Raw genomic sequence first — 552767 nt, 5'->3', positions numbered from 1 at the left:
ATGGTTTTCTCTAAGACTTTGACATGCTTGGATTAAGGAGGGGAAATACAAATTTCAGTGTTCCTACTTTCCCAGACTCCTCATGTAGGGACACATCAGGGCCTGTCTATAAAGTACTAGAATTCCTGCCACAGCAAGACAATTTCTAACCTAAAGCCTTCTCTTTTTGTAAATTAACTTGTATGCATATGTATTAAGGTGACATTGAGAGGTGAGAAACTTGTTTAAAACTTACATGTGATTCTATAAAATTCAGGTTGGCTACACAAAGTTGAGCTCACTACCTGTAAGAATGGAAAGGATCCTTTAGTTTTTTCTTAGGGTATGAGACTTTTTTACATAGGTAAGTGGCACATTTTGTGATACTGGACTAAAAACAAGAAAAAACAACACATGCTTTTTATTTAATGAATATTAGAACTATATGTAAAAAATCTCTTAAGACTGCAGTAAATAAGGCCCCCAAAATGATTTGGGGCCTTTGTCACTGTACTCTTGGCCATCGTATGTGTTCTTATAATAGGGAAATACATAAAATCACAAATGAAAACTGAGATAGCAAGCGCTAAATTCTAAACCAATCCCCCATTTCTTTTGATTGACCTGCTTTTATTTTGTTCATCCTCAGAATCCAATTCATTTATTTATATCTTTTTGTGGTAGTGATCATATGTAATAGACACATGACTTGGTTTTAATGTCCTATATGGAGAAAGTTTGAAAATGTAGGAGTAAGGGGACAAAAGCCACGCATGACTTTGGTATGGTGAGACTGTCTAGAGTCCTTAGTTAAAAAGTCTCCACCAGACATTGGGAAGCCTCTGGTGTCAGAAAGAGTAGAGCAGAAGTTCTGTTTCTGTAAACCGTAGTAGCTCCTTAGCTAGACTTACTTCCTAAGTGAAAATATAGGTCAAGTAATTTTTAGCACAGAGAAAAAGAGAAGAAATCCTAAGAAAATAGCTTTTTTTGTTACTCCTCTCATTAACAGTATTCTGTAAATGCATCTATGAAGAACCTTCCAGTGAGTGCCAGCTGGGCTTTTACTCTGTACTGGGATTGTTTTACATACTCCTGTGTTTAAAGCAGTAGATGTTCTGAGGAAAGCTAGTTTGGTGAGGAGTGGTTCGTGGCTTTCTGTGATCATATTTCTCTGACATTCTGCTTCACCAAGGTTCTAGATCTTATCTGCTCTCAGCGTGGTAAAGAACCAAGGGTGTTCTTGTGTCGTAACTTGAGTGGCGTTCATTCAGGCACACTGACTGAATACAGTATTTGGCACACAAGGTTCTTGACACTTAAAAATGTTCTTCCTTAACTCTTCAGACGCAAAGGTATTTCTCCACTGCACAGTGATTTAAACACACAGTAACTACGGAGAATCCCTCAGTTTTCTTCAGTATGCCACTTTACATGAACACTTTTTTTTTTTTAGAAGCGGCAGTTAATTTGGGTAAATTTGTTTCAGCTTTGTGTGAATTCTCACCCATTCTCAGCAAAACTTGTGAGTGCATCAAAGAAGTGAGGGTACAGACAGCTCTTCCACGGATCTCCCTTTTGGCTTCCCCCAGGTGGTGGTGTCCAGTCTCAGTTGAGTTGTGAAGGAGCACGGTACTGGGGTAGGAGTTGTGATGGCTGACATAATGCATCTTTTGGCTGGAGGTGTGGTTCCAACAGCAAGCACAAAGCCCTGAGTCCAAACCCCAGTACCAACAAAAAAATTAAAACTTTTAAGCTTGGGCTGGGAACACAGCAAAAGTTCCTGCTACAAGCTGAAGGAGGCTGGCCAAGTGAGTTAGAGCCCAGTTCTGCTCATGTGGGAGGTGGGGTGCCAGGTGATGCTGCCCGGTGGAGCTTGCCAAGGCTTTCCTGTAGCTAGGGAAATAGTGGAGAGTTTTTCAGGTTATAACAGTGTAGAAAGGCCATGTAGGTATTCCTACTTGACACTGCTTAAAAGACATTAGTTTATTTGCTTATCTTTCTAAAACTGCTACCTTCGGGGTGGGGGGGTGGTTTTTTATTTTATTTTTGTAAAGTTTGTTCTCCAAAACCTCATTAATCACTGTAATTGCCCCTGAATTATTTCCCTGAAACTGTTAGGAATGGAATCAGTACAGTGTCAAAGGTGAAATGGAGTGGCCGGCAGTGGGTATGTGCAGTTGTTTTCACTGAGGAAGGGGGTAGCAATGCCAGCGCATAGCAGGTGCTGTGTGAAAATGAGGGAGGCCTGAGTCTGAGTGAAGTCTGCCAGGGAGAGAGTGTTGACTTGGTTAAGAAAGGGACCTGCAGTGATGAATTGGTAACTGACTGTCTTGAGCTGCTGTTGCAGAGGACTGCGTAGAAATGTGAAGGAGGTGGGATGAGGATGGGTCTGTTAACTCCAGAAATGAAAGGAATCACTGATGGTGTGAAGTGGTTATTGTTAAAAGACGGTGAGACAGCTTAGGCTTTATGTCTGTCACCAACAACTTCAGTCAGCTGTGAAGAGGTGATGTGGAGTGAGTCCTCCTGAGCTGCCATTTCCTAGCAGACAGGGCAGGGGTGGTTTTGGTAAATGGGTGATCTCATCAAACTGCTAAATCAATACCAACTTAACAGGAGTTTTCAAGATCTTGGCTTTGATTCAGAGTTGGGCTGTCTGTGTTGTCAGAAGCTTTGCAGGTGATCCTGCAGCCAGGTGTGATTTCAGGGCAAGGAAAGAAATGGGAATAACATGACAATCTGAACTTACATTTATTATTATCAGTAATAAACCCTGAAAAGGAATTTATTATTGATGTTATACACACATAGAGTAGTGAATTATTAATACAGCTTGCATTGCATTGCATTGCAGAATGTTATAAACAAATATTGCTGAGAGCAGCAGATACTGCCTCATGTAAGTGTACAAAATATTGCAATTTGATATTTAGACCATCCTCCCTTTATGGAAGTGGTCCATGTGTCAGTAGCTCCCACGAGAAGGCATGTGTTACTTTCCCAACAGTGTGATCAGAAAGTGGTGGGGATAGCTCCCCAGTGTGTGTCCCACTTGTTTGCGTGCTTACAGTTTCCAGCTGAAGACACAGATTGGTTCAAATCCTGGCTGGTCCACTCCTTCACACTGTTATCTGGGGCAAGTCTTTTTTCCACACCTCGCTTTCTCTTTGTAAAATGGAGCTGTCTGTGGTGTCCAGTTGCAGTATTTTGTGTGGCTTCAGTGAGATAATTTACATACAAATCTTAGCACATACTTAGTATGTTTCTTAGGATGTGTCCAAGAAATACAGTGCATGACAAAATAAATGCAGAGCTTGGGTCTGCTTTTTCTGTGGGAACATAACAAACATGAGGTGGCGAGTTTAGGTCAGTGGTGTTACTATGACTCCAAACAGGATTATTAGGTAGTTTACTTTTATACTGGTCATTAACTTTCCTTGGCTAGTTGGGTTCGTTACTGCATGGTACCTATATCTGCTTTAGAGTTTTGAGGATTTTTTTTTTTGGTAGTTTACTTTGATATTTAAATGGTATAAAACATTTTGGATTTTTTTTTTTTTTTTTGTAGCAGAATTTTTCTCTGCTACATTCTGGAGGAGGAGGCCCATCTGGAGGAGTAACTGGTAAAAAAGCAGCAGTGCTTTTTTTAACAAGCATTGTCACTAGCCCTGGGGTCACATATGCAGCGACCCTGCCCTGCCATCACTCTCTTGCCAAGGCATAAGCTGTTAAGTTTGCATCCTTCAGAGAGGGATCTGACATGGAGCAGAGAGTGACAAATTTTTAAGTTTGTAAGTCAAATGGAATTATTGGAGAAGCTTTTGGAACTTAAAAGGTTAATATGTTAACCTTAATGTAGTAACCTGAAGAACTTAACAGATTTTAGGCTACATTTTAAAAGAAGTAAGGAGCTAGTCATTGCCTTTTGTTCCTTTTTTAAAAATGTACTTTTTAGAGCTGGTGGAGTGGCTCTGGTGGTGCAGTGCCCGTCCAGCACCCGGGAGACTCGAGTTCAAACCCCAAATGTACTTTGTAGATAACCTTAGGTGACTGCAGCCAGCAGTGCTTCCCACAGTGTTACTTGTTTTTCATTCCTAAAGTATTCTTCCTTCCTTACATAAAGCATATAGATCGATCGATCGATAGATAGATAGATGGCTGGCTTAGGCAGAAAGCCTGTTCATTTGCACTAAAATAGCACCATATAAATACATGATTTATATTGCAGTACAGATGAAGATGACACAGTGTATCTAATCCTGGGATTTAAGTGTTTACATAAGGTAGATGATGTGTTTCTGGGAGGTAGAGTTCCAGTGCTCAAAGTTCACATCACAGACAAGCTTCTGCTTGGGAAGCAGGCTCACCCCATGTCTCAGGGCTACCTGCAGACCAATAGGGTGAGAATGGGCGGAAGTTGAGTCTCCTAGGCTCCTGGATTGTGGCTACTACACTTAGAGGTGAGCAGTGCAGTTGCTCTTTCCACAGGATTCATGTAATTCTCGCCTTCTGACTGAAGGAAGTACCACTTTCACCTGGATCTTCCTCGTGCAGGAAGTGGGTGCTGGGGAGTCAGGCGTCTCCCATCTCTCTCAGGATTGCAGTGACATCTTCAGCAGTCCGGAGAAGTTCAAGGTAGGAGCTTGTCCAGGGGACCTCCTGTGTGGGTCTCACTAGTTGTGGTCTTGCTCCCCGGTTCATTTTTGTGTGCAGATTAAGAATTCTGCGTATATCACTCCAAGTGACCATAGTGACCAGGTCCAAGAAGCAAAACAGCAGCTCTCCTTTACTAGCAGGATTAAAACAAAGTGAACTTGAAATACCTTCCCTACTTCCTGCAGAAGACATTCAAATCAGAAAGGAGTCACAGCTAAGGCCTCCGATGGAATTATAAAATGAAAGAGACGTCCTCCCTTGTAAAACGGTGGCCACCAGCAGATTGCGTCAGGCTGCTGACACCAGTACTGTGCAGAAGTGTCCAGACACCCAACTAGTGATGAGAACCAAAAGCATGCCGCTTCAGGTTCTCACGAGTGGGAAAGACAAGCAAGTGAGTGAGTAAGTGTCTGAGAGTTGGGTGTGTACAGGGACCCTCCGCTGGTTCACAGGGGTTCCCTGAGGAACTGAGCTGTAAGCTGGCACCTCACAGATGCCAGCATCTGTTACCAGTTATAGGGGGACAGACTCGGCTGTTGAGGAAGGACGGTTGACAGACCTTGGGAAGTAATGGATGGGGATGAGGTCAGGGAATATTGGTGTGGAACAGGTGTGTGGTCATGAGTTGTTTTGGGACTTGAAGGACATCTAAGTGGAGATGCCAAGAAGGCAGTTGATAGAAAAGTGGTGGGGTTGGGTAGGCCTGGGGACAGTAGACGTTTGGCCCTTAAATAGAAAAATGATGGAGAGGGGGATTGATGGTGGGGATTAATGACAGCCTAGGAACCTGTAGCTCTGGAAGTGAGCACCCTCTCGCCTCTGATCTAGACCTGTTAAGGAGATACAGGAGTTTCCACCCTTCCTATCCCTACCATCGGGGGACAGCAGCCTCACGTTACCCCAGAGCCTGCTCACAATACAGAACCTTGGACCCCAGCCTGCACTTGCTCAGCCAGAATATGTGATGAAACAAGGTCCCCAGGTGACTTAAAACACTGATGAGCACCTCTCTACAGATCAGAGGAAAGCTGAGTCCCAACAAGTTGCTGACGGTGACTCAGATGACCAGTGACAGTCTTGGGCTTCTAAATCAGGCCTCTTTCCAGTTCTCCAAGGTGACCTTGGCTTTGGGACCACAGTTCCATACCCTGCAGCTGGATCATCCCTCGAGCTGCTGTGACCACCAGAAGGAGGCTCACCCTATGGCCTAGGGAAAGTTAGGAATGGCTATGTTGTCACTAAGCCTTTCGTGAAACTGGGAATGTTGAACAGGTTTCATGTAACTATGAAATGAAAATACCTTCTAGAAGGCTCTGAAGAATCAATACCAAGAGATTCTGCCGCCTCCTCTCCCTCTAAATACTGCTCTCTCTTCCCCTCTCCCTGGCTCCCTTCTTGCTTCCAGGAGCCTAAGTTCCATTCCTAATCCAGCAGTACCTTTGCCTAGTGGTGTTTCAGACGGGTTTGCACCAGCAGCTCCAGAGCTGTTGTGACACAGGCTAGGGACCCTTTCTCAGTGACTGCTTCTCCATGTGGTAGCCACAGTCCACTCCTTCCTGTCCCATCATTTGTCTTCACATCTTATTCTTTATCCAAATGGATCTTAATGTAGACCCTGTCATGAGAGAGAGGGCCTATGGCCATGCCTCTGGATTAAAGACATAGACTTGTCAGGACTCAGGAAAGTGAACATGCGGCTGTAACTGGAAGAAAAAGGGAGACTCGTTTACTTTTTGTTTGTGTTCCTGAAACATTTAAACTTACTTTCCTGCTCTTCCTGCTCATTTTCCCTTTGTGGTTGGCAGCAAAGCCCTCAGCCTGTCCTCCCAGGAGCGCGGGCCCTGTAAGACCAGGAGAGGCCTGGAGGAGCGGATGACTGGCGTCTGCCCTCGTCTTTGCAGTAGATGGAGTGCCTGCGTGTCACACACCCTCCTGAGTTTGTGTGGCCTGCCAAGCTAAGAATACTTCTTACATCTCTAAGTGGCTGAAAAACATCCAACAACTATTTCAAGACACAGGAAAACTATATGACATTTAAACTTCAGTCTCCAAAAATGAAGTTTGTCTAGGACCACGTGGGTGCTTCAATGTCAGGACTGAATGGTTGCCACAGAGACCGTGTGCCATTCTCATTGTTTCGTTCTGCTTGGTGCACTACAAACTCAGGTGACACAGAACTCAGTAGCATTTGTGCTTTTAAGATAAGATGGAGTATGGCTTGTTACTGAGTAAGGTGGCAAAGTCAAAGACATGGCAACTGTCATATGAAAGAACATGATGTGTGTGTGTGTGTGTCATCACTGTCACTCATCAAGATGTCTCCCATTCACAAGAAAGTTATGATCGGAAAAAATAGAAAATTTAAACTTGAGTATCTCATCTCAGAATTTATTCACAAAGGAAAAAATGAAAATGAGGCTGCAACCAGGGTAAGTTCTGATTGGCCAGGCAAGGAAAGCCACCTACCTACAGTGACCTAGGTCAGGTTTGATCGCTGCAAGTGAAGAAACATGCCAAGAGAGTAAACTTGTTTAAAACCATCAGCCTTTCAACCGTAATGTCAAAGAGTTGACCTCAGGAGCAACGTCAGTAGTCAATTAAAAAACAAGGCAAATATTTTGAGTGGCTTCCCTGACTCTTTATTTCAGGGGTCAATATGTTATTTACAGTACTCAGTTGTTGCTGTTTATTTGAGGGGCCAGAACCACGTTGGAAGTCACTGGAGAATTAACGTCTACAGTAGTCAGTGTAGACTATAAGCAAAAATATTTTCAGAGTGGAGAAAAATAACTCGGTACAACCTGAAATGGAGTCTGCTAAGATGTGTTACAATTGATGGTAATAGAGATACATGGGATGGAAGAGGCTTAGTTGGAGACTATGGTTACTTGTTGCGTTGTTTAAATCAACATCTGCTTTGTGGAAGGCACTTGATCCTGCCATGTGTTACCGAACTGTGTTGTCAATGTGGGCTTCATTTGCTTTTACAGAAAAAACCATGAGTTGGTTTTTTTCTTTTCTTTCAGAAATAGTAGCTGACTATACTGACATGAAATCTATAATAGTCCAATGGTTTGGTAGTGGTCAACTTTTACTTTAAATTTTGAGTTCAGGACTGACTAAAATTGAATTTTTTTTTTTTTTTTTTTGGATGAGAACTGTCCTCAACGACTGTTACCAAGTACTGAATAGCTTTGGAAGTTCACTTTTGTTGTATACTTGATAATGGTTTTTTTTTTTAATTGTTTTTATTGTGCTGGGTGGGGGTACATATTTCTTAACGTTGCCAGGCAAAACAATTTTTATGATTAATTCATAGTGTGCAAAAATCAGATAAGAACTAGCGTGAAACTGCTACCCTTCCCATGTTGAAAGTCAAGACACGAAGCGAGAGCTACACACATTTGCTTCTGATCTTATGCTACAGTTCCAGCAGTGTCTTACGGATCTCAGAGCAAACTCCAAAGCAATTCCTTTGTTTTCAGATTCATTCCACTGCAATTCAGGAGCTTCCACAAGACAACTGTCAAAAGAAAAACTGAATACAATCTTACAAATCTATACAGGTCTCTCAAGTAATAAATATGCCAAGATACAAATCTTGCCCATGGACTGACATTTTCAAAGATGAACTGTGCCATATCTTATTACAAATCCGCATTCACAGATACTCAACTGATTTGATGATTTGACTGCACGACTTTGAACCTTAGAGAAGGTTATCCCCCTCAAAGGAATTCCAGCTTTTCTCATTGGTACATCTATATTAAAAAATCTCTACCCAGAATCTTATCAAATGTTTTAGAAGCTTTTTTTCCCTCTTATGTAAAATTCTATACAATATCCTAGATTTGAGCTTGTTGGTCCAAGAAACCCTAAAATATTTGACATCTGTTCTCTTTACAAAACAAAAAGTCTCCAATAAATGGAGGAAAGGAAGAGTTAGTGGGTTTAGCCTCTCAGATTGGTGCCCCAAAAGGTAAGTTTGGGGTTGGCATCTAGGATCTTCTGCTTCAACTCCTAGAGACAATCTCTGTTTTTCAAATATTTTTGGCTTCTAGGAGGATAGCTAGCTGATAGCTGCATGCTGCAAAGTAGAAAGCACCGAGAGGGCAGCTGTGGGTCTAGGAGGAGAGGGCATGGGAGCCCAGAGGCCAGCATACAGGCCCAAGCTTGTCTGCTGGTGAGGTCTGCCTGCAGGTGCCCGGTCTCCGGTCATCAGCACACCTGCTCAAAGGCAGTCATTCTTCAGAATTAACAGCTCTGTGCAGGTTACACGTGTGTCTCACTGGCATGATAATGCTGATCCTCACTTCTCAGAGGGAGGACATGATTCCCTAGGGGACAGTAGCTGGCCAGAGTGTCCATCAGCAACAGTGGCAAGGCCACCTTTTGGCCCTAGGCAGGCAGACTCTTAAGCCCTCTACCAAACTCTTCCTTGTAAGAACTCCGCAGAGTTAATTCCCTGCAGTGAGGGGCACAAAATAAATGATTAGCCGATATGTTTTGGAGTCTGGCAGACCTTATTTTGAATCACAGATCTGTCCCATACTAGCTGTGTGTGGTTAGACAAGTTGCTTAGTTTGTCTGAGCTTTCAGTTTTCCTTGGCTCTCAAGGGGAGTAATAACTAAGAGCATCTGTGTTGGAAGAACACAGCAGTGATACTGGTATCCAAGGAGTCCTGTGTGGAGTCCCCTGTGCAAGAGACCCCCAAACAGGCCAGTTCACTGGCAGTGTTTTTTGGCAAGATCAGAGGAGGAGGGTGAGTGATCCTAGGACGATTACCTTCCTGGGTTCCAGGCAGCATTTTACTGCCAGCATTGCAGAGGTTCTAGAAACCTCGTTCCCAGGGCCAGGAAACCCACAGGGACAATTCCGTCAGCTGTGCCGCTTGTGCTCTTTCTCTCCTCATTCTCACTGCACTGGCTGGACCCGGACCCAGCCTCGTGGCTTGCTGGGGGTCTCTTCCTTGTACAGGTCCGACGAGTGCTTTCTATGTGTCAGTCTTTGTGCTGAAGAGGCCTAGCTCCCCGGCTTCAGCCCTTTCTGGGTCTCCCTTTGATCATCTCTGAAGTGGGGGTGGGGACATTAGCTAGCTGATAGACTGCTGTGGGATTGCATGCACTGGTACACCTGGGGCCACACGATAGTCTTTGTACCTAGGACTGTTACCTGGGGTCTGTAACAGGAGTCAGGGTTCAAGTCCAGATTTGCGGATGAGGACCTGTGAATTCACCCATCAGCCCAAAATGCCTCAAACCGTGCCCTGCCCCCACCCTGCTCTTCCGCCCCCACCGCTGTGCTCAGAGTCCATCCTTGACCCAGCGAGTGCTCTCACATGCAAACATTTCCCTCTTTTATTTAAAAGTCCGTCTCTCTCCCTGGCAGGATATAACTTAAGGCTTTAGAAAATTCCTTCAAGATTTGACACTCCCACCATCGTCTTTGCCTGCCCTCAGTCTTCTGCACTGCCACCTCAAGAGCCCTGGAACGGCCTCCTCTAGCTCTTGCTGCTGGTCTTCACCACGCCACCCTCCTTTGTGATCCAGGGGTCCGGTCTCTGTTGCCTGGCACCTGTGTGTGCCCCAGTGGCCACACCTACAAACCTGCATCAGGATTCACAACGTCTGCACCAATGGATGGATGGATGGATGGATGAGTGGACAGACGGGTGGATGGATGGATAGATGGGTGATTGGATGGATGAGTTGCTTACTGGAAAGGACACATTCTGGCCAGGCCACTTAGGTCTCCTTCCCAAAGCTTTTGGACTTTATTTTTTGGTGGCACTGGGGTTTGAACTCAGAGCCTCATGCTTGCGAGGCAAGTGCTCTACCACTTGAGCCACTCCGTCAGCCCTGTTTTGTTTTGTGTATTTTCAAGATAGAGTCTCAAAAACCATTTGCCCAGGCTGGCTTCGAACTGCAGTCCTCCTGATCTCTGCCTCCTGAGTAGCTGGGATTACGGCGGTGAGCCACTGGTGCCTGTCTGAACTTTATTTTTTAAACATGTTGCTAATGGAGCCGAAGAAAGTTGCTCAGGGAGTACGGGAGGAGGAAACACATTTCACTCTCGTACCTGAAAGAACTTTCTCCCCGAGTCCCCACTCCTCTGGTGTTAGAGAAACGTCCAACACGTTCAGCTCCTTCTTCATGGATGCCATTTGGGGGCAGTGTCTTTTTCTTTCATTTGCACAACAAGGAAGCTGAGGACTGGGACCACGTGTGCCGCTCTGGCATTCTAGTTGGTCACCCTTGGGGTCACACACAGCTCTGCCAGCTGCCAAGGGCCTGGAACTGGGGGCCTAGGTGGGTGGACACGAGTTGACCAGGCCAGGGTGGACATCTGACCACACCCTAAACCTGGGGGAGGGTGGAGGACCGCTGCCAGTAGAATTGCTCCAAGGAATTTCGTTTTGGGGAGTAAAGCCAATTTTTAAAAAATGGCCCAGCTTCTTTGGCTCTTTGAACATTTAATATGCAACCACATGTTATATAAGTCTAAACTGCCAAAAATCCATGATGATGAAATTTGGGGTTGAGTCAGTGCCCTGTTAGGGACCTGAGTGATGTCCCAACGTCAGAATGGCAGCATACGGGCTTTTAAAGGAGAAAATAAACCCTCTTTAGGGTTAAATGCAGAAACCTCGGCTTGCGAGGTAATAACAAGTGTCAATACATTGTAAAAGGAAACTTCTAGAAGGCAAAATCACCTCCTGGAGTAGGCCGTCTCCATCCTTCTAGAAAGGCCCAAAGCTGCGGGAGACCAGCTGGCTGCCACCCGTGATGCTTGAGGTCCCCTTTGCCAGGTAGAGGTGAGTCTGCATCTTTTCTCCTTGGACTGACTTTTGGCTAGGTAGGGTTTGTTCTTGCCTGGACCAAGTTCTTCAAGCTGGCAGTCAAGCAGGATTAGGTGACAAAACAGAATTTCTCTGGTCTCACGCTGTCTGGGCTGCTCTCCTGCCGGTTCTGCCATGGCTTGGATGGGGTCTGTGGTCTGTAAAACCCACATTGAAGTTTGTCTGCCCTTGTGGCTGGGTTGGGAGGTGGGACCTGAGAGAGGTGACAAGTGGGAGGTGATTAGGTAATCAAGTGGGATCGACCTCTTTTGTGGGACTTCTCAGGATATGGTTAGAGTGAGAGTGCCTTCCTTTTCTTTCTTTTTTGCACACTCTTGCCCTGCCCTTCCACCTTCAGCCATGCTTGAATTTCAGTCTTTAGAATTGTGAGCCAAATAAACCTCTTTCCTTTATAAGCTACCCAGTTTCAGCTAATATGGAATAGCCATGGACAGAACAGAGAACAGATGGTCCCGGAAAGCACTTTCTTCCTCTCTCTTCCCTGTTTGGCTCAGCCTTACATCTGCACAGGCAAGAAAGAGTAGGACAGTCTGTTGCCACCAACATCCATTTGTCTAGGGCTGCCACAGGTCCTCCAGCAATGCTTGGGGCACAACCCCTTCAGGACTCTGCCCAGATGTCCCATTTTTCTGACCCACCATCCCCAGCCCTGGCAGCTGGGCATTGCTCTTCCCCCTGAAAGCACTTTTTCCTTCTTCCCTTGTGAGTAGCATGTGGTAGCTGCCTGGCTGGCCCACCCTGGCAACCCTGGGGCCATGACCACCTTCGCTTAGGCAGTGGACAGCAAAAGAGCACGTGTGCATACCCGCTGGATGCAATCTGACTCGGTTGCCGTTTTGTGCATTTTCTAGAATGATGTCTTCTTTGACAAAGTTCAAATTATAATTTAGTTTTGTTGTTGGTGGCACCGGGGTTTGGACCCAGAGCATCACTCTTGCTAGGCAGGTGCTCCACCACTTTGAGCCACTCCGTCAGCTCAAACTATAATTTAAAAGTTGTGATAAAGAGGAAAGGGCAATGAGTTTTCCAGACTAGAAGTGTTCAGAGGCTTTTTGAGTTCTCCCAATAATACACCAAAATCCTTTAGATTTCACTTCTTTTGTTCTCTGGTGGGCCTGGGGTTGAACTCAGGGCTTTGTGCTTACAAAGGTGCTCTACACCTCCATTCCATTTTACTCTGGTTATTTTGGAGATGGGTCTCTCAAACTATTTGTCTGACTGGCCTCAAACCTCGATCCTCCTGATCGCAGCCTCCCAAGTAGCTAGAATTACAGGTGTAAACCACTGGCCCCTGGCTCCTTTTCTTCTTTTTTTTTTTTTCCCCGAAAACATACTTCAACCCAAATTACTTTGGTATACATCTCTTTAAAAATGACAGTTTCCTGCTTTCATACCAAATGAAACTAATTTAATTCCTTACTATCATCAAATATCTGGTCCGTATTCAAATTTCTCAAAAGGTGTCTTACTGCTGGTTTGATCCATTTGGACTTTATTCTATTGTGTGTTTTGAGGCACAACCCCAATTTTTATATTTTCCTAAGTGGCCATCTGGTTCTTTCAACCCCATGTGTTAAAAAATCCATTCCCCGCCCCATCCTGTAGCTAAAGGCCTCATGGTTAATTTATCACACGGTGCCTGTCGTGACGGCCTGGCTCTTATACTGGGCTTTCTAAGGGGTCATACTGGTTTGTAGACATGCTTATAGACCACCCCCACTGTTTCAATCATAGAGGCTTTGTGGGGTTGAACTGGAGATCCTCCTGCCTCAGCCTCCCAAGTGCTGGGATTACAGGAGAGTACAACCACATCCAACTCTGTGGGACCTTTTAATATCTGTCAGGTTAGTGCCTCCAATTTCACCATTCTTCAGAGTTTTCATGGTCCCTCACTTGGGTTTTTTCCTCATAAGTTTGAGGATGAATATCTAATTTCAGAAGGAAATTTCATAAATTATGAGTTGACTTGGGAAACTTGACTGCTTTTGATCTTGAATCATCTGATCCAAGAACAGGACATGACTTTTCATTAATTAAATCACTTCGGAGCCTTTTAGGAGTGTCTTGAAGGTTTCTTGTTTGCTTGTTTGTTTTGGTGACACTGGGGTTTGAACTCAGGGCCTCATGCTTTCTAGGCAGGCACTTTACCACTCGAGCCACTCCTCCAGTTCCTTTGAAGGTTTTTTTAAGAGTTTTGCAACAGTGCTTGTTATGTTTATGCTGAGGTTTCTGGTTTGTTTATTGGTGGTGGTATTTTTTGGCAGTACTGGATGTTGAACTCAGGGCCTCATGCTTGCCAGGCAGGCAACATTTGAGCTATGCTGTCAGCCCTTTTTGCTTCACATATTTTGTGACAAGGGTCTCACTTTATGCCTACACCGTAATCCCCCTATTTAGGGTCCCACAAAGCTGGGATGGCACATGCCTCCACACCCAGGTTATATTGGTTGAGATGGGGTCAGGCTAACTTTTTTGCTCAGGCAAAAAGTTTTTGAACCACTCCCCTCCTGACCTCTGTCTCCCAAGTGGCCAGGGTGATAGTTGTGAGCCACCATGCCCTGCCTATGCTAAGACATGTTTTCCTTTTTTCTTTCTATGTGAGTAGGGTTTTCTCTTCCATTACATCTTCTGGTTGGCTGTTATATGGCTATGCAAATGCTGTTGGCTTGTATGTTAATCTCACCAAATTCTCTCTGTGGTTTTCGTCACTCATCCATCGAGTCTTTTGTGGTTTCTAGCGAGCAGTGATACCATCTGTAAGTGAGGAGAGTTTACATTTTCTTTCCAACAGTTACTGCTTCATTGCTTCCGCTTGTCTGGCTGTCCTGACTCACAATTCCAGTGCAGTGTGATGTGCTAGAGGCCGTGTGGCTGTCCCAAACTTGTTCCTGGCTTTCGTGGGAATGCGTGATACAATAAGAAATATGTAATAAGAAATTTGCTCTTTGCTTTCAGCTGCTCGCACAGAGCTTCTAACACCTTTGGAGACTCCTGGTGACGGGGTGAGAGGCATCTCCTAACTTACACCGAGGTCTTCAGGCACACTTGAGTGTATGCTAATGAGGGGGCGTGGCCACCAGAGGAACCAATGTGTGATTAGAGGTTGGAGTTTTCAGCTCCCCCCACCACCTCTGGGGACGAAGTTTAATCACTGAAGCCAATGACTTAATTAATTATGCCTACGTAATGGAGCCTCCAAAAATGGTGGGGCTTGGTGGGCTTCTGGCTCAGTGAACTCATCCACGTGGCAGGAGGCCAATGCACCTCCAACTCCATGGGGACAGAAACTCTTGGGCTCAGAACCCTTCGAGGCCACTGTGTGTACCTTCATCTGGTTATTCATCCTTTATATAACCCAGTCAAGTGTTTTCTGGAGTTCTGTGAGCTGATCTACCAAAGTATGGAGCCTGAGGACAGGGTCTCGGGACCCCTGAGTTACAGATGGCCAGTGAGGCCAGGCGGTGTGACTAGTATCAAATGTGGGACAATCTTTCGGGACTGAGCCCTTAACCCGTGGAGTCTGGTGCTACGACCAGGTAGTGTGTGTCAGAAAGAAACTGAGTTGTAGAAGGCTCAGTTGGTGTCCGCTGAACTGGGGACTGTGCTAAGCAGCCTGTCCATCTGGTGTCATCAGTGGTGCCTACTGACCCAGGCCCGTTTGGTCTGCCATACTCTGTGCCTGCCGCCAAAGTGAGGAGTGTTGCAGAAGAAAGCTCGTGAGCTGCCAATCATGAAGATGGAGACAAGCCACAAATCTGTCTCCTGGATGATGAGGTTGGGAAGTGTTTGTGGGATAAAGAAACAGGGTGGTCCAAGGGTGGATAAAGTGACTGAAGAAGGGAAAAGTGAAGCATCGGATGGTCTGCCCCTGTGTGATCACCTGGTGGCTCCATAGATCACATGTGCAGACAAGGGGGGTGTTAGCATGACCTGAGGGTGGCGTTTTCATCCTGGTGACGACCCGTGCAGTCCCAAGTGGCTTCAGCTAGTTTGAGATAGGCAAATGTGCCAATTTCCTAAAAAAACAGCTTAGGTACCATTACCATCATGGCTTGAGGTCTGCCACTGAGCTGGTGGGGAGGACACGGCTTAGCCATGTGACCTCTAACACTAGTGACACCGGCAAGTGCACTAAGAGCTGGGAGGTTTATTCAGCCTTTACCATTTTGTCATTTCCTCCACCATGCCTCCAGTGTTTCAGTTGTCCCTCACATCTGGTCATTCTTTGGCCTTAACCTTCACATTGACTGTAGTCAGCGTGGGCAGGCCAGGACCTCTTGGCTAGTGTTTGCAGGGTGCGTTTTTTTCCCATCCCTGATTTCCAACCTTTGTGCATCCTTACGTCTTAGGGCTGTCTTCTGTCCACACATGGAGGTGGGTTTTATGCAGGGTAGGGTTTTTTAAAATGTTTTTTCCCCTTCGGTGCTGAGGATGGAACCTAGGGTCTTACATAGTCTAGCCAAGTGCTCTGCCATCGAGCCACACCCCTGGCTCTCATTTTTTTCTTTTTCCTTCTTTATTTCAAATGGACCTATGATGACATTGTGTGTTTTTATCACGTACAGCATGATGTTTTGAGGTGTGTGAGCATCGTGGATTGACTAAATCTAGAAGTTAAGGACGCATTAGTTCACGTAGGTGTTATTTCTGTGAGAATGCACACAATATCCACTCTCTGTGCGTTTTTAATATCATAATGGATTGCCATTAACTCTAGTTGCCTTGCCAGACAACAGATTTTTTTACCGTATTCCTCCTATCTAACTGTGCAGTAATTGTGTGTCCTTGAGCCAACATCAACGAACCGCTCAGCCTCTGGTAACCAGGTTATACACTCTACTTCTGGGAGATCAACCTATTTTAGATTCTACATATGATTGCGACCATGTGGTATTTTTCTCTCCGGACCTTGGTTTATTTCACTGAAAATAATTGTTCTCCGGGTTCTTTTATGTGACTGTAAATAACAGAACGTCATTCTTTTTTATGGGATAATAGTATTCCCTTGTGTATATGTCCATATTTTCTTTCAGCAGTAACCTGTTAATGGCCGTTAGGTTGATTCCATCGTGACTCTGTGACAATGTGGTGATGAATAAGTAGTGTTGATCTCTTCTTAACGTAGAGCTTTCATTTCCTTCAGATGTAGAAGTACACCAGTAGTGATTGCTGGAACCTATGGCAGTTCTAGTTTTAGTTTTTTCAGGCTCCTCCCTGCTGTTTTCCATAATGGCCACACCGATTTACATTCTCACAATAACTTGGGGTTCCTTTTCTCCGCGTCCTCCTCAACACCTCTCATCTTTACTCTTTGATAGTAGCCATTCTAACTGGGGTGGTGTGATGCCTCATGTTGATTTTGATTTACATTTCCTTGACGATTAGCAGTGGTGGGCATTTTTTTCCATACGACTGTTGGCCATTTGTCTTATTTTGAGAAATACTGTTCAAGTCTTTGCCCAATTTTTAGTTGGATTATTTGACTTTGTGCTACATAGTTGTTTCAGAGTCTTTTTGTGTTTAATCAAATCTTCTCTCTACTTAGATTTAATATAAATAGTGATATATATTTGTCATTAAATCTCTCCTTCCCCCTGGTGTTCCTATATTCCTTTTCTTTTTCAGATTGATTGTATATTTTTCAATTATTATTCTATTTCCCTATTAGTCTGGAATTGTGCACATTGTACTTTTCATTTAGTGGTTACTATGGTGATTACAAAGGGTGATATTCATTTTTCAAAGACCAGTGTTGTTTAAGCCTTGTACCCTGTGCCCAGACAATACAGGTGTCTTAGAGTATTTGAAGCTGTGAGCGCTGCTCACCTTACATGCTGTCACCATCGTCCGTATTCCATGTGTTCTTAGCCCACAGGAGGTTCTTACTGCTGCCTGGATGGTTAGGGATTTCCCTTCCTCCCCCACAACCCTGAACACTGAGCTCCTAACTAGGACGGCTTTCATTCTGTTTGAAGGTCACCTTTTAGTTCTTTCTTTTTTATGGTCTATTAGTGAATTATTTTATGATTTATACTTGAAAATGTGCTTTAACTCATCCTTGAATGATATATTTTTTAACTCATTCTTGAATGATACATTTTAAAATTTTAAATAATTTCCTAATTATAAAAAGGTAACCGAGTTTCCATATACTCTTAATTCAGTTTTCTCTAACATAAGCGTGTTAACCATTCTAGTATGATCATGAAAAATCCATGAAACTGACATTGAGGCTGTGCTGTTGACCAGGCTAAGACGTTATTAAATTCTCACACATATCCCACCGATGTTCTTCTGGACCAGTATTCAATCCAGGATCGCGTGTCACATATAGCTGTCCCGTCTCTTCAGTCTTCTTTAATGTGGACAGTTCCTCTGTCTTCTTTGGAAGGCTGCTGCCACTTATTTTAAGGAATTTCTCTGAGTTTGCTTTGTTCTGATGCTTTCTCGTAGTCAGATCAAGTTATACATTTGTGGCCAGAGTTCCAAGAAGTGATGTTGTTTTTTCAGTGCCTCCGGAGGCACCTGTGTTTGATACAGTTGTCACTGGTGATGTTAACTTTGCCCACTTGGGTAAAGTGGTATTTTTCACTTTTCTCCACTGTAAAGTTACGAGTCCCACCGCCTGCAGTGACTAAGCCCATGTGTGTTTGTGATCTAATCTGTGTAACAAGTTACCAGAAAGTTTTATAGCTTAAAAACTAACAATCATTTCATATGATTAATTGTTCTCTTGCCAGGAATTTGGGAGCAGCACGACTGGGTGGTGTTTGCGTGTGGTCACACAAGCTGAGGCTGCAGGCAGGATGTCTGTCAGGACTTCCATCGTCTGAAGGTTTGACTGGAGCTGGAGGATCAATTTCCAAGATAATTTCCACACAGCCTACTGGTCAGTGGCCTCAGTCATTCCTGCGTCTGGGCACAGCCTTTGTCCCTCTCTGCCGTGGTACCTGGCTCAAGTCAGATTGGGTTGTCACACCTCTAATGTCCATCCTTGATACTCTGTCATATCTGCAACATCCTATGGAGGCCTGGCCGGCCCTCTTCAGAATGGGAGAGGACTACGCACAGCATGAAGCCAGTTCCCAGGGATCACTAGTGACCCTTGGTTCCTCTAGGCTCTTGGTACTACCTTCTGAGTCATCATTCCTTTTCCATGAACTATAGCCAATGTTTGCTTTAGAATTGTTTTCTTAGCCTGGGCATCAGTCAGGGTCCAACCAGGAGACAGAAACCATACAGCAATTTGTACAGGGAAGTTTAATGTAAAGGATTGTTCACTGGAGTAATGGGGAATTGGCTAGCAAAGAATTGGCAAAAGAATCCAGGAGTAGCTGCCATAGGCAGCAGGCACCACACCCAGGGAAGAGCTGTCTCATCTCCACCCCAAGCTAAGACCTACACCTCATTGAAGAGTGCAGGTGTATTAGTCAGGATTTTTGCTGCTGTGACAATATATCTAGCATAAACCACTTAAGGGAGGAAGGGCTTATTAAAATAATAAGCAATTTTTCACAATTTCAGACGGCTTAGTCCATAGTCCTTGGCTTGGTTGATTCTGAGCCCATGGTGAGGCAGAACATCATGGTGGCAGGAACATGTGGCAGAGGCTCCCCACCTCATGGCAGGGACAGGGACCCGGCATAATCTCCCACGCATGCCCCCAGTGACCTACTTCCTCCAGATAGGCCCCACCTCCTAAGTTTTTCACTATCTCCCAACATAGTGCCACCAGCTGGGGACAAAGTCTTCAATACCAGAGCTGCAGGGGACATTTCACTTCAGACCTTAGTGAGTCAGGACTCACTGGGTTAAAGAGTTTGCCAAGATGCCCATCAGTAGGACTTGGTGAACCCACCCTCTGCCATGGGAAGGTGTCCACAGGGAGGTGCCACATCTCAGAACTCTCTGCAGGCCACCTTAGTAGGTGTTATAGAGTCCCAAAGCAGAGGAAGCTAGCTGTCCACACTTCTGCAAAGCTACTTGAAGGAGGTTGTTAATGGACTCCCACTGTCCACACTCCACTGTGGGGCCACCCAGGGGCTGCATCAAGGGAAATTCATTTGTAGACATCTCACTTGCTACTCTGTGTTGTGCAGGTGTGCCACAGTTGGGCAGGGCAGTGCCATAGAAGCCACTTTTGGGGCTGCACTGCAAGCTGCAGGGGTGTCAGGAAGACCTTCCAAGAAGTGCCAAGTCAGAAACACTCAATACCAAAAGAACTAAAGTGTTAAGGTGGGTAAAAGTTCACTTGGATTTTTTTAAAGAGAGAAAGTAAAGATTGCTGGCTTCGATCTAACTGCCCACTCCCGTGCCAGATTGGCAAGATGCTAGTCACGTGCTTAGTACAAACTCCAAAAGAGACAGCGGGCACTGATGGACATACCGAAAATGTGCTGTAGTGGTGTGTGTAGACACCTTGGTAACCACCACCACAATCAGTATGACCACTCCATCTCCCCAGGAGCCCCCTGTCCCATTGGTGATCATCCTTGTTCTGCCTCCTTCCCATGCAACCACTGATCTGCCCAGAGTGTTTTTTGAGGTACGGAGGAATTAAGCCACGACCTTGTGTATGCTGGGCAAGTGCTCTGCTGCTTGAACTATGCCCCTAGCCCTTTTTTTTTTTTTTTTTTTGCTTTGAGACAGGGTCTTGTTATTTCTTTGCCCTTACTGGCTTTGAACTCTCCATCCTTCTGCCCCACCTCCTGAGTAGCTGGGATTATAGACATGTATCATCATGTCTGGTTAAAACAATCCTAAAATTTACGTAGGAGAGCTGGGTACCAGTGGCTCACAGCTGTAATCCTAGCTACACAGGAGTCAGAGCAAGAGGACTGTGGTTGGAAATCAGTCTGGGCAAATAGTTTGCAAGACCCCATCTCAAAAAACCTTTCACGAAAAAAGGGCTGGTGGAGTGGCTCAAGGTGAAGGCCCTGAGTTCAAACCCCAGTACTGCAAAACAAACAACCATAAGAGAATTAGTGCCTGAGAACAGCCATCAAAGGCATAAGGAAGAAGGGCACCAGGTGCCAGAACATTCTGTAAGGCATGCTGAAGTAGAAGAGAAGAGGCCAGACACACAGCAGTTCAGCCCACTGTCTGTGAATGGAGACAGAAGACTTGGTAGGGCAGTGGTCCAGAGCTTCAGATGTGGCAGACAGACCACCAGAAGTCACTACAAATATGTCATCATTTCAACAAAGCATGGACATGATTCATGGTTTCACGGGTTCGGACGCAGAAGAGTAGGTGGCTTTAGAGAGCTGCAGTCGGGAAGGACTTGGCATGATGGATGAGCTTGTTTGAGGAGCAAGGCAGGGATCAGGAGTGGAACCCACAAATGCAAAGGTAGAGAGGCATGGTTCTTGTATGGAGGCAGAACCATACAAGACTGGCCCCCAGAACCAGTGGTTACGTTAGACTGTGTGGCACAGGGGAATTAGAGTTGCTCACCAGCTGACCTTGAGATGGGAACACGATCCTGGGTTATCTGGATGGATGGGACCAATGTCATCAGAGTCCTTGTCAGCGTGAGACTGAGGCAGAGGAGCGAGACTGCCATGTGTGCCATGTGAGCAAAACTGCCCAGAGTGGCTGACGTTGAAAGTGGAGGAAAGGACTATGTGCCAAGGGACTGGAGAAGCTTCCAGAAGCTGGAACATGACAAGAAAATAGGTTCTTCCCCAGAGTCTTCAGAAAGGGACTCACCTCGATTGGAACCTGGCAAGGTGCATTGTGGATTTCAGATCTCTAGATTATAATCCACTGAATTTGTGCAGCAGCCACAAGAATAATGGCATCTGGTAGATCACATGGGTGGGACATGAGACCCAGGGAAAAGTGGTAGGGTGAAGGCATAGAGGGGACCAGGAGCCAGATCATGGGGTCCTTGAATGTTACCCTAAGGGCTTGACTCCATGGCAATGGCCATCATTCCTGCTTTGAGTTCTCATTTGGGCAGCAGAGTTGGGAGGCCGGGGGACATTGGTGTGCTCTATTCTGCTCTATCATACAGTTTCCATCTTGGTGACCTTGTTCTTCAGAATAGTCTCATGAGAAAGTGGTAATGGGTGTCACTGCCATTGAATATCATGGCTACAAGCTCTTTATTCAACTTGTCCTTTTATCCTTTCTATTTTACGGACTTTCATGTTCTCTCTCCCTTTTAAGATTTAGCCTGATTTGGTGCCACAAGGAGAAGAGGCCTCAGGGTGGGAGACCTGGAGGAATAGAGGCCACACCAAGAAGGCTGGCTGCCTCCTGACACATCTGTGACAGTCACCTCCCATCTTGGTTCAGATTCAAGTTCTAATGGCTGTGCCTGCTCCGTCTCAGGGCTGATCCCAAGCTGTCACTTACACCATTGTCCCAGTGTTGAAAGTAACTCAGGGGGTCTCTTCCTAGTGATCGGAAGAACTGAAAACATTCTAGCTATCATTATTTATTATTACAGTAGTCAATATATGTGTGTCTCTTATCTAAAGCTCATCTGATCCGATGTAATTAATGTCAGCACATAAGCAGATCACCCTGCGGTCATTTTCATGTTCGCTCAGAGAGACTTTTGTTGCAGATAGGGAGCACCACAAATGTTTGCTATTTGACAAGCTGCGATCAATAAAAAGCCCCGTCTGTTCTAGGGCGGGATGATTTCACAAGCTCTGTTTCAGAGTCATCCTGAGCTTGGGTGATGGTGCTCTATGGGTCATATAGTAGGAGGATGTGAGTTTCTGTGGTTCTGGGATGGAACCAGGGCCTCACTCAGGCCTAGCTAGATAAGCAAGTGCTCTATAACTGAGCTGCACTCCAGCTCAGGCTGCTATTTTTAAGCTAAGTGGAATTCTCTCTCTGCTTGTGAGTTGTGGGGTCATGGCTGAACAGACATGAGGCCCCTCCCTAGGTGATCCCTGGGAACAGCTGCCCAGAGTCAGCTGGCACTGCTGGACGCACTTGAGCAGGTGACAGGGGAACCTGGGCAATGCTGCCTGATCTTCAGTTCCTTTCTGGGGGCAGAGAAGAGGAAAGCATTGACAGGGATGGGATGGGGGCTGTGTTTCCACCTGTGACCTGCCAGGTGCTCAGGGATCTGGGCTGGCCTAGCCCTTCTCCAGCCGACCTGAGACCTGAGCTTTTATCCTATCATCCTGAGTATCTGGAAAGGGTACTGAGAAACCAAGAGAGAAAGTACCTTCCACAGAGCTTTTCTAGGTTGAATATCCAGATTGTCCTGAAATTGTAGAACTCCAGGGACCCCTGGAATGAGGGCTGGGTTGTGGGAGTTTGGGCTCTACCATCTGAAAGACACAGAACATTCAGATGGACAAGTGGACATAGCAAGGAATGCCTCTTACTGCCTCGAGTAAAAGATATTCTGGAATCTTGTGAAACCACAGGTGGGAGGTGCTGAAATGTTCTCCTACAAGAAGGAAGGGTGGCAGAGACTCGTCATTACTAATATGGGGGTTCAGGCCGTCAGCCTTGCCTGTAGTGCGAGGGTCATGCCCCTCCGACTTGGATTTTCCTTTATTATAGCACCTGATCCTCCTCCCCTTACCTCTGGTGTTAGGAGAACCTAGAACATTCTTCTGGAAGACCATTCAACTCTTTTCCTTTGGCTCACATCACAGACCAGATTCACAGTGCTCAATTTGCCTTTGGAGAGGAAGTTCTCAAAGTGCTGTTCCAGTGATTGGGTCACAGGTGACAAAGCTGTCAGAGGAGGGGACAAGAGGAATAGAGTTCACTAGGACTGGCTTCTCACTCACAAATAATAGTTGTTTCCAGCTTCAGTGTAACAATCCTGTTTAGTAAACGGTCATTTAATGCTTACTACCTTATGTCCTGGAGTCTAGGATAATTACCAACGGAAGGATAGACCATTAATCTACAGCAGCTCTGCGGGAGGAAATTAATGGAACACCAAGGAATAAATGGACCTGTGACCTGTAAGATGTTCTAATAGTAGAATCGTTGTTATGTGTGTTAAGTGTGCTTTTTAGGATGGAAGGAGTAAGTTGTGTATAATGAAAGAAAGAAGCATTAAGAGTAACAACTTCCTTCCCCAAAAAACAAACACAAGAATTCTCAGTATGGAGAGCCTGATGACATTTGTCATTGAGATTCTGAGGTCACAGGAGAGTCGGCAGAGATCCTGGGAGGAGAGGTGAGCAGGTGCCTCTAGGGCTTGGTTAGGCCCATGGGAGCCACTGTGTCCAGGTGGCTCTTGGTGGTGAGGGCCAGCTTCCTACCCCACCTCTCCCAATCCTTCTTTCCTCCTCCATGCAGTCACGGCCCTGGCCTGGCCCCCATGGTGTCAGAGTTTGTGACTCCTGAATCCACCCCTCTTAGACTTGTTGGCCCCAACTCCTGTGCTGGCCAGTAGCTCAAAGACTGAGTCCCTGTGCTAGATACCTGGGTTAGCTCATGGATCAATCTTCTTGAGGCTTGGGGCCTGACCCTCTGAACACAGGTCCTTTTTTCCCATAGAAGGTTAAATCATGAGTGCTGGTGAGTGAAATACAAGATGGAAGATTTAAACTGGGTTTTTAAAATTATATAGACAATATACTCTTATTTAAATACTCCCCCAATAAGGTGAGTGAGAAAGTGAAATTCCTCAGTACCTTCTTCCACGCACTTTTGATTGATATTCTGGAGTTTATGTTTCTAGAATTTCATATACGTGTATAAGAGCGAGGTGCTAAAAGAGGTATTTTGAAAATGAGACAAAAGGATACTATACTATAAAAAATGGGTTGCCATACAAAGGTTTTCTGAAGGTGCCTCATTTTTCACTTGTCAGTGTTATGAACATTTGTTCCAGATGAATCCACATAGCCTTGACCTTGTCCTTCTGATGCTTGTGTGATATAACTTTGACTGTTTATCCAAGCCCCTGTTGATGGATGTCGGTGGCTTATGAGTTTCCTGATTTATTAAACTATTAAAACAAAAGTTTACAGATAGTCACGTACTTACCTAGTTATTTTTGCAGGATAAATTCCTACAGGTGGAATTGCTAAAAAGGTTATGCAGTAAACATTTTGCACTACAATGTGCACAGTACTTCAAACAGCCTCCAGGAGAGCCAAACTCTCCTGCCCCACAGTGTCTCAGCACACCCGTTTCCCTCCCTCCACGCATGGTTTTTCTTTCATGTGCGTGCGCTGGAAGTGATGTCAGCATCTGGTTACATTCCTACCATGTTTCTATTGGTTGTTCTTTTTCGTTGACTTTTGTTTTCATTATCTTAAAATATCTAAGACACATTAAAAGGCAGAAAATTCTACAGAAGATGTACTAATGCAGCTGTGGTCATTGCTTACTGATCTGCCCAAAGTTTTTACATATTAAGGTGACCACCCTGTGGCTGTAGGTTGCAAATGTGTTTCCAAGTCTGCCTTTTGTATTTTAATTTGTCTATGATGTCTTTGATATATGAGCATTTCGTATTTTGATTTAATTGGATGTCAGTTACCTCTCTCCTTCATAGTTTTGGACTTTTCTGTGTTGCTAAAACAGACCTCCACCCCCTCCCATCCCAGGGTAGTGAAACACTGTTCAATACTTGACTTTTATGCAATTGTTTGCCTTTAAATATTCTGTTTGTTTGGGAAAGACAGTGTGTTTGTAAAGATAACAATTCAACTTTATGTTACCAAGGAAAACTGAGCATTGCTGTTAGAATAAACTAATCAAATTGCTGAATTGAAAACATAGTGCCTTAATTTACATCGCTAGTGAGGTTGAACCTTTTCACGCATTTTAAAAAAGGGTTTCCTTGCTCTCTTTTAAAGCTTTTTATTATGTTTTTAAATTTATTTTTATTATGGCTTAGGTAGAACAGCAGAGTGAATTCCCCTGTACCCAGTGCCTCACCTCACCAACTGTCCACTTACTGACTTGTCTCCATCCCCACCAACTGTTACGCTGAAGCAAACCTCAACTTGTTATTTCCCCTTAAATCTAACTGTGTGTCTAGAACGTAAGTCCTTAAAGAAACATCGTCCTACCACCATTGGCACACCTTCAGATGTGATTGTTCAGGGTTATCACATTTCTGTCTCAAAATAAGTTTCACATGTTAGAACTGGCCAGTAATTGTAGCAAATCGAATCTCACAGGCTTCCTTCCATCTCCTTTCTCCTCTATGGCTTTTTCTCATTGTGTCTTTGTAGTGGCATTAACAGACTTCTCTATCTTTTGGTTTTCTAAAAGATTGGGAGTTGGATCCACAAAAGGAAGGATTACATTCAGGTTTGATTTGGGGGGATTAATTGTAATTCATAGGTATTTATTGGTCTATCCCCTTTCCCTCCAACATGTTATTATAGAAATTTCAAATATACAAAAAAGATGAAGTAACTGTGTGGTGAACACCGATATACCCACTCTCTTGACTATTGCAAACATTTTGCTGTGTATCGTTTACTATGTATCTTCCCATTTATCATCTATTTATCCATCAATCAACTCTTCTTATTCTTTTATGTATTCTCAGTAGCTTTCAGATGTCACTGGAACTCGCCTCTAAACACTTTGACACACATGTCATTAACTGGAATTCAACATTTATACTGGTGTTTAATTTTTAGGTAAAATTTGCATAGGGTGAAGTGCACCAATATCAAGTGTACATTTGATGAGTTTTGACTGTGTAACCAGCACCTGTCAAGTGTACAGAAGGAGCCTACTCAATCCCTGCCTACGATGTTCAGGTAGGCCCTATTCTAATATTTTCACTGCAGATTAATTTTGCTTATTATAAAATTTCAGATGACAGAGAATAGACTTAAACCCAGCATTTTAAAATCATCTTGTCACATTTTACAGAAATGGGTGCCAGTGGCATGCCTGTAATCCTAGCCATTCAGGAGGCAAAGATCAGAAGGATCACAACCTGGGTAAATAGTTCTAGAGACTCTATCTCAAAAAACCCATCACAAAAAGGGGCTGGTGGAGTGGCTCAAGTGGTAGAGTGCCTGCCTAACAAGCATGAGACCCTTAGTTCAAATCCCAAAACATTTCATTAACTACATTAAAGGTAACTGAAATAAAAACTCCATTTGAAAAGTAGAGATTGTCAAACTAGATAGAAAAGCAAGATTCAACATGTAGCTTAAAGGAGACATGCTGTTACAAAGATAGCATTAAGAGTTAAACAGAGGAAAAAGGTATGCCCTGAAAACACTAATTATAGGAAAACCATATTAATGTCAGATACCATAGAAAGGAGTGTTAGCAGAAACAAAGAGAGGGCATTTGATAATTATAAGAGGCAATACAACAAGAAGACAGCATCCTATCCGTGCATCCACCTAATGAGAGCGCCTGGAACAAAATCCTAGAACAATAGGAGAAATTTCCTTTTTCCAAATTGATATAACAAGTGTGCAAAACAATTGGTAAAGATAAGGGATTTGAATAATTTTACTGACCTGTTTGTTATTTATAAAACACTATACCTAAAGGGTATCAAATCCATTTAAAAAGCATTTCAAAATTTGTGACATGTAGCTAAAACAGTGTGCCGAGTAAAACTTACAGCTTTAAAGGCATATCTTAAATAAATAAATAAGAAAAGCTTAACCTCAATGGTCCGTAGTGCTAAAAGTAAAAAGCAAATAAACCCAAAATAAGTAGAGAGAAGACAATGATAACTTGAGCAGAAATTAATGTAATGCCAAGTGGGGAAACTGGATAAAATAAAACAAACTCTAGCTTCTTGCAAAAGATTAATGAAATTCATGAATACCTTGTTAGATTAAAGAAAGAAACACTGATTAATTTAAGGAATAAAAAGATGCATCAGTATAGATTTTAAAGACATGAAAAGGATGAGGAAATATTCTGCACAGCTCTCTGCTGATAAATTCAACAATTTAGCTGAAATGGCGAAACTCCTGAAAGATACCAATTTATAAAAAAGCCAAAAAAATAGAAAAATCTGAATTGTCCTGTATTTGTTGAGAAATTAATTTGTGATTAAAAACCCTCCCACGAATAAACTATTCAGCACCCCGCAATTGCTTAGTGATCAACTCTAAGAAATACACAATACTAATATTATGCAAATTAGTTTGGAAAATGGGTAAGAAGGAAAGGTTTTCTAATGAATTTCATGAGGCTGGCAAAATATTGCAAATTAAAGATAATTTGTGTTTTAAATTTCACAATTTAAATTTGTATTTAAAAACTTGGAATATGTTTAAATTTAGGAAGACACATATGTGCAAGACCTATACACTGAAAACTAAGATATTTTCATGAGAGAAATTCAGGAAGACCTGACTAGGTGGGGGATATGACATGTATATGGATTAAGTCACAGTTGTTAAGAAATTCTTTCTCTCTAAATTGATCTCTAGATTCAGCACAACCCCAATGAAAAGTCCAGGAAGATTTTCTGTAGAATATGACAGGATGATTTTAAAATTTTTAAAGAAATGCAATTTTACAGCAATGTTCTAAGAACATCCAAAACAATTTTGGAAAAGAACAAAGTTGGGAGGATTCCAGTACTTGCAGAGTTGCTCTAAATACCAGTAGAGCAATTGAGACCAGGTGTACTGGTAGAGAACTAGGCAATTAGATGGTTGATATGGAATCAAGACTCCACAAATAGATCATGCTGGTGGGGTCGGCTGATTTTCAACAAGGGTGAGGAGGCAATTCAGCGGGGGACAGCCGGTCTTTTCATCCAATGGTGCTGAAGTAACTGGATATTCACGGGAACCTCAACTGTCACCTCACACCACATACAAAGACGAACTTGAAATGCATCCTTGACCTAAATATAAGTTCTAACGCTTATATTTTCTAGAAAATAGTTCTAGAGAAATGAATCTTTGCAACTCAAAAAGAAGACAAACAACCCAGTTAACAAAGGGGCAGGATGCCTGAGCACAGGCTTCCCAAAGGAAGTAATATTAATGGCCAAAAAACTCATAAAAAAGTGCCCAATGCTATTGGTCAGTACCATGCAAATTAAAACCATAGTGCTATCTTTTTAACTCCATACTAGCAGGACCGTATACTCCAGGAGAATGGCGGAAATACAGATTGACAGCTCCAAATGTGGTCACCACGACTCTCACTTCTAGATACAAATTACTTATATTTTTTGTAGAATTATTTAGCACAACAAAACTGCATCGAAACATTTTTTTTTTAAACGACAAGCTACACCTCACACTTTTTTCTTTTTTGGTGGGGAGGATAGCAATAGGAATGCAAACACCTCACCATTCAACAGGGTGTCTTCTTTTTGGTATGAGTGCTCTTTTACGCGTCAGGGCTGCGAATCTGATCTTGTCCTAGGATTCTCCCCAAAGAGTGGTCCAGAGCTCGGCCAAAGACTGAATGGGCGTGTCAAGAGCACAGAGCCACTGCAGGGAAGTGAGGGTAGCTAAGCTCTGGAAGCTGAGGTCTCATACTCAGTCAACTCGACCGTGTTGGTCTCAGCCCAGATCAAGTCACCCGTATGCTCACGGAGTTGTAGGCTGAAGTACACTGCCTGCCTATTAGACCTTCCTCATGGTTCATCTTGATGAGATGGGTCAGGTGCAGGCAGCCCCTGTGTTGGTGCACCTCCTTGGGTGCTGAGGTCTGAACTAAGCTACAGAGCTCGGTTCATACTCATTGCACCCCTGGATTGAGCTCACTGCTGTTGTTGCACAACCCAGCCGAGCAAAGACCCCTGCACCGTGCACCTGAGGGAACCTGGGCTGCTGCTACATCTGGGAGGAAACGCAGCGCAGAGGCCAAACAGCGCCCTCTGGCGGGCGCTCCTGCAGGAGCCGCACGCAGGTTTCAAGGCCATGGGCGACACAGGTTTGGTTCTCAGCAAGTTCCGGACCCAGCAGATCTGCAGACGCTCTGATTGATGTTGGGGCTCCCTGGCTCAGCGACGCTTTGAATCACGCAGGTGAGAGGTCCTGGGAAGACACGAAGGAAGGGGCCTTCTTCCCTGGAGGCAGGCTAGAGTAGGAGGCTTGGGGGAAAAGGTTGTTTGCATTTTAAGGCACATTACTGCTATTACTCAGTATTTAAAATGTCGCCTTCTGGCTGGCGGTGGCTCAAGTGTTAGAGCGCCTGTCTAGTAAGCATGAGGCCCTGAGTTCAAACCTCAGTACTGGAAAAAAAAATCACTTTCTGGTCTCTATGCTTCATTTTACAAACCTTCAACACAATCCAGAGTGGGCACTAGAATTATTTCCTCCTACAGATGCAGCCCAGAGTGGTTAAGTGACTTGTTCTAGATTACCCAGCTGCAGAGAGCAAGGGCCACGGCTCACAGCAGGGACCTCGTAGGCCTGGCTGGGCAGGCGTCCTGGGCTGCTTGGCTGTGTCCCTTGAAGCACGGGACACAGAGAAGTCCATTCATCCTGCACAAGCTTTTCAACTACTCCAGGGTGACAGTCTTCCAGAAGGAGTCTCCACAAGGCAATGAGGCGGGAAATTTACGGCTTGGCCCGATTAATGGGCCCAGCAGTTAAGAGTTCTTTGCCAGGCTCTGAGCATAATTTAAGGTGGCCAGGCAGGAGGGAAGGCCTCATAGCTCATGTCCTTACAGGGCTCTCGGAGCGGGAAGCTCGTGCCAAAAGGGCCTGGCGTGTTCCTGGGGTTTTCAGTGGAATTATGAGAAATCTAGATAAATACACATGGCAGGGAAGAGTAAGGAAAACTCCAGCTGGTACCTCCTTTGTTGTTTGCTGACAGGCTCGCTATTTATTTAAGCACATTCTCAGTCCAGGGATCCCCTCTACCTTGTAAATGGCGTCCCCTTGGCCCACAAGGCTTTTGTCCTATGGAACCGAAGCTTAGCGGTGGCAGTAAACGTGCCTTAGAAGGCAGAGCGGTGAGGGTCCTGGAATGCTGGCAGGAGAAGCAATTTGAGTCCCGGTCCTTTTGTCACAGGTGTTAGGAACATGTCACACATGTTAGGAATGACCCTTGCTTCCTCTCTCTGGACCTCAGTAAAATGAAGAGTTTGGCTAAATTGTCCTCTCTGGTTTGAAAAGTTCTGTGTATTTCTTGCAATGGTGACAACCACCGTTTTATCCTTACTCAGCGTCCCGGAGTAATGCTCTCTTTGCTTTAAACCCCTAGAGCATTTTCTCTGTAGGTAAAAATGACATTTGTCACATTAATCTCAGTTCCAGCTGTTGCCGAGCTCTTTTCTTTCCCCTAACTGAACTGTGAGTGCCTGTAGCAAGGTGTCTTTTTTATCCCCACACTGCGCAGCCCCAGCCCAGGATCTGGGGCACGGAGCACGATTGTCACCCACTAAACTCTCTGGTGTGACTGGAAAGGGAGTGAGTAAGTGGAGTCGCCTGCATGCACTCAACATGCCATCACTGTAGAGAAGCTGGTTAAATGCCCCCGAGGGTGCCTCTTCCCAGTACCACACTTTAGATTAAAGTGACATGCTCTTTAAGTCTTCTGGAAGACGCTGCCCCACAAATTTTCTCTCTGCTGCTCTCTTCTCCCTCCCCACGCTAATTGTGTGGAGTATCATTCTGCAACAGTCCCGTCACCGTGGGCAGAAGATAGCCACGGTGAATCCAGCCTGACTGAGCTGGATGGCTTCAGCTAATGGATCCTTAGAAAATGTAATGCAAACAGAAGTCTTTGATGTGCTTCTGTGGTTTTCCTGCCTCTTGTACTCCTGATGTGTATCATGGAAAGAACATGGGGCAGAGATGGGAACCCAAACTGTAGCCTTGACCAGTGGGAGCACAGGGACCTGCAGCACCACAATAAAATTCCATGGTAAGCTTCTGAGCCTTGGGGCTGTTTGTTACACAGCATCATAGCAGCAGTGGTTGACCAATACAATCAATTTCAGATTTCATTCTTTCCCCAACAGTTTATCGGTGCAGTGCAGGACAGAGAAGGAAACACTGCTTCACTTGCACATCTTTTTCTTGGGAGAGAGGGGCAAAAAGTCCCTTCCAGTAAGTGACTTGTGTAGCCACCATGCCTGCAGTTTGAGAATTGAGTTTTATATCTGAATCCCTGTGGTTGTGTCTGATCTTTAAAATCATTTGGAATATAACTTCTGGAAACTTTACATGATCTGTCAACTTTTCTTTCAAAGTTAACCCATTCACCATGTATCATTTTAGAGTACCAGATTAACTTTTCCTTATTAAAACAATCCTGGCATGAATGTGTAAGTAGGATTAATAATTGAAGTAATTAAAGACTTTAAGGTTAGCCTTTTTTTTTTAATGAGGTAGAATTCACAAAACATAAAATGAACCATTTTGAAGAACAGCTTTTGCCTCAATTGCTCTAGCTCGTGGTTGGCTTCCTTCATTTTCAAGGTTCTCAGGCATGTGGAAGAGAGGGGCAAACAGGAGAGACAGCCAAGAGCAGAGGGAGGGAAACAGAGAAAGAAGGTAGGCCTGAGAGGAGGGAAGAAAGAGGCCCTCAAGGGTGGCCTCTGAAGGCTCACTTCTGCTCTCGCCCTGTGAGGTGCGATGAGGTCTCCAGGCTCTGTACTTTGGGGGTGGTTGCCAACACTCCCAAAACCTATTAGAGCAGGAATGGGACCATTGCTAAAACAGCTGATCTTGGGACCAGTGGAGGACAAGAGGAACTGGCTATGAGGATTTCTTGTCATTTCCATCTTTTGCTCTTTATACTTTTTCTTTTTTTTTTTTTTTTTTTTTTTTTTTTCTTTTGGCAGTACTGGGGTTTGAACTCAGGGCTTCAAGCTTGCAGGCAGGCATTCTACTACTTGAGCCACACTCCCAGCCCTCTTTATACTTTTTCAAGGTGGAGGTTGAAATATTGAAAAGCTTTGACTTTGGCCCTGGTCTAAAACTTTTTTCTCTTCACTTATGGCATTTTCTAGCTTTGAGACTGGGAGTCTTTCTCTTTGCCTAGAATGACCCTTGATTGTCATCTTCCCATAGCACCTGATGCCCTCTGGTGACAGGGCCACTCTCCTATACTCGCATCCCCAGCCTAAGGACACATGCATTGCCTCTGGCAGCAATCTGGGGACCCCTAGGTTTTCTGAGTTTCTTCCAGGGGTTCTACAAGATCAAAATAATATTTCATAATATCCGCAAGGCTTTGCTGGCTTCCGTCACTCTCATGAGTGCATTGGGGCATTTTTGAGCAGCTCTGTGACTTGTGTTAGGGAAGCAGTTTGAAGCCAAAAGCAGCTCCAGGACTTCTGGCTGGCTTCTGCTCAGCCAGACGCTCACAAGCTTGCAAACACTTAAAACAGTGCCACATTAGCAAGGGTCTTTCTTTGGGAAGATACAGTTATTTTTCATAGGAATATAATTTATATGAGCATGTGATGGGTTTTATATTGAAAAAAATTCTCACTTTGAATGTGGTAAATATTGATCACTACCCTCACATAAATGAAAGTTCTCTGGAATCTTTAAAGGGGTCCAAAGACAGAAAGGCCTGGGGACAGCTGTTCCCAGTCAGTGGTTCTGTGCCTTCCCACTGCACATCTGGGCTCGGCCTTGTAAATAAAATGAAGATTGCAGAAGGGATACAGCCACATTTGGAGCTGAGTGGGTCTGTACTCTGGGACTGTCCATAGTGGATGCTCTCGTGGGCCCAAGATCTTTTTCAGAGCTGGGCCTCAAAGACCACCTGCCCTGGACATTCTGGGCCCTTCCGGGCCCTTCCAGGCCACCAGCCTGAGCAGTACCCTGAGGCCTGCTGGAAGTGGCAATTGTACTGGACAAACAGGTGACCAGTGGTGAGACCATGTGACCCATACCTCTATAGCAAGCAGCCCAGTAAGCCAGCCACAGCCTTTGCACAGCTGGCCACACAGCCAGGGCCCTAATTTGTGCCCTGGCTTCAAACTCAGAACCCAGCAAAGAAAGCCCGATATGACCTGTAGTCCATCACAGACTCTGCCCAACTACAGCTGGCCATGACCAGCTCCCCACACCAGCAGCCTCCCAGCAGGGACCCCTGGCACCACTCCACACTGGGCATGGTGGCTCATACCTGTAATCCTAACTACTTCAAGGCCAGCCTGGGCAAAAGTTCAAGCCCCATCTAAAAACAAACTAAAGCAAAAAAAAAAAAAATAGGGCTGAGAGTGTGGCTCTTGCCGAGCCCCAGGGAAAGGAATCTAGGGAGTGGCAGTGGCTGATGGCTGGCAAGCCTGTTCTCTGTCTGTGTGTGTCCACAGCACCCACCTAACTCCTTTAGGCTGAGTTGGCAGGACCCAAGGCTGGGGCCTGACAAGTTGCTGGAAGCCTCTCTCTGGACTTTAGGTGTTGTTCCACATGGCTGACGGAACCTCCTGCAAGCTCTGGATGGGCTCCAGGATGCCTCGCCCTCATCTCTGTGGCCTGTAACCACCGAGCCCCCATGAGGCAGTGCGGTGGTCTGGGTCTGGGCTCTGGGAGTCTGGGAAAACATGGACAAGCCTCACCCCTGACCTCTGACCCCTGACCCAGGAAGTTCATAGGGAGACGTAGCCCTGGAAGTCTGTGCCTTTGTTCTTTTGCCCTTTGTGTAAAGTGATGGGGATTCGTTCTAAGGTGTTGGTTGGGCCTTCTCTGGGCCTTCACTTGCTGGTGAAGGAGGGTCTCCCTCCTAGGCAAGCCTAGTCAGCTACACACAAGTTATTTTGAGCCCAATTAAGGCTGTGCAGTAACAGTAATAGTATTTTTCTGTTGGGTTGAGGAAGAAGAATGGAGATGGATTTAAAAATAGAAGGCTGTAATTAGCCAAGCATGGGGCCTTTCTAGAAGGTATCAATTACTACGGCAACCACACGCCCCAGGTTTTCCAGGATGGCCTCCATTCTGTGGAATCAGATTCTTTTCAACAAAGGGGCTCTGTTGAGTGTCTAAAGGGAATTTCATGTTTTGCAGTTCTTCTTGGTTACACATAAGTGAATTCACAGATCCACTTTGTCATGTCATGACTGTTTTTTATAGTCATCCTGACTAGGCCATGAACTGTGGTCTTTTCCTGTGGTTTGGAGCTTCTTATATAGATAAGCATTCAGGAAGGTGTCTGTCATTAGTGGAACCTGGAAAGAGGGTCGAGGGGAGAGTTGGACCTAAGATTTTCGGTTTTACATTTTTTGTTGGACATAACTGCAAGGGGCTGGCTGTCAAGGTTTTGCCACGCTTGGAACAGTGTATCTCCCGGTCCGCCATGGGGCTGAGACGGCTCCTGGACGAATGCATCAGAGCCCCAAGGACAGAGCTCAGAGCCAGAGGGGCACAGCCCAGCTGAGGACCAGAAATCAGTGGCACCAGCCTAAACCCATGGGAAGTTTGCCTGGGATAAGAAACCTCTATTTTCCGTTTCTTTCCTTGGTTCTTACAGGGCACAGTGGTCCTGGTAGGCCAGTAGGCACAGGGGGTGGAGGGCCAACAGAAGTGTAGGAGTTGGGGACTCTGGTGTGGTGTGGAGGTGAGGGACACCCATCTTCACTGATGGATAGTCATCTTAGCAATAGAAACCTAGATTTTGGAAAGTTGGATATCTGGGTCTATTTGTGTCTAAAATCACGATTTCCCTTTCCCCCGCACCTTTCGTTTTATTGTATTGTTTTACAAACAGCAGCAAATTTTAGTTATGTTTAGAGGATAAGAGGGAAGGGACTTTTGACCTTGGATTGAAATTTGGATGGGTGTTAGTGGAAATATATTAAACCGAGCTGGGAGTCGGTGGCTCACGCCTGTAACCCCAGCTACTCAGGAGGCAGCGATCAGGAGGATCGAGATTCAAAGCCAGCCTGCACAAATTGTTCAGGAAGCCTTATCTTGAAGATACCCAACACAAAAAAGGACTGGCAGAGTGGCTCAAGGTAGAGCGCCTGCCTAGCAAGTGTGAGGCTCTGAGTTCAAATCCCAGTACTGCCAAAAAATAAAGAGTTAAAACAGCACCAAACAATTCTATTGGGAAGGCAGACCCTGGAGGTAAGAGCCAGGGAACCATGGAGATGACTGACGCCCCCCAACTCCCCAGCAGTCCTTTCTAGATTCTTCCCTATACCCTTTACAGGGGGGTTCCATTTTTGGCTTTTCAGCTTTTGTGTTCTTTCAGCTGACTGCATGCTTCCCTAAGAGGTGGCATCTCTAAAACCTTGCCCCAACATTTTTGGCTGTATGACTCTGATCCCTAGCACCCAAAGCTTCTGGGGCCTGTAAATTGCAGAATTCCAGCTTCCTCTGACCTTTGAGTCCAGATCTATGGGTGGAGGGCCTAAGGACCACATTTTCAACAACAGCTTCTTACGTGTTGAGCACAGGGGAGTTTAAAATCCACTACTGCGATCAAGTGGAACTGGACTCTGAGCCCTGTCTCCCCTCTGCAGTCCCTAAATGGGGACTGTTATTTTCAGAGCTCAGAGGCAACACGCCTGAATTCCTTCAGCCTGAGTGGCACGGCCACGTGTGCCTTTACAAGGTTAATGCCCTGCCAAAAGATAACCACAGGTGGACATGGCCCTCGGTGGGACTCGAAAGACACGCGTTATTTCCAAAGATAGTAACACCAAACCCGTGCCGATGACCGTGTTGATCTGGCTGTGTGCTTGGCTGCACAGCCTTATATAGAGAGGTGAGGTCCTGGAAAGGATCTGTGAGCACAGCGCGTTCAGCTTGCTCTTGAACTTGCCTACAATCAGACCTCTGAGGTGGCTTTCTTGGCAGCTGATATGTGAGGAGGTCACCATGTGTCTGTGACTATCTTTGGAGATTACCCAGCCGAGTTTGGTGCACAGCTGACAAATGCTGGTGGCAGGAAGAGCTGGGCAGCTGAACTGTAACTTTTGCAAGTGGGGACGAACATCTGGAATGGATCCTTGTGGTAGGGGAGTTGCTGTATGATTATAGAGGGTAAAGGATAAACCCAAAAGTCTCTGGACTCGGGGGGAGATTATTCAGTGAGGGCATGATAGGTAAGTTGAGGTAGGTCACATCCAGCTGCCACATTCTCTAGTTTGAGTGTCGTTTTCTTGAAGTCTGCTGACTCTCCTGCTAAGACAGCATGCCTTTTTTATTTCCTTTAAGGCACTGTCACCCTCTGGCAGAAATGCCTGTATATATTTGTTATGATTTGGATCTTAAATGTCTCCCAAAGGCCCATGTACTAAAGGCTTGATGACTACCTGGCCCACCTTTGGGAGATGGTGGGACCTTCAGGAGGTGGGGCCTGGTGGGAGGAAGTTGGATTAGTGACAGTGTGCCCTTGAAGGGGATATTGGGACCCTGCTCCACCCCCCAGTTTCCTGGCCACCATGAAGTCAGAAGCTTCCACCATGATGTTCTGCCTCACCAAAGACCCAAAAGCAATAAGGCCAAACCATGATAGACTGAGATCTCTGAAACTGTGACTTTCCTTCTTTTAAGATGGTTTTCTCAGGGATTTTTTTTTTACAGCAAATGAAATCTGACTAACACATTATTCATTTTCAGGCCCCAGTTGGAACATAAACCCTGAGGAAGGCTCTCAGCCTGTCTTGTTCATTGTAGGATTCCCAGTCCTGGACTGTGGGAGGAGTTGGCAGAGTGCACCTCGAATATATCAGCAACAGAGAAAGACATCTCACAGGAGAGTTGCTGTGACCTTGAAGTGGTCCCTGCCAGGGGCTCCTCTGGCCCCTCTGTGCAGGACCTGAGCACTAGAGCATGGGCTCTCCTACTGTGATCTCAGAATCAGTGAGAGCCATACCTGAAAGCCCAGCAAACTGCGCTGGGTACAAGTGAGATCGAATAATTCCACCCCCTGTCCTTGGATGATTTGATCCCTATGGCAGACCTCCGGCAGGGTCTGCGGTGTCTCCACACGGGGCTTCTCACTTCCCTCTCAGAGCTCTCTCTCCCAAAGTCCTCCAAATCTTCAAGGCTGGCTCAAGACCAGCCCTCCAGGAACAATTTCTTCTGATGACACAAGTCCTTCCTGCTCTTTGGCTGTCTTACTGTGTGGGAGGCATGCTTGCTCATGCGTGTGCAGTGGGACTGATGGGTCCCTGAAGTCTTGGGACTAGGGCATTTAAAAGCCCTCAATTGCCTGGTATCTGGTATATGGGGCATACAGCAGATGCTCACAAATCTCGTTAATTGCTGTACTGTTCAGGATCCATCATTTTTTTCTCTCTTTTTTTGGGTGGGACTTGGGTTTGAACTCAGGGCTTCTAGCTTGCAAAGTAGGTGCTCTACTACTTGAGCCATACCTCCAGTCCATTTTGCTCTGGTTATTTCGGAGATGGGGTCTTGTGAACTATTCACCCGGGCTGGCTTTAATCTCGATCCTCCTGATCTCAGCCTGGCAAGTGGCTAGGATTACAGGCGTGAGCCACTGGCACCCAGTCCTCCACATCCCCCTCTTTAAGGTAACAGTATATGCAGGTTTTCTTGTTGAACTTAAAAAAAATTTTAATCAACAGTATAGACGCATGTCATTAAATAGATGTATGTTGTATTTGTCAGCTTCCCATCATTGTGACAAAATACCCAAGACAATCAACTAATAAGGAGGAAAGGCTCACAGGGTCAGGTTTCAGTTGGTTAGATTGTTGTCTTGGGGCCTGTGGTGAGGCAGGATGTCATGATAGGAGTGACAGGGGATGTTGTTCACCTCATGGCAGCCAGAAAGCAAAAGAGAGACAGAAAGGTATTGGGGTCCCAACATCCCTTCCAAGGTAAGGTCCCCATTGACCTAACTTCCTCCTGCTAGGCCTCCAGAAGTCATAGATACACGTAGTTAAAGAGTTCTACAGTTTTATAGGCTCACACCTATAATCCTAATTACTCAGGAGGCAGAAATCATGAGGATTGCAGTTTGAGGCCAGCCTGGGCAAAATGTGAGACTCTATCTCAAAAATACACAGCACATACAAAAAAGGTCTGGTGGAAGGGCCCAAGTGGTAGAGTGCCTGCCTAGCTAGTGTGAGGCCTTGAATTCAAACCTCAGTACTGCCAAAACCAACCAACCAACCAACCAAACAGTCCTATAATGGTGAATAAATGCTCCTGTACCAACTCCTCTCCTCCTGCAGAACAGTTTCTATCCTTTCAGCTGTTCTTCTGGTCGTTACCTCCTGTTGCTTCTCAGAGGATTTCCACAAGCACAGAAGCATAAACAGTGTATTTCTGTTTTACAGTTCTGAAAGCCAGAAGTCTGGTGTGGAATCAAGCATGGGCTTGGCTGGTTCCTTCTGGAGGCTGCAGGGGGATGTGTTTCCCAGGTTCCAGAGGCTGCTATGCCCTGGCTCACCATCTGCCTTTATCTTCAAAGCCAGCAAATGCATCACCCACCCCTGCTGCCATGCCCCCTCTCCTGTCCTTTAAGGACCTGTGAGGATACTGGGCCACCTAGATGATCCAGAATTATCTCTCCATCTCAAGATCATCACCTTAATTACACCAACAAGGTCCTTTTTCTCATGTAAGAGCAACTTACAGGTTCCCAGCATGAGAATGAAGGCATCTCTGGGGACCACTGTTCTACCCACTAAGCTCCCTAGAGCTTAGTGTTATTTCCTTACCCACCTGTTGATTTTCTAGAAGTGAGGATTCCATGCGCCCATCTTTAGCCCGTCTCCTTACGCGCTCAGTGTTGGGAAGACAGTTGTCCCCTGCAGAGCCACCTCAAATGCTGTCCTTCCATTTCCTTTCTGGTAGGACGTTTTTGTCCCCTGCCCTTTCATTCTTCCTGGAATTTACTTTGATCACAAACCTGTGTTTCTTCTGGAACCTCAATCCCAGAGCATGGGACGGGGTTCAAGGGGAAGATTAAAGAGAAGGGGGGAAAGAAGGAGGAAGGGACAAGGGGAGAGGGAGGTTAAGAGGTGTAGAGGGAGGAAACAGAGAGACAGGAGTAGAGAGGGAGAGAGCAGAGATACCACGTGGAACCCCATTTCCTTCTCACCTGGCCTTGGAAGTCAGTCTTCTGCTGCATTCCACACATCCAATTCTACTCCCCTATCCTTAAGAACAGGAGGAAGCAGGGACCATTTCCTGAAAGGCAGATGACAATGTCTCTGGAGAACATATGAGACAGAAGTATTACAGTGGCCAATTCTGTTTTCTAAGAGACTGGTGCTAGTAGGATAAAAATGATTTTGGGTTTCCCACCACTTACTTCCTGTGTCTACAAATACAGCTCACCTGTTTCCCAATGGACAAAACACCTTTGTCATGAGCCTTCAAGAAACCTTTTCTGTCTTGTTACTGCCATGCCCTGCTGTTACCATTTTATATGATCTTGTCTTTTTTTCTCTAAATATTATTAGAAAAATAACTTTTAAAATCAAGAATATTCCTTGTTATGGTTTGGATAGGAAGAGTCCCCCAAAAAGTGTTGAAAGCTTGGTCCCTAAAGAGATGTTCAAAGGTGGGACTTTGGGGAAGTGATTAGATCACAAGAACTCTGACCTAATCAATGGATTAATCCATTGATAAGTTAATAATTGAATGAACTACTGGGAGGTGGTGGCTACTGTAGGAGGTGGGGCCACTTGGAGGAAGGGGATCGCTGGGGGTGTGCTTTTGAAGGGTGTATCTTGTCCCCAGCCTCTACATATCAATGTCCGTTTCTGGTCACCATGAGGTGGGCAGCTTTCTTCCACCATGCCTTTCTACTGTGATGTTTCTGCCTTGTCATAGGTCTAAAAGCAACAGAGCCAGGCGACCATGGACTGAAACCTTGGAACCCAGGAGACAAAATAACCCTTTCCTCTCATAAGCTGACTTTTAGGCATTTGGTCACTATGCCTGAAAAACTACCACAGTCCTTTTCTTCAAGGATATTTGCAGAAACAGTTTTACTTCCTAAAAGTCCTTCAGTTGACCAAAATCAATGTCAAATAAAAACTTCAGATTTAGGCAAAAAGGAAACCTAACACATTACATGTGTATTTCATTTCATGTAAAGTACAGTAGACCCTCCATAACCATGGCATCTATATTCTCTGGTTCAGCCATCCCTAGATCAAAAATATTTGAGGGATTGAGGGTATAGCTCAGTGGTAGAGTGTTTGCTTAGCATTTGTGAGGCCCTGGGTTTGATTTCCAGCACTGCAAAAAAAAAGTTTAGTCCATACTGAACATATACAGACTTTTTCCTTATCATTATTCCCTAAACAATACAGTTTAGGGAATTATTTACATAGCTTTTACACTGTATTAGACATAAGTAACCTAGAGATGATTTATTTTTATTTATGCATTTATTTTTTAATAGTGGTTTTTCTTTTTTTCTTTTTTTTTTGGTGGGGCTGGGGTTTGAACTCATGGCTTCATGTTTGCAAGCATGTACTTTACCTCATGAGCCACACCTCCAATCCTAGAGATGAGTTCAAGTCTATGGAAGGATGTGTACATGTTATAAATAAGTACAACACCATTTTATACAAGGGACTTGTGCATCTGCAGATTTTGGTGTGTGAGTGGTTCCTAATCACCTACCAGCAGACAGCTGTACTTATAATATTAAAACCACAAGATAGCAGGCGTTATCTCTAAGCCAGGGTGTGCATGGCCCTCTGTGATTATGCATGGTGGCCACCTCTGAAGATGTCAGAGGATGTTGGTGCCCAGGGTTGCAGGTCTGCTTGGACTTCTGCAGTCCCACTGGCTTTTTTTTTTTTTTGGCAGTACCAGGGTTTGAACTCAGGTCTTATGCTTGCTAGGCAGGTGCTCTACCACTTGAGCCATTCTGCCAGACTTTTTTGTTTTTGGGGTGTGTGTTGGGTATTTTTAAGATAGGGTCTCATGAACTATTTGCCCAGACTGGCTTCAAACTGCAATCCTCCTGATCTCTGCCTCTTAGGTAGCTAGGATTTATGGGTGTGAGCCCCCAGTGCCTGGCCCACAGGCTTGTTTTAGTCTATGTCTGCAGAGTAGACTTCTGGCTAGAACTTGAAGAGCCTCAGCTTACTCCCTGGCCTGTGCCGCCCTCTGCCATGGAGGGTATCTGTGTGCTTTCCACTGTAGGCCACCAGGCACAGTGGTGCATGTCACACTGAGAGACTCCAGGGCGTCACTCTCATGAGTCATCTATGCTCATTTGCTGGAGGAAGGAATAACTTTGTAGTTCATGCAGAGGTGCATCCTGCATGGGAAGGAGAACACTGTGCTAGCCATCAGTGAACTTGGTTATAATTCTGTATCTTCTGCTCTCAGGCTGCTTGACCTCTCTGTGTAGATTAGCTTGCTAGGCCTACCATACATATGCAAGTGGGCAGTGGTTTTTTTTTTTTATGCTTCTGGGTCTGGGACAAATGCCATTTATAGAAGTTGGGCAATTTTAATATGTTCTTAGGTGTCCCCTCAGAGAGATGTATCTGAGGGGTCTTGTTTTTCACTCCAGGTGAGGTTGGTGGATAGGAAGTGGACAAACCTGTAGTCCAACACGCAGGAAGTTGAGGCAGGAGGATCTCAAGTTCCAGGTCAGCTTGAGCTACATACGGAGACTGTTCCCCACCACCCCCCCTCAAAAAATAAAAAGACCCTTCATAGTCAGAGCATCCTCTGACAGCTGGTGTTCACCTTTTGCTTCCTTCTTCCAGGCCCAGCCTGTGCAAGACACGGGACTCCAAATGCTGGACTCAGAGAAAAGCTCCAAGGCCAGGGGCAAGAAGGACTCTGGCTGGCACCGGTGACCAGCTCAGCCTTGCCGTGCAGATGGAGCTGGGTTGGGCAGTGGGCACCTCCAGTCAGGGGATCAGGTCATTCCCTGACCAGGGCACAGGAGCCCCTGGCCGACCTTCCCCTCAGACCTGGGGCGGCACTCAGGGGAGCGTGGGTGCGGTGTGCAGCTGAGAGGTAAAAGCGGGGCTTTGCGTGGCCAGGGGCAAGCTTCTCAGGCCCGTTTGTGCTCGTTTCCTCGACTCTAAAGCTGGGAAAGGAAGCCTCCCTGTGGGATGCTGGCAGGACTGCGGCGATGGCACCAGGGGTGAAGCTGGAGCATTCCTGGGATGCGGCTCAGATATGGCCCGCCCCATAGTTCCTGCTGGAACCGTCTCTCTAGCTCGGCTCCCAGGGCACCAAGTGAGCAGCGGAGGAAAAGTCGCTGAAAGTGGGGAAATTGTAGGCTCCGAAGCGCCCTAGATGACGTGGGCGCAACCACCTCTCCCCACGCCGCAGCTGGACAACGCGTGCGCATGCGCTCTGGGGTCCAGCTAAGACCCGTGGCGCCAGAAGCAGGAAGAGCCGCTTTCGGTTCTGCGGCCACGTGACTGAGCCTCCGCAGCTTTGATTGGTCCTCGGTTCCGATTGGCAGCTGCGAAGGCGGGGCGGACTCGCAGCGCGCAGGAACCGCCCCACATCGCTTTCTGGGTTGGCAGAACGCAGTAGTTGCAGGGCTTCGTGCCCTGGGGGACCCTGCTCCGCGGTCCCCAGCAACATGCAGGGCGGCCCTCCGGACAGAAGCCGTCCAGCAAACGCGCCGAAGACCCAGAGGTGCTGTAGGAGAGCAGGTCCGCTGTCCCCGTGTCGGGGCGCCTTGGGGCCATCTTCCTCTCCCCGCGGAAGCCGGGTCCCAGCTGCCTTGTCTCTCTGTAGAATGCCAGTGGGACTTCAGGACAACCCCTTGGTGGCCCCCAGGGTGCATCCGCAGTGACACTCTGGAGGGACTCGCTGCGGCAGGCAGGCATTTCTCTCCTTCCTGAGGCTGATTCTGCCCTCATTCCTGTGTGTCTGGGAAGTCATAGATGTGAGTTCTCAGTGTCACAGTCCAGCCATGGAGTCCCCGACCCTTGCTGGGGTGATCATCTGATCTGCTTCCACATCCCCCTGCTGTGTGCAGCGCCAAGCACCATTGTTGTACGGGAACAAGCGTGAGGGGAAATAAAATGGCAGAAATGTCTCCAGGAACAAACAGAAATAACCCTGGGGATGTAAAGGGATAGAAGACAGAAGTAACTTCGTTTTAGCCGGGCACTGGGGGCTCACGCTTGTAATCCTAACTCAGGAGGCAGGTATCAGGAGGCTCGCAGTTCAAAGCCAGCCTGGGCAAGTAGCTCGTGAGACCCTATCTGGAAAAACTCTCCACAAAAAAAAGAAAAAAGAAAAAGAAAAAAAGAGAAAATAACTTTCAGGTAAAGGAGATAGGAAGGCATACTTAAAAGCAAAACATTTAGGGAGACTTAAAAAAAACAAACCCAGCTTCTCACACAGGTGCAGAGGACACAGTAGTTTCTCTTCCTAGATAAGGAAAACAAGATAAAATATTCCTAAAGGCAGACATCTAGAAGGATGAGATAGAGCCCCTAAAAGAAGAGTAACATAGCAAACTTTCCCAAGATAAACAAAGAAAGGGGTCTCGCCAAAATAATGGGCAGTAGTCATAAAATGGAGGTGGTAAGTTTCAAGGACAAGATAAAGTAAGGAGACCCTCTTGGAATCTCCTGTCCTAAGAGGGGCAGCTGGATGGTCGATTTCACCAAAAAGTTAATCAAATAGCCAATTATAGCTACAGCTTCAGAGAGAGAGAGAGAGAGAGAATGTGTGTGTGTGTTGGGGGATGCCTAAAGTCAGTTCCCTATTTAATCTCATGAACTTCAGCCATCCTTTGGCTTAACTCTTTCACTGAGTCCCCCCTGTCAGGGTGCTTTGTTAACCTTTCAATAAACTTTGTACTTGCTTTACTCTTAACTCCTGGTCTGTGATGTGAGGTTGCTTTAACACTTAACTGCTTGTCCAGCACCTTCAATCATTGACCGTGCCAGGACAGGAACTCGGGGAATAACAGTCCAATCTGGTGTCACTTCTGGGCGTTGCTCTGGTTAAGGGCCCTCCCTGCCCCAACATTCTTGCAGGGATTCAAGCTTCGAAGACTCGGTTGTCTCAGAAGCTCCCTCTCACGTTTTCTAACTTCTGTTGGCTCTCCCTTCCAGGTGTCTCATGTTATCGATTCTTTTCCATTTTCATTGCCATGTGGCCCTTGGACTATTACCGTAGCTAGCAAGCTGTTTTCCCTGCTCATTCCACTGGTGAGACACTTGGGGCCTGTCTGGTGTACCAGCCTCATCAAATCCACTCATTCCTTTTGCCGGTTGTTCTTCATTTCTGTGTTTCTGAATTTCAGCCCCCTTCTGCCCATAATGAATCAGGCACTTCATCTGGATTACCTTCATCCCTAAAAGTTAATTTTTGTTTCTGTTAATTCCAGACCCCAATAGTGGGCTTGGTTTGGAAGACCAAACCCTAGGTGGGAACCTGGGCTTCCTTCTTGCTCAGGAGGGGATTTAAGACTCCTTCCTCTAGTTTCTCACCTTTCCATCCAACCTCCACTCATCTAATTAACAAATATTCTTCCAATACACTTCAAAAATTGAAATACATATTTTAATTAGCTTTACTCAATTTTAATTTACATCTAATACAAATGCGCCATTTTAATGTATAGTTTGACAGGTTTAAGAAATGTTTATACATTTCAGGTAATGGTTATTACCTGAATTGACACATAAAATGTTTCCAGCACCACTCAAAAATTCCCTTTTACCCTTTGCCAGCCAATTCCCTCTACCACCTGGACCCATGTAATCAACCTGATTTCTGGCACAACTAATTTCTCCTGTGGTGTAATTTTCTATAAAATGGGATCATCCAGTATGCGCTCTTCCGTGCCTGGCTCTTTCACGTAAGTGAATTTCTTTTGTGTATCAGAACCAGCTGTAAACTGCTTTGCAGAATCCCATAGATACATTATTCCTTATTTATTCATTCACTTATTGGTTGGCATCTGAGTTGTTTCCAATCCTTGAGGAATAAAACATCTATAGGCATATGAAGATGAATCTTTCTGGAAGCTTATTTGGGTAAATGCCTAGAAGTGAGACTTCTGGGTTAGAAATGAAACTGGTAAACCTTTCTAGACTGGTCACACTATTCTCTTTACTCATCAGCAATGTGTGAAAGTTGTGAGAAACACAGTTCCCCCACAGTGACCTTAGGCCATGGACTTGACCTTGTTCTTTCCCAGAGCCCCTGAGTTTCATGGGGCCAGTTTGCTGGACAGTAGGTATTTTAAAACTGACCAGGTTAATGTCCTGGTGCTATGTAAAGCCCTGGGCCTTTACCTGCCTCTGAGCAAGAGGTCAGAGCCCTGATGATGTCTTGCCTGATGGGATGTGCACATAGGGTAGCATTCAGTTTGTTTTAAAGAGAGAAAGGAAAGATGTTTTTGTGTGTCCACGTTTCAGGAATAGAGCCCTCGTCACCTTCAGATTTAATTCCCCTCGCTGATTTAGTCAGGGCCTCACCAGGGCAGAAATCAAGCCAGCTTTTTAATAGAATTTAATAGAAACAATTATTAACTAGGTATAAAGTTATTAACTAGGTACCTGAAAGGTAAAAAAGAAAAAAGTACTACAGTCATGGAAGAATCATGACAAGAGGCAGCTACCTCTTGAGCTACAGGAGAAAGGGAAAAGCCAGGGGCCATTAACTCGGTAAAACTTAGATCAGAGGAGTTGGAACTCAGACCTCTGAGAAGGAGGCACTGGCAAACTGGTGCTGAGACCTCGTAAGAGGTGGGTAATGAGGCTGGTTTGGAATCCAAAGCAAAGCAAAAACCTCTCTTTGCCCAGCTTGGCTTGGGGTGGGGGTGGGGAAAGGACCAGGAAGCAGAGGGAAACAGCTTGTCCTTTCTTCCTCCTCCAGCCTTCCAGTCTCTCTCTGCCGCCCCCTTTCCTTGGTATGTGCAGGGAGCAGCTGGCACTGAGGCGTGAACTTGGCCCAGTCCCAGCCCCAGTATCACGAAGCCTAGGCTAGATGGACCTTTGGGAGCTAAGAGACTGGACCTTAGTATCTGTCAGCACACAGATGCTCGGAAATTCTCTGTGTGTTCATTCTGTGTTCCCCTCCAGGTGGGACACAAACTTTTGTTTTTTTCCTTTTGGTACACATGCTCTCTCCAATCCACCCTATCTCATGCTGGTCTCAAATCTTTGCCGTGCTGACACCTACTGCTGGACTATCTTTGCTGGCTTCTCAGCCTAGAAAACCAATTCCATCCCTCCACCAGCTCAAATTCCATTTCTTCATGACATTTCTCTGTTTACCCCAGCTGGGGCACCATCTGTGGAGCTACACTTCCTACCCCTTCTCTGCCCCTGCAGGTGTCATCACTTCCTGGTTTGCATTTGGATGCCTGAGCATGCGTTCTCCATAGCACCTGGCATGCTGCTCCTGCACAGCAGTGGATTGTTGGGACACTGACCACTGACCACTGACCACACAAACCAAGTTGTGAGAACCATCCTTCCAACTAAACCTAGCAGCCTTGGGGCTGGGTCCCCATTGAACTGTCTTGGCTCTGTTCCTGGGTCTCACTTACTTGCTTACGAGGAAAATCATTGATTAGACCTTGTGGAATCTACTACTGAGTTTTCCTCCCACCTAGACAACTTCTAAGGAGACTCCATCTCAATCAATAAGCCAGGCATAATGTTGTGCTCCTGTAATTCCAGCTATGAGGGAGGTATAGCTAGGAGGATCTCAGTCTGAGGCCAGCCCTGGACAAAAACTTGAGACTCTACTTGAAAAATAACTTAAGGAAAAAAGGGCCCAGAGTGTCGCTCAAGTGTAGAGCACCTGCCTAGCAAGTGTGAGGCCCTGAATTCAAACCCTAGCATCATGAAAAAAAGTCCTGCAGAAGTCCACATTATTGTATTTCTACATTCTGTATTGTCATCAAGACTTCTGGAGTTGATTCATTAATAAAATTTAATTTAGTTTTGCCTCTATTCTCAGACTTTACAGCACTATAGTTACATTCTGGCTACCTAACTTCATCACAATACAGCTGTTAAAATGCATTTAAATTGGTTCAACTTGAGTAGAGTTGATTGTCTTCCCAAAGTGAGGGCATCTAGTTGAGACACCCTGGCAGGGTGCCAAGCAGAGATTCTGTCCTTCTGTAGGTGTGGCCCAGCCCTTTGCTTCAGAAGGCCAATCCCTGGCCCTAGCAGGGCCTACTGAGTTAGACTCTGGGAGTCAACGTTTGGGAATCTGTACCTGGAATGATCTCCAAGCAGCTGCAGAAGCACGGTTAGAATTAGAGGCAGTTTCTGTGACTGACACTTTGATTGTGGGGGTCGGGAGATGACAGTGGAAGATGGACCATGTCTTCATTCAAGGTCAGAAGTTGCTGACTGACACTGAGCCACACAGATTCTCAATCTGCAAGGCCACTCCAGCCTTGCTCAACAGCCTCTGGTTTCCACATTAGCTTTTTCACAACAACCTGGAATCCAAGTCTGCCCTGAAAGAGGGGAAAGAACTAGTGAGTGTTTACTACAATTCACGTCCAAGTGACAAATCTGCTCTCTGGTGTGTTTCTTTAATCGCCCACACTCTCCCCCGTTCCTTTCTCACCAGCCTCTTTCCATCTCCTTTCATATTTTGACCTATTGCCTGGTCACCTAGAGCTCTCACTGGAAAATGAGTGACATTCATGCAGACTTGATTCACTGGGATCTGATGAGACCTGTCCAAGCGAGGAGAGCAGTTTGCTTCCTGGGGGGTCTGTGGTGCTCCCCAGGCTCTGTCTACCCTCTACCCTCTTCACTCAGCATCACAGCTCCTCACACAGTATCACAGTAGCTTGGGAGAGTGTAGAACCCAGGCCTTTCCAGATGTGCTGAGTCAGAATCCACAGTTAACAACTCAGAGTTGTGTGGCCTGCCTGAGTTTTGAAGGGAGAGTGAGAGCCAGGTGTAGGTGGCTCATGTCTGTAATCCTAGCTACTCAAGAGGCAGAGATCAGGAGGATTGCAGTTTGACTCCAGCCCAGGCAAATAGCTCATGAAACCCTATCTCGAAAAAAACCTTCACAGAGAATTCCAAGATGGCGGCTAGAGGTAGGAAGCAGAAAGCGAGCCTCCTATAGTGAAATCTTGGAGAGACGCTGGAGACACACTTTGCAGGCATAATCACCGAGAAAAGGCATAACTTTGACTCCTCCACATCTCCAGCCGGCGCAGAGAATCTCCACTTCACGTTAAACGGAGAACCGAGGAGGCCCCCGGGGCTGCCAGTGGCCGGCGCCCATACGGCGTGGGAAGACGCGGACCAGGTGAGCTTCGCGGTACCGCGGTTCCCCCACAGACAAGCCTGGGCCAGAGCAGCATAGCCCCCTGGACAGACTGACCTCCACCCGGGAAAAAAAGAGAAACTGAGTACTAAGCACTAAGAACAGTTAAGACACGCTGGAAAGAGGGTGGGGCGCCCTGAGCGCTGAAGATTGGGGGAAGGGAATCCTTCCCGGGACTGGAAATAAACGAGCCGGGCGGGCCGGAGAGGCTCTGGCGGGAGCGGGGCGCGCCCAGCAACCAGGAGCGGGGATGCTTGTGAGAGGAGGGAAGACCCACTTCCCACGTGAACTGTAAATAAACACGCAGGCCTGACAACGCGGGGCAGTGTCACCTTTCCCAGTGCTTGGAAAGGGGAAAGCCTGTAGCAGAGGCTCCCGCACAGGAGAACTCTGAGCAAACAAAGCCTGTGGGACCAGGTGAGCGCTAAGCTCACCCCAGAGATCTGCATAAATAATGCCGCCAGCTACAGGCTGAGAGCAGCAGGCAGGCAAGCCACAGTTGCAGATACCACTCTCAGAACTGCCTCCAGACGCTTTTTTTTCTTTTTCTCCCTACCTTTGATGAGAGAACAACCGAATTACACCTGCAAGCCGAAAAACTTACTGAAACTGTATTGCATTTGAACTGGGGACACTTGGTGGGGCTTTTTTTTTTTTTTTCTTTTCATCTGTGTGTGTGTGAGTGTAGTTTTGTTCTACTTTATGCATCCCCTTTGATGAGACAACTACAGAACAACATCTGAGGCACCAACTCCAGGACTGGAGATTGAGACGGACATCCAAATTATTAAGACTGAAATTGCATTGCATATAAACTTGGAAGTTTTTTGGTTTTTTTTTTTTTTTTAATTTTCTATTTTCCATTTTATTTTAATTCATTTTTATAAATAGATATTACTTTCATATACTTATTTTTTATTTTTTTATCTTTGATTTTCAATCCTCTCTCTGTCTCTCTATTGTCTGTTCAGCTTACTGTCGATTAGTACACTAACACTCCCTGTTTATACCTTTGAAACTCTCTTGTCTGATACCTTGTTCTGCTTTCTCCCTCTTGTCTGTATATTTGTTTTCCCCTTTTCTTTAACTTCTTGCTTTCCATCTCAGCTCACTCTTCCATTCTCAATATTACCATTGTTATTATTACAAGCTAGAAAATACTTAATTACACACAGTACAGGGACAGTAACAACACCAAGGACAATGACAGGAAGACAGAAAAAACAAGGAAACCAGTTTCCCCACAGCAAAAAATTAGTACAGGAACCAGAGGGGAATGAAGAGAACAGAAACTCAGATCCAGACTCCAACAAAATGAAGATAAACTATGCCAAAGGACCCAATGAAGCCCACAAGAATAATTTAAAAGAAGACATACTACAAGTACTCAATGAGAATTTTATAGAGATGATACTGGATAGGGTCAACCAAAATGTACAGGAGACACTCAAGAAATTCCAAGACAATAAAAATAGAGAATTTGAAAAAGCAAAAGAAGAAATAAAGGAAACCATAGAAGCACTGTATAAACACCAAAGTGAAAGAGAGAACACAATGAATAAATGGATAAATGAACTCAGGACAAAAATAGACAACAATAAAGAAGAAAACAGCCAGGATATGGAAAACCTCAGAAAAAAGAACGAAACAGAACTGCAAAACAAAACGGAAGGCCAATCCAGCAGAATAGAACAAACAGAAGACAGAATCTCAGAACTTGAAGATGAAATGGTAATTAAAGGAAAAACTGAAGAACTATTAATTAAACAACTCAAGACCTGTGAAAAGAAAATGCAAGAACTCACTGACTCCATCAAAAGACCAAACTTGAGAATCATGGTCATCGAAGAAGGAGAAGAGGTGCAAGCAAAGGGAATGAGTAATATATTCAACAAAATAATAATGGAAAATTTTCCAAATCTAGAGAAAGATATTCCCATACAAATGCAAGAGGCCTCCAGGACACCAAACAGACCAGATCAAAATAGAACTACTCCACGACATATCATCATTAAAACAACAAGTTCAGAAACTAAGGAAAGAATATTGAAGGCTGTAAGAGAGAAAAAACAAGTAACATACAAAGGTAAACCCATCAAAATCACAGCAGACTTCTCAACAGAAACATTAAAAGCAAGAAGAGCGTGGGGTGAGATCTTCAGGGCACTGAATGAAATGAAAATAACTTCAACCCCAGGATACTCTACCCAGCAAAGCTATCATTCAAAATAGATGGAGCAATAAAAGTCTTCCATGATAAGCAGAAACTAAAACAATATGTGACCACAAAGCCACCATTACAAAAGATTCTGCAAGGGATCCTGCACACAGAAAGTGACACCCAACTTAACCATGAAAAGGCAGGCAGCACCAAACCACAGGATAAGAAAAAGCAAGACAGTAGAGAGTAACATCAAGTTAGGTACACACAATCAAACCTTCAAACAACTAAGATAACTAAATGGCAGGAATCACCACATACCTATCAGTACTAACACTTAATGTTAATGGACTTAATTCACCCATCAAAAGACACCGTTTGACAAAATGGATTAAAAAAGAAGATCCAACAATTTGTTGCTTACAGGAGACTCATCTCACCGACAGAAATAAGCATATGCTTAGGATGAAAGGCTGGAAGAAGATTTACCAAGCCAATGGCCCCCAAAAACAAGCAGGAGTAGCAATACTTATCTCTGACAAAGTAGACTTCAAACCTACATTGATCAAACGAGATAAAGAAGGACATTCCATACTAATAAAAGGGGAAATAGACCAAAAGGAAATAATAATCATCAATCTGTATGCACCCAATATCAACGCACCCAATTTCATCAAACATACCCTGAAAGACCTAAAAGCATATATAAACGCCAACACAGTGGTTGTGGGAGACTTTAACACTCCATTATCATCAATAGATAGGTCATCCAAACAAAAACTCAATAAAGAAATCCAAGATCTAAAATATGCAACAGATCAAGTGGACCTAGTAGATGTCTACAGAACATTTCATTCAATTTCTACACAATATACATTCTTCTCAGCAGCCCATGGAACCTTCTCCAAAATAGATCATATCCTAGGGCACAAAGCAAGCCTCAGCAAATATAAGAAAATAGAAATAATACCATGCATACTATCTGACCACAATGCAGTAAAAGTAGAACTCAACAACAAAAGTAAAGACAAAAAACATGCAAACAGCTGGAAACTAAATAACTCATTACTTAATGAAGAATGGATCATCGATGCAATAAAAGAGGAAATTAAAAAGTTCCTAGAAGTCAATGAAAATGAAAACACAACCTACCGGAACCTATGGGACACAGCTAAGGCAGTCTTGAGAGGAAAGTTTATAGCCATGAGTGCATATATTAAAAAGATTGAAAGATCCCAAATCAATGACCTAATGATACATCTCAAACTCCTAGAAAAACAAGAACAAGCAAATCCCAAAACAAATAGAAGGAGAGAAATAATAAAAATAAGAGCTGAAATCAACGAAATAGAAACCAAAAAAACCATACAAAGAATTAATGAAACAAAAAGTTGGTTCTTTGAAAAAATAAACAAGATCGATAGACCCCTGGCAAACCTGACTAAAATGAGGAGAGAAAAAACCCAAATTAGTAGAATTAGGAATGCAAAAGGGGAGATAACAACAAACACCATGGAAGTCCAGGAAATCATCAGAGACTACTTTGAGAACCTATATTCAAATAAATTTGAAAATCTTAAAGAAATGGACAGATTTCTAGATACATATGATCATCCAAAACTGAACCAAGAGGAAATTAATCACCTGAATAGACCTATAACACAAAATGAAATTGAAGCAGCAATCAAGAGTCTCCCCAAAAAGAAAAGTCCAGGACCTGATGGATTCTCTGCTGAATTCTATCAGACCTTTAAAGAAGAACTGATACCAACCCTCCTTAAACTGTTCCATGAAATAGAAAGGGAAGGAAAACTGCCAAACACTTTTTATGAAGCCAGTATTACACTTATCCCAAAACCAGGCAAAGACACCTCCAAAAAGGAGAACTATAGGCCAATCTCCTTAATGAACATTGATGCAAAAATCCTCAACAAAATAATGGCAAATCGAATTCAGCAACACATCAAAAAGATTATTCACCATGACCAGGTAGGCTTCATCCCAGGGATGCAGGGGTGGTTCAACATACGAAAATCAATAAACGTAATAAAGCACATTAACAGAAGCAAAGACAAAAACCACTTGATCATCTCAATAGATGCAGAAAAAGCCTTTGATAAGATCCAACATCATTTCATGATAAAAGTTCTAAGAAAACTAGGAATAGAAGGAAAGTTCCTCAACATTATAAAAGCTATATATGACAAACCTACAGCCAGCATTATACTTAACAGAGAAAAATTAAAACCATTCCCTCTAAAATCAGGAACCAGACAAGGATGCCCACTATCTCCACTCCTATTCAACATAGTACTGGAATTCCTAGCCAGAGCAATTAGGCAAGAAGAAGGAATAAAAGGAATACAAATAGGTAAAGAAACTGTCAAAATATCCCTATTTGCAGACGACATGATCCTATACCTTAAAGACCCAAAAAACTCTACTCAGAAGCTTCTAGACATCATCAATAGCTATAGCAAGGTAGCAGGATATAAAATCAACATAGAAAAATCATTAGCATTTCTATACACTAACAATGAGCAAACGGAAAAAGAATGTATGAAAACAATTCCATTTACAATAGCCTCAAAAAAATCAAATACCTAGGTGTAAACCTAACAAAAGATGTGAAAGACCTCTACAAGGAAAACTATACACTTCTGAAGAAAGAGATTGAGGAAGACTATAGAAAGTGGAGAGATCTCCCATGCTCATGGATTGGTAGAATCAACATAGTAAAAATGTCGATACTCCCCAAAGTAATCTACATGTTTAATGCAACTCCCATCAAAATTCCAATGACATTCATCAAAGAGATTGAAAAATCTACTGATAAATTTATATGGGAACACAAGAGGCCACGAATAGCCAAGGCAATACTCAGTCAAAAGAACAATGCAGGAGGTATCACAATACCTGACTTCAAACTATATTACAAAGCAATAACAATAAAAACAGCATGGTACTGGCACAAAAACAGACATGAAGACCAGTGGAACAGAATAGAGGATCCAGATATGAAGCCACACAACTATGAGCAACTTATCTTTGACAAAGGAGCTAAAAATATACGATGGAGAAATAGCAGCCTCTTCAACAAAAACTGCTGGGAAAACTGGTTAGCAGTCTGCAAAAAACTGAAACTAGATCCATGTATATCACCCTATACCAAGATTAACTCAAAATGGATCAAGGATCTTAATATCAGACCCCAAACTCTTAAGTTGATACAAGAAAGAGTAGGAAATACTCTGGAGTTAGTAGGTATAGGTAAGAACTTTCTCAATGAAACCCCAGCAGCACAGCAACTAAGAGATAGCATAGATAAATGGGACCTCATAAAACTAAAAAGCTTCTGTTCATCAAAAGAAATGGTCTCTAAACTGAAGAGAACACCCACAGAGTGGGAGAAAATATTTGCCAATTATACATCAGACAAAGGACTGATAACCAGAATATACAGGGAACTTAAAAAACTAAATTCTCCCAAAACTAATGAACCAATAAAGAAATGGGCATGTGAACTAAACAGAACTTTCTCAAAAGAAGAAATTCAAATGGCCAGAAAACACATGAAAAAATGCTCACCATCTCTAGCAATAAAGGAAATGCAAATTAAAACCACACTAAGATTCCACCTCACCCCTGTTAGAATAGCCATCATCAGCAACACCACCAACAATAGGTGTTGGTGAGGATGCGGGGAAAAAGGAACCCTCTTACACTGTTGGTGGGAATGTAGACTAGTACAACCACTCTGGAAAAAAATTTGGAGGCTACTTAAAAAGCTAGACATCGATCTACCATTTGATCCAGCAATACCACTCTTGGGGATATACCCAAAAGACTGTTACTCCAGAGGCACCTGCACATCCATGTTTATTGCGGCACTATTCACAATAGCCAAGTTATGGAAACAGCCAAGATGCCCCACCACTGACGAATGGATTAAGAAAATGTGGTATCTATACACAATGGAATTTTATGCAGCCATGAAGAAGAACGAAATGTTATCATTCGCTGGTAAATGGATGGAATTGGAGAACATCATTCTGAGTGAGGTTAGCCTGGCCCAAAAGACCAAAAATCGTATGTTCTCCCTCATATGTGGACATTAGATCAAGGGCAAACACAACAAGGGGATTGGACTATGAGCATATGATAAAAGCGAGAGCACACAAGGGAGGGGTGAGGATAGGTAAGACACCTAAAAAACTAGCTAGCATTTGTTGCCCTTAATGCAGAGAAACTAAAGCAGATACCTTAAAAGCAACTGAGGCCAATAGGAAAAGGGGACCAGGTACTAGAGAAAAGGTGAGATCAAAAAGAATTAACCTAGAAGGTAACACCCACGCACAGGAAATCAATGTGAGTCAATGCCCTGTATAGCTATCCTTATCTCAACCAGCAAAACCCCTTGTTCCTTCCTATTATTGCTTATACTCTCTCTACAACAAAATTAGAGATAAGGGCAAAATAGTTTCTGCTGGGTATTGAGGGGGGGGAGCGGGAGGGGGCGGAGTGGGTGGTAAGGGAGGGGGTGGGGGCAGGGGGGAGAAATGAACCAAGCCTTGTATGCACATATGAATAATAAAAGAAAAATGAAAAAAAAAAAAAAAAGAAAAAAACCTTCACAAAAAAGGGTTGGTGGAGTTGCTCAAGGTGAAGGCCCTGAGTTCAAACTCTGGTACCACAAAAAAAAAAAAAAGAAGAAGAAAAGTGGCAGTGGGGAGAGTGAGAGACAGGGAGGAAGGCAAACAGGGGCTCAGTCGAGTCAGGGAAGTGAAAATTGTAGGAAGCAAGAGGGGGTTGTTCACAGGGAGCCAATGGGGTTGTTGACTGGCACAGAGCTAAGTTAGGCTGACTCTTTGTGGAGACCGGGAGCCAGGGGCCTGTTTTCAGGTGTTGGCTGTAGCCAACAGTAAATTCTTTTGTGCAGCCTTGAGAATTCTTGAGAATTCTTCCTCATGCAGGCACTCAAAAGGAGGACAAAGGGTGGGCAAGGTCATCCTAGGGATGTGACCTTGGTCTGTTAGAAACTCAGTTAGTGTTCAAGTCATTATAGACCAAGATCGAGGCCTGGTTGAGAAAGAGCTCCCAGGAGCCTGGTTAGACTTTGGCCAAGGGGGAGAATCTTTGCCAATCTATCTCCTCAGGTCCTCTGAAATTGCTCCTTACTCCCTAGCTCCTCTTCTACCTCTTTGCCTGCTAGTGTGGCTCTTTTCTTTTTTCTAAGTCACCATACTCACATCTACTGAACACCAGCATTTGTCACCCATCTTTCCTCTTCCACAGGCTCTCCCCACACCCATACCAATTTCTCCTGCATATTTATTTCTACTGCATGCTTATTAGGACAACTTCCTTTGGAGCTTATCAATAACACCCTGTTCTGAATCATTATTTGGTCGTTCCATATCTTTGATTATCCCTCCCAAGTGACATCACTGCTCCATAGCAGTAAACTCAATGATCAAACACCAGCTTTGTCAGGCTCTGTGTTTACCCCAAACGTTTGCCCATCCTTCACAATGTGACCATGGATTGGCTCAGTGCTGGGATTCCTCCTGGCTTGAGTCACCCTGTGCTCCATACTTACAGTATTGTAGTTAAAATGGACTTAAGGACTGATGAGTGTGGTTATTTTCATTGTCCCGTAGAAGGGTAGAGTTAAAATCCTTGGCTCAGTGACACCTGGTCACTCTGGAACTTAAGTGAGGGGCAAAGGCAGAGTATAAAGTGGTGTTGTATTGTGTTGAGCTGACACAAACATTAGTGAGAAATAAAGAAATATAAAGAGAATTTGGATTGAAGTTGAAAAGTCCAACATGGGAGAAAATTCATTAAGCCCTTTGCATCATAAAGATGTATTTCATGGTAAAATGTCACTTTGTTTTTGTTTTGAGTAAAGTTGATAACAAGATAAGACCAGAGTTGAAAAGTTAGGGATATCTAAAAAAGCTAAAACCTCAGAGAACAGCTCTCCTGCGAGTGAAGGCAGTATTCCCACTCCTTGGCCTCCTCTCCTTGGTCTAGTGGCAGAAGAAATGGGGAGAGCAGCTGGGTGAAATCACATTAATTATCGATAAAAAGAAAACCCAATGAATCATTTTTGTTCACCATGTGAGACTTTTGCTTTAGAAGCACTATGACCAGAGAGTGGCTCCCTGGTAGAGCTTGCACGTTTGGAACTTGTGGTGACCAACATTGAAGACTTAGTTCCTTGAAAAGCACTCATAGGAATTTTCTAGGGCAAGGAGATCAGAACTTTACGGCCCTCCATTCATTTGTGGGTGACACTGTTGGGGGAGAGAGCTGGGACAGCAGTTATTTCAAAGTGGTGTTCTTGGTACGGTGGGACCAGGGAGGCAGAACAGTAGGAAAAAGAACTGACTGGTTAATTAGATCACTTTGGTAAGGACTAAGGCATTGAGGACGTAACAGAATTTCACAGCCATGCCCACTGCTTGCTTGGGATATTTGGCTATTATTTTTCAATCTCCTGATTTCTCAGAAAGTTCAGAGAGCAACTTAGTTTTGGTTCGGTTATTTGAAACTTTAGCATGAGTGATTCCAGTTTGAACTTTAGTCTGAACTGTTGTGGCCTCTTGTAGGATCTTAGTCCAAAGTAAAGGCCTTTTCAAGTCTTTCTGGAAACCCAGCTGGTTTCCAGAATCCTTTATTGACTATCTTAATATTCCAAAAGCTCCCAAAACAGGAAATGTTCTGAAACTTTGCAGCACACTCATTTGGAACAAAACCTTACCTGAGCTGGGGCTATTTATAGCCTTGGTTTATCCCACTTGGTGTTATGTCTATGTTTGATGCTTCTGTCTAATGACAGAGTGCTGCTGTGGCCTCATTGGGACTGCTCTGGTAGAGCAGCTTGAGTTACAAAGCACCTCAGTGATTTCAGATAAGGAAGGTTTGGATCTGTACATCTGTTGTGTCTGTAGCACAGACTGAGCACAAAGGCCATGATTTGGGGGACTCCATGAGGGCCTGCACCCCAGGGCATGCCTCAGGACTAGCCCCGTGCCCATGTGTCCTAGGACCCATAAGGATTTATTAAGCAAATGTATCATGTAAATTTCCATGACTGAGTCTCAGATCTAATGTGTGTCCAAATGATTTGCAAAGATGGAGCCCCCTAGATGTCCCTTGATCACTTTAACCCAAGCCTCAATAGTGTTGTCATCATTCTGGTCATGTGTTCTCAAATATTTTTGCCTGAAGAGATTTCCTGTCTGAGGACTCGTCTCTCTAGAGGAATGACTTTTGATTCTTTCTGTTGAAATTACTCTCAAATCTTTTCTGACAGAGTTGCAAACACGCTGACAGGTTCCAAACGATCGGATCGGAATCCTTAATAGGTGTGGAGGTGTTCGAGACAGGGAGCCCGCCCTTGCTGATCTGCCTGGCTGCGTTGGGAGCCTGGGGGCGTCTGTTTGACAGGAGCTGCCAGGAGCTGCAGAATGACTCTCAGCTCATCCACCTGCAGGTACAGTATCTCAAAACAGCTTTTGTAAGATGGGAATCTTCCACTTACGACATTTGGGGGGATTCTCCAATATTTATTGAGAACTCAGGTGTGTTTATGCTCAATTTCAGGTGTGTCCTATGACTTTCTAGCTCCCCCACCCACCGACTTCTCTCTGGTCCTCAAACTCCACTCCCCTGTTGGGCCCCAGGGACTCAGGTGATTGGTGTCCCTCAGGACAAATGTCAGGACCCATTCTTTCTCCTGGGCCTTTGGCCAGCATCTCGCTGCTGCTAAACAGTCTGCCCTTTCCCTTCAACATTCTTTTCAAAACTCACTCTTTCCAGGAACTGTTCCTACAAACTCCATTCCGTTATGCTGATTTTTCATGATTAACCTCCCCAAAGCTGTAGATAAAACAAAGCTTGAGAAACGCAACTCTACGGCAACGAAGATCTGGGTGTGCATAACTTGTCTCGTCTCTTGAACTATTTGCTTAAATTCCCAGAAGTCAGTTTGCTGGGTCAAAGCGCTTAGATTTTTTTTTTTTATGGCTGATAGAATTCATTCATTCAAAAAGAATTTGCCATGCATTGGTAGGGTGCCAGAGCTTGGACGACTGAGAGTAATGGACACCCTAGAACAGCCTCTCTAGCCTCTTGGAATTTGCCTCCAACAGGGCAAGAAGACCAAAAGCAAGCTAACAAGCAGATGCATGAGTATAAGATACATGGCAGCTCTGGAGAAAGAGAGGAAGGCAGAGGGCTTGGAGGTGCTGTGGGGGTTGAGGGGGAGGGAGTTGCTTGCTCTTATATGGATAGATCACGGATGTCCTCACTGTGGAGGTGATGTGTGAGCAGAGACTTGGAAGAGGAAAGTGAGCAAGCCATGCTGACATATAAAGCAAGAATGACTCAGGTAAAAGAGCAGTAGGTACAAATGTCCTGTGGTAGAAAACACCTTTGGGAACTTACTTCCATTATAAGTATGTTGGTACATTTAATGGTGCTTTGAAAGTCTTTGAGACTCTGTTCATTATTTAAAAAAAATTCTTATTTTCTTTCTGCTATGAACTGAATGCTTGTGACCCTCAAATTCATATACTGAGGGCTGGGTGTGTGGCTTAAGCAGAAGAATGCTTGCCTAGCAAGTGTGAGGCCCTGGGTTTGAACCCCAGTACCAAAAAAATTCACATATTGAAGCCTTAATCCAATGTGACAGTTTTGGGGGGGGGGCTTTGCAAGGTAATTGACTTTGGGTGGAATAGTGAGAATGGAGCCACCATGATGGGACTGGTGCTCTTATAAGGAAATAAAGACTAGAGCCCTCTCCACCACTACATGGGGACACAGCAAGAGAGCAGATATGTGTGATGCCAGGAGGACAGCCCTCGTATCTCCCTCACCTCGGCCTTCCAGCCTCCAGTACTGTGAGAAATGAAAGTTTGTTGTTTAAGACGAGCACTCTGTGGCATTTTGTTATAGCAGCCCATACTGACTAAGACATAGCTCCTGCCTCAGTCTGAATAATCTCTACTGACCAATCTTCAAATCTGCTATTGAGCCCACAAGGGAGTTCCTTATTGTAGTTACAGTGCTTTTCAGCTCCAGAATTTATGTATCTATGTTTATATATATTGAGAATTCCTTTTTGTGGACATTCTCAATTTGACAAAGTGTAATTCTTGTTTTCTTCTTTAGTTCTTGAAACATGGCTTCCTTTAATTCTGTCTCTTTTTCTCCCCCATGGTACTGGGGATCGAACTCAAGGATTCCATCACTAGACAAGTTCTGTCCCCCAGTCCAGCTTCCTTTGATTCTGTGACTATATTTGTAATAGCTGATTTACGTCTTTATGTAGTAAGTCCAACATCTAGACCCCCTCAGGGACCATTTCTGTGCACGAGCCACACTTTCACGTATTTTTTTAAGTCTTGTAATTGTTTTTTGTTCAAAACTGGACATACTAAGTTATGTAATGTGATAACTCTGGAAGCTGTGTCTCCCCAGGCTTGTTGCTGCTGTTTTTCAATAACTTTCCTAGATGAAGGGTGTAACTATCTTCTTTGTCATGTTGGTCCCTGGAAATTTCTAGGAACTGCAGACAGGTCAGTTCATGACAATCTCTGAGCCTGTCAGGAGAGCTCCATGCCTCTGTTGCCGTCCAGTGGCTTCAAGTCTTCTGCTGTTCACAGCTACCTTGGATCTGGAAAGAGGGAGGTGACGACAAGGCAAGTTAAGATGCTACAAAGCACAGTTCTTACTGAGAGTCAGTCATTTTTCTTGAATAAACCTCTCTGAATTGTGGCAAAACTTTGGTTATCTTCCAGCGTTCTGAAAAGTTGATTTGGACAGTTTTCTGACATTTGCAACCAGAACTAATTTCAGTATTTGCATTTTTGTTGCTTGCATTGGGATCTGCTAGACTGTCTCAATCCAGCTCAGCGTCCTGATCTTCACTCTGTGGGAACTCTGGTCTTTCCAGAACTCTGGGATTTATTCCTGAGTCCTCTGTCACATCATGCATCTTATTTTCCATGTGCATGGGGCATGAGGACAGGAAAGGCCTGTCCTCTGAGCCCACAACCATCACACTATCTATGGCCAACTGATGGGATGGAGACTTTATACAGAACTGATGGGAGTGAACTTTATACCGAATTTGAAACTTTCTATTTTCTTGATAAGCCCTTTTAAAATTGAAGAAAGATACAATAAGCTAACACTTTATTGGTGTGTGTGTGTGTGTGTGTGTGTGTGTGCACGCGTGCGTGTATGTGTGTTTCCATTAGCCCTTCTAGGTGGCAGCTGAACAACCTTTACTTTCTGTCTGCCTGGAAGTTGTCCTGTAGAATCTTCAGGGCTGCTGTCACTTTCTTCTGTTCATGTGACCAAGAATATTTATCTTGAGTGACAAGAGTCAAGGCTGGTAAAAGCAGCTTGGAGTGAGGTAGAGCTGTGCAGAGCGTGAGATTTAACTGTATTTCCTTGGTGACTTAAGCATGATATACTTGTGTACATCCTGGTCAACTCTGTTTGGCTGGTCTCATAGACTTCGGCTTGTCCAGGAGACTCATTTGTCTTCTTTCTTTAGAACCGACACCTGCTTGTCTTCTATCCTAGTTTTGTGTTTCTAAAATAAATCACCTGAGGCAGGGTACTTTATTTGACTCATAATTCTGGTGACTGTAGGGTCCAAACTTCATAGTACTGGTATATAGCGAGAGTCCCCTGGCTGCATTACACCAAATTGTTAGGGGAAATGGCTGCGTGTAGAAGGGGCCAAGCATGTTATGAAGTTGCTTTATGACAACCCATTGTCTTGGGGGTGGATCCACTCCCAGGAGATCTGACTGGGCAAGGAGAGAGAGAATTAATCCACCCACGAGGCTGACATTTCATGACTTGATTGCTGTCTGCTAGGCCCCACTTCTTAGAGGTTGCATCACCTCCACACTGCCTTATGAGGACCATGCTTCTAGCTTGGGGAACATCATATCCATATTATGGCATGTACTAAGAAGTGTGTCCCCACGGTTCCTATTTCTCCCTTTCTCACCTGTTTCATTTACTGCTTCTCTGATTCTTTGCTCCATTCCCTTCTTCTTAGCTCAACTCTGGAAAAATCCTTAGGGACCACGTGGAACAGTGGTTCTCAAATGTCAGCAGACACCAGAGTCACCCGGAGCCGTGTTAAACACAGATTGCCACTGATCCAATAGTCTGGGACAGGACCTCAGTGTTCCCATTGCTAATAAGTTCCTGGGGCTGGGATGGCTGGTCCAGAGTCCCCTTTGAGGATCACAGATTTAGTCTACTCTCCTTGGTGGCCTAACATTGTCTTGCAGATGCATAAGGCATAGAAATCCCACAGTGGTTAAGAATGAAGACTGGATCCAAATGGCCTAGGCTCAAATCCCACCACAGCAAAGGTTACAGCAATTCTGTGCCTTGGTTTACCCATCTGAAGTAGGGCTAATGATAAATTGTGACGGTTCCGTAAGCAAATGTCTATAAGTCTCTCAGAGCGGTGCCTGCCTCATTGTTAGGACTGGATAAGTGTAATCTGTTGTAATTCTGCTTTTGGGTGAAGGAAAAGGGAAATTGAAAAGTGGAAGTCTGTCCATGCTGGCCAGACACACACACACACACACTTGGGTCTAGTGTTGCAGGAGAGCTCAGATAGAGACAGAGAGGGCATCAAAGCAAGTTCATTAAGCAAGCCGGCAGTGACTCAGTGGACTCAAGTCCAAAGGCTGAGCCCTGAGAACAAAGGGGGCTTTCCTTATATGCCATTTAGAGCAGGTTACAGAAATGGGGTGGGGGTACAGCTTGTCCCATACATAATCACATGTTATTTCATTGACTGCTTTAACCTCTGGGGTGAGGTGACCCTTCTCTGGTCTCCAGGTAACATTCCCCAACACTGTTTTTCTTGGTTTCACTGTAGCACTCATTATCTCTCATTATCATTTTATTATCTCCCTTTCCCCTCCCTGCCTTCCGGCCACATTCCCCCCCTTTGAAGCGGACCCATTTCTGGGTCAAAGAGCATCATCTTGATCTAGAGGTTTATATTTTTATAGCATCATTTACACGAGCAGCTGTCTTTTTTTTTTTATAGTGGCTTCCATAATGGTCCTGAAAGATCGCAGTATGGGGGCGGGAATTAGTCAGGGTAACATCAGGCATGCTCCTAAGACAAGGAATGTTGTTCCTATTAAGGTCTTGAACCCACCTAGGGTTGAGAACCATCCCCAAACAGGTCACTGGGACTCCATCCCTTCCAGGTCTGCTTAGGGACATGGGCAAGTTTTTTCATCTTGTCGATAATCTCTTTAATTACCTTCTCCCCCATCATCAATCTGTAAACAGCAACTACTAAGATTGAACTTTTCATATACTCCACCCTCTGAGGCTAGCAAATACTAGGGCTTTCACCTCGTCTGAAGGGAAGCAAGAAGAAAGAAGGCCAGATGGTGTCCTGCACACAGGATCTGAACCAGTCATTGGGAAGGATTGTGTAAGTTCGTTCCCCCCGGATTCAGTATAGCCCCTTAGGCACCTGCCACTGTATGCCCACAGTTATCCCAGGCTCTTGCAAACTTAGGGAAGTTAGCCAGCAGGTGAGGTTGGGGCTCCGTGTGATTGGGAGCCCCCCACCACTGTGTCTCTTGAGTAGCGTCATTATAAAACGTTTGTCCTTACCAGGGTGGAAAATTGGGCTTTGGACAGGAGATGCAGTAATTCCCAATAGTTTGGTTTTTAGGAGCCAAACGCTTTCTCAGAGGCTAGGGACAGTGGTTTTATTAAAGGGCTCTTGTGGGTTTAGCTTTTTTGCCTCCCATGGCCAATGGTCTCCCATATTCGTTCCCCCACAAACATAACACAAAGTTGCACTTAGAGTTTGTGCTATGGACTCAGCTAGTGAGAGGAAAAGGTTTTTGGTTGTACCTGAGATGGGAAACTCACTTTGTATCTGATCATAAAAGGAGTGAAAGACCTGGTATGAGGAGCTCTCAGGAGTGATCATGATAAGTTGAAAATGCAGCAAAGTACCGGGGTCCGTTCCCTCTCCATCGATTAAAATGCCAAACTTTTTCCCAACTTCCCAGCCTGTTTCACTGAGGTTGAAATAGTGAAATTTACAGAGTTATAGGTACCAAGAGTGTAGTCTGAGGTTGCTTCCCTTTTTTGTAAAAGAGCGGCAGCTCCATGTGAGGTATGGACCTCCCCTTTCAGCCAAGTTTCCCACCTTTCACAATCGCAATAAGGCAGTAGAGTTGTTCATAGGATGCACAACCGGATGTCCCACTGTCATCTTCTGGGCATATATACTTGTCATTTAACCTGTAGGTGCTTTCCCAGGTTAGCCCCAAAGCCCGGTGTTTTCAGCTATTGCAGCACACACATCAAAGTACACGGGCACAGGTTTGTTGGGGTCATTAACTTGGGTGCTGTTAATGAACTTTCCAGTGCTGGTGAAGCTTTGGACCTCTAGCCATTGCTCCCGAGGGTGCTCCATGGGGTTAAAACAGATACACTGACCATCATGAGGGCACGCTGAGTGGGTGGTATGGCTATGGGTACATGACCCAGCAATGGTGCCTGCACAGGAATAATAAGTATGGAAAACCAGAGTTTTGGTGACAGCACTCCCCACTCAAGTAGTGCACATATATGTCACAGTCCAAAGCCTGGGGGTCCCCAGGTAGAGAGCTGACCAAGATTAGCAAGGATAATGCATGCAATGGATTCATCTTCAAAGGTGAGATGGGTGACTCCTCAAGCTTCCGCCATGTATAGACTAGACAGCTTCTGGAGTGACTGGAGCAGGGCTGATGTCTCTTTGTCCATGGTCTCCTATTGTATCCTGGGAAGTAGGGTCCTGTTGGGGGAGGGTGCAGGCCCTTCTGAATCAAGGGATGATTTCCTTTAACAGGTGCCTGGACTCTTTTTGAGCTTTCTCAGTCTGAATGGGAGAGGCTTCTACCCATCCTGAGAAGGTGCAGACAACACCAGCAAATATTTACATCTTGGCCCTTGTCGGGGATTGTTTCTGGCACACAGACTGCACCTTTCACATACTGTGTTACTTAAGTTGGAGAGCTTGGGGACATAAAAATGCTGGACCAAGGTGGTCTTGAGGGCTCTCTGCCCTGATTGAGCTCCTTCATGGAACTATCTGACAAATGTGGAAGTTAGTGACTCAGGTATGGCAATGCAGACATCAGTAAACTTCCACCATCCATCCAGTAGAAAATTTTCTCTTTTAGTCTCAAATCAAGCTTGTTCTTGTGATGTATACCGTGGGTCCCATTTAGATAAGGAACAAGGCAGCTGCCAGTAGGCCAAGGTTTGTCCTCCTGTGAAGGCTGCTCACTTGGCTTTCCTATCAGCCTTTCAGTTTCCCAGAACAGCTGTTGTCTCCCCCTTCTGGTGCCCTTGGCAGTGCATGACCACTATTGCTTAGGAACCCATACAGCTTCTAGTAATTCCAGAATTTCTTGACCATATTTAACACTTTTTCCTCCAGAGTTAATGAGACCCCCTTTTTTATATAGGGCTCCATGGACATGAGTGGTAGTGGAGACATATTTAGAGTCTGTATAGATATATATATATACTTGCACTCCTGCAGTGAGCTGGAGCATCCACGAGAGCAATAAGCTCAGACTTTTGTGCAGAGGTCCCAACCGGCAGTGGTTGTGCTTCAGTGACAGTGTCCAAAGTCACTATGGTGTATCTGGCAAAACGTGTGTTGTCCCAGACAAAGCTGCTGTCATCTCTGTTATCAATGTCTGGATAACTAATGGGCTGGTCAGTCAAGACTGGCCAGCCGGAGAGCACCTCATCCATAATCTCTAAACAGTCATGCTCTGGTGGGGCTGAATCAACCGGTAATAGGGCGGCTGGGTTTAGAGTCTTAACAACCTCTAGCCAGACATGTGGTTTTTCACATAACATGGTCTGATATCTGGCCATTTGGGAGTTTGTTAACCAATAATTTCCTTTATATTCCATGAGAGTCAAAACAGAGTGGGGAACTCAGACTGTGAGTTCTTGTCCCGAAGTAAGCTTGTCTGATTCAGCCATCAAGATGGCAGTGGCTGCTAGGGTGCCCAGGCAAGGCAGCTCAGGAAACTGCTTTGATAAATAAGCCACTGGGTGGTGCCAGGAACCTAGCAGCTGGATCAAGACTCCTATAGCTGTCCTCAGTCTTTTACGTACATGTAGGAAGAAGGGCTTCATCACATCTGGCAGACACAGAGCAGGGATGTTTGTGAGTGCCCTCTTAATTTCTTTAAAGGCCTTATCTTGCTCTTCTCCCCACACCATGGGTTCCTGTTCTCCCCCTTTTGTGACTTCATAAAGGGGTTTTGTCAAGAAAGAGTAATTGGGGATCCAGATCTGGCAGAAACCTGCAGCTCCTAGAAATTCTCTAATCTGTACAGTGGCACATAAGGTGGGGGCGGGGACTCCTTGGGGTTCCCTGCTAACATGGGTTTCTCTGGCTTTTTACATTTTTCCCCACCCTGGCTACCATGACCCTGCATGCTTCCTCTAGGTGGGGCTTTAGCCATGTGGGCCAACTGAGGACTGCATCCTGGCTGCAGTCAGTATAAGGAAACATCTGGGTGTCTGTTTTCCCCTACAACCACTTTAAAAACTTTATTGATTATGACTTGATCTAATGACCCCTCTGAGGGCCATCCTACACCAAAAGCAGGCCAGTCTATTTCACAGAAGGTCCTAAGCTTGCCAGGAGTCAGCTTGACCCCATAATCTCCATTAAATCTCCTCTTAAAGTTCTTAACCATGCACTCTAGGGAGGTATTCTTACTGACTTCCTCCCATTCCTCCCATTTGCCAGATGTCTAGACAGAGATAAAGACAGAAAGGATGAGGGCTGTTGAGAGGAGGTAAGGGGTCTTCTTTGGCACACAGGGGAAAATGAATAATACCACTTGCTTTGTCTGTCTCTGGCCACTCCCCTCACAGGGATTCAGTTGTCTCTTAGCTGTAGTGAGTCTGTATAAGCCCTGGACCAGAGGCCCTGTTAGGGCTCACCCTAGACCATATGAGTTTGCCATGAACCTGAAGATTGGGATTCCACACTCGTTTCATAACCAGGCTACATCTCAGGCTCGCACTTTCACACACTCTCACAGAGCACAGTACTTCCACCCTGCTCCCTGAAACTGAAAGACATGGTTTCACCCCAAAAGGTGGTTACTAGGGTACCTTTGTTGGGAGTTGATCAGACTCCTGTTCTGCCTCCTGAGGTAGGCCTGAATGTGAACCCGGGTTCTTACCAGTCTGATGACTGGGGCTCCCAAGTTGGTTCCTGAGCCTTTCCAGGCTCCTTTGTGTAACTGGAACTCACCTTCCTTGCTCACCAGGAGAGGGGCTCCTTGCCCTCAGATCAACATGGTCTGGTGGCGCCTGGCAAGGATGGGCTGGGGACACTGACCCAGCGACTAGTTGGTGAAAACACCACCATCCAAATCCCAGGTGAGCCCTCAGAAATGTTGCAGAAGGGCTCAGACAGAGACTGAGAGGGCATCAAAGCTTTCAGGAAGCAAGTTTATTAAGCATGCTGGCAGTGACTCAGCAGGCTCGAGTCTAAAGGCTGAGCCCCGAGAACAAAGGAGACCTTCTTTACACACCATTTAGAGCAAGTTACAGAAATGGGATGGGGGTACAGCTTGTTCCATACATGGTCACATATTATTTCATTGACTGCTTTAACCTCTGGGGTGAGGTGACCCTTCTCTGGTCTCCAGGTAGCATTCCCCAACTCTGGTTTTTTTTTGTTTCACTGTAGCACTCATTAATTCTCATTATCGTTTATTGTCTCCCTTCCCCATCCCTGCCTTTCTTTCATACTAATATCTTGTCTCCTCAGTCCAGGGTGTTCCATTTCAGCTTCCCCTTCCACTTCCTTGGTCTCTTGGGTTTTTGCTTATGCAGTGGTCTGTGTCAGCCTGGGGAACAAATTTACTCAACCTGGAAGAACATGCAGGATGTGGGGAGAGGCCACCCCAGAATTGACCTGAAACTTTAGGTACAAAGGATGGAAGTGAGTGTTTGGTGGCAGGTATAACACAGGGTGGCAGGGATCCAGTCTTAGCCCTTGTATTTCCTGCGTGCATCTCTCTGGGCCTCTGTTTCCTTGTGTGGGCATAAAAAAACGTACCTACTGTGTTAATCAGACTTTTGTGTGACAAAATACTCAGCATAAACATGTTAAGGGAGGAAAGATTTATTTTGGCTGATGGTGTCAGAGATGTCAGTGCATGGTCTCTTGGCTCTGTTACTTCTGGGAGGCAGAGCATCATGGTGGGACCATATGGTGGAGAAAAGTAGCTCACTAGGAGGCAGAGAGTGGTGATCTTGAAGAAGGAATAGAGGACAAGAAACATCCTTCCAAAGCACATCCACAGTGACCTGCTTCTTCCAACTAGGCCTCACCTCTTAGAGTTTCTATCACCTTCTGATAACACCAAGTTACGGAGCCATCACTGGATTAACGCACTGATGAGGTCAGAGTCCAACAAGCTCCCAGTACATGAGCTTGAGGGAGACAATTCATATTCAAGCACTAAAAACTACCCTTGAGGTTTGCAGATGGATTAAATTTGGCATCAAATTCATAAATCTCCTAGCAGAATGTTGGGTCAGAGCCACCTGGCTGGAGATTTATTTGCCATGCTGATGCAGGTTTCTCTGTATTAAATGTCTCGTTGCATTAATCCAGGCTTCCTTAGCTCCTCAGGAGGTCTTGTGGTGTGTGGTCCAGCTGTCAAAGCAGATGGTTTTGCTGTTTTGGTCATTACAACTATTAAAAAGAACTGATACCAGGAGTGACCCCCATGGTGAGGTGGCAATTCTGGTTCTTTGAGGGGATGGGCACTCCAGTAGCCCTGCCATATGGCATCACCTCCCCTATGCTACCCTTTCATCTCTGTTTATATAGAACAACTCATATGTTCTCAATTATTTCATACATTCCTAGTAGTTTTAGTGTCATGGTCTCATATTTGTGCAGTTGTGAGATGCATAGTGAGTGCATACTGGTGGTCCCATAACATTATGTCACCTAGTGACATGGTTGCTGTCTTAGCTTGTGTTAGTACCTGGTGACATGGCCAGAACTTTGTATGTAAATACATGTAGGTTTTGTAGAGCATAACATTTTAGAAGCTATGTAATAACAAATAATATGAAATTATGAAAATGAGTTAAGTATGAAAGTGAATATTTATTTAGAAAGGTAAAAGGCAACATCAATTATAGCTTTAATAACACACATGTAAAATATCCAGAATTTTCTTAATTAACTGCCAGAATCACATCTTTTTTTTCCCCTCTGTCTTTTTTGGCTGCATATTCTTCACTCTCTTCTTCATATTTCAATAATTAATTTTATAAAAAGAGAATAGATTAGTAGCTTGTTCTTTCCTCTAACATCTGTGACCAACATTTATTTATTATTAAGAGTTTAGAAGTGATTCATTTATTTGTTTATCTCAGTTTCATAACTCTTTATTGTTAATGTTGGTGAAGTTTTAGGATTGTTAATAAAACTGGGACAATCTTCATGAAGTTTCTTGTGCACATAAGCTTTAGATTTCAAGGCAGTTCAAATTTTCTTTTTTTCCTTTTTTTGGTCGTACTGGGGCTTGAACTCAGGGACTCACACTTGCGAGGCAGATGCTCTACCACTTTAGCCACTCTGCCAGCCTGCAATTCAAATTTTCTTGTGTGTGACTGTCCTTAAATATTCTCCAAGCTGACATCCTTCATTAACCAATGAGTCATATTGTCCTCATTGATGTGACATGTTATAAGTTTTACGTTAAAACTCATTAGTGTCAGCTTGTAGTGTTACATAGGCAAGATATTAAAATTTTATTTCAGCTTGTTCCTATGACCTACTTCTCATTATTAATTGGATATCAAATCATTCATGAATTTATTTATTGTTTCTATTAGAAATTTATCTTCTTCATAAAGATTTACTATTTTTGGTATAAGCTCAACTTTTTTGCTGTTAAAATTCTTTTTTCAATCCTGTCACAATTTCCATTGTTTTATTATTCATCTTAATTGCTTTTAAATATAAAACTAATTTTATATATATTTTCTTGCAGTAGGTTAACAAGTTTTGGTGTCAGAAAAATATATTTTTCATACATGTCTGAATAAGGGGTCTGTATTTTCTCACTTTTACTGAAACAGCTCATAATATTTTTCAAATTGCAGTTAACTGGCTTATTCGAGCTTTATCAACTTTTTGAATAATTTTTTTTTCTGGCATTCCTATTATGTTTGGGTGTCTGCCTTGACTCTTTAAAAACATGCATTAGAATCCTCCTGATATTGTTATATCTGTGTTGTATGGATTGAGCATATTTATAATGACACCTTTCTATGCTTAGACTCACCAAAGAAAGACCCGGTGACTATATGTGCTGAGAACACACATTGATGAGCTTGGGAAAAACCTCCACATACGACAAATGCAAAATTTCATGGCAGTCAACAACCTGGGGCTTAGAGATTAATCTCCAAGATTTAATCTTCTAGGTGATTGAAGAAATAAGCTCCTGAAGGCACACACATTGTGACATTTATGTCACCAAGTCAGATGAGTTGGGAAGGTGGCCAGGCAGTATATTCCTGGAATTCATTTCAACACCAGGTGAGCTGGAGATAACTTCACACAGAAGTGTTTGTGAACCACATACATTTATCCTGGTAAACTCAAAGAAACCTAAACTCAACCCTACTTCCAGCCACTCCAATTCTACTGGTTACGAGGGAAGTGTGACAAAGGAAAATGAAGTGGACAGAAGCAGCATTCTCATTCTTGGATCCATGTATTGATGTCATTCATCAGATTTAGGAAAAATTTTCATCTACTATCTCTTCAAGTATTTATTCTGACCTATTCTCTCTCTCTTCTCTAGACTACAATGGTATGTGTGTTAGACTGATTGGTATTGTTTCATATTTCTCTCACTCTGTTTTTATTCTTTAATACATTTTTCTTTTTATATTTCAATTTGGAGAATTTCTACTGATGTATTTTGTTTCTTTTGTTTAGGCTGCTGTTTTATCAAATTCCTTACTTTGGTACTATACTTTTAGTTATTTTGTGCGTCTGTGTGTATGTGTGTTTGTGTGTCTGTGTGTGTGTGTGTGTGTTCCATTTCTCTTCTGAAATTCTCACCAATTTGGCTCACATTTCTTTCAAAAAATATCAATCATGGTACTGGCACAAAAACAGACATGAAGACCAGTGGAACAGAATAGAGGATCCAGATATGAAGCCACACAACTATGAGCAACTTATCTTTGACAAAGGAGCTAAAAATATACGATGGAGAAATAGCAGCCTCTTCAACAAAAACTGCTGGGAAAACTGGTTAGCAGTCTGCAAAAAACTGAAACTAGATCCATGTATATCACCCTATACCAAGATTAACTCAAAATGGATCAAGGATCTTAATATCAGACCCCAAACTCTTAAGTTGATACAAGAAAGAGTAGGAAATACTCTGGAGTTAGTAGGTATAGGTAAGAACTTTCTCAATGAAACCCCAGCAGCACAGCAACTAAGAGATAGCATAGATAAATGGGACCTCATAAAACTAAAAAGCTTCTGTTCATCAAAAGAAATGGTCTCTAAACTGAAGAGAACACTCACAGAGTGGGAGAAAATATTTGCCAATTATACATCAGACAAAGGACTGATAACCAGAATATACAGGGAACTTAAAAAACTAAATTCTCCCAAAACTAATGAACCAATAAAGAAATGGGCATGTGAACTAAACAGAACTTTCTCAAAAGAAGAAATTCAAATGGCCAGAAAACACATGAAAAAATGCTCACCATCTCTAGCAATAAAGGAAATGCAAATTAAAACCACACTAAGATTCCACCTCACCCCTGTTAGAATAGCCATCATCAGCAACACCACCAACAACAGGTGTTGGCGAGGATGCGGGGAAAAAGGAATCCTCTTACACTGTTGGTGGGAATGTAGACTAGTACAACCACTCTGGAAAAAAATTTGGAGGCTACTTAAAAAGCTGGACATCGATCTACCATTTGATCCAGCAATACCACTCTTGGGGATATACCCAAAAGACTGTGACACAGGTTACACCAGAGGCACCTGCACACCCATGTTTATTGCGGCACTATTCACAATAGCCAAGTTATGGAAACAGCCAAGATGCCCCAGCACTGACGAATGGATTAAGAAAATGTGGTATCTATACACAATGGAATTTTATGCAGCCATGAAGAAGAACGAAATGTTATCATTCGCTGGTAAATGGATGGAATTGGAGAACATCATTCTGAGTGAGGTTAGCCTGGCTCAAAAGACCAAAAATCGTATGTTCTCCCTCATATGTGGACATTAGATCAAGGGCAAACACAACAAGGGGATTGGACTATGAGCACATGATAAAAGCGAGAGCACACAAGGAAGGGGTGAGGATAGGTAAGACACCTAAAAAACTAGCTAGCATTTGTTGCCCTTAATGCAGAGAAACTAAAGCAGATACCTTAAAAGCAACTGAGGCCAATAGGAAAAGGGGACCAGGAACTAGAGAAAAGGTTAGATCAAAAAGAATTAACCTAGAAGGTAACACCCACGCACAGGAAATCAATGTGAGTCAATGCCCTGTATAGCTATCCTTATCTCAACCAGCAAAACCCCTTGTTCCTTCCTATTATTGCTTATACTCTCTCTACAACAAAATTAGAGATAAGGGCAAAATAGTTTCTGCTGGGTATTGAGGGGGGGAGCGGGAGGGGGTGGAGTGGGTGGTGAGGGAGGGGGTGGGGGCAGGGGGGAGAAATGAACCAAGCCTTGTATGCACATATGAATAATAAAAGAAAAATGAAAAAAAAAATTTGATTTAAAAAAAAAATAAATAAAAAAAAAAAGAAAAAAAATATCAATCTAGGTATTAATTGGGATAAAATCTTTATTTTTCTTATACCAGTTCTGTATCCTCTGTGGACCTGTTTCTTTGTATTAACTATTTTTTCTTTTGATTGTTGGTCATATTTTCTGCCTTACACACAAGCCTTGTAGCTTTTTCAGTTGCATGCTGTAGTTTCTGTGTCACACAGCTGTGGAGACTGCAAGAAATACAGGATGTGCTTCCCCTTTTTTGTGGCAGGGTCTTGGACTAGAATCTGATCTTCATTGTCAGCATGAATCCAGTTGAAAGAGAGCCACACCAGTGGTTTCAGATTTCTAGAGTGTGAGGTCACTCCCCTTTCAGTACTGCTGTAAGATGTAAGCACCATGACACACAGTGTTTCTCTCTGGTTTCCTGGGTCTTCTTGACCAGTCAGTGAATTTCTGTGGAGAGGTTTGGCAGGTAGGGATGGCCAGCTCTGTAGCTGGGATTCCTCCAGATTTGAACCTAACATTGCTGTTAGATTCTCCTTATTCTCAACAATGTCCTTTGCCTGGAGCAGCAAAGTTTTCTCCCTTTCTTCCCTTTCTACCATGTCCCCTAGGAAGGGAAGGGGTCATTGGTTTACTTACCTAACATGGGCTCAGCCCTCTCTGAAGTTTAGTTTTATTTGGATTTAGAGTTTTTAGAGGAGTTGATAGAATGTAAAAACTTATCTAGTACTTTTTCCTTGCTGTGTTGGGATGGTGGTCATCTGTGTTCTTTTACATCCTATCCAGAGGTGAAACCTCTTCATTTGTTTTTCAATTTTCAGAATTCTTTTACATTTCTTTTTTATTTTGAGGCACTGTACATTTTGTTAATTGTCTCTTATGTCCTTTCAAATTTAGTTTTATTTTGGAAAAATTTCCCCTGCATGTCTAACTCTGATCTGAGTTCTGTCATCTCTCCTCAAGTCTTTTTTATTTATTTATTTTGGGGTTTGAACTCAGGGCCTCTCACTTGCTAGGCAGGTACTCTTATCACTTGAGTCATTCTGCCAGCCCAAATCTTAGGTTTTTGATGTTTCTAATTATGATTTAAGTTACATTTTAACAATATCTATACTTTTCTTAATTCCTTTTTTACATCATTTCAAATAGTAGGTTGTTTTTCCATCAGTACTATGTCTAGCTTTCCGTGAAGCTTTCACTGTCTGAAAGCAATGTGAGTGTGTACCACATAGATGTGTCTGACTACACTGAAACAGCCCCCCTGCCCAGATCCTGAAAATCATTGCAGCCACTCCAGTCCTACCAGCTGTGAGGGGAAGTGTGACAGAGAGAGAGGCTGAAGTGGACAGAGAACAGAGTCACATTCTTATGCTTTTCTCTCTTATAGTAACTATATATTAAATTTACCTGTGATCCTCTTGCTACATTTTTAAAAAGTGAAATGAGTTTTTCTTTATTCAGAGGAGTGAGGAACAGGTCAAGATAGGGTTTCTAACTTCATGACTCTAGCACTTCTTTTACATCTTTTTTTTTATTTGCAGAGTGATAATAAAAAGTACCATCTCCTGGGCACTGGTGACTCACACCTGTAATCCTAGCTACTGAGGAGGCAGAGATCAGGAGGACCGAGGACCAAAGCCAGCCTGGGCAAATAAGTTCACAAGACCCTATCTCGAAAATACCTAACACAAAAAGGACTGGTAGAGTGGCTCAAGGTGTAGGCCCTGAGTTCAAGCCCTGGTACCACACACACACACACACACACACACAAGTATGGTCTGTGTTTTCTTATGTCCTCCCCCCATCATTTTTTTGGAGCCACCGCTTCTCTGCACTTTTGTTCCTGTTCTCCTCATTGTGAATTTGTCTTGAAATAGCTCTAGTGTGGAAGTTTGAGGGCTTAGTGCCTGCTCTGTTGTGGTCAGGTTATTGTGTCATGGTTCACTTTCACTCACCTGTGCCCTGCAGACCCGCTTCCTGGCTGCTCTTCTCAGACTGGGCCCTGCTGTCAATGCATACAGCTCAGCAGTGTTGGGGTTTCCTCTTTTCTGCACTGCTGGAATCCCAGTTGACATCCTTCTGTTCGCTCCTACACAAATTCTCATGCTACACAGGTCTTGTTATTGCTGGTAGTGTTTGCATACACTCATTCTGTGAAGTTTCCTGGAATACCTTGTCACTAATTTTGTTGTAGAAGGCCAAGGTCTTTGATTTGGTATATTCACTGCTCAACTATTTTTTAAAGGAATTTTGAGGCATTAAAATATTATGCCCTATGGGGGGAGGGAGGAGGAAGGAGAACGATGGAGGGGGTAAATCTAAGATACATTGTAAGTACACATGTAAACATCACAATGTGTTCTTCTGTACAAATATTATATGCTAATAAATTTAAAAAATATTATGTCCCATAACCTACCAAGGCTACTGTTTCCTAAGGGATTACAAAAGAAAAAAGGAGTTTGCTAAAAGTGCACCTCTGATACCAGTCAGCTAGAATATTCTGGAGAGGATGGTTTGGTGACCAGACAAGGCCATATCACCACCTCTGACCCATTTTACAAGGACCCCAAACCCTGATCTAGTCCCTTTATACCTTGTTGTTTTCTCCATTATGTGATGCATTCTTGTTTCCCCAAAAGTGATATGTGGAAGTCTTAACCCTTAGTACATTACAGTATTACTGTATTTCAAGATAGGGTCATTAAAGAGACAAGTAAGTTTAAAATACGTCCCTAATTCAATCTGATTTGTGTTTTTAAGAGAAAAGGAGATTGGGACACACACAGATATAGAGATGATTGTTGGAGGAATGGAGAGAAGAAAGCCTTCCCCAACCCAAGGAGAGAAGCCTCAGAATGAAACCAACCTGTGGACACCTTGACTTTGGACTTCCAGACTCCAAAACTTTGAGAAAATAAATATATTTTGTTATGATGGCTCTAACAAACTAATTCTCTCTCTGTCTCTGTCTCTCTCTCTCTCATTTCTGGAGAGGAAGCATGGTAGGAAGAAACCAAACTATATTGGCGGGTGGAGGTGGTTCCAGATTGTTTGTCCACAGCTCACTGTGGGTGCTGGGCAAGACACCCGACATCTTTGAGGCTCTGCCTCCTCATCTCTGACGGCTATGATGCCCTTCAAAGAGTGGTCATGACGGTTAAATGAGGTGAGCTGTAATTTATTTCTGTCATATTACACACTTACAAAAAATACTGTTTTCTATTTCTCCTCTTCCTTCTTCCAACCTATAGTTAGCCAGAAAAAAAGTTGAACTAAAGAAAAGACCCAGTTCATTGAATCTATCTTACATTGATTTAAATAAGAAGCGGTGACTCACTGCTTTCCAAGATCAATGTCATCATCATGAAGAATCCAAACAGTCCATGCATCACTGAGCTGCTCCCATGACGCCTCAAGGTGCAGGAGGTCCCCTCTACAGAAACAGGCTGTTGCCAGAGACTGTACGTACCATATACTCAGCAACTGATAAGCTGGTGTCCCACCTACTGGTCAGTGGGAGGCAGCCATTTCACAAAGAGATGAGGAAGCAGTTCACACTGTCTTTTGATGGGCACAGGCTGGCAGAGCTGTATCAGTTCACCCATTTTCCTCCATGTACAGCATTCCAGGTGACATCAGCACAGGTATGAGACGTGGTGGGCGTGGGGATGGGGGGGAGTATGCACATGGCCTGTCAGTGGCAAGAGCTGGTGAGAAGTCATGTGTGAGAGAGTTAGTAGATCAAGAGACACACCTGTGAATAGTTTTCTTAAACTAGAAAATGTTTCAAATATAATATTCCCCCTTCTCCATGGTTTCAGTTATGGCCAACTGTGATCCAAAAATATTAAATGGAAAATGGCAGAAACAGGCAATTCAGAAGTTTAAATTATACTCTGTTCTGTGTAGTTTGATGAAATCTTGTGCCATCCTGCTCTGTTCAGTGAAGACAAGCGTTGTCCTGTATTCATCACAGCCACACAGTGTATGCTTACGTCTCACTTCTTGCTTAGTAGCTGTCTCGGTTATCAGATTGACTGTCATAGTACCTCAGTGCTTGTGTTTAAGTACTTCTTATTTTACTGAATAATGGTTTCAAAGTGCAAGAGTAGAGATGTTGACATTTGGGTATACCAAAGGGGAATAAAATGTTTCCTTTGAGTGAAAAGTGAAAGCTCAGTGTGATATTTTGAGAAAGAACACATTCACATAACTTTTAGTGCATTGTATGGTTTAATTGTACTATTTTAGTGTAAGTTATTCTTGTTAATCTCTTAGTGTGCCTAAATCATAGCCAAATCTTATGTATATATAGGGAGCAACAGTGTGTATATTGTTTGGTATTTTCTGCAGGCAGACATCCAGTGAGGGTCTTGAAACATCTTTCCCTGAATGAAAGGGGGTCTGCTACATACAAAAAAAATCACAACAAACAATACACTTGCCACCAGCTACTGAGTTCTAACATTTATCATGCTTGCTTCCTTTCTCCTTAAGAAGCAAAACAATACATATGGTGTCAAAGCTCCCAGTATGACCTCCCTGTCTCCCACCCTGAGATAACTATCAGTTCGAATCTGGTGTCTACCTTTAATGGCATTTAAAAATTCTGTAACTTCCCTTGTAGGAGTCCATATAGTTCCATATTTTCAAATTTATTTTATTGGTGTCAGGATGGATTTTTTTCTATTATAAACAAATGATGCAATTAGGACTGGCAGATGGATTGAGTGGTAGAGCACCTGCCTAGCAAGTATGAGACCCTGAGTTCAAATCCCAGTACTACTAAATAATGTGATAAACTCTCTTGTATCACTTTTCTGATGGAACTTCTCCAAGAACTTACTTATTTCCTAGAAGAGGAACTACTGGATCACAGAGCAAGTATTTTCTCTTTAGAGAGACTGACCTAAATTACCCTTCAAATATCCATGTCTATCCAAATTGGTATGGATATGATTAGATTTCTAAATATTTTCAATGTGATCATTATGAAATGATATTTTAATTTGCAGTTTCCTAATTAGTAGTCATAATTAGAGCATCTTTTTATGTGTTTCTTGGCTTTATATTATATTTTCCTGTCTTGTGAATTCTGTTCATGTCTTTTGTTTTCTATTTTCATATTAGACTATTTTCTTTATTGAGTTTCAGGAGTTCTTTAAAATCCTGGACAAGAATTCTGCTTATTTCCATTTGTATACTTTACAAATTATCTTCTTCAGGTCTGTGGCTTTTCCACTCGGCCTGTGCAGACTCAGGACCTGACGTAGCCCAGGTTGCTATGATTCTAACCGGTGGTGATGAGGCCACAGGGTTCTCAGAGGGCAGGTCTGTTGTGCAGGCTCATTGCTTAGTCTTCCAACTGCAGAGCCATTTAGAGCAGGGGAAGACAGATATGGAATGGTGCCTGGTTTGGGCAAGTGCTGAGTCCCCCAGTGATATGGTGCAGGCAGCCCTGGACAGCAGGGAAAAGCTGGAAGTCCAGAGGAGAAACAGTATCTTTCATTTCCTAGTAAAAAAGGCAATGGGAAAAAAAGTTTATTAATCTGAGCATGGCAATGCATGTCTATAATCCTAACACTAGGGAGGCTAGGGCAGAAAGATTGTAAGTTTGAGGAAGCCTGGGCTATACAGGGTGACCCCATGTCAACATAGATGGGTGAATGGATGGATAGAGATGATAGATAGATAGATAGATCGATAGATAAATAGATAGATAGATGTGGAGTTATTAACTAACCACAACCCAAATGCGTGGCTACATTTTAGTTTTTTAGTGGTGCTTGTTAGGCAAGTGCCCTGCCACTTGAGCCACTCTGCCAGCCTTCATTTTTGAATGCTATAAGTTTTAGCATTGTTGAGATGATGTTAATTTCTTAGGAAGTGTCTGAATCCTGCAAAGTGCTTTCCCCTTAGCAAAGATTTTACAACTGATCTTAAATAATTTTGTGCGAGGTGTTTGTACTTGTTTCTGGGGTAGCATTGCTAGAAACATTAGCCTGGCGGTTGCACCTGGTGGGCTGCAGACCATGTTCAACATATAGATCACATATAGTGATTTTGTGTGCCTGTAGAGACAGAGGCGGTTTCTTGTGCCCCTTTCAATATTTCTTTTCATTGAATTACCAGCATCATTTGAAAATCAGGAGATTTCACATTTGAAATGTGGAGTTTGTGTTTCTTCTGAAAAGTGGGACTTGCTGGCCAACTATATTTGCTCTCATACAACATGACAGTAACTGGGAGCCATCAAGCCGAGCTGCCTCGTTCAGGGATGGGCTGGGGCCTGCCTGGCCGCTACAGGCATGAGGCTTTGCAGCCCTGATCCACCCGGTTCAATAATGCTCCCGTCACTCACAGGTGTCTGTCTTATCTCTGTTTCCCCCACCCCTTAACTTATTTCTCCAAGTCATTCTCTAGCGTCCCATGTGTAAATACATATGTACTTCTTGATAGATTTTGGTTCATACATCTTAATGTGGTATGTATCATGCTAGATGTCTCTTCAAATTAGCATGTTTGAAATATGACATAACATAAAAGCACAAGACTTTGTCATAAAAAGAATAACGAAAGCAATGGACCAGATTCTCCAGCAGAGCACAGCTCTTTTCTTACAAAGATCTCTCTGAATTCATGTAAATGCATTGAACTCCGAGCCACCCTGTCACTGCATTTTAAATCTCCAGAAGTTTAATGTGCCTTAAACACCTGTTCATAAACTCAGCATTTCAGGTAGGAAAACTGAGAGGTCAAGCCATAGCAGTCAGCTCTGGTCCTACTCAGTGTCTGACCTTGGAGGAGTGTTCCCAAGAGGCACAGCCACTCATCCCTTCCACTCTCCACCAACCTAAGACTCAGCTTCCAGTTGTCTGGCTGTAGGAGTAGCACCCTGCAGGGGAAGGAGGGGCGAAACCCCAGCTGGCGGGGTGCTGCTGTGCACCGTGGGAGGGCCACACAGACTTCTTAGGTATACTCTCTGCAGTCTTGTGGGCTGGAGTAGGAATGGTGCCAGCCACAGAGCAAGCCATGACACATTGTCATTTATTCCTCAAATGTTTATTGAACAGCTGCTTGTATCAGACACTATTGCTGGTGGTTGGGACATGGTAGTGAATAAAATATAAAAAGTTCCTGCTCACATGGGGCTTAGATTCCAATTGTGAGCAAAGAAAACTCCAGTAGTTACTAAGATTGCTAAGGGCTGTTGTAACAAAACACCTCAAACTGGAGGCCTTCACCAACAGAAATGATTATCTTGCAGTGCTGGAGGCCAGAAGTTCGAGACCAAGGGTTTCTTCAGGGTGTGAGGGAGAATTGGTGCCAGGCCTTTCCCTCTGCCCTGAGGAAGGCTTTCTTCTCCTTGTGTCTCTTCATATGGTCTTTCCCCTCTATTGGCGTCTATGTGTCCAAACCTCCTCTTCTTAGAAGGACACAGGTTATACTGGATTAAGGTTCAGCCTAATGACCTCATTGTGACTTGATTATCTCTGGGAAGATCCTATTTCTAAATAAGGTCACAGTCTGCTATATCTTGGGTTAGGGGTTCATATTTTATGGGGGGAGAGGATACACTTCAGCTCTTGACAGGCAGACACTGGAGAATAGTACATGGGTAGGTTCAAGATGACCGGCAGGATGAGTAAAGAGGAGGCTCTGTTTTACTCAGTCGTAGCTTCTGGTGGTGGCCAGCAATCCTAGGATTGCAGTGACATCACTCCAACCTTGGCCTATGTTGCCTCCTGGTCATCTTCCCTTCGTGTTTGGCATCTTCACATGGCCTTCTTTGTACATCTGTGTCTCTCTTCTCATACGGATGCTAGTTTTCTTGAATTGTGACTGACTTATTCCCAGTTTTCACCATCATCCATCTTCAGAGGCTGTTTCCGTAGAAGGCCAGCTTCCCAGATAGCAGGGAAGGACTTCAATATGTCTTTCTGGGGGCACAGAATAATCTGTAACGAGGACCTGGCCCTTGCTCTATGCGAAGTGGGAGCCGTGGGCAGCAGACATCACTGTAGCTCTAACTCTGCCCCGTGCTCTGTAGCACTCAGAGCTCCGGTACAGCACTGAACTTGCTCTTTGTAGACACGTAGCTCCCGCCTACCGCTTGCAAAGCTCGGAGGCAGTTTATAAGGGCAAATGCACAACGGGACAACTGCAAACGAAATGAGTACTTCCTGAACAGAAGGCTGAACTCCCTGTTTTTATAACTCTGAACTGCCTCGGAAGGAGGGCAAATGAGAGAAATTTGTTTAGCTCCATTAATTAATTATTCTTCAGCTACAGTTTGTTGTACAGATCTGCCAAGCCAGTTTACTGCACTGACCCTCTCAACCTCGCTCAGGGAATCAGTGCTGTGTGGACAGCCACGGGTGGCAGGACATGCAGTGGAGGTTCCCCAAGAGAGCTGAAGGCTTTGCATTAGCCTTCCTTCAAGCAGGGCTTTCCTTGTGGACACTCGAGACAGCATGCTTCTTACTCATTTAACTGAGTGCAGGATTTGCATTCAGAACTCCTGGGGATCGTAAATAGAATCAGTAGGTCAAGTTTCTCAAATGTTAATATCTCAGTGAGCCTTTGGCTCTCTCAGACTGACTACAGTTGCCACATTGCTCCCAGCTTTCCTTGTTTGATGTCATGTCTGGGACTCCCTGCTTTGAAATCGCCAATTCTTTCCTCCATATCCTAGAAGAGCTATGTCCTGGAGAGACCCTACTTCTGCAGGGTCCCTTCTGTCTGTCATTTCTTATCACGTCCCATCCACAACCTCTTTTGTACCCATTTCTTGAGGTTGACACCAGTCTTTACCAGCTTCCCCACTTCCTCAGCTCTCAGGAATCTTCTGTGAACACAACATGAGGACCTCAGTGCTCCGTGAAGACCGCACCGCCTAGACCTCTCAGCCTAGACTCAGAGGGTAAGTGGAGGCAGCTGAGGCCTGGCTGGGACCATTTCTCCTCTTAGGAGCAGCTCACATTCCACAGTGTCAAAATGTTGCCGAGACTTGGGGGTTTTGGGCAATGGGATTGAACTCCGATGAGGTGGTGAGCCCTCGAATTCTTACACACGTGCCGTCTGTGCTCCTTCTGTGCATGGCTGAGGTCCACTGTCTCAGGTGAGCACTCCTTCATGGGCCAGGTTTCTTCCTGTTTCAGTAAGCGCCTCTAACTTTTTTAACCTACCATGCCCAATCTTATTTTAAGGACCAAATTAGCTAACCTGAGAGAAGCTTTAGGGAAGAAATGGTAAGTTTCAGTGGTGCCAGAGGCTGGGATAAGCAGGCAAGGCTTGCTAATGAATAGGAGGTGGCTATTCAATGCTCCCTCAGTCTTCATAGATGTTGACATTTTGAATTCGGGGTGACAGATGAGATCGACAAGCATTTTGACAGCCAGATTTACTAGAAACGGTGCTTTCAATCTGAACGGTTTACACATAAATTGTTGTCAGTCAGGCACTCAAGGATTCTAGACATTTCTATTAGTTTATGGACATGGAACTCACGGAAAGCTTCGTTTTCGACATCTGATGGACGGGTCTGAGGGAACCTGGTGAGGACACCTGAGGTGGCTGTGGGCAAAGGCCAAATTGTCTTATAGAATACAATCTTGGCTCCCTGGCCTGTTAGGTTGTGAGCTCTGGGGCAGGTAGCTGGAATTTTCTGAGCTTCAGTTTTTCTCGTCTTTGGAGCGGGGGATAACAAACCCAGCTTGGCAGGTGTTGTGGGGAATCTTACAAACTGATGTATGCAGCAGCTGTGATTTTCCTGTATGCACGACCAGGTGCTTCTTCAAATTCCTTCCTGTGAAGGATGGATGAGAAAGGAACTGAAGATGCCAGACTTAGGGGTAGAATTTTGGAATTTTTGGAATTTTCTTGTTCCAAGTAGGACCTAGTAGATGAAGGTACTAAAGTCAGGTAAGACTAGCAGTTTGGGGTACAGGATTGGTGCTCTCTCTTTCACATTCCAGGAGCCCCTGGGTATGTGCTCCCCAACATTTCAAGGTTAGTAAAAACAAAACAAAACATCATAACCTCTCAAATAAAATTAAGCTGCCTCAGAGTACGGAGGTGGTAGGCAGCTCTGTGCCGTGTGGTGCAATGGTTGGAGCTCCTTATGCAGCAGCAGCACTGGGAGGCCTGGGTGGGTGTTGCCTGTGTGAGGATGGGATGAACTGGTCTCACGTGGGCCACAAGGATGGAAAGATGGGTCATAGAAGGCCGATCCTGGAGATGAGACAGGGCTGCTTTCCTGCTCCCTCTTGGGAGCTCTCTGGTTCACATCTCTTGGGTACCAATTCTGGGAGGCAACACAGGTTTTTCTAGTGCAAAGAGTTGAAATATAGTAGATGACACTATTCACTGATACAGCGGCTGAAGGTTGTAGTGGTCCTGGCACTTAGCAAAGCTTTTATTCACAATGTCTCATTCTTCCTCCCAGAGCCACTCAGAGATAGGTCCAGCTTGGAGGATGCTCTGTTGAGGGGGCAGACTCAAGACACACAGAAATTAGAGGCAGAACATAGCAGACATGAACTTACCTCCTTCTCAGCCTAGAGCGAGTACGTACAAACACTGATGCCTCCCTTCGTCAGGCTCTTTTCTTCTGACAACTCCCTCAGGGAGCCTCTGTGAATTCAGAGCAGACACCAACACACAGGGTGTCCTGCCTGCTGAGACCCAGTCCTTCCTGGTGGGCCCTATAGGTACGACTTTGGGAACTCTAGTCCTCTAGTGAGCCTGCTGCTGCCCCAGAGGAATCTTGGCACTGGGGAGTGTGTGGTGGCCTGTGTTGTCCCAGGGCCACTTCTGCAGAGAGAGCTGAGACAGCTATCAGTCTGCCCAGCTCTCCACATCTGGATAGCTTTTATCCTCCTTGTCTGCGGAGCCAATCCCCACCCTTCTTTCTTGCCAGGAAGGAAGGATTCCAGGGACCCTGTGATATCTGTGGCCAAGAGGAGAGCAATTGCCTTCCTCAAAGAGCCCCGCCTAAGCCTGTGGTCCGGCTTTAGGTGGATCAACCTAAAGCCGGACAGGCCTGGCCAGAAGTGAAGGCAAAACAAACCCAGTGCTGTGCGCCTTTACTTTTTCTAAAATGTGCAGGGAAAGTGAACTAAAGACAAAAGCAGGCAGGAAGAGCAAGTACCATCCATAGGCTACTTTCTACTTTTCTACTTTCTACTTTTTTGTAATTCACCACTGAGCCAGCTGCCCTTCCCAGACACCTCATTTTCTCCCTCTGAGGATGGCAGTATGCAAGGGTGTTCCTGCCTTCCATATGCTCACAGTGAAGACTGCCAAGTGCCAGGAGGTTTACTTTTGGGTCACGTTCCAAGTTATAGAAGACCTGCCACTTTTAATTTTATCTATATTTTTAATTATCATATTTTTGTTGTACTGGGGGTTACAGTGTGACAAATTTCAAAAGTTATTACAATATATCATGGTTGAATTTACCCCCTCCACCATTCTCCTTTATCCTCCTTCCTCCCATTCCTGGAATAGTTTCAACAGGTCTCATTTTTCCATTTTCATACATTAGTACATAGTATTTTCTCCATATTCACCCTCCTTCACCCTTTTCTTATATCTTCCAACGCCCAGGCAGGACCTGTTTTACCTTCCTGTTTTCTGTTTTTGAAAAAAGACATTTTTGATTATTTAAGATAGCTACACAGGGAGTTTCATTGTGACATTTCCATGTATATATGTTTTATAACCTTAATTGGCTCATCTTCTCTTTTTCTCCTTTCAACCATAGTCACCTTATGGTGATTTCAACAGGTTTAGAAATTCTATACTCATTTTTGTATAGAAAGTACATTACCCATATTCATCTTCTTAACTTCCTTCTTTACCCTTCATCTCCCATTAGTGACCTCCCCTTAGTGTGACCTGTTTTTCATAATATTGCTTGTATTTGTGTTGTGTCTGTCTCCCACGTATGAGAAAAAACATGCAGCCTTTGTCTTTCTGAGCCTGGCTTACTTCACTTAGCATGATGTGCTCCAGTTACACCCATTTATCTTCCATCCACATGGTATCATTCTTCCTTATGACTGAATAAAACTCAATTGTATAGAAATACCACATTTCCTTAATCCATTCGTCAGTAGTGGGGCATCTTGACTGTTTCCATAGCTTAGCTATTGTGAATAGCGCTGCAATAAACATGGGTGTGCAGGTGCCTTTCCTGTAACCTGACTTATTTCCTTCAGGTATATCCCTAAGTGATGCTGCTGGATCATATGGAAGTTTTGTTTTTAGTTTTTTGGGGATACTGCATACTGTTTTCCAAAGGTTGTACTAGTTTACATTTCCAACAGCAGTGTATGAGGGTTCCTTTTTCCCCACATCCTTGCCAACATTTGTTGTTGAAGACATCCCATTTGTGAATACTTGCTTGTTCCCTTCCTCCTGGAGTCATGGGATATCCCGGTGGTGGGTGCTTAGGATTCATGTTGGGTTTCTAGTCTTCTCTCTCTTTACCAGCTCTCCCTGATTTGCTGACAGTGGCCTGAGTGGTATGTAGGAAAGATTCCTCTGTCCTGGAGCTCGGCAACCTGGGTTTGACCCTAGTGTATCTTCTAACTGACTTGGTGACCTTGGGAAAGTCACTTCACCCTGAAGAGCTTTCCATACTTTATCAGACACAGGCTAATAATGACTCCTATTCCTTATGTATAGTGAGATGAAAAGAACAATGTTGTCCTTTTTCATGCACTCATCACTCATTTCACTCATTCAAATACTCATTCATTCACTCACTCATTCATACATTCATTCATGCACTCACTCATCCATTCACGCATTCATTCATTCACTCACTCATTAATTAATGTATTCATTCACTCATTCATGCCTTCACTCACTCATTATTCATCCACTTATCTCCTTACTCATTCATTGACTCACTTGTTCGTACACTTACTCATTATTTCATTCATTCACTTACTCACTCATTCTTTCATTCCTTGTGAGACAGGAAGAACTTGTTGTATGGAAGCTATGAATGAATTCAAGCAATGTATTGTGGAGGGAGCACCCATGCAGAGGAACTGCCTTGCTCAAAGTGGAGAAAAATGGGCTTGAGCATCTCTGCCCAGGCCAGCAGTGTGATTGACTCCATCTTGGCTGTCCTCTTCAGGGCCTGTGGTTTTGTTTCTGAATCTCCCTTTCATTTCCAATAGACAGTTGAGGACTGGGGCTTTGTACTGGGTTCCCAGGGCTGTTTAACAAATCACCAGACTCCAAGTGACAGGAATGATGGAAATTTGTGGTCTCACAGTTCTGGAGGACAGAAGTTCCCAATTAAGGTGTCCACAGGAAAGGTCTACTCCTCGCCTCTTGCAACCCTAGTGGCTCCAGGTGTCATTTGGCTTGTGGCCACAACACTCCGGTCTCTGCCTCTGCTGGCATATGTCCTTTGTCCCTGTGTTTTTTTGCATTCTCTCCTTTTTCATAAGGACACCACCCATTGGATTTAGGTCCTACACTATGCTCTCATCTCAGTTCTTGAATACATTTGTAAAGACCCAATTTCCAAGTAAAGTCACATCTGAGGTTCTGGGTTGAGGTGAATTTTGGCGGGAACACTGTTTGGATTAATTTGGGGTCAGATGGGGTGAAAAGTACCTGGTGGCCCGGGTGCTCCTTCCTCTGGGCCCTAAGACAGGCCCTGTGTAGGGACGGTCCCCTCATCTTTGGGGACATGTCCACTGATAAGAACTGGGCTGGAGGACATTGGTTTGCTCTCCTCCTCCAGTACCCAGGGATGCACTGGAGTCCTGCTTCTTCCCCTAGCCTTTCCCTGACTCTCTTTTCAGACTTATCTTGTGAAATCTTTTCTCCTATCCTCTCACAGAGCACACAGTTTACCAAAGCCATGGTCTGAGTGCTGTGGTTGTTGAGAGAGCAAAAAAGTTTTAGATGTGACAACAAGCATTTGCTTAAAAAATTTATCACTGGGTGCAGAGGTTCGTGCCTATAATCCTAGCTACTTGTGAGGCAGAGATGGGGAGGATCACAGTCTGAGGCTGGCCTTGGGGCAAAAACATAAGACCCTATCTGAAAAATAACTAAAGCAAGAAGGGCTGGCAGAGTGGCTCAAGTGGGAGAGCACCCCCCCTACCAAGTGTGAGGTCCTGAATTCAAACCCTGGTACCGCCAACGTCTTTTTCATCTGAAATGACCTAGAGAGAAACTAGTAAGTGCAAGAATTTGGTGGTGGGTTTCAAAAAAGACTCAAACCAAGGTCTTCCTTCTGGTTTCTTTCAGCTCTGGTCTCCATCTCTGCGTCCCTGGTCGGGACCCCTTCTGCCTGCCTCGTGCACTGAGCACATGTCTGGATTCATGGCAGTTCTTAGGCACACGACTCTGGCACGCCATTCCAGACAACTCCGCCTTCCTCTCCAGGACTGGAGGAGCTTTGTTGAGACGTCCTTCTCAGCTCCTGTCGCTCTTCAGTGCTTGGAGGCAGAATTTGTCACCTCATGGTCGTGGCTCTGTGCACAGAGATGCCAATGGCAGGTGACTGAGTGTCTAATTTGGCCTGGCCCATGGTAGGTGGAGACACAGCTCAAGGCATTAGTTCCCCTTCAGGTGCTGGCCGTGTAGGTGGGGGAAGGTGGCCAAGGGAGTTTTCACCTAATTTGTTTCCCCTGGACATTTAGCCCCGGCACTTCCTCCAGGATTTCAAGGCTTGGATTGGTCCCTCAGAGACTGTTTGCTTGAATTCCATTTGACATCATTTACCCTGTCACACAGAGTCTGAGGGCCATCTAAGTAGCTGTTGGGCTGCATTTTTCACTGCAGGCTTCTCACTCCAGGGCTTTTAAGACACTTTAGCTGATTGCTCCTGTCATTGGAGGAATGTTTATTGCTGGGCTCCTATGGTTTCATAGGGCAGCTGTTTATGGCTTTGGCACTGGAGGGCACTCAAGAAGGATGTGAACAAAGATTCTGACTTGTGTGTCCGGGGTGGGGGGTGCTGTCCTGCTCCAGTGGACTGTTAATATGGCAAGGTTCTGGTTCACTTGTTGCCACTTCTGGGAGAAGTGATATGTGAACTCTGGAGAAGGAATCCTAGCAGGCCATGGTGGGTGAGGCCAGGGAGGTGGCAATGGACCATCCAGGCTGAAGGAGCTGAACTTGCTCACCAGGCCCTTGGCAACACCCATATCCATCAGAGATGGACGGGCAATGCGAAGGGTTAACTTGGCAGGTGGTAGTTTTTACAGAATGTCAACAATGGTTCGTGACCTTCTGCATCACAAACTTGGCATTCCCTCATGATGGAGTTTCTCCCCCTGAGTGGGCCACAGAATGTGGTGAGAGATCTCCTGTACCTGGCAGTACCCACAAACCAAAAGTGGCTTCAGCTTGGGACAGGAGAAACTCGCCTCATGACAGTTATGACACCTTGATGGCCATAAGTTCTCCCTCCTCTAAGAACCCTCAGTGAGCCTCCAGGGACGTTCCCAGTGCCAGGACCAGCATAGTGGAGCTCTGGGAGGAGTAGCTGTGGTCTGGACTGTGGTCCCCCACTCTGAGTGACCCACAGAAACTTACCTGCCTCGCCCAGACAGCTTTGGCTTCATGTCCTGTGGAGCTGCTGTCCTGAAAGAAGGGGTCACCTGGGGACTTTTTCCTATGAAGAGACCTCTGGAATGTGGAGACTCAGCAAGCCAAGGAAAATGAGGCACCCAGACACATTGTCCTGGCATGCCCTTCCCAAATTTGTGACCCATGAAATCATGAGCAAAATGAATGAGTATTTGAAGCCCATCAGTTTGGATGGAATCCTATGGAAGAGCACATATTGGGAACATTTAGTCAAGATGAGGCTGGTCACCAAGCTGGGGTAGGGGATGAGGTTGTAAGGAAAGTTGCCTGATTAGCTGGTTGATAATGTTTTCCACAGTCTTCCCAGGCAAAGGCTGAGGGGGCGTCTGGCAGGGACCAGTGAGCACAGATGCTTCTTGGGCAGCCAGGGTGAGATCTTGGCTCTCACATCCATCCATGTGCCGGAGGTCTCAATAGTCTGTCATCACTTAGCAAATTCAACCCTCACACACATCTACCAGGCACGCTAAGACAGATGGGGCCAAACAGATGCTACATGGGCCCTCCAAGACTTACAATGTTGTGACTGGTCCCATGATTTCCTTGCATGTCCCTGGGAGGGTCAGGCAGGCTTCCATGGGTCACTCAGGGTGGGATCACAGCCCAATCCATGGCTGCTCCACTAAGAGCATTGCCATGCTGGTCCCTGGAGGCTCTGCTGGGCCTCCTTAGAAGAGAGAGAGCTTATGGCTGTCAAGGTGTCATAACTGTCATGAGTTGAGCTCCTGAATCCAGTCCTTGAGCCACCATTTGTATGAGACCTCTCTCTCTTGAGGTACAGGGAGATGTGTTGAGGAGTAAGTTCCAACCTCCTGATTCACCAAAACCAATTTTGTTTCTGGACAAGAAGGGATGGCTGAAGTTCCCTACCACTTGATCCCTCCTTTCTCTGGCATCATGTGACTCATAGTGAGAAAAGCCCCCAAACACTTGTCACTGGTGGCAGTCTTCTTGTCTTCCAGGTGACCAAAAGACTCCTCTACTGTAAAGACCTATTGGTGAACATTTACACAGAACACAAGCATCCACACACTCATTGTCTAGTCTAGAGTTTGCTTTGCCAATTTCCTCGTATCGATCATCCAGTTGTATTTCTGGGACCCTAGTCATTCATTCAATGACATCATGCCATCCATTCAAGGTGTCATTATGTGGTCTAGCTCTTTCTCCTTTTAGGAAATGCAAACAATGAGGCAACCCTTGAAATTAGGTCTACTAAAATTATTTACCTTCTCCACTGTCTTTCAGAATCATCTCTGGTTTGTTCTGGCACGTGCTTGACAACAGGCTCTGCAGAAAAACAGAAGCTGTAATTCGTAGAATGTGCCAATTTCTGCAATGTGAATCTTCCCACCACGAGACGTTTCAAGCTACTAACTTTCATGTTTGACTGTGGACTTGGGAGGGGAGGTGCTCTAGCAACCATAGTATAACATTCCACCATACAAATGCAACAGGTTTCAGTAACCTCAGGGACATAGATTATCACGAAATATAGCAAGACAATTAAGAAGGAATGAATTCTGGGTGCTTTTTAAACTTTGGTTGTTAGCATCATTTATTTAATTATAAATTTATATAAAAATTTTTGGAAGTATTGGGGTTTAAACTCAGGGCTTCATGCTTGCTAGACGGACACTCTACTGCCTGAACCACACTTTCAGCCCTTTTTTGCTCTAGTTATTTTTGAGACAGGGTGTCACTTTTTGCCTGGGACTGGCCTGGACTAGAATCCTTCTATTATGCTTCCTGCAGTAGCTGGTATGCCAAGCGTGTGCCACTGTAACCAGTATTTGGTTGAGATGGGGTCTTGAGAACTATTTGCCTGGGCTGGCCTCAAATTACAATCTTTCTGATCTCTGCCTCCTGAGTAACTAGGATTTTAGGTGTGAACCACCAGTGGCCAGCTTATAATTTTGTTTTTAATAATGTTTAGCAACAAGTCTGAAAATGTTCTGAAATTTAGAAGTCAATTATTTATTTAAATTTTTTTGGCAGTGCTGAGGCTTGAACTCTGGACCATAAGCTTGCTAAGCAGATGCTTTACCATTTAAGTCACACCTCCAGCCCTTTTTTTTTTTATTACTTACTTTTCAGATAAGGTCTTGTGCTTTTGCCCAGAGCTGGCCTTAGATCTCAATCCTCTTACCTATAGCCTTCCACATAGCTAGGATCACAGGTTCATACTACCCATACCCTGCTTATTGCTTGAGATGGGCTCTTGCTAACTTTTTGCCTGGGATGGCCTCCAATAGTGATCCTCTTGATCTCCATCTCCTAAGTAGCTGGGATTACAGGTGTGTACAACTGTGCCTGGCAGGAGTTGGCTCTTGAGAACAGGTCTGAGCTGGCTCCAGCTCTCCACTGGCTGTAGCATTACAGTGTCCCACTGCTGGAGTAACTGGTGTATAATGCAGTGCTGCCTGGATGTCAAACTTCAGTTGTTTTCTTTCCAGGCAATCTGCCGCAGAGAAGTTTCCATGGGTCTTATGAGCAGATGAAGGAAGGACAGCATTCTGGGAGTCAAGGGCCCCTGGTCATGAACTTACTGTTGGCTGCAGACCTGTTCAAGCCCCGACCTGCATGCACCATCTCTACCTGCTAATGTGGAGCACTATGTGATGGCCGGCTGGGAGAGAGACCCCAGGACCTTGTGTTAGTGAAGTGACCCTGCTGGGGTGGTCCCGGACACCCATCAGAAGCCAGGGTCAAGCCCCTGCAGCCTTGGCTTCTTGGCTGATGTGCTGGCCTTGCCTGAGTCTAATGACCCCATCACCATGTAGGTAATGATAATTGGTGCTGGTTTTGGTGTCCCTATTGGTGCAAGGGACCTACACTGGATTATCTCTGAATGTTTATATAACCAGCAGTGTAACTTTCAATTCAGAGTTATAATTGTGGCTTGCAGTGTAATTATGGACTAGGTGTTTTAACCTGAGTCTGTTTTGTCATATGGAAAATGAGAGTGACATTACTGACGTGCAGGATTGATAAAATGATACATAAGGGGTGCCCTGCACCTATGTCTAGTGGGCTAATGCATGGTGGGGTGGTTTTTGTGGAATTTGTGCTGTGATACAGTCACAACCTACAAAGAGAAGGCATCCCTGATCACCACAAATCTATAAAAGGGAAAAATAATGGTTTTTGGGACTGGACTGGTGGAGAGGAAGCTGGAAATGAGACGTAAGTTGTATTGACTGTGGGCTTTAGCAAGCCTGCTCTGTCCTCACTTTATCTTGCATGTTAGAGACAAGCGATGGTTCTTATCTTTTGAAATTCTTTGATTCTGGAATACAGGGAGTCCGGCCAACTCAAAGTCTCTTATGGGGACAGAAGTTAGGTCCCACGTCTTCCTTTTAGACATGAGTTCAGGATTTTGGGAGAAAAGAAACCTGAAGCCGTGATGACGAAAACTAACCCAAGCAACTGGTGTGAAAACACCGAACAAGATACTTACTTGGAAGTGAAAAAAGATCATACTATGTGTTATGGATTGAATATGAAATGATCCCAACAGGCGCCTGTGTTGAATGCTTGGTCCCCAGCTACTTTGGGAGGTGGTGCCTAGCTGGAGGCGGTAGGTCCCTGGTGTGTGCCTTTAAGGGTTATGCCTGGTTCCTGGTCCCTTCCTCTTCCCTCTGCTTCCTGTCTCTCATAAAGTGAGCAGCCTCCTCTACCACACGTTCCTGCACCATGATGTTCTGCCTCACTATGGGCCCAGGATTAGCAAAACCAAGCAAGGACTGTGGACCAAAACCTCTAAAACAGTGAGCTAAAGCAAATCTTTCCCCCCTTAAGTTATTTGTGTCAGGTATTTTGACACAGTGATGCAAAGTCTGACTAGAACGCTATGCAAGCAAATTTATAAAAGCTTGTGTCCATTTGTGTTGGCTAAAGACAACAGAAAGTGAAGACAGACAAGAAGAGTTAATGTACAGGGAGGATTAGTTTATAGATCTCTGAAACCCGCTGGGGGAGTCAGGGAAGCATGTCTGAGCTTCCTAAATGGCCCTGGATTCACATTCCAGGAAGAAAGAGCAAGGTTTTCAAAGTCCAGGTGGCCTGAGAGGGTGTGCTGTCCACAGATGTAGACATCTGGTGAGGAGGGGCTAATGAAAGGATGCTGGCCTGGAGGAGAGCTTACGTCCCAGTGCCTGCTGATCCCAGGAGAAGTTTGGATTTAATGCTGATGGGGTCATGTGTTTCAGTAGCTAAGCTGTGTGTGTAGGGGCAGGCTCTGAGCTTCCACCTGCCACCTAGCAGCCCTTAAGCTTAAACCATTCCCTCAGGGAATGGTTTCTACAGCTTAGTTTGAAAACCACTGGAGTAGATGAAGGGGGCACCAGTGTGGTTTTGACCAGAGTGTTGCATGTGTCAGTAGCTCTGGGATGAGGAGGACAGTTGTTCTACGGACCCAGTGAGAAGCAAAGGGGGCTTTTTGCTACGCTTGTGTTGGGCAAGGTGAGTGCTCAGAGGGGCAAATGCACAAGAACCAGGAGACACAGGCAACAGGTGAGCAACTCCATTAGGTCTAGCAGTGATGCTGGGTGGGGCTCATATTAGAAAATTGTGAGGGGATCTTGGGATTTGTTTCATTACCCATCAGCCTCTGGGAAAGAACTTTACCTTAGTATATGCTTACATGCCCAATTGTTCACGATACAGGAAGAGACAACTCGTGTCTTTTTTAAAATTTGTAATATTGGGGTTTGAACTCAGGGCCTCACACTTGCTATACAGGCACTCTACCACTTGAGCCACTCTGCCAGCCTGACTTGTGTCATTTGAAAGTGGGCTGCCATCACACCTCCCTAGAGAGGGATGGATGGCTAAGCTATCAGCTGTGAGGTTCTCCCAGCACCAGGAGTCAGAGCCAATGTGCTGGAGTCCACAATGGTAACCATGCAGAATTGAAAATGGAGTGCTGGAGAATGCAATGGAATGCTTCTTCAGTTCACATGGATTATTAGATTCCTCTTGTTACTCTCAGGGTTGTTGTGGTGGTGGTGGGGGGGTTGAACTGCTCTGCGAGTCCCTTCCAGGTTTTCAAGTGCTATGAGGTGCAAACTGCAAACAGGTATACCCAGTGGGTCCTGCCTGGGTGGGCAGGTGTGAGAAGGGGCAGAGCTGATCCATTGGTCCGGCTGTAGACAGAACATAGGAGAGAGGTGGGGGAATGAGGCTGGGGGGAGGGATGAGGGGAGAGAGAGAGAGCATTGCACACTCAGATACTATCCTCAGATTCTGATCACACATCCTGAGTGGCCCTGTGGCCATGTGTGGCACTTTGAAAGTAGTTCATGCTTCCACCTGTAGAAAAGGCCAACTTCTTTGGAGGCACACACATAAAAAAGAAACCAAGGCCATATCAAATTTCATTTTTATTGTTCCAGTCAAAAAAAGAGGAACACCTCAATATGTAAACAGTTTCCCTAACACAGCGAGTTCTTAAAGACATATATATTATTCTAAAAAAATTTGGCATCGTAGTGATTTTTCAATACATAATTTGTGCTTTTGCATTTAGCATGCTTTCGTCTCATTGTCCGTGCACAGATGTACTTGGAGTTGAATAAGAGGAGATAGAAAAGGACTAAAAGGAGGGTTAGGAGCCAAACCCGTACGTGAACTCTCCCTGGCTTCCTTTATTAAGAGCATGGTGGAAGGTTGGCTGCATTGGCCTCAGAAGCAAATCCTACTTACTTTATCATGGAGAAAAGTCAGAAGCCATGATAAGATTTTTTGAAAGATACATTTCCTTATTTTTTTTTCTGTTCATCTCTAAGGGATCATTGGTTTTGCCTAGAGAAATCTTTATTTCGTACGTTGCACTTTCATCTCTCTTGTGCTAAGTCTTGTTTTATGATTCTTGTGCTCATACACTTTGCTATTACATGTCATTGAAATTCCACTGATGATTTTTTTCTTTTCACAGATTCACTGATTCCCTTCAGAGTGCTTGAGCTGTGTTAAGGACATTTTGCTTTGTTTAGTAAAAATGATTCTTTTTGTTCGATCCTACAGACTTTGGAGACTTTTCAGCCTATGAGTGGTTTATTAATGAACACTCCCATGATTCTTCTTTCTCAGTCCAGGCTCCTTAGCCTGGAATTTCAAATCTTCTACAATTTAGCACCAGTTTCCAAATGCATGTTTTATCAAATCCTACAAAAAGTCACCCCCTGTATCTAGGCTGGCTCTGATATTCTTTGTGTGTCTGTCTTTGGATTCTGCCCCCTGCCCCAAGTCTGAAATATCTTCCCCCGTGGATCTTGTTCTTCCAGAGCCCACCTAGTCATTAAGTAGTATCAGGACCCATGTCCCTTTCTTTTTCATGCTATGATCTCTTATTGCTTACCCAGAGCTGGTCTCCTTTCTGTAAATTCCAGTGTAAATATTGTGCCTGTCCCTCTCTTTGTTAGGTTGTCTTATTCCTAAAACTAGACTCAGTTTCTTCATGTGTAAAGTGGGAATCAGTGTTGGCTCATAAGGTTTTGTGTGGTTTGATGCATTTTGCACAGTGTTGTCACATGGCAAGAACTGGCAGCCATGGGGTTGTGGGCTTGTTGAGGACAATGGAAGATGTAGGATTTACCAGTGTCTTCATAGCAACTTGACTAGGACATCACCCACTGTACTACAGGTGTTCACTAAGTGTTTTTGACTAACACTTAGGCATGTGAATGCATCCTTGGAGCAATAACATATGGGTCATGAGACACCATTCAGAATGTTTTGAATGAGGTTTGTCCTTGTCTAGTTTTAGTTAGCTGATGGGATCTCTGAGAAGAAAATAAGTGTGTGCCTGCTTGCTCCCAGCATTGGCCAACTCCATGCACCTGAAAGCAAAACACTTTATTTCTCTGTAGGATGTAAGAGTTTTGTCAAAGACTCAAATTCTTAAAAAATGGCTGGGGACAAAGTTGAAGATCAAATACTTTTGTACCTTGCTTCTTTTTAGAAGATTTGTGTTCTTTGGGAACAGACATCAGTGTCGGCATGCCAGTGATATGGTCCTCAGCTTGATGACTGAGTTCAAGCGCTGCTAGATTTTGCTTTGACAATTCTGTGCAGTGGTCAAGTAAGAACTCCTAGGTCAACAGAAACATCAACGTCTACAAACATGCAGCCTCCAAACTAGGTTCAATTTTATCTTCATTTACATAGATTTATGATGATAAAAGACTATTGAAACTTTGGCACTATGGTTGATTTTTGAGCAAGTGAACTTTCCAGAAAAAGTTTTCTTTCTATGCTAGGAAATAGCTTGCAGAACAACCTCATATTTTGCTAGGCAAGGACAAATATTTTAGGCCTTTTGGTGTGCTATTTTATTAGGAAACACAAATACAGTTAATTATTTTTCAATTAATAGTGGAAAATGGTTACTACTTTCTACTATTGGTAGATGACTATAATAAAGCATAAAAGTGACATAGCTAGAAAGAGGGATATGAGCAAAGCAAGGTAGTTGAATTAAAATTTTATGTTTTAAGCATTTTTGCCTCCTTAGTTATGTTCTGTTTGGTTTAGTATTAAAATATTTTTGCCTGTGATCCTAGATGCATGTTTCAGGGAGGGTAGAGCTAGATTTGTATTAAAAGCAACTTGACATTAATTCTTCATGGATGAGCCTCAAGATGCAGCTATGCACTTATTTCTTATCAATTGTGCTACCTTCCTTGATACGTTTTCCTACCATAGAGCTTCTGCCACAGTGCTTCAGTAATACTTCATTGATCTAGAAGGAACCTACCTCACAACTCACCTATTGTTTACCAAGGTTAATGGTGGTGCAGCAGAGGGGAGAAGGATGTGGTTGGTGAGGGGATGCTGGAGACAAGGGTATGCTGGTAGTTGGATTTCACTGCTGCCAGCAAAGGAATCAGGGGAGGATTAAACAGGCTAAAACTTAAAAGCTAACCTATCTGGGTAGCTTTTTGGTGTAGGAATGCTATAGACTTGAGCTGATGGTGGAGTGGATAGGCACTGATATTAGAATCACAGAAAGAGAGACTGGTTCAAATGCTTGCTAAAAAAAGATGAAGACACTAATAACAAATTACATGATCTTCTCAAGTTCACATGGAATAGTTGTCAAGACAGACTACATTCTGAGCCATAAAACACATCTTAACACATAAAAGTATAGGAATACTACACAATGTTTGCTCTTAGAACACAATGCTGTTAAGCTAGAAACCAAAACAGTTACCAGAAAATCTCTGAACATCTGAAGATCAAACAACACATTTCTAAATACTATGGGTCAAAAAGAAAACTCAAAGGAAATTTGCTAAACATACTTTCAACTAAATGAAGATGAAATCACACCTCATGAGATGCGGCAAAAGCAGAGCTTAGAGAAAAATATATAGCATTGAATGTACATAGTAGAGAAGATCTGAACTCAGTCATCTATGCTTGTGCCTTAGGGAAGTAGAAAAAGAAGAGCAAGTTAAACAAAAGGAAGTAGATGAAAAGAAACAATCAAAACAAGAGCAGAAATCAAGACCTGGTTCTTTGAAAAGAGTGAATACAATCATAAGCCTCTACCCAGGCTAAGAAGAGAGAGAGAAAGAGAGAAAGGGAGAGAGAGAGAGAGAGAGAGAGAGAGAGAGAGAGAGAGAGAGAGAGAGAGAGAGAGAGAGAGAGAAAGAGAACATAACTTGCTACTATTAGTAAAGCAAGATAGCACATCATGGTAGATCCTATGAATATTAAAAGGATAACAAGGGAATGTGATAAACAACTCCTTGTCAACAAATTTGATAGCCTAGATGAAGTGGATTGGTTCACTGAAATATATAATCTGCCAAAACTCACATGAGAAGAAAGAAGCAATCTGATAGGCCTGTATTTATTAAAGACTTTGAATGATTAATAATCTTCCCAAATAGAAAGCATTAGCCCCAGATGGGTTCACTTGTAAACTTATCAAATGTTTAAGGAAGAGATTATACCCATTCTCTACAATCTCCTTTGAAGATATAATTAGAAGGAATACTTCTTAACTCATTCTAGATATCCAACACCACTCTGAGACCAAACCCAGACAGGATATTATAAGAAAACTACAGATCAATATCTCTCATGTAGATAGATGGAAAAATCATTAACAAATGTTTAAAAAATTAAACCCAACAATGTCTAAAAAGAATTATATCCTATGGTCAAGTGGTATTTACTGCTTGGTGAACATCAGGTAAGCAAGGTAATTCAACACTAAAAGTCAGTTACTATTACCCACATTAACAGGATAAACAAGAAGAGTTACATGATAATGTACATAGATGCAGAAAAATCACTTGATAAAATCCAGCCATCATGATAAAAAGTTCTCAGTAAACTAGGATTAGGGGAGAAATTTCTCATCTTGATAAATGGTATCTAAAGAAACCTTTTTTAGATAACATCATCCTTAATGCTGAGAAACTTGAAGTTTCCTACTAAGCAGGAACAAGACAGATTTTCCCCTCTCACCACTGCTTTTCGACACGATCCTGGAAATGTTGGATAACACAATAAGAGAAGAAAAGGAAGTCAACGGCATACAGATTTGGAAGGAAGAAATGAAACTATCTTCATTTATGGATTATTTATAGATCGCATGAACATCTCTGTAGAAAATCTGGAAGAACTGACAAAAATGATGATGTATGTGATAAATAATTATGTCATGATTGCAGCACACAAGTTAAGTTTTGCAAAAGTCAATTGCTTTCCTATATGCCAGTAGTTAACAAGTGGAATTGGAAATTGAAAACACATAATAATTTAAATTAGAACCACCTGAAATGAAACACGTAGGTATAAATCTAACAAAATATGTACATGATCTAGATGAGGAAAACTATAGAAATATGATGATAGATATCGAAGCACTAACAAGGAGACATTCTGTGTTCATGGAAAGGAACAGTAAATATTGTCAAGGTGTCTTCTCTTCCTGACTCAATCTGTAGATTCAATGCAATACTAATAAAAATCTCAGCAAACTGTTTTGTGGATGCCAACAAACACGTTCTACAGTGCATATGGAGCAACAAAAGATCCAGAATAGACAACCTGACATTGAAGGAGCAGCACAACAATGGACAATCGACACTACTTGAATCCAACACTTAGTATAAAGCTCAATGGCCAGGAAAATGTGGTGTTGGTGAAAGAACATACAAACAGACCAGCAGAACAGAATCAAGAACTCATAAATAGGTCCACATAAAAACAGGTAGCTGATCTTTGACAAAGGAACAAAGATAGTTATTTTAGCAAATGGTGCTAGAGCAATTGGATATTTGCATGAAAAAAAAATCTAAGCACAGACCTTACTCCATTCACAAAAATTAACTCAAAAGCAGTCACAGATCTAATGTAAACTATAAAATTCCTAGAAGAGAACACAGGAGAAAATTTAGATGAGCTTGGGAATGATGATGACATCTCAACTACACAACAATGTCATAGACCATGAAAGAAATAACTGATAGACTAGACTGCATTAAAATTAAAGAAGTTTTGTTTTACAAAAGACACTGTTAGAGAATGACCAGCAGGGAGAAAATATTTTCAAAAGACACATTTAATAAAGAACTCTTACCCAAACTTTACAAAGAACTTTTCACACTCAATAATGAGAAAGCAATCCAATTAAAAAATGGACAAAAGACTTGAACAGATGGTTCACCATTGAAGGTATACAGATGGGCAGTGAACACATGAAGAGATGTTTTACATCATATGTGATGAGGAAATTGCAAATTCAAACAATGCAATACCATTGCGCACCTATTAGAATAGCCTAAATCTAAAACATTGACAAGAGCAAATGTTGATGAGTAAGTGGAGTAACAGGAACTCTCATTTACTGCTGGTGAAGTGAAAGGTGATATAACCATTGGGGAAGTTAGCTTAATAGTATCTTACAAAACTAAACATAATCTTACCATGCAATATAATAATCATGGTTTTTGGTATTTACCCAAATGAACAGCAAACTTATGTCCATAAAAAAATCCACACATAGATGTTTATAGCAGCTTTATTCACAAATGCCAAAACTTAAAAGAAACCAAGACACCTGTAAGTAAGTGAATGGACAGACAAACTGTGGGGGATCCAGAAAATGGAATATTCTTCAGTACTAAAAAAATAAAAGAGTATGAAGCTACGGGAAGATGTGGAGGACCCTTGAATATCTATTGCCAAGTGAAAGAATCCAACTTGAGCAGCCCATCCACTGTCTCATTCCTGCTGTATAACATTCTGGAACAGGCAGAACCTCGGAGATTGTGAAAGATCAGTGGTTGTTACCACTGGAGTTACGGAAGGGCGAGCAGGTGGAGCACAGAGGATTTTAGCTTAACTACCCTGTATGCTGTGATAACACTGGACACGCGTCTTACATTTGCCCAAACATGTAGAATGAACAATACCAGGAATGAGCCCTAATGTCAGTTATGGACTTGGGGGTGGTCATAATGTGTTAGTGTAAGTTTATCAACTGTGACAACTGAAGAAGTGTGGCATGGTACGCCAAGAGTCCAGGAAGTTGTGGGAACTCTGTCCTTTCTGCTCAATTTTTTCGTGAATCTAGAGCTTCTCTAAAAAAATAAAGTTTTTTTTTTTGGCAGTACTGGGGTTTGAACTCGGGGCCTTGATGCTTACTAGGCAGGTGCTCTACCACTTGAGCCATTCCACCAGCCCAAAATAAACTTTTTAAATTAAAAACAAAGAAGAGGAAGAAACCATTTAGAGAACTTCAATGATTTATCTAAGACCACCCAGCTTGTCTGAGAGAAGAACCTGAAGCAGAATCCTGATTTTCTAAATCTGAGTTCAGTCTTCCTATAAAACACTGAAAGAAAGGCTCTTTTATCGTCTGTTGCCTGTGGGTTCAGGGGAGTGTATGATACATTTTAAAAAGAATACCATAGCGATGGTCGTAGGGAAAATTATCATTCTTAAGATTTTGTTTTTCTAGAAATTCACTTATGTGGTCCAACTCCTACCAGATTGGGAAGGATAAGCGTGTCTCTATGTCAGGAGTGTCTAAGCATGTCTATATGTCCATGTGTGTGTATCAGTGTTATGTGTTCCTAAGCATGTATGTGTGTGTGGGGAGGGGGTGGTTATATTTGTGAGTTCAGGTGTTAGTTATGAAGGATTGGGGACACTGCATGGCATCATTGCATTGTATAACACTCAGAGAATTCTTCATCCTTCTGCAAAAACTAATATGAAGATGGAAATAGGAGGAATCATTCCATAACAGGCCATGTGTCTTCTTGAAGCTGTTGTAACAGAATCGAAAATCAGAGGGGACCAAAGTCCAGCAGTGTGGTTGTTCAGGTTGTGGAAACTTCTCTTTTATGCTTTAATGCCCCATGTAGACATAGCAAGCTGACCAGGTGAGCTGCAGATGCTGGGATCTAGTGAGGCCTGTCCCCGCTCAGTGTGGGCACGAGTCAGAGATCTGAACATGAATGTGTCCTCTCTGGAAGCAGATCCTCGCCCCACATCCCCTCGTCTTAAGCACTGCCACATTCATATTTTCTCCACAGTCACAGTTCATGTCCAGAGAGGTCACTGTGGGGTTATCCTGATCAACAGAGTTTCTTTGTGCCTGCTTCAGGGAACTGAACTCTGACAGCTTCAGTGCTCAACTCCACCTCACCTGCCAGTCTAAAGAGTCTATTCTCAGGTTCAAAGCCAGATGGAAAATGGCAAGAACAAAGAGAAATAGCATTCTGGAGCAAAATGAATATTTCTGATTTGAAACCAGGTTTTCTAAAAGAATCAGAAGGTAAAAAATGTTTATGGCTTTTCTTACTTGAGACTGTTACTAAAACACTGTTTTGGGGCCAATCTTAATCTTGGCAGAGTTTTATTTATTGGCTAAGAAAATGGTAGCTCTTTGGATATCTGTGAAGGTAGCTTTTGGAATTTTTAAAAGGTGGATGTGATTTGTGTGTGTGTGTGTGTGTGTGTGTGTGTGTGTGTGTGTGTGTGTGTATTCACACATAAGAAGGGTGGTTTAAAGAATAGCTTTTTAAAGAAGCAATGTGGCCACATAAGTACATGCCATCCTAGGAAGGAAAAGGAATATCCTACACCTAGTGTGCTGAGAATGTTTTTGTGCTGGGCCCTCCTTGGGTTCTCCCTAGACTGTCTGCAGAAGGAGCAGCCCCTGGAGCCTCAGCCCCTGGGCTCTGCCAAGGCCTCCTTGAATCTGCACAAGAGAGGTCCATGCTGACAGGCTGGGGGTTGCCATGGCAGCAGCCACGTGTACCTCTTGGGTAACCAGGCACCCATGAGTGTGAGGCGTTTTCCCCAGAGCACAGTCTGTACAGACAGCGGGGGAGGAAATACCATTTTGCCCGCAAACACAGGCATATTTTTGGGTCATTTCAGAATCCCATGCACATGAGAGTTCACTGTTGCTGGAGTGTAGAGGAACCTTAGTAACAGAGTAAAGACACTCAGAACCTTCTTTGGCAAGCCAGCTAGCTAATTTTAGGTTGCAAAGGATGGAAGAATAGAAGGACCTACAGGGCAAGTACAACCGTCCTTTTAGCACAAGACCTCACTTTACACCGCTCTGGCTAGTTATTGAGCCGAGGCCAGAGATGTCAATCATACTCATAAGCTCAAGGTGTGTATGGGAAGAAGCAAAATATTCTAAATGTTTGTTCTGAGTTTGGACTCTGAATATCCTATAGGTTCAATTAAAGCTGGTGGTGGACAATTAAGTGTGAAGGGATAGGACTAACCCCCCAAATAAGCTGCTGCTAATTGTGGCTACTGCTCAAGAATGAAATTAATGGGCAAAAGAAAGGTGCCAGGAAAGATTAAATTTTGATAGCAATATAAGAGGGTCAGTTAAGAAAGAGCTAAGCTGGGAAGAATGCTTGGATGAGAGTCTGCCATCTTGAAAAGCCTGTGGGCACAGTGACAGTGTAAACTGTATCCCTGCAGGTAGCAAACTGGGTGAGATCCTTGTGAATAAAGACTAGACTCTTGGCACCACTGTCTTCATTTGGTGGCCCTCTCTGAGGAAAGGGAAGAGAGGTAAAATTTCTTGACCAGGACAGGATTTTTATTGGCGATGGGGTGGGTTCAATAAGACCAATTCTCAGACTTACTCAGAGGGGAGAGGTCAGACTATCCAGAAAGGTGGCTACAATTGCCTGGTGACAGACTGAGTCTGCCCTCAGGGCATCATGAGATCCAAAAGTGATACTTTCTGGCAAGTGGGGAAAACAAACATTGAGCTAATGGCTATGGGGAAACCAAAACTTTTAGGAATTCCCTTACACTTACTCCATTTTTGCTTCAGTATTATTTTACTTGGATTTACACATGGATAGGCCCCCTGGTACTCAGTGAACTCTAAGATCTTAATTCGGTCCTTACTCCTAACCCTGGATAGGGTGCTGGATAGGGTAGCTTAAAGATACAGGGCCCCCAGAAAACACTACCATGGGGTCACTGTCTAGATGGGCAAGAACTGGACCTGTAGGGAGAGAGACTTTGACAGGTGGCAGAGACAAGGCTTTTGGACTGCCCAAGGCTGAACATGGAAGGGTATTGCTTCATACCCATTGCCATAGGCAGTAATGCTGAGACGATGCAGGATGGAGCCCGTCATAGCCAGATCTAAGACAGTGTCCTTCCCCTAAAACCTAGAGGTCCAGACCGTCACAGCTGGCCGGAATCCAGCGTTCTAACTCCAGCTGACACAGTTCTGCTACTTGTGTTTGTGTTGATAAACTGAACACAGTTAAACTCTGCAAGGCATTCAGTCTGGGCTGGAGTCTTAGTAGCCAAAAGTTTGATCATAAGCTCCAGGGATAGCTTGCTCCTTCGGATGAACATATTATGATTTGTATTAAAATTTTAGAAACGGATGAATTACATGTTTATTTCACTAGTGCTTGTTGGTAGTGGATATTTACATTGCCTGAGAAAAACAGCCCTTCTTATTCTGATAAAGATTGGCTAAGGTGATATCACAGTATTCATGCCCAGTGTTAATACAGTGGGTGGTAGGTCTTATCTTGAAATGGTCAATTACACTTTGACAGTTGGAACAGTTTGTTCTCTGAAACAGAGTCTGGTGACTATGTGGTCATAGTTCTCTGGCTAACCACCAATGCACATTAGGATTAAAATCTAGGGGTAGAGTGTCTAAGAATAACTTACACAGATATATTTCAACAGTGACAAAACCTCCACCACTTCGTCATGTTGACCACCCAACTGACTAGTCTTCTGTGTCTTAAAAGCATTTCTCTTTCTTTTTCCTAGGTCTCTCCTGTTTGAATTAGGTGGATGCACATAGCTTTCTTTACCCAGGCAATCAGGCCAAGTACAAGTTTGGCTCCTTTTACATTTATTTAAGTTTTATGGTGTTGAACTCTGAGATTTGTGACTTAGTTGTTTCTCTCCTCCATGCAGTTGAAGGGTTGTAAACGTTTTGCATGGTCCATATTGCAGACACCATAATCTATTAGTTGCAGACATAGGACCAAATCCATCATTTATCTATCAACAATTCAACACACCATGATTTGTTACAAAATAGTTTCTTTCCCATCTAATTTCCAGGAAAATACTCAGAACTCAGAATTTGCTATGTTTTTCAATAGAACTGATAAGATGAAGAACCAAACTTGGCTATGTCTGGCGTTAGAAATGCTTCCTTAGGACACAAGTGAGTTCAAGTGACTGACACTAAAGAATGTCATTTAATATTAACTTATCTAAAAACCCCACTGTCTGGATTTAGTCCATTCAATGTTTCTGTAATTACCAATCTTTATCTTGAGCTCCACATTCAGAAAGTGACACACAATCCATCAACACTTTAACGCCCTCTGCATCTCCCTGGGCTCTTTTTAAAGAACCTCTTGGGTTTCCAAGAGAAGCATTTGGTTCTTTGTTTGTGTGTTTAGCTTCTAACTGAGTGGCCAGAGAGAGCCAGAACTAATCTAATTAAATATGAGCTGTGAATAGTTCCATGGTCCTCTTCATCACAGTCATCAATTGTGGATGTAGGCTAGAGGAAACTAAGAAGGAGGCAAGAGATGCCTTGTTAGTTCTCCTCTAACATAGTGTAGGAATGGAGCCATGGAGGAAGGGGAGGCTGATTTGATGTGTGCCAACCACTGCAAATCCAGTTCTTTTCTGGAATAGACCTATGTGTGATTCCAGTAGATTCATCCTAAGAAAGAATGTTATTCTTCTATGTTCCCCAGGAGTCTCTTACCAGTCTAGTAGAATTCCTTATAATAGTACCATTAATACTATTAAGTGCTTAATGATTAATATGAAATAAATACTAAATAAATATTTCAGTCTTTTATGATCACTCAGCTCTGCTAGTGTAGGGTGAAAGCAGCTGTGGGCAATTCATGCACAAATGGGCATAGCTGTGTTCTAATAAAACTTTATTTAAGGACCAACTAAGGTTTCAATTTCATGTGTCCCCAGATATTCTTGGTCTGTTCTCACTACACACCCCATTTATTATGTGAAAATCAGTCTCAGCTCACAAGATGTAATAACAGTCTAGATTCTAATAGTAGATTTGTTTTGCCAAAACTGTTTTTTTTTTTGTAGCAAAACCAGCTCATGGCTTTAGTTTTGTGACCTGTATTTAAGACCAGAATCTATGACTTACTGACCTTGTAACCTTGGGGAAGTTACTTGATTTGTCAAAACCTTAGTTTTCCAACTATGAAAATGTAAATTATAAAACTCAGCCTCCCATGGTGGATCAGAATGAGATGAGGTAATTTGTGTGAATGCTCTGAATTGACCACACAATGTCTGGTAAGATGTTATCATTGTGTGTGCTGTGCCTGTCCACATCTTACTAGCCTTTGACTGAATTTTGACTTCTACATGATACTTTGTATCAAAAGCCCTCCAAGACACAGAGGTCAGAAATATTGGGGATAGGAATGTTCTATTCAATTGAAAATCAAAGGGTAGCATTTTCTACCCTTTGACCACACTGTGATGAAATATGAATGACCTATTATGTATATGTTGCCCATGTTTTTCAACTTTAGAGCCATCCATCAGTAGGAAATCATCATAGAAGGCAATGCTGGTCAGATGAATAGAACATTTAATTTCTAACTGCTTCCCAAGTCTTCTGAATCATACAGAGTGTCACCCAAGTCAAGGAAAGAGATAACAAAATGTCCAAAACAAGTTGTTTTGGAAGTGACTTACTCTGAGTATTTTAATTTGTTCCCTCAGCTATTCAAATGATCTCACATTTTTCCAGTGTGTTCATGGATTTTCCAAAGCCTTTCTTATGCTTTCTCCCACCTTTGTAAACACCGTCTGAAAATCCCAAAGATATGCACTTAAATCGTGATAAAAAAGCAAAAGGGGGAGGGGAAAGAAAGCGAGAAAACTGAAATCTAAGAAAATGTAAGAAAGGAGAAGCATAAGAATGCTGCTCTGAGACTTGAAAATTTAGGCTAATTTTAGATGAAGTCAGAACTAATATTTAAATTAGAGTGTAATAAAGTAGAGATGTCAAATTTCTAGGTTTGTTAAAACTGTAAGAGAAAATTGTGCTTAAGACATAGGTTGACATTTTGGAGACAGTAGCTGGATTTCTGCTAGGGAAACTAAGAGACTGAATTAAAGCAATAGATTTGGAGCCAGAGAACTAGAGAAAGAGGAAAAGGGAGGGACAGAGGAGGAATACAGGGTTCCACTTCATGGACATCTAGTAACTACATGTGACAACCAGGCTGAAGTGCCATGTTTGAAGGCATGAAAAAGCAATGAGCTGACAGTACAGTGGAGGCAAATGTGTTAAAGCAAGGGTGTCATTTGCATAGGGGACAGCCCAAAATATGAACAGTTTTATTGGTTACTTGAGTTGGCCTATAAATGAATAGATGCTATTCTCACTGGGGAGGTCATGCTTCCAGCTCAACCTGCCCTTTTCTCTAGGAGCACTTTGCTCTGTGAGATTGTGGTCACTTGTGGCAAACTCTCACCCTATAGTTCAAGTTCTTATTTGACTCATGGATCCCACCACACTTTATGAAAATGTGACTCAATGATACCAACCAAATAGCCTGAAATATCAAGTAGAGCGTGACCTTCATTAGTTATGAAATTTGTTGCATTAAAATAGGCTTATTTATGGTCATAGCAGTTGATTTGCTAGTGTGTGGACTGACTGTGTGACAAGACTGGGGATTTTAGAATAGAAAAGGGAGAAACTGGGTCAATTTTGTTGAATTGTCTTAATGAAAAACCCTATTCACTGCTTGCTGCTTAGAAAATTTAGTCTTAACGAACTTCTTTCAGTTCCAAATTTTAACAATTGACACAAAATACACTGTTAAACCATGTTCTCAATAACTGTAGAAAAATAGACATGTTTGATAAGGACGTTCTAATAAAAGGTCCTTCAGGAGCATCCTCCTAGAAAGATTCAGAGCGCACATTATAAAAAGAAAGATTCAGAGCGCACAGAGCAAGATTTGGTTCTAGTTAGGTCTCAACTACATTGACACAAAGACAGCGAGAAGCCCAGAGAGACCTCCCAGCCAGGTGCCCTGTTGCGGACACAGAACTGATACATATGTGTGACCCAGGTATTACAGCCAAGGCTCTTCATTTAGTTGTGCTAATGGGCAGGCAAGAAGTGAGCAGGCCCCAAACTGCTCTTCCAACCCAACAGTGGGGAGTGTTTGTCCTTCAAATCTCAGAATGGATTTGAAAAGGCCCAATGGGTCTTCAAGAGCTAAACGAGCAGGCGATCCACAGTCCTCCTCCACCTTGCTTGTGCTGCACGTGCCCTACCCTGCAACCCTGGAGATACTGCAGGTTGTTGCCCCAAGCCCAGGTGCCCTTCCTAAAGCTAGGGTGAGGTCTGCCATGGTGCCTTCCACAGCCTGATGGGAAGTGTATTGGGCTCCCTCCTCCTTCACCGCCTCCTGCTTGGAGTGTGTGGAATGAATAGATGACTCAACAGATAATTGGTGCCAAAAAGAAATGCTGGCAGGCAGGAAGGGGCTATGGCCAACAACTTTGTTTCTGTGTAATCAGTGCCAAACAGCAGTTGTCCTGATGCAAGTTCTCTGCAGTGGGAGAAGAAGACCCTGGTGTTCAATGGAGGAGACACTTTCCTTATCTGTGGGGTATCCTTCTTAGTAGAAAAGGTCCCCAAACTACAGCAAAGTCCTGTGCAGTCTAGTCAGGGATGGGCAGGGAAACACAGAGGAACAGCTAGTTTGAACTCTTTGACCTCCATGGTGCAAAGCCTCAAACTGCACACAGCTGTAGGAGCTGAAAATAAACTTGGATCCATTCAGTGAATATTGATGATGGGCAACTGTGTTAAAGAACAAACAGTTTACAAATGCAAAATTAATGTGAACGATCTGTTACAGTGCAAAATCTCTACCTGCCCCTGAGGTTTTGTCTAAGATGCTCTTCCTTTTCTTCTTCTTTTTTTAAAATTTAGATTTTTAGTGTAAAATACCCTTTCCTTCCTTCCTTCCTCCCTTCCTTTTTTTTTCAGCTTAAAATGATTTAAAGCTACTTTTTTTTTCTTTTGATGGAGAGACACTTTGGACTTGATTTTTAAATAGTGACACACTCTAGAGAGATTTCTTAGATTGTCACCTAGACTATTGATCTAATCTTTGAATACTGAACTCTGGTCATTTCATAATAATAATAATAGAGAAAGAAGAACAAAAAAATCCCAATGCAGGAAATGGTGATGGGTAAGCCCCCAGGCACAGGCAAGATATCTTTTTGGAGAACCAAAAAGGGTCAAAGAGTAAGAGGTCAGTGATTACAGTATATGGCACCCACTACACACCTCCCCGAATTTCATGGTTTTACACCCAAACCATCTTCTGTTAATTTATCATGTCTCATTTCAATAGTCTGTAGTTTCTCCCATTTTAACAGGTTGTAGTTTCTCCTGATTGTAGAGTAGAACAGCTGGAAAGTCAATGGTTTTGCAGAAACATTCCTAAACTGTTGTGTTCCAAAGGGCAAAAGCTCACATGACAAACATCAACGTGTCATTGGTGACATGCTGGACAATCTGATATTCTCTCCCAGACTAGTTACTGAGGCCCTTGTTATCGTGAAACAAATGACGCCTGTTTTGTAAACATGTCACAGTATATCAGCATTTTGGTAGTGGGTCTTGCCATCTACTAGACCTTCCAATGGTCCCACACCTATGGCTTATTAGATTTAACAAAAGGGTCAGAGAAGGAACAGAGAGGTACCCTAACAGCTGTCAGTCTGGGACCCAGAGCAAAGGCCATGCACAGAAAGGCCAGTAGTCAAAGGGATCAAAATAATCCAGACAACACAGATATCAAAACAGAAATGCCTACTGTACATTGGGAATCTTTTTTTCTTCTTATTTCTAAAGTTATATTTCTAAAACTACGTCAATGATACTTCTATGTACATTATTTAGAAGTTCTGTTCTACAGTACTTTTGTACATGCTGGGTTTTATTAATAATTGCCAAAAGAAAATAACTATATAAGGCATATATATGTACAACAGTTTGTCTTTAGCTCACCTGGGTCCTACACTTGCAGTGCCCAGTGGGCAAGCACCTGCCCTGTACTAGATGAGATGTATTGAGATATAAAATTGAGGGTTATTCTCTATGACTCGCTGTATGATACATAGGCACTGGAGATCCTCCTTGTCACATCCCAGGTAAAATCTTTGCTACCTCTTTTGAGTGATCTGTATTGTACAACACATGCAAGTTAGTAGCTTAAATCTCTAGGAGTTAAGTGTTGTTATTTTTGGCCACAAATGAGGGCAAACTTCATCATAACCAAATCCATGTCTACTTGTCAATCTAAACAACTGAGAGAGGGCAGGTAGATATTTTACACCTTGAAGATTTGTTTTCTGGTAATGTCAAAATTAAATATAAGTAAAGAACAAAGTAAGTGAGACAGAAAAGAAAGAAAATGAGAGACAAGGAGCGGTCATGTCTAGGGTGAAAGAGAAGGGGTCGTCCAGCAAGGGGTCTACACTTTGGATTCGTTCTCTAGGTTTGCCACATCACCATTTCTTTCAGTTTGCTCTTCGAGGTTCTTTTCTTCCTCTTCAGTCTCCAGTTCGGCATGTTGGTTGAGTTTGCTGGATACAGACCAACTCAGGGGCAGCTCTGCACGGCTGGCTAGCTCAGCCAGCTCTTTGGCACTAAGGGATGGGGTGCTGGTCTCGTAGGTCTCGTGGAAGCTATTGTAGTCAACTTCATAGAATCCGTCCTCCAGCGTCAGGACAGGTGTGAACCGGTAACCCCACAGGATCTCACTGGTGATGTAGGAGCTTCGAGCTTGGCATGTCATCCCTGTGGAGAGCAAAGTGGAGGTGTTAGCATATGTGAGGGTGGGCTTTCCAAAGCCACAGAGACTTAGGGAGCACAGCAGTTGTTTATACCGTGACCTGCATAAGGATCTGAAACTGTCATTTGTGTTGTAGACCCACACTCATGTGTCATGAGGCTCCAGGACTCCCTGTGGAACCCTGGGGAGCGATGAGATAAGTGCTGATTTGCATCCTACACAGCCATGCTGGAACCCAGGAGAGCACCCATGCACATGCATACAGGTGCACGTGTGTGTGGCTGTGTGTCCACTCTGCACCGAAGAGCCCCAAGATCACAGCTCTGGCCTCCACTGCTTTTCCAGGCTTTGACTGTGTCCTAACTGAATTCAAGTTCTTTGACCACAATCTTGAATGAACTTGGCTTATGGAACTACACTTAGGTTTCCTTTAAGCTGGAGGCCTAATGGAGTAGTGGATTAGTGCTCCTCTCCTACCTGCCATGTTGCACAGACCATGACTCTGATCCCCCACCTGACGTTGGAGGAGATGCCCACCTGAGTTTTCACTTTCCCTAAGCTCAGCAAGGATGGTTTCTCAGTCTTAAAGATGAGAAACCTTTTTCTAATTTGTGCAAGATCTTTGTGAATTACTGGCAGCTGAGGATCATGATAGCTTTCTTTCAAATGTGAGGTGGCAGAATGAAGGATGCTCTAACCAGCTTAGAAATGAGAACGAGGCTCCAGGTTTGCTGTAAAATATGGTGAGGGCCACTTGTGCATTTTTTCTGAGGTCAGTTATCTGTTTTATAAAAATTCTCTGGAAATGGAAGTCTTTATTCAGTTCATTCAGGACTGACTTCTCTGTTAGGCAAGTGGGCACATTGGGGCTCCTGATACTTTAAGGGGCTCCTGAAAAAGTTTAAATTTATTTTAAAATTTGAATTAGCACAATCTTTCAGGTAGAAGTTTGTACCAATATCATTATAAAATATAATTAAGAGGAAATTTTGGAGAGTCAAGGACCACAAAAGCAAGACTACCAAGAACTCATGGTAGTTGTAATGTGGCCCTGTATTCATTTACGGAAGCCAGGCAGGCAGTGTGTCATCCACTAGGATGGCCAACAAAATGTATTGAGCAACTGGCTGTACTGAATGCAGAGGGGACAAATGGGTGTTTACACAGAAGAGTTCAGAGCTAAAAACTGTGCCTGCACCATTGTGCTTGCTCCTTGTGTCAGGAAGAAGAAACTGGGAGTGCCAGGGATCTACATGATTGACTCAGCTGCAACTGTAGGAGCCCAGGCCAGCAGCAGCCACTCTGGCCCCGAGCTCTTCCTCTTAGTCTGAAAACCATAATGCCACCCTCTTCACCGTTCCCTAGTTGACCCACAAAAGCCCCATCTTAAGCCTCTAAAATAAGTATTGCAGGGCTTCTAGGTACCAAAAAGAACCGATCAATACTGCTTTGCTTTTATTCCTCAAATGATTCTCTTCTGAGTCCCTGTGTCTGTGCTTGTGAATGGTAGGAATATGTGGGTTCAGAATGAGGCACAAATGGGAAGTTAAGGACAAAGGATGCTAAAATAACTTAATTTTTATATATACAGTAACTAGAAAAGAGAGTGAGTATGGGCACAGCCCTAAACATGCGTGTGTTTAGGAATGTATCAGTGTATCAACATTTTCCCCCAGATTTTCCTTTTGTTTATTGGTTATCCTTTTGTTTTCTCCAGGTATTATCACAGCTCCGGGTAGCTTGAATATTAAATAATTGTTGCTGGTTGTAATTAAATAACTTAATATAAAGTCCACCTAGAATTTCATTTCTGGCTATGTAAAAACCAAATAGAACTAGAAATGAACATCACTGCTGCAGTTAAAATCTAAAGAGAGATTTTGCAGAAGATTGGCATTGGCTGAGAGAGAATTAGAATCTTAGGAATTAGGTGTGAAGAAATTGCCCAGGATGCAGCCAAAAGGAGGCTATCAGAATGATGGAACGAAGACTTCAGAAATCTCTCCCTTCTATGAAAGCACTGAGCACACTGGCAAAGACTGACAAAGCAAAGCCTTCCAGATCTCTGTAAGTTAACTCATGTTAACACATGTGTGTGGAGAGCTGTGCACATGTCCAAGAAAGACCTGAGAAAGCCTGTGCTCTCACCTTTGGTTGACCTTGAAGCTTGTGCAAGCAGGAAGTGAAGGCTAAGGCAGAGTTGTAAAGCAGCTGGCTGAGTGTTGAAGGCATCCCCACAATGGATGCAGAGTCTTTTGACAAAGACTGGGAAAGTTATTGGTTCCAGGCTTTTAAGGAAATCTGGCCAGTTACTAGCTGATTCCTCAATCAACATTGACATTAATGACCATATGGAAAAAGAGTGCAGAGGTCACAGAATTATCTCGGGAAAGTTACTGAAAACACAAACAAGAAAAAACAAATTCCTGGGATGGAAGGAGAATTTTATTTTCAGGGTTGGCAAATTATCTAAAATGGCAATTTTCATTTATGAGCCATGCAAAGAAAAAAGAGTATGGTCCATACACAGGCAGAAAAGAAATCAATAGAAATTGTCCCTGAGGAAGTCCAGGCACTGGACTCAGTAAACAAAGACTTTAAATCATCTGTTTTAAATGTGCTAAATGGTGGAGTGGCTCAAGTGGTAGAGTGCCTGTCTAACAAGCATGAGGCCTTGAGTTTAAACCCCAGTACCATCCAAAAAAAAAAAAACAAACAAAAAAACAAAAATGAAAAGAACAAAAGCAAGCTGTGTTTAAAGAACCAAAGGAAGTTAGAAGACAAGTGTTCACCAAATAGGGAATATCAATAAAGAAATGCAAATTATATACATATATAACAAATGTAAATTCTGAAAAGTACAATAAAGGAAAGAAAAATTCAGTAGAGAGACTTAGCATATTTGAGCTGGCAGAAGGAGGAATCAATGAGCTTAAAAATCAGCAAGCACAAGCAAGATTATTGAGGAATAGAAAGAAAAGGAAAGAAACATGAACAGAGCCTCACAGGCCATGGGACACCATTGAGCATACCATGTGCATAGTGGGAGTCTCAGAAGAAGAGCACAGAGAGAAAGGAGAGGAAGGAATATTTGAAGATGTAATGGCTGAAAATATACTTAATGAAAACCATTAACTGACACATCCAAGAAGCTTGGAAAACTCCAAGTAAGGTGAACTGAAAGGGATTCACCCTCTGACACATCACGAACGGCTGATGCACAATAATGAAGAGAATCCTGAAAGCAGCAAGGGATAATAAACTCATCTCAGATAAGTGATCCTCAATAATATTAACAGGCATTTTATCCTTGAAAACCATGGGAGCCAAAAGCAATGACAAGACATTTTCAAAGCACTGAAGGAAAAAGACTGTCAACCAAAACCTTTATATCCAACAAAATTACCTTCCATGAATGAAAGGGAAATCAATATATTCTATGAACAATGCTATAGAGACTTTGTTGCTGGCTGTCCTGCACTATGAGGATAATAAAAATTCTATATTCATCTTATATAGAGATCATCTGTATTCATCTTCTTAACTTCCTTCTGTTGAAACTATTCCAGGAATGGGGGAAAAGGGATAAAGGAGAATGATGGAGGGACTGAAACCAAGTATGATGTATTTGATACATTGTAAGAACTTTTGTAAGTGCCACAATGTACCCCACCCAACACAACAACAAGATAATAAAGGGAGACCTTTGATGATATGAAAGGACACGAGATAGTAACTCAAATCCACATGAAGAAATAAAGAGCATTAGTAAAGGTGACCACGTAGGTTCATAGAAACTTTTTTTTCTGCAGAATAGTTTTATGGTCACTTCATTTTTATGACAATTATATTATTCCATCAAATGCACATCCTGTAGTTTATTTACCCAATAAAGCAAAGTGCTTAAAAACTAGATGTTGAAGGAAATGTGAGTTATAAGTTTGTTTGTGGAAGTTGTACTGTGTCCCTTCAAAATTCTGACCCCTAATCTTTCAGAAGGATGTATTTTAAGATGGGGTCTTTAAAGAGGTAATGAAGTTAAAATGAGTTATGAGATTGGCCCTAACCCAACTTGACTTTTTTTTTTTTTTTTGGCCATAGTGGAGTTTGAACACAAGGCCTTGAGCTTGCTAGATAGGTGCTCTACCACTTGAGCCATGCTCCTTGCCTGACTGGAGTTCTTATAAGAAGAGGAAATTATGACACAGACATGTACAGAAAGAAGGCATGTAGAGACAATTATCAATAACCCACAGAGAGAGGCCTAGAAGGAATCCATCTTTCCAAACCTTGTTCTCAGACTTCCAGAAGTCAGATTGTGAAAAAATAAATTTCGGATCTTTAAGTTATCTAATCTGTGGTACTTTGTAATGGAAGTCCTAGCAAACTAATGTATTTGTTGAGTTCTATAGAAATAGTAATATAATAGTAGAATAATACACTACCATTTTGACAGGAGTGCTTATTTTATGTCTTAAAAATAAGCAGATCATTTTGGAAGAAAACAGTGGAATGCCAAAATCAAGTAGTTCTATCAGGATGGAGGAAGGAATACAGAAGTAGGTAAAATGTGCACTGATGTTCTACTTCTTAACTTGGGTGATCAGATTATAAGTGCTTCCTTGGGAATACGTGGTAACATAATCTGTGATGTATATTATTTTGTGCTTTTCATGTACTATATTTAAAAATATCACCAAATTCCATCTTTGTTGGTGTTGTAGCCTCTTATTATCATTTGTGCAAATGCACTGCTGTTCCCTGTGTTCAGAGCTGTTAACTGCTCATTTATTTGTGGGGAGTAGATGTTGGTGTAAGTCCTGGGGTTCAAAGTTTCAACCCAGAGTGCTGAAGACCACCTGGGCAGGAGAAGGTGGGTGCTCAGCTTAGAGGGGAGTGATTGCACCTTTTTACTTTTTCTCTGTCGTCATGCTCTCTCTGGGGCCTCAGTAGATTTAATGATGTCTGCCCACAGTGGTGAGGGCTGCTGTCCTTTACTAAGTCTACTGATTTAAATGCTGATGTCTTGGGAGCCACCCAGGAACAACAGCTTACTAGCTATCTGGGTAGCCCCTAGCGCAGTCAAACTGATACACAAAGTTAACCAACTCCAGGAAGTGATAGTCCAACTCATTTCCCCAAAGGTGTGCATGTCTGAGTACATGCATGTGTGTATATTTCCTAAAAATTATTTCATGATTTCTTTGTTGAGAACTTCTCTGTTCATTAATTGATAAGACCATGTGATGTAATCAGTGGCAGGGGAAGGGTTAGTGACTGCAAGGCCCATCCTACCCAGGATCCAGAAAAATACACAGAGGCACAGCTAAGGAATCTGGAGGAGGCTCTGAGCAAACACTGGGGCAGGCCCTGAAAGATGAGGATTTAAAAGGCAAAGTCCTAGTTTTACATTCAGTGACAAATTATGGTGGGAGAAGTCTGTGAGCAGAATACAAACAGAATGAAAGTCGTCCTAGAAGTGTTATCCATAGATAGGCAATACATCAAAATTGCTTGGAGAGCAAGATTGCAATAAAATAAAATGCATATGCACCACCTTTACCACTTGAGTAGTATAAAATAGATCTATATTGCCAACATTCAAACAAAGAGGGAATCAATTATAGATGCTTTGCCATCTTTTTCCAAATACCAGGCTATGTGATGTGATGTTTTCTGCCTCCTTTACCCTCCTGTCCACCTCACTAAGAACTGTGTTGAATTAGCGTAGTCATAAAGCATTGTGCACCCATGTTTATAAATCTTAACATTGGGTTTTCCAATGTGGGAGAATAATGTCGGTGATTTACCAAGCCCAGTGCCAGGAAGAAGCAGGTCAGTGAAATCTCTAGTATAAGAAATGATTTAAATTTAGATTTTGCCGACTGCTGATTTTTAAGTAACAACGAGCCTTGCCTTATGCTCCAGTTAAAATTCTCTCCATAAATAGTTGTGTTTCTTCCATTACCGCGAATTGGAGGGCCAGTGAAGTTCACTTTCAACTATGCAAAAACAAATTGAAATATGCATTTAAAAATGGCTTAAGAAAGACATTCTACAACTGTACTGTTAATTCTACTCTTACCAAAGTAATTGATCATTGGTAAGTTTTGAGATAAGTAATACATGTTTATTTGCTGACAGTTGATTGATTGCAGTCAGGCACTGGATGCTTTATGTATATCAAACATCCTATCCTTGCAACAGTCCTCTGGGGTAGATGCTGTTGAGGTCTCTAACCAAGGCAGAGAGAGGGTAAGGAACTTTCCTGGGTGGCATGGTGTTGTGGACTGAATGGTGTGCTCTCACCTTTCATGTCTCAAAACCCTGACCTCTAATATGACAGTATTTGGAGGTCATTAAGGTTAAAAGAGGTCATAAGGGTAGGGCCCTAATCCTGGAAGAATGGTATCATAAAAACAGGAAGAAACACCAGATAATGGGCCTCCCCAGACACACAGAGAAGAAGCCATCTGAGGACACAGCAAGAAGGCTGTTGTCCATAGCCAGGAAGAGAGACCTCAGCAGGAACTGATCCTGCTGGATGCGGAGTTCAGACTTCCAGTGTCCAGAACTGAGAGAACACATGTCAGTGCTTTGCCCTTGCAGCCTGAGCAGGACTGATGGGCACAATAGGAGTGGAACCAGAGTTCTTATTTAGGGAATGAGGCTCTAGAACCTACGGTCTTCCAAAGTTACTCTATTTTTGAAGATAGGGACCAGGTGTTCATTTTAATTTCTATGACTCTTATAGTGCCCTATACTTAAGGGCTGTCAACTGAAATAATGCATATTATATAAGATAAAGTGACATAGCCACAGAGATGCTGCCACTGGGCAGTAACTTTGCTACCAATCAACCTCTGCCTACCATTTGTTTGCTCTAATCTGCCTCTCCCTTCCACCTACCATTTCCCCCTGTCCTTGAAGCCTGTCCATGCTTCCTTTCTCTTCCATACAAATGTTCCTTACTCTCTACCAACATCTGAGATACAATCATCTTTGGGAAATTGTTTGGAGACACCAAGAAACTTTCATTTTTTAAAAAAGAAATCATAAGACACCCTCAAATCCATACTTAAAGTAAAGGAGTCTTCTTCAGTTTTCCCTAGTCTATATTTTTATCCCTCTTCTTCAACAGTGACAACCCGAGTTCCCAACTCTATATAATTATCATTGGTTCTATCTTACAAAAGCCACACAAAGTTTTGGAATTACCACCCAAATCATTATTTTTATACAATACTCAGACCTCAAAGCCAAGGAACTGACATTCTCCAGTTGAAACAGGAAAATCCATGTGATCTTGTTCAGCCTAGAAAGCTCTTGTAGGTGAATTTGTTATCTCATCTGAATAAACAGACTTTTGTGAATCCTACAGGTGTTCCTTGTGCTTTAGATGCTATTGACCAAAAAACTTGGATGGAAAAATTGAAGAAGTTCTTTTTAGCCTTTGGATATTTCCATTGAGGTTGTATAGTCAAAGTACCATTTTTCAAAAGTTACTTGAACTCTTTTTGAATGTGGTTATATTATCTATTGTACATCTAGTTGGGTTCCTTTGTTTCTATTTATATTTCCTTTAAGGATTTGCTCTTGTTATCTTTTTTTTTGTTTTCAAATTTGTAAACCACTGGAGTGGCTCAAAAATTTAGTCAATTGAAAATGCTTTATTCAGTCAAAAACGATTTTATTCAGCAAAGACTCATATTCATCTCTACCATGCCTTCTGCTCCACTTCCTCCCCCTTCTTATGTGTGGCCACTCTTGTCAGTTTCTGCATTATCCTTCCTGTGTTTCTATTAGTATGAATAAGCAAACACATGTATACACAGGTTCTTGGTCCTTATTCTTTCCCTATGATGGAGGGAATGAATAATGGTTTCCTTCTGTTAAAGTAATCTGAAATCACTTAATGTGGTCATTTTCCTCAGAGAAAGCAGGCTCCTGATGATGCAGGGGAACCACACTGTGGGAACTGGAGGCAGATAGGCCCAGGTTCAGTTCCAGTTGCAGAGTGGCTGTGTGACCTCCCTCACTATCTTGTCTGTCATAGTGGGGGAATAATGACTGGGTTGGAGGTACAAGGGCATCTCCCTGGAGTGCCATCCACAGAAATACTCGCTACAGGTGTGAACTGAAGCTCTCCAAAGAAGCTACGCTCACATTTCAGAGCTTCATGAGTGTTTGCATTTCTCTGACAAGGGGACATCGTGACCTTGTACAGAGAGGGGACATCTTTAGTCCTTTTTGACAGCCATTTGTTATGAGCCATGGCTGATCTGGCATTTTTGTGGTTAGTGGATAGATTTAAAAATATATGCAAGGCAGATGGACCTCTGAGCCCTACCAACCATGAGGTGAGAATGAGACAGCACCTGGATCGTACAGGAAGTTTCTCTGCTTTGTGGAAGACAGCATCTGAATCTTGTGGAAGATTTCTCTGTTTTATTGCAGTCTGCTTGCTTGACCCTGTCTACTCTGTCTTAGGACTATAAAAAGCTTGTGTACTCTCTTAAATGGGGGGACCATGTCTTATGGGGTAACTTGAGTTTGTTTCCTGGGACATGGTCATTTGTTTCGGATTGGAATAAACAGTTCTTTTATTTCAGAATTTTTATAGTATTACCTTATTTTTATTTATTTATTTTTGAGACAGGGTCTTGATGTGTAGCCCAGGCTGGCATTGAACTTGTGATCTTCCTGCCTCTGCCTTCTCAGTATTGCAATTAGAGGCATGCACCACTGTGCCCAGTTTTTGGAATTTTTATTGTTATTGTTATTTCTTTTTTTATGTGGACACAGAGTTCTGTCTGAGGACCTGCTAGCAATTCTTTTAATTCCCTTCCTTTCCTTGGTGGAATGTAAAAGCAACAGCCAACTTTTCTTGTAGAATTAGCAGCTCTGATCAGTGGTGGTTGTCTCTTAAATCAAACATTCTGTGGGTTGTTGTCTCTCTCATGGAATAAAAACCCTGCAGGGAAAAATTTGGTGACACTGTGTCTGGACTTGCTATTGATGTCTGGGCTGGGCTGACTTTATGCACAGCTGTCCTTTGCACACTGTAAAATTCTCTTTGAAGCTTGATATTTGAAGAGTCACTCTTCTCTTCAATGTCTCTCATTATCCTGCATTTTCAGGCAGTGACTTTTACCAGATTTTAGTCAGAGACACTTTGGGGAATCTGTTGAGACTCAGATCCTTTGCTCTTAAAACACACATGTAGACAGAAGTTTGCAAATGATCAGGTGTTCGTCACTTCCTGGGATCCCTCCTGGACTCAAAGCAAAAAGAAGCAAAAACAAAAGAAACAGCTCTGTTTTAGGGAAGTGTATAGATTCATGTAAAAGGGAGGAGAAGGAGGCTTAATGGAAATAGGGAGGATCAGGAAGAAAGAGCTTCCTTAAACTGTGGCTGGATTACAGTACCTATACAAACCTGCATGGTATTTGGTTTTCACCTCATCAGAGTTTTTCCCACCAAATTGGAACTGTCAAAATTGTTCATGTCTTTCTCAAGTCTGTGGATGGGTGTCCTGTAGGCAGAAACTCTGTCTTGGCGATCGCTTTATCTCTATTCCCTAGTACCCACACTTGACGATATGTCCAATAAATATATGTTAACAAGTAAGTGGACCAAAAGACCCAAGTGGTAAGAGTTCACTTGTTCATATGTTTATCAAGGATGTATTACATGCTAGGCACTTTGTTGAGTTCTAGGGGTGGAATGATAATGATCATCAGATTTGTAGTTCACTGAGGATGAAGTAGGCATTCAAATAAATGTAAAATTACAACTGTGATAAATGCTCTGAAGAAAAGGAGATTCTTCTATAAGACCATATAAAAGGAATCACACTTGATCATGTGTGGGAATTGGTGAAAACAACCCTGAGGATGTGACATTGACCTGATATTTTGAAGGATGAGTGAGGTGGGACAGGATAGGGGCTCTAGGAACAGAGGGTACACCTGCCACAGGAGGATCGAGAAACTGAGGGGTGTGGGTGAGGGGAGCTTGGTACGAAATGAAAGTACTGCTCTTCCTCTGCAAAGGGGAAAATGGCTTGGGGGAAGGTACAGTACACAGACGTTGGAGAATAGACAGGAAATTATTTCATTAGAATGAGGAAGAAATGACAATATCAGGCCTAGAACAGAAGTAGGAGTGAGGAGGAGACTAACAAGACATGTTTGGAGGCCAAATGGACAGTCCTCTGTAATGAATTATTCATGAGGCCAAGAGAAAGAGCCCAGAGCAACAGCCAGTTTTCTGGCTTGGACAATGTGTTGGGTGGTAGTGCATTTGGGAGCTCAGGAGGATTGGAGTTGTTTGGGGGCATGTTAAATTGATTGTGACTTTGAGACACGCCAGAATACTGAGTAGGGCATTGGGGTAATTTAGTGCTAAAGCCACAGAAGAGGTTTAGGTGAGACATATGCACTGAGATATTCCCAACACGTATGGCTACTGAGCCCTGGGGTTGGATGAGATGCCCAGGGAAGGGTACACACTGAGAAAGAGAGGCTGAGTACTTGAAGGGCAGGAGGAGAAAGAAAGAGAGTGGCCTGAGAGGTAGAAAGAAGGCTCAGAGAGCAAAGGGTGGCTGATGCCAAGGGAGGAGAACGTTTCAAGAAGGACATGCTGTTAACAGTTTTGAGAACTGATAAAGGACAAAATTTCTCAAACTGAAGTAAGAAGCTGGACTCAGACATGGTGGCCACAGTCAACTCAGTGAGAAAGAAGAAGGGAACCAGTGAAGTGGCTTGGGAAGTGAGTTTGAGGGGGAACTGAAGAGAGTGAGTGTAGAAGAGTTTTTAAAAAATATGACATGAAGATGGAGAGAGGAGGCAATTGTTGACAAGGGATATATGGAGTCCTTAAAACTGTGAACTGTCTGACAATGTTGAAACACTGGGGGAAGAGGGTTTGGTTGAGGGGGTGTAGCTCAGTGTACAGGTAGGAGAGGAGGAGTCTATTGTTTATGCTTCCGGTGAGATGGATGAGGCTGGGAGAGGAAGGTGGGGAATTTCTCCTCTGTCCTCACATAGAGAAGGATGGGTCCATGGCTGCTGGTATAGGAAGAATGTCGACAGGTGTATAATCATGGTTTTCAGTGAAAATTTGTAATATACCCCACACCCATCTCCTTTCCCTCTTCCTGACACAGTCTTGTGTTGTATTGAGAACATTTTGGGCCACAATGGACCAGACTACATGTACAATGGTGGCTCCATAAGATGATATTCCCTAGGGATATAGCCACCTTAGTTTCTGTGAGGACACCTATGAGGCTCACACAATGATAAGATTGCCTAACTGTGAGTTAGGCAAATAAAAAAAAAAAGCATGAGACCCTATCTGAAAAATAACTAAAAAAAAAAAAAAAAGTCCTCTGGGAACACCCTAGCAAACGTGAGGCCTTGTGTTCAAACTCCAGTACTGCCAAAACCAAAAACCATTCTGGAAGTGGCTATGTTATTTTTAATTGGCAAGTCCAAACAGGGAGTTTAAGAGCAATTAATTTCCATTGTAGAGAAATAAAGTGACTTCCATTTATTTATCTATAAATTCATGTGTCTACAAGTTGTAAAGTCTCCTAAACATATTTTGAAAAATTGACTTAAAATTCTTAAAACTCTTCCTTCGCAAATAAAACAAAAAGCATATTTATTACTGTGTTAGTTTTTTTGTTGCTATGAAAAATACCTGAGAGAAACAATTTAAAGGAGGAAAGATTAATTTTGGCTTATGGTTTCAGTCCATGACCACTTGGCTCCATTGCTGTGGGTCTGTGGTGAGGCAGAGCATCATGGTGGAGAGGGTGTAGCAATGGTCTTCTCTGTCTACCTGACCTTTCACCTGGCTGACTTTTAGCCCTGTTCAGGGGCTAGGGTGCCTCTTCCAGGAGTCTTTCCTGATCCTGGCACTGGGTCAGGTCTCCCTCCCTGACTTGGCCTGTCCTTTCATGGCTGTCACTGCTTTTGCAATCCTCTAGAGAATGCCTGTATTGTTCCCATAGAATACAGTGAGGACTGCATCTGTCTTGAGGCACAGTGTCTGGAGTAGGACATGGCAAACACTCAATAAAGATTTGGCCACTAAAGTCATATGTGAAAATTACAGAGTATAACCAGCATTTCTTACACTGATAGCCCCTAAAATGGCAAATTCCTTTGGAGGGACAATGCCTGCACCCACGAAAGTGTAATGAACAGTGAGAGGCTGTATATGAGTGAGGCTAAAGTGAGCACCTGGCGAGAGTTTGCAGCTTAAGGATCATGAGTTTGCTGTGTACCTGGCCTGCTGGAAAGGCAGGAGATCTTTACCTGTGCAGAGGATGGACAGGTGGAGGAAGCTGGCAGGGCACTGCAGGTTAGCAGAACAAGAGTGTGTCTTGGAGTCTCCATCTGCTATTTGCAAGTAGCTTTGGACTAAGGTGATATCATTTAAAAAGACTTTTAGGAAAAGCTAAATCTAGCAACTCATGGAAAATGTTGGCACCCTCCCCTTCCTTCCCTTGAGACCTCATCTTTAGCACACCCATTGCTGCAAGTTTGCTCTGATCAATTATCTGGGAAAGTGAGAATGAATAGAAGGGTCTCCTAAAGGCTGCAGGTCACCAGAGTAGCAACTTTCAATGATCTGCATTCAATTTGCCAAGGAACATAAAGCCACAACATCTACCAAAACAATGTTTTGTTTTCCCCGTTGAGATGTGTCTGTACCACATAAGATGCATGTGTCCAATGCTTGATTTAATAACTGGATAATTTCCTTATGGAAGAGAACAGAACATGTCAGCCTCGTCTCCGGACTTCCCTTTAGGGCTATAAATCTGTTTGATGTTTCAGAAGTAGAGAGAAATGGGAGAACATTCACTAACAAATAAACAGAGCTTAAGCCTAGCCTACCCATAATTCACTTTGCCAGCCTTTTCATAATTGCTTATATTTCGTTCATTTTGCATCTTGGGAGCCACTTTTGATCAATCTACAGAGTGATAAACTCTCTCTGTGCTCTGAGGACCAGTTTGGTTTCTGTCTTGTTAATAGGCTGTCAACATATTTTCAACATGTTTTAGGTTCTTAAAATTAATGGCACAGGGGCAAAACAATTGCCAGACTTCCCACCATCCCTCCTCACCTCAAAATCACTTTTAGGAAGACTCAAAGGTGCCTTTCCTTTGAAAGGAGGAGGGATGGGATGATGGGTAAGAGAAAAGGCAGCAAGTGAGAGACCACTGAGGAAAAAACAAGTGCTTTTCTTTGTAAAACAGACTTTAAAGGATATTTAATAAAAATAAGTGGACTTTTAAAAACAAGAACTTGAAAGACTGATTCACCAGTCCAGTGCCAGTGTCTTAGCCCATTTTCGGTTGCATGCCTGAGAGAAGGTAAATTATAATGAAAAGAGGTTTATTGGAGGCTGGGGGAGCCATGGGCTTTCTGCTCATTTTCTGGTAAGGTCCTTGTGGTGTGTCAGTCAGTTCATGGCAGACAGTAGAAGGGCAAGGAGGTGCAGGTGCAAGAGAGAAAAGGGACTGACCCCTCAAGAGAGCTAACTCACCTTCCCATGAAGGTGTTAATCCATGCAGGAGGACTCTGCTGTTATAAACCAACATGGCCCAGCAAGCCCCATGTCACACAAAGCTACAGATTTCACATGACCTTTGGGGAGATGCACCCAGACCAGGCAACCAGGAAGAGAGACAAATTCATTCAAGCAATGGCATGTTCTCACAGCTGTTTCATAAATGCAAATTTAAATAGAAATATCAGGTAAGTTTTGGAAAATCATAGTTTGGACCCCGTATGTTTGTAAAGGTCTCTGGACCTTGGTGATGGTGAACTGGTGGAGCTGTGATCAGGAAGTAAGCTTTTTTGGGGGATGGTCTAGGCTGCCCAGGGGCCACAGTGACGCAGAGCAGGTGGGCATCCATTTTTACGTTACGTGTACAGTCACATAGCAGTCTTGCACTGTCAGGAATGTCCCAAGATGTCTAGAGTCTGGCCAAGCATTCAGCCTTTCCTGTGACGGGGGGAAGGTATCTTGTTCTTCAGCTAACAGTGGATAGCTAAGGAAACGGGTAAAGTTGACTAATGATTCTGTTAAGGAGCCTTATCTTTCATACTCAGAATCTCTCCTGACTTGTCAAAAGTTGGTTTTGTTCATTAAGTCTGAGCCAAGCCCTTTGAACTAGTACATCTTTGTAAATGTATGTGTAAGGCTTTTAGAAATGAGCATCCTTTAGTCTAAACCCAGCTTCAAAGTATTGATTTAAAATCCATATTTTAACCAGTCTCTGCATTCCTCATTCCAATCATTTATGGTGACAAATGTAACTCAGGAGAGCCTGACACCCTGAGTATGTTTTTTAAACATTTAATGAGAATCAAGCATTTCCAGAGACAAATAAAAACTTGATGTGGCAACATGAACTCCGTCACACATCATCCATTAGCTCATGAATCACGATGAGGTGTCCACATTCTACCTGACTATCAGATTCTGGTTCTAACAGGAACATCCCACCAATTTATATATATTTCCAGCTTTTTATTATCCTGGGGAGATATGATATTCATATCACATAGCTTAACCATTTACTTGGCTCTACCTTTTAAAAACAAGGAAGAGCTGAATAGCAACACTGTGTTCCTCTTTGGGGTAATCTCTGTCCTCTCATCTTGCTATTCCTCCTGGGAGGGAGGTCCAGCATGTTCCAGCATCAGCAGCCAGTGTGCCTGCTGAGAGACGCTCTGCAGAGTTCTTGAGAGAGTAGGAACAACAGGTACCAGGATTCTGGGTTACGGTACTTTTAGATTTAGTTTAATTTTAATATCATTTTCATGGTAATGGAATAGATGGTGTGAATGGGTAGACAGAAGGGGAGGGATGGGATCCTGTTGTCTCTCCTAGACTGAGATGACAAGTTATACATTAGAGGATATATTACACGAGTATCTAGCACTGTGAAGAGCACTTAGCATGCTCTCGGTGACACCAGTTATTAACTACAGACTATTATCATTATCCTTATTATAGCTTGAAGCAGTAGGCTCGATTCTTACTTCTTAGCTCATTTCTTTGGATCCCATGAGTTTTCTGGGCCTTTCTACAGGTGTCCTACTAGATGTAAAGACCTGAATGAAGAGTTTATGTGTGAGTAGAATCTGGGTGGGACTGGGGAGCAGGACTTCATGTTTGCTTCAGAAACAATTTGGTTCTGGGTTAATGTATTAATTGTACCTTTTATTTCTGTGTTCTCATTCTTTGACATCTGGAGTCTTGCTGACCCAATTGCTAGCGAAAGTAAACAACTCACCATGAGGTAGTTTTTTAAATGCAAACCAACAAGCCCAAAGCCCACACTCCCAACCATCTCCTATATGGGTTCTCATGACCTAGGTTACTATCCACCTGCCCTGGTCACCCCAGGGCCAAGAACCAAATAATTAGGGATGGTCCTGATGCCCCAGAGTCTACTGAAATTGATTAAACCAACTAATCCTGTGATTATTCAGCCTCATTCATAACTTTCCATGAAAATTACAAAAAAGGTTCATGCCTGCAGTTTCTGTCTCAGTCTCTCTGCCTCCTGATCAACCCTGGTGTTTTCCCATGGCACTGTGTGCCCTTTTCTCGTGGGAACTGTGAGTAACAAATTCTCTTCTCAATGGCAGTTGTTTCCTGATCTGTTTTCCTGCTGTACCTCAGGTTTTATATTAATACACTATAGTAGTAGGTATAGTGTATTACGTTCTAGCCCTCAGATGTACCAAATCCTTACCAAGCTCTTATGATGTATGTTTGCTTTGGCAAAGGTTTTCTTCACTTCTTGTGGGACAGTTGTCATCTATGGAGACCTCAGGATTTGAAGCATTTTGTTGGTCATGGTTCTCCTTTCTGTCCTCACCTGCTTGGTTCCAGCTCTGCTTCTTAATGAAGAAAGTTAATTATGAGTAGACTTTTGGCTGTTTCGCTTTTCACTTGACCATGTTATAGACTCTTTCCTTGGCTAGATGGTTAGAGAAAAGCTCTCACTTTTTTTTTAAAGCTAAACATTTAACTGATTTTGAGCTTTGACATGCAGTCTTTCATCATGAAGGCTGAATTCTTGTTTCAGCAGGCAGTCTTTCAAATTTATTAACTATCTGACTTGGGAGCTCCCTGTACCTCACTGAAGTAGTGCTCTTGTAAAAAGCTTGGATTTTGCAAAGGTGATCCTGACAGGAAGAAATGCTTGGAGGGCAGGAAGAAAGCCCAGTGGTTTGGTTGACTTTCGTTGACCCTCCCTCCATGCCCCTAGAAACTTGTTTAGCTAGTGAGGGCTTGTAATGACTGAATATCCTCAAACCAATGGGTGTTGCAGAAAGATGTTGCCAAGATTTGTGGTATGGATTGAAATGGAGCTGTGCTTTTCCACTGGATTTCGTGTAAACATGGCAGATGAAAGGATGTGCTCACCTGCAGAAACAATCAAGGAGCTCTGTCCCAGCTTTCAGAGCAATCTGTCTGGTGTGTCTGCCATCTAGAAAAGCAGCACACAATGGTGTGGCTTTGGTCTGGCTTAGATAAGCCTGGTCATCCCTTAGGCCCATGAGGACTGTCTGGTGCCACCCCTTTCCTGCAGCAATGTGGGACTGGGCAAGGAGGAAGCAGGACAGTTATTGGTCAAGCTTGGGTTTATGTGGTAAGCCACTTGAGCTGAATTCTAGTTCTGCTTCTCATGGCTTGGAGCAAGTTAATTCATTTCCTTGAGCCCGGTTTCCTATAAATAATACTGTCTTTTAGGTTGTTCTGAGGTGTATTATATGAGAAAGCTCATGCATCTTACTAGACCTACGGGAGGCTTTCAGCAAAGATGGCAGCAGCCTCTACCCCTTTGTGCTTGCCATTCTTCTACCCTCTGTGGAAATCCTATCCAGTGTTTTTAAGAACTCCCTCTGAGCATTCTAGCCAGCTTTCTCTCAGGAATCCTAATTTGTCCCAAATTTATCTGTAGTCTGTACCACTTACTAGGCTCTGTCCATTTTCAATCAATTTTTTGGTCTTATTTATTACTGTTATCAAAAGAAGTTTTGTGCAAGGCTTACTTCCCCAACTAGGTTAAAAAGTCCCTGGCATTTGATAAATGTGTATGATTTGCATATTTTTATATATCTACTCTCATCCCGTAACCAGATCATCTCAATACAATTCTGCATCTTTTTCATTATTCAATAAATAATGATAATATCTTGAAGATAATACTTGTCAACAATTCAAAAGTGGAATACACAATGGATCCCTTTGGTACTATGTTAGTTATCTCTTTTGAAGTGTATCATAAATAAGGTACTATATATATATTCTCACATACACACATATCACTATTCAGTAATTCAGCAAGTATTAACACTTAATGTCTAAGTCAGGCATTCTGTTGTCTTGGGGACATAAGAATGAACAAACTAAAAATAGATCCTTTCCTCTTGAAACTTGTGGCTAGGGTAAGAATGATCAATACATATTGATCAATATGAGTTACATGAAAGAAAGGTATAGAGGACTATGGGAACATATGAGAGCAGGGGCTTGGTATCACTTGGCAATCAGGGAAGGCTTTGTTTCCCATTGATGTTCAGACTGTGTGTTATACAGGTGAAGGAACTGGGGATGGAAGAGCATTATTGTACCAAGGTAGCAAAGGACCTGTGGCAAAGGTGATGGTCACAGTCATGACTGTATAATGAAGCTAGAGGAGGACTTGTAGGCTGGCAGAAAATGTCAGTAACTCAGTTTTCCCCCTACAAGTAGTAAGAAGGCATTGAGAAGTTTTGGGAAGGATACAGACAGGATTCTATCTGTGTTTTGAAAAGAGCTCTTGAGCCGCAGTGTCTAGAATGGACTGGAGAGGATGAGAGAGATCTGTTAAAGGCTGCCCAAATGGTTGGGTGAGGGAAGATGGCAGGTGGATTGGAGTGGTTATGGAGAGGAAGGGAATGGATGGATACAAGACAGTTTGGAGGTGAGATGGACTGAGCTTGATGCTGGATTAGAAATGGGGTGGGGAATATACAGGTACCCTGGATGCCTCCCAGTTTCTGGATTGAAAATCTGGGTGGATAGTGGTGCTGAACACCAACATATGGTCTCCTGGGAGAGGATTGACTTTAAAGGAACATTTGTGAGCTTAGTTTGGACATGTTGATTTGCAGTGGCTTAATGTCCAAAACTTCAGAGAAGCAGTCAAATGGGCTGTTAAATGAAGCATTCTGGAACTACTAGGACAACCTTGGGTTTGAAGTAAATTTGGGAGTGATCAGTGTATGATAAAGTTGTGGAGGGAAATGAGAGTTGGAGATAGAAGAGAATGAGAAAGAAAGGTGCCTAGGTTGAATCTCAAAGATTTCTGACATTTCATGGCAGGTTATAGGAGTCTGAGCCTGAACAAGAGTCTGAGAAGTCTGAGAACAGAAGCAGAAGAAAAACCAGAAATGTTTGGTGTCATAGGAACCCAGAAGAGTGGTTCCAGAAGGAAGGGTGGAGGGACTCATCAAACACTGCTGGAGGGACACATAAAATGAAGCCTGAAACTAGTTTCTTGGTCATTGCTAGCTTGGTAAGATGTTTTAGTGGAGCATTTGAAGTGAGGCTGGAAACCAGTGGGAGTGCATTGGCAAGAAGAAAAGGGAGGAAGGAAGTATAGACAATTCTTTTGAAGAATTTGCTTGCAGAGAGAAAAAGCACTATAGTTGGTGAGGAACTGTGGAAGCCAAGAAAATTTTTTGTTTTCACTATTCTAATTTAATGTAAGAGACTTGGGGACAATTAGGTATCAATGTAAAGGATTCATTGACAAGAGAAAGGCTGAATGTTCAGGAGAAAGAGAGGATATTTATAGTGCTTTAGTTTGACTATCTCTTCTGGATCACCCAGAAGAGGACTAAGAGGCTTCCTGGATCACAGGACCTTTAACACTTAAACTGGGATATCCTTGGATGAATGGAGAGGATTAGTCACCCTAGTTTACAGATAAAAGAGGCTGGGATTTGACGAACAGAAGAAGTAGTTGACTTCTATAGCAGAAGGAACATCTTTCCTTTTGCAATTGGAGAGATGGAAAGGATGGACTCAAATAGAGGAAGGTTTCTGGGCAATCTGGAACATCATACTAGAGGGAGTCCAATTTGATATTTCCAATTTCCTTTGTGAAGTAAGAGAAAGGTTATTTTGCTGAGGCAATGTATGGAGAAGGTTTGAAATGATCGTGTGGAGCCTGGGTGAGCTCTAGAGAGCAAGTTGCCCAGAGAAATGCAGTAGTATTTCTGGAAAGCGTTGAGGATCCATGTGAGGTTGGCTTCCATGCATTTGTAATGATGCTTATCTGCCCATTGTGCACGTAGGATTATCCAGCAAAGAGCAACTGCCTGAGTGCAGAGCAGAGAAGGTCAATAGTTAGATCTTCTAGGGCTGATATTTTTGCATACAGGGGAAAACAGTGGCAACAAAACAAAAAAATGAAAAGGGAATCTACGAAGTCATAGGAATTTCATTGAATTGATGGACCATGGAACTTAGGTTAGATAAAGAAAGAAGTGAAGAAAGGACATTATGATTGATTTGTAATCAAATCAAAGAAAATCTGGGGGGGGGGGTTTCTAGTAAGGTTAGAGTTAAGGCTCCAAGTCCATGTGGTGAAGAGTGTGGTTGAAGTGAATATGGCAACTGGTCGCCATCAGTGCCATCAATGTTAGAGGCACAGTTGTGAGGGTGGCAAGGGGCTATCTGGGCTGCACCAGCAGACTGAAATCCATGTACATGTGTTCTCTTTATGTGACATTATGGACAAAAGAAGGGAGGGACTAAAATACCCCAGGAGGAAGTAGGGCAAATGATGATGGAAGCGAGCTTCCTAACTGTGCTTTAAAAAATAAGGCAAATGGAGTTCAATGCTTTAGAAAATTTCCATAGTCAACTGCTACTTGATTTCAGGATGGTGCTATAGAGCTTCAGCCAGTATTTGATGTGTTCCCCCATCCTAACTCCAACCCTGGTAGAATTCTAGTTTGTTATTCTGAGCAAAAGAATTCATTTAATTATCTTGCATTTCTTATTTTCTGACATAATATCTTTCATCCTTACCGGGCTGAACAGGGTAAGAATATATGACCTGCTTAAGCCACCAAAACACTTTCCACAGAAAGTTATAGACACACAGTCTTAGTTATAACAACTCCTAGAAAGACTGGATAAATGACACCATAATATAAGACAGTATTCAGAGTATAAATAATCTCTCTCCAGCAGAGGCACCAGGATTCTAAGTGGCTCAAGAAGTGGTATGGAGAATCCCAAAGCATCTGGAGCCAGGATGGAGAGATTCTGTCAAGAGTGCCCTAGGACAACCTTCACCATCATTCAGAACCTGAGTGAAAAATTCCACTGGACACAGTGCTATCCATCTATCCTCTCTCCCTGCTTCCCTCCCTCTTCCCTCCTCCCTCCCTCCCTCCCTTCCTCCCTCCTTCCCACCATCACTCAGAACCTGAGTGAAAAATTCCACTGGACACAGTGCTATCCATCTATCTTCCCTCCCTCCCTTCCTCCCTCACCCCTCCCTCCCTTCCTCCTTCCATTCCTTCCTTTTCCCCTCCCTCCTCCCTCCCTTCCTTCCTTCCTTCCTTCACTCAGAGAGAAAACACCTCTCCAGAACTGCTGCATTCTAGGCACTGTGAAGGTTCTGGAAATGTGGAAAATGAACCCATCAGGCACCTCTTTCTTATTGCTCTCTACAAACAGAAGCCACTGTTAGCTCTTCCATTGCTTTCTGACTGGCCTGCCTCCTTCCTTATTTAACGTGTCCCTAATGTACTGACAGACTGGAAACAACAGGTTTTTGTATACCCTAATAACTCCTCTCAGACTTGCTTTCCTTCAATGGTGAGTACAGATCCCACAGGCCTCAAATACAGCAGCCATGGGAGTAAAAGCACTGGCCAGAGGTCTGGGCAGGTCCTGGGGCTCTTTGATGAACACAACCTCCCCACCCATTTTGTCTCTTTTAATCTCAACCACTCCATGAAACCTGGCTATTCTTGCCACTTCATCTTACTGATAAGCAAACTTATTATGGGATTAAATGACTTGTCCAAGAGATGAGCAAATTCACACAAGAGCTGGGACATGGTGGGTGCTCAGTGTTTGCCTTCCAAACATCTACTTTCTCACAGTCTCTGGCCTTGGGCATATGTGAGGAGCAAGGCCTAAGCAAACAGTACAGACACTCCCAAGGCCACACAGGCACGCATGAACCCAGGTCAATGGCAGAGATTCTCAGAAATCACGGGACCTATGGAAAGGGATTTGGCCTCTCCCATTGAACTTGAGCCTGCAGAACTGTGAGGCTGATTGAGACAGGCAGCTCAGGGGAAGTGGAGCTGAGAGGCAGAAGGAGAGAGGGACCAGGTGATGTGAGCGGCTTGAGCTTTTGGATCAAGCTCTACATTGCTTTTGTGCTCCAGTGTGTGATTGTGTGTGTGTGTGTGTGTGTGTGTGTGTGTGTGTGTGTGTGAGAGAGAGAGAGAGAGAGAGAGAGAGAGAGAGAGAGAGTAATGATGTGAAACTCGGAGTTCTATGCCAACACCACTCACAGCAGAAGCCGGGTTACTGGCTGAAATAATGAGGTGACACAAAGCTGCTATTATTTTGCTGTTATTTATAAAGGCGCTGAATGAACTCACTGGCTGTTCATTACAAGAGTTTCAACAGAATTTTTTGTCCAAGGAAGAAGAAATATTTGGTTTTTTGTGGTTCTCTCTCTCTCTTTCTCTTAGAGACAGTGGGACATAAGAGGGCAAGAGGAATGATGGGAAAATTCCTTGCAAAGTGAAAAGTCTTACTGAAACACAACGTGATCTTGGACTGTGGTTCAGTTGACCCGTGGCCTCTGAGAATCGAGAGTTTAGCTCAGGGGCGTTCCCTGGTTCTCAGTGGTGACCAGGGACCAGGGAGTTCGCATCAGAATTGACTCCCACATAAGAGGTAGCACTTCCTCTGAGAGGTCCCGAGCTGGAGCCCTGCCTTCAGGCAGAAGGGAAGCAAGACTGAGCAAGTCGAAGGTTCTCAGCCTGTTTCTGTCCTTGGCTGGCAACACTGTGAGGGTCAGGTGTGGCTCTCTTCCTACCGCTCACACGGGGCCTCAGCCAGGAGGATGGCATGGAACAGCAGGGCATGCCACCACCTTCGCGATCTTAGTTCCTCTCTTTGCATTCCCATCCTTGGCCTCACCCCAGCCTGTCAGAGCTGGAGATCAGACCCTCGGTTTGGCTGTGGTCTGAGGCTGCTGCTCCTAGAACCTGGATGGAAGAGGAGCCCATGCACCATGTGGTCACAGGCCTCCGTCTGTCACTCTGGGGAGGAGAAGTAGTTTTCACTCATGCCCTTTCCTCACTGCTGGAAGAGACTGGAAAGGTGGGGCATATTTTTTCCTCCTTCAGCCCAAGAAGTTGGCTGCCCAACCCTGGGCACTGTCAATAGTATGACTTCTTTCTTGCCTCAGTGAGGTTCCCAGCATGTTGATGATGGTGGCACTGCCCTGCTCTGCTTTGAAGAATAGGGATGGACAGAGGGTGCTTCTTGGTGTTGAGCAGGGGGATGGGGGTGCCCTGGCCTTGGTACCCATGCTGGCCTTTCTCCATGGGTTGAGGAGTTGAGGGTTCCAGGTTTCAGCCCCTGTGTCCCAACTCTGACCAGTCCCCAAGTGTCTGGGACTGAGGAACATCTTCCCCAGTGGCCCCTGTGCAGGTTGGAGTCGTGTGGGCACCCTGGGTCTGAGGGGTGGCTCTGGGCACAGGGGCTATGGGTGTGCTCTGGCAAGCCTGTTGGGGTGAGCTCACACTGTCCCCAGGGTCCTTCACTGAACAAGCTGGGAAGCAAGGGTGGGAGAGAGAAGACCTGTTTGGGGCTCCATTTATGCTCTAGTTCTGTTCCCATACATCTTAGGGATGCGTTTACAATGTGGCCTAGCCAGGGCACCCAAGGGAAGCTTCTTCCATGCGGAGACAGATAGCTCTGTTCCACCATCCCCAGGATGAGCCCAACCCAATGCTAGTAGCAGGAGGCTGATTGATGGGGAACACAAGGACCCTCTTCCCTATTCTCCTTCTTTTGAAGAGAAGACTTGGCTGAGGGTCTCTGGGACTGACTGTAATGAACTGAGGGACCCTGAACTTTCTGGAGTTGCCAAAAAGTCACATTTGTCTAATTTTGCCATATTGTTCTTGGTGAAAAGTTAGTTAACTGGGATAGTAGCTAAAAGACAGTTAAATGAGGTGGCAGTTCCTCTGGTCCTGGTTTGGAGAAGTATCTGCCTCATGAACTGAGTTTTCTGGGGCACAAATAGTGTCTCTTAAACCTGTTTTTTTTGATGGTGTCTTTTCTGTGATTGTTTTGCCAGCTTGTGAACTGATGAGTGGGGATTTGAACTCAGATCTGCTGGCCACTCAACATCTTGCAGGGCTGGGCTTCAGTTTTGAGACTCGTTTTTATAATGAGGGTGTTTTCTCTTAAAACAAGGCCCCTGTTCCTGAAATATGTATAGATCACTTTATCACAGGTGGAACAAAGTAGCTGCTAACATGGTTGGGGTGTGGAAGACCGCTGTCTGCAGTCAGGGCCTGATTAATTGATTTCATAGTGGCCACAGCATGACTGAGACATTCATTTTGTAGATTAAGTAGAAAATAAAAGCAAAATCAGGGCATCTCAAACACATGGCAGGAAGGCATAGCAAATTAGACGGAGACAGAGGCATTTGGTGACAAGTGTGACATTGCAATTTAGTTGGGATGAGAAAACTGGAGTCTCTTGGAAGTGCCTACCCACGTCTGCGGGTTTTTCTATCGTGTTCCTGCTGCTAGGCGGCCATTTCAAATTGGTCCTCAAATATCTGCAGTGCAGAATGCTTAAGAAGGGGTTCTCATCTGCTGGAATGTTGCAGCAGGCAGGAGAGATGCTGTGTGCACTTTCTGGTGGATTTCAAAAGCCCTGCAGAAGTAGGTGGTGGTGATAGATTTCCTTTTCTTTTTTCTTTTTGGCTTGTTTGTGGAATGAATGAAATGAGAAAATATACCCAAATTCTGTGCTCAGTTCTCAGCATACACCAGGCAAGGCAAGGACCAGAGGCAGATCCCATGGGATGGGAAGGCTAAAGGAACCAGCAGCCCAGAATCCCCGTTCATAGGTAGGAAGGGGAGCTTCAGAGACCAGTCCACTCCTTCTGTTGCAGAAGGGGAAACAGAGGCAGAGCCCCCACACCCCAGGCTGCTCAGCTGGCTGGTAGCAGAGGCCGGGGTGTGTCCAGATTTTCCACTACCCAGCCTCTCCTCTTTCCACTCTGTTCCCCAAACATGAAGTCTCTGTCTGGAAATGTTGTCTCCCATACTTCAAAGTGGAAAACTCCTTGTTCCCTCACCCCAGTGATTAATTTGTTTCCAGTGTTTTCATTAGCTGGAAACCAAGGAGGGAATGCTCCTAACTCATTTTTCATGCGAGATATTTTCTAATGGAGTTCCCAGCATCGTATGCTCCTGCATCAGGGCTCAAAGCCCACTTCAGCTACATCAAGGCACTGCTCTCAGAGCCCCTGCCGGTCACACGCAGTCTCTGGCTTTCTGTTCTTTCCAGACGTCCTGGAAACTGCATCACAGATAGAATCACCTCATTTCAGAAGAACGATGTGTAACTGTGAGTCTGCATTCCTGATCATGAGCTTAGCGCCAAATAAGTCATCGATGTGGATGCAAAGCCCTGGTTCCCGATGGGGTGGAGGACAGTGGTTGTCCCCACACACATGGCAGATTCTTTGTGACCCCAATTCTGCAGATGGTGTAAGCCTTCCTTGGGTTGTAGAGGCAGGTCTTCCCACCCTCCTCGATGTGCAGTGGTCCAAAACATTTTGTAAAACTACTGAAGTACTTTTATATCTTGCAATGTAGCTGTCAGTGAAAAACTGTGCCCCTCTGACATACTAAAAATTCTAGTACCTATAACAATGCAGATGATAGATCTTGAGGAATGGGGAAAGAAAGGAAGCCACAGAGCTGAAAGATGAGGTGCTGAGTGGGGCTGCCCTGGGGCGGGCACTGGCCCCATGACTCCTGTTGGCTATCATGTGCCCATTCCCTGAGCTGGGGTGTGGCATGGTGACTTAGGTGGGACTCACATACTGCTCACTGTCCAGGTAGCCTTTCCCAGGTATGTTTGCCTGTGCACACACCTGTTGCCTCCTCTCCCCCTTTTCTCACAGTCAGTCTGCTTCTATTTAAACAAAGACAGGTACTGGCATGATCAAAGTCCCCATGTGCAAGAGCCTTCTGAACCCCAGAGAAAGGGGCAACAAATAGGGTAAACAGGGCCAATGGGCACCTTTTTAATGCCACAGACCGGCTTCAGGGCTTCCCTTGTCTTCCACACTCTACTCTGAGTGGGAAACATCGGGTGTGGACAGTCCTGGCCCAGTTGCACTGTTCCACATTCAACGTGCTGCAGTGGGCTGGCCAATGGGAGGCCACCGGCCCCTCCTATGGCCCTTCTGTGACCCCAGAATGCATTGTTCCCATGAGGATGACAGAAAGCCTCTTGCACACTTCCTGCACAGAGGTCCCTCAGGGCTCTCGCCTCATCTGTTTACCTGTGTTGGAAGTGTTTGGGATTGGGCCAAACACTTCCCATGCTGGGAAACATGGCTGGCTTTGGAGCATGTACTAACTCCTGCTTACCATCCCAGCACAGAAAGAATTCGTTGTTGAGTGATCTCACTGTGGGCCAGGGACAGGCATAAGAGGACACCCAGTGAAACCCACTGTTTTTGGTGAGTGGTGTCTCCACTGGGGTCCCAGGTAGTGCCTGGATTGGGTCATTTGCATGATTTTTAGGACAAGAAGGAGACATGTCACATCTAGCAAATCCAAATAACATCTGTGGGGAGGTAACACAGGTCAAGAGTAAGCTATTGTTACTGTTTTTCAATGTTTAGTTATATTTCTACAGGGAACACTTTTACAATCTTTTGCCAAAATTTTGTTGAATTCTAAAAATGCATATTCAACTTTTTCTTGGCAAAGTTCTGATGAAATTAATAATATTTCTATTTTTTCTGAAATGCTTGAGGAAGATCAGGCTAATGGGTGCCTCTAGAGTCAATAGATGTTAACTGTTGATCAAGTCTCCTCACCATGCCTTTTGGTTTAATTCCTTGTAACGGTGAACTGGGTATCCCAGGGTATCCCAGGGTCACTAGTAACAGAGCCTTCTGTAAGCTGGATGAGTTCTTATTATTTGCTTTCCACAAAACTGGAACAGAGCCTAACTCACTTCTCAGCAATGGATCACTTAAAACATTTTTTTATGATTAACCAATGTATGACTTTTTTAAAAGTAAGTAACTCCAAAGGAGCTCAAAGAACTGAGTGACACTTTATATTATTCTATGCCCCTTTCTGTGCATATAGGAATCACGTCTACCAGCACTTGTATCTAAAATAATAAAAGGTTGAAATAGCCAGGCACAGGTGGTTCACGCCTGTAATCCTAGCTACTTAAGAGGCAGAGATCAGGAGGATCCTGGTTAGAAGCCAGCCTGGGCAAATAGTTCCGTGAGACCCTATCTCAAAAAAACCCTTCACCATAAAGGGCTGGTGGAGTGGTTCAAGGTGTAGGTCCTGAGTTGAAACCCCAGTCCTGCAGGAAAAACAGAAGATTGAAATAGAAGTAATATTGAACTGTGCTTCAAGCTACCAATGAGCCATAAGAATCTTAGCTACATGTGAAAAATGAAAAGCTCCACACCCTTAAGGGTTAGATTTCTGATAAAACCGTACTACTTGGACTTAAAAATAATTTACCAAAATTTGATGTAGTTACGTTTCGATCATTTGTGTTCTGCTTGCATTGTAATAACAAGAAAGCAATTTGATTCTTGCAGTATTGTAATCAGAGGGAATTTAAACTTTTTAAGATTTATTAAGAAGTCTGATGAAAAAACTTGCACTTGTATCATTTGCATCTTCCTATCTGGGTTGCCAAAATGAGGAGCAAGGCTGCAGGAAGACCTCTGGGCATCCTCTGTCCCCCAGGGTGAGCTCTGGGCCCCCCAGAAACTGCATCACAGATAGATTCACTTCATTTCAGAGAATGTGAGCTCTGATCCCTCTCCCAGTGGAGCAGCCCTTGGATTGTCCATCTGAGGTCTGTGGTCTCTGGGGTGGGTCCTGGTCACTCTCTGGGGTCATCTGACCCCCAAAGATGTTGTGACATGATCCTCAAAACCTGGGGCTATTGCTGTGTGTGGCAAAAGAGGCTTTGCAGACATGATTAAGTCAAGAGACTTGAGCAGGGGGAGGGGATCCTGGATTACTCTGATGAGTCCTAAATGCGGTCACAAGGTCCTCATGAGGGAGGCAAGATGACCCAAAGAGGCAGAGGGTGACGTGGTGACAGGGAGAGACAGCATGTAGTGATGCTCTTCTGCTGCCTTTGAATGCAAAGGAAGGAAGTCATGAGCTGAAGGACATAGGTGGCCTCTGGAGGCCAGAAAGGGCAAGAAAACGATTGTCCCCTGAGTCTCCATGACGAACGCATCCTGTCAACTCATGTTAGACTTCTGGCCTCCCCTTCTGGTAAGAGAATACATTCCTGGTGTTTTAAGTTTGTGGTCATTTGTTACAGCAGCCACAGGACACTAGTACTGTGCACTTCCCCAGCATGGTGGCCCTGCCTCTGACTCTGGAGTCCTGGCTCTGGGCCAGCTCCCTTCTCTTCCTCCAGAGACAGCTGTCCTAAGCATTTCATTTTGTTCCTTGAGTTCATTTTCTAGAGCTGTGCTGTATTAATCTAAAAGATGTTATAGAGAGGCCTCTGGGAGCACTGGACAGTGGTGTTTGGACTTCAGGGATCCTGGGTACTGACCCTGCCCCAGCCAAGAGTCCCTCAGGTGCTTGCTGTGAGGTGGGTACTTAGTACGATTCTTTAGTCTAGAAACAATGCAAAAAGGCTGGTCCACTCAACAAAACACAGCAGAGGCTGGGCAGGTACAGGCTGGAGGGAAGCTGTCACCCTCCTTGCCAAGGGCAGCAGCCATCAGCCCTTCTCCCAGGTCCTTGGACTTGAACATCGGGGCCATGTTCTAGATGACTGGGAGGCCATAACGATCAGTATCTCCACTCAGGTCTCAGCTTCCCAGGGGAGAAAACCCAGTCACCCTGGATTGCACCTCACATCTCTCTGCAGTCCTCAGGGGCCTGGGCCAGACACAGGGCAGTCCCCACACAGGACTTCTGCATGGGGAGAGTGGTGGCTCAGTGCCACCCCAATCTGTGCCCACAGTCGAGATGCTGCAGATAGGGTGCCTGTCTCCAAAACACAAACTGTCCTGAGGCTACGCTCAGAAATTCCACCATCTGAGGCACCATTTTTGTCTTGCCAAGAGGCAGGGGTCTTTCCCACCCCTTTTGTTTCCCCTCTGACTGTACCTTTGCTAACCTTCCTCTGTTGAGAAGAACCTAAGAGTCCAGTGTCATCATGTTTTGTGGTCATCACGATGGCAAGCTGAGACTTCAGGAAATGCCAGTTCAACCATGACTGCTTCCTTTCCTGCAGACCCAAGGTGCTCAGTGACTCCCTGGGTTCCCATCTTTCTGATGAGGGGGGAACAGGATTTGGAGCGGGGAAGGACGAGTGGGAACAGGGTGAAGAGAGAAGGAGGGTGGGGCTCCTGGCCCGTGTTGCATCTTTCTCAGTTCTGCCCAGTCTGGAGTTTGAGCAGAACCTCCCCTCAGCCCGGACTCAACCTGGGGTGATGGGGAGACAGGGAGGGGCAGAGGGAAGGAAGCACCGTGAGGAAAGTGTGTCTCACCCTGCATTGGAAGCTGGGTGCTAACGAGAGTTGTTGATGCTTTTTCTTTTGTCCTAAAGCTTCTGAATTCTCAAATTTCAAATTTTCCTTAAATATTAGCGAGCAGATTTGTCCTCAGTATAACATTCTGGCCTTGCTGGTGTTATCAGGTATTACAAATGCAAAGGTAATGAAAACAAAAGGAGAAAGGTCTCCTCAGATCTCCTCCTGATGCCATGAAGGCCTTTCATCTTTGGGGGGACGGTAGTGGTTCTGGTGAGCACGAAATCCATGTGTGCATGTGTGTGCACGTATGTGTGTGTGTGGGTTGTGTGCGTGTGTGCCATTTGTGGTACAATGAAGAAGCAAAAGCTATGAAGCTTTGGGTGTTTTCATGTGATGGACCTACTTTCTGGAGGTCACGGTGAGGAAATGCACGGAGATCCTGGATATCTGCAGGTGATCAGAGCTGGAATAGCATGGTAAGATGGATACCAGCACCCTGAGGACAGAGGACAGGCCAGCCCAGGACTCACAGGTACTCAGCGCCTGGCTGTGGAAGGTGGCTTCTGTGTGAATCGGGTATTTGGAAGGGGGAAGGGGCTCAGGAGTGCCTGAGTTTCACCCCAAGGGAATAGGAGGGTTATTCATGATCCAGAGGGCTTTTGACCTGACTCAGGCTTAAGCTTTGTCTCTTCCTTTCTTTCTTTTCTTGCGGTACTGGGTTTACTTTTCAGTACTTGAACTTGCTAGGCAGGTGCTCTCCGACTTGAGCCATGCCTCCAGCCCCCAGGCTTCAGCTTGTGAAAAGCAGAGCCCTGTGAGGTGACTCCTGGTCCCTCTCTGCTCTCCTGCTACTTTCCCATTTCTTCTTTTTTAATGAAGTGAAATTCACACAGCATAAAATTAACCATTTTAAAGAGAACGTCAGTGGCCTTCAGTACAATCATCTAAGGGGTACAGACCCCCTCTTTCTAGCTCCAGACCATCTCATCACCCCAAAGGCAGCCACTGAGGCATTAAGGGCTCATTCTCCATTTCTCCTTCCTTGATCTTTGGCAGCCACCAGTCTTCTCTCTAGGAATCTACCTATTCTGTTTACTTCATATAAATGGGATAAAAATGTGTGACTTTTTGGGAGTGACTTTTTTCACTTAGCACACTGTTTTTGAGGTTCATCCACATTGCAGCATGTATCAGTTCATTCCTTTTCATAGCAGAATAATATTCCATTTATGGCTGTGCTACAGTTTGCTTATCTATACATTCCTGGACATGGGGTCGTTTCCCCCTTTTTGACTATTATTGAAGAATGCCTCCGTGAACATTTGTGAACAGATATTTGAGAACTTGTTTTCAATTCTTTAGGGTTATGTCTAGCAGAGGAATAGCTGGGTGATTTGGTACTTCTCACAGTATTTTCGTGGAGTCTTTGAGAGACTTTCTCTTACAGGCTCATATCATCTTCCTCTCAGACTGGGATGTCCTTTGTTTCTCTTTCTTGCCTAATTGCTCTCAAGGGACTTTTGTCTTGACTTCTCCTCTACCTGTAACTTAGGTGGGATTGACTCTCTTCTGCTTGTCAGTCAACAAACCCATCTGCTGTGCCCCGTGATTGGCCAGAACGGCATAAGACGTGCTTTAGAATAAGGAGATGCAAAGAGATATTACTTTGGCTTTTTGGAAGGAAGCTTCTGCTCTCTGTTGAAGTTTCTTCCTCCTGTGAGAACTTGAGATGTGGAATTGTGGTGACCCTGAGAGAAGCAGCCTGCGATGGTAGTGACAAGAGGAGGCAGAGCAGAGGGCTTGCAGGAACGGGGTCAGCCAGCGGCCTCCAGACGCCTGGGGAAACAGCTGCTTCTGAAGCCCTCTCCTTGGTGCTTTTGGTTACATTAGCCAAAGGCTCCTCATTTTTTCTTTGCTTCATTTTCACACTTTGGTTTACGTTCTCTGATATTTCTTTGTGATTAATTGTTTAAAGTTCTGGGTACTTGGTGTATCTTTAGCTTAGTTGAAATTTATCAGTGCTGGCTGCTTCCCTGACTTTTTACTTGATCAAAAAGATAATAAAGATGATTTGGGGCCCATGTGTAAGGAGGCCATAGGTTTTTCTTTTAAATTAGATGAAAGCTTTTTTTTTCCCTAAAAAAAGTTACCTTTTTGTAATATATTTATTCCTCAAAACATTTTTAATGACTTGTGCTCATTACCATGTGTGAAACGAGAAAAAGAAAATGAAGGAGAATTGGGGAAATGGGGGCAGGTGAGACAACCAGAGGGAAGGAAAGAGTGAGTGAAAGTGGCGAGGGTAGAAGGGGGTGAGCATAGACGTGTTCACAGTTAGAGGGGCGTGGAGAAGTGAAGGATTCGCTAGATAGGAGCCATACAGGAAAGTCTTCACCCCCAAAAGGCAGGGGCTTTGAAGGATGAATAGGAGTTTATCAGCTGGCCCAGTGGAGGACGGGGAAGAGGCTGTCATTGGGACTTGCTCCAGCCGCACACTGGAGACTCATGGAGGCCCCTTGGAAGGGAAGACAGGTGAAGACACAGTACACCTGTTCCCTTTCATGGTGTGAATTTCAGCCTGTGGTTTCTTTCAGTGGCTACAGCATGAGACCGTCTACTCTCCTCTGGCTGAGGACCCCAGAGGCAGTGGAAACAGGTGACTCTGGGGTACAGCACTGGGGTTACCTCCACCCTCTGCATTGTGTTCAGGTGAGGGCTTTGGTGCTCATAGGCCCTGCTCTCATCTTCAGCTCCCCACCACCACTCACCTGAGTAATTGTCCCCCGAGGGGCTGCTGGTCACACATAAGGTGACCACATTGTCCTGGTTTGTCAGGATCCCCCCCATTAGCACCAATGGCCTGTGTTCTGCAAACGTAGTTCCAGGCAAACCAGGAGCTTGGTCACCCCTGGCCCACAACCCGGCCGCATCTGTCCTTTCAGAATGTGTTTCTGCCACTCCCTGCTTAACACCCACACCCTCTTGTCAGAGCTAAATCCACATCCTTACGGGGGCCCAGAAGCCTCCAGGTCTGAGCTCAGGACCTCGCTCCCCTCGGCTCTGCCCCCTGCCCTCTGTGCTCTGCTCCTCCGAGTTTCTCAGAGCTGCCTTTCGCTGCAGGGTCTCGGAACTCCTGTCCACTGCTTGGAACACTCTCCCCCTGACGCCCACATGGCTCACAGCTTCTGTCATCCAGGTCTGCTCTAATGCTACCTCCTCAGAGCAACCTTCCCTTGCTCCCTGTCCCCCACTTCTCACCCCATCCAAGGCCCTGCTTCCTTTTCTTTCTGGCACTTCCTAAGTACCCGCTAATGCTCACTTGGATGTGAACTTGATTTACTCCCTTCTACCCCCACTACCTAGAACACTGCATGGCACATGGAGTGTGGACGACTAATGATGATAAAAGAAAGAAATCTGGACGAGTTGCTAAATTAGAGTGGCTAGGAGAGGTAAGGATTGCTCTTCCCAGAGAGCCTCCCACCTCATGTCCTGAACCCCACTTTCCAGGTGGTCTCAGGTAGCCCTTCCAGGTCACAGCTTAACTGATGTCTTTCGAATGCCTTTCTAGATGTCTCCATTGGCCTGAACCCTAGAGCCGACAACTGTATTTTGTTTATTGCTGTAATCCCAGAGTCTGGCAAGAGCAGGTGCTCAGTTTGAACTACTGGTCACTGAAAAAACTTGGAGATTTTGGCTTCATCTTAGATATAAACGCCACATGGATTAAGCCCCAGCAGGCAGGGAATAAAGCCTGGGGGTGTTTTCAATGGCTGCTTTTGGTGTTGAAATTCTCCCTTGCTCTGAGACACTTGGCTGTGTGGTCGCTGCACCACCAGGTGGCGCTCGCGCGCGCCTTTCGGGACTGGTCAGAAGCACCCAGGTGGGTTTCTGCTCAGGCTGGCAGCGCTGGGGAAGCAGGAAGCACTACTGTCGTCGTCATGGGGACCCCTCAGACTGTGCCTCTGCTCCTCGGGTACCAGCATCTCAGGGAGGCTTTGTGATGCCTTTAGCTCCAAGGGTGCGTTGACACCCCAGTATCTGTGTACTGTTGCTCTGCAGAATCCCCCAGTCCCAGGAGAGGGTGTGATGCCAAAGGGGCTGAAATCTCCATTCTGACCCTAGAGGTCCTTCGGGTCTCATGGAGGCAACATCAAAGCAACAAGCTCATTTTTCCTGGTTCCTGGAAGAACCTGGAGGTCCGTCCCGACTAGTCCACCACTGTGTCCAAATTTCTATTGCTAGAAATTTTGGGAGAACACATCCCTGCAATTGGTGACTATAGGAGGCAGTGTGTGTCAGAGTTTCTGGCTGAGGCTTGGCTCCCTACTCCCATGGAATGTCCCCTATCAGTGGTATCAGCATCCCCTGTCAGCTTGTTGGAAAAGCAGAAATGAGACCAGCTGAACCTGAGCCCTCATTCCAACACCACCCACAGGTGACTTGTGGGCCCTGCAAAGCTGGAGGAGTGAGGACGTGCTGGCAGGTCCCTTGCATGGGGCACTGAGGCTGGGTCAGGAGCCCTTCCTCTACAAGATGGTCCTGGCATTGGAGGGCATGTGTCCTCTGACCTCCAGGAGCAAATGGTTATGTAGGCAAGGCAGGAGCAAAGCTCACAAGGGAGGCACTGCATTATGCTCACCATTGAACGCCCCAACCAGCCATACTACACACCTGATCGATCTTTGTTGCATCAAATATGAGAGCAGATAGAGAACCCAATGCCCTGTGAAAGGGCCACAGGGAGAGCAAGTAGGGCTGTGGCCATGCATCCAAGGTGATGGACTGTGTGCACTAGCATCTTATTTTTGCTCTGTGCAAAAATAAACATCATCTACTTCTGAGCCGTGCTTACAGCCTGCCCATAAGGGGTTGGCAAGTGAGTGAAAACCAGGGGCGAAGGGTGTCGCTCAGGGACAAGGTGCTTGCTAAGTGTCCCCAGCACTGGGGAAGAAAGACCATGGGAAAGAAAAGAGACAATATTCCAATCATACTTGGGGTCCTCAGTAGGGGTGACTTTGCCCATCTGGGAAAACCAGGCATGTCTGGAAATACTTTTTCCACAGGATTGGGGCTTTTATGCAAGGCCTCATGCATGCTAGGCAAGTGCTCTACCCTTGAGTCACATCTCCAATCCTCTGGAGACACTTTTGACTGTTACAGCTGGGGGAGGGGTTCTATTGGCATTGACAGGGCAGAAGTCTGGGATGCAGCAAACACCCTTCAATGTAGAGGACGGCCCCCTGTGACAAGAGTGATCCAGGTCACTATATTGGTAGTGCTGAGTTGGGGACGGAAGAGAAAGCAGCAGGAATTGTAGATGTGTAGCCCAGTAACTCCATATTCCCTTTCACAACTTCCATTGGTCCCTAATACAGGGACCTGAAATCTTATTAGGAGTGACTGTAATTCTGGTCGCACTTGACTCTGGAAACTGGGCTTCTAGCCAGGCTGATGCTGTGCTCCACAGTCAAACTGACCAGGGGCAGAGACTGATAATTGGTCCAAGCTCCTCCCCCAACATGCCAGGATGTTGGCAGTGTCCACCTCCCAGCTGGTTGTAGACTGTTGACCCTGACCGCAGGACCAGTCCTGCCTGTGGCTTAAGACAAGTTCCAGGCAGCTTGCTGCAGGGTGACAGCTTGGGGCTGGGAAGGGAGAAGACTCTGGGAAAACAGCCCTGCACCCATGACTTTTCTATAGAAAAAGCTCAGCTCTAGGCATGTAGCCCTCACCCAAGTTCCTTAGGTAGGTGAAGCCCCCTGTGTCCCACCCAGCCAAGATGGCCAAAGAACTTGTTTTCAATTCTTCAGGGAAATGTTTGGTTTGAATACTTTCCCCTCAGACTCATGGATATGAACTCTTGGTTCTTAGCCGAGGGCACTATTTTGGGAGGTTGTGGGAACTTTAGGAGGTAAGGTCTAGGGGAAAGAAGTAAGTCACTGGGGATGGCCCTTTGAAGGTTATACCTGGCCCCTATTCCTGTCTCACTCTCTCTACTTCCTGTCCATCAAGAAGTGCGACACAGCCTCTGCTACATGCTCTGTTAACAAGCACAAGGAGTCAAGTAACTGTGGCCTGAAATCTCTGAAACTGTGAGCCAAAGTAAATCCTTCCTTAATTTGTTCATGTCAGGTCACAGCAACAAAAGCAACTGACACAGACACTAACAATGAAGACAACCTCAAATAGCCCCACCTAGCTCAAGAGAACCAAACCCTTGGGTTTGCAAAGTATTCTTTTTTTTGCCTTTTCTTGTCATCTTCTTTCCCCTTCTTTCTTTCTTCTCCCTTTTATGTTGTGATTTGTATTTAAAAATTTCACCTGCTCTTTCATGAGTTTATCTCAATGAAGTTATATTTGTATAATGTTTTTCTTTAGGCAGTTCCTCCAGAATATATAGTTGTTTTATCTGATTACTATAAATTTCATGAGATCAGAAGATGTCTTTCTCCACATAACCACCTACCTCCTCACTTGCCCATGAACTCACTCATCAAACATTTATCCATTTACCCGCCCACCCATCCATCCATCCATCCATCCATCCATCTATCCATCTGTCCATCCATCCATCCATCCACCCACCCACACTCAGTAACCCACTCATCCACTTACCCATGCATTCACTCACTTGCTCATCACGTTGGCCAACAATTTTTCTATCCATTAGCAAATGTTTGGAGTCCTGATTTTGGCTCAGTCCCACAGAAGACCTTACTTACACAGAGACATCTTTCTAGTGGAGGATAGAAATCCACAATAAGGAGTGTTAGTGCAGTTTTATTGGTATATCCAAAGTCCTGTGGATCCAGAGAGAAGGAACTGGCAACTTGCTAGAGAGTCATGGGGGGTGTGTATGAGGAGGAGGCTTGTCAGGAGAGCTGTGGAGGGCAAGTGCAGGCTAGAAGGTCAGAATTTATCTAGAGGCAATGGCTAGTGAGTGGCTCAGGCAAGAGTTGATGATAGGAGGTTGTGCTTGACAGGTAGGTTAGGACTGCATTGTGAAAGACTGATGATATTTGAGGAATTTGCATGTAAGTCTTTGACAATGAGGAGCTATTGATGAATGTATGGTCGGCGCTGTTTTAGATAGATGCCTCTGGGAGCAGAGACGGTATTCTGAACTGTGGCTTCAAAGCAAAATCAGAGCAAACGGTCTCAAAATTCTCTGGTAGATTGGTAGACCTCTGTTCTGGGGTTTTTTGCACAATTCCCATTAACTTCAGAGAGCCTCCATGATAGGTGGGAGGTAGGAGTAACTACATGAAGTGTAGAGTTTTGTGCATGTGGCTGAAAGACCCATGTTACCCAGTAAACACAGGGAGCACCTACCATAATGGCGAAGCCTGTGGTCTTTGGAGCCAGATTGCGTGGGTCAAGCACTGCCCCCACTTACATGCTGTAGTGGTGTAAAATATGTCCACAAGTTCTTTGGTGTTACTCCTTGGAGGTGGAGTCTAATCTGACTCTTCTTACATGTGAGCTGGACTTAGCAACTCATCTATAATAAAGTAGAAGTGATGGTGTGTAACTTCAGAGACTAGACCATAAAAAGCACTGAGGCTTTCTCTTGTTCTCCCTTGAATTTTGTGCTTGGGGGAAAATGAGCCACCATGTTGTGGGGACACTCAGCAGCCTATAGAGACCTCCAAACAACACTCATGTGAGGAGCCATCTCACAGTGGATCCTCCAGCCCCAATCAAGTCTTCAGATGAGTGCTGCCTCAGTTGGCAACTCCTGAATTCTTGATTTACAGAAGCTACAAAACAGTAAATGTTAGCTGTTTTTAGCCATCAAGTTTTGGGACAAGTTGTTAGGTAGCAAGAGATAACTAACACATATGCTGTGTGCCCTTGGACAGATTAAATAAGTCTCCAGAACCTCTGTGTGCTCGCCCATGCAACTAGGGCGATAATAATGGGATCCATATCACAGAGGAGTGGTGATGGTTTTGTGAACTAATACCTGTGAAGCACTTGGAATGTGGCATGCAGCAGGTACTCGATGGTGTGAGTTGTAACTACTGTTACTGGAAGTGCATGATCTCAGGCAAAGGCAGGAAGAATGGGGAAGAAATGGAGTTCACACCAAATGAATGGAAGGTAGAATTCAACATTTGTTCATTTGGCAAGTGCTGCCAATCCAAGCTCAGCATAAGGGGTAAGGAGAAGGATGGTCACTAGCTACAGGGCTCAAGAGAACTGAGTTTCATTTAGTGGGACCTTCTGTGTGATAGAGATTGTGCAAAGCCCAGCATCCTGCTTGTGTCAATAAGTTCTCATGGTCACCTTTGGCAGCCAGTCAGCACATCAAACACATTCCTAGATGTGGTTGAAAGGACCTCTGTGTTGGCCTGGTAGAGCATTACCAGACTTCCTCATAACTTAGTTTTGAAGCATCTGAGAGCATTGTGGTTATGGGCACTCAGGGAAACCCTGAATTGGCTCACAGACTGGTGACCATTGTGACTATTTTTATTAATATCTGGAGCCAGATATTTGTGCATAAATAAATAGCAGAGAGCAAATCATGCATTTTCTTTCTCTGATACAAAGTTAGATTTATGGATTTTGTTTGTTCTCTCAGCTGGTTTTCCCTACTGGCCAAGAAGGATATATAAATAGCTCATTTTCAACTGTTATCTACTCAGTTTTTCCTTTTAAGGTAGACAAGTTTGTGAAGTCTCACATCAGTGCAGAAATTCCTGAGAAAGCAAGCTTTCTCAAGACAATTCAGAGTGACAGGTGTGGCGAAACTGATGTGTGGGATGGTGACAGAGCTTTGCTGAACACCCTGCCCCTGGCGTGATTAGTCAGGGCCCCAGAGGGTGCTGGCTGCAGTCAGTTTCTAAGGCACTTGCAGGACAGGCACAACTAGCATGCATGGTGATGCTGTGTTGGCTTCCAGGCACTGAGCTGCTATCAAAGGCATGCCCATTGCCATTCTTGTTACAAGGCTGTCCTTTAGACTTGGGCTTCCTGTAGCCCTCTGTCATGTTTCACCCAACTCCTGGTCCTGAGACTGAGCCAGGAAAGGATGCTCAATGCTTGTCTTATAGCAGATGACTGGCTAAGTCTCCATTGCATGTGGCTGCCACCAAATCCCTGGGATACATGTGATGATTGATTTTCTCTGTTGACCTGATGTGCACAGGTATTGGTTAGTCATTCTTCTTTGTACTTCTGTGAGAGTGTTTCTGGGTGACATTAACATTTGTGTTGGTAGACTGAATAAAGCTGATTGCTCCACACAGTGTGAGTGGTCTGCATCTACTCCATTGAAGGCTTAAATAGAACAAAAATGTCAAGTAAAAGAGAATTTGTTTCTTTGCCTGATTTTATTTGAGCTTGGACAGTGGTCTTCTTATGCCTTTGGTCTTGGACTAAGACTACATTGTTGTCTTTGCTGGGTTTCTAGCTTGTCAACTGCAGATCTAGCCTCTATAAATATGCAAGCCATTTATTTATAAAAAGTTATCTATCTGTGTATCTAGTTATAGATATGTGTATCTGACTAGATATATGTAGATTTGTATGTCCCTATTTATACAGATATGTGTATATATATAATTTGCTCATATTTCTCTGGGGGACTCAGACTAATATATATACTGTGCAGAACACTGTAGACATCAGTGATTGCTATGTCTTCATAGCATCTTCATGGAGCTTTCTTGACCCTATCTCCTGGACCTCGCTGTTCATGGGGAGGGTTCATTCTTCAGGTGGGTGGTATACATTGTCTCCAGCAGAGGTTCCTATGAAGTACACTGGACCTGAAGATCAGTGGCCAACCAACCAGTGACCAGTTGGTTGTGGATGTAGCTGTGATGCCTCACATTGACTGCAAATGTTCCCATGGCCTTGGTCAGAAATAGCAATGCTAAGATGCAAGGTTCCTCTTGTCTCCCTAATTCTCCTCAGAGACTGAGAACTCTTAGGCTTTGCTTTTCCTAACATTTGCCAATTGACACTGACAACTGGAAATTCTCAGATTAGGGGAGGGAATTCCTGGGCTAGTCAGGGATAATGAAAGATGACCTAGATAGAGGTAGCCAGAAGTAATCTGATAATTTGCTAAGCTCCTATGCTGAGGTCCTTCTCTCCATCTTCTGTGGGCAGTTCTTATGTTGTCTTAGGTAAGTAGCAGGAGGTGTCTGTTGGGAATTTAGCACTGGGTTCCACCTTGCTCTGTAATTTGGTCAGAAGCTTCTGAACGTTGTGTGCACATGCCTACTAGTTCCACTCTGATCTCTCTTGAGAGGTTCACTTCCTTAGGAGTTACTGCATTGAGTTGTATTCTTTATAACATTATTTCACTCCAAATGGGAGGAAATGAGTGACTTTTAAAACTTTTTTGGTATCCATTAATTTCTTCTTAGGAGTGCATGTTTGGCTGGTGAATTCTTCTAGTGATTTGAAGTGGGGGACAGAAAGAGGGAGAGAAGGAGAGTGACCCCAAATGCATTTTTTGGAAGTCCAAGTCTTAGGGGTAGCAACCTTGATCAGCTGAGACCACCCCACACTGCTCTTGTGCAGTTTGAGGTCAGAATTTGTTATACTGGTCTTGGTTCTTAGGGGGGGTGCCTGATGCGTTGAGGTCCTGCTGCCTGTTTCATCAACAGGGGAAAGAAGTCTGGCTTGCCTGTACCTTGGGACTGACCTTGGCCTTCTGTTTGACTGTCCAGTTGGGTCTTTCATTTCACAAACATCATTTGTTCAGATGGTCATCAAGGAGACAGCAGAAGTGAGGGTCACAGGAAGGGTGCATTCATTTCCTGAAGCTGCAATGACCAAGTTCCACAGCCTAGATGGTTGAACACAACAGGAAGTTCCTGTCTCACAGTTCTGGAGGCCACAAGTCTGAAATCCAGGTGTTGGCGCAGTCATGTCCTTCCAAAGGCTCTCGGGAGCATCCTTCCTTGTTCCTTCCAGCATATGGTGGCTTCAGACATTCCTGCACCACTCCAGTCTCTGCTTCTATCTTTGTGGGGCTGCTCCTCTGTAGATCTCTTCAAAGGGAACTTGCTATTGGATTTCATAGCCATCTGGATGGTTCAGATGACCTCATCTCGCGATCTTTAACCTAATTGCATCTGCAAAGACATTTTTTCCTGTAGGTACTAGGGTGTCTTCCTATCTCTTTGGTTGTCACCAGTTAACCTGCTATGGATAGGTTTGTGTCTAACCAGTGATCAGTGTAGTTCTCTGCTCACCCAAGAACAACTGAAGCATGCTTCTAAGACTGGATCCTACACTGGTCCTACTGCTGGTTCTGGGCACCTGCCCCTGTGAGCAGGGGTTTCAGAGAAGGCAGGTGGGTCTGCTTCAGGGAGCAGGCTCAGCCCTACAAAATCACTGGTGAACATGCTCTGGCCAAATTTGAGCTCAGGCATTCAAGCTGGCCTTTGTTTTCTCAAGTAAACCCAGCTTGCTTCCACCTACAGTTTTGTAGACTCTGGCATCAAGTGAGGGAAGGAGAGAAGCATTCCTGGAAAAATGTGTCCTCTGAATCACATTACTGCTGGGTTTACATTAGAATTTCTTCAGCTATGTATTCCCAGAGGGAGGAAAAATTGGCTGTAGGACATCACCAAAAATTCACACAGAGAGCCTGAAAAAAAAAAAGCCACATTTGCGAGAAAAAAGGAGCCAATGTCACAAATGTGGCTTCCCCAGTTACAAAAATGACTGCAGATATCAGCGTGATATGGCAGGGAGAACTTTCCCTTCCTGGAGGGATTTTCAAGGTTCTTGCATTTTTAAAAACAGCATTTAAAGACAGAAACTTTGACTCAACCCTTCCTCAGGGTTCCCTGAAATTATCATTGCTTTCTTCCTCTCCTTCTCTTCCTCCTCCCCTCCTCTCTCTACTGCCTCTCCCTCCTCCTGCAGTTCAAGCCTGCTGGTTTCTTGGAAGCTTCTGTTTGCACAATGCAGATAACAGGTCTCATGGGAGGCACTGTCTCTTTAATGGTCAGGGCGGTGTTTTCTTTTCTCAGCATGTTTGTTTGTTTGCAGGACAAGGAAGGCAAGGATTAAAGCCTCAGGATAGTAGCAGGAAGACTGGACCACAGCCAGCTCTAAGGAAGTCAGAGGAACTGACAGGCTCTGTTGTAGGAGCCAGAGTGGTGGAGCCTGGCCCCATCCCACCCCACAGTGTGTGTGTTGGTGGTCTGGACCTTGGGCCAGGGCTCTTTACTCACATGTCACAGGACAAGGAACAAGAACTAGGGTGGCCAGAGGGACAGAGGGTGGCTTCTGCAGTGTACAGAGCTGGCCACTTGCAGTGCTTGCTGTGCTGGTTGGATGGGTGTGAGGCCAGGACTGAATTTCCCTGACGGCCTGAGATGCTCAGAGTTCAGGTTCTGGGGGAGGCTGACCTAGACAGAGGTAGGGCCAGCTCACGGTGCCTTCTTCTACAGCAGATGACTGGTCTGTAGTAATACATAAGAAGTACATATTTGCAGGGAATGCATCCCAAGACCTCCAGTGGATGTCAGAAACCACTGGTAGTACAAAACCCACTTATAGAATGTTTTTTTTTTAAATACATGCCTATGTCAATATTTGACTTTTAAATTAGGCACAACACAAGACTAACAACAGTATCTTACCATAGATCTTAGCAACTTTAGCATAAAACTTTTTTTTTTCCTATTAAATCAATAAGTTCCACTTTTCACACAAAGAAGACCCTATGACTTCTCTGGATTTGTCAGCATCACTGCTCTTGGGCTTTGGAACCACTATGAAGTAAGATCAGGGTTGCCTGAACACTAGCACTTTGACAGTCAATCTGATAACTGAGACAGTTACTAGGTGACTAATGGGCAGGTAGTGTATACAGCATGGGTACGCTGAACAAAGGGCATGATTCATGTCCCAGATGGGATGGAGTAAGATGGTGCAAGATTGCATCAGGCTGCTCAGAATAACATGTAATTTATGAATTGTTTATTTCTGCAATTTTCCATTTAATATTTTTAGACTGTGGTTGACCATGGGTAATTAAAACCCTTGAAAACAAGACTGTGCATAGTGGGAGGATTACTGTAACAAAGCTTCCTCAATAATTGCTGTATTAGTTTCCTGACATTATCATAAAAAAATTGTCACAGACTGGGTGGCTTAAACCACAGAAACTTATTGTCTCAGAGCTCAGAGGCCAGAGTCTCCGATCAAGTTGTTGGAAGGGTGGGTTCCTTTTGAAGCTGTCCCTTGACTTCGGATGGCTCCCTGGCAATTTTGGGCATTCCATGATTGTGTTTCATAACCATGACCTCTACTTTCACCTTCACATGGTGCTGACCCTATGCATTTGTCTGTGTCCAAATGGTCCCTTTTTATTTTTAAATAAGGGCACGAGTCATATTGGGTTAGGGAGTCACCTTACTCTAGTATGACTCCACATAATTGCAGATAATTATATCTGCAATGATTCTATTTCCAAACAAGGTCCTGTTCTTAGGTGCTGAGAGTTAGGGTGTCACCTTACAAATTTGTGAACTCTTGTGTTGTCATACGCAGCTTATGGGAGCTCAGACTGAGACTCAAAACAGTCACTGTAGCCCCCAAATTAGGAATATTATTTGACTTTTGTTTTCTTTTGCTGAATAAGGTCAGACTATTCAAGTCCCTGGAAGAAGGCTAGAGTATTTGATGAATAATGTGTAGGAAAATTGGCTGGTCATTTAGAGAAAATGCAAGCTGGCTGCCTACCTGAGTCAGCTGGATCAAAGATCTCAGTCTAAAAGCTAAACTGTTAAAAATATGGGAAGGAAACAAGGCAGACTTATTTTATGGTAATTATATAGGAATAAGAAAGACCTTTCCAAGTATAACATAAAACTGAGATCCCAAGAAGAAAAATAACAAGAAATTTCATGACATGATATACAAATATTCTGTAGTCAGAAGACATAAAAAATGCCATTAGTAAAGAAATCTGTGAGGCAAAGGACCGATAATGAAAGATGCTTGCAAAACATGTAACTGACAACAGGCTGGTGTCCTTTATATAAAGCAAGGCTTTACAAATCAATTGGAAAAAGATAAAAATCCCTAAGAAAAACAAGCAAGCAGTAAAAGAAATATTATTAAAAATATTAAAAATTTCTCAACTACACTCTAAGGAACATAAATGACTCCAAGCTTTCTCTTATCCTACTGGCAAAGATGAATGAATTGTTCATATTCAGGGTGGATGGGAACAGGTATACACTGCATGCTCGCCTTTCGAGGGAGATTACAAATTGTCACAACACCATGTGGGACAATTCAGAAATACCTTTAAAAGCAGAATATTCATCTCCTTTTTTATCCCATTAGTGTTACTTCTAAGAGTCTATCCCATACTACTTATCTAAATGATCATATATTCATAAGATAGAATATTATTTTGCAGTTTAGAAAGGACTTGTCAATGTGTTAGTAAAAAATTGACAGTGTATATTATATTTAAAAACAATAGCCATAGGCAAAAATGCATGCTCCCATTCGTGTCACCAAGAATGAAGATGCACTAATGTGTGTGTATGTTAACTTGAAGAGACATCTAAATGACTGTGAACATTGGTTCTGTCTGGGTAGAGGAACAAGAGGCTAGAGGAGGGTTGTGGTCTTCATTATATATTCTTTTATGCTACTTGCATCTCTTATCACGTGTAAGTAAGTACACGAGACAATGAACCAATTGTTTGTGGTACTGGGTTTCCTGCTTGCTAGGTAGGTGCTCTACTGCTTGAGTCACGCCTCAGCCCTTTCTAAACTACTTATTTATTTGTTTGTATATTTTTAAATTTTTTATTAGGATATATTCGTCGTGCAGGGGGGATTCATTGTGACAATTCCAAATAGGCTTCTATTGTACATTAGTTAGATCACCCCCACCCTCTCTCTCCCCTCAGTCCCCTCCTTGCCCCACTTAAAGCAATTGCAAGAGGCTTTGTTGCTCTATTTCATATAGGTACATAAAGTCCATCAACTATATTCCCTCACTTTAATCTCCTTCGTTCACCCTTCCCCCTTCCACAAGTACTCTCCTCCCACACTGTACTTATTCTACAGTCCTGTCTTTCAGTATTAATTTCCCCACACTGTACTTATTCTACAGTCCTGTCTTTCAGTATTAATTTCTAAGTTGACGTTCAAAGTGTGAGTACACGTTTTTGGTCCATTCAGCCCCTTCTATTGCTCTCCCTTACCCTTCTCTCTTATCCTCCATTTTTCAACAGCTTTCAGTACACATCCTTATATCCTCTACCTTCACCTCTTATGTTATGTTTTACAATATCGTAATGTTCTCTCGTTCTCTTTTCCTTTCTCTCCTTCTCCAAGTTCCATAGAGTCATTCCATTATCACAAACATGTTCTACGTCTGATGTTGTATATGATCATGTTTGTTTTTGTGTTTATCTTTTATGTTTTATGTTTATCTTTTGGATCTATCTTCCACATATGAGAGAAAACATGCGACCTTTGTCTTTCTGAGCCTGCTTACTTCACTTAACATGATGTTCTCCAATTGCATCCATTTACCTTCAAACCACAGGGTGTCATTCTTCCTTATGGCTGAATAAAACGCCACATTTTCTCGATCCATTCATGACTTGTAGGGCATCTGGGATGTTTCATAGCTTAGCTATTGTGAGCAGTGCTGTGATGAACAACAACAGTTGCCCTGGTTATTTTTGAGAGAGGGTCTTGTGATTTCCCCAGGGCAGCCTAGATCACGATCCTCCTATTTTTGCTTCCTGCTATTGCTGGCGCGAAGGGCACACGCCACTATACCCAAGTTTTTTCTGTTGAAATGGGGTCCCATAAACTTTTTTACTCTGGCTGGCTTGAACTGCAATCCTCCCTATCTCAGCCTCCCGAGTAGCTAGGATTATAGATGTGAGCCACCGTGCCTGGCCACAAACGCTACTTTTCATTTAAAAATATCAAAATTAAAATAAAAAAACAAGAAACAAGAAATTCATCATCTGTCAGCAAAGAGATTTGACATGTTCTTCCTTAATGCACAGTTGAGGACAGTGACAAGCAAAATTTAATTGCTTTAGACTAAGGCCAGTGAAGAGAGACTCATCACTCTTGTGCAGTTGGCTAAGAAGGCGGAAGAGTAAGGAAAGGAAGAAACATGAATGACTTTGAAAATGTGCTTTGAGCCTGGCGTTTCTGACTTGCCACCTGTGCACATCCACTGTCCTCTGAGAGATGTGGTGCAGAAGAGTACTATGCATTTGATCATGATCTCAGCTCATCCGTAACAGGTGCGTGGACACAGCCGTGGGAGGGAGGAAGAGGGAGGGGCTGTGAAAAGAATGCGGGGCAGGGGCAGGGGTGGGGTGGCTTTGGGGAGGCCCAGCAGCTTTTCCTAAAAGCATGCAAACTCAAACTACTGAGAAATACTCTGTCAGATGAAGCTTGTTTCTGAGGAAAGTGAGGACTTGGTGGAGAAGTGACTCATTAAGGAGCCCCAGCTGGGTAGCACCAGGGCTCCTGGCAGAAGCCCCTCCCTCAGGGCCCTGGCCTGAGGGTCTGGCTGCCAATAGGAGCCTGTACCTAAGGTTCCCAGAAAGGCTCTTTGGGTGAGGGCTGGTGACTCCCAGCATTTAGTACAATGGGCCCAGGGCACTCAGAGGAGCTTCCATGGTTGGCTTGGGTTAGGACAGCATGGTGGCCACCTGGCTGGGAAAATTGGCTAAAAGAGGAAGGGTGAGAGTTAGATGCAGCCAACATCTCAGTGGCAGGGTTTAAACACACCAGGATGAACATTCCAAGGGACCAGGTTTGTCACCTTTATAGGCAGACACTTTCCAGTTGAAGCCAGACACCTATCCAGAAGAGCACACATGGCCCTTTCTCCACCACATTGACCATTGGGCTGAAACCTCAACTACTGTTCTGTTCGTCTATGCAGACAGGGCCCCAGGTAACTGGAAGGTGGGTAGGAATATTGGCTTCTCTCACAAACGCTTCCAGACAGCCACATGTTTTCCTTTGATTTATAGCTCTGGTCTTTCTCTCGCCATTGGAATTGCTTCTGGCTGCTTCCAAGGTGCTAGTCGGAGGAAGCTCATCCCTTCTCTTGATTTTCTGTTTCTAGTCTACTCTGGTCTGGGGATCCAGTCAACTAAACTTTTTAGGATTCTTATTAGAAAAAAAAAAAGACACAGGTTCTGCTTATCTTCATATCAATCCTAGATACTCTGCCCAAACTCGTCATGTTTCCTGCATGGACATTGCATATTATGCATTTCTCTCCTCTTTTGGGGGTTCTAATTGCATTCCAGAATCTACATGGAGAAAGTTGCTAGATAAACAAGTGCCTGATGACTGGAACGTTTTGCTGTCCTGTTTTTTATATAGTTAACCAGCCTGGCTGATTTAAAAGGTTTTCACGTCCTGGGTCCCCTCATCCAAGACAGGAGACGTCTCTCTGGTTTGACCCATTTCAGGTATAAAACACATGAACAAAAATTAGAGACCTCAGCAGTCTTTGGTTTAGCTGATATTTTTAAGGGGCTGACACAGGTATTTCTCTTCCTTCTTTTTTTCTCTTATTATGATAATTTCAGAGCTAAAGTGTTATAACATATTTGAATTATACATGATGGAGTTCCCAGCTCATCTCACTGAGATTCTACCCAGGAAAGAATTGCCAGCTAATAAGGAGGATAAGCATTTTTCCCAACCTGACATTTTTAGACATTTGAGCCATCTGTCATTTCACAGGTAAGTAGAAACGCTCAGTGCTAGAGATATGCCAGGATTTTAAGTGCACCTTTTAAAAATTTCTGATTGTCTATTTCATTTCAGATTCCATGCTAGGCTCTTTGCTATCAGTTCATTTAATAATCCCTGAAACCAAGCTAGGCAGGGATCTCATCAAATACAGACCTGAGGTCCAGTGAAATCAGATGACAGAGTTAAGGACGCAGCTGATGAGCAGTATGGTCGAGACCCAAGTGTAAGAGTGACCCAAGTGTAAGTCCAGTGCTTATCCTAGGATGTGTGCCATCATTTCTCAGCCCAATGCAACATGTGACACAACCACTGCTGGCCAAGCAGAGACACTGAGCTCTGATGGTCCTGGGATCTGGGAAGGCAGATTATTTGCCAGTGAGACCTATCTGTGAAGATACTTAGCTGGAACCATGACTTAGTTGCTTAGTGACTTTTTTTCCTTAGCCCTTCTACTTTGGAAAAGTAATTTAATGGACAAAGTGACATGTTGGCTGAAGTATCAGATCCAAAGAGAGCATGACAGAGGTCAGATGGAGAAGGCTTTGAATACATACTGCATCAATTCAGTTGTAGCAAAGATGCATATGTATTACAGACATACACATGGGTGTGTATTTGTGCACATGTATGTATATGTAGAGTGTAATATATCTACATCTATCTGCTTATATACAGGAGGGAAGGGAAGGTCTCATTGCAGGAAAGCATTCAGGTCTACAACTTTTCAAAAGCCATCCCTTTCTAGTGGACAGAGCCTTAGCAATGAAGAAAACAGTGCCCCCTGACTTTCCACCGTCCTTAGTGTCATGAAAGTCTTAACTGATTGTCTACTCAGGGATCACTTCAAAAACCAAACATTAAAAGGTCTCCTGGGTTAAGGAGAAAGTTGACTTGAGGCAAATTGGGGGCTCAGTGTACCCTTCCTATTTCTTTGTCATTAAAGCCTCCCGACAAGGAGATATTTATAGCTCAGACTATCTATTCCTCTGTCCACCCACAGCTCTGGGTTCTTGGCACATAGTAGGCTGTCAATAGATTGCTGCCCTCCCTCCCTTTACCCCTTCTTCTCCTTTCTTTTCTCTTCCCTTCCTTCTATGAATTAATAATCTATCAGTGAGAAGGTTACCACTTAGTGTCAGACAAGTGACCTGTCATCCTGGGTCATGTAGAATCTTGCTGCAGTTCCTCAGGCATCGTGAGCTGCTGCAGGTGTTTGCTGGGCTAAGACTTCTTGCCCCACCCATTGCGTCCATTGGGGAAGTGGTAGCTGTTCTCTGCTACCAAGGCTGGCTTGGGGCTCAGACCCAGAGTTGCAGGCTGAGTCTCAGATGGCCAAGAGCCCAGTGTCACTGGTCCTTTACTGATGACCCAACTCTGCACCCTTTGGACATTTAGTTACCTTGAGATTAATAATTTTGAGACATGGAAGACATCCTATTGTGACTAACTAGATGCCACCCTAGTACAAGTCCTTTCTCTCCTGGTTTAGGATTACATAATTAAAGTTAAGTTTAATTAATATGTGATATAATTATTTAAAACTATGCACTTACATGATATATTATCCAATAAGATGATTCTTTATCTTGTCACTATGAACTATTCAATGTTCAAAGATTTATCATTTCTAATATGTTTATTTTTTATATTCAAATATTTCTTCTCTACAATATGAGCCTGACAATAACTAAAGTTGTGCTTTGAATCTGTGGGCAGTTGGTTGTAGTTCCTTTTAAGGATATTGAAATAAGTAGATGTTCAAGCCCTTTATATAAAATGATGTAGTATTTGTATAGAACCTCTGCATATTTTCCCAGAGACTTTATAAGTAATCTACTTATTATATGCTTTTAACAGATTACTTATAAGATAATTAAATCTTATGTAGCTATTATATTTATTGTTTAGGGACTAATGACAAGAAAAATGTACAAGTTCAGTACAGTTTTTTCAGAATATTTTCTATTTCTGGTTGGTTGAATTGGCAAACATGGCACCCATATGGATACAGAGGCTAACTGTACTTGCCTTGAACCCATGTTTAAATTAATAAAAGTTCAAGACCTACCTATTACAGATTTTCAGTGAAGTGTCTGTTTGCACTGAGATAACTGGCACTCTGTGGGGTTTGTTTTCATGTTTAGTGGCTGCCTGCAGCACAGCTGCCCATCTGAGCTGAGCAAGTCTTAAGAAACTTTTGAATTTGCCAAAGGCCTAAGAGAATCTTCCTGAAATTTGGAAACAGTACCATAGTTACTAAGAATGGCACCTGGCCCAGTTAGCCTTTGGCTATAGTTAGGACACAAACATGAATTACAAATTCCACAGAGCTGCATCTAACAAGAAAATGGACATAGGCATGAATTGATCAAAGCAACATGCTATTGGGGAAGATTTCAGGTTACTTTTCAGTTTTAAGCTAAGCAAGCTTAAGTCACGCCTTGACTTAAGGATGGAGGAAGGATGGAGATGGAGAACTGTTTGGGTGTGCAAACACGGGGCTGAGAGAACAAGTTTCCTTGCCCATAAAGCTACCAAAAGAGCTGCTGGCCAGGTGTGGGGCAGGCACACCACCAGGGGGACATATGTCAGGATGCTTCATTCTCTGAGCTTGAAGTGAGAGGTATCGCCTTCTGCATGGGAGACTGTGATGGTCTCAATCATACTCTGAACCTGAAGAGTCCAATGAATGCTTTACCTTCAAATGGGTACAGAGGTGGGCACCAAACAGCGTTCTAAGCACCTGCTTTGTACGGCCTGCATGGAGCCTGGGGCTCTTGTGGGAAGGTGGGAGGTGTGGACTCCTATTGGGTGAGCATCACCTAGATTGACTTTCTAAAGAGTCCCCTGGGGATCTTGTTCTGTTCTGATTTCACCGTTAGTGCCTGGCTGGAACTGCCCCAGGACTAGTTTTAGCGTCCTGCTCAGTGATTATGGTCTCTGCTTGAGCTTTGCTCAGATTTTTGGCATAAGTTGAAATCCAATAATGCCAGTGGGATGCAGTGAAGACACTGCTGGAGGCCCCTTGGCAGGAGTGGGACCTGTACTTGCAGGAAAACACAACCATTAGAATTGCATGGGCCCTGGAGGCCCTGTTAATTTAAGTAAGTGAAACAGTGGCAATCATGTGAAAGGAAGCATTCAGTATACCAGTGTGGATCCAATAGCTTCTTTGAGGTGTTTTGCAATATAATTTAAAAAGTATTTCTCTAACTCCAGCCAATTTATTCAAGAAGTTTGATGTTGGATTCCAGCACACTTTGATAGACACTTGGTGCTTGTCCCAGTGGAATTTGATAAGCGTGTCCCCTCCCCCATTCTCACTTTATGTGAGTTTCAACTTCCCCTCCTTTCACTTTCTGAGCGATATGTACCATGTATTTCTTCCTTTCAGAATAATTTCCAAAGAGCAATGTAAGGGAGGTGAACTGTGTTTAAAGCTGCTCTGTTTAAAGTAGACAGAAGACTCAGTCTCCAGTTCCATAGCCATCAGCTGTGCCCCTACCCCCGAGTGCCATATTATCAGAAAAATCTGGAAAATTATGGAAATGTGAGGTCCACCTGAGCTGTGTGTTGATTAGACACCTGTCTGCCTAGCAAACTATATTCTCTTGGTTTTAACAGGACTTTTCTTCTTCTTCTTCTTCTTCTTCTTCTTCTTCTTCTTCTTCTTCATCTTCTTCTTCTTCTTTCTTCTTTTGATACTGGGGCTTGGACTCAGGGCCTATACCTTGAGTCACTCCATCAGCCCTTTCTTGTGTTGTGTTTTTTCAAGATAGGGCCTCTCAAACTACTTCCCTGGGCTGGCTTCGAACTTTGATCTTCCTGATCTTTGCCTCCTGAGTAGCTAGGATTATAGGCATAATCCACTGATGCCCAGCTCTAACAGGACTTTCTGACCCAATGGCCAATATTCAAGACCTTCACTGTATCTGAAATGCAGAGTTTAGACTCTGGCCTTTGAGTGAGTCAGAAGGATGAGAGCTTTTACAATTCCCTTTGAAAGAGACCTACAGTAGGTCCCCTTATCTATAGGAAATACACTCTAACACCTCCACCCCATGCTTGAAACCATGCATTGTACCAAATCCTATATATGTTGTGTTCTTTTACTGCATATATTCCTATGATAAAGTTAAACAACAAAAAATAAAATGGAACAATAATATTACTATATTGTAATAAAATTGCCAATATCAAACCTCTAGTACTTTGGGGCAATTATTAGTAAACAGAGATTGCTTGAACATAAGTGCCACAATGCCACAATAGTCAATCTGATCACCAAGATTGCTACTAGGTGACTGACAGGTGGGTAGCACATACAGAATGGATACTCTGGACAAAAGGATGATTCACATCCCTGGCAGCACAGGAGCAGGACAGGGAGAGAGCTCACCACATGACTTAGAAGGGCATTTGGTTTAAAACATGAATGGTTTATTTCCGAAATTTTCTGTTGAATATTTTCAGACTGCAGTCAACCACGGATATGTGAAACCACAGAAAGTGCAACCATGGATAAGGGGGGATGACTGCAATGTCAAGTGGCATTTTGACATACTCCAAGAAACAAAGTGTTCCCTTTGAGATCTGTAACTCATCCAGTGAAATGCAAAGGGCCATCTATTCAGCCCAAATCTCTAATGTGCTTCCCTCAAGTAAATGGTAACTTAAGTTAGAACAAAAGATCTGGCTGAGATACACCCAGTTTCACTTCTCTTATAGATGTCGAGAAGGGACAGTGTTGTAGATAAGTCTTTGGGTTGTGACTAGCCGATTCTGAAAGCAGGCTTTTATAAACCATCTCAGTGACTCCCTGCTTATGCTCCATTCTGTTTCACAGCGATTAAAAAAGGGATTATTAACAGATGGGGAGAGAGATTCCTGTTGTACTTTCTGTTTTGACAACAAGAGTTAATAGTATGAATCCCATTTGAAAATCTATCAGATGACCTATTTAAATGTCATATTTTTCTTTACGAGCTAAATGGTACCAAGTGCTACATTATGGGTGTTTTTTTGCTGCTTGCGGACAATATTGGTGTTTTAGATGTGCTGTAGTTTGTAATGTTCTCCAAAGTCCCAGGCGTCGATGGTGTGGGCCCCAGAGTAGCACTATTGGGAGATGATGGGGATGTTTAGGAGGTAGGTCTTTGTGGGAGGTCATTAGGTCATTGAGAGGGTGTCCTTGAAGGGGATGTGGGACCTGGGCCCTTCCTCTCTTTGCTTCTCTTCTTGGTTTGTGAAGTAAGAACTTCTCTGAGACTTCCCACCCTGCTGCAAGATGACACAGTCAGTGCTAGACCACAGTGCCCCTTGATATGTCAGCAGCAGGCCCCATAACCTGTACACAGACCCTCAGCTGTCCCATCCTGGGTGACTGTTTCAGCATGATAAGTTCACATGTTCAAATACAGAGTGAGAGCTGTGGACAGCTTTGGGGAAGGGATGATGGGTTCTTAGTGTTTCCAATAACTGCTTGACCCTGGAGTGCAAACCCAAGTCTTACACACTTGGATTTTGTTTTTGATAGTTTAATGGTGACAGGCCTGGGCCTGCCTGCCTCTTGGCTTGCAGAGTGTCAAGTTCCCCATTCTGGATGAAGGTGGCATGTGGAAGAGATATGGAGGCTCTAGACACCACACCTAGTGACAGTGAAAACTCCATGCCCCTTTGTTGATGTCTATTGGGTCCAGAAAGGACACCAGCAGTTTACAAAGTGTCACGGATTGAATTGTACCCCTTACCCGCCCGTATGTTAGGACCGAATTTCCAGTGTGTCTGTGCTTAGAGATGGGGTCTTTCTGGAGGTAATTAAGGCTAAATGAGGAGACTGGTTCAATGGAACTGGTGTCCTTATAAGAGGAGGGAGACAGCAGAAAACTCTCCTTCTGCCCATACTGAGGCAGGGCCAGGTGAGGATACAATGAGGAGATGCCATCTACCAGCCAGCCAGAGCTCTCACCAGGAAGCAAATCTGGTCACCAGTACCTTGATCTGGGACTTTAAGTCTCCAGACTGAGGAAATAGATGTCTTCTGTGCAGGCCACCTCATCTGTGGTGTTTGTGACATAGCTCAAGTGACCATAGTCAGAACATATAAAACAGTGACATCATGATGCGGCTGATGCAAGAGAGAAATCCCCAGAACCAGGTCCTAAAAAGCACAACTTGATACATTATGAAAGCACACACCATACCACACAGCCCTAGGTTGGGTTGTGACCACAAGGGACACCTGGCCAGTGACAGAGCTACAGTGCCTGCCACACAAAAGGAAGTAATTGCAGTGTGGAGAACAGAGAATGAAAGCAAACCAGCAGAGGACCCTGGGGCTCCCAGTGTGTTTTCCAGCAAAGATCTGTGTGAGGGAGAAAGACTTTTATGCAGGCCAGTTCCACCACGTTACTGGGATTCAGGAGTTCACTGAGATTATTCTGATCAAGAACCTGCGGCAAGATGGACATAGAGCCAAGGCACATCCAAGGGTCTTTGTGAACTCCCTACCTGCCATGTGTGGTTTGGCTGGCGACTCTAAAGCTTGAAGAAGGTCACTTGGGTGTCGGTTGACAGTAGTTGTTCTATAGAATTGGAAGTGATTTTTTTTAAGGATGACTTTTTGTATAGACAATGTCCTATTGTTGCCTGACAGGGGCCAAGGTCTGTTGTGTGAAGGTGTGACTTATTGCAAAGGTGGCACGTCTTCCTTGATGGCTAATGACGGTAGGTACTTGGCCTCTTACGTAAATGGGGTATAAATGGAGAGGAGTTTGGACAAAGGAAGGCTTTTTTGGGGTGGAATGGAGTATAGGACCTCCAGCATCTAAATTAATTGATGCTAAGAATAAATGTTGCTTTGAGGAGAGCAGAGTGTTAAATTGTGGGAGTTCTTTTCACCCAAAGAAAAACAAAGCAAGCCCAAGGGAAATGGGAGGGTGCGCAAACACCCATTAGACAGAGATGCTCGGTGTTCTTTTCATCTTTTTTTTGAAAAAGCAATGTTAATAATAGCACTGTTTACTGATGGGTCTCTGCTCTTGAACAGAAGTTCAATCTTAGCTTTCTGAAAGGCCAGAGAACCTCTGCTCCATTATCCTTCCATGCAGGGAGAATGCAGATGCACATGACCTCGTCCTCCGAGGGCTGCTGGGCGATCGTGATCTTGGGCAGCCTCTGAAGTGTGATGCTGGCTGGAGGGCGGGAAAGTTCCTGGTCCTCCCATGGCCCCTCCACACCTCAAATGCTCCCTTCCATCTGCTACTCCTTTTTGCCTTGTATTGTGACTTCTTTTTATGCCCCACCCTCATTTAGAAGAGGGGGAGCTAAAAGTGGTTTTGACATTTTTAAAGGGTTGAAAAAAAAACCCCAAGAAGAATAATATTTTATGACATGCGAAAATGATAATGTGTCCATAAATACAATTTTATTAGGACACAGCCATACTCTTTTTTTTTTTTTAACTTATTGCCTATGGCTCCTTCCATGTAATAGGGCAGAGCTGAGTGGTTGTGACAGGGACTGTCTACTGAGCCTAAAATATTCCCTCTCTGGCCCTTTACAGCAAAGATTCTGCCAAATACCTGATCCAAAATGCTAGTGCTTTGAGGGCAGGACTGGCTTTCTTGTCTTTGCACAATGCTAGGCACATGGAAGGCTCTAGAAGTTTTTGCTGAAGACAGCACACTCAGCCTAAGACACCTGGCCTGCTGAGGTTCCAGGATTCCAGGATGGTCTCTTCTGGGCCTTTGGAGGCACCAGGGTGGGTCCTGACCCAGCACTTGTGGCCTCACTGCTTCTTAGACAGCCACTAGGCAGTGGGAAGACTATGACAGACTGGCCTTTGCTTACAGAGCTTAGTGTGGGGACCCCCTTTCTACATTTTGTCTTCTGAGAAGTTTGGGAGCAGAGCCAGATGGCACAGAGGGCACCCCTGTGCATGTGATTGGGTGGAATAAAATCCTGATGGATGGCTGCTCCCAGAGACCAGCCTCCCAACCCGGTCAGGCCCCCTTCAAGAGGGGCATGGCTGTATTGCTATGGCAGAACTCCACGTGTGAGTCTGAGACTGAATTCTGGGACAGGTTTGCCTTTTGGATTTTTTTATTTTTCTTTTTCCCTCCCTCCCTCCTTCCTTTCTTCCCTCCCTCTTTTGGTGGTTCTGGACTTTTAACTCAAGGCTTCACTTGAGCCAGGCCTCTATCCCTTTTTACTTTAGTTATTTTGCAGAAAGGTTGTCCCACTTTTTGTGCAGAGCTGGTCCTGGACCTCAATCCTCTGCCACCAACATAGCTGAGATTACAGGCACCACTATACCCATGCCCTTCTGGCCTCACACCACAATTCTCTCCATCACCTTCTGAGTAGCTGGGACTACAGGTGTGAGCCAGTGTGCTCAGCTCATGCTTTTTGGATTTCTGCTTCAAACAATCTGTGTTTATGTTAGATGGATTTCATAAAATGCACAGTGAACACTGGGTGGGGAAGGAGTCCTATAAGCTATTTTGGTAGAACACACTTCTAATTTCTAAATTAAATGACATGGAGCCTTCCCAGGGAAGCTGGATGTTACCCCTGGATGTTGGTGAGCCTGGATAGTACAGCACAGGTGAGAGGCAAACTCCACAGGTCTGAGACACACATAGAAAGGCCAGACCTTGTTCTCAAAAAATCATTTATTCTGTTATCTCTTTTATTGAGCACCAATCACAGGCCAGATTGGGCTACTTGTTGGAAATAGAGGAAAAAAAATGTGTCACCTTTATTAGCAAAAATTCAGTCTGATGGGATCACACACATGACCCACCCACAGACACCCTCTGAGGAACAGCAGCAGCATCAGCTGGGGTACCCCAAGTCTGCTTGGTGGTCAGGAAGGCCCCAGGAGTTTGGTGGATGAGCAGGAATGATGAGAACGGAAGATGGAGGAGGGCATGCTGGATGACGTAACGCCTCTGCATGTGTGATGGAGTGCATGGTGTGCATGGGACCTGCAGCAGCATTTGGATGTAGTAGAGCAAAGGACTGGGGACCCGAGCAGGTGTCACATCTGTGACATGCAGAAGCGATAGGCCTTTATTCTTTAGCCCTTCAGAAGTGACTGAGAATGTTGGAGGTGGGGGAAGAGAAGAATTTGTATGTTTTAGAGCTTATACTACAATAGTGAGAAGGGGGATTGCAAAATGAGATACTACAATCAGAGAGACCAGCATGGAAGCATTGTGACAGTCCTGGGGGAGGGTATGGTAGGGTGAACCAGGGTAGAGTCCCCAAGACGCTGGAGAGGAGATGGTGTCTAAATACGGTTGTGCGGGTTGTACACTGCAGCTCACTACATCTAGGGCGTGCAGATTTGTGTATTGGTTACAGGAACTTCCCAGCAGATGGCACTGGGGTGTCCAGAGGAGGACTGTCTTTTCCTCATTTGCACAAAGGAGCCCTAGGGCAGCAGTAGCCCAGAGTTTGGAGGGAAGTTGAACACAGAACACAAGAGAGGGAGGAGCAGGAAGTGACAGGTGGATTTCTGACCTGGCAGCTGAGAGACCAGTGGTCCCCTGTATCTAGGTGTACAATATTGAGAAGGAGTGATCCGTCTAGGACAAGGTATAATGAAGGCCTGAGAGCCACCCAGATGGAGCGATGGAGGAAGAGCTGCCGGGATCTGCGCTCAGGACAGAGGGAGACACCTGATCCTACCTGGTTCTAAGGAGTGATTCATATTCACTGAGGCCTCTGAAGGCAGAGGCTTCAGATTGGATACAGCTATATTGATTTTATTTTTTGGCAATTTTAAATGACTCTAGACTTTCATTCTGTGTACTTTAGGGACTAATATCATTTATTCAGTCCCCACATATCCACCCAGTGCCTACTATGCACAGGAAGTGTTTTGGCTAGTGGAGGTACTGGGTACTGAGCAAGATAGGGTACTGCTCTCAGAGAGCTGGTGTTCTAATAGCTAATAAATAAAAGAGCTGATGTCAGTGCCAATGAGAAATGCATGGTGTGGCACTGTGACTGGTGGCCAGGGCTTCGTGCTCGGAACTGAAAGCCTGTGTGTTTGCAGTGAGGGTCAGGTGGGGAAGGCACTCAGGTGGAAACAGACATGCAGGCGGGGCCAGGCCAGAAGGGCCATTGGGGTCCTGCAGGAGCCTGGGTTTTTCCAAGTCAGTGGGACCCACTGGAGTGTTTCAAGGACAGGCAGTGACTTGCTTTGATTTCCGTTTTAGAAAGAGCATCTTGGTTGTTTGTTCTGTACCAATGGACTTCCATAGGGTGGCCATGAGCAGGGGAACAGGGAATTGCTATTGCCCCTCATTATGACCATTTATTATGGGGCGTTGGCTGTGGAGGAAGATGTACTTTGAAAGTGGCACAGTGGAACTTCCATGGTAAGGAAAAGGGTGGAGCTGAGTGTTGCTGCAGGTTTTGGCTTGTGTCTCCGAGCAGCTATGATGACACTTATAAACATGGTGAGAATGGAGGGGAACAAACCTGGGAGTCAGGCAGTCACTCAACTCTTCTTGGGTCACGTTAGTTGCACTGGTTTGTTGGGCTTCTAAAGAGGGAGGCTAAGTGTGTACTTAGATCTCTGTGGGCGAAACTCAGAAATGGGTGTGGGCATGTGAACACATGGTGATGGAGGAGAAGACCTTGCTGAAATCACTGAACAGAGAGGGAGAGGAGAGCTGCTGAGGGAGCAGGCTGTGGGGGGATGGGAAGAAGGGAGATGGCCACAGAGGAGAATGGAGAGGTGCTCTGTGAGGGCAGGGACTGGGGAGTGGTGGGCATTAGGGGAGGGAGTGTTGGGGAGGAGGCAGCGGGTGACACGCTAATGATGCAGAGAGGCCAAGGTAGACACTGTCAGCTATTGCAGTGTGTGGGAATGGCAGCCCCTTTGGGACAGGAGGTATGAAAGCAGCAATGGAGAGGACAGAAGTTCTTTCTAGAAGTCATGCGGGAGGAGATCTGGGAAGTGAGGGAGGAGGGGAAAAGGGCACAGTACCATGAGAAGCGTGGTTTTGTTTTTGTTTGTTCTTAAAGATGGTAGCTATTTGTCGATATTTTCAGTTGGTGGAAGTAAACTGTTGGGGAAAAGTTGGAGATGGAGGAAAGAAGGGGAAAGTTGTAGTTTAGTTGGGACAGGAGCCAGAACCAGCCCTGGGCGGCACGGGGGAAGGGCAGAGAGTGTTGAAGACCCAAGTGGGAGGTGGATATGCTGTGTGAAGAGGCACCTGATCCAGTCAGCTTGCTTCTGTTTCCTCATCTAGGCATGAGACCAGGTGGTTATCTGTGGGCCAGGTGGTGGTGGAAGGGGCAGGTGGTGGAGGAAGGTCGACCAGAGAGAAGCAAGTGACATCAGCTATGTGGCGGGTGGGAGGATGAGCAGAAAAAAATTTACATGCTTCCTGCTTGGATCCACCTGTGGGTTCATTTTTTCATAGGAAGAGATCCTAGGGGGTACATGGCCTCTCAAAGTCAAGTGTGCACAAAGTCTGTCCCCTCTTCATCGGCCACCACCTTCCTGGCTTGTGGTGGTCATTGCTCATGAGATGTTCCTTTGTACCTGAACAAGCACATGCCAAACTGCTCAAGGACAGAACCGTCACTGTGCCACTCTGCCTTCCCATGTGGCTGCAGAGGACACCTGACTTTGCTAATGAGGGAACTTGAGGTGTCCCCAGTGAGGGATGGGCATGTCCGGCCACAACTGAGGCTTTTGCTAATGTACCCACTAAAGCCAGACCCACAGTAGTGGAGGCTGTATGCTGTCCATCTTGTCCTACCCTGCTGTGACTTGGCTTGTTAGTGGCCAGGCCAGATTCCTTCCTCCTTACCAGTGGTCCTGACCCAGCTGTAGTGGCTCGATCAACATGACCTCTTGCTACCCTAGTCTTAGGAGTCTGGATATATGGTCTGCAGGCCAGGGTGCACATGCTAAGGTCCCTGTGGCTGGACACAAGAGTCATTCTAGAAGGACCCAAGGAGGGGTTTGAAAGTCTTTCCTGCCCCACAGGGGACCTGTATGTTGCTCAGTGCTTCTAGAGGATGCTCAGACCAGAAAAACATATGTTCTCCTCAGCTCATGCATCTTTTCCAAATGTCTGGGGACACAGTTCATATAAGGAAGTATCTTATTGCTATGTTGGCTTTCAGAGTTGCATTAAACCTACTTTTTTTGAGGGTCAATGACAAGGTAGCATTACTCTACGTTAGACTCCATCTTTAAGCTACCTCTTCAGTGTTCTGCATTATAAGTTCTTCCCTGACGTCATTACCCACCAGCCCCTGGTTATCTGCCAGCTCTCACAGATTTCCATCAATATTTACCTTATGTAAAATATGCTTGATAAAATGTAAAAGGAAATGTTTTTACTTAGCAGATGCTTAATTAAAATATTCCAAGGATGACCTCATGAATCATTGACGTCATCACTACCACCACCACCACACCACCACCGTCTCTCACATGCTCTTGTGGGATGTTTTACAGCAAAGTACAGAACTGAACAGGGTTGAACTTAGGCTGGTCAAAGTCTGTGTCTTTTTATTATAGTGCTTTCTGAAAGGGAGCTCTGAGTCAAAATTGATTCTCCCTTGCAATACTAAACTTAATTTTTCCTCCCCTAAGAGTTTGTCAGCTGCTGCTTGGTTGCATTTTGGGTCACACTTGGCAAGGTACTGGGCCACTGTGGATGGGGTTGACCCACAGCTTCTGTTGACACAGTCACCTGATGAGATGGCATTGAACTGGACAGAAGTGGGAAGCAGGAGCCAATAGGCTTCTCTTTCAAAAGACTCAGTGCCAACACTTACGCAAGAGTGGGCTGCCCTGCCTGCCTCCCTCTGTCAGGCAAGGACAGCCTACTGGAAAGGTGGGCCCAGTGAGGAAGAGGTAACCATCACTGAGCCATGGTTGTTACTGCTCTGATGAGTTCAAATCAGCAATCAGAGCTCCTCCAGCAGTCCTTTGCAGGCAAGGCTCCCGTGTAGAGTGGATGGGGGAGGTGGGCAGCCCTGAGCCTGCCTCTTGGCTTCACTATTTCACCTTCACTTGACCTTCAGCAATCTTTCAGCTAAGACCCACTTCTTTGGTAAAAGGTGACGGTACCTACCTCTCAATTTTTTGATGGGGAATTCAAAGTAAGTCATGCAACACATCTAATAAAATGATTGGCACCCAGTAGACACCAGAGGAATGACAGCGATGAGAACAGGAGAATGTGTGAAATCAGAGTCATGCTGTAAGTTTATTGCTCATGTACTATGTGCCAGGCTCCATGATGGAGGATTTGCATGTATGATTGGCATGGGATCTTTCTGTAGGTTCAGATATCATTCCTATTTTTCAGTATGGAGGGAAAGCTATGGTTTAGGAGGGGGATATGCCTAATCACATGGAAGTCAAGAGTGGAGGTGGAGTTTGACTTCAGCCCTTCTGACCTCAAAGTCTTAACCAATGGAAGGAATTTGCAGGAGGGAGGAGACTGTTTGCAAAGTAACCAGCTACAAATTCACTTCCTGGCAAGTCTGGAGTGTTTGGCATATTCAATGACCAACTTGTCGAAGCGTCAATGTGTCATTTTGTATCAGGCAAGACAGGCTAGATTTTACCATGGCAACAACAACCCAAGTCTCCATGGCTTAATCCAATACAAGGTTGCTTCTTAGCCATGATGTCAAGGATCTATTCTTCTGAGCCAGTCAAGGAGCCAGGATGGCAGAGATGTCATTGTGACATGAGAACCAGAGGTGGGAAGGGACACTCATCACTTATGCTTCCATTGATTGGACCACTGAGTGACATGACCATGAGTTCAAAAGGAACAAATGTAATCCTCAATCCTAATTCATGTCTGGAAGGAGGAAAGCTAGGTGTGTCTGGCAAATGCACTAATGACTGCCTCACAGAAAGTGTTCAACTCTGGGTACTAGTTTTAAAACCAGTAGGAGATGGGTCTGTGATGGGTTGAATTATCGTTCTCAATTATTTTTTCCAAGTCCCTGTGGGAAAATCATGTTTTCTCATTCCATTGACATCAGGCACTGCCATATGACTTGCGACTAATAAACTGAGCAGAAGGGAGGAGTTTTGCCATTAATCTGTTTTCTTCCAACGTGAGAATGGCGTGTCCTACACAAGGGCTGCTCCTTCAGTCTGCGTCCTGGAGTTAACAAGATGTGATGAGAGCTACAGCAGATACATAATGCCAATGAGAAATAAACCTTTGCTCTTTAGAGACCTTGGGGCTCTTTGTTACTGTAGCATAACTTAGCCAAGGCAGGTTGACATAGTATCTTTATTTGTAAAAGGACACAGTATTCTTTCTGTGTAAATGGAGAACAATGAAATTGACTGTGCAGAAATTTGCAGTCCTCGTCTGGAAATCTGTTTATATTTTAAAGCAGAAGTATCTAGAAGTACTTTTATGCAAGTAAAAATTACTTAGTTAATAGCTGAAAAATGATTTTTGAAAATAGGGACACCAGTTGATTCCCTATTTTCTTCTATTTACTTCTTGTGAAGTAAGTACAACATAGAAACCTTGTTTTCAAATGCAAACTGCCATCCCTGGCCTCAGAAGGCCAGAGAACAGTGCACATTCACGTCCACCTTTGGCGGACATTGTCATGAGGAATGTTGCTATTTATAGGATGCAAAGTCCTTCTGACTGAGTCCAGTGATGCTCATTAATTCAGATCCATTGGTTTGTAATTCATGGCAGGTAACCAGGGCAGAGGCCAGCCTGGTTCGCACCCTGGCACTTTGCTTGTGCTCTGTGTGCATTGGCACTAACAGGTTAGCTTTTGCCATTTTGATGATTCTGAGCACCGCCAGAGGGATATTTGCCATTCTGTCCAAACATCAGCAGCAAGGTCCCTGGGAGCCTGGCTTTCCATCCCAGCAAAGCTTCTCTCCTTAGTGTTCTTCACCTGTGCAATTGATGGGGAAGACATGATCTGCTTTCATGGAATTTGGGAAGTTGAAGGGTAGGAACCTCCCACTTTAGGGTTGAAGAAACTCAGAGAGAGAGAGAGGTTAAGGAAGACAGCAAATGGAGTGACTGGTTTGGCCTGATGGCACAGATGAGCTGAGCTGAGAGAGATTACTTTTGAGAAAGATGCTGCATAAGTAATTAATGTAACAAACAAGATTATAAGTGGGTGGGTGTGTGACAGAGGAGCAAGAGGAGCACCTTGGCTGTTTAGCTGTTTAACAGGTGTCTGTGTATGTTAATAATTTACATGTTTTCCCCAGTGATCTTCCTCCAGTCATTAGAAGTTGCTCTGAAGAACTGCTTCACTGACAACATACCATCAGAGCTCATATTACTGAATGCCCTGGGAAATAATGAAACTCTGCTTATTTAAGGGCATGCTAATTAGAGGTTTTGCGCTCCTAATTGGTGCAGTTTCAAGAGCTGACAGAGAGATGCTAGTCCAATTTTGTCTTGGGTTTGAATCCTGCATTGCATTTTTGTGTGACCATTGCTGACTGATCCTGGGCCTCTATTCCATTAGTTCCCTATTTGAAGAAGGAAGAACAATGGATTTTCTGGTAAGGATATTTTAATAATAAAACATGTAATCCAGTATTTTGGTCTTTTCAAGCACAATAATGCATGGCAAACTTGATAGCTTACCTTCTAACTATGGAACCCCAAATGCTTTCTGAATGATGAGAAAGAGACTCACAATGTCAGGTAACTGGCAACATTTTTTTTCTTTTGGAATGGGTGGTGGGGGAGTTTAAGGCTATGTGTGTGGACTTTAACAGCATCCGGCCTTAGACTGTAAGGACATTCGGTGAATCACAACACAAGCTCTCTAGATGCTGGAGATCACAAGGAGTTTACCACAGTTGGGGAGCAGTTGACTTCAGTTTTTACTAAGCCAGTGCATTACTGGGATAGGTGATATGGAGGTGGGCATTTTGGAAGGTGATATGACGATCATTTGGAAATGAGAACCTAATGCTCAGAGAACATTTGGGATTTTTGATATCAATGGATGATGGGTTTTGACTGAGGAAATAGATATTCAAATGTTTTTAATTTTTTCCTAAACCATTCTTTATAGAGACTTACCACATGTACCCTTCTGTGAAGTTTTTTTTTTTTAAACCCGAGTTCTTGGCATTTCAGATCTTATCAATTCACTCTGTCCCCATAGTAGGTAGTTGGACTGATAGCTCTTAAAAGAAAAATGGTAACTCTGCAGATAAAGGCTTGCCAGGGGAGGGATTAGCAGTAAGTTATCAAGTAGAGAAAATAATATTTGCGCACTGTAATGAACGGTCGTTACTGGGAACAGTTTAAGAGTGTTGTAATGTTAGCTCACAGCCATGTTATCCTTCAAACTCTGCAGTCTCATGTCCTTCTCTTGGCAGCCCAGTGCCATTTTAATTACAGCAAAGAAAAATGGCACCTGGAAATAAGTCATGTCTTAGCTTCTTATTCTCCTGCGGGTATTCTTGCAGACAATGCTTAATTTTGACATCAGAACTATTTTGTGGCACATCTTGCTTTAATAAATGATTGTTAAAAATTCATGTGCGTGCCTAAAGACTGTTAAAGTGAATCGATCAAATTTGGAAGCCAATCAAGGAAGCTTAAAGCAAAGAGGAGCCATTGGTGGGAGGAAGGAGGAGCGAGCACTTTCGTGCCATTGATCTGCACATTAAATACTAGTTATCTGTCTTAGGTGTGTTCCTCTATGAAATGCAGAACCTCCATGAACCAACAGACCTCCTGATGCAGGGCACCGAGGCACCACCAGGGGGCCGTGACCTTTAGCTTTCTGATCTGCTAGCGGCTATGTGCCTTTAGCCAAGTCACTGGTCTTGGACTTGAAACCCCATTTCCTTATCCTTAAAACAAGCTCTGGTGAGACTCCACTTCCAGTCTTGTGCTCTGTGGTATGAGTGACGCCATGCAAGCAATGGAGCAAAGCTTTCCCTGGGAGAGGGGCAGCTGGTCTTCCCCATCTCCAGGATTTCCTAGTCTCCCCCATGGTAATCCATGGTAATCCATGGTCAGTGACTTCTTTAATTGTCTGTGCATTTGTCCCTGGGTACTCATGGGGGACTGGTTCTAGGATTCCTGCAGACACCCAAATCTGCAGGTGCTCAAGTTCCTTGTATAAAATGGTGTAATATTGGCATGTAACTTACGCAGTCCTCCCATACACATTAAATCATCTCTAGAGTACATATAATACCTAATGCAATAAAAATTCTATGTAAATGATGGCTACACTGTATTGTTTAGAGAATAATGACAAGAAAAAGTATATGTTCAGTGCAGATGGAATCTTTTTTCTCAAATATATTCAGTCCTTTTGAATCTACAGATATAGAGCCCACAGATATGGAGGGCTTTTCTAGGAAGTTATGGGGTTCTCTAGCATGCTTCCCAGCCCCCCTACCCCTACTTCCCCAGTTTTCTAATGAGATGTAAACCTTTCAGAAGTTCTCTGTTTTGAGAAAAACTTACAGAAAGAAAATCAGAGGTGGGAGTGGAACTAATGAGAAAGAGGCTCAAAAGAGACCTTATCCAACTACAGTGTATGAATCTTATTTAGATCCTGACTCAAATAGCAGGTTGTAAAAAATATCAAACAAAAACTATGACATTCATGAGACAATTGGAAGTTTGAATCCTTAATAGATATCGGATCTTAAGAAATTACTGGTAATTATTTTACATCTCAAAATGGAGCCATAACTGTATTTTAAAAAGAGTCTTTTGGAGAAATGTGCTAAAATATTTGCGAATAGAATGACATGATCGTGAGTGAGGATGTATGAACCATGTTTAGCCATGAACTGACAAGTTTCAGAACTGAGTGACTGGTAACCTGAGGGTTAATAGTACTCTTTGGTCCATTTTTTTTGTGTAAGTTTTATAGTTTTCATAATATAAAGTGTAAATACCCAAAAGGCTTAGCGGGAATTCATCTACCGAGGCCCACTCATTGGGAAGGGCTGCCTGTCATAGTCATATAATCACTGGGGTAAATATGGAAGTTCAATCAGAAAAGCTATAGTGGGGAGCTGGCTGGAAGCGGGCCCAGGCTGTGTGGCTGTCATCTAGCCTCAAGGCCCATTTGCCCTCTATAAATAACTGCCTCTGTGAATGCTCTACTATTTTAATGTGCATTTGTCACAGCTGTGAGTGTGTTTGTTTACGTAGCTATGAAACCTTCTGTAAACATCACTATCTCAAAATTGCCCATGTGCCAGGAGCATAAAGGACCCCCTTTAAAAATATATTCACAGATGAGACACGGCCAGCTCTGGAGTGTCTGGGTGGTGGTGTCAGAATTTTCCAGGGTTTGATTCACTTTCAAAAATAGAATCACATGACTAGAAGGTTCTTGGGAGGTCGCCTTGATTGTCCCCATGACTTAGGCAGGACCAGTCTGAGGCCATCCAGGGAGAATGTGGGTCTGTCCTTTATGGTGTGAGTCTGTCTGATCCCTTTAAGCCTTGCAGGATGGGCCAAGCTTTTGTGCTGTCTTCAAGGGGCTTGCTTTGATTATCTAACAGCAGCTAGGCATGCAACACGAGGTACCCATGGAGCACACGCTGCCTGTGCTGCACCCATCTACCTGCCTCCACCAGCAAGCTCCCTGCAGACAAGGACCTGAGTGGCCAGCCTCCTGCAGGGCAACACACGTCTCCAGAAAATACCATGTTGGCGTCACCGTGTCCCCATGACGTGCTGATATGTAGGCCATACTGGCATATTGAGTCTGGATGCATTGTGCGACTGACTCATCCTTGACAGAGCCCTGTTAATTTAGACCCCTGAAAACAGTCATTCAAGATCAGTTGAGACAGTTTTGAAACAAGTAGTAAGTATAGGGGAAGTCCTGTTTTTGGTGGTACTGGAGTTGGAACTTGGGGCCTAGTGCTTGCTAGGAAGGTGCTCCACCACTTGAGCTACACCCTCACCCTTTTTTGCTTTAGTTAGATTTTGGGGTAGGGTCTTGGGTTTTTGGTGAAGCTGGCCTGGGACTGTAATCCTCCTACTTATGGCCTTCTACATAGCTGAGACCACATGCTGGATTATTGATTAAAATTGGGTCTTGCAAACTTTTTGCTGGGACTGACCTCAAATTGTGATCCTCACAGTTGATCGCTACCTCCCAAGTTGCTTGAATGACAGGCACCAGCCCCTGTGTCTGGTTAGGAAGCTGTTTTGTTGTTGTTTCCATGGCTCCTGATTTCTAGTCCTGCACTACAATGAATAATTAGATCCTTGTGAATTTGTTTTCCTCGAGTGTGCATTTGGTTCACATTTTTTTTCCTGTGGATTTGATATATAGAAGCATTTTTTTCTCCCTAAGGGCCTGTTTAATGCCCATCAATCCCTGTTGTGGTTTTCATTCACAAAGAAAAAGTGTCCCACTTGAAGCCTAAGAGATCAGTTGTGCCGGAGGAAAGGACCAGGCACATCCAGCTTCCAGAAGTCTCTGGAACTTTCTAGAACACTGTTCCTCTACTTTCCAGAAATTGGAAAGCTATATGTTTTCAAATAAAATCCACAATGGTTGCCTTTTCTGGGGACAGAAAAGTGTTTTGATTCTTTTTGCTGGCAGCTGCCCAGGTTTCACTCAGAATGTGTGGAAAAGGCCACTGAGTGCTCAGAGACAAGTATCACTGCTAATTATCAAGAAAGCCATGTTTCTGCCTTTGTACAGTTTCAATCATTGCCAGCTGTCATCAGAAAGACAGGATCTGCCCCAGGGGAGCTATGACTCTGGGGTACCACAGGGATAATTTGCTTACTCCAGACTCACGTGTTTTTGGAGCCTGAGCTTCCCCTGAGGAAAGCTCCAAGCCCAGGTCCTGCCGTGTGAGGCTGAGGTTAATGTGGCTGGGAGCCTTGTCCTTGAGCTCAGAGACACAAGGATGGGAAACTCTGTCCACTGCTTTCCCTTGGGTCCGATCAGGGAGCCTTATAGTGAGAGTCTGATAGAAGAACTCATCAGGAGCGATCAGCTGATGCTGCGGAACTGAGCCTCAGTGGGACACCACTAGGGGGACCCAGAGTCCCTGTGCTCCCTGAGGCTGGGGAAGCTTCTGAGCAGGGGAAGGTGACAGTGCTTCCTGCTTGAAGGGATGTCTCTCTCCTCCCCTCCTCCCCTTCTGCTTTCCTGCCCTCCTCCCTCTTCTCTCCTGCTCTTCTCTTTCCCTCCTCCCCTCCCCTTCCCTGTCTCTCCCTCCTCCTCTCCTCCGTTCTCCTCTCATTTCTCCTCCTCCCTTTCTTCTCCTGTCTCTCCCTCCTCCTCTCCTACCTCCCCGTGGTCCTCTCCTCTTTTCCTCCTCCCCATTTCTCTTCTTTTCCTTCCTCTCCTTTCCCTCCTCTCCTCCTCCCTGCCCTCTTCCCCTCCTCCCTCCTCTTCTCCTCCCCTCTCCCCCACACAACTGTTGCCTCAGGAGAACATCCAAAAACCAGGCTGAAGGTACAGAGCCCTGTTAACATCTGAGTTCAAAATGCAGGAAGAAGTCTTAAAGCTGGGGGCTCATGAGTTATACGTAAGGAATAGTTTGTCACAGCCCAGGCTGGATCTATTGTCCGTGTCAATTTCTCCCACTCATTTTTATACCCTGGGCTCAGTGCCTGGCTTGCAGTAGGTGTGAAAAAAATACTCCCATCTCTCCCAGTATCCACCGGGCGGGGTTGGTTCCAGGACTCCCCAGGGATCCCCAGGCCTGCAGATGCTCAAGTCCCTATATGAACTGGCAGGGTGTTTGCATAGAATCTATGAACTTTAGATGGCTGATAAACACCTAATGCAATGGATGTGTTACATAAATAGTCATTGCATGGTATTGTTTTGGGAATAAGGGTAAAAAGAAAGTCACCAACTGTTCAATAGAAGATGCCTTTTTAAACAAATGTTTTGGATCCATGGTTGGTTGGTCTGCAGATGTGTTGTGATTCTTTAAAACTGTTTTCAGATTAAGTCCATGTTTCTTTTATTGTATGGAAAGGAAAGCATTCATTTCACTGAGACCCACGCAAAGCCTTTTGCTCATATTTTTAGTGTTTGCTGTATTTTAAAAAGTTATCATAAAAATTCATGCTACCACAAGAGAAAGTTGGTAGAGGGTGTGACTTTGCCTCCTGTTGGGACTGATAGAGACTTTCCTTTGAGAAGAACACTGGGGCCTGGCTACTTGTTACAGGTTGATGAGGGTTTGACCCAGCCAGCTGAGAAAACATTTCCAAATGCTATAGACCAACCAGGAACCTCAAACTGAAGGTTTAGAAACACAGAAGAACAGACTGCATGCAAAAGAGGACCCCAGAGTCAGCAGCGATGACTCAGAACAGTAAGCAATCGATGACTTATGATTCTACTTTACACTCTTCCTGGGAGGCTCTATTGTTAGTTTGACTTAGGTCTCATGGCTGTTTTGTGGGATATTACAGATAAGTATGGGCAGAGCCTGCTTTGCTGTTTGGGTTTGAACTGTGTACAAAGTTGTTGAGATGTCAGTGATGACTTCCATAAAAAATGACCGTTTGCTCCCCTCCAAGAACAGATCATGTTCCATCAAACACGCCCAGGATTAGTGCTAACCACAGAGGGGTCAATGGGATTCCGGTAAATGAAACTTCAATTCTTTTCCTTTTCTGCTGGAGTTTGTTATGGGGTCTGTAGTCCAAGGTCTGCTGGGGACTCAGCAGGTAGAGAGACTTGGAAACAAAAAAAACCCCAAATCTATGGATCTTATGAATGGTTCCAAAGAACAAGTGAAGCTGTATTTTTATTATAGCAGTTTTTCAGGAGTTTTTTTTGAGGAGTGCTTAGCTTCTTCCCCTTGGCTTGGTAATAAATAACTGTGAGTATTTAAATTAGCCAGATTTTAAAGTCATTTAAATAGTGCTTCAGAGACAGATCAAATTTTAGCTTAAGGAAATATTGGGAAATTTAAAATATACAAATGGTATTTTTCATTGTTCATTAATTGTTTTCTTAAGGGCTTAAAAAAACTGAATGTCTGGACTTCTTGGTGAATATACTTAAGGTTATAACACACAGAAGCATCCTATTTCTAGAAGCAAGGGATAGTGTCAACAGTGAGTAAGGCTCAGTATTGTACATCTTGCAATAAGTAAGAATGCCAGGCAGAGTTTAAACCGAGCATCAATCCCACAGACAACCAAGGATCGAACCCATCTTACCTGTGGCTTCCACCATTCCTTCTAGGATGACCACAATTTCCAGTTCCTCCTTAGGTAGCTGGGCTTTGGAGATCTCCCAGAAAGGACTCTGTTGGTTAATTTCATGGCTGATGATCAGAGGTGACACCAGAAACAGACGGTCATCGCCTGTGTAATAGCCTACGTTGATGTCTGTCTGGTTGAGGGGGATAAACTCCCCCTCTGAAGTCTGTTTGGACTTGATCAACTTGGCTCTGATGGATGCCTCCACAATGTGGGAATTCCTCAGGTCCCCAACCCGGAACATCAGGCACAGTTTCCCATCCCTCATGGAAATCACCGCGTGGGTGGAAAAGACCAGAGTCTCTGCCCTCTTCTTGGGTTGAGATATTTTTACAAACATGCATCCCACCATGAATGCGTTGACAATGGACCCCAACACAGACTGGATTAAGAGGAGAATGATCCCCTCCGGGCACTTATCTGTGATGACTCGGTAGCCATAGCCAATGGTGGTTTCTGTCTCTATTGAAAATAAAAAAGCAGAGACGAACCCATTGAGGTTGGTGACACAAGGAGTCCACGAGGGGTCCTCTGTGTGGTCCATATCTCCTCGGATGTATGCAATGAGCCACCAGATCATTCCAAAAAAGAGCCACGTCGCTGTGTAAACCATGACGAAGATCAGCAGGTTGAATCTCCACTTGAGGTCAACCAAAGTGGTGAAGATGTCGGTCAGGTAGCGGTAGGTCTCCCTCACATTACCATGGTGGACATTGCACTTCCCATCTTTCCTCACGTACCTCTGGATTTTCCTTTTGGTCCGGTCTCGGCTGATGTGTCTTGGCAGGTCGTCTCTTGCCTGCTTAGGCAACTTTGGCTGGTGAATGGCCACGGGGCTCTCCACATCCTGGTCCATGGAGTCACCCTCTAGGACGTTAGCTGGTGGTTTGGAGAGATAAAACCAAACCAAACAAACAAACAAACAAAAACAAAAAAGCACCAAATGAAAAACTGACTCTGCAGGTAGTAGAACTGCACACTTTATATATGGCACCGAAAGCAAATATCATCTGTGTAGCTGTAAACTAGGTAAATAAAGCCACTTTCACTTGGTGCCATATGGACAGGGCCCTGATTGCCTTAGGCTTCTGTGCCTAGCTTTGTAGGTCCTTCCCCAGCCACCCACCAGGATAGAGCTCCCTGCTGTGCCTTTATCTCCCTGCCAGTAGCTTCCACTGCTTCTGCTCTCAAAGTGTGACATCTCCTCACTCTGTTTGAGATACTGTGACAGCAGAGAGGTAATAAGATCCTTAGAGACATTTTGGGATTCAGAGGCTCTGCCACTTAGCAAGTATGGCCATCATGAACCAAACTGTGTTCCCCAAAAGCCATAGGTCAAAGCCGCAGCCCTTCAGTGTGACTCTTGTGAGGATGAAGTCTTTAAGGAGATGGTTACAGGTAAAAGAGTGGGGTTCTAATCTAACAGGACTTGTGTCCCTGTGAGAAGAGAAAGAGAACATAAAGGTGCACATGAACAGAAGAAAGACCACATGAGGACACCATGAGAAGGTGCAAGTCAAGAAAAAGATCTCTCCAGAAACCAGCCGTGCTGACACCTTGATCTAGGACTTCCAGCCTCCAGAAGAGAACTGAGAGACAATGAATGTCTGTTGTTTAGGTCACTCAGTATGTGGAAATCTCCTACGGCAACTTGAACTGACCAATGCAGCGTCCAAACCCTCATTTAAATCAGGATCATTTCACACAACTCAAGGGTTAAGAAAATCGCACGTGACATGTGCGTGCATGAGACGTGTAATAAATATTATTACCCTCTTCATATTTAAGGAAAGAATTTTATACAAGTTATTGAAGCTATGGGTCAAATTTCAGAGCTGGAAAATGTTGCAGCTTTTGTTGGTAAGTGTACATGCACTGGACTTTATGCTTGACTCAATGCCAAGGTTAAAAGAAGAAGTGTGGACAAATGTTATCTCTCTGTCCGTGTGTTCACACATTTCATTTGGTTTCGGCTTCAACACTGAGCGTCTGTAGCTTGGCGCGTGGTAGTTTTCTTTCTGATGGTCTTCATGAAGAATGCATTCGTGAATGCTGCATTAGCAAAGCGCTCTTAGAATCTGAGCGCAGGGAACTTTGGAACTCATTCTATTAAACGCGTGTGAACCTCTGTATGGAATTACTTGTTTAGTCAATAACTTTAGAGCTTCTAAAAGTTTCATAAGCGGTTTCTTCCTCCAGGCTTGCATTCTGGGCCCTTTGTGCTGTGCACTTTCTCTGCAGTAACTATGTTTTCCTCTTGGTTAAAGGAGAAATGCCGTCTGGTGAGCAAGCACCATTTATCTGTGTAAGAAAAATAGCTAGGGATGGGGCTTGAGTGGCACCAACATAACCGATGGACCCACCTTGTTCGTAGCTGGTTAGTTGCCCTAAAACTCAATTGTATAGGTCTGTTTTTATGTTTTTGCCTGAGGAAGAAAAAGCATTTGATCTGCAGAGCCTGCTGCGTGGTTTGATAGCTTTGACTTTTACATCATCGCCCTCAATAGCCCTTCATTTGTAAATGAGAAAATGTGCTTATTTACTTCTTAGAACAGATGCAAGGGCAAGAGAGAAAGAGAGGCCAGTACAGGGTGGAGGCAAAGTGGGGTATGTGGATGGAGAGCCCCTTTCCTGCTCACTGCCAGCATCCTTACATGGTGGGATTGTTCTAGTCCTGAATGATTGCATCTGGGCTCACTGCTAATTCTATCCTGAATGGTCTCTAAATGTGATTTCATATGGAATAACCACCAGGATCAAACACTGCCAGCTGGGAAGGCCTCATCTGCAGAGCCCTGCCGAGGGCCCAGCAGGTCTGGTGCACATTGTGGCCTTGACCCCTGGTAGGCTATGTGACTGTACACAGTCACCCTGAGCTCTTGTCTGTCTGAGTCTGAAGTGGAAGAAGCGGACTTGTCAGATTAGCTGTTTCTTAACAGTCTTTAGGCATATTTCATCCTTTGAAATGTTATGGAGGAAATCTGTCCATGCCTCCCTTCTACCCGACTTGAAGCTATATCCCCCATTTTCTGGCTTAACTGCAAAATTTGAGCTCTGAGACTGGAAGAGCTGGTTAGGAAGCCAAGGAGTGAGTGGTGATGGTGCCCTGAACAGCCTGGGAAACTGTCTGCTGGTTCCCTCAATCCTGGTCTTCTGGGGGGCAGGACCACACCAACTTTCTCCACCTAAGGTTGAGATAGTTGGAGCTACCATAGAGTGACAAAATGCAAATAAACCCTGGGCCCTTACCTGTTACCTGTTAAATGAACAATGTGTGTTTTCTTTTGCCATCCTTGTGTTCTCTGCCATGCCTTGCTTTGAAACACCAGATTAGGCCACAAGGCCAGAATGTTTGCAGACTTGGTGGCCCTTGTGACTAAACCAAGCTAGTAGTAGTGGAGTTTTAGATGACTACAAAAATGACAAAGACAAGGGGGAACTGTCACCTAAGAAAAACCTAAGTAAACCCTGTAGCTTCACTTGCCCCTACTGAACTTAAAAAAAAAATCACTAATTTTCAAAGTCACACAACTGAGCAATACATTGTCTTCCCACTAGCTTTGATAATATCTCTGACCTACGGGTTATGGTAACAGTTGCCTAGGTCACTTCTCAGACACTTGAAAGAGATTTTGCTAAAAACACTGGCTCTGTTTTTGGCAGCACTGGGGTTGGAACTCAGGACCTCATGCTTGCTAGGTATGTTCTCTTACCGCTTGAGCCACTCCACCAGCCCAAATACTGACTCTATTAGAGCAAGTAGATGGGTGACTAAAACGAGTTTAAAGCTTGGCCGCTGTGTCTTCATATCATGTCAGTACACTTTGCTGCCTCGCCTTTGAGTCAGACTCTGCTCTGCGTGTAGACTGTCAATCATCTGAGAAATGTTTTGTCTAAGACTCTAATACAGGGTTAACTTGGCCTATTGCCCTTTGGACTAATGTGTTTCTTCTACCCCATCCTTAAGCTTTTTCAGCAGCTCAACATCTACAAGTCCCTCAGCCTTGTCATAAGGCTCAGATGGCACCCCGGAGCCAGGACATTTATGTGAGATGATGACATCAACAACAGGCGCAACTCAGCAGTTCCTGGGTTAAATCACTGTCTGTTGCCCTCCAAAAGTACCAGGCCAAGACGTTTGTGCACGAGAGGAACATTGTTTGAAACTGTCCCCATGACGAATGGACAATTACCAAACTTCAGCGGCTCCCCTGACATCAAGAAAACCTGTTGCTCCCTTTGCTAAGTGAGCAGCTGGTCAGAGCTAGCTTCCTTCAGTTCAAGTTGGTCATCTCAAGTTGAGATGACCTTACCTGTCTTGCTCATAATATGTGGCTTGATCTCATTTCTACTGTTTCTTTGCCACAAGATCCTTTTGTCTGATATCAAAGTGGTCACGGTAACAGAGTCCTGGTCCATCTGAAGTGGAGTATGCCTTTCTGGGCCAAGGTCTTAAACAGTGGATGTGCTCCCCTCTTAAACTTTTGTCTTTTCTATGGGCAGGGAGGATATGGGAGTCAAAAGGTGAAGGAACCTGGGTCCTGAGCAGTGTTGGAAATCTGCCATCAATCTAGAAGCAACAAAAACCACAACTCTGCTTGGTCATTACATATTTTATCTGCTATTGAATGAAACCTTATTTTTATCTCTAAACAGATAGAAGAATTACTGGTCTTGGAGACGGTTATAGGAGAGAGTGAAGGGATACAAAAGAAAGATGGTAGACTACTTGAACTTGTGTTTGTAAGAATTATAATATGGTTAGTTGAATGCTTGTGTTTGGAGATGGGGGAAAATGTAAATGCAGGAACCACTTCAGCACCTTTGAAAACAAGCAAAGAAAGTCCCCTGAGAGTGTGGTCAAAAGGTAGTCTTGGTGTGGCCTCTACATTTGAGGTGATGGATGCAGGCTAGGTGCATCTTGAGAAGATGGGGAGTGGGCCTCTGGGTTGACAGTGGCTGATGGTAAGAACATTTGAGAGAAACCAAAAAAGCCAAGGGACTGTGATCACCCTGGGAGAGTAGAAGAGACTGAAGTTGGAGCTCCAGGGACCCAGGGTGGGCAAAGTTGGAGAGGAGAGAGGCTGGGGTGTGGTGTGGCCTGGGCTTGTGGTGGGAGCAAGGAGATGGGGCAGAGCCTCATGACTGTGTCCAGAATATTGCAGGGATCACTGTACACAGAGAAAGGGTCATTTTAGGTCTGAGTCGTGAGCTGTGACTCCATAGCCCACTCTCATGCATGCAGATGTGTGCCAGGGAAATGCAGAAGGAAATGTTAATGATGGATTTTAGCATTTCTTTCTTGGAACCCAGGTGTGAATTTGAGTGGGGATCTGAATGTCATTTCTGAGCACTCTTAGCTGCACAGTGGTGCAAGCTGCAGCTAGATTAGGAAAGCATAGCTGTGGACACAATGACTTCCTCCTGCACTTGCCTGGCAAGAGCTTGCCCTGGCCCTTGGCCACCATATGCACTGGTCACATGGCCAGTGCCAACAGGTTGCATGGAGCCTGCAGATGGGTTGATGAGAGAATGTAGAGGAGAGGACACCTAATGCTAACTATTAATGGCTGTGCAAACGTGCAAAAGGACAGAAGGAATGGTGATGAGGATTTGGATGAGTGGCTTGAGTTAAGAGTTGTTTATCTAGATTTTGGCTTATTATATATATATGGGGCCTGTGTGAAGAAGGCCAGCTCTTTGTTCTATCCCACCCCTATTTTCCATGTTTCTTTTTTTCTCTCTCTCTCTCTCTTTTGGGAAGCTGATCAATTTACACAGAAGTAGCTAAGGTACAAAATAGTTTAGTGTTGGAATCTAACCTGCAAGATAATGATAAATGGGAGAGCCAAAAGCTGGAAGAGGCCTGGTTCCTGAATCAGTGCAATGACCTTGGTGTATTTCAGATACAGTTAGTGATGGAGGGCTGCCTACGGGGGGACTTGCCTTGTGGTGGGTGCTTTCCTCATGGAAAATTCCTGGATCAAGTTATACCTGAAATTGATGGGTGAGACTTCTAGTACTCAAGAAAAGGTTCAAAAATACTTTGAGACCTTTTGATATTATAGGGAAAATCTAACTGAAAAAACAGAGTAGATCTCAAACGCATACCTGAATCAAGGCATGGGGAGGTTTATGAGTGCTTCCAACTTTCCTGTTAGACATTATTTTTTCCCCCCCAAATTGTCTAGAATGAATTTATATTGGCTTTATAATCAGAAAAAGCAAACAGGATTTTTCAAATGACACACTGAAATAGTGTCCTGACATCTGATTTAAGACATTTATCACAGAAATTGCTAAATAATTATAAAGCACTTGATCTGGAGCCATCTTGTCCCATGTTTCTGGAAATTTAGAATCTGAGACATTTACTTGACCTGAATCCAGTAAAATCATACATACATGACTTATCCAGGGTGCTGATATGGAGCAGTGATGCAAACACAGAATGCACTCAGGGGAGAGCACCTGAGGGACAGAGGCCCCACAGAACCCTTGAGGAGGACATCTGGGAGCCTAGAGACCTGGAGGGGCTCACAGTGAGCTGCAGAAAGAGGACAGGTGCACTCTACCTGCTGGGTTAGTACACAGAGCATAGCTTCTTCTTCATCAGAAATGACCTGCTGGATGTTAATTAAGCCCACAGAATGGGAGAAAATATTTTTCAGTCATATATCTGATAAGGGGTTAATTGCTAGAATATATAAAGAACTCCTATAACTTAACAACAAAGACCCATTCAGAAGTGGGCAAAGCTATAAGCAACTTATCTTTGACAAAGTAGCTAAAAATATACGATGGAGAAATAGCAGCCTCTTCAACAAAAACTGCTGGGAAAACTGGTTAGCAGTCTGCAAAAAACTGAAACTAGATCCATGTATATCACCCTACACCAAGATTAACTCAAAATGGATCAAGGATCTTAATATCAGACCCCAAACTCTTAAGTTGATACAAGAAAGAGTAGGAAATACTCTGGAGTTAGTAGGTATAGGTAAGAACTTTCTCAATGAAACCCCAGCAGCACAGCAACTAAGAGATAGCATAGATAAATGGGACCTCATAAAACTAAAAAGCTTCTGTTCATCAAAAGAAATGGTCTCTAAACTGAAGAGAACACCCACAGAGTGGGAGAAAATATTTGCCAACCATACATCAGACAAAGGACTGATAACCAGAATATACAGGGAACTTAAAAAACTAAATTCTCCCAAAACTAATGAACCAATAAAGAAATGGGCACATGAACTAAACAGAACTTTCTCAAAAGAAGAAATTCAAATGGCCAGAAAACACATGAAAAAATGCTCACCATCTTTAGCAATAAAGGAAATGCAAATTAAAACCACGCTAAGATTCCACCTCACCCCTGTTAGAATAGCCATCATCAGCAACACCACCAACAACAGGTGTTGGCGAGGATGCGGGGAAAAAGGAACCCTCTTACACTGTTGGTGGGAATGTAGACTAGTACAACCACTCTGGAAAAAAATTTGGAGGCTACTTAAAAAGCTAGACATCGATCTACCATTTGATCCAGCAATACCACTCTTGGGGATATACCCAAAAGACTGTTACTCCAGAGGCACCTGCACACCCATGTTTATTGCGGCACTATTCACAATAGCCAAGTTATGGAAACAGCCAAGATGCCCCAGCACTGACGAATGGATTAAGAAAATGTGGTATCTATACACAATGGAATTTTATGCAGCCATGAAGAAGAACGAAATGTTATCATTCGCTGGTAAATGGATGGAATTGGAGAACATCATTCTGAGTGAGGTTAGCCTGGCCCAAAAGACCAAAAATCGTATGTTCTCCCTCATATGTGGACATTAGATCAAGGGCAAACACAACAAAGGGATTGGACTATGAGCACATGATAAAAGTGAGAGCACACAAGGGAGGGGTGAGGATAGGTAAGACACCTAAAAAACTAGCTAGCATTTATTGCCCTTAACGCAGAGAAACTAAAGCAGATACCTTAAAGCAACTGAGGCCAATAGGAAAAGGGGAACAGGTACTAGAGAAAAGGTTAGATCAAAAAGAATTAACCTAGAAGGTAACACCCATGTACAGGAAATCAATGTGAGTCAATGCCCTGTGTAGCTATCCTTATCTCAACCAGCAAAAACCCTTGTTCCTTCCTATTATTGCTTATACTCTCTCTACAACAAAATTAGATATAAGGGCAAAATAGTTTCTGCTGGGTATTGAGGGGGTGAGGGGAGAGAGGGAGGGGGAGGAGTGGGTGGTAAGGGAGGGGGTGGGGGCAGGGGGGAGAAATGAACCAAGCCTTGTATGCACATATGAATAATAAAAGAAAAATGAAAAAAAAAAAAAGAAGTGGGCAAAGGACTTGAACAGACATTTCTCCAAAGAAGGTGCACCATTGGCCAATAAGGAGAGAGAAGATAAAGGAGAATGATGGAGGGGGTGAATTCGACTGTGATATATTGTAAGCACTTTTGTAAATGTCACCGTGTACCCCCACACAACAGTAACACGAAAAGATGTTCAACGTCACTAACCATTAGGAAAAAGCAAACCGAAGCTGTGAGATACCTCTCCATACCCATTAGGATGGTTACCAGGGAAAGAAAGAAAGAAAAAGAAACTAGCAGTGTTGGCAGGATGTGGAGGAATTAGAATGATGGTGCAACCACTGTGGAAGACAGCAAGTCTGGTCATGTGACCCGGCATTTCCACTTTCAACAGTAATCCTGCCTCTTGGTACAAACGAAGAATGGAAGCAGGACTCTCAAGGACTCTTGCGTACCAGTCTCCAGAGTGATGTTATTGGCAAGAGTGAAAAGGGAGAAATAATTATATTCCCCATCAGATGAATGGATGTACAAAACGTAGTACATACATACAACTGAATAGCATTCAGTCTTTAAAAAGGAAGGAAATTCTCACGCATGCTACGACGTGGTGATCGTTGAAGGCGTTATACTAAGTGAAACAGGGCAGATGCAAAAGGACAGAGAGATGATCCCACTTCTCTGAGGAGCCTAGAATAGACAAAAGAGACAGAAAGTAGAATAGAGTTTGCCAGGAGTTGGGGGAGGGAGTTACTTGTTTGGGATGATAAAAGTCCTCTGGAAGTGACAAATAGTGCTGATTCCACAATACTATGAATGTCCTCAATGTCACTGAATTGTACACTTAGAAATAGTTAAAATGGTAAATTTTATGTTCTGTGTAATTGACCACAATATGACTTACTCAAGTAGTTCTTGTGATATTGAGTGCACCAGATGTGACTCCCTTCTTTCTTCTTCTCTTCCACCCCCAGCCCCAAATTAAAATAAAGTAGCTTTGTTCTAGCTTTTTTCAGTAAAAAAGGAAAGTTAAAATGTTGAGTATCTTGCCACATGAAATCTGTTACTAAGCTCCGAAAGGATCTTTTTGGGAAGAAGTTTTCTCTGGCTGGAAGTGAGCCAGGGGTCAAAACACAATGTGAAAGCAGAGGTAAGGAAAGGGGCACTGGGCATCTCTAAGAAAGATCACGCCTAAGTCTGTCTTAGGTGGAGGGCAGGACAGGTTTGCTCAAGAAAGTGGTGAGTATGGACTTGCTTCCTGATGGACACAGACCAGGATACTGGGGACATTTGACAAGTGGGGACAGCCGTGGGTAAAAGTGTAGAAAGCATGAAATAGCTTTGGGTGGAAATGACAGATTCCATGCTGCTGGCCTTGGGTATGCATAGGGAAACAGGAAGAGATGAGGGTAGAGAGGTAGTCGGAGACCAGGCCGGACCTTGAGGCCTCTGCTGGGCTAAGGAGCTCTTAAACCATGGTGGGGAATGAAAGGATGGCATGTTCTATGTGTTTTAGAAAGATTCCTCTGAAGGATAGTGACATGGAGTAGAGAGCCAATGCAAGGGCTGGCTAACTTTTCCTGTGAAATATTTTCGGCTTTCCAGGTCTCTGCTGTGTAGTCTTCCTTCTTTTTCTTAAAACTCATAAAATATAAAACTCTGCAAACCTCACACAATGTAGAAGTATTCATAGCTGTTAGCCATGGATAGGAGTGGATTGCTGAGCGTGGGCTAGAGAGGTGCCAGTAAGAAAGAGAAATGGCATGACGCTGAGTGAAGGAGTAGCCACAAACATAAAAAAGTGGCTCTGGATTTGGGGCTGAAGAAGGAAAACTAACAGAACTTGCAGACTAGCGCAGGCAGAGGGAGTGGGCACAGTGACAGGATGGAGGTGGGCGGAGGGTGGTGCTGGTTTGGGCTGGTTCAGCTTAGCATGTGCGCACATCCAGGGAGCTCTCCTGTGTGGGGCTGGAGTGGGGGGTGGCCTGGACTGAGCTCTAGATTTGGAGTTAGTATCTGCTCACGAGTCAAGTGAAAGTTGTAATTCTGGATGTGGATGTAAGGAGGGGAGGACAGAGTGTGGGGCACATAGAACACAGAAAACAAATACGTTAAGAAGCCAGAGGCCAGGGAGAAGCTGGGGAGAGGCTGAGAAGGAGTTGGAGAGATGTGGGAGGCGGGAGAGAGCCTCGGCAGGGACCCACGTGGGCACAGTGGCGCCGAGGCAGCCTGACTCAGGGACATCATCGGCCCGTGCTGTGGACAGTGGTGGCCTACTTGGAAGAAACAATGAGTCCCTGCCTTATTCATGTGTCACAATGCATTCCAGATATATCAAGGACTTGCATGCAAAAAATAAAACTCCAAGAGGAGATGCTAAAGATGTATTTTTAACAATAATTCTAAGATTTGAGAAGGCTGTTTTTAAAGCCATCATAGACTCTGATTTTGGACTCTGACCTTGAGAATTGTGAGAGAATGAACCTCTGTGGCTTTAAGCCACCCAGTTCATAGTACTTTGTTATGACACCCCAGGAAACTAACATGGTGACTTTGGGAGGTGGTGTCATTTGAATGGTGGGTGGAAGGCTGGGCTGCAGTGGGGGATAAAGTGACTTATCTGTGAGACGATGTGTTTAAAGGCAGAGAGAGCCAGGCGAGAGCTGGGTGGAGCAGGGACTGCTGTGTGTGTGTGTGTGTGTGTGTGTGTGTGCTCTGCCATGAGCGTGTCTTGTGAACTGGGAGAGTTTTTAGTGCATTTGCACACTGAGAAGGAGCCAAAGGGGAGAAAGACAGTTGGTAGAGTCAGGTGTTTGATAGAATAAAGGTGAAAACAGGACAGTATATAGGCTTCGTGTCACAAAGGAGCCTCAAACTGACTTATTGTTGAGAGTGAATTGCAGGAAACCTTCAATTCAGCAGATGCATTGCAGCGATGTAGATGAGACGATCAAGTTTAGTGTAGTCACAGATTGGGGCAAAAGTTCCCACTCTCACTGGTCAAGAGAAGCCCAGAGAAATGGCTACCTGCACAGCCATGTCAGAGCAGCACTCTTCACAGTAGCCAAAAAGGTAGAAGCAATGAGAGTCCATCGATAGATGAACGGATCAGCAAAATGTGGAATTTACATAACATTGAACATTAGCCTCAGAAAAGAAGGAAATTCTGACACATGCTAAGGCATTGATGAGCCCTGAGGACATGCACAACATGAAATGAACCGATCGTAAAAGAACAAATAGCGTATGGTACCACTTACATGAAGTCCCTAGAACCATCTGATTCACAGAGACAGAAAGTAGAATGGTGGGTGCTGTGATTGGGGAATCAGAAGGTGGTGTTTAATGGGCACAGAATTTCTGTTTAGGAAAATGAAATAGTTCTGGAGATAGGTATGAGGGATGGTTGCATGTGCTTGGGGAAATGTTTACAATCAGCTTTGACCTATACCTGGAGGAAGGGTGGGATTTCCTCCATTATTTAAGTCTCTGCAGAGTTTGGTTTGTCACTAGTTATTTGCACCTGACGCCTCTGGGTCTGAACTGTATTGCAGAAGCAGAGCAGAGCATTACAGACAAATCTGCTCCCACTTTGTGACGGGGACTCACTGAGAGATGCAATTCAGAGCTGTGTTATAAACACTGCCTGAAGTCCACAACTGATAGCTTCCCTTTCAGCCCCCTTCCCTCATGTTAATTTTTTGACTAAGTTCTTATCTGGAGCTTCTCCTTGGCAGGGTCTGGCGATAACCCTTGTCATTTGTGTCTAATGTCATGTGACAGTGAGCTGGTTTTCATTTGTCCTGTACCCTGAGCTCTGCTGACCATAGGAGACAATTGTAATCAGAAGTCTAGACAGATGGAAAGTTTCAAGTCAGAGGTGTATGTGCTAACACAGTTCTTGCATTCCGCTGGGAGCTTGTGACAGCTACTAAAGGGCACAGGAGCTTATTAGAAATTTAGCTTGGGGACCCCACAGAGTGAATTTAAATTTAGAATGTCTAGTGCCCTCTGGCAGGTCACACAACACTGATGTTGGCTGTTCATGGGATAGCGTTGGAAAATGGGCAGTTTCAGTGCTTAAAGGAGAGAAATGACAGGCCACTCTGGGCTCGACAAAAAAAGATGATTGAATACTCTGATTTCTGTTTTAAAGAGATTTCAGGAATCATAAGGGTAGACAGAACCATTAGGAGCCTTAAAAGACTGCCATGACCCATTGTGTAGGTTGACCACTGCACAAGGGTTCCTGTATGAGGGGAACTACAGGTTGAAATCGGTGTGTTCTTTGCCTGTCAAGTCATATGCCCTCTCACAGCCTGGGTCTGCTCCAAGGGAAGGGCACCTTTTGTAATTTTCGCAAAGGCTCTGTGTGGGCCAGCAGTGTTCCTAGAACTGTGGATGTCATCTATGTCATCCTCCTCCTTTTTTTCCCACATGATGAAAGCAAGTCTCCGAGGCAGCCCACTGACATCCTGGAGGCAGAGCCAGAGTTGTCCTGGAGACTTGAGGTTTCCAGTCTGTATCCTCTACCTTCTGTGTTCTCTAAAGTGGTGGCTGCTGCAGGCTTTGTCTCCCTCAGGAACCTTGGACTTGGTGGTTTCCTTCTGAGAGCAAGAAGGACTCTACTACCCCCATTGCCACAGTGTGGGGCTTGGAGTTCCCCAGACCTGGGGAAGCCCAGATCAGCTGCCCACTGGCCATGGGACCTGGATCCGTAAGCTCTTCATTTGCAATAAGGGTGAAATGCCTACCTTGCTGAGTTGTTTGGAGAATTAAATAACACCACGGCTGGGTGATGGTGGTGCGCACATACAATTCCAACTATTTGGGAGGCTAAGATTGGGAGGATTGTGGTTTAAGGACAGCCCTGGTAAATATTTCACAAGACCCCATCTCCAAAATAATCAGAGCAAAATGGACTGGAGGTGTGGCTCATGCAGTACAGTGCCTGCTTTGCAAGCATGAAGCCCTGAGTTCAAACCCCAATTCCACCATAAATAAATAAAATGACACTATGCATGGGGGGCCATAGGGCCTGGTGACAGGGCTGGGGAGCCAGACTGACATGGGTCGGAATCCTCAGGCCACTTCTATCTCTCAATCTCAGTTTCTTTAATTGGAAGTGAGAACAGCAAGATCTCCCCTGAAGAGTGTCTGTGAGAAAGAAATGAATCTTCCAAGCATGGCACCTGGTATACGGCAACATTGAACACGTGGTAACAATTGTCACAGTGTCTGGGTCATAGGAGGTGCACCATTTGTAAGTATAATAGTTACTATTTTTATAAGCTCAGCACTGTCCTGGAAACTGTGAAATCCAGAAACAGTCAAAGACACAGATGGGGAGATCCATCTGGAAGCTAGGAGCTGCTCAGCAACACGGAGCCTGCACAAAGTCCCACTTCCCTGTGCCATTGCATTCTACACCAGGGACAAGAGACCAACAATGTTCTAGAACGTAGGAGACAGGAGTCAGCAGTGGCTGGAGTAGTTGGTGAAGGCTTCAGGAAGGAAGTGGGAGATGTCTGTGGTCCTGAGGTGGGCACAGAAGGACGCCAACCTTGACTGAACATCTAGGATGTGCTGAGTTCTGGGTAGGCACAGCACCCACAGGGAAGTGCAGACCAGCTAGCAGACTTGGAAGGGAGGTCTGCAGGATCCATCCCCTGGCCCAAGTGGACCTTTGGTATATAGTGTAGACAGGAAATGGACTCTCAGTCAGGTGGCCTGACTCTTCTGACACGGAAGATAGGTGAGAGAAGTGTGTGTGCGAGTGCACGTGTGTGCAGAACGAGAAGAGTCCAACCTCCCTCTTGCGTCATCAGTGGTGTGCAGACCTTCACAGAGCAGAAGTGGAAATAATGGAGTGATGGACCTGAGGTATCGTGACTCAGTTGGGGGTCCACATGAAGATAGGGATAGTGGCGAAGATGATGCAGATGGAGGAGAAGGGAATAGGTTTTTAAAAAGGACTTGATGTCAGAGTAAAGTCTGGTAAGTGGGGAAGTCCTGGTGTTTTATAGACTCATAACTTGGAGAGGTGGCACTTGAAGGACTATATGAACATTATCAGATACCCACTGGCACTGTGTGTTGGCACTGAGTTCTGTAGCTTCACGTGTTCTTTTGTTTTATACCCATCCTTACTACGTCTGTGTGGCAGACAGCACCATGGATACGAGAGAAGTTGAATACCTCGCCCGAGGTTACACAGCTAGAACCACATGTGGTCCAGTTGAGCTCCCATATCTAGGGTGCCCTACATTCACCGAACAGCAGAGAAACACGAAGCAGCCAGGTGCAGAGGGGTCAGATGAACTGTCCCAGGGATGGGGACTGGAGAGGGATGATGGAAGGACCAGGCCTGCCAGGGCACAGAGGAAGCATACACAGAGTGCCTAGAAGAAGAAGAGGGCACAGGAAGAGAAAGGGAGGGAGGAGGAATTGGCCCTGATGAGGAAGTTCTGCTGATATGAAAAATCCAGGACAGAGGGGCCCATGTGGCACATTCATCAGAGGAGAGGTCATTGGGTTTGGCACCATGAAACCACTGGAGACCTGAATAGGATGGTCAGGGGGAAGATGGTGACTTCTGGTGAAGCTTTAAGAGGTCTTTGTCTATAGGTGGTTGAAGGCATGGCAGAGTGGCCTTGGGGAGAGTAATCCTGGAACCTGGTCTTTCACATGAGGGAGGGGAAGAGACCGTGGCAATGGAGCATTCTGAAAAGGAAGCAACCTCCCAGGGGCTAAGAGGAATTGAATGAAAGTCAAAGCACTTCCCTCAGACAAAAGACCAACTCTTTCTTGTCTTTGAGGGGGGCACAGTGTAAGGCCCTCAGGGGGTCAGGGTTAGCTAGGTCAGTCCCTGGGCTCCCTAGCAGGACAGAGACAGCCATCTTTATCTTCTTGTCAGTGTACTGCAGTCATCCATCCTGCAGGGCCTGCCCACAGGTGCATGGGACTTTCCAGTCTTGAGGCTTAGGGTGAGCCCCTAGTAGAGCTGAGACCCAAGACCTTCTACCCCAAGTTCTAGAAGAGTGGAAAGCCGATGCTTCTAGACAGGGCATGGTGAGTTCTGGGGAGCAAAGTAGAGACTATTTCAGAACAACCTGTCTCTCCAGTCCCTCCATGACTGAGGGGCCTGGAGTCTCCTTGCTGATTTTCTGGGGACAAGACTAAATTGGAGTTGCTTTGACTCCACCACATCACAGGCTCTCACGCTGGAGGGAAGAATAGTTCGGTCTGAACCCTTACATTAGCCAGGGTTCCAATTTTAGTGTTCCAGCTCACTTCCCACAGACCCCTGTGTGTTAAGAACTCTAGTGAGTGGAAAATTGAATTTCGTTTCCTCTGCTGTCTCTCTCCTGGGGACAACAAGAACTAGGTTTCAGAGGGAGGAACCGGTCCTGGGTAACTCACTCAGAGCACTGACCATGTAATTAAGGGTTCTGGATAAACTTATCCCCACACGGAACACCTGTTGGGTGGCTCTACATGGTACCAGTGACAAGGAAGGGCCTGGCAAGTGTTCTGTGGTATTTTCTCCATTCTAACAAGATATGTTTAATTTTACAAGAAAACAGTTCCCTGTGTCATTTCCCTCCTGACTTCATCTTTAATTCCCCATCACCAGGCTTTGTGTTGTTTAACTCTGCACCAAAATTTAAATGTCCGTGTTTTAAACAGATTAATGTGACTTCCTCTTCTAGGAAGGCTGTGTCCTCAGAATGTATTTCAGTGCTTACACTAATTCCTACATCAATAAAACAGAATCACTTGTACTTAGGTGTGGCTTAAATTCCTGGCAATACTTGCTTAGAATGCAAAAGGCCTAGATTTTGCACTTCATTAAATTTGTGTGATTCGGGAGGAATCTGCCGTTCTTGGTACTTCAGGGAAGGGAAGCCTGCTCTCAGCCATCACTGGTGTTTTGTTCAACTCTCAGAACTGGCTATCTCCTTAGCCAGTGAGTGGGGTAGGAGGGAACTCAGAGAGTGGATTTGGAGGATGAAACTCATTGCTCAGACAATCACTTTGAAAGCCTTTCACTCAGGGTAGACTTTTTTTTAGGGTAAATTAAGTCATTTCTTTGAAAGGAAAGCTTGATGTGCTTCTGAATGATTTCTATCCAGTGACTGAATTCTATCTTATTTTCTCTAGACAGCAAACAGAGTGGCTTTAGTTGTGAGTTTTCACAAAGCTTCAGTGGTTTTGGGTGATGGGGGAGTAATTTCTTTCCTCTACTCATACGTCTGACAGCGTCCTGTGAGCCTTGTGTTCTGGAGAAGACTGCGGCTCTCTTCCTCTGTTGTCAGCTGTGTTGTCATGGTCCTTCTCTCATCCTCTGGCTTAATTCCCTGGGCATCTTGGTTTTCTGTAAACCATGTACAAATGTTCTGTGCTGTCTTCAAATGGCATAGGTTTGAAGCAGGGCCCAGCTTGCACTTGGCGCCTGCAGGGTGGGAAGGTGTCCAGTTCACTGGCTTCCTTTTCAGCAGTCTATTGCATGCCAAGTGTTTTTCCCATTTGGGGCATCCTGTTGCGTTCCTTAAGGCTCCCAGGGGTCAAGGGGCCAACAGACCAATTCTGAAGGCCAGGTGTGGTCTCCTGGCTTGCTGGCTTGCCAAGGTATGGGAAGACCTCTTTTCTTCTTAAGAAGGTTTCATCAACTGGAGACACCTTCTTAACAACAGGTGGCGGGTTTCCCTGAAGAGGGGAGCAATGGTTTCAAGGTGTTCTCACTGGGAGGGGGGAGTGGCACGTGGCTCCCTGCAGGTAGTTCTACCCTTCCAGTCTGTGCAAATGGAAAATGGCTGAGGCTCAAAGCGTTCTGCAAAGTGGAACCTACTCCAAGGGTTTCATAGAGGAGCCAGCAAGATGTGAGGAGTCCTTAGACCTCCCTGAGCCGCCCCCCCCAGTTTTAGAAAGACTGTAAATTGGGCGAAATTCAGTGTTGTGCTTGGTGAACTGACTCCCTGGAGGATAAAGGGCCTAATTTATAGCATTTGCCAATTTCTGTGGTGCAAAACATCTCACCATGGCTATCATCAGCTGACCAAAATTCCTGATATTTAACAATCAGATGCTGAAAGCAGATACAAGCTCATTTCAACACCTCACTGGATCAAATCCTACATCTTAGAAGTAGGGATGGAGGGACCTTTTTGTCTAGGAGTTGGTGGGAGTAAGGAATGAAGGATAAGAGATAAAAGAATAATAGGTTTAGGAAATAATACATACTCTGTCTCCTTGGAGAGTTTTAGAATAAGTTAGTTTGTTAAGAGCACTGAGAAATTCTGCAGTATATACATTTGCTTAAATTTGTTTACACCAGTATTTCTCTAGATTATTTATCTTAGAACGACTTGTGAACATCTGATCTGGAGAACATATACTGTGATGTAATGGATGATTGATGGGAACATTAGGGGTAGTGCTGTGCCTTCTTCACAGTTCACTCAGGGAACCGTGTCATTTCCCTCTGACACAGTCCAAAGCTGCCAGCCTGTACATCACTGTCAGAGTTCCTTCTTGTCCTCAGTGCACATTGACTCCCCCTTTTCCCTCCCTTGGCTTCACCTTAGTAAAGGTGACATGACTCAGTCAACCAGCAATGAACAAAAACAAGAGTGACATATTATCCAAATAGAGAAAGGTTCTTTGACACAAATGGGAAACCTCCCATTTTAGCTTAGACTGTTAGATTTAGAGAGTGGGCTGACAGTAAGATTCCAAAATAGAATCCTAGAACCAGAAACCGGGCTGCCAAGGGCTGGGAACTCCCACAGACTCCTGGTGCGTTCACGTCCATCCACTCCTGGCTTTTCTATGGGCTTGAACATGGAACCACTCTACACATGAGCCTCGAGCTGCCCCTCAGCATGGAGGAAGCCCCTAAACCTCAGCAATCTAGGTTTGCAGCATTTTGGGGGCACTTATCACCCTTTTGCCCTTCTGTCTGAAGCTCTTAGCTTGGGTCACCCATGATTCCTCGTGAAGGAGGGTGGGGCCAGAACCAGCTTAGAATAGGTGATGGGGACATTGAGGGTCAGCATTCCTTCTTTGCCTTCTTCACAACTCACTCAGGGCTGGCCCAGCATGCTCTCGTTTCCCTCTGACACAGCCCAAAGTTGCCAGCCTGCACATCGCTGTCAGCACCTCTTCCTCTTTCTTCCCCTAGCCACAAATGGTCAGTGCAAATCCCCGTTTCTCCCAGAGAGAGCAATGTGTATGGGCTGTGGGAAGGTGCTTAGAACCTGTGACTTTGCTGAAAACCCAGAGGCAGAGCACAGAGGGCCACCTGCTCTCTGTGAGGTCCACCTCGGCCACACTTAGGGTTGCTAAGCAAAGTTCTGAGCCCTGCAGCAACTGGGGCTGGGGCCGCTCATGTGGGAGCTGGACAGAATTATCAGGAGAAACTACACAAAGCCCTTCCCTGAAAGGAGCTTGGTATCCCCCACTCCAAGGTTGCCATCTCCTGTAGTCTGAATGGGTGTCCAAAAGTTCATGGGTTAGAAACTTAGCCCCAAGGCAACAGTGCTGGGGGACAGGACCCTCTGGGAGGTGTTTAGGCTCTGCTCTCATGAATGAATTAATGTCGTTAAATAAGAGGGTGGGGAGTTACTTTTCTCTCCCATCCCCTTTTCCACCCCTTTGTTCCTTCTGTCATGTGGATATACTCTCTGAGAGATGCAGCAACAAAGAGCCATCTTGGAAGTGAGGACTGGGCCCTTAACAGACGCTGAAACTGTCAGCGCCTTAATCTTGGACTCCCATCCCCAGAACTGTGAGAAGTAAATTTCTGTTCTTTATAAAGTATCCAGTCTCAGCTACTTTATTGCAGAAGCACAAATGGACTAAGATACATCCATTAAATTTCACACGGCCTCCCATATTTGGGTTTTCTATTGATTGATTGGATTAGGGTTCAAACTCACTGCTTCATGCTTGCAAGCAGGTGCTCGACCACTTGAGCTACACCTCCCATCCATCTTGCTCTGGTTATTTTGGAGATGGGTCTTGCAAACTTTTTGCCAGGGCTAGCTTTAAAGTATGATCTTCCTGATCTTAGCCTCCCAAGTAGCTAGGATTATAGGTGTGAGCTACTGGCATACAGCCCATATTTGGGTTTTCTAAGGGGAGTGGTAATGTGTTGAGGAGCTCCATGTATGGGGTGAGCCATCTGGGAGGCTCTTTGGGATAGGGATAGGACTCTCTTTCATTCTAGCTCTCTCTGGTTTCCTTGGTAGCTTAGATCTTGGGAGAACGTCACGTGAAGTCTGGAGGTATAGCACAAGGGCTCACCTCCAAACAGATGAGTTAGTCTATGCAGGCTTGATGCCCCATCTCTGCCATTTGATCCCATAACTTCTTCTGGGTAACCACCAAAATGTCTAGCACTGTGCTTGGTCATGCAAGGACTAGCAAGACACAAACAAATCCTGCCAGAGGAACTCAAGGTGTGAGATCAGGGTGTGGGGTGGTGTAAGGGTAGAAGATATTTTTTGGAATTAAATAAGGTGTTCTTTAAAGAGTTGTTTTGAAATAAGGAGTGACTGCTTCAAAGGCACCAAGTTTCCTTTTGGGATGATGAGAACTTGATAGAGGTGATAGCTACACATCTTTTTTTTTAAGTTTTATTTTATCATTTTTACAATTACTTACATGTGTATATGTTGTTTGGGCCCCTCCCCCCACCTAACATCTTTGATGTACTAATGCCATTAAAATGTACAATTCAAAGTGGTTAATTTTATGGTGTGTGAATTTCACCTAAACTGTTGCTTTGATTGGTAGAAATCTAGAAGTCCAATATCTCTGGAATGTCAACACCTGCCTACGCCTGAGGGTCAGCTGTGTGCAAGGACAGCTGGAAAGGACCACTGCCTCCATGGGGAGATGGGGGATGAGGCAAGTGTCTACCCCCACCAGCCCAGAGAGTTCTGAAATCTGGCCCTGTGCCGACCACCATGCTTGAAACCAAGCAAGCCATTAATAACCAGTGACTGAGATGAATGCCTATGAGCATTTCATGGTCACTTGACTAGAGGCACTGTCTTAATAATTGTCATATGCAAATTAGATGCAAGTTGCTACACTGGGTCATTGCAGATGACTGGGTGAACACTGCTCTTTTCTTCTGACATCAGTTTCCTAACGATGACTTTGAGGCACTCCATCTTTCCTTTTATTGCTCAGTGTTCTCTTTCTGTCATAGAGAGTTACATTGTTTTCTTATAAAGCACACCTCATTGTCTCCCTATGGGCCTTACCATGTGTCAGCATCCTATGCCAAGGGAAGACCTGTTTCATTTTGTCTCTCTGGGTCCATTTATCAGAGGAGGAAGTCTCACTTTGGGCTAGAATGGCCCAAAGTAAATTGAATTTGTGCCTGTCATTCATCTGCTCCTGGAGACAGACCCGACTCTGATCTGAAATACTTAAGAATTTTCATCAGGCACTGGAAATAGTTGCATTCTCCTCTTTCTCCCAGCTTTGGGTGCCCCTGTTTATTTTGTAGAATGGAGTGCATTTGTAAGGTGAAGTGGAAGGGAAGTCAAGAGGGAGTATTCTTTCCCTGTATTGCTTTGTTTTCCAAGATCATTTTGATAAAAGGAGGGAACACCTTACCATACCATAACCTTGTACTTGCAACATATTCAGACAGCTCTGATCACAATTGATTTCCAGTTAATTCTTCTGCCCTGGAAGAGGAAGATCTGGAGAGTAGGCTTCAGGCTTTTCTGTCCATTTGAAGTCTATTGAGGGTGAGACCTGAGTGGTGTCTGGGGCCATGGGTTCTGGGGCCTGGTTCTGAGCATCCCACAAGGCTCCTGTCTGGCTCTCTGTCTCCTGAGCTATGCACCCTGGCTGGGGACTGCCTCTCCAAAGAAAAGGAAAAATTCCTGCCTGATGATCCCAGAGTCCTGCAGTGGCCATGTCTGGGAACCCAAAGCCATTTTGGTCCTAGGTTTGCAAAAATCTACATTTTATATTGCCTGTGTGTGAACCTGGACTGAAAGGGAAGAATCCATCATTGAGATGTGCTTCTTATGGCAGATGCCTTAGGTAGACAGCAGGAGAATTTGGTGTTAGTGGGAGGAGTTTCCCCGGGTCAACCATATTCTGTACCTGGTCACTCTTCCCAGATGCCTGGGTGGAAAGATGGGCTCCAGGGCTCTGGCTTCCAGGGATTGTTTTTGGCAGGGAGACTGCAAGTCTTTCTTTCCTTCTTTCTTTCTTTTTTATATGTCATGGCTGACTTTATTTTAAAGAAAATTGTTTATAAATCTACTGATTTAAGTGCAGAAAATATATCAACCAATAGCTAAAAATATTCAATATTTTCATGTTGCAGGTATGTTGAAAAGACATGGGAAAGGAACAAAGGAAAGAAAGAGAGGAAACAAAAGGGAGAAGGGAGGGGAAACAAGAGGCAATTAAGTTTCCTAGTATTCCCTGAATTTCTTTTTTTTTTCTTCTTTATTCATAGGTGGATACATTGTTTGAGTCAATTGTCCCTCCTGCTCCCCTTGCTTCCAGGCAGAACCTGTTCTGCCCTTTTCTCCAATTTTGTTGAAGAGAAGACATGAGCAATAATTAGAAAGACATAGCGTTTTTGCTAGTTGAGATAAGGATAGCTACACAGAGAGATTCCTAGCATTGCTTCCATGCATAAGTGTGTTACAACCAGAATTGATCCATCTCCACCTGACCTCTTCACTACTTCCCAGTCACCTTCCCATATTGACCTCTGTCGCTTTAAGGTTACTGTATTAGCTCCTCTGCAGTGGGGACATCATACACTTTCAAGTTTTGGATTTCCTACCTATCCCCATTCTTGTATGTGCTCTCCCCTTAGTGTGTGACCCAAGTCCAACAACATTACTGCCTTTGCCCTAGATCTAAAGTCAGCATATGAGGGAGAACATACGATTTTTGGTCTTCAGAGCCTGGCTCACCTCTGCAAGTCTTTCTGAGTCTCTGCTCACACACATACCTGGTATGGGCCATGGAGACAGGCGGCCATCAGGTAACTCTGAGGCCCATTTGGCTCTCTTTGTCTCTGGGGCTGACTTATTAATAACCCCCAGATTACAAATGGCCTGTGCTTCCCTGGGCCCGTCTGCTGCTTTGTCATTGAGCTCCATGACTTGGACGTGGTCCTTTTACAGTCACATTTCTCCTTTTCTGCTTTCCTTCCCTGGGGGCCAGTGGCACAGACTATGTCTTATTCTTAGCATCCCACTGTTACCACTCTTGCCTTTTGGGTCTCCAGCAAAGGTTTGTCTGATTCGTTTTTGTGTTTGATTGATAGTCACTTGACTGAATTCTCTGCAATCACATACACTGAAGTCATTATACCTGCTCTTTCTGAAGGGAAAATAGGAATGTGTGCCCTTCTCTGGATTTTGCCTCCCTTGTGGAACTCAACATTTATAAATGATGTGTCCTTCAAGAGTCACCTCATATCTAGTTTTGCAAACTCTTGACTGTCAGAATTCAGAGACTCGGGTACCCCAACCTTAATTTGAATATTCCTATTTTACACATTTTCCTTTGAATTTCAGGAAATGTCCTTGAACGCGTTCTTGGCAGGACGAGTGAGAGGTTTGGTTCATGTGTTGGTTTTTATGGGACCTGCACTGGCTTGGATAATGGTTTGGAAACACAGTAAGGCATGAGGGATGATGTATTGGCTAGTTCTGCTTTGCTAGCCACCAACATTCTATAATCACTTATTGACACATACTAAACAAAGCAAATCCTCTTTAACCTGCAAGTTCTTCCTTGGATGGGCTAAAGGGTAAGGTTATCTGGAAAAAATGAATAACTTGTTGGAAAGAATTCCATAGTAGTCACCAGAGGAGGGAAGAGGAAGCTCCCTTGTGTCTTGCCATTTTGTAGACCTGCACTTTCCAACATGGCGGCCACCAGCTATGGGTGGCTATTGAGCATCAGAAATGAAAGTGGTCTGAATTGAGATGTGCAGTGACTGTAAACCACACATGGGATTTTAAAGATGGAATGTGAAAAGTAATAATGTAAGGCACACCATTAATGGTCTTCAAGCTGGTTACATGTTTGAATGATGATTCTTGGTATTCTGAGTTTAAATAATACATCATTATGTTAATATTACTTTTTTTTTACTTTTTGATGTGCACAGTAGAGAATTTAGGGTTGTACATGTGGCTCGCATTATAGCTTCATCAGCTATAGAACATTCAGTATTCAGTAATGCCCACTCCTACTGTGTTAGAAACAGAACCAATGCAAACGGTAGCCAACTTGGTGTAACTCAGATGCAAAGAGCCACCTGTTAGAAGGATTTACCTTTTGACATGAAAGGTGCTAACTGAGGGCTCTTAAGCTGGGAAAAAATTAACAAAAGTTTGAAACTGAGCACAAATTATTGAAAAAGGGTTGGGGGATTGCTGACATATGTGTGCAAATATTTTCCTTCTGAATTTGGAAGCTGTGACCATTTTAGCCAGCTGGCTCACGTTTTCATTCTTTCAAGTGCTAAGCAAGCACATGCCAGCTTTCTGCACACCACCAATAACCCAATTAGTGCTGGTGGAGAAGTTATACATTGATATCGTCTTATGCTGGTGCTCTCCACGAACAGCTTTTGGAAAAAGGTTACATTTGCAGAAGGAAAAGTGACCTGAGGAAAGGCTGTGTCTCACTGGCTTTGGCAAATGTAACTTTTACTCATTAATTTAGAAATTTTAGATGTTAAAAGTTTCTCAGGTTTAAAAACTAATAACTATCAAGTGCCAGGATCTAGGAATAAATCACAGTCTACCTTTGAAGTACCAGCAGTGACATTACCTGTCATCCTGCTCTTTCCCACCAAGTTAATTACCCCAGAGGGGCTTGACAAGGATGCTTTCTGGGACTACTTTAAAAAAAGTTTGCTCAATAAAGTGCAAATGCTATAATCAGCACTACTACAAATCCAGAGCTTTTCTCCAATTTCCCTACCCTTGGAGGCCCCAAGTCCATGGGTACGGTTTGAGTCCATACCTTGTAGTTTAGATCTTGGCCTGATCTACTAGTAGTCCTTACTGCTGAAAAGTTTGGCTGTGTTAGCTTCCCATACTATAACAAACACCAGAGATAAATCACCTTAAAAAGAAGAAAGACTTATTTTGGCTCACAGTTCTAGAGAATTTGGTTCATAATTGATTGGCTCTATTGCTTTGGGTCTGTGGCAGCACAGTACATGGCAGGAGCACATGTACAGGAAACTTCTCATCTGATGTCCTGTGTGGGAGAAAGAGGAAGAGACTAGGATCCCAGAATCCCCTTCAAGGGCACACCTCCAATGACCTAAGACTCTCATGAGGCCCCACCTCTTAAAGTTCCACTAGAAACCTGGGGATGAAACACAGAGACCTTTAGGGAACATTCCAGATCCAAACTAAAGCAAATGGAAAATCTGCCTAACATTCTGGTCGCTACCTCAAGGACGACTCTGGCCAATTCTTCTCAGTGACTTTCTTGACTTCCTGTCCTTGCCCCCTTGAATGTTGGGGTTCCCCAGGGGTTTTCCTCAGCCTAATTTCTGTTTATTATAAATTACCCTGTCTATGTCATTCTGCTATAACAGCAGAAAATGGACTAAAACAGTATTGAACAGAAAATGCAAACACTTGCTTTCTGTAGGGAAGCCACATAAAGCATTAAAAAAAAAATCTCAATTATAACTTTTCAATGTGACCAGACTTCTTTGGGGGCACTTGTCTTAAGGGATAACATTAGGAAGAGTGTATTCAGATTATTCTGAGTTGTAGACATCACAAATTAGTATCCAAACTTCTTCAAATGGCAGGTGTTAGGAGCAATAATGGCCCCAATGATGTCCACGTCCTGATTCTTGGAACAATGAATTTGTAAGTTTCATGGCTAAGAGAGACTTAGGTTGTGGATGGAATTAAGGCTGCAACTCAACTCGGAGTTTATCTTTAAAAGTAGAAGAGGGAGGCAGAGGAGAGAGAACCAGAGAGATGGTAACATAAGAAGTACTCAGTCCAATATTGCTAGTTTTGAAAATGTTGGAAGGAGCCATGAGCAGATAGCCCCTAGAAGCTGGAAACAAAAGCAAATTCTCCCCTAGAGCTTCCAGAACACAGAACACAGCCTTACTGGCACTTTGGCTTAGGCTAGTGAGCATGCTGGAATTCTGACTTTCAGCCTTGTAAGACAATACATTTGAGATATTAGTTTGATTAACTTGGTAGTTTGTTATGACAGCAATAGGCAACAAACTAAGGAAGTAAGAAGAGTCATTTTAACTCAACTGATTAACACTGAGTAAACACAATATGCCAGATCTGTGCTTGGTGCTGGGGTCCAATGGTGGATGGAGATCCCTCCCCTCAAGGGCTCCCAGCTTTGAAGAAAAGATAAGTATATATAGTCCAGTAGGGTAACAAAGGTGATTCTAGTACAAAGGTGTTTTGGTCTGTATGTGTGATTACAATCAAAACCCATAGATGGGGACTTAACCAACAGGCATCGATTTCTCAGGGTTCTGGAGGCTGAAAGTCCAAGGTCAAGGTGCTGATTGGCTCAGTCTCTGGTGAGAGCTTTTTTCCTGGCTTCCAAGGGGACAGTTTTGAACTGTCTCACATGGAAGGAGAGCAAGTCAGCACTTTGTGGTTTCTTCTATAAGGATACTAATCTCATCGTGAAAGCTCAGCCCTCATGACCTAATTTGAATACCATAGCATTGGGGGTTAGGGCTTCAAAATTTGAATTTTGGGGAACACAGTTCAGTCCGTAGAATATGGGAGCAGGAAGAAGGTAGACTGATTGTCTGGGTGAGGTGGGAGGGGTTAAGAAAACAGGACTGGGAATATTTGGGTAGAGAATCAGAAACATTCCAGACCCAGGGGTCAGTGCAACAAAGCATTGGGTTGCAAGAGAGCCACTCCCTTCTGCTTTCCAGCTGCCTGGGAATCTGGGATAGCTATGAGTGTGCTCCCAAAGTGGAGGAAGGAGAGGAAGATTGCTTCCTGTGTGGGCTCTGTGTACTTCAGTCTTCACCAAAAGGCTGTGAGACGACGTCATTTCTCATCATTGTTAAGAGATGGAGTAGATGAGGTTCCAGAAAGTTCTGTATCTGTCCAGGGTATCAGACCTCCAAAGTCCCTATCCTCCAGAATATTCACTTCATTCTGAAATTTCCCCTGATTAAACCAGGGAAAAGCAAGAGAGAACATGAGGTCTCCTTAGAACATGAACCCAGAGCTGAAGACAGTGCCTCAAGAACTATTTCTTGGATAAATGAATAAGTACTTATCTTTCTTTAAGATTAACCATTTGCAATGGTAGTCTACAAATTTTAGAAGCTCTCTAAGTTGTCTTTATCTTCTTCGGTTGCTTAATAACTTAAAAACAGTTCAAATAGATTCCAAATGTAAGTTTTCATAATTCTAGTTCTAGGATCTTGTTGCTTATTGGAATTGGTGACAAAGTCCTATATTCTTCCATTTTTGTGCTGACTTTTGGAGTCTGGCCCAAATAAAACTCAAATCTCTTCCATGGCATGTGTTTGTAAGGTGTGAAATCAGTGGAACATCTGACTGTGTGAGCATGGAGTACTGTGTAAACCCCAGTGGAAGCTTCCAGAAATGTAGGATGTGATCCCACACCCACACAGCACAATAAGAGGAAGAGGGATGGATGCAGAGGGAAAGACACACTGCTGGGACTTCAGCAGACACCAAGAAGGCATTGCAGGTAGGACAACTGAGAAATTGTCTTTTTCCCACCTGGAAAGGGGCAGATATTTTCTTTGCTTCCGCTGGAGAGGTCCAGAGGGATTTGTGACTTGCCTAAGGGGAGATTATCTAAAGCTCTTTTGTTTTCCACGGCCTTAACTGTGGAGGGCTCTAATGGGTTGAAATTTTGGGATTAAATTAGGAAAAGCTGGCAGAGGTCTTGCTAGGGGAAAGAAAAATGCCCCCGCAAGGCCTGGGTAGGGGAGCTAGGTTGGTAGTGGTGGGGGATGAGCTTACTCTCATTACATAGGCAAGGTTTCTGGCATGTTAGGCAGAATAATCCCAAAGATGCTAGTTTCATTTGGACATGAGGTGACACTCCAAAAAGGCTCCTGTGTTGAAGACTTGGTTCCCAATGCAGCAGTGTTCACAGCTAGGGCTTTTGGGAAGTGATTGGACCATGAGGTCAGTAGATTAATCCCTTGATGAACTCATAATATGACAGCATTCTTGGGAGGTGGTAGGAAGTAGGAGGTGGGGTCTAGTCACTGAGGATGTGTACACCTTGGTCCCAGCCCCTTCTTGGCATGTGGCTTCCTGATCACCACGAAGTGAGCAACTTTGCTCCTCCCTGTCCTTCTGCCATGATGTTCTTCTTCATGATCCAGAAACAACAGAGTTGGTGATCTATGTAGTGAAGCCTCTGAAACTATAAGCTAGAATAAGTCCTTCCTCCATCAACTTGTTTTCTCATGTATTTTGTCACAGTGGTGAAAAATCTGACTAAAACAGATGCTCACATCCTTACTCCTGGAACCTATGAATATGTTATGCTATGCAAAGAAGAATTGAGATTGCAGATGGAGTTAAGGTTGCCGCTCAGGGAGGTTATCCTGGGTATCTAGGTGCCCAGTGTCATCACAGGGGTACTTATTAGTAGAAGAGGGAGAGCCAGAGAGATGGCAGAGTGAGAAGGACTCTACACATTACTGGCCTTGAAGGTGGTAGAAGAGGCCATGAGACAAGGATGCAGACAGATAGAAGAGACAAGGAAATGGGTTCTGCCTTGGAGCCTGCAGAGGTGACACGGTCCTGTTGAATACTTGACTTTAGCCCATTGGTGCCTGTGTTAGACTTTGGGTCTACAGAATTGTCATATAATAAATTTGTATTGTTTAAGCCACCAAATTTATGGTAGCTTTTCCCAGCAGTGTTAGGAAAAACAACGCAGGTTGAGTTGGTGATTCCTGGAGACCACAGGGCTGAGGTCTTGGGAAACACAGTGCAGGTCTTGGGGATTTCCTGGGTGTAGATGGATGAACTTCATGTACCTATACTCTGGTGCCTTCCAGTGGGTCATGCAGTCTTAGGAAGCAAGACCAAGTCCAGAAACCCCTCCATAAATGTTAGGGACCATGTGAGCCTCTCAGGCCATTTATACAACCTCAGGAGAGGTGGTGTCCCTCAATCACAGCTGAGAGAAGACAGGGCCCCTCCCTGCACAGCAGGTGCTCACAGTCAGTTTAATTGGATCTAGGAAAATTAAGGGTTCTGATGTATTTTGCACCTGAGAATGGTGAGTGGCTTCCCAGCTGCTATGCTCATTGAGATTTTTCTAAAAGAAAATGTTAATTGCTGCAGAATTGCTTTTGTCAGAGCAAGTTCATAAAAGAGCTGAGTTGCTAGCTGTTTTGGACAGGGTAGGAGTGGGTGGATGGGGAGGTGGGAGCTGGGCACAGGGGCTTCAAGGATGGGTGAGAGATGACTTTCAGAAACAGACGTTAGGAATCCATTGCTGGAAATCTCAACAGTATTTTACGTTCACTCTAAGGTCGAGTTTATGTCAGTAGGGACATGACAAAATTAAGTGTACTGGTGATAAAAAATGGAAGTGCTCATAGTCAAAAGAGCCAGGTGACAGTAAAAGACTCCAAAGATTCAGGGTCTTCCAGAGTAGGCTGAAGGTCCTACTCCTGTAATCACTGGTCAGCTTGCAGTCTACTTTTTGTCCACTTGATACAAATTCACACTTGGCTTTTAGTACACAGGTCAGAATGGGGGGCCTGAGTGCTGACACTGAGCCAAGGTGTCAGAGGCTGCAATGATGAGGGGAAAGTGTGGAGATAAACTGTGGGGGAAACATGGAGGCTCCAAGGACATCTTTGTGGTGTGCTGCTTTACTAAGTAAAGGGCATTCCATTCTGAGTAGTCAATGGACATTTGACCTTCAGATTTAGCTCACACAAACAGATGTATTTACAGTTAGTCCTTTGCAAACACAGGCTCTGGGTCCACAGATACAGCTAACCATAGATAGAAAATACAGAATATCTATTTACATTTATAAGGTGCTATAAGTAATCTAAAGATTTGCAAATACCGTACCATTTTATATAAGGGACTAGAGCATCCTCAAATTTTGATATTTACAGCATCTGGAACCAATCTTCTGTGGCTACTGAGGGAAGACTGTATGCATATATATTTACATACACACATATCACACACTGTACACACATCTTTCAACAGAGAGACACACATTTTAGAAAAGAACAGGGTGATTTCTATAATTCCTAATGTGTGAATTGGGCACAGGGTGTTTCCAGGTGACAGGTAAGAAGCAGGGTTGGGCAACAGTAGCAGGTATGTTGACTTCCTCCTGGCTGGCTGCCAGGACATCTTTGCCCAGGAGAGATGGGAGGGAGTGGCACCTGTGTGTGTGTAGCAGAGCCAGGACCAACTTTATTTAGGAAATCGTTGAACAGAGACTAAGCATGCATGGAGAAGACAGAACAAGCATCAACACAGCCTGGCGAACACATCTTCCACTAGTGGGCAGGCTGTGGACCCCTGCCTGGGACCGTGCAGGGACTGCTTAATGAATACATGCTGGCTGGATGTGTCACTAGACTGTGTGACATGGAAACTATTGAACCTAGCCTAGAACTCAGCTGTAACTCTGCTGTGGTGACAAAGTGTATATGTCAGGTCTGTCCTGGCCATCTTCCAAGAAGAGTTAGACTCAGTGTGAAAGGGTTTTATGGTGAAGCAATTTGTCCATTTGTGGTTAAGAACTATAGCAAAGAATTAGGAAATGTGGCTTTGGAGGTCATGACGTACGTGACATCCACTCTCTTAGTTTAAGGTTTGGATCTCAAAGATGTTGCAAGTGGAAAGAGTCTCAAGTTTCAAAGTCAATGTACTCAAAATGGAGTTGCTTATGTCAAATCTAAAAAAGAAAATACAACCAGGAGGTTAGCAAGAGCAGATCTCACGTACATGTGCCTGATGACAGGAACAATCATAAGAGACTGCCAGGATCACAGCCTGGCACAAAAGCCCCCACAGCCTTACCGAGAAAATTCTTCTTCAAGGACATCTGCTCAGCAACTGCCTGTCCAACTTCGGACTAACACCGCCCTTATTATTGGTCCCACACCAAGGACTATTGTTTCAAAACAACTTACATAACCCTGTTCACTTCGCCTTTAAAACGTCCCCTTGCCTCAAGCTCTTTGGACACACATCTAATTTACTGTAGCATATGCATTGCGTTGCAGCTCAACTCCCAAACTTTCTCTTGGAAGACTCTCAGTTATTTTAGGTTGAGGTTAGCAAGTCCCTGGCTTGCTTCAAAGATATAATCTATAGTATCTATTGTAATGCAATGAAAGCAAGCTACTATCTTTGGAGACCTGAGACCAGAGTGCATGACAATTGTCAAAGAGCAATAACTGTACCTGCTCTGTGTACCTCACACTATTCCCAAGAGAGGTGTGAGCCTGTTCAAGCTGATAACCAGGGAAGTGGTATCTTAGGAGAGAAAAGAGCAGTCCAGAATCTGAACCTCTATCTTGGGGGAAGACATTTGAATTTATATATCAAAATGTGCTTGTTTTTCAGTAGCAGAGCATAAGCCACAATAACATAATATTTTTATTAAGAACCAAAGTTTGGCAAGAATGGAAGCCGACCTAAAGCTGCTATTTTTTTACACACTCCAAAAAGCCCTTGTTAGGATGAACCAAACTGGGGTAAGTCGTACACATATATGCAAATGTCACAAAGAACCCCCCTATACAACTATTACATACTAAGAAAATGTTTTTATAAAAAACTCTCTTTACATGTTTAGGACTCACAAAATTTACAAAGTTTACAAAATTTACAAAGCCTCTGAAATGAGAGACTCCTGCTTGGATTTGGGTTTTCTGATGTTCTATTGAAGAAACCAGTCAACGAGGAGGGAAAGAACATCTTTGAGGGCCTGAAGAGAAGTCTTTTTGGAGAGGACTGCGTAAGCAAAAGCAAGAGGCAGCCATACAGATGGATGCCTTCCAGCAAGAGGGTTTGCTAATTGTCCGATCTCTCACTGGAATTCTTGATGCTTGGAATAATTCACCACGGAGCTGTTGTGTGAGCTGTCCCTGTACTGCTGGACATTTTATTAGCAAACCTGGGAAGGCGTTCCCTCCTGAGTGGGCTTGTTCCCACCTCTCCCGGTGGTGATGTTGGGCCCAGGGAGTGGGAGGGAGGTGGGAGGCTTATCGTTATTTATTACTTGCCTGTTTTCACACTGACGTCTAAGGGCACCCTGGGAATAAAGTGCAAGATCGGACAGTCCTGTGTTTGCACTGAGTTTGCAACTTGCTGAGTGTAATGACAAGGGAGAGAAGTGTCTTTGCTTTCTTACCCTCCGTGGACTTGGGGTTGAAGGGACCCTTCAACTCTGAGGGTGGGCTCCCCTCTAAATATAGTGTTCAGTGGGGGTCACAGGATAGTCTTGATAAAAGCTCTTTGGGTGCTTTTAATCATCGTTGTGGCACCTTTGAAAATACTTGCTCCTAAATCCTCCCAGAAGGGAGAATGATGTATAAAAAAATGAAGAAGCATCAGAAACCAAGTTATTGTAAGCTCTTTCACTTCAACACAAGGTCTTTGAGGACAAGGATGGTGCTTTCTGGATCTGTGTGTCCTCAGGCCATAGCACAATGCATGACATATTTTAATTTCCCAGTGCCTTCTTGGTAAATGAATGAATGAAGGAAGGAGGTGGGTAGACATTTCCGCTGTGTGTACAGAATGGATTGAGTTCAAAGCCTGCATTAGGAACAGTTAAGCAGTGGCCAACAATGCAAAGTTACTAGAATGGAGAGTAATCTTGTTCCTTTGCAAATTCAAATCAGCCGTCCTTGATGACTGCTAAAAGCTTTGCTGTTTAAACAAGAGCCCCAGGGAGTCTTGAGGAGCTGCCATTCATCCAATGGGGTGTGGAGATAGGCCTGTTGTGGAAGACAGGCTGCTCCTGTCCTTTTGGGATGTGCCTGCCCATCATGTCCCAAGTGTCTTTTAGAGGGATTTTTCTAGAAAGAGGCATTATTTCCTCTAATGGCCCTACTACTCTGACCACATCTGGTTGATCCAGAGATGGACATCTGATCAAAAGGGAGTTTCAACAGGCTGACTAGCATCCTAGGAGGTGGCCAGATGTGGAGTTCTGTCCAAGAGGCTACTTTTGTGTGGATGGTGGCTGGATCACACAGTCAAACCCTTTCCTCCTGGATATCTGAAGGCAGCTGAACAGAGAAGTCATAGGAACAGCAAAGACCAAGAGGAACACAGGGAGAAGGAGGCAGGCAGAACCTTTGAGAGAAGGAAGCAAGGAGCAGTGTGGGCAGCCAAGGTATAGAGACAGAGATGCTGGTTCCCAAGATAGCAAACACACTGTTATTTGGTCTCCAGAGCCTTCACAGTGTAAGCATAAGTGAACATGCTTACGAATCCTGATGACAAGGGAGGCCTCAGTTCCTAGGAAACCCGAACAAGTGACCATGAGCAATTTAAATAGACCCAAGGCATCCCAGGGGGCTTCCTGCAGCCCCAAGGAGCCCCACTCCCTGATTTTGCTTCTCCGAGACTTAGACACAGGCTGGTCTTCTTCTTCTTCTTTTTTTAATCAATTCTTTCTTTTATTCATGGGCTGGTCTTGATGTTGCTCTGAGATCTGTGATTCAGATCCCTGTGTTATAGGCTACAGGAACCTGGCAGGCTCTGCCCCTGCCCTGGAAGGAATTTATACTCAAGTCACAATGACAGAAAAATCCATGTACAGGTGTTCAAGGTGGCTACACATTAAATTGCCAAAGCGAGAGGAAAGATAAGGACTGCCAGGAGCCAGAAGATGGAACGTGGGCAAGATTTTGAGGCGAAGACCCATGAGCCTGGGGCTGAGTGCTGATGTGGGTGAGATGTAGCATAGAGAAGTCCTTGCAGGTGTGTGTGTGTGAGTGACACACGTGTGTAGCCAGCCTGAGGACAGCAGCCCGTGTCCCTGTGAACTGGTGCCTTCCAAAAGTCCAGAGATGACCAGAAGAATCACACTGACCTTTCAAACTACCTTAGCGAGCAGCTTGGGCCCCAGCTGGTGCTCCTGGCTTGGGGGACGACAGCTGTGATCTTAGATGTTTCCTAGTGCCTTGTGATCAGATCATTTGAAAGCACATCTGTGGCTCTTCCTGGGAACCACAGACCTCTGATAAAGATTGACTGTGTTGTGAGAAACTTCAACCAGGCGTAAATTGCAAAGGGTGACAGAGTGTTCTGTTCACACAGCGAGGACATGTCCCAGCCTTAGCAACAAACGGAGGCTGCATCTGGAGAGTAGGATGCCTGGGAACCACAGAGCAATCACAAGTTCTCTGTGAAGTCCCATTCCCAACGCTCAAAGGGATGTCTGGAGAGGTGGCAGGTCACCATCTCCTTGCAGTGGTCAAAGAATACACCTGGAGGGCCCTCTGTTATTTCTCTTTTCTCATCGCCATAGCTGTTACCTGCAGAAGGAGGGTACCCTGATACTGAGGTAGGCTTTATCTGTGAGCCTTTGCAGAGTGAGATGCTGTGCTAGAAAGAATCCCGGGTCTTCCTGATTGTTTGAGCAGGGGGATGAACCAGTCTTCCTTCTCCTCCTCCCTGAGGCTTCTGACCCCATCATGTTCTCCTCCAGGACACTCAGTCCTCTTCTCTTGCTGGGTTTCCTTCTATTGGAAACAAGCCTGGACTTTTGAGCATGTGCTGAGTGACTCTTCTGAGCAGAGGGTGGCTTACTCGGGGGTCTGGGATCAAAAGTGGCATTCCCGCAGATGGTTCTCTTACATGTCTGAGAACCTGTAAGGCCCAAATAATACGGCAGATGCTCCAACCAGCTGAGAATTAACCTTGGATGCTCACACTCCAGGTTGTGCAAAGCAAACAGACATTACTAGCAGAAGGAAGTCACTAGGGAAAGAAGACCCCAGCCAGGCAGTACTGAAGATGTGTCCCTGGTTTTTTAGATTACTGGGGCTTCCCCAGAAAGGACAGCTTCTGGGACCCCAAAGAGACAAAGCTTTTTAAATCTCAAGGGGCTGCTGGTTTTAACAAAACCCAATTGGCTTTTAAAGAAGCTATAAGGTTTCTGAAATAAGTAAAAGGCCTTTGATCTGATGTTTCTCACTCCACAGTTCGTTAGCAGAGCACAGACCTTGTCAGCAGAGGCCTGTGGTATGGACTGATGTAGCTTTCTAATGATTGACCCCCCCCACCCCCGGAGGTAACCCATGAATGTCAATTTATCAAATAACATAAAGATTTGAAATGAAAGAAAGAAACATGAGATGTCTTCATTTTCTGGCTTATTTGTTTTAAAGAGAATGGTACAGCCAACTGGACAAGGGCTAGCATGGAATCGTGAGCCTCAGTCTACTTATCTATAAAGTGGTTGGGTGAGATGTCAATGATAAGGCCCAGGAAGGGCTCTGCCATCAGGAATCAAGGCATATTGTTGTGGGGTGTGGGGCCCCGGCTGATTTTGTTTTACTCTGGACTGTGTGCCATTTCCTGTCTATGATGTCTGGGACGGTGGAGAGAAGACTTGGATTGTTTTCCCTCAGTCTGGAGCAATTGGTTCCCCTCTGGTGGCTGTTCTCAGGACAGGAGTCTCATGGCTTAGGCGTGAGGAGTTGTTGGCCTCAGGATTGGGCACATGTAAGCAAAGCCAAGCGCCTGTGTGGGTGGCCAGGCTGTGGGGGGCATCACAGGCATGCGAAGTTTCCAGAGGGTTGAGACATCTCAGTGGGTAGTGAAACCACTAGAATGTGTTCATTGACAAAACGCATATGCTGGAAGTTGGCTTGAGAAAGAACTCTCAGTTTCTCAAGGACCCCAGTAAGACCCTCTTCTGAATCTAAAAAAGAAGTTTGTAACTGTCTCAGTTGATCAAACATCCAGAGAAACAGAATTTTCTATGCTGTGGAAGGAACAAGAATTATAATAAAGAAGGAAGAGAGTCAAAAGAACTTGGCTGACTTTTATAGTCCCTGACTCTCTATTTCTGGAATATCTATGTTCAGTGGCAAAATGGAAAAAAAATACACAAATATAGGCAGAGACTCTCAAAGACAACAAGAAAAGGCCATGCCTCAGGGGTAGGAAGCTCTTTTCTGAGACTTATTTTCTTTGTTACCTTAACTCCTGCAAAATCTTCAAATGCTACTTGAGAGTGTTTCATCTGGAGTTCAAAGTCAAAAAAAAAAAAAAAAAAAAAGCAAAACCCAAAAAAAGCAGGAAGCTGCCAAATTTTCTTGAGAATAGTCAGTTCTGGCTCTTGGGGAGGACAGATACATGTGTGCTTTGTCCTAAGGGCAACAGAAAGTCAGAAGGACCTGGAATCATTCGTGGTTTGGATAGTCACAATTGAGAGAGCAACAAAGACATCCTCTAGCCACTGTGGCCCCAGCATGGTGGAGCAGCTGAGATGGGGGAGACCGAGCCACATCAGGAGAAGTTGTGACTAGGTGAAGTGGGTGCTCTGGGACCAGACTTGGAGTGAGAGAACATGGTATAGGCATGGGTACATGGCGTAGGGCTGAGTGGGGGCTCTGTGTAGCCCAGGCACAGCCTGGAAAAGGTCCTTCAATTACTTTTCCTGAAAAACACTGCCTCCTTACTTAGGCCCACAAATTAGCCAAAAGCAGGAAAAAAGCTTACATCCCCACCTCTATTTTGTATCTGTGTTCTTCCTACGACCTGTTTTCTTGGTAATCACTTTGCAATCACCTTGGAATCCAGGAAGGACAGGATGGATAACACGCTTACTAGGAGGGATGGAGGAAACTGCCACCAAGAAAAGGAACAGCAGAGTCTAGGCTGGACAGATCACCACCAGGCAACAGTGACTCATTTATCCTGGCTGGGCTGCTCCCCTCAAGATCTGACAGTGATAAAGATTTCTCTGAAACTCTTCCCTAAACAAGGACTGAAATAATGATCAACCAGGCATACTTTAATCAGGACTGTTAATCACTGTGCTTAGCTTTCACCTGTGGCTCTAATTCTTTGTCTAGTTAAGCCTAAAGCTCCTGTTTGCACCCGAGGATGGCTGAAGATGGGCTTGAGTGCTGACTCTGCCTCTTCCCACGGCTGCCCGTTGTCATCTTTTAATTTGGTGTAGAGGGGTGGGTGGCCAAACCTGACATGTGGAATCCCTGGAGTTTGAACCTGGGGGGTGAAAACTCAGATTTCAGGCCCTTCCTTAGTGTAGCCATCACCTTTTGGAGCCGTCTTGTCAGGGGAGGGGTTCCTGCTGAAGGCACACACAGGGTGAGGTCTTTCCTCAGTGGTCTGCAGGGTCACTGAGTAGTTTAGTTGAACTAAAGGGTCAACTTCAAAGGGATGCATTTGGATCAAAGCTCTTGGGTGTTTGTGGGTTGACAGACACCATCACAACTCCATGTTTGTGAAATGGCAGGTGGCATCCATCTGTGGGCTCCAATGGGGGTTTTGTGAGAGCTCTCGGGCTCCTAGCTGTCAATGCAGTATGTGCTGGCTTCTGTTATGACCCTGCAGAACCATCACCCAAAGTAAACAAAATTAGAAAAACCGACTCAAGGGAAATAACAATTCTACCAATAATTATTCATCCATTCCACGGTGGAAACGAAAACCTGGATATTGTTTATGATAAACCTGGAGGGTTTGGCCTGTCCCTGAAAGACCCTGTGGGAGAAGATCCCATGTTCCCTATGAGAGTGGGAGGTGGGAATAGGGCTGGTTCAGGGTCCTGGGCAAAGGCAGCTGGCGTACATGGAAACACACGCAGCCTGGGGTGGGGCTCAGGGCTGCACTGACATTTCTTCTCCACTCTTTGCACCCCCACGCCCACCCCATCTGGTGTGTGCACTCTGCCCTGCTTTGTGTCTGTGAGCAGCATGGAGTGCCTAGGAGTGGCCAGTTCAGTGAGCACTCAGTGACACCAGGGTGAGAATCTTGGGTATTGTCACACGAATACTCATATTACAGAAGAGGGAAAAGGGACCTTGACTTGTATGAGGTCACATATCTAGTGAGTGAGTGGCTGACTTAAGCTCAGACTGTCTGACTTGAAATCCAATTCCCACAAAATGTTCTCCTTAGCAAATGATTCCTCATTAAAACAACAACACAACAACAACAATAACACAACAACAACACTGCAACTGCAACAACAAGGCCTGGGAATCTCACTTTTTAGCCTCAGGTTGGGTTTGGGTCAGGCCTCCCTGCATTCGCTCATCGCTGCTTTGGGTTCTGGCTCCAAGGTCTCAGAGTGGGGCTGGGCATATCGGAGCTGGCCAGGGTGGAGACCCAGAGCCGGGTGTGGGGCAGGCTTCACCTGGCCGTGGTGGGGACAATTGGGGAGACCGCTCCAGCCGCCCCTCCTCTACACTCCTGAGCAGATCAAGAGTGTGAGAGTGAGCAAGCAGGGCCACTGGAGAGGTGGGCATGTGACCCAGCTGTGGGGCTGACCTCAGGTGAGTTCTTTCAGATTCTGTAATGACCTACTATCTTTTAATCCCAAAGGCGTCCTGAGGTCATTATGTTTGTGTTGGTGACAGTGTGTGGAAGCTTTGGAAGAAGTTATCAAGGGCCAGGCAATGTACATACCACCTTTTCTTGCAGTTCTTAAGCGTATGCACTGCAGTAGGCCGGCAGACCAACTCTCTAGGAAAAAAAGCAATTCTCTGGGTTGTAGTATTTGCCAATTTCTATGGTGTAAATGTTACCACCACTGCTAACGTCAAGCTTAACATCAGTTTAACAACCAGCTCATGAAATTCCTGAATACAGATGTCCCTCTTCTTACAATGGGGTTGCATCCAGTCAAGGTGAAAACCTCGTACATCCTAAACGCATCATAACACAGTGCACAGCATTGGTTGATCCTCTCGTGGTCCTGTGGCTGCCTGGGAGCCACAGGATCGGCATCATAAGTGAGGATCAAACTGCACATTGCCAGCCCGAGAAAAGAGCAAATTTCAAAATTCAAAATATGGCCTCTACTGAATGTGTGTTGCTTTTCTGTCATCATACACCGAAGTCAGAAGCCATCTTCACCTATCATGAGCCAGAGGACCTAGTTCCAGCATATAAGAGGTGAGTAAGGAAGCTATCAGGCCAGGAGCTATCAGATTTCTAGGCGAGGAAATTTAAGCTCGTTATGCCCTTGTGGGTTGGGAGAACTGACCTCCATAGCCCTTGCTTTTAAGTCTCTTTGATGGCCTGCTGGCCATTGTTACTCTCAGCCCAGTAGTGACTGTTCTGTGTTCAAGACTAAGAGAGGTCATCTCTCAGTGCACTTCCTGGGCCCCAGGCCAAGTCCAATGCAATCAGCCTGGTTTAGAGAGCATCTTTGTTCTAGACACACCCAGTGCTGCTGATGAAACCTTTGTCAACTCTCCCTCCCCTCTGCCAACTCTGCTACCAGTGCCTGTCTACTTCTCAGTGCTTTGATGTCTTCCTGGTGGCCTCTTCCTCTTCTCACATGGCACTTCCTCTTGAATATGGAACTCCGCGATAAATGGCAGATCATTTGAGGACTTCCCAAGACAGAGGGAAGAATGCTTCCAGGAAGAGACCTGAAGCCCCGCCTCCCTGCCTGTTCCAGCAACACTGACTCTTGTTCATGGGCTCCAGTCACTCTGACCCACAGTCTTTCTTTTCTCTGTGCCCTTGAACTTGTTGTTTTACCTGTCAGAAATGCTCAGTCCTGGTTTCTTCCATCACAGGCTTCTCCTCACCCTCTAGGTCTTGTCCTTACAAAGCCTTCCCAGATCATCCTATGTAATGATCTCTCTTTCCTTCCTGGCCTCTATATCTTCTGGAGATATTTTTTTGGTGTGTTCACCCAATAAGCCACATTGTGATGGCTTTAAAATATGTCCTTAATTCTCCCACAACCCTCTCTTCCAAAGATGGGGCCCAGTTCTCTTCCTTTCCAATGTGGCCAGGCTGTGACTCTCTTCTGATGATCAGAATGACCCAGAGGGATGGTGTAGAACTTCTGTGGCTGGGTTATAGAAAGGCCAGCTGTTGCCTGATCTGCTGTCCTTTGGACTTCTCCCTGAGGGCAGCCAGACTCCATACAATGTCACTCCAGCAGCCTGAAGGGAGGCCCAGGTCACAAGGAATTGATACCTTGCACTCATGGCCGGCACAGGCTCACCAGCCACTTGCCTGAGCTCCTGTGAGAACAGCAAGGCCAGCCCTACTAATATCAGATGGAACCTAGAAAAAATCCTGACCCCGAACTGCACAGCCAAGCTGGTCTTGGATTCCTAACTCCCAGAAATGGCCAGAGTAATGGTCTTGTTATTTTGAGCCTTTGACTCTAAGAATATTTGTTAGAAGTTGATATGCATATCAAAGTGATATTATTGTCCTCCTTTTGTGGGTAAGGAACTGAGTCATAGACAGGTGAAGTAGTCTATCTGTGGCCACACAGGGTCAGAATTTGGACTGAGGCAGCCTGATTCTGCTCTTTGCCGCTATCTACAGCACCATATGACTTCCCTCCAAATATGTCACTGTCTTCAAATCCATTTTACTTGTGGACAGTATAATCCCAATAAGGACTGAGTGGGTGGTGGGGAGGTGCAGGATCTCCTTCTCCCAAGTCATATCCAAAGCCCAGGACCTATAAGCTGAGGCTTGTGACATTCAAGGGCAGGGCCTAGGAGTCCTGTGTCAGGGCCACCTGACTTGCAGCTGTCATAAGCTGGTGCCCTGCTCTTGTGTGTGGCTTGAGCTGCAGGTGAGTACTTCATGTCCAGGAATCTGCCTTCTGCTCTCCGGGCCCCATCTCCTCCCAGATGCCGTGTGTTCAGCCCTGTACCTCTCTAAAACAGGACTGGGAGAGAGGGCTCAGCCTCCTCCCTTCCTTTCCTGTGCTGGGAGTGGGGCTTCTCTTCCCTCCAATGGCCATTTCCAGAGGTGGAAGTGGCACTGACTTGGGCCTGAGTGTCGAGGGGATGCCCTAGGGACCTTGGGGTGAGTGTGGTGAGCTCAAACGGCCACATTTGGCCCAAATAAGGCCAGGGAGGTCAGGGAGAGCCAGAGGCAAGACACACTCTGGAGTTCCAAGGGTCTGGGTTTCCAGGTCATGATCTGGGAAGCGGTGTTGCTGCTATGTGTTCCTTAGAGCAAGTGGTGTGGGGTGGTATGCATAGAGTGAGTGTGTGTGTGTGTTGTACATATATGGTGTGAGATGTATCTGTGTTCTGTGTATTCACATGCAAACTTTTTACCCATGGTATGTCACAATCCAGATAGAGTTTAGAATGGAGGGCAGTGCGGAGCCAGGGGTAGGAACAAGAGAGTAGGAGCTAAGCAGATGTCATGGTCTTCAAATCCATTTTACTTGTGGACAGTGTAATCCCATGGAATTATCCCATGGAAGAAGCCCTCAGCCTGCCCTCCCTCTGTCCACACACTCCTGACCTAGGAGCCCTGTGGAGAGAACTGAGTGTCCTACGAAGTTTAAGCAAGAGAAACAACTACAGCCAGCATGGCCTCCTGGTTTTCCTGGAAGCCCTGGTTCTGCTTTGTGGCTCCATGTTCCTGGACTTAGTATCCTGCAAGGGTGGGTGGCCCCTCCCAAAGCCACACCTGCAGGGGCTTCTCTGGGGTGGAGGTGGCCACCTGACTAGTCATAGCACTCATAATCTAAGTGATTGCTCTTCAGGACCACAGGCTGCGCTGAGCAGGTGGAGTGGCTTTCTGCCCAAATTGCTGCAAATTATAAAACTGAGAGTCACGCTGGCCCCGGGGTGGGGGTGGCTGGCATCCCAGGTTGATAGGCTGGCTGGGGGGAGCCACAGGGAGGAACTTGGGTTCATCCTCTAAGTGCTAGTCATGTGAGGACAGCCTGCAGCTTTGCTGGAAGCTGAGTGTCCCAAACAAAAGGCCATGAGGACCCCCTGGAGATCCATTCTTATGTGCCACCTATGCCCACAGCTGTGTGCCCACTGATGACATCCGGGAGAGAGTGTGCAGAGACGTGGGCTGGTGCCCCAGGAGCACCAGGCTGCACAATAACCCATTTCACTGCCTTTTATGATAAGTATGGATGGAGAGCGTCTCCCAGCCCTGCTTGTGCAGAAGGGTTCCTTGGGGAGGTTTGAAAAATGCCAGTGCAGAGTCCCATGCAAGCCACTGAAAGCCAGGCCTCTGGGGGCAGGGCTGCGTGGGCCTGTCTGCAGAACTCTCCAGCTGCTCCAGCAAGCAGGAGCCAGAGGCTGGGAACAATGACGTGCAGATCCCTTTCATCAGGGACTCTCTTCAAACAGAACCTAAGGAGGAATAGACATAAGCGGGTGGAAACAGGACTGCTGTCGATGACACCCAGCTTCCCAGAAGCCCAGATTCATTGAAAACCACTGATTTGTGGCATCTGTTGACAGATCTGAATCATGAAGAGGAATTTTCCAAAATTTCCCAGAGAGCACGAGGCAGGCTGTCACCCAGTCCTGCTGTGTGCTGTTCCCAAGGGTCACACCCGCACGCTCACATGCTTCCTGCCCTGGCTGGGTGGCCTGTCCTCAGGCAAGAGTCTGCAGAACACTGCTCAGGGCCCCTCATGACTTGAAGTGTGGAATTGGGTGGGGGGGAGTATGTGACTTAGTAGTCTTCATGTGACAAGGAGGTGGCTCCTTAAGCATCTGGGACATATCATCACCTCTTACATACTCCCGCCCCACTTCCTACTCCTGATCCAGAAGGACTTGGAGGACACCCTGCCCCCCGCCCACACCCCCATTTGTGTAGCTAGCATGCCAGCTAGGCAGGCGGCACTGTGTGTCACAAGGTACTGGGACCTTCTCTGCCACTGGCAAAGGAAGGACTGAAGCTCTCACTCACTTTGCCACACCCTGATCCTGACTAGGGGATGTTGGAGCCTGAGGCACTTGACAGTGCCTGGACTAAGCCCTAGCACTTACAGGCTGCTGAGCGCCTGGGGGTCACTTAGCAGATAGCCTGACTTCTGGGGCAGAGGGCCAATACCTTGGGAGTTTCCTGGCCCCAGACCTACTATGCTGTTTCAGGAATATGTTCCTTTTGTTTTATAGCAGGCTTCTGTGGCAGACCCACCCTCTGCCACTCAGAGGGCAGGCCACCCTCTGGCCACTGTTTTCAGAGGCCAGAACCCCCAAGATGAGGCCATGGTCTGACCCCAGGATAGTCTTGCTCTTACCACCCCCACAGCTCCCAAGATTGGCAAGGAGGAGTGGGCAGAGGTGTGGGAAGCAGCAGCTGGCTGAGGAGGGGTCCTGGCACAAGGGAAAGTGACGAAATGTTGGGAGGGGGCACCTCGTGGATGTGTCTGCCCATGGACACCCCTGACGTTTTCTGACATGTCCCCATTGTTTCTTTAAAGATTTTAGCCAGACTCACAGGAACCCTGAAGGACACATATTTCATAGGATATAGAAAGCCTCTTGCTGAGACCCTGTGCTCAGGTAAAGAGATATCAAATGACTCATGGGATCCTTGCTCCCTGATACATTCTTGAATGCTGTGGGATACCCCGTATGTCTGTTTTGTGTTGCTATAGCAAAATACTAAGGCTGGGTACTTTATAAAGAAAAGAGGTTTATTTAGCTCACAGTTTTGGAGACTTAAGAATATGGTCCCTGCAATTGCTTGTTTCCAGGGAGGGTCGCATGGCAGATGGTATCACAATGGTAGGAGTGTGAGCAGAAGAGATCACATGGCAAGATAAAAAGCCAGAGGCTGGGGAAGAGGTCAGGCCTGCTCTTTTTATAACAACACATTCACAAGGGCACTAAACCAGTCCCATGAGACCTGCATCAACCCCTTCTGAGGGCGCTGCCCCTGTGTTTTAGCTACTACCTCCATACCACCACACTGGGGACCATGCTTCTAGCATGGAAACTTGGGGCCACACTCAAACCACATCTAAGCCACGATATCCAACTTCACTTTAGACCAATGTGTACTCCTCACCCCTGCAGGAAGGAGTCACATTGAGCCATTTTCAGGCAAGTCTCAAAGCAAACATTTCAAACTTTCACAAATGCTATTTCTCAGATACCCAAGTCACCCTCAAGATCTTGACAATTTTGTCAGAGAATGGCTTTTTCCTAGGGACAGCTGAAGACTACTGGGTCTCTGGCTTGGTGCTCATGCTCTAACTAACCACCTTGAGCCATGGGTCCTGAGGACATCCATGGTCAAAGGCATTGAGTTTGGCTCTTGGGACCTGTCCTGTTCTACCCAGCCAGTCTGTCTGCATAGGGCCAGTGGGACAACCAGAGAAAGAGCAGGGATGAGCAGGCTCTCAGGAGAGCCAGGTCCAATATTGCTGTCTTGAAAGGGAAGAGGGTATATGAGTCTCTGCCAGGAAAAAGGGTCTCCAGTACTTACACTGGGCCTCCTCCAGGGACCTGGCTGGTGACCATGATTACACACAATCAGGAGCCCGTCTTTCCAACCCCCAGCCTGGGTAGCCAAGCAAATCTCAGAGTGCCTTGGACTATCTATGTAAGATAAGCAGCACTTTCCAGCTTCTTTTTCTACATTGGCTTTATGAAAGCCGTTCCTACAAGTGGGGCAGACAGTCTCAAGTGACAAGTCTTCTCTAGACACAAGGCCTCCCTCCTTCCCACACGGGCAGTGTAACTCAAGGCACACTGAGCCCAGGCTTCTGAGGCCTCCCTGAGGTGCTCCCAGGCAGCAGGCAGAAGGGTGGAGAGGCAGATCAAATTGGACTTCAGAACTTCCCCATAAAGTCACTCTTTTTCTGAGAGTGGCTGACTTAGTCTCTTTTAGCAGATATACTATCTTCCCATGTGCTTTCTGGAATGATTTCCTTTCATAAATTCCTTCACCACTTGGGATGACAGATTTGAGGGGTTGTTCCCAGTGTAGTGGGAGGGCCTGTCACCATATGGTTCATGACTGTGTTTAGTGGACATGTTTTAAGAAAATGACTGGTCTTTGCTGGTGTAAAGACCTTTGTTTCACCACTCTGCTCAAGCCATATGCAAACAACTGTCCTTGGGAAATGGGTTCCAGGAAACTCTATTGACAACAAACTCCATGAACACGCCAGTCCTTATGTGAACCAGCACAGTACTTGCATATAACCTACGTGATCATCTAGATTACTGTCAAAGCTAACCCAATGTAAGCGCTGTGTAAATAGTTGTTATACTATATTACTGGGGAGGTAATGACCTGTACATGTTCATTACAAACACAAATTTTCCCCCCAAGTATTTCGCATCAGATTTGGTTGAATCTGAGGCTGCAGGACCCTCAGATACTGGAGGGCTGGCTGAATCTACACACTCGAAGGCCGTGTTTGTGTGTTTTAAAGTGAAGGTAAGTCAGAGGTCCATAAGCCTTCTATGGAACTGAGAGTCAGTCCTGCTGCGTGAGTGAGGGTGAGAGCTTGGAGCGGTGCCTGGCCATGGATTGAGGTGAGAAGCAGTTAGTTTAAAGAAACTTTGCCTTTCTTTAAAAAGTAATAGGTTAAGAACTCACGTGAGGACACGTGAGTCATTAGCTCAGGGTGTTTGGGAAGCGTGACAGATGAAGGACAGGACAAACCAAGAGGGAGAGTTAGCCTTTGATGATTGGAAGAAACATAGAGAAATCTGTTACTTCTTTTTGAGGTACTGGGGCCAGGGCCTTGTGCATGGTAGGCAAATGCTCTACTACTTGTTCTGTGTCCCCAGCCTTTTGTTTTTGTCGTTTTGAGACAGAGTCTAGCCATGCAGACCAGGCTGGCCTGAAACTTAGTGATCCTCTTGACTTAGCCTCCTTTGTGTTGGGATTACAGGCGTGCTTCACCACACATGCCTGGACAGTATTAGCTTTAAGGATGACTGTGTGCTTGGACATGCCATGATCTTCTGGTGCTTTCAAAGTGCTTTTAGACCATGCCTTAACTGAGGAAAGAGTCAGGGGTCGGTGGACAGGGGAGAAACAAGTCACACAAATGACAGAAGCTCTATTCTAAGGTGCAGGCCAAGAGGCACTTCAAATATTTCATTCTCACAGGGTAGAGATAGTGGTGTGTTGGAGTCACCTACACTGGCACTCAAGATGATTGTTACATTTTCAGGAATTTTAGGAGGTGGTTGTTGAACACAACCACCATTTTAGCCATTGTTAAAAACTAAATTATGTAAACTTACAATTATATTAATAATATTAAGTACAAAGTAATCCATGTAAAAGCTTATCACTTCCCTACTTATTTAATGAATTTGTGTTATTGGGTTTTTCCATCTGTTGCATCTACGTGGTAGACACATGGCAGAACTGCATGAGACCTCACCTCTCTTCTCAATTTGATTCCATGGTATCATTTTGATGCCATACAAAGGCCATTGTGGAGTGTGTAGACCAGGGAAATGCTCAAGCACACCAATCAAGGTTTGACTTATTTTGTTGATTGTTAAGATTTGTTGTCTGAATTTGTGAATTTGGCAGTTTTGCCTCATAAGATCTTTTGGCAATATCTGGAGACTTTAGATGGTCATGAATGGAGGGGCCATCAACGCTCTGGGCTTCTGGTCGGCAGAAGCAAGGGATGCTATTAACATCTCACAGTGCAAAGGGCGACTTCCCTCCACCCCCACTCCCAAGAACTATCTCGTTATCTGGTCCAAAATGTCAATAATGCTAACATTGAGAAATCCTGATCTAGACTTAAGAAAGTGATGAAGAATTGTTACTAATGTAAATGAACTTACGTCATGTCTGTACCTGTTACATCGTGAATATCACAAAAAACTGAGAAAGTATTCTTCTAGTATTTGAAAACTCTCATTTGATTCAGCAAAGTTGTTTGAGTTTTTGACAAATGAGTGACGTTCTGACAGCCATCTGCATCTTCTTCCTTTGATGAAGAATGCTAGTTGGTAAAGATACCAACCACTGTTCAGGTTAGAATTGCACTCATTCATCACTGCAGAAGCAAAAGTTCAGAGGAGGTCAACAAGAGTGTATTCTAAAAAAAACCGTTTGGTTATATGGAATTTAGAATGAAATCATTATGGAGATGATTATTTGTAAATTGTGTGGTCTACACAAGGCCAGGAAAATTTATGGGCGTGCATCGTTTTTCCTGAAGAGTTTACTGATAAGCATTCGGGAGCACAGCAGTAGCTAGAAGTTGGAATTATCTGATTTTAAATGTGATGTCCTCATTCTGAATCCCACACAATATGTTCACGAATTTTACAGTGTCGTCTGGGCAACTGTTTTCTGGGAGGAATGGGATAGGATAGGGATGGGGATGAATGCAAATGTGTGCATGGATCAGCTTTGTGGGTGGGCAGAACAGGATGCTTCATCCACAATGTGACTTGATCACATTGGAAGACTATCTATTGTCCCCTAAAAATCCACTCCAGGGACCTGTCTCCAGTGTTTGATATGGGCCATTTTGGGGACAGGTGGGTTGTCACTAGGCTAAAAAGGAATGGGTTCAGGGACAGAAGGGAAGGGGGTGGGAAACAGTAACTGCCTGGAGCTTTGGCAAGATTTTGATCATGTGTTTAATCTATTAGCTCTCACTATAGTCCATCAAGAACTGAAGTCAGAAGAAATGTCTAACAGACCTGGTAAATTTTGATAGCAAGAATAGAATGAGAAAATCCTGGGCGCTGTAGGTCAATATTGGGCATTCTGCTGAGACCCTGGGAAGTAGGTGGCATCAAAAGAACTCATGGCCCTGAAGCAAATACCTCTTCCAAGGAAGGGAAGAGACTAGCTCCACCTGACTTCATTTGCACCAAGAAAATGAAAACAAATGGCCTGCAGCTCTTTAAGAAGCTTACTTTGAGATTCTGAGAATCTTCATTCCTAACAGACCACACGGAAGTGCTGGGCACTCAGCATATGGAGTCAGTCATTCTGAATCTCATATCTGATAGCTTTAGGAATTGGGGACCATATATCTTTATTCAGGTGAGAATGATGGGAGATGAGGGAGTCAAGTTGCCTCATCTTTATCCCAGAAGACCCTTAGATCATTTGCTTTTAGATTGACTTTCAAATGTACCAATGACAGTACAGGATGGGGAAGGAGGGTAAAAGAGACAGTGGCATTGAGGCACTTCTGACCATATAGCCCTCTAATTCAGCTCCATCCTCAGCAAAGAAGGAAGCAATGAGAGCAGTTAAGTGACCTGTTCCGGGGGAGAGGCTGCACCACACATGGGTATCCTGGTGGTTAACCTTGAATTCTCATAACTTCCAGCCATCATGAGAACCATGTGTGGTAGGGGTGGGAGGAAGGCAGTAAAGCGGGAAACCAGAAGAAAGAGATGGTGGCCAAAAGGTTTGTTTTTCTTCTCTGTCCAAAAATGCTGCAGTAGCTGTTTAAAAAATTCTGAGATGAGAATTTGATTTTTGTGTTTCCACTGAGTAGATTGATTAGATTTCAGCTTAAGCCAGTGTTTGTATTTTATATACCAAAGCTTGGAAAATGATCTGTACTTGGAGGGAGACACAGAAGCCTGGAGGTCTGGGGAACTCATATGTGGGAACTGAAAATCTTTTTAGACATGTGGGTTTTCATGCAAATTCTATTTCCAAAGGACTTGGGCAAAATTTTTAAATTAAAATACTGTAGGTGGCTGTGTGTGGATTTTTAAAATTTCAAGCATCTGTATGAGTCATCTTGAGTTGTCTGACTTTTTCTTCCCTGCCACATGTCAGCCTATTGGTCTGTGCAGTTTACAGAACTGGTCTTCTGAGGCCACCTCATACAGGTCACTGTGACATGGTAGTCAGGAATAACTACTATGTGACATGGCAGGCCATCTATATGTAATATGATGACTAGGGACATCTGGTCATTCATGGATCCCTCCAAAAGGGCATGAGCTTTTATTCTGGCTTCTGCACTTTCATTAATAATAACATAACAGAATGACATTCAGGCTATTTTAGGTATTACTGAACTTGCATCTTTAAAATTTCTAGTAGAGTCCTCTTACTCAATTATCCTACTAAAGGAAAAAGTAGAGAAGAAGAAAAATGGGAAATGGAGCAGCCAAAATAAAACTGTTGAACTGACAAGGTGGAGGGTGACATTGAATCTGTATAATACGTATGAAAATCCTCAACTCTCCCCACTGTTTTGCAAAAGATGAGCACAGATCATCATCATATGCCAGGGACATTGTGTTATGAGTTTGTCACAATTGATTTATTAATGCATATAGACACTTAGCCGTAGGTATTATCTGCAGTAAGCACTGGAGGCAAAAGACTGAAAGGGAAACCGTTTCCATGTTTCTAAGTGTGAACTTGGCCTGGACTCACAGGCAGGGCATTCCTATACACAACTGTCTCTTGGAGCAAGATGGAGCAACACAAGGAAAAGTCAAAACATAATTGAGTGGAAGGGGGCATTTATCTTTTGAATTAGTATGGAAATACGTTTTGGGGGAGCCCAATTGTTTCAAGGTCAATGCACTGCTCAGGTGGAACATCACCTGTGTGCAGGTATAGTGATTGGTAGGAAATACCAGTCTTGGGGAATCAGCTCAAGGAATACAACCTAGAAAGTTAGCTTTGCATACATGGAGGCTAATTTAACCTCATTCTGGTGACATCGTTCATCTCGTGTTCTCACTTTCCACCCAGACTCTGGTCTCCTTACCCAATTCATATCATTACTTCTTGTGTGGAACCTGGGGCCATCAGACCATAACATGGAATACGAAGGTTGGGTTGGTCCCAGGTTGCACCAATGCTAACTAGCTGATAACAGATGAGTGATATGGTCCCAGAGGCATAGGCTCTGTGGGGTCGGGTCAGGGCACAGGGCAATGGTTAAGCTGCATTGACACTGTGTCAGTGTAGACAGATCATTTCCCCTAAGAGCTCGGGTAATGGTAGAGATGGAAACTGAATGCTCTACTTTAAAAAATACAGGGTCACAGACAAGAGGTGAGTAACATGGTCATGTCAGCCTCTGATCACCAGTGCACACCATTCTCAGACACATGGCCTTTGCAGTCCCACATTGTGGGACTTTCTGAATTGAAAAACACTTAAGACCTGATTTTCTTCTGTGACCATCAATGTTTTTCTTTTCTTTTTATAGATTCTTTTTCTCAAACCTAATTTTACATAGAAACTAAACACACACAATAAACAAAAGTCTAGTAGCCCCTATTAAATGAAGTTGTGGTGCTGGTGTAGTCTTAGATTGCTATAGAGGAAGGTATCCAAAGGCATGCGGAGATTAAAATGTTAGAGTGGAATTATCACATGAAATCTATTCACCCACCCAAGAAGGCCCAGAGGACACATCTTTTATCCCAAGTATGAGAAATATGTTTGTGTGGGAAGCCTCAACAACCTTGAAGCGTTTCGTGCTTGCTCCCTTCTACAGGTCAGAGAGGATAAAGGGAACTGATACTGAGAAATGCAACGGGGATAATTGGATTCCAGGGTAGCATGGGGGCCAAGAGTTGCCACTTATTTGTAAAACACAAGGTGGGCAAAATTACCGTAAGAGACAGTGGAACCAGAGCAGTAATCATTACAGTCTGACTTGCAGAGACCTATGGCACTGCTGGTTGATCATAGTGTCCTTAAAGAAAAATCATGAGCAGTCAACTAACTTCTTACGTCATTTGTGTAAAAAAAAGAGTTCTAGCTGTAGAGACCAGAAGCCTAACTGGATTCACCCAATAGAGAGCCATGGCCTCTCAAGTAATTTTCTAGTTGGGTGAGTTTACGGACCTAGACACTTTGGAATGAAGAGGAGGCCAGGTCCTCTTGAGGAAGGACTCCACTCCACTGCCCCAATTTTACACTGTTAAGTTTTCTCCCAGTAGTCCTCAGAGAGACCCAAAGCCATTTGGGAAGGGGTCATTTTAGGTTGGCTCTGAACTGCTGTAGTTCTAGGAGACCCAAAATGTGATTGTGGCATACCTTATGGAGGTCAGGTGTATCATGGAATATCAGCTCAGGATCATCTCCCAGTGGGCCCAGTGACCACTGAGCCACTCCTGTGTTTATTCCTTCAGTTCTGGAATGCATAACTGCATTGACATTACTTAGCCATTGGCAGAATCTCCACAATGGTTCCCTGACCTATAGAGTAAGGTATATGGTAGTTAAAGGTCAAGTGGAAGTCACTGGAATAACCTCTACCTACAGAAGTAGTCAAGTAAAAGTCACATTCCTGGAGGGACTGAAGAGTTTATTGTACTTTCAAGGACTTGAAAAATGCGGGGGTGATGATTTCCATCATCAATTTAACTTGCCCATTTGGCCTGTACAGAAGACATGTGGATCTTGGAGAATGATACTGGATTATTGTAAACTCAATCAGACAGCGATGCCAATTGCAGCTGCTGCTACAGATGTCACTTCATTGCTTGAGCAAATCAGCACATCTTCTTGTACCTGGCATGTAGTTATTGATATGGAAAACACGGTTCCCCCTTATTATCTGTTAATTAAGACCACCAGGCACCGTTTGCTTTCAGCTAGCATGCCAGCAATGAGCCCTCGTGGTCCTGCCTTGGGAGTGTATAAACTCTCCTGTCTAATGTCATAAACAATGCAGGACCTTGATCTCCCTGGGTGCCACAGGACATTCTGTTCCCTCATTAAATCAACATGTCCATTGAACCTGGTGAGCAGGAAGCAACTACTGTTGGCTTTGCATGACGAAGTGTGGGAAATAAATCCTTCAAGTTCAGAGGACTTAGACCTTGATGAAATGTCTAGAGGTCCAGTGGGGTGGGCCATGTTGAGCCATCCCTTCTAAGGTGAAGGAAGCATTGCTAGAATGGCTTCTATAACCAAGAGTCACGTGCATATTCCTCATTTGGCTGTGCCACTCTGGACCACTTACTGCAAAACTGGTCGTTTTGAGTGAATTCTAGAACAGAGAAGGCTTTGCAACAGGTCCAGGCTGTCGTGCAAGCTGCTCGGCCTGCCGCTTGGGCCATACGAGCCAGCAGTTCTATTCATGCTGGAAGTGTCAGAGCAGATATACTATTTGAAGCTATTGGCAGGCTTGCACTGTTGAATCACAAGTGGACCCCTACCATCTTCCTGCCATCTTCTGTGGATAACTACTCTCCTTTTGAAGAAGCTTTTGGGATATATACCTAGCAATGAGTCATATGGTACTTCTATTTTTAATTTTTAAGGAACCTCCATACTGTTTTCTATAATAGCTGTACTAATTTACATTCGTGCTAACAGTATCTAAGAGTTTCCTTTCTCCATATTCTCTCTGGCACTTGTATTTTTGTGACAGTAGCCATTCTAACTAGAGTGAGGTGATCCGCACTGTGGTTCTGTTTACATTCATACCAGTTGATGGTGATTAGTGATGCTGAGTGCTTTTATATACTGCTTGTTTATTTAAGTTTTTGCTCATTTTAAAATCAGATTCTTTTCTTTTTTTGCTATTGAGTGGTTTGAATTTCTTATATACTCTGGACATTAATCTTTTATCACATGCATAGTTTGCAAGTATTTTTTTCCCATTCTGTAGACTGTCTCTATTGTATGTATTGTCCCCTTTGCTGTGTAGAGCTTTTTAGTTTGATGTGATCCTGTCTGTTTTTTGCTTTTGTTGCCTATGTTTTTGTGGTCTTCTCTTGATTATCTTGAATAACCCAGACCGGCTGAGTACTTAAAGACAGGGTTGAAGCTTTTTTGAGAGGAGTAGAAATTCTGCCTATGGACACAAGCTTCATCCCAATGCCAGGCTCTTTCCATGTCCTGCCTGAAACATTTCAGACTCTCCTGGTGGTACCCACAATGACACAGACCAATGCCTTGTGATAAATCTCTTGCTATATGTCTCTATCGGTTCTGCTTCTCTGTTAAGCCTTGACTGATACACTTGATCTGGCCTTCTAGTGGGGGTTGGAGGGGTTTTTGCTTATTGCCATTTGTCCCATCAAAGGCCTTGTGGGTGGTCACAGAAGTGAGGCCATAAGCACTGTTGGATCTAAAGAGGGTCTTCAGATGGATAATTCTGATGTATGGATGATAATTTGCAAAGACCCTTTAGTTTATAAGAGGTTAATGTAGTCTTATGTGCCTCACTTTGAACTTTCAAATTATTATTGTTATTCCTTTTCCTTCTCCTTCTCGTCCTTTTCCTCCTATTGTCATAAACAGGGGGAAGAAATACGGGCAGATAAGTTTGAGAGATGATGGTAAAGGAAGCTCTGTATTTCAGGATTTCCATGGCTTTACAACACTTCTGGGCACTAGAGGTCCAAAACAGAACGGAATGTACCACAAATACAGAGCAATTTCTCCCACTTTGGGTATCGCATTGTGAAAATTGCAAGAGAAGTATTTTAGGAGCCATTTCTCCACCCATCTATGGTCCACAGATGGAGCGATCTTATCTAAATCTTATCTCATCAGTTTGCCTTTTCTTCACCCATGGGAAATTATAATTAGACCATGACCCTACATTTTAAGATGCTTTATGATAAAAAAAAAAAAGCATTGAGCTAAAAATTAAAGTGCACTCCAAAATTATATTTGAAAGAAGGGTTTTCATAGTTGAATTTCTGAAAAGATACCCAGGGGAAGCAGATTATGCCTGGAGAATTTATTATTAATTTACCATATTATCATGTTTATACCACCTTGGTGAAGTAGAAGTATTCTAGTTTACACCTTTAGGATTCCATAATAGAAACACACACATACACACATATAGACAGGCACACATACCACACACACACACATACCACACACACACACACCACACACACACACACACACACACACCACACACACACACACACACACACACACACACACACTTCACAGTAGAAATTTAACCCATGTACAGGTTGCAGCAGATGGAAATTACCTGTTTTTTATTCAGGTACTTAATATTTATTTTAGAATCATTATAATCTTGAATTCTATGCTATAATTTTTTTCATCAACAGTGAAAAAAGAAACCAAAGCAATACTGTGACATTAAACATTCTAAATGGGTTTAATTTTAAAAGGCAAAATTATAAAGCTCCAGAGACTTGGGTAGAATGTCTTATGATTATGCTGTCACTTCATAAGTTCTCAATTTTTTTTATCTGTGTAGCATATGTTTCTCTTGTTCTTCACTCTCTTCCAGCCAAAAGTTGGGAGTGGGGGAGCTTATGGATTTACTTCTAACATTACGTCTAAAACTTCTATTCCCTAGTAAAGATGGAAAAGTGAGCTTAAAACAATGAAACTGGTGACTTACATGTTATTTACATCAAGACATCTGCCACAACTTCTTTGTGCTACATGAAATATGCTGTACGTGTAGATGGTATCCATTCTACAAGAATATCATGAAATGTTTGCCTCCTTCCAGGAAACACGATGTGTTCATTTTGAAAGATCTTTTTTTAAAATCCATAATCCAGCAGGAAATTCATAAGTAGTGAGAAAGCTGATCTTTTCCTACTCCTTTAATGAGATAGTCATTCTAGGGTAGCCTGAGGGCTGCATGGGTTTCTGTGTCTGGGAGGTGGTGTTCAGCGGGTGGTATACAGCAGGCACTAAATAACTGTGGATGATGAACCCATGCACTGTTTTCTCCAACTCCTGTTGCATATATGGGTTGCCTTCCTGGGATGCTGTGAAATATTGGGAGGGACCAGATGCCTCTCAGCTCAGCTTAGTGTTAGATGTAACAGTTAAGTAGTTCTCTGGGCTGTGTACCCTGGTCAAGTCACTCCACCTTTCTGGTCTTCAATTTCAAGGGCAGGTGCCATGTCTTATTCACTTTTACCTCCCTAGTACCAAGATAACTCTTGGTAAGGAACACATCGCTGCTATTTTATCTTTCTAGGAGCAGGGAGAAGTGGGCAGTGTGAGTGTGCTAAAGGCCCTCCCTTCAATTCACCCCTTCACCTCTCTGTGCTCCCAGAGGATGCATGTGTCCATGTGCAAGAAGGTTCTTTGGAGATGGGGAAGGAATCATTGACTTGTCTTTGGAATTGCTTTCTTAACATGGAAACTGGAATTTAACACATTCCACATTAAATTCATCATCTCTATTTCTCTTCAGCCAGGGTGGACACCAAATGGGTTCCCTGCTCAAAGCCCACATCAGGGTGGACAGCCCTGTAGTCCTGGGGTCACTGGTACTCCATCCCTCCTGAGTCCTTCAAGCTCTAGTTTTAAGTGTCCCCTCAGGGTAGCAGTCCTTTTGTGGCCAAGGCCTCTCTATCTTGTACCTGGGCTCTGTTCTTATCCTCTCTTCCCTCTGAGCCTCCCTGATGTGCTTAGCCAACCTTCTCATTTTCTGTTCACATCCTGTTATTATTTATGTCAGAGCAGGTCAGAGCAAGGGTTTTGGAGTCAGATTGCCTTTGGTAACAGTGTGACATCAGGCAAGTTTCCTAACCTCTCTGGGTCTTGTTTTCCCAGACAAATACATGACAATAAAACGTTTACCTTGTAGGATTGTTTAAGATGCTAAAAAATTATTCATGGTGAGAATTTTAGGAGATATAAGGAACTTACATTTAGATAGGATTTATCTTAGAGCTGATTGTAGCCAGGCTTTCATGTTCCTCACACTGAGATGAATGCTGTCTGCCACACCCGCACATCTGCTCTGACCTCCTGCCATCTTTCCCCCAGTGGGAAGCTTCTCCTTCTCCAGAAGAAAGAACTTCTCCAGAAAGAACTTCTGATGGGCCTTACTCAGAAGATCCAGTTTTTGACCCTGAGGCTCTGTGCTTGCTCTGTGTTATGTCACCATAAACTGTTACATACTCAATTTGTCTTCTCTAAGACACCAGGCCTTGTTGTCTGGCACTTAGACTAGAACTATGCTTGTGTTTTGTGTTTTTATTAAGAACTAAGAGCCAAGTGCTATACTTGGTTGATTAAAGAAAGGGGATTGATGTCTTTTTTTTTGATAAATAGAATTGCACTTTGGAAGATTTGTATAAAGTAGAGTTAATGGCCATTTTATCAGCTAGCACTTTGGGGAATTGCATAACACAAATCTTGCCTATTCGCTGGAAGGGAATTAAGCATCTGCTTCAGAGTTCTCAGTCTGGCTCTGTCCCCAGTGTTCCCAGCATCCGTTAATAGAAAGAATCTGAGGCTTTCAGAAGGAAAAGTACATAGAACTAGGAGCACAGCCCCACTCTATAGCCCAGCACACCTGGGCCACAGGACGGGGCCTCCTCCCTTCTACAGACCAGAGACCCAGAGGTGGCTCCTGTTTCAGAAGAATGAGAAAAATGCTTCTGTGTTCCAAACCCATCAAACTGGCAGCAGATGTTTGAAAAGGAGAAGGGAAACTGTGACCTGCAGCAAGAAGACCAGTCTGCCCTTTTCTGTGCTGGAGAGGGAAGAATGTGTGATCTCTAGAGGTTTCTTGTGAGCAGAAGACTTGCCGGGTATCTGAGGACACGGAGGCAACCAGAGCAATGATTTGTCCATAGGTAGTGCTCGCCACACACACAACTCTTGAAGAAAGGACTTCTTCCTCCACCCACTGCTGCTTTGCTTTCACAGTCAGTGTTTCCATACACCTGACTTTTCAGTCCTCCCATTTTTAGCTTATCCTACCAGCCCTCCCAACATAACTGCCACTTCCTAGGGAACAGTCTCTTCCTGGAGACCACAGGAAGAGACTGTATCACAATTCTGGGGACTGTCTTCACTGTACTTTTTGTATGTTGCTGATTTTTATAATGGAAAACCAAATTATGTCTTTAAAAAGCAACAATAGCATCACTTCTGTCTATTAGTTTTGTTTTGATTTGGCAGTACATAATTCTAGGAATGAGAAATTCCCATGGCTGTTGCACTCATCCAAACTCTTTGGTGGGAGCTGAACACTGGTTCTTCCTGCCATACTTCTTTTCTACCCATCCTCAGTTTGTATCTCTCATCTCTTGTTTCCCTTCATCTCCCCATATGCCATGTGTGTGCCCTTGCTTATTCCTGATCCTCTCACCCAGAGAGCAGCCCTTCTTCCCTCTTTACCCACCTAGTGAATGACGGTCAGCTGACACACAGCACCTGGGGCTCTCTGGGCACAGCTCTCTCTTCCTATTGCTCTTATCCACATGGATAACACACTCAGAATGTACTTGACCTTGCGTGTGCATGTTGACAACGACTATTTCATCTTAGTGTCAGGATTAGGGTGAAGTGCTCAAGTTCAGAGCTGTTTTAGCACTGGGTAGGGATCCTGCCTTTATTTCAAATGAAATTTTTTATTTCAAAAAAATTCACTATGAATTTTTGCCTTCATTTTATTATTTAAAAAAACTTTGTATGAAAATAGTATTTATCTTGATCCCTGAGTTTTTAATGTCTTCTTTTTGTACCTAATTGGCACCCTGCTTCATTTAATCTTTCATGTAATAGTGCTGTGAGTTGAGCACAGGAGAGTCTGCAGGCCCATTTCACAGCAAACAAGCGTGTTTCTCACACCTGCTTGCAAGCTTTGAGGGCAACTCTGAGCTCATGCTTTTCCAGCATGGTGGCACCTGCTGAGCCCTTTAGATCAAAGTGTAGCTAGTGATGGGACAGGATGAAGCCCATTAGTCAGCCATTGTGGGGACCGCAAACTTGTAGGAAGCTCAGCCACTGCTCCACTGTGTGACCTTTAGGGAGTGAATTTCCTTTGCTTTAGGAATTCAGGCAGGCTGAGAAGAGTGACTAAAGACAAATGCCTGGGGGACTTCAGAAAGTCCAAGGTTGGCTATGTCTCAGGAGCTTCCCTTTCAGGTGGAAAGGGGTTCTTTGAGATGAGGTCCATGTGTCTCTGAGAGAACATGTGCTAATGATTCTCAGATGAACATGACCTTTGGAAGTTTGTCCACATGATCACATGGCCTTGAGATGAACTTGTTTTGGAGTTACAAATGGAATCATATCCATTTGAACTCTTCTACTCCTGAGTCAAACTGTAGCAGTGTATGTCTTCCAATGTGGTTCCTGATGGTTGGGCCTGATTCAGGTCTGCCATGACAGGATTCTCGTCTTACACTAGGTTTGGGAGACTCTCTGCGCTTCTCACCGTGTGAATGGGGAAAGGGTGAGGGTCTCTGGGACATTCTGCTTACCGTCACTTACATACTGGCAGGGATCAAAATTATCCTTGAGAAGATATGATAAAGACTGGGAAAAAGACATTGTTAAAACCACAAACAACATGGTAGAAACTAAGTGAAAAGAGCCAGTCTGAAAGGCTACATACTGTGCAACTCCAACTATAGGGTATTCTGGAAACTGAAAACTCTGGAGATAATAAAATGATCAGTGGTTGCCAGGGGGTTGGGCAGGAGAGAGATGAATGGGTGGGGTACAGGGCATTTTTAAGACAGTGAAAGTATTCTGTATGGTACTGGAGTGGTAGATACAGCACCTTATGCCTCTACCAAAACCCATAGAATGGGCAATGCAGAGTGAACCCTAATGCTAACTATTAACTTTAGCTGATAATATATCAATATTATTACAATTGTAAGAAATTTTCCACACTAATGCAAGATGTTAATAACAGGTGAAACTGTGTGTGTATGTGTATGTGGAGGTATAGGGAAATTGTATGTATTTTTCATGAACCTAAATAAAGTCTATTAAGATGAAAGAAGGGAAGGAAAGAAGGAAGGAAAAAAGGGAAGAAGGAAAGAGGAGAAGGAAGGAGGGAAGGAAAGAAGGAGGTAAGGAGGGAGAGATGGAAAGAGGAAGGTAGGAAACAGGGAAGGGAGGGAGAGACAGAAGGAGGGAGAGACAGAAGGAGGGAAGGCAGGAAGAAGGGAAGGGAGGAAGGAAAGAAGGAGGAATGAGTCCCATTTGACTCATTTTCCAGCAAAGAGTCTTAGTTTTAAAGATGTGTAGATGGACTGATTGGACTAGGGCGAGTGCATCTCTTTCCCTGTGCTGAGTCTGTCGCCCAGTATGTCATCTGCTCCTGCCAGCCAGATTCAGAGCTGCAGGGCTCCCTTCTCCAGTGTACCACTTATCCTTCCTTTAGTCACATGGAGATTTCAGTAATGTGGGTTGTGACGGAATCTTCTTGAAGAGCCCAATGTTCCCCTGGGGCTGTCAAGTCTGATCCCTCTCTTTTGCAGAACATATGAGCTGCCTCAATTGTGCGACAAATATTTCTTTGCACAAGCCTAATCCGAACCTTGGCAGAGGGTGGCGTGAGGACGCAGCAACAGGAATGTGTTCTCAGCCTGGCAGCGGGGGCTTCAGAAGGAAGGGTAACATTTTATACCTCCATGCAGGAGCTTGGGAGGTGGCTCTCCCTGCCCTAGTCAGGCCAGGATTGACAGTTAATGACAGAGATAGCACGCGCTTACAGAAGGGCTTGCGGTGTGCAAGGCCCTGGTGACAACACTGAGGGTGATGAAGATGATTGTGATGAAAGGCATTAAGTTGCAATGAACTGCTAATGTTTACCACGAGCCAAGCACAGTGACAGAGGCAGGGGCTATCGCTATTCCTTCTACATGTGCAAAAAATGGGTCCTACAAGTACGAAGTGACTTGGCTAAGGTTGCACCACTGGTGCAGAACAGAGTTGGAATCCAGTCTTCCAGGTCCAGAATCTGGGGCATTTCCCCAACAACATGGCTTCTGAACATCCCTGGTAACAGCTGAAAGTTGCAAGCCCACGACTTTCCAGACCCAGAAAGTTGAGAGCAAATGATTTTACCTGAAAACACCTGCTTTTGTAATGCATCCTTACACACATAGCTGTATGCTGTGGTAGGCTGTATAATACCCCAGAAATGCCTGTGTTTGAATCTCTGATGAATTTGTCACTCCACATGGCAAAGCGACTTTGCAGTGTGATTCAGCTAAGATCTTGAGATAACTGTAGATTATTCTGGGTATAATTACACACAGGTCCTCACAGGTCCTTATCAGAGAGAGAGAGAGAGAGAGAGAGAGAGAGAGAGAGAGGCTCATGGCCACAAGCTAATAAATGCAGTATCTTTTAAAAGCTGGAAAAGGGAAAGAAAAGGTTTTTCCCCAAGATCTACCAGAAGGAACACAGCCTTGCTGGCACCTTTATTTTTAGGATTCCTGATCTCCAGAACCGGAAGTGACAAACTTTGTATTTCTTTTTGCTATGGCTTGAGTGCGTCCTCTGAAAGTTCACCTGTTGGAAATTTAATCCCCTGGTTCACATATTGACAGTATATGGAAGTGGCTCCTCTGGGAGGTGGTTCAGATTAGATGAGGTCAGGAGGGTGGGGCCCTTATGATGGCATTAGTGGCCTGATAAGAAGAGGAGGACCTACTCAAGCTGTCCCACTTGCTCTGTCTTGCCTTGCAGTGCTTCTGCCATGTTATGACCCAGCAAGAAAGCCTCATAAGATGACCAGCAGAAGCCAGCACCAGGCTCTTGGGCTTCCCAAACTCCAGAACGGTGAGCCAAGTAAACCTCTATTCTTTACAAATTTCAGTTTCAAGCATTTTGTTATGGCAACAGAAAATGTACTGAGATACTTGAAGCCCCTAAGTTTGTAGTGGTCTGTCACAGAAGCAGCAGGAAACTTGCAAACATAGACAGCTTGTAACACATAACACACACATATAAAACTGAGCACATGCATGCTCTTTACATACATTTAGTCCATGGTTGTTCCCACAGGGCTAAGCTCTTGTTAGAGTTTGATATTTACCCAGGTCAGGGTTTGACCAGGGCAGTCCAAATTATGCCTGTTGTCCAGGGGAAAACATTACAAGCTCCTAGGTCCACCATGTGACTGGCTTGGGTGATAAATTGTATGGAAATCCAAAAGCAGTGTCTCAACCTCTCCATTGCCTGCAGTGACTTCATCCCGAACAGTTTAAATTGCAGGCTGGCTTCCTCTTGTCACCAAGCCTATCCTTAGTACTGCCTCCCTGAGTCACAGGATTGCTCCAAAGACGGTCAAGCCCAGCTCTATAATCTCATAGAGGAGGACCACTGAGGTCTACAGAAGTCAAGACCACAAGGGAGTCAGAATTAAAACCAGGCCTTGAGGTCATGAATCCTGACTGAACCCAGAAATGCTTCCTTGAGAAGAGTCTGTCTGTTAATTCACACTGCTTAGTGCATGGTGATGGTGACTGGCCAGCAGAACCCAGCCGTGCAGGAGACTCATGGCATCAAAGTGTCTGTGGACCCCACCAGGTCTGGTGCCCAATTGCTTGGATTTCTGCCATCTCTTGTCTGAGGGTATCATCGCTCAGCAATCTTTGCCATGTTATGGAGTGAATGTTTGTTTCCTTCTGATGAAATTTGTATGTTCAAGCTCTAACCTTCAGTGTGGCTGTATTTGGAGATGGAGCCTCTAAGCAGGAAACCAAGGTTACATGAGCTCTTAAGGGTAGGGCTTTGATCCAATGGTATTGGTGTTCTTTAAGAAGAGACACTGGGAAGTTTTTTGTTCCCTCCCTCCCTCCCTCCCTCTCTCCTTCTCTCTCTCTCTCTCTCTCCCTCCCTCTCTCCTTCCCTTCTTCCACTCTATCTCCCTGACTAGAGAAAAGACCATGTGGAAACACAGTTGGAAGATGGCCATTTATATCAGAAGGACAGTCCTTGCCAGAAAATTATAACCTGATACCTTGGTCTTGACTTCTGCCTTCAGAACTCTGAGAACATAACTTTCTGGTGCTCAGGCACTCATTCTGTTACAGCAGCATGAACTGACTGATGCACCTGTCTCCCTGAACTCGTATCTCCAAAGCATCTAAACCCCCCAACATGTGCTCCCTTCCTCTCTTGCTGTCTCTCAGTCCCCCAGCCACACGCCTCACTCAACAGGGCACTAAACTCTGTGCACTGTGAGCCTGGCCTGCACTGTTCTTGCTGACTGTCAGTGGCTTTCCAGCCCTGAGCTGCCTCTGCCTGCTCCCCAGGTGAAATCCTGCTCTGGCTGAGCCCCAGGAGGAAGACACCCTGGCCCTGGCTCTTCCTTCTCCCTCAGCTAAACTAATCCTTCTGTTCTGATGTAGAGTAATCGAGGGTTTCACAACAGCCACTTGGGGTGGTCCCCACCCCTCCCCCATTCACATTCATATTAAACCTCAGAATGTGACTTTATTTGGAAATAGGGTCTTTTGCAGGGGCAATTAAGTGAGGGATCTTGAGATGAGCTCATCCTGGATTTAGGGTCCTGATGTCCTGATATGAAGAGGAAAGGGCACAGTGACAGAGGGAAGAGGGTCAAATGAAGGTGAACAGAGACTGGAGAGATGCAGCCACAAGCCAAGGAATGCGAGGACTCACAAGAGATTGGGAGAGGCAGAAGGATCCACCTCTGGGGGACATGCAGCTCTGCTTGCACCTTGATTTGGACTTTTGGTCTCTAGGACCGTGAAGAATAAATTTCTATTGGTTTTATCCAGCAAGTTTGTGTATATTTTGTCACAAGGGCCCCAGGAAAACAATGAGCATATGCTCAGGTATTTGGTTCCATACTTGAATTTTAGGGCAGAGACCTTATCCTGGTTACCATAGGGCTTCCCTAGCTCCTGATGCTCATGGAGTTTGCAAGCTGCAAACTGCATGTCCCCAGGTCACTGTCTGTCACATGTCTGTGGCCCAGGGCCCATGGCTGGGTCTGGGTTGCACAGCATGCAGTGTGTTCCCACCTGGTTCTGGGGAAGTGGGAATTGCTGGCAGATCTGAATGTTAAAATTCCCAACCAGCACCCTAGTTTCTCCATCTGTTTGCTGTGACTTGTCTCTTAGGAATTTGCCCGGGGTTCTTCAGGGAGAATTTAATATGTTCCTTCAGAAACTCTGCAAGTTTCTTACCTCATCTAGGCCTTAGATGCCCAGAGAACGGGTGGTTCTGAGTATGGTTTGGAGACCATCCCACAGATATGTCTCCTAAGTCCTCCCAGATTCATCTCTGCCTTCTTTTAAGAGCAGGTGTTTTAAGCACACCTGGAGAAGCAGAAGAGGCATTTAAACTAACCAGAGAGACCTGGGATGGCACAGCAGCCAGTACAGCCAGAGTCATTTGTGAACAATGTCTTCTGAAACTGTTGATTGTCTCCTGAGGTCTTAAGGGAACTTGGCAGAGGCTGAGGACCAGCACAGACACCCACAGGTGAGGCCAGGGATCCAGGTCACCTGTGTTCATATGACTCTAAATGACATGGAAGATGAAGCCTTCACCTACCGGTGATATGATGTATCTTGATGATAGGAGGTTCGCCCACTGGTTACTTAGAGCACAGGTAGGAGCTGTGCAGGAAGAATAGAGCAGGGAGTATTTCCTACATGTGCCTACCTCTCAGGTGGTCACATCAGAGTGGTTGGTACCTGGACCCCACACACTCCTGTTGGGTTCCCTTTTGGGGCATCAGACTTTGGTCATAGATGCCAACCCAACAGTTCAGCTAAGCAACAATTATGAGTGTAGCTGTCAAACCACGGTGACCTGAAAGGCCACATACACAACTTGATTCTATTTCTCTGCCCTCATCTCCACACATTTAATGCCACCTGTTCTAGTGTGGGGGGAAAAGATTGACTCAGAGTTGGCTCTTAGATCTGTTGCTTACTAGCACTGTGATCCCAGGAATTTGTCTCATGGGTCATGGCACCTTGGCTTTAAAGGTGCTATTGAAAAATTAGATGTGACAATATGCAAGAAGTTCCCAATATATATCTTGGGAGATAATACAGCTCAGTGAATGACAGGTTCAAATTTTAGCTATGACTGCTGACAGTTACTTTCTCTGTGTCTATATTTTATTTCTCCAAGTAGACTGAAAAGTCTTTAAAAGTGGGGCATTTCCCAACCACATTCTATAGATTGCTTTGCACATAGTAGGACCCAATAAATACATTCCCTGAATCATGGCAGATGTTATTTTTAAAATTCTGGTCTCTGATGACCTGGATTCTGTTCCCATTTGTCCTCTATCATGAATCCAGGCCAGCATCTCAGAACATAGTTAAGTAAACAACAAATAGGGAGTTAGAACTTTTACAATTCCCATTGTCTGCATATGAAATGAATTATTAAGGGCTTTCTACAAACTGGTGTAGGAGCCTCCTAAGGAAAATTTGAGCTGGGAACCTGGATGCAAGGTCACTGAAAAGAACAACACCTTTACATTCTGTATGGAACTCGACATCCCCAGACACTGTGATTCTTATAGGGCACCTGTTGGGAGGCAAACCAGGGACATATTTATCTTTCTAACATGGACTTGCTAGAGCTTGTTGACTGTTTCCACACTGGGGGACACCAAAAAATGTTAAAAAACTTCATTTTCTTCCAGAAAAAAGGGGGCTGGCCTTTGACACCGTTTCCATTCTGAAACACTTTCCAGGGATTTTCACACTGCAGACCTGTCTCGGATTACCAAATATAAGGACATGTTTGTCTGGAAACTTGCAATGAATTTTAATAGATACGCTCATGCTAGGGAAAAAAACCCCAGAAAAGTGATGCCTAAGGCCCATGGGAATCTAATACTGATAATTTTTGGAAGCATTAGGGAACAGGCCTGCAAAAAAACAAATCAGCAAATGTGTTCAAAATGGAGTTAGAAAGAACTGGCAGAAGAGCTATTAATTAAAGTTACAATTTGAGCCTCGTCAGGGAAAGGAAAGGTCAGAGATGTTTTCCTTATGGTCACAGTTCCAGCAGCAGTGACTTTAATTAAGAATAGTGGGGTTGGAGAACCTCTACCCTCATCCCTGCGTCATTATCCTCCCAGGTGGGGAGGCATCTCCTTTAAGGTCATGGACAGAAAGCTAATGGGATTACGGTCTGCCTTTCAGATTTCTCAAGTACCAGAGTTGAGGGGAAGTCGTACTAGCGCTCAAGGCTCTGGTGTGTGTGGTTTTCATACCACTCACTGATTACTGATCCCCTAATGAAGCGCTCCGTGGATTTCCAGCTTTCTTCCAGAGCTCTGCATTAATTTTGGACAAATAATATTCACTTGCGTGCTTGCCATCATTGCTTTAATGAAAACTGAATATATGAAGATTTAACAGAGTTTGGGCCCAATCCCAGTAGCCACTCACAGAACATGGAGCTTTTTTTTGATAAAGTAGAGAATCCTCACTTTAATTCACTTTGGGAGTGGTTACTAATATAACTCAACAACATACTGACGATGATGCCTTTCTTATTCTTACACATTCGCTCAGCACTTATCCTATATGTCCTGACCAGTGGACCTGGGATTGATTGTAAAAATAGCTACCCCCGCCATATTCGTGACCTTTTCAATATGACAAAATTGTTCAATAAGAGGTAATTCTGCTTTCCCAACCCTTGGATCTGAGATGACATTGTGATTTGCTTTGGCCAAAGAAAAAGCAGGAGTGAGATAAAGGCAGACCTCTTTGGCTCTCAGAAATCTGCCCAGGTGCCGTCTGACTAAGCTTAGGTTAGCCTGCTGGAGGGTGAGAGACCATGTGGAGCCAAGGTACACCATCCCCCCTGCACCAACAGCAGAAGAACCACCAAGAAGAGCCTCACACAGATGGCCAACCACTGAACTACAGATGTGTGGGGTGGCTTGTTACGAACAAAGGTAACTGGTTCTGTGGCTGAGAGGGGTTCTTCTGTTCATCTATCAAGGTTCCGTTTAAGAAATAAATGACCCTTGTTGTGACTCTAATCATAAAAAAAGATGAGCACTTCTGGGAGCTTTACCATTTCACTACTCTTGACAGCACTCTGGTACTCAGTTGCATTAACTGTGGCATATTGCATGTACAGCCAGTCTTCTTCCCCAGTCTCCTCTTGCTCCCTTCTTTGCAGCTAAGGAGAGCAGTGGAACATAAGTGGAAGTTAGTTGAGGAGTCCTTCCTGCAGAAAGAGACACGCTGGTTTTTTGTTTTATTTTATACTCTTTTCCTCCTTCCTACCAAAGAGGTAATGCCTGGTGTAATGGTTAATCTTGATTGTCAGCTTGATTGGGTTGAGAAGATCCTAGGATATTAGTAAAGTAGACCTCTGGGTGCGTCTGTGAGGGTGTTTCCAGAGAGGATTAAGTAAGGGCAAAAGACCCACCACTCACATTGGGGACAGCACCATCCCATAGACTATGGCCTAGGTGGAAAAAAGGGGGAAACAGAGAAAGCCAGGAAGTACAGGCATTTTCCCTTTTCCTCCTCCTTCTCCTGCTCCTCCTGCTCCTCCTCCTCCTTCTTTCTCCCCTTTTTCCTCCTCCTTCAACTCCTCCTCTTCCTCCTCCTCCTTCTTCCTCTTCTTCCTCATCCTCATCCTTCTTTTGCTTCTTGGCTGTTATGATGTGAGCTGCTCTGCTCTGCCATATTCTGGCTGCCATGATGCTCTGCCTCACTAAAGGCTTAGAAACACGAGCCAAGTGACCATGGACTGAACCCTCTGAAACTGTGAGCCAGAATAAGTTCTTCCTCCCTTGAGTAGCTTTTCCCAATGTTTGGTCACAGTGATGTGGATCTAACACACGACTATAAAAGCCACTTTTACCTCCTACTATGGAGTGAATTGTGGTCCCCAAGATTCATTATTGAAGCCCTAACCTTCAATCTGACTGTATTTGCAGATGGAGCTTGGAGGGGATAAGTTTATACAGTCATAAGGGTGGGGTCCTAATCTGATAGGATTGGTGCCCTTATAAAAAGAGGAAGTCATCTCTCCCCTTCCATTACCTCTCTCTTCTCTGCTCTCCCCTCCCCTGCTCTCCTTTCCCAGCCTCCAAAGCTGTGAGAAGACACATTTCTTCAGGCTGTGATATGCTGTGATGGCAGCCTGAGCAGACTAAGATGTCCTGAGAGACAAATCTGAGAATGAAAGGTTAACTCACTCAGGTTGGTAGAGATGGAAGGGTCCAGGGCTGTCCAGGACTTGGGCTTCTGTAGCCAAAAGCCTTTCCAAATGATGCTCTTCACTGTCTTGTGTCAGCCCATGTTCTGAGTGGAAGACCAGTGGTTGGGAACAATTGTTCAAAGGCCACTGCATAGCCAGCTGTGTGAGTGCTAGGGTGGGGGCAGAGCTGGAGATGCATGCAGAGTGGGGAAGGCCCATCCTGAGTTTCCAGTGAATTTGGGATGGAGTAAAGTCTACTCCTACTCCAGTCTACTGTAGTAAAGTGACTAATCTATTTTTTTTCTTTCTTCTATGGGTTAGACTCAAGTGGTCCAGAAAACTGGCCTTAGATTTAAAGACTCTATAGCATTTAAAATGAACATTTCTCTTTGTGAGTCTCTTCGAGTTCAAATTCAACTCCTTGAATTCGTGACTAGGGGACATGTCTTCCTCAGCTTTGGCTGTGTGTGTGTGTGTGTGTGTGTGTGTGTGTGTGTGTGTGTGTGTGGTATAAATTCCTTAGATGTTCTTATCAGAGGAAGAGGAAGGGCAGTGGTGAAGCAGGAGGAGGGAGGGCTGTCTGTTGCTATTTATTGCTGCACGAAACTGGAAAACAACAACTAGCATTTTTCTTGCCCTCTTTCTATTAATTCATTAATTAATTCATTTTTTTTTTGCTGTGCTGGGGATGGAACCCAGCACTTCACACATGCTAGGCAATCCTCAGCTTCTGTTACCTTGTTTTTGCTGTGCAATACTGCTGAATACTGTTCATGTAATGACCTCTCTTAGAGGTTAAGTGCCTTGTAGAAGGTCATGCAGATCCTAAGTGTCAGAGTCATGATTAAAACATCTAATGCCTCTGCTCTGTATAGGCTTGAATGACAAAACCAAGTCATTTAGAACGGACTGGGATTTCTGCTAAGTCTAGGGGCTCTCCATATAACTAAAGGATTGTGGCTATGTTCTCTTCAAAATGCAAAGGTAATGTTTTGCTGGATAATTTCTTCATTTTTCTTCCTTCTTTCACAAGGATTGGAAGGAAACTTTGATAACAGTAAAGCTCATCAAAACAAAATTATTCACCTCTCCCCCCACAAGGATCACCCTGGTGCTTGCTAATGTGAGTCTTTCCTGTTCAAAGTTTAATACCCCATCCAAGGGCTCCACAATTAGGTTTCCATTACTCCCCACTGTTTATCACAGTTGGATGGCAAAAGCCAATTTATGTTGTGATATCTCCTCTGCTAGTTCTTTGCATTGTCTATTTTTAAATTTGTCTCTCACAAGCCAATTGGGTACCTCATCACAAAGTGTTGGTTCCACGATGCTGCCAGAGCCTTGGCTCTGAAAGAAACCTTGGCCTCCAGCCACACAGTGTCCTCTGGATCCAGTGTGAGACCATGGTAGGACCTCTGTCCTTAAATACACCTGCAGCACTCTCTCCTCTAGGGTATTTCTGTGGTTCCTGATTCACCTTACACTTGGGGACTTGGGGGCACTAACAAAACAGATTTCCCTGTGTATTCACAAATGAAGATAGTGATAGTGTTACTGCTTTCTTCCTTTTTTGGGAGTACTGGGGTTTGAACTCAGCATCTTGAGCTTTCTGAGCAGGTGTTTCACCACCTGAGCCACTCCACCAGCCTGCTTTGTACCTCTGATCTGGGTTTTGTGAACCTGGATTCACCCGGGAAAGACAAGTATTTCCATCTCTAATCGTAGCCTTGTGGCCCCCACAAGCATGATCTGAACATTGAGCTGCAGGTGTGGTTTGCCTGGCTCTGGGGAGAACACACACATTGTCCCTTGACAAGAAGAAAGAAATCCCTTTAGAGATGGGTCAGCAGTCTGGGTTGACTATTTTTATTGGCACAATCTTACTTGTAATAAAAGAAAGAGCCAAGGTACATAAAAGAAAATATAATTCTAGAATGGTTTTGATCATAGCTGCCTTATATTTGGAGAGGTTTTTCTTGATGCGACTTTCGATGGCTCAACTGTCTCCCTAAGACAGAAGGCAAACTCTGCCTCTCAGCAGAGTTTGCTTCTCTAACCTTCTGGCGAAGATTGAAGTGATGGTTTGGGTTTGCCTTTTTATTTCTTTATTTAATTTTTAGCCTGCTTTGGAATGCCTTTACGTTCTTCAAACAAATTGAGCACAAGCATTTTACTGCTATGACAGAGACACGACTCCACCCATCACTGGTTGAGATGTGATGTGGTTGGCTTAATTGCCAAGGAATAGACAGGTGCACACTCTTCAGATTCAATAGGTTCATCAGAAGACAAAATTAAAGACAGCAAATGAGCAGACACTTCCATCCATGGGCCATGGATGCATGTACCTCAGCTGTACAGCTGCTGTCCCCTTCTTGGCTGCTCTGTGATCAGTTTGTTATCCTTGGTGTAAAATTTTGTCTCCAGAGAACCCTGCGCAGATATCTCTGGTAGTGTTCAAGGTCTGTGGTCTCAGCCCAGACTCTGGCAGAGCCTCCAGCTGCCAAAGAGCAATCACTGAGTTAATTATTTCTGTGTCCTTTGAACTCATTTTCCCTCTCGGCACTCCTCCCAGAGTCCTACTGTGAAAAGCACAACAATACCTCTCTTGGCTCAGCTCTTTGAAGAGCACAAGGTTGAAAATTTGCAAGCAGCAAAGACAGTGTTTGTGCAATGTTTTGGGAAGAGCACCGATTCTGCAGTCCAGTGTGGTAGGGGAGGAAGCGAGAGGGGGTGAGTAGCTGTGGTTTATTGAGTACTTATTGTGTGCTAAGGGCTTTCTGCTTGCTAGCTCATTTGCTGGTCATGGTAGGTTTTGGTGCTCTCTGCACTGTATGGATTAAGATCATGGGTCCCACTTTTCCACTATCATGCTTTCGTAAGTGGAGGTAGTGGGGTTGGAAGCCACAGTGCCTGCATCAGCTGTTCCTCCTGAGCCGTTTCATCTGTTCAATCGTGCCAGTATCTGTCCACTTTAACCAAGGAGTGTTTTTTTCAGAAGAGACTCTACAAAAGAATGTGCACACAATCACCTCTGTAAAGGCTGAAGCTCTTTACAAGTAAATTCTCTTGGTTGCTGATTGTTCAGCCACTTACATGAGGTGGTCAAGGTCCTGTGGAGTATGAGGCTGGGCCACAAGGCTGGTCATGAAGCCATAGGCATTTCTGTGAAGGCGCACAAGGTAAGGGTTCCCCTGGGGAATTTTGACCATGCTTGTCCCCATTAGGGCCTCGGGGAGCCCCGTTATATGAGAGTTGGTCAACTGTGTGTTGATACCTTACTAGACCCTGGGAAAAGTCATTCTTTGCATTTAGCAGGATGGAGTGGCCTAATTCTGACAAAGATGAAAGGCATGGCTTCAGTGTTACTTCTAGAATGTTCCTTATCCGTTGAGGAACATTTCTTTCCTTTTGAGAAGCTGATTTCTCATGGCAAGTTAGACAAATCAGGTTCACGGCATAGGTTGTGAATAGATGCTTGTGCAATCAGAAGCTCACCCCATGAAGATAACCAAATCTCTGGCTCCATGAGTCCCTCCCTTCCCCTATACCCTCCAGCCTTGGGCTTACAGGCAGATATAACAGAATTCAAAGCCACCACTACCTGGGCATGTCTGTCCTGGAGTGAAAGTCAAGGTAAAAAGCCCGAGCTACCAGATCTCCAGCGCCATGTCCCAGGCTCTCTGCTAAACGCACCATCTGTAGGACAGCTCATGGTGCAGTTAGGAACCCTGCAAGAGAGGTGCTATTCCAAGGCAACCTGAGGCTAAGGAAGGGACGGCAGCTTGCCTAAGGTTTGAAAGTGGGAACTTGAACTTCGAGAGCTTTTTTTTTTGTGGTACTGGGGTTTGAGCTCAAGGTCTACACCTTGCGCCACTATACCAGCCCTATTTTGTGATGGGTTTTTTCAAGATAGGGTCTCGGGAACTATTTTGCCTGGGCTGGCTTCAAACCGCAATCCATCTGATCTCTGCCTTTTGAGTAGCTAGGATTACAGGTGTGAGCCACTAGTGCCCGGCAAGAGCTGGGGTTTAATTCAGGCCAATCTGATTTCAGAGCTCAAGGTCTTGAGTACATCACCACCAGCTTAGGCAAGGTGAGGCCTCACCCGCCATTTGAAGAAAGTGAGCATGACTTTACCATGACTGGAGGACAGGACATTGGACATGCACTAAAAGGTAGAGAATAATCCACCCGTTGAAAAAGACCATACAGTGCATTTCATTAGTCTTCAAACTTTTTTGACAATATCTCAGCATAAGGAATATATTTTTCATTGCAACTCAGTAGATATATGTATCACAAACTTATGTGTAGACACAGTCTACACATATGTGCCCATGTGTGTGTGTGTTGTGGATTCAAGTCAAATATTTCATAGGATAGTTCTTTCTTCTTTAGCATATTCTCTGCACTGAAAGATTCTGTTCCATTTTTCTCTCTGTCATTTTTTACAGTACTGGTTAAATTTATTTCTTTTCACAATCTGTTGGTCGCAACCCCATAATCTCTGAACCTGACTGTCTAAATTGAAAGCCTAGCTGTTTGACCTTGGAACAGTTCCTTATCTCCCACACCTCAGTTTCCTGATCTATGAAATACTATCATCTCAAAAAGATGTTCTGTCAACCATGTATAATGCAGCACATGAAGTGCTTAAACCAAAGGTGGGCAATTGCAGCTATCTAAGTGGAGTTGGTTCTTACTGCATTCTCTTACTAACCAATGGTTTTCAACAATGCATTTATTTTGTTAAGTGATGTGCTCATATCTACTATATAAAAAGTTACAAAATTAAAAAGAAATTAAAGCAAGGGCATTTTTGAGATATAATTCCACCTATGAATGAGTTCTAGTTTGGGTAATAATCATATAGAACCTTACTTTTTAAAAAAATTACTTCAAGACAGGCCTGGTTGACATGAAGTAGGCAAGAGAAACTGAGATTAAAACTAAATCTACATATTAAGGTCTGCACACCATGCAGATAGGAGGTCATCCAGTCAAGGTTAAGTTTCACTTGGTCAAAGCTGCATAAAGAAGCCAGGAAGAGCAACACATTCTAGAAAAATCCCCAAATCCCCATGAAGATAAAATGAGCCTCAAGTGCTGGCCCTGTGAGGGACAAGCTTCTGTTTTCTGGAAGAGGCATCAGTGTGCAGGGTTTTCCCTATGATGCCTGCAGGGAGATGAAAGACCCCATCTGGAAGCCTTTGTCCTTTGTGACTTATGGCTTCAGTGGCTTCAGCAAGGAAAGGGACAAAGATATTCTGCGTTTGCCTTCATGACAGGCTTCCCTTTGAAGAAAGACCAGGGACTTCCTGGTCACACCCCAGAGAAAATGAGTTTATCACAGGGAATACAACCACAATTTCCCAGGGATTAGAAGAGAAAAGAAAGAAAACTACGTAATCTCCTTGAGTTGGGGATTATTTTAGTAGATCCATTTTATAGATAAGAAAACTAAGGCAAAGGATTAAGGAATTTTCCTTGGGCATGATTTTTGGTATTAGCATCCTGGATTTCTCCTGTCTTGATGTACTATGACACAGTCTCATCTGCTCTTTGCATTTAAGATGTAGAGAAATAGGCTCTGTGTGAGTCTGAGGAGGACAACCTTTTAAGACAACACTGCAAGATCTAGAGCCTTCTAGAACAGGACAGCACTGAGATTGCCCACTGGTTATGCTCAGGGCTCTTGAAGAGAGACCTGAAGTTTGCCTCAATCCCAGGCTGTGTGGTGCTCCTTCTTTTTTTTTTTTGATGGCGGCACTGGGCTTTGAACTCAGGGCCTCTTGCTTGCTAGGCAGGTGCTCTACCACTTGAGCCATGCCCCCAGTCCTTTTTGCTTTTAGTTATTTTTTCAGATAAGGTTTCAGGCTTTTTGCTCACTGGGTTTTAGGCTGCCATCTTCCTACCTCTGCCTCCTGCATAGCTAGGATTGCAGGTGTGAGCCACCATGCTTAAGCTTCATGCCTTTTTTAATGGCACTGCATGGAGGTGAGCAAGCTACTCACTTGCTCAGAACCCTGCCATGAGAAGTGAGCACATGTGATGTTGTTTGTTCTCAATGAATCAATGGCCTCCAATGTCTGTTTTCTTACGAGTCTGCTATGTTGGAAACTAAGAAAGGTTAGTGATAATAAAATAGATGACTCCATTAAAGTGGATTAAGTCTGTGACCTCAAAGAAAGGTCAACTTCAGTTTCAAAGGGACATTGGGCATTTTGGAAGCCTTAAGTGTCAGTTCCAGGTCAGGAGCCCTGCCCAAAGGGCCTCAGGCAGGACCAGGCCTCACTGCATTTGGAAACACTGAGGTCTGATTCCCTTTCTGGCCTTTAGCAAAGGAAGTACTTGAACTCTCCATCTCCAGTCCCTCTTGTCTCTCATCCTGAGATTGAAGGTGGTGTGGAACCCTCCCCCACAGGGCCTCTGCTGAGTCTCTTTCCCAGCTGTAGGATCTCCACGTTATCTGTTTCTATGGTTACAGTGCCTGCTCTGGGCATCCCTTCTGCCTTGTCCTTACCACCCACAAAGATTCAGGTGTGAGTTGCAAACAATAAAACAAGGGTGATATCCATGTAACCATGACAACCCATGAAGCCCAGGTCTAGAGTAAGCAAAGCTTCAGAGCCTGGAATTCATATGGTTGCATTTCCATGACAGAATTACAATAATGAAAACAAGATGGCAACCCTATTGACTTACTACCAACAGACATTTCCCATTGTTTTCCTCCTAATGTAGCACCCACAACAAAGGTTGAGTGGCAGGTATTCTCTTTTCTAGTTTCCCTCACAACTTGAGATTGGCCTTGTTTTTCAGACTTGAGGGGAAGTTAGCAGATGAAGTGGGCAGAGATGAAATGAGATAGGAGACTTGTCCTGTTTCCACCTTTGAACCTGGTTGAAGCAAGATATATGTGGAGCTGTGGTACCCTTCTTATTTCCAAAAGAGAATGGTCAAGAGAAGAGCCAATGGGAAATGGACCCACCATAGCCCTGGGAATCTGGAACTGATGAATTGGATGAGTTTCCTTTGAACTTCTCCTGGATGAGATTTAATGGCACTCTTCTAATATCCCAGTTGATTTAGACATCTCTTAATTGTAGGGTAGAGCTTCCTAATTGATAATCTATTTCAAATTTATTAAATTATCACTTTCTACCAGCACTGTGCTCTGTGCTCCCTGTTTTAGTATCTAATACTACAATAATTCCATGAAGTACCTCTGTGATTAGCCCTATTTTACAGGTGAAGAAACAGAAGCCTGGAATGGAAGGTTACTAATCGAAGAGTGGCGTTCGGCAAGTGGTCAAGGAGGATCCCATCCCGAGATTTCCAACTCCTCACTCTGTCTATGGCTCAGGCAGGGCAGGCAGCCATCCACACAGGTGCTAGAAAGGCCTGGAGAAGAAGGCTCTGTCTCTGCCTTGAATCTTTTCCCCAACTTGCCCCATCCTTCAAATCTTAACCCTTCTGTCTTCTGAAAGAACCTTTTGGAGATCTGTGTACCCAAGTGTGGTTAAACCCCAGTGCTGCCCCAGAGAAACAGGGCACAAAAACCTGCACATGAGTAGCACTCCTCAGGGAATAGACAAAGGGGGTAAACAGTGGCAACAACCCAGATGTCCATCGGTGGATGTGAGTATAAACAAGATGTGGTTGATCCATATGGGAATATCTCTAGCCAGGAAAGGAAAGAAGCATGGACACGGGCTACTGCAGAGATGAACTTGAAAACATATCTCATGGAAGAAGCCAGAGAGGCCATGCAATGTATGATTCCATTCAGCATAGGAAAATGGCAGAAAGTAGATCAGAGGTTTCTCAGGGCGGGGGTTCATGGTGGGTAGGAAGGTGACAGCTGAAGAATATGGCTTTTTTTTTTGGCAGTACTAGGGTTTGAACTCAGGGCTTTATGCTTGCTAGGCAGATACTGTACCATTGAGCCACTCTGCCAGCCCTTTTTGGGTTGGCTGTTTTTGAGATGGGTCTCGCTTTATGCTTGGGCCAGCCTGGACTGTGATTCATTTGTTTGTATTTTACTGTGTAGCTGGGATGACAGACACATTGCCACCAAGCCCAGTTATTTGTTGAGATGGGGTCTTGTGAACTTTTTGCTCAGGCTAACCTCAAATACCATCTCTGCCTCCCAACTAACTAGGATTGTAGGTTTGAGCCACCATACCTGGTCTATGGGGTTTTTTCTTTTGGAGGTGATACGAGTGTTCTAAAATTGACTTTGTGATGGTTGCACCTGTCTGTGGCTCTACTAAAAATAAATAAAGATTGAATTGTACATGCTGAATGAATACATTGTATGTATGGGAGTTCTAGTTCAATAAGGATGTTTTTAGTTATTATTTTTTCTTTTTTTTTATGGTGGTACTGGGGTTTGAACTCAGGGCCTCATACTTGCTAGGCAGGCGTTCTACCACTTGAGCCACTCCATCAGTCCCCAATAAGGATGTTTTTAAAACTCAGAGCACTGCCTTGGAGGGGAAGTGCCTTAGCCAGAAAGCTAGCACAGGAAGGCTGAGGCTCCAGCAGCTTTGTGAGAGGAGAGGAAGGGACAAAGGGGACGTTGGAGGGACAAGTTAAGCTCAATGTGAACCAGGAGGAGAGAAGATCAGGGGAGGAGGAAGAGATGAATTCCTTTCCCCTTGACACAGTCAGCACTAGCAAGAACACATTTTTTCTGCTTGGGATAGCAGAAAGAATGCCTCAGAGAACTGCTGTATAGAACCCAGAACTCTGAAAAATAATTTCATCTTGTGGAAGAGTGTAAGCACCCAGAAAATACATACTCAAGCATGCATTTCAAGTTCTCTCAACATAACTTGTTTGATCCTTCCGGAATGTCTACTAAATTTCTTATATGGCATTCAGATTTTCCTTGACTTATATTTTAAGAACAGGGCTTAAGGGTTTAATTTGAGCATCTTCTCAGAAGTGCAAATTTCAAGGGATTGTCTTTATAATAGACTTGTCTCCCTGGTTATTTTCCCTTGGATTCTAATTTGAGATTGCCATTTCATTATTTTTCTTCAGGAGTTCCCGTGGGAATGTGGAGTTGGCTTTATTTGTGAGGCCATGGTCTCGCAATGTGCTGACACATTTATCCTGGCCATCTACACTGGGCGGCTCAGTAGCTGTAATTCTCAGCTACAGTCCTAGAAGTTGGAAATGGAGCATTTGCCAGGTGCCAAAGGAAGACTTTGCTGGAACAAATTGTGCCCTATTTCACTGGAATAGACTTCTTCAGAAGAAGCTGGTGGAGGGTGAGCTGGAGGCACACAAGGCGCCCACTAATCCACACGGCTTGATAGGCAGAGAAGACAGAGTGCAGGAAGTCCTTCTCAGGTGGAGAAAGGCCACGAGGGAATCAGACATAAAGTGGGGACCAAAGTGTCATGCTTAATAGCGGAGAGAGAGAGAGACAGAGAGAGACGAGAGAGAATAGAGTAGTATTATCTCATCTCAAACATAACATTGCTAGGGTTATAACTAAACTTGAGTTCTTGGGGAAAAAGCAGGAATCCTATGTTGATTATTTTGTGGGGTTTGAACAGGGCCTTGCACTTGATGGTCCATCTCTGTGAGCTCATCATTTGCCAGTGATGCACTATGTTAGCTTCCTGTCACTGTCTCGAAATACTGGAAATAATCAACTTAAAAAGACGATTTGGAGAGTTCAGTCCATGGATGTTTGGCTCCAGTGCTTTTGGGCCTATGGAGGGGCAGAACATCATGGTAGAGTATGTGGTAGAGCAAAGCTGCTTGCCTCATGGAGGCCAGGAAAAAAAACAGGAGAGCAAGGAAGGGGCTAGGGTCTCAATATTCCCATTTTTTTGTGATACTGCGATACCACTCAGAGCCTTATGCTTGCTAGGCAGGTACTCTGTCACTTGAGCCACCCTGCCCATCCTTCAATATTCCCTTTAAGGTGATGCCCCCAATGACCTAACTTCCTCTCACTAGGCCCCACCCACGAAGGTCCCACCATCTCCCACCAGCACCATGAGCTGGAGCCCAGGCCTTTGGAGGACCATCTACCATCACAACATCCCCACTCTAAGACTGGAGGAGATGCCACCATCCCTGGTGGTGACTAAAATCCTGCATCTCCTGCCAGATTTCACATTCACCTTGCAGTTGGGTTACAAGGGGAGATCTTGACTCCCCTCATGAGGGGAAGTGCTGAAGGTAGGGAAGAGACAGATTGATGATATGAGGAGGGAAGTATGTTTAAGGGGGGAATAATTGGTAGAAAGTGGCCAGTTTTGGGGAATATTCTTGTATCTGATGACTTTTGCTTTCCAACCTCCCATTCAGACAATCATGGTTCTTTGTAAGTTATATGACTATATGGCCTTAACTCTTTGGCCTCAGTCTACTGGGTAGTTTGGTTCAAAGTATATCCCCATTTTGCCAGAGTAGCCTTGCAAAGTGCCCTAATTGTTGGCTGTATTTATTGCTGATGGTTAGAGACCAAACAACTGATCTGGAGGCTCTGCTGTGCACAGAACTCTAAGAAGACAAGTGGAGTCCACAACAGTGCGGCCCATGCTGGTCTCTCATGCTTTCTGGAGAGCTCCACCCCACACACGTGCCAGGCAGCACTTCCAGAAGCTTGATGTCCTGTCTTGTGACCTCCACTCTCATCCCAAAGCCCACTTACATCTTACAACTGCAGTTACTTATGTATGAACTGCTCTTCACTGCTCTTCCCCTCACCACCGGAGGCTACCCCAGGGCACAGACTCACTGTCCTCCTTGATCCTGTAACCCCATGCCTTTCTGACTACTGAAGTGGAGAGGCTGGTCCTTGTGTCTCTGGGACACAGGACATACATCTAACTTCTTACATTTATGTGGTGTTGTATTGCTAAAAGCTTCTCAAAATGATCTCAAAATGATCCCTCTCACTCCCCATTTGGGGTATTCATGAGAAACATCATTTCCCCAATGGGCTTACAAAGTAGGAACTAGAGTCACTGTGCTCAGAGAAGATGTGATTTACCCCAAATTACACAGCCCAGGAGCGGTGAGGTGGAAGTTGGCACCAAATTCTGAGTTCTTTCTACAGAAACAGAGCACAGTGGGGCCTTTATAGCCTGTGCAGAGGAGGATAAACATGGCAAGGGTAGAGGATGCCAGCATCTTTCCACACACTTATGCAGTGTGGGGTCTTTTCCCAGGCTCCTCCCTGAGCAGGAATGACACTCTTTGCAGGGGCACACATCCACTAATTTCCTGATGTTTCTGTCTGGGAGACTGTGGTAAACTAAATGATGTCTCCCAAAGATGCTCACATCCAACCCCTGGGATCCGTGTATGTTAGTGTGCATGGTGAAAAGGACTCACAGAAGTGACTAAGTGTCTTCAGATATGGAGGGGACCCCTGCATTACCCAGGCAGGCATGGTGTAGCTGTAAAAGTTCTTATAAGGGCAGGCAGGATAGTCAGAAGAAGAAAAAGATGAAGCAATGACAGGGGTGGGGAGAAGGAGAGACAGACAGAAAGAGAGAGAAAAGAGAGGGAGGGAGAGAAAGAGAGAGAGAGAGAGAGAGAGAGAGAGAGAGAGAGAGAGAGAGAGAGAGAGAGAGGAGAGGCTTTGAAGATGAAGAGTTGGGCTACAAACCAAGAAACATGGGCCAACTCTTTAGCTAGAAAAGGTAAGACACTGGTATTTCTGGAAGGAATTTGGCCAGGTCAACCCACTTTAAACCTCTAGCTGAAAAGAACTGTAAGAAAATGAATCGGTACTAGTTTTCCATTGTTGTAAAAAATTGTCACAATCATAGTGGCTTAAAGCAAGTCAAGTTCAGATGTTTTGTAGCCATCCGTATGGAAAGGAACATTTCAACCACCTGTGAGACCACAGCAGGAAAGACCCGCTCAGACACAGACGCACAGGGAGAGGAGGTGTGGGCAGAGCCAAGCCTCAACTCCACATGGCACAATGAGCACTGCACGTCAGACCCCTGAATCTCCGGCTCAAAGTCAATGGGCTGCACTGCCCTGAGCGTGCTCACTCAGACCCTCAGCTCCTGACTCAGTTTGCCCCAAAGTCTCAGCAGGGCATTCAACTGCCTTGGATTTAGTATGAATTTTGAAAGACCTTCTTAAGGTGGTAGGTTTTCAATAATTGTCTTTCTTGGCTCCTTATTGTTAAGGTACAGGAAACTAGGTCAGCCCCAAGCTTTTGACAATGACAGCATCCCTCAGTGTCCCTGGGAGGGATCTTAGAGCCCCTCAGCTACCAAAATCCACGTATGAGCAAGGCCTTTGTAGGAAATAGCATAGAATCTGCATGTAAGCTAGGCACACCCTGCCACGCTCTAGATCACTTGCATGCTTGATACAACAGAAGTGCTGTGTAAATGGTTTCTATTCTGAATTGTTCAGTGAATAGTGACAAGAAAAAACATCTATTCATCTTCAGTACTGTCGTAACTTTTGAGTGATTTCGATCCATGGCTGGTTCTGTGGCAACAGAACCTGTCTGTGGGTGGCCAATGCTATACTGGAAAATTGTATTTTTCTTTCTAGGGCCAGTAGGAAGATGAGGACTGGACAAGGAGCAGGAGACACACCACCACCACCATGCCAAAGAGTGTTCTACAACAGTGACTGCAGAGCAACTGATGAGCTGTGAAGTTTAATTTCTTGTTTTAGTACTTTCCTTCCGTGACAGCTGGGAGTCACACAGTGATTGAGTGCCCTCAAAATGCACTCAATAGAATGAGACATTCTTCCACCTTGGCATGGGGTCAGAGTTGGGGCAGGAGATCTGTTGGTCTGCCCACACTGTAATTACAGCATTTGTCATAATTCCTGCCACTCCGATTGGTGTAAACGCCTCCTCTTAGGACAGCATTGGGTGGTATTTTGTCATGAGAGCTTGCTTTTCCAGGTGACTTTATGGCAGACCTCACCACTGCTGAGGTGGCTCATGATTGGCACAGAAGGACTTCTACAACTTCCTGTGTTGTTCATGTGGAGCAAGAAGGAAGTCGACCCTGTTTGCATCAAAATGACTGGATGACACCTAGTTTCCATGTAAGGAAATAACAATCTACCTACATCTGTTTCCTTGATGCTGGGCTCACGTTTTGGCTGTGTCCTCGCCATCCGCCAACTCCAGATGTCACAGTAACAGAGGAGGGGGAGGGGGAGGGCCTCAGACTGGAGTCCTTTGTGGAAAGATTCCTGCGACTGTTGTCCTCCTTATGATTCTTTCCAAGTCCCCCTTTCTAAATGTTATTTCTGGGCTCACAATCTGTGTGAACAAAAATGTTCTGCCTCCAATTTAAAAAATGGGCAAAGGATTTGCATAGACATTTCTCCAAAGAAGATATAAAAATTCCCCATGAGCACCTGCAAAGATGCCCAGCAGCATTAGTCACTAGGGAAATGCAGCCCAAAGCTCTAGTGAGATGTCACCTCCTCAACTGACTCCCCTAAGAGGATACTAATACAAAAGATAGCTATGACAAGTGTTGATGAGGATGTAGGGGAACTGGAACCTTCATTCATTGTTTGTAGGACTGTAAAATGGCACTGCTGCTGTGAGAAAACACAGATACCATATGACCCAGCAATTCTGCTCCTAGGTAAGCCCCAAAATAACTGAAAGCATTTGTTCACATGAGAAACATTTAAAGCAATGTGATTCATTGTAACCCCAAAGTAGAAACAATCAAATGCTCACCAACTGAATACAGAAATATATGATGTAGTATGTCCATACAATGGAATGTTATTTAAGCTATAAAAAGGAATGAACACAGAGGCAGCCTGAAAACATTACGCTAAACAAGAGAAGACAATCACAAATGGCTGTATATTGTGTGATTCCATTTGTATGAAATATCCAGAAGAACAAATCCACAAGACAGAAGAAAGTAGATAGTAATTGCCAGGAGAGAGGGGAATGTGGACTGACTGCTAGTCTGTCCAAAGTGGCTTTTGGGGTGATAGAAGTGTTCTGGAATTAGACAGGGGCGATGGTGGCATAACTTTGTGGATATACTGAAAACCACTGAATTGTATAATTTAAAAGTGTGAATTTTAGGTATGTGAATTATATTTCAACAAAAAAAAAAGACATGAAAAAACAATCACCTGTGAAGAGTGACACTGGGTTCCATGTTGGTCTTATGCTCAAATTTTTTTAAAAAAAGTTTTATTTTAGTCAAGATGGTGATGATAAAAGGAAAAACTGTGCTCTCAATCTTAGTGACCATCCCTTTCCCCTAATGGCATTTTTTGCCCAAATCTCACTTCCTGAGTTCCTGGGCAAGGATTTCTTGCTCCCCTTCGAACCCTAAATTTTCTGTTTGTTCTGAGACTGTGTCCCTGACTGACAGCTCCCTAGGGCCCTTCTCACTGCTATACTTTGCTTGGTCAGTTGAATTATGTCTCCCGAAAAGATATGTTCAATCTCTAACATTTGGTATCTGTGTGAAGTATTTTTTTTTTTTTCAGTACTGGGGTTTGAACTCAGGAACTTGCATTTGTTAGACAGCCACTCTACCACTTAAGCCACGCCTCCAGCCCTTCCAGTATCTGTGAACATGACTTTATCTGGAAAAGTTCTTTGCAATAGTGATTAAAGTAAGATGAGGCCATAAATAAGTGGGTCCCAATCCAACAACTGACATCCTTGTATCTTACAGGCAAATTTGGGCACAGAGATGCACACAAAGGGAGGAACATGGGAAGACCCCCCAGGGAGGAGGCCATGCAACTATGAAGGCAGAGCAGAGTAATGCATGTAGACAAGTTATATGGGATGGCCGTCAGCCACCAGAAGCTGGAAGAGGCAGGAAGGGTCCTCCCCGTGAGCCTTCAGAGAATGCTCTGCTTTAGTGACACCTCCATTACGAACTGGCAACCTACAGATTTCGAGTGAATACATTCCTGCTGTTTTCAGCCACCTGCGTTGTGATAATTTGTTGTGGTGGCCCTAGGAAATGAATACACTCTTCTGGACCAGGATCTGACACATGCAGCTCAAGCTTCTGCTTCTGTATGATCTTTCCTGACTGAGGTAGAAGCAACTGGCTGATAAAAATTGAAATGTTATCCTCCCAAAGGAGGAATCCAGAGAGAGATGGACTGGGGTATGCAGGGAGGCTACGGTGCAGGGGAGCCAGAGTTCACGTCGTCTTTCAAGTCCAAGTTAGTCAAAGGAGATAGAGAAAAATAGGATCCGCTTGGTCCCCTGGGTCCTTGGTCTGGGGCAACTGATGTTGAAACAGAGGTAATGGTCTCCTGTCCAGGGTCACTTAGTAAACAGCAAAGCAAGAATTCCATCCTGGTCTTTGTGATTTCAATGTCTTGCTTTCCCTGGCAAGGGTCCTATTGATCAACTAGTTTTCAAACTTCAGAAGCACCATTGTGGTGTGTTTGGTAACGACTGGGGTTTAGTCACCTTGTAAACTTCAGTTGTGAATGAAAAATTCAATTTCCCACTGTCTAGTTATCAACTGTAAGAATTTTGATCTAATCTCACAAATACAAAAAATGTTCCATGCCATACAGGCAAAGATAATACCTTAATATTTGCAAGTACATTTTTGCCCTTTTGAGAGAAATTAATTGCTAGGATGAATAATATCGCCAGTCAATGAAAGATGACATGTTAAATCTCAAACTTAACTTGAGTTGTTTTCTGGTAATATGACAAACATTTCTGGTAAGTCTTATGAAATATTTATAGATATATTGTTTATTTTTGGAGCAGTAAATGGAAATAACGTTTAATAGGACATGCAAGATGTTTGATTTCTCTGCATAATTTCTTTTGAAATAGCTCAACAATTTAGAAAGATTTTTTTTCAAGTTTTTTGTCCATTTTCTCTGGAAATCCTTCTGAGGATTGACTTAATGTTGAAGTTGCTGACCTAGCTGTGCATTTGGGGATAGCTTTTAACATCCAATGACCTACTCTTACTGCACCTGTCGAGGACATTTAAGTGTACTTAAACTATTATTATATAATATTAGGAAAAATTATTTTTACTAGATCAATCATTGATGTAATTGGGGGTAACTTATTCCATTTTCTCATGGCTTTGAGAACAGGAAGCTACATACCATTATTAAGTCAACAATTACAAAGAAATGTAACAGACTAGCCCTCCCATGAGTTTTTCAATGTAACAGGCATTTCCTGAAGGTCATGACATTGAAGAATATTCCCACCTGATCCTGCACATTTCCTTCTGCAGGCCCAGAGTCCATTCAGGAGAACTGGCTGCATCTCGGTGCCACCTTCCTGGCTGACAGACAGAAGTAACAGCTCTGGCCACTCCAGAGGCTGCAGGATCTTGATACATCAGGATAGCGGAGTCCCTAGCTAGCCCCTCAGTAACCAGTACCTCCCAGGTAGCAGCAGGGTTGGGAACTACCCAGGTGAACAGGTTTGAGTTGAAAGTGAGAAGGCCCTGCACTGACACCCAGAGAAATTGGCAAGGCCATGTGGTGGCTGTGGTCAGCCATCGATGGTCAACTTGTCACTCTCTCTTCTGCAAAAGGATTTTCTCTGCAGAAGTCAAGGTTGCCCCACGTTTACTGTATGATAAGATTAGCATGAATTGGATGATTTCTTCCCTGAATTGAATAATAAACAGCACCATGTCAATGAGATGACCTTTGAACACATTTTAGAGGCTGCTTGCCAGCGGCGTGTGGCAGGGCTTGGGAGTAACATGTTTTGTTTATCATACATTTCACACAGCCTCACGTGGGTTCGTTATTTTGAGCATGGGCTATTAGGTTAGCTGTGCCGTATCTTTCTGAAGATGGAGCAAAGGGACCACAAAAGTCACAAACAGGAAGAATAACAGGTTTTGGAAAACCCGAATGGAAAGTAAGCATCCCACCACTGCCTCCTAGAAATACAGAAAAATACAGGAATCGTGCACTTGATGAGATTATGCCTGGCCTTGCCTGTACTTTCAAAAGGCAGCGGCTAATCCATTAATGATGTAATTCACTTTTCCTTGTGTTAAAAATAAAATTCAGTAAGATCGTCCAGCTTTGTACCCTAAAGAGCTAAGATGTTAGAACAGAAAGATTAGTTTTCAAGAGCTGAGATCATTCTCTTCTCCAAAATCCTGTTAACTGATGTTGAAGTTCTGAGCATCCAGAGAGACAGAAGTCACTTGACCCTTGGGATAAAAGAGCCAGAATGTGCTAGTCAAACGTTTAGTTGCTGTGACAAAATACCCAACATAAACAACCTGAAGGGAGGAAAGATTTACCTTGGGTCACAGCTTTAGAGGTGTCAGCCTGTCGTGTCTGGGGAGAAATGGTGGAGCAGAGCACCTTACAACGTAGCAGCCAGGAAGCAGAGAGACAGGCAGGGCCGAGGCAAGTTATTACTCCAAGGACACACCCACCATGACCTTCTCCCTCCACTTAGGCCTCACCTCCTAAAGTTTCCTGCGTCTCCGAAAATAGCATCACCAGCTGGGGACCAAGGTTTCAGTGCATGGGTCTGGGGGCAGGCATTTCATATTTTAACCGGAACTCAGACCTGTAAGGCTGCATTGGCTCTCCGCACTCTAACCTCATGTCCTCTTGGGCCAGGTCTTCCGGATGGTCTGGGTTGCTTCTTTTGTTTTCTCACTCTCTTCCTCCCACCCTTTTCTGTTGTCTCTTTGTCATTCTTTCTCCTTTGGAAACACCAATATTCTTAGAAAGGAAATTTTCTGCAATATTTTCTGATTATGAAGATAATGTAAGCTCATTTGAGAAATTAAAACAATCCAGCACAATACAAAAATCTTGGCAAATCTGATTTGTGATATTCGGTCCATTTCTTTTGCTCTTCCTGTGGGGACTGTACTGGTGTCCCAGTCACCTTCATAGTTACATGAGCTGTGAGAATGGGATATGTGTTGTTTTTGGACTTGAGTCTTTCAAATTCTTCCTTGTGATCTATCCCCCTGCTGTTTTCAGACTGGAATGGAGGACTCTAAAGTGATCTTGGAAACTACACATTGGACCCAGCAAAGCACAAAATGGCAGACAAGTAGATATGGTGGCTTTAATTCACCTCACACCATTCAGGGCCTTAAGACACCAGTCTAATGAAAAGCCATGCCTATGCCCTCAGCAGCTGGCACCTCCCAGGTGATTCCCTTTGGAAACAGCTGTTCCTACCATTGGACTTTGCCTACTGAGAAACGAGCTTCCACTCTGTTGGAGCATTGCACACAGGGCTTATCTCAATGCAGCACAGCCTACACTACCTGACCAAGTATCTCGCCATCGGAGTAACTGTCTGCACACATAAACACACACATGCAAAACAGACGTGATTTTTTCTAAGTAGCATTATGGTATACACACTCAACTATGTATTGTGTTTGTTAATATATAGCATCCTTATAAAGGGCTTCGTGCTGGTCCACTGAATTATTGTACCACTGTTAAATGAATTGATGGGAGTGTAGTCTGCTTCCAATGAACAACTTTGGAACCAGAAATCTTTTGTAAATCTTTTACACACTTGCCCAGGATGAAGTGCCAGGAGAATCACTAGATCAAGGTTGGATCTGTGCTGCCACGCCACTTTTCAGAAAGGTTATGGCAATCCACTTGCCCACTAGGAGTGAGTAAAAAGCAACTGCTTTTGCTTCCTCTGCCCACCTGTGTTGCCAAGCTTTGGAATCTTGGCCCATTTCCCAGGTATGGGGAGCTCACAGCTGTGACTTCATTTGTATTTTGTCTATTACTTTTCATATTGACTTTCTTTATATCCATTGACCATTGACGTCTGTGTTTCCTTTTTTGTTAATAACCTGTTTATGTCTTTGCCACAGAAAAAGTTGGGCAGTGTGATACATGACTTAAAATAGGAAAAATGTACTTGGTCTCTTTTTGTTGTTATTCCTGGCATAGAGCTTCTGAAACTCTTGCAGTCCCTTGAGCAGTCGGGCACCTCTTTTGTTCTAATGCTGGTTTTGGATGCCAGTTCCTGCCACAGAGCTCTAAATCTTTGGAATTTCTTTTCATTTGAATGGGGTGACTCTTGGGGGATTCCTGAGTGAGAGCTGGTCACCGGAGAGATCAAGCCACGAGGGCTTCCCATAGTCTGGGAAGGGGAGAGGCTGAGGCTGAGTTAATAATTCTTCATGCCTGTGTGCTGAAGCCCCATGGAAAGCCTGATCCTCTGGAGTTTGTGAGCTCCTGAGTCATGAATGGGACTACATCTGAAGATGGCGCATGTCAACCCATGGGTTCAGGAGCTCTGCCCTTGGGACCTGCTAGGCTTTGCCCTTGTATCTCCTCACCTGGCTGTTCATCTGTACAGTATACTTTTTCTTTTTTTGGCTGCACTGGGGTTTGAACTCAGGGCTTCACACTTGCAAAGCAAGCACTCTACCTGTTGAACCATGCCTCCAGTTTACTTTGCTCTGGCTATTTTGGAGATGGGTTCTCAAGAACAATTTGACTGGGGTTGGCCTTGAATGGTGATCTTTCTAATCTTAGTCCAAGTAACTAGGAGCTGTCAGTACCAGGCAATATAGTATTTTTTATAATAAAGAGAAATGTAGAAGTCCCCCGAATACTGTGAGCTACTCTAGAAGTTACTGAACCTGAGGAGGGGGCCAAGGGGAACCCCAGTTTACAGCCAATTTATCAGAAGCAGAGGAGATCCAGGTTTGTGTTTGACATCTTAGCTGGGGAACCATCTTGTGGGAACTGAGTCCTTAACTCAGAGGAGCTGATGCTAGCTCCAGGCAGAATTGAATTGAATCACAGCCCACCACCTTGGATTGGGAAAATTGGGGGGTTGGGGAAACCCCCAAATCTTCTGATGCATGCTGTGTGACTGCAGAGGGCACTGTTTTCTAGAGGGGGTTTGTCTTGTTCATGCTTATTTGCTTGTCCGCCTCTCTCTCCTCCAATCCTTGCTTTTTCCAGTGCAATGTGCTAGAATGGAAGGCTATATGACTGTCAACTGCTGGAGCTTGAATGACCTTTGGGGGCTTCTGGGGACTTCCTCTAAACCCCAGTCTGTCAGAAGCACCAAGTCCATAGCAGTTTCATAATTAATTCAGCAGGCTCACCTGGGTGCAGGTGGAGGGGTGATCCCATAAGGAAAAGGGGGCAGTGGGAGACTAGCCATGACACATACTATTGGCAAAATGTTTTGCAAACCTCAAAATGTCTCAAAAGGTTGAAGTTCAGTGCTGTCTATGTACTGAGACCATTAGATGGAGGGGCTGTTACAGCATTCAGGTTAAGAGGGGAACAGCCTCAGGCACTGGAGGAGCTGAGCTACTGAAGGACTTAGCTATTTTGGGGATCCCCTCTCCTGTGAAATGGGGAGCAATGTAAAATAACCTTAAGAGTTACAATTAAAAATGCTTTGGTCATGATAAACTTATTGATGAGATCACCCTGTGGTCTGTCGCTAATGCTTGAGAGTTCTTCCTGCCTGAAATTCCTCCCTTGGCGCTGTCACCAACTGCAGTGATGCTGAAAGTCACGGCCTGGGGATCCTCTTAGAGCTGGGAGTATTGGGGGGAAAGCGAGGCTCTGTTTAGTCCTAGAGGGTGTGTATTCCAGCAGATGAAGCTGGAAAAAGAGGAAAGACGGCCACAGGACACTGAGGGCAGACAGCAGGCTGAGACTCCAGGTAGGACCTGAGGGCAGGGGAAGCCATTGTGAACTGGCACTGCACGGGGGCATTGAATGCAATGCACTTTGACAACCTTGGTGCAGTGGGGAGCAGACCTTTGACTGTCCTGGGAGTTGCATATAGGCCCAGACTCTGGGGGCAGGGATCTTTAAGTTTTCTAGAACTGTCCCCATTGGTGGGCTGAGGAAAGCGGTGAGCTCTTGACTTTAGTATGCAAGCCCCAGTGTAACAGACCTTGGGTGTGTAGAGGTGATTTGCAGAGGCCCGGTGAGCCTGACCACAGTATGGGAGGCGGGGCCCCCAGAAACAGGGTGGAGGCCTGTCCTGGTGGACACAGGCTCTGCACCCAAAGCTCCCCAGCCTCTATCCAGTGCTGACCTTGATGGTGGCCCAGGGAGAAGGGGTGACCATGCTGGCTTCTGAAAGGAAGAAAGCCTAGGTGCTCAGGCCAAGTCCACAGAGGCGCTGACTTCCTTGCCTGGAACCACAGTCCTGGAAGGTCCCTGGAGCATCCAGGGCTAGGGTCCCAAGGCCAGCCTTCCAGGGAACACTGTGACTGGGCCGTGGGTCTGTACCAAGTACCTCATTCGATGATGCGAGGACCAAGGATAGAGAAGCATCCTTGTGTTTCAGGAGTGTGGCTCTGATTCCTGATTCTCAAGGTGATTCTCCCTTCGCAGGGAGTCGGGCTGGATCTGGCAGGCCCAGTGCTCACAGGCACAGTTGTCGTCTGCAGATGAAATAAACACATTGCCTGTGCAGTGCACATCGGGGTTGCTGTAGTTCTAAGGAAATCTATACTGTAACAAATCACACACACAAGGACCCGATACTGACTTTCCCCTCTACTGTGTTTTCTCAATCCCCCACTCTCTTGTGGGGGTCTGTGAACTGTCTGATGTTGGGCTAGACCTTGGCCAGGCAGGTGGGAGCACCTCTGTGGCAGTGGGCTCTCTTGGTAGAGGGCAAGACGTGAAGAGGAGACAGGTGCTCCCTGTGCTGAGAGGGAGGGCGGAGGTGTTGAGTGCTGGGGTCTGGTTCTTGTGCAATCCATCTTGGTCCGGCTTGGGTGAAAGCAGCTGGGCCCTGTTTTCCTACTCAGCAAGGGGGGCCTGGTCCCAAAGGCAGTGAGACTCCTCCCCCAGCCTGACGCCCACAGCTGCCATGTACCTGAGAGATGCTGCTCTGATGTGGCCACTGGCCATGGCTGTTCCTACTGGCAGGGCAGCTGTCTTTCTGGTTGTTTCTTTTCAGGTATCTGATGCTGCTTGCTCCAGAGCCTGCATGAGTTCAAATCCCAGTCCCCCACATGCCAGCTCGGCTTTGGACAAGGGATTGTCTTCTGTGTGCTTTAGTTTGCTCATGTGGAATCTATCAGCACAATCTCACAGCACTGTTGTCAAAACTAAACGTGAACACACGTTAGGATAAAACCAGCTCAGGACCTCTTAGCACTCAGTGCAGTGCTGTAGCTTATAGGCTAAGCAATCAGGCTTGAAATCTGTCTCTGTTTCTTCCTAGCTGTGTGACTTTGAACAAGTTTCTTCATCTCTCTGGGTGTCAGTCTCCCATCTTCAGCACAAGGGTACCAACTGTATTCATCTTAGAGGATTGTAATGAGGAAATAAAATGGCTAGGAAAGCCTCCTAAGTGCTCTACAAACATTTGTTTTACAAATGAGAAGACAGAGAGGTTAAGTAACTTTTCTGAAGTTGCACAGCTAGTGATGATAAATTCATGGAGAGATCAGATTCCCAGATAAAATTGGAAGCCCTTCCAAATTTCTCCAAAGTTCCTTGTTAGGAGAAGGAGAGGGTTTTCACCACAGGCCTGGAATTCCCCTTCAGCTGTGCACAGCTCTTTTCCAGACCAGCCTACAACAGCGCTCTCACCCTGGTTCTGAGACAGCCTGAGTAGGAATACACAGTCCTTGGGGGAGGGAGGGTTTGTCTCCTGTGGATTCACTGATGCCCTCCAGAAGTACTCTGGAGCCAGCTGCAAGGGCTTGTCTCTTAGCTCTGTCTCAGGCCAGGCCCTTTCTCCATCAGGAGATAACCTGCCCACTCCAAGTCATCCTTTTAAAGTCCATCTCCAAAAGAGATGAAGATGGCCTCCTCCTTCTCAGGTAGCCACAAAATCAAAGGTTTCTGATGTTTAAAAAGAGTCTTGCTTTCTCCAAACCTTCTCCAGTCTTGATTCCTCTTGATTCCTCAAACTGTAGTGACCCTTTTCCATCAGATCACTTTGTACTTCTGGCAGCCAGTGTGTGTGTGTGTGTGTGTGTGTGTGTGTGTGTGTGTGTGTGTGTGTGTGTGTGCCGTCTCTCCCCTTTCTGTGGGGAGAACCAGCAAAGCTGCGGACCATCTCCATGGAAACCAGCTTTCAATCCATCAGGCCTTGCAGAGCGAATGCTAACCCGCCAGGCAGGCAGGCAGCTTAATGACTGCACACAAGACATTTTAGAGCACAATGCACAACCCTCTGAGCCGTAAGTAGCTACTGGCACCCCAGTGAGGAGGGATCCAGTGTTTTCACCCTAAATGCTTTAATGTCTCCAACTTTGGTGGCCATGGCTTTATTCCCACCCCACCCCCTCCCCACCTGCTCCCCAGGGCACTAAGTGTAGGTCCACAGTAACCTACAATGGGCTCCATTTCAAAATGACTATTTCTCCACAACAAGAAGACTCCCCTCTCCTAACCTGGTTGCACACTAGGTTTCTTGTGTGACCATAATGCAGTGATTCTTATTCTTTTGTCACAAAGGTCTTCTTCAATTCACTGAGAAAGAGGAAGTGGCTTCAAGAGAAATTGTCCTCCTGGTCTTCATTTGCTCCCTCATTCTCTCCCATCATTCTCTCAGCCTTTCTCTCTTTTCTCCACTGGAGAACGGACATTCAGCCTGACACAATGGGTGTTCAACTTTTTCCATTTCTGTCAGGAGTCAAAATAGCTCTGAATCTTGCTGGTAAGAGGGTCAAACTGTTAGGAATTGGGCTTCAAAGGTTTGCCAGGAACTTATAAATATTAACAGATGGGATTCAATAGATATTTGATAAAGAAGTCAAAGCTTCAGGCCTATTCCTTTCCCCTCCCGTCCAGTAATATTGGAGCTCCTTCAGGACTGTTGAAATTATCTAGAGATTTTAACATTTCCCAAATTACTTAGTTGCATCCATGGAAAGCCAATTAACAGGACCAAGCAATTCCATTTTGTATCTGGACTCCATTTGTGTAGGTTCCTGCCTAACTAGCTCACCTTTCTCAGACCAGAGCCAGATAGTAGCTTTCAGTTCTATTTGGAGATCCTCAGTACCCAGAAACTGTGAACATGTGTCTCTGACCCAAACCACACCCTGGTCAACATGTTAGGATACCCCCTTCCATCTGTCAAAGGGACCAACAACTTCCCGTTCCATTCCTCCACCCATGTTCCTACAAACCCTGCTTTCAAAAGCCCTTAAACTTACAGCCATTACCCCACAGGGCCAAAACTGCCTATGGTATCTGGTCCTTTTCCCCTCTTGGAGAGTGAATAAAACTCACTCTCTTTAACTCTGGCCTTGGTGACATCTTTCATATCCTGCTTACCAGCCACAGAACTGGAACCAACAGTTCACAGTCCACACTGGCCCAACTGGAAATTTGTTTTTGTTGGTTATTGCTTCCCTTTTGCTGTTCTCCAACTTTCTGGCAGCAGACAATGGTTCCAAATCTCTTTCAATTAATTGATCATTTTGCCTGGACGTTTGTGGAGGAAGAAATGTAGGATCAGATCATTTGTGAGGCAAATGGTGCTAAGGCGTCTGTCCTTTTAGAATTGAGATGGCGGTAACATTGCACCAAAACTAAAGGTTGTTTTTGTTTGTTTGTCTGTTTGCCTCTTAGATATATTAATGCCTGGATTTAAAGAAAACCATTACTTATTATTAGAATGGTAATGGCAAGAGAAGACAGTTTGAGAGTATGCAGAGATGGAAATTCCATTTTACAAATCTGAAAGGGAATTATTTGTTTAGGGAAACAATAACTTCTTGGAACTGTAGTCTTTCTCAAATAATGCATGACCTATAAAATTATGTGGTTATGCTTTTCAGTATTTTTATGCTGCTGGTTCTGTAAGTAAAGACTCCTATGCAAGCAAACTTTTAAAACTGCAAAAAGTTGGTTCATTTATTCTTCTTCATTTGGATGTCAAGAAAGCCAGGATGTCAAGAGGGTATTAATTAAATTCTAAGTAATTTTTCCAGCAGAAAAATCTGGAAACTATGATGAGAAGAGAGATAGATAGAAAGACACACCTACATTTTTAACTTCATATAACTAGAAATAATATCTCTTCTGCTTGCAAAAAGAACCACAGAGAGCCTTAGGAGTATTTCAGAATTTATAGTTTAAAATGAAAATGAACTACAGAGTCAAGTTCCAAGGGAGGCCTTCCTGTTTTGGCTCACAAAGTTAAATGGTCAGAATTTTACCTAAGAGGAGCCACAGTTTGGATCTAAAAATACCCCCCAGTGCTCACATATACTAAAATGTCCCCCAAAGGTCCATGTGTGAAGAGTGGGGCCAGTGGGATATTCCAGATCATTGGGAGGAACTACCTCAGGTTCTTTGTTACAGTCACGGAGAGCTGACTAACATAAGGGGGTCATTACTGTTTGGAGAGGGAAAAGTTGAAACCTGTTATGCCTGTTTCCATCCTAACTGGACGAACTGCCATTCAATTCTAATATTCACCACCAGAGTTACCTCAGACTGCAGTTAGGGGCTCATTCCTCTATGACTCTGACTTACTTCAGATGCCAGCTGAATGTCAGGGGTCTCCAGACCACCTGCGCTTCTGACCATACTTGTGGTTACAAATTCTAGGGTTCTCATTGACCCCTCAGGCTGGATCATTTAATCTAAACGACTCACGGAACTCAAGAAAGTGCTATACACTTCACCCTCCATGTCCCTGGGTTCCAGCAAGTGGGAAACTATTTTTAAAAAATTGCATCTGTACTAAACATGCACAGGTATTTTTCTTGTCATCTTTCCCTGAACAACACAGCATGACAACCATGTTCACAGCACTTACATTGTATTTGGTATTATAAGTCACCCAGACGTGATTTAAAGTACATGGTAGAATGCACCCAGATTATATGGGAGCACTGTTGAGGCAGGATAGATAGATGAGGAGACAGGGAATTATATTTTAATCAATATTTAAAGGGCTAGACTCTGACATTGGAACAAGGAGAGCCAGAGCAGCTAGCACCCTCCTGTCTTTTAGATGCTAAGTTACAGAAACAGGGAGACAAAGAGGATCTACCTGCTCCTGCTTTCCTCCTTGAGATGTTAAGCTACTGAGATCCTTGGATGGGTGGAGAATACTCATGTCTGGAAAAGGGAAGTTCTAAAGCATCCCATTGTCTCTGATTTAGGGTGTGATTTAAGAGATGACCCTTTCATGTCAGCCACATCAGCCACACGGACCTATTATCACTGACCACAAGTGTTCCCCCAGCTCTCCACTATAAAACTAAGAGTTGGGGACCACCATTTTGAGTCTCGGCTCCCATTTCTGTGTGGTGAACAGGAAATGCTTCTCTTTCTCTTCCCTCTCCTTGTCTATACTTTATCCTGTTATATTAAATAAATCCTTGTTAAAACTCCCACCCTGTGAGACTCCTTGTTGTGAGACACCTTGAAATGCTTTTCATGTGTGTGGATCTTAAGGACCTGTGGTTTTGAGTGGAAACTGGGAAGCTGTGGGAGCCCCCTCCGGTGACACTATGTCATTTTATATAAGGGACTGAGCATTGGAGAATCTTGGTGTCTGTGGGGGTCTTGGAATCAGTCCCACACAAGGACAGAGGGCTGACTCTGCATACAGATTTCAGTTCTATGGTAAAGGATGCTTGAGGGTGAGAGGTAGGAAGTAGCCAGAGCTTCCATGTCCCTTCCCCATGGGGCCAGGGTGTGTCTCTCTTGTGTTCACCAACCAAGAAGCTCCAAAACACTCTACTCACAGTTTTTACTGGGGTTCTACTACTTAGGCATGATTAACTAAAGCACTGACCTCTTGACTGAACTCAATCTCCCACTCCTGCCCTCCTTGGAGGTCCTGCTTGGTGACCACTTCCATTTTGACCCTACCTAGGGACCCACCACAAGCCATTTCATTAGCATTGGAGTGACATTTTTATCCTTCAGGAAATTCCAAGGGTTTTGATGCTTGGTGCGGGAACTTGGGGACAAAGCCCAGATACAGGAATAATAGAGAAGTCCCTGCAAAGGTGCCCGCTCTTACTTCCTCGGTATCAGGCACATGTTGCTTTGGGCACATCATGGCTAAAGTTGTCATTTTCCCTCTGGTATTGTTGTCAAAAGTCAACTCTTAGTTTCTGATTATTTATCTTGATTTTGGCCAAAATATCATGGCCCATGAAGTTTGCCCATCTTCAGTGTTGCAGTTTTTAATCATTTTTTGTTCTTTGTTTTTTTTTTTTGTAGTACTGAGGTTTGAACTCAGGGCCTTGTGCTTGCTAGACAGGCACTGTATCACTTAGGCTATGCCTTCAGCCTTTTTTGCTTTAGGTTGCTTTTCAGATAAGGTCTTGCACTTTTGCTTGGGTTGGCTTGGACTTTGATCCTACAGCCTTCCACATAGTGGGGACCGCAGGTGTGCACCACAATATGGGGACCCACTTTTATTTTTTAACTCCACCTCTTCCAACTCTGAATCTTACATAAAAATTGTCCCTTCAGCATAGAAATTTGGAAGCTTCTACCTTAGACTTGCTTCTCTTGTTTCTTTCCCCTTACCTGAAGTCAGAAATTTGCCTTAGTGACCTCCACAATAATTCCAGAGTCTTCTGTACGTGAACAGAGAGAGGATACCAGGAGATGTAAGGACATAATGTTCTTTCATTTTAAGTCTAACTCCATGTGTGTGAGAAAGGCTCCAAGCAGATCAGACCCCAAATGGGTATTCTAACCTAGTCAGAAGTTAATGGGACAGACAGAATTCTTGAAATATGTTTGTTTCATCAAATGCCCTAGCAGTATAGTAGACCCTTGACTATGGTGATTTGAAGTGACTGACTCAGAGACATTTGTCCATTCACACTGTTCTGCAACCACCACTTCTATCTGGCTCCCATTTTCCTCATCCCCAAAGGAAATCCATACTCATTATTCAGTCACCTCCCCTTCAGAAGGTAGTTATTTTAAATGAAATCTTATTAGTCATCCAACTAATAAACATTTATGTTTACTGTGTTAGGGTTCTTTTTTCCCTTTCCTCTTAAGATCTTTTAATCGAATAGTAAAGGCTATATCTTTTATCTTATCTAGAAAATTGCAGAAACATAGCAAATCCATAGTAAATACTGAATAACAGAGTTGTATATAATAGTATTGGATTAGAATTATGTTGTCTAACACTTGTATCATCTTAAGGATTTCTTTAGAAAGGCATTAGTCATACGCAGCCAGAGATGTGAGTTCATATGTGAGTCAATGTGAGGACTCAGAGAAGAATCAACACGTAGGAACTGTTGCAACTGTTTGTTAAAATGCATATTACTCACACCTCACAATGTTTCCTGAGAGACATGGAATAAAGTGCACCTCGAACCTACTGTTCCCAGATGAACCGTTGCTCAGAGGTTGCCCTTTTGAGAGAGAGTATAATAACATCCCAGGCGCACTTGGAAGATGACAGGTCCCTTGTTATGTAAACTTTATGAGTTGGGGAGTGGTTTTCAGACACCATTTCAAAATATAGGGGATGTCATGGTATGATAGTCATCCATGCTCGGTGATGGGGAAGATGTGATGAAGCTGGAGCTGTACCCAGGTAGCTAATTACATCTCCCTAGAATAGCTCCAAGATGCTCTGGTTTCTGAATAGCCCACCCAGCCCTCTGCTCTGGAAGACTCTTAAAACCACTGGCTATTGTGCTATGTGGAAGATGACCTGTCAAAAGGAAGCCCTTAGTTATGCTCCCCCTCAGCAATGAGAGGTAGATTTTGTTTTTCGGAGAGAATGCTTACAAGAGAAATGTCTTTCTTCATGTCAGATATTGGAGCTTATGACTTTGTTGGACCTATCTCATGTAGACTAGTGAGTGAGGGGTTTCTTGCAGGGCTTAAATTTCTACCAATCTTATTCTCTCTTATGAGGACAGAAGAGCCACTATTAGTCACCAAACAGTGGTACTTTGTCTAGAAGTCAACCCATTTTTCATAAACATTTAGACTGTGTCTTATAAAATAACACAAATTATTTTAATGGAGTTGACATAAGAAAGGGGCTCTTGAGAATGATGTTAGCTAGATGGTAGAACAGGACTTTTTAGCACTTGTTCCCTCATGGAAACATCACTTGGACAACTATCCATATGTGAAATATTTTGTAAGAGACAAGGAAGCTAGCTGAGGTACATGTGGGTGTAGCACGGGAATAAGAAAAGAGTGAGTACAAGAGAGTAAGAGTGGCTACATTTATACCAGATCAAATTGACTTTAAGAGCATTCATACTGCACAAAGAAAGTCATTCTATAATGAAAAAGGGGTCAATTTAGGACATAAAATTTATTTACATCTATATCTACCTACATGGACAGATATACATTTTGATAAATTCAATACCACAGAACCTGAATATGTAAAGAAAATATGGACAGAACTTAGGAGACAAATAGAGGACTTCAATACCCCACTTTTAGCAATGGACGGATCATTTAGGCAGAAAATAAGTAAATAACAGACTAGCAAAACTCTGTACCTATGGGCCTAACCAACATACAGAATATTCCATTCAACAGTAGCAGAATACACACTCTTCTTAAGGATGCATGGAGCATTCTCCTGGATAGATTATATGTCAGGCCACAAAACATGTCTTAAATTTAAGAGGATTCAAATCCTATGAAGTATCTGTTTTCAACCACAGCCACATAAAAGTGAAAATGAATGACAGGAAGAAAATTAGAAAACTCACAAATATGTGGAAATCAAACAACACATCCCTGAGCAACCAATGTGTAAAAGAAGAAATTTAAAAATCTTATTTAAAAAAATAAAATACATTTAAATGAAATTCTTTTCATTAAAAATAATTTAAAAGTTCAATCATCTTGAGAAAAGATGTTTTCCATAAAAATGGAAACAACATATCAAAACTTATGAGATTTAGTCAAAGCAGTTCTAAGAGGGAAGTTCCTAGAAATAAATGCCTAAACGAAGAAAAGAAAGATCTCAAGCAATGTGACATTATACCTCAAGGAATTAGAAAAAGAACAAACTAAGCCCAAAGATGAAGTCAGGAAATCATAGCAGAATAAATGAAACAGAGACTATCCAGAAAATACGAATGAAACCAAATTGGTTTTTTTAAAAAATGATAACAAAATTGACAAACCTTAGGCTGTTTGAAGAAGAAAAAGAGGAGTCAAGTAAAATCAGAAATGAAAAAGGAGACATTAACACTGATATCACAGAAATAGAAAAGTCCATCAGAGATTACAATGAACAATGAATTATCCAACAGAGTGCATAACCTGGAAGGCATGGCTAAATTTCTGGAAACATCTTAAGACCAAACCATGGAGAAGTAGGAGACCTGAGAAGACCAATAACAAATAAGGGGGATGGCTCTGTAATCAAAGACCTGTCAACGAGGAAAAGCTCAGGACCAATTATCTCCACTGAGCAATTGTACCAAACATGTGAGGAAGAATTATCTTCCATCCTTCTCAAAGTCTTCCAAAAACTGAAGAGGGAGAAAACTTCCAAAGTCATTATCTGAAGCCAGCATTATCTTGATACCAAAGCCAGACAAGAACGCTACAAGAAGTGAACACTACAGGCCAGTCAATCCTCCTGAGTTTGAATGCAAAAATCCTGAACAAAATACTAGCAAACTGAAGTTGGTATCATGATCAAGTGCGATGCAAGGGTGCTTCAATATATGCAAAGTCACATTGACAGCATGAAGGACAAAGATCATGGGGTTATCTCAATAGATACAGCAAAGGCATTTGACAAAATTCATCACAGAAAATGTCATAGAACATCATAGGAAACGTCAACAAAGTAGATACAGGAGCAATGTACACTAGCACAATGAAGGCTTTGTGACAACCTCATAGTTTGTGTCAGACTCAATGCTAAAAACCTGAGTGCTTTTCCTCTAAGGTTAAGGATACTCAGTTATCATTTTGAGTCAACATAGTACAGGAAATCCTAAACAGAAAATACAGGCAAGGAAAATAAATAAAAGTCATTTTACTTCTTCCTTAAGGAGAAGTAAAATGACAATACAGTCTTCTATGCATAAACACCAAAGATACAAAAAGCAGTTTGAACTAATAAATGAATTTTGTAAAGGGGCAGGATCAACATACAGAAGTCAGTAATATTCCTAAATGCCAATAAATCATCTGAAAAGTGAGTCAAGAAAATATCCCATTAATACTTAGCAATAAATTTAACCAAATTGGTGAAAGATCTGCACATTGAAAACTACAAAATATTGATGAAAGAAATTGAAGAGGAGACAAATAAATGGAAATGTGTCCTGTGTGCATGGAGTGGAAGAATTGATATTGTTAGCACATCTGTACTACCTGTAGCAACCCACAGGTTCAATGCAATCCTTTCTAAAACAAGCATGGCATTTTTCTCAGAATAAGAAAAAAACCCTAAGATTTGCATGAAAACACAAAAAATGAATCACCAAAGCAATCTTGGTTAGAAAGAACAAAACTGGTGGTATCACACTACCCCTTAAAATATGTTACAAAGCTATAGTAATAAAAAAACCCAGCATGGTACAGGCATAAAAAGAGACTTATAGAACAAAGGAACCGATTAAGAGCCCAGAAATAAATTCATGCATTTATGGTCAACCAATCTCTCACAAACGTGCTAAGAACACAAGGTAGAATGGGCACGCTCCTAAAAAAAAATGATTCAAGGAAGACTGAATGTCTATATGAAGAAGAACTAAGTTGGATCCTTATCTCGTACCATATAAAAATCAACTTAAATGGGTAAAAAATTAAATGTAAGTCTGTACACTGTAAAACTCCTAGAAGAAAACAGGAGAAAAGTCCCATGCCATGGGTGGGCAATGATTTTTGTATATGACCTCAAAAGTATAAACAACAAAAGCAAAAATGGACAAATCGATTTTATCAAAGTGACAAGTTTCTTCACAGCAAAGGAACCCACCACAGAGTGAGCAAAGAGGCAAGCCTGCATTATGGGAGAAAATATTCTCAACCATTTACCTTCTAAACTGTGGATACCCCAAATGTCTAAAGAGCTAAACAACTCCACAGCATGAAAACAACTCAGTGTAAAAATGAACATAGCTCTGAATGAACATTTCTCAAAAGAAGACATATAAACGACCAATAGGAATGTGAAGAGCCCAACACTGCTGATCACCAAGGGAATGCGAATTTAAACCAAAGATGTCCTCTTATACCTGTTGGAATGGTGATTGTCAAACATACAAAAGATAGTGAGTATGCAAGCACAGAGGAAAGGGGAACCCTGGCGCACTGTTGGGGAGGATACAAACTGGTCCAGCTGTTTGTGGAAAACAGTGTGAAAGCTTCTGCCATGTGATCAAGTGATGCTGTTGCTGAGTATAATACAAGGGATTTGCAATCACTGTATTGGAGAGAAATCTGTGCTCCCATGTCCACTGCAAAACTGTTCACAACAGCCAAGAAGTGGATCAAACCAAGTGTCCATGCACTATGAATAATAAATAAAACATGCTATATCTATATTGATCTATGTGTATTATTGAATATTATTTAGCTTTTAAAAAAAGGAAATCCTGTCATTTGCAGGGATGAACCTGGCAGACTAGTTAAGCTAACTGTGATAAGACAGGTACAGAGAGACAAACACTGCATGATGTCACAGACACGTGGAATCTAAAAACATTGGTTTTGTAGGAGCAGAGTAAGTTGCGGGAGCTTGGAGGGTGCAGGGTGGGCTGAGGAGATGTCGGCAAAGGATACAAAGTTTCAATTAGACAAAATGAAAAAGTACTGGAGATTTATTGTGCATGTGATAACTCTAGTAACAGCAGAATGTTGCTAAGAGTAGATTTTGAAATTTCTCACCACAAAAAAAGGCAAGTTTGTGAAGTGATGAATCTGTTACTTAGCTCAATTGAGTCATTTTACATTATATAGATGTCTTCAAGCATAATATTTTACAGCATGAATGTACATCATTTTCTCTGTCAATAATACCAAAAAATACTTAGTGCATTTTTTGTTTCAGACCACTTAGAGGGGCAAGGTATGTCAGGAAAATTCAAAAATTTAATTTGGTAAACCCACTTGATATCCTTCAGGCCAAATGTCTTCTAAACCATAATCATAACTTTTATGATTAACATAATCATAATCATAACTTTTATGATGATATAACTTTGACATAAAAGTAACTCTGAAGCAAAACTGTTGTTTAAGCAACATCTCTCTCCTTGTGTTCATTTCCTAGGGCCGCTGTAACAAATGACCAAAATGTTGGGTTTCTTAAAAATACATAAATTTCTTCTCCCAGGTCTGGAGGTGAGAAGTCTGACATGAAGGAGTCAGTGGAGCCACACTCCCTTCCGGCACTATAGGAAGGATCCTTTCTTGTTTCTTCGAGAGTTTGGTGGCTGCGGGCAGCCCTTGGCTTGTGGGATCATCACTCCAGTCTGCAAGGTGAGAGATGCTGGTCTTTAAATGTCTTTCCTACTGACTTCACATGGCCTCTCCTGCTGTGTGACATCAGGTCTCTCCTTGCTTCCCTCTTATAAGGACACATGTGATTGCATTTAGGGCCCACCTGGATCACACAGGATTGTTTCTCCAGTCCAGATCCTTAATTACATTTGCTAAGATACCCTACCCCTGTTTTTGTTCACGTAAGATAACCTTCATAGGTCCAGGGAGCAGAATCTGGGTATCTTGTGGAAGACCAGTTTTTTGGCCTTTTACAGTAGTAGGCAGATTGCTGAGCTATTGAAGATCCTACAACCTTTATTGTACACGTAAGTGTAACACAGCAAGGACTTCTCAATATTCAGCTGCCAGTACCTTTCTTCAGTCCTGTTTTTTAAATGTCTATTCTGATGGTCTCATGGGACAAATGTCTGCAGGAATATTCTTCAGGAAATGTTTGAATATTATCCTAGCATTTCATCCCATATTCAGTTTGACCCTACCCATCAACCCTGGACTTTTCTCTTAATACAGACATCCGTCCCTGAGTTACAATGGTTCAGTTCAGGATTTTCTGACTTTATGATAGTGCAAAAGCAATACACATTCAGTAGAAACCACACATTGAATTTTGCATTTTGCCAGTTTCTTAGGCTAGTGATAGATGGTCCAATACTCTCTCCCACCACTGGGCTGGGATAGCAGCCACACCTCCCATTCAACCAGGCAAACATGAGGGGAATCAGCCAGTAGAGCATGTGGCTGAACCAGATGTCCAATGGGGTAGGCATATTAAATGCATTTTCAACTTGACAGTGGGTTCAGTGCTGTGCAACCCCATTGTAAGTGGAGGAGCAATGCTATCCTCCACTTACACAAGCTGGACTTAAAATGTCCAGCTTGACCTACATTGCTTCAGGTATATTCCTAGGAGTAGTATTGCTGGATCATATGGCAATTCTATTTCTAGATTTTTAAGGAGCCTCCATACTGTTTTCCATAGTGGAAATTACAATGTACTAAATTACATTCCCACCAACAGTGTATGAAGGCTCCTTTTCCCCCACATCCTACCAACATTTTTGTTGTTTGTGTTTTTGATGGTAGCCACTCTAGCAGGAGTAAAGTGGAATTTTAATGTGGTTTTCATTTGTATTTCCTTTACGGTCAGAAATGGTGAGCATTTCTTTATGTGTTTTTTAGCTATTTGGACTTCTTCCTTTGAAAAAGCTCTGTTCAGTTTATTTGCCCATTAAGAAATGGGTCATTGGGTCATTGAGCTCCCTGTCTATTCTGGTTATTAATCCCTTGTTAGATGTATATCGCAAAGATTTTCTCCCATTCTGTGGGCAGCCTTTTCCACTTGGTGACTAGAATTTTCTTGTGCAGAAGCTTTTTAATTTCATGTAGTCTCATTTGTCAATCCTTTCTTTTAGCTGCTGAGCCATTTGTGTTCTATTTAGGAAGTCACTGCCTAGGCCTATTAGTTCCAGTGTATTCCATTCTCTCTTTTCTGCATTAGCTTCAAAGTTTCAGGTCTTATATTAAGGACCTTAATCCACTTTGAGTTGATTTTGGTACGGGGTGAAATACATAATCTTATTTCAGTTTTCTGCAGGCAGATATCCAGTTTTCCCAGCAACATTTGTTGAAGAGGCTGTCTTTTCTCCATTTTACGTTCTGGTACCTTTGTCAAAAATCAGGTCGGTGTAGCTGTGTGGATTCATATCTGGGTCCTCTATTCTGTTCCATTGGTCTTCAAGTCTGTTTTTGTGCCAGTACCATGCTGTTTTTATTGTTATGGCTTGTAGTATAGTTTGAGGTCATGAATTGTGATACCTCTAGCATTGCTCTTTTTGCTCAGTATTGCCTTGGCTATTAGTGGTATTTTATGTTTCCAGATGAACTTTAGGGTTGATTTTTCAATCTCGGTAATTAATGTCATTGGAATTTTGATGGGGTCAAGATATAATAATGACCCTTGCACACCGATGTTTATTGCAGCAGTGTTCACAATAGCCAAGCTTATGGAAACAACCCAGATGCCCTACAACTGATGTATGGATTAAGAAAATGTAGTATATCTATATACAATGGAGTTTTATTCAGCCATAAGGAAGAATAAAACCATGTGGTGTGAAGGTAAATGGATGCAATTGGAGGACATCATGTTAAGTGAAGTAATCCAGGCTCAGAAAGACAAAAGGCCGTATGTTTTCTCTCATAAGTGGGAGACAGACACAATAAAAATGTAAGCAATATTATGAAAAACGGTTATGCTAAGGGGAGATCACTTACAGGAGAGGGAGAGTACAAGAAGGAAGTTAAGAAGGTGAATATGGTTGATGTACTTTCTATACAAGAATGAGTATAGAATTTTTAAACCTGTTGAAATCACCATAAGAAGGGAGCTAAGAAATAAAGGAGAAAAAAGAGGGCATGAGCCAATTTGGGTTATAATACATATATGCATGGAAATGTCACAGGGAAACTCCCTATGTAGCTATCTTAAACAAACAAAAATACCTTTTTTCAAAAACAGAAATAGGAAGTTAAGACCAGTCCCATCTGGGGGATGGTACCAGTAAGGGGGGTGGTTATAAGGAAAGGGTGAAGGAAGGTAAATATAGTGGAAATACTATGTACTTATGTATAACAATGGAAAAATGAGATCTGTTAAAGTACTCCAGTAATGGGGGGAAAAGGGATAAAGGAGAATGATGGAGGAGGTGAATTCAGCTATGATATATTGTAAGAACTTTTGTAAGTGTCACAGTGTACCCCCAGTATAATAATATAATAAAAAAGAGAAAATGTCCAACTTTACATGTCCTAACATGTCCTCATCACTGTTGTCCAAACCTACCTTGTGCTTTCCTCCCTCCATTTTTTTCTCTTGAGACAATGACCATGCATTCCACCTGTTCCCACTCTCCCTACCCCTTTCCCTCCCTTCCGTGGCTCCCTTAACCTGCAGCACTGATATCTACTTCCTCTCCTTACTAAAGTCCTGTCTGTTCTCCAAGGCCAGCATTTGTGACATCTTCCTGACCCTTCCAAGAAGGGATTTTTCCCTTTCCAAATCTTAGCTGCTGTGTGGAACTACCCTGGTGTCAAGGCTAATTAAGTACAGAAATGAGTAAACACCTCTTTGCTTTAAAATGAGTGGATTCAGGGATATCTTTGTAATGATCCCTCCCTTCCTTCCCTCCTTCCTCCCTCCCTCCCTCCCTCCCTCTTCCTTTCTTCTTTTCTTCCTTCCTTTCTTTCAATGCGTGCTTTTTCTGGGGGTTGACCAGGGCTTCACACAGGTATGCACACTGTCCACTACTGAGCCACACTAAAGTTTCAGCATCATATTGGGGTCCTCCATGAAGGGTGTTGTGCTGAGTTGAACATCATCTGACACTGTATCTTCTTTGGTGAAACAAAAAAAGTAAGATGGGGTCTGCAAGTACACCTTGCACACTTGTATCTTATCACCTACTTCTTCAGGGTAACTCTATCCTGTCCACAGTGATACCAAGGTAGCAGACACTGCCTTCCTGGTTCCATATACTCCTTCCAATCAGCGAATTCTTCTTTTATAATTTACCACCCCCCCACCACACGTACATGCACACACACACAAATACACATACACTGTGATGCTTGCTGACAAATACTCATTGATTACTTGGCTAATTATTCATGATTTATAAATAAAAATCAGATTGTGTTTTAAGATGATGCAAGGAAGAACCATGTAAAATAATTCTGAGGAATACAACTCTTGATGTACTCAGAAGGATGAGTATTTTTCTTAGTGATCACAGAGTCAGATTTATAAATCTGATTGACAGAAGAAAATGGGAGCCTCCATGATGTGCCTTTCCATTTGAAAGCCAAGACAAGAGGATGAGAAGCAAGAACAGGTGGAGAATACCTTGAATTTTTAAAAAAGAAAAATCCATACCTGTTTCTTCCCCTTTCCCACATTACAGAGAGCCTTCTTGTTGGGGATACAGGCAGAAAAAGTGATGGCGAAGCTTTGTTCCTGTAAAGCAGGGACTCAGCGACATGGAGGAGTAATGATTTGGAGAAGAGGATTATTTAAGAGTCAGAACACACTGTCCACTGGATTCTTTCCTTCGATTTAATTGGAGACATCTGGGTCCATCCCTAGCAACCAAGCAGAGAGTCATGCTTGCTTGGGTTTGACTCTAGGAAGTCAAAAGCCTGCTCTATCTTTCTTAATTCTTTGAGCTCCAAGGGAGTGGATGGCACAGAGTAGCAAGTGTGTCTGCACATTGGGCAGAAAAAGTTTCTGATGCTTAGCAACAAAACCCATAGGTAAAGGCCTTGGCATTGGTGAAAATTCAAGTGTAAGGTGCAATGGAACCTGTCAGAATGAAGGTGTCGCAGGTAACAAACACACATACTTAAATCCAAATGGTTGTAGTAATCAATTGTAGTAATCAATCAACAATAATTTTTAGTACCTAATACCAACTTATAAAATTGTAGAGACACGCCTTAATCCTTGGATCTTTAAGACCGTCAAGTATAATATAAGGTGATGAGATTTGCTGAGTGAGTATGCTTATAATGTCCTTGAAGATAGAAAGTAAAATGAGGCAGAGGGAGAGGGATGATGCTTTTTGTTTTTGAATGATATGGGATGAATGCTACATTAACTGTACATGCATTATGTATTAGTTTTCCATATACGAATATTTATTTAATGTGTCTATATTAGCTTTCAATGTACCTCTAAGCTTAAACACACATATACATATTTGCTTGTGGTCATAGACATAAACGTAGATATTCGCTTGCATATATACCTATGCATTATCTTATCTAACTGCTCATGTGCAGAGATCAGAAAGAGAGGATAAGAGAGGTTAAATGATTCCCCTGTGGCCTCACAGCTGGGCGGTGGCCTGGTCGCCGTCAGACCGGCTCTGTGTGTCTCTTAAGACCCATTAGGCCATACCTATATGGACTATGCCCTTCTTGGACATTGAGGATATCTTGCTAATTGTGTAGAAACCTTCATGAGTGCAACTCTGGTTTGCAGAGCAATTTTGAGTCAATATTTAAACATTAAGATGCTACCCCCTCTTAACACTTGGAGCCTGGAATTTAACATCTTGTGGAAAAGATTAAATTAAAGCCAAGCAGAAAGCACCAGAAATGCAGGCAGCTATGTTTTTCTGCTACTTTGTTGTCTGTGATCCAGAGCAGCCATGGGTCCCAGCCAGGGGTCCAGGTCTGGGCAGGTCCCGTGGATTCTGGCCTGTGGGCTCCCTCTCTCCCTATACTCTGGAGTCTGAGCCTTTAAAATTCAGTGTTTTCTACTGCTCCCTCTGACCATCTGCTCACTCCCATTTCCACATCGTCATCTGAGGCTTGAGGTGCAGTTCCTGCTAAAAGGCACTGTACTCTGGCTGGGCTTGACACCCTTGCTGCTGAGCTGGCAATCTCAGCACCTTGGTGCCTTTCCTGTGCCTGCCCAATCCTCTGGGCATTTCCTTCATGCAAGTGTTGTGTGTAGGTCCTTTCTCTGCTCCGTGGGGTGCATAGAAAAGCCTGCCATCCCAACTCCAACCCCACAGCCTGACAGGGACCCATGCTACCCTGGGAGACTAGCATCTCTTTCTCCCTCTGTCTGGCCTTAAAAGCTATTGTTCCCAGAGGCTGAAGTGAGGAGAGGGAGGTGCAGGGCCTAGAGAAGGCAGGAGAGATCATGAGTCCCGGCAGGTGGTGGGAGGGTGGAGGAGGCTCTCAGAGCCAGGTGGCAGCTCATGGCAGGAGGGAGGAGAAGGACAGTGAGTTGGGTGGGAGGTGGGGAAGGCAAGTGAGTAGTAGAAGTGTGAGGCAACAGAGTTTAAAAATGTGTTTACTTTCTTCCTTTGGACTGAAAAAAAGACAAATGGGGGATGGGTGGGTCTCAGGATTCCTTGTGGAGTTGGGACCCCAGCTTTGGAGAGGTAGTTTTGCCTTTGGGTTTGGAGCTGGAGTGGGGGGGGTCCTGGGTTGTCCTGGGTATCCCCATTGGAAAGAGGCCTGTGGAACTGGAAGCACAACCAGTGCCTGGGACATGCGGCAGCAAGGAGGTGGTGGCAGAGAGATAGGGACTTTTGGGGCTTGTGGCCCCTGTGCATGGCAGACTGGCTGGAGCTGCTACCTCCTGGTTGCCAAGCTGGGCTGGTATCTTGGTGACCAGTGAGGTGAACAGCTGCTTTGCCCATGATCACCTTCTGTGAAGGGAGTGGAGAATGAGCACAGACCAAAGTCCCTGTGATCCTGAGTGAGAGAGGAAAACACTGGAGCAAAATGCCAAGCAGAGGCTTTGCCCATGACATTGGGGCCCTGGAGATGGGGGCTGATGGAAGCAGGCGAAGAAGGTTGGAGAAGACACTGTTGCTCTACAGCTGGGCTTGATACTAGCAATGGCTTGGAAAGATGAAATGAGTGACATCATTGGGCAGGTCCTACAGTGCTGTTTGGAAAGAATGACACTTGTTCCAGCTTCTGGGAGAAAATGATAACTCTGTTTCACCACCCACACTCTCCACTCCCGTGTCTGCCAGTCCCAAAGGCTTGGTGCTCCCAGCAATCTTCCTGAACATCAACACACTGGAAAATTCCCTCAGTCTTTCTGAGTATCACTTGTGCCATCGATAAAATAGAAACGCTAATGGCCCCCACCATCGGGAGGCTGTGCAGATGAGCCTTCCTGGGGGCCGCCAGGAGTGGTTTGGTTTATGGTTCATGAATTGCGCATAGAGTAAGGAGAGTGTGGGAGGTGGTGGCATGAATGCTAATGGAGCCTGCAGGCCTGGGAGAAACCGGGAATTGCTAGCAAATGCCACCATTGGGACAACTGGTTCTGCCTGGCAATCCTCTTCTTCCTGGTTTCTTCTAAGCAGTGATGCTCCACTTGCCCTCAATGCAAATTTACAATGTCTGAAGACTTAGTTGTCACACCTGTGGGGAGGGTGCTGCCATCTACCGGGTTGAGATCAAGGGCACTACTCAACATCCTACCATGCATGAAATTGAACAGGACCAATTGCCCACCCCAAATGTCAACGTGCCCAGGTTGACAACCCCCAAACGTGATTTTCCTAGTGCCAGAGAGAGAGGCACTAGGAATGGAGAGTTTCTCACCCACCTTGACATTCATCAGAAGCCAAGAATCACGTGATCACCAAGATCACAGAGAGGAAATGAGTTTGAGAAACAGGGCTAACCCCCTTTCCCTTTGAACAAAGACCAGTAATAACTTACAAGAAAGTCAGCACAATGAACCTGGATTTTGCACACTTATTTTGTTGTTTGGCTCATCTTGTGTGTTTCTCCCACTGAAATCCTTTAAAACTCACCTAGTTCTGAAGATGGCCAGGGAGGAAATTTTGTTCATATTTGGAGCTGACATTAGGGTGAAGGAGCAGGCACAGGAGGCAGCAGATAGAAACCACAGGAATAATAAAGTCCTGTTCTTGAGGGATGTGACAGGGAGGGAAGGGGTAATCAGGCAAGGCATAAAGCCCACCTTGTGGAGATGTGGCTTAGGCAATAAGATGAAAGTTACAGGCCTGTGAACTCAACCAGGAAGAAGGAATCCTGGAATCCGACATATGTTTGCCATTAAGACAATCATGGGTCTTATAGGGAAAAGCTAGCAGCTTCTCAGTGCAGACAGGGAAGAGTCTGCTGGTTCACTTTTGCTTTTGATCAATGGGCATTTTTCTGCCTAGAGGTGGGACTGAAATGTGATCCCATGTGAAGACTGTGTTCCTGGGATCAGGAAGCAAAAAAGTGTTTGTGCTGCACTCTGAGCTGGCCCCATGCAACATCCATTCTGTCCTTCCCCTGTTCTGCAGGTAACCCAGGAATGAATACACAGACTGGAGGCTGGATTGGGTTGGAACTACTAATGGAGATGACAGAATCAATCTGGCAAGTGTGAGCAGATGGAGATAGAGGAGGGATGTTCACAGAGGCATGGAGAATGAAAGAACCAGCCACCATGCTGGGCACAGGACCTATTCCCAAAAATCTACAGCTAACTGCTTAGTAAGGGAGATGCTATTTCAGTCAGTACCTGGGCTGCCAAATCAAAACCTGTACTAATGCCCAGCTCTGCAGTTCACCTGCATTGCTCACCTGTGCTCACACCCAGCCCTGCAGCTCACCTGCATTGCTCACCTATAATGCAGCTCACCTGTATCACTCACCTGTATTCATGCACAACACTGCAGCTCACCTGCATCACTCAACTGTACTCACACCCGGTCCTGCAGCTCACCTGCATTGCTCACCTGCACTCACACCCAGCCCTGTAGCTCACCTGCATCACTCACCTGTGCTCACATCCAGCTCTGCAGCTCACCTGCATCACTCACCTGTACTCATGCACAACACTGGCGCTCCCTACATCACTCACCTGTACTCACACCCAGCCCTGCAGCTCCCTGCATTGCTCACCTCTACCCATGCTCAGCTCTGCAACTCACCTGCATCAGCTCACCTGACGAACAGCCTCACATCCCAGGACTGCACCCCAGCCACCAAGGATGAGAAGTGGGCAAATACGGAAAGGGAAGCGAGAAAGATAGAAATACTGGGCAGCCACAATAATATGTTCTCATCTTGGAAGAGGAAGGCCAAGGATAAGAGAGATTTGTCGAGAGGACTGGCAGAACAGAGAAGTCTGCTTCAGTAGGGAAAGGCAGAAAGCTCAGTGCCGGAGAGCTGAGGGTGATGGGTCTCTGAGGCCTTCACAAGGACCTGAAATCTTAAAAAGGTTTAAGGGACACCCTGTCCTGGTAGAGACACCACAGTGCTGACCCAGGTGGCTAACTGCAGAACTGAACTGAAGTGAGCTGCCTGGGAGCGATGGTTTAAAGTGTGCAGTGCAGGAACTGAGTAGTCAGTCAGGCACAATGAGTTTAAGTCTGGGTACGTTTGAGATGATGTGAACTCGAGACACAGATATACTTTAGCATTTGAAGTTGCATTAGTTGAGAGAAGGTGAATTTTAGAAATGCTGTCTGGTGGGCCTGGTGCTTATGGAACCAGGGAGGGGCTTTTGTTACTGCAGCATCATTTGGCCTCGTGCAGCTGGCCCACTCACATTGGCCCACTGTACTGGGGAGCGAGAGGATTCTTTCCTTAGAGGTGTGTTGACTGGTACCAACTGAAGTTGGTATCTCCCACCATGCAATCTTAAATTCAATACACTCACGTTCAAACCCATTGTGTCAGCTGCCCAAATTCCTCCTTCTCCTGCCTGCATTTCCAGCCTGGGAGTTCTCAGAAGCTTGGGCCAAGCATCTCTCCTAAGCTCAAGGCACAGGCAGCTCCATCTTCAGGTCCTTCCTTTCTCTCTGCTACTCCTGCCAGGCACCTCCTGCCTCTTTAGTACATTTCAGGCCCCCCCACGCAGCCCCAGGGTCTCTTAGCTTCTCTGTCATATCAACTGCTGGCTGTTTCTCTCCGCTTTCACCAACCAGCAATCCATCCCTTGATGCTTTAGTGCAACTGTTACAAAATGCTTATCTGCTTAAAAATCTTAAGTGCTGCCCCCTTACCCTCAGGAAAACCCCAAGCTGCCCACAGTCCTTTGATGATCTGACCCTTCCTGTCTGACGGTTGTCTATGGTCAATGCTTTGCTCTTCCCTGATCAGCCACATTCTCCCACTTCTGTCCTCCTCCACGCTGTGCCCTCTGTCCTGTGTCCTGGCACTCACACTCCCATCTGCTGCCTGGCAGAGGCCTGCTCACCCTTTTGGTGATCTTTGGATCCAGGAGCAAGCTGGGGTCTTGAAAAAGAGAGCCTTGCATGTGTGCACCTGTGGGCTGCAGCTGCTTGTTAGGCTGTGTCTGCAAGAGGGTGCTTCCTATGGTGTAGACCTGTCCCCCGACTCCTTTGCTCTAAAAGGCTGCACAGGTGCATGCAGGAACCCTGTCTTTCTGTCTTTGCATGCCTTAGCACAATGCCAGAGTTTTAATAACTGCTCCATAAATGAGTGCATAAATGATTAAAAACCACTTTGCTTTAATAGAGCTAATTTAATGTGTGGGGATTGGAATTGGTTTCCTCTCCTCTTTTCATTTGGCAAGAGAAAATTTCCAATCTGTGCTAAATTTGAGCTGTTTCTTTAATCATAGGAGGAATTCCCTTTACTTCAAAGAAGACAGGCAAGACCTCTGAACCCCTTACAGAGCAGGTCCTTGGCTCCGGGCAGTGAAAGGAACCATGACCTACTTACCTGTCCCCGACTTGATAAGGAGTCAGCCCTGGAGCCACTCAGAATGAAGCTCTACTGTTTATTTGCAAGTGATGCCTAGTAACCTGGCTCTTTCCCAGGTAGAAGTGCTATGATGTCCAGGTGGGTCATGCAGAAGGGGCTGGCCAGGGCAGAGTGACCAATGAGGATGACCATAACAGCAAGGGATATTCTGGCTGGGAAAGGAAAAGCTTGGGACCTAAAACAGGGTGGCAGGGTGGGGGCAGAGAGCAACAGGAAGTCAGGTCCTCCTGCCAAGATCAGAGGGAGCCACATGCAGCCCAGGATGTCCCCATCTGCTGACACAGTGATGCTCCACAGACATGGGACTGATTTGAGGACAGAGGAAAATGTGTAGCCTAGGATAGCAGCAGAAGGCTGATTGCGGGCTTTGGGAAGGTGCTGGTTCCAAATTCCCTCCCTGTTACACCCAAGGACTCCATCATTACACTTCTGAGTGTGTAATTGGCCCCCTGATTATAACCCTAATTATGGATGCAGCCCTGTGATGGGACTTCCTGGGCTCTATCTGACCCATTCACAGGAGCTCTGAGGTGAGGGTTGGAGCAACATCAGCAGGCAATGACCATGAAGCAAATTACCTAAGAAACTGCTGTGAACAGCCAATCAGGGCACCACTGGCTATTTGTCCACTTCTAGACTTCTCAGATATGTCATTGCCTGGCTTTGATTCCAGAGCCTGCCCAGCCCAGTGTCACCTCTAAAGATGGCTCAGTTTGGGTCACTGCATGTCTATTTATAGGCAGGGTTGGGAGCCTGCACTGGGCTCCGGCTTTGATTTCAGCCGGTGTGGGGTGACAGTGCTGGTGCTGATGGTGAGCTCACTGTGACTTCCTCCACAGTGGGTTTTCCGTCTGTCCCAGGTAAGCAGGATGCTGGTGGTGTAAGTAGGAGACTATTCAGCGCAAAGATGCAGACAGATTAAAATTTCAAAGGAAAGTGTTAAAACATTTATAGTTTCTGGGAGGTTGCAAGTTCACAACCAGTTAATGGTGTGTGTAGGCTGTTCGTTTTGACTACACAAATCTCTCTCTGCTAATGCAGCCTTCTCCCCGTCCTTACTACCTTCTTGCCTTGTCTTTGCTCCTTGTGATTCTGTCTCTCTCCTCCCTGGTGGGGCTTTGTCTGAGTCTTTTCCCAATATGTACATTATATTTTCTCTATATTTTTCTTATGTGTGTTTTTGCTGTTTCTCTCTTCCTTCATATCTGTTTTTCTTCTTCATTACCATGCCCCTCCCCATTTCAATAATGGGACATAGAGTGTTTTAAAGTGATAGCTCTATTACATAAAGTTTCTTTTAATTGGACATTTAAAAATCTGTTAATATTTGAATTTTATTTCAAAGGGCTTGGTTGCCTTTGGAAAAAAATTGCTGCAGTTGATTTTTTGAGGTCGATTTATGTCACATGAAGGAAGAAACACTCCTTGGCCCTGCCCTAAAAGATGGAGGTGTAGGGCAGCATGTGGATACGTATGGTAGTGGGAGAAAATCGCCACAGCTCTGGTTAGATGTCGAGGTTTCTAGTAACCAGATGGTTTTTGCTTGGCAGTTTATCAAGCAAAGTGTTTACTGCTCTGGAAAGCCACTTAGAGCACTGTGTCTTGGTGCTTACGATTTTGTTCATGTCCGTTTTCCCTGGTGGCCCTGGATTTGATGTCCCCATCAGGTTTATGGTGGGATAATTATGTATGCATTCTTTGCTCAGATCACTGATTAGAATTTTTGTGTATAATAATGTATTTATTTCCATATAAATTTCCCATGTAGAATAAATATGTAAGTATATATGAATAATGAACTTAGTTTTAGTGGCTGTTTATTAGTGTCACCCCATGATTAGGCTTTTGTAGCACATAGAAGAGTTAGAGCGTATCTAATGCACTAGGTAATATTCTGCATCTTTCTGAGAATCAATGAACTGGCATATTGGGTATGATTCCAAGACTGTTCTCAAACTCTAGCTTTCCCTATGCCTTGAGTAAATCTAGATGATCTTTTTCTTAAAGAGAAAGTAACTCAGAAGAATGGCTATGCCATTTTCTCTACCTAAGGATTTGGAATCTAATTTTGACTGAGTTTTCCTAAGAGTAGATTCATCTTTAGAGCTAAAGTAGAGACAAATCTGAAACTTGAAATTAGCACAGCAGCAGTCAAGTGAAAAACTCTTATTTAAGTGCATCTGGAACCCCAAATCCAATAGAGATAGCAAAGTTGAAATGTCTTTCTCAGAAATATTGACTGGTACAACGCCTATAATGCTTTACAATTCAGTTAGATGAGTTAAAAACTAATATTAACTGCACTGGAATATCAATTTCTCACAGAAGCCTTGTAAAAACTTTTAGTGTCACAACTCATGTGCACCGCTGTCAGGCTTAATTCCTCCATCCACTCGAGATTGGATTGATGGACCATGATGTTGGCTTCTATGCCATTGACCTTTTTAGCATTCAGAGACCCTGAGGGTCATTAGTACTGGTCGTTAGGCTTTAGAGCTCAGAACTCAATCTGCTAATGTGCTGTGGGTTGTGAACGAGTTGGTACCATCCAAGATTCCTTCCCATATTTGATAACATAGGCTCATTCATTTTGTGATGGTCCCAGGAACTTCACTATTTCATGGGCAGGTCTGACAAGAGCACATTGCATGACTTTGAGATAGTTTCACTTGTTTTACTTCAAACCAAGTGGCAAATCCTTTAAACATTTTGCAGTCTATAAGACTAGAGGTAGAAAGGTGGAGGAGCTGGGAGCAGAGAGCAGGGCAGGAGATGATATAGACAGAAGAGCAGAAGAGTTGGAGGGTCAGCATCCAAGGGCTGTGCTCCTTACCTACTCCAGTAAGCCCTTGTTTAGGCAGAAGTTAGGCAGGAATTAAAGGAATGCAATGTAAGAGGGCTTTTTTTTTTTAACATTACCTTATCTAGGGTAAGGGAGGTACTGAGAATAAAGCTTTGTTAATCATGCTATAGAGAAACAAAAATCATTCAGTAGTCTCATGATTTGAGGATTAGTGGAAGTAGGGAGCAGGAACACAGTTGAATGTAGGCAAGAATAACGGTTAATTTTGCAGGCCAAATTTAATGAGGTGTTAACAACTCTAATGATCACGAAGAAGTGTTTGCAAGTGTCCTGTAACTTTCTACACGAAATCTGTCACCAGGAGGAGTGCACACTTTCAAAGAAAACATGTGCATTGTCTGCTATCCCTTATTAACACGGTCTTTCATTTTTAAACTTCGGCAGGAAATTGCATTTCTCATTTGCAGGATGAGTTATCATGATTGATTCCCCTTTCCTCTTAAGATTCTTGGTGGATCCTGTTAACTTAGCTTAAGAGTTAGAGCATTGTAAGACTGATGCATTCAAAGCTGAAATCATCACAAGCTATTTACACCTCAGCCGCTCCACTTTTCATAGTTCTGTCTGAAACTACACATGACAGGTTTAACAATGATTTATCATTCTTTCTCTCTCTTTAGATCATCCAGCCCATGGGATATCCACACATAAAACTTCAGCTGACTTTATTTAAACCTCTGACAAGTCAGATTGAAATTATTGTGGGTCTTGGTCCCCAGTTCAGTGCTACAAATAAAATCCGTTTTCATTCTGTAGCTCCAGACTTTGAGTAACTCAGTCCAGAAATTTGAACCCAAACAAGATGAGTTTTGAATGATGAATAAAGTAACATCAACACAATGTGATCTATTATATTAAACAGACCTTGGCCATTGTAAGAATGAATGATAAGGACAGGTCAAGAGGATGTGGTCTTTGTATGGTTTTGTGTTTCTCCATTCAAACCCAGAAACGAATAATAAATTTCAAGTTACTCACTCATGGATTCTGTCAACTTGGCCATTGTTGTCATTTCTTCTTTGTGCTTTTCCTGGAGGTAAGAAGAAAAGACAATTTTATATAAAAGATGTCTCAGATATGAATTGATTAAGTGGTCAATTATTGCTTTATCTCTCTTCCTTCTTTTCCTGGGTCAGAAGTTGATTACCAATGGTTAAATGAATTAAAAACTCTCACATTATATCTATATTATCAGGCAGACACTGAGAAGAGATCTTTTTTTTAGGGCATTAAAAACTTCCCATTGCTCTTGGCAAAAAGCGTCTGTCACATTGATCTTGGATATATATAATCAGTGACGCACGACCAGTTTTCAAAACCTCTTTGACACTGGAGTTTTGACATCCATATGCCAAATTTTTGCTCTCTATTTTCCCCTGTTGAAGCTTTTTTGGTATTTTTGGAGCAGATATTTTTGTAGTCATTTGGTTTCGAAAAAACTAAATAAATTTTACTCATTTTCTTTTGTCTAACGTTTTGGGTTCCTTTGGAGTCTTCTGACAGTCATCACTTTTAATGGGTTTATAACCTTATCTATTTTGGGCTGAAAACACTTTGTTTCAACCAAAATATAGGTTATAACCTACTGAGTCTGAGAGCCAGGCTCATACATACAGAAGTCGAATGTGTCCTAATTAAAAAATGCCTTTGGAGCTGTTAGGAATAATGGTCACCTCCACTGAGAAGCCATCTTCAATGTCTTTAGGTGTCTTTGCGTTTCCTTAATTTCCTCTGATTCCCAACAAATAAGCATTGGCTATTATTATTTTACTCTTCTACAACCTTGTTTTTCTGACTGTGAAACTAATGCATGTTCATTATTTAAAAATATCAGAAAATATTGAAAAATTATAAATCTGAAAAGAGTTCTTTCGTAATGTTTCCTTAGAGGAAATCACTGTAACATTTGGGTGAACAGCTTCTCAGCCCATTTCTCTATCTATGAATAACAGATATGGAAATATGATCCCCTTTTAAGGCTATAAATACCTATACTACACACAAGATGTTGTAAGCCAGTTTTTCACTTAATACCACAGCATACATCTTTGGTGTCAGTGAAGAGAAACACATCATCAGTTTTTGGTGACTGCATAGCTTTCATTGTGAGTGTTCCAACTTTCTTAACTGGAAATTCCCATCTGATTTAGTTGCAATAATTAATTCCTTTCCAAATTAATTTATAAAGAACACCATGACAAGAGTCACATCTTGCTCCACAGGAAGGACATATTTGACAGTTTACAAAGTGGTTCTTTTCTTTATATTTTTACCAACTTGGGGGTAGTAAGCACCCTCCTTTACCCAATCTTCCACAAAATGATAACCAAAAGATGGCCCCTTGTTATTTTATATGGTAGTTTTCTTTTCCTGTCCTGTTGCTTGTGAAGAACCACTTTTGCCAGGTTCCTGCTCCTGTGGCATCAACTTTTGTGTTCTTAAAAGTTCAGGGTGGCACTTATTTTTTCCCAAGTTCCTAATATAATGCTGAGCATGTCACAGTTGCTTGGCCAGCACCTGAGTTGATGTGTCACACCTAGGGAGTTGTAACACAGCTAGAAAAACCATTATTTACCCCTTTAATGGCACTGCTCCCAAACTAAAGAGCGAGCTTTGAGTAGCAACAAGTATTGTTGATTTTCCCTAGCCTCTCTTCAGAGAAAAAAGCAAGCACTGTCTCTCACTTAAACTAATAATTGCCCTTGAGAACAGAAGGTGCCAAGGAATGATAGTTCTCTCATCTGCTTGCTGTGGCATTCACTCCATGATATGTAGGCTATCATGCTAGAAAGAGCATGGTGTGGGCCAGTGGAGTGACTAAGAGTGTCCTGTAGCAGTGACAAGTAGGATGGCAGAGAGGAACTTGTCACAGCAACACAGGTTCACATGAGTGTGTATAGTGGATGCTTCAGTGTCCAGTGGAACCTAGTGGGTTGTGACAATTCAGATCCATGGCAGGAACCCAAGGATCTTTGTCCTTGACCTGTAGGAGCCTCTTCTGTCTTGGATTGCTCTGTCGTTGATGGTCAGAGATGCCTCTTAGCCCAGCTCTTCTGCTTTGGCCTCACTTTCTTTGCATCCTCCACTGAGACTTGGTCCTAGTTTATTCCCTGACTCCATGTTCCTTCCATCCTCATTTGGATCACTGTCTTCTTCAGCTGGGCCCTCCTCTGATGGTCCCAGTGGTGAGAACTCCTCCACACCACAACCACCCAGATTCTGGGCATTCTCTGCTTAAAAATGTCAAGTTCATGACTTGTTGTGTGTGTGTGACATCCTTTTGTCTCTTTTCCTTTGCTCTGCTGGAGATAGAACCCAGGGCCTCACACATGCTAGGCAAGTGCTCTGTCACTGACCTACAGCCCTGTATCTCTTGTGATCCCAGAACCCTGCCACATTTTGGACCCCAGTCTTACTATGGATGATCCTGGCAGCTATTTTTATTCAGATGTTGCAGATGTTTTAATCCTAGAGATGCCAAATATTGCCTGTATTAGCCCTTTCCTCTTCCCTGTAGTTAAATGGACGCTTCTGACATTGAGGGGGAGGGGCCCTTAAGAAACCTAAATTTAGCTGTCTTAGACTGACTCATCTATATCCTAACTTAGGGTGGAAATCATGACATATGTTTTTGGGTAAGTAGTTTAGTCATTCTATTGGAATCGTTAAACTCCTTATGGCCACCTCTCATTATCAGAGACTTGATGTTTGCAATTACTTGGTGTGTTCACCCAATAAAGCATTTACATTCTATTCCCAGTCTTAAGCAAACTCTCCTCCATGTTCGAAAGCCAAGAGATCCCTTCACAGCAAATTTCCTGGTTGTTGGATTTGTATTACAGGGGAGGTATTTTAAATTATAGCCCAAGGAAACTGAAAGAGATTCTGTTCAAGATGATTCAGTCCAGCCACATGGCAATACAGCTGATGGAACTGGAGCCCAGGGGATAGTGCGACGTGCCAACAGCGAGATTCACACCAAGCCACTCACTTCCTCCTTCTCCACCCCTGGTATTTCACATATCCTCAGTCTGGGCTTTCCCAGCTTCTGTCTCTTAACATTGCCTCCCCTTGCCTCTGCCTGTCACTGGCCTCCCTCACCTCCTCTGGGACTCCAACTAGAACACAAACTTGATCTAGGTATGCACTCCCTATTTGAAGTCCTTCATTGCTGGACTTCAGTGCAGTCCTCATGTCCTCATGTCCCTGCCCTTCTCACTCACACCTTAGCTACAGGTCCTTGGACTCTGGGCTGCTGAGTACCTTCCTGCCTCAAATTCCATTTGTCCTTGTTCTCCACAAATGCACTGTCAGACCTCCGCTGGACACCACCCAGTCTTCTATTTCCCCCCACTCTTTCTGACCATCATTACTCAGTTTTATTTTTAAATATGTTCATGTGCCAATACATCCAAGTATCACATTGAATAATTGGTTATAGGGCAAAGAACTCCTGAACTTTTGGAAAATCCAAGTAGCAACTCCCAACAGCCTCATCTGAAGGTTCCTAAACTGTCACAACTGGGAGACCACCTGTGGGGCACCAGGAACCCCGGCCACTGAACACTCCTATGATGCTGGACAAGTCATTCTAGGTTTTGGCCTTAGTTTTCTTGTCTGCTCAAAGAGGGTCTGTGTGCTTTGTACAATAGAGTGACTACAGATAACAGCAATGTACTGGATATTTCAAAAGGCTCAAAGAAAGGAGCTTGGATGTTTTTATTATGAAGTATAATGATGTTTGAGAAGATGGAACTGTTTAACCTGATTTAAACATTATGCCATGAATATATGTAAAGAACTATTAGATGGTAATCATCAATATGTACACTATTATATTTTTATATTATCAGTTAAAATTTAAATAAAAAAGAAGGAATAAATAAAAACTATCCACATACATACACAAAAGAAATGGCTGCTGTCTGCTGAACACCAAACTTGCCCCCTCCCTGTAGTCAGCCAGTTGAAGAGCCTGGATGAGCCTTGCTTTAATATGGCTATTGGTAGTGTTTTAAGGTAGGAAAAAAAAACCCCAGATACATTTGCTTCAAGAAATTTCATAAAAAATGTCTTCCCATGGGGAGCCAGGGTTTGTATTAAAGGTCATCATCTCATGTTCTCCTTTAAAATGAAAAAAGCAGGGATACAGTAATCTTACTTGTCTGGAGAGACTGGCTTATTTTGATTTGAAAATTATAATTATTCATATTTACTGTGTCTGTGCCCTTCTTGGATGTTCTTATTACAGGGGGAGGGAGGGAGAAGAAGAGAGGAGAGAAGGAGAAAAAAGGAAAAGAAGGAGAGAAAGAGAGAGAGAGAGGGAGAGAGAGAGAAAGAGAGAGAGAGAGAGAGAGAGAGAGAGAGAGAGAGAGAGAGAGAGAGAGAGAGAGAGAGAGACCCAGGACCCAGGAACTCATAGTATTTGGTGGGTAAAATGGGCTTTTCTGGAGGCACAGGGTCTCTTTAGCCCTGGGGCAGGGGCTATCAGAGCCAGAGCAGGGAAGCTAGCATATCCAGTCAGCCTCACCTGAAGCAAGGGTTTAAGGATGAGAAAAAACTCATCATGGTTGATTTATTTCAAACCAGTTATATTTGCATCTTGGATATTTTTATCTCTCTAAAATATGTGCTTATATTCACCAGAAAACTGTAATCTTTTTTTAAAAAATTGCAGCCATAAAAAGGAACACTTATGCAAAGTGGGAAGTGATGGTAGGTAGTGCCATTTTGTGAACTTGGGTTTCCAAGTGGGCCTCACCCCCAGCCTAAACCAGGGCCCTCGAGTCCCCCACTCTTTCTTCAGATTCTCCAGGGATGTATCCCTGTGCCTCCTGCTCCTTCCCTTCCTCTTCCTGACTTGAAGCGCTGCAGGACATCTGAGTGCTATTCAAATAGATAAACCCATATCCTCAGAAAGGCAATCAACCAAGTATTCCTCCAGTGTGGTATGAGTTGTGGCCTTGAGTTGCTCCTGAAAAATGCAGAGCAGGGCACTTACAAACCATTAGCTAACCTTTCCTAGTGGAAAACTAGTGGAAATGGGTGGCTGGGACAAGATAGATAGATATGAAATATAAATATGACACTATAAAATGTATAAAATATATAACTATATAATAGTAACTGCTGACATTTATTTCAATTGATTACAGCCTGGCACTGCATTTCTAGACTATCTCATTTAATTCTCATAAGGATCCCGTGAAATAACAAAATCATCCCTTCTTTGAAGATGGAGAAGTTGAGGCAGAGAACAGGGCAGCAAATTGCCCTGGTCACATAGATGGTAAGGAATAGAGCTGAGTGTCAACGGTTCTTCTTAGAACCATCTGCTGCTGAAACCTGTATTGTTTGCTCAAGGTGTGCACCAAATACAACAGGTGTGGGATACAGGGACTCCAGTAAGGCTACCTTCAGGGGGCTTCAAGCTGAGTCAAGAAGGTGAGAAGTGAACATTAATAATGCCCTGACACAGGATTGAGAGGAAACAGCTGGTGTGTTCTACAAGACATTGAGGAAAGAGGGGCCGAGGAAGAGAAGAGAGGAGAGAGAGAAAAACAAAGCAGAGAAATAGGGTGAGAACAAAGTTCTCACTCACAGAACCAGGGCTAGCTTCTTAGAGGAAGAAGCTTTGATGTGTCATGAAGGGAAGGAGGAGGGGTGAGAATATTCCAGATAGGGAATTGGCATGAGTAAAGGTGGGGTACCTTGATGTGTGAGGAGCAGCAGGTGGGGAGCAGATGGAGGCTAGTGTGTGAGAGTAGCAGGGACTGTGTGGCAAAGAGAGATGTGACTGAGGGGTTGGGGGGAGGCTGAGGCCAGAGCTGAAGTGTTGAAGCTGTGGGAGGAGGAAAGGGGCAAGGATGGAAACCATGAGCACCTCAGTGAAGGAGCCCTGGAAGGTGACTGGAGCCATGGGGACAACCAGAGAGCATTCTGTCCTGGAAGCAGAGGAACACAGGCATTTGAAGTATGAAGAACCTATCCAACATAATGGAAGGTCAATTCTCATCCCTGATGTGTTCAGCTAAAGACTCCTGAGGTCTCTAAGTCACAGTTAGACAGGAGTGAGATTTGGGGGGCTATTGCCCGGCATAGACAACATTTCAAAGAACCAGAAGAAAGGATTTTGATTTTTTGGGGGGTGGTACTGGGATTTGAACTCAAGACCTTACACTTGCTACACATGGCTCTTGAACCATGCCCCCAGCACTTTCTGTGTTGGTCTATACCTGGGCCAGTAGACTGTGATTCTCTTTTGTGTAGCTGGGAATGACAGACGAGTGTCACTGCACCCAGACTTTGGTTGAGATGGAGTCTCACGAACTTTTTGCCTTATTTTTTTTTAGAGGATGGTGGACTCTTTATTACAATGGGTAGGCTTTTTTTGTATTTTTAATTAAAAAAACTGAACTAATGAGTATAATAAGTAGAAAACTGCATATATCCTAAGCAACCCCGAGTTTTATAGCAAGCAATTGCCCACATTTTGAGTTATCTGTGTACAAGTCCACCTTGTTTTCCCTTTCAGCTGTTACCCCTTCCCCACCCCCATGGGTAAGCACTCTCCTGACTTCTAGGAGTACATCACTTTTTGCGATTGTCTACTTTTTGCCCTATTTGGCCTCCGACTGTGATCCTTTCTATCTCCACCTCCTAAGTAGCTAGGATGACAGACTGAAGCCACCATACCTACTGATTTTGAAAAAGAAATGGCGAACATTTGGAGAGAGAATTATGTGTTCCCTGACTTAAGCATTACATGTTATATGCATGAATTAACACATTACACAGCACCCCATTAATATGCGTGATTTTCATGTTTTTATATGACAGTTAAAATACATTTAATTTAAAAAATTACAAAAAGACTCCCAAGGTGATCTGAAGTTTTCATGATTTGGAGTGGAGTAGTCTGTGGAGGGTGTTGAAGGAGGAGATAAGACACTTGCCAGGCAGGCAGGGCATGTAAAGTGCATTGGGTGTTTTCTGCTCCTTGCAGAAAACCTTGGAACCCCTACCCCACCTGACATCCTTTCTAAAGTCTCATATAAGGTCACCCTGCTTGATTTCCTACCATGTCATCATTGTGACCTTGACCAGACGAGGGAGGGCCCTCTATACTGAGGTATTGGGATGTCTTACCAAAGTCAACACAATCACATTGAGCTGTGTGCTTCTGCTAACTCTGTCTTACATCCTGAGTGTCAGCGTGAACTTGTAAGTGGGGGGAGCCCAGGTGCTGGCTTGGAAGTATATTGTGCACATGAACTTCTACTAAGAGAAATGGGTTATGGAGCCAAGACTTAGAAACTGCTGGACCACTTAGAGACCGCTGCCAGTCTCTCTAAACCTCACTCTGTGTGTCCTCCCCGCCCCCCCGCCAGCTTGAAGCTCTCTGGGTGAAACTCTCTGCTCCCAGGCTCAATATCCAGTCAATGTTTCATGAATTCTCCAGTGTAGTTAGTTTCTTGAAATACTGATGAGTGACTCATTCCTTGCTTCCTACACTCTTGGAAATACAAACTGTTGGATGAACGCTGTCACTAAAATCTCACCAAGACATTTCCTTTAAAGAAGACACAGACCGGACTGCAGAGGCTCTGAGGATGCCTGGGGAAGCCAAAGCCACAGAGCTCACATGTGCTGCTGGACCATCACTGTCCCTTTCCCAGACAGGTACTCTTGTCCCAAGAAGCAGTTGCTTTAGGTTTGGTCCCCTATATCCTCTTTCCAGGACTCAAGTACAAGAGCTAAAGCTTGGAAGCAGCCTAGAATTTCTTCTTGGTCTTATTTTGCTCAGTCCATGGTCTCTCTGCTGGGCCAGCATCTCCTGGAGGGCTCTTGCTTTGCCTCTGGGGCAGTCTTCCAGTAAACCCAAGACTTGCAGTAGCTAGTGCCTCTTTTCCTGCCTTCATCTGAACCACATGCTCTGCCAAGCCCTCTCCGTTCCCAAAGGAAAGGGAGCAGATGTCATTCTGTCCCTTTCCCTTTTTGCCCAGGATCCAAGCTGTGGGTGCATTGAGCCTTCTTCCAGCAGCGACTCTACAGGCTCCCAGCTCTGAGCTATTCCACAGGGAACCAGGACACTTCTTTGCTTTAAGCCCTAGGTTCCACCTACTTCTCCAGGCTCATTTTTCTCCATTCCTTCCACTCCAGAGAAAGGAGCATGTTGTACTCCTTCTTCCCCCATTCCTGCTTTCTTCACTGCTTGTGCTTGTTCAGTTTGACTTCTGAACGTTCTCCCTAAATACCCTGTTCCTAGAGCCCATGCTCCCTGCACCTCAGTATCTGTGCATACCTCAGTCACAGGACTGATCATCCTTACAGAGAATCTTACGGAGAGTCATGGCTTACCGAGTAACAGAGCAAGCCGGAGGAAACACTCTTACCTTAGTCACAACTGGCAACCTGAAAAGGATGGGCTTGTTTCAAAATGATAGAAAGCAGTCCCCCCAAAAAAACCCAAAGAGTGAATAGACTTCCACTGAGCATTTGTGAGTTTCCTGATATGTAATGCTAACCAATCCTTTGTCCAGAATGTTCCAGAAGGTTTTCTGCCCTGGGAGGTAGTGCAATAAAATAAAATTATTTCAGTGATGGAGTGATAGTTAAAAAGGGGGAAAAAATCCTTGATTCCTTTTGCTTTTGTTTACATGGAGTTGGTTCTATTCCATCAGAGGTAGATGGAGGGTGATAGGGATGAGGGGGAGTGGGAACACAGCCTAGTGAGTTACCTTGACATATAAAGAATCTTTAGAAAGCAATCACTTGCCTCTTCCCCCCCACCCCCAGCCCTTGCAGGCTGACCTCGTTTTAAGGAGTTGCTCCAGTGGATGTGTTGTCTAAAAGGAAAAAAAAAATTACTCAAATGAGAATGGATTTCCCATAAGAAACCATGGAGGACAGAAGAAAGTAGTGTATTTTTCAACTATTGAATAAAAAGAACTACGAATTCAGGATTCTATAGCAGCACAAATATTTTTCAAAAATTAAGGGGGAACCGAGGGATTTTCAGATAAAGGAAAACACAGGAAATTTGTCACCAGCAGACCTACTCTAAAAAAAGTTATCTAAACAAAAAGAAAATGATAATTTTGAAACATCAAACAGATAGAAAGGACATAGAGAAAATATATTGGCAACAAAAAAAATAAAGACTTTCTTTGAGTTTTCTAAAATATGTTTGATGGTTGAAGAATAAATTATGCCATGGTACAATGTGAAATTTTACCATAAACTGGTGGAAGGACAATTGGTGAAAAGTGAGGCATGTTTCCTTGTTTCTCTTGAACTGGTAAACTATTGACACCAGTAGGTAAGTTTTGTATGTGTATCTAATGCCTAGAACAGTCACAAGAAAAGGAAAACACACTGTTGATATATCAAAATTAAATTCTAAAAAATTTTCAAGTATCCCACAGAAATTCAGGAAAAAGAAAACAGAATGATAAAACGTAAAAAAGAAAGAAAATAAAAAAGCAAATGTTAGACCTAAGCCTTAATATGCTAGTAATTACATTAAATGTAAATGGTCTAAATGTATTAATTTAAAGGCAGAGAATCTCAGAGTATAGAAAAAAGCAAATTCAGCTATGGATCAGAAGTGAAACTCACTTTAAATGAGACTCAGTTTAAAAGAGACTCACTTAAAATACAATGATCAGATTGAAAATAAAAGGATGGAAAAAGGCATCTCATGCACACATTAATAAAAATAAAACAGATGTGGCTCTATGATCACATAAAGTAGACTTTAGAGCAAAGAAATATTAGGGATGGACAGAAACATTACATAAAGAATAAAGGTTCAATATACAGCAATATAAATGCATATGTCTTACACATCAGAGATGCAAAATATGTGAACAAAAACTGATAGAACTGAAGAGAAATAGAAAAATTTACAAATGCACTTGGAAGTATCGACCTCTGTCTCTTAACAATTGCTAGAACAACTGGAGAGGAAGTCAACAAGGGATACAGAGAAGACACAACACTTCCAACCATCAGGATCCATTCAGTGTTTACACAGCATTCACCAACAATAGCAGAATAGCACTTCTTTTCAAGTGCCCACAAAATACAAAGCAAGAAGGATCACACTCATAGATATATAACTAACCTCAACCAATACCAAAGAATTGAAATCATGCAGGGTTTGCTTTCTGAAACTAATGAGATTAAAAAAAAAATCAAGCTGCATGCTTTTCTTTCTTATTCTTTCTATTTTTTTGTCTCTTCCTCTCTTTCCCTTTGTGCCCTTTGCCTAATTTCCCACTCTGGCAAGCCTTATTCAGGGAGCTGCAGTGAAAGTACAGTTTCTTTCTTTTTTGGTGGCGGGGGGAAGGGGGTGGATTGGGGTGTGGTTGTCTTGGTGCAGAGTTTTAAAGGAAAGAGACGACTTCATTTTGCATTCTCCGAGGCCTCTGCTGGAATCTTGGACTCTCCTCTTGGAAAATTACCAGGACCCTAGCCTTACTTACTCTGTTATAACTGCAACCTTCCCATATAAAACCAGAAGAGAGAAGACAACCTTAGGCTCTGAATATCACTGAAGATGGGTTTGAATTGTGTGTGCAATTTAAACAATTTTGTGACAAAAAACCAATTAAATGGAGCAGAAAAATAGCTTTCCTTATGAGACCAAAAATTCAATAGCAAACTTCCAACCCAAAAGGCAAAAGTCAGAGTGACAGCTTCTGCTGGGGACCCTCTCTCCCCTGTGGACCATTCATTGCATAACCATGCTCTCTGTTCACATGGCTCCCCCCACGCTGCTGATCTACAAAACACCATCCTGCTCAAATATGGTGAGTAGTTCTCAAAACCATGAATTCCCATTAATAGCCTTCTCATAGAAAATTCTGGGGTCTCTAATTTTTTGATATTTATGCATAGCAAAGGGGAAATGGTTCCCCCCACCATGAGCTACAAGGCAGGCCATTGGCCAAGCATGGCTAGAGGCCTCCATTTCTGACAGGCAGCAGCTGTTCAGCTCCTTGCCCCCAAGGATGGCAGAAGGCGGGAGATTGGGGGGTAGCAGTATTTGGGGAGATCAAAACAGAAATTCCTTCCTAACACTCTGTCTTCCCTGTAGCTGGGCACTGGGGCAGATGGTGCTTGCTTTTTCCATCACTGACAACTATGGCCAGAGGCATAGGGATGGGAGGGGGAGGGATGTAGTCCAAATGTTGTTTCTGGAAACTCTTCAGCTTCCTTGCACTTCTAAATCACTTCATTCTGCTCTCTGAGCACCACAGAGGCAATTCCCTATGATGTTGTGACATTGACTGGGCACTGACGTCCCCTTCAGGATCAGCATGCCTGAAGCTTGACCACTTGGTTCCTTCTTGAGGACTTGATCCTTCCTCTGAAAACCCTGCTATCCCCTTTCTTGCTCTCTCCCTCCTCCTTGCTCTCTGGTCCTGAACTTGGTGATTTTGTGCTTCTGGCCTTTGGCAGAGTCAGCCTCCCTGTCCTTGGTTCTCTGTTTCTATCTAGATGAGCAAGTCAGGGATGGGATCAGGTGGGTTCAAATCAGTGTGGGGAATGGGTATTCTTGTCCTTGGGAAAGATGCACTCAGACACTTATGGGTAATGTGTCCTGATGTTTATATTCAACTCTCAAATGATGGAGGGAGGAAAGCAGGGGGATGGAGAGAGAGAGAGAGAGAGAGAGAGGAGAGAGGGAGAAGAGAGAGGAGAGAGAGAGAAGAGAGAGGAGAGAGGGGAAGGAGGGTAGCATGACAGAAAGAGGAAACAAGATAGTGAGATATGGAGAGAAAAGAGAGAGAAAGGGAAAGAGGGAGAAAGGAAAACAGAGAGCACAAATAAAACGAAGGGGCAGATGTTAACAAATGGGCGCATCTGTGTGGCAGATTCATACTGTGCACTGTTGTTCTTGTGAGTTTGATGTAGATTTGAAATTTTTCAAGATTAAAAAGGTGGGAAAATCAGTATGGCAAGTGTGAGCTGCCTCTCTTCAATCTCAGGTCTAAACAGTGGTCTCTGCCCTGGTGTGGCATGGTCCAGGTGCAGACCTAGATGAGTACACTAGTACCTTAGTTTTACTACAGTGTGGACCCTCTGGCAGGGTGCACCAGTCAATACTTCAGGGAGGAGTAGAATGGAGCAGGATCCCAAACACTGCAAGTTCATTACCTCATTACCTGTGGTGCTTACTGAGTGTTAAGGTGCCTGAGCTTCAGTTCAGACCTCCTGAATCAAAATCACTGGGAGCAGAAGCAAAGAATGTGTATTTCTTTAAACCATCCCCTAGGGAGATGCCTAATTTAAAGAGTGAGACAAGACTTTTCAATCTCCTTTGGGAAATAGCAAAAGGATTGAAAACAGAAAAGAAATCTCTGTTTCTGATGCAACTAGGAAATGCCTGTACTCCCAGATCATGCTTGTAGGGAAAGGCTCTTGCTATCTGCAGCAGACATGGTTCCAGATGAAGGCCATCAGTCAGAGAGGATGCCCAGCCTGGAAATGAAGTGCGGAGCTGGCTGACCATGGGTTTCTCCAGCCTGGAGCACACCTCAGGTACGACCTATGTTTACAGCAAGGTGAAGATGTGGATTTGGCTTTCATGGCCTCTCTGGTCAGTTTGTGACACTACAAAAAGACTAGAAGAAATAGAAGGAAATAAACTGTTCTGACTCACTATTTTTCAAGAGACAGTCTCTCTGTATGGCTCAGAGGAGGACACACTGTGGGTGGCAGACAGCTTTGGGGCTGTCATCTTAGCCAGCAGGAGTGATATAAGGACTGAACCTTGGAACAAAACTCAGTATTAGATGGAGCCTTACTCTTAGCCTCAGTGACTTCCTGCTACATTGCAATGCTGCTGGGTGTTCTCAGTTGTGTTCTTTCACAAATTGATGACCAGAAAGAAATCTCCCCATTCATGAGGAAGCAGGAGAGAATCTATACAAAACATTACAAAACAAACAAACAAACAAACAAAAACACTTGGAGGAGAAAAGTAAAATGAATAATAAATTGTAAAGTGAAATAATAATATGAATATAGAAATAGTAAAATAAATGTAGAAATCAAGATCATGTTGGATTTGGAAAGAGAAGACACTGATGAAATAATAATCAGGAACATGAAACATGGATTTGAGAAAATAGAGCAAAATGTAAACAAAAAAAAAGATGAAAGAGAAAATGACAGAGATGGAAGACAGAAAAAGATAACCCAGCATACACATAATGTATCTTCTATTTTTGTTTGTTGGTACTGGGGTTTGAACTCTAGACTTTGTGCTTGGTAGGCAGGCACTCTACCACTTGAACTACACCTCCAGTCCTTTTTGTTTTGGAGATAGGGTTTTTTGTTGTTGTTGTTGTTTAGGCCAGCCTGTACTGTAATCCTTTTATTTTATGCTTCCTGCCATAGCTGGGATGACAGGCATGTACTACCACATCCTTTTGAGATGGGGAAGGGGGGGAGTCTCACAAACTTTTTTGCCTGGGCTAGCCTGGAACTGCAATCCTCCCATCTAAACCTTCCACATAGCTAGGATGACAGGCACACACCAATGCACATAGCTATTGGTTGAGATGAGGTCTCACAAACATTTTTTTTTTTTTACCTCCAGGCTGTCTTCAAACTCCAATCCTCCTGATCTCAGTCTCCCAACATAATTTACATCTATCTGTATCTCTTTTTTTTGTGGTACTGGGGTTTGAATTCAGGGCCTCACACTTGCTAAGCAGGTCACACCTCCAACCCTTTTATCTCTGGTTATTTTTGAGGTAGGGTCTAGCTTTCATTTATTGAGGTGGGGTCTTGTGAACTTTTTGTCTGGTATAGCTTTGAACCATGATCCTCCTGATCTCAGCCTCCCAAATAGTTAGGATTATAGGAATTAGTCACCTGCTCTTGGAAAGAAAAGTATTTTTAAGATTTGAAGACTAATGGAAAATGATTGCCAAAAATAAAAGACCAAATAGAGTTTTAACAAATTATTATTAAAAAACCTCCAAGATATATTATTAAGCAAAATAGTTATTTGTAAATGAGAGTGTAGGATGCTTTAGTGTTTCTTAAACTCGTATTTAAGAATAAGCCAGGTGTGGTGGCTCAAGACTGTAATCCTAGCTACTGGTGAGGCAGAGATCAAGTGGATTACAGTTTGAGGCCAGCCTGAGCAAAGAGTTCTAGGGACCCTATTTCAACCAAAAAACCAGGGTATGGTGGAGTGGCTCTGACACTTTAGTTATGTGGGGAGCATAAACAGGATGGTTGAGGTCCAGGCTAGCCTAAGTGTCAACATGAGATCCTATTCAAAAAATAACTAAAGCAAAAAGGACTTGAGGTGTCGCTCAAATGGTAGAACACCTGCCTAGCAAGCATGAGTCCCTGAGTTCAAACCCCAGTACTGTCAAAAAAAGGACATAAAATTTATACTTACTTATATTATATATTTGTATATATAATATGAATATTGTGCATTACCTCTGGAAGCATACATAAGATATTGGTAAGGGTGGTTGTCTCTGGGGAGAGGCTAGGACGAGTTTCCCCTGTCCATGATATAATACCTTTACATTACTTTTTAAAAACAGAGGAAACACTTTGGAGCTGCACAGGTGATTGGGACCAGCACACTGTTGGAGCATTCTTGTTATTTTCATTTCAGGTTCTGACAACCTAACTGTGGTTTTATTGTATCTCAGTGGCAAGATAAGGTTGATGATTGCTATTTCTCTGTTTCATGTAGGATTTTTTCATGTAGCAAATGGTCTTATTAATTCACTTGTGTCTGAAATTTCCTCGTTTCAAAAGAAGGCTATAGTCAACTGAAAAAAGGGTAAGAACCAGTTATGAAGTCACAATATGCCAGGCTTTGGACTCTGTTGTCATTTTTACTTTTGTCTTAATGGCAAAGCATTTCCATTCCAGCTGCCCTGCACTAACAAAACATCTCCTAGCTTATCTCTGGGACTCTGGTCTCTTTGTCCTCCAGTTCTCACTCTTTCCCCATTTTTACCCTGCTGGGCCTTTCCACCATGGCTCCTGTAGGCAGCAGTCAAATACTCTGCTCTCTGGCTTCGGACACCCCAGCTGGCAGGGCCCCAGCATACACTGCTCTGGGTGGGTGGGTTGCCACAGACATAGTGTTTATTTCCATCTTGGCTCCTGTTGCCTCCCCAGTTAGGAATAATCCCCAACCCACCTGCTGCTCGGTCCCACATAGATTCTTTTCTCTCCAATTTAGCCCTTCATTGTACTCCAGTGGCCTCAACTCTGATTATTTTTCTCCAACCTAACTTTAAGCTCCTTCAGGGGGAAGTCCATGGGACTCTGCATTCTGAGTTGATCCTAAATCTGACTACTTCCTGCCGTCTTCACAATGACCGCTTGAGACCAAGCCACCATTTCTCATCTGTCCTCCTTGCCTTTCCCCAGGGCTCCTCCAGCCCCTTTCTCTGCATGGTGGGTGGAGACATTGTGGCTTTGAAGTGAAAATCAGATCATTTCTCATGCTAGCTTAAAACCCTCAAGGTTTTCCAGAATGATTGTGATAACATCTCATGTCAAGTGACCTACACACTCCTGGAGGGTCTCTAGCTCCCCTCCACCTCATCTCCAGCCCTCCAGCCCCCTTACCCATCACTCACTCCTGCAGTCACTGACTTTCTGGTTCTTTGCACAAGCCAAGCCCTAGGTATCTCCAGGGCCATTGTGCTTGCCAGGAAAGCTCTTCCACCACCTTCCTGCATGGTTCTCCACACACCATTCTGGTTGTGCTTCAAACATCACCTGCTCTGAAGCTTCCCCGACAGGCTATCTGGCATTGCCTCCCTCTTCACTAATCTATCACTTCTTAACCATTTCCCTGATTAATTTCTCCTGACTATGTGTGTGGATGGATAGCGTAACTTGGAGCCAGTCTTTGAGAGTTTAAATCTCAGCTTTATCACTGAAGCTGTGTGACAATGGGTAAGCTCTCAACCCTCCTGTACCTGACTTCCTCATCCATGCAAAGCAGGAATATCAGGAGACCAACCTGTAGCACTGTGGTGAGAAAAAAAGGCAGTGACATAAAAACCACTTAGAAAAGTGACAGGCAGGGAGGATTATATAAATATTTATTATTATTATTGTTAATTATAAACTAAGTATCTATGTTGTCATTATTGCCTGACTCTCCACCCTAGATTTTCATCTCTGGTGTATTAATTGGCTAGGGCTCCCTAACACAGTACCCAGACTGGACAGCTTCAACAACAGACATTTATTGTCTTATGTCCTGGATGTCAGAGGTTCAAGAACAAGGTGTGGGTGGGGTTGACTTCTCCCAAGGCCACTCTCCCTGGTTTGCAGATGGCTGCCTTTTCCCTGTGTGTGTGTCCGTCCTAATTATCTCTTCTTATAAGGACAGCAGTGATATTGGATGAAGGACCACTTATTCATATGACCTCACCAACCTTACTGACCCCTTTAAAGACCCTACCTCTGGATCTCACATTCTGAGGAACTGGGGGTTAGGGCTTCAGGACAGGAATTTGGGGGCACACAATCCAGCCCATATCTGGGCTTGCTTGACTGTATCTCAGCAGTTAGAATAGGTTTTCTGCATATTTCAGTTTGTTGGAAGCTTGAGAGCACCAGTCATCACATTGCTCCCTGCTCAGTGTCCATGAAGCCAGGAGCATCAGAGCTGCAGAGAGAAGGCACCTGGGATGCACTAATGGGAACACTCTAGGCCCTAGAATGTTCTCTGCACAATTTAAATGACTCTTTTGCAAGCCAAATAGGGGAGCCTTTGTGTCCCCTTGTGAGGTACCAATGTTGGGCTTCTTGGCTGTTGGTGACCGGTCAAAGAGAGGACAAGGCTCAAGTGGGCATCCAGGAGCAAGGCTGCAGGACAGCCCCCACCTCTGAGGGCAGCTCATCCTCCTGCCGAGCACATCTCTGTCCCAGCCACACAGAACAACCCGGGCCCTTCCTTAGCCCTGCAACTGCACACCCTGATGGAGGCTGCAAGCCAGCCTTCGTGGAAACAACTTATGATCTTATAATAAATTGTCAGACTGACCAGTGCTTGGATTTTCTCCTGTGGGTGCTGCAGGAAAGGACTATATTTTACTTATTTACAATCAGGTAAACCTCATTCTATACAGCAGTTCCTCCTCACACACAGGGGTACATTTTAAGATTCCCCAATCCTGACTATGCCTGAAACCATGAGTAGTGCTGCATCCTGAATATACAATGCTTTTAAACCTATGATAGACTTTATAAATTGGGTACAATAGTACCATAATAATAACTAATAATAAAAGAGAGAAATTATGGCAATAAAAGTTATTTAAAACTTATGAATTATTTCTGAAATTTTCCATTTAATATTTTCGGACCTCAGTTGAAACCTTAGAAAGCAAAACCAAGGATAAAAGACATTGTGGAATAATAGCTGAATTCCCTGAAAGTTAATCTAAGTCTACCTTAAATAGACTTAGAAAGGTCAGCATTTAAAGAAAATATTCATGGTTCTTTTAGCAAGCAAGGAAACCTTCTAACTTACATTTTCAGTTCTGTAATGTGACCTTTACACACAAATTATATGTGCATGCTTAAATACACATCACGTTTGCCTTTGCCTTTGTGAAGCAGTTATCTAACTTTAACTCCAAAAGAAAGGCTTTATTAAGTAGCTCAAACTGTGGAAAAATACGATCCATCCTGCTCACCCCTATGTGGGAATATGGTCAATTCCAGGTAACCCTGTGCAGATTTTCAGGGCACTATGAAGAAACTGGGGTTTCTTCCTCTCATAGTCATTCCACGTGGCAGGTTGATTTAGTTGGGTGTGTTTTGGCAGTTTGGTAACAGGGTAGAATGCCTTGAACAGGTTGGGTCAGTCCCTTGGACAGCATTGGGCTTTACTGGAAACAGGCCACCAGGCATCTTAACTTGATGGACGTCATCTGTTGCTACCATCAGATCACAAAGTTGGGTCAAAGGTGAAGGAATCAAACAAAGTAGTCCAACAAAGCATGCTTTTCTTTCTTTTTTTAAAAAAAAATAGTTTTACTTTGGATCGTTTGATTCATTAATAGTTTAGATGGGCAAATTCCTGCTTTATCAGTATAAGCTCTGATTAAATGAGTGAGAACATGAAGTAACAGAGTTTCAGCTTGTCAGTCTTAGCGATTTGGAGTGCTAGGCCAGGACTACTGACTGTGCCTCTGAAGGTGCGACATCGTGGCCTTTGTGCCTAGGTGGCAGACCCAATGGCCCACCTGCTACCTGCTAATTTTGATGAGCATATTACAAACACCAACTTAGGTTTATTGCAAATCTGGTTGTGAGTTGGTGCAGAGGGACTTGACGAGGGCTCTATTTTATTATTTAGTCCTTAGGAGTTTATTCTTCCGTAAGTACATCTGGGGCCAAATATTCCCGATTTTAACGTTTTGGACTAAATTTTGCTATATTCACAGTGTGTGGCTGACATCTACAATCGTTTTTGCGCATAAGGAAATAATGTTATTAAATATTGTTAAACGAGATTTCCACTGGCATGTCGTTACCCATGACAAAATGCATAATTAGCTGGAGTTAAGAGCTAATGGGTTTATAACACAAAGGCTACACTGCGAAAATAATGCTCAGCAGACATTTGTGTGCATCTGTGATTTGTGTGAGAAACAAATTGTTCTGTGGCTTACAAAAGTCTCATTGCCTTGTATTATCCCTTTAAGCTATTAAAAACCCAGAGCTGATTATTTTGGGGAGGTGGGGTGGGAGGGTGAGCCTCTGGCATATTGGCAGTTTGGAGGTTGAGTTTGGACTGCCTAGGATGGCGGGACCCTGGGGGAGACCACGTGAACACAGGAGCTTTTCAGGGCCCGTGAGTCATTGGTGTGGCAAACGTGTTGGAGGCTGAAGCTGGCTTATGAGCAAGTGTGCATCTGGCCATGGCTGATTTTTGACAAAGACACAGCAGAGGAACATTCAATTCTTTAATAGTCATTCTTCTTATAAATAGTGGCAACCACATGGAATATTTGTATGCCATTTGTTTCATACATTGCAAAAACAAGTCAGGTAAGACGTGAAACCCAGACAGAACTGAGCAATGGATTGCCCAAACTTGTAAGCTTTGTGTGTAATTAGGTGGCTTAAAAGACCAAGACTTGAAGATGTAGTGGTCTTCAGGAGTGGGAGGGAGTCAGACGCTCTAGGTGGGGGCAGGGATTGGATTGTTTAAGTAGGACTGTCACAAGGGAGTCTCTCTAAAGGTACCTCTCCAGTGAGCATATACCTTGCCAAGGTCCCTCGAACATCGAGATGACACTGTGTTTCACTTCACTGAAGCAGAAACTCCAAGAGGTGCTTTAGGGTCTTAGGCATCTCCCTGAGCTGTCACCTCCAGACTCCTCCACATAGACACGCAGAAGGCTTGAGCAGGAAAAGCTGCCCTCCACCCCCATGAGGCTCCAAGAGGAGCTGGCATCCTTGTCTCCACTCCTTGGAAGGAGACGCCAAACCCCTCCTGGAGAGAACCCTACCTTGTGGCCAGTCCTACTGGTGCAAAGAAAGTCTCTTTAGTGGTGTTATTGATTATGTAAATATATGAATGCAAATGTAAATTCAAGCTGCTGTAAGGAGGGTGCAATTTTTCATGATTCAAGAACTGGGAGGAGAGGAAGGTAGCTGGTAGCTGTGACTTTAATCAGCTGGCTTTAAATTAGTGGAGATGGTCTTCAAGAGCCTGGCAGGGGGCCTGAGTCAATTAGCTGATGTTCTGTAACTGTTAAAAGGAAACTGCTTGGGGAAGGGAAGCCATTCTGACCGCAGCATGGCCGCTTCAGCTCAGGGGTGTCTCAGAGTTCCAGGCTGCTCTTCTGGATAGTCTGCCCTATGGATTTAAGGCCTGCATAGCCTGCCTCTGCCTTAAACAAAGCAACTCTCGCTATAAGTCTCTGGATGCATCAAGACTACCAGTTCTGCTTCTTTGATTAAACCCTGACAGAGACATCAAAGGAGCTGTTGTCGTTAATAAGTGGACTTGATGAACTGGGAGCATCCATTTCTGTGTATGGATGGAAAGAGCATTGGTGGGCACGGTCCCCTGCAACTGGGGACTGGCCTCTCCTGGTTCTTTGTGCAGCTTTTGGCAAAGGGACTTGGTCTTAGCTGGCCAGTGAGGCCAGCAAGGCAATGACTGGTAGGACACTGGCCCCCTGGCCCCTGCTACTGACCACTGGAGAGAAGAGGAAGAGTGGGGAAGAGAAGTGTGGATCAGAAACTCAGTACAGAAAGGAATCAGAGAGGTGCATTGGGACCCTGGGAAATCAGCATGGCGCCAGGCCATGGTCAAGAACAACTGATTGAAGTATATTATATGAACATGTGTAAATGTCAGGATGAAACCCTCACTATATACAATTTAATACATACTGAGAGAGAGACAGAGAGAGAGAGAGAGAGAGAGAGAGAGAGAGAGAAGATTTCATATGTCTCTGGAGAACTGGAGACCACAGAATGAACTGGAGACAGTCAATGACTGCTACACAGAGCTGAAGGAAGAGGGAGAGGCCATACTTTGTGTGCAGAAACTGAAATTATCGGATGTCTTCAGAGGAAAATGACACATTATTTAAAGGTTTCCTGATTCTGGCTGTTCATTGCCATTGAGCTGTTTTCACAATCTTTTTTAGAACTGATGGTGATATAATTATTATTACCTACGCCAAATGACTGTTGTGGATAGAGCTGCAGGTAAACTCTGTCAGGTCAGTTTCTCTCTCTGTAGAAAAAGTCACTGCAACATTTCCCCTGTCCATACAAGTGTGTCTTCTTTGAACCTGTTGTGACAGCTATGTGACTTCCTTGCTATTTAATTAATGATTTAAATAAAGTCTTTGACATATGCTTATTTCATATTTACAAGAGTCATGACTTTACCTTTTTTTTTTTTAATCATTCTTACCACAGGGATACTCACAGGGAGGAATGTCACAGACATGCTTGCCTTCAGAGAAGGGGGAAGAAATTTGACCAGTGAGGATGTCTAGGGCTCACTGGTCCCCAGATGCTCCATGTGGCCAAGCAGAATAAAAATAGTCTGCTTTTATTTTTTTCATTTAGGGCAAAATGCTGACCTTTTATCTTGTCTTTAGAGATTAAAACCAAGAGATGTTTTGACAAATTTTTGAAGAAGAGTCCAGTTCATTCTCTGTTTCACCTTTATACAAACATTTGCTTATTTATGTGTCATTGATATCCTACTGCTTCCCAAAACCACACTTGAAGTGGGCCAAATGGCACCAAGAGAATGGAAGCTTGAGCAGCAGACGGACCTTACCTTGCAAAGAGCGATGTCGTCCGTAGACACAGAACAGATGGTGAAAAACCCATATGAGAAAAATACCAGAAGGCTGGATGGCAAATGTGTCACAACAACGAGCAGGAGACTAAGGAGGCAGAGGAACAGAAGGACAGAGGCTAGAGAGCAGGGATCCAAGGTCACTAGCACTGAGAAATTAATGGTGCCTTGCCCTTTAGAATTATGTGTCAACAGTCTCCAAAGAGTGAGGTGTGGTCTTGCTGCATTGTGGCATGGTCCTCCTATTGGAGGTGGGTGGGGACAAGTGAGTGGTGCCCTGGGACAGCTGAAATCACTAGTTCTCTTGTATGGATGGAAACCTGGGTCAGGATGGGAGTGACTCCTTCCCTAAGACCTTGGTGCCAGTTGGGAGAACGAGGATTGCAGCTTGGATTTCCTGCATGTTGGGTCCTTTCTTCCAACCCCTGTTGCTCCCAGGCCCACAGTGACAGTGGGAATGGCTGTGTGGGGATCGGGGAGCACTTCATAAACAGTGCAATAGAGTGGAGAAAGGCACATTCTGCTATTTTCCTAATATGCATGACTATAACTAGACAGACAGTTATTACAAATTTTGAGGTGACTCTTATAGGATTAATGATTACAGAGATTTATATTATCCAAAATACAACTTTTAACAATTTTCAAAAAAATCTTTCAACAGGAAAATATTACAGAATTAAATTGAATGTGTGTATTCTAGTAAAAAAAGTGTGCTTTCAACAAGTAATGCACACATTTTATTAAAAAAAGCACTCAGAAAACTAAGGTAAAATACTAATTCTCTTACTGCCTAGGGGATACTGATCAGAGAAAGATACAGACAAAAACTGAGCTCAGACGAGGAGTGGGAAGACATCTCTCTAAGTTATAAGTGGGAAAAAAGCCAATGGAATTTGAAAGGCCTTGAGGCACTAATGTCCACATGTCCACACAAAGGGAGGAAAGAGTTGAGCATCAGAAAATTCAGATGTTTCCAAGTCCTGGAAATGTATCAGTCAAGGGACCGTCACTGTGTAAACTCACATGGCTCAAAATCTACAAATATTCTGGGCAGATTTACAGTGGGCAGAGTCAGGGTGCCATAGGGAAGGATGAGGGACTGGTGGTTATTAAATAAAGAAAAAAATGTTCTTGGAATCCACAGTACTTGAAATTCTTGGAAGCTATTTGTGTGGGTGTTCTACAGCATGGTTCTCTGGCTGTGTGCTTGGTGCCTCGTTCAGGGGTTAGCAGAGGGGAGGCGATGGCAGAGTATGCACGGCACCAAGAGCAGAAACCCACAGTGACCCGGGGCGGGGAGAGCCAGGGTTTATAAGGAACACTCCTTCTCCAGTTGACCCCTCTTCTAATTTCAGTAATGACTCACATTTATTGAGCATCTGTTGTATGCCAGGCTTTGCTTTCCATGCATCAGCTCATAGAATCCAAGAGGTGATTTCTAGACTTGAGTGGAGAAACCCCTCACAGGTCAATGGCTGGTTGCCTTTTCAGGGTAAAACCATTTTCCTAAGTTGTCAGTTCTGATGACTCTCAAATCTGGTTAAGCTGGATTCTGACAGGCACATTTGCCTGGGGCTGTCACATGCTTGTGTGATTTGGGTTCAGCTCACCTGCTCATTTCAAACCCTGTCAGGAATTGGAAGCGTATACACGGATGATGTAAGTGACTGATGACTTGAGAGAAATAAAGCAATCAGACAGGGTCCAGAATTGACTCATTGTAGCCTCTTGCACTGTCTGATAGCATGGCAGTTTTGTCCTTGTGTTTGCTTTCAATCAGCTGTGTCACTAACTCACTTCTGAGTTAGGCAGCAAAGCCCAATTTTGACTTCTGTGGGGGATGACCCTAGACGTCTGCTCATTTTCTGTACATAACAGCATGGTCGACCAGATGTTGGTGGCCATCAGGAGCCTCTGAAGAGTAAGGTCTTTGTTTCAGGACATGGCTGTTTAAAAGAGAGGCCATGTGGCTCCTGAGAGCAGGCCTGGGCACAAGGGAATACCAACAGTGGAGGGAGGCCAGCACAGGTGGGAGCAGCTAAGGCAGAGGCCTTTGCCTTCAGAGAGTACCAGTTCCTGGGGAGGGCGGAGGGAAGGAAAATGACCACAGTTCTCTAGAGTGGACGCCATGTACAGAAACTTCCTGTCTGTTGAACATGTGGGAATGTGTGTGCATGGGGGAAGGGGCTAAACTAAATGACAGTGAGAGGTCCTTTTGCTGTTGCTTGTGTCTGTGGCAATAGCCAGGAAGGCATGCAGTCTGTGGAGGTTTTCCCTGGCCAGCTGAGAACAGATGGGTGTGTGGCTCTGCTCCTCTGGTGAGATAAATGAAAGATTTGGAAGCAATAACGTCAGCATAGGTACCATTAGACAGAGACCTTGGGAGAAGAACAGATCTGTTAAGCATCTGTTTTAGCTGTAGCCTGGTATTTCTCTCCCTGGCTCAGGTCCAGCTGCCTAACTGGCAGGGACCCAAGGCCACCCCAGAGCTCCTCTTAGCTTTCAAAAATTGCAGAGAGCCAGGATGAAAAAGCATCCCCCGCCTTGTGTACAGAGCTCCGTGAGAGTAGAAGGGAGCTATTTCAGGTAGTGCACTAAAACACATACTTGAACAATTCAAGAATTCTCTTTTGTTTCCAAAAGCAGCTCTTAGGAATGCATTTAAAGCAGTTGAAATTCATTTGAGGGAGAATTTGCACATAGTACAATGTAATACATGGGTTCCTTTCTTATCAGAGTCTTTAGAAGTTTGCACATTTTGAAGTGACTTTTCAAAGTGTCACTCACCCAATGGCCCCTCAAAGCTCTTCCTTTCCCCTAAGCCTCCTGATGGACACTACCTCTGGCCTTGAACTTGGTTGGCTGCTTCCAGGAGCCTTGAGGTCTGAGCTGGGGAATTCCTTGTTCACCACAGACTCAAACACCAAATTTTAGTCTTGAGAGAGGCACCATCATCTCTGACCATATGTCATGGTCAGGCATCTTTCTTTCTCTGGAATCTTGTCTCCAATCTATACCTTTCTTTCCTATTCACTTCCGCTCCTGACATGGAGGGCCCCACTGACTGCCGTTTCTCTGCTGACATGACAGCTTAGTGGCCACAGAGCAACAGTGTCTGAAGTGGACAGACACTGTCATGGCCAATGACAGGCTGAGTGGTCTGGGGCCAGCCTGTGTCCTGGACTGAGACTGGAACCATGAGGACAGCTTGGGGGATATCACAGGCATGGCTGTCACTGGATATGTTTCTGTTCCCTTTTCTGATGCTGGTGTTCTGCTAGCCTTAACATAGCCCTAGGCTGACACCAGCGTTCAAGTTCTGGGTGGGTTGGCACCATGTGATGTTTGAGACTGACATGGACACTGCCCACCTGGCAGAACTGGTGGAGGGCCAGGAAAGGGTCGTTGAGGGCCAGAGGCCAGCTGTACCAGAGCACAGCCACATGCTAGGTTCTGAGACGTTCTCTTGAATAACATGAGATTTTTACCCTTGCGTACACTTCCCATGGGACTCATAGCTTCTCCTTGAATTGAAAGAAGTTTCCCCAAGAACAGAATGGCTCTGCAAACAGATGTGTAAACTGTCAGGCAGATGGACAGCCCGCCTGCTGGATGAACAGTGATGAGGACAGGTGAGTTTGCAGCAGGGGATATGTCCAAAGCCACCCAAGTTCAGTGTTTTGACTTACTGCCTGTTCATAAAGTGCAACCACCTGTTGCTTCTTTTGTTTTTAAGGAAAAGCTTTTAAAAAATCTGTTGGGAAACATCAAAACGATTCTCATGCATCAGGCAGCTGTTAAAATGTTTTGATGGGTTTAAAATAAATAAGTCAGAAGCACGGATTTCACTCTTCTTAAATTCAGTGTGTGGATTTTTAAATAAAATGCAAGTTCTATGAGAATACAGTATAACCCTTTTCTTTTTGAAGGGTAAGTTAATTATTACATGAACAAATGTAAACACACAACTCAAAGTGAAGATGTGTGGGGCAATGGATCAGTCACTACAGAGCAAGGCAGAGGTACAGGCTGTCCTGGCAGAGCTGGGCTGACTTACCTATGCACCAGCTCATGAAGTCACATCTGCAGGAGTCATCAAGAAAGAGTGTGCTTTCCAGGAAGGAGGGGCACAGCCCAGACCTGGAAGGCTAGCTCAGGCAGCCATGGTGCTGAAGAGGCCACAGTTCATAGCAGCCTAGAAAGACTGTGTGGAGGAAGTCACCTGCCTGGAAATTGGACCTGTGAGGTCAACATGCAAGTCTTTCTTTAAGTTACCACCACTGGTAATGAAATGGCTTCCTGGCTACTGACAGGAAGGTTTCAGTCCACCTGGAAGGCACAGCCTATAGTAGGAAACATAACTGACCATCATGGCTGACCACATGCACTTGCCTTACCCAGCTGAGCTGCAAACACTCAGATTTCAAGCTGTCTGAACAACTATGTGATCATAGCTGGGCTCCCTCCATAGCTTCTCCTCCTAATAGTGATGTTCCCTAAATTGGCTTTCTGGTTACTTCTACTGGGATAAAGCTAAGGTCCTGGAACAGAGATAATTTCAGACGCCACTTGCCAGGCTCATGCGGGACAACCTCACTTTCCCAAATGTGCACACACCACAGTCATATTTTATTAATACAACCCTACCAAGAGTAGGATCATGGGGTACCACTTATTCCTGGCTGGCATGTGCCCAGCACTTCACAGTGACTGTCCAGGACACATACCACTACGGGTTTTAATTTATAGATAAGAAAAGTGAGACTGGATTAGGTTGATGACTTTTCCAAAAAGCCATCCTTGCTATCCAGGTATCCATGCCCAGATTAAAGATCGAGGTGGAGAAGACAGAGCTCTGACCACACCATTAAACCAGCTCACGAGACAAACCAATTTCACACAACCAGGTGAACACTGTTAGCAGCACACATACGAGTCTAACGATGTCACTAATCTGACCCTGACTTACAAGGATGCATTCAAAACCCTTCATCAAGAATCTACTCTGGAGCTACTACAGCCAGAAGATGTCAATCATCCCCACTAGCCTCCCCCACTCTCTCCTCTCCTCAAGCTTCCAGCACTTTCTCCCACACTCCCTCTTAGCCGAAGACCAGTTTCCTCTCCCCTCTCCCCCAATCACCAAGTCACAGCCATCATAGTGATGTCCACAGGTCAGTAGACACCATCTACTGCCCCATCCCCTTGGCTCCTCCCTTCTGCCTTCTTCAGTGGATGCCCTGGTGTAGCCTTTCTTGTCCCTCAGCTCCTGCCATCATCAGTCCTTACTTCAACATGAAAGGACCTCTTGTCTCTAGTCCAACCTCCATTTCTCTGCTTGCATGTATAGCAAACTCCTTTGTAGACGTGTGATCCCTGCTTCTCCCATCTTCTCCTTCTTCTTGATTGGGTCGGCCCCTCCCTGCCCTGTGGACTCTGCCTGTCTATTCCCTCCCTGGCTGCCTGCCCAGTGGCTGTCATCCCTTGTGGACCCATTGGCCACAGATTGCAGTTGTAGGCTGATCAAAACTTCTTCCTTTGAACATTTTCTTTACTTGGATTCTCACTGGCCATCTTTCTCTTTTCTCCCACCTTTGCTGGCTTCTCCTTATCTGTTATTCCCTGCAGCTCAGCTGGACTTAATCTCTTCTCTAGCTTCACTCTTCTTTTAAATACCCAGTGGCAAAATTTATGTCTGGAGCCCTTGAACTCCAGACTTGTGTATAAACTGACAGCTGGACTTCCCCATTGGATATGCAATAAATATTTCAGACCTAGCCTGGCCCAATCTGAACTCTCATTCTAGTCTAAACTGGGTGTCACTTAATTAACCTCAATTAGTAAGTACTTACACACCCAGAAAATTTTATGAGCCCACAGTGTGGCCCTCAGGTAGGAAGCTGAGCAAGTTATCTGCCATCCTACTCAGCCATGCCCATACTTGCGACTGCTCCATACTCAGTGTTCTCAGTTCTGTCACCACTAGAAATCCTCCTCTTCTATTTTTAGGCACAAACCATGGGTCACCATGTCTGTCCTCTCTCTGTGACATTCCCCTTCTAACTTCTTAGGAATCCCTTTCAGCCACAGTTCCCCACTCTCCCACTTCCTCATCCTCATCCAAGCTCCTGACAGTGGTCCATGCCCCCCTATACCTGTCCTCCACATATACAGAGGGCCTTTCAAAATGTCAGTTGGATCCTGGCAGCTCTCTGTTCAAAAAAAGCCCTCTACAAAGCCGGGACCACACTATGGACCCAAGTCACCTGAGTCCCCAAGTCCCAGAGAGCAGGGATGCCTGCGCTCACCACCCTCAGCTATCAGTGGCTCTAGTGATGAACACATAGGGCTGTGGTTCTCTCTCTGGAACACAGTCCCTTCCTCCCAAAGTGAATGACAATTCTGTCCCATGAACAGGTGTTATTTTTGTAAACCAAACCAAACCAAACCAAAACAAAGCAAGCGCATAAAACTTCCAAGAACTTGACCCTCAGTCTACTTTATTTTCTGGGTGCTGGGTCCTGATTCTCACTGGGGACATGAAGAGAAGTTCCTATGAATTCCAAATGCCACCTCACCCTCACCTCATTCAGCATCTTGCTTTCTCTGCCGCCTGGCACTTTTATCCTCAGCTGGCGTTGAGGAGCTGATTGCTGAGCACCTGTGTTCATCTTCCTGGAGGGCCAGGTCACAGGGGGGACCCAGCTGTGGTCCAGCTTCTTTCAAGTTTAACAACAGTTGATGCTCTGAGGTGGCCGCTGGCTCTGCCCCTGCCAGCAGCTGTTGTGATTTTTCCTCATTATGGCCTGGCACTTCCATGCTTGGGTAAAAGTTAAAGGAGAGGAATTTTCTCTTTGAACCCAGCTCAGGAGGTAGAGGGAGGCCAGCTTAGGGCTGTGACTGCCAGTACCCCAGACGCTACCCCCCTCCCCTCCCCGGCCATTGCTCACAGAGGCTCCAGTGCATAGATGCCCCCCTGGGCCTCTCAGCCCCTATTTATTTTCTAAATTACTGAATCATTCAGAGCCCTCATGGTGTTGCCAGGTGGTTTATATGCTAAAAGGTAATTAGGAAGTCTGACTGCACTGAGTTTTGAAATAATGAAGAGCCAGAGAGATGATAGATAATTCTAGCTAACAAAGCCAGCTATGAGACTTGTGGGGCTCAGTGAAAAATTAAAATGCAGGTACATGTTTAAAATGTGTCAAGAACTCCAAGACAGCAACTGTAGAGTGAGATCAGGTGGGGCCTTGTGCAGGTGTGCTGGGCTCAGGCCTGTGACAAGTTTTGGGTTATGCAGGGCTCTAAGGTGCACATGTCAACACCAAATCCTTTGAGGTATATAGCCTTATTTCCCTTTTACAGATGAGCAAATAGAGGCACTCAAGGCGAAATAACTTGCCCACTGTCACCCAGCTGACGAACAAGAGGTCTGGGAACCACATTCACACAGTCTGACCGCAGATGGGCCATCCCCAAAGAGGTAATTTTTAGTACTTTTACTAGCAAGTATTTCCTTTAATAAATAATTTTTAAAAATTTTAAATTGATTAATTTTAATTGACCTTAATTTCTTTTGAAGTTTTGATACAGGGTCTCGCTACGTAGCCCAGGCTGGCCTCAAACTCACGATAAGCCTGTGCAGCTGCCTCTTGAGGGCTGTGATTACAGGTGTGTACCACCACACCTGGATTAATTAACACTCATTTTTATATCATCATACAGGTAGTACCACTTATCCCAGGACTTTTGAAGGATAAAGCACCAAGAGGAAAATTGTAATCAACCTAAATCTATTACATTAGTGCATAAATATTCTGTTTTTCAAAACATACATGACATACAAAGCATTCATTACAGATAGATAGATGGATGGATAGATGGGTGGATGGATGGGTGGATGGATGGATGGATAGAGGGATGGAAGGATGGATGGATGGGTAGACAGCTCGATGGAAGGATGGATAGATGAACTGGATAGGATAGATAGATGCGGAGATAGGTGGATGGATGGAAGAATGGATGGATGGATGGATGGATGGATGGATGGGTGGATGGATAGGGTAGATGTAGATAGATAGATAGATAGGATTGATAATGAACAAACACACACACATGAAATATTTGCAAGTGGCACCATAGGGATCCAGTCTGGATAACTGAACAGCAAAGGGCAAAGTTGGCCAACCTGCCTTTTGGGATAACTTAATCCTGGAAATTCATTCTTTGAAGGAGAAGCAGCATCAGCGGGAGGCAAGCTTGGGTCAACTGCTCAAGACATCATGGAGTGTGAGCACTCACTGCGCAACTGCTCCTCCTGTGGCTATCAAACGCTTCACTGTGAGAGCTGGTCGTGCGTTCCCCAGTCACAGGAGACCTCACATTTTCAACCTGATGAGCCCTGTTTTATTAAAACTTTTTTTTTGCATCTGGGTGGTATTTGAACACTACCTGCACATTACTTTAGCACAGTGGACCATAGTGTCAGGATTCAACAAAAAAAGGCAAACAAACGAAGTCTGATTTGAGAAAAGCAATTGCCACAGGCTAGGCTGTGATGATAAAAACATGAGCCTCTGCCCTCAGCCCATCTTCTCCCAGGTCTCCCCCAAGCCTCTAGTCTAAGCAGCAGCGACATTCTTCACTACCATGGGCATTCTCTGGTGTTTCTACTGCAAAATACATCAGGAAATATTTGATAGGAAACCAGCAAGTGAGAATATCCCTATGCCTTTTATCAACAGTGTTCAAAACACTCCCTGTGGGACGTGCTTAGAGAAAATGCCTCTGACCTGTGAGCAGCTTCTACCCTCAAACATGAAAACTCCAGGCTCAGCCTGAAATCCCCTTGTGCAACTAGCTTTGCAAATACAGGGGAAGGAGCTGGGCTATTTCTTAACTCATCAAACCCTGGTTAGACTACAGACCACTGACATGGAAGCCTGCAGACTAAGCTTGCCGCTCCTTCCCAAAGGGCCCCAGGGCTCGCACCCACCCCAAGTCTGCTTGGCTACTAGTGTCCTTGGAACCCAGCTGCCTGCCTCCCTTTCTTCTCCCTCTGAGAGACCTCCCTTCTGGGGACTGGACACTTGTTTTGCATTGAACTTAATAGAATCCCAGCCTTCAGAACAAAAGTGGCTGTGTATCATCTGTCTCTCTCTCTGTTGCATGCCAGAAGTTCATACACTTAATTTGCTTGACATTTTGCAAGATAAAATACAAATTGGAGAGGAGAAAATGAAACAGGAAGAAAAGGGACCATGAGATTTTCTCCAAGAAAGTGTAAAAATGACTTAAATCTCAAAGAGCCCCAGAGAGCACAGATGACTTGGTGGTTTCCTTCAGGGACTAGGCTGTTGTTGGGAGTTCCTGCCACCACTGATGGTCTACATGGGAGAACAGCATGCATTTGGCTGAGAGGGCTCGGGGCTTGAGGGAGAAAGAAAGAATGGCAAGGTGCTCGCTTCAAAATCAGTAACCTTCCAGGGTAACTGAATTATTCCTGGGCAAAGGGCTATATTGCCTTATATCATAGTGACTGTTGCTTTGCTTATGGGATATTTTACTTTTTTTTTTTAAGAATAGCCTTCTATAGAGAGGGGCAGAGCTAACAAGTCTTTCTTATAAATGTGCTCAAATTGAGTCACTTTCCTTAAATTGTGACTTGAAATTCCAAGAAAACAGCTTTGAGAGATGGTGATGATTTATTTAGTAGTGTTGTGAGGAAGGCGAGCAGTTAAACAAGTTCAGTGCAGCACTGGCTTTCCAGACATCCCTGGGGAGAGCTGTGCGACCCTTCCTGCAGGCCTGCTGGTCACACAGCCTCCTTGTCCCCAAGCCCAGCTCAGTCCTATGAAAAGAAACCTGGGATGACTGGAATGATGGAAAGTCTTAGCTCAGGCCAGTGCATGGGGCTGGGCCCAGCACCAGGAAGCAGAAGGCCTATTGACTCCTGTCATGTGCTTTCTTCGTGCCTGGTTGAAGTTCTGTCATGGCACTTGGGTGTCTAGGAAACTGTGCCCACAAAGGGGAGATGAAGGTGGGGCAGGTGGTGGAGAGGAGCCAGAGGGAGGCAAAGCAGGGACAGGGGGGTCAAGGAAAAATGCAGGTCCAGCTCTCACCCCCCTAACTGAAGCCTGTCTTCCTTCCCACGTGCTCACTCTCCACCATGTTCTCTACACGTGACCTTCCAATGCTTGGACCACAGCCTTTTATGGTGGCTTGTGTGCACCCGACTCCAGCACTTAGACTGTGGACTTCTTGAGGGCAGGGACTGAGTATTGGTCATCTTTCATGCCCTCATATGTCCCACCAGTACAGTTTGTAGAAGGAATGATTGAGGAAGACCAAGAAATCCCATTTTTGATAGCAAGTCAATCAGCAAACATTGATCCTGCCAATTGGCAAACATTGAACCTGCTGTGTGCCAGGTATGGTAATGAACTGAGTACCAAGTATTGCAAGTGAGCAGGAGCAAGGTGCTATCTTTTCCCTCAACTTTATCCCCATCTAGCTAGGGCCATGGCATGTTGGAGACCACCACCATGGAGAACTTACCCGAGTCAGGATGCTGGCCATAGCTGACTCTGAGGAGGAAGAAGGGCAGTGTGAGTGTCTTTAGAACAAAGCCAGGGTGCTTATTCGACCCCAGCAGCATCTAAACCCCCCATGACTTTTTAATGGTGCTAATACCAGCCTCTTTCTCACAAGGCTTCCTTCTACTAGACAACCAGCTAGTGGGTGCAGGGATTAAAGTGTCAGTGATGACAGTCACGACCCCTCCACCTGATGAGTTGAAGCTTGGACTGTGTTGTGCTTGGTTCATCTGAGGTCAATACCATGTACAGGGAAAGGCCTTTTGTCTCACTCACATTTCCCTCCCCACTTGCAAAGCCTAGACTCTGTCTTCTTTTTAGAGCTACAGATGAAGATGAAGGCAAATCACAGGGCTTAAAGCAGATGCCCTAACATTGGGAAAAATTGGCTATCTGCCTTATGATGAGGTTCGTATGAGTGTGTGTGTCTGTTTGGGTCAGAAGAGCTATGGACGGTGGTTTCAGGTTGGATAAGAGCACGTTAGGAAGAAGCCTGGATTTGAAGAGGCCTGGAGGTCTTTGCAGGGCCCAAAGCCTGATCACAACAATCCTTTGGTCTCTTGGCTTCTCGGGGACCTGAGTTTCACACCTCATTTGTATTCAAGTAGGCAAAATGAAGGCACTGCCTGAGAAACAAGAGTCCACCAGCTCTTGCCAAGCACCTTGTATGCATCCGCCTCCTCTGGAGAGAAAGGTTGGAACCCAGTCTTGTGTACAGCAGGATCTGAATCTCTCCAGGGCTATGCTCCACGTTCACTTGCTTTTCCCTCAAGAAAAGTGGGAGATGGAGAATGCTTTTGGCTTTAAGAAGGGTCTTGTCTGCTAGGGATTGCCAACAGTACATGAGGAAGGGGGTGGTCAATGTGATGCAAGGATTGGCACTGTGCCTTACACTTTGTGCTACACCGGCCCCAATATGTAGGGCTGCTTGGTATCTCCATGCATCTGTAGAGCAGTTCCCAACCCAGGTTGACTTGGAAGTCTTCTTGGTGGAAGGTGTTAACAGCCTGTGGCTCTCATGCTTCAAGGAGAAGCCAATCAGAACTCTGATCTATCTTCAGAGGTCAACTCCAAAAGAATTCAGAGCATCCCAGGCAGAGGGGCTAAGAAGGGCTGGAGGATCCCGATTGGAGTATGGTACAAGAAACTGGAATATCACAGATGAGGAAGATGGGGACATTTCCAGTCAAGACTGTCCAGGAAAATCGAGCTGGCATAGCATAGAAGTGAGGGCCAGGGGACAGGGCAGGTAGTCTCCCTTCCGTCTTTGTCCTTTCATGGTTTCAGTAAGTTAAGCTCTTTCTCTATAGCAGGAGCTAAGGCCAGTGCTTGTGACTCACTGTAAATAAGATACCTGGGGAAGGGATTCCAAGATGGCGGTTAGAGGGAGGAAGCAGAAAGCGTGCCTCCTAAAGTAAAATCTTGGAGAGACGCTGGAGATACACATTACAGGCAAAACCACCAAGAAGAGGCAAAACTTTGACCCCTCCATACCTCCAGCCTGCGCAGAGCATCTCCACTTCACATTAAATGGAGAAACCAGGAGGGCCACCAGATGCCAGCGCCGAGACAGCTTGGGAAGATGCGAACCACAAGGTGAGCTAAGTAGTATGTGGTACTCCCACAGACAATCCTGGGCCAGATCAGCATAGCCCCCTGGACAGACCGACCCCCACCCAGGAAAAAAAGAGAAACTGAGTAATAAGCAATAAGAACAATAAAGACATGTAGCAAAGAGGATGGGGCACCCTGAGCGCTGAAGGGGAGGAGGGGGATCCCTCACAGAACTGTAAATAAGCAAGCCGGGCCTGGCCGGAGAAGGCAGGAGCAGTGGTGTGCACCCAGCAACCAGGTGCGGGAAAGCTTGTAAAAGTGGCAGAGGGAGGAAAACTCCACAGGAGAGGGGGGAAGACAAACTTCCCACATGAGCTGTAAATAAACACTCCTGCCTGAGAAAGTGGGTGCAGTGTAGCAGCAGCTCGCACACAGGACTCTGAGTAAACAAACCTTGCAGGGCCAGGTGAGTGCTAAGCTCACTCCAGAGATCTGCATAAATAAAGCCTCCAGCAACAGCAGGCTGACAGCAGTGGGCAGGCAAGCCACAGCCGCAGATAGTCATTCACAGACCTGTCTCCAGACCCTTTTTTTTCTCTTTCCCTACCTTTGATGAGAAAACAACCAGACTACACCTGCATGGTGAAAAACTTACTGAAACTGTATTGCATTTGAACTTGGGACACTTTGTGGGATTTTTTGTTTTGTGTGGTTTTGTTTTATTTTATTTTTCCCCTTTTGATGAGACAACTACAGAACAACATTTGAGGCACCATCTCCAGGACTAGAGGCTGAGGGACGAACACCAAAATTATTAAGACTGAAACTTCATTGCATTTGAACTTGGAGATTTTTTTATATGTATATATTTTTTTCATTTTTTATTTTTTATTTTTATTTTTAGTTTTTATTTTCAATCCTCTCTGTCTCTCTAATGCCTTTTCAGCTTATGGTTGATTAGTACACTGTCTCTCCCTGTTTATATCTTTGAAACTTTTTTTGTTTGTTTCTTTGTTTTGTTTTTTTCTACTTGTTTATTTGTTTTTCCCTTTTCTTTTAACCTCTTTGCTTTCCATCTTCTCTCACCCTTCCATCCTAAATATCACCACTGTTATTATTACAAGCCAGAAAACAATTGTACACAGTACAGGGACAATAACAACACCAAGGGCAATGACGGGAAGACAGGAAACTGGTTTTCCCCACAGCAAAAAATTAGTACAGGAACCAGAGGGAAATGAAGAAAACAGATACTCAGACCCAGACTCCAACAAAATGAAGATAAACTATGCCAAAGAACCCAATGAAGCCCACAAGAATAATCTAAAAGAAGAAATACTACAAGTACTCAATGAGAATTTTATAGAGATGATACTGGATAGGGTCAACCAAAATGTACAAGAGACACTCAAGAAATTCCAAGACAACAAAAATAGAGAATTTGAAAACACAAAAGAAGAAATAAAGGAAACCATAGCAGCACTGTACAAACACCAAAGTGAAACAGAGAACACGATTAATAAAGAGATAAATGAACTCAGGACAAAAATAGACAACATTAAAGAGGAAACGACCCAGGGTATGGAAAACCTCAGAAAAAAGAATGAAATAGAACTGCAAAACAAAACGGAAGGCCAATCCAGCAGAATAGAACAAACAGAAGACAGAATCTCAGAACTCGAAGATGAAATGGTAATTAAAGGAAAAACTGAAGAACTATGAGTTAAACAACTCAAGACCTGTGAAAAGAAAATGCAAAAACTCACTGACTCCATCAAAAGACCAAACTTGAGAATCATGGCATCGAAGAAGGAGAAGAGGTGCAAGCAAAGGGAATGTGTAATATATTCAACAAAATAATTACAGAAAATTTCCCAAACCTAGAGAAAGCTATTCCCATACAGATGCAAGAGGCCTCCAGAACACCAAACAGACCAGATCAAAATAGAACTACCCCATGGCATATCATCATTAAAACAACAAGTTCAGAAACTAGGGAAAGAATATTGAAGGATGTAAAGAGAAAAAACAAATACACACAAAGGTAAACCCATCAAAATCACAGCAGATTTCTCAACAGAAACATTAAAGGCAAGAAGAGCTTGGGGAGAGATCTTCCGGGCACTGAATGAAAATAACTTTAACTCCAGGATATGCTACCCAGCAAAACTATCATTCAAAATAGATGGAGCAATAAAAGTCTTCCATGATAAGCAGAAACTAAAACAATATGTGACCACAAAGAAACCACTACAAAAGATTCTTCAAGGGATTCTGCACACAGAAAGTGAAACCCAACTTAACCATGAAAATACAGGCATTACCAAACTATAGGAAAAGAAAAAGCAAGACAGTAGAGAGTAACCTCAACTTAGGTGCACACAATCAAACCTTCAAACAACTAAGACAACTAAATGACAGGAATCACCACATACCTGTCAGTACTAATGCTTAATGTTAATGGACTTAATTCACCCATCAAAAGGCACAAAATGGATTAAAAAGGAAGATCCAACAATTTGTTGCTTACAGGAGACCCATCTCACTGACAGAAGTAAGCATAGGCTTAGGATGAAAGTCTGGAAGAAGATTTACCAAGCCAATGGCCCCGAAAACAGGCAGGAGTAGCAATACTTATCTCTGACAAAGTAGACTTCAAACCTACATTGATCAAACGAGATAAAGAAGGACATTCCATACTAATAAAAGGGGAAATAGACCAAAAGGAAATAATAATCATCAACCTGTATGCACCCAATGTCAACGCACCCAATTTCATCAAACATACCCTGAAGGACCTAAAAGCATGTATTAACTCCAACACAGTGGTTGTGGGAGACTTTAACACCCCATTACCATCAATGGATAGGTCATCCAAACAAATAATCATACAGAAATTCAAGATCTAAAATACACAATAGATCAAATGGACCTACTTGATGTCTACAGAACATTTCATCCAATTTCTACACAATATACATTCTTCTCAGCAGCCCATGGAACCTTCTCCAAAATAGATCATATCCTAGGGCACAAAGCAAGTCTCAGCAAATATAAGAAAATAGAAATTATACCATGCATACTATCTGATCACAATGCAGTAAAAGTAGAACTCAACAACAAAAGTAAAGACAAAAACATGCAAACAGCTGGAGACTGAATAGCTCATTACTTAATGAACACTGGATCATTGATGAAATAAAAGAGGAAATTAAAAAGTTCCTGGAAGTCAATGAAAATGAAAACACAACCTACCGGAACCTGTGGGACACAGCTAAGGCAGTCCTGAGAGGAAAGTTTATAGCCATGAGTGCATATATTAAAAAGACTGAAAGATTCCCAAATCAATAACCTAATGATACATCTCAAACTCCTAAAAAAACAAGAACAAGCAAATCCCAAAACAAATAGAAGGAGAGAAATAATAAGAGCTGAAATCAATGAAATAGAAACCAAAAAAACCATACAAAGAATTAATGAGACAAAAAGTTGGTTCTTTGAAAAAATAAACAAGATCGACAGACCCCTGGCAAACCTGACTAAAATGAGGAGAGAAAAAACCCAAATTAGTAGAATCAGGAATGCAAAAGGGGAGATAACAACAAACTCCATGGAAGTCCAGGAAATCATCAGAGACTACTTTGAGAACCTATATTCAAATAAATTTGAAAATCTTAAAGAAATGGACAGATTTCTAGAACATATGATCATCCAAAACTGAAGGAAACAAGAGGAAATTAGTCACCTGAATAGATCTATAACACAAAATGAAATTGAAGCAGCAATCAAGAGTATCCCCAAAAAGAAAAGTCCAGGACCTGATGGATGTTCTGCTGAATTCTATCAGACCTTTAAAGAACTGATACCAACCCTCCTTAAACTGTTCCATGAAATAGAAAGGGAAGGAAAACTGCCTAACACATTTTATGAAGCCAATATTATACTTATCCCCAAACCAGGCAAAGACACCTCCAAAAAGGAGAACTATAGGCCAATCTCATTAATGAACATTGATGCAAAAATCCTCAACAAAATAATGGTAAACCGAATTCAACAACACATCAAAAAGATTATTCACCATGACCAAGTAGGCTTCATCCCAGGAATGCAGGGGAGGTTCAATATATGAAAACCAATAAACGTAATAAACCACATTAACAGAAGCAAAGACAAAAACCACTTGATCATCTCAATAGATGCAGAAAAAGCCTCTGATAAGATCCAACACCATTTCATGATAAAAGCTCTAAGAAAACTAGGAATAGAAGGAAAGTACCTCAACATTATAAAAGCTATATATGACAAACCTACAGCCAGCATTATACTTAATGGAGAAAAACTGAAACCATTCCCTCTAAAATCAGGAACTAGACAAGGATGTCCACTATCTCCACTCCTATTCAACACCGTACTGGAATTCCTAGCCAGAACAGTTAGGCGAGAAGAAGGAATAAAAGGAATACAAATAGGTAAAGAAACTGTCAAAATATCCCTATTTGCAGACGACATGATTCTATACCTTAAAGACACAAAAAACTCTACTCAGAAGCTCCTAGACACCATCAATAGCTATAGCAAGGTAACAGGATATAAAATCAACATAGAAAAATCATTAACATTTCTATACACTAATAATGAACAAACTGAGAAAGAATGTATGAAAACAATTCCATTTACAATAGCCTCAAAAAAAATCAAATACCTAGGTGTAAACCTAACAAAAGATGTGAAAGACCTCTACAAGGAAAACTATACACTTCTGAAGAAAGAGATTGAGGAAGACTATAGAAAGTGGAGAGATCTCCCATGCTCATGGATTGGTAGAATCAACATAGTAAAAATGTCGATACTCCCAAAAGTAATCTACATGTTTAATGCAATTCCCATCAAAATTCCAATGACATTCATTAAAGAGATTGAAAAATCTACTGTTAAATTTATATGGAAACACAAGAGGCCATGAATGGCCAAGGCAATACTCAGTCAAAAGAACAGTGCTGGAGGTATCACAATACCTGACTTCAAACTATATTACAAAGCAATAACAATAAAAACAGCATGGTACTGGCACAAAAACAGACATGAAGACCAGTGGAACAGAATAGAGGATCCAGATATGAAGCCATACAACTACAACCAACTTGTCTTTGACAAAGGAGCTAAAAATATACAATGGAGAAATAGCAGCCTCTTCAACAAAAACTGCTGGGAAAACTGGTTAGCAGTCTGCAAAAAACTGAAACTAGATCCATGTATATCACTCTATACCAATATTAACTCAAAATGGATCGAGGATCTTAATATCAGACCCCAAACTCTAAAGTTGATACAGGAAAGAGTAGGAATTAACTCTGGAATTAATAGGTATAGGCAAGAACTTTCTCAACGAAACCCCAGCAGCTCAGCAACTAAGAGATAGCATAGATAAATGGGACTTCATAAAACTAAAAAGCTTCTGCTCATCAAAAGAAATGGTCTCTAAACTGAAGAGAACACCCACAGAGTGGGAGAAAATATTTGCCAACTATACATCAGACAAAGGACTGATAACCAGAATATATAGGGAACTTAAAAAACTAAATTCTCCCAAAACTAATGAACCAATAAAGAAATGGGCAAGTGAACTAATCAGAACTTTCTCAAAAGAAGAAATTCAAATGGCCAAAAAACACATGAAAAAATGCTCACCATCTCTAGCAATAAAGGAAATGCAAATTAAAACCACACTAAGATTCCACCTCACCCCTGTTAGAATAGCCATCCTAGCAACACTACCAACAACAGGTGTTGGTGAGGATGCAGGGAAAAAGGAACCCTCTTACACTGCTGGTGGGAATGTAAAGTAGTACAACCACTGCGGAAAAAAATTTGGAAGCTACTTAAAAAGCTAAACATTGATCTATCATATGACCCAGCAATCCCACTCTTGGGGATATACCCAAAAGACTGTGACACAGGTTACTCCAGAGGCACCTGCATACCCATGTTTACTGTGGCACTATTCCCAATAGCCAAGTTATGGAAACAGCCAAGATGCCCCACCACTGATGAATGGATTAAGAAAATGTGGTCTCTATACACAATGGAATTTTATGCAGCCATGAAGAAGAATGAAATGTCATCATTCGCTGGTCAATGGATGGAATTGGAGAACATCATTCTAAGTGAGATTAGCCTGGCCCAAAAGACCAAAAATCGTATGTTCTCCCTCATATGCAGACATTAGATCAAGGGCAAACACAACAAGGGAATTGGACTTTGATCACATGATAAAAGCGAGAGCACACAAGGGAGGGGTGAGGATAGGTAAGACACCTAAAAAATTAGTTAGCATTTGTTGCCCTCAACGCAGAGAAACTAAAGCAGATACCTTAAAAGCAACTGAGGCCAATAGGAGAAGGGGACCAGGAACTAGAGAAAAGGTTAGATCAAAAAGAATTAACCTAGAAGGTAACACACACGCACAGGAAATCAATGTGAGTCAATGCCCTGTATAGCTATCCTTATCTCAACCAGCAAAAACCCTTGTTCCTTCCTATTATTGCTTATACTCTCTCTTCAACAAAATTAGAGATAAGGGCAAAATAGTTTCTGCCGGGTATTGAGGGGGTGGAGGAGGAGGGCGGGGTTAGGGTGGGTGGTAAGGGAGGGGGTGGGAGCGGGAGGAGAAATGACTCAAGGTTTGTATGCACATATGAATAATAAAAAAAGAAGGATACCTGGGGAGCTCTTGGCCCGATGAGGAGGACAGGTCGGAAGCACAGTGTGAAGAATTTTGAGACATGACAAGCTATAGTCCATCCAGAGGAACACAGCCAGAAATGGGGAGTGTTAGGACTCTGATGCAGGGAAACACTAGAAAGTAAATGTCTTAGCTGCATTCTTGACTTCCCTAATGGAGTACCTGTGAAGGAGCAGAAGCAAAAGACATCTAGTTCTCAATATCAAGTGTGGTGGGGTTTGGTTCCAGATAAAGTCTCTCTTCCTCTCTTGCAGATGGCTGCCTTCTCCCTGTGTCTTCATGTGGCCTTTCCTTGGTACACGTGGAGAGAAAGAGAGAGAGTACTTTTCTTCTTCTTAGAAAGCCACCAATTCCATCACAAGGGCCCCACCCATCATGACCTCATCTGACCCTAGTTACCTTTTAAACATCATATACCTGAATTCCACCACATTAGGGCTTCAGCCTATGAGTTTTTTGGGGGGGGTCGCAATATCTAGTCTATTCCTGGGTCCCCAGAGCAGCCTTCAGGAGATACTAAGCAGTAGGATAGCCAGGAGGTTTGCAAGGTGCTTTGGGGTCTCACAACTGAAAGTGCTGACAAGAAGCAGAGCTCTCTGTGAGGTGCATGTACGTGGTTGGAAGCATCTGGTGGTTGGCCATTTCCCCTACAGATGTCACACTGAGAATTCAGGCAGAAGCCCCTAGCCCCCACTCTAAGCTATTGTTTGGGTCCACTCCACAAGTTTTTTCTTTCTTTTCTGTTTTCTGCAGTGTGCACAGGAGGGCTTCTCTGTCTGTTTTCCACTGGTGTGGCAGGAAGGGCTGTTGCTTCAAGGGAGAGATGAAAGTCCAAGTGCTCCAAATGCACATGGTTTGGGGGTTTCTTAGTGTCAGAAGTGCTGGGGACACAGGGCTGTTTAATCAAAGTTCAGTTTAATGGACCGTATGCACAGAGGGCTATGCAAGCTTCAGTCCACGAGCACATGGTGCCTGCAAACCGTAGCACAGCCAAGCACGGATTTATTGAGCTTTTCAGTGCTTTGATCCTCACCACTTACAAGGTGAATATCAACCTCTCTCCTCCGGCCTCTGCCTGGAAATGCAGGCCAGCCTGGCTGAGCTCCTTGTGATTTGCAGAAAACTGCAAGAGGCCCACTCCAGTGGTCATGGGGAGGTAGCAAGGGTGCAGTGCCCGGCATGGCCGGCACTGTACGGATGAACTTGACTGAAGACTGACCACAATGAAAACCATCTCCTCCTTGACACCCTTGAGTTTGCATGTTGGCTTCCTGCAGGGAACATTCCACAGGCCATAAAATCATGGATGCAGCAGGCACTGCCTCCTGGCGTGGGCAGAGGTGCCCGGTCCACGTGGCTGCTGCCTTCCAAATTCACAGAGACCTTTCGTAGTGACCGAGGCTCACTGTGAGTGAGCCTGGGTCTCCATTTCCTGCATCCCTGCCCAACCTACAACTTCCTGGCTCTCTGTCCTTGTCTTTAGTGTCTCTCTATTTCCTTAATTTCTAAGCCACTGTGTACTCTGGTGTGCCTTCCTAAGGGACCCTTTGTCTCCATGCTGCTCTCTACTCAGAAAACTTTCATGCCCAAAGCCCAAAGCAATCCCAAACTTCACCAAAACTTGGACTGGACCCTGCACAGCCCTGGTGTCCCTGTCAGGATATCTTCATGTTCTCATCTCCACGGAGCCGGGCTCCATTGATCTGGAGCAGGACCCGAGCTGGGCTGGGAGCAGGGAGCAGAGGCCTGCAGGAGCCCAGGGCCCACACCTGCAAGCACACTCAGTGGGGCTTGGACTTGCTGAATGACAGTGGGACTTGTTCCTAGAGTCAGTCAAATAACGAAGGTCATGAATTATAAGTCATCATCCCACTGGCCTCCTGCCTGTCAGTCTTTGGCTGCAAAGTTTCCTGTCCTCTTTCTCCATGCTTTCTTCGATGCTGGTCTGAAGGAAAGAACTTTTTTGTCTTTATCTTGTCACTGATGGCCTTCGTCTTGTCTGCCATGCTTCCTGAGACTAGTAGGTGGTCCCACAGGTTAGGATTCATTTCTCCAGTCTGTCACTGCCTCACTATGCCCATTCTGGCTTGGTTATGTCCTGAGATCCTGGCAAGGCCTGGATTAGAGTTAACTTAGGAACTACTTCCATAAACGGCCCTATCAACACACAGTGGGGCTCACAGGGTCCTAGGATCAGAGTAGGACTCAAGAGAAGCTTCCCAAAAAGCCATCTTTGGGTGGTACCCCCTGATAGCCATACCCCTCTGTGTCTTATGATAGGACGAATTCTAAGGCAGTCCCCAAGATCCCTGTGGTTTGGTGGATACACACATTCTCCCAGTTATCCAAGCAAGTACTAAAATAGATTTTAAAGATATAATTAAGTTCTAAAGTTCTAAATTAGTTGCCAACTAATTTAGGATGACAACCCTGAATGGGCCAGACTTAATCAGGTGAGTGCTTACAAAAGCATGGCCTCTTCCTTGCAAGAGACGTTTAAACTTGAGTGGTTTTCAAAGTGTTCAAGGGCATGTGCGAGGGCTCACATGGCAGGAATGAGGGGCACCCTCAAGACCAGAGCAGGCCCTGGTCAACTGCCAAGTGAACGGGAATCTCACTCCTACAGTCTTAAGGAACAGAGGATCCAGAAAGTCCTGTGGCCCTGCTTGGCTTGGCTCCTGACTCCCAGCAGCTGTGACATAATGGGTGTGGGGGTACAGGAAAATGCCATGACCACTGCATGCCCTTCCTTGCAACCAGCCTTTGATTTCCTTTATGGTGCATTCACACATGGCTTGGTTGTCATGGGTGGACAGACGTTCCCCCAAGCAGAAGAGTGGACTGGAAGAAGAGGCTCCCACACCAATTCTGAAGATTCCTGCTGGCTATGGCACTCCAAAACATATTAGGAAAAATGTGAAAACAAAAGATCCTAACCCATTGTTAGCAGAACTTCCTGTTCACCTAATCCCATGCCAAGGACCGGGGTGTTTTTGGATGGTGGACTGGGGCATGAGTTGTTTATACCATCACCACGGTGCCCATGGGTCTCAGCCCATGTGGGGACAGCCAGACACCTTGTCACCATCTCCACCTTCCCTCCCACAGACCACCAGCCTCTCCCTGAGCGTGGGCACACATGTGGCAGCACGTGGGCTGGGGGTGGTCTTCCCAGGTTCCTTAAAGCATCTCATGTAATTAGGGCCCACCTGCCCCAATTCCACGTTCAAAGAAATATGAATAATATCCTCTAAAAATAGAGCCAGCCAAACACACTGCACATACAATGTGTCTGCTTAATGGCAACCTGTGATTAAGTCTCTGAATGGCCCCTGGAGGAAGCTGGACCCAGAACCATGCAACAGACTGTCCACCATGTCCCGTTTGCTGTGTGGTGTGTCAGCCTCTTGGAAGCCCCCTCTGGTCCACAGCCATTTCTAGAACCTGAACTTTGACCTCTCTGTGCTAAAATCCAGACTCTCAGGTGTCTTTTCCTGGCCCTAGCATCCTGCTGGTGTGCAGAAAGCGCTTTGCTGTTGATTTCATTAGTTAAAATTCACTTGGGGATTTTTTTGGCTGATCATCTTTAGGTTTTTCTTCTTTCCTATTGTGGCTGTCGTTCTGTTCAGGTGGACAGACAGTAGCATGACCCCTGCCCCTTCCCCCAATGTGGTCCCCCAAATCCCATCCTTCTGCCCCTACCCTCTCCTGTGCATGAATGTGCCAGGGCTTGCCAGCGGACCTCAGTTGGGGTGTCCTTGTGCCAGAGAGCTTTCTTCAAACTGTCCCCCACTGCCAAGGGAGGTTCCTTGCTGAGGCCGCCTATGTGTGCAAGGTTCCCCAAACGAGAGGATGTGACACCAGCCTTGTAGGACTGTGGTGTAACCTTGCTCACCCCAGAGTCAGAGTGGGTCCTGCGTTTAATGATCTTCCCTGGTTCCCCCCATTCCATCCCTGGTTTTTAATATCAGGTTGGTTCGTTACAACACCAAGCTGCATTCAGGTTGAGTTGTAATTTTCTTTGACTTCTGTCACTCACTCATTCAACAAACCTTAATTAAGTCCTACTATATGTGCGCTACTGTTCCAAGTGCTGGGGTTTAAGGAAAGTCCTTGCTCCGTGGAGGGTACATCGTTTTCTTACCTCACAGGAGGTGAGAACCCTGCATGATGTTGGCTGGATGGTGGAGAAAGCTTGGCCAGGTGAGAAGAGAGGCTGGGAGGCACGCCCAGCTGGCTCCTTGAAATTGAACCCAGTGTGGCAGGAAATGGTGGTCCTGATGCGGGGGGAGGTCACTGGGAAGAGACCTGCGCTGCTGGCCAGGGCAGGGAAGGGGAGCCACAGGTCAGGACAGAGACAGACACATGTGGTCCCCACATGAAGGGGGGACCAGATGGGTACCTGGGTGGAATTCATGGATGTGAGCTGTCAGGCTAGAAGTCTACTTCCTTACATCCTTAACACCACAGGCCTTGCCAGCTCCCCCAGCCCTCCTGCTGTCTTCCAGAAGGAAGGAGCATTTGGGGACACAGGCTCCCAAAACCAACCCAAGTGAGCAGGAGCTTCAGTCAGACTCAGGTGCCTCAGCCTGGCACTTCCTAGGAATGGGCTGTGAGCTGAGTGGAGTTCCCATCTGGAGCGATGAGTTCCGCGCTTAACAGTTTATGATGTAAGGCCCTGATCTGGGGTTCCTTACAGGCGATTTCAGCAGGCAGGGGGTCCCCAGCTCACACTGAGAAACAAGGCAGGTTGAAGGCTTGGGGTGAGACCAGGCAGATGCTTCCTGGAACACATGTGTTGGGTTCTTTGGTGCAGTTCGAAGACAGGCAACCGAAGAGAAGAACAGGTCAGAGGGCAGTGTGGGCTGCGGGCGTGGGTGACCAGGGGCTCAGGGCCAGCCCATCCCAGGAAAAGGTTCTTGAGTAGCATTTAACCTTAGGGAAGAAGGCTGACTCGTGCCCCCTTGCCCTTCAACCATACCACACATCATGTCACAGCTTGTGACCCTCACAGGTGTACCTGCAGGAGTTTGTACTTCCCGCCTCCAGAACTGAGAGTCCAGTAAACTCCTAGCTTTGAAAAATTACCCTGTGGTACAGTTCGGATGTTGAATGTCTTCCAAAAGTGCATGTGATGAAGGCTTGGTCATGGAGCAGCGTAATTGGAAGTGGTGTAACCTTAAGAGGCGGGGCTTGTCGGGAGATCCTTAGGTCATTGGGGTGTGCCCTTGTGGGGAACTGTGGGACACTGGCCTGGCTACTTCTCTCTCTTTTGCTTTCTGGCCATCAGGTGAGCAGTTTGCTCCACCAAGTGTCCCCCACCATTGCTACCAGAGCCCTAAAGCAACAGATCTGGCCAGTTGTGGACTAAAACCTCCAAAACCATGAACCAAAAATAAGCTTTCCTCTTTATAAGTTAATTTTCTTAGGTTTTTTTTTTTTAAGCAACAGCAAGAAGGATCAGTTCCATGCCTTTGTCTTAGCGCCTAGCATTGTGTTAAACCTGCAATTCTTCTGTGAGTCCACACACACTTCACTCCAATCTTGCCTCCATCTTCCCACAGGTCCTCCCTTCTGGCTGTCACATCAGCTTCCCTCTTCTTATAAGGACACCAAGGTGTTGGACTATGGCCCACCCTTATGACCTCTCTCTAACTTCATGCCATCTGCAAAGTCTTTGTTCACAGGCACCAGGCTTACAACTTGAACCTGTGTCTATGGGGGACAGAATTCAACTGGCCCAACTTTGATAAATCAGACTGAAAAGTGTACATTTTTCTCAGAAGTGTTTCATGATGCACTCACATTGCTAAGCAGAGAACTTGGGCCCCATTTTGACTTATACAGCCCCTCCTGTCACCACCGAAGACCCACGACCAAGAAGCCTGGCCTGTCTACAGCTCCCTGTGAATCTAGTCAGCAAAACCAGTCATGGCTCCACTTGAGTCTTCTATATGCAAAATGCATCCTGAGACCTCTGACTTCCACAGGTGGAAACAGCCATGCAGTATAAACCATACACAAAGAGCAAAACTTGGAGACGGTTTGCCCAGCACCCTGCACCCCAAGTTGGAGGGTTTGGGGGAAATGACTGATGCCCCTTCCGTGACCCTCTAGCAAACTGGTAATTGTGAACCTGGAACCCAAAAAGCCTGCCAGAGTCAAATAGAGCAAGATGACAACCTTACAGAAATATTCCTGAAAATGTTACGTGCTAGAAGTCTGTTGATAAATTCTAGAAATTTCTCCTGGAAATGAACACAGGAGTCCTGAGGGCACAACCTGACCCCATACCCTGACCCCTGATGTTTGCAGAAAGGCAAGGAAGAGCCTCATGGGTAGAAGGTGAAGAAGGCTTGGTACATGCACTGACAGGCATGGACACACAGACATGAAGATACACTCATATGGGTGGGTGCACACAGATACACACAAACATAACCACACAGAGCCACACAGACACACAGATCCACAATCACACACACAGATACAAAAACACATACAGACACACACACACACTCTTGCTCTCTGCCTTGTACAGTATGTTGTTTTAGGTGTGCCAAAAATACCTTTTATGGGCACAGTGGTACACACCTGTAATTCCAGCACTCAGAAAGCTGAGACAGGAGGATAGTAAATTCAAGGCCAATCTGGGCTCCATAGTAAGACTGTCTCAATAAACCAGCCAACAAACAACAACAACAAAACCAGTCACCCCTGGGCTGGGTGTAGCCTAGTGGTTCAACACAAACTTAGCATTCACAAAGTCACAGGCCTGCGTTCTATGGCCAGCACCACAGGGGCGGCCGGTGTGTGTGTGGGAGATAAAACCAAACCTCTTACACACTGATCACAGTTTGGCTTTACACCACTGAAGGGTTCACACTAACCAGAAAACCAAGGATAATGGAGCACAGCTGACAAAGGACGCACTGAAAGCTACAAGATCCATATCCTTCAGTCCACACTGAGTTTACAGAAAGAGGATACCGGGTTGATTACCCACAGCTGTTTGGACGAGAGGCATCCTCTGAGGTCTCTCATACCCGCTGAAATCTTGATGTCCCTCAAGGGGCTGTGCAGTTCTCTGGGCTCCCAGCTGCAGCATCCTTATGTGACCCCTGCCCATATCAACTTTCAAAGTTTAAAGAGCCAAAGGCACAAACTGGCTGGAGACAACAGTGCCTGACTGACTTCCTGTCCACCTGCCCTCACGGCTGTGGGTGCTGTAGGTGGGGGCAGTGGGGGGGATGTGTGGGGCTGGGGGTGGTAGGTATGGGGATGGGAAAACACACTGCGTGATTTTTGAGTGAATCCTGGCTGTAAGAACAAGAGAAAATGGTTTCAAGTGGGTGCTTCAGTCCTGATGCATTTGCTGTCATCTGTTTAAAGCATCCTGTGATTTTTTTTTTTTTGTGGGGTGGTGCTGGGTTTTGAACTCAGGGTCTTGTGCTTGCTAAGCAGGAGCCCTACCACTTGGAGCCATACCCCCAGCCCTTTTTGCTTTAGGTTAGTTTTCAGATCGCGTTTCCAGTTTGGGCCCGAGGTTGACCTCAGAGCACGCTTTCCCTAAGAGAAGGATTCTCCTATATCTGCCATGCTGGGATTACAGGTACCCACTATCATGCCCAGCTTGTGATTAACCTTTAAAGCACTAGTTCTCCACCCTCGCTGCCCAGTAAAATCATGTGGGGATTTTTGCAACACCCAAATGCTGAGGCCGCCCCACTGCAAGGCTGATTGGCATAAAGTGAGGGAATGGATTTAAAAGCTTCGGGGGGCGCTGACCTGCAGGGAGCGCTGACCTGCTGCAGGTGAATCACAGCGTTCCACGTGCCGCAGGTAACAGGGAGGGAAGACAGGCATTGCCACCTCCACTGCAGGAGCACAGCTTCTTTCACCCTGGCCGATGGTATAGTCACCCCCTTCGCTTCTCGATAGTTACTACAAAACATTTCAAAAATTCAGGGAAGTACTGCATTCCCATCTCCTCACTTCAAGATTTAAGCATGCTAGTATCTGGTCATATTTCTTCTCTATCAGTTTTGAAAATGTGACTTTAAATACTGGCTAGCTCTGGATGGATTAGGAAATTTGTAACACATCTGGGCAGTTGTATAAAGGAGACAGTCACTTATTTAGGTTCCCCAGGAGGTGATTTACACTTTAGTATAAGTGAGGGAACTGACTGGAAGCAGTGGTAGAGACTACAGGCTGGGCAGAGATAGGGATGCAGATTCAGAAAAGGGTGCAGGTGGGTATGGAATTTAGGATGTCTGCAATAACCCTTAGTTTGTCTACTGTTGACCCTAGCAATAAGGCGACAATAATTTTACTGAGGAGTTTTAAAGAATAAACCAGTATTTAGAAAAATGGGCAATCCTAAGAATTTTAGCCTTCTTTGCCATACCTCTCTGTTTTTTTCACAGCATTCCTGGCATTCCCTTTAATTTTGCTCCCTTTTTCCCTTGCTGAAAAGTGTTGGTTGGTACCTTCTTGCGATAGCACTCAACTCCAGAGTACCTTGTATCAACTTAAGCAGTCTGTCACCTAGGCAGCGAGGTATTTCTTTTGCTTTCTCTACTGCCTGCCCCTCCCCCTTGTTTGGAACTGATGCTTTCTGAAATTTCTGCCTGGCAGGCTCTGCCTTTGCTTCTCAAACCTATTCCTAGGATAGCAGCTGAAATTTCCTTGGTCCTTCCATTTGAAGATATTTATTCTTAAATGATCCAAAGAATTGAATTCTGAAGCAGTTCAATAAACCACCTCAACCAAGTTCCTGTGATTCCCATTGGCAGAGAGATGCTACCACTTAAGAGTGTCCAAAATAGATGCAAACATTTGGTGCTCAATCCTCATCTATTCCCTCCTTTCTCCCTGAGTTCTCCAGCACCATACCCTCTGAAATCTTAAAACGATGTTCAGTTAGGTTGTAATGAAAGCCCTGTCACCTTCCATCCCTTCAATTTTGAGAAGCCCCATAATTCTTACTTAACCAACAAAAGAAAGACATTGAGTGGATGGTCTAGGAAGCTCATTCTGTGATGTGTCACTCAGACAAAGGAACACAGGTCACTCAGCAAACATGTGCAAGTTACCAGGGCTTGTACCTTCCCCATCTCTGGGCAGCTTGTTGGAAAAGCAGTGCTCAGGTCCTGCCCGGCTCTCCAGAGTCCAAATCTGTGTTTTACAGAAGCCCCAGGAGATGGGGCAGGGGTCCTGTGCATGTTTGAGAAGCACACTAATAGCACAAAATCAGCACACACCCCTCACCCTTGTGCAGTACTCACGATCTTGCCTGGACAACGTGACTTGCTACTTTTTTTTTTTTTTGATGTAACTGGGGTTTGAACTCAGGGTTTTGCCTTTGCAAAGCAGGCAGTCTACTTCTTGAACCATTTTGGTGTGGTTATTTTGGAGACGGGACCTAGTGAACTATTTGCCTGGGTTGGCCTTGAACTGATCCTCTTGATCTCAGCCTCCCAACAGGGAGAATGACAGGCATAAACCACCAATGCCTGGCTGACTTACAAGTTTTGATGTCACTCTTGGGTCCCCTCTCTGGAGTTTTAGGGGGAAAAAAAAAGCATGAATCTATTAACATTTTCTACAAATTTCTTTTGCTAAAGTAAGCATGATAGACAAATTCTCACCAATTTTTCAAAGGAACCTAGAGATTGTCACTGTACCTTAAACTTACATTCACAGTATTATAATTCTTAATTTCTATCCAAAACTGTCCATGTCAAACGAGGGAGAAGAACACCCTTGGGTTCCATGCCACAGCAGATCAGCTGATTTCTAAAACCCAAATAAGGGTCCCTAGTATTTACAGAGGACCAGAAGAGGGGGTCTCCTCAGGGCTCATGACGCAGCTTGGTCCTCAAAGATTCTTAGTGCTCAGAGTGCATCGTCACCACCTCAGCTGCGTGGAAGTGGAGAAGGCCGGAGTTCACCATGCCGGGGTGGGAGGGGTTCATTCTAATACAGTCTCGTCAGGGCACCTTTAGGGGTGTCTGCTCCTGGGGGGAAGGGGCTTTTCTTCCCCCAACCCTCCACCTGCCCTGACCCCACAGAAGTTGGCTGGTAGAGGGCATCTGAAGGTACCAGTGCATACCTTTTCTATCTTCTTCCCTTCTACCTGGTCCTGGCTGGGCCCTTCCTGACCTCAGAGGAAAGTACCTTTTCCTTTTCCTTCATCTCTTTCTTGTGGAGGAGAGATGAGGAGGAAGGCGCCAGAGACACAGGGACCAGGAGATGGAGACCAAGGGTTTCACTACCCCCTTCTTATCCTCCCCTCCCCAACCTGGCCTTGGACCCACCTAAGTGGTGCCTCTCCAACTCCCTGTTTTAAAAGACTGGAAAGGTGGGGAGACACCTCATCACAAAACCTGGCAGCTTGTCAGGTGTTTAGTCCGAGTGTGACCCCCAAATCAGAAACTGTTTTCAGAAAAGCCAGCTGAATGCCTGACCAGTGGTCCCTGACAAGGGCCGGTCTTGAGGAAGCCCTTTGCACTTCTGACCCCACCTGAGAGGCTGAGGCTGGAGGCTCTGCACTTGTTAGGGCCTGACAGCTGTGCCTTTGCTGGGTGGGCACCTGGGACATCCCTAGTGAGGGCCAAACATGTTCTTGTGTGCTATGAAAGTGCACAGGTGACCTTGCCTGGGTCCCAGGTGCACCTTGGGTCCTCGTCCCACACCCTGGAGGAGACTCGAGGCTGTGGGTGGACCCGAGGGTGAGCAAGCTCGTGGAAGTCCGTGGTACTAGGAACAGTGGCTGTGTTGGTGAACAGATGCCCTGACAGCCTTCAGAGACAGTGAACTTGGGCTGAAGGTAGGGGAGTTCCACGCAGCGGATGCACAGACACTCCTGCGAAACCCAGAACACTGACACAGCTTCCTGCACACTCACCCCCCAGCGGGGTACACATTTGAGGCTTCTCTTTGCACTTGCAATTTTGATTGCACTTGCAATCAGTCAGGCAGAGTCCTGGGCCAGGTTAGAGGGTAGGGACAGAGCAGGATCTCATGCCCTTGGTCTCCATTTCACAGCCTCTGTGCCTCCTGTCCTCCACACTCCCTGAAAAGGGAAGGGATGGATGATAAGGGGAAGGTGCTTGGCCCCGAAGGCAGGCTGCAAGGAGGAGGTGGGTTCCACTGCTGTAGAGGCTGCAGCTCATCCTTTGGGAGTGCGTTGGTGGCATGGGAGCACCAGCCTCGCCCAGGCTCCGGTCTTCCTCTTGCTGAGGGGCTCAAACAATATCTCAGCCAAGGCCTGGCAACTTTTGGGACAACTGGATCTTCTCCATTCCAGGAAGCCCCTCTGGTTTCCAAAACCTTTTAAAGATGTCTTTCCGACACCGTTTGACAAAATGGATTAAAAAAGAAGATCCAACAATTTGTTGCTTACAGGAGACTCATCTCACCGACAGAAATAAGCATATGCTTAGGATGAAAGGCTGGAAGAAGATTTACCAAGCTAATGGCCCCCGAAAACAAGCAGGAGTAGCAATACTTATCTCTGACAAAGTAGACTTCAAACCTACATTGATCAAACGAGACAAAGAAGGACATTCCATACTAATAAAAGGGGAAATAGACCAAAAGGAAATAATAATCATCAATCTGTACGCACCCAATGTCAACGCACCCAATTTCATCAAACATACCCTAAAAGACCTAAAAGCATATATAAACGCCAACACTGTGGTTGTGGGAGACTTTAACACTCCATTATCATCAATAGATAGGTCATCCAAACAAAAACTCAATAAAGAAATCCAAGATCTAAAATATGCAATAGATCAAGTGGACCTAGTAGATGTCTATAGAACATTTCATCCAACCTCTACACAATATACATTCTTCTCAGCAGCCCATGGAACCTTCTCCAAAATAGATCATATCCTAGGGCACAAAGCAAGCCTCAGCAAATATAAGAAAATAGAAATAATACCGTGCATACTATCTGACCACAATGCAGTAAAAGTAGAACTCAACAACAAAAGTAAAGACAAAAAACATGCAAACAGCTGGAAACTAAATAACTCATTACTTAATGAAGAATGGATCATCGATGCAATAAAAGAGGAAATTAAAAAGTTCCTAGAAGTCAATGAAAATGAAAACACAACCTACCGGAACCTATGGGACACAGCTAAGGCAGTCTTGAGAGGAAAGTTTATAGCCATGAGTGCATATATTAAAAAGATTGAAAGATCCCAAATCAATGACCTAATGATACATCTCAAACTCCTAGAAAAACAAGAACAAGCAAATCCCAAAACAAATAGAAGGAGAGAAATAATAAAAATAAGAGCTGAAATCAACGAAATAGAAACCAAAAAAACCATACAAAGAATTAATGAAACAAAAAGTTGGTTCTTTGAAAAAATAAACAAGATCGATAGACCCCTGGCAAACCTGACTAAAATGAGGAGAGAAAAAACCCAAATTAGTAGAATCAGGAATGCAAAAGGGGAGATAACAACAAACACCATGGAAATCCAGGAAATCATCAGAGACTACTTTGAGAACCTATATTCAAATAAATTTGAAAATCTAAAAGAAATGGACAGATTTCTAGATACATATGATCATCCAAAACTGAACCAAGAGGAAATTAATCACCTGAATAGACCTATAACACAAAATGAAATTGAAGCAGCAATCAAGAGTCTCCCCAAAAAGAAAAGTCCAGGACCTGATGGATTCTCTGCTGAATTCTATCAGACCTTTAAAGAAGAACTGATACCAACCCTCCTTAAACTGTTCCATGAAATAGAAAGGGAAGGAAAACTGCCAAACACATTTTATGAAGCCACTATTACACTTATCCCAAAACCAGGCAAAGACACCTCCAAAAAGGAGAACTATAGGCCAATCTCCTTAATGAACATTGATGCAAAAATCCTCAACAAAATAATGGCAAATCGAATTCAGCAACACATCAAAAAGATTATCCACCACGACCAGGTAGGCTTCATCCCAGGGATGCAGGGGTGGTTCAACATACGAAAATCAATAAACGTAATAAACCACATTAACAGAAGCAAAGACAAAAACCACTTGATCATCTCAATAGACGCAGAAAAAGCCTTTGATAAGATCCAACATCATTTCATGATAAAAGCTCTAAGAAAACTAGGAATAGAAGGAAAGTTCCTCAACATTATAAAAGCTATATATGACAAACCTACAGCCAGCATTATACTTAACGGAGAAAAATTAAAACCGTTCCCTCTAAAATCAGGAACCAGACAAGGATGCCCACTATCTCCACTCCTATTCAACATAGTACTGGAATTCCTAGCCAGAGCAATTAGGCAAGAAGAAGGAATAAAAGGAATACAAATAGGTAAAGAAACTGTCAAAATATCCCTATTTGCAGACGACATGATCCTATACCTTAAAGACCCAAAAAACTCTACTCAGAAGCTTCTAGACATCATCAATAGCTATAGCAAAGTAGCAGGATATAAAATCAACATAGAAAAATCATTAGCATTTCTATACACTAACAATGAGCAAACTGAAAAAGAATGTATGAAAACAATTCCATTTACAATAGCCTCAAAAAAAATCAAATACCTAGGTGTAAACCTAACAAAAGATGTGAAAGACCTCTACAAGGAAAACTATACACTTCTGAAGAAAGAGATTGAGGAAGACTATAGAAAGTGGAGAGATCTCCCATGCTCATGGATTGGTAGAATCAACATAGTAAAAATGTCGATACTCCCCAAAGTAATCTACATGTTTAATGCAATTCCCATCAAAATTCCAATGACATTCATTAAAGAGATTGAAAAATCTACTGTTAAATTTATATGGAAACACAAGAGGCCACGAATAGCCAAGGCAATACTCAGTCAAAAGAACAATGCAGGAGGTATCACAATACCTGACTTCAAACTATATTACAAAGCAATAACAATAAAAACAGCATGGTACTGGCACAAAAACAGACATGAAGACCAGTGGAACAGAATAGAGGATCCAGATATGAAGCCACACAACTATGAGCAACTTATCTTTGACAAAGGAGCTAAAAATATACGATGGAGAAATAGCAGCCTCTTCAACAAAAACTGCTGGGAAAACTGGTTAGCAGTCTGCAAAAAACTGAAACTAGATCCATGTATATCACCCTATACCAAGATTAACTCAAAATGGATCAAGGATCTTAATATCAGACCCCAAACTCTTAAGTTGATACAAGAAAGAGTAGGAAATACTCTGGAGTTAGTAGGTATAGGTAAAAACTTTCTCAATGAAACCCCAGCAGCACAGCAACTAAGAGATAGCATAGATAAATGGGACCTCATAAAACTAAAAAGCTTCTGTTCATCAAAAGAAATGGTCTCTAAACTGAAGAGAACACCCACAGAGTGGGAGAAAATATTTGCCAATTATACATCAGACAAAGGACTGATAACCAGAATATACAGGGAACTTAAAAAACTAAATTCTCCCAAAACTAATGAACCAATAAAGAAATGGGCATGTGAACTAAACAGAACTTTCTCAAAAGAAGAAATTCAAATGGCCAGAAAACACATGAAAAAATGCTCACCATCTCTAGCAATAAAGGAAATGCAAATTAAAACCACACTAAGATTCCACCTCACCCCTGTTAGAATAGCCATCATCAGCAACACCGCCAACAACAGGTGTTGGCGAGGATGTGGGGAAAAAGGAACCCTTTTACACTGTTGGTGGGAATGTAGACTAGTACAACCACTCTGGAAAAAAATTTGGAGGCTACTTAAAAAGATGGACATCGATCTACCATTTGATCCAGCAATACCACTCTTGGGGATATACCCAAAAGACTGTTACTCCAGAGGCACCTGCACATCCATGTTTATTGCGGCACTATTCACAATAGCCAAGTTATGGAAACAGCCAAGATGTCCCAGCACTGACGAATGGATTAAGAAAATGTGGTATCTATACACAATGGAATTTTATGCAGCCATGAAGAAGAACGAAATGTTATCATTCACTGGTAAATGGATGGAATTGGAGAACATCATTCTGAGTGAGGTTAGCCTGGCTCAAAAGACCAAAAATCGTATGTTCTCCCTCATATGTGGACATTAGATCAAGGGCAAACACAACAAGGGGATTGGACTATGAGCACATGATAAAAGCGAGAGCACACAAGGGAGGGGTGAGGATAGGTAAGACACCTAAAAAACTAGCTAGCATTTGTTGCCCTTAACGCAGAGAAACTAAAACAGATACCTTAAAGCAACTGAGGCCAATAGGAAAAGGGGACCAGGAACTAGAGAAAAGGTTAGATCAAAAAGAATTAACCTAGAAGGTAACACCCACACACAGGAAATCAATGTGAGTCAATGCCCTGTATAGCTATCCTTATCTCAACCAGCAAAACCCCTTGTTCCTTCCTATTATTGCTTATACTCTCTCTACAACAAAATTAGAGATAAGGGCAAAATAGTTTCTGCTGGGTATTGAGGGGGGGAGCGGGAGGGGGTGGATTGGGTGGTAAGGGAGGGGGTGGGGGCAGGGGGGAGAAATGAACCAAGCCTTGTATGCACATATGAATAATAAAAGAAAAATGAAAAAAAAAAAAATAAAGATGTCTTTCCAACAAAGTCTCTCTGCTGTTACCCCATAGACTCCGGATGGGGTATGAATATTCTCCTCACCTCTGCTTGTGTCACGGCCCCACCCACAGTACGGTCCAGCAGGGATGGAGGGCCTGACAGGTGGTGCCCTCTCTGGCCTGGAGGGTATGAAGACAGTGGTCCTGACTACTCAGGCTCAGTGCTGGCAATGGGGACAGGGAGGTTGGTGCTGCCCACAGAAGGAGGAGTGACCCATCACACAACACGTTTTCGCAGAAACAAAGTTGTCCTTTCCACTCACTGACTTGTCTCAAATCTTGTGTTTTCTCCATTGCCGCTGGGAGGGCATCTACAGTTCTGAGCTTGGTGTGCTGGGTCCCTTGTGGTCCATCCCTGTGTCCATTTCCTGAGGCAGACCCCGCCTCGGACCCTCTCCCTGGGTTTGCACACCATTGTCACACTGCTCTCTTTCCACTCTAGCTACTGACGCTCCATTCCGCTGCCACCTTGGGCTGCCCACGTCCATCAGGAAGCCACCACCTTTGCATCCACGACTAAACTAGGGGTTCATGCAGACTTCACAGTGGGACTGGGTCTGTCCCAGTTCCATCGTTACAACTACAGCCGTCCCTCAGTATCCAAGGGAGGTTGGCTTCAGGATCTCTTCCACAGGTACCAAAATTCACAGATGCTTAGTTCCTTGTATTAAATGGCAGGTGATTCTATATAACTTACTCACATCCTTCTGCGTACTGTTAGTCATCTCAGAATTATTTCTAATACACTGTGTAGTACAAACGCTATGTAAGTAGGTGTTTTGGGGGGCTAATGACATGTTCAGGACCCACACACGTATTTTTCTGAATATTTTTGATTCCCAGTTGGTTGAATTCATGAAAACACGAGCCGATGGAGAAGCAAGGTTAACCACGTTGTGTTCAGCGCCACCTGTCAGCCTGAAAAGCCCTTGCCTCTGCTTACCAAGAGTTGCCACAGCACCGAGGACCCAGTGGGGACGCACCCCTATTCACTGAAGGTGTAAAGATCCAGAGAGAAAACAGATGGGAAAGCCCTTCGTAAGGTCATGGGAGGGAACGAGTCCCATCACTGTAATGGACACTGTCCTTGCGGTGATCTGTGCACATCTGCTTCTGCAGTTCTTTGGCCTGGTTTTCTTTCAATCTTCCCTGAAGATGTAGCCATTCAGGGAGAAGGAAGGGGACGAGAACAGGATGCCACCCTGTGAAGTCCACACCTCTGGGTTGGCCAAGGCTGTCCTATTGGTTGCTGATTCTAGCAGGGCACCCGTGGTACATCGTTTTCATTTACATTGGTCATCAGATGGGCGCTAGAGTCTTCACTGGCCTGGAATATTCTACTCCAGGTTGGCCGCTGTGAGGTGCTTTTTAGAGAGTTGTTCCCATTGGATTTCATCTCTCTTCAATTCAAAAAGTACCAGCAATAGAAGCTGGCGGATGGTGGCAATGCTTGTAATCCCAGCTACTAGGGAGGTAGGGTAGAAGAATCATGCAAGGCAAAAGTTATCGTATTCCTACCCTGAAAACAAACTAAAAGCAAAAAGGTGTGGGGTGGATCAAATGGTAAAGCCCTTGATTAGCAAGCTCCAGGCCCCGAGTTCAAATCCCAGCACTGAAAAAACAAACAATAAGAACAAAACACCCCAAACAATGACAACAAAACCTGCCAACCAAGAGTGGGTTACTGTCTCGTGATTGCTCTAAGAAGACTGTGGGTGGTGGATGGAATGACAGATCCAGACTGTAAGCCACACAGTTCATACACTGCTGAAGGACAAGAGATGTCCCCTTCTGAGCCTCAGTATTTTCATCTGTAAAATATGTACAATGCCAAGGCCTGGATATCAGAGGAATTAGATGAACTGAATCATTATAACACCTGTGACCCTGAACCATGTACAAATGAAGACACAGCCAGGGAAGGAGATCGCCTTTCCTGTTACAGTGGTTCATTAACAGTGGTTCGAGGTGATGACGGTTCAATCACTTTCTTCACTGAAGTTTGGAATACAGATAAATTTTTAAATATTCTGTTTTGAGAAGAAAATATTTTTCAATGTCTTAAAATAAGAATGATAAAAATAGTCTCACACAGTGGGGAGAAAGATCCAGCAGCTATCCACTCTCAAAGAAGTCCTCTGCGGTGATCTCTTCCCTCTGAGTTTCTCCAGAGAGGCCAAGAGGAAGGTGGGACAGGAAGAGACGTCCTTGTGTGTGTAATCTCAGTAGAAATCATGACATTGCTTCAATGATATTCCTACAAATGTGACTTTCTGTTTAACTTTCCTCTTTCCCTACCCTCAAATCTAAAAATTATCATAATATTTCAAGAAGTTAGTCCACTCTCACAATTTTGCTGATTCTCTTAAAATCTCTTCTAGACAACACATCTTGGGTGCTGACAGTCAGTGAATATTAATTGAAGAATAAATCTTAACAAAGTCTGGAGAATGCTGAAGAGTTCCTGGCCAGAGTCCTGAGTTCGAGGCCAGAGTCTCCTGACTTTGATCAAGAATTCCAGTGTGAACTTGGCTTTCCCTTGGCCATCTACAAAGCAGGATGACACCATGCGCCCTTCCTCATTGGACTCTTGTGAGAACCAATTGGTTTAATGAATGGATATTACTTCTGAAGACCTGTATCATCAATGGAGTTTATGCTCCGCGTGTGATAGAAACTCCTCCCGCACAACAGGACTGGCCGAGTGGCTCACAGGGCACAGATTCTGGCTGCTGAGGAGGACACAGCCCTTTCTTTAACATATTCACATATACCCAGATGGCCTCTGGGGTCAATGGATCAGTGATTAGAGGACCACTCTTGTGTAGGCACCAGTGAAGTTAGAATAGGTAGGTACAGCCTTTCTGAAGGGCAATTTGGTGAGCTGTAACAAGAGCTTAAATGAAAATGTCTACCCTTTTATCCAGCAGTTACATTTATAATAATTCATACAAAGAATAAAAGGAAAGCATGGTTTATGCAAAGATGTAGGTGTGCAATATGTGAATAATGGCACTGTTTATAACAAGAACTGGAAAGAATCCAAATGTCCAACACAAAGAAAAATTTGCTTTAAGATTACTTTCAACACAGCCAATCTCAAGGATGTTCTAGTTAATCAACAGGATTGACCACCTGCTATGTGCTGGGGAATGTTTCTGATCCTAGGGATTACATCAGAGAAAACTGAAAGACAAAGCTGCACCCCAGGGGAGGTAGAAAATTGTGGAAGACAGAAAATGGGACTTGCATCTAGTTTGTGTGGCCTATCAGGAGATAAGGAGCATGGTGGAGGGAGGTAGGCTGGGAAGAAGGACACGGCCGTGGGTAAAGACTGTGTGAGCACAGAGGTACACAGCACGGCAAAACACCCTGGTGAGGAGGCAGTGGTCCTGTGAGGACCCGATGGAAGAGGGAAAAACTGGAGGAAGAACTTCCAGGGCTGCACAAAGGGTGAGTTAGGAGATCTTGACCTATGGAGCAAGCTATAGGGCAGCAAGGTGACAGAGTGTGGGGTTGAGGCCACAGCAGGAGGAATCTGCAGTAACCCCGGGTGATTGCCTTGGAAAGAATTTAGTGATGGATTTGTCAGGTAAGAAAGCAGGCAACAAAACAGTGCACGTGATGATCCAATTTTAGTTAGAAATACAAACTATGTTTACTACTTGTGTTTTTTCTTTCTTTCCCTCTCTTCATTTCTCCCTTCCTCCCTTCCTTTTTTATTTTGACATTTCATTTACCTTAATGTCCACATTTTCTAACATTGAATACAACTTACTTGTGCAATACATAAATGAGAAAAACTCAGTTAAACAAGTTTGTGGTATTCCGTTGCCATTGGTCAAGCTGGATGAGCACAGCCTTCACTGGCAGCAATGTTTGTTTACTTTTCTGAATTATTAAGAAACATTCCTTGCTTTGTGAGAATGTTAACACCATGGAAGAGTCACAAGTGAGAAGTTGCTTTCAAGACAAGCGTTATCTTGTGGGTGAAGATGTGGCTCAAGTGGTAGAGCACCTGCCTGTCAAGTGCAAGGCCCTGAGTTCAAATCCCAGTACCATCAAAAAGGAGGAAAAGACAAATGTTATCTGAAAGAAATGCAGGATGGTTTCCACAAATGAGGCCACATCTAGACTATGCTTTCTCTACATTTCCATGGGTGGAAATTTTCCTAGGGTGGATCTGAAAAGTGCCCCATGCCTGAAAGCCCTGAATGTAACTGTGAACGTCTAGGTACAGATGTGGGGAGCTCCTCCACCCACACAAACACCCATACACATTTCTAAACTCTGTAATCATCAGTGTGTTGGCCTTGACTTTGCTACAAAACTGGTGATAAGGAGTGCTTCAGGAATGGAGTGTTCTTGTTTAATTGAATTATTTGGGTTAACTACTCAAACAAGGATGAAACAGAATTTCAGCCTCGGATGTCAAATTCAGTTGCTAAAAAGCTTTCTAAAATGTGAGTGTGCCATGTGGGTGAGGCACAGCATGGTCTTTGATGTTGTGGGTTTCTGTGATGTATCCGGGTCATTATTCTACCCCAACACTCATTAGTTTCTCCTTTAAACTCTCACCAGTGCTGTGGTAAGTAGCATATCTGCTTACTAAAGTAACATACATCCTTGGCATTGAAAAAAATGTATAAAATCATTAAATTATTATAGTATTCCGTAGTCTCTTTGAAGTAGAGACAAGAAAGAGTTACTAGTACTTTTCTGCTCCCAATTCCCCTTTTTTAGCAGCTTGAAAGTCTGATACAGAAAGAAATTAAGTGACTCTTCTTGTTGAGTGCTGGGTCTGCAACGGTTCCTTCTACAGAGCAGCACGACTCAGTTTACTCCAATCTCTTAGGTTTCTTGAAGGGAAGTGTGGTATGGCTAGTGGTAAGAACACTTGGGGTTCGCAGGAATATATATATATATATATATATATGTATGGAATAAATATATATATATATTTGGTGGTACAGTGGTTTGAACTCAGGGTCTCACGCTTGCTACACAGGTGCTAGAGCTACCACTTAAGCCAGTCTCTGCCAGTCCTTTTTGCATTGGTTACGTGGCTATATGATCTTGCTTTATGACTGGGCTGGCTTAGACTGCAGTCCTCCTATTTGTGCTTCCCTGTGCAGCTGCAGTGATAGGTGTGTGCGTTACCACAACCAGTTATTGGTTGAGATTGGTTGAGATGGGGTCTTAAAAATTTTTTGCTGGGGCTGGCCCTGAATCTCTATCTTCACTGTCTCCATCTCTGAGTAGCTAGGAATTAGGCTTGAACTAGCCTTCCTGGCTGGGTTTTAGAGATCTTTAACAGCACCTTGGAAGGGCAATATCAAGAAACTAGAAACCAGTGACCTGGTCTGCGTTCCAATTTTTACATGGTTCTGAGAAGCAAATGCCACCCACCTTGTCCCACTGGACACACAAATTTATTCATCTTCCTCTGTTCTTCAAACACTGCCCCACAATAGGTGTTTTCACTGGGGTGAGTTGCTAAGAGAAGAAACAAACTTGTCCATGGTACATCTCCTCGGAGGCTCTTCTGGGTCCTTGCTCAACTTACAGAAAAGACTGCAGTTGACTATGTGGGAAAATACAGTCTTTATCTTCCAAAGAAAAGGATTTTGAATAGTTCGAATAGCCTCCAGCAGTTCTGTTGGAGTCTGAACACTTTAGGAATGATAGGAATTTTATACAAGTAGCATGGATCGAGTGGCTCTTCCATGAAACTCCTGGAATTGACACGAGAGGGTCTGTGATAACGTATCTCATTGCCCTCACTGGCAAGGGGGGCCATGCCTGGCTCACAGGTTCAACAGCAAGACAGAGATAGCAGCTGGGGGCTCCACAAACAGTGCCCACCAGTGTGAGGGAGAAAGTCACAGATCAGGGACATGACTTCACATTTTGATGGCATTTTTGAATATACTTCAGTTAATATTGCAAATTCAGTGATCTGGACATTCAACTCAAGAAATAGCTCATTTGTCTTTTTAATTGCTCTGAGATGACAGCAAATAAGTTATCCTTTGACTGTCGTTCTAGGGGGTCTGAACCTCTGGTATCAGCAAAACTACAACCTGCTCCTCCTCCCTACTGCCTTCTCAGGTGTGAAGGGATTCTGGGCCATTTCTCCTTTTTTTTTTTTTTTTTTTTTGCCAACTTGAGCAGTTGTTGTTTACTTAATTAGCCATTTAACGAAATCCTGGGGTGCTGTAAGAAACAGGGAGGTTGCACCTGATCTGTGGTTGAATAAACAGTTGACTCAGCTGGGTCAACAGTGTCTGAGACTGGGCACTGGAAGAAGCCAGGATGTCACTCAGCTTGTCACTGTGTTTTTACTCTGGATACCTCAAGGGCTGCCTTATTCTGGCAATGCCAAGAGCTTATCTGGAAATTTAAGATGGAACAAAGCAACTTGCATCCAGAGTCGAGCTTTGCTACAATTGCAAGGGCTCAAGGACTGTAATGACTTTTCACCAGGACCTTCAGGGTCCATCCTCAGTCCTAATGGCTTCCTGATAAAGGACAATCTACTTTACATTGGTTGAAAGGAAGAAAGAATCTGGAATAGTTTAACAATTGCTTATGTTAAGAAAACTATTATCTCAGTGAAAGTATTGAGGGTTTATTTGGAGTTTTAATTGAATTCTCCTATTCCAGACTAATTCCGTGTCACTGGCACCACAATGTCATCTTTTCTATCAGTTATAATACAATCTGTGAGAGGGCTGTTGTGGATAAATTTTGTATTTTCTGATTGACTATTTATGACCAAAGATTTTCAGGTGAAATATAGTGTCTGACTCTGGAACTCCACACAAAGGTCATTATCAGCCCAGCACTTGACATAACCTGGTAGCTGAGTCTCACAAAAGATGCACATTGGTTGCTACTTTAAAATAAACTTCACTTGAGCACACAGTGGAGTAGGGATCAAGACAGCCATCTCCACAGTGCAGGCCAAGTGTGAGGCATTTCAGCTCAATTTTAAAAAATCATTTTGGGGTCTTGTAAAAATGATCTTCACTTATTTTGAAGTTCTAAATCAATGCACACTTGACATTGTACTTTTACAGTGTGTCATGTTGTGGGGGTTATTTGCAGACAAGAGGGGGCTCCATTTATAGCCCACTCTGTATTTTCACTGTAGGGCCATGTTTCCATTGGCCCAGGCTCAATTCCCTGTGACTTCCCTAATGGCTTAAATGAGTTTTACTCCATGGGCCGAGAAAATGTTTTCTATATGACATATACGAGTATGAGTGAGTATGAGATGATTATAAGTGATTTTGTTTTATTTTATCTTATTGATTGGACTTAATATTTGCACATATTTATGAGGCAACATTGTTTTTGCACACTAGTCTTATGTATTCTCTGGTCAAGATTACAAAATAAAAAGGTCCTATCACCTTCAGAATTAACAAATTTCCCATTCATAACCATGGTCACACTTGTTCCCCACAGTGCCTCAGGAAGGACCGATCCCTGTAGACAGGCTCCTAACTCCTGCCAGCCAATGGCTTGCACACAAAGGTGACAAGCTGTAGCTCTCCCTGGAAACTGCTGTGGCTTGCCCAGCCTTCTTTCAGCAGCGTTATTTATTTGCTGGACCAACCTCAACAGTCTGCACCTGGACCCTGGCCACGTGTGATTCCTCTTGCTCTAGAGTGCGGAGTGCGGTATAAGAGCTTTCTTTGGATGGGATCCCATCTTGAGCCTGTTCTCTGGGCTCATGAGTGATCACCTGCTTTCAGCACTACTGATGGCACTAAACCTGGGCCATTTTTCTGTTGCTAGTTTACTACCCTGAGCATCCTGAAATCTCCTTCCCTTTCCATTAGTCTCTTGCTGTCTTCTTCACTCAGTAATTCCTTTCAAGTCTGCCTGGCTCATGGCTGCTGGATGAAAATTCCTCATGTATCCTCCAGGTTGTCCCCAATTAAAGAGACTACTTCTAGTAGACATGCACACTAGAGCCAATGCATGGCACCCCGCCCTTTCCATAGTGCAGTACACCACACCACTGCCAGAACTGCCCTCATTGTCAATGCTCCCTGCAGGCAGGGACATTCCCCATATGGGAAGTCCTCCTTTCCCAAGGGACTAACTTCCAAATCACAAGAACCTTACTTGTCTTCCAGAACTTCTGCACATTCCACCAGGTCCTGGGTTGTTGCTGATTGACACCAGCTCTTATTAACATTGCCCTCTTTCACTTAGGCTAGCACTGTTCTCTTTCTTGTCTAAGCCTACGTTTCTTGTACTATACAGCATTGTTTCATTAGCAGCCTTATTTGCTTAATGTCTAAGGCCTTTGATGGCTGAGCCAAACATTTTTTTTTCCTATTTTGCCCTCTGTCTTCTTTAGAATTTTTCTCATAGTGGTCGGGATCAAACCCAGACCCTCGCACATACTAGGCATGTGCTCTACCACTGAGCTACATCCTCAGCCTCCTTCTAGTAGAAAGTGCTCATCAGAGATTTGTTGACAACTAGTTATAAAGACACAGGACATAGATATTAAAGGCAGATTTCTGAGGACAGTCAAGAGAGGTTTTAAATGAAGGCATATGTTACATGACTATAATTGTTCCTTGCCTGGCTGCATGAAGGTTTGTCATGATAAACTCTCTATTCATCTTTCTTAATGTGGCTTTTCTCGAGGGTATACCATTCTTATTTGCTGATACTGTCTTGAACTTAAAGGATAATAAATGCCACTATTAATTTTACAAAGAACCAAAAACCTTCTGGGTGGATTAACTGTAATTCCCAAAGATTCAGCAGTTATTTACACAGTAAGAGCGACAGAGAAGTCTTTGCTTTGTGTCTCTATCCTGCAACTTAGTGAAGGTGCATTTTTGATCTGCTTAGCCAAAAGCTTTTCCTTTTCCCCAAGGCAGAGAGCCCAGGTTAGACCTGCCCATACAGTGGAAAATGGGTGATGGGCGGGCATTCCATCACTAGGTATGACTTAGTGTAGCTCTTATGTGAGCATGCACTTGGGGCCTTTCCTGTAGCAAGAAGGCTGTGAGAAGAGGCAGTGTGTCTCAGGTGTCCTCAAAGTACATTTGAGGACAACTGACCCTAGTAAAGCTCAAACCTTAGTGAGCAACAGCATCCCGGGAGGGGTGTGCAGATGGCTGATCTCTTCCCCAGAGTTTCTGATTCACTTGGTCTGGGGGAAGCTGGGGAATTTGCATTTAGAGCTAGTTCTTTAAGGATGCTGTGCCTGCTGGCATGGAGACACACTTCAGTGACCTAAGGTGACTTCTGTCAGCTCTGATGCTTCCTTCTGCCCACAGAGACCCTCCTGTGGCCAGTAAGGTAGACATGTGAAGTGCTAGCTCACGGCCCAGCACCTCCTCAAGTATTGATAAGATGGGGGCCACCTAATTCAGACTCCTTTCCAATGGAGAAAGCCCTTTCATGATCACATGTGATGTAGCAGTCTCTTTATTTGCCTTTCTCTTCATGTCCTCTCTCTTGATGCTTCATGGTTGTGGGCCCGATTGATAAAAATCCAACAGGGTGAATTTGCATTTAGGATATTCACTGGGGACACTTGAAGAGATAGCTGAAGGACTCCATTCCTTCCTTGCCACTGTTGAAACTGGATGCCTTGAGGGTAGGAATTGTATCTTTTTACCACCATGCCCTGGTTGACTGTATCCCTTAGAGTTTGTGTGGTAGAAGCTTAATCTCCAAATACAATGGTGTTGGGAGGTGGGGCCTAAGCAGAGGGTATCAGGTCATGAAGGCTCTGTCTTCCTAAATGAATTTAGTGGTATTATTGCATAGTAGTCTCATTGTCTTGAGAGTGAGTTGTTCTAAACACAAGCCTGGCCCCCTCCTTGCTCTTACTCTTGTGCTCCTTACCCTTCTGGCTTCTGCCTCCCCCCTGGAATGATGCAGGAGGAAAGTCTCTCAGGATGGTCCTGCCATGCCCTTGGACTTCCCAGCCTCCGTAACAGAGAGCCACTTAAATTTCTGTTCAGGATAAATTACCAGTTCCAGGTATTCTGTCATAGAAACAGAAAAATAATTAAGACACTCAATATTTTGCAGATAAGAGAGACCTACAAATCTGACGTGTGTTCTAGTTGATATATCATGGGGTCTAACTCTGAAAATCAGAGCATGGGAATTTCAAGAAGTCTCCAAAGACATATTACATCCTTATCTTTTGATTGAAGGTAGAGCTGTGTTGAACACATACAGCAAGGGTAACTCTCTTCTGTGAGTCTCAAGTCTGGTAATTCTGTTGCTTAGTCATGTGGTCATTGTGTCCCAGACCTGTTCTGATTGACCACATGGACTGAAATGTCATTGTAGTTAAATGTGACTCATTTCTTTTATAAGGGAGGGAAAGTTCCTTAAGTAATAAAATAGTGGCCCATGGAGTGCAGAGGTTCAGTGTGGTCTGTTGCTGAACAGAAGGTTGCCACTGCCCTTGCGTGGATCAGAAGTATCTGTGTTGGCAGAGACTTTGCACACAGGTACCCTGCCCCCACCTCTCAGCTTTCCCAGCTGCTTTATGCATCACCCAGGGAGAATTCAGAGCTATGCAAACAGAAAGGACAAACCTATTACCTCTGCCCAACTCTGATTACACAAAATTCTTTCCCATATTGAACCAAAATAGGAAAAATTGCAGTTTCTACTGCTAGGTCCTAGCTGCATTCCTCAGAGCCCAACACGACAGTTCTAATTCCCGTCATCTTGAAGTGCCAGATGTCTACAAATGACTCTCGTGCTCCTCTCAAGTATTCTCCAAGGAAATACTGATTCTTTCATCTATCTCTTCTAAAACATGGTTTGGGTACACCTACTGTCCTCAGGACTCCCTTCTGCACACAACTGAAATGGGTTCTACCCTTTGGGACTGAAATTATAGAAGGTGGTAGAGAGATAAACCCTCCACTTCAAAATGCTCTTTGGACTGGAGGTGTGACTCAAGAAGTACAGTGTCTGCTTTGTAAGCATGAAACCCAGAGTTCAAACCCCAATCCCAACAAAAATTAAATAAATAAAAAGAAAAGAAAAAAAAAAGAAAATACTGTTCATTAAACAGAAATTCCACTGGGCCATAATTAACTTTGGAATGACAAGGTATTTAAAATGGCAGAGTTCTTTAATCCGGTGTAACTGCATCATGGGAGTATCAGGATTATGGTATTCACTATTTTAGGTTGGGTCCTGAACAAATGGACTGTGGCTTTGGCCCCTAAGTTAGGGTAACAGGAATGATGTAAGAGAGATGGAAGTACCTCAGATCACCACCGTGTTTCTTCTGGCTCTCTCTCATCGCCTTCTCAATCTGTCCCCTGCCATTCCTCTTTTCTAGGTTGTAAGTTAGTATTGAGCCTGTCTCCCAGTTTAGTGAAAAGCTATGGACAAATCTTAGTTCCCAAAAGTACCTGCTCTCCTTGAGGAGGGCAGTGGTTCTCCAAGACCGATTACAAATTACACGGTTTATTTTCAGGAGAACGCAGACTATTATTAGATGCATTCAACCTAAACTTCTTGCAAGTGTCTAACCTATAGACACTCATGTGATACCAAACAAAACGCAAATTGCTAGTCAAGAGCAAGGTCCAGATTCTGGAAGACAGCATCTCATTCTTCAGCGTTCTTAGATGCAGTGTGGGTGTAATTGTCAGAAAGTTGCTTGTAGCCTGGGTTGTAAAGGTGGCTCTTCTTTGTGTCTTGCTTTGACTTCAGCAAACAGAAATGAAATAATATGGATTTGTGTGTCCTTTGTTAAGAATCATCTATACCCACTCCAAAAATCATAAGATACCAACTAATTTGTTTAAAAAATACATTGCTGAGGAGTGACTCAAGGTCGAGACAAAATACTATTTGCACCAGGAATTTTTTCAGTATTGGGACAATAGTGAAACATTTTCCTTGCTCCTCCCTATTTTCTACCCATATTAGCTTTGTTCCACGCTACACGTGTGTCCTGTGTAGAAATGTGGCATACACATATATGCCGGAGACTCCAGTGTGTTCACCCTATCAGTTCCTTTCTACGGAGTTAAAGTACAATTCCAAGTTACTCTTGCAGTTAGGCATTGCCATAGGAAATGGGCAAAAGTATTACCTATTATTTCCAGGCTCAGATCATTCAAATCTCCTGCCTAACCATCTATTCTCCCTCTTCCCTTGTCTGCCAGCTGGATATCAAGGTTTTGGAAGCCATAGACTAGAGGTGATAATGTGTTCTTTTCTTTGGGACCTGTATTTCATCAACCAATTGGATTTATAGGAAAGAGATAAATCTATTTTGCTGCATTGCTGAGATTTAGGAATTTTCTGTTGCAGAAGCTGTCTAATTACAGCCCCAACCCATTTATGGGTATATGTTCCAAGATTCCTAGATTCCCAGAAAGCACCAAACTCCATATATATTATATTTTTCCCCCATACAAACATACCTATGATAACTTGTAAAGTAGACACTGTAAAAGGTTAAAAACAAAAACTAATAATAAAATAAGATAATTATTATAATATATTGAGTCAAGATAAATGTTAATATTTTTAGACTGTGGGTAACTGAATCCACAGAAAGTGAAGCCTGGGGTGGGGGGTGGGGACTGTGACACAGTACAAATAGCTCAGTGAGGACTGATCTTAAAGCCACATGGAACAAGTGAATAATGTGCCTGCTTCATGCTGGATTCTATGTTAACTACCTCCCATTACCACCTGAATCCTTGTAATATCTCTGCAGTATATGTTCACATTATCATTTTCATCTTAGAGATTGGGAAACCAAGGCACAAAATTGATCAATGTCATAATTAGTACAGTGGATTATATAAGTGCCCCCATTGTTCACTTTCTAGTCCATAAGAAGATCCTGACTCCTTTGGTTGCTGAATGACTTGCAGTGCCTCACTGAGGAAGAGGTCTCTATTTCCCGCTCATGGATCATTGGCAGTGGTGTGGCATGAGACCTGAGCTGGTCAATGGAAGAGATAACTTCTGCCATATCTGAGCAGGGATCTTAAGAGCCATTGCTTAAGGAAATTCAACATTTCCTTTCTCTCTTGACACTGGGATGGGATGTTCCAGATCAGATTGGTCCTTCAGACTGGATCTCTGAATGAAGACACAGCAGGCAGAGCCTCAGCTGACCAGCAAAGGTATGCAGCTTGAAGGAGTAATGGACCTTTGCTGTACAAGCCATTGAGATGCTTGGGTTGATATTACCAGCAAAAAAAAAAAAAGACTGCTATATTAGACCTTGATGCAATTACAGTTAGTGACACACCAGAGCCAGAGTTCTTAATCATGGAACAACCCCATCTGCCAGGCCACACACAAATTCTTGCTGGATGATATGAAGGAAATGCAAGGTATCATTAAAAAATAGTTCTCATCCTGGGTAGTAAAAAAGTGGATGCCTGTAAGTTTAAAGAGGGAGCTACCCCAGAACCAGGATTTAAACTTAATTTTTAGATTTTTTTCCCTCATTGTGTAAAATGTGCTCAGATTGTCTGGTGTAACAGTTGTTGGCAAGGACCCATGGATGCACTTGCTTCTCCCTTTTGGTACAATTTCAAAACAGAAACCACATCTCTGTGGCTGAGAATCAGACTGATTGTGAATGTTAGCAGAGTTGACTCACTCAAAGCACCACCAGGACCTCACATTTCCCAGTTATAAGTAGTCACAGAGAGGTATGACACGCAAGACGGAAGTGGTTAACTTATATCTGACTTAGATACATTTGTGTAGACATGAATTAAATACTTATTTCATTCAAGTTTTGGGTTAATTCCACGTATTGCAAATAGGGAAGTTGTCTTATTGCATTCTGAACATTTGAATGACCACTTGTACATTGTGCACTGAGCAAAATCATTCTCTGAGAGTTTGTAGCTGTGCAGCTCAGAAATAAACAAATGAATATGTACCAATGATTAGAGGGATGGTTAGACGGAGGCTACAGCCTGGGGAGGACTCTGACTGTCCTTTTAAAGTTGGTACCGTCCTTTATTGGCGATGCCAATTCTGCTATTAACTGATGCTGTTAAGTGATGTCAGGCATAGGCGTGCTCTAGCCCTTTGTCAGAGGGAATTAAGAGATCATTACAGCATCAGTGGCAATTATGGCAGTCACTTCTTTGTATTAGATTTTAATTATTTCGAGGAATAATTATTTGTAATTATTCCAAATACACTTTGAAAATGTATTTTTATCCCAAATGACTACGTGTTATTCTGTTATATCTCCAAGTACTTTAAGTACAACTAAAAAGGAGCCCCTAACACAGCAAAAGTGTTTTTTTCAACATAACTAATTCCCCCTTTACTGGTATTGTCAAATTTAATAATTTTGTAAAACTCTGGAGTGAATCTATTTTGTTTCAATAATTAAGTGATAGTTACAAATAATAGATGTCACCTCATTAAACTCTAAACCCAAATTCATTAAGTTTAAATGTCTTAATTCCATGGAGCTCAAAGTTCTGACACAAAGAATTTGAAAATGTGATTGTAAAAGTATCATTACGTTAAAACTGATAAAAGCAAACAGCTGTCTTTTTATTGAGCTCCCTTCCTTCCCTTTTCTCTGCCTGTCTCTGATTTTCCTTACTAATTTACAAGATAAGTACATATCATTTGATTAAGGAAGAGTGAGTGAAAAGGGGAAGAGCTTTCCTTGCCTGCCTGCCTTCAATAAAGTCTATCTTGTTTTCATGAAGGTTCCTGCAACATTGACCCAGTGAAAATCACTGATTGGGTTAAGATTCTATGAGGGTGTAGCCCTTACTTCAAATCTCTGGTGAATTTTCCTATTGCTTATTACACAGCTATTTTCAGATTTTTAATCCCATGGAGCTAGATGGTTTGTGAGAGGACAGGGAGAACCGTGAGAATGAATCAAAGCATTTTCTTATTTCAGAGGAAACAGTGTACCTGACTCCTATGGAATAAATAAAAACCTGGGTGACACAAATGAGTATATTATTTGCTAATGTTTCAGAGATACCAAGATGAAGTATCAAGACAATTTTTTGAAACGTCACAAAATGTAACCAAGTGCACAGGATTGAATTCTACTATGTTGTTTTCCTTAACATCTGACTTTAAATGGGTAGACCATACCTTTTGGCGTATGCTACTGACAGCAAAAGGACATGATGATACTTTGTTCAATGACTAGCCATGGAGAAAGTAAGCAAGTCATAGTTTGGTAAATGACTACCAAATCCATGAGCATGGAATTGATCAGAACCAATGCTCATTGACTGAGAAATTTCCTGTCTTAGTTTTTTTCATGAACATGGAATCCACCAGAACTAAAGACTGACTGAGCAATTTCTTTTACTTAGTTTATTTGCATTCCTCTTTTTTGTAAATTCATGAGAGAAATTGAACTTCTGATGCATTGCTTTAGTCATCTAACAATCCTGTATAGCTTTATTTTCATAACTAATCTCTACTTCCCTTCTGCTGGTAATGTCAGATGGAACAAAGCCAGGGTACTGCTGCTTGTTTAAGTTCTAACAGCATTCTGTGTATCACTTCTTCTCTCTACTTTAAATAACAACTCATAAATAAAATCATAGATAAACCTGTCAACACCCATTGGGAACTGACATTCAAGAGCTATTGTACTGTCCCATCCTTTTGCCCAGGTTTGCAATAGATTGCTCCGCCTTTCACCAGCTAGTGATCTAAAAACACTGAAAGGAATTAACACTTTGTTTTCACCATATCCCAAGGGCTCTGCACACATTATCTTTAGAAAACAACCTGCCCAGGGTTGGAAAGCCCAGCAAAGGAAACCAGGATGCACCTGTTTACAAGTCAAGAGCTCATGCCCAAGTGCACCCTCAAAAGAGAAAAGCCACCAGGGGGATTTCAGAAGCCACATCAACATCTCCTCCCAGTTGACAAACCTCTGCAATTCAAACAACACCTTGTAACACCTGGAAGCCATTCTTCAAGCTTTCTTCTTGAAATGTGACTGCCACCTTTCTGTACTATTTATCCTCATCAGAATCAGTGGGGACCTACTACAGAGCTGAGGAGAGCAGCACAGAGCTGAGGAGAGCAGCGTAGAGCCCAGCCTCTGAAAAGGGAAGGTGGAATGGTTCAATGGACTTACCTGTTTCCCCTTGTGTATGTCACTGTCCAAATGAACTTGAATGATAACAAATGCTCCCCTCTTGCAGTTTCGTCCTTGTTTGTATTAAGAGAAATTAACTAACTCAGTTTCTTACACCAGCAACCTTGGAAATGCAGCCACCTTGCTCACTCTGGTTTGAAGAGCTCACCACCTGACGCTCTCTCTGCTAGCTAGCCAGCTCTGCCAGGATCTTGTGGTGTCTGGAGGAAGAGTGAACAGTCTCTCCGCCCTTTTGGATCTTGGGACCTTTAGGCAGCACTTGGTTGGTTGGCCTGCCACTGACCAGGATACCACCTGAGTACCTTCTTGCCATCTATGCCTAACACAATGAGAAAGCAGTGTGGGAGGGAATGAATGGATGCTTTTGTGAGCCAAAAAGTCAAAGGGACTTGGTTGGAACTAGACAACTCTTGTTAGGAGCTCTCAGTGTATGCACACCTGCCCTTTCTCTCTCTCCCGGAGGACGGGATCTTTCATCCATTCCCAGTTCAGTGGGGATATTTTGCTGTTCGAGTGTTTTTGATTTTGTTACTCTGCATCACAGCACGGATGATTTGCAAACTCCCGTGAGCCAGGTAATTCTGCAGATAATCAGATATTCAGATTCTGCACGGCCAAGGAACCCTTCCTTTACAGAAAGCAATCCCAAGCTCCCCAAGGCCAAAGGAAGAAGGACTGCCTGCTCTCCCGCTCTCCCGGGGGCTGCAGATCTGGGAGGCTGGCGCTTCGCGTCTGTGCTCTGGCCTTGGTGCTGAACTCGGAGCCATCTCCGCGGCTCCCGGGAAACTTTCTCCAGGTTGGAGGAGAGCCTGGCCAGGTCTAAGCACCCGCTTCTGGATCGCCGACAGAGAGCTGGGCAGTCGATGCCCTGGGACCCTCTCCAGGGCACGCGGCCCGCTCATTTCTTTGCCTGGGACCGGGAAAGTTTTCTCCAACGTTTTTGGTTTGTTTTGTAACTGGAGCTGCCGTCTCCCCTCCCACCTGGGTCGCCATGGAGACTTGAGCTCTTTTTCTATCTTTCTCCAGGCAAAATGGGCGAAGCTCAGTTAGCACAGCTGTGGCTATAGCAAGCCCCCTGTTCTTTCTAAGTAGTTCCTGGGTGTCCCCCCTTCTCCGTTTTTCAACAAAAGAAAGGTAGCAGGGATGTGGCTGGCATTGCGCCCTGTACCTTTGGGCTTCCCAGAACTGTCAGACTTTGCATAAAGCAGTCAGGAAACACTTTAAACATACCATGAATGCTTAACTCCCAAATCTGGAGGATTCTTTTCCTTTTTTGGGGGAGGGGGAGAAGAGGAGGGATTCTTTGGAAAATTCTGGTATTTTGTTTCTCTACTAACCTCATCCCATGTCTGTGACTGTTTCTTGAAGATATGTTTTTCCCCTAAGAGTCTCTCCATATTGAGCCTGGTACAAGAGATGTACCTGTGGATCCACCCAGGGTTTTATTGGGTTTGGGGAATGAATACTAACGTTATTTCAATTAAAAACTAATCCAAGTTTAATGTCTTGATGCAAATGAAAATATACCCAGGGGGAAGGAAAAGCAGCAGATTTCCCCACCCCCCTAAATGCCGTAACCATCTCATTTTATCTGAGGAGTTTTTTTTTTAATTTCCCCTTCCAATAACAAAATAATTCAGTCTACTTCTGGGGAGATCTTCTTATTCACTGTTTTTAGCCATATCACATCTCTGGGTTTGCGGATGGAGACGGTTCGGAGTTATTCCGGTTCTCTCTGCCTATTTCTCCCCACCTCTCACTTTTCCTCCTTCTGAGGTTTTGCTCTCCTCTCTCCTCTTTATGCCTCAGCTTTCCACGGAGACAATGGGCTTTCCCCAACTATAATGACCCCACCGCAAGCCGCCCCTGCCAGTTAATCGGTGCACTTGGTCTTTCGCCAGAGGATGAAATGATGTCTATGGTAACTGACTGGCTTTCCCCGCGCCCAGGGCATGCAGACCCCTCCTCCCCGCTCCACTGTGCGAGTTTTCAGTCGCTAATGAAAACCGTATGAAACAGATTTCCCTTCTGTTATGTAACCTGCTTCTCCTCGCCTCTCTCTCGGTGGACTTGGACATCCTGTTCCCTAACTGAGCGAGCGCGGAGGGGGGGGGGCATGCAGCCACCGCGACTGGGGAGGGGGAGTGGGGACCCGAGGCGCGGAACGTGTCGCCGGATCCATGCCAGCTTCTCGCCTTCCAGCAACTCAGCGCACCGCTTACCTTGCTGCGGACAGGGTGGCTTCACTCAATCATGATCGCTTCTCTCGGAACGGAGCAAGATTGAATATTTCACTACACGATGGATGGTGAGGGAAGGGAAAAAAAAATAAAATAGAGAAGGCAAAGCAAAACTGGAAGCAGATGGTCAATTTCACATCCGCCCTGGGAGGCTTTTAGGAGACTCCATTCTCCTCCTCGCGGTTGCTTGGTCCAGCTCCGGGTCCAGCTTGCCGGTTCCCGCGGATCCCCACCCTCCGCCCGCCCAACCTCTCCAGCCAGGTGCGGCCGTCTTCCGACTGGCTCCCTCCGGCCAAGCGCGGAGCGGAGGGTTGGGCGCCGGGGCCGAAGGAGGGGGGCGGAGGGGTGTGCGTTTGGACAGGGACCCGGGAGGGACCCCGGGTGGAAGGAAGGAAGAAAAGGCAAGAGTGGCAGGAAAACGAAAATAAAATAAAATAAAATAAAAATCCTGGGTTAGGAGAAAAGTGATGGACCTCGCAGGGAGACGTCATGAAATCCGCAGATTCAATGAATGCTACTCAATTCCAGCCGACTGGCCGAGCCGCGCTGTCAGCGCACGAGCCGACGCGCCTCGGGATTAAAGCGTGCGCAGCGCCGCGCCCTGGCCAGCCGCGGCCGCACAGCCGGCTCCCAGCGCAGGGAAGGGGCGGGGGCCGAGGACGCAGGCGGACCCGGGGACGCCCACCCACCGCCCAGCTTCCCCGCGATGGACAAGGGCGGGGAGCCGGAGCAGGGAAAGGCAAGCCGGCCCCCTCCACTCCAACATGAAACTGGGAACGTCGGAGCCCCGAGCTGGAGAAACCTATATGGGTTTAGTCCCCAGCCCCCACCTTTATCCCCATGTCACTAAGTAATTTCTTCCTGGAGAAACACACGGAGAGCAGGAAAAAGCCGAAGGTCGGGGTCAGTGTGTGCGGTTGTAGGACCACTTAGGTTTTGTGAGATCAGGAGAAGGGTCTACCTACTGCTTCCCACTGCGCTGAAATCCCGGAAAGGCGACCTGGGCACGGAGCCTGAGCGCGCACCGCGTCCACACAGCCGGCCGGGAGGGGGCGCAGCTGGGTCAGAGTGGCAGGGCCCGGCCCCAGGGCCTTGCTTGCACCTGGCTTTGACCCAGTCTGCCGCTTTATTCAGTCTGTCCAGTGCACTGCAACTCGGATCTGGTCCCAGTTCCCACTTTGGGGGCACTGGTGATAAAGGCTGTGGCCTTTTCCAAGTACAATCGGATTGTGTGCAGTATTGAATTAGTCAGAACAAACTCTGGGCAACGCCTAATTTTATTCCTCACAGTACTTCTCCGCACCCCTTTCTTTCTTATGGTCATCGCAAACAAGTCATTTCCAAAGCTTTCTTACAACTTGCCTCTACTATGCATAGACCTCCCTTTTTTATGCCATCTTTTACCAAAGGAAAAATGCGTTGAGTTTTTCACAGTTAAGTGTAATGCTGGCTGTAGGTTTGTCATAAATAGCCTTTACAATGTTGAGGTACTTTCCTTCTATTCCTAGTTTTCTTAGAGCTTTTATCATGAAATGGTGCTGGATCTTGTCGAAGACTTTTTCTGCATCTTTTGAGATGATCAAGAGGTTTTTGTCTTTGCTTCTATTGACGTGCTGAATTACATTTATAGATTTGCGTATGTTGAACCACCCCTGCATCCCTGAGATGAAGCCGACTTGGTCGTAGTGTATGATCTTTCTGGTGTGTTGTTGGATTTGGTTTGCCATTATTTTATTAAGGATTTTTGTATCGGTGTTCATTAAGGAAATTGGCCTATAATTCTCCTTTTTGGAGGTGTCTTTGTCTGGTTTTGGGATGAGAGTTATATTGGCTTCATAGAATGAGTAAGGCAGTGTTCCTTCCCTTTCTATTTCGTGGAACAGTTTAAGGAGGGTTGGTATTAGTTCTTCTTTAAACGTCTGATAGAATTCAGCAGTGAATCCATCAGGTCCTGGACTTCTCTTTTTTTGGGAGACTCTTGATTGCTGCTTCAATTTCTTTTTATGTTATAGATCTATTCAGGTGATTGATATCTTCTTGGTTCAGTTTTGGGTGGTTGTAAGTTTCTAGAAATCTGTCCATTTCCTCAGGATTTTCAAATTTATTAGAGTAAAGGCTCTCAAAGTAGTCTCTGATGATTTCCTGGATTTCTGTGGTGTTTGTTGTTATCTCCCCTTTTGCGTTTCTGATTTTACTGATTTGGGTTTTTTCTCTCCTCAAACCACTCCCCCCTAAAATCAGGAACAAGACAAGGGTGTCCACTATCCCCACTCCTATTAAACATAGTACTGGAATTACTAGCCAGAGTATTTAGGCAAGAATAAGAAATAAAAGGAATACAAATAGGTAAAGAAACTGTCAAAATATCATTATTTGCAGATGATATGATCCTATACCTTAAAGACCCAAAAAATTCCACCCAAAAACTCTTAGACACCATAAACAGCTACAGTAAGGTGGCAAGATACAAAAATCAACCTACAAAAATCATTAATTTTTCTATACATCAACAATGAACAAACTGAGAAGGAATATAAGGAACCAATTCCATTCACAATAGCCTCAAAAAAATCAAATACCTAGGAGTAAATTTAACAAATGATGTGAATGAACTCTATAAGGAGAACTATAAACTCCTGAAGAAAGAGATCGAGGAAGATTACAGAAGATGGAAAGATCTCCCGTGCTCATGAATCGGTAGAATCAACATAGTAAAAATGGCTATACTACCAAAAGCAATCTACATGTTTAATGCAATTCCCATCAAAATCCCAATGACTTTCATTACAGAGATTGAAAAATCTACTCTAAAGTTCATTTGGAAACACAAGAGACTGCGACTAGCCAAGGCAATACTCAGCAAAAAAAGCAATGCAGGAGGTATCACAATACCCAACTTCAAACTATATTACAAAGCAATAGCAATAAAAACAGCATGGTACTGGCACAAAAACAGACATGAAGACCAGTGGAACAGAATAGAAGATCCAGATATGAATCCACACAACTACACCCACCTCATTTTTGGCAAAGGTGCTAAAAACTTATGATGGAGAAAAGACAGCCTCTTCAACAAATGTTGCTGGGAAAAGTGGTTATCCATCTGCAAGAAACTGAAACTAGATCCATGTCTATCCCCTGTACTAGAATCAACTCAAAATGGATCAAGGACCTTAATATCAGACCTGAAACTCTGAAGTTACTAAAGGAAGGAGCAGGAAACACTCTGGGACTAATAGGTATAGGCAAGGACTTCCTCAATAGAACCCTAGCAGCCCAGCAACTAAGAGAAATGATGGACAAATGGGACCTCATAAAATTAAAAAGCTTCTGCACAACAAAAGAAATGGTCTCTAAACTGAAGAGACCACTCACAGAGTGGGAGAAAATATTTGCCAGCTATACATCAGACAAGGGACTGATAACCAGAATATACAGGGAACTTAAGAAACTAAACTCTCCTAAAATCAATGAACCAATTACAAAATGGGCAGATGAACTTAATAGAACTTTCTCAAAAGAAGAAATTCAAATGGCAAAAAAACACATGAAAAAATGCTCACCATCTCTAGCCATAAAGGAAATGCAAATCAAAATGACTAAGATTTTACCTCACCCCTGTCAGAATAGCCATCATCAAAAACACCACCACCAACATGTGTTGGTGAGGATGTGGGGAAAAAGGAACCCTCTTACACTGCTGGTGGGAATGTAAGCTGGTGCAACCACTCTGAAAAAAATTTGGAGACTCCTTAAAAATCTAAACATAGATCTATCAGATAATCCAGCAATCCCACTCCTGGAGATATACCCAAAGGAAAGTGACTCAGGTTACTCGAGAGGCACCTGCACACCCATGTTTATTACGACACTATTCACAATAGCCAAGTTATGGAAACAGCCAAGATGCCCCACCACTGACGAATGGATTAAGGAAATGTGGTATCTATACACAATGGAATTTTATGCAGCCATGAAGAAGAACGAAATGTTATCATTCGCTGCTAAATGGATGGAATTGGAGAACAGTTAGCCTGGCCCGAAAGACCAAAAATCGTATGTTCTCCCTCATATGCGGACTTTAGATCTAGGGCAAATGCAGCAATGTGGTTGGACTTGGCTCACATGACAAGGGGAGAGCACATATGGGAGATACAGGGATAGGTAGAAAACCCAAAACATGAAAGCGTTTGATGTCCCCACTCCAGAGGAGCTAATACAGAAACCTTAAAGCAACAGAGGTTATCATGAGAAGAGGATCAGTAACCAGGGTAAAGATCAGTTAGAGATGAATCAACGTGGGTCATAACACGTGTACACGAAAGCAATGCTAGGAATATTTCTGTACAGCTATCCTCAACTCAGCTAGCAAAAACGCTTTGTCGTCCTTATTAGGCTTGTCTCTTTTCTTCAACAAAACTAGTGATAAAGGCAGAACAGGACCTGCCTGGAACTGAGGGGAGAAAGGGGGAGAGGGGAGGGGAGGAGGGCAGGGAGAAGAAACGACCCAAATAATGTATGCACATGTGAATAAAAAAATAATTAAAAAAAAAAGAAAAATGGTTTGAAAAGTAGATTGTAAGAGCAACAAATACCGTTGGTTAATAATTTTATAACGGAGTTTCCAGTAACTGGCGTTTCCACCCTGTTTGGTAAAGGCTTTCCTTCCACAAGACACAGAATCTTCATCCAAGAAGGTGGTCCTATTCTAGAGAAAGAACTCATTGAGACCTCTTTTTACCAAGGTTATTTTAGCATACATTTATGCATTGTACTGACACAGCAATCCAGCCCCTCGGAATGCTGTCTGCTTTCCACAAATGACTTTGCTGTGGAGCAGAGTTTACTTGCATTTGCATCATTGGGTGTATACATCTCGACCCCACACAGCCTCAGAGCTTGCGCCTGTGGCTGATATTTCTCCATGGGGATGTTCTTTCTTTTGAGCCACAAATCCCACGTAGGGTCTGCTGAATCTGGTAATTGTTCCAAAGATAAAGACAAGGATGTAAGATGCAGGATTCTGGTGGCAGCAGCCCTGGAACAGTATAAAGAACAGCATACACTGACTATTTGTCTAAATAACATTTTATTTAATCTGGGAAGCTGCTGTGGATATGTCTGTGGATTATATATATTCATATGTATTTTATATATATACACACACACACACACACACACACACACACACATACATATTTTCACCAGTAGAAGGATTTTACAAGGTCTCTCTCTTACAAGACACTAGACTAAGAAAGTCACAAGATAGCAATCACCCATTTGTCTTCTTCAAACACTGGGAAAACTCCCTAACTTGAAACAGCTATCAGGGTGGTGTGGCTACAGCTGTTCAACAATGGGGCAGGAGTGCATGCTGAATGAGATGGGCTGAAATAGGGGGGTATGGAGTTTGATTAATGTCAGAGACAAGCACAATTGGCTTAACTGAATTTACTTATTCCCCGAAGCTCACACAGTGGTGGACATGGGAGTAACTAAGAGGAGTCTGCACACTGCCTGAAAATCAGGCAAGCTGAGCTTCAAGGCTGCAATTGTTGTCTCTCTGAGGCCCCAGAGCCCATTTCTCAAAGCCCTGTATGCTTAGCATGTCTGGAATCTCACTTGGGTATCTATTTTACGATTTCAAGTGAAGGCAAGGCTGGGGTTGGGTCATGGGGCTTTTTTGGGTAGGCCAGTGCTCGGAAGCTGACATACACATATATGGTGGCTTTTAGGGCTAATTGATTCCTTCCTGTAGATGAGGTTGGTCCCTCCTTCATATATCAAACCATAACGGAGGCTTATTAACTACTAAAATTGACAAACTGAATTATCTCAGCAGGGTGTCATTTGTTTTGGGTAGCTCCTTTCCTTCACCATTGATTGTGGCAATTTACAGACTAATCTATCTCCCTGGCTCACCTGTAGACCTGGCCTTGCCCTGAACAAGCTGGTACCAGAACTAGCGTGGGTGCTTGTAGATTTAAGAGCTTAGGCTGGGGGGTGGGGCTGGAAGAAAGAGTAACGGGGTATGTGAAACTGATAGAAGTACAATATGCATATATGGAAATATCACAATGAATCCCATTTGTACAATTAATACACACTTGAAAGAGAGAGAGAGAGAGAGAGAGAGAGAGAGAGAGAGAGAGAGAGAGAGAGAGAGAGAGAGAATACCTTAGGCTGGTGTAGAAATCCAGTTCTTTTCTTCTTCTGTTTTCCCTGTAAGAAAAACAACACAGAAACCCATCATCTTTAAAGTACCAGATAGGCAGATAAGTTTTAAGCATTTGATTTTGGCTATAAAAAGATAAAAGAGTATGAAGAAAGACGTTTTAAAATTATCCTAGTCTGCGGCTCTACTTCCAAGGGAATAAATGTATTTCCTCATGTCTCTTATTTAGGGATCGTCTGCAAATAGCCATTGTGTTTCCCTTTTTGACTCTGCTTATAAATGTAGAGCTGCATTCTTAAGAAATATTTCCACTGGAAGAGGTTAAGAATTTTTGTTAAGAAGGGAGGTTCAGACTTTTTTTAGTTCCATAGCATGCTAAACATTTTAGAACTGATCTTTGGTGCTTTTAATCTCAATTATTTGCTTATTACTTTCTCTTGTCTCTGATACACTTTCATCTCCTACACATTCTCCTTACTTAGGAACCATGTTCACTATTCTAGCTAATCTTAAATTTGAAACATTTATAAATATTTTGATGTTATAAATTTTTAGTTTAATTCCATGACTTGATAAATGAGTGTCGTCCAAAGGCTCATTTGTTAGATTCTTTCTTATAATGATGCTTTATTAGCTCACTGTTTAGCAGGTATATCCTGTTTAATCACACTCTTCCCCCAGGAATTCATTAAAGTACAATTTTAAAAATTCATAATAGTTTCAAATACATTTCAAAAGACCACTGGGAGGTGATGATTACAAACAATCTCATAAAGGAAACCTATTAGTCTTCCTGTACCTCTTAGGAGAAGTAACTCTAATTAACATGACATGTGCACAAAAGAAACAGTCAAAGACAAAATCAGCAAATTGAATTTGTAAGATGCTCTTTCTTTGGCTAATCATTTGATAAAATGCCCAGATTCTTTTTTTTTTAAACTGACACTCTTAGCAAACAGTCTACAAGTTGGAGAGAATGAAAATCTTTTCTGTGTGTTGTGACAATATGTGAGTCATTTCTGGACATCAAGCAACTCACCTGCCTGCCTTCCCCCCCACTGGAGGTACAGTAGAGTCCACTTCAAATTCCAGATCTGCCTTGTGTTGTCTTAAGCAAGATCGAAATACTTAGACAGTCCTAGCCCCCAAAAGACAATTGAAGTAATGGGTTTGGGAAGGAATTTCCTGCTTTACAGATGGAGTTCTTTGGGAAGCAGACTCTGAGATGGTGTTTAGGGTACTGGGTATTTATTAGGGACTTTTCCAAGGGATGTAGTGTCTGTTGGATCACATCTATGAAAGGTAGGGGAAGGAAGTGGACCTGGCCCTCCACCTTGGCTGATCCAGTGTAGAACTCTGAAGCTCAAATGGCTCATTCGAGTCGTCCCAAGACTCAGAAAAGCTATCCTGGATTGACTAAATCTCACCTTTGTGTGCTGTACTTGCATCAGTGCTGAGGGCCCCTGAAAGCAGCCTGGCCTGGGAACAGAACACCAGAGCAGCAAGTTCGACTGAGCCAAAGGATGGATGGACACCCAGTATCCAGAGGGAGCAGTAGAGGTTGACCGCTTCCAACTACCAACTCCATACTTCAGGGTGTTGCATTCCCAGCATGTTTTAGTTATTCTTGAGAACTGTGACTGAGAAAGGAGGGCAATCCAGGCTGATCCAATGTCACAGGGGACTGTCCTGCTAAAACCCATGTGAAGAATGAGGCACAGCATCTGATGGGTAGTAGATAACTTATTAATCAATGATGCTTGTCATCTTTAAGATTAAGAAAACTGAAGGTTATGTGGATTTGAGGGCTCAAGATTTGTGTCCACCCAGTTGCAAGTCCAATGGGACTTCAGTTAAGTTTCACATCTTCCTCTTCAAGTTCCAGCAAAATTCTGAGAATGCTTCTTATTGTCTTTGATTGGTTAACAAGCCCCATCCCTGGTATCCTGACCCAGAGGCATACTAATGATTGTTCAGAATGAGACTTAAATTAAGGCTGGAGGAGCAGAAGTCAGGATGCCCTGATTGTGTCCTCTCTAGAACAGAAGGAACCCCAGGCTCTGGCAGCAATAGCTGCTCTTTCAGTCTACAGGGTGAGGGGCCCAGTGAACAGTAAATGTCCATGGAAATGTTGTATAGCCTTCTAAAGGTGGCATAAGGAAGTTTGGTTAGCTCTATTTTTGTTGAAAGTAGATAGCACTAGAAATGGTTTTCTTGTAGGTTCACAGGACACTGTCAGCCATAGACGATGGGCTCATTTTCTCTTGTAGCAATCCTCACCACTTGATGATTTGTTTAGGTAAATTTCCCCTCTATTTTCTCTTGATTTTGATCTAAAGAAATGAAATAGGGAGTCAGTAAAATCTCCTAAGCCCACAAAGAAAACGAGCATCCCAGTCGGGGTGATGTTGTAATGCTCCAGCTTAGCACTGGAGCTGCGAAATTGATTGCTTGTGGCCAACAAAGAGCAGATCTCATTTGTAACCTCAGGTCTTGTATTTCTCAGCTGACTCAAGTCTTACCCAAAAGCAGGAAAGAGAACACTGGTAAAAAGACAATGTAAAGACGATAGGATCATACACTATAGATCCTGGAAGTCACCTTTGAGATTATCTGGTCCCTTTTTGACTTCTATCAGTTCTTCTCTGACCCCCAGTCAAGAACACCTGGCTGCCTTTACCTCCTGTGAACACGTTGATGTGTTTCTGTGTTCTGTATTTCCCAACTCTTGGCTGATCTGTGTCTTACTGATCACACCAAAGCCTTGACATTGACTCTCAGATCTTCGGCATATTTCTTACGCTTGACTCTCTCCTCTGACTCCTACTGACTTGTTCCTTATCCTTATTCCTATCCTCCCAATACAGTGTCATGCTTTAAACATACTATCCATGGTACCATAAAGATGAAATACAGACATTTATTCCCCATGGTGCTATATGAACTTTCTCAAATATAATTAGGAGAAAAATGATACAAGATAATAAAATAACATAGGATAAATTTTTGTTTAGATGTCTCACAGGATAGCAAAGTCATAATGAAGCCTTTAGAAATTGAATTGATCATAGAAAAATTACTTAACTTTTTAGACCCTCTAAAATAGGAATAGTAGTATCTATGTTGATGTTTATTTGTAGTAAAATTACTATGAACATAATAGCCCAAAGAATACCCACTTAAGCCAGGTGCGATGGCTTAAACCTGTAATCCTAGCTACTTGGGAGGTGGATACCTGGAGGATTGCCGTTCAAAGCCAGTCTGGGGAAAATGGTTAGAGATCCCATCTCAACCAATGGCTGGGTGGAGTGGTGTCCACAGGGAAGCACAAATAGGGAGATAACAGTCCAGGCTGACCAGGGCATAAAACGAGACCCTACGCTCAAAATAACCAATGCAAAGGGGGCTGGTGGAGTAGCTCAAGTGGTAGGGTGTCTAGCAAGCAGGAAGCATTGCTGAATTCAACCCCCAATACTGCCAAAATTTATATATATATATATTATCCACTTCTTTAGATCACAGTTGAGCATGTATGTCAGAAGTCCAGCGAGGCATGACTAGATTCTCTGCTCAGGATTTCACAATGCTGCAGTCAGCATGCCAGCCAGGCTGGGTTCTTGCCTGGGGATTCTGAGGAAGAACCCACTTCTTTTTTTTTTCTTTATTCATTTATTCATATGTGCATACATTGTTTGGGCCATTTCTCTCCCCTGGCCCCCACTCTCTCCCTTTGCTCCTACACCCCTCTGAAGAACCCACTTCTAAGTTCATTACTCTCTCTGTGTGTGTGTGTGTGTGTGTGTGTATGTGTGTGTGTGTGTACAGAGTTTAATTTCTTGCAGTTGTAGAACTGAGGTCCCCCTTGTCTTACTGGCTATCAGTGTGTGTGTGTCGGGCGGGTGTGCTGTCCTTTCTCTGAGAACCTTTCTGCACTCCTCATCACATCTCCCCTCCATCTTTGAGCCACCATTTGTACATAGAATCCATCTCATGTTTCAATTCTCTGACTTCTGCTACCAGCCAGAGAAAACTCTCTTCTTTTAATGGGCTCATGTGATCAGGTCAAGCCCACTTAGATAATTTCTTTATGTTATGGGCAACTGCTTTAGGATCTGAATTAAGCCTTAAAGATAATTTCTCCACAGCAGCAGCTAGACTAATGTTGGGACAATGGGAAGGAGTGTGTATATGGGGCCTGGAATACCAGGGCATTTTAGAATTCGCAACATTCCTGCCTGTAGTGTTTCTATTTAGGGAGATCACACATGGTAACAGTGTATCAAAAGTGAAGCTTTGATGGGAGCCTGAGAGACACCATGCTCTTGTTGATCTGCCAGTCAACTAATTGGTGAGAAGCAGGGGTGGCCCTGCATTTTACCTTGGTCATTCCCACTACCCTCACCCCAGCTTATCCAAGGTGTATCCAGAGGCAATTGGAACTGACCCAAGTTCAGTTCATCTTCATGGGGTTCCAGTGCATGGTGTGGGTTGCAGTCAGTTGGTACCTTATTCCATCACTGCTGTCGTCCCTTCATCTAGTTAGTCTTCTAGGCTTGGTGACAAAGGTGTCTTGTAGAGCCCTTTATTACAAAGCTGAGCACACACACTTGGAAACCTGAGTTTTGTAGTAGCTAAATAATTTGCAAAATTGTCACCTATAATAACTCGGTAGAAAGAAAATTTAATGAATTGTATTCCAGTAAAGGTATCTTTCCACATTTTTATTTCTCTTTTAATTTATGTCTTTTTTTTCTGTTAGACACTGACTTCACAGGCAGGGTCAGGTAATTTGATTCAAAACTGTGTTATCCATAAATCAGTGAATTTCCAGAAATGGAGAATTCTAGTCTATTTTGCCTTTTCCTTGAAATGAAACAAATCAGACACTCCCTTTACCATTAGTGATGCATTCTGAGAACAGGGAAGGACTTAGAGCTATTAATTGGATTGCCAAAATATTCATAATGCTTTAGAAGGAAAAATGTTCTCAGAGGATATGTTTTTAAGCAGCTCTGTTTTCCAGGGAATTAAAAAATTGTTTAAAAAACCACACACCAATGTAGAAGAAAATTCCCCACTTCCCTCAAGTAATTGACTGAATTCTATCAAGAATGTTTTCAGGTGGAATTTAGGTTCTGTTATTATGTTATATTTTTAACTGGAATAATAGGCTATACTTTCCTTTGCTCAGATTATGACTGCAGAGAACAAAGGCCCTTGCATGAGAACTTAACCAAGCTATTACCAGAATGATCCTTTCATTGGGTCTCTTGTGAGCACAAGGGAGCTGCTGTGTATGATGGAAAGGAAGTCATTCTTATTCTTACTCTGCTATAAGAAGCCAACTGATCATCTTCAGGAAATTTCTCACATTGCTAGAATTTTCTTCCTCACTGTGTAAGTGGTACTGTCTTTGAGCATTAGTGTTTGCTTCAGAAAAAGGTGTATGCACCTGTGTGGTGTTGTCTCAGGACTGATGTCAACAAAAGGAGCAGGTATGCCAGAGCCCAACCCCAACAATAGATTCCCACCTTGAGTACTATCCTTGGGATAACCATGTTCTTTCCATGAAACTGTAGAGGTCTGGCAGCAGTGTGACTATCTGGGCTAGTTCTGAACTCCAGATGGATGATTCAAGCTTGGGAGATACGTTTATGGCCACGAGTGAATCGATGGGCTGGTTGTTCAGGGTCCCAGATGAACTCTTCTTCATAGGGATGATGTTCTCCATCAAGTGGGAGGAAATTCACTAGGGGAAAGTTGGACAAGAGTTTTTGGAGTAAGGCACTTTTCTGCAGTGACCTCCCATTAGGGGGCATTGTAAGCCAAGCTTACGTCTTTCCCTGTGAATGCTGGGAAAAGTCTCCCATGGGACCCAGCTTTCTCTTCCCCTCATGGGTAGTGTTCCCTTGTGTGAATCATTTTTCTGTCCTGTGGATGTCCACATATGTTGGTACAGTTGTCTCCATTTTAGACAGATGAAAGGGCAGTTTGATAATGAAAATGGTAGCCTGACCTATCCCATTGTGACACCTGTGCAGGAGGAAGGGCCAGTTTTCCATTGCAGACCATCCTCCTGGCCCCAGAATTCCAGATGGCAATTGGCAGCCCAATCAGGAAAGCCTAGGAGTGAGTTTACCATGCTGAGGAATAGCTTCCTAGTGCATGACTCAAAAGGACTGAAGATACGTCCTCTGAGTTCCAGCCAGCATGAATGGAGACCCAGGAAAGACAAGATTTCCGAGAGGGGCTGAGAGTGGGAAGATGACTGGCTGGTGTTTGGGGTTTATCCAGCATGATGGACTCAGTGAGCTGTTGTTATGTAACAAACTAGTTGATTGCAGAAAAAGACAGCCGGACAAACATAAAACTTGGGAAAATGTGAAGTGCACTGAAACATTTCATGTATATATTCTCATTACCAGTGAACAATTGTCATTTCAAAATAAGAAAATGAGGACAAAAGTCATCTCTGAATAAAGATTTGTGTTGCTATTGAATTAGATGACAAAGTATTTTTTAAGTAAAGTGATTGCAGCTGTGCCAGAGAATACACTATACCTCAAAAGCCACCGACCATGCACTCTAAAGAGGTGTTATCCTAAGAAAGAATTATGTTTTTCTTTTTAGCACACTCGTATTACCAAAGTTGTACTCAAGTATTAGTATTAAACTATGAGATTTGTCAAAAAAAAGTTGGTGGAGCCCAGAAGGCTATTCACACCGTAGTCCCAATACCCGGGAGGCTGAGGTGGGAAGAGTTTGAGTTTCAGACCAGTCTGGGTTACAAGACTCTGTCTCAAAAAACCAAAACAAAAACTGAAAAAAATTAGTGGAAATTTGTTTTTCTCTTAGGTGAGCACAGAACCGATATAATACCTTTGATTCTGTTCCTTAGCTTATGAGGCACACAATATTCCTATGTAGCATTTCACAGAGAATTTGCTGACTCCTAACTTAAGTCTAAGTTAAATGTACCTCATGCTTACGAAGCAGAATTAATATTTTAATGTGCCAGTTCTCTTCATGCTTAACTATGGCCTCAATACAAACCCAACACAGGAATTTTTGTAGAAAGTGACCAGTTGGTAAGTCAAAGCATCTAGAACACCCAAAACCATACCAAAAAAGAAGAAAAAGATGAAGTGTGTATGTAATGTAATTTCAAAATTTACTGGAAAGATTTGGTAATCAAGATAATGTAGTATGTCAAAGAAATAACATCTATATCAATGAAAAAGAATAAGCAATGCTGAAATATTCTGGCAATTTAATTTTGACAAAGATATAAAAGCAAGTCGACAAAGAAGGAGCAGTCCCAGCAGTGACTGGCCATGAGCTAACTGAAGATACATCTGTAAAATTTCGAAATCTTTATCTTATACACAAAAATCAACTCAAAATAGATTACAGACTTGATTATAAAACCTGAAACTATTAAGTTCCTAGAAGAATACATCTTTGTGATTTTGGGTTAGGTTAAAAAAAATCTTTTAAATATAATTTGAAAAGCATGATCCATACAAGAAGAGTTTGATAAATTTGAATTAGTTAAAATTAAAATCTTTTGTGTTTTGAAACACTCCATTAATAGAATGAAAAGATAACCCATAGGCTGAGAAAAATTCATGCAAAAAATATATATGATAAAAAACTTTTATCTAATATGTATAAGAAACTTCTAAAATTTAACAACAGAAAACAATCAGTGATGAAAGTGTTAATTAGCTTGACATAATCACTCCACAACGTGTGTATTATATATCTGTATATAATAAATAAAGCACACTTCATAAATATATACCGTTCTCATTTATCAATTAAAGATAAACATTTTCTTCAATGGGCAAAAGTTTAAATAGACATTTCACCAAGGAAGATATGTGATGGTTAAGTTGCATGAAAAGGTGTTAGCATTCAGTAAATGCAAGTTAAAATCACAGAGACACATCTACATCTCCCTTCAAATTGGAAAATAAAAAACTCACAAAACCAAGTGCTGTTAAGGAAACAGAGAAAGTGGAACTTTCACACAATTCTGCAAGAGTGTGGAAGATACAGCCACTTTTGAAACCAATTTGGCCAATTTGTAAACACACACTTCCTGTAACACCCAACAACCCCACTAGTATTATTTACTTAAAGGAACTAGAAACTTATGTTCACATAAGAATCCATATTTAGAATTTTAAAGCAATTTTATTGGTAAAGATCCAAAATTGGACCACCTGTTTTCATCCATACCACAGAACACTAATTGTCAATGAAACAAGACAGACTGTAATCCACGCAACAACATGGACGAGCCTCCAGTGCTCCACAGCAAGTGGGAGAAGCAAGACTCGCGGGATTGCACACTACACAATTCCATTGCTTACACATTCTCAGAAAGGTGAATACACAGGAAAAGGAAGTAGAAAGTGGCAGGTCCAGGGATTGGGGGACAGGTTTATAACAAGGAGGAATCAGAAGCACTGATTTTGGCGTGGTTGCAAGACCGGGTCTGTCAAAGCTCAGAACTGCACAAGTGAAAAAGAAATTTTAACGTATGCAAATTACACCTCAGACAATTTGACTTAAAATGAACCATGACAAAATTAAGACATTTCCCAATAAAGCAAGAACATGGAAAAAAATCGTTGCCAACACACCTGTGCTCTATTGCTAATAGAAATCCTTCAGGCTGAAGGAAAATGATGCCAGCTGGCAACTTGGATTTACAGCAAGGAGTGATAAGAGTAGAGACTGCACCAGTGTGTCCATTTATTCTGTTCTCTTAATTTACCTCGAAGACATGTGACTGCAACATGAGGATTCTCTTCAGTATGTAATGTACATGAACACGTAACGTGGGAATGATTGAACTGGGCACAAAGGTCCTGTACTTTCTTTGGGTTGGCTCAGTATTAACTTGAAGAAGGCTATTATGTGTTCAAGACACTCACTTGGATCAAGAGGGCAACAACTGAAAGGAAGAAAAAGACAAAGAAATATAACTAAGATGTCAACTGGAGAAGTTAAAATTGTATACTACAAAATATTTAACATAAAAGCAAGTTGCAAAAGAAAAACAGGGCAAAAAGGAGGGAAAATGGAAAATTGATAGGCCTAAATTCAATCCTATGAATGCTTATTATAATTATGTTAATTATATAATTATAATTATTATCATTATAGGAATTCACTAACCACTCTAGTCAACAGACAGGCCCTGTTTGACTGAAAAAAAAATTCAAGGTCTAACTGTGCTGCTCATAAAAGATTCACTTAAATTCAAATGGACAAATTGGTTGAAAAGTATAACATGCAAACAGAAACATCAGAGGGCTTGGATTATATCAAAGTCATACAAAATAGACCTTAAGACCATTGCCAAAAACTAGGATGAAAAGCTGAGTATAATAGGGAGAGGAAACAACCACAAACGTGTCCATTTTACAATAAATGAACTGAAAAATATACTGAGAGATTTGAGCAGAGAAACAAATTGATAATTACAGTTGGGGATGTCAGTACTTCTGTCAGTAATTGACAGAGCACATGAGCAAAAAATTACTAAGCGTACTGGCCACTGTAACCTTACCCACCAACTTGAGCTAAGTGACAATTAGAGAGCACTTGTTACCTTAACGATTTGACCTTACAACATATTGTCCCATCACAATGTAAGACAGGAATCAAGAAGAGCAAGAGAGAGAAGTAGGAAATTCCCCAAATATGTGGTAATGATAAAATAAATGAACATATAAATTTAATAAAAAGTGTAGAATATTATACCATAGCTTTTAGACAGAAAGTACAGCTTAGAAAGGAAGACAAAAAGGATCTAAAATTAGTGATATAAGCATCAACCATAAGAAGCTAGAAAAGAAAGAGTAAATTAAATGTAAGTAGGAAAAAACCCCAGTAATAATCAGAATGGAAATCCTGGTTACTCAGGAGGCAGAGATTAGGTGGATTGAAGTTCGAAGCCAGCCAGGGCAAACAGTTTGCAAGACCCTATCTTGGCTGGTGGAGTGGCTCAAGGTGAAGGTCCTGAGTTCAAGCCCCAGTTCCACAAAAAAACAAATCAGAATGGAAATCAGTGGGGTGTAAAATGGATAACCAATAGAGAAAATCAATAACACCACATATGGTTTTAAAAAGAAAATTAATAAGCTTTTGACTAATTTATTAAGAAAAAAGAGAAAAGATACATTATCAACATCTGGAATATGCTACAGATCTTACAGATATTAAAATCTGACTAAGAATACAATGAGCAACTTATGAAAACAATTTTGGTCACTTTGTGAAATGGATAAATTTCTTGAGAAATAGCAACTTTAGAGGTTGACTTGGGAAAAACCCAAATCTAAATATCTCTAACTAAAGTAATATATTTGAGTTAATATTTGACATCCCACCACAAAAAATCATAATTTGTCTAGCGGTGAGTTTCCTGACATTAAGGAAAGAAATAGCTTCTTTTTCAGAAAAGAGGGGAGGTCTTCACTCCTCTGATACCAAAGCCAGAGATATCACAAGAGGAATTTGAGATTCATAACCATCACGAACATAGACGTAAAAGTTCTTTACAAAAATTTAACCAACTGAGTCCACAGGTTTGTAACACTCACAACACATCATGACCAACGTTTTTATTTCTGGAGGGCAAGGTTGTCTTAGCACCCAAGTTTCTTAATATAGAAAATCTTATGTGGTGGTGGAAAAAAGCCCTCCCCGCCAAGACGACCATGTCCTAAATCCCCAGATCCTGCAGGTATGTTACCTGATGTGGCAAGAGCAGCTCTGCAAATGTGATTGGTATTAAGCACTTTGATATCTTCCTTATGAAGAACAAAGTCGGAGGAATACGGTGCTTGTTTTTCAAAACTTAAGAAAGCTGTAACATATGTGGTCACATGTGTAAATGAAAAGAACTGAGAGATGTGGAGACAGACACGTAGGCTACTGGTTCTAGGCACTTTTCAACAATATATGACACTGTTCAACTATTTGTGTGTGTGACACTGTTCAGCAATTAATAATGGAATAACTGCATCTCCAGGAGGAAAAATGATTTTGAACTTAACTTACACATACACAAAAAAAATTAAGATGTATTACAGACATATTTTCTAAAACCTAAAACTTGAAAACTTCTAGAAGAAAGTTCAGGATGCAGATTTAGGTCATCCAGATGACACTCAGTTGGGAGCACAAGACATACAAGAACATAATAAAAACTGAACGTCACTGAAATTAACTGTGCTCACCAAATGACACAACTTAGAAACTATGAAAGCCAACTTCAAGTATATGTTTGACAAAAAACTTATATCAAGGATATATTAAAATGCTTTCTTAACTGAAAAATAAAGCACACAATTTAAGTACAAAAATTAGGTAAAAGATTTGGGTAGCCCCTTCACCAAACAATACATGTAAATTCTGATAAGTGCATAAAAATGTGACTTTGTTCTTTGAGGAAATGTGATCTAAAAACACTAAAAGATTAAGAAATAAAATAAAAAAGACATACCATTCCAACTGTTGGTGACATGGGACAACTGAAACTCTTCTGCACTGCTAGTAGGAATGTAAAATGCTCCAACCACTTGGAAGAGAGCTTTGCCGTTTCTTAAACACTTAAACATACGTGTGCAGCAAGTTCATTCTTAGTTACCGATCTAAAAGAAGTTCTAACATGTCTATATATACACTTGTACATGAATGCTCATTCATCATTACTCTTGATACTTCTCAAATGTAAACAACCTCAGTGTCCATAAACTGGGGAATAAATAAAAAGTGGACTATACACACAATGGAATACTACTCAGGAATAAAAAGGAAAGACCTATTGATACATACATTGACATGGGTGAGTCAAGAATTCCATGCTTTGTGAGTTCATCATTCGTATTGTGAGAGTCCAAGCACACAGAATTCCAGAAAAGTCAAATGCGAATATTAGAAAGCAGATCAGTGGTTACTTGAAGCTGGCACTGAGGACGGGATGCGAATGGCTTATAAAGGACCCAGGGAAAACTTTCTAGGGCATGAAAATGCTTGAGGTGTTGACTGTGGCAATATTTGCACTTCTGTGCACATTTACCACATCTCATGAATCCGTGTGTTGAAAAACGGGTGAATTTGATTTTATGCAAATTAACCTCAATAGAGCTGCTACAAATAAACACCCCAAATAAAATAAATTAAACTGAAGAGTAGTCCAGTGCTGTGATGGTCTTTTGAAGTGTCACCTTGGCTATGTTACAGTCCCCAGCGATCCAACAAACACTAATCCAGAGATATTTTACAAATGTGATTAAAATGCATAATTAGTTGACTTTCAGTAAAGAAGATTAACCTAGATAATCTGAGTGGATAATCGATCGAAGGGCTTTAAAATCAGAGCTGAGCATTCTTTTTTGTTTTTTAAAAAATTTTATTTTATTCATATGTGCATACAATGTTTGGGTCATTTCTCCCCCCTTCCCCCACCCCCTCCCTGTCCCCCCCCATATCATCATTTTGATGATATGAGTGTATTAGAAGGCAAGGATACTATTTTCTTCTTTCATTACTGCTACCATTTTGTGTCTGAAACACAAACTCCTTAAATATTTGTTGAATGAATGTTCATAGTCGTTGGACCACATATACTAACTGCTGGTTTGGAAAATATTGTCCCCAATTCATACCATAAAGCAGGAGTTGACAAGTCTTTTCTTAAAGGATTACATAGGAAATATTTTCAGCAATAGGAAATATTGCGGGTCCATGTCATTGTCCCACAATAGTCTACTCAATTTGGTTGCTGTAGGGCAAAAATAATCATAGGTAATCAGTGGATATGTCTGTGTTCTATTAAAATTTTATTTAGAAAAGCAAGTGATGGGCCCACGTTTGCTTAAAGTTCAGTTTATCCAGAGAAATTATTGGGTGTCAAGGAATGATTAGATTACTACGTAGATCCCTAGACACCAAGGGAGGAGATTGCCACAAGGCCTCTCACCTATTCAGATAATGATACTGAAGGTGATGATTATTACTTCTCTGATGATTCATAAGATATCCTACTTTTAGCTCCTCCCATACAAAAATTCCCATTGTAAAATACTATGAATTTATGTACAGGGGGAGAGGTTGACCTAAGTCAGCACGAGTGCAGAATGGTCTCTGCAGATTTGCTCTACTCAACGTCTACAGTTGCAGTGTTTATGAGGTTTGGGTTTCTTCCTCATGAGTACACAGGGGCTAAGTCAGGATTGGCAGTGATGACAGTGTGGCTTACTTGAATCAGGACTCAATTTTGAGAATTTAAGAAACTATTGTATGAAAAATCACTTATTATGGAATTCTAGGAATATTGCTGTTACAGTCCAGACATTGTGTTTATTTTGTGTGAAGATGCTTTCCATATATACCAACTTCCTAGAAGGTGAAAATAAAAAGTCTTCACATTTAATATTACTGATATAATGCCCCCAAAGCTTTTGGTGTAAAGGTCACACACCTAATTACTTCTTCCTTAAGGACATTGGCTTAGATGCAATCCAAACAAACTTGGTAATTTAGACTTCCCACACCAGAAATGAGAACATTTGAGGTCTTAGGAAAATCCCCACTCACAGCAGAAACATGGCTGATTAAAAATAACACTATTTATTTCCTGTACTGTATTAAATAACCATGATTCATCAAGACAATTTTAAATTATGCCTATTGTTCCCTTTTTAGAAAGAAAGAAACTATGCCATGCCTTTTGGGATAATTTACATGACAATAGTTCAGTTATCTAAATTCATTTTGATGCCAGGTAGAGAAGATCAGTTACCTGCAGCTAAGAGATAGGGAACAGTGACTGACAAATCAAATGACAAGGTATGACCTGGGATAGGTGCTTTTTTCTCTTGCTTCTTAAGTCCTTTGCATAGTGGTTTCTGGCTTTAGAGTCAAGACTCTAGGAAGTACTTTTTACAGAGAGTAGCAGGTGGTTTTAAGTCTTCTGCAGAAAACCCCCTTGGGCAGGATGTGGATTTTGAAAAGCTACGGTTAGTAGAAAATGTCAGTCATTGTTCCTGCTTAATGTTCCTTCCTGTTATTGCTTATACTCTCTCTTCAACAAAATTAGAAATAAGGGCAAAATAGTTTCTGCTGGGTATTGAGGGGGTGGGGGGGAGAGGGAGGGGGTGGAGTGGGTGGTAAGGGAGGGAGTGGGGGCAGGGGGGAGAAATGACCCAAGCCTTGTATGCACATATGAATAATAAAAGAAAAAAAATTCCATTAGAGGCAGGTCTTTGTTCGGGAAAACAGAATTGGAACAATCAGGTTCAATGCAATTAGACACTGTATCTGCTGAGGTGACGTGTGAGAGGCAATTTGAGAACAGACCTAAGCACCCAAGGCAGCAACCCAGACCTGGCCTGCTGCAGAGCAGTCACCGCTAGGTGTCCCTGGGAAACTCCCAGTCCTGGCGATACTCATAGGAGTAAGTGCCCATTCTTCCTGTTTTCTACGCTTGCTGGGCACAGTAACTGGTACTTGCCATGTCTTTTACTTTTATAAAAGTACATTTCTTTTGAGAATAGCTGACATCTACTTATGGTTTGAATATGGGGTGCCCCCAAAAGGCTCCTGTGTTGAAGGCTTGGTTCCAGCTGATGGCGCTATAGAGGGGTGGTTGGGCCATGAGGGGGTCACTGATGAGTGCATAGCTGATGGATTTTTGGGAGGTGGGGGCTAATTGGAAGAATTAGGTAACTGGGCGTTGTCTTTGAAAGTTATATCTTGTCCCAGGCCTCTCCACACCTTTTGCTTCCTGGCTGCTGCCAAGCAAGCAGACTCCTCTGACACACACTTCCACCACCAGGATGCTCTGCCTTACCACAGGCAGAGCAGTTGAATCAGGTGATCTTGGCCTAAAACTTCTGAAACATTGAGCCAGGATAAGTCTTTCCTCCTTTAGGTTATTTCTCTCAGGCATTTTGCCACAGTAATGACAGGTAAACTAATACGACATGTATACATGATTTCAATATGGCGTGGTTGAAGAATGAGGCTGGGGTCTCATCACACAGAGCTACTGCATAGTTGGTCATCAAATGTTGACCACCTCCTTCCACAGGTGTTTGAAGTAGATCCTACAACCAGATCCCAGTTCTGCTGTTGTAGTTGGCTGACTCATTCACATCTTTGGTTCCAGTGCACTCACTTACAGAATGGGGTCCATAACAGTTCTGACTGCATTAGGGATGCTATGTGAGATTTAACAAGACATTTTTTTCAGCATGTCCAAGCACTTCGCCTGATATGTGATACAGATGAACACCCAAAGCATGATGGGAGATACTTCTGTGCTCTCTCATCCCTGTTCTTCCCTGTAGCACTGGCAGTCTGGGCTCTCTGCTGACACCATACCTCCCACCATATTCTCTGAGCCACTCCTGCACCAGCTTATCTTTATTCAAACCCTAGCTGCAAGTTGCTACCAACCTATATTTTCACAGACTTAGGGAGCTTTAATGAACTCACAACAGACCTCTCAAATTTAAAGTGTGTAATTATATAAATTTTATGTATCTGTATACCTGTGAATTATCACCACAACCGAGTAGGGAATGCACCCAGCACCCTTCAAAGCACCTATGTGCATCTTTGCAATGGCTCCTTCTTGTCCTGTCACCCTCCCCCACACTAGGCAATGACTGATCATATGGCTTATGTTTGTTGTTGTTATTCTCATTAGGTGAAATGTTCTGAGTTCTCATTTACTCCCCTCCCTTCCCTGGTTTTCCGTGTCATTAACACCTTGCATTGGTGCAGGGCATTCATTGTAACTGATAGGTGAGTGGTGACACACTATCACTAGTTAAAGCCGGTAGCTCACACTTGTGTTCAGTCTAGGTGCTGTACAGTCTGTGTGCTGGGACAGATGTGTGTATTGTCACACACAGCAGTTCCACTGCTCATTTCCACCATTAGTGCCTGACAGCCACCGATCATTTATACTGTCTCTACATTTTGGCTTTTCCAGAACGTCATAGAGTTAGAATCATACAGTCTGTGGGTTTTTCAGAGTGGCATCTTTTATTTAGTTATGTGCACTTAAGGTTTGTGTATGACTTTTAATGTCTTGATAGCTCATTTCCTTTTATCACTGAATTTTTCCTTGTATGAATGGACTAGTTTATTTCTCTGTCCACCTACTGAAAGATATCTTGTTGGCTTCCAAGTTCTGGCAATTATGCTATAAATATTCATACACAAGGCTTTTGTGGACATAAATTTCCAACTCATGGATAGTGCCATGGAGCACGATTGCCGGCTTGTGTGGTAAGAGTAAGTTTTGCTTTGTAAGAGACCATGAAACAAAAAAGAAGCTGTGTCATTTTGATTCCCACATGAATCATACTTTCATTCTCTTTTTAGAGTCTTTTATGAGCATAAATCTTCACTTTGACCTGGTCCAATTTATCAATTTGTTCTTTCAGTCTTTGTGCTTTTATTGTCTTATTTAGGATATATTCCCCTTCTTCAAGGTTACACAATTTATTTTTGCTTTTTTTCTACAAGTTTTTTTCCACAGACAAACATTTTAATAATTTGTCATTCCTTACAGTAGAAGTCTTAAGTTGTAGGTTTTACATGTAGATCTAAGATCTATGTTGAGTTCATTTTTATTTATTGTGAAAGATTGGGATTACAGTTTATTATTTTTTTGTGTTCAGATAACAAATTGCTTCAGCATCATTTGGAATGCAGTTGTATTTTGAAAAAAATAGGTGTCCATTTATGTGTGAGTTTGATTCTGAAGTCTCTATTCTGTCTATTGCTTTATTTGTCTCTGTATCAATACCACACAAGTTTAGCTACTATAGTTTGTAATTAGTCTTGAAATCAGGTAATGATATCCTCTAACTTTCTTCTTTTCAAAGCTGTTTGATTATTCTATGTTCTTTGCATTTCAGTGCTAACTTTAGGACCCCTTTGCCAATTATTGAACAACTTCCTGGGATTTTGATTTGGATTCTGTAGATCATTTTGGGGAAATTTGCATTAAAAAATATTGAGTCTTGTGACTCATGATAGAGCTTACTCTATTTTGATGTCTTCTTTAATTTTTGTCATCAGTGATAAAGTTTTCAGTAGAGGTCATCCACAGCTTTTGTCATATTTGTCTCTGTATTTTATTGCTCATTGCTGGTATATAGAAATGCATTTAATTTATTGATGTATCCAATGACCTTGCTAAATTCACTTATTAGTTCTAGTATCTGTTTGTGTATCCATCAATGTCACAATAAAAGTGATGCTGTCATGTGTGAATAAAGACAGTCCTTCCTTTCCAGTACAAATGCCTCTTGTTTCTTCTTGCCTATCACAATGGACAGATCCTCTAGGACAATATTGAACACAGGTGGCAAGGGGAGTATCTTTGTCTTGTTCCTAATCTTAGTGATAAAGCATCCAGACATGACCATTAACACTAACTGGAATTTTAATACCTGTTTTTTTTTTTTTTTGTCAAGTTGAGGAAATTCTCTTCTGTTCTTAGAGGTCTGTTGAAAATTATTATCAAGAATGGATGTTGGAGTTTTTCAAATGTGTTTGCTGTGTCTATGAAGGTGAGTTTTTCTGTTTTCAGCTTGTTAATATAGTGAATTATATTATTTTTACATGAAAGAATCCTGCATTCTTAGGTAATTCCACTTGGTCATTGTATGTTACCTTTTTTATATAGTTTTGGGTTTGGCTTACTATATTTGAAAACATTAGCAGGTTTGTTCATCAGGGACATTGGTAAATAGTTTTCTTTGTCTGCTTTTGGTATCAGGTTGAGGCTGAGATGGAAAGTGTTCTCTTTCTTTAATTTTCTGGAAGAGTTTTGCATTCCCTTTAAGTACTTGATAGCATTCCCAAATGAAGTCATTGGCCTGATGTTTTCTTTGTGGGGAGATTTAAATTATAAATTTAATTTCTTTAGTCAATATAGGCCTATTCAGTCAGAATCCTGTGCTTTCAATTATTTCCTAACTCTTGCCCCATCTCTCCCTTGGGCCAATAGATGGTAGAAGAGTCCCTTTCTCCGAGAGTGGAAAGGTAGCTCCTCTCCTCCCAGCATGCATATCTTCACCTAATTTTTCCCAGTTCTCTTTGCACTAAATCCCCAACCACTTTACTTGGATGGCTTTCCTAGAATGTTCTCATGCAAACTTCCTGTTGTTCATGCCCTTTCCTCTTAATCTGTAGTCTTGTGTGTGTCTGGTCTGGATCACCTTTTCTTGGGTCTCTGAGGTTCTCTGACAGAACCCATGAGTTTCATGCAAACTCTGATACTTTTAGGGAGAACATTGGTGCTCCCTCAGGTTGGCATCCAGGATTCTTGGAATGAAGAATTTTGATTAATGTAAAGAGAGAAGATGAAAATGGTAGCTGATATTGTTGTCTTGTCTGCCTAATGTGCAAACAGCAGCTTTCCCTGATGTGTGGAGTCCTTGCTGTCCTCATTTTCAGTGTCCCCCTTCCAAGACTTTTCCTAGTGATCATTGTGACAAACCTCAGAGAGTCAGCTGATGGTAAGAATATTGTCTTGGTTACCTTATAAAATCCAATGATTCTCATATTTTGATGGCCATCAGAATCCCTTGGGAGGCTTGTTGAAATTCAGATTACTGGGTCCACCCCAGAGTTTCTAGTTGGTTAGTCCCAAGGCAAGGTCTTACAAGGGAAGAGGAAGCTGCAGAATTGTCACACTCCTGAGATCATCAACTAGTACAAGCTAGGGCCACTCAGCAGCCACATCTCAAATAGGTGAGCCTGTGTAGGCTTCATCCCAGTAACCATGGTTACCATGGACCTTCTCTCCTTTTGTGATAGCATAATGAGAAAAACCTCCTGCTTAAGAGTGAGCCACAGATGGGTGATGCAGGCTCCTCCAGCAGTTTCAGGAGGGCATGTGGGGTGGGTTTTTGGGGACTGTGCTTTGAGATTACAAATAAAACACACGCACTGATGTTCCACGCTTGTCCCTTTGCTACTGCAGGCCATGTTGGGGTATAAAGGAATGCATAGGCTCCTTGTACACTGCCTCCTCCCATCTCTGGTGGTTACTGCTGCTGGGGAGGAGACCTTGGGACACATGGGACTGGCCCGTGTTAGCAGTGTCTTCTTTGTGACTTCTGGCTCTTGCTGTTACAGCGAGAGCCATGTCCACACCAGAGGTGAGATTAGGCAAGCCAGGGAGCCCTAGAACACTCTACCTAGGTGGGCAGGCAGGCGCACAGAGCCTTGGCTCAGCCTCAAGTCTCTCTGTCTGGCGGTTCTCACTGAGGAGGGTCACACTCAGGCCCACATGCTTCGCTTGCACCCGGCCCTGCACCATGATGCTGGACTTGGTCCCTTGCTCCCTCTACAGTGCAGACTCCACCTGCTCCTGCTTTCACCACCAGGCTAACAGTTTTCCATTTCTCTTCTGCCTGCAGATTGCAAAAAGTCTCTCAAAGGAGATATCAGACCCTTGGTTCTAGGAAAGAACCAAAGAAAATCTCTTTTATTCCAACCAGAAAAGTCAACCTGGGCCACTGTCCTAGATTGCTTTGAATTCTTGCAGCTTTTTAATTTTACCCCATTTAATTCAGAAAGCACTTATTGAATGTCTCCTGGATTCTGGTAGGGAATCCGTTGTGGTAAGGAATCAATAAAAAAAGGTTCAAAACTTTCGGCAGCTCAGATAGCTCACAATTGAGCCAGCGAGCTGGACATGAACCGAGAATTTAATACAGTATGAAAGAACTATGACAGAAGTGTGACCAGGGTGACCCAGGAGGGCAGTGGAAACTCACTCAACTAGCGAAGGCTTCTCGGAGGGGGTGGCCCCTCACATTAGCCTGGAAATATGAATAGGGTTAAGATAATTCCACTGTGGGGACAAGATTCTCCAGGAAGAGGGAAAGGCATGAATAAAAGCACAATAAACAGCATGTGTGTGCATCTGTGTGTTTGCACATGAGCTCGTGTGTTTGGTGTGCACACCCATGCCTAGGTTGCTTAGGTATTTGTGTGCATGTGTGATGAACTGTATTTCACATGAATGTTTGATCGGGGCTACGTGTATGTGTATGTGTGTAGGTGTACCCTTGTTTTTGTGTGTGCATGTTTGTGTGGCTTTGTGACCATGCAGATGTGTGAGCATGTGTATTTGTGTGTGCACAGTTTGTGTGTTTGTGCGGGCATGTGAATTTGCATGTACATATATGTGCACTTGTGTGTGCATGGGAGAACACGTGTATGTGTGTGTTAGGACGTGCCTGCCTCTACAGTAGAATTAGCAAAGGAAGGGTGGGGACAGGGAATATGAGCAAGTCTGTATTTCTCAAAGGTCAGGTTCAGGAATGGCAGGAAGATGAAGATGGAACTGGATCCTGGAGGACCTGGAAAGGCACACCGAGGATGCTGTCTAGAGGTTGTTTCCTTGAGGCATGAGGCAAGGGATGGGAGCAGGCAGTTTCTTACACCTTTGAAACATGTCTCAGGTTAGTTTCCTAGATCAGAGCCTGGGGAAGGTTCAGGAGCCCGAGGTTCACCCACAGGAGAGGAAATCAGGACAGAACAGGGCCATTGCTGAACAAGCTGTGCTCTTAGCTTGAGCTCTGCTTTGCCCTGACTCTAGGGAGGGCTCTAGAGGGACCACAGAACTGTTCCTGCCTTCAGCAAAGGGGAGACTTTTGATGCTGGTGTCAAGCCATCACTGGCTACAGGCAGGGGGTGAGGAATATAAAGAGAGAGAATTGCTGGCCAAAGCCAGAGCAAGTCAGCTTGTCAGCCATGGACACTTACAGGCAGCACCTGGGGAAAGGTGCTGTGGCTGGGCAAAAGCACTAGGAGTATGTACTGTACTTGGTGGTAACAGTTCTGAGTAGTTCTAGAATTTCAGGTAGCTTGAATTTAATGGGGGTTACTTTAATGGAACCTTTTATTTTTTTCTTTAGCATCATCTGGGGGACCCCTTGATGACTGTTATTAATAATTCCTTTTTGTAGAGTATTTTTCAGCTCCACTTTGCATTACTCAATTCTTAAATTACTAATTATTGCAATTAGTTTTATGCAAGAAAAAGGAAAAAAAAAACTCTTGTAATATTCCAGATAGAGAGCAGACATTCTTTTAACCAAAGCCTTGGATCAGATAGATTTGAATGAATAAAACTCCTACCTGAGAAGCCAACCATACACTGATGTAGATTCTCCAATGTGACATTGGCCTTGTTTCTTGACAGCACACTGCTTTTGTCTGTAATTCACAAGGGACGAGGCTGAGGTAGGGAGAGGAGCCAATCATCAAAGCGGAAATTTGGCTGTGGCTGAAGAGAAATTATTCAGGCACTTGTTAAAACTTTAAAAGTAAGGAACACTTTATTCAAAACTATTTTAGTAGGGAAGAGAAATTTAACTGAATTCTAAAGACAGTGAAGACAGCTCTGAATTTATTGCCAACAAGCAAAGTGAGGAATCAGCACATGGAAAATTACTAAGAGGAGACACCGAGGCTGGGGAGTCTCATTAAATGGATGTGGTAGGATTCCTTGTTTAAATCAGGCTTGGCAGGACAGATGTAGAAGGCCAAGGTTGGGATCCAGTTAGAAGAGAGCTTAGAGGAGCCTGACTTGAGTTTGGTCAAGGAGGGAGTGATGTTTGTCATCTTCATGTCCCACTAAAATGTCCCCTAGGATGAGTTTCTGAACTAATAATTAAAAATAAAAAAGTAAATTGCCTTCAGATCCTAGAAGCCCACTACCAGGCAGACAGAATGGAAGTGAGGAACAGCCCTGACTCCAGTGACTTTGATCAAAAACAGGACTCAGCCAGTGTCATGAGCCTGAGTGACCATCCCAACTCACATAGCATTCTGAATAACAAGACAGCACTGAGAATGAAGTTCAGAAGGGGCTGAAATACCCTGACATGGCTTTTCAGGTGCATAGGATTTTAATTTTATATTTTTCCAGCATAATGGGTCACCATAACATGCCAGGGAAGAAGAGCACGGGAGGGATGGCAAAGAGTGACCATGGTCTTGTGAGGGGAGGAAACAAGTTCTTCAGAGACTGCACAAGCTGTTGAGAAATGCCAGAGATGGCTTTATTTAAAGCATCAATAAGTTTTAACTAATAGCTATCTCTCTCCCAAATCTATTGAAAAAATAACCATGAAAACTTTATCTTTAATTTCAGTTCTTTTATAGAAATTATCTTCTCAGGTCTCAAAGCCTTTAGAGAGAGCCTAATGGGCTTGTTTGCTGCTATCAGTCACTTCTCAGCCACACAGGCATATCTCCAGGTCAGCTGTCTATCAGACCCAGAGTGACCAGTCACCACCACTTCACTTGGACACCGATCAAAAAGTGGAAAGTAAGTGCTGATGTTTCTAAGTGAAAGAAGCCGACCTGAAAAGATTGTATACTGTCGGAGCCCAACCACATGCAGTCTGAAAAGGCAAAGGGATGGAGACATAAAGGGATCAGTGTTTAGGGTAAGGGAGGGATCGACAAGAGAGAGGATTTCTGGGCAGTACAAAATCCTCCTTGCACTACCATCATGGTAGGCACATGTTGACACACCTTTGTCCAAACCCACGGACTGTCCAACACCAACAGTGAACCCTGACACAGACTATGGGCTTTGGGTGGTAATGATGTGTTGGTGTGGGTTCATCCATTGTGACAAAGTACTTCTGCTAGAGGGTGTTGATAACCGTGTAGTCTGTGCATGTGGGAGGCAGAGGCTTTGTGACTTCTGTTTAATTTTTCTGTGAACTTGAAACTGCTCTGAAAAATAAAATCCACTTTGCAAAACAATGTGTGCAGTGTGTAGCATCAATGGGCATGTCTTGATGATGCGTTAGAAACTTACCAGCCTTGGCTCACTCCCACCTCTAATACTCTCATACACCAACCTGTCTCTCTTGGCATATGGTTATTCTGGCAGTTATATTCTATGATCTCTCTCCCCAAACCCTAAATTAGTGAATATTAAACTACAGTTTCTAAAGCAAATAAAGGGCTAGGTTCCTAGGAGCCTCCAGCAGCAACATCTTTGTTAATCGCTCAATGCATAACTTTGCTTTAAGAGTGTTTCTGGTAACAGACGCCTTGTTTAAGGCATACTGCTTGCATACTGTTGAATCGTTAACACTGAATTGGCCAGCCGCATGTGAGCGAGCTCATCTAGAACTGGCACTTCCCCCTAAGGCAATCACCACCTCTGGCTCCAAGGATCACTAGCAGCACTTCAGCACCATGGCTGGGGCCATCTTAAAAAGTGGCATTTGCTACAAAAAGCATGGAAGTGCAACAAACAAGTCCCTGTCCCTGTGAAAATGAGGGCTGCAACAGAGGGCAGACCGCCAGTGCAATGTTAGGGCTCAGTGGGAACCTTCATGTTGGGTGACAATGACCAGTAAAGCACCTTGAGTGTTGACTTGGGTGCAAATACATTGTATGGAGAGGGACTCTGGTGAACACTGAATCTGTGACTAGCCAGGCTGGACTGTGTGTGCCTTTGGTCCATTCAAGGGCCCTGCTATTCTACTATTGCTATATAATGTCAGCTGACCTGGGCGACTTGGCGTGACTCTAGTTGGAAGATCTGGAAAATGTCTGTGATTTGAGAGCAGAACAAACACTGGGCAGGACTTGTTTGGAGGTGAGCGTGTCCGTCTCAGGGCACACATTCACATCTCTCAGTGGGCCTCGGGAAGCCAATCAACCCACGACAGCAAAGGTCAAGGTGTTCAGTGTGTGTTGACATAGGTTTCAGCTCATGCCCCTCTCTGTTAGCACAAGCGCCTGGGTCCTAGAGAAGCCCCTCTTTCTTCCCTCTTCTCCAAGTGCTCTCAGCACTTTCCTCCTCCATGCTCCCTCCTTGGCCCCACATGGCATTTCTTGGAGCCTGTTTCTGCCTTGGCCACTGGGAAGTTTTCTTTTGTATGATGACCTTTGTTTTGCCTTGGGCTGTGATCATGACTTACTTTATCCAGACTTGACTCATCCAGGGCAGCCGAGAGAGAGCATCTCTATTCCTAACACCCCATTCCAATTGTTTAGCATAACTATTTTCCATGTCATATTTGGCACATACTTGTGCTCAGTTATGATTTATTATTTATCAGAGATTCAAATCTAACTGGCTTTCCTGTATTTTCAGTGACTAGATCTGGTCCTCTAACCTCCAGGAGCCTTGTATTGCACTGGCTGATGCTTGGGAGTGGTGTGGGAATCAGGGAACCAGCAGCCAGTCCTTCACTATGCATCCTTGGGAACTGGCTTCCTCCCAGGCCTCCTTTCTTATCTGTGAAATGAACACAATTTCTAGTACCTGCAGCTATCACCTTTTCTGAAGAAGGAGAGTTTATGTTCTCACTGCCAGGTTTCATCCTCTTTTTTCCTAACTGGTAAGTTGATAATTTATTATAAGTTCCCCCAAAAGAATTGAGCCAATAAAGTGAATGCATGCATTTGTTTTTCTGAGCAAAACTTTTCTGTTGCTGAGAGAAAGCCCACCCATTTGGGCCAAAATAGCCCGCTGCGTTGGCAGGAAAATAAATGTGGTAAAAGTCCTTAAAACACCAGCTTCTCCCTCACTCCCTGACAGGCTCCAACACATACACTAAGAGCTGGTTCTCTGAGAGAACAGGGTGGTCAAGGTGCTGGTCTGGGCTGTATGTTACCACTTTGCTTCGAAGTGACAGATTGCAGTGCTGGGCCCCATGTCCACACCAAATTGTGTGGCTTTTCAGAATGGGAAACAAAAACCAGTCTTCTGCCTGCAGCAGAGGCAAAATAAGATCCAGTCCCAGCAGCTACATTGGCATGCTGGTGTTGGTGACCTCAGAGTTGAGCCTGTGCTTCCCATGGAGTTCCATGGAGGGGCTGGAAAAGACACAGCCTCACGTATTAGCTTTCACAGAGACAGGCATCCCTCATTTGGCAGGGGGAGCAGGGAGGTGTGGAGTGCAAAAGGAGAGCAGGTGGATGCTATGACACGTTTGTCCCAGCAACATTCCCTTCAGAAGGACAGAAGGCACTGCCCTCCTGGGCTGGTGAGGTTGTTGTCGGAGCCCTTCGCAACTGGGGAGAGCCCTCAGCAGCCATGCTTACACTTGGCACATATTCTCCCCAGGGACAAAGCCCTACTGTGGATGGGGGGCGGGCACTGCCAACACCTAACAGTGGGTTCCCAGCTTTGGGCGCTGTTTATCTGGACCTGGGGCCAAGTTCCAACCAGGATTTGAAGGTCATGTTGCAATTAGCAAATGCTCTCTGAAATGTCAGGTCTCTTATTGATCTTCGGTAGTTGACTGGTGGGGCAGGAGTGAAAGGATGAACCACTGGTTTCTAGTTTTATTTTGATGATGCTCAATTAACAATTTTTTCTTCTATGTTGTCTTATCCAAGATATCTTTGGCTTACTGAAAGTCACAAAGATTTAGGTCATGTATGTGGTTCTGTTTGGAGTTAATTTTTGGGGTATAGTGCAAGGCTCAAATTGTAGTTTTTGATTTTAGATGTGGATATGCAATTGTGCCAGCACCACTTGGTGAACAGACCATCCTTCTTCATGAAGGTGAATGACCTTTCACCCTTGTCAGAGACCAGTGGTCCATTTGTGGGAGGGTTTAATTCTGGACTCTTTTTTGCACAATTGTTTTCTATGTCTAACTGTACACCAACATCACACCGGTTTGGCTACCAGAGTTTTATAATTCTTGGAATCAGGTAGTGTAAGCCCTCCAACTAAAGCGGAGAGTTGAAATCCTTGGTACCAGGGTGGGTGAAACAGCATCTGGTCCAGAACCTGGAGATCTTCACAACAGAATGCTGAGCTCCAGTTGAAGGGAACAGATGCCCCAGAGAACAGAGGAACTGGCCCATGGAGCTCATGCATGATGGAGAAGAATCTAGAATTCAGCTTTCCTTCCTACCAGGACCTTGGCAATATGTCCTGTCAATAATCAAATAATGATGGAAATAACCAGCTGCCTTTTTTGGAATGCTGGCTATGGTGCTAAGCAGTTGAATCATTATAGTCATGTAACTCAACATGAGTTTCTGTGATGCAGGAGGAGTTTGTTGTACATGTGACAGATGAGGAAACTGAGGCAGAGCACTTAAGTCATATACGCAAGGTTGTGCAACTATTAGGTGACTGGGATGAGATACAAATCCAGGGAGGCTCATAGCAAGCTTGTGCTGGCTCTAATCCAGCAGGTTTCAACGTGTGGTCCTGGGGCAGGAGTGTCTAGAAATGTACCTTCTTAGCCTTAGATGGCTCTGATGCAGACAAATGCCTGAACTGCTGGTGGACCCAGTCCTCCAGCAGCTTCTGCATACAGGGAAGGCTGCTGATGTTTAAATCCCTGTGGGGTTATGAACCATTGCAGAGGTGTGTGCGCCAATGCTTCTCACTCATGGTCATGCTCAAGGGCAATGGCTTCATGAGAGGAGGTAATGTGTGGAGAGACTGTCTCGTGCACAGGTCTGGGCTTAGGATGGGGATCCATCAGAGCCCTGGGCCACCGATCTTCTCTCTCTACACCTCGCAGTGATAGCAATACCTACCTCCTAAGGGGGACTATAAGGGTGAAGGAGACAAGTTAGGGAATGTATTTAGCACAGGGCATAGTCCCCTAAATAAAGCCTCAATCAAATTATAGGTTTGAGCTGGCACCTGTGGCTCACCCCTGTAATCCTAGCTACTCAGAAGGCAGAGATCAGGAGGATTGAGGTTCAAAGTTAGCTGAGGCATACAGTTCGTGAGACTCTATCTTGAAAATACCCAACACAAAAAGGGCTGGCAGAGTGGCTCAAGTGGTAGAATGCCTGCCTAGCAAGCATGAAGCCCTGAGTTCAAATCTCAGCACCATCAAAAAAAAATTATGGCTTGGATCATTACCATTTAAGTTTATTTATGCACTTAAATCAAGAACAGTCTACAGAGTATAGACCTTACATGGAATTCACAATGTAGGTTTGGATAGCTGCCTGGCAAAGCTGCCAGGTAAAATGCAGATCCTGTTTCATTTAAATGTCAGGGAAAAAAACCGTGTTTCAGCATGTATGTATAGCTCATGAAATATTTGGGATATGCTTACACTGAAAAATTTTTTTGTGGCAGTTGCCATCTGAAATTTAAATCTGACTGGATTCCCTGTAACTGATTTGGCAAATCTGCTGCCTCTACTTCCTGGGCAACAACGATCTTATAGCAGAAGGAAGGGGCTTCTGGCAGAGGAGGAAGGAATCCAGTTCTACCCTCAGTCCTTTCTGCTAGCTTTCACAGTGGCGTGCACAATGTCTTTTATATACCTGTAAAGATTGCACACAGCAGAGACTTGCAGAAGGGCCCTTTTGCCTCCACATTCACAATAGATGAGAGAGAGAAAGAGAGAGATTTTGAAAGGAACAGGGTGGTACAGGGACCTGTTAAAGTGACTACAATTAAGCCAACTACAGCTGAAAAAACAAAAGCAAAGAAACATGTTACTTTGTTCTGGGAGACAGAAAACACCAAAGGGAAAAAATATCACCAACAAAACAAACCCACAGACACATGGAACCAGGATTGTGTTTAGCCTTTTTAAACGTCTTAATGTGGGGCTTGCTGCTCTGATTTATAAGTCTGTAATTACAAGTAACTTGTGTTACAATGGTTATGAAGTTGCACTGCATTTATTTGGGAATTAAATAGCACCAACTGGAGAGTGGATATTAATTAACCTGGGGCTGTGGCTGATAAAAAACCCACCACTACCACATAAGCCCAAGCTCCAGGAACAGGAGCCATGGAGTCTCCATGAAAGGCTGTTGAATTGATGGCAGACTGGTTGTGAAAAGATGGAAGATGGGCTGGGTGTGGTGGTATATGCTTGTAATCCCAACTGAGGCAGAGGTGGAGGAGCACGGTCCAAGGCCAGTCCTGGGCAAAAGTGTGAGACCTTATCTGTAAAATAAATGAAAAAAAAAGGGGGAGGGGAGGGTAGACTGGTAGAGTAGATCAAATGGTAGAGCACCTGCCTAGCAAGGATGAGGCCCTGAGTTCAAACTCCAGAACTGCCAAAATAAATGAATAAATAAATAAAAGTTGGAAAATATTTGATCCACGTAGGTGGGAGTATTGAGTAAAAATAGTCATGGCGAGGAACTCTAGAACAGTAAGACCATTGGAGAGAGGACCTCTTCCCCTCTCCCTCCTCTTTTAGTTCCCACTGTCCATCTCTCCTTCCATCCCTCCATGCTGTATCCACTTCTGGCCAAAGCAGAATGGGCTGGGAAGAAATACCACAGGCTGAAGTGATACCTGAGCATCTGAGGAAGCAATGAAGGCAGACATGAAAATGCATGGCAGGAAGCTTGTGCGTTCTCTTCCCTCCCTGCTCCAATGGGGATTTTGTTTTTCAATGCTGATTTCTTTCTTCCTTCCTCACCGGAATTGTCTTATGTAATTCCAGCTAGCCAAGGAGCTGAGCTTAATTTGATGGCATGAACAGAAATGCGCCTTTGTTTTCTTAAAACGAACTAATGTTTGCCATTTCTTATTTATGAGCACAATAAGCCAGGCTCTATTGGGGAGAGAAGAGCAGCAGGTGCACTGAAAGAGGACATAATATTTATTACACTGAGAGTGAAACGTTAAAGATGGACAAATTAGAGCCATGCCTCAGCACAGAGACACGTATGCATGTGTTCCCACCTCTTCTGTGGAACTGTGCTAAGGGCTGAGCCCCTTGGTAATCAGAGAAGTGGATCTGAAGCTTATGTTTATGTTTTTTTTTTTGTTTTACAGTACTGGGGTTTGAACTCAGGGCCTACACCTTGAGCCTCTCCACCAGCCCCTTTTTTGTGATGGGTGTTTTTGAGATAGTGTCTCTTGAACTATTTGCCAGGGTTGGCTTTGAACCTCAATCCTCCTGATCTCTGCCCCTTGAGTAGCTAGGATTACAGGTGTGAGCTACCGGTGCCTGGATTGAAGCTTATGTTTGTAAGAAATTGTCATATGTGCTCAAGCACAGAAAAGGGCAAGTGAGGAAACTAGGCAGTTCTCACTCCTGGAAGCTTTGAAACCTACAAATACTGATTCTACTATACTCCAAGGAGAAGACACTGTGACATTCTAACTTAAAATGCAGTATGGGTCACCAGCAATTCCACTCCATTTAATTACCTGTGTCCTCAAAAGGAGTTCAAGAATGACCATAGAGACCAATTCCCATCAACTGCAGACAGGAGAAATGAGTTAATGTATTTATACAATGGAGTATCATTCAGTAGTAAGAAGCTGAAACAAGGAAAACATGGCTGACTTAAAAGTCTGCTAAGCAAGTAAAACTAGACATATGTCAAATAAAAAGAAACCTGGACTTTGCAGAATTTTATTCAAAAAGATTACTGCCAAGAGAGGGCAGAGGCTACCATAGCAGGGAGAACGCTCTGGCATGTGACCCAAGGGTTAGGCAAAGTGGGTTTTTCTTTTCAGAGAGGAGTGAACAAGGCTAGGGATACTGGGTGGGGGAGAAGTGGGGTGAAGGGGACTGGCTGCACAGGAGAGAAGACAATGCTTTACCTTGAAACCATTTATTCTCTAGAGGGCTGTCTGGGATATTTGGCTGAGGATAGCCAACTCTTCATCTTTGGTTAATAAGAATTTTGCTCTGTTTGGTCAGTGGAGATGACTAGTTCAGCTGATCAGTTATGAGGCACAGAATGGAATATGGAGAGTTTGCGTTTCATGGGGAAGGATGTGCGGGGAACGATGGGTAAATTTCTTGGACATTCAATGCTTTCAGGATCTCAGGGCTTAGCCCACATTCAACCCTGTGCCTTAAAGTGTATATTGCATTTGGATCTATTTATATAAAGTTCTTTAAAAAGGAGAAAGGCTATAGTGATAGAAGGCAGTGGTGGGGTGGGATTGGCTTCACAGGAGCACAGGGGAACTTTTGGGTGACAAAAATACCTGTCATCTTGATTGCACTTGTCCTAGACCACTCGGGTTGCTATGACAAAATACCATAGCCTGGGTGGCTTATAAACAGTAGATATTAATTGCTCACAGTTCTAGAAGCTGGGAAGACCAAGAGCAAGGTGCCTTGACCAAGTCCAAGGTCAGATTTGGTGTCTGGGGTGGATTCACTTCTGATTCACAGAGGGCATCTTCTTCCTGTGTCCTAATGTGGTGGAATGGGTATGGGAGTTCTTTGGGTTTTCTTTTTATAAAGCCACTAACCCATTCATGAGGGTGCCACCATCATGACTTAGTTACTTCCTAGAGGCCCCGCCTCCTAAAGACATCACATCAGGGGTTAGGATTTCAATATAGGAATTTTGGAAGACAAAGGCATTCAGGATAATGGGATGCTTGTATTGCACATAAATTTTCCAGAGTTCATGGGACTGTAGAGTTAAAATAGGTGCATTTTACTGTATGTAAACTATACCTCCATAAGACTGATTTTGAAGACTGTCAAATGGCTAGAGTGTAGTGGCCATGAGTCAGCACGGATGCCAGGCAGCTGTGGGCATGAATGCCACAAATCCCCACAAATCCACCACTTATGAACTGTGAGACTAAAATCTGACAGCTGATTTTCCTTATTAAGCATTATTTTCTCACGAGCGCCAGCCTCTTAAGATTGCATAGAGCTTTAAAGGCACACACCTAGTGAGAGCTCAGCAATATCAGCCATCATTGATTTAAATTGCTACTGTTCTTCTTTTGCTGCATGTGGGTCTCCTGGGCTACAGTGGAGACAGAATGCGATTTCAAGGTAGACTATTTGGCTTTGCCATTTCTTAGCCTCAGCGTCTTCAATTATAAGACAGATAATGACACGATGGCTCAGAGGCACTGGGTTTCAGTGTGGGTGTAAAAATCAAACATGGACTATTCAAACTTGTATAGCAGGATTCTGCAGTCTCAAGGGAAAACAAGAAATGAGTTGAGTCACATTGAGCCTTCTTTTTCTTCTTTGTGTATCTGGATTTTCTGAATTCTTTCTCACAAACAAGACACAGTATCCTTATAATCAAAGAAAAAAGTGATTTCGATTTTAATAGGTCTGGAATAAGCGAGTGGATGTCCATTTGAAAAGCAAGTCTGCAAGCAAGGGTGATGATGTAATTTATCTCTAAGGGGTCACTTCTGAAATAAAAAGGAAGCTAATGCTAATTGCAAGATGACGGTCATAAACCAAGACTATGTGGGGAAACCGAAGTAAGGGACATGTAAACTAACGTCCGTTCACAAATGCCTCTTCACAATAATGTGCCACCTGAATGTGCTTTTTAAGATATCTGGCATCATCAGATCTCAAAGTAAAGACAATGTGTTCACCTCTTGCCTTTGGACCTCAGAGTTCAGAAGCACCCTATTAAGGAAGATCTGCTTAGATATCACAAAGGCTTGCCAATAACTGAGATTATCATCTCATTCTGGACTTTGGAGAAAGTCACTTGCCATCTCTACACAGAAAATTTCTCCACTTGGGAAAACTGTTATCTGTCAGGAATTGTCCTCCCTGTGACCAGGTGGGGACTGCCATCCAAAGGCTGGGAAGTACTTCCTTGGAAGTAAAGAAGTGTGGAAGACTCATTGTGTTCTTTAGTTGTTAAAAAAAAAAATCAAGTATTCCACTTCAGGTTGTTGATGAAAGTGTGTTGTTTGAAAAAAAACCTTGAAACGTTTGCATTTTGATAATTATTGTAAAGATTTTGCATTTTGACTATTACAGTAAAGATTATTTTGTTCAAATATCATCAATGGGTCACAAGTTTCTGAAAGAACGGTGGCATGGTCTAAGATTACCTCTATGATCACTTACTGATTGTAAGGGTAAAAACAGTAACTGCACATGGAGAGTCCATACAATTTATTATTGCCCATGTGACCAAGTGAATACCCCAGTGAAGAGCAGTAGACATAGCCTGTCTCAGCTGTGATGCCCAAAGGACGGATTGCTACCACAAGTATTCAGCTGGGGCTGTATTAATCACAAGGGATCGCCACAGACACCCACTTTGAGCCATTCTTTGGAAAGTGAATGTCCTACATTCTACCAAAATGTTGATGCTGTGATAAAGAAAGAAATTCCAGATGAAAAAGCAATAAATAAATGCAATGTGTGATCCTACATTGGAGGGGAAGTTTACCAGGGCATTTTTGGGCAATTAATAAGTTGGAATATGGTCTATATCTACACAGAAGTGCTTTTCAATGTTTAATTTCCTGAATTGATAACTGTGGTATTTCAAGAGAATAAATTTATTCTTATGAAATGCACATTGAAGTATTAAGAGGCAAACAGGCATGACGGATGATATCATGCTCAAAAAGTTTAGAGAAAACAAATTTTATGAGGAGTTAGGTCACTGCGGCAGTGCTTGCCAAGGGGATCATAGGACACCTGCACCTTCCTTTTCTTCTCTGCTTCCTGGCCACTGTGAGGTGACAGCTTCCTCTGCCTCATGCTCCCCACCATGAGGGGCTGCCTTGCCGGAGGCCCAAAAGCAACAGGGCCAACTGATCATAGCTCCAAACCTGTGATACAGTGAGCCAAAAGAGACATTTCTTCTTTTTCAGTTGATTGTCTCTATTAATAGCTATTTTGTTATGATAACGGCAAGCTGACTAACCTAGTGTACACACAAACTATGAGTCTTTGAGAGAGTGTATGATAAAACAAAGCACAAAATATTAAAAATGGAGGCCTCTGGGTGAAGGATGCATGGACCCATTCCCTATTCCTCTTGCAGTAAGTTTATGAGCTCAAAATTTGGTGCAGTGAAAGTTTTTAGAAATTAAGATGCTAAGTGGTGATGAGGGGATGGAAACCCAAAGTGTAGAGATCCCAGGCTGAGATGGAAGCCCCAGATGGAAACGGGGTTGCTACAGGGCTTTCCTGGGGGAGAGACACTGAGGAGAGCTTTAGAGGGACAAAGGAAACTTGAGGACATACGTTTCTCTCCTGCTGCTGTAATGTGGACTTGTAACTTCCTTGGGCCGGTGCACGGAGGAGGAGAAGCACACAGGAAGTTAAGTGTGGAAGCCAGCCTCTTCCTGAAATAGAGTCAAGTACGGGGTCATTGCCTCACCAAACCTGAGTGCTTTATAAATTACAACACTAAGTGACGATGCTGAATGATTATTCCTAAGGAAGATGGCACTTATGCTGTATTACACTCTGCTGCAGTCATGCCCTCCCCAAAGTCATGTGCCAGTTCCAGGATCAGACCAAGCACCCAACACTAGAATCTAAAATGTTTGCTGAGCTGCCAGGATCCCTGTGGACCATGAGGACAGCACCCTCATCAGAAAGCAATAATTGTGCCTTCACTTTCACGGTGGCGATGCAAGTGAGCTGCAAGAGGAGGTGTGACTGCCCGGTGTTCTGTTTCTCCTGGAACAGCACTAGGTGAAGATCAAGCATAGTCTGGGCCACAGTCACCTGCAGATGAGTCCTTGACCGAGGGCTGCTGCCTCTTTATGGACACGGGAACTAGGGGAGGGAAAGCTGGAGTGGGAAAGTACTCAGCTTAGGACTCTGAGAGGGAGGCCTTGGTGGAGGCTGGTGGTGAGGCATCTGGGAATGCAGATGTGGGTTTGAGCAGGGTCAGCCTGGCAACACCCAAGTCCTTGGCTGCAGCTTTCTCCAGGACTTTAGTGATCTCACTAGGCCTGGAGATCTGCCAGGCAAGGTGTCCTCATTGCCTCTGGCCAGACCTAGAGATCACACACACAAGATTTTGGTCTGGAGCTGCCGCCTTACAATTTTTCAGTTAGCAAATCTGAGCTAAGTCAGAGATGCTCCTTCTACAGGTGAGGGCAGTTGCACATACTTCTTGCAGGAACCCACCTAGGGCCTTGGGAATCCAACCCTGGAATGCTCATATCCGGGTCTTCTCAGCCCTGAACACAGGCTGCCCCCACCATGTGCACAGGGTAGTGAACATGCTAGGGGGCCTGTGAGAGTCCAGCCTGCTGGCAACTGTGTGAACACCCCCTGGTGTCATACTCTTCCTCTCTTGACTTCAGCAGATGACCTTTCAGGAAGCTGGCATGGGCTTCTGGGTTGTTTTGTACCTACCTGGACATGCGCCCATGCATCATGGAACCAAGACCAACACCTGCCACTGTGTGTTAGGACCCTCGGGAGCGCAAAGCAAGATGCACAGCCCCCCATGGTGAGGCAGCGGCAGATGCCCAGGCATTTCCTAGACATGACCAAAGCAGGCAGGTAAGAAAGGAAGGGGGATATGATTGTAGATGTCATAAAGGTGGAGTGTGAGAGCCGTGAGAGATGGCAGCTCAGATACCGACTTCCAGAGAAGGAAGTGTGTCCTTGGATAACTGCTAAGAGACACTATGGAGGTACCATACAGGAACACACAGCGCCCGGGTTAAAATTGGGCTATCAATCCTGCACAGCAGCTTTGTCACCTCAGGCAAGGAACTTAAACAAGGCAGGGGCTTGTAATTTGGTGATTTTAACAGCACCTCCCTCGAGGGCTGTTGAGAGGATTAGAGGAAATGCTGCTTGTTAAACCACAAGGCCGTTTAGACCTACACAGAATGTTCAGTGTGCACCAGCTGTAAATGTGTGCACAGGCACACCTTCTCTTATATTTTTACATACATGTAGTGAATATATTTTATAATAGTCTTTGTAGGCGTCACTGTCATCTACATAAATACACACTCCACAATTTTATTTGTGTATAACATTTTTATTCACATATGTAAAATGGTATACATATGTATATATGGGAAATATAACTGTGGTTTTCAGCAGAGACCACTTGGTCAAATTTTAAGAGGAATTATACATTGAAATGTGGTATATAATTTATGTTGAAAATTGCAGAACTTGGCCTTTTATGGTTATTTTTCAAAAGACGTGCTCACCAAGGACAAGAGCCTTTGTTAAGATGACTCACTGTGGAGTCCAAAATGGATACTTTCCTAATATTTGACATTTCCTGAATGTGAGGAAGTAAGAGATAGAAGGCTGGCATGGACTGAGTGGCTGATGTTGTGTGCAGAGAAGTCCTGTGTCATGCCAGGCCATATGGTGACTAAAGGAATAAACCTGGACCCCGCAGCTGTGCGGGATGGGGCTACTTCCTCTCACCCTCCTCTCTTTCATCATTGCTTCTTCCCTTTGTCCTTTTCTCTGTCTTTTGATAGTCTTCTCAAATGCCCATTTCATCTTTGTCCTTTTCTTGTGTTTGCCTCCTGCCTCCTTGGTATCTATGTTTAGTCATCTGAGAGTTTCAAAGAAGGTAAGAAGAAAAGTAGCTTGCAACCTGAAAGTTCTTATGGCTAGAGACATCTGCCCTCTTCAAAAATAGCTAGGAAATTTTGGTCCACATGGAGTACAGAAGGACTTGGAAAAGAGCCTTTCTAACTCACCTGCGGCTGATGAGGTGAGGTACCCGTGTCAACACACAGCTGGAGATAGCTGATAGAGAGGCACAGAAGCCGCTGATTTCCGCTGGGGAGTATTTTGGCATGTCTCAGAGCCAAGGCCTCCGTCAGGACACACAGGCCTGTGTAAGAGGTAGAAATGCTCTTCTCCAAATCTGCTCCAGTGGGGCCAGCTCCCGGAAGTAAGCTCCAGCCTCGTTGATGCTCTGGAGAATTCTGAGGACGCAGAAAAGTTTCCGTTTAGGGTAGATTTATGGAGCACTCAATCACAGAGGGGAAGAAAGAGAGCTCTTATGAACTGATACTACGAAAATTTGAGGGCAGGGGATTCGTGGTTGTAGGAAATGTTTGCAAATCTTTCATGAGTGTTTTATGAAGATAGTGACCCGTGGAATGATGGACTTATGTGATTTTTGATTTTGTTGTCATCATGGTAAGTTTGACACAAGATGCATTTACATAAATCTGTGCTTTTATTTGTAGAAAACATCCCACGTATTAAAAAAAACATAGATGTGAAGATGGAAGGCAGGAAGAGGGAGACATGAATCAGGCTCTTTATGGTGTGTGTTGAATCCCAGGAACTCATTTCATACACAAGGGGGATGTGACTTTTATTATTTTCTATTATTGTTACTCGTTTACAGTTCACAAACACCCTTGACAAAGAGTTGAATTTGATGGGATTTACTACAGCGAGAAAATGAAAACCTTTTAAATATCCTTCTTCCTGTTTACTCACTCACTGTCATTTGTATTCATGGCTAAAGCACTAATTTTAGAGTTGACTGAATGTGACATTTGGTTCAAAATAAGAACTCAAGCATTCACAATTCTTGTCACCACATGGTAAAACCAAGCCCAATTCACATTACTCCTAGAGGTCCTGTGTACAGAAACCAATTATTCTGCAAAATATGATACTGTGTGTGTTCAGTGTTTCCACGTGACTGTCATTTCATGTCTAATGATTTTCAAACACCACTATATTAACCTTGGGTGCTTATGTTTGGAAATGTGCTTGAGACATAACAGCTGTCATTTTCTTGAATGTTCTGGGTTTGCCTTTTATTGCCTTTCCCAAAGTGCCCCAGAGTCCTGCTGCTCATGGAGTTTGGTTTACAGAGTGTCTACCCTGAAGCCAATTTTGCTCCTCCTCCTTCTCCTTCTCCTCTTCCTTCTCCTTCTCCTCCTCCTCGTCACACATTTACTGAATACTTAACTGACTGATTGGTACAGGAATTTCTAGGGCCATGCTGAGTTGGTGACCTATCAGATATTAAATATCTGACAGGGAGCCAAGTCACACATAGCCTGGAGGTGGGAGGACACCTAGCATCTCCCAGAGCTTCACGCCAATCCCATTCTCCTTAGCATCTGTGAAACTAAGTATGCTGGGGACATTGGGACCAGGTTGAGCAAGAACGTCAATTTGGACTTAAACTGTTGGAATTAACCATGTTAGGCTCTTCACAATGTCATCTTATTTCATACTGAAAAACTCTAGAAGGTAGTTTCTGTTATTACAATAAGGAGACTTCAAGCAAGCCAGAGATCAGGAATCAGATAACAAGCAGGGCTAGAGGGATCAGGCAAGAATCTGAGAAATTCAGCAGAAGGGAAGGGTGTGCTCCGGCAAATCCAGAGAGTCTGAGTATCAGAGAAGCATCAGGAAGAAGACATGTGTGAGGTGAGCTCTGATACATGGCCAGGGTGGCCCACCATGTGTGGCTCCTAGAATGGGGTAGAGAGTGCTTCCAATGCACTTGACTGACACAAGTATGGTGGTGACATCAGCAGCCAGAGGGTGACGTGAGGTTCATGTGTGGGTTGATGTGAGGTTGTGTACACACACTCAGAGGCTGGCAGTGGAGGACCTCCCAGGCTGTCTAACAATGATGACCTAAGTCCTTGCTGATCTAAACATGGCATTTCTAAATATCATTGTTGGTGCTCTTGTTTCTTCTAGATGGTCCATGCAGGCGATGACACATTTGTTGCATGACGCCGTCTGTTCTTGCAGTCAACTGAATGTCGTAGCTAGATGGTGAGATCACTCCATCTTAGCCTCAGAGTCCTTCCCAACGTAATACTCTGGGCAGCCCCTCTCTGTTGGCCTTTGCCACATCATGGTCTGGAGAACGTAATGACAAGACTTGAATAGCCAGGCATTGACCTTTTCAAAATGCTGGTTTACAATGGCTTGGATTCTAAGGTTTCAACAGTAAATTTTTCTGTAGATATTTTATCGTTGGTGTGGGTGTAGATGGTTATACATTATTATACTGTAAATACTAACTGCATTTTTTCTTAGAACACCTGCACTTCCACAGTAATTCTGATTTTTCACGGGAAAAGGTCATGGAGCCAACTGTGTGTGGACAGTTCAGGTCAAACAATGGCCACTTTGCCCCTGCTGATATAGTGGGGATGGGCTCCTGGCCCCCGTGCCTTTCTCCAGTGTCATACTGTGTGACTCAGTGGGCTCTCTTGCCTAGTAACTGTCCTTGCCCTCAAACAGAAGACTCAGAATAAAACTACTGTCATTATATCAACACTTCTGCGCTAACCAAGCTGCAAAATGTTTTGTGCCCATTTTCCATTTCTTCTTCAGAACAAACTTGCCAGGTAGGTAGCAGTATGATGTCCACTTAAAAGATGGGGAAACTGAGGCTTGGAATTAAACAGACTGTCCAGATTGCACAATAAAGGGCAGATACAGGATTAGAACCTGAATCCATCTGACTCCAATGTCTTTGGTTTGTACTGAGATGCTGCACACAGGTTGTTGAAAATTTTGCATCTATCATGTACTGCGAGAAATTAACGATGGGGAAATTCACATGACCAGTCTGTTAGGATCAATTATTCTCCATGAATCTTCCTTGGATTCCAAGAAACTAGGGGGTCCAAGGATGGTCTGGGATGTCACCTGTTGGCTGGGTTAGGACCTGTGCAAACAGACTCAGCTGGAACAAGAGGCCAGCTACGTGGGCTTTGAGATGAAGGTCTGGGCTATGGCGGAAACAGCTTCCAAGACTCTTGGCTGCAACCCTCTCTGAATCGCACTTGCTTTGTTATTTTTCTTATGGCCAAGGAACATGTTTGTATTTGTTGAAAGAGGGAAGGACTTGAAGAAACTGAGGACAGCTGTAAAGGAGATTAAGAAAGTAGAGGTCAGATTGAGCTTGGGTTGGATTTTGGAGACTGAGAGGTTAACAAGATCTGAATTTAGATAAAATTGTCTTCTCTACCTTGTTGGAAATACTGTGTTGGCTGTGTGTGTGTGTGTGTGTGTGTGTGAATACTAAAAAAAAATTTCACTGAAGTTACCACTGTTAATATTCAAATATTCATAATAAAATTAATGTCTATGGGTGCAAATGGTCCAGGCTCCTCTTTTTATTATTAACATCAATTTCACACCCTGAGGGAAGTTATTAGGCTCTAACCCCCTCTGCAGTTGCTATTGAAATAGGACTAAGTGCCATTTTCCTCTGGTTGTTAATTCAGCTTTTAAAAACAGAACATTGGCAAGGTCCTGCCTGTAAACAATTCCAGGCAGGAATTGTGTGACCACAGTCACAGCCAGGAAGATGAATATTAATAAGCCATCCCAGCCACTGGCACTGGGCGTCAGGCAGAATGACTATGAATGGTTTGAACTGTAAGCCTGGGTTAGACACAAATAACTTTACTACAAGCCTCATCACAGAGATTACGAGGAGTAGTCTTCGTTTTATTTTGGATGTTTTGACAGCCTGATGAAGAACTTTGAGCATCTGCCATCTTTCTGCATTTGGTGGTGATCAGTGCCTGTCACCTTGGATGTTTTGTGGCCTGGTGGCAGAAGGACTGGTGTGACCATGGCACTAGCAGAGCTCTCAGAGAGAAAAAGTTTTTTTTTTTAAATTTTGCTGTCAACAAAATGGTGAGCTTTGGAAATGCTCTTTGACCTGAACTGGCCTGGGGACCTGCCCTATCTTCTGAGCAGCCCATGGCTTCTGGGTATCATCTGCTCATGTGCAGTGTGGTGACCTCAGACTGCACATTTCTTCAGGCCTAAAAATTTAAACCTGGGACACCGAGTGCCTTGTCAACATGATAATGTCTTTGTGTTGCTTCTTTGTTTTCCACTCCAAACAGGATCCCTTGACCTTCAGATGTGGCTACCCAAGTCATTTAAGCCCTCCACTTGACAAGTTGTCTTTCAGGTATGATTGGGTATGGGTGACTGTCCTGCTGCTTTGAAGTGTGGCTAGAGATGTGTTTGCACACCCCTGGGTATGGTCTTTCAATGGAAATGTCTTGATTCTGTTTTCTACTTCCCTAGGGCAAAGGCATTAAACCTGGTCACATAGCCCCACTTGTTTTACTGTGAAGCCTTGCATTCCATGGGATGCACTGTGGCATTAAAGAAAAGACTGTGTCCAGCTATTTGAGGTCCCCTCACTCAGGGGACAGCTGTCTCTTTGTCCCCTCCTCTTCAGAGCATCCTTATCACCCTCCTTTGACCAGGCACAGTGCAGGCACACTCTTTCACATTGCCCGCCAAGCCTGCAGATGGTGGCATTGACTCTCACAATGTAGTGAAGGTGAGGAGTCCTATCTGTCCTTTGGATTTGTCCACTGGCGTTCCACTGTCCCTTGGTCTCTTCTCTGCTTAGAGGGGTCCTCCAGTATCTCAAGAGATAATGCAGCCTTGGTGGGCACTGGAGTCCACCTGCTGTGTGATTTGGGCAAGTTGTTAAATCTTTTTATGATCTCATTCCTTACTTGCAAACAAGTACTTGTTATTAGTTATCACGGGTGTTTAAGGATTGAATGAGGTAATACATGCAGGCTCTTCACACAGTGCTTAGTAAATGTCAGCTACAATTGCACTGACCATACAGAATTGCTATTTGTCTAAGTTGAAAGTCATTAAATTTTGGTAATTTCATATGGTACAACCAAAAATTATGATTAGGAAAAGCTTTCTGGTATAGAGGCATTTTTTTTTTTTAGTCATCTGTGGGGTTGGGAAACTGGGAGCTAAATTTTCCAGGAATGAGTGAGGTGAGAATCAGTCAACGATGGTGTCAAGCAGGGTGTGTTAGTCTCCTTTGCATTACTGTGACAAAATACCTGGGAGAATCAACTTACTAGAAAGAAAGGTTTATTTTAGTTCCTGGTTTTAGAAGATTTAGTCCATGGTCACTTGGCCCTGTTGCATTTGGCCTGTGACAGCAAAGTACATCGTGTCAGGAACTTGTGGCAGAGGAGACCTATTCATCTCAAGGCATATGGGAAGAAAAGACAGAGGAGGGGACTGGGGTCCTAATGTACCCTCCAGGGCACGTATCCAGTGAGCCAACTTCCTCCCTCTAGTTCCCACCTCTCCAAAGCATTCCAGGCTGGCAATAAGCCTTCAACATAGGGTCTTTTGGGGGCCACTTTTTAACCAAAGCACAGGTAAGTAAGTAGTAGAAGCCTCTGAGACATAGGTCTGAGTTTCCATGGGGGAGGAAGGAAGGTGGACTGGAGGGCTGGTGCAAATGCGGTGGAGCAAAAGAGAAACCACTGGCAATGAAACTGCAAGAGCAGAGCCGAGAATAAAAACACGTGTCTACACGTATTGATCTGGAAACGTCTGAGGCAGGCTGCTAAATGGGAAAAATAATGAGCTGCAGAGGGGTCTGCACTTATGAGCTTTTTTTGTCAATAATTAACATGTAGGAAATTAATGGTGGCTGCTCTTTCCATATGAGGATGTTGAGGGGAAATGCACGACCTATTTTCCTCTTTTGCAACATCTAGCAGTATGGTAAGAGCCACTTCCAGATCACTGTGCCTGGGTGCCGTTCTTGCACCTGCTCTCTGTGTGCCATGACCAAACTTTCTCAGCCTCAGTTTCTCCATCTGTAATTTAGAAACAAGGAATATCTATCTGTGTGAAGTGTGGAGGTAACATAAGAAAATTCACAAGAAATACCACATGAAGGCACACAGACAGTACTCAAAACACTAGTTGTCATTAGTTTTACGTAACAGATTGCTTTATATTCAGGAAAAAAAAGCCAATAGGGATTTTTTTAAAAAGAAACTTACTTAAGACACAGGCCTGGAGTGATAGTCACTCCAAATTCCACATGAAAGCAGCTGAAATTAATGAATGAATAGAGAATGATCAATGCTAGTGGAGAGCAAAATGAATTTTTGGAGGTATTAATTGATTTGAGTTTAAAATCTATGAAATGTTTCTTTTCAGTTTCCAGTGAGCCAGCCGGCCAGTTGCTTGCAAGATGGCATTTTATTCTGTCTTTCATACATTCCTGCTGTCTCTGTGTGCAACGATTTATACCTTGTACTGTGGAAGGCAGAACCCTGAGCCCTCAGGTAGGTGGCAGAGGACACAGATGGCTGCTTGGATTGAAAATCAAAGCTGTGGCAACTCGTGTCCTCAGATTCCACCTGCTCTCCAGGTAGGCCAAAGGAAGGCACCTCCAAGCCTCAATTAGAGACCAGACAAAATAGTCATTGGAAGATACTCGATTATTCCGACATTCAGACTGAGTCCCTTAATCTACAACCTGTCTTCATTTTCGGCCTCACCTTCTCAGTCCCTAAGAGAAATTCCTTTCTACTTTGAATCTCAAACCTGGGTGGGCTGCCTTATTGTAGTAAGCAGTAGAATTGGCTTTGCCTTATTAATGGGTTGAGCCTAGTTGAGCCATTAGGATTCAACTAGGATTAGGATTAAAAAAAATTTTTTTTTTTTTGTGGTCACTCCACCTAAACAGGATGGACCCACCACCTCAAATTTGGTTTGGATGTTGAATCTGACAAGGACACACGCACACACACACACACACACACACACACACACACACACACACACACACACATGCATGCACGCACACGCAAAGAGGGTGCTTAAAGGGGACAGGCTTAGCTTTTATGGGGGTTTGTGGGTGAGTCTGGAGTGAGGATTCTGGTAGATGAGGCATATGTGGACCAGATCTTCCACTGGGTTATGGGGCCAAAGGAGGGAGAAGTTGGGCTGTCTTAGTTTGGTCAGATGTGGAGAAAAGTGGTAGAGGGAGAGGCAGATAGTCTAGCTAATCATCCATAATGGAGTCGGATCCATGTTACCTCCCCATCCCACTCCTTCAGCATCGGAAGACCCATGAATTCCCTAGTCACACATGCAAGGTGGAAATGCCAGCATTAAAAGTTGTTCTGCTCAATATTCATAGAAATTCAATAGAAATACCAATGGGTAGTGCTAATTTAAAAACAAAGCACTAAGTTATGCTATGGGAGACAGACCCTAGGTGACCATCCAGTGACTTGCCTCCTGGTGTGCATGCCCTCCTGTGATCCCCTCCCCTTGAGAGTGAGTTGGACCTGCCATTTACTGTTATTCCATAGAATGGGGCAAAACTGAAGGTATTTTGCAGATGCAATTAAGGTCCAAATCTGTTGATGAGGAGTTAATTAAAAGGAAGATTGTCATGGGAGGGCTTTACTTAATCAATGAAAATTCTTTAAAAGAGGAATCAATCCTCTGACAGAAACCCTTCCCTGAAAGACCCACTGCTGGTTTTGAAGAAATAGGATGCCATGCTGTGAATGAGGACATGGAGAAGACTCTGTGGCAGGGAGTTCTTGCGGGGAGTGGGGGCTTCAAGAGCTGAGATCGACCTTCTGTAAGAAGTTGAGGAGCTCAGTCATGCAACATCAAGAAGATACATTTTTACCAATGACCTGAATGAACTTGGAAGTGGATTCTTCCCATTCAAGCTTCCAAATGGGAACACAGCCCAGCCAACATTTTGATTTCAGCTCAGGGAGACCTTGGGGAGAGAACCCAGCTAAGCCATGCCTGGATCTTGGCCCACAGAAACTGTAGCTGATAAATGTGTGCTGTTTAAGGCCATGGTTTGGTGGTAATTTCTAGGCAGTTGTAGATAACTAACACATACATATTAAAGTCATCGCTGATCCTCCCAAGGTAAAGGATGGAAACTGACCATCTCAAATTGCCTGAAGGCTATATGAATGAGGGCAATGAGTGTACTTGGGGTATGAGCGTATTTAAAAGAATGTCCTTAATATTTAAGAAATGGATTGACAAAACCACACTAAGATTCCACCTCACTCCTGTGAGAATAGCTATCATCAAAAACATCACCAACAACAAATGTTGGCGAGCGTGCGGGGAAAAAGCAACACTCATACACTGCTGGTAGGAATGCAAGCTAATACAACCACTCTGGAAAACAATATGGATGTGTCTTAAAAAAGTAAACATAGATCTGCCATATGATCCAGCAATACCACTCCTTGGGGTATACCCGAAGGAATGCGACTCAGGTGACTACAAAAGCACCTGCACATCCATGTTTATTGCAGCACTAGTCACAATAGCCAAGATATGGAAACAGCCAAGATGCCCCACTACTGATGAATGGATCAAGAAAATGTGGTATCTATACACAATGGAATTTTACTCCGCCACAAAGAAGAATGCAATCCTGTCATTTGCAACTATGGAACTGGAGAACATCATCGTAAGTGAAGTTAGCCAGGCTCAGAAGACCAAAAATAGTATGTTCTCCCTCGTATGCGGATTTAGACTTAAAACAAATGCAGTCATATTCTTAGACTTGAGTCACACACTAAGAGGAGAACACATACAGGAGAATAGGGAAAGGTAGGAAACCCAAAACTTGAAAGTGTTTGATGTCCCCACTCCAGAGGAGCTAATATAGTAACCTTAAAATGACAGAGGTCACTATGGGAAGGTGAAGGGAAGTAGTGAAGAGGTCAGGTAGAGATGAATCAATTCGGGTTGTAACACACTTGTGCATGGAAGCAATGCTAGGAATCTCTCTGTATAGCTGCCCCTATCTCAAACTAGCAAAAACTCTGTGTCTTTCTTATTATCGCTTATGTCTTCTCTTCAACAAAATTGGAGAAAAGGGCAGAACATGTTCTGCCTGGAAGCGAGGTGGGTTTGGGGAGAGAGGGGACTGGTGGGAGAGATAGCCCAAACAATGTATGCACATATGAATAAATGAATAAAGAAAATCAAGTAGGTACCAAAGGCTGGAAAAACCAGTAGGGGGAAAAGTGGACAGAGCCACAGTTTTGGTACCATATGCATTTCACTTTCTGAAGGATACTGCCTTCTGGCTAGGTTTGCCTTTGCTGTGCAAATCTTTTTCTTTTTGGCAGCAGTGGGATTTGAACTCAGGGCCACATGCTTGCTGAGCAGGTGCTCTTACTGCTTTAGTCACTCCACTAGCCCAATGATGTGCAAGTTTTTGCTACCTTGTCTGTAAGGTTTATAGCCTGGAGAGTCTGGCTGCCTTACTGTGTTCATAGATGTCACAAACATCTATGTCTCTCTGTAACAAACATAGTCTCTCTGTAACAAGAGGCTCTTTCTAATTACACAATGACTACTGGATCTGTTCCAGTCTTACGACTTTTATTATCTGTATCAGAATGCAACTTAAGAACCATTTTTCAGCTACACAGAACATAACACACAACCTAAATTGACTTGGCTTATGGTTTCATACCCTGTAGCTGCATATTTGCTGGGTAATACTCGTACAGCCATTATCACCCATTTTGTGTGTAGACAGTTCATCTCTCATTTCTCCCTGTAACTAGTGTTTTATTTAGAGGTATCTTTTCTCTTTTCTCTGCTACCTGGAGCAGCCTCTCAGGCCAGGGCTAGGGGAAGGCACTGGTCTTATACTTGTTTATGGGGTGAATCACTTGCTCCAGGCAGCCTTCCAGGTTGCATAAGGCAGTCAACATGAAGTCTGGAATAAGTCAGTTACATTTTTTTCTTTCTCAAAAGACACTGCTTGGTAAAATAATAACTGTCTTCTCTTTCAAAATTGTTTATAGCTTACAAGAGCAGCACCTTTTCAACCTTCCTAGAACTATAGTGAATGATGCTACATGAAAACATAGCTCAAAGTTTCCTTTGTCCACTCAAAATTATATATGTTATATAAATATGTATAATATATATAGTATTGAAACAATTACTCTTGTTCAAGATAATCATTTCTAGAGAAGAGAAAGGGCAGAAATACATTTAGTAAAATCATGAGTGTCCTAAAGTCTATTTTGAGACAAAGCCCATTTTTTGCTACAATTTTTCCCAGTCTCTTCCCTGTGGAAGTCCTTTGGCATCTGTATTAGTTTGCTCAAGCTTCCATAACAAAATTTCACAGACTGGGAGACTTACACAGCCAAAATTTATTTTCTCAGAGCCCTGGAGGCTAGAAGTCTGAGATCATGCTGTCATTAGAGTTGCTTTCCTTGGCTTTGAGGATGGCTGCTTTTTTTGTATGTCCTCAGATGATTGTCTCTCTTTGTCTATCTGTGTCCTTATCTCTTCTTATAAGGACACTGGTGAGAGTGGATTAGGGCCACCCTTACGAACTCATTCTACCTCGCTTGCCTCTTTAAAGGCCCTGTCTCCAAATATGGTAACGTTCCGAGGTAGCAGAAGTTATAAGGCCAACATTTTGGGGACATAATTCAGTCATAGTCCGGTTGCCCACTTGGAGTCCAGCTTCACCATTACAACAGGGATTGACACTGAAGGTGGAGGAGCTCCTGAAAACATCTGAAAAGACTCTGCAGAATCTATCTCCAGGGGCTTTCAAAGTCTCCCTGGTACAGTGAGCCAAGGATGACCCTTGGTCATTCCCCAGGGAGCAGATCAGTGGAGACAGAGCCAGTGCCATTTCCCCACAGACCTAGCAGACAATAGAAACCTAGAATTCAAATTCTCCTCCAGGACATTTCTCAGGTATGTTAGTGACCCAGAAGAAGCTAGGAAGGCCTCATACTGTAATGGGCTCTAATAAGGAACGTCAAACAGAACCCAAAACCCAGACCCCATGCCCCAGCACTTGCAAGGAATATGAGCACACTGGGGATATGAGAAATTCAAGGAGTCATGAACAAAAATGACCAGACAACCAGACACTAGGAAGCAAAAATATTCCATGAGATGTGGTGTTAAGTTTGTTTCACCAATGGAATTCTTCTCAGCCATGAAGAAGAATGAAATCTTACCACTTGCAAGTAAATGGATGGAACTGGAGAACATCATTCTGAGCGAGATTAGCCAGGCTCAGAAGACCAAAAATCCTATGTTCTCCCTCATATGCGGACTTTAAATCTAGGGCAAACACAACAAGGGGATTGGACTTTGGTCACATGCTAAGGGGAGCTCACTCATGGGAGGTATGGGGACAGGTAAGACACCCCAAACATGAAAGTATTTGATGTGCTCACTGCAGAGGAACAAATACAGAAACCTTAAAGTGACAGAGGTCAACAGGAGAAGGGGATCAGGAACAAGAGAAAAGGTCAGTTCGAGAATATATACACGTGCATGGAGGCAATGCTAGGAATCTCCCTGTATAGCTATCCCTATCTCAACTAGCAAAAACGCTTTGTCTTTCTTATGATTGTTAATAGTCTCTCTTCAATAAAATTAGAGATAAGGGCAGAACAGTTTCTGCCTGGAAGCGAGGGGGTAAGGGGGAGAGGGAGGGGGTGGGGGGGTAAGGGGGAGAAATGACCCAAACATTGTATGCACATATGAATAAATGAAAAAAAAAGTTTGTTTCTCCCCCTCCAAAATGTGGTGAAACCCTAACTCTCAGTATGACGACATTTGGAAATGTGATCCTAGCATTTTGATATATCCCCCAAAAGTTCAGGTGTTTGAAATTTCATCTTCACATTCATATGTTAATGGTATTTGTAGGTAAGCCTTGGGAAGTCATTAGAATTAGCTGAGGTCATGAGGGTGGAGCACCCATGATGGCGTTAGGGTCTTAGTAAGAAGAGGAAAAGTGACTTGAGCTAGCACACTTGCTCTGTTTTGCCATACGATGACTGTTGTAATGCAGTAAGAAGGCCCTCATCAGACATGAAGGCCAGTCTCCAGAACTGTGAGGTATATACTCTCTGTTCTTTATAAAGTGCCCACTCTGTGGCATTTAGTTATAGTAACAGAATACAGACTAAGACATGGAGCTTCTAAAGAAGTACTCAAGGTTAAATGAGGTCATAAGGGTGGGGCCATGAGCCAATAGTGTACATTATTTGTACAAAAGGGTTTCATTATTGGTATTTGCATACAATGTGTGCATACAATGTACTTTGATCAAATTCACCCCTCCATTATTCTCCCAACCCTCTTCTCTTTTTCAAACAATTTTAAAGCATTTCATTCTTCCATTTCCATACACGAATATAAAGTACTTTGATCATATCCACCCCACTCCGCCCTCTCTTTTCCCCTCTCCCCTGTTGGTTACTGCCTCAAAAAGTCCCATTTTACAGTCCTGCCATTTTTTTAGTTCTAAATTCTGTATATGAGAGGGAACATGCAATATTTGTCTTTCTCAGACTGGCTTATGTCACTTAGCATGATGACATTCCTTCCTTCCTCCCTCCCTCTCTCCTCCTCCCTCCTTCTTCCTTCCTTCCTTCTTTCTTTCCTTCCTTCCTTCCTTCCCTCCTTTCTCCTTTTTTCTATTTTCATTTTTTAATCAGTGCTTTCATAACTCATTTGATCTCTGTGAAATCCATCACTAAAACTGGTCTTCTAAAAACTTGTGCAAGTTGATGAGAGCCTTGGACCATAGGGACCAAAGCTCAGAGGTGAACTGAGAGAGCACATGGACTTACAACCCCTATTTTTTAAAGTGGCAGGACCAGCAATAGAAACCAAAAAGTAAACTCCACCTCATGTGGCCAACACCCAATTTGAAATAAGCTCTGAGGAGACCCCAGCAAGCCACATCTTCCCTCAGACACTGCTTTGGGCCAAGACGAGTAAGTAGTGTCACTTGCCTCTGCCTACCTGAGAACTTCAGTCCCAGGCACAAATGTTGTGTGGGGCTGAGTGCAGGACGTGGAGAGAGCCTAAGGACACAGTGGTCCCTGAGGGCACCAACTTATCCTCTTTGTCTTCTGAAAACACAGCCCTGCCTGTCTGAAGAGATCCAAGGACAGCAGTCTACTTACATGACACTTTGGTTTCCATTTTGCCCTGAAGCACTAGACAAAGATGTTGGTAACTTAGAAAAGCACACACACACACACACACACTCACACACACACACACACACAATCTCATACACACATTCTTTCTCATATATTGGAGTGTGCACTCCCACACTCACATGCACACACCTCACATAAACCGAATTCATACATGTGCTCTCATTACATGCTGTCTCTCTCTCTCCCTCCCTCTCTTTTACACACACACACCATATTTGAAACCACTAGTGAGAAGGGGCATTGTGGCTTGATGTATTCATTTTGCAAATATTGTAAGTTTCTCCAGCTTATTTTCCCCTCATCATTCAGATCTGAATATAATCTAATTTTGATAGAGGGGAGGAAAATGAAGCTATCATCTCCCTTTTGTTGAAAACATAGCTCTGTCCTTCAGTTTAATATGCAATTTACTCTCAAATGTCGCATATTATTCTATATTGTGTCCTAAGTAACAATCATGCAGATGGCTGGCTTTGGAGACTTCAGCCTAAGGCAGTCTTTGCCCTTACCTCTCTCCTGTTAGCTGGCCTCTTCTTAACTTCTCACTTGCATCCAGGCTCAAATGCACTGGTTACGTTCACAAGTCCTTTTGCATTTCAACCTGGTCTCCATAACACCACATGGTGTAACTCTTGCTCACAACTGTGTGTCTGCTTGTTCAGCCTGAGCCCTAGACCAGTGTGCGGAAGGCAGAGGCACTGGGTGCCAATCTCAGGCCAGGTCTTCTAAGAACAGGTGACTGATCCCCTGTTTTTCCCTCATGGTGACCATAGGTCCCTCGTTTCCAGGGAGCTCTAGAAACATGCCAGGGACTCCTGGTGCAGTAACATGCATCATCATTCAAATAGTTATGTGTCAATAGTGAAATACATAAAAATGCTTTATTTTGAGCCTAACTACTAATCTTCATAAATCTAAGCTTTTAACATTTATGCAATGTGATTAAATCTTAGTAGAATATTTTTAATTCATATTGATATTTAATTGGTGCCAATGGACACCCTTTTTCCCCAGATTGAAAATATTTTTGGCATGAGTTGGGCAAATATCTCTTTGATTTATTTTTGGATTTCTTCCTTTATTGTTAGAATTCTACTTTACATTTTTGGCAGTCTATAAGAGCTGTGAATTACAAGAACTTAAAAGTTAGCTCCTTTCAGTTCAAATTCTGACTCATGAATAAAAATGTCTTATATTAATGTTTTCTGGATTGGTTACCATCACATAAAAGACCTTATTAGGTTATGATCATCTGGGGTTACATCAGATACTGTGAAATCCTTCCTGGGTAGCAATAAGATGATTTCCAGTTATTTTAAATCATTGGATGTCATCCGTTTACCTAAAGAATCACTCTCTACATTGAGGACAACTTAAGAAGAAAAGAAGATAAATATCTAATACTTAGATTATTACCAAAGATTCATCATCATATTTATTTGTGGGCCATATGAATGAGGCTCACCATTTTATACAACCTAACCCAGATGATTTCTGTCTTACTATGTGAGAGTGAATTTATTACCTTATTGATTTAATTAAGAAAAGCTAACACTTGTTGGATGTTTACTAATTACTCTTCTTGTGTGATTTCATTATTCACTCTCAGATTGTTGGGCTCTGTAGCCAGCTCATGCCTACACTGATAGCTCACTCTTCCCCTCCTCCCGCTGCTAAATCTCTGCTTTTGGGTTGTTTCTGGCTTTTTTCCTGCTGCAGGGCCAGAGATGAGTTATTGCTACGGTGATCACATCCTCTGCAAAGTTCTAAAACACTTACCATTTCATTCTTGACAGAAAACGCTTGCCAACTCCTGGTCTAGATAAAATTCACAACGGGGTTTGGAGTGGAAATCCATATTTATTAGAGTCATTCTATTTTCTAGTTTTCATGAGATGACAAAAGACCTCTTTCACATCTGCAAATCTCCATCCAAACCAAATGGTGCTGCTTGCTATGGAATGTGGTGTTTCCAATACATTCAGCTTTATTTCCAGTTAAGTGAAGAGATAAAAGTCCATTCCACTGCAATGGACACCAGGGGAATTCTCAGATGGCCATGAATGTTTTGGTCTTAATCCTGTGTCCATCTGGGAAAAGAAGTTTGGATGCACACTTTTGGAAATAGGTTTTGAGCATCATTGTGTCGTTGACTGGTCCTCCCAGGCTGCCTTCATTGGAGTAGGGAGCTTTGCTAAGCAGCCCTCAGCCTCTTCCTCCCACCCCCTCTGCAAACTTAGCCTGATAAAAAAGGCCTAATCCCCACATTTACAGGCTATGATTTTTCTGCTTTTTTGTTTTCTTCTGTGAAATAAGAGCAGTGATTTTTTTGGCTACTGCTTTAAAAATGATTCTGATGACAAACTCGAAAACAAAATGATTTTTCTTCCTTTAAAATCATTTCTAAATGATCACATCTTACGCTCACACATTTTACATTATGCTGGTATAAGCAAAACGTGTGAGTTTAAAAGGGATTCTGGGAAAACCAGACGTTCCAGAGACTTTAATCACCTTGAAAGAAGAGACAGTGGCAGAGCCAGGAGGGAGAAGTGACTTTCTTCTGTAACCCACTGGCTGAAGAAACCCATGGGGATGACTGTGGAGCAGATGGAAAATGGGGTAGTCTCCACCCAAATCCACAATGACCTCATTTTAATGTTATGACACCTGTAAGGAAATTATTTCCAAATAAGAGCATGTTTACATGTATCCAGGAGTTAGGACACGTACCCAGGAGTTAGCATGTCTTTTGGAGGGGACGTCCTGAATAAACCTCGGGTTTGGTCTCAGCCCACAGGGAGGGAGCATGAGCTACCCAGAGCAGGAATCACCACAAGGCCAGAGTTGGCAAGGAGTGGCTGGTTTAACATCATGACGGGAAAGTCCCTCAGGAAGATAGGAAGAGACAGGCATGGTAAGCAGTGCAAGAGGTCTGTTTACATGGGGAAGGAGGAGGTTCGGGAGAGGAATTGGTTGATGTAGAAACTGGTTTACAGGCTAATAGAATCTGTGCAGGGGAACAGAAAGTACAGAGGGAGGGTTTGGTGCAGAGATAGGGAAAGGATTGGACGTAGGAGAGTTCCTTCCATTTACCAGTACGTTCACAGAAGTTATAGAGATCCCTGAGAATGTTAGGGTTGAGCGTGCTGTTAAGTAGCTATTTTGAGTCATTGTCCAATTGGTATTGTGGCCAAGCCTGATTGGAAAGAAAAATGAGTTTTTGGGCTTGAGGTTGGCCAGTGGGCAGCACAGAGGAGTGTCTGAGGGAATTTTGGAAGGTCCAGACCCCATGGTGAGACCCAGTCTGAGGAAGAATATGGTGGGCATCCCCAAGATATTGCTTTCCTAGATGAACCCGGTTCCTGAGCCGATGTGAGTCAGGACCTAGTACTAAGATTTTGACCAACTGAGAGAGAGAGATAGAGAGAACCATGACTCATGGCACAACAGCGCGAGGGAACTCACCAAGGGAGGACCAAGGAAATCAGCCAGTGGTGGGCAAGTAATGGGAGTGCACTGGCCTTGAGGAGGTTCCCTGTGAGTGATAGTGGTGATGGAGGCACTAGTTTGGGGTCAGGGGTCCCGGAAAAGCAGCTCAAATCCCAGTAAGTTTATCCAGGCTTAAGGAAGGCAGCTCCCACCTATGTGGCTTTGGCAGGCCAATATAGCACCCCTGGCTGGGCACCCCTGTATAGGGGATGTCTGCCTTGTGGCCAAAGTAGGCTTGGGAGCACAGCGTATATCGGGAGGGCCTGAATTTACTGATTGGGAGAACAAGATTGATGCTGGAAGCTCACCTGGATCTGAGTCATGGCACCAAAATGTTAGGAAAAACACCACTCACAAAGAAAGCTCACGGGAAAAGTCTCACGTCCATAGAGCAAAGATTAATGGCAGGCCCAAACTGCCAGGCTGGCCGGGGAAGATGGTGCAGGAGCTTCTCTCAGCGGGTCTGGCCTTAAGTAGCATTTGGGAGAAAGCAAGGGCTAGGGACAGGCAAAGGGAGGTGGCAGGAAATAAGGGACAGTGAGGCTTTGTTTTGCAAGGGATGAAACCAGCTGTGGCTCAGGCTGCAGAACGGTGGCAAGGGGCAGTTCTTATCACCTCTTCTCTTCTGAATGGGACACAGAGTGAAAACTACCTCACAGGGCTTTTGTGAAGATAAAGTGAGTTACCCACACTGAGCTGCACACATGCTCAGTGCTTATTGCTGTGGTTATTGATACGAAGTGGAGCACTCCTTTAAATCCCCACACGTACGAGCGCCTCTGTTTAAAGGACTGTTACTTCTGTTTATCTTTCACATTATAAAGCAATATTTTCTTTTGGTGGGAAGTTGAGAAAGCATACATATGAAAACATCCTGCGCAAGCTTCATTGTTTTTGTTGCATTTCATTTAAACCTTTTTAAAAATGCATACATATCGTTATTTTTATAAAATTGGGATCGTGTGACAATTTGTGTACTTATTTTAAAATCTAGTACTATATTGTGAAAATTGTTCTATATAATTAAAACAAGCCCTTTGAAAATAAGCACGATTTGAAACACAGGGAGAACACCATGTAGAGATGAAGGTAGAGACAGGGGTGAGGCTTCTACCAGCTGAGGAACACCAAGAATTGCCAGAAGCTAGGGAAAGGCATGGAACAGATTATCCCTCCCGGCCTCAGAGGAATTAACCTGGTCTGATCTCAGACTTTTGGCCTCCAGAACTGTTTTGGCTCAGGAGCAGTAGGACATCAAAAGAATGCTTAAACCCATGGTGACAGGGCCTGCTCTAAGCTCAAAGGGTGGGCACTGATTTAGTCTCCTGGGTTAATGACTTCAGCCATTCCATATGACACATCCACTTTCCAGTACACACCAACTGAGAAGACATAGCTTACACATTCTTTATCTTCTGTCTTTCTCACAAAAAAATCAAGTAAACAACCAAATACAATGCAAACAAGCAAACAAAACCAAGAACAGCCAGAGGCCTGGAGCGTAACATGTAGAGGGTTGCGGAATCCTGTGCCTCCTCTGACATGTCAATACCAGAAATGATACATGACATTGTCTTTCTGCCCTTTTTAGTCTTTTCCATTGGACTAAACTGTATGTGTTTTGTGCAAGTGTTGACGGATTGACTTCTGGATTCCTGATTTTTTTATTGGTAACATGTAAATTTCATTTTGAAACTTTTTATCATTGGTATATAAAATTACAATTGAATGCATATACACACATACATTGTAACATATATGTAATGTATACATAATACATGTGTGTTAACTTCAGTGTATATGTTCAGCAAGCTTTTAGACTACTAGTTCTGTTACATTGACAGTAGACTTATTTGGAGTTTTTACTTATCTTATTTTCTCTGATGAACGAGGGTTTTGTTTCCTACTATATGTTACTTTAAGATTTCATTTCTTTTTTCTACCTTGACATGATAAGGAAAAGCCACCTAGCAAGAAGGTGTTGATAGAAGAGTTGAAGTGTAACTCAGAGATTGAGGGAGGGAGGAGAAGGGAGGGAGGAGGGGGGAAGAGGGAGGGATGGGAGAAGGAGGAGTGGGGAGGGAGAGAGGTGAGGATGGAGGGAATTGAGTAAACCGTGCATTAGAACATTAGTGTCCTAACATGAAGAGATTCATGGATCTGTTTTATCAGAATTTCTGTGATTTTTAAGATTTCCGTGATTTTATTAGATTTTCCGTGAGTTTTAAGCAAAACTAAATTGACATTAAAGTTAGAAAGCGTTGTTCTGCATCTGTCGAGATAGTCACATTTTTCTTTTTAGCCTATTATTGCAGTTAGTTATACAGGTGAACATTGTCAAATAAACGATTTTTTGGAGCTGTCTTGCAGTGTAGCATGGTTTCGCTCATTGCATGACAGTTTTTTGGGTAGATTCAGCTCTTCAAGTGTGAGTGTGACAACGGCTCTCCCGGGAGCCTTCTTAATATGCCGGAGACTCTGGCTGCAGCCTGGGATTCCACATGCAGTCCTGTGTGATCTTGATGCTGGTCCAAGGGCCATACTTTGAGAAGTCAGACTACAGATGCAACGTAAATAATGTCAAAAATCACCTACTTATAGTTACAGCAATTGAAAATTGCCTCTTTTCAATAACTCTGAGGAGTTGTCTAGGTAAATAAATCTCATCCTGATTTCCATGGAATTGGTAGACTCTTAAATCCTGCTGTCAAATGCTTCTGAAACGATGTGCACATTCACAGTCCCTCCAGCATTATTAAATCTCATCTACCCAGCAACTGGGAAGCTTCTAAACGCTGCACAAGCTCCTTCCTATTGGACATCCCTAGGGGCACCATCTATACTGGTTTTCTGTTACCTAATGAATGATCACAAGTTTATCAGTTAAAAAACCCACCCATTTGTTAGTGTATAGTTCTGTAGGTCAAAATCAACTTAATATGACTGGATTCTCTGCTCAGAGAAGGTAAAATTTTTTACAAGGTCAAAATCAAGGTGTTGACAGGACTGGGCTCTTGGAGGCCCTGGAGAGGAATTTGCTTCCAAGTTGATTTATATTGCTGGCAGAATTCAGTTCCTTGGGATCAGAGGTCTGTGATCTGAGATCACAGATTCCTTGCTGGCTATGAGATGGGGTCTTTATGTAGCTCCCAGAGGCCACCAGCATTCCTTACTCTTTATTCAAAACCAATGACACGCAGTCTGTCTCAAACTTTGAATTTTTCTGTCTTCAGCTCCCAGCTGAGAAAGGTCTCTGCTTTTAAGGGCTGCGGGATTCCATTGAACTGAAGGTTGCACTTAGCATATAACTTAACATGGTCATGGGGTGAGATATCATTATGGTGACAGGCTCTAGATACCTGCTCAGATCATTTCCCACAATACTACCCAAATAAGATTTGTCATTTTCTTTTAACCTTCTCTTTTAATTGGTTCTCTTAATGCATTTGCATTGTAACATTTTCAACCCTCTTTTTGCTTTTATAGTTATCAGACATATTGGGGTTAATGATGTTCCTAAGATATTCAAAATTGAACTGAACCCAGCAAATGGATTATAAACTCTAACAATTGACTCAATGACCATGACTGTCACTGCTCTGTATAAAATCTACATGGGGCGATAAATCAATGAGCTTTGGCTCTGAGGTTTACATTTTTTTCTATTTAGTTTTGAAGGTTCATTAGGGTAAAAGTTTACACACATGAAAGAAGACCATTTTCCCACCATGCCTGGGATCTGACTGTCACAGTTTAATTGACATTTTTAGATTTCTGCTAACTAAATCCAAAACAGCAGGTGTAGAGGAGGAAGAGATTGCCTCTGACATCCTTTAGTTTTTCTGTGGGCTCTTTGATTGGATCTGGGAACCAAATTAAACAGAAGGCTGATTCATGAGAGAAAAACAAAGTTGTAATAATTCCACACGTACCTGAGACTCTTCATAAAGAGGGTGATGTCTAAAGAAAAGAACACAGCATGGTGCTCATACACTTTTTAGACAGGAGCAAGAGGTTTGTGAAGGAATGAAGGACAAATGGATCTCTGCAGTAGGGCAGTAAATCCTGGGATGCCACTAAGAGATACGGTATATGTGGGGCGGAGGCATGTAGAAGCTACAGAAGATAACGCTTACATCAGTGAATTTAGTTAGGAAGATTAACTGCAGCCCCAGTCACCTGTCTCTGGTGATGAAAGCTATTTTCTCCCTGTGGTATCAAGGGGACAGCCCTCTCCAAAATATCTTTATGGTTGTTTCATGTAGGGAATAAGAGCAAGTGGCCATTCCTACAGTTATAGCTCCCTGGGTGCTTTCAGCTTGAAATAATCAATATTTGGAGTATTTTGGCTTATTTTGAGATGGCTCATCCTTAGCTCTTCCAGTGAACTTACTGAGTTGTTACTCACAAAATCATATAAGCATCTAAGGAACACTGTCTGTTCCACATTGTCTTTATTGCGAGATAGGCCAATCTTGACATCCCCAACACACTATAGAAAAAGGTTCTTCATTGGTTATAAAGTCATACTTCTGTAAATGCATGATTAAAAAATCCCTTTCGAAACTGTATGGGTCCAATGCATTTGTTTTGAAAGGAGAAGCTTCTATGTAAGAGTGTCTATTTTTGCATAACTTCACCATCAGTAGAAATTATTATTATTAAAAGAAACTTTAATCTGATGGATGAAAAACAGTGTCTTGATTTGGGTGAGGATTTTATAGTTATTGATCACCCGTTCCCTCTTCTGTGATTCTTTCTTGTCCATGTTTCATTGTGTTGTAACCACTTTATATATTCAGAGTGTTAACATTTTACCTATAATATTTCTGATATACATCTTGCCTCATTTTGTTCTTTAACATTTTGTTCATTTTTTGACAACAGACCTATCAATTTTTATGACTTTTTTCTTCATTGGTGACTTCTTTTATTATTTTTTGTTCTCAGAAGTTTGCTTTATCATCTCAAGATCAAATACGCATTCTGATAGCTTTTCATTATTGACATTTTTTTAATCTACTAGGAATTTGATTTGGAGTAGGAGTTCTGATTTTTTCCTCTAAATATTTAACCAATTATTCTACACTGCTTCATTAAATAATTATTTTTCTCTTTGCAATGAATTTTAAGTCATCTTATATAATATGCTGAATTCTCCCTTCTATATTCAGAACTGTTCAAAGATGTGTACTTTGCTCCATCGCTCTGTTGGCTGCTTCTTCAGCAGGAATTATTGTTTGTTACATTATTGTCACTTTATCAAATTATCAAGCAGCTGATGGAATATTCAAATCATTCTTCATTAAAGTTATTTTTCAAAAAGTTCTGTTATTTTTCCAGGTGAACTTGAGAACCAGTTTCTAAGTACCATTAGAAATTTTTGTTGCATTGAGCAGTTACTTAATTTGGAGAGAGAACTGACATCTTAGTCATCTTGGGTTTTCCCATCTGGAAATATGGAGGATCTCTGTAGTGACTTCAGTATTTTTTGTCCTTCCACAAACTATTAAAAATTCTTTTCATACGATTCCATTCATGCCTTATTAATATGTATTAATAGATTTCTTATTCATCCATGTTTTAAATGTTGTTACTATTGTGACCAAAATCTCTTTCCAACCATGTTTTTTTAATTGGTGGTTAAAGATATATAGGAAAACAACTGATTCTAGAAATTTCTTTTTGCCATGTGCTTACCTTTTATATACTTTACTCTTTGTTGACCAAAGAAAGAATTAACGATTCCCACTCTTCTGTTAAACACAAATGAAGTAAGACCCAGTAGATTTGCTTTGATGTTTTTGATCCTGATAAATGATATTTATTTACTTATGAATTGGGGTACTGGCAATTGACCTCAGAGTCTTGTGCAAACGTTGTACCACTTGAGCCATGCCCTCCCCGCCACCCCAGTTCTCTTGCTTTTCATTTGGTTTCAGATAGGGTTTCTTGCTTTTGCCTGGCCTGACTCCAACCATGATACTCCTATCTCTGCCTCCCCAGAGGCTGGAATTATAAGTGTATGCTACCATACCCAGCTTAAATTCCTATTTGTCTAATTTATCCTCTCATCCAGGTATTTTATTACATACCACTTCTAGCTCTTGCTAGGACCTATGGTAGGTTGAGGGACTATCCCCTAAAAATGTCACATCTTAATTCCTAGACTCTGTGAACACGCTACTTAACAAAGCAAAATAGACTTTGAAGATGTGATGGGGAGATTTTCTTGGATTAGTGGGGTGGCCCAGTGTAAACACAGGGATCTAAGAAAGAGGGAGGCAGAATGCCCAGCGTCAAGACAGATATGACAATGGGGACAGAGAGGGATATTGGAAGATGCCACACCTATGACTTTGAAGGGAAGGGAAGGGCCCACAGGTGAGGGAACACAGAGATCTCTAGAAGCCAGATAAGGCAGGGAGGGAAAGGGAACTTCCAAAAGGAGCAATAAACTGTTAATGGAAACTTACACATGAGCTTACTATGAGAATATAGAGGAACAGAAGACAGCCACACTGTAAGTCATCACATGGTTGTAGATACAAAGATGTGAGTATTTAAGGGAAGGTAACAGGTGGAGGGTGCACCTGCTGAGACCAGTAACCAACCTGGAAGTTGTCTCTGAGTTTTAGCTGCCTTCGTGTCCTTCCTTGGTCATTGTCACATATCCGCCCTTGCTACATAAGGGATGCAGGGAATCAGGTGGTACACACTGGATCCCCTGGATTCTGTGCTCTTTCTTGGATGGGCAGCAGCTCTATGGGTCACTGTCAGGCTCTTACCACAGTGCCTTCCACCTCAGTAATCTCTGACTGGTGGCTCTGTGTTTAGGGGACACACATGTGGCACTGAGAAGGAAGGAAAAGGAGGAGGAAGAGGCCAGTTCTCGCAGCAGTCTGCAGTGACTCCTCAGTAGTCTCAAGAGATCTTACCTGCATCCAAGCTCTCCCAAGTCAGTAAAGGGAAACCTGTCCAGAAGGGGGACCCAAACATGCCCTTGGTGGGGTGTAGCTTACCTGTGTCTGTTCACCTACCCTCTTTCCTCAACACCTACTCTAAGAGCTTCTTTCAGCCATGCGTGCTATACCTCTTGAGAAGAATTTTGGCAGATTCAGTTTTCCTCATTGCCCTGCTTTGCAGAGAGGTTGCCCCTAGGGCTATGCCCTGCTATACAACTGAGCTCCACATGGCTCCCGGCTGAGCCCTGCTGCACATGGTGCTGCTGAGGACGCAGTTTTATCTGGCCAAGTCCATCCTCGGAGACCACACTGGTGCCGCACACGCACGCTAGGGCATTGTCAGGGAAGCCAGAGACAGACACAGCTGTGAGCTTGTAGCTTACAGTGATTCAGATAAAAGCTGGATTACCACCATAGATCAAAGCTCTACCAGCCCCCATTATTCTTTAATATGGCAAAACTGTGTTTGCAGAATGCGTGTGACACCAAGCAGAAGGGTCAGCACATTTTGGCATTCCAATATATGTAGTTACATAGTCCTCACAAATTTTTGCTTTTTTCCAGAGGTCCCTCATGCTTTCAGGTTAACTGAACGCTATGGTTGGGATTCCTTATTTATTTATTTAATTTTGTAAAAGCTTTTATTTAATTTTTTTCATCTCTTTTTTTTTCTTTTTTTCTTTTTTTATTATTCATATATGCATACAATGCTTGGGTCATTTCTCCCCCTAACCCCCACTCCCTCCCTTACCAACCACTCCTCCTCCTCCCTCTCCCCCCCCACCCCCTCAATACCCGGCAGAAACTATTTGAAGAGAGAGTATAAGCAATAATAGGAAGGAACAAGGGTTTTTGCTGGTTGAGATAAGGACAGCTATACAGGGAGTTGACTCACATTGATTTCCTGTGTGTGGGTGTTACCTTCTAGGTTAATTCTTTTTGATCTCACCTTTTCTCTAGTTCCTGGTCCCCTTTTCCTATTGGCCTCAGTTGCTTTTAAAGTATCTGCTTTAGTTTCTCTATGTTGAGGACAACAAATGCTAGCTAATTTTTTAGGTATCTTATCTATCCTCATATCTCCCTGTGTGCTCTCGCTTTTATCTTGTAATCAAAGTTCAATCCCCTTGTTGTGTTTGCCCTTGATCTAATGTCCCCATACGAGGGAGAACATACGATTTTTGGTCTTTTGGGCCAGGCTAACCTCACTCAGAATGATGTTCTCCAATTCCATCCACTGACCAGCGAATGATAATATTACGTTCTTCTTCATGGCTGCATAAAATTCCATTGTGTATAGGTACCATATTTTCTTGATCCATTCGTCAGTAGTGGGGCATCTTGGCTGTTTCCATAACTTGGCTATTGTGAATAGTGCTGCAATAAACATGGGTGTGCAGGTGCCTCTGGAGTAACCTGTGTCACAGTCTTTTGGGTATATCCCCAAGAGTGGTATTGCTGGATCAAATGGTAGATCAATGTTTAGCTTTTTAAGTAGCCTCCAAATTTTTTTCCAGAGTGGTTGTACTAGTTTACATTCCCACCAGCAGTGTAAGAGGGTTCCTTTTTCCCCGCATCCTCGCCAACACCTGTTGGTGGTGGTGTTGCTGATGATGGCTATTCTAACAGGGTGAGGTGGAATCTTAGTGTGGTTTTAATTTGCATTTCCTTTATTGCTAGAGATGGTGAGCATTTTTTCATGTGTTTTTTGGCCATTTGAATTTCTTCTTTTGAGAAAGTTCTTTTTGGTTCACATGCCCATTTCTTTATTGGTTCATTAGTTTTGGGAGAATTTAGTTTTTTAAGTTCCCTATATATTCTGGTTATCAGTCCTTTGTCTGATGTATAGTTGGCAAATATTTTCTCCCACTCTGTGGGTTTTCTCTTCAGTTTAGAGACCATTTCTTTTGATGAACAGAAGCTTTTTAGTTTTATGAAGTCCCATTTATCTATGCTATCTCTTAGTTGCTGTGCTGCTGGGGTTCCATTGAGAAAGTTCTTGCCTATAACCTACTAACTCCAGAGTATTTCCTACTCTTTCCTGTATCAACTTAAGAGTTTGGGGTCTGATATTAAGATCCTTGATCCATTTTGAGTTAATCTTGGTCTAGGGTGATATACATGGATCTAGTTTCAGTTTTTTGCAGACTGCTAACCAGTTTTCCCAGCAGTTTTTGTTGAAGAGGCTGCTTTTTCTCCATCATATATTTTTAGCGCCTTTGTCAAAGACAAGTTGGTAATAGTTGTGTGGCTTCATATCTGGGTCCTCTATTCTGTTCCACGGGTCTTCATGTCTGTTTTTGTGCCAGTACCATGCTGTTTTTATTGTTATTGCTTTGTAATATAGTTTGAAGTCAGGTATTGTGATACCTCCTGCATTGTTCTTTTGACTGAGTATTGCCTTGGCTACTCGTGGCCTCTTGTGTTTCCATATAAATTTAACGGTAGATTTTTCAACCTCTTTAATGAATGTCACTGGAATTTTGATGGGAATTGCATTAAACATGTAGATTACTTTTGGGAGTATCGACATTTTTACTATGTTGATTCTACCAATCCATGAGCATGGGAGATCTCTCCACTTTCTATAGTCTTCCTCAATCTCTTTCTTCAGAAGTATATAGTTTTCCTTGTAGAGGTCTTTCACGTCTTTTGTTAGGTTTACACCTAGGTATTTGATTTTTTTGAGGCTATTGTAAATGGAATTGTTTTCATATATTCTTTTTCAGTTTGTTCATTATTAGTGTATAGAAATGCTAATGATTTTTCTATGTTGATTTTATATCCTGCTACCTTTAAAAGCTTTTATTTAAAAATAATTATGGTTCTACAGGAAGTTGCAAAAACAGTCCAGTTTAGAGATTTGTTATTTTATGCATTATGTTTTTCACATCACATTGATACCAGACTGGATTGTTATTCCCCGAGTTCGTGTCCTGGCACAGGCAATGATTGAAGGCTCTGGACAAGCAGTTAAGAGTTGAAGCAAGTTCACACCACGGGCCAGAGTTAAGAGTAAAGCAAATACAATGTTTATTGAAAGGATGGGACTGAGGGATGGGACTTAGTGAGAGAGCTAAGCCAAAGATGGCTGATGTTCACGAGATTAAATAGGGGCTGACTTTAGGCACCCCCCCTCTACTTTGAAGCTACAGCTGTAATCGGCTGTTTGGTTAACTTTTTCCTGAACCCAGCCGTCTGCCTGGCCCCATCCTTATCAGGCTGGACATTTCGAGAGGGTCTATTAGTCCACCCTGTCCTTGAGGCTTGTCACCCACATTTTATGACAATTGCTCATTGTTCAGGTGAGACCCTTTTGGTTTATCTTGGGAAAGTTTGCTATGTTACTCTCCTTTTAGGGGCTATATCCCATCCCTTTAGATGTCTGCCTTTAGGAATATTTTCTCTTATTTTCCTTATCTAGGAAGAGAAACTACTGTGCCCCGCACCTGTGTGCAAAGCTGGTTTCTCGTCTCCCTAGATGTTTTGCTTTTAAAGATGCCTTCCTATCTCCTTTATCTAAAACAAAGATACTTCTGCCATCCATCCCTTTACATCCCCTGTCATCTGTTCGTGGGGAATTTTCTTCATTTTAATTCCCCTCACATTTGTCCCTGCACATTATGGTTTCCCTGGCTCTAGGTGCCGAAGGGTTTCCAGTCTGTATCCTGTAACAGTGTATGATTTTACTCTGAAATCTATGGTCCATTTTGAGTTCAGTTTTAAATGAGGTGAGAGTTGTCTTGTGGCTCGTCTCCCTTTGCCTATGGACACCCGGCTGCTCCAGCGCTAGTTGGTGAGAGACATTCTTCCTCCCTTGAATTGCTTTTGCCCTTTTATCCACATTTCGAGTCGTGTTTCTTTTAGAAAACGGATAGTCACCTCCATGCAGTGGGGCCACCAACATTGTGGCCTCAAACATCCCATCCTCTGAAAAACCATCTTGGCACTCAATGGCTGTTTGCACAAATGCTTGTCGCTGCTCAGTGTGTCATGGAGAGAACCTCCTAAAATCAAGGACAAGTGGCCCTCACAGCTGAGTACAACAGGCAGTTTACCAGCAGGCTGAGGTAGGGAAAAGACATCGACAGTGTAGAGACTGGAGGAAGTCTTCTTCCCAAATGCGCTGGGTGAGCTGTAAGTGACTTCTGGGTCTGTCCTACTGCCAACTTGGGAACACTTTCTTGGTTTAGGACAAAGCTGGTGCATCGTTGAGCTAGCCACTGGAATGCAGCTTCAAACAAGTGAGCCCTCTTCTCTAGTATTCCTGCTACATTACCCTGGTCTGGGAAATAAAACTGATTTGAACTTGGCTCTTGTCAGGTCAGAAGATATCCCCAGAGAAACAGGCAGCCCTGTTCATGTTTGTGCTGGTCTGGGAGGAATCCATGCTCACAGGCAGGGTGCAGTGTGATCACTTGAGGCCCTAGGCTGTGGGTTTTCCGTGTGATAATATGTGACAATGTAAGCATGAACTTGTACTTGGGAAGTCACACCTTAACTCAGGCTGAAGTTCACTTCCCCTCTGCTAATACTGAGGCTACCAAAAAGCAGTCAGCAGTAGCCAGCTTGTGCAACCGGCCGGTTTGCAGAACAGTTCATTCAGAAATTTAAACAGATACATTTCCCCTCCTTTTCTTTTCTTCCTCATGCTGGGGAGCTCAAGATGATCATTCTTTCAGTCAAACTAGCCTATCTTCCTCTCCTCCCTTATTTGTCTCTCACCACAGGAAGACATAAACCTCTGTCAAACAAGACATACAACTTCAGATGTATGGTGGCAGTAACCAGGACATAAAACAGAAGGCCATCATCTGATCTGGCCCCGGGGATGTACTCTGTCACATACTCCAGAGTTGAACTTCTGAGTATTCCCTTAGAAGTGGGAGGTGGGAGAGATAAAGAAAATGCTAGAGAATGAAAACTATTGAACAAATCCATCTATATATGAGTATACTATAATGTATTGTACAATAAGATGTTGAGTATTAGGGGAGCATGGTGACAGAGAATGGGTAAGTAATGGGGACAGGGCGGTTAATTTGATTAAAGCATGATATATATACAAACCAGAAGTACTAAGGAGAAACCCCCTTGGACTATCAATGTACACTTAAAACAAAGAAAGGCAGAAGGGAAAAATAAGTCTTTTTTAGGGGTGGGCACCAGTGGGAGGGGGTGGACATAGGAAAGGGGGAATGAGGGTGAATATGGTGGATATGTTTTGTATCCATATATGAAAATGGAAGGTTGAAACCTGTTGAAATTGTTTTAAGAAGGAGGCAGGAGGAGAGGAGAATGATAGAGGGGTAACTCCAACTAAGATATATTGTAAGCACATTTGTAAATATCTCAATGTATCCACCTGTACAACTATTATATGCTAATAAAATGATATAAAAAAAGCTGGACATGTTTTCTCAGGAGCCGATTGCAGACTTTGAGACTTGATCTTACTGTGATCCTCATTTGCCTGATAAATTCATAGAAAACTTTAATTTTCCTCTTCCTCAAAACCCTGCTCTCTTTATTTGTAAATCAATACCCAGTCAAGGAACTGAACTTTTGGTTATGCTCCCTTGGACACATTCCCTGCTCTGTCCTTGGGACACAACATGACTGTGGAGGGTTAGGGTTGGCCCAAATGGAGCCCCTCCAGACGTCCTGCTGAGGGATTTGCCTGAATGTGACAAGATGGTTATCAGCTGGCCTCTGGGTACCAACAGCTCAGTCTGCACCACAGAAACCACCTCTAGTCACCGGCTCGGACCAAGAGCCAATGTCTGTTTAATAGGCTGTCAGCAGTACTCATATCTGGCAGGAAAAAAATGTTCGTCACCTAGCAGGTGGTCAATGCAAAGACTCAAGTGTGATTAATTCCCAAGAAAGAAAATCTTAGGAATAAAGGAACAGTGTCCAATAGGAAAGGAGACTAAATCTGAAGGACACTGGAGGGAAAAACAAATCATAGGACAGCTGCTCGTTTGCTGTGCTGAGGGCTCAGCTCATTGTCACGGGCACATGGGATGCTGTGCTCACCTGTCAGGAATAATTTGTGAATTCACACTGCGTCTCCAGCAGCTTTCACGTGTGCACCTTATTTATCGAGTTCTCTGCATGGGTCTGATGAACAGACTGCAGACCAGAAGGCAAAGGGGTTTTAGTGCAAAGAGAAAAGAGACAGCCTTTTGAAGACCTTGCTGGACTTTTGAAATGGATAAAAGGGTTATTTGGTTTTTTTAAGTCTTTAAACATTAGTGTGGCTTGGGAAGCTAAGCTTGAAAGGGAAGGCCAAGAATCTGTGCCAGCCTCACAAGCAAGGTGTCTTAGGTCATCAAGCCAGTGAACTTGACTTCTTTGGATCTCAGATTCATGTCTTTGAAGGCAAGAAGACAGGAGCTTACCTTTTGCACTGTGTGGAAGTGGAGGGATACTTGAAGGTGCTGGGAAACAGCACATGGAAGTCAGCTGAGGGCCACAAGCTTGGTGGACGCCAAGCTAGAGCCCACCCAAAATGGAATACTACACTGTTTCCATTTCTCATTCACTGACGTGCACCATTTCTTTAGCTCCACAAGCCTCCTACACATTTTTATGCCATGTCACGGGTGTACAAAGCTGGAGAGATGACACTGGGGGGTTCAGTGCATCAAGAGTCCCTTTGATACCTTCTGGGAAGTTGGTGCTGAGCTTGGTGGGCAGCGAGGCAGAAATCAGAGGTCAAGATATGTTTTCTGCCTCTGAAGAGTTTTGAGCTCACTATGGAGGTAAGACTCTGGCCCAGGCACAGTGAAATAACAGCACAGTGTGGTGTAATGGTTAATAAAATCAGGGACAGGAGGCCAGAGGTATGATCTAGGAGAGTCCTCATGCTGGCCTGGCTCACAGAACCCTCGCAGGTTGTGCTGACTTTGGGACAAGCGTAAGTTAAACCCACAATGCCCGTCCTCATCCCAATAATTCCCTCCTCTTTCCCATCTCCTGTTCTGTCTTGAAGGACAGAGAGAAGGGGAGGGACTGAGGAGGTTGCTGCTATGACAGCGGTGGCTGCTCATTCAGGGGGCTCTCCTGGAGTATGCCAGTACCAACTATGGGGACAGTCGGTTTGCCATCTTGGCTGGAGGATCTTTCTCAATGTCTAGCATCAACAGATCAGAAAGACATGCCTCTACCTTCCTGGTTGGAAGGCAGAGGCAAAGCCATCTTTAAACAAGAGAGCTGTATATCATCCCTAGAGGTTGTTTTCAAGGGATAGTTAGCAACCACAGGGCAAAGGAAGGCCTATGACATCCTTCAGCTCTGGAGACTCATGGGGCGTTATCTTCAGCTTCTCATCGTCTTAATTTGAAGTCCAATACAGGCCCCTCAATTCTGGTTGAAGGTAACTTCCTAAGATTGGTCAGGCCAAAATACAACTGATGAACTAGACTTTTTTGGACTTAAAGATTTTCAAAATCTTCGTAAGAGTGGTGCCTCCAATAACATTTTCGCCATCCATGACATTCAAATAGGGGCTGTTCTTTGGGAGAGCTGTGCTTTCAACTCACCCAGCTGTCGAGGGTGTGGCTGTCGTTCCAGTTAGGTCTTTTTTATTTCCCACTTGTGTTTTCTGAGCATGCTTGGGGTGGAGACCAGGGGCTGCATCCAAGTCCCTCTGTGGTCAGCTCTGCCTCCTGCTTCCCTTGACTGAAGTCTGTGGAAGATGAGCCCAGGATCCTAGGGGCTGTTGCCACTACATATGTCCTTGTGTCCCTTCAGTGTCCCTGCAGCAGATTCTGTCCCCAGAGAAATGCAAGTCAAAACCACAATGAGATACCCACTAGGATGGCTAGAATAAAAATGACAGATGGTGATGTGTGTGCCAAGGGTGTAGATAAATTGGACCCTCATAGATGACTGGTGGGGATGTAAAGTGGTGAAATTGCTTTAGAAAACAGTCTGGAAATTCCTCAAAAAGGTAAAATAGAGTTAAAATAGAGTCAACATATGACTCCACAATTTTGCTGCTAGGTATATAACCAGGAGAGTTGAAAACACTTTCTTTATGGTGCTGAAAATATCATCCAGGAGCTGCTATAGCAGAGATCCGTGTAGTGGCCAATGCAAATTGTTCCTTCAATTCATTCATTCCACATATATTGCATTATGTGTTAGACCCTGGGAAACTGTAGTGAAAAAAAATAAATAAAAGGCTCTGCTCTCATTTTCCTTGGTGCAATGAGGAGGTGGAACAGACCAGCAGCTGCGTAAGTAGAATATATAGTATGGTAGTTGAGGCTGGGGGAGATACTGAATTTTTCTTTTTTTGGCAGCACTGGGGTTTGAACTCAGGGCCTCATGCTTCCTAGGCAGGCGCTCTTAGTGCTTAAGCCACTTCACCAGCCCTTTTTTTGTGTTGGGTATTTTCAAGATAGGGTCTCAGGAATTATTTGCCCTGGCTGGCTTCGAACCATGATCCTCCTAATCTCTGCCTCCAGAGTAGCTAGGATTACAGGCGTGAGCATTCTTAAATGTGATGACTGGGGAAGGCCTCACTGGAAAAGGCAGAATTGAAGACCCAAAGAAGGTGCAGCAGAGAGTCAGGAATATACCTGGGAGAAGGTTCCAGATGGAACCTGAGGAGGGAAGTTTCCAGTCCAGGACCTGTAAATCCAGAGGCCAAATGTGGTGTGTGTGTGTGCTGTGTGCTTATGGCTTTTTTCTGAATGAGTGGAGAACTGTGGAGAGCTCAGGGCATGTGCTTTGAAGAAATCACTGACGATTTTGTGGGGAGTGGAAAGGCTTCCTTGTTGCCACTCGTAGTGAGAGGGGAAGCAGCAGCCCCACCAGGAGTCTGATGCAATAAACCAGCCAGAATGATGACATCTTGGATGGCATGGTAGCTGTGGAGACAGTGACCGGAAGGGCTTCTCCTGATGCTCTTCGAAGGGTGAGAGGGAGGGATGTGATGTTCTATTGCAGATTTAGAGGGACAGAATCTGGGCGAATCAAAAAGAAATGGATCAAGGAATGATGAGGAGAGAGGTGGGCTTACGGGCAGCTTGCTGGCTTTCGTGTGCAGCAAAAGGAAGTGGCAGGTGTCCCAGGCAAAGGACTGCAGCTATCAATCTACCACCAAATTACAAAAAGAGCCCAGTTGTTGAGTTCATGATAAATAATGACAGCAAGTAAATTGAAATGATTAAATTTCCTATTGGTTTTGTTCCCAAATAATAGAAAGAGAAACAGCATTCAGTTCAGTGAGCAAAGGCACAGAGGGGCTTCTGAACCAGAAGGCAGAGGTCAGCCGTGTTTACCTTCACGACTGATTCTCAGAGTCATTCAACAACATAACACCACTATTCCCTCCCTTAGCATGAGGGAAGATTAAGGTGGCTTTTCTCTCTTGGATGATCACTTCCTTCCTCCTCCACTAATTTTTAATAGTTATAATTGTCTCTTGAATTTCTCGATTGCAGTCTGTTGAATATAAATAAAAAATCTAAAATAGATAAGTTTGGAAGAAAGAAAGGTATTCCCCTCCTGAACTTAAAATATGCTTTAAAGGTTGGTGACTTTGGTCTTCTTATAGGTTTTCAGGAGCATAATTAGCACTATGAACCCTATGAGGCAGCTGTAGATGCTGAGGACACGGCAGTGGACCAGACATAAAACCTCAACTTGAAGGAATCACAGCCTGGGGGTGGGGGAGGGGCAGGAAATGAGTGAGATATAAACCATGTGGGGATGAGGGCAAAGAGCTCCAGGTTAGAGAGGTGACTGCCAATCAAAGGAGGTGGGCAGGGACAGGTCTGCTGAGAAACTTTCATTTGTGCAAAGGTGTTGTGAAGGTGAGGGAGCCGTGGAGACTTCTGGGAGAAGAGCGAATAGTAGCGCAAAGGTCTGAGGCAGGAGGACTGTCTAGGATGCCTCATGGCTGGAGTGCAGTAGGTGAACCAGGGGTAGTAAGAGATGAGGTCAGATGGATAATGGGAAGGGGGCAGAGCACACTGGAGCTCATAATGGCCTCTCTGTGGACAAGGGGTGCTAGCAGACAATAACACGTGTTTGAGGATTGCCAAAAGACAAAGTGGGTAAAAATATTTGCAAATCACTTATCTGATAAAGGACTTAGAAGTAGGATATATAAAGAAATCTTCTGAGTCAATAATAAGATAAATAATCCAATTGAAATGGGCAAATTTTTACCTTAATTGACAATTCTCCAAAGAGCTATGGATGACCAATACGAATTTCATTTCTCTCGTGACATTGAGCATGAAATGGGGCTTAACACTGGAAGTTATTAAGGAAATGCAATCACAATGAGACACATCTGTGTATTCTTTAGGATGGCCATAAGGAAAAAGATGGACATTAGGAAATGGCATTCTTAGGGCTGGTGAAGTGGCTCAAGTGATAGAGTACCTGCCTAGCAAGTGCGAGGCCCTGAGTTCAAGCCCCACTACCACCAAAAAAAAAAAAAAGTCTTAAAAAAGATTAATTTGAAAAGGTGGCATTCTTGTAGATTGCTGGTGGGAATGTAAAATGGCACAACAGACTTAGGAAACAGTGTGGAAGCTTCTTGAAATGTTAGACACAGAATTACCCATGTGATCTAGCAATTCTACTCCTAAGTGTATAACCACAAGAAATGAAAACACGGAAACTTGACACAAATGTTTATAGCAGCATTTTCATAATAGCCCCAAAGGGGAAACCAACTGAATTTCTGTCAGCTTATGAAAGAATAAGTAACATGTGATATAGTCATACAAAAGAATATTATTTGGCAATAAAAAGAAATGAGGGTCTGATCAATGCTACAATATGAATGAATCTTGAAGACATTCCACATGAAAAAAGTCAGACTCCACAGACCACAAACTGTATGATTCCACTTACATTTATAGGAAAACAGGCAAATCTGTAGACACACTGAAGATTAGTGGATGCTAGGTCCTTGAGGATGTGGGGAATGAGGGGCAATGAGCAAGGGGTGCCCTTTTGGTTCTAAAATCCATTGTGGTAGTGGTTGTACAACCCTGTGACTGTACTAAAACCACTGAATTGAACACTTTAAGAGTGAGTTGTACAGTATGAAAATGATATTGTCATACAAAGCCCCAGGCTGGCCTTGCTATGAGATCCTTCTCCTCTTCCCCAGGGCTGGCAGGAGGGGACCAAGGGTCTTAGTGAGAGGCTGAGCATTAAGCCCCATGCTTTTGGAGAAAGTGGAGAGTGTGGGGTGATTTGAACACAATTCTCTAAGATAGTTGGAGGTTTAGTGACTGGGTTGGATGTAGGGTGGGGGAGGCTGGACTCCGTTCTGGCCCCATTGTGAAGACTGATTGCTTTGAGACACAGAGGAGCCAGAGAGGAGAGCGAATTCATCAATGAATGAATGTCTGATCCTCCCCATGGACAAGGCAGCGTGTTGTGCACCCGGAGAAACAGAGGAGAAGAGTCCAGGTGTTCTTAGCAAGGCCTCAGCATGAGTGTGGATTTCAGCACAGAAGCACAGGCAAAGTTCAACCAGGACAGGATCTTAGTAAGTGCCCAGACAACACCACAAAATATTGCACAAGCAGGAAGCAGTAACTGCATAGAGGCTCAGGTACCCAGAGGGCATGGAGGAGGCTAAAGGACCTGGGAGCCACAGGAAAACGCTGGCTTTGAGAGTCAGGAAACCCCTTTGCTCAAGTCAATTTCACACCGAGATACCAAGGGAGAGAAGGTTGGGAAAGCGGAAAAACAAGTCCCCTTTCAACACAGAGGGAAAAATACTTTGTCACCACTTGACACATCAGAGGAATGCGTTGAACAGTTTTGTTCCAGACCATAAACCAATTGCCCACCTGTGCAAGATGGAATCCCAGAAAGACCCACTGGCTTCCCTGAATGGGGTGATAAACAGCACACATGACCGGACTGCCTAGGAAACGAGGCACAAGGATGGACAAACATGGATTTAGGAATCTGTGTGGACAGAGACTCAGGAAGAAAGATGAGTGCTATTGGTCATGGTGAAAGCTGTACCATGATAGTGAGCAGATTTTTTTCAAACAAATGTTTAAATTCAATATATTAAGAGACTGAAAACAAGCCACATTAACATTGTTAGGCAGATTCAGTACATTTGGAGCTAATTGCTTCTTTTAGAGATAAGTTAGGTGGCCATGGGATATGGATATATTGGCAGTACTGGGATTTGAACTCAGGGCCTCACTAGGAAGGTGCTCTATTGCTGGAGCCATGCCCCAGTCCACATTTCTTCTGTGTTACAGATGTCCTTGTCCCTCCAGTTGAGAGGTAAGCAGCATTCCCTGGGGGAAGCAGTAACCTTTCATTTCTAGCATTTCCATCTGCAGTTCAGTGAGGGATGGAGAAAACCCACACGAGGCACACAGAGGCTGGGGACCAAGGGAGGGGAGGGAGAGGGGTGTGCTCTCTAGTGTTGGAGGAAGTCTGCTCCCTGGAAGCGTGACATCTTAAGGGGAAGCTGTGATCTCTCAAGGGGAAACTGAGAGCTCCATTCTGAGAATGAACTTTCCAGCAAATAGTGACAATCTTCCTTCCATATTAAATGACAGAGCAGATGGGGTTGGAGTTGTGACCAGCACTATATATGCATTTATCCACAGAAGCCTTTTTAAAAAAAAAAAAACAAAAAACCTAAAACTAGATTTTAAGCACAAAATATAATATCACATTGAGATGTGAAATGTCACATATTGAGAGAGATACTCAGTATAACATATTGGACTATACTGTCACATATGATATTTTGATATCATAATAATGTAGCAGGGAGGAGGATCAGAAGAAAACAGTCTAGGCCTGAGTCCTGAGAAAGTAGCAGGAAGGTAGGGATGGCATAGCAGAGAGGTAAAACCTGAGAAATATGAACATGAGGAAGGTCATGTAGCACCAGGGAGGGGAAAGTCACATAGCACTAGGATAAAGTAGCCAATAAAATTAAATATAACCATATATGGATTAGACCTTGTTTTTGCTTCTGTAACCTGCTTCCAAGGGTCTATAAGGTGAGACCCCTTTGTTCTCTGGGCTCAGCCCTTGGACATGAGTCTGCTGAGTCTGTGCTGGCACAATAAAACGTTGCTTCCTGCTAATTACCTCAAGAGTCCTGTATCTCAGCTCCCACAATATTTCTTGGGGGCTTGTTACCTGGGATTGTGGAGATGGTGAGTTATCACCTCCTTTGTCACTGGGGTGCATCCCCCTAACCGCCAGGTGGAGATCCCACCAGATGCCAAAGGACAGCTTGATCCAGAGGGGGATTCATCCTCCTGGAGAGTTGGGGTGGGGGCCTCAGATGCACAACAGAACTCATCGAGGTGCAGGAACCAGCGAGGGAAGGGGATCACCACGCATCAGACTGGTAAGAACCCGGGTTCCGATTCAGGCCTGCCTCAGTAGGCAGAAGGGGAGCTTGATCACCTCCCAATGAGGCACCCTAGTAACTGTGTTTTTGGGGTGAAACCGTGTCTCTCTGGTTCAGGGAGCAGGGTGGAAGTACTGCACTGTGTGAGAGCATAAGAAAATGCGAGCTGAGATGCGGCCCAGCAGTGAAGTGAGTGAGGACTTTCCTCCTACTCTGTGTCGGTCTGGCAGTCTGGTAATGGGAGGAGATGTGTGGAAATCAGAGTAAGAACACTCCCTTGGAGTGTGTGATTAATAACTTTAAAAAGGGATTTAATGAAGACTACAGAGTTAAGTCTTAACAAGCTAAAGGTCCTTTTTGAAGTAGATTGGCCTGCTTTTGGTGAAGGATGGCCCCCAGAAGGGTCACTAGATAAAACTGTGATTAATGAAGTTCACAGAGTAATTGTTAAAAAAAAAAAAAAAACCTAACACCCAGAAGAATGGGAAAAGCCAAGAGGCTAAAATTGGTCTTCAAAAACCAGACTTTGTTGTTTATTTAAATTCAGGTAGCAATTTATTGGGCAAACTGAGGAGAAATCACAGTCTTTCAGTCTTGATTGGTAGCTTTGGTGCCCCAGTTTGCACATCTTCACCCAAAATTGGCATCCTGAAGGAGGACTGAGGCTCAGCACTAACTGAGCTCTTACAAAAATTAGCACATAAAGGATGGACTTGCACTGATACATAAGATCTGGTCTCACTTGAAAGAAAAAGAATCTTGCAGAAGGGTTGTGAATGTAGAAAAGGGGAAGTGGAGGAATGAAAACAAAATTGAGATGAGGTCTTCATGAATGAAGTGACGAGAGAGAAGAGAGAGAAAGAGGGGAAAGAGAGAGAGAGAGAGGAAAGAGAGAGTAGAAAAAAGTAAAATGTCATAAAATGTTTGGAGGCAAAAGAGGGTCAAAGGTTTAATTCACTCCTTCAGTTAAGTTTTTATGTCTTGAAAATAAAAGTAAAAAGAAAACAATTTAAGATTATTAAAATATGCTAAAAGTACTAAATTTGCTGGCACCTCTACTTCTAGGGAGCATAAACTGGGAGAACCTACCTAAAAGGGTGAAAAAAAAAAAAAAACCGAGAAGCAACTTTGACTGTTGCTGATAAAAAAAAAAAAAAAAAAAAAAAACTGTTCCAAAACGTTGGTACAGTAGGGCTTGGTCTGTTATTGAGACAGTCATGAGATGCTTGTTTCCCTTGCTAATGGCTGGTCAGATTATGCATCCATCTAATGTGTGCTCACAGCGTGTGTGTGTGTGTGTGTGTGTGTGTGTAAGCATCTTCAAAATGGTTCTTAAAATGCTGCTATAAGGTTCATATGATACTCAAGGTAACAAAAAATCAGGATATTTATTTTAAAGATCTCTGTTACAAACTGCTTAGGCTTCTTACACATAAATATGTAAACATCTTGAGAACAGTTCTTATTATAGAGTCAATATAAAAAATATTACTCTGTTCTGCTGCTACTTTTAAGAAAAACAGGTTTTCAAACTTATTTCAATCAGGTCTCACTAGGACACAGGCGTTCAGGGGTTAGCATGCCAGCTCAGACCAGAGGAGGAAAAAAAGGAAGAAAAGAGGGGCCACAGCCTGCAGCAGAAATCTTGGAATTTAGGTAGTTAAAGAAATGACCTTCGCATGTTTTGTCCTGTCATAAATACATTCTGGAATTTAATTTTCTCCTATAATACATGGATCTATTAACAAATGGGCTTTCTATAAATTGCTTTTATACAAAAATTATTTGAAGGTTGCTTTCTTTCTCGTTTTTTCATACAAATGTAAGTCTGTAAATTAAAAGATTTTATAAGTTATTTTCAACAAGTAACAAAAATATACAAAAGGTATTAGGATATGTTTTTTAAAAAATAAAAGGTAAAAAAGTACTTTTGGATTAAAAAAAAAAGATAAACACAAGCTCCCCAAGGTGATACAAAATAAGTTATCATAAAGGTACAGAGTAAGTTGTCATGAAAGATGGAGCTTATAGATGCTTATGTAACTGGTTAATTAAAAGCCAGTTACATTAAAGATTTTGTAAGGTAAAAATTTAATGTACTGATATTAAGCTAAAACTTAGTTCTTTAAGGTCATAATAACAAGGCTGTCTTTAAAATATTGTATTGTTCTTAATAAAATTTAAAAAATTGTCTTAAAATGGTTTTTGTTTTATTAAGATAACTGTCAGGAATTTTTGGTGCGACAGGTTAACCCATGACTCTTAAGTTTTTGTCATTACAGTTCTGATCCTTCTGGGGCATTCACAATCAAGTCCATAAGAAATGACTCTAATAACTACTTAGGTATCAACCAGGTTAGCTTTTTAGACATCTGCTTTTGTTAGATTTTTTTTGTATTGTCCTTGTCTAGAAGCCTGTTGCCTAAGACCCACTCCTTTTAAACCTCTTTGTTGCTTAAATTTGGCCAAAAGGATCTAGTTGGCACTGACTCCCACCTAATCTGTTTGTTATCCCCCCTTTCCCCTGACATGGGACCAAAACCAAACAAACGAAATCCAGGAGAGAGCAAATCCTGACAATGATCAATCAAGAAAGATTTTCAGTCTGTGCCCACACCACCCTAAATGCACCCAGTCTCATCTGGTCTCAGAAGCTAAGCAGGGTTGGGCCTGGTTAGTACGTGGATGGGAGACAGATGTTCAGAAGAGACTGCTCAGAGACAAGCAGTTTGGAGACAAAGTCGGGAATGCCATCAAAGTTCCAGTGGAGTCACTGGTGCCAGACCTCTCAAAAATAACCAAGACCAAGAGGATTAAAGAAATGGTTCTTTTTATGCCTATCTGGCATTAAAGCCCTTCTAGATATAAATTCATATTTTTAGACAGGGTCTTCTACTTAAATACAGACAAAGTAATTATTTTTACTGGCTCTAAACATGTCCTTTGATACTTAAAGATGATGGTTTTAGCTTTTTTAAAACAACACATTTTCTTGCACAATGGAATGACAGCTCTACTGTAGTTACTCCAGAAGCTGACTAGTCTACGCATGGCAGAAGCTTGAGGAGTTGACTCTCCAACAGGACAAACGGGCTATGTTTTTCACACCAGTTATTGCAGCGCAATGCATTGTCACCCCTTGTCTGTATCTGCCTGTCTGTATCTAGTTCTCACCCTAGTCTTCGCCATAGGCTTGGCAGAAACCACTCTTGCTGATTGATCTCATGGTGAAAGGTTTTTACTTGCTCTCGTCTATCTCTTTTGAGCAGGATGCATAATTACTATTATTGTTACTGATCTGGTTTAACAAAGGACAAATATGAAGCCCTCCTTCACAAGGGGAAAGTTGCCCCTAACTTCACCTGTGGCACCTATAACCCTGTAAATTTCACTGTACCTAAGCCATCTGTTTAAACACAGGAAAAATTAATCAGTATAAGATTAGATAAAAAGGGTCTTGATCCTGAGAGTCTGATACACCTCAAATTAGTAACCGTTACCCATGAGAGTTCCTCACACCAAGTTTTTCCCTCCTTTTATAAGGAGATGAGGAGTAAATTTTCCATCTCTGCCAAAGCTAAAAGCTTGTTCCTCTCACTGGCCGAGTCTATAGCCCAGACACTGAATGTCACTTCGTGCTATGTTTGTGGGGACACCAACATGGGAGACCATTGGGCTTGGGAAAAAGATGACAAATACCTTCCTGAGTAAACCATCCAGTACTATGGTCCTGCCACCTGGGCAAAAGATGGTCCTAGGGCTGTTGCACCCCTGTAGATATGCTCAACTGCATCATCAGGCTGCAGGCTGTTGTTGAAATTATAACTAATGAAACTGAAAGAGCCCTCAATTTGCTGGCAAGACAAAGCACTAATATGTGTAATGCCAGCCATCAGAACTGTTAGGATTTGCTTGCTTCTGAAATATAAGTTTGTAAAAAAATTAACCTAAACAACTGCTGCTTACAGATTAATGATTTTTAAAAAAAGGGTTATAAAAGAGATCACAAACAAAATTTAAAAATTTGCCCATGTCCCCATCCAGACTTGGAGAAGATGGGATCCCAATGACCTGTTTGGAGGGTGGTTTTCTGCCTTAGGTAGATTCAAAACCCTGATAGGGGCAATGGATCTAATCCTTGGAGCATGCTTAATACTGCCCTGCCTGGCTCCCCTGGTGCTGTGGTTTATCAAAACTATTATAAAGGCCATTACAAAAGAAAAACAGCCACACATGCAATAATGCTATAAAAATACAAACCCCTAAATCAAGATGATGCTCTTTGACCCTGGGTGGGTCCAAGCATCAAAGGGGGGAATGATGTAGCAGGGAGGAAGATCAGAAGAAAACAGTCTAGGCCTGAGTCCTGAGAAAGCAGCAGGGAGGTAGGGATGGCATAACAGAGAGAGAAAGCCTGAGAAATCTGAACATGAGGAAGGTCACATAGCACCAGGAAGGGGAAAGTCATGTAGCACTAGGGTAAAGTAGCCAATAAAATTAAATATAACCATATATGGATTAGACCTTGCTTTTTGCTTCTGTAACCTGCTTCCAAGGGTATGTAAGGTGAGACCCCTTTGTTCTCTGGGCTCAGCCCTTGGACATGAGTCCGCTGAGTCTGTGCTGGCACAATAAAACATTGCTTCTTGCTAATTGCCTCAAGGAGTTCGGTATCTCAGCTAGCAAACTCCCACAACAATATATCATTGTTTTCTTATAAAACTAATACTTTTTTTTCATAAAGCCTAAAATGTAGCCAAGTAATAAAATAATAAAATAAAATAGGAAAAAATAGCTTGGTAAATGCTTGTAAGAAGCATGCTTATAAGAACAACCATTTCAAAAATTAAATTTTGTTCAGAGTATTGTTTTCTTAGCTATTGAGAAAATGTGAGTGTGTGTGTATGGCCAAATGCTTTACAACGAAAATTGTTAAAATAGATAGGTTGCATTTCCTTAGGCTTAGTTTTTTTTTTTTTATGAATAAACTAAGATTTGGAATAAGTTTAGATTTTCCAACAGTTCATAGAGCTTCTTTAGATAGCTCTCATCCTACTTCAGACAATGTCGCCATTTCTTATTCCCAGGGTACTCTTGCCAAGACTAGGAAACTTACACTGGTTTGTTAGTTTGTTAGCTTTTTATTACTATAGCAAATAACTGAGAAAGTCCTCTTATGAAGAAAGAAGGCTTATCTTGCCTCATAGTTGTGAGGCTTCCATCCATGACCAGTTTTCCCCATTGCTTTGGGCCTATGACAGCACATCATGGCGACTGCACATGATGGAACAAAGCCATTCGCCTCATAGTTGAGACATGAACAGGAGAGACAGAAGAGCCCAGAGCTGGCCAGAAGACCTCCACCAGGCCCCACTTAGAGTTTCACCACCTCCCTCTAGTGCCAGGGGCTAGAGGCTAACCCTCCAGCACATTGGCCTATGGGGTCATTTAAGATCCAAGCTAAAGCAATCACTACTAACTAAACTGAACAGACGTTGTTCAGACAGAGATTTGCTTTTGGATAACACAGTGCTTCCTCCTCATTCATTTCTCAGAGCAGGTGTGATGGTTAATTTTGAGGTCCCCTTGATTGGACTGAAGGAAGCCTGGGGAACTGGCAGTGTGCACCACTAGGTGTGTTCAGGAGGGGTCCTGGAAAACCTTGGTGTGGGGGTCTGTAGACCAAGTGGGGAAACCCTCTGTTCATTGGGCCAAGGGCTTGGATGCAGATGAAAAGGCAGAATAAGTGGCTTTGCATCCTGTCTCACTTTCTTCCCACCCTCTATGAGATACCTTTCCTCGCCTGGATTTGAACATCAGAACTCTTGGTTCTCCAGTCTTTGGACTCTGGGACTTGTGCCAGAAACCCAGCAGGCTCTCTGACTTTTGGCCTCAGAATAATGCAGATATCTAGCTTCCCTGGGTCTGAGACTTTTGGGCTTGGCCTGAGCCACATTCTCCATTTCTCTGGTCTTCAGCTGGTGGTGGAACTTCTCAGCCTCAGTGATCCTGAGAGATAACTCCCTAAAATGTCCCCTCACATCCATCCTGTTGGCTCTGTCTTTCTGAAAACCGTGGCCAGCACCATAGCTATCAGAGAACTTAGTTTTCACATCTGTCCTTCTTGAATACAATATAATGACCTGACTTAAATCACCTGCCTCAAACTTCTCTACCTCATATTTTCTGTGAGAGGGCTATACCTAGTATTATCAAATTTGTTCTTTTATATTTAAATTCAGGCAGAATAAGTAAGCAATGGGGCCATAGGTCCCTCTTGTAATGATGACAGTCATCTTTATTGAGTAAATCCACATATCAAGATTCTCAACCAAACTGAGTCCTTAGATGCCTTAAAATTATTATTCCTCTTTCTTTAGTCTATGTTTTTAAAAATAAAAAGGAAGGGAAGCTATTTTACAGTCCTGGTAGAAAAGAGTTGACACATGAAAATGAGACTATGGCAGAATGCTTACCAAAGTGATAGACAAGTGCAAAGGGACACTGGCTCAGTGCTGCCTTGGGGTAGCAGTGACAAAGGGGCACTGTGAGGACCTAAGGCTGGAAAGGACAAGGTAAGAGCAGTCACAAAAATTTAGGGCAACACACTATGCAAACATGAAGTCATCCACAGAGTTGGTCTGGTGGCTCACACCTACAATCCCAGCTATGTGAGGGACAGAGATGGGAAGATCATGGTTGGAGGCTAGCCCAGGTAAAAGTTAGTTAGATGGGTAAAAGAAACCATCTCAATAAACTAGCTGGGAGTGGTGGTGTATGTCTGTATATTGCAGCTAGGCAGGAGGTAAAAGTAAGAGGATCATTTTCCGATGCTGGCTTAGGCAAAAGTGGGAGATCCTAGCTAAAAACTAACTAAAGCAGCAAAAAGGACTTGGGGTGTGGCTCAAGTGGTAGAGTACCAGTCTAGTGAGAGTGAGGCTCTGAGTTTAAACCCCAGTACTGCCCCACCCCCAAATAATCATATAAGAGGAAGTCATCAGTAGGTCTGAATTCTGAAGCAGAGTTTAAAGGTCATTTGACAATTGTTTATGTGTCCGTCCTTCTAGACACACTATCATTCACATCAGCTGTGCAGAGCTGAATATAGAGAGAAATCAGACCTTCTGACACAATAAAGAAGTGACATGTATGAATCAATTTATAATCATGGTTTTCCTGTTGTTTCTGGGAACTGCTGGGTCCAGTGGAAACAGTCAGGGCTTTGGTAGTCTTTCTAGAATTGTGCAGTCAGCATCCTTGCCATGGAGTACGTTGAGCCTACCTGGAGGCGGAAGATCCCTATGAGGGATACCTGCTGCTTCCTGCACAACTCTGGTATGCTCGGTGTGGGACAGGGTTTGCTGTAGCCTAGGGCTCATCCTTTTTCTGTATTTCTGTGATTGATCATTGATTTCTGCTTCAGAGCACTATACACTATACAATTCCTTGTTTTCTGTCTATTCCTTGTAGTGTGAACTGAAGGAATTCCTAATCACCTTCTTGTCAGGCAGTTTGTGTCCACTGCACCTCCAACTTCATTGGCTCCACCATGATTTTTGACATTTCTTTGTTTATCTTGTGTTTGTGGCCATGTATTTATGTCATCATTCCAACCAGGATGGACACACAGGTACTTGGCCAGACTAATGAGAGGCCAAAAGAATAGTGAGCTCTTTCTCCATTCATTCCTTTACACATTTGTGTTGTAACAAAAACATGGGGTCCATACTCTATAACTAGCTGAAACTCCATTTTGATTGTCTTATTAAGAAATGGAGTGGATTTATTTCAGGGATTCATTAGTAGGTCTTGAATCTGTGATGAGGAAATAATTTGAAGTTTTGAAAAAGAGAAATGAAAATATGTGTCCTGTTCTAAGCAAAGTAAGGAAATTGATTTTTATGTTCAATGACTAAGTGATCGAAATCCACACGGGGGAATTTTCGCTTGGTGTGCTGTGGTGCTGTCTTTAAAATTGCGAGCAAATGGTGGGGGAATGTTATTACTGACACCCACGACACCAACACCAGCAGTGACAGTACACACAGTGACAGTGAATAAGGAGTAAGGGAACTACGTCCTTGGGTGTGTGCTGAGCACTCCATAGGATGACCTCACTACCTGCCTGCACACTATGTCCCAAAGCTCTTATAATGAACCCATTACTACCCAAGGAAATTCAAGGAAGAACAAAAATATACCATGAGCAACAAAAGTTTCCAGACAAAATGTGGACCCAGTTTTTCTTCTCCCCCATGAGCTATTCTGCTATATATATCCCAGTGGCTCAAATTTCTGTGGGATTGAAGCTGGTATGGGATGGGGGTATCTATGAGAACTCTGATGGTCATTTCACAAAGTGACATGTGACATGCATACTTCAGAGTCATGCTTGGGTCCTGACATTCCCAATGTGAATGCAGAAAGGGAAGTTTTCAGCAATAATACCTAAAACCCAGAGGTTCTAATTATTAGTATTTTTGAAGTGGTCTACTGTGTTGTGGATGCTGTGAACGCTAGGTGCCATGGGAAGGTGTTTGTGAATATTTTTAAATGTTGCGCATATATACATGTTGCATTGGTGTTGTGGGTTCTGCTATAAAGTAAGGGATAGCATATGAGAACATGTATGTTAAACCATAAATCACACATATGTGGCATATGTGTGATGGGATGCACAGGAGGGGGAGTTTGAAGAAATTCTCCTTGGAGAGGGGCTTTGGTTGAATTCTCTTCTCTGTGACTCTCCTTCCTTGTTTGTTCTGAAATTTTGCTGGGCTACCTCTGGACATGAAGAGTAGAGAGAGAGGAGGGATAGGGAAAGGAGGAAAAATATGCCTTAACAGCTGAAAGTGGGCATTACGCACTCAGGCCTGGGCTTTGTGGTCTGCGCCTGATGAGTCACATCTGTTCAGAAACTGTCCCCTGCTGAGTAATCCCTAATGAGGTGATGTCCATTCCCCTAGCTCATCACTGGCTCTTTCTGCAGACCCTAGGAGTCTCCCATCCCTGTGGCTTCCCTCAGCTAGGCACAGCTTGTCGTGATATTTCAATTAGACAGGGTTATGGTCCCTTGCAGAGACAGAGGCACCTTCACCCAAATGCATGACACCCCCTACACCAACAGGGCATGATGTCTGGAGACAGCAGGGCAGACTTATGGTGCAGGTCCAAGATGGCTGAAGTGAACAAGGAAAGGAGGCCAGCCTGGTAGCCAGTGGGAGGAGCTGGGAGGAAGGTTCCCCAGTAAGCCAGTGGGCATGGGCTTGTATAATGTCACCCTCCAACTGGCACCAATGAAGGGAGCTCTAGACTTTCTTCTTAATATGTCTAAGTGCAGGGTACAGGGGAGAGATTTAGGGTGAGGCCTGACAGCTGGCAGCACTCACACATCAAAAATGTAGTCAGAAGTCATCATCAACTGCTCTGTAGGACAGCATGCTGTCCAAATGGGCCCATGGGATTCTCCATGAATCCTTTCCCTGTTGACCATGGGACACAGACAGAGCCCAACAGAGCCACCTCTCCTTTGAAGGTCTGGAATTAGCCAACCAGAATCTAGAACTTTTTAAAAGTTTTAGGGGCAATCAGACATGTATGCCCAACCACCTATGTGCCTTTCTCTTTTGCTGAAGACTTTTCTTCACAATGCCTTCCATCTCCACACGCCCTACCTTTCCACATGAAGGGTGAGGAAGGTTCATAAATACTATTTCTGTTTTTAGTTTCTGGGCTAAATCCACTGAGGTTTGCTTCTTGGTCTGGTGTTTCAGTCTGGAACTGAGCATCTATTGTACCTTGGGGTCCGTTTTAATATCTTGCTCCCTTCGTTTGTGGATTACTAGTTCATAAATTATCCTTCAGTTACCTCTCAGCGGGATTTGAGATGACTGACAATATAAATTCTACATTCTGTCTGCAAGTTTCAAATGCAGTCAGAGACCTTACTGCCTCTGTCTGTAAGAAGCCCATCCTCACGTAGGGTGGGCTTGATGTTCCTGAGGGTCTCTCAGGGGAATCATGAGTGTGCTGAAGAGGGCAGCGATATGTCCAGAGACAATACACTTATTTGATGATATTGGGTTTTGTACTCAAGGCCTTGTGATTGCTAGGCAAGTTCTCCCCAGCCCTTTTTGGCTTTAGTTTACTTTTTAGGTGGCTTTTTGCTTTTGCCTGGGGCCAGCCTTGAACCATGACTAGCCTACTTATTTCTCCTGAGAAAATAATACTTCAGAAAGCATTAAAACGAATCAGGTATTTTTCAGAATCATCAATGGAGCTTTTGTTACTTTTCATTGATGTGTTAGGATGCCCTTCCGTGTCTTAGGTGTGTATCTAGTATATCTAGCTATTTGATTGGTAGGTAAAAGCTACATGGGTGATTCTGATGCATGCCCTGGTTTAAACTCAACCCTACCCAAAACACAGCTCATCCAATTAGGCAATCTCTTCTCCTTTTTTTTTTTAAATCTAGAATTCTGAGCATAAATTAAGTATCCCCACCATCTCTTGCCTATGGTAGGTGACATGTTTTTCACCCATTCAATGACTATGTAGTTGTCCCAAGTCCTGGGCTAGTAGGACATCAGAGAGGCACTGGATCCAAATGAAGTCAGAGCCAAAGGAAGACAGTGGCACCTGCTGTGCTGCAGAGTGAGCTTGATGGGAAGATTATTGACTTGTGATTCTCCTGAGTTTATTTACCTCTAAAATGGAGTGCTCCATGAAATGGGCTGGTGTAGAAAAGACCCCACACATCTTGATGGTGGAGATTGCTTATTGGATTTCTCAAGGAAACAATTTTATTTAATAAATATTCAAGAAATCTGGGAAAAATCTGGAGGCTACAGATAAGATGAGGTCTTTCTAGAATCAGCCAGGTCTTAGGAATTGAGAATCTATCATATAATGGATGGATTTAAAATATATTATAGGACTAGATTGCCCAAGACTTGTGGTGTTTCTTTTTATACATGGCTTCTTGGATTTTTACTCTTGGTTTTTTGTTAATCAATTTAAGATTTGTGGTTTATGTAATGTCAAAATAATTTAATTCATTTTTAAAGGTGAGAAATATAGAAATACATACATATATATGAATAACACAAATATAATTATATAGAGCAAGCCTCAGTTAGTTGATGGATTGTGCTGTCTGTCCCAGCGAAAGGTCATCTGAAGACGGTAAACAGGACAGGGACTCTCATATGATTAGAACAGACTTTTGAGCTACAAGGGAAAGTCCCAATTGGACTTCTGTCCTTTTCCCCTAATTCTAATGAAAAATTCCTTCTTTCTCCTCCCATCTACTTTTTTCCCATGTATCACTGGACTGGTATTTTCCCCTTAGTTTTTAACATCCTGAGTTATTTGTCTTGCAAGCTTAATTAAGGCTTAAGGTGGGCAGATGTTTCTGGAGACAGTGATCCCTTTTTAATGATGCATCACAGTTGGAAGCCAGCCTCATAGAAGCACAAACTGGGAGTCATTTGTCTTACTCTTTCCCCTTGGTAAAGGAATTCCAGGACCACTTCAGACTTCATTGAAATTATAGCAATATTTTAGAAAATGACATGCACAAACACAAATGATGCATGCAAATGCAAACCTTGGCTGAGAGGAGCCGTGGCCACTGCCAAGTGCTCATGAAATGACGCGTACATTCCTGTGAATAATGGAGAACGTTAATGACTTAGAACACTGGTAAGTCTGTGTCGGATTGATGTTCAGAACTGTCTGCTTATTTTTAAATATGAATTAGAACACAAGTTATCCCCTCTATTATATTACACTAGAAATTGTGTAATAAAGTTTTCACTGTAAAAAAGCATTAAAATATCAAAAAAGTGCCCCAATATTGCCAATCACCAATAACTATTATAATTTGTTTTATAGTCCTACGTGATTAGTCCTATGTGTTGGCCTATTTTATCTGTTTGCAGTTGGTAATACAATGGGATATGAAATGTCCTTGCAGAAGTATAGTTTAGTTGAAGAGACAGTCATCAATGAAGAAACGTGTGGGGTGTGATGAGAGCTGAAATGAGGGGCTGGTGTGATTTGGAGGGTCAGGGGGTCTTGCCGGAAGAAGAGAGGGAGAAGAAAACTTTGAGCATGGGACATAGGTTTGGGGGACAGTGTGGCAGACAAGACAGTGATAATCTCCTGTTACTTTGATGTTTTAGGCAGGACTTCAAACTTACAACTTGAACAGTACAAGAAAGCTCCCCTTTTCTCTCTCCCTCCCTCTCTCTCTCTCTCTCTCTCTCTCTCTCTCTCTCTCTCTCATCTATGTCTCCACTCTATTCATTTTCTCTTCTCCTGGATGCATAGCTCTGAGATCCAGGAGTCTAGCTTCAAGTCTTCCTGCTTTCCTGTCTCCTCCAGCCCGCGGCTCTCTGCTTCTCGTATCCTGTGTGTTGGTTTATGTTTTCCTGTTCCATTTCGCACCCTTCTCTTTCCAACATAACCTGTTCTCCATATGAGAATTCTGTGCTAGTAAAGAAATGTTCTGTTCTTATCACAAATTGCAGGAAGCCAATTTCACCTGTAGACTTCTCTGTACTGTGACTCTTTCAACTTACTTTTAAAATTAGTATTAGTTTTGGTTGACTTTCCATCAATTGAAACTTAAAAGACTGGCTAACTAAAATACCTGCTTTAGAGATTAAACTAAATTAAATTTCATACTGTATGTGCTTAATTAGCAAACTCTCTGTAAAATGTCAAGTACTTATTAACTATGGCTAATCAGATTGGTTCTGTATGTCACGGAACCTTGCTAGTACAGTGAGGTCCTTGTGGTACAGGAGCCTATTAAAAATATGGAATCTTGGTCCCTACTTAATTAGGGCTTTTGTGATTGAGGCTTGCCTATCAGAATATGCCTCTTGGAAGGCTGACACAGGAATTATATGCAAAATAAAGCATGTGAATGCTGGCCTGATAGTCATCTCTCCAAAGGTCAACAAACATGGAAAGATGGCAACCATGCTAATCATTAGGAAATGCAAATAAAACCATAATTTTTACAACAGTTTGGATGGGTACTATTAAAAAAAAATGCAAAACCAGAAAACAACAAATGTTGGTGAGGATGTGGAGAAACTGGAATGCTGAACACTGTTGGTGAGAATGTAAAATGGAGCAGCTGCTATGGAAAACTGCGACAGCTCCTCAGAAATTAAAGCTAGAAGCACAGAGTGATCCAGAAATTCTACTTCTGAGTATGTGTTGAAATCAGGATCTTGAAGAAATAATAGCACAATTTTTGTACCAGAACTAGTCACAATAGTCAAGAGGTGGCACCAACCCAAGTGTCCATCAAGGAATGACTCCATAAACAAAATGCGGTGCATGCACACAGTGGAATGTTATACAGCCTTGAGAAAGAGGGTCATTCTGACATTGCTCCAACCTGGATAAGCATGAGAACATTCTGTGAGTGAGATTCACCAATCACAAGAGACAAATACTGTGTGATCCATTTCCCTGCAGTAACTAGTGTAATCAGACTCAGAACAAGTGATATAGAAAGGTACATGTTCAAAGCCAGGATCGAAACCATGGGGTAGTTGTTCCCTAGGTAGCTAGTTTCAGTTTTGCAAGTTGAAAAGGTAACGGAGCTCTGTCTGACAACAACATGTCAACAATTTAATACCACTGAGGAGTACACTTAGAAATGGCTAATATGGTAAATTTTATTTTCTGAATTTTTTACAAAAGTGTAAAAGGAATAAGACAAAATAGGGAAAAATAGTACTGAACTGGTAGGTGAGGTTCTTTGATGAAAAAATTTGAAGCAATGAGTGTTTGTATAATGTTTGTCCTCCTAATTCCAACCAGAGACTCTCAGACAATGCCACAGAAGTCAGAAATCCAACAAGGCAACAAAGATTTCACCAACAAGTTACAAAAGCCAGAGTGAGAATGTCATCAGTCTTTATCTGTCACCTGGTTTTCACAGGGACTTAAAAAAGAGCTCATAATTCATGTCAGAGTTGGCTCCTTGATAACTTTTACCTTGTTCTTGATAGTCAATGTAGTCAGAATTCTTTTACACTCTAACTAGGGCAAGTGTTTCTGTAATAAATGTAGCTCTTAAAATACACAAAAAATCCATTTAATAGTACATGTGAGTGAACAACTGAAATCATTTGAAGTTTGAAAACAAAGCTGTGGGTGATCTCTAAGTTCTCAGATGAGTGGGTGGATCCCACGAAAGTACCAATGATCTGAAGGTACAAAAGATCAATTTTATCCACAACCAGAGACCATTTCTAAGAGATGAATCTTTTGACATTCATGAAGCAGATTGGAACACATGTGCCTTTCCCCAGCCACCCAGAATGGGCTCTGTTTGTTGTGAGGCAGCCAGCTGGGGCCAGGGGAGATCTGCTGTAGTGGCTGTCACCAGAACAAGTTGCGTGTTGGTCCTCACTTTTCTCTAGTCTCATGAGACACATTTCCTGAGAAAATGCTTAGTTCTGGGCCCTTGAACACCACCAATGAGCCCTCGATCTCCCTGCTAAGAAGTCCACATTTGTCTTAAATTCACTATAGAGAGTTCTAGGTTTAAGGCTCTTCCTCTGTCTAGTATTCTGGTCAACATGGTGTAAACATGAAGATTAATTTCCAAATAAAAGCAAAGAATTCTACTAATGGCTGGCAAGTGCTTGCTACTCACCAAAGGTAAGGCTTCTGGGAAACTTTGGTGGGGAAGACAGGCTTGCCCTGTGCTCAGAGTAGGGCACTACTCTGTGGATGGCTAAGAAATGGCTCCCAAGCAATAGCCACATGGAATCCCTGGAGTCTTGTAGGGCAAAACAGGTGTTGTTAGATGCAGTTAAGGATCTTGAGATGAACTGATTTTCCTGGAGGAGGATTCTAAAGGCATCACTTGTATTCTTTATAGGAGGAGGCAGGGAGGGAGGTGACAACACAGAGAAGGTGACTTGAAGACAGAATGAAGAGAGATTTGGAGGTGCTGGCCTTGAAGATTGGAGAGACATGGCCAAATCAAGGAGTCCAGCAGCCAGCGGAGGCTACAAGAGCCAAGCAGCAGATTCCTCCTTCAGCCCCTGGAGGGAGCTCAGCCCTGACAGCACTGTGGTTATGCCCTGCTGGTTCTAATTTCTGACCTTCAGAACTGTGTGAGAACAATGTAAGTTGACTGCATTTGTTTGCCCATGAGCCATTCCTCAGGTGGCTAGTTGCAAGGACAGTCAGGGATAGCAGGCTAACAGAATGCCTGCTTCATTGATGAGCAGGAGGAGGGAGGAGGGCCCTTCCTTTATGGCCACTAGCAAAGCATGACAAAATGAATTTCATTTTTCTCCTCCTGCTCCCTATGGGAGGAAGGACCAGAAAGCAACAGGGCATTAAAATTACTAATTGCATGGCTGGATGTGTGGCTCAAGAGGTAGAACAATTGCCTAGCAAGCACATGGCTCTGAGTTCAAGACAAGTACCCCTAAAATTATTGATTGGCAGATAATCCCATCCATGCACACAGGGTGGAGGAAAGAGCTCAGAGCACAAATGATTCTCTTTTCCCATCCTCGTCTCATCCCAAACTGATCTCCTCCTCTCCACTGTTTCTTCTGCCCCTACTCAGTCTACTCTGACTTTTGTGCTTCCATTTTACTTTGTAATGTCTTATCTCTTGCTCTATTACCCACCTAAGACAAGGGGGATCACACCTGGATCCTCTTCTCCTGCCATACCCCACAAGTGTTGAAAACTTGAGGCCTTTGAATTAGCCACTAAAAAATGTCTTAGCAATACCTTCCTCCTTTCTTACTCATGGTCAAGTCTCTCATTTAAAATTGTTCACTGGAGCATTACAGTAATATCCAAGCAATCCCATTGCTATCTTCCTGACAGGAGCCTGCAGGGCAGTTCCTGTCATACTTCATACAGGCTCCCAGCTCCTGGGCAGCACTCTGTGTGGTCTGCGCCTGCCTTATTTTGAGCTGCAGGTTTATCTCCATTCTGCTCTTCACCATCAGCCTTGGATTCTGCTTCACTTAAGGCTTACCATTTCTGTCCACACCGTGTGAAATCACGACTCCTGCTCTGTTCCCCTCTCCTCAGCCTCACCTTCCATGGTTCCTTATCAGAACAGAGGGCAGTAAAGCCTTGTGCCAGTGCTTCCTGACAACTGCCAGGGAGAAACATGGAGGGCAGGCTTCTGCCAGGTCAGGTCACCTTGGTGATTGCCCATGGTCCTCATTAACTGATATTCCAAATTTCCAGTGAGTGTCAAAATCAATGCCTTTATTCTGAGATGTTCAAGATTATGGACTAAATAATGGAACCAGTTCACTTTCTCTTCTTCCTCTAGAATGGATGCATTCATTCCTTGCTGGAGAAAATTTGGTTGCCTTTTTTCTTACTGTGCTCCAGTTTATAAGATACCAACTTCTGCATTTAGTGACTTTTTATAGGCAGTTCAAGGAAGTTCTATCAAAAACCTAAAACACCACTTCCTGCTGCCCCTCTCTGATTGTGAGCCTCAGCAGAGAAACCCCTTAAAGCATCTACTCCAGCACCAGTCATTTTGTGCCTCCTTTCCTGTGTGCATGCATGTGAGGACTCTGCTTGAGGGTTTGAGGGAATTGCAGATACCTTAAGAAGTAGTGCATTCCTTTGTCAAGATAGGTCTAGCAATATGCAGCTGTTAAGTCCCCAAAGTCTGAATTGTCAGAGCATTTGCCCAGAGGTTGTAAACCAGAAGTGGCTGAGTTGCCAGGAAAAGTCAAGATGTCATCATGTTTTCTCAACCACCAAAAGAAATGAGAGCGTGTGAGCCCATTGAGTTCCGCCGTGAAGCATCTCTGCACAGGCAAATTTTAACCTACTGTGTTAGACTTTTCATCCCTGTGATAAAACATCTGGCAGAAACAACTTAAAGGAGAAAGAATTTACCCTGGCTTATGTTTTAGAGGTCTCAGTGCATGGTCAGCTGGCTTTGTTGTCTTGGCAAGGCAAAACCTCATGGCATGAGCATGTGGTAGACTATTTGCTCACATTTTTATACATTTTTCCAAGGTACTTACTTCCTTCAACTAGACCCCACTGCTTACTCTCCACCATCTTCCAATAATTCCGGCATGTGATGAGTTTATCAGGGGATTAATCTGATGAAGACAGCGCTGTCATGGTCCAATCACCTCTCAGTTGCACCCCCAGCTGAAGATGATCCTTTAGCACACGAGACCTTTGAGGGATACCTCATATCCCACCATAACACCTACTCAACTCCAATTGGGAAGAAGTCATGACCATCCCCTGAGAAGCTAACACCCTCCGTCCTGCCAGGGAACACACACTTTTGCTTCAGATCAAGCTCCAGGCCGAGGGCCAAATGGAGCTTCTTGGGAAGCAGGTTCCATTTTAACCACAGCATATTCACAAGTCACAACGGAGGCTGCAGGAAAAGTCCACCCATGCAGTGGGATCTGCGGTCCATTCCACACATGCCCATGGGAGAAAGCCCTCTGCAGCCTGTTTGCCTGAGGTTGGAACTCATCACCAGCTGCCCCTAGCTCAGAGATGGCCACCATCCAGCAGTTTGGCTTAATAATTAGTAATAATTAATGTAGGAAATTTTGCACACTATGCAAATGTGGTTGCCATTGTAATGCCATGAAATCTACAATTTAGTTTTTCTCTGCACTTCATCTTGGACTTGCCTCTTGATGTAAGGGACATGCAGGAAGGTAGGCAATGATATATTGTATAAATCTAGGAGTGAGATAACAGGAGAGACATGGGGCTTCACAAAAAAAAATAGCTGATCAATCATGGGGTGTCCTTGCTCTGGTCCAGTTTGAGATCACTAAGTGCAATCAGTCACTGGTCAGATGACAGCAGACTGTGTACTCTTCACAAGTGTGCAGGCACCAGCCACAGCGATTGCCACCTGTGCTGCATCTGCAGTGACCTCACCTCTGATAGCAAAGTCATGTGTGTGGGCATTACCAGGGTCTGCCTTTTGGGATCTGAGACAAATCTGAGTACAGTCTAAGGGAATGAAGCAAGCTCTCTCTGCATAACCCAGCCTTCCTGTGTTTCATTTCCTTTGCAAAAAAATCCCTGGAATTCCAGCCATACATCCTTCTTGTCCTGGCAGTCTTTCATCAGTCAAGCCCAATAACTATAGGAAGGAAAGGAAGGTGACGGTCAGTCCTTTTCAGAAATTTCCCTGATCACAACTCCCCCCGCCCACCTCTGTGCCTTGGTTGTATTCCTGTAATCTTATCTTTTTTGGGACCACTGGGGTCATTTTGCCCTGTTTCTATTTTCAGCACTGCCCCACCAACACCTAGGGCACTGCTTTTAGCCTGGAAAGCTTAATGAATACTTATCCACTGAAGTTCTGGACATCTCTGGAAGCTTCAGCAAGCAAGTGCTTCATACACAAAGCCTGATTTCTTATTAATTATACTCAGAAGTATGACTCATACAGAAGGAGCATAAAACTAAGTGGAAAAAGTAGAAAATGAATGTAGGCATGAGAAAGTAAGGGAGTGAAATCACACACAGGTCACAGGAGACAAAATGACAGGCAGAGATAATAAGAACAAATTAATAGACTTAGATGAGTTGGGGTGTGGGGCAATACACCCAGGAAGCAATCACAGAGGGCTAGAGACCTAGGTAGAGATTAGTGCTGACATATGAGTCACATGAAAATGGGACAATAAGTTTTGTCTTGTGAGATGAAATGTTCAGCCAATTTAGTACACCAATTGGTTTTACTGTTTTTTTTCTTTCAATGAATCAACTCATAGTCGTCAAATTCCTTTTTCTTATTAAATTGTCTGGTTTACTTTGAGACTAACTTCCCTGTTCTTAAAGACGATTGGGAAACTGGTACAGATGAGAGAAACCTGTTCTGGAAAGATTTTTAGAATTTTCTGAGGGAAGTAGGCAGAAGGCCTTTCAGTAGCATGAACAACAAGGAGAAGGTAATTAAAAGCTTGACAGCATTTATAAGCTGATGATTTAAGGCACTGCTGACACTGAAGGAGCCTTCAATCAGCTAATCCTCCTCTTGTCAGTACTCTGTCCTTGTGTGTTTTCTGTCCTCCAAGTTGGAAAAGTGAGAGTTAGGCTGTTTGTCTAGCCTGCTGATTCTACCAAGACACAGAAAATAATGGAATAGGGAGCAGACGGAGAAGGAGGAACCAGGAAACAAGGTCGTGTCCTGTTCCAAAGCTGCTTTCTTCTGTGTGGAATCTCACTTTTGAGTGGCAGGGTCTCCCGAGCACCTGAGTAGTCTGAGTTGAGCTCACAGTAGTTGCCTATGGGAGCCCAGCACGGCCAGCATTTACTGAGTGACTGTCATGCTCCGGGCACTTTACAGTCAGTCTCCTAATCCTTACAGATGAGCACACGGAAGATGACAGGTGTTGAATAATTTCACCTAGGCTGGTGAAATTGGAACTTGAAGATGTCTGTTGCCAAAGACTGTATTTTTCCCAGATAACACGTTTTCATGATCCATTCAGTTTTCAAAGTTGCATTAGTAAAACAAGCCTGTGGTAATGCTGCCTTTTTCTAGTTTGAGAACTAGGTTCACTAATTTTTCTCTGGGTCACATTCTAAGTTCCAAAGCAAACATCCTGAAAGGTATTTCAGGTGGCACTTACTTCTCTTTCTTAAAAATTCATTGCATAACCTTCTTGAGTATGTATGAAAAGCAGTCCATATTATTAAAACACAAGAACCAGAGCCCCAGTGAGGTGTGCGTAACAGATATGCTGGGCTCAAGCTGAGCATCAGCTAAGAAAAACCATCTTACCATCACCAACCATACTTACTGTTTGGGTTGGCTCTCTAGGTCTTTTCCCTTCTCTTTCTTTCTCTCTCCAGAATGCCTTAATTTGCTATTTGGATTTCAGGGTTTAGGGGCTGTCTATGGTTCCTGTCCCCTTCTGCTTATTGTTTTGTTGGCACCACACTTCTTTATTTTCTTCTTACTGTCTTTTCTCCATTCCTGGTTCATACATGGTTCCAAATGGGCAAATGAGTGAATCCTGATAAATCAGCTTGTTCCATATCCTGATCCAGTGAAAGTCATGGAAGTGGACAAGTGGTCCAACTCAGACCAAGGCAGAGTTAATACTAGGATATTCACTGGACCAAATGGAGAAAGGAGGACTTTCCTTTATGGCTGATGGGCAGTAGAATGTCCCTGGATACACTGGGATCTCAAAGAAGGTAGGCTGCCTGAGAATGAAGCTGTCCTGGCAGAACAAGAAGCAAATGGCAGAAGCAGAAGTGGGCATGGGCACTGGTGATAATTTTGCGTCCTGGCCCCAGCCACGTCTGACCAAATGCATGGACTTATATATCCCATACTTCTCTTAACAGGATCTTCACTTTCAATCATTAGGACGAGCTCAAGCAGCTGTCATTGTGATAATGTGACTTTCATTTGCCATTGTTCCTGGGTGAATAGCTTCTTTGACTGGCAGGATACGATCCAGAATTCTTGGGTCCGTGGCTATAACTCAATCATTGAACTATCAAACATCCTCCAAAACTCACAACGGAGGTCACCAACTTCATCTTCCTTCTTGTATTTAGATAGGCTCTAAGTTCTCTAAGAGTTTTGCGTCAGTATCATCAATAGTTATTTGCAGGGTGGTGGCTTTCTCATCACAGGACACTGGCAAGGAACTGAGTCTACAAAACTGGAAAAGTGTGAAATGGGAAACACTAGAACCTCTGTCCCCTGTGATATTTGCCACAGCCAATTATTTGGGTTTTTTTTTTGTCGGTGCTGGGGACTGAACTCAGGGCCTTGCACTTGCCAGGCAAGCGCTCTTCCACTGAGCTAAATCCCCAACCCCAACACAGACAATTATTTGTAATCATCACAAATAACTTTTATTCAAAAGAAAATAAACATTCCATTATACTTTACAAAGCACAGTGATGCCCCATTCAAACCTCTCAATTGGTACAAAGAGCTAGTTGAAGAAGCTACCCTGTTAACTCCCCACTCTTCCCCACAGTGCTCACACATTCAGATATAGAAAGAGGAAATGTGAAAGACACACTTAAAAATTCAGCCCCCACATCATGTCTTGGTGCTATCAGCTGAAAAAGGAATGAGAATGTGTCACTTTGAATAAAAATGGCAATGTATATGAATTCTAGTTCATAAAGTAAGAAATTTAATGATGACAGAAATCCTTTTGTTGTTAGATAACACCACATTTTGCCTACTGGTTTAAACAAATTCACAGCCCTGGAAAGCAGTCTAGATTTAAAATTTTGTACTTGAATGCAAACTTCCAAGAGGGAATATAGATTTCTTCAAAAAGCAAGAGGATTCCCATGTGCAAACTCTCCTTTCCTCAGGCTCTATGCTATTCTGTGCCCACTGGCAGGAATAGTGGCTTCGTAAATCCCTTAGGAGACAAGTTGTGAATGACTTGAAAGATATATGGAGCTGAACGGAGCAAATTAGGTCTTTGGCTGTTGTTTTAGTGTTATTTATTAATGACAATAGCTCTGCCCTAATCTTTTGTGTAGCACTTAATCAATTCGGTGGCAGATGAAGCTCTTCAGATGGCTTTAGTTGGCTTCGTCCTTCTGCACATGCACACTGCTCCCGGGAATGAGCTTGTGGCTTCTGCTGTAGCGATTCCTCCTCCCCCAAATAAGTACTGACCAAGGAAGCAAAAAACAGGTCGCGGTAGACATAGCAAGGTCACTTTAAGGGACAATGCTTTGGGGTGTACAGGACGGTAACTGCAATTTTGTTGAAAGCATGAGTCTGAAAGAAGACCGTGTCACTCTGAAGAGGGGCTAGGTCATCCCTGTGAGTCGTAAGAGGAGAGCGAGCAGAAGCAGAGGTCACTCCTCTGAGCTCTGTGGCTGGGGAGGAGCCAGTCAGGTTCCCAGTCATCCTTCCCACTGGTCTAGGCATGGCCTCTGAGGAGCTGCCACAGGTGTTAGAGACAGTGAAGCCACGGGTGAAGTCATTCCTATAATAAATTTCACTCAAGCCACCACCCTCCTCTCTGTCACATTGCCATCGTCCCATGGAGACCTTCTCATTACCAGGTGGCTCTTCTAGTTCACCTTCTGACTACAGGAAGACATGGTTAGGTCAGATGCCTTTTGAGTTTTAGTGTTTCTGTCAATTTTGTTGTATTTTTATTATAGTAAAGTAGACATCGTTGTAGTTTACCATCCTAAAGTTTTAAGTATACATACATTTTGGCAAGATCAGATACATTGATGACCTCGTGCTAGTGTCACCACTCTCCACAACTAGAACATTTTCATCACATCAAACAAACTGCACACACAATAACACCTGTTACCCTCTCCGCTCAGCCCTGGTAACACTGTTCTACTTGCTGTTTCCTGACTTTGTTAATCCTTGACACCTCATCAAGGTGGAGTGACATGCTGTGTGTCTTTCGTCTCTGGCTCTTTCATTTAGCAGATTATTTCCAAGTTCATCTGTGTTATGGAACATACCAGCATTCCTTTTGTTATAAAGACCGAATGATGCTCTGCTGTGTGGACAGCTCATTTATCTACTCACTTGGGTTGTTTCCACTTTTTGGCAGTTACGAGCAATGCTGCTATGAACACTGTTATTCACGTGTTTGACTGAGTCCAGTTTTCAGTTTGCTCAGGTGTATATATACTTAGAAGTGGAATTTCTGGATCTTATGGTAGTTCTGCGTTTAACCTTTGTCTTGCACAGTGGCTGCATCATTGTGTGATCCACCAGCAATGCATAACATGTGGTATATTTTTCTGTTTTCTGTTGCTATAATAAAATACCCATTGCTAGATTCTTTATAAAGAAAAAGAGGTTTGTTTAATCCACAGTTTTGGAGGCTGGAAGTCCGAGAGGCATACATCATAGTAGGAGTGCATGTGAGGAAGGGGATCACATGGCGTGGCTGGAAGCCAGGGTCCGGGGAGGGACCAATCCTGTGGTCTCCCACCAGGCCCCACCTTGTAAATTTCTCTTCTCCTCTTGGATTGCTACACTGAAGACCAAGCTCCCAACACATGGACCCTTGGGTGACACAGTCAAACATGTCCAAGCCACAGCAGGTACCACCTGGTCTACCCCCTCACCAGCACGTATTTTTTAAAGTCCTAATGGGCATGAAGTGTTAGCTCCATGTGGTTTGATTTGACTTGGCTGGATTTTCCAGCGTTCACTGTATTGAACAGACAGATGTGGAATATTTCCATCACCTGAGAAAATTCTACTGGGTGATGCTGATTTAGAAACAAGCTTTTTACAAAGAGCATCAGAACATAAATGAAACCAAGCCAAACAATAACAACCAAACACTGGCTCCATGATTCAGCAAAAACAATGCTCGTTCTTACATTGTCAGCTCTTGAGAATGGCTCGGGTCCACCAGCACAAGGTTGTAAGGTATCTTTCTGGTGGTCTTCAGAGGCCTCCAAATTTGGGGACCTTCAAAGGGACTTGTTTTTCTCTGTTCCATTCAGCTCCCTGAAGCACAATTGGGATCAGGCTCTGATCAACTCTTCCTCTTTCATTGAAGGTTGCTTTTCTTTCAGTTCCTTGGTACCCTAAGAATACCCTGAACCTTTACTCATCTGGTTCATGGGAAAAATTGGAGATACTATTGTCTCCACTAGTTCTAGAACCTTCTTCCATCCTTCTTGTCTTTCCCCTACACTTCAGCAAGATCCTTGCAATCATTGGTCCTGAGTTCCATCCAGTTTTTGGCATGCCCCAGCCAATGCTGGTCCTGTTCTGCAGAACTACATTCCTTTAAGGGTTCCCAGTTTCTCTCCCAGGGCCACTATGTAAAATGACACCAGAGCGTAGATGTACAAAACTCAAGATAGATGCCAGTGTTTCTGTGCAACCTAAGTGATCTGAAAGGTAAAAGACCTGTGCCCTGTCAATGTCCTCTTGGGTCCTACCATGGTAGCTGTCCAGCTTCTAGCTGCCAACACTGGTGCCATTCTGTCCCGCAGTCCAGAGCAACCTGTCCATGTGTACTGCAGGCCAGCTATCTGTCAATCAAAAGCTGCACACTGACTTGAAGTTCCCCAGCAAGAACTGGTGGGGACATGCTTGCAGATGCACGCTCTGATGGCTGCTTCCTCCTTGCCTTGCTGTTATTTCCCATCAAGACTTCTTGCACTGAAATATCAGGGGAACCCACCGAAAGATATTGTTCTATTAAGAAAAGCTGTTTCATGGTCAAGTGTTTAGAAACTGCCAAGTTAAACAAAAGTGAGTTGGTTTCCTAGCTGGAAGCCTTCAAAAGCATTTGATACGTTAATTTATTTAGTGACTCTCCGGGGGTGAGAAGTAGATAGCCGATCCAAACTTATTTGGCAGTGTGTTATTGTTGAATGCAGAACACACACACACACACACACACAAACACATACACAGGCGTCCTTCACAAACACTGTAAGAACAGCTAAGCCGTGTTCTGGGAACATGAAATGTATAAAACTCGTTAATTCATGGGTTTAGTGTAAAAATACTAAACTCATAAATGTATTTTTAAGACACAACAGACAAGTTACATTGCAGGTTGCTGTGGATCCGAGGCACCCATCTAGAAGTCAGTGACAGAGCTTCCTGGAATGCATAATTGAGCACTTCTGATTGTCCTCCAAGTATGAGAAATGCACTTGGTGAGTCACGTTGGTGGCCCTGCCTCCCTGTTAATCCAGTTACATGTAGGTCCTTTGCCAATTTGCTTTCTCATTATTAAGAAGAGAAATCATAACACAGCATGAACTAGAACTAATTTCACGTGGTAAATACTTTCAAACTTAAGTGGGATTGAAATTAAGTTCATTTAAATACCAAGAGAAAATTTACTTTGTCTTCTAAGATCCCTGGGCTTTCCAGGGCCTGAATGGGCACAACTTACTAGATATTCAAGGTCAGCCCATAAGTGTGAGTGGCATTGAGTCTCTTCTAAAATGAGGGTTTCGGGATGACTCCCCCAAATTGGCCCCTGCTCTTGTCTCTGATGTGCCAACTGAGCAGAAAAATATGGAGTTACAGGTCAAATTTAGCTCCAGCTATGATTTATTGGGGGACCAGATATGTGTGTGTGTGTGTGTGTGTGTGTGTGTGTGTGTATTTCTCTGTTGATATGAAAGAGAGAGAGAGAGAGAGAGAGAGAGAGAGAGATCAACTCCTCTCAAAAAATCATACCCGGAAACTAAATTAAACAAGAATGCATTTAAATTTAACAAATGGATCCAAAACTCACTAAATGTCTTCATTTAAAATATTAAAAAATTTCTTTCAGTTTTATTTTCTTAGCATATTTTAGTTTTCATAGGTGACACATTTGTGTCATTTTGAGCGACTAATAAAAACATTTGCAAACTTCCCCTTTGACATGCTTTCTTCATAAGAGTCATGCTAGGAATTGAAGGTGTGTGCCCCACCGCCTCACATACCGAAGTCCTAATCCCCATGTGGACGTGGAGACTTCGGTATGTGACTGACCCATGACACTGCTACCCTCATGAGGGGGATTAGTGACTTTGTGAAAAGGAACACGAGAAGGACAATCTTCTCTTGGGCATGTGAAATACAAACCAGGAAGCCGGTCCTCCCCAGCTCCAGGTCAGCTAACACCTTGAATTTCCCAACCTCCGGAACTTTGCTTTTTGAAGCTGTTACAGTAGCTTGAAAACTGGCTGAGACCAGTCATTTTAAAATTATTGCTAAAACATCACCTTTATTTTGAAAGGGAACATTAACTTTCCTTTACAAAATATCTGCAAGGTATATCATTGTCACTTGTTTTGGTGGGACGCTTGTCATTTTATAAAGGGAGCATACTTGTTTTTCTAAATGACAACTCTTCAAAGTAGTTTGTAATAAAATAGTCATTGAAAAGCTAAGAAAACTCTCACTAGCAAAAATTTTCTGTGAATGAAAGCATTAATATTTTGAAGGTTTTCTTGTGGATTGCTTTTTAAGACAGTTCTCATTTTGTGAGAATTGGCTTGCTTAACTGAGATAATTTTAGTACCACAAGGTGCCTAATTAGGTGGGTATAAATGCAATATATTGGCATATGTGAGAATCCAGCTAATGAAGGGAAGTCCTAGTGATTGCCAGGGCTTTCTGTGGGTCTCCCTCTTTCCACATTGGGATCAGATATTTACTTAGAGAGTAGACTGTGTTTGTCATGGGACGTCAGGCTATGTGTGGTAACAAGAAACCCCAACTCTCAATGTCTTAATGCAATGCAAGTTTACTTCTGACTCTCAGAAAGACCACTTGGACTGGATGGCCCTTTCCTGTGTTGCCCACCTGCCTGGAGACAGTGCAGCACTGAGTGAAGGCTGCGATCAGGACCACATGTCAATCCCATTGGTCAGACTCACCAGCCACATAACCTGATCAGAGCTGCAAGGAAGGCTGGGAACTACGGTAGCTCACAGGTATTCGGTGAGTGCCTTAGACTGCTTTCTGCTGGTATAACAGAATACCAAGACTGGGTGATTTATAAACAATAGTTGGTTTGACTCATGGTTGTGGAGGCTGCAAATCTAAGGAGGGCCTCATGCTGTGTCATAACATGGCTAAAGGGAGACTGAGCAGGTACAAAACAGAGAAAATCAGATCAAATTCATTCATTTAATCAGGAAGCCATTCTCATAATTAATAGCATTAATCCCTTCATGAAGTTCAGCCCCATGGCTTAATCACCTCTTAATACTATTTAAATAGCAATTAATCTCAACATGAGTTTTGTAGGGGTCATCCAAATTAGAGCAGTGAGCCTTAAAAATCTCTGCTATGTGTTAAGTGTTAATAAAGCATAATTATTTTCTTCTTTCTAGTATAATAGCAAAGAAAAATATTTCTTATTGCTTATTTCAATGGATCGTTTTGTGTGTGTACCACACTTTGGAGACTACAGCTAAGACACTGATGGCATAAAACTGATATTTATCCAAAATGTGACGTATCATCTTGTTTTACCATTTTTTTCTTTGCCTTAGAATGGAATAGAAAAAGCTGTGGGGTTAATAATGGTGACTTTTAAGAGATTTTCGGTAAGTTAAGATCTCTTCTCATACTCACACAAGACTGTGCTTGTCACCCACGTCTCAGGAAGCTCCTCAATAATGTCAGCCAAGCACAGCCTTAGTGAGGAGATGAGCAGAAAGGAAGAAGAAAGTCTGTGTTCAGGTTTGTGTATTGATTGTGCTGTTTCCAGATCAATTCCACAAATTGTAGATGGGAATAATTGCTAGATTTGATTTGCATTAATTTTGCCTAGTAAGGGCAAAGAAGAGACATTAAAAACACCCTCCTTTTCAGGGAAACAGGAAACAACAAACCAGAAATAATTGCTGATTATGTGCTGTGCATAGGCTCTGCTTCCACGAGCAAGAGCCCCAGTTGAAAGAACGGATGGGACACAGGCAGAGAAGAGGGTGGGTAGCAGGATGGATTAAAAATGGGAAAAAGCCTTTGTTAAAAAGCTAGGGAAGGAGACAGTGGCAACATGACTCCCACAGGGGTCCACGTCTCTGGCTTTGACAACTTCTTTCTCTGACGTTTATGCACAGTCCTGCATCTCAGTCTCACTGCCCTGTGATAGGCTTCCCTTCTCCTGAGGTTCGACAAGAGCCCCTTGCACCTGAGTGTTGAAGGTGACGCCCTTGTCTCCAGTGGGCATTTCTCTATCTAAGCTTCTCTGTGCTGTGTGCTGTCTCTGGCCAGTACCAGCTGTGCCATGAGGCCAGTAAAGAATTCGATGATCTTGGGAACCAAACACAATGCTGTCTTCTCAGCATTAGGAATAGGCTGTTCTCAACAGCAATAGTAACTATGAGTCATCACACACCCCCACAAATAGGCTCACCTTGTACACCTCAACTACTGTCCACTCTAGGTGCTGTGGTTGAATGAGCTCCCTAATTCAACAGTGTTGGGGTCGGGGGTTACTAATGAAAGGTGATGAGGTCATGAAGATTCCAGAATCATGAGTGAATTAATGTCATTCACACGGGTGTGGGTTAGTTACCATCAGAGGATTTGGTATAAAAGTGGGTTCAGCCCTTTCTGGCTCTTTCTCTTATCCTGTCTTTCCCTTCTGTCTTCTGCCACGTAATAACGAGGCAGCCTGAAAGTCCTTGACAGATGTTGTCTGTGCTCTCGGACTTCTCGGTCTCTAGAACCATAAGCCAAATAAGTCTCTGTTCTTTATAAATTACCTAGTCTCAGGTATTCTGTGATAGCAACACAAGATGGACTGTGACACTGGGCTGCTAGTGTGTATCTTTAGCCCCAGTTGTATCACATTTCCTGGAGTTCGTCTTGTCTTATCTGTGAGTGTCTCCAACTTCTGACAATTCTAAGCACCTCTATGTTGGTCTCACCTCTGTGTCCTCAGACCAAGTAGGCTTCTATCTACCACCTCTGCTTCATGGTGTTGTTCCTCATTCTAGCATCAGGTCTTTTATAAAACTACTTAGCAAAATGTAGCTAAGCAAAATCATAATAAAGAAAAGGAGGAAAGTGTTAACCCCTCCTGGGTTATCCCAGAGCCCAGTCTAGAGAAAGACACTGGGACAAATGGTTACTACAGAATTGTTGACTGACTTTATGACCTTGGGAAAGCTACTTCATAGATCTGAAACTCAAGTCTTCACCTGTAATTGTAGATAATAAAACCCACCCTGTCACCATATGGTTGTTGTAAGAGCCAGTGTGAGTTCACAGTGAAATTCAAGGGACTTTGGAAATGCAATATTGCTATTACTCTGTTAGTAAAAAAACAAAAGTCCTGGTGCTGGATTTTAGTCCCTTTGCTTAAAAATGATTTATATACTGCTTATGTTTATTGTTTAAAACTGTCTCCACTGTTCCTGTGTCTACTAAAAGCACAGACATCAATTGACCTCTTGGTCACACTTGGTTGTCGTTGTTCACGCTTTTACTGTGGAATGGAGCACAGGCACCACCACCTGCTATTGGCTGACCCAGCACAGAGCTACCTTCCTGGTACAGGTGTCACCACATCCAGGTATTCTTCTGTCTGCCTACCCTGATATTGAAGACCTTCCAGGAGGCACACTGGGGTAGAGGGAGTCTGTGCACTTCAGGCCTGGGAAAGAAGTACAGTTCCTGCTGGGAAGAAGCCATTCACAGGTGTACCAGTTTTTTTACAGAAACAAACTTGTTATACTGAAAGTGAATGCTACTGAGTACAAAATCTCACACTTTTATAATATATCAATATTGATCTTATATATGCATATCAAATGAAAGGCTGAAAAGTCATTTTTAGGTAGTAAACAATTATTGATACTTAACTCTCAGGGAAGTGCATTTGTGAAGTCTTGAGGGTTCTTTATGCTGAACTAACTTATGCATAGAAGAAAGGAAGAATGAGGTAATGCTTAGAGTAAGAGAGGGTCTCAGTCATTTATTAAGCAATCACCTGCAGTGAGTTAAATGATTCTCTCTTTACTCAAACTCTACACTTACATGTTTAAGTTTACTTTTAGCTGAAGCATAAAAACTGTACATATTTATGTATACAGCATGATAATCTAATACCTGTATATAATATGTAATTAACGAATCAGGGTAAATAACACTTCTGTTTGCTTAAACATTTGTCATTCCTCTGTGTTGGGAGCCTATGAACTCCTCTCTTCTCATTCTTTACAGAATATATAATGCGTTGTTGTCAACTATAGTCATTTACTGTGCTGTAGAGAACTAGAATGTATTCCTCCCTTATAACTGAATTTTGACCCACTCTCCAATCTCCCTGTAGCCTTCTTACACATTGGAGAAATAAAAAATAATAGTACAAAAGTCTTGGAGCTCTGCTTTAAATGACAAAAGCTGGTTAAGAGAGTTGGGGTGTAGATTTCTCTGAAACAAGTCATGTCAGGGATTTGATTCTTCTCCTGAAAGAGGAGGAGTCTGGACTCAGGGGGAAATGGGAGAGGGTGTGAAATGTGAAATAAATCCTAGCTTTCTTATCTCTGCTTGTGATGACTTTCAAAAATTACAAAAATGACCTGCTATGGACATTCACTCTGTTTGGAAAGACCAATGAAGCGGGAGTGCTATATAGCTAATGAGAGAGGTTAAGGCCTGCATGGGGTCCTCAGACCCAGGAATTCAGGTGCCAGGGGTGCTCAGACTTATTTGTACATCTTCCCCAATATCAAACATTGTATTATTTTGACTTAGGAAAGAGATTGCTGCTTTAGAAAAATGTTTGGACACAGAAAATAAGATTTTACTTATTTTTTAAAAAATAGCTGATTAAGACAACAAACTCTTCCAAGACCCAGGAGAAGATAAAGAAGACCCCAAAAGAGCACGTGCAAAGAGGAGTCCTGGATGCTGTGGTTGAGAGCTGTTGTTGGAGGCAGTTAGGAAGACACCTCTGGAAAGAGGTGATAGCCACTGATAATGGACAGAAGCTGGGAACTGGTAGACACAGTTAGGAATGAAACTTTTCACCATGTTCCTTCTGCCATCCTTGAATTCCATGCCATGGGAGACTAATGCCTATTTTCCAAAAAGGAAGGAAAATATGGTGTGGATAATTTAAGAATAAATTCAAGAATGAAAAGAATCAGTTGTTGGTCAAGGAAAGAGATTCAAGGCAAGTGTGTACCAATTTTCACCTATAATTTCTCCTCTTATCACCATCTCCTGAATTACAGAGCACATCAAAAACTTAGTGCAAAGGATAAGCCACCACACTTTTCACAGAACCTGGTCTCATGTCTTAAATACGCCCTTGCCGGGAGCCAGTGGCTCAGGCCTGTAATACTGACTACTCAGGAGTATCACAGTTTGAAACCAGCCTGGGCAAATAGTTTGTGAGCCCCTATCTCGAAAAACTCATCACAAAAAAGGGCTGGTGGAGTGGCTCAAGGTGCAGGCTGAGTTCAAACCCCAGTACCGATCCCCCCCAAAAGAATATTGCCTTCATCAGCAAATAATTCATAAATCTCTTTCCTTGACCAACAACTAATTCTTTTCATTCTTGAATTTATTCTTAAATTATCCACACCATACTTTCCTTCCCTTTTGAAAAACAGGTATTATTCTCCCATGGCATGGAATTCAAGGATGGCAGAAGGAACATGGTGAGAAGTTTCATTCCTAACTGTGTCCACCAGTTCCCAGCTCTGTCCATTATCAGTGGCTATCACCTCTTTCCAGAGGTGTCTTCCTAACTGTACCCAACAAGATAATTGAAAACAGCTCTCAACCACAGCATCCAGGACTCCTCTATGCACGTGATCTTTTGGGGTCTTCTTTATCTTCTCCTGGGTCTTGGAAGAGTTTGTTGTCTTAGTCAGCTTATACTATTTAAGCAAAACACAGCAGATTGAGTAGTCTGTAAACAATAGGATTTCTTTCTCATGATTCCGGAGGCTGGGGAATGCAACAACAGACTGTCAGAACTGGTGTCTGATGAAGGCCCAATCTCCACTTCCAAGATGGCACCTTTCTGCATCTTCTGATGGGAAGAAGGCTGTGTTCTCACATGACAGAACAGATTGAAGGGCAAGAAAGGGCAGACTGTGTGGAGCCTCTTTACAAAGGTCTTAATACATTCACAAGGAAGGGGCCATCCTAACCTACATTAAGAGGTCCTGACTCTTAATTCCACTTCAATAGGATTAAGTTTCAATGTGAATTTTGGAAGGATCATCATCATTCAAAGCACAGTAAGGTCAAACCTTTGAATTCTTTAAGGGGAATTCTAAGATACTGGATTCCCCCTTCTCTTCTGGGAGAAGGGATGCAGAGTCCGAGAGCGTGGTGATGGTGTAGTTGTAACGAGAGCACACCCATGTTTACACACACAGAACAGACCAGACAGTACAAATTGAGGGTCACACAGCAACTGACCTTACCGTAAGCTTTGAACTTATTGTCTAAATTCAAAAGGATGAAGATAAGGGGGCCTTCGTTTTCTTGTTGGCAGATCCATGCAAACTTTCAGTTCTCCCTCTGGATTCAACTCCCATCAACACCTCCCAGAAGCGGCAGCCAGAGTAAGTGTGAGATCCCCAGGACACAAAAGCCGTTGGTTTCATGTTTTAAATCTGCCAGGCTGGTTCTTTTTGACCTATGGAAGCTTTCACTGTGCACATTGTCAGAAACACTGACATGGCTGCTGACCATGAAAAACTCTAAGATCACCTGTCCATGAGTTCAACCTCTTAGGTTTGCAGCAGACTCTTTTCCTGCTGTAGCTGCAAGTCTTGGATTGGAAACCCTCCATCCCAGCTGGAATCAGGCCTCTGCTCTGACTGGAGCAATCTCAGGGCAAGACACAGCATCGCTTTGAGGCTCCAGTTCTAGGTGGGTTTCAGAGCATTGGAAGTTTGTGTTCACATTCTGCAGCTATAGGCTTCGGGAGGATTTCAGGGAAATGAGTTAGCTCAAGGTTTCTTGCAACCTTGGCCATGACTTCTGTCTCAGTCAGGACCTCTGTGAATGTGTCAGGGAGCTTAGGTCCCAGATCCAAGTCATGCTATATCCCAGTTAGTGCTGTGTTCACCTATTCTTTCCTTTGACTTCAGGGAAAGGTATTAAGAGTAAGAGGGATGAATGCTCACTTCAAGTAAGATTTCTTTGCAGGTTACCTGTGTTTTCCCCTGTAATTCTTTTTGCCAAATATAGCACACTGCAAAAAAACTTTTCAACACAGAAATGTACCAAAGAATGTTGTGTTGTAAATTGACTAAGACCAACTGCTAAAATCTGTTTCTGGACTGTTCCCCCAAGTGTCCATGTGGTAAAGGCTGGGCCCCCAACTTGGCACTATTGAGAAGTGTGGAAACTAAGAAGTGGGGCTTAGGGGGAGGTCATAGGTCATTGGGGGCATGTCCTCTAAGGGGATAGTGGAAAGAAAGAGTGCCCTGGCCCCTCTTTCTCTTTTTCACTTCCCCTCCATAAAGTAAGTAGTTTTCTTCTACCATGTGCTCCTACATGATGTGATACCTTGCCACAGACCCCCAAATAATGGAGCTGTTTGGGGATTTAGTCCATGCTAAAACCTCTGAATCCATTAGCCAAAATATACCTCATTTGTCTGTAAGTTGATTATTTCAGATGCTCATGATAGTGGTGGACAGCTGACAACACACCAACCATGGCCCATATCAGAAGCACTCGATGCACCCTTCCAGGTCTGCTCCTTCCTCTCACCCAGTGGGCAGCACCATCCCAAACTCTGTAATTTCTCTTTTGCTTTGATTTACTGTTTTACCTCATAAATATGCATCCTTGAACAGTAATTTAGTTTTGACATTTTTATGAAAACACATTGTGTATATCATGTGTTCTTTTGTGTTTGGTTTCCTTCTCTCACTAGGTTTCTGAGATTCCGTGTTGTCACACATGGTTACCATTTGTGGACTTTTATTACACTTGCTGTTTACTACTGGTATATATTTCTGAATGTCTGTAAATTGTATACTTATTATTGTTACTGTTTATAGAGATGTGATTGCTTCTAGCTTTGTACTCTAAGATTAATGCTGCTGAATGAAAAGTCTTTATTTTGTTACATTTGGTGCAACTGGACACACATTTGCACATCTAGGACTGGAATACCTTCATTACAAGAGTTTATGTGAAGCATTAACAAATAATGTCAGTGTTCTAAGTGATGGTGCCGGTTTATATTGCTACCAATGGTGTGTGTTTCCACCGTGCCGTGACCTCAGCACTGCTCGGCATGCCCGTCACTTTCATTTTTGCCTTTTACTGAGCATATCCTCATTTCACCTTGCAGTTTTGTCTTACATTTCTCTGTGTCACTTTATGTATTCATGATGACTTGTGTTTACCCTGTTCTTGCTTGCTTTCCTCTGTTGCTGTGTATTTTTGTTCTTGTTGATATATGGAGCTCTTTGCCTGTTCTGAACACAAGTCTATTGTTGGTTCTATGTGTTAAAAACTTCTTATCACCTCTGTGACTACAACGAAGATAAATTATTCTGTGAAGTTTTTAGTTTGTTGTCTATTACGCACTTGGAAGCTGAGTTAGTTTCCTGCATCCTTCCTTGGTTCTTTCAGCTTCCAGTGCTGCATCAATCTGATCTCTGCCTCTGTCTTTGCAGTGCTCTCTACTCTGCACATCTGTGTCTTCTCTGCTGTCTCTTATAAGGACATCTATTGTTGGATTTAGGGCCCCCCGGTAATCCAGTATGATCTTACCTGAAAACCTTTTCCTAATTGTATTTGCAAAGAACTTTTGTCCACATTTTTAGAAGTTAGGATGTGGATATATCTTTTCAACCTACTAGAAAAGTTATACATTCGGTTGCTATTCTTTTAATGACTAAAAAGATAAGCATACACCTTTGCTTACTAAAAGAAAATATTAATTCATGCCTATGTTTTCAGAAAAATTCAAGGACACTAAAATATTTAACTTCATTTGCAACCCTCGTGACCTACTGAAATATATTTCATTGTATCTATTTTAAGCTCAAGGAAGCATTGATATGATTGCTTCACACGTTGGATGTATGGGTAGCACTGTAAGGCAGGAAGAATTGCTCACTTTTGTTGAAGTATCCCAACCGATGAAGTAAGAACTACTTTTTTTTCTTCATATGGAAAATGTTGAATTGGATTTGATTTTCCTGGGTAGATTTCATCTATTTATCCATTTATTTCCTCTGTGAATGCTTATCTAGTGTCTTCTATGGGGTTGGGAATAAAGAAAAATCATGGCAGACAAGTTTCCCTAAGGATAAATTATAAAATAATGAAATGGAAATTTTATTCTAGAAAGAATCTATGAGGTTATGTAGTATGTCAAACCCTTTGTCAGTAAGAAAATGCTGGGATCAGAAGTTTAGTGACGTTGTACCAGGGGGTCACAGGGTCAAGTAACCGAATGAGAACCAGAATTTTGGGATCTTAACTCCTAGTCTAATACTTTAAGATTTATAGAGGATAATTGAACTCCACTCATCTAACACAGACAAGGGTACACACATGGCTGATGTGCAGAACAATTTATTTTGCAGACACAATTCATCTTCAGGACTTGGAAACTATTGTGCAAATATTTAGGTTTGATGGAAATATAACAACAAGATCTAGAGCAAGCTAGGATCTTTGGAATGTTCTGGTGTATGATACTTTAACACGTTGTTATTAATGATGGCACAGTTGGTGTCCCCTGAGCAGTCATTATACATTGGGCATTGTGTTGAGTTTTATGGGGTGAGTGGAGGAAAACCCATCTAACCCTCACATCAGCTCTGTGAAGTTGGTGTCATTATTCGCACCCCATTTTGAAGGTGAGAACACTGAAGCATAGGAGTTCAGGAACTTGCCCAAGGTCTTGGACCAGGTGAGAGGAGGGGCCAAGATTCTAACCTGAGAGCTGACCCTGATTTTCTAAGCAGCACTGGTTATGGTGCCCAGCCACAGAAGGATGGCTGACCTTTCCAGCAGTTCCTTGAGAGGTGTTGAGATAATCACCCTGGAATTTACCACTTCTCCCATGAAAAGAAGGGGAGAGAGCAGCGGCTATCCTTTTCTATCTCACCGAAATCACCTGCTCTGATGCTATTATTGGGGTTTTTCATGGCATATTGAAGAAGTAGCTACTCTTTTCCACCTAGAATGTGTGCACCGTGTGCAGAACAACAGGGAGCACTGGAAATAGTGTGTATGCACACACGATGCTGGGACAGTGACACAGTGAATGGGGAGGGATCAGCCGCAACATAGCTGGAAGTGTCCTAGTTTAACAATGAGCTCTGTCTTCAGAAAAATCACCCCAGACTGTTTGCTTAGCAATCAGGCAACCACTTATTAAGAACGCCCCTATTTCCCAGAGGCATTAGGAACTGACAGAAACATGCTGGGGCCATCACTTGTGAATTCTAACCAGCTATGATGAACACAAATGAGAAGGAGAGGCGTTCTAAATGGATCCATGTACACTCATCGCAGCTAAGACACTTGGCAAGCTGATTTTCTGGGGGAGCTTCGGGGCATAGCTGGGGTGGGGCGTGGGTGGTGAGGGGGCAGAGAGCCCCTGGAATGGAATCCTAGCATTAGCATTCTCTGCAGGGAGGAGCCAGCTTCAGGGTCAAATTTCAGTGTCTCAAGCCCTGTTGGTCCTTCTCCTAAGATCATTTAGGTAAAACTAATTCTGACCAATTGGGTCCAATTCTGGCTTTTTGTTCACAGTTGCCTGCTCTGACTGTATTTGTACCGAAATGCACATAATGGCCTTGTAAGAAATGAGGGCGAGTTGGCTGTGTCTCGTAAGTGCTCCATAATTTGCTCCTGTACATCAGGATCATAAATGACACTGCAGATCCTCTGGGAGGGATATATTTTGCTACTAACTAGACATATATATATATATGTCTATGACATATAGTTGACTCTATAAAGTAAAAACTTTATAATGCTATATACCAGAAGTAGAATCTTAAGAAGATGTAGATTTGGAAAATACATAAATCTTTTATTTCTTCATATTTTACCAAATTAAATTTTGTAAAATAAGCTTTAAAATGTTTTAAGTTGAGAAGTTGGAAGGGCCACTTCTTTCTTTGGAATAGAGGAAGGCTGAGGGCAGTATATAAGGATTTTTCTAGGTCTAATTTTATGATTTCAAGACAGTCACAGCATATATAATTCTGCAATCCTTATTCTGTGTCATTTTCCTTACAGAAAAATGGCACAGGTGATCTCCCCACTGATTTTTTAAATCTGACAACTGTGTTAGTAACTAAAAGAAAAACCAGATCTATTCCATGTAGGAATTAAAATGCATATCGAATAAGAATGATAACAATGACGGTGGACAGTTTGGTGCCCAGGAAGATGAGTCAGGTTTGGGCAGGAGAGACAGTGAAGAAAGCTGCTATTGCATCAGCTAGCCTTTGCTGCATAACAAGCCACACTAAAACAAGTGTCTTCAAATAACCATCATTCATTTGCTTCCAATTTTGTGGGTTAGCAGTTTGGTTTAGTGCAGGACAGCTGGTCTCGGCTCCCTGTGGTGTCAGGGGCTAATGGTACACCTGCAGGTAGTCAGCTGGGGGCTCTGAGATCTTGTGAATGGATAGCGAAGGGCTGGAGGCCCAGTGTGGCCTCGTTTGCATGTAAGCAGCATTTTAAGAAGCTGTAGATTTTGGAAAAAATGTGAAATATTCATAAAGGGTTTGGAATGATAAGAAAAGGTAAATAATTTTGTATGGTATTGGGCAAATAACATGAACAAATGGTCTACAGAAAAACAGCACAAGAGACATCAAACATGAGGACAGGTACTCACAGCCACTGGCAACTAAAGTGACAGTGAGACAGCATTGTATTGTATTGCATTTGTGCTAGCATATGTTAGGAATACAAAGTGAAGTGTTTCATTATGATGTTCTATGAACGGATATAATGTACTCCATATTCACCCTCTTTTATCCACTTTTCCTCCTTCCCCTTCTTCCTTCCCTTCTGCCTCTCTAGTAGTCCCCTTTTATTTTCATGACCTTATCTTCCCCTCCAGGTTCCACAAATGAGAGGAAACATTTGATACTTGTCTTTGTGTGACTGGTGTATTTCACTAAATATGATGTTCTCCAGTTCCATCAGTTTTTGAGCAAATGAAATAATTTCATTCTTCACAACTGAGTAATACTCCATTGTGTAGATATACCACATTTTCTTTATCCATTCATCTGCAGATGGGCACCTAGGCTGATTTGGTAATTTGGCTACTGAGAATAGTGCTACAATAAAAATGGAGATGTAGATATCTCTGTAGTAAGCTGACTATGGTTCTTTGAATATATACCTAGAAGAGATATGCCTGAATCACATGGAAGTACTATTTTTAATTTTTTTGAAGAATCTCCATACTGATTTCCATAATGGATGCACTAATTTACATTTCTATTAGCAATGAATAAGGGTTGCTTTTACTCTGCATTCTCACCAGCATTTGTTATTACTTGTTTTCTGGACGATAGCCATTTCTGTGGGGTGATTTGCACTACCTGACGGCTAAGGATTGAACTTTTTTCATGTTTTATTGGCCATTTGTACTTATTCATTTGAAAGTTGTCTGTTCAATTCCATTGCCAATTTATTAATTGGATTATTTGTCTTTTAGTTTTTTGAGTCCTTTCTATATTCTAGACATTAATTTCCTATTGGATGAATAGCTGGAAAAGATTTTCCCTCATTCCATAGGCTGTCATTTCACTCTGTAACAAAATCCACAGGGTACAAGCACAAAACAAGACACAAAGACTTCTGTCATTCTATGTATCTTATCTAGAAATAAGCCACACAGCTACAGCCATATGAAGCTTTCACAAGTGCCAAAACGCATTGGAAAAAGGACAGTCTCTTTAACAAGTGGTGATGGGAAAACTGGATGTTTGCATGTGGAAGAGTGAAACTAGATCCCTACCTCTCAGCATGCACAAAAATCAGCTCCACACTGATGAAAGACCTGAGCATAAGACCCGACACTTCGAAACTACTAGAGGAATACACGGGAACACTTTGGGATACAGACATAGACTATCTGAATGGGATTCCAATAGCTCAGGAAATACAGGTAAAAACTGACCAGTGTGGATGCACTTTCACCATAGTGAAAGCTTCTGCACAGCAAAAGAAATAATCAAAAGGGCAGGATTTTAAATTGACTCACATAGAAAGCTGAAGTCCTCATCCTGTGCAGGGTGTGGGGAGTTGGAACGCTTTAAGATTGTCTGTGGAGATTTGAATTACTTCTTCTTTTTTAGATGGTGATCTGGTTATATCCATTAAAAGTCAAAATGACATACCTTTAATTTACAAAACTCAGTCTTGGAAACTTGCCCAGAGACAGTAGATCAGTATATAAAGATACCTGTTTAAAAATATTACTGTAGTCTTGTTTCTGGGCAAGTCATAACAACCAAGTGAACACCCATTAAAAGAGGAATTTCGGGGGGAGTATAAAAACACTCTGGAGAATTTTATGCAATTATTAAAAACCCATCAGGGCAGTGGCAGTTGGTTTGCAGGGAAGCAACTCCATATGGTGTTGCTGAATGAGAAAAGCAAAGTGTGTGCACAATATGACTGCATTTAGAATAAGACCGCACAACATCCTTCAGTGTGTTTTTGTGTATGATTAAATTAACAGGGAGAAAAGTGCACACCTTGCACCAGGCTGACCAGGAACATGGTGGGAGAGCTCAGGTGCTGCACCTATGGAAGGATGACGTCCTCATACATTGCACTGCAGCTCGCTTTCCTCAGTGGCCATCAGCAGCATCCCCTCCTCTCATCTCTCATCTCACCTCCTCTGTCCTCAGGCGCAGCTACCCCGAAAGGCCAGTTCTCCTGATGAAACCATTCTCCCACTCTCTAGTTTAATTAGCCTGACTTCTTTTTTTTTTTTTAAAAAAAAAACTCTTCTTATAGTATAATGAGGTGTGCTTTCTAGTGTGTCTAGACAAAATGAGGTATGGTCTTCTCGTTTCTCTTTGATTCTCCTAAGCAATCCTGACAGAGTAATTCAGATGCAAGGCTTTTCAGTGTACAGTAAAATCTGGATTTACAAACAGGAGTTTTGTTGCTTACCCCCCATCACAACTAAAAAATGACACTAAAAATTAGTTCCTCCCCTTCTTTATTATATTTTCAGAAACAATTCAGCTAAACGATATAAGATGACTATCTATATTTTAACTGTAAAATTAATATATGACTTTACTCCTATGTATTTGTTGATGAATTAATCTTCCATCTTTTTATGAATAAGACAAGTCTGGATATCTGAAATCCAAATTCAGGACTAGAGTTAGTACAAGTAAAAATTTCACAGCTAATGTGAGCTGACAGGGTAGTGATGATGGAGGTAATGGTGGTGGGATTGGCGGTTATAGAAGTGGTGGCTGGGTAATGTGAAGAGTTGGGATGGAGGTATGGTGGTGACAGGATGGTGGCTGGGGGGTGACAGAACTCATGGTGTTGGGGATGGTGGGGACAAAGGTGGTGGTGGTGGATATGATGGTGATAGTGAGGTGGTAATTATGAGTGTGAGAATGGCAGTGGTGATGGTAATATTGATGGAGATGGTAATGGTGGTGATGGTAGACTTGGAGACAGAAGTTGGAAGTGATGGTGGTAGAGCAACACTGGAAGAGAGGTGGTGGTGTCACAAACCAGCTGGGTCCTTCTGCTCCACGTGGATAGAAATTGTGAATAGTGAGGAAAAACTCCTCTAGTTATTGTGGATCCTTGGCGGGCTTTTGTAGTCCTAGGGAACAGCACCACAGGTGGCTCCCTCTAAGGTGGTGGCGTGTGGTTCTGGGCCTTGAGGGTCAGCCAAAGTTTTTGACTGATGGAGCTGTGCTTGACTTTCTGAGCCTCAGTGGGTCTGAGCCCGGGGTGATCCACCACCTGAGGTCTAAGTGTTTGCTCTGGTTTGGATCTCTACGTTTGACAGACTACTTGGGGTGTTTTGCAGCCCTCTTACTCCTTTGACATGCTTTCACTGCTGCTTGTCCAGATTGAATGTAGATGTCATTCATTGGACCTTGGGGCAGCTTCATCCATGTTACCACCACTGGTCCCAAGGCAAATCCTTTGGCCATAGGCAGCCCTGATTGTCCATCAATGTTTCCACTACTGAGGCCCTGGTGGGCCACCATTGGTGGTCTTGCCAAGGCTCCTGCTACTTGTGGACCTGCGTTGCTCTCACTGGCCTTCTGCTGCTGCTGCTGCTGCTTACCTTCTTTTCTTCATGTTGCCAGCTCAGCTGCTCTAGAGCAGACAAGGAGACCAGTCAAGAGAAATCCTATTTGGACCTGATGTTGCAACACTAATGAGCTGCACAGGAAGGTGTCTACCAGCTGCACACAAAGTGAAGCAAGCAACTTGCTTAGGTAGCCAGAGGGGGAGGGAACAAGGGTATCTGCACCAATCATGGCAGTCCTCTCATGCAAATGAAGGAGTGTTTGTGTTAATCCCTATCACGAGTCACAGGTCTTAAAGAAGTGCACCCCCTGTAGCCTGAATGGAAATGGCTGCTATTGTGGCAAAATCCAGTGCAAGTTGCTTGCTGGGGAAGTGCCTTCTAGAGCTGGAGTCAGCTTTGGGGTCACAGCAGCTGGTACTGGCACTAGGGAAGTCTGGCTATCTGACTGCCTCCCTTTGCTCCATGGAGCCAGGGCCCTGAGAAAGGGTCTTGCAGACGTCAACTTGGGAGTTAAGTCTCCCCAGCCCCCAACATCTCAGCACACTTTATAAAGGGAAAAAATAAACTTTCAAACAATGCTTATAACAAAGGCTTATCAGGAACAGTGTTTTAACAGTGTGCTAACAAAACTTAACTTCCGTCCAGGGTTCCAGGGAGAGGTGGCCCCCTATCGTCCTCTTCAGAGGTCATGGTGAAGAGGGTGGAGATGGAGATGGTGGAAAAAGTGAGGGATGGTGATGGTGCTGATGGAGGTAATGGGAGCGGCAGTAGTGGAGACAGTGGGACTGGTGATGGCAGAAGAGGAATGGTAGTATAATGCTCAGAAATCTCTGGACCAGGCACATGGCACAGAGGAGTTAATTCCTGAGATCCTCTTGGTACCTGAATACACCTAGAGAGTGTGAGACAGTGCTGCTCACTGGGCCTAGTATTACCAATTTAAAACAGAAACCCCAACACACTAGTGCTGATTATAACTTAAACCCCCCACAGGTCTGGCTGGGGGAATCCAGACAGTGGCCAACAGCATCCACCACCAGCACCAAGAGAGCTTCCAATGCACAGGTGGCCACTGCCACCACCCATCTCACATCAAGACACAGCAGCTCACCTCACCTGCTAGCTTGATGGGGGGTGGGGTACACTGAGGTCCTCCCTTAGTAAAAGCACCTCTGTCCCATTAGCACCATCTGCTGGCCTAAGTCCAGGCTATATGGGATCCCAGAGGTGACAGTAGTGGCTATCTGCCCCAGTTCTGAGCAGTCATTTGACCAGGCCTTCTTAATCTCCCCAACCTGTGTTTACTTCTGGAGGTTCCCAGCTTATATATTAGAGGTCTCTTTCACCTGCTCTCTATGTGATGCACATACCAAATTTGGGAGTTTCTGGAGGTCAATAGCACCCCTCTCTCTTGAAGGCATTTCTGAGTCAACAGGAGACAGACCCAGACACCTAGGATGGAAATATCAGTTCCTTCCTGATGGTACTGGATTGTATGTCACTGCACAGGTGTTTACCACGTGAGCTGGCTCCTGCTCCCCTCCCCCTTTCCAATTCCAGATTTGTCTATAGCCATTCCTGGCTTTGTGTCTCCCAAACAGATTCATTTATCCTGGATGCTGGCTTCCACTGGCCATGCAGAAAGGGGAGAGATGTATTCATGTATTCACACATTCCTTCCTTCTTCCTTCACTGACGAGCCTTTATTGAGTGCCCAGCAACTACCAAGCATGGACAAAATAGAAAATAATTCTGCTCTCCTGACACTAATATTTCAGTGGAGACAAAAATCCTCTTTGTTTATTGCTTCTTGCTGGGTTTTCTCTAATGAAACTCACTTTTTAATCTGTGAGCAAAACTGATAAAAGGACAGTCACTAATTGGAGCTTCCTTAGCAGTAGGAGAGAAGCCTAGGCACTTCCTCCTAGTCATTCTGCAGAAATAAAATGCAGCTTCTCTTTGCTAAGTGATTGGAAGTGGCGGAGTAGGTCCCAGTCCTCCTCTCAGGCTGATGAGGGGCATCTCAGGTCTGGGGACACACGGGTCCTTCTGCATCCTCTTGCAGTAGCTTGGGGCACATTCAGTGGGGTTGGTTTCTGACTTCTCACTACACTGTGAGATTCCAACTGAATAGCTCAGTTCTTAGAGGTTGGTAAAGTTAAAAAGTGGTTCTGAGGTTCTCAGCTGGGGTTACTTTGTTTTTGTAAAGATATGAATACCTAAGCTGGAAACCTCAAGTCTTTGAGGGAGAGCATCTGATTCATCTAGGTTAAGACCTTGAGAGATATTTGGAGGATGCTATGATATTATTTGCATGGCTGGATTTAGTGCCAATTACGTCCTTTTGCGGTGTTGAGGTGAGAGGGGGCTCTCCAAAGCCCTAGGCCCTGTGCTAACAACCTCATTAAGTAGGGGGCATGTATCTTTGTGCTCTACCTATTTCTTTTTTAAAACATATCTACATTTTTTTGATTCCTCATTATTCTTCCACCATGTAAGTGTTAGCCAAATCCAATACCCCAATTCTGATCTATGAATGCTTATAATCATGTTGACACTATAAGGGTGCCTCCCCCCCTTAATTGTCACCAGAAAGATTATAAATAAGTCCAGGCTAAATGCAGCTAATTTGATACCAACAACAATAATATGAACTCTGACTAAGGGGAAATTAGCAAGCGTGGCAGATGCAGTAGGCCAGACAGATTTGGAAGGATGCAGCTGCCTGCCTCTTGCCCCAAAGTCTGGGCTTTTTCATGGTACATGGTGAGGCTGCAATTTCACTTAGCAAATAAGTGTTTACATGCTTAGCCTTCAGGTCATCATATAATTAACATCACTGAGAAAATGACATTTTGTCACCTTAATGTATATATTTCACAGCTAAATGGAAATGCCCCAAAAAGTATAATTATTATTGGTTTCCTATTAGGGGTCAAAAATGTATGTATACTTGGGCCTGGCATGGGTGTCATTATTTGAAATATAAATGCAGTTGTCTCATAGTAGAAGTTCTAGAAAAATTCTGTCCCTTGCCAGAGAAAAGCTTACAGTAAGGAGAAATGTACTCTAATTTCAGCCATATAAATGTCTCCAAGTTCTCAGTCTGGCTGCTTTGTCTTTCGTCTCATCCTGACACACACTATTAATCTATCAACTAGCAGAAGACTGAATAAAACCAGAGTCCATTCTTCTAGAGATTGTGAGCTCAGTTCAGGTCAAAATTATATTGGCTCTGGCCTAAAATCAATCAGAAAACCTTACAGAATGAAAAGTAGTGACAATGAAATCTTTCCAGCTGATTTCAAAGATGCAAAGAGGACAATTAGTACTTTCTCTCTATAAAATCTTATTCTTTTCAAAACCTGTAAGTTAAACTAGGTTAAAAAATACTTTTCCATGATCTTTAAACAATTGTGTATAACATAATCATAATTTAAGTCTAAAAAATGAAAGACTTACAAACAGAAATACATTTGATAGTACTAAGGTTCCCTTTGGGTGTTAGATAAGCAATGTTCCAGGAAGGCTGGAAAGCTGAATTCTCCACTGTCTGTGCAAAGTGACTCCCACAGCAGAGCAAGCACTGGATCTGAGGGGGAAGGGAGAGGGAATTATATGTGTTTATGAGTACATTATATGTGTTTATGGAAATTTTGCAATGGACCTCCCTTGTGCAATTAATATATGCTAATGAAATTTTAAAAGAGCTGTTTTAACAAAGTGCCACAAACTGGGCATTTATAATCTCACACTTCTGGAGGCTGCAAGTCTGAGACCAAGGTCTTGCACTTTAGTTCTTTTTGAGGCTGGGAGGGAGAATCTGCTTTAGGCATCACTCCTACTTCTAGTAGCTCCTTGGCTTGTGGCATCATAACCACAATCCCTTCCTTCATCATCTTTAATTTTCTCCCCCATTTGTGTCTGTTTGTCTGTGTGTGTGGTGTGTGTGCCTGTGTCCAAATTTCCCCTTTAATAAGGGCAATGGTCTCTGGAGTAAGGCTGTCATTCTCTAATATGACCTCATGTACACTAAGTTATATCTGCAACAAATCTCTCTCCAAATGCTATCACCTTCTGAGGCCCTGAGGGCCAGGACTTAAGCACATAAATTTGGGGAGGACATGATACAGACCATCATCCAGCATGATGATGCTTTGGCACCCAGGGAACACCCTTCTCTTAGCCCTGTATGCCTGCCTCCTCCTCACCTCCCCCACCTGGACTTCACATGCCTGGTTTCAATCTTTCTGCCTAGACTCTTACACTGCCACTGTGGTGGGTTGCATGCTTCATCCCTGAAAATGAACTTGAACCCTCCTTCAACTCTACTGCTTTCACTAGAAGGGACCACAGGCCAGGGCTGTGCCTCCAAGTTCCCATGGATCCAGGAAGCAATATGTGTGCACCTAATAAACCACCATCCTATATCTAGACACACAAAGGAACAGCAGGTCTTGAAGAAAGAGCCAAGAACGATGGTTGCAGAGACCCAGCCCTGGCAGGATGTAGTACCCGGGGGATTGCGCCTTGACACAGACTTGGAGGTTATTCATGTGCACCTTGCCTGAGGCTCCTTTGAGCCTACTTCACCTAAACTTGAGAAAGCACAATACTTAGCTAAGACCACTTTTCATACCCTATACTACCTATAAAAATCATGTCTAAAATACTCACCCTGCCAAACAAAGAGCTTACACTAAGATCCAATTGTACAACAAATGCCAGCCTACAGTGTGAGCTACGAGTCCTCAGGAGGGAAGCAGGAGGGATACAGCTGGGAATTTCAGAGTCAATCCTTGCAGCTTGGAATGAAGCATAATTTCTGACAGGAGATTCTCAGTGGAATCTTCTACTTTCTAAAATTTTTGATTAGGGCCTCCCTCATTAGGGTGCTGGAGAACAAATGTACTGTTTTTATGTGTAGCCATTTAATAAGGCCTCCTGGTTGGTTATCTGTGCTCCTTGAAGAATTTGGGTCACCATAGGCTACAGAAAGGTTTGGTCTGAATTATTTAAGTTGCTACTGTATTGCAGTCATGTTTTAGTATTCTTTCTATGGCTTCATAGGCTATGACCTTTAATGGCCTTGGTATATGGTTTCTAAGGAAGGTTTTGCTTGATACTTGAGTGTGGAATTTAGCTTGTTGTGGTAAAATTTCAACAAGTTAGTATCTTCTAGAAATAAGTAAAGGATGATCAAGTAGACCAGACAGCTGAAGAATCAGCTGCTTATTCTCAAGAACGTTACATCTAAGTTGTTTTTTTTTCGAAAGTCTGTCCTCTCTTTGAGACCAACCACCCTTTAATTGCATACTTGATGGTTTATCATGGTTGCCATGCACACTAGTCATTCTGGTATGTTTTAATGGGGCTCTGGTTGCATGTACTGGTATGCTGACTTACTTGTAGAAGGCATGAGGCACAGAGCTTAGTACATAAATTCACAGAACTTTCTTTCATGACAATCTCTTAATATTAATTTTAGATCAGAGTCTTTTCATCTAGTTGGAGTGAGGCAAGCCACTTGGTCAAGGTCATGCACCAGCCTTCCTGCAAACTCAAGGAATCAAGCTCAGAGCCCATCTTTCATGGAGTATTTTTCTTACCTCCCTCCAAAGGCTCATCTTCCAGTCGGTTCAGTTTCTTGTGATTTGTTGGAACCATTCCTGTCTGTATCTCTGATCTGCACTCAGTTTGCCTCTATTTTGCCATGCAGAATCCTTCTTCCTAAAGGGATCAGGTGGTTGTTTCTGTGCACTAAAACAATTTGTGCTGGGAGAACAGACTCACTATAGGTCAGTGGTTCTCACTGGGAATGGTTCTGTCCCCTCTGTAGCGAGTATAGGGCAATGTCTGGAGACACCTCTGATTGTCAAGACTAGGGTGTGGAAGTGCCACTGGTATCTAGTGGGTGAGGGCAGAGACGCTACTCAATATCCTACAATACACAAGACAGGCTCCCACCCCAAAGGGTTATCCAGTCCAAAGCATCAACAGTCATAGTTGAGAGAGATTCTTTTGTAGATGTGATACCAGTCTACAATATCTCCCAAGCCCTCTGTGTTTCAGTGATAATTTTGAGTCCTGTGCTCTATTCTGCGTCTTAACATTAAATTTCCCACAGGATGTTTCATTGATAGGTCAACTTTCTCACGCACGCTTTGCAAAACATCATAATTGAGATTGATTGTAGCAAAGGCAGGAAGTGGAAATAAGAGAGGGGTTAAGTAAATACACAAAATAGTAACCTTGCACCTGAAAGGAGAGCTCAGTTGTTGTCTAAATCTAGTTGAGGCAACTTTATTCAGGTATCAGGTTTGTATCTGTATTAAATTCCCAATGCTGCTATAAAAAATGGCCATGAACTAGGAGGCTTAACACAACAGAAATTTATGTTCTCACAGTTCTGGAGGCCAGAAGTTCAAAATCAAGGAGCACATACTCCTTCTGAAGGCTCTAGGGCAGGACTCTTCTTTCCTTCTTCTACCTTCTGGTGTTGTTGGCAATCCTTGGCATCCTTTGGTTTGTGGCTGCATCACTCTAGTCTGTGCCTCTATTGTCACATGGCCTTCTTCCCTCTGAGCGTGTGTATTTCCAAAAGCCAGTGGATTATGACTCACCACAATACAGTCAGACATCATCTTGATTTTATCTGCAAAGACACTATTTCCAACTAAGGCCACATGTATAGACACTGGATATTAGTACTTGAACATAACAGATTTTTGGGGGGGTGGGATTTGGGAACAGTTCAACACTTCACTGTCAGTGATACAGTGATACAGGAGGCACTTTGCTTCCCACATAACAAATCCCTTTCCCTTCCCTCTCTCTCCACGGACCTGTGGCAATGGCAATTTCCTTGCTCAAATTGCTGAAGGAGCAGTTGCTGGAGTGCTTGGTAGTCTTTTGCATAGTTCATCCCTTGTTTTTCCTTTCATTGTTCTCCATTGTCTTATTAATTCTTGTTTTCTGCCTGGTTTTATCACAGGTGGAAAAACAGGCCCTGCTTTCTTTTGTGGCAAAGATGCTTTCCCACTCACTGAGCATAATTTCACCAGAGCCACTGGATCTCTTTCATTTTCTGGCAGATGCTCAGAGCATCTTTCTCAGCTGTGAAAGATGTGTTCCTCTAAGTGTCTAAATGTCAATAGTCCTCAAGGAAATCAACCTCTCAGTAAATTGTACTGTAGAGGACAAAGTTCTTTTATATCAGTGACTCTGGGAGATGTGCAGTTAAGGTGGGTTAGTTTTCAGACATCATCCTTTTGGTTTTCAATTGATTTGTGAACAATAGACTTTAGGGAGTTTTGGAGGTAAAAGAGAGGAAAAATTTATAGATATCATGTATGACAGCAGAGGGGAAAAAATGGCTAGACCAGAAAACCTTTAAATGGACCAAGTGATGGAGGCCTGGGGGAAGAGGCACAGAGCACATGTGTTGTCATTCCTCTATTTTCCAAATTGCCACCTTTGTATCCTCCTGAAGTCCCCAGCCCCCTTTCATGATTTTCTCTCCCTTACCATGCTTGCTTCAGGTATGCTTTGTATTCGCTCATGAATCTTGGTGATCATGTCCCCTCCCTACAAAGTCTGCTCCACGAAGGCTAGGGGTCTTGTCTTCTGTCCATGAAGTGGGCCCTGGACCAGCAACTTTCTCATCCCTGATATATACATGCCTGTGTGGATTACATTAGTGGGGGTCATCTGCTGTTGCAGGCGTAATTTGTAAACTGGAGTTAGCTATAGCACTCAGCTTGTGAGCTCGTTGCAAGTGAGTACTGGCAAGATCCCAGAAACAGGCCTGGTCCAGAGTGAGGGTCTGGCTACCTCAGCTCCACACACCACATGCCCCTGACTGTGCTTGTTCAGAGCCCTGAGTGTTCTGCTGCTAAAAGAATTATGCATTTGGTTCTCCACCAAATCTCAAAATTAACTAGCAGAGTATATAAAAATTTCAATATATAAAATTATTCAATTTTTGCACAACCCCTATTTATTTTTCTTAAGCTTTTGTTGATCGGTCATTACTCCTCTGTTAGGGAAACAATTAACAAAAGGAGGAAAACATGAAAAATTTTCAGGGAAAGGGAAATGACCCTGTTATTTTCTTCATCAACTTGTATTTCTTATAATCTTCTTCATAAATATGGTTTTGTTCTATTTTAAATTAGCCCTGATAACTATTCTTCATCCAATTAAATACATGAATATTTCATGGTTTTCCATCTTTGCGTCATGGCCACAGACACTGAATCAATCCACTAGCTAGTTTATTGTTTTTCATCTGGTCACCCAAGAAAACTCCAGTGCTTTACTGTATAACTACTTCTCCCTCATGGGTTATAAGCCATAGGGGTCATGCTGTGGACCAAATGTTTGTGTGTCCTGGCCTCCATTCATGTACTGATGCTCTAACCCCCAGTGTGACAGCATTAGGATGTGTCTTTGGGAGATAATGAGGATAGATGAGATGAAGTCATGAAGGCAAAGTCCTCATTGTGGGATTAATGCCCAAATAATAAGAAGAGAGACCAAACTCTCTCTCTGCCATGTGTTTATGGTGTTGTGTAATAAAGAAAGTGTCCTGATGTCCCCTATACAAGTGACCCGATCCCAGTTCGTTGGACATACTGTCCCTGGAAGCATATCTTAAACAGAGGGAATTAAATAAAAACAGTTGAGCCTATTCACATGGTGGAGGCTCCTTGGGCAGTCCTACCATTCCTACATTCTCATCTCTTGAAGCTGCTCTCTACCCCACCTACTTCCAAGCTGAAGTTTCCAATCTCCTCCACAGTTACTGTTATGCCAGTGGGTCCCCCTTGTTTACATTTCAGAGTCAGGACCCACTGATTGTGAATCCTGACTAATACAAGAATCCTGTATTCTAGAATACAGGAACCTGAGTAATACATCCGGCTATCAAGCTATGCAATAGGGGAGGCTTACTCAGCTCATCAGTTCTCCCTTCATGGGATATTTTACATTTATATTTTATGCTTATTGCTTAACAGACTTCTAAGATGAGGCTGATCATTTTTGCATACTTCAGCCACTGATTATATTTTGATAGAGTGACCTAAAGACATTACCAACTAAATTTTTACTCATAAAGGAATATTCAAATAAATAGTTGAGTTCTACTTCCCTGTGTTAAACTGTATTTTGAGGAAGGTGTCTGGGAAGTAGTATGGAGGAGAAATGGTAATATTAGCGTACTCATGCATAAGATTAGCATTTATAAGCACTAGATGCTTTGGGCTTTGCTACAGATTATAAAAATAATAATTTGCAAAAATAAGTAGGAAACTACAAGTTACTTTCTGGTTAGGAAATTCTAAAAGACCTATGGACTTCCACTAGACTAATTGGAAGAAATGAGGTGATTACAGAAGAAAATTGGTTATTGGTTTACGTGGCTGTTTTATCATGGCCTTTTATTTTCACAGTGAAGGGCTATTGATGTATTGCTTATTTTTAAAATTTCCACCAGCTCTAGTGAACATTAATCACACAATACAAAAAAAGGATCGTGGCAAATTGAATTCAAAGCCAGAGTAGATGATGTTCCAGTCCCAAAGAAAGAATGAGCCAAGTCTTGTGAAGGTGTTTGGAGCAAAATAACTGTTAACATCATTAGTTAACTCAATAAATAATCATTATGGCAGCTCTATTCTGGCACTGTGCTTTTTGCTAGACATGCAATGTACAATGTGGCCCTTTGCCATCAAAGAGGATAGAGACTAAAGAAGACATGGGGTGTACAAATTAGAGCAGTAAATCACAGTCACCAAGACAGAGCTATCTGCTAGAGCAGTGGGTTCAGAGGAGGGATGCTCAGACCTGCAAATGCATGGAAGTAGGAAGGCATCCAGAAAGAAGCTACGCTATTTATTCAAATATTCCTTTGTGAATAAAATTTTAGTATCTTTGGGTTATCCCCTCAAAATACAACCAAGGATGTTAGAGAAAAAGCTCTCTCTCTCTGACAACACAATGCAAGGTAGAGAGGACAGTGGCATTTGGAATTGATCCACCAGGTACCCTGGAGTCATTAAAATATTTACATAGTGAATGGAAATGATCAAATTTTTTGCTTTAGAAAGGTTGGTTTTAACATTAACAGAAGCAAAGACAAAAACCACTTGATCATCTCAATAGATGCAGAAAAAGCCTTTGATAAGATCCAACATCATTTCATGATAAAAGCTCTAAGAAAACTAGGAATAGAAGGAAAGTTCCTCAACATTATAAAAGCTATATATGACAAACCTACAGCCAGCATTATACTTAACGGAGAAAAATTAAAACCATTCCCTCTAAAATCAGGAACCAGACAAGGATGCCCACTATCTCCACTCCTATTCAACATAGTACTGGAATTCCTAGCCAGAGCAATTAGGCAAGAAGAAGGAATAAAAGGAATACAAATAGGTAAAGAAACTGTCAAAATATCCCTATTTGCAGACGACATGATCCTATACCTTAAAGACCCAAAAACCTCTACTCAGAAGCTTCTAGACATCATCAATAGCTACAGCAAGGTAGCAGGATATAAAATCAACATAGAAAAATCATTAGCATTTCTATACACTAACAATGAGCAAACGGAAAAAGAATGTATGAAAACAATTCCATTTACAATAGCCTCAAACAAAATCAAATACCTAGGTGTAAACCTAACAAAAGATGTGAAAGACCTCTACAAGGAAAACTATACACTTCTGAAGAAAGAGATTGAGGAAGACTATAGAAAGTGGAGAGATCTCCCATGCTCATGGATTGGTAGAATCAACATAGTAAAAATGTCGATACTCCCAAAAGTAATCTACATGTTTAATGCAATTCCCATCAAAATTCCAATGACATTCATTAAAGAGATTGAAAAATCTACTGTGAAATTTATATGGAAACACAAGAGGCCACGAATAGCCAAGGCAATACTCAGTCAAAAGAACAATGCAGGAGGTATCACAATACCTGACTTCAAACTATACTACAAAGCAATAACAATAAAAACAGCATGGTACTGGCACAAAAACAGACATGAAGACCAGTGGAACAGAATAGAGGATCCAGATATGAAGCCACACAACTATGAGCAACTTATCTTTGACAAAGGAGCTAAAAATATACGATGGAGAAATAACAGCCTCTTCAACAAAAACTGCTGGGAAAACTGGTTAGCAGTCTGTAAAAAACTGAAACTAGATCCATGTATATCACCCTATACCAAGATTAACTCAAAATGGATCAAGGATCTTAATATCAGACCCCAAACTCTTAAGTTGATACAAGAAAGAGTAGGAAATACTCTGGAGTTAGTAGGTATAGGTAAGAACTTTCTCAATGAAACCCCAGCAGCACAGCAACTAAGAGATAGCATAGATAAATGGGACCTCATAAAACTGAAAAGCTTCTGTTCATCAAAAGAAATGGTCTCTAAACTGAAGAGAAAACCCACAGAGTGGGAGAAAATATTTGCCAACTATACATCAGACAAAGGACTGATAACCAGAATATATAGGGAACTTAAAAAACTAAATTCTCCCAAAACTAATGAACCAATAAAGAAATGGGCATGTGAACTAAACAGAACTTTCTCAAAAGAAGAAATTCAAATGGACAGAAAACACATGAAAAAATGCTCACCATCTCTAGCAATAAAGGAAATGCAAATTAAAACCACGCTAAGATTCCACCTCACCCCTGTTAGAATAGCCATCATCAGCAACACCACCAACAACAGGTGTTGGCGAGGATGAGGGGAAAAGGAACCCTCTTACACTGTTGGTGGGAATGTAGACTAGTACAACCACTCTGGAAAAAAATTTGGAGGCTACTTAAAAAGCTGGACATCGATCTACCATTTGATCCAGCAATACCACTCTTGGAGATATACCCAAAAGACTGTTACTCCAGAGGCACCTGCACATCCATGTTTATTGCGGCACTATTCACAATAGCCAAGTTATGGAAACAGCCAAGATGCCCCAGCACTGACGAATGGATTAAGAAAATGTGGTATCTATACACAATGGAATTTTATGCAGCCATGAAGAAGAACGAAATGTTATCATTCGCTGGTAAATGGATGGAATTGGAGAACATCATTCTGAGTGAGGTTAGCCTGGCTCAAAAAACCAAAAATCGTATGTTCTCCCTCATATGAGGACTTTAGATCAAGGGCAAACACAACAAGGGGATTGGACTATGAGCACATGATAAAAGCGAGAGCACACAAGGGAGGGGTGAGGATAGGTAAGACACCTAAAAAATTAGCTAGCATTTGTTGCCCTTAACGCAGAGAAACTAAAGCAGATACCTTAAAGCAACTGAGGCCAATAGGAAAAGGGGACCAGGAACTAGAGAAAAGGTTAGATTAAAAAGAATTAACCTAGAAGGTAACACCCATGCACAGGAAATCAATGTGAGTCAATGCCCTGTATAGCTATCTTTATCTCAACCAGCAAAAACCCTTGTTCCTTCCTATTATTGCTTATACTCTCTCTACAACAAAATTAGAGATAAGGGCAAAATAATTTCTGCTGGGTATTGAGGGGGGGGAGAAGGAGGGGGCGGAGTGGGTGGTAAGGGAGGGGGTGGGGGCAGGGGGGAGAAATGAACCAAGCCTTGTATGCACATATGAATAATAAAAGAAAAATGAAAAAAAAAATAATAAAAATAAAAATTAAGCAATGCAAAAAAAAAAAAAGAAAGATTGGTTTTACAGGTGGGAGCTGCGGTAGGCAAAGGGAAAACTAGAATCCCAATGATCCACTAAGAGTCAACTGCAGCAACAGATGGGGAATGGTGGAGACTTGAGTGACGCAGTGGCAGTGAGGAAGAAAGAGGAGGAGAGAGACAGGGTGGAAGGAAGGGACGGTCAGGAGCATCACGTGCTACAGGAAGGGTCAGGCAGGATTCAAGTGCTGTATTTGTTGCTTTGAACTGAGAAGAGCCCAGGAAGCTTGTGCCAGGTGTTAGCACTGCAGATGCTAAGCTTTAGGTAGGCAGTAAAAAGCAGGAAATCCCTGAGTCCCATCTCCAAGTGGCCACATGTACCATACTATGTTGACATATCCTGACTCCTCTCAACTCTATCTTATGCTACTAGGATATCCGCAAGCACACAGTTGTTTGAGACAGAGCGAGATGTGCTCTTCCTCCCTGCTGAGCATGGGGTTTCTTGACCTCAGCACCAGTGACACCCCTGTGCATTGAAAGAAGTTTAGTAGCAGCTCCAGTCTTTACCCACAAGTACACAACTACTTACTTAAAGTTGAGACTACCAGAAACGTCCCCAGGCAATGCTAAATGTCCCCTGGGGGCAAAGCTGAGAGTTACTGCTCTAGATATATGGCCAAGGAGATTAAGCTGCCCTTTTTGGAACATTCATCAAGAAAGGTGCACAGAATAGTGAAGTGGAATTTAGATGAAAACTCACTGAGCTATAAAACTGTCTCAGAAAAGGTGGATGTGGTGATGAAAACCAAATAACCAAGCAATCCAGATCTTAACTGTCTGGGTAAAGCAGATCTTTCCCCCCAAAGCAATGAAAAAAATAGTCTCTAGAAAGGTAATAGTAAGCTATAAAAGTCAATAATAAGAATTTAATGCCACATATTTATCCCTTGAATATGAAGTGTGAGGAAGGAAGGGCTGATGCAATGCCAAGGGCTTGAGCCCTTTGTGAGCTGGACCCAGGCACCACGGGTCTTCCATGGTTGGTTATGATGCCAGCTCAGACTCATCTAATTTGTTCTCTACCTCATCTCTGCTTTGCACACAGCAAAAGCTCCAGGTGCTCCTAGTTCCAAAGGCAGAAGCAATATTCCCGTGTAATTTGGTTTGCTTGTCTACTTCCTACACTCTAGAGGATACTTGTGGGCATTAGCAGACTTATTTTTTCCCCTTTCTCTTGCTAACTCTAATAAGATATGTGTGCATACATTACCTAGTAAGAATTTTCCTCTTCTACTGAATATGCAGCTGTGACTCACTCAGGTCTTGGTGTGCGATCACAATTCGTGGGTTCATTTAATCAGTCAACAAACAATCATTGCATGTGTGCTGTGTCAGGCACCACACTACTCACTGGAGAGCGCAGTCAACACTAAATAGCAGCTCTCCATTTTTCATTTGAAGTTTGTTCAACTTGGAGAGAAGAACTAAAACCAGACTTGTTCATATGAATTTAAGTATAAATTTAAAAGGTAAAATAAATGCAAATTATAGTAGTCATTGCTATGTAAAAATAGTGATGTGCTAGTAACTGGGGTGAAGATGAAGGGAGATTACAGGTCTTATTTAGCTAAGATGGTCAGGAAAGGAGGGTCTGAAGGGGACATTTGTTCTGTTGCCTGAAGAATGAGATCCAGCTGAGCATTTAAAGAGCTGAATAAACATGTAGAATATTTCAAAAGCAGAGTCTAGTTAGCGAGAGCTGGAGGAGTGGGAGGTAAGACTCACAGGGAGGTAGGAGCTGCATCACAGAGTGTTAACAGCACCAGTTGAGAACACTTCCAAATTCTTTGTCCATCATGGAAGAATCCATGGTAGGACACATGGGTGTAAATGGAGTTTATTAAAAGTTAGGGAAGAACAAAGGAAGCATGGTGAGGCCCAGGTGGAATCTGGAGGCCGAGAGAGCTTGTTTCTCCTTCTAGGTGCTTTTAAAACTTAACATTCATCCATGGGAAGGGAGGAACTAGGTGATTTCCATCCAATAATCAATGAGTGGGGAAGGGAATGGATGGTTCCCACCAGGTGAGGACAGTCCCTGAAAGCATGGTTAATCTGAGATATATTTTTCTGAGTCCCAAATTTTCCCTAATTTTAGCCTGCCTTGAAAGGCCTGTTTGCATTTGAACACTGGAGGGATTCAGTTGGTCCTGGGAGATGGTTTTACAATACTGTGCCTGCTATGGAAGCAGCGATTGGCTTAGCCGAATACGAGGTTGCCAGAGTGGTGGAAGTTGGTGGAAGGAGAGAGGAGACAGATTCGCCATGCATGTTAGAGTAGCTGAAGAGTAATGGCTCCCTGAATCCAAAAGTTTTGATGTGGAGCGATGTCATCATGGTCGTTTTGCTCCACATGGTATTTTTATGATTGCTCTAAATGTGTTTGTGACATCTGTAGGAAGAAAGTCTAAAATGCTGAGTGAAAAGATGCCCTTAGGAAGGGACACTGACATTTTTCTAACAACAATAACTGCCCTACTTGCCTCTCTTGCTGCCCAGGCTTTGAACTTCCTCTCATCCTTTGCTATCCTGCACTAGGGTGGTTGGCCAGCAGCCCACAGTCAAAAGGTTCCTGGAGAGGTTTCAGAGTTTTTATCTGGAGCCAGGTAGGTGGTTCATCCCAAGGAGAGTCTACTTTTGGGTGTAGTTGCTGTCTGTTGTCATGTAGATGTTATCATCTGTCTTTCCTGGAATCAAAGTTAATAGCAAAGTGACTGCAAAGAGAATGGCTTAGAGCAAGAACAGATACAAAATGGAGAAGAGATGCCGGGCTTTTCTTGTGATAGTTAATTCGTGGGCCCAAGAAGGAGTCAGTGCTTTTTCAGTGAAAGCAGTTTGAGCACCTCCTACAATGGCTCAGATTCTAAAGGCAATTTTTTTTTTCTGGGACAGGTTAATTGACCATCTGGAATGATTAGTACATGCCTGGCTTCAGGAGCTCACAAACAAAGTATTAGTTTCCATGATAATAATTTTTATCTCACTCTTTTAAAATTGCTGTATATTGTAATATACACATGTACACACCACATTACAGGTACAGAGTACATACATATGTACACTGCATACTATATGTGCACACAATTTATACCTACATAAAAGTCTGTATAGTCATCTGATCAAAATAGTTATCCTGAGATAAGATGAAGGTCAAAATGTGTTGTGGACCACTATTCTAAATTTTTAAATCAGCTAAGATATTTTTTCACTATTTTTTTTCTACATTCAAAATTAAAGTGATGGCTATTTTTAAGTTGTAATTTGGCTATTTAACAATTACAGACATGCATATACTTGTGCATAACAAGTGTGGGATTTTCATGTTTATTGTCTCTGGCAACTTTTTGCTATGGTTTGGATATAGTTTGACTCTGTCTCCCAAGGATTCATGTGTTGAAATGTAATCATCATTGCAATATATTAAGAGAGTGGAAATGTAACCCAACTATAATGCTTAGAACAGGGCCATTGGGAAATGACTAAAATAAGTTCACGGGTGTGTAAGAAAAACGATCTTTTCTATCAAAGTACATGTCACCCTCTTGGATTACTTAAAATTCCTCAGGTCACCATCTTAGGTGACTTGCATTGTTTAAAGGGTTCCTGTTTCTTCTTCTGGATTCTTGTACAGCCCCATTGCCTGCCAAACTGTATACCCTAACCCATCCCCCAAGCCTTTTAGCCAATCTAGAAAGATTGTGACTCTTTGATGTGGACAAATCCCAGGCAAGGGGCAGGTACAACTGCATCAGGGATATAAGGAGGAGCCACTGTCAGCCATTTTGTGCTCACTTGTCTGCTCAGCTGCAGTGAATATGTGCTTGCACCCTTTTGATCAAAAGAAATTGCTTTGTCAAGATTTTCTCTGTCTCTTGTGTGTCTGTTTTCGGCACTGGAGGGTCTTTAATTCCAACAGGGGTACTCCCATGACTGATCCTGGTGGCTTTATAAGACGAGGGAGAGAGAGAAGAAGAAACACATGTACAAACTCCCCATCTCTCACCTGTGATGCTCTGTGCCACTTTGGGAATAAACCATCACCAGATGTGGCCCTGTGATCTGGGATCTCTAGAACTGTGAACCAAAGCAAACTTCTTTTCCTTATGAAGTATAAAGTCTCGGGTATTTCATTATAGCAATACGGAATGAACTGCATAATACATTCCCTTTCCAGAGATGTTGCCTGATGGGTTTAAATCATAGAGGACCTTCCACAGAGAATGGAAGGACATCTTGTTTACCCTCTAGGCTGAGCCGTGAGGGGTTAGCTCCATGAGGACTGAGAGGAAACACTACCCTAAAAGAAGGGAAACTCGACTCTTCCTTACTGGAGAATGGCAGGAAGGACAGCGGAGTCACTCTAACACGTTGCACACTTCCACACATTCTCTTTTCTGTGTTTGCTCAACTTCTAAATGAAACCAGCGAAGGCAGGGCTCGGTCGTCTCTGTGGTACTGTCTGCAGGATGTGCAGGCCCAAACATTCCTCTAATCAACAAAAGGGGACAGTGACAGAAAGGAATGGGGAGAGGCATCCTTGTTGCGTTCTTGAGGCTGTGGCTTCTGAGCATTTAGACAGTCGTTTGCAGAGCTGTGTGCACACCAGTGGTCCTTCCATTTAGATGATGGACTGCCTAAGTCACAAGTTCTTCAGGGGACGTGCAATACATTGGGACATATGACCAGCATAGTGTAATCTGAAAAGGTAAAAAGAGGGCATTTGGTATTTTCTCTTGATGGGATGCGTGTAAAGATCCCATGGTCCTTTTCGATTTGTACTTAGTAGGGTCTTATTGCTACCCGAGTCACTCTACAGGAGGAGCCTAGGAATGACCACCTGGCTGAGGGTGGGGACGTAGGGGGGTTGTGTTGACAGCTGTTTATTCAGCAAGCACACTGGTTTTACTTAGGTTGTGTTTATTTGGGTGACTTGAAGAAAGAATCCCTCCTAGAGAGTTTGATATGGAATGAATTTAAGAAACAGTATCCTTGGAAGCTTTGAGAGCACAGACCTAAAACCCACAACACTGCGTAGATCTCCCCCACTGGAGCTCTGTATTTCTGCAGAGATGGACACCTGGTACCTGCTGCCTTGAATACAGGGAGTGGAAACAGATTCATTTTTTTTTCATGGTGGGCCGGGGAGTTTGGAAGCTGAGAGATGAAGAGGACCAGACACTAGATCCAGACACAGAGCACAAGAACTGGCCACAAGAAAGTACGGGTTGGTGCTACCCAGAAGCTGTGACTATTGCTGAGTTAACAGCACTCCAACCAAGTCCAGGGACTTGAAATGTCACCTGTTTTGTTCTGCTCTCAACTGTGGGCTGGATGATTCCTGTACTACTTATGGCACTGACGGGGTCACTTGCCGATCCCATCTGGCACCTGGGCTGGCCTGGAGGCCAAAAAGGCTCTGCTCATCTGCTGGGAGGCTGTGCACATTCGGTCTCTGTCCCTCTCAGAGGGTCCTGGGTCTTTCCTTCAGGTCAGCCCAGGGTCTTAGATGGTTGCTCAGGCTCCACAGCAAGTGCTCTAAAAGACAGCAGTGCACATCTCTGATGATTAGTGAAACTGAGCATTTTTCATGTATTTTTGACCACCTGCATGTGTTCTTTCCAGAATGTCTGTTTAGTTTTTAAAACCAGTTTTAATTGGATTGTTTGGCCTTTTGACCATCGTTGTTCATTCCTTGTATATTCTAGATGTCAAACTCTTGTTGGATGTGCCATTTGCAAACATCTCCCATTCTGTAGGGTGTCTCTTACTCCTGTTGATTGTTTCCTTTGTTGTGCAGAAACATCTTAGTTCAATGCAATCAATCCTGTTTGTCTATTTTTACTTTTTTTGTCTGTGATTTTGGAGTCCCACCTAAAAAAAATGTTGCTTATACTAATGTTTTGGAGTAGTTCCCCTGTATTTTCTTGAGTAATGTCATAGTTTCAGTTTTTTTGTGGTTCTAGAGTTTGAACTTGGTGATTTGTGCTTGATAGACAGGCACTGTACCACTTGAGCCATGCCCCCAGTACTTTTTGTTTTAGTTAGTTTCCTAATAGGGTCTCAGGTTTATGCCCTGGTTGCCTGAACTGTCATCCATCTATTTATGCTTACTGCCTGGCCAGGATGACAGGTACGTACCACCATATCCAGCTTTTATGGGGTGAGATGGGGTCTTGTGAACCCCGCCCCATGCACTGGTCTTGAACCATGACCCTCCCAGTCTCTGCTTCCTACGTATCTGGAGTTACAGGCATGAGCTACCTCATCAGGCCCTAGCTTCAGATTGAAGGCTTAGTTCTTTGACCCATTTTGACTTGAGCTTTGCACATTGTAAGAGAAAGGGATCTAGTTTTGGTTTCTGTACATGCACATCCAATTTTGCCAACAGCATTTATTAAACATACTGTCTCTACAGTGTGTCTTAATCCTTTGCAAAAATGTAGTTGGTTATATAAGCCTGGATTAATTTCTGGGTTGCCTTTTCTGTTAGTTTGGTCCATGTGCTCTTTTTATGCCAGTACTATGCTGTTTTAGTAGCTATAGCTTTGTAGTATGTTTTGAAGTCAGGTATTGTGATGCCTCCAGCCTGAGTCTTTTGTAGTTCCATATGATTTTTAAGATTGTTATTTTTTCTATTTCTGTGAAGAAAGTCAGTAGAATTTTGATGGGAAATGCATTGGGTCTATAGGTCACTTGGAGGAGAATGGTTATTTTAACAGCAGAGAAATGCAAATCAAAATCACAATGAGGGATCATCTCACCCCAGTTAGAATGGCTATCATCAAAAAGAAAAGAAATAATAAATGCTGGCCTAGATGCAGAGAAACAGGGACTCTTACACACTGTTGATGAGAATGTAAATTAGTAAATCAGAATGGAAATCGATGTGGTGATTCCTTAAAAACTGGATGTGTACCCCAAAGAATGAAATTTTTATATCAAAAGGATACTAGCACTCCTGTTATTGTGTACTGTTAAAAATAACCAAAGCTTATAACCAACCCAGAGGCTCTTCAAAGGTAAATGAGGTAAATTTACCTAAGGGAGTACTATTCACCCATAAAAAATGAAATCTTGTCATTTGCAGAAACAAGGATAGAATGTGAGAACATTATTTGGAGTGAAAAAGGCCAATCACATGTCCTCACTTGTGTCTGTAAATCAGTAGGTCAACCTTGCAAAGGAGCAGAATGAGGTAGAGGTCACCTGAGATGGGGAAGAGTAAGAAGAGGGGAGACAGGAAGTGAGAGGGACTTTGAGGGACAGAGAAGGGTGCTGGGTAGAAAGAGGGAGGAGCATCCTGGGTAGAAGGGTGAGTGGACACGATCAACGTGTACATGTATGGAAATATCACAGTGGATCCCATTAAATGTACAACTAATATGTGTTAAAATGTAAATTTATAAAAGAAAGACAGGAAGTGGGAAGTGCCAGCTCTAGGTTGGAGTCTGGCACAGCAGAACTTCTACCACATTGCATTTGTCAAACAGCCACAGGCTGTCACTCCCAATGAGAAGGGTCAGAGCCCATCTGCACAGGACAACCAAAGACATCATGGTCGTCTGTGCCCGTTGCATCTGCCATCCATGCAAAGTTGGCTTTCATTCTGTACTTTGGTATAAAAAGCCTTCTCCCAAAACTTAGTAGAAATTTTGATGACATGTTCTTTTTGGTTTTTGGTTTTTGTTTTGCAGTTCTGGGGATAGAACCCAGGACCTATAAACATGAGCTACATATGACTTGAACCATAAGCCAGCCCAACCTGTAAGCAATGACTCTCCTGTGTCTACCTTCCAAGTAGCTGGGATTACAGGAGTGTACAAGCAGACCTGGTTCAAAGACACTTCTGAAGGAGATAAATTTGAGAACAAGAAACCAATGTGATTATCAAGACACAGTCACAGAATGTGAAATAGGAGTGAGAAGAAGGCCTGGGCCCCCAGCACAGAGACAGGGAAAGAAATGGCAAGTTAGAAGTTCACAAGAGTTCAGCATTAAGATGGAATGGAGCACTTTCATTCTTATGGAAAAAAATTCCCAGGGATTTAGTTTAGACTAGCCTTATGTATCCATGAGCACTGGTACTTGTAAAAGAACCCTAACTTTTGTGGAAAAGAACAGACAAAATATATATTCCATTTAAGATTTAAGCCCATTGGCTTTTCTTATATACAAAAATGGAAATAACTCAATATCATTGCTAGATTTTATCATCCCTGTTCTTAAGAAACCTCAGATTGTTGGAATCCAAAAAGAACATTCCAGACCTGTCCTCTTGTCCCACTGAATAAAACAGAGCCTGATGTTTTTCCTCTTCAGCATAATAATGCCATTTGAAAGTCAGTCACGTCATCTGAATGTGTTATTACTTTGGTTCAGCTTCTAAACCACATAAGCCAGCCCGGCTCTGATAAAAAGCAGCACATCTGCACTTTCCACAGTTACTTGGAGCACAGTGGCTCATATCCTCTGCAAATATGATAATAGTAATGGTAGAAACTAAGTCAGAGATTGCTGATTCTTACTTCTTATCCTCAGATGGGAAAAGATTTGCACCTGGATATGAACAGAATTATTCTGGGACATTTAATTCCAATGGTTCAAGAAAAATGTTCCTGTCACCAAGACCATATGCTTATGATTTAAACATGAGGCTAACTGTGATTGTCCTTCATCTTTTTCTCCTGAGTCACAGCCACTGACGGGACCACACTCAGACGCACAGGTCTCAGACACAGCAGACAGCCCAGGTCCTGAGCTCCCATCATTACTGACCCAATTCTGGTTCCAAGAATCCCCAAAACAGGAAGCACAGGATGGTCAGTGCCGGGCCTTTGGAGCAGGGCAGAAGCTACTTCCATGACAAAATTCACATCCTATGAGCTGCATTTCTCACTGCTCCCTCCTGTGAGTGTCACCTCTCCACTCTGTGCTGTCCTTTGGGAATTCATTTCTTCTCATGCATAGAAATCATACTCATTTCTCACGACCAAACTCAATGCTGCCTCCTCCACCAAGCCGTCATACTACGCCAATAGGAATAAGTCCTTTCTTACTGAGGCTTTGTTCGCCAGACACAGGCCTCTGCTGGGCCACCAGGGGATGTGCTCCTCCTCTGGCGCAGGTAGAAATGACTTCAGGGTCATCTAGAGTTCTTGGAGGCTTGTGATGGCAAAATGTCTGGAGCAAGCTATTGAAACAGTCATGACCCAGCAGCGCCTTTAGCAGCTGGAGTTGTGCTTTGGCTGGGATTGCCATGTAGCTTCCTCATGTCAACCATGGGGTGCTCAAAGCAGCTGGACTGGCATGAGGACAGCTGCTTGGCCGATGGTCCTATGCTCAAGGCAGCCAGAGCACCAGCAAAGAGTAACAGCTGTCAATTCGGGAGTCAAATTGCCCCGACCCTCAATATTTTAGCTTATTTAATGGAAAAATAAACACAAGAAAGGGGTCTTATAATAAAGGCTTACTATTCACAGTGATTTAACAGCGTTTGACAACATCTCACAAAGCCTCAGAGCCCCAGGGAGAGTGTATCTGCCCCTCCGCTCTATCTCACACCTCTGTTGTTAGTTTGTTAAGATTGCAGTCCCTGACTCAGATTGAAGTTGAGGTCTCAGCAGAAATCTCTTACTTCCTCTCTGAGCCACAATGGTGGGCCACTTGCTATTGTTGGAATTAGACAACTCCACTAGAACACTGCCTCAAAGGCGAGGTACTCAAAGAGTTCAGAAAAGAAGTTTGGTTAAGAGAATTTTGGGTAGAGAATGAATTTAGGAAGTCTTAGACCTCAGAGTGACAAAGGCTTATCTTCCTCCTTAATTACAGCTTGCATGATATCGCCCTTTTACCTTTTGGCCTGTGTTCCAGGGTAAAATGAGAATAAGAGAAATGTGTAATTTATTTTCATGCTTCAATCATCTTTTAGTAGCAAGAAAAATGCACCAAATTACAAATAGTCAAAATTGCTGTCATGGACTTACTTCACCAGGGGAGCCTATAGGCTGTTTGGTTCCTCTTAATAGTAAAATTTTACACCAGCCCAAGTGGTGTCTTGCAAAGCGTAAGTCTTCACCCTTCATTGCTAACACTGGTGCAAGGGACATGACAGATTTAAAAGAATACTTTCATGGTTTGCAATGAGGAATGGTGTCCCTCATGTGTTCCAAGTGAGAACTGACAGAATGCCATGTGTAGCACATAAGGACATGTACCCAGTCCAGCACCAGCTGCCAGGACATAGAGGGAGCAGGTAGAATCTTCTGTCTCTGCACAAGCTCAAGTGTTCAACTCCACTTGACTTATTACCAATTATAGCCTGGATGCTAGCAAGGAAATCAAACATTGGCTCCTTCATCCTTAATGTGTAAATGTAATTATCAAGAGCTTTCGATCTTTCCAGATTCTCATTTACACTCATTTCCTAATGTTCTGTGTCCCAGGAACCCACCTCAGATGCAGTTGAGAGAGGTTGACAAAACCCAGACAGGGGTGATCACAAAGCAGATTAGCCAACGGGGCGGCACTGGCCATGTTTGAAATCCTAGCCCAGAAGCATATCTTGGACATAAACTCAGGTCCTCATCAAGACCTTCCCTGCAACAGATGAGACTGCCATCAACAGTCTCACTAAGCCTTGGCTATAGCTCTTCTCTGAGAACAGCAGAGCTCAGAGTATCACCCCTGCTTTCTCTTGCTAGTCAACATCGGGAGGTATCATCCGTAAGCTTCTCTGTCCCCAGCACACACACATGCCTGAGTCCCCTGCCCCAAATATGGTCAGTTTCTAAGACTTAAGGAAAATGAACAGTAATTCTTCATATCACCAAATGTCTTAGGCTGCAGGGACCTACAAGAAGGGGCAGAACCATGGTCTGGGCATAGGACAGGCTCCCGTCTCCCCACAGACATTGACACGGGGCCAAGCTGCCTATGATGACTGATGCTGGCCTCACCCTACTTGGAGAAGGAGACTGTGCTTGCAACAGCCAAGGCCACAGGCACAAAACACGCACTAATCATGAAAACCATTAGGAGTGGTGTAGATCCCTCTGAATTTCAGTTTTCAGCCTCCTTCACACAGCCCTTCCTGGCAAACACAATTATAATTCTGCATATATAATTCTATCTGAAAGTTTTAATTAGATGATTCCTGAACTAGCTGTCTGCTTTCATGAGACAGAATAACATCTATTGGATCAACAATCCATTGTTTGAAACATGAAGACTATAAATAGGAGCCAAGGGCTAACAGCAAGTGTCACGTGTTTGCTTGAGTGGTGACGAACGTGAACTGTGTGAGCACTCAGCTAGGGAACGGCAGAATCTCAACAGAGGGAAGGATGAATTTTCCCACGGCATTCACCCATATTTATAGGCTGGAAGGAGAAAAATCAAAGTCACATCTGGAGAGAGAAGGTACCTCACCCAGATATCTACAGCTTGCAAATATTAGGACATTTTATAGTGAAAACTAGACCATTTCCTTAATTAAAAACATTTTTTTAAATTCTGAGATATTTTAGACTTGCAGAGTATTTGCAAAATAGTACTAAGTTCCTGTATTCCCCTAATCCAACATCTCTTAATGCTAACATCTAACAGAAGCATAGTATGTTATCAAGATCCCAGCTGAGAAATTAACACTGCTTGTCATTACTATTAAATAAATGGAAGCCTTTATTCTGATTTTACCAGTTTTTCTACTCATGTTACAGATTTGACCCACCTTGTATCTATTTGTCATGTCACCTTGGTTCCTTCCAATCTGTGATGGCCCTTCAGTCTTTCCTTGTCACTCACAACACTGACACTTTTGAAGAACACAGGTCATTGGTTTGCAAAATGCCCCTCTACTTGGGTGTGTCCACTCTCTCCAGATGACTAGGTTCAGCCTGTGCATTTTAAGTTGAAGACCACAGAAGTGACAAGCCCTTCTCAGTGTCCTGTATCAGGGGTGCGTGGTGCCTAACTTTCACCCTTGCTGATGTTAGCTTGGTCACTAGGTTAAGGTAGTGTTTGACAGGATTCTCTGCTAAAAAGTTACAATTTGTAATTAATAGACATTTATTTTGAAGGATGTCCTTTGAGACTATGTAAATATATTTATTAAAATTTTGCTCATGTCTGGAAGGGTGTCTCAAGTGCTAGAGCACCTGCTTTGCAAGCTCAAAGCCCTGGGTTCAAACCCCAGTGCCACCAAAAAACATTGTTTTGCTCACTGATTTCAACATCTGTTGGAGGCCTGGAGGAACATTTATTATTGTGGGGTTCTAGTGGTGACTTTCCTTTCTTCATTCATTCTACCTTTATTAGTGGAAATTACTCTAGAAGGAATTATTATTCCATCTCCATCATGTTTGATTAGTTATTCATTTATCCAGTTTTTCGTTTGCATCAGTACGAACTCAGAGTTACTTATTTTATTCCTGGGGTAACAATGCAACAATCCAATGCTAAAAGTATTTAGTGTGTTGCTCAAGTTGTTTCAGCTTTGACCACTGGTTCTCCTTTAGGTTGGTTCCAGAATTGGACTACAAGGCCACATCTTTTAAGCTTGAGGACTTCCTTGTTTTTTAGCACCACAAATCCTCCATGGTCATATTGTATATTCTTTGCCTCAGCCTTGGAATCAGACTATTTTTCCATAAGCCCTGGTTTCTTTTATTACCAAATGGAAAGTGGAGAACATTATCTGGACACTAGATGTACTGATGACTATGGGAATGACATTGCCTCTAGGTCCATTTGCACACAGAGCTAGCAAATGCATGTATTACACTAACCCTTTCATGTACACATCTGTAGCTGTTCTGTGTGCATGCTTTATATAATACAGTCAATGTTGATAATTCTGACCCCAGTGAGCCCACATGGCTCATTCTAGCCTCCTGAGCTCCTTTGTAATTTCTTTCTCTGACCATAAGAAGCACGACTCTCATGATACCATTATGCTGATCTTGGTTGTTCAACCATGGAATACTCAGAAGATGGTTTAAGATCTTTAATCCATACCCCAGAAAAAGACAAATTTACCAAGTAAATTACAGTATGACAATGGTTTATATGGTCTAGGCTTTTAGGGTCACAGTAAGGTTTATGAAGATACACAGGTCAACCCTTTTCTTCCCAACCCCAGCGAGCATCTGTCACTTATTCCTCACAAGTTGTGTTTCCTTTTCAGTCACCCTTCAACCATCTATTCAGCATGTTGCTTGGTTTTTGAAGCTTAATTTACGTACAGACAAATTCACTCTTTGTGATATACAGTTCGTGGATTTTGAGGAATAATCATCTATTCACTGCCACAGTTCCTTTGAGAGCAATTCCGTTCCCCACTCCTCATGACCCCTGTTTGCAGTCAGCCCTTCCCACCATCACCCAACTCCTGACAGCCCGTGGTTAGCTCTCCATCTTATAGCCTGGTCTCAGAGAAAGAGAGTCACACGCTCTGCAGCCTTTGTGGATGGGCTTCTTTCACATATAAAATACTTTTAAGATTATCACGTTGTGTCAATCAATAGTTTATCCCAGTTTATTCCCGAGTAGCATCCCGTTGTGTGGGTCTACCATAGTTTATCATATTTATTTGAAAGTCATATGAGTTATACCAAGCTTTCAGCAGTTATAAATAAGATTCTATTAAAATTCATTTATAGGTCTTTATGTGAACATAAGTTTCCCTTGTCTTGGGTAACTTATCAGGAGTGGGATTTCTGAGTCATGTAGTAGGTTTGCATTAAACTCTGAGAAATGTTCAACCATTTACCAAACCAGTTCACCATTTTATATTCTTATCAGCAAACCAGTAGAAGATTAATAGTTATAGTCATTCAGCATACTTGCAGCCATATGGTACTATCAATCTTATTCAGCCATTCTAATGAGCAAGAAGTGGGATTGCATTGCAGTGTTATTTATATTTGTTTAATGACTGTTGATATTAACCGATAAATATGTTTATCTGTCATCATTGATGACATGCCTTTTCAGATCATTTACCTATTCAAAATATTAGGTAATATTCTTTATTCTTATTTTGTCTTTGATCGTTCTTTCTGTGTTCTAAATGTGATTAATCGATATTTTCTCCTAGTTTATGGATTATAATTTCAGTTCCCTTCAAAGCAAAAGTTTTTCTTTATATTTGAAGAAAATCCAGTTCCTCTTTTTACTTTTTACATTGTAATCTGATATATGGTTGCATCAGTGGGTGGAGAGAGGATGTAAGGAAAGGGTGAAGGAGGGGGAATATGCATTCATATGTGAAAATGGAAAAATGAGACCTGTTGAAAGTATTCCAGGAACAGGGGAGGAGAGATAAAGGAGAATGGTGGAGGAGGTGAGTTCAACTATGATATATTGTAAACACTTTTGTAAATGTCACAATGTACCCCCAGTACAACAATAATATGATAATAAAAATAAGTAAACTTAAAAAAATAAATAAAAGCTCTTTGCATAACCAAAGGTTATTAAGATTTACTCTTATGTGTTCTTCCAGAAGTTTGGTAGCTTTATAATTTAAATGAGGCTATTACCTACTTTGAATCACTCCTTTTGAAGTATAGTTCAACATTTTTTTTTTTTTGCTGCCTTTTCACCTTTACCAAAAATCAATTGGCTGTTTTCTGTGAGTCTATTTCTAGGCTCTCATTTCTCTTTCATTGATCTATGTGCCAGGCCTTTTGTCAATATTACACATTGTAAATTTATAGTATGGTAAATTTATAGTAAGTTTTGAAATCATGTGGTATGAGTCCTATAGTTTTATTCTTTTCCAAAATTGCTCTTGTCTGTTCTGGCCCCTTTGTTTTTCCATGTATGTTTATAATCAGATTTCTCAGTAGCTACAAAAAAGCCTCCTTGGATTTTGAATGGGATTCTGTTCAATTTATAGATCAAATTACAAGGAATGGGCATCTTAGCAATATTAAGTCTCCTAATTCTTGAACATGTAATATATTCCTCCATTTAGCTAAATCTTTGATTTTTAATCAGAATTTTATAATTGTCAGTATACAGATAATACCTTTATTTATATTGCAAATTTGTTTTTAATTTTGAATTCCAATGACTTATTTCTAATATTTATGAATTGATAGTAATACATTGACTTTGTATCCTGTGGCAGGAATGAACTCACTATGAACTTAAGACCCTCCCTCCCTCCATTCCTTCCTTCCTTCCTTCCTTCTTATTTTGTAGATTCTTTGGGATTTTTCTATGCAGACAATAATACCTGTGAATACAGTTTTGTTCCTTCCTTCCCAATCTGTATTCATTATATTTCTTTTTCCTGCCTTATTACACAGTCTAAGGGTTCATTACAATAGTGAATAGAAGGAAGGAGAGGGGACATTCTTGCCTTACTGATGATCTTCAGTCATCAAATCTTTCATTATTAAATCTTCCAATATTAAGTAGGAAGACATTCTTTAGATATCCCTTATTATTTAAGGATAGATACTTAGGTTATGTTCTTGATAGAAATTTTTATAATGAATAGATATTGAATTTTATCAACTTTTTCCTGTATCTGTTAAGAATCATGTTCTTTTTTTCCCTTTTTAGTTTATTAATATGTGAATTAATTTGATTTATTTTTGCATATTAAGCCAGCTTTGTAGTCCTTGGAATAAATCCCACTTAGAGATGATGTATTATACTTTTTATATATTGTTTGGTGAAAGAAAAAACATTGCTCAAATGGATTCACTATGGCCACTGAAGGCCTCCATGTTGTGGTTCAAATAAAAAACAGGAGCTCAAGTACTACTGGGAATCCAAGTTTCGCTCCTTGGAAGCTACATGGAGCAGGGTAACTGGACGCAAAGAGTTCTGGGAAAGAGAAAGGCATTTGGGCTGCTGCATCCCTTTCCCATTTGGCCTGGACATGTTTGGAGAAAATGAGTCTCAACTGACCTCATTCTTTAACTACGTAGACAGAATGCTAATGCTGTCTCCCCAAGATTCCAGCCTCTACTTATTTGATTAAACATTTATCTAGGTAGGACTGTGAAGGCATTTTGCAGATGGAATTAAAGAGAGTAATCAGCACAGCTTAAAATATGGTAATTATCTTGGAATAATCACATGGGTCCTTAAAAGCAGAAGAGGAATCAGAGTGAAGAAGAGGTTGGAAGGATTGGAGGCATGAGAAAGACTTGATTTCCTGCTCTTGGACAGAGAAAGGGGCCATGAGCCAAGAAATGCAGGTGGCCTTGAGAAGTTGAGAGTGACACCCTGCCACCACTAACAGAGAAACAGGGACCTCAGTCCTACAACTACGTGCAACTTAATTCTGCCACAACCTGAATGAACTTAGATATAGATTTATCTCCTAAACCTTCAGAAAGGAGAAGAGTTGATTGCTTGATATTGGTCCCTAAGACTGAGAACAGAGAACTAGCTGAGCCATGCTGTTTTAGGGCTTCTGCTTGTAGAACTGTGCAAAAAAAAAAACAAAATTGTTTCTAAGTTGCTAAATTTGTGCAACAAATTTATTTGTTAGGTGAAAGTTAAATTTGCACTTTATAAATATACACTAATGATCTTCTGTGAGTTGGAGCTGCATCTTCCCGAAGACACAGAGATAAAAAGACAAGCTCGTTCTCCAAGGGAAAGCTAACAGCAAACATAGAAGTCTCCCGTACACAGGGTAAGTAGGGATTCTCTTGGTTGCAAAGAATGGAAAGGGGTTCTAGCTAACTTTAGCCAACAAAAGAGAGAAAAGACAGAGGCTATAAGATTTTAATTTCGAGGGGGAAGACAATGGAAGGTTCTGGTCAGTGAGAAGGACAGTAAACAAGCCAGATTTGGAGAAGGGAGGACCAGTCCAGTCCTGGAAACCTCAGCAGTGGATATTTTCAGATATTTTGCTGTCATTGTGACTCCACTTTGATAATTCTTGATTCTCATTTCTTCTTCCCAAGTTACAAATTGTAAAGATGAAGCGGCATGGCCTAGTTTGGGGTAAGTCTCTCTGGATCAAAGTGCCCTGACTGCTGGAACAAGCCTTGTGGATTAGTAAGGTTTCCATAGAAACAGAATAGTGAGAGAGAGAGAGAGAGATTGATTTAAAGAATTGGCTTCCAGGATTTTAGGGCCTGGCAAATAAGAGTGTCTGCTGCAGGGCAGACTTGAGACCCAGGGAAGACTTAAAGTGACAGCTGGAATTTGAAGGCATTTGGAGGCAGATTTCCCAATTCCTCTGGGAACCTCTGTCTTTTTTTCACTTAAAACCTTCAACAGACAGGATGGGCCTGCCCACATTATAGAAGGTAATCTGCTTTACTCCAAGTCCACTGGTGTAAGTGTTAATGTCATCAAAAAAATGTACCTTACCAGCAACATTTAGACTTGTGTTTGACCGAATAGCTGGCTGCTGTGGCATAGGCAAGTTGATCCATAAAAAATTAACCATCCCATTTTATGGGGTCTAACTCCAAGGGTCAGGATTTCAGTCCCAAAATAGTCTACCAGGTGTCCACGAGACTTCAATTAGATGCCAGCCTCACTTTCTGCTTCTCTAAATGAGGGTGTCAGGATCCACGGCCTTTTGTAGTGTAGCTTAGAAAAGATTATAGAGGTAAAATGGCAGCGTTACTGTGAAGTGTTGTGTTAGTCAGCATTCTGTTATTGTAACAAATGCCTGAGACAAACCAATTTATAGAGAGAAAGTTTTTTTGGCTCACGGTTCTAGAGGTTTCAGCATGGCCACTGACCTCATTGCCTTGGGCCTACGGTGGTACTTCACGTGGGTGTATGTGGCAGAACAAGCTACACACCTCAGAGTTGGAAACAAAAGAGAAAGAGGAAGGGCTGGGGTCCCACTACCCCTTCGATGGCACCCCCCAGTGGCTACAGACTTCTCACCTCCCTCTTAAAGCCATCTCCTTTAAAGCCATCTCCTTTAAAGCCACAGACTGGGGACCAAATCTTTAATGCATGGTCCTTAGGGGTAAACTCTAGCAAGTGTTATGCATGTGTAGACTTGGTATTATGCATTTTGAATTGAAAGTCAAGGAAAGTTGGTAAACTTTGAAATCCAGATTTTGTGCTTGCTACCATAAACAAGTAATTTCTTAAGCAAGACATCAAGGAACCCCAAAGCCTCTCCATGATTCAAATGCTGCCAGGAGCTCCTCAAAGCTAAATCACATTGTGTGCTTTTTGAATTGAAAAGTGAAATCTTGACCACTGTTCTCTAGTAGGACAGGCACAGGCTGCCAAATTGTGTGGGGAGTCAAGCGGGGTGTTCCAGCCGAAAATGACAGACTCACTGCCCTGAAGGACAAAAGTGAGAAGGAACAGAAATAGAAATTTCAGGCAGAGCCAGGGATGTTGATGACCCAACCAAATAAGATTTTCATTTCCTCCTATGCTTTTCTAGTCTTTACACCATGAAACATCACAGCCATGGGCTCTGATTATATTTTGACAAAGCCATTAAAGGCTGAGTCTCATGAATTTTATGTACCTCTTAGGCTTCACACAGTCAGTCCTTGCTCCCTAGTAGGGCTGATGCCACTTTAGCCCCTATTTATTTATTTTTAATTAGAACCAGTTGAAATGACTGCAAGTCCTGCCTTGTTCTGTTTTCTCTCTTGCCCTCCCTTCCATCCTTCTCACAGAAGTAATTTAGGCAGAATTCTGACATTTATGGATCCAAGCTCACCATTGTCAGCGTCATTTTGCTTGGAGTACATTATCGTTTCTGAGAGGTTGTATCAGGCAACAATCTCTAAGTGAGGAAGCCCCAGCCAGCCAGTTGTCAAGGCAACAAAAAATGCACACTGTGAACGACCAGGACAGGCCATTTCTGACTGCTGACAGCTTGTACACTGTTGAAGTTCCAACTTAATTTTTGGGCTAGGCAAAAAGATCTCTTTTATGGCTAATTATAAAATGCACCCAGTGTTATCAGACTGGGTGATAGATGATTGCCTGCTAAATGTGGTGTGAAAAATTAAGGCAGTTTTCAAAGTGGAGGGAGCTAAACTAAGCGTGCCTGAGGATCAATTGCTTATTCTTATTCTGCAGAGCTCGAACAGAACAGCTGAGTGAGTGTGTGTGTAACCACGCTCATTTATTTGAGTCTTCTTATGCTGTTTTCTTCCAAATATGTTTAAAACAAAGCGGGAGGCACTCTGCATCTATATGTGTGTGTACATATGTCTGCTTCTATGTACACACATGAGATGGGTATTTACACACACATACACATACACGAATATGTATGTATACACACGCACACATACACACACATCTTACTGTGGGGAAGGAAGTGAGACCAGCCTTTATAAAAATTCAATTTACCTGTGGGAGAGGTGAGGCTATGAATCTTCTCTGTGCTCAACTGATTGGCTACTCGATTAAACAGGATTTGCAGACATCTCTTGGATATAGAAGACTGTTGAGGCTGATCTCCTGGAAGATGAAAAGTCATACAAGCCAATAATGGCTTAACTGTTAAAATACATCACCTCTGCTTAAATGTGCCACAACAGCGCGCTGCCCGCGGAGAGGTGATGCTAGGATTAAGTTAATGCACTGGGTACATTTGTAAGGCAAATGGGCGGGAAGGTTAAACCTGTTAAACAGACGCGTCACCATGTCCCACCACGTTGAGAGCTGGACACACATTTCCTTCTCTGATTTTTGTTTCCCTACTCTCTATCTCCCTCAAAACTATTCCATGAATTTTCTTTAGTAGACCTCAATATGTGAAAGGAGGACTTGTGTTGTTGAACCTCCACAAGAAGGCTGGCTATCTTGAAAATAATTTCACTTCAGTTTCTTATTTTGAGCCCTCCTTCCATCTCATTGCCTCTAGTACTTCCAAGCCATGGGAAGGAGGGAGGGAGGGAAGAGGGGGGAGGGAGAGGGAGGGAGGGAGGGGGAAGGGAGGAAGGAAGGAAAGGAAGGAGGGAGGGAGGGGGAAGGGAGGAAGGAAGGAAAGGAAGGAGGGAGGGAGGGAAGAAAGGAGGGAGGGAGGAAGGAAGGAAGGAAGGGAGTGAAAGAAGGGAGGAAGGAAGGGAGGAAGGAAGGAAGGGAGGAAGGAAGGAAGGGAGTGAGTGAAGGAGGGAAGGAAGAAGGAAGGGAGAGGGGGAGGAAGGAAGGAAGTGAAGGAAGGAATGAAGGAAGGAAGAAAGAAAGGAAGGAAGGAAGAGAGTGAAGGAAGGGAGGAAGGAAGGCAGGGAGTGAAGGAAGGAAGGAAGGAAGGAAGGAAGTGAATGAAGGAGGAAAGGAAGAAGGAAGGAAGGGAGGGAGGGAAGAAGGAAAGAAGGAAGGGGAAGTGAGGCTGGAGGAGCAGAGCCTGCCTTCCTTGTGAAGTTCTTGATGTACTGTCTGAAAGCTCGGTGCTGAGTGCATGGATTACAGGGCCACTGAGGGTTTTAAGCAGGGGTCTTCCACAACCTAATTTATATCTAGAAGAGAGAACTCCAGTAAGCAGAAAGAGAAAGGTTTTGAGTGAGAGTTAAGGTGGAGGCCGGCCTGGAAATTATGGGATTGCTTGAGAGAGATGTGAGAACCTGAACAGAGGCAGAGAAGGAGGGGGATGGCTATGAAGGGAAGGCATTAGCAAAGAAGTGGGAGAGAGGGAGAGGGAGTGGGCACTGTCTCAATTTGTGCAGTTTGGCACATGCAGCTGCTTGGTAGTTTGTTGGAGTGTGGTTCTGGAGCTGGGAGGACACAGCTCAGAGTTTCATGTCCTAAGGAGCCCCAAGCTTCTTGCCTAAGGGGGTCATGATTGAGATTTAGGAGGTCTTAAATTCCCTGAGAGCTGTGTGCAAATTAGAGGGTGCATGTGTACATTTCTTAGGGAATCCATCAGTAGTTTTTCACCATTTCACAAAAGTGTTCTTAACCTCCAGAGGATTATTGATGTCATTTCAAAAGCTTGGAAAAGGGAATCATATGGAACTCATTTAAGACAGCAAAAAGCACTGTCTTAAATGAGGCTCTGTCTGCAGGTGTTAGGCTGAAGTGGGTGTGACCCAGTGACAGTGGAGAAAGGAAGGTCCTGGCAGACTCACCCTTGCTACCCAGGTTGGGCATTCAGCAGGGATGGTTTCCCTGCATCCTCTGAAGGCCCTCTCTCTTTAATCTTTCCCCAATACCTACTTCATTATATTGTTATAAGAATCAAAGAAAGCAACATGAAGAGAGAACTTGTAAACTCTAAAATGTTCCACAAGTGTTTAGTAATCATCTAAAAACTTATGAACAAGTAAATTTTTATTAGTTCTGCCCATCACCACTGAAAATACCTGTGATGTTCAAAATGACTGTTGATGTTACAGTTCACTAAGCTGTTTGATAATAGCCCAGCATACAAAGTTAACATGCCCAGACACTAAGATCTGTCATCAGTACACACTGACACCTTCCTCCCATTTCGGGTCTGGGCAGGTTGTCCTCTGAGCTTATCTGAAGGATGATGAAATAGCTCAGAGGTCGACTACTGAATGCAGATCAGAGGCACTGTAAAGTGATGTCATCAGGCAGAAATAACATCCAACTTTCAGAGCAGGTTAAATGATGACGTGTTAGCTCCATGGTGGTGGAACCATCATATCTCTATGCTTCTCTGATAAATTTCACCAGGAAAGAAGCCTGTGTGCAGAGAGCAATGGCGACCCAAAAGGATCCTAGGGCTGGCCGTACTTGTTTCAAACCTATTCTACACATTTAAAGGTATTTGCTGAGGTACGCCTTTGTAGCTGATTTGAGAAATTTTGGCACCTACTTTATAGCCCAGGTTCCCAATCAAAGTAAAATGCAGTTAGATTCCAATAACTGGTTTTTGAGCCAAGGAACCGATAACAGAGTTGATGGGTTAAATACGTAGAGATGTTGATGGAAGTGGATTACTTGCATTTGGATTTTCAAGGTGAGAATTAAGGGGAAAAAACCTTCTGCTCAAGATATCTAAAATAGTCAGGGTATCTTAACTTTAGGTAAATTACACACAATGATCACTGAACAATTTCAAAAGCAACTTTTAGGAACATGCTAAAAGGAAAACAAAAAGCATCCCTTTCTTAAATGAGTCTGAAAGAAGTGGATTTGATCAGTGATCTCAAATAAACAGATGAAATTAAAATATCAGACTGAATGCTTATGATGAAACTATCACCTTTCTGTTGCAAAGGTCTATGAGGGTTGTTCTTATGACAAAGGAAAAAGACAGAAGCAAGTAAAACAAAATAAAAACCAACGTGGGACTGTGGAATGGAATCAAAGCGTCACCCCCAAATTCCTATGTGGAAATCTTAACACCATTGTGATGATATCAGGAGGTGGGGCCTTGGGGAGGTGATTAGGTCATAAATGGGGAGCCTCATCAATGGGATAAAGGCCATTGTAAAGGGGGCCCTGAAGGGTCTCAGCCTCTTTCTACCATATGAGGATGAAATGAGAAGATGCTCTATTTAACCCATGAGAGACAGAAACCAGAACCTAATGTCATTGGCACCCTGACCTTGGATTTCTAGGGTTCGGAACTATGAGAAAATAAATTTCTGTTGATTATAAGCTGCTCAGTCTCTGGCACTTTGTTATAGCAGGCCAAGTTGACAAAAATAAGACAAGATGGGAGTCAGAACGCTCGGATTCTCAGAATCCTGGCCGTGACGTTCAGTAGGGAGGGAAGTAGGCATCACATTTCACCGGATTGCTCTGGATGCCTCATCCAGGGCAGAACGAGCACGACCACCCTGCTGACCTTGCAGGCTAGCAGATGGAGATGAAAATGTCACCATTGCTCTAAAGCATTTTGTAAATGGTCACACAAATAATTCATTTTGGTATTATCCTGAAATTTAAAAAAAGTCTATATAAATTTTCTCTGCTTTTGTCATTGATTCCAATTCTTATAGAAAATCTTCTCATGAGCTGTTTGTCTCAGAGTTTAAAACTCAGAAGCAGGGTGAATAATTTGCAAGCATAATTGATGTCAAGCAAGGCTGGAAAGCCACTCACTAGAACCTGGGTGCCCTGGTTAGGAAACCCAAATGTAACCATATGTGGAAAGAGTTTTGTTGGCTTCAATGGTTAATGCCAACATCAATGGTTAATACCATGTCTAAGCTTAGACATAGTATTTTGTTGTTGCTGTTTGTTTGTGACTTTTTCTGCCTTGTGTTCTTTGAGCTTCCTGAGCCTGTAGTTAGGTACCTTCCATTACTTTTGGAATATTGTCAGTTGTCTGTGCTATCTTCCTTTTCTTCCCTTATTAGTAATGTAAGCACAGATATATTAGACTTTGCGTTTGTCCCATGGTTTGCAGTGGTCTGGACTGTTTTATCATCCTGTATTATCTTTGCATTCCAGTTTGGAAAGATTTCTGTTTTATCTTCTGATTAAATGATTCTGTCCTTGGATGTGTCATGTCTACTAGTGAGCTCAGCAAAAGCATTCTTCATTTCTGTTACTGTTTGAGTTCCAGAATTTCCTTTCATTACATTCATATAGTTGCCATCTTTCTACTTCTACTGACATTAGGACATTTTTTGGTGGGTTTTGATCTTAAGACTTCATGCTTGCTAAGCAGGCATTCTACCACTTGAGTCACTCCTCCAGCCTTACCTACTGACATCAGCTATCTGTTCTTTCATGTTGTCTACTCTTTACATGAGGGCCTTTAACATAGTAATCATGATAATAAAAATAATTCCGGCATAAATCTCACATCCATGTCTGGTTCTAATGGCTATTTTATCTCTTTCTCGTTTGGCATGAATGGTAATGTCTTGCTGAAAGTCAGACTGGTGTATTGGGTAATAAGAACTAAGGTAGATGGGTCTTTAGTTTGAGCTACAGTTTGGAGCTGTAGGGGCCAGAGTTCAAATTCCTCTAGTGTCCTAATTTTTGTCTCCCTTCTTGACTGTGGCTTCCCTACCTAAGTCCTCATCAGAGAGCCTTTCCAACTCTTTTCCTCATATCTACTTGTTAGCACCCCAATCCTGTGTATGATGGTAAAATACTGAAGGAGGAACATTCTGCAATCCTATGACTAGATATGTCTATTGGCTAATCTGCATCTTGGGGCTGTGAGCCCCATGTGTTTCTCAAGTGATGCTTCTCCTGCTACCTGTTTCCTGGCTGCAGCCTTCCCAGTCTGTTTCTTGATGCCACGTTCCTTATTGGTGATGCATTTTTGTCCTCTGTTAAAGCAGACAGGAAGTTTCCAAGGGACCCCCTCGCTGGGATATATCTCTGGCAGTCTCTTCTCTTGGAGTGAAGGTATTTGTTATGAACACATTTGGTAGAAATTACTCTTTCTTTCCCCACTAGAGGTTTGAGAGCATCCCTCAGGTCTTCATCTAGAACCTGTGAGTTTCCTGGATGTAAAGCTAATGGCAATGTGGGGTTCTTCTTAGACTGTGGACCCCAGGAGTTTTTCACTATCATGCTTGTCCACACTTGGTGCTGACCAAAGTCCCCACTGAAGTGATCCTATCACTGAGGCTCCAGCAGCTTCTGCTCCGGGTAAGCAGATCCAGGCTGTGTCCCTCCAGATTGTGTAGTGGCAGCTTTCTTTGAAACCTCAATTCTTTTATGGATCTAACAAATGTCAGTGATTTTCCAAGAAAAAGTCCAGCCTTTTCTGGTTGTAAGGATAGACTGATGATTTCTAAACTCTTTCCATATCGTATCTGAAAGCCCAAGCTCCAAGTCATTCCTTTATCTTAGGGTCTTCACCAGGTTCTATGAAAGAAAAAGTAAAATCTATAAATACCTCATTATCTACTTTTTTGCTACTTAGTAAAACCATTTTCTCTCATTAGTAAAGAGGAAGGAAATGTCAATGTATTGACGTCTCCATCTGCCATCCTCTATAGAAGGAGGCCAACAGGAAAGTGCTGATGGCTTAGAGCACTGCTCACAGACAACTGATAACATCTGACCAGCCCTCAAGCACTTGTCTGGCCACACCAACCAAGTGCATTTTATGGGAGAGCAAACCTCCCCCCAGAAATTAGGACAACCTCCAAGTATTTCCTGTTTGCTGGTCCATTGCACATCTACTTGTCCACAAAACTATGGGAACCCATAAAATTACAAAGTTTTAGCACTTTAGAACTGAAAGATTCTCAGAGCCTTTTGTTATTTATTTATTTTTTATTGTTGCACTGGGTAAGAATACATCATGGCACTTATGAAAGTTCTTACAAAATATCAAATATGTTGTACTTGAATTCACCCCCTTTTTAAAGAAATGTGCAAAATGAGTCCAAGAAGCTGTTTCAAAGTGATGTAATTGGCTCATGACAAGGGTGTGTGGGGGGTGGGGGCCTCCACTTCCAGCAAAGTCTCCATTCTAAGGTTATTGTTATTTTCATTCTTTATTAGTCCTTGGGTTTTATGACTTCTCTGAACACACACATACACACACATACACACTCCTTAGTATGCTGGAAAGCATACTAGTATCCTTTGAAAGGATGGTGGAAACTGATTCTTTATATTATTACTGTACTCCTATCCACTTTTATAAAGGTAAAAACATGTCAAAAAAGGAAGAAAGAACAGAAAATTATAGCAGTGGTGAAAATGGGGGGGGGGGAGAGACAACCTATATTTATTCCCTTTCTACCTTGTCACCAAGGCATTTGTGAACCTGTTGTAAAAGAATGTATCTCCTTCACTTGTCATCACCTGTATTGCCCTTGCATGCCATCAGAGATAGTGTTAGGAAGCCATTTATGCTCTTGTCCATTAGTTTAAATGATAAGGAAGCTGTGATGAAACAGATAGAACGAAGAGTGACCACAGTGAGAATAACAAACCCGAGTATGTTGCAGGAAAATACCAGCCCAAGACTAAATTCCTTACCGTGAGTCATATGAAGATAACTTCCAGCATGGTATTTTTGTTTGGTTGTCTGGAATGTTATACAGCTTTTGTCATGCACTTCATTATCTTGGATCAGAGTAGGAAGGGACCTGAGAGTCAATCAAGGTTAACATTTCTCATTTTATACAAGGATGAGAAATGTCCCCAGGAATCAGCTGCCTCTGCTAATCCCCTCCTGACCCATGGAACCACAGGGTGTTCACTAGCCCCAAGCCACCCTACCCTATGGTGATCCAGAGCTCTGGCCCTTAGCAAATCTCTTCTCTTGTTGAACTGAAAGCTACCCATTGAAATCGATGAATTGGTCTTAATTATTGCCAAAAATAAATATATTTGACAACTGAGCTATTAAACAAAGTATAAATTGTTTGCTAGTTGGATATAGTTTTTATGAAAAGAAATCTTGGCTAAAATTTGACAATCTGTTCTTTTATTTTCATGACTCAAAAAATAAGAACCAAAATGACTTGTCTCATGATTTAAGTTTAGTAAATTGACCTATAAATAAAGCTGAGGTTTAAAGATGTTTGGACCACAGAACATAGAAATGTCTTCATTTCTTGCCAAGAAACGAATGAATCCAGGTCCCCGTGGGCACTCAGGGTTGGAATCTGTCCCCATTTTGTAGAGATTAAGGTTTGAATTCTCATCTAGAGTGGCAAATGAATATTAATGGGAAAAAGTGGTAAATTATATTAAAGGAGGCACTTCCCTTTCCAACTGCTAAGATGCACATGAAAACTGGCAGCTGTGAGTACAAGAGCCAATCAAAGGGGGACACTGCCCAAGAGTATCTGAGGTCACAGGCAGTACCAAGCCCTACATTTACTATGGTTTTCCCACATATACATACCTATGGTAAAGTTTAACGTATAAACCAGGCACAGTAAGAAATTAACTAATCATAGAATAATGATGACAGTGTACTATAAAGTTACATGAATGTGGTCTCTTCTCTTTCTTTCTCTCAAAATATCTTCTTGTACTGTATTTACCCTTCTTCTTGTGATGACGTGACATGACACTTAAACACTTCGCAGCTTCTCTATGGCAGATCTGTGTCCTGCATCAACCGTTACTCTCACGACTTGGGGGCCATTGTTCAGTAAAATAGAGGTTACTTGAATGCAAGCATTGCCGGGTCAGGAAGTTGATCTGAGAACTAAGATAGCTACTAACATCTGGTGGCGGGTAGCATATACAGTGGGGACCCAATGAACAAGGGGTCATTCACACACAGGGCTGCAGGGAGCAGGGCAGTAGGAGATTTTATCATTCTACTCAGATGGTGTACAATTCAAAACTTATGAACTGTTTATTCTGGAATCTTCCACTTAATTTCACGTTATTGAGGGTGGGTAATTGAAGCTACAGCAAGCGAGACTGTGGATAAGAGGAAAGTGCTGTGTAGTTAGGGACAGCACATTGCACTGAATGCTAGACAAAGAGAGCACCATGCTGAATTGTGGTAGGCTAGATCAAAATTAGTTATCAGAATGTTCTGTTTTTCAGAAAGCCAGTGGACTGGTGTGGAGGCGCCATTGGTATTGAACGTGATTTGGGGCACCAAATTTTGGCCCCTGGGGACACAGCAGGGAAGGTAGGTGGGGGAGAAGGGGTTCAGAAGGAAAAGGCCCTGTGAAACAAGGTGGGGGCTCCTTCCTCATCACCTCCAATTGGAGGTGAGGCTGGAGAGCAGCAGTGACAGGATGTGAGTGCCAAGGGGCAGCAGGAGGAGCTGCAGGAGGAGGTACTTAGGTAGCAGTACTCCCCTGTGCATATGCAGAAAATGCTGATAGAAATGAGTGCTAAGAGATTACACATCCATATGCACCAAGAAAAAAGGAGAAGGACTGATTTACAATGTGACATAGCTAGTTAAGTGGGGGAAGGGGAGCGTACTCTGGTAGATCCCAGGATTTTAAAATTTATTTTTGAAACTAAAATGTTGAATCAATTTGGTTAAAATATTAAGCATGGCAGGAGAAGCAATTTGCTAATGCTGACTCAAATTTAAACTCTTGTCAAAAAGGATGCCTAAAAATGTCATGTTTGAGAAAAATAATGATTGTGTGACTGAAGATAGTAATTACTTTCTGAGAAAAAACACAGTCCACCCACGTATAAAACCTATCTCCATAGAAACTTATTTCAAAGACCCTGCTTTACTCCCTTAGGCTTCCCTTTGATTGTACTCAACAAAAGTAGTCTCTACCAACTCATTTACTTCAATAAATAAGATCTAGACATAGCAGAAACATAATAAAACCAAACTGAACCCTACTCAGCTGTCTTCAGTTTTCTTTCTCACCATATGAATTTATGATGTATTTATGTCTTGCTATACATAGTGAAGTGATTAAGCAATTAGCATATCCATCATCTCACATGGCTACTTTCTTTTGCAATAAGGGTAACTGCAGTCCACGCTCTTAGAATATTTCCAGCGTGTATTAACTATTTACGGGTAGAGTTCATAATATCACAAAATCAGCCAGAAGACCTGAGCTGTATGTGAAATCTCCTCATCCATTCACCCTACCTAAATGTGACCCTTTACCCAACACCCTCACATTCTCCTACCCCAGCTAGCTCCTTACCTTTTCTCTGGCAATAACTGTTCTCTTTTGTTTTTGTATATTTGACTTTTACTTTAATATCTAAACATAAGAAAGATTGCATAGCATTTTTCTTTCTGCGTCTGGCTTATTCTACTTAGCACAGAGCCCTCCAAATTCACCCATGTCGATTTCTTTCTTTAAATCTTAATATAGACTAAAGGTAACAACATTTTTTGGGTCAGGGTGTCACAATGTACACACTGGTCTTGAGCTCACGATGCAGCCTAGGCTGGCCTTCTGCCTCGGTCTCTTAAGGGCTGGGATTATAAGCATGTAATCCCAGTCATGCCCATCTTTAAAGCTGAAGCCTTTCCATTCCACATTTTTCTTATCCATCCATCCCTTTCTGGACCCTTAGGTTGTCTCATGTCTTGGTTAGTGTGAACAATGCTGCAATGACCACGGGAGCAACAGTGTCTCTATAGCCTGCATACTGAGTTTGTTGTCTTTGTGAATATGCCTAGCCAGAGAGATGGCTGGATCAGATGTTAATTCTATTTTCAATTTTTTTTGAGGAATCTCTATACTGTTTTCCATAAAGGCTGTGCTAATTTACATTTGCACAGATAATATGCCAGGGTTCTCTTTTATATGCTCCTTTGTCAGCAGGTTTTACCACTTGTCTTTTTGATAACAGCATCCCAACAAGGTGTGACATGGTACTTCAGTGTGGTTTTGATTGGCATTTCCCTCTGTAATGTCAAGCACATTTTCATAAACCTGCTGGCGTTTTTCACATCTTCATTGGAGAAGTGGCTGCCCAGGTCTTTTGCCCATTATTTATCTACGTGATTCATTTTTTGTTATTGTGTCATATGGGCTCATTATATATCTTGAGCCAGCATCAGATATACGGTCCAGATAAATGGCTCACAAATACCTTCTCCTGATCCGTAGGCTGCCTTTCAGCCTGATGATTGTTTCCTTTTCCTTTGCCCTGCGCGTGCTTTTTCGTTTGACTGTTTTTGCTTGTTTTTGTTTTTGTTATCTGTGCCATTTGAACTATTTTTCAAATGAAATTTCTCCACTTTAGAATTTCTAAAAGCAACTTACTTCCTTCATAAGCAAACAGAAGAAAAGTTTTTGATGTTTTACTTAAAAAGAATGTTCCTTGACTTCCAACAGATGTAAAGAGATAATCTTTTGTCTGTCTGCATCCACATACAGCTACTACTTGGCTTTTTTGCAAACTTAGTAGCTGAAATTACAGACTGGTAATTGTTTGATGTGCCATATAAACTTCAATGAAAATTGTCCAAATGAGTTATCTGACTCACAAATGTACCCATAGTTGTGTAGGTTTCATACACATTCCTCTAGTCAGTTTTCTGTGATGAGTATGAATTAGTTTAGAGATTTTTTTAGTGGTGTGGGATGGTAGGACAGAGAGGGACCACTTTTCTCACAGGACTGAGTTTGCAGTGAAAACAAGTTAAAAAAAGAAAAATTGCAGTGAATTTCTTGCCTAGTCGTGGACCAAGTTATTTGAAGTGGATCGGTCTCCTGGCCCACGGCTGGTACAGTACTAAATTTCCACCACCATAAACTAGTTTAAAAAGCAGAGGACAGTGCTTCTGGACCCCAGCAGTAGCCCTGGAAATTTGAATCTCCCCACCTCTCCTTCAAAAGCGGGCAGATCAGTGAGGAGAGCAGGAAGTGGTATGCATTCCCTTTGCCCCAAGGAAAACTAGGAAAAAGAACAATGCAAACTGTGCTACAAGAGACATCCCAAACCAGAAGAGCAGTTTCACACTCCAGGCTGAAGAGGGATGGGGAATAAAGGAAGGGAAAATATGGCTGCAGTGGACGGTGGGAGAAAGCAGTCCCCACCACCTAGCAGTACAGGGGCCAAAGACAGGGATGGGAGCTCAGGACCTGCTGTGGAATGAAAGGAGGAAGCTTGGTGTTTCACAAGACCAAAGGGTGGAGTCTCCCAAGGAAGAGGCAGGCAACGTGAAGCGTGGGTAGTGAGAGAAAGGTAGCAGTAGCCAGAAGTTCCAGGAGGAGCTACTGCATATTACAAGGCACCTCCACCAACCTTGGGGAATTAGAAGACAGCGAACAAGCATACCTCACTTACAAGGGCAGCAAAAAATGACAACACTCATAGAAATATGGAAATAAGTGGTATGGGTGATGGCAAACAAAGAAGGAAGACTTACAATACTCCTGAAGACACATGGTGGACTTGAACAATAAGGAAAATGCCCTTTGCTCATGGACAGACAGACAGCTCAACATTATAACCCTGCCAATTTTCCTTAAATTAATGGATCCACTTAATCCAATCACAATAGAAATACTAACAAATTTTGTTCTCTCAGGGTAAACACTTGATTCTAAATTTGCATGGGATGTTCTTATGGAGTAACAGCTAATAAGATTCTGGAAAGGATGTTAAGTGGGGAGGGGTGAGTCCTAGCCTTATTAGGGATTAAAATATACGATGGAGCTTCCGCAGTTAAACCAGTGTGGAAGCGCTCCATTCTCCTACAAACCCACAGAAGAGAAGAGATGGATCCAAGCCCATGGCAAGACTGAAGTAGCTTCATGAACGTGGAAGTGTGTGCACACCCCTGATTGGGAGTTGATGAACTTGGGGGCATTATTAAAATCATGAAGTTCCATTAATCATTGAGGAAATTAGGAAATTTCTTGTAAAGGGTGTTGGGATACCTGGGTTAATTAGTGTGAGGATAATTACTGAGTCTATCATTCACACTATGCACAAGAAGGAATCCCGAAAGCTCAGATTTTATCAATGTAAAACCGGGTAAGTACTCAGAAGGAATATACTTTCAAAGGAGGAAAAAACCCTAAAACCAGAACAGTAAAAATAAAGCACTGATAAATTTGACTCTCTGAATATGTTTTAATATAGCAAGTAGAAGTAGTAATCTAAAATAAAGAGCATGTTTTTTGCCCAAACAAGTCAAACCAAAATACTTTATTTTCAGGCAAGTAAAACCATACATCAATTCCTACCTAGCCCTGTGAAATTTATAAATCTCAGGACAAATGTTCACCACTCCCCAAGTATTAAGGCAGAAATTACCTTCAATTTAAGAAAAGTAACCCTCATCCTAGATCTTTCCATAGTAATGCGTGTCAGATACAAAGACATTTAGCATTTACAGAGATTTAAGGAAGAAAGGTTGCAACCCAGGAGTCTAGACTGAACAAATTCCCACTCATTTGTAAAGGAAAAGTGAACAGGTAGGGCTTTGGAGTGTAATTCATTCCCATGCCATTGCTGGAAGAAAACCTCAATGGGGTACATATTGCTTTAAAGCTTATTAAAGCAAAAAGCTTGCAAATGTGGAAATTATGGCAGATAAGGTAAAAACATTCAGATTCATTTTTAAAAGTTGCAACAATTATTGAAAGTATTGCTGAAACCATAGGGCATGTCTTTTTAAATGTCTGAAAATAAAAGCAGTCTTCAGTCTCTTTCTCTCTCTCTCTCTGTTTCTCCAACACTCACACACACTCCTACTTTTGCATGCACATTTGAAATCCCAGAGTATTGCAGCCAAAATTAAGGGGGTGGAGAAGAACGGTGAGGAAATCAGTTCTAAGCTGCCCATTGTTTAATTGGAAGTCAAGCATCATCAAGAGAAATAGTGGTATTTTGGCAATAGCGATTGCATAAAATTGGGCTTAATGCATGTTTTAGGATTTAAAGAAAGTTATCAAACAATTAATAACAAATATATAACTTTATTACAAGTACAAAGACAATAAAATAACCAATTTACAAAAATGAGCAAACAGCAGGCAAGCAGGAAACCAAAGAATATCAACTGTCTGAAATCTGTTTCCTTATCTGTAAGATGTAGGATAGAATAAATCCACTCATACACAAGCTGAAAGGATTGGTAATATAATACTTGAAAGCATTTACCAACATCTTGCTCAAAGACAAAGCTCAAACAATACTTATTATTATCAATTAAAACAAAATAAAACAGTACTTGCAATTATAAAAGTAAATTTATGAAACTATTTTTTGTGGTAGTGGGGATTGAACACGGCCTTGTGCACGTTGTACAAGCCCTCTGCCACTTGAGCCCATGTAAGAGTAAGTGTAAATGACTGAAACTTGAGCAAAATATTTTGAAGTTTCTTATTAAAAAGCAAAGATTAGTAAATTAGGTAAGGTAATCAAGATAATTGAAAATTAAAGCATGTGAAAAGATACATTGAAGCTGGGAGTGGTAGCACATGCCTGCAGTCCCAGCTACATGGAAAGTGGGGATCAAGAGGACTGAGAGGTTCAAGGAAAACTCTGGCAAAAAGTTAGGGAGACCTCATCTCAGCCAACGAGGGTGGACATGGCACAATCCCAAGCTACGTGGGAGGCACAGACAGGAAGATTGTGGTCCAGGTCAGCCTGGACAAAAATGTAAGACTTTATCTGAAAAACAGCTAAAGCACAAAGCTTGGGGGCATGGCATAAGTGGTAGAGCATCCACAAAGCTCTGAGTTCAAACCCCAGTGCCACCAAAAACCAAACAAAGCATAAGATAGAATTCAAAACAAAAAGCATTGACTATTACAAAGATGGTCTTTTCATTGACAAATAATAAGAAGAAATAGGAAAATAAAACTGTTGTGAGATTTAATGCATTGAAAAACTTGCCTTTAAATAAATAAAGGTATTTGGAAATGTAAGACTAAGAATGAATTTTTAATTCATTATTCTCAATATCCATAATAAAAAAGACCAAAAATATATAAGGTGATAGATATAAGGCTATAGAAAATTTTAATAATGAAACTCAGAAGATTTGATTATAGGTATTGAACACATCAAGTTTCCGAAAATCATCAACAATCCTATATTTTATGCAGTTTATAAGTTATTTAAAATATTTTACCTATATATTACAATATAATAAAAATAAAATGGTCGATGGTAAGATATTCTAAATATTAGTTATTTAAGAATAAAAAACAAACCTTTAAAATGTTAGCTAAAAAGGAAAAGAAAGTTACCACTATGAACCGTTTATCTACGAACAGCTGGATACCCACACATGAAGGAGTAAATTGGATCTCTGGCTAACATATACAAACTACATATACGAATTTACCACAGTGAACCCAGCTCAAGATGGAAGAGCTAAGACTACAAAAGTCTTAGAAGAAAATGTAAGTGCAAACTGTCTTCATGATGCTGAGTTAGGTGACAGTTTTTCTAAATATGCCACCAAAACAAAGCAATCTAAATAAATAAATAAATTTAGACATCATCAAAACCAAAAACCTTTATGCTTTAAAGTATGTCATCAAGGAAGGGAAAAGAAATCCATAGAAGAGGAGAAAAATTTTACAAATCATATATCTTCTAAGGGAATTATATCTGGAATTTATAAAGAATTAAAAACTCAATTATAAAATGATAATCCATTTTAAGAAATTAGCAAAGAATCTGAGTAGACAGTTCTCTCTCTCTCTCTCTCTCTCTAACTATATAGCAATAGTCATATCAAATGATATTTGACAAAATTTTTCATCAGGGAAATTTAAATCAAATCCACAATAAGCTATCACTTCATCCAATGGGTATAACAAAACGATGGATAAAAATAAGTGTCAGCAAGGATATACAGAAGGTAGAACCTTCATATATTACTAGTCAGACTGTGCATGCCATCACTTTGGCAAACCCCTGGCAGTTCCTCAGGTGGTTTAGTACAGATTACATGATCCAGCAATGTCACTAGGTATATCCCCACAGAAATGAAAGCACTGTCCATGCAGAATCATGTGCGTCAACAGTCATCCAGGCATTACGCATAAGAGCAAATACTGGATGCATAGGTAAGCAAGATATTATGTGCATCTATGTAATGGAATTTTATTCAAACACAGAAAATAAAGTACCAATATGTGTGAAAAACATTATATTGTATGATTCATTTATATGAAATGCCCCAAAAAGGAAAACTTAGAGAAAAAATTAAAGTGGTTTCCAACGACTGGAGGAGATGGCATGATTGAGGATGTGACTGCAGAGAGTGGGGTCTCTTCGTGATGGCGTGAACTGTACAGTTGGCTGTGGGATGACTGTACAACTCTGTGAATATACTAAATAAAGCCCTGGAATCATACGCTTTGGATGGGTGAATGGTAAGATATGTGAATCCATCTCAGTGAAGTTGTACAAAAAACACTTGTGTTCTCTCTTCTACTTCCACACAGGACCGAGATGTTATGCTGCCCAGTGTTCCTAGCACAATGACTAGAAAAAAGCCAGATAAATTGTAAAAGTCGTTTTTTTTTTTCAGTCATCATGGAATTGTGAAAACAATAATTAGACGAATTGGAATTTCATAGTGGAGAGACTCCAAGGACAGGGTTTTTGTTAATTCTCAGCAGGGATTTATTTTACACACATGGGGACCAAGAAGCAGAGAAACTGTAGCAAGTTGCTCAGGGCTGGTGCTGGCAGGAGTGATCACATGATCTGAGAAGCAGTAAACATGGCTGGTGCTTTTCAGAAGTTGAATTGTGTTCTGGGCATGAGCACCAAGATCAAGTAGCAGAGCGGTGATCCCCAAACGCAGGGGAAAATAAAATCTGCCTTTCTTTCAAAGTGCTTAGGAGATTGCATTTCCTTAGAGAAAAGAGCCTACCCTGTCTTTTGGCCCCTCAAGACTTTTGCCACATTTTAAAAGTGTCAACCTTTGTTCTTCTTCCTATTTTCATAGTTTAAAATTTTCCAGACTGATTGACAGCAGGATTCATGTCATATGTTATTTTTTTAGGTTTCACTCAGTGATATGTGTTTAAGACTCTCTTTTCTGGCTAAATAGCTCATTTCTTTTTAGCAATGAATAGTATTCGATCGTATGGATGGGGCTGCACCTCAGTTCATTTATCCATTCACTTAATGAAAGACATCTGGGTTGCTTCCAAGGTTTGGAAGTGACAAAGACAGCTGCTGCAATAACTCCTGGGCAGGTCTTAGTCTAATGTCAGTTCTTGGCTCATTTGGGTAAATACTCATGTCCACTACCACATGACAGTCTGTTTAGCTTTGTAAGAAAGTACCAGACTGACCTTCAAGGTGCTGGGCCATTGTGCCACTTCACCAGCAATGGATATTAGCTTCTGTGGTTTCACATCTCAGCCAGTGCCTGTTGTCAGCGGTTTGAAGTTTGCTCATTGCAATGGTGTGTAGTGAGATCCAGTTGTTTTAATCTGCAATTCTTTAAGGCAGATCGTGGGCCTAGTTTTCATATTCTTATTCTCTCCTTGGTAAGTAGATGTTCAAGTGTTTTGCTCATTTTAAAATTGGGTTTCTTGTTGAGTTTTAAAAGTTCTTTGTATGTTTATCTGATGTGTTCTGCAAAAACTTTCTCCTGTTAGACTTGTTTTTTCATTCTCTTTACAGTGTCATTTTCAGAATAGAAGTTTGTCACTTCAGTGAAGCCCAGCTTGTCATTGCTTTTCTTTTGTGGAAGCTAAGAAGTCATTGTCAAACCCATAGCCCCATGGATTTTTTTCTATGCTGTCTTCTCAGTTATTTATGTGACACTTATTTTTAATTAAAAAAATAGATCTAAATTAGCCACCATATTTTTCAAATAGCAAACAGGCATGAGGCACTTGGAGTCTAGTGACTCTGTAAGTTACTGCCACCCTTGGAGCTGATAAATGAGGGGGAAGAGACAGTGCTAGAACTCAATGCTGAAGCTAGGCTGGGGGACTATTGTTGTGAGGTCACCGACTACTAACGATGTCGTGCCTTGGTGGGGAGAGAGCTAGTGGAGGAAGAAATATTCCTTACTTCTCTCTCCTCCTCCTCCAGTATCATGGCAGTGACCTGGCTGGACAAACCAATGAGAAGGCATCCAGAAAGAGAGCCGGAGCCTGCAGTGTGCAGGGCCTGTCTTCCTGGGGCACAGAGGGGAGCAGAGGTGGGTGGGCAAGCCATGTGGGAGGGGTTCTTGGAGAACAATGACTACCAAATTTTTGTTAATAGCATATCCATGTTCTGAGCACACTTGGGACTATGACAGACCAGGGTCAAAGCTGAGCCCAGCACAGCAGCTGTTTGCACAAGGACTAGTTACGTACCATCTTCCAGCCTCCGTGTCTTTCTGTTTAACTGGAGTGATAACAACAGCCCTACAGAAGCTCTGCATCAAACTATCAGCCAGAGCCATTAGCAGCTAAGGCCGTTACTTAGCCATGAAATATTTGCACTAAAACCAAGAACCAAAGAAGAAGAACAAAAGAGTGCTTTTAGCCACCATTGCCATTTATTAATCTAGAAATTTCAGCAAACACACTGAGATGTGTGACATTGGGAAAGAGAAGAAATTTACCATTTTTCTCTTTTTAGATCACATATGATGGATTCACTGCCTAGAAAGTCACTCCCCCACTTAAAAATTAAGTGACTGGAAAAAAGATGAATGTACAAAAATTAATAGCTATTGTGAAAAACAGAAAAAAAATTATAATATTTGATGAAAACAATCTCCATTTATAATGGTAACAAAATATTAAGTACTTAAATAGGCTCATGTAGAATTTTGCAAACACTATAAAGGCAGACAAAGACCAAAACCAAAACCAAAACCTTGATCACTACACAAAAAAAGAACATATTAAGTACAAAATATCCAATTTTTTTTAACAGTGGAAAGATGTCAATTCTTTCCAAATTCTTTTATAGGGTTAACACAATTTCATATAAATTCCAAGTGCATTGATTCTGAACTGTCCTCAAGTAAAACTAAAATTCATGTAGAACAAATTCATAAATCAAACAGAAAAGTTAAAACAAAAAATGAAAGAGATTAATGAGTGAGTTTGCTGAATCACCTATAGAAATGTGGTTTTGACACCAAAATAGGTTACTGGAACAATGGAATGAAATAGAAATTCTGGAAAAGGAATGAATATATTAATACAATAAAATAAACCTAGATGTTTTCTGACATGTTACCCATAAAAAAAATGCCAGGTGGATTTAATTTTTAAATGTTGATAGCTAGTCACCATAAAAAGCCTGGAGTGATATGCAGCAGGACATCTGTGTATTTCAGAACAGAAAAAGCTTCGTAACTATGAAATCAATGTAAAAGAATCACATCAGAAAACTGATTTGACTGCACAAACCCCTTGCAGTATAGAAACCAGCCCCTCTGTTGTCGCTAGTCATGTCCCTCTGCTAGCTATGGGGTCTGCATTTCTAGACTTGAGTTGGGACAGAATTACAAAGCATATTACAGTATACAGGGGTTATGTAAGCTGCCTCTTCATGATTTATTCTTGGAGTGAGATTTAGGTTATTGTAGATCCATTTCATGGCACATTAATGCTCAATGTCAATGATATTATTTTCCAAGACTCCAATCCAGACAGTCTTCAGCATATTGTCCTTGGAATTCAGGGAAGCCTGAGTTCCAGGGGATTGGGAATGGAATTGCCAATAAATGCTAACAGTCATTCTTTTATCCCAATTTTACAGAGAAGGAATATTGTGCTCTTTTCTGAACCAACATTCATTTTCTCTGAATGAGATTTTTTTTGTTTCTTATTCATAGGAAAAAGAGATTAGCTGGTTAAACTTTTAGAATCTGAAATTATATAAAACTAGTTTAATTACACTCAGTGAAGATTAGTCAATACTTCAAGAAGGATATTGGTGATTACTGCTGAAAGTTAAAATTAAAGACAGTAAATCCTATCATGGTTTCCATTGAGATATTTTTCCTAAACAACCGCGGCTATTCCCTGATCTCTTCACAGTCCATTTGGTTTTCATCTCATGCCATTTGCAAAGTTGAGGCAACACAGACACACATTAAACATCCCCCAGTCCTAGGACAACTCAGATGATTATGGAAAGGCTAAATCACAGAGCAGAAAAGCTGTGCCATTGTGGCCTGACCTTCAGAGACCAAATGCCGGCTCTCCCACTTATCACCTGCACAGCCTTGAGCAAGTGAGTTAGGCAAGGCCTTTCTGGTTTGTGGTCTGACCCAGTAGTCAGGATTTGTTGCAAGAATTCAAGGTCAGCTGTGGCTCAGATTGGGATTCCTCAAGTGCATCCGGCCTCCTTCAAATGCTCCTGAACTCAGCCAGGGTGGAGGCATTGCCACGGCACCAAGAACACTGTTCTCTCCTCTCCTTCCGTCTATGAGGTGACTCATAACTCACAATGGTTTCTCCCATAGATGTCAACCAGCCGCTGTCCCAGTCTTTCTCTGTTCAGATCCCAGTGGGACAGTCTACAGTCTTAGGTAGTTACCATAGTCCCTTTTGAGCAGAGATTTTGGCAGGGGGGCCAGACTACTTTGAAGCTACTGACCACCTGATAAACAGGCTGCCTTGTGGGCAGACCTTACCCTGGTCAAGGTTGTGGTGCCCCTTGCTCAATGCTACTTCGTCCAGCTTTAGAAGGCTGGACTTCCATTAGAAGAAGAGTAGACTGGGCTCAGTAGTGGACAGCACACATGTTACGACGTCAAGCATCATAATCCAGGTGAACATTACCCTGCTCCAACAGTGTGCCAGACGCTTATGCATCAAAAATTTAACATTGTTTAATTTATTCAAGTCCCACAACCAGAATGAGGTAGGTGGTGTTGTTATTTGCCATTTTGTAGATTAAAAAAAGAGATGCCCATAGAGGTAGGTGATGTCCTACAAGTGGAAGAATGTGTTGGTTCTCAAGCTATGCTGTACCTCACTGCATCTCTCTGAGCCTTGATTTCCTCATGTATGAAATGGGACCTGCACTTTGAAGTTGCCTTTAGAGGAACAGGTAATATGTGTTGTGTATCACAGCAAATAACAGACAGTAAATAAAAGCACAGCCATGCAGAGAATAAAGAAGAGTAATCAGAAGATTAGACAGGTGAGAACTCTAAGTAAATATCACTCATAAATAATAGCAGTGGTATCTTTAAAATGTACAATGGCAATAGCACTAGAATGTCAAGAAAATGTAGAGGCATATCTAATGAGCTAATAAAAGAAGCAATGGTTATAGAGTGTTAAATAAATCCAAAACTCTTGAAGAAGGACAGGAAAAAATAATCTAACAGGTCAAACAGGAAATGGTAATATAGATTGAAACCAAAATTATATTAAATGTAAACAGACTAAATATTCTGATTGAAATATAAAGATCATGAGACTAGGGGCTAGCCGAGTGGCTCAAGCAGTTGAGTGCCTACCTAGCATGTGTGAGGCTCTGAGTTCAAACCCTAGCACTGCCAAATAAACAAATATCATAAGACTAGATGATAAAATAAAGCAAAACTAAGCAAGGTGCTTAGAAGGAACATCTGAAATATAAAGCTATGAACAGGTTGAATGGAAAGAATGGAAAAAATATGGTGCAAACCAGAAGTTAAAAAGTCAGAGCTAAGTGTGGTTCATTTGAGGATAATACATATTTCAATTTATTATGCAACAATTTTAAATTTGTTTGTGTTCAATAATATAGGCTTACAATAGGTAAAGTGAAAATCCTTGGATGCACAAAAGAAAGAAGTGTGTCATCATAGAAGGAGACTAGCTAAGCCAGTATTTGATCAAATGTATGTGTAGTAAAACCTGGCCTTGTCGAAAGAAAACCAACCATCATGGAGAGTTTAACACACTTTTGGATATATGGTATACTTCAATTTAAAAAGAAAACATGACTAAAAAACAGTTAACAGAACTAAGCTCACAGCTTTTTCTGGCTGAGTCTCCAGAAGCTGACTCTGGGATGGAATATTAGTGTGTAGGTTCAGGGGTTGTTCTTGAGATCAACAGCTGAGGAATGGCAGAAGTCTAGTCAGATCAGGAGATGTCCATGCATGCATGGACAGTGGCAACCTCAGCCAACCCTTGGAAAAATGGGAACATGGGGTGATCCTTCAGAACTGTGCTAAGTTGGCGCAAGAGGAAAGGCCACTGGAGGCAGGACATTCCAGAAGGGGCTGTGACCCTGCATGAGGCCTCTGTGTTCAGAGTGAGGCACTCAGAAGGGCCTTTGTTAACATTGACTTTGATCTGAAGGGCGAATTATGGAGAAAGGAGTAACTGTTAAGTTGGTGAGTGGTGATTTCTTTTTGTACTTCCTTAACTTTACCTACCTGAGCAGCAACAAAGAAACCTGATCCATCATTTTTCCTGTGAGACAGACATTTCATTTATTCAAGATGGCGTTTGTTAAGTACCTACTCTGTGTAGCTTTCCTAATCTTTCAAAGACACTTAAGAAATCCTTAAAATGTTGCTTCATATACAGTCATTGGTTTTGATTAATTACATTCTCTTGCTTGCAATGTTTCCTTGGAAAGTCATTGTGGAAAATACGGGATGCCTCATACATTTTCCCAGACAGGAGTTTGGCTGCCAGCAAGGAATTCTACACCACTGAAAACTCCACAGGATGAATGTACAGCTTAATGATGGTTCAGTTAAAAAAAAACACAGTAATAAAATTTCCACGAAATATTTTGTGTCAGTACGATGACTAGTCACTTTCTTTGTAGAGTTCTTCTTCCTAAACAATCTAGAGTGCTCTGCATAGTGAGTAATACACTGCTTCTTCTGAGTGGATTAATTCTCTGTCTGTCTGTCTCTTTCTCACACATACACGCACACACACAAAATGATTTTATTTAGACTCATCAGAGAACCAGAACCAATAAAGACATTTATTATAATGTGGTGGTCCCTGTAATTATGAGTGTGCAGAAGTCCCATGATGCACTGTCTGAAAACTGGACAGGTAGGAAAGCTGGTAGTGCAGTTCAAAGGCCCAAGACCTGGGAAATCAATGGTTGTAGACTCTAATCCAAGGCCTGAGGAGAACAAGAGTACTGAGGGGAGACTCATATCCTGGCTCAGTCAGGCAAAGAGAAAGTCTCCCTTCTTCTGCCTTTGTGCTCTAGTCCTTCCTCAGAGGGTTGAATGACGGGTGTCACCCACCCATACATGTGGGTGAGGATGGATCCTCTTGGCTCAGTCTACTGATTCAAATGCTAATCTCTTCCAGACACGTAGCCAGGAGCCACGTTTTGCCTGCTATGAGCACCCGTGCTTGAGTCAAGTTGACATGTAAAGTTAAGGATCACAGATACAAATCAATAGCAATATAGACTTTTGGTAAAATGGATTTAAAAAACAATATTCAAGTGAACCCAATTTATGAGCACTGGGTAACAAACAGTAACAATGCGTTAGGCATTGTGTCTTTGTCCCTCCAGATCAATTGCCTCTATCTCTAGCATGTTCTGAGTCTCAAGTTGCTGACCATATAAATTGCACTGTCTGGGCTCCTTCACCCCTAGCTTCTCATGAGATTCAGCCCTCAGAGGACCAGAGGAAGCTATGGGCAGGAGGACAGAATGTATCTGTGCTCCTCTTAGGCCACATGGTAGCTGCCTTCCTATGGAAAGGCCAGTGTTCCGCAGACCCCTTCTGTGGTTCTCTCTGATCCCAACAGTCCCCTCCATCCTAGGGGAGGTCACTGTTCCCTTGCAGTCACTGCCAGAGGAATTTCAATACCCTTTGTTGGTTTTCCATATCCCTACCCCCACCTTTGTTAATAAGCCCTCATTGAGCTCAGCTCAGTCACCCACCTGGCTCAGGTGTACAATCTAATTCCTGCTAGGACTCTGCCTGTACAGCAATGTCATCATTGGCTTGGGTCTCATGCATTGACTTCTCGCTCTTTCTATTCCTCATCGAGGGTCATGAATCCTCTCTTCCCATGACATGAAATCACTCTTAAAGCTTGTTGACCCTAAAGGCCAAAGAAAGGAAACCCAGAGCTAGTTTCAATGTTTCAAAGAGAACATTATGCAAAAGGCTGAGCGATAAATATTAAATTATGTAAATTTATATAAATATTAAATACAAGCATATATGTATTTGCCCTCTACCCAATGCAAATACACATTTTCCGCAAACCCCATGTAATCCCTTTCTTCCATTCCCTGCGTCAGAGCTGAACAGGACCACAAGTACCACCTCAGAAGATTATTTATCTAAACTTGAACTGCAAACATCTCTGCATTAGGTAATCTTCCTTTTGCTTTCATTTGAACTGAAGTTTTTCATCTGGTATAAGACTTACAGATTTCTATCTCAGCGCTCCTGAAGACTTGCTGCTCTTATCTGTGCTTGCTTTTACCTCTAAATTTAAATGTACTTCTAATTCCAAACACAGGCATTGATTTTACTTTGTCTTCCATTTTGCTGATTGTTACCAAATTACAGATTATTTTATTTCCATTTTTAGAAGTTACTGAAACTCTTCCTTTGTACCTAGGCCTTTTTCTAAATTTAATTTTGTGGAAATTATAGTAAAATGTATATAACACAAAATTGGTCATTTTAACCATTGTTAGGTTCACAGTTTAGCAGCACTAAGTGGGTTCACATTGGTGTGCAACCCTCACCATCACCCGTCTATAGGACTTTCTTTCATCTTCTAAAATAAAACTCTGTCCCCACTACACAAGAACTTCCAATTCCTTTCTCTCCCAGCCCCTGGCAACCACCTTTCGACTTTCTGTCTTTACAAATTTGACTACTCTAGTTACCCCACATAGGGGATCATATACAATTTGTCTTTTTGTGACTGACTTTTTCACTTAGGATAATGTCCTTAATGCTCATCCATGGTGTAGCATGTATGAAAAATTCCTTCCCTTTTAAGACTGAACAATATTCCACTGTATATATAAATACATTTTGTTTGCTGACTCATTTGTTGATGGACTTTTGGGTTGTTTCCACCTTTTGGTTATTGTAAATAATAATACTATGAATAAGAGCATACAAATATTCTTTCAAATCTCTGAATTCAGTTCTTTTGGGTAGATACCCAGAAGTGGAATTATGGATCATGTGGCAATTCTGTTAATAGTTTTCTAGAAACCGTCTCCATTTTCCATAGTGGCTGCACCACTTTATATTCCTAACAGTAGTGCACTAAGATCCCGACATCTCCATTCTTCACATTCTCACCAGTGCTTGTTATTTCTCCCATCTAAGTACTAACCAAGCCCAACCCTGCTTAGCTTCTGAGATCAGACAAGATCAGGCTTGTTCAGGGTGGTATGGCCGTAGTTGTATTTTTCTGATTTTGGTTTCTTTTTAATACAAAAATTTTTATATGCCATTATAAATCTATTATAGTAGTCTTAATAGAATTAGGAAGAGAGAGCAAACTCATTCCATACAACTCATTCTTCTAGGGTAAGAAACATTCATAAAATACCAAATTCAGTTTACACCAGTAAAGATTTTTGACTTTGGAGTGGGAGGATAACAACTGGATTTTGTCATCACTTCTTCCATTTACAGATAACATACTTCTTTTCCACTGGACATTTTAAAGATCAATTCATTCCAATGAATATTTTTCTGAAGGCCCCTATGCACCAAGTCCTGTTAGAGGTGAATGGGCCCATGGTGAAAACCTTAAAAATGCATAAATCATTTAGAAACCCTGTATGGATTTTTTAGAGATGAGATTGTTTTCCATGGCACCCAGGAAATAAGGTCTCATCTAACCTCTGTCTTATGGCTCAGCTGATGAGGACAGGGCCCAGGAAAGGCACCAGGAAAGGGGAAAGGATGGATTCCCCGGAAATTTCTTCATTTCTCATGGTCACTGCTTACCACTTCCTATCTTGTTATTTATGTATATATTTTTATTTTCAGACTTTGAGTTCTTGGGGAAAGACTCCATCTGTGTTTGAATTATGCAGAACGTTTTGTATACAAGCATTCAAAAGCCACAAGAGGAGATACAGCAAAAGCTCAGGAAGTGAATTTATTATTCTCACAGCTTCCGGCAACAGGTGACATGGTACTCTAAGCAGGGCCACCATAAAGGGTGGCCAGGTGACAGAAGACAGAAGCAAACATAGAGCATGGGGCCAGAACCTTTATGGGGTTTCTTTGGGGAAAGTAGGTGAATGTTTTAAGACTAGATACTTGACTAGATCGTTCTGGTGAGCTCTAAGCTATGACAGTGCTCCCTAGTTGGCTTTGCTTGGGATTGAGACGCTAACAGTAGATGAATTCAGTCTCCGTTCTGTATCTGTGGTGAATCTGTTCCTGGACTCCCCACGGATACTAGAATCATTAGATACTCGAGTCCTTACATAAAATGTAGTATTTGCATATAATGTATACACATTCTCCATATATGTTAAGTCATCCCAAAATTTCTAATAACAACACAATAAAATGCTATGTAAATTACATTTATGCAATGGTTTCAGGAATTATAACAAGGAAAAACCTTTAGTACAGATGCAATTTTTTAATATATTTTTGACCCATGGTTGGTTGAACCAACAAATGTGGAACTAACAAACATGGAGCTAATCACACTGTCCCTTGGGGTGCACAGGACCAGGGAGGAGGATGGCTGTAGACTGCTCAGTTTGCAGATCTAGGTCACGCTCCTGTGCAGTCTTCGCTCTCTTTACTAATTGGTAAGCCCCTGGAGGGATCCAGAAAGGCTCTTTATGATCTCAAAACAACAAAATAGACAGGAAAACAAAAATACACATGCACACAATCCATAAACTGAACCTTTATAATTGCTTTGTGTGTTTCTGATGAGTGGCAGCTCCAGACTAGGAAAAGTGGTGGCTCTAGAATTCCAGTATGATGGTGGAATGGGTCACCCTAGGACCCCTCCTCTCCACTCTCTCATTGATGGGAGTTCTTAATCTTAATTTGGGGCCCCTTAGGGGAGAGTACTGTTCAGACCATTCTGGTCTCATTGCTTGAGTTTGTGCTTTTTTAGAAAAAGAAAAATGAACAAGCTGAATTCTGACCGGAACCACTTCAGAAACTAAGAGAATACCACAGAGTTGGCTGAGGCTCCCCTACACCCACACACAGCTGTTTCTGCCAGGTAATAAGCAGATGTGCCCTACAGATACAAAATCCGAACATGTTTGTAAATTTGATTTCATGAAATGCAGCTCCACCTTTCTCTAATTTGGCCTCAGGTGTTGTTTTGCTATTTTATGAGTCTGCATGTAATTAGTCACAATTAAAATCTGAAATCTCTAAGTATATTTGCAGTCCAATTTCATCTGAGGCAATAAAAAATAAATAGCTCCCAGTGACTTTATGACTTATGTTTCTCAGATTTGGGGAAGCAGAATATTGAAAGGAGTCTCTATACAACGTCCATGGTACAAGTAGGATCTGCAGGGGGTGGAAAGTCCTATAGCTCAAGTTCATTTCACCTGAGCTGTCAACAATATTTATACACAGATGGCAGGGTGAGTTTCAAGTTTGGAATACACCAGGAATGCTTTTCTGCAGCAATCTCATTTCATTGTTCTTCTTCGGGTGAGGGTGACATTATGACTTCTTAACCCATCGTTTCCTTCTTGACTGCATTTCTGAGTGCCATCATTGTTTATATCATTTATTTATATTCTAGGTTTCAAATGAATATGAGATATCTTCCTGAGCTCCAGTAACAGATTTAAAGATGATTCTTGAAAGTCAAGAATCTATGTGATGGAAGTCCAGGAAATCATCAGAGACTACTTTGAGAAGCTATATTCAAATAAATTTGAAAATCTTAAAGAAATGGACAGATTTCTAGATACATATGATCATTCAAAACTGAACCAAGAGGAAATTAATCACCTGAATAGACCTATAACACAAAATGAAATTGAAGCAGCAATCAACAGTCTCCCCAAAAAGAAAAGTCCAGGACCTGATGGATTCTGTGCTGAATTCTATCAGACCTTTAAAGAAGAACTGATACCAACCCTCCTTAAACTGTTCCATGAAATAGAAAGGGAAGGAAAACTGCCTAACACATTTTATGAAGCCAGTATTACACTTATCCCAAAACCAGGCAAAGACACCTCCAAAAAGGAGAACTATAGGCCAATCTACTTAAGGAACATTGATGCAAAAATCCTCAACAAAATAATGGCAAACCGAATTCAGCAACACATCAAAAAGATTATTCACCATGACCAAGTAGGCTTCATCCCAGGGATGCAGGGGTGGTTCAACATATGAAAATCAATAAACGTAATAAACCACATTAACAGAAGCAAAGACAAAAACCACTTGATCATCTCAATAGATGCAGAAAAAGCCTTTGATAAGATCCAACATCATTTCATGATAAAAGCTCTAAGAAAACTAGGAATAGAAGGAAAGTTCCTCAACATTATAAAAGTTATATATGACAAACCTACAGCCAGCATTATACTTAACAGAGAAAAATTAAAACCATTCCCTCTAAAATCAGGAACCAGACAAGGATGCCCACTATCTCCACTCCTATTCAACATAGTACTGGAATTCCTAGCCAGAGCAATTAGGCAAGAAGAAGAAATAAAAGGAATACAAATAGGTAAAGAAACTGTCAAAATATCCCTACTTGCAGATGACATGACCCTATACCTTAAAGACTCAAAAACCTCTACTCAGAAGCTTCTAGACATCATCAATAGCTATAACAAGGTAGCAGGATATAAAATCAACATAGAAAAATCATTAACATTTCTATACACTAATAATGAACAAACGGAAAAAGAATGTATGAAAACAATTCCATTTACAATAGCCTCAAACAAAATCAAATACCTAGGTGTAAACCTAACAAAAGATGTGAACAACCTCTACAGGGAAAACTATACACTTCTGAAGAAAGAGATTGAGGAAGACTATAGAAAGTGGAGAGATCTCCCATGCTCATGGATTGGTAGAATCAACATAGTAAAAATGTCGATACTTCCCAAAGTAATCTACATGTTTAATGCAATTCCCATCAAAATTCCAATGACATTCATTAAAGAGATTGAAAAATCTACTGTTAAATTTATATGGAAACACAAGAGGCCACGAATAGCCAAGGCAATACTCAGTCAAAAGAACAATGCTGGAGGTATCACAATACCTGACTTCAAACTATATTACAAAGCAATAACAATAAAAACAGCATGGTACTGGCACAAAAACAGACATGAAGACCAGTGGAACAGAATTGAGGATCCAGATATGAAGCCACACAACTATAAGCAACTTGTCTTTGACAAAGTAGCTAAAAATATATGATGGAGAAATAGCAGCCTCTTCAACAAAAACTGCTGGGAAAACTGGTTAGCAGTCTGCAAAAAACTGAAACTAGATCCATGTATATCACCCTATACCAAGATTAACTCAAAATGGATCAAGGATCTTAATATCAGACCACAAACTCTAAAGTTGATACAAGAAAGAGTAGGAAATACTCTGGAGTTAGTAGGTATAGGTAAGAACTTTCTCAATGAAACCCCAGCAGCACAGCAACTAAGAGATAGCATAGATAAATGGGACCTCATAAAACTAAAAAGCTTCTGTTCATCAAAAGAAATGGTCTCTAAACTGAAGAGAACACCCACAGAGTGGGAGAAAATATTTGCCAACTATACATCAGACAAAGGACTGATAACCAGAATATACAGGGAACTTAAAAAACTATATTCTCCCAAAACTAATGAACCAATAAAGAAATGGGCAAGTGAACTAAACAGAACTTTCTCAAAAGAAGAAATTCAAATGGACAGAAAACACATGAAAAAATGCTCACCATCTCTAGCAATAAAGGAAATGCAAATTAAAACCACGCTAAGATTCCACCTCACCCCTGTTAGAATAGCCATCATCAGCAACACCACCAACAACAGGTGTTGGCGAGGATACGGGGAAAAAGGAATCCTCTTACACTGTTGGTGGGAATGTAGACTAGTACAACCACTGCGGAAAAAAATTTGGAGGCTACTTAAAAAGCTGGACATCGATCTACCATTTGATCCAGCAATACCACTCTTGGGGATATACCCAAAAGACTGTTACTCCAGAGGCACCTGCACATCCATGTTTATTGCGGCACTATTCACAATAGCCAAGTTATGGAAACAGCCAAGATGCCCCACCACTGACGAATGGATTAAGAAAATGTGGTCTCTATACACAATGGAATTTTATGCAGCCATGAAGAAGAACGAAATGTTATCATTCGCAGGTAAATGGATGGAATTGGAGAACATCATTCTGAGTGAGGTTAGCCTGGCTCAAAAAACCAAAAATCCTATGTTCTCCCTCATATGTGGACATTAGATTAAGGGCAAACACAACAAGGGGATTGGACTTTGAGCACATGATAAAAGCGAGAGCACACAAGGGAGGGGTGAGGATAGGTAAGACACCTAAAAAACTAGCTAGCATTTGTTGCCCTTAACGCAGAGAAACTAAAGCAGATACCTTAAAGCAACTGAGGCCAATAGGAAAAGGGGAACAGGTACTAGAGAAAAGGTTAGATCAAAAAGAATTAACCTAGAAGGTAACACCCACGCACAGGAAATCAATGTGAGTCAATGCCCTGTATAGCTATCCTTATCTCAACCAGCAAAAACCCTTGTTCCTTCCTATTATTGCTTATACTCTCTCTACAACAAAAGTAGAAATAAGGGCAAAATAGTTTCTGCTGGGTATTGAGGGGGGGGAGAGGGAGGGGGGCGGAGTGGGTGGTAAGGGAGGGGGTGGGGGCAGGGGGGAGAAATGAACCAAGCCTTGTATGCACATATGAATAATAAAAGAAACAAAATAAATAAAAAAAAAAGAGAAAAAAAAAAAAAGAATCCATATGAACCATTATTAGTAGTGAAATCTTTGTTTTCCCAAAAACTATTTTATCTTTCTGTGTTAGGATTCCTCAGAGAAACAGAACCAATAAGCTATATAATGCTAGGTTGGATGTGTCCCCTCTGAAATTCGTGTTGAAAGTTAATCCTCATTGTTATGGGAGTAACGATTCATCTTCATCTTTTGGGAAAAGATAAAGTCCTGATGACTCTCCCCTCATGAACAGATCAGTGTCTTATGAAAGGACTGAAGGGAACTAGCTGAGGTTCTTTTGCCCTTTTTACCATTTGAGGGTGCCACCACAAGAAGACACCACCAATGCAGCAGGTCCTCTCCAAGCACAAAAACTTTCAGTGCTTTGGTCTTACACTTCCCAGCCTCCAGAACCATGAGAATTTCTGGGTCTTTTTTACCTATTCAGTCTCCAGTATTCTATTGTAATTGACTAAGAAATACAGAAATAAATATGAGTAGATTTATCATAGGAATTGGCTCACGTAATTATGGAGACCAAGAGTTCCAGTTGCAATCTGGAGAATCAGGAAATCTGGTGTATAATTTAAAGTCTGAAGACCTAAGAACCAGGAACTCTGATGTCTTAGGTGAAGGGAAGACAGATGTCCTAGTTCAGAGGGAAATGGGTAATTCACCATTCCTCCACCTTCTCTTCTATTGCAGCCTTCCATGGATTGAAAATGCCTGCCCACACAGGTGAGGGTAGATCTCCTTCAATCAGCCTAGGTATTCAAATGCTAATCTCTTTTGGAAACATCCTCAGAGACTCACCAAGAAATGTTGGCCAGTTATCTGAGAATCTCTTAATCCAGTCAAGTGGACACATATAATTAATCATCATACCTTCTAAACACTCACATTTCTTCCATCTTTTCTCTTTCCTTACCTCTGTAACTTTTCTTTCTCCTTCTTCCCTCACTCACCTCTCTACTGCATGGATTTTATGGCAAGTTTACATACTGAGGGTAGGCACAAGACAATATGGTACCTGTATTCATGGTGATGAGCACTAAGCAGGGAGTTAGGGAACCTGATGGCTGACAAAATGGCTTGGATGTTGATAAGGAATCACATCCTAGACTGCTAATATTAACAGAATGGCTTGTGACCTGCAGCAGCTGGAGCCCACAGAAAATAACAGCCCATTCTGACCAGCCAAGGCTAATCCATCCCCTCTGCCCAACATGTGGGAGGAGTTAAGGGTACATAGCCCAGTCTCAGAGTTAATGACATATAACTCAGTTTTCCAGGACTGACACCCCTATCTCAAAAGACCCAAATAAAAGCTTGAGGTCTTAGGACTTCCAGCACAGCACTCCTTCTTGAGTCTTCCCACCCTCCTGTTGAAGGTGCTAATTTGCTTTGCTTTTCGTAAATAAACCTGCCCCAACCCTCATATCAGCACAGGAGTTAACTGCCCTCCCTTGTGCTCAGCTGGCTGCTGCTTCTCTGTTTCCTAATAAACTTCTTGCTGGTCTTTCTTGTTTGTTTTGGTAAGTTCTTTTTCAACTCAAGGCACCAAAAATCTATAACAGAACTTCTATACTGCTATACTGGCTGGTGCAAGAATTACGAACACTTGCTAAATGGTATGCAATGTTTTCATACTTCTAAATGCAACAAAGCTCAAAATCTGCAGTTGTCATTTTCTCCTCCCCATACTCAGTCTTATCAAGAGAATCAGTTGGTTCTGTCCTCAGAATACCTTGTTATCTCCTCTCTTTTTTCATTGATACTATGTACTCATATTTTCATCAGATCCCATGTCCAGTGTTGTAGGCTGAACTGTGTTGACCAAAAAGATATGCTCCAGTCCTAAAACTCTGCAGTTGTAAATGGAACCTTATCTGGAAGTAGGATTTTTTATATGTATAATCAAATTAAGAAAAAGTCATGCCAGATTAGGTGGGCCCCAATATAGTGACTAGAATCTTTCTAAGAAGAAAGGGGTTTGGAGGTAGAGACCTGGAAGAAAAATGCCAGATGGTTGTTGAAATGGAGATTGAAGTGATGTATTTATAAGCCATAAAATGCCAACTATGTTGGTAACTATCAAAACTAGGAGAGCCTTGGTACCAACTCACCCTTGGAGCCTCCAGAAGGAACCAACCCCATGAATACTTTCACTTAGGACTCACCTCCAGCACTGTGAGAAACTAAGTTTCTCTTGCTCTGAGCCACCCAGTTTACAGTGTTTTGTTATAGCAGCACTAGGGAACTAATACGCCCAGTCTGTGCATGATTTTCAAATGACTTTCCATCTCCACGCATCCCCTTCTCCCCTCGCTGATCATTGTGGTATGCTGCACACTGCACTCAGGCTGGTGCAAGTTTAGGGAAAGAGAACCCAGGCATGGGCAGGGAGACTTCAGAGGGAGGAATAATTTAGAGAGAGAGATTCTGAGCCTGGGAAATGAGCTCATCATTTAATCTACTAGATACTTGCAGAAAACATGGGGTGGTCATGAATTTCCTTTAGGAAGTGGAATGAAGGCTACTCAAAGGACAGAGAGGATCTTGTTGCTTTCTGGGTGACATGCATCTGATCTCAATGAATTCTTTTTGCTAATACATGGGCTGAGCCACTACCTGTAATTGAAGCCAGGAAACTGAGGCTCTGTGGGATTGAGCTGATAGAGGCAATTATGGGCTCAATTCTAGGACATTCTACTCTACCATGAATAGTCAACCTTAACACGTGCTGTGGTTGACTGTGTCCTCCAAAGTCCTTGTGTTGGAATCTTTACCTTCAATGCAGCAGTGCTGGGGGGCACTTTAAGAGGCTCTGGCCTGTGAAGGTATAACGCTGTTGCTGAAGGAGTGAGTGCTAAAAAGTGAGTTTGGCCACTTTTGCTCTCTCCTGCTCTTTATCCCCACATGAGGCCTTCTGCCATATTATGATGTTGCAGGATGACCCTTGCTAGACCCAGGCAACTTGACCTTGGAGTTCTCTACCTCCCTAGCAATAAAAAATAAATCTCTTTTCTTTTTAAATCACTCAGTTTCAGGTATTCCTTTATAGCAGCACAAATCAGGCCAGGACACAATGCCCATACCTCTACAGAAGCAAACTGGGTTTGTAATAGGTACTTGAAAGCTGCTTTTGGTGAAAAGCATTGAGTCGTCACTTGGGTCCATGAATTAACTGAAGGCAGGAGAAAGCCAGGCATCCCAGCCTCCACTTTGTATCTGCATCCTTTGCTCTGAGCCATTTGTCTTGCAGTCACTTTGCAGCCATCTTGGAACCCAGGAAGGACAGGACAGGAAACATCATTCACCTATAGGCACAATGATTCTAATTGTAACAAGGAGCCACCTGACTGACCCTGAGATAATGAGTTTCTGGACCACCCATGGATACCAGTCACTTGTGACAACTGGAACACCTGTGACTAGGACTGTTTAATAATTCTTCTTCCTACTTAAACCCAAAGCAAATGTCTGTATGAGGAAGAAGGGTTGAAATGCATACCTTCCTCTTTCCCATGTCATAAACTTCCTTTCTCTGTCCTTCGCCATTACTAGTCTTTTTATTTGGGGTGTTGGGGTCAGGCAGATCTGACCTATGGAATCCAGAAGCTAAGGCCTGGGATCTAAAATCTTCTGTGGGTTATTTATTTTTTTTTTGTGGCTCTGTCTTGCTTTTACTTATCTAGATTTCCCTCTATACTCCATCAAAAGCTGATCATCCTTAAATTCTAGTTTAAATCTCATTTTTTCTGTATAAATTCTCCTGAGCACTTCAACATGAAGAGATCTGAAATAGCTCCACTGAACAAAACTTAATGACACACACATATATATACATTCATGCACACATATATAAAATTTAAATTGGCGTGAGGGAGCACTTCCTGTGTTATCTCTTCAATTATTGCCTTGGTCTTGTTGCATATTTTCTTCCTGTGTATTTATTTTTCATGGGTCTTGGAAGCTCTTTGGGAAGAGTCCATAATTTATGCCTTTGTGTGTGCCTAATAGGTTCCCAAACAGTAACTGGCAAGGATGACGGTCAGTGAACTCAGATGTCTTAGCTCTTAATAAAATGATTTACTCTGGATGTGTTAAATCCAGCATGTGAATGAGCTTAAAATTCCTGACTTCAGTTCTCTCTTCTACAACGCAGAGAATGTGTAAGCTCCCATCTCTCTGAGCTCTGTTAGGTGAGATCACTGCTTCCTGGGCTTAGAGCCATGCCAGGAAGATGGGATGTGGTGCTCCTCTGGCCCAATTTCCAGCCACCTGGGGCTCCGGCAAGCTTTACTTGCCAGATTCTCCAGATGGTAGGGCTGCAGTCATGACCTTGGCCTTCCTTGCGGGAAATGAAGGCCAGGTGTGGAACCAGCATGTCTCTTTGTGGCTCAGGTGTGCCCTGACGATCTGTCTGGAGTACATGTTTGGGGGTACCAGATCTCAGCAGGACAGATCCATTGTTCCACATGTGCTCACAAAGCTTTTGCATCAGAACATTCTCCCAGGAGCTGTCTGTGGCCTACGGGGTCAGGAAAATGATATTCTGAACAATGTCCTTGTTCACAATGTCTTCTCAGAAAATAAGGAAATAGGGGTATGTGTGTGTGTGCGTGCATGTGTGTGTGTGTGCGTGTGCACGTGGTGAGGTGGGGTGGAATAAAAACTTGGAGGAGGAACTTGAAACCATGTGTTACCTTATCTTTTTCAAATGACACGCCTCACCCTCATCTCCTGGGTAGTCTTGTGAATGACTTCCCCAGTGGAAGTTCATACATGCCTATCTCTGCAGATCAGAGGTATGGGCAACTGCATGTTTGCACACCAGTAGAAATTATTAAGAATTTAAAGTATGATCGTATGCAACTGAATGCTGCTGGTGTGTGCTCAGGAAGTGAGACCGTTCCTTGGCTGGGTGCA

At 43.3% G+C, this 552767-nt stretch overlaps 1 protein-coding gene and 1 long non-coding RNA gene across 10 annotated transcripts; one reads left to right on the top strand and one right to left on the bottom strand.

Moving 5' to 3' along the window:
• Positions 1 to 95461: 95461 nt before the first annotated feature.
• Positions 95462 to 367200, bottom strand: Kcnj6 (potassium inwardly rectifying channel subfamily J member 6). 2 transcript variants are annotated; one of them, XM_074072656.1, is made up of 4 exons: positions 366604 to 367200; positions 292310 to 292361; positions 178503 to 179423; positions 95462 to 109666 (listed from the first exon to the last, which is right to left on the bottom strand). In XM_074072656.1, exons 2-4 carry the CDS (start codon positions 292341 to 292343, stop codon positions 109341 to 109343), a joined length of 1281 nt encoding a protein of 426 aa, XP_073928757.1. In that variant the 5' UTR covers positions 292344 to 292361; positions 366604 to 367200; the 3' UTR covers positions 95462 to 109340. The 2 variants fall into 2 exon arrangements, with proteins under 2 accessions (XP_073928757.1, XP_073928758.1); XM_074072657.1 differs by lacking the exon at positions 366604 to 367200 and adding an exon at positions 364361 to 364587.
• On the top strand, positions 247288 to 259768 carry LOC141423189 (uncharacterized). 8 transcript variants are annotated; one of them, XR_012447849.1, is made up of 7 exons: positions 247298 to 247485; positions 247751 to 247934; positions 248809 to 248930; positions 251578 to 254036; positions 257311 to 257820; positions 258307 to 258374; positions 259440 to 259768. It is a non-coding gene; the product is annotated as an uncharacterized lncRNA (long non-coding RNA). The 8 variants fall into 8 exon arrangements; XR_012447847.1 differs by lacking the exon at positions 259440 to 259768 and having other exon boundaries at positions 247293 to 247485; positions 257311 to 257412; positions 257675 to 259212; XR_012447844.1 differs by having other exon boundaries at positions 247302 to 247485; positions 257311 to 258374.
• Positions 367201 to 552767: the final 185567 nt, after the last annotated feature.

Source organism: Castor canadensis, chromosome 5 (assembly GCF_047511655.1).
Source record: "Castor canadensis chromosome 5, mCasCan1.hap1v2, whole genome shotgun sequence".
NCBI lineage: Eukaryota > Metazoa > Chordata > Mammalia > Rodentia > Castoridae > Castor > Castor canadensis.
This window is presented reverse-complemented; position numbering and strand designations above follow the sequence as displayed.

Bases quoted from the DNA above. Each gene is read 5' to 3' on its own strand.
- Kcnj6 (XM_074072656.1), bottom strand. From the start codon at position 292,343: ATGACAACAATGGCCAAGTTGACAGAATCCATGA. The intron at 179,424-292,309 runs GTGAGTAACTTG...CCAAACCACCAG, and splicing joins CAAGTTGACAGAATCCATGA to CTAACGTCCTAGAGGGTGAC. The intron at 109,667-178,502 runs GTAAGATGGGTT...TGCTCTCCACAG, and splicing joins AGGAATGGTGGAAGCCACAG to GGATGACATGCCAAGCTCGA.